This window comes from Eubalaena glacialis, chromosome 15 (genome assembly GCF_028564815.1).
Source record: "Eubalaena glacialis isolate mEubGla1 chromosome 15, mEubGla1.1.hap2.+ XY, whole genome shotgun sequence".
Classification (NCBI taxonomy): domain Eukaryota; kingdom Metazoa; phylum Chordata; class Mammalia; order Artiodactyla; family Balaenidae; genus Eubalaena; species Eubalaena glacialis.
Window position 1 is genome coordinate 80650695 of NC_083730.1, and position 487587 is coordinate 81138281.

General features: G+C 39.9%; 1 protein-coding gene, 1 non-coding gene and 1 pseudogene across 3 annotated transcripts; 2 read left to right on the top strand and 1 right to left on the bottom strand.

Moving 5' to 3' along the window:
* Positions 1-129652: 129652 nt before the first annotated feature.
* LOC133075800 (PRELI domain-containing protein 2-like) lies at positions 129653-130829 on the top strand (annotated as a pseudogene).
* Positions 130830-198617: 67788 nt separating this feature from the next.
* MED13L (mediator complex subunit 13L) lies at positions 198618-485678 on the bottom strand. Of its 2 annotated transcripts, none has more exons than XM_061170487.1 (31): positions 485507-485678; positions 451424-451661; positions 333320-333404; positions 321635-321718; positions 258715-258860; positions 255634-255828; positions 255079-255267; positions 250962-251127; positions 248941-249045; positions 244107-244838; positions 243074-243299; positions 241988-242090; positions 241558-241682; positions 238672-238771; positions 233679-233896; positions 233178-233383; positions 227873-228810; positions 223680-223859; positions 222843-223066; positions 220762-220954; positions 219645-220071; positions 218838-219057; positions 217359-217547; positions 213784-214007; positions 213451-213593; positions 210134-210292; positions 208659-208835; positions 206945-207102; positions 204137-204298; positions 202163-202275; positions 198618-201086 (listed from the first exon to the last, which is right to left on the bottom strand). In XM_061170487.1, exons 1-31 carry the CDS (start codon positions 485576-485578, stop codon positions 200954-200956), a joined length of 6630 nt encoding a protein of 2209 aa, XP_061026470.1. In that variant the 5' UTR covers positions 485579-485678; the 3' UTR covers positions 198618-200953. The 2 variants fall into 2 exon arrangements, with proteins under 2 accessions (XP_061026470.1, XP_061026469.1); XM_061170486.1 differs by having other exon boundaries at positions 233679-233899.
* LOC133076047 (U6 spliceosomal RNA) lies at positions 232441-232548 on the top strand. The gene has a single exon (XR_009697466.1). It is a non-coding gene; the product is annotated as a U6 spliceosomal RNA (small nuclear RNA).
* Positions 485679-487587: the final 1909 nt, after the last annotated feature.

The window sequence follows — 487587 nt, forward strand, 5'->3', positions numbered from 1 at the left end:
AAAGGGGGGAAGCCCAGGAATCTTCATTTCATCAAGCACTCTGTTCCCAGATGATTAAGCTGCAAGTGGAGAGCTGATGCTATTTTTTTTGGAAACACTGCTCTAAGGCAGCACTGCCCAGGAGGAAGTCAGCAGAGTCCTCATTCATGCGGAAGCCAGGTGGGGTTGGCAGTGACTTGCAACCTTCATTAACGCATAGGTGGTACTGGCCGGTCGGGTAAGAGGACGCGACCTCCACTTTTAATTCCAGGGGCTTCTATTTTTGTTTGATTTTTTTCACAATGAGCATGAATTTACTTTTTAAAACTTCTTTGATGTCCTTGGCCTCAGTAATAAACATAACTCACCTGTGTCAAGCTCTTGCTGTGGCTCAAACACTAAACTGAGCACTTTCCATGTATTATCTCACCTAATATTCACTCTCACCCTACAACGTAAGCACTGTTGTAATGACCATTATTTTTAATATTTATTTATTTATTTGGCTGAGTTGGGTCTTAGTTGCAGCGTGAAGGATCTTTCGTTGCGGCGCGCAGGCTCTTCGTTGGGGCGTGCGGGCTTCTCTCTAGCTGTAGCTCGCGGGCTCTAGAGTATGAGGGCTTAGTTGCCCCATGGCACGTGGGATCTCAGTTCCCCAACCAGGGATCGAACCCACGTCCCCTGCACTGGAAGGCGGATTCTTAACCACTGGACCACCGGGGAAGTCCCTGTAGTGACCATTGTACAGATGGGGAGGCTGAGGCTGGAAAAGGCTAAGCAATTGTTCAAGGTCACAGAGCTAATAAACAGAGGAGACTGGACCAACCGGGACTCATGTGTCCGTTTTGTCCTTTCTTTATTCATGTTTAGAGGTAAGAATATGTGACACAAAAAGTTTCTTAATAAAGATCTGTCTTACACATTAGAATATAAGCTCTTATAAGGAGCCTGGTTCATTACTGAAGACCCAGCACCTACCACGGTGCCTGGCACAGAGGAGCCCACCAAACTTTTGTTGAATGAGCAAATGAATGAATGAATGAATGAATGGAATGTGATATCTGAGACTTGAGAAGCCCAGGTATATAAAACACCCACTTCAGGCCAACGTCTAAAGCATTCCTTCCAGCTTCATCAGGGATGTATCTTAACAGCTCAGACATGCTTTCCAGTTGAAAACATTCATTTAATTAGCAGGCATTTTCCAAAACGGATGTGCCTTTCTCAATCACTGTGACTGCGGCAGACATTTGCTGAAAAGGTGCCCCCTTCCCCCAGACATCAAAGCTTATGCTCGCAGACCTTTCTCCCCCAATTACTTCCATTGGAGAAGGACAGCCGGGCGGACGAGAAATCGGTCACAACATGCAAGATGTTTTCCCTTTGTAGAAAAGATGCTGGTGGGATAAGGTCCTTTTGGCGGAGGGAAAAAAATCTATGCCTTTGTTTAATGTGTCTTTAAAAATATTTCTTTGGCCGGCATGGGCTGTTCACTGTGACTGGCCAAAAATCATTTCTCATTGAGATCTAGCTTCCCCTCCCCAAAATAGTATCAAGAACAGTCTGTAAGATATGGTTTCACTGGGTTTGTTTTATTTCTTCCTGATTTTTGCAGCTCCTTGGATGTGCATTCTGGCTCTTGTGTCTGCCTTGGTTTGACCATTAATTACAACTCAGCTTAAATAGAGACTCTGCACCTTCTTCTCTCTGGAGTCCCTGCATCCCAGAGCCTAGGGAAGCAGAAGCTATGGAGTGGAGATGGCATCGAAATTTTGGAAAGATGATGGTCCTTAAGAAAACATGATTCTCCAAATCCACTGAGTTATAGCTGGAGTTGGTTGAATCAAACCCTTGCCCTAAATTCTTCCATAGCTCCCCACTGCCATCTGGATAATGAACGGATGCCTTAGCATGGTTCACAAGCCTCAATTCTGCTTACTCTCTAACCTCAAGTCTGCCCCTCCTGGACTCCAGTCAGGTAAGTTATTTGCAGTATCCAGCATCCTGCTTCCCCACCTCCCCACCAGCCCTTTTGCATGTGCTCTTCCTGCTGCCTGAAACATCCTCTCTGTCCCACCTTATTTATTCTACTCAGCATCAGGGCTCAGCTTTGATGTCACCTCCTCCAGGAAGCCTTCCCTGCTTCTTCCCTCTACCCGCCACTGGAAGAATTGAATCAAGTGTGCTCCCCAGCACTATCATATCTCACCCCTTCCAGCACTGATGGCTATATTATAAATGCCCATTTATTTCTCCATCACTCTCAGTGGACCTGAACTCCTTAAATGCCGAGTCTCAGAATCTGGCATATATTAAGCCCTCAATGAACAGTTGAGTGAACAGGATAAATACATAAATGTGGCCAGGGAAAGGGAGGGTGCATAGCATCCAGGTAGAAAGACGTTGAATTTTCCTCATTAAAATGGTTGAGTTGCAGAGTGCTGCACGTTATCATGATGACAGTCATATTCCAACCCTTTCCCTCAACCCCAAGGGGCACAAAGACTAAATCTCCCCTACCATGGTCCCAACAAGGAAATCAACTTGGACCTACAACATAATTCCAGCCAAACAGGTCTGCTTATGGTTCTCCAAGCAAGCTAACTTTGCCCCACAGGCTGACCCAGAGGATGTGGCTTCCAACACAAGCCACTTGGAATGAGCCTTCAAGGTCATGGAGAAGGTTGGTTGAGAAGAAAAGGCAACGACGGGAAGACAGAGATACTTGGACGGAAAGCTCTCTCTGCTTGGCTTTGTGTTCTGCTTATATTCCTGTCCAGCAACTGCCAAAAAGCCAGGGCTCAGTAATAAAGCTACAGTGGGAAATGGGTGGCAAAGACTCTTAAAAACTGGAAGAGTCTTTTTGCCTCCAAATTTCGGAGTCCTGGGGAAAACTCCATTTTACCCTTCGCCTGCTCTGTCCCACACAGTGCTTTATCAGGTGATTGGGCTTTGCTATCCTGCTCTAGGAGAGTGGTGGTGCAAAGCTCACTGCTAAGCAAGAATTACTGGACTCTCTCAGCCTCCACCTACATGGCGTCTCTTTGGGAGAGTAAGTTTACACTTCTCTTCCTCAGCACCTCAAATGTCTCTTGTCCCTGGGTCATCACTCTAAGGAAAGTGCAAAAGGACTCCAGGCTCAGCGAGTTTTCCTCTTGAACAGAAGAACCCTTTCTTACCTCAAAATGTATGCTTGAGAACCATGCTTTGCTATCCTAATTTGATGCACACTCTCCCAGGCGCTTGAACCCTATCTTTACATCCTTCAGGTTGTGTGATCTTAGGCAAGTGAGCTAACCCCTCAGAGACTTGTCTGTAAAGTAGGATAATAATAGAGCTCTCTCACAAATTTTTGTGAAGATGAAATGAGATGTTAGAGGGAAAGCACCAAGCATGGCTCCTGGCTTCCACAAAGCACCTATCACCAGCAATTAGTATTGTTGCATTGGAGTACACTCTCTTCTTGAATGAGGACTTGCCTTAGACCACTGTTTTTTCCAACTCTGATTCTGTAATCCTAACAAAGTACATTGAATAAACAAAAATAGATTTTTCTTTTTTATACACATGTAGAGCCTCAGAAAATCCACACGAGACAAAGAGCCGGTTTGCATTGACTCCAGGATGTATCATGAAGAAGTTTTGTTATTTCTGTTGTTAATACATTCCTGATAGCCACTTGTTTCCTGGTTATTTGCCTCTTTGGCTCTGATTGGCCGAGTTCCAGTTTCTTGAGGTTTTTACTGCATTTGGAAGCTATGTTATGAAAACCTTGAAGCCTCCACGAAAATGAAAACTTCCTTTTCTTCCCATTTCTCCCCAGAGTGTGGTGGCCAATACCCCTCAGAGTTGGAGGACTGTCCAAGTTCAAATGCTCTGTAGCAATGATTCCATAACTATCAGTTGTCCCAGAAAGTATAGCATTTTGGCATCTAAATTGTAATTCCCTGCCTTGCCTCTCACACTGAGAAATGGTCAAGAAAAATTCTTTGTTAGTTCTGAGCATTCCCCATTTTAATTCAGATCATTTGACTCTATATTTATGATATATCTCATTTTTTCCTTCATCCAACTATCCTTCCCTATCATCCAATCATTATATTCATCTGTCAATCACCTTCCCCATTTCTAACAATGTCACACACACATACACAAATGCACATACACACGCACCCAAACACCACACATGGTCAACTCCCTTCTCTCCCTCCACCACGGGCATCCCCATCATTATGATCTATGGTCAACAAAAATTTGGGTTAAAAGGTTTGAGAAAAAAACAAAAATGCCTTTCATTACCACAGGGTATGTGAAGGTGTTGTAATTACACTACTAACAAAAGAATCCATTTTTTCCTGAATACCTAAAAGGATTTGGATAATCCTACAAAGTAATAGTCTTGTTTTCTGTTCAGTGGTGCCAGACCAAAATCCACCCACACCAAGACAAATGGTCCTTTTTTAGCTCTAGCAAGCTTCTCAAAAGCAAGACAGCCCCACAACCTGCAAATACAGCTCCTTGGCTTTATCACTTTTCTCCTTCTCTTTGTCTTTTGATGCTATTGTTGACTGCCCAGCATCAGCCTCAAACTGCCTGTCCACACCCTTGTCCAAAAGACCAAGAATAGCACCAAAATCATGTCCAGGAGTAGTAACCTGGGGTGGAGTGCCATCTGCTGGCCACTTTTATAAGACAGCTTCCAGCTTCTCAGCCCACACTAGAAAACGTTCCCTCATTTCAAAGCTGCTGAAAGAATCTGACGGTCAGGCCTAGGAACAAATGATTTTTACTGTATTAATATCCTATTATTGAGAATAGGCATTTAGAAATAAAGCCTTGGTTCTCTTTCACTAATTTTTTAGGTATTTAAAGGCAAAATCAAAAGTCTGGGAGAGATTGGCTCTGCTTATAATTGCTTTTTTTAATTGTTGTTGTTACAGTGTTATATTGGTGAATAATAATAATAAACTCTTAGGAAACTCAGTTTTACACACTCGTAATCAGGACCCCCTAAATCAGCATATCGTGGTCTGCAAAGGGATTTATGATCCTCGGCAAGTTTACGAGACCTTAACACAACAAAGTCAAGAAAATAAAGGAAAAGAAGAAAAATAAAACTGAAATGAATGATCCCCTTTCCAAAGGAGCAAGAATACAGCTAATGAACCTATATTTTTGTGATGAGGCTGATATGTTCCATGTGTTAATAAGCATTTCTATTCAAGGTCCTATGTGTTCATTTCTTTCTTCCAGGCTATTACATTTGTGTAGTCTCCTAAAATCCAGAGAAAACACTGGGGATTCTCCCTTTTAAATAATGAGCCTCTTCCAACAGGGAAAACAGAAAATCTCATGTGTAAATGTGCTTCTTTAGAGCTTACTTTGCTTCTATTCTTTCTGGTTTCAAATTAAACAGTGAATTGGCAAAACTGACAGAAGGGAAAGAGATGCCTTTCTTTGAAGGAGCTTACAGAACATTTTTATTTGTAATATTCGCCGGGAAGTGTGTCAATAACATACAAAAGTCAGACATTCTCTTTCCAATTGCTCCATATGGAAGTTCTCCTAAATGATCATCTACACAAGTGTAGACAAATATATGGAGAATAGTACAAATCGCATACACACACACAGATCCGCCACACTTGGAAATGTCCACTCTGGAGAAGGCTTGTCCTCTGGTTGAATGCTTGTAAGTTTTCTACACCGAACAAGTCTTTGGGATTCTAATCATTCCTTTTGTCTGTGCTCTGCTTAGGCTTCCAGAGGCATCTACAAGCTACAGTCCTTACTTCAAGGGGAGGATTTGGTTAATAGTTCTAGTATTTTCAGCCCCTTCATTGATTTCCTTCCTTTCTAGTATTTTTAGTTCCTGAGATAAAACCTCATTTATAATAAAGTCAAAATCCCTGGAAAACATTTCGTCAATGAAACATTCAGCTTTGCTGTTCATTATTTTATTGAATGAAGGGTTTTTTTGTTTTTGTTTTTTTCCCCCTTGAAACCTGGAAACCCAGCTCTGATTATTTAAAGGCAGACACAAAGGCAGAATTGGGTGGAGTTTTAAAATATCTTAAGATGTAAAAATCTTATTTTAAATGTTTGCTCTTTGCCGTAAAATTGCCTTTCCAAAAGCACAGGTTTGCTAAGACCTACTCATTCACTTTAGGAACTAGGGTATGTCAGCCCCAGATTCAATTCTGGCAGATCCTAATTAAATGTACGTCTCAGCCTGTTGTTTTTGTTTTGTTTTTTTTGCTTTTTGCTTGTTTTTTTTTTTATCATTATGTGTTATTCATGGTCCCTGGTCTAAAATATTGAAATTTTGAGACATGATCAAATAATATTTTTAATTGAAACTAGTCCAATAAGAAGTTCTATTTCTTTTTTTTTTTCTTTCTTTTTTTCTTTCTTTAAGAAGTTTTATTTCTTTACAGGGTCTTTTCATTATTTCCCCAGAAATTTGGGGAGGCTTTTGCAATCATCTTACATTTGAAATACCAGCAGCTAACTTCAACCCAATTTTCTGCCCTGTTTGAAAAGGATTTTTTATTTGGGTTTAGTGGGGTTAGGATTGAGAGTGTGTCTGCAGGCGCATGTGTGTGCACAGAAAGATCGAGAAAAAGAGAGAAAAGCACACAGATAGTTTTGCTTTGAAGTTGCTACATAATTACTGTTAAGATCTACCAAAATGTACTGAGAGGCAGCGCTCCTTACAAAAATCTGGTGAATGAACAGGCAAGCAGCGTCTAGGAAGGCTTTTTAAAAGGATGGATGAAATGAAGAATCAGGAGAAATGCAACCAAGGTAGATGAAAAGATGTTGTGCTTTCTGTTGTTGTTTTCTTGTAGAGATGCATTAGCAAAGAGAAGGAAAGGAGAGAGGAAAATGGGAGGAAGGGGATGGAAGGGAAAATGAAAAAGAGAAAAGAAAACATTTATAGAGAAGGGGCGAGAAATAGAGAAGGAGGGAGGGAGGGAGGAAGAAAGAAAGGAGGGAAGAAGAAAAGGAGGGAGGGAGAAGAGAGAGAGAAAGAGAGAAACATTTACCGAGCTGTTTTATCTTCCTGTGTTTCCCTATTCAAAGCCCTACATCCTTGGTGCAGAAATTAAACATTACATATGGGACACAGCAAAAAGAGGGGGTTAAAATAGTCAAGTTTCCCTTGTTCACTTCCTTTGTTGGAATACTGGTTTGGAACATCTGAAGAGAAAACGGTCGCAAAGTTGGAGAATTGTTCTTCTTTCAGCAGTGGTCAAACTAGCAGCCTCTTTCAGCAAAAGTTGTTGATGTCACAGTGCCCCCTGGAGTACGGCCTGGAAGGGACCCTAACTTCCCCCTTTAACTCCCCACTCCTCACTTGTTTTTCTTACCGTGGGGAGGGGAGGAGGGGAGAAGAGGATTGAAAAATTTTGAAACAATCTCAGAACCTTTTGAAGAGAGGATTTTGAGAAATAACTTCCGATTTATTTCGGATAGTTAGGGGAAAGGGGAAGGAGGGAATGAAACCCTTCCTTCTCTTCATTTTTTTTGCCTTCCCCCTTACCCCCTTAATCCTATTTTAGTTGAGGTCTGACCTTGGAAATTTCCAAAAGACTTTAATCTCCTGTACTCCAAATTGCTAAAAGGAGCTCAAAGAGAGCATGTGTGTGTGTGTGTGTGTGTGTGTGTGTGTGTGTGTGTGAGAGAGAGAGAGAGAGGGAGAGAGAAAGGTGGTTTAAAGTTGTTTATTTATGAATGCGTTAGACTTTCCTGATAGTAAGAATGTTAACTAGTTCATTAGGTACTCTCCTTACATTTAAGTCTTTTTTTTTTTTCTTTTCATTCCCTTCTCTTTTTTTTTTTTTTTTTTTTCAGACAAATACATTTAATCACCAAAACTCAGCTGAGAAAAAATGATCTTGAGTTCTGCCTTCTGCCTCTGGGCAGACCTGACCCACTCAAACGTTAATATTCTCAGATAGCTAGGAAATGCCATTTAGCATTTTCTATAACTACATTGCTCTCCTCCACCCCTCCAACTCCCCCAGAGAAAACAAATTACCTTCCTGTCGCAAGAGGGGTTTGGGGGGGGCGGGGAGGGAGGTGGAAAACCCAAGAGAAAGAATCATTTCCATACATATTTCCCAGATATAAAAGAAATCCAGGCTCTATTCTGATCTAGAATTTGGGGAGGTACGAACTCATTGAAATCATTAAACATTTCATTTTTCTGATGAAAGGCTCTCATTTTGCATTACCGGGTAGGGTTCTGATGTAATTTGAAGTGTCACGTTGGAGGAGTCTTGGTGATTAAGTCTTTTCCATTTCTTTCATTAAAGGTCCGATTTTCCTGATGTGGGTTATAACTTCGTTCTAATCTGAAATTTCACCCACCCTCACCCCGCCACCTCCCCCAAAAAGGTCTATATGTATGACTGATTTTGAAAGAATAACAAATCCAGTTGTATACTTATTTTTTTAACTGCTTCTGATTTTATTGAACTACGAAACGCAGAAACCACTTTGTTATCATTCTCAAAGGTCCATTTTAAATCATGAGCTACGTCAAGGTATAATTACTCACATTTAAAACACTCTGTAATTATAGGAAGAAAGAATAGAAAAACGGCTTTAAAGAAAGGGATTGTTGGAAGCAATTGACTCTCAAGAAATGTCTGTCTTTTATAAAGTTCATAATTTCCCAGTAAATTCTTTTAAGTTAATAAACATCTTAAACATGAAGAACCTTAAAAGCAGCCCCCCATCTGCCACCACACATACACAGAAAATGAAAACAACAACACCCTAATTCTTTTAAAATATGCATTTTTTTTAAAGACCTCAGAGACGGAAATATTTCTAAGGAAATGTCGAACACAAGCGTCTACATAATATCTACATGAAATAATAAATCAAACTCAGCTTTTTTTATCTGACAAAACACAATAAACGGGTTTGGAATATTATTTTGGTGCATGTTTTTAGCTCTCCAAAAAAACCCAATAATAGATAATGCCTTATTGGGAAAGATAACGTGTGTTTTCTTATAACTTGGTGGGAAAAAATTTTTTTTTCTCTTTGTAAAGGAAATTAGATATATATTTGGGGAAAAAGAATATAAGGTTTCACTGTGATACGAGCCAACAAAAACCCAGGAAATTCGAGGTTCAGCTGACGCTCAGCTAAAAATTCACACCATTGTGCCCCTTTACTGACAACAGATTTAAGAGCCCAGAATGTCTAGGGGAACCTCAAATTTCCTGACTTCCAGCGTCTCATGTCTAAACACTAAATTGTTATTTAAACGTCAATCGGTCATAGAAGGATTGCCTTTTTTTTTTTTCTTTTTTGCTTCTTGTATTTCCCCATGTATATTTTATATCTTTGCTGGTCTTTGTTTCACATCACCTGAAATGTATACATTATATTGCATTTTAACCCCAGTGACTGATACGCTTTCTGGGGAAACTGAACTCTTCTTTCAATTTAACAGGAGAGGAGAAGAATCATAGAATCGGGGTTTCCAAGCTGAGAGAAACCGAGGATATAGAGCAAATATAAAGGAAAAGATAAGTCAGATGAAAAGGTGGAGAACTGGGGGGATAGGGGAACCCCAGATTGTGTCCATGGCACTTTTGGGGGCTGTGCCTAGAAAATCATTAACCGTCAGGGACTCACGCCTTTTGTGTAGGCTTCAGTTACAAAATCAAATTATAGAACCCAACACGCTGTCAGGAGCCCTTGCTAAATATTTAAACCCTCAAGTTCCACACCATTTGTGGATTCCAGATCATTAATTTACTACTGGATTGTTAATTACAACGGAGTAATGGAAAACCGGGCTTGTCGATTTTATGGACACCGCTTCTGTACAAGCGCCTGTTAGTACTTTCAGAGGCTAAAAGCTTAAATTTTAACTACACTTTAAGTATTTGGGACTGGGGTGAAAGGGGGACCTGTGAGTAAATGCTTTGAGCAGGTAAGTAGTTAGTTATTAAAATGGGCTTTGAAGCTCTCTCTTGGTGTATGTCTGCATATTTTAACGGTCCCAGCAAAAAAACTTTTTTTTTTTTAATGCGCCTAATTTGGATTTCATTGAATTTTCTGCATGCACTGATGTTAGGATATTTTGGTGAATTTAATTCCCCCAACCCTTTCGTATGAAACAAAAGAAATTCTTTCTTGAAGAGATTTAGCAAGGGAAGAGAAATCCTTTTTAAAAAGCTTAGAGGATAGGGAGGGGTGGGGGAAATGAGTGGTAAGGAGGCTTTAATTTCTAAAGCTCTAATTCCAAAGAAGAAGGACTATCTACGGAAGAACTGAAACTAATTTACCTGAATTCCTTTGTCACCACTTGGCTCTTGACTATTAAATGATTCTTTTCACTAGCCAATAAAACCGAATCCAAAGCCTGTTTGGGATGGAGGGGTGGTACCAGGCCTTCCCCGGCCCCAACATGGAAAGCCAGTTTTCTATGCTATTTGTTTTGATTTCCGCAAAAGGATTTTCTGAGAGAGAGCTGGGATTTGGACCACCCTACTTGGGTCTCACTCCGATGGGGGAACATGGGGGGACGCGTTGGCTCTTGTCGTGGGCTAAATGCCTCCTCGGTGTTACCCAGAAAGGAAAGAGAAAGTACCTGCCTCTCAGCCAGGTCGACAAACCGGTAGCAGTTCTGTCTTTGTTTCCCTCTCACGGGCTGTTTTAGGATCTCTGCCAACACAGAGGGCTGTGGAAGTGACTGCTACTCTTCAGAAAACAGCCCAGATTTTCTGCACCTTAATATCTTTACCTTTGTAAAACAACAGCAAGATCCACTGCCTTCCATCTGGAAGATGTCAGAGAAGATGTTTACGAAAGATTTGGGGATCCTTAAAAGCAAGTAGCTGTGTAAAAATACTGAGTTGTTTTTTGTTTTTTGTTTTTTGTTTTTTACATTACGACAGTGACTTTCATTCTATTCCTGACATCCTGTTGGTCAGAATGACAAAGAATATATGAGAGAAAGCATTAAAAGTGCCTCATCATTATTACTAATAGGGAAAAGTACCCAGCACAGAGTAGGCATTCAATAGCTATTATTTAATTTTAATAGAAGTAATAGCCTTTCAAACTCTTTCGTCCCACCTTTAAACTAGAAAGGTTTCCCCCCACCCCTTTTATTACAGGAAATCAAGCTGAGGAAGAAATGAAGATAAAACTACTCAGTAATCACTGCCCCTGGATTTTCCAACCTCCAGTGAGGTTTTGAGGCCTTGTTTCAAAGTCTCTTTTCCAGACAATGACAAGCACCCAATTGAAAAATGGATGAACTAAAGCTTTTCGCTGTTCTATTGGATTGGTTACCCAATTTGACTGAGTGCTTACTTAGAAATTAGTCAATAAGGCAACTAATTAATAATTCGACTGGGCGGGGAGAAGTCAATTTCTCAGCTGCACACAGATGTAATAAGTCAGGGAAAATCTTGAGGCCCCTTGCTGCATAATTCTAGCAAAACCTTGTTGCTTTGATAATCTTGTAGGCTAAGTTAAAAAAGGAATTCTGGGTTTAGTTTACATTGTATTAAGCCTTTTTGTCTCAATGAAATAATATAGTGGAGAGAAATGATATGCAGAGGAAAAAAACAAAGCTGTGAGAGTTAATACAAGATATAGTAAAAATATATTCTATATGATATGATTTATAAACTATATTGCAAAATAACATAGTCATTATAATCAAAATGCAGAAGGTATTCACTATGTCCTAGGTATGTGCTAAGTAAGGACTTTGACTACATTGTCTTATTTAATCCTATGGTACCACAATTAGGGAGGTACTATGATCCCCATTTTACAGGTGAGGAAACTGAGGCCCAGAGAGTTCAGCCATTTACCAACTGAGATTGTATAATAGTAAAGAGAACAGCAAGATTTTGAACCCAGATCCATGGATTCCAAACCCAGCTTTCCTATTCCTCTCCTCTGTGAGCATGGGGAAAATTAACCAGTGATCTCGTTGCCAATTTTCTCCCTACCTAGGGGAAAACTGAATGACTTCCAAGACTGGCCCTAATTTGCTGCGTGTTCCTCAGGACCTCAGCTTTCCCTGGACAAAGTCAGAGAGGTCCTCTAACAGCAACTCCATCAAATAACTTTATCATTCACCACTCCTGTCTCTGTCAAGAAATACGTTTTCAAAAAATCATCAGACGTTCTGTCTGTACCCAGAGATGGCAAAACTTGAAAAGACTAGGGTTTTTTTGTTTGTTTGTTCGTTTTCTGCATTTTTAAAATTTTTATTTTATATTGGAGTAGAGTTGATTTAAAATGTTGTGTTAGTTTCAGGTGTACAGCAAAGTGATTCAGTTATACACACACCTGTATCTATTCTTTTGAAAGTAGGGTTTCTAAATCTGGAATGGACCTTAGATTATTTAGAGAGGCTTCATCAAGTTGTTAAGAACAAAAGCAGCCTGGGTTTAATTTGTGCTCCACCACTCACTAGCAAAGTGGGCCTCTGTGGCCTCACCTATAAAACTGGAATAATAGTATTACTAACACAGACATAAATACATATCCCAGAGGGTTGTGAGGGTTAGATAAGAAAATGCTTTATGCAGTGAAGGGCAGAGTGCCAGGAACATTGGGGATGTCCAGTAGGAGTTACCTAGAATAAGGATGATGGTGGTGGTGGAGTTGATGAGGACAGTGGGTGATGATGGTGACAATGGTGATGATGATGGTGGTAAGGTAAAAATGGTGATGGAGATGATGATATGGGTGACGATTGTGATGATGGTGGTGATGATTCTGATGGTGAAGGGAATGATGGTGATGATGTTAATTCACTCAATTAACAGCTGAGAAAATTGAGACCCCAACGTTTTACTCTAATAACCAGCCTAGCTGAAAGTAGAAATCCATCTCCCTGGAGCTGGCCCACTGCCTCTGCCACTGTCCCATGCTAAAAATAAGTGGAGTAGGATTTGGCTGAAGGAAGCTGGGAACTGCAGGTCAGGTCATGGCTGAGAATCAGTGTGGTTTTGGCCTCCCCTCCACTCCAGGCTCATTTTACAATGCCAGAGAAATCACTCTGTCCTCACCAGACCTCATTCACTGCCTTTTATGGATGATGCCACCTCCCGATGTTTAACTGAGAGGTAAGGGAAGGTAAGGTCCAGCAAGCTGCTTTTTAACCAGTACCTCCCAGTGATCCTATTGCAGCTGGTCCCACAACTGCATTCTGAGAAATTCTCCCGAAGGGAATTGATTCACTTTCTGGTTTCAGCCCAAGAGACAAAATAACCTATTGAATTTGTCCATTTAATTTTCCAGAAGGGGCTAAGTGGCCCCTCAAGGGGCTTGTGATCAAGCCTGTGAGAAACCAGATTTGAAGGGAAAGAGGAGCATGAGAAAGGAAAAGAACATATATTTCATGCCAAGTAACAGCAAAATTGATATTTTGAGGCAGCGCACATCCCCAAAGAGCACTGAGTTTTCCCAATTATGAGAGAAAAATTACTTTTAAGATTTAAAGGAGCCCTACCATCAGGGGACAGCTACCCCAAAAGCCCAAAGCTAACAAATAGGAAGAATGGGTGATGCTGTTTCCCTTAAGGTACCCATGGCAGACATTACTAACAGATAGTGGCATCCTCCACCAAGCCCAAAGCAGCCTCCCAAGGATTCTCACAGAGCTCTAGGTAGCCATGAGCAATCGATCAGAGTTGACCCGCAGATGAAAATGATTTTCCACTTAGCATGTGGGAGACCCATAAATGATTCATAAGGTCTTGTGCCTGCTGAAAAAGCCATTAAGTGACTAGGTCAGGGGAGAGGTTACAGCCAGATTTAGGCTTCCCTGTCTAGTCACATTCCAAACATTGTGGGTGATATTTCATTCATTCATTCACTAATCCATCCATCCATCCACACATTTGTTCATCCACTCATTCATTCACTCACTCATCTATTCATTCACCCTCTTATTCATTTTCTCGTTCATTCATTCCTTCAATCACTCACCCCTCAATCATTCATTCACTCCTTCCCTCTGTCATTCATTCTTTAATTTAACCAATATTTACTTATTCTGCATTCTGTGTGCCAAACACTGTCCCAGATTCTGGAGACATAAAAATGAACAAGACAGACTCAACCCTGTCTACAGGGAGCTTACAGTCTAACAGAAAAAATGAAATTTAACAACTACACAATTCATTATTTCTTTTTAATTGTGATCATTGCAACAAAGAAAAATACTGGATGCTCTGAGAGCAGAGATCAGGGACTCAGCTTAGCTTGGTAGGGAAAGGTGAGGGTAGGAATCAAAGAATGTGTCCCAGAGGAAGACATATTTGAGGTGAACACTTAAGAATGAGGAGTTAACTAGGCAAAGAGGGGGAAGGGTTTCCAGGTGGAAGGAATGGCTTCTGCAAAAGCCTGGAGGGGTAGGACACAGCACATTGCTGAAAATGAGAGCTCAGAGGGACCAGAGCCCAGAGCATGCAGGAAGGAGTGATGCTAGATGGTGCTACAGAGGTGGGCAGAGGGCAGTGCCCCCTCCCAAACATGAGTCCTAGTGTGACCCTCACCTGCTAAGAACGCTTCAGTGACTGCCCCCTGCCCTCACAATGAACTCCAAACCCCTCACCATGTTCTGGCCCCGCTCACCTCTCCACCTTACCCCATGCCAGCCTTTCTCACTGAAGACACTCAACCCAGACTAAACATCCAGTTTCCAGAATGGGAAACACTACACTGTAAGCCCCATAGGAGCAGAAACAACGTGTGTTTTGTTTCCTGCAGCATCCCCAGTACCCAGGGTCCTGGCACAATGCCAGGCATATAGATGAACTTGAGAAATATCGTAAATGTACAAATGAGTGATTCTTTGACCCCACCCTTGGCATAGTGCCTAGCACAATGCATTGAAGGTTTAAACTTTGGACAAAAGAAGGGAGGAAAGAGAAAGGGAGGGAGGGAGGGAAGGAGGGAAGAAGAAGAAGCAGAAGGAAGGCAGGAAGGGAGGGAGGGAGGGAGGAAGGAAGGGAGGAGAGGGAAGGAGGAAGAAAAAAACATCCTATGTGAGTACTGGAGAAAAGTCATGCCATAACCAAGTTTTTCAAAGGTCTAATTCCCATACGAAAAGACCCAGTGAATCTAAATAATTTCAGAACAAATTATTGGGGAAAAAAAAATACAGACTCACCAACCTGGCAACACAGGGTCCGGGAGTGAGAAGGAGGCCTGACTGTAAGCAAAATGGGTGGGACCCATTTGGATGCTTCCAGCCAAAAAGCATTTTTGTGGCCTCCTAATTTCTGAAAGCTTTTGGCAAGGCTAACTGACTCCAGGCTCAGTCTCCTACAAAGATCTCATCTTTGCCGTTCCTCAGTTCACCCTCATGTACCTAACACAGGTCAGGCTATCTGCTGGGCCTCAGTTTCCCCACCTGTAAAATGAAGTCTTTGGGTTAGATCATCTCTAATCCAACGCTAACACTGTTAGTCTCTCTTAGGTTCTTTTCTTGGGAACCCCTTCCTATGCATCCACCTCAACTCCAGAAATATTAATAATAATTATGACAATAATAGTAATTATTCTTATACTAGCTACCACTTATTGAAGCACTTTTATTTCATCTTTGCAACTGTCATATAAGGTAGATCTATGATCTTCATTTTTACACAGGAGGAAACCGAAGTTCAGAGAGGTTATGTACCTTACCCAAAGTAACACAGCCAGGAAAGGGAAAAGATGGAATTTGATCTCAGACGTGTCTAAACCCAAAGTCCACCCTCCCCTTCCTTTGTCCACAAATCTAACAGGTCCTGGCAGGGCCTGTGTTTACTGAACACAGACAAAGTTTCCCTAGTTAGCATGTGAGGCAGGGACAAAAGAGGAAAAGGACTGTTTGTGGTAGTAGCATCATTATTGTTTGCCCAGCCTCCCTTTTTCCCTTTTTTTGGGGGGGAGGGGTGCGTGTAAAGGTGTGTCTCACACATATACAGATATACAAAGTTTTAGGGGATATTCCTCTGCCATCCTTGTAGTTCTGATGGAACCACCAATCACACAACCCTCTCAAGGGCAGCAGTCGCGTGGGACCTAGGTCACGTGACCCATGCTTGCTCTATCATAGTGCGATAGTAGCCATGGCCTGGTCACAATGATTGGTGATTGGTTCTAGTACTGGACGTGTGACCCAAGACAGCCAATCACAGCCCTCCCCTGGTCTGAAGTTGGGAAAGAGAGGCTTTCTCTTTTCTCTAGAGCTGCTAAGCTGACATGATAGAAGCTTAGAGTTTCCGATGACCTTGCCCCACGGCCACCCTACCCATCGGTGCCATGAAAGGGAAGCCCCCTAGCAGAGAGAAGAATGTGGCCAACAGAGAAACTGAAATGGGAGAAAAGAAGAGAGGAACCCTCACCCCATGGATGGGCTGCTGAAACCAGCTCCACACCTGTCCTTCCCAGTTACTGAACCAGTAAGGGTCTGAGCTGTGATCTGGTCATTTGGTCATTAGGATCAACAGAATCCTAAGAGGAGTTTTTGACCAGTCTTGCATACTTGTGGCCATATCCCATCACACACACACATACACACACACACTACATCTACTACTTAGAATTGTGAAACAGATCTGGAAAAGGGCATCAGGGAGAAAAAGAGGCAAGGAAGAAATATGGAGAGAAAAAGAGGCCCCAAATCGCCATTTCCTCCGCATCCAGTCTTGGCTCAGTCTCTGACCCAGGCCATAGCTCATACATCGATGTCATCTGGGTTTGAGTTTCCCCAGAAAATCATGGCTACTCTTTACCAAACAGCTACCACTTTGTTCTACTTTAGCTCATTTAATCCTCACAAAAACCTGCAGAATAGAAAAGTTACATCCATTTTGCAGAGGAGAAAACTGAGCCATAGAGCAATTAAATTGCCACCTAATTAACGAGTGGCAGAGCCTGGAGTTTTGAAGCAAGATCGTGTAACTTTAAAATCTATCCCTTTTTTTTTTTTAAACTACATCCGACTGTCACCTCCATCAGTGACACATTGGTTTGGATGCCAGCATTTTCAATGGAGTTCTCCCTCTTCTCTTTCTGCTCTGATATGTCAAGGGGTTGCCTGAGCCTGAAGGTCTGAAATTAACCAGGCACATCCTGATACAAGAGATGTTTCTTTTCAGCAGCACAACTGCTTGCAGGTAGTTTGATCCTGAGAGGAAATATACCCAGGGCAGTGGCTGCCAACATCCAGCAGGCTCCCTCCGCTTCCAGGAATCAGTGCCTCTGTGTGTGGAAGGCAGTTAGGACAGCCCACTTGTTAATACAAAGGCAAAAATATGAAAATGAGGGTGTCTGATGGGTGTGGAATAAAGCAGGACAGAGGCCTTTGAAAGCAGACAAGATGAGGAAAATGACATAATATTCTTGTCACTTACACTGCTTTGAACCCCCAATCCAAAAGCACTTTTAAATCTATGCTCAGTGTTACTTTTCTTCCTGGGGGAGAAAAAGAGGTTCTGATGACCCACAGCAATCTGTACCTAGACTCTCTATTCAACCAATATTCATTGAGCACCTACTATGTGCCAGCCACTGTTCTAGGTACTGAGGACACAGCTGTGAACAAGACAGCTTTCCCAAAACCATCTTTTGAACCATAGATATGATCATGTCATAGTCCCTGTCTAAAACCTTCAATGGCTCCCCATTGCCCACAGGATCAAGTCCAAAGCCCTCAATATGGTGTACAAAGCATTTCATTGTCCAGCCTCTTGAGTTTCATCTCTTTCACATGCTCCCCATCCCCATTCCTTCCAATCCATGCTGTGGCTACACCAAAACTTTTTCAGTGCCCCCTGGCCCCCAGGTTTTTAAGCTTTCTGCCCACCTTCCTTGGAGCAGTCTTCCAACACCGCCAGTGTCCTCTTGCCCACTCACTGGCTGCCTCATTCTTACTTATCCCTCAACATAGATGTCGCCTCTTCAGGAAGTTTTCTTGACCCCTCTTCCCGAAGAGTGTTAAGCATCTTTGAATGATAGTATTGTTTTGTTAGTCTCACATCTCTCTCTTTCTTCTCTGGTAACAGAAAATCCTTCCTCCTTTGGAGAATGCATTTGAAGGCATTCAGGTGGGGCTATCCTGTGCTCCTATCCTAGCCACAGGTGACTTGAGCCTGGAATGTCGCTGAGCCATCACTGAGACCCCACTAACCTCTAAATGCCACCAGAGAAGGACAGACCTGTTTGCTTCACTGTCCTGACCTCAGCACCTAACACACGTGGATAATCCACAGGGGGATTATCAATAAATATATTTAAATAGATGAAGGGAGAGAACTTAAACTGCTTTCACATTTGGTCAAGCTAAAACCAGCTGAGTTTTCTCCCACCAAAAATTCTTATTTTAGTTCACAGAGAACCAAATTTCAGCTTAAAGGTACCTGTGTTCACATCCTAGCTTTGCCACCTAAGAACTCAGTGGCCTTGGGCAAGTGGTTTACCTGAGGTTCAGTTTTCTCATTCATAAAATAGGATTTTAAATGAACCTGCTTCCTTGGATTATGGTGAGGGATAAACAAGATTATATATGCAAAATGCTTAGGGCGGGCATTGGCACTCAGTGGAAATCAGTAAACATTAGTGGTCTCTGAGACTGTATTTAAACTAGGACATAGCATTAGAGCTTCCTATTCAGAAGAGTTGCAACTGGGCATCTATTGACCATCAGAAAAAAGATCCAGCCACAATGGCGCCTGACCAAGCAGACCTGCACTGGGAACTAAACAGTCAACAAAAGGCACACTTTTCAGCCTCAACTCAACTAGCCAGGAGTTTCCCTTGATGCCTTAAGGAGCATCATTTTGCCACATCCTCTACCCTTGTCTGTACCCAGGCATTGACCTGGATTGAAACTGCTACAATAAAGGACAGAGGGATGCCTGCTCATTATTTCCATTTTGTGGGCTTTGAAAGGCTTACCTTTGCCATACTCTTCTCATGGAATTTGATTTAGTGAAGCACCTTAATTACCTAGAAACTCTCTCTGAAACATTGGTGGTGTTTCCTTGGGTAAGCGTGGTTGTTCCTGAAAGGGATGACTGAAAATCAGGCTATTTTTAAGAGCGAAAACTGGCTCATTTCCTCTTTGTCAAATCCAATTAGCTTCTTTCACCTACCAAAATGTAGCACTGAATGTACCAGAACGCCGTTGCTTGGTGCCCAACTGTGGTCTGAAGTTCTATTGGTAGTACTGCCTTGTGGGTAAGAGCATGAACTCTAGAATCAGAAAGACCAGCTGTGTGACCTTGGGGAAGTTACCTGTATTCTTAGAGTTCGTTTTCGAATAGGCAAGACGGGGACCCATGGTTGTCCTGGCTGATGTCCTAATTGTTCTAGTTGGTGTTCTCCCGAAAGCAGACCCTACGTCATGAACTTGTGTGCAGGTAATTTATTTGCAACGTGATCTCAGAAAGTAGGAGTGAGCAAATGAGGAAGGAAAAAGACCATTTTTATAACTGTTATCAAGGTCTCTGCCACAGGCAACAGGGTCTTGATTTTGCATGGAGTATTTATTCAGTGGTCCATTGGTTAAGTCCCTGCACTTCTAGAAAGAGCTTGGGTGCCACCTAGCAGGCTCTCAGAGCACCAGAGAAGGTCCTGGGACAAATGCAGAAATCCAGGGAACAAGTCCTTGAGACTGTCAACATAAGGTGTGTCTGAGTTCCCAGGGAACTGTCCACCACTGCTGAGGCTGAAATCAGAATTGACTGGAGAAGATGTGGAACAGGGACAGCACCTGGGACATCTACCTAAAACTCTTCGACAAAAAATAAATGAGATGAGCATGGATCCTGGCAGATAATAAGCACTCAATGCACTCAATAAATAAGAGCTCCAAGTGGGAGTGTTGAGTAACTTGGTAATTCCACAAGTACTACATGGTCAACTCAAAATAACAAATGTGTTTCCTCTCACGTGCCATCTCTGATCATGTGGGAGTTGGCTGCCTAGAGCCCTGTCGAGGCAAGGACTCTTAGATACCATCTGAGCTCAGTGGGAAGGAGTGCAGTGATGGATTATTGATGTCTGCCACGAGAATGGGGTGGGGAGTAGGGGTACATACGCTACTAATCTTGTATGGCCAATATTTAAGATATATTGTTTCCGTCTTCAAGTCTCCCATTTCACACTTAGAGGTTAAGTGTCCTCATCTGTAAAACAAGGATAATACCTATGCTTGACCTTCTTGCCTCACAGAAAGACTTTGAAATCGTAAATTTAAAAGTGCTTTGGAAAGATATAGGATATACGTAAATGTGAGAGCTTCCCAGCCAACTCCCTCCTCCCCATGACGTGGGGAGGAGCCCTTGGGAGTAAGGAGGTTCTCTGAGAAGATAAACCTGGTTCTCTTCTTGCTACTTAAATACATTGCATGAGACTGATTGATGGCTAGGGGATCCTTGTTTGACAATAATCCTTGTAGTCAATAAGTTGCTTTTTTCTGCCCATCAAACCTTAACTTTTCTCATGGCAAACTAGTACACTGAATTTCCTTTCAGACCCTCCACACACTCAGTCCATCTACTTTGGGTCCATCTTTCTCCAGGGATGGGACTTTAACTGGTCTAAACCAGGAGTCAGCAAACTACAGCCCAAGGGCCAGTCACCTACTTTTGTAAATAACAAAACTTTTGTTTTATTTAAATACAGCCATGCCCATTCGTTTACATATGGTCTATGACTCTTTTCATGCTATAACAGCAGAGCTGAGTTGCAGTAAAGATCATATGGCTCACAGCCTAAAATATTTACTGTCTGGCTAAGAAAAAATTTGCCAATCCCGGGTCTGAACTAATCACCCTACCCGTTCACTGGGTACCATGATTGGTCCATAGATTAAATCTGACCCAAATCAGGCCAGTGAAAGTTCTCTTTTTCTCTGTACAAGAAGCTTAGAGGATGTGAGGTCTGGAGCCCCTGCAGCCATTTTGCAGCAATGAGGAAAGACTCATCTCTCTGACCTCCAAGATCATGTAGAGGAAGTAAGACACATACAATTGAAAGCTTAGAACTGAAATATAAGGCTTCGAAGAGGACATAGATGAATAGAACATTCAGAGTCTTCAGGGAGATGGTGTGTTTGAAGCTGGTCCTAAAGGTTAGTGGAATTTGGACAGAAGGAGAAGAAGGAAAGTGTATCTCAGGTGGAGGTGACACAGCAAAGCCATGGGTAGGAGTGTCTAGAGAACATTAGTGGGGCCACAAGGAGAGCTTTGCTGGGGGGAAACTCTATTCCACACCCATGGGATTTGAAGCCACATTCAACCACTACAGAGATTCTTCTTCCATGTTTCAGCTAAAAAGATATTCTCCAAAGCTTATATGATAGAAATGGATAAGATGCTTAGAGATAAAGTATTAACAACAACAATATGTGACACAGCAGCCAACCACAGCCTGGTGTTCATGGGTTTTTCTTGGAGGAGGAATTGCTTCCCCTGGTTGGGGGAGTAATTGGGTACATGCTAAGCACCAAGCATTGTGCTAAACACTTATTTTATCTCAGTTAATTTCCTAAAAGTTCTCCGGGATGCCCCCTGTTCTTATACCCATTTTACAGAGACAGAAACTGAGGCTTAGACAAGTTCGATAACTAGTCTGGTACATGGCAAGGATTTGAGCCAAGTTCACTGCCACTACTCCTCAACAATGTCCCTTCCTTTCCCACCCTGGCCCCCTGGTCGCTGGTGTGGCCTTTCCTTGGTGTGTGAAGGAAGTTGTGGAAATCCCCGCCACTCTCTACCGCTTCCCCCACCCCATGCCTCCGTGGCTGATGTGATTGGAGGGGGCTGCATGATGACATTCTGTTTACCTGGCCATATCCTGGGCCTTAGGAGGGAATTCCCAGGCTTGAGATGTTTCTCCAGTAAGTCCCAGGTGGAAGAGAGGCCAAGGGCATTCCAACATTCCCAGGGGTTCAGAAGGCCCCTGAGTGCCTGTTCAGCCTCCAGTGTCCTTTTCTGGACTGTCATCCCCAGAATAAAATCCAGATTCCTCACCATGGCCCACCACAGTCTTACTCCTGCCCGCCTCTCTGGCCCCATCCCACCACACGTGACCCCTCACCCTTGGGCTCCAAACGCGTGGGCCATCCTCCTCCTCTCCAATGTTCCATGCTCCCACCCACCCCAGGACATTTGCACAAGCCACTCCCTCCACCTTGAAAGTTCTTCCCCCAGTTAACTCCGGTGCATCTTCCATATCTCATCTAACATCCCTCCCTCAGGGAAACCTTCACTGACACCCTCTCCAGAGTTCATCAAGGGCCCCTTGTATACACTCTGGTAGTCCCTGTGCCTCTCCTTTCTGGAACTTACCACAAGTGTATTTAAATAATTTCTTGGGTCCTTGTTTTAATACCAGCCTTCCCCTCTAAAATAGAATCTCCATGTGGCCAGGGCTTGTGTCTTCCCAAATCCCTGGACCCTGGTCCTCAATACATATTTCACTAAATGAGTAAATGAAGTCCATGACATTCCCTCCAGGCAGGCTGCTGAAAGATTCTTTCTGGGTAGAGGAGATACTTTCTGGATTCTCTTCAATTAATATTTACCAGACACTTACTATGATGCAGAAGTGAATGAGGGACAGGACCTTTACTTGGAGGCTTACAGTGAGGGAGAGAGATATGCAAACTGTGCCACGATGGCAGTTCCTAATTCTTTGGTGGTTGCTTTATGGCCAGCACTGCACCCAATGCTTTACACATGGCATCTCTCTACAGAATTCATTTCATTTAACAGATAAGTAAAGTGAGGCTCAGAGGAGCCAGGTAATTTGCCCAAGGTCACACAGCAAATAAGTGATAGAGCTAGCATTGGATCCCAACATGCATCTAACTCCAAAGCCAAGCTCCTAACCACTACACCCTACTCCCTCGATTTTCATACACAGCAGAATGACTTAAGTGTTATAATGCAGGTACAAGGACGGGGGCTGGGGGGTATCAGAATAGTGGGTCAGTACCATCTTGGAAATCAGAGAAGGCTTCATTGAGGAGGTGGCATTTGAGCTGGACCTTAAAGGTCGGGACAGATTTGGATATAAAGCAGCATATGGTATTCCAGGTGGGGGTCACAGCTTGAGCAAAGGTGCAGGGTCTTTGTTGTCTCACTTCTTCATTGGCTCCCATGGAGAATTAGTGTCAAGCTTGAGCTTGACACTCAAGGGACTGCACAAATGAAGAGGAAAGTTTTCCCATCCATATTTTCTGCCCAAGCGAGTTATCCAACTCTCACTCTGAGATTTAGGGTGGAGGAGGTAAGAAAAGGTGTCTGGACAGAGGGAAGGGGGAGGAGAGAGAAGAGATGAGGGAAGAAGGAATCAGTGTGAAACAGGCAGAGCGCAGGAGGGATCACTGACCCCCGCCTGGAGCAAGTTCCCTTTACTCAAGTCTCCATGTCCCCAGCTGACACTTTCCTGTTAACCCCACCCTCAACTTCTCCAGCTAACACTTGTCATCCTCATCTCTCAGCTTAGAAATCACTGACTCCCCTATTAGGTTAGATGCCCTTCCTCCCGCCCCCCCTGCCCCTGTGCACAGCTTGCCCTGCACAATCATTGCCTCTTGGGGCGCTTGTCTCCCCGCTAGACCATGAGCTCCATGAGGCCTCCTTCTCTGCTGTGTGCTTGGCACCCAGCCTGGTACCAGACAGAAAGACTTGCCACAGGGCTTTTGAAGTGGATAAATGATCCCAGAAAAAAACAAAAGAGGCAGAGAAAAGGGCCAAAGCCACAATCTTCAGCAGCATTTACTCACTCATGAATGGATGAATATACATCCAGACCTATATAGAGAGGCTGCTTCTCTTTGTATCACTTTAATTCCTGGACATACGCTGGACGATTCTGTTGTATGTGGATACACACACACACACACACACACACACACACACACACACACTCCTTGCAAGGCCCTAACAATTTTGCAATCATAATTTTGTGTTCAAGTTATTTAAAAGGGCCTCTCAGATTATACACACTTGTTAGCCCCCAGAAAACCTGGGTCCTCCCCTGCCAATACCCATAAGGGATTTTTCTGGAAAGAAATTTAAGGAATTTTTACATTTTAAGAAGTCACTCTACTCCAACTTGGAAGTCAGACCTAGGGCACCCCACCTAGAGAGACCCAAAAACTGAAAAATTCCAACCACTTTATCAAATGATTACTGGCCATATTATTCCTTTATGCTCACCACCGTATTTGGTATCAGAGGTGCAACATTGGATCTCAACTCAGATAGAGCTCACAAGTGGCATGAACGTGAACATCCACATGCAAAACGGTTAAATAACCATCCAAGATAATACATACTTAAGGGCCAAAGTATTTGGTATAAACTATAAATAAGGAAGGGGTGGGTCCCAGTTGACTGGGACCATGAGAGAAGACAATGGGAAGATTCTCAATAACAAAATTTCTAATAACGGGGACCATTTGGGGAGCACTTTCTGTATGCCAGGCATCGTGCATTATTACATTTTGCATCATTACAGCCACACTCTGGGATAGTATCGCATCCATTTTGTGGATGGAGAAACTGAGGCTCAGAAAGAATACATGACTTGCCCCGCGATCCCACTCCTGGGCAGGTATCTAGAGAAAACTCTAATTCGAAAAGATACATGCACCCCAATGTTCATAGCAGCACTATTTACAATAGCCAAGATATGGAAGCAACCTAAATGTCCATGAACAGACGAATCGATAAAGAAGGTGTGGCTCATATATACAATGGAATATTACTCAGCCATAAAAAAGAATGAAATAATGCCATTTACAGCAACACAGATGAACCTAAAGATTATCATACTAAGTGAAATCAGACAGAGAAAGACAAATATCATATGATATTGCTTATACATGGAATCTAAAAAATGATACAAATGAACTTATTTACAAAATAGAAATAGACTCACAGACATAGAAAACAAACTTATGGTTACCAAAGGGGGAAGGGGGGAGGGGTAAATTTGGAATTTGGGATTAACAGATACAAACTACTATATATAAAATAGATAACCAACAAGGACCTACTGTATAGCACAGGGAACTATACTCAGTATCATTTAATAACCTACAATGGAGAAGAATCTGAAAAGAATTTATATATATATATATAACTGAATCACTTTGCTCTACAACTGAAACTAACACAACATTGTAAATCAACTACACTTCAATAAAAAAATTTTTTTATTTTTTTTTTTTTGTAATTTTTCTTGTGATTTTTTTTTTTTTTTTTTTTTTTATGGCTGTGTTGGGTCTTCGTTTCTGTGCGAGGGCTTTCTCTAGTTGTGGCAAGTGGGGGCCACTCTTCATCGTGGTGCGCGGGCCTCTCACTATCGTGGCCTCTCTTGTTGTGGAGCACAGGCTCCAGACGCGCAGGCTCAGTAATTGTGGCTCATGGGCTTAGTTGCTCCGCGGCATGTGGCATCTTCCCAGACCAGGGCTCGAACCCATGTCCTCTGCATTGGCAGGCAGATTCTCAACCACTGCGCCACCAGGGAAGCCCCCCAAATTTTTTTAATTACATGATTTGCCCCAAACATCACAGGAGGGCTAAGCTCCACAGCTATTTCTCAGTATTTTCTCTGTTGCTGTAGCTATAGGTAGGTGTTAACCCTTGCTACTGAATTTCCCCTCTGTCAATTCATCTTTCCCCCAAAGTTCCTATTCACCATCTCCCGGTGGAGAGTGAAAGTAAGGATGCTCCATGCCTGGAATTTAGATTCATGAATTCTCCTGTTTCCTCCCCTGCCCTCTAAAATTCCCTTCTTCCCCATTCTGGGTTTTGAGTTCCTGTGGAGGGCTCTGTCGGGGGCTCCCCAGGGAGCAGTGGTCTCCTACTTTCAGGAGTCCAACCCAAGTGGACCAGACCACTTCCTGCCAGGAGATTACCCAGACAGACCCATGCCTTGACCTTTGCTCTGAGTTCACAGTCAGCAGAAAGCACCTGCAATTCTGCAGCTTCTCTAACAGGCATATTCCCTCCCATCGGCTGGGCTTACAGCTCTAGCTGATGGGAGGCAAATCAGCGGCCTGATATTAGGAGTCATACATGGAAAACCCCACTGCCGGGGGAGCAAAGGGAAGGGCTGACTTCATTTAATTCTAGCAGTCCTTCATGCCTGTTTCTCAAAAAGAAGGGCATACGTTCATTTTTCCCCATAATATATCTGATGTATGTTAAAGTTCCAATACAGAGAAAATAAAAATACTTCCTTAATCTCACCTCCCATGGATATCTATAGTTACCAGTTTGATGCGTCCTTCCAGACTTTAAAGACTTTTTTTAAATAAATAAGATTATACTACACATATTATCTTGTAATTTACATTTTTTCACTTAAACATAAGACATTAAGATTGTTTCCAATTTTTAATTGGCAATCTGTCCTAAAATGTAATTAACCCTGAAAATTATGAGAGAAATGTTCATTTCAAATAATGGTAATACACACTGTAATCAAGGTTTTCTTTTTTTTCCCCTGCATTTTTTCTCTCAATAAAAAATTGTTTTATTGCCTCAAAAAATAAAAATAAAATTAAGATTAAAAAAAGATTGTTTCCAATTTTTCAACATTATAAACAACACAGCAATGAACATCTTCGTTCATACATCTTGCACACCATTCCTGTTTTGTTTTGGTTTTTTTTAAAGTCAATTCCTGGAAATGTGATTGTAGGTCAAAGGGACTCATATGTTTAGTAAGACTCTTGATACATATTTCTCAGTCCTCTAAATTTATTTCTCAACTTGTCAACCCACCAGCAGTATGTGAAAAATGCCAGTTTTTCCACATCCTTGGCTTTCAAATAAAGATGCAGCATCAGGGGGTTTTTTTTAACTTCTTATTTCTAAGTAACTTCAGCCTTACAGAAAAGTTGTAGAAGTATTTAGTACAGTGAGTTCCCATATACCCTCCACCCAGCTTCAAATGTTAACATCTTATATAACTGAAGTACAATTATCCAGACCAGGAAATTAACAGCGGTACAATGCTATCAACTAGTCTACAGGCTTTATTTGGATTTTACCAGTTTTTCACTAATGTTTTTTCTCTGTTCCAGGATCCAATCTGGGATCCCACATTACATTTAGTTGTCATTTCTCTTTAATCCTCTCCAATATGTAACAATTCCACTGTCTTTCTTTGCCTTTCGTGACACTTTTAAAGAGGACTGGCCACTTCTTGGGTAGAATGTCCCTTGATTTGGATTTGTTGATTTTTCCCATGATTGCACGGAGGTTTTGCATTTGGGGCAAGAACGCTACAGAAACAATGGTGCATCCTTCTCAGTGCATTGTGTCAAGAGGTTTAAGATGTTGTGATGTCTAATTTACTAGTGATATTAACCTTGATCACTTGGTTAATATGGGTGTCTGCCAGGTTTCTCCACTATAAAGTTATGATTTACCCCTTTGTAATTAATAAACATCTTGGAGGAGATACTATAGTTGAGATTAGGTAAATAGCCTACTTCTCAAACTTTGGCCCACTTGTCTCAGTATCCATCCCTGGATCTTGTCAGATGCAGCATCTTTTAAAGTAAAATGTTAAATGTGAACAAAGCATACCTGATTAAATAGGCAGTAGCTAGTGAGATCGGTAGATTAACTTGGAGTCTACACCAGCCGAGTAGGTATAAGCATGTGCACCCACCCAAGAAGATGTTGTTTCCTTTATGGTGAGCACTGCCACATGACCTACCGCAGTGGAACCTATTCCTGGGCCAGTAATCTGCCAGTCTCATGCACGTGGAAAAGGGCTTGCAAGGCAAAGCACTCCACCATCTCTCTCTCACTCTCTCTCTCTTGCTCTCTCTCTTCCCCTTTCTTTCTTTCTGCCATTTGTTAGCAAGGTCACCCTAGGCAAATTACTTTCCCCCCTCAGTGTCTCAGTCTCACCATCTGTAAAATGGGAATAACAACAGTACCTACCTCATAGGGTTGTTGGTAGGACTCAGTGAGCTGATGACTGTACCATCTGGCACAGAGTAAGTGCTCAATGCACAATAGCGACCACTAGTGTTGTCGTGTAGCTTATCTGGTTGTTCCTGGCTGTTCTTGAGGAAATTCTCCTCTGTCTTTAGAGTGTCTCTATCACATTAGCAACCATCCAGCAAAACCCTCTTCTACCACAGAAGCAGAAACTGCTACTCCAAGAAGGTGAGTGATTGTGGGGAGATGATCGAAGCTGGAGGTTTCCTGGTTCACATGCCATTACCTTTTCCAGTGATGAATACTGAGTAGCAACACAATTCAAACAAGACACTTCATACACCCCCACTTTCCATCTGCCTTAGTCAGGACTGTTTTTGTGGAAGCGACAGAGGCCCAACTCAAAATAGCTTAAGCAAAAATGGGAAGGCCCAGTTAACTGAAAAAAATCTACAGGCATGCAAGCTTCAGGCATAGTTGGATCCAGGGGCTAAAGCGAAATCATTAGAGCTTGAGGTCTTTCTTTTTTTATAGTATCTCTAAGCTTACTTCCTCCCAGATCCAACTCCACTAGACAGCAAGAAGTTCTTTGCCAACAGTCCAATAAGTCCTGGAATGGAAGCCTGGGATGATAGCTATATCCAGACCTGCCTGCTGAAAAGTCCCAAGTGAAAATCTCCTAGGCCTACAGCAAAGATGCAGATAAGAGGACATTGCCCCAGTGCTGAGTTCAAGGCCTAGAACCTCAGAGCGTGACCATGTGCTTTCTGAGTCAGAGAATTATTACCTTATATATAATAAATATTGTGCCTGGGTGATGACATGGTGGAATGTAAAAGACAACAAGTCCCTATTCTTCCCACCTTCGACATGGCAGACATCCCACTGTACTGAGACAATCAAAGGTCACAGATGCCTCAATGAGATAATGAACCACATTCACTACCTACAGGCTTGTGTCCTTTATATCCTTCATATTGCTTATCAACTACTTTAGTAGTAAAACAAAAAAAGTAAAAGGCACCAAGTCCAAAGGACGTACCCTTGTCCATCTTCAAACTTGGACTAAACCTTGTGATCTAGTCTAACACACCTGGCTTGGGTCACATGCTCTCCTCTGAACCAATCACTGAGGCCAGAGGGATGGAGTGCTCTGATTGGTCACATGCTAGTCCCTGGACTAGGGAGATAGTGTCTATCCTACCTGAACCACTAGAACTAAGAGTGGGGTTTCCCAAAGAAAATAAGGATGATGGATGCTGGAACGACAAAAATGACATATTCCTTCCATCTGTGCTAAAGGAACCAATTATTTGAGATCACTCCTGTCTCCAATTCCACTCTCAAAGAGGTTTTCTCTCTCCAAGGGATCCTAATTATTATCCTCATTACATCCATCACCATTACCAATACTTAGCTTGTAGGGGCATTCAGACGGGTTGTTCAGAAACAGACCTGCCAGACAGGTCCTCTGGCACTCAGGAGATCTGGACTGAGGCCAACTGTGCTGATGCAGACCAAACCAGTTCTCATCAATTGATGATGGTCTATAGTGCTGTATCCAGATCTGAGCTCAGAGTGGAAGAGTGCAATAATTGATTAGTGATGTCTGCCCTGGGCACAAGCAAGAAGGATAGGAGCATGTTTGCAATGTGCGTCTTATCATGGAATATCTCGATGACACCTTCCTGCTCTAACAGGCTAAAATCCAGGTCAAGGCAATAAATTTTGGAGCACACATTGTGCATCCCTCAGAGGGACCATACAAAATGAAGCTGTGAATGCAAGCTTTGTTCTATCAAGGAGTTTACTTTTAACTGGGAAGACCGGATATTTAGGAAAGCATCTGGATATCAGACGGACTCTCAGCCTCAGATGCTCCCAGTGACTCCTACCCACTTCCCCCAGGTTTAACTGTCTTCAGTTCCAAGGAACATCTTTAGCCCTGATTAAGCAGCTGTCTCCGCTCTTGACTATGGATTCAGGATCCCTTTATAATAATGCACCAAGCCTTATAAAGCCCCAAATAGAGGCTCCCTTCTTGATGTAATCAGAAGACTTGGAAGAGCACTGACAAAGAGAGAATATTGTGTATCCAGAACACGGTCCCCTGCGTGACTAAATCTTTAGGCCTGGCCCATTCAGTGCTTCCTTTGTTCATGCCAATGCCCAGAACAGAAGCTACTCATGGAGAAAGCCTCCTGAATGTTACCAACACATGCACACAAGTGGAGAAGAGCCTGTAGGGCAGGACTGATGACCTGACGATGCACAGGAGTCACCTGGGGAATCTTGTTCAACTGAAGAGCCTCATTCAATAGATCGGGGGTGGGGCCAGAGCTGCTGCATTTCCAACAAGCTTCCAGGTGATGCCCATGGTGCTGGCTCACCTTGAGGAGCAAGGGGCTGGCTAATGGACAGACTAGATGCTGTGGGAAGACAGAGAAGGGAACTAGGGAGAGGGGAAGCTGCACTGCATAGGACAAGGGTAGGAAGGGAAATGAGTGATGTTCTGAACATCTGCATGAAAGTACCAGTCTAAAGCCTGACACATGATTAAAAATTAAATAAAAATAAAAAGTTCCCATCTTCCTTCTCCCCTTAATCCTTCTACCTTAGAAGTAGGTGGAATTGCTGTTTCCCACCCAACCCAACATACACACAGACACACACACACACACACACACATGCACACCTTTCACATGGGGAAACTGAGGCTAACTAGTCACAGGTTACACTTTGGGTAGAGTCAAGCCCGAATCCCAGCAGCCAGCCCCTGCCTATTCCCACTCCTCTGTGTTGTGACATGGAACCTAAAATGGGGCCCTGAGAGGACCTGGGGGCGTGCGCAGAAACAGCTTAAGGGTCCTTGTCAAAAGGCCTCCGGTTTCTCAAATAACGAGGCCAGTTGGAAGCTGTTAACACACATGGGAACCAGCCAGCAACAGGTGAAAGGCCGCTCAACCTATCAGCACTGCTGTAAAGCTATAGCATGCTCCTGGCTTCCTCTCCCCAATTCCAGGGGCCCAGACCCCAGATGCACCTGCCAGCAAACGAGCAGCAGCCAGACGAGAGACGTGGGTCTCCCCCACTCTGCTCTGGCTTCCATGTCCTCCCATTTCCTGGGGCCCCTTGGGAGAACAGTTTCTCCAGATTAATATATAGTGCTAATGACGGGTAGCCGGTGGGAAAAGGCAAGGTCTACTCGATCCAGGGCTTGGAATGAAGCCAGGGTCCCTCTGGCCATAGATTCTCTGTCTCCTTCCAGGTTAGTGTGCTGTGTAAGGAGATTAAGATGTATAGTCTGCAAATGGACTAACCCTTTCCAGGCCTCTTTAATGAGGCTTCCCATAATAGGGCCATTTCTCTTTCTAACGTATGTGTACACATTCACACACACATACATGCACACACATTCCTTAACATAACCCATATGGAAATAAAAATCTCTCCCTTGCTCTATTTTTTAAGTGGATGCTATAATGGGCAACACTTTTTTTTCTTCAAATGAAAATCCACGGTTCAACAACATGCCTTTCCAGTGCCTCAAGAAGCTAGTTTCAGCCAACTGGCTAGGCCCCCCTCTTAAAGCTCAACTTTATGGGTAGCGAGTAATCAACTAGACCAACAGTTCTAGGGTATAGTGAGAACCCAGCACAAGGTATGGTAAAGTTCCTAAGAAACATACTCAGTCCTGGGACTCTCTCTAGATGAAGTAGCATAAGCAGCTTCGAACCCTAGGTCCCTGCAGTGAGGGAACACTATTATGTTCTGTATCATTCACACCGTCATCTACTGAAAAGGAGAAAATTCTAGCCTCCAATATTGCCAGGTACCTTTCAGCTTTAAAATATACAGCGGTGGGGTCGGGATAAAAAAGCAGATTCTGAGCTGCCCCTCTAACCCTTGACTTTTTAACAACCATCACTATTATCCACACCAGGCCTACAGATGAGAACTCTCTGGAGAGAGTTTCAACTCCATCCTGGATCAGAGGATCTTCTGACCTTCAGCTTCCCAAAGAGCAGGGGCATTCTCAGGCCTATCTCAGATACATGAGCTTCTGAACTCAAAATGTCAAGCAGTGGCTCAAAGTTGAATTATCTGACCACAGGGTAATAAAACTAGATATTACTTTATTTTTTAAAACCCTGCCCATTTAGAAATTTAAAGGCACGTCCCAAATAGCATGAGACAAAGAGGAAATCAAACCCAACAATTACAACAAGGAAAATAACAATAATGAGAATACTGTGTGTTTTAAAAATCACATGGGAGGTGCCCAAAGCTGTAATCAAAAGTGCAAGTCATAGTATTAAATGCTACCATTATTGTATTTTAAAGGATACAAATAAATGAGTTGGGCATCAACTCAGGAAGTTAGAAAAGAACAAAAAACAACTGGAGGAAAATACAAAGAACTATTAACCAAGAGAAAAGGAGAAATATGTGAGTTTAGATTTTAAAAATCCAAAGCAAAGATACAAAACTCTGAGGGGTTTAATCCAGAAAAAAATAAGCAAGATACACATAATTAGGAGGAAGGGAGTTGGTGGAGTAACCACAGAGATGGCAAAGATTAAAAATGGCAAAGCCTCTTAATCCATATGAAAACATTTGCTGAAATATTTGCAGCATCCACAAGGTTCATGTTTTAATTATAAAAATAGTTATTAATATTCCTATGTAAAGCATACTTGCAAAACCTTATGATAGAAAAATGAGCAAAGGACATGAATAGGCAATTCAGATCAGAATAAATACATATAGGCAATGAACATATCAGAAAATGCACAACAACACTGTAGGTCAAAGAAGGAAACATGAAAATGACTGTGACGTCATCTTTCCCACTATCGAATTAGCAAAGTTGTGTTTCTGTGGTTGTCCTTACTGTGAATGGCTACATCCAGTGAGAATGGAGATGAGGTGGACCAGGTGCTCTCCTACCTAGGTGAGAGGAATGTACATTACTGAAAGACCCCTTGGAAACATTTCAGGTGACTGTGCGGCAATTTCCCTCAGGTGGAAAGTTTTTGAAGGTAACTCTTCTTGGCAGATGCTTACAAAAACAACACCTGATTCCTACACATTTGGGGGTTCCAAGATAACAAAAGAGTCAAATTTGGGGTGCCCAAGAATGAGATCAAGCCAAGAAGGAGAATGCATGGCTCCGGATCATGCTCTGCCACCAACAACCTATATGACTTTGACAATTATTTAATTTCTCACAAACTCCATTTCACCACCTGAGTAATGCAGGAGCTAAATTTGATCTATAAAAGCTTTCTCCCCGGCCCTGCCCCGATGCTGACATGTTGTTTCATTCTCTTCTCAGTGCCAGGATCTTCCTGGTGTCTTAAAATGTGCATTTCTGCACAAGAGGGAAGAGAAAGAATAATGGGATGGGAGTCAAGAAAAATGGACTAACCATCAAATACAAGAGAGAGTTTCTAACCTTTCCTCTGCTTCACTTTCTGCATTTCTTAAATGGGCTATAATGCTTTGTATGTTTAAGCTCTCAATAAATATTTGCTGAATTAAAAGATGAAATGAATGAATGAGTGATATAGAAAGCCTATTTCCACAAGTTTTTTTTTTTTTCTTGCTGATCTCCAAATCACTAGTAGGATATAACTAAAAAATATATATTGACAAATTGATTAGGGTCCCTCAAAATGAAATTGTGAGCCAAGGAAGGATACACATGGACTCTATTTCCTTGCCCTAAATCAGGCCTTACTTAGCAGTGGCACAAGCAGAATAAATGTCAGTCACTGTGGCCAGATGATCCAAAGCACCTGGTCATTTCAGAGGGGAGAAAATCTAGTCAAGCTCATTGCAGGTGATTCTTCAGAGCTGAGAGTTATGTGGCCAGTGGTGTCAGCCATACGGACTCAACCATGTCCATCCACTCCTCAAGCATCATTATCACCCTGGTGGTCAGGATGGGAGGAACCGGTGTAGGCAAAGCCACATTCCAGGTGTGGCTACCACACAACATGACTCTCTGTAATGAGACAGACTAAAGCTAGGTCACAAAGCAGGCCAGCTCAAGTTGGATTCAGCCAACGCACAACCCACTAAATGCATATCACCACTCCCCAGGCCTTCACCTACAGCAGACATCATCTTAACCTTCCCCACTGTGCCCAGAGAGGACCTCAGAATCCTTCACAACACTGAACCTTCCAGGCTATACCAGCTGATATACCAGCTGATCAGAGTCATCACACAAGACAAAATGTGTCTATGATTTCTGGTTCAGAGAATATCTGATGTCCCAAAAACGGGTATTATGAACTGGGTTGTGTCCTCTAAAAATTCATACGTTGAAGTCCTAAGCCCCAGTACCCTGGAATGTGACAGTAATTTGAAGACAGGATCTTTGCAGAGGTGATTAAGGTAAAATGAGGTCATCAGGGTGGATCCTAACCTCATATGACCGATGTCATTTTAAGAAGAATAAATTAGGACGCAGACACACACAGAAGGAACACCATGTGAGAACACAGGAAGAAGACAGCCAACTACAAACCAAGGAGAGAGGCCTCAGAAGAAATCAACCCTGTCGACATCTTGATCTCAGACTTCTGGCCTCCAGAACTGTGAGAAAATAAATTTCTGCTGTTTAAGCCACCTAGCATATGGTATTTTGTTTTGGTAGCCCTGACAAACTAATACAGTGGGTATGTTGATAATTTGTTAGGTGAAAAAATTAAGTTATAAAAGAGTACATAAGATATAAGTTTTGTATAATTAAATCACACCTGTGAATGTGGAGGGGTGTGCATCTGTGTGCGTGCAAAAGAGAGAGTGCACACCCACAAAGGAAAATGTTTGCAGTGTTACAGACCAAAGTGTTCACAGTGGTTCTTTCTAGATGGGAGTACAGGTGATTTGAGGGAGCAAAGGTGTGGTTCCTTGTTGCTGCTAATCAATACTGCCTTTTCAGTGGTCATATATTAATTGTGTAATTCTAAAAGATTTATAATAGTGTACACATATCTAATCATTATAACAGCCAACCCATGTATGATACTATGTGTCAGGCGCTTACTGTTTTATTTATTTGAATTCATTTAATCCTCACAATCACCCCACCAGGTAGGGACTGTTATTATCTCCATTTTCCAGATGAAGAAACTGAGGCACAGAGAGATTAAGTGACCGCCCAAGATGACAAAGCTGGCACATGACAGAGTCAAGCCTCCAAACCAGGTGGTCTGGCTTCATATCCATGGCCTTAACCACAAAACTCCCCAGCCTCTCCATCAGTGGTCAACTCACTGCTTTCCTAAGAGTTTATCTGAACACATTTTTGTTCAGTGCATGATTTGATAAAAGCGTACCTGAACACACACACACACACACACACACACTCGCTTACTCACTCAAGTACATTTAGCTGTGCTTCATGGCTCAGCAAATTACTTAAGTCCTTTCCATTTGAGGTGCACAATTTAACTGGGTTCAAGACCCCATATCTGAGAGTGTGGCACGCCTCCTGTAAACCTAGGGAGGAAGACCAGAGAAGACCCCCATTCCTAAGTTCCGGGGGGATGACCCTTATGCTCTTGAACAGGGAGCAGGGTAAGCAACTAATTCATATTTTATAAGTTTGTTTAATGGAGCCTTATTTTTTGGGTTATGTATTTTTAAAGACCACATAGCTTAGATTGATGGAGACGCGATGCTGATTCTCCTCTGAAAGCCGGAGAGCTTAAGGAAGCTCAGCCCTTCTGGGGCCAAGGCGGGACAGGGAACAGTCACAAATGGACAAATTCCCGTCAGCAGGAAACTGGTTAAATAAATTATGTTCATCCCCATAATGGAATGTATGCAGCTGTGAAAAGGAATGAGCTAGGGCTATAGGTCCTGTCAAGGAAGGGTGTTCATGACATACAGCTAAGGAAAAAAGATAAGTTGCAAACCACTAGGGATAATATGATCCTATCTGGTGATAGAAAATTGTGGGGTGTTCGTGTGTCTGTGTGTGTGTGTAATAATCACTAAGGTTATGGACCCTAGTCGAACCAACTGGAGTTCACAACACAGTTCCATTACTTCCTAGCTGTGTGACCTTGGGTTTTCTTAACCTCTCTGAGTCCCAACTGCCTCCCCCGTAAAATAAGAGGAAACCCTAGTGCCCAGCCCATGCACGATGTGGTGTGAGGGTGAAATGAGAGATGGATGGAAGGGATTTTCATTGGCTTGGTACATTAAGTACTCAAAAGATGCTTGTAAGATGATGATGATGATGATGATGATATTGAAAAGGTCCTTAAGAAAACCCGGCAAATTTTTCACAGTGTCCACCCCCCGGAGAAGAGTGTCAATGAGAGCGAGGCTCTCACTGTTTACATCAGACATTTGTCGTATTTGAATTTCTATCATGTGTATATTTGACTTTCGTCATTAAAATACAATAAAGCGGAGTTTTGTTTTTTAATGAATGAAGCTGACAGCTCTCCTGAAAGAAATCGTATGACTTTCTGAAGTTTCCAGTAGCCTCATTTCTGGTGAGCTGGTTGTGATGTGGCCGCACTCCTGGGACAAGGCTTCTTCTCTGTGGGGTGGAGAATAGGAGAGGGAGTCTTCCCGAATCGCTCAGGTGGGAATCAGCAAGGTCATTTGCATGCTCCCAAGATAAATGTCTTGACAATGAAGTCTGCCCTAACTTGATCGCTACAATCCCTCTTTTTTCAACTCAAGTCAAGCATGCTAACCAGATAAAGCTGAGCCAAGTGAGCAAACCTACAAAACTTCAGGGGCTGTGAGAAGAAATATTATAGCAAACAGCAGCGATAATTCCCTGAGTCCTTAAAAGTGTCAGGCACGATGTTAGGTACTTCTGTACCATCTCATGTCATCTCTCATAGATATCGTTTAAGGTAAGTACTGATTGGTCCCCTATTTTATAGAGGTAGCAATGGAGGCTCAGAGAGGTGAAGACACTTGTTCAAGGACACACAGCTGATAGCAGCAAAGCCAGAGTTTGATTCTACGCCTACCTGGCCACAAAATCTAAGCCTTCCATGGTACACAATTTGTGTACTCCGTCAGACAGAAAAGGGATGGACTCTTACATGGTCAATTAAATACCTAGATGCCCTCTACTATATAAATAATATCAAAGATAAGTGCAAAATATTTCATATTTGTGACCTCCCTTGAAATTTTTAATGCCAGCTCAAATTCATTGTTTCTGGGATACCATTCAGTTGTATTTTGTGTGATGGTAATAAGGGTTTTGTAAGAAAAGAGTTTCAAGATCTAGTGATTTTAGGGAGCTCTAAGTTAAATTCGTTTTCTTGGGTACATTCCCTTATTGCAAGACTTTTCAGAGCCTTTGATACGCCACGTACATTTGACTCCTCAAAAAGGTGCAACTGAGTACGGTGCTGTTCAAACTTTTTAATGATGGAACCCTTTTTCTCATGAAGCATCTCCCAGGACAGAATTCACTTTGGAAAATGCTATCTCAAATCAAACATACCTTCTTTTTTCCTTGCTTGTTTTTCCAAGCACATTAAAAAAAAACAGGGCTTCCCTGGTGGCGCAGTGGTTGAGAGTCTGCCTGCCAATGCAGGGGACGCGGGTTCGAGCCCTGGTCTGGGAGGATCCCACATGCCGCGGAGCGACTAGGCCCGTGAGCCACAATTGCTGAGCCTGCGCGTCTGGAGCCTGTGCTCCGCAACAAGAGAGGCCACGATGGTGAGAGGCCCGCGCACCGCGATGAAGAGTGGCCCCCACTTGCCGCAATAAGAGAAAGCCCTCGCACAGAAACAAAGACCCAATGCAGCCATAAATTAATTAATTAATTAATTAATTAATTTAAAAAATTTAAAAAAAACAGTAGAAAAGTTTAAACACATTTAAATCTAAGACCGAAAGAAAAATTATCCAGGTCTCTCCCAAAATCATCCCTGTGCCTTCAGAAATACCCAAGATTCTTAGGTATATACCTGAATATAAGAGAATTCCAAGTATAAGGTGACCCCACCTATAAGACAAACCCATGCTTTTCCCAATGGGAAAATCTAAAAATAATTTTTAATTATATATACATATATATGTACACATATACATGTATATATAACTTGACTTTACAACTTTTAGGGACTAGAGTCCAGTGTTTACACTTATCATATGTAATTTATTGAGTTTGACATATATTTTTAAATTACATATAATGTAAAATAATGTTGATGTAGAAAATCTACTTTCTCCCACTCTCACATACCATGAAACAATTTCATTCAAACTCTTTGCCTGCATCGTTGTCTTAAGAAAGCCCCTTTCTGTACCATCTCACATGGCGTTCCAGCTCAAGTCATGTTCACTTCTGCCCAAGTGTTTTAGAAACGCAGCCGTTTTTAACCCACGCAATATGCCATCACTAGAAATCTTATTTCAGACCACAGGTACTGATAAACACAACATGGTGACAGCTGGGACAATTGTGTTTTTCCCTCATTCATCCTGTAGGTGTCTCGATGTGACCTCTACAACACCACTGCTTACAGGGTTGTTTGTAAAGTCATCTTTAGAAGGCTTGTTTACACTGACATCAAATACTGGCAGTTCTGAGTCATAGCTCCTGGAATTACTGTTACGTCTCTTTGGTTCTGACAGGTGAATGCTGGAATCTTCCAAAGAACTAGCTTTGATGTCCAAGTTATTCTTAAATAGGACCTTGCTGGTCTAAATAAAATAATTGCAGGAGTGCCCCATCGTGTGAGACACCTCACAGGGAGCTAAGTGTTTGCAACTTCTTCTCTCCTGCAGGGTAATTATGGAGAGGGGCCTCTCACGTTATAGTTGTGCATGTGCAGTGTATGTAAAGGAAGGACCTCCCCTCTAAAAGGATGGCTGTACTCTGTCGGCAATGAGTGGGTTAAGGACAAGCTTTGCACTCCAGCTTGGGAAAGAGTCAGACCTGATATGGCATGGGCCTCTTTCTGCCCAGGACCAGGAAGAGTGAGGGCAAGAAAGAAAAAATTATTGACCTAGGGAGAGCACTCGATTGCAACCTCATGAGTAAATGGGCCATTTATCCCCCAGTCCGGAGCTCCTGGAAAAGGTGACCGTCCATCAATCCCTCCTCCGAGCTGCCCCTTGATGAGCTGTACTATCAATGGGCTAATTTAGCTGATTACAGAGGAATTTGAGAGGAATGGGCCGCCAGAGCCTGGGTCTGGGCCAGCAATGCATTAAGTCCACCAGTGTCTCCATCACCCTCCACTTGGGACCGATAGGGGCGTCTTATTCCTGAAAACATGTCCCATCTGATGGGCTTTCTTTAAACTCAGCTCCAGCTTATCAGGTGCTAGGTGGAAACCCTCCTGCTACAGGGCATGGATTGTTCTGTCCTCCGAGTCCTTGATGGGGGAGGATGGCCTCTGGGACCAGTGCCAGGCTATTCTCGGCTGCTGGTCAGCAGCGTGTCAACGCCCAACCTCATGGGATGGGAGTGTGGGGAGTGATGCAGAGGCCCAGGCTGGACTGTCATTGCTCCTTTGCCCCTCTGACTTTTTACAGCATACGAGGTTTGGAAAATGCCCCCACCGTCCTCCAACACGGGGGAGGCTAAACTCACATACAGGTGGAATAGACGAAAAACCACTCTGGGAATCTCCCCACTCCTTCCGAAAGGAATCACGTTCAATAGCCTCTAACATTTCCTACCATTCCCATCTTTTGGATTAAAGTATTGCCCTATCCAAATACTCCACTTAAAATATTGAGTTGTTAGCCATTCACACTTTAGTATGAGTTAGTCTGTCCACTCTATTTAAGGCTCTGGGAACAGGACATACAAGGATACATTCAGAAGATAGAAATCTATCTGGAGGAAAGGAGGGCTGAGGGCTGCTACACTGAAGAGTACAAAGGCGTTTAATTCTCTGCACAGTTGGGTCACAGCAAGTTTCAATGGAAGGGAAAGGAAGGTATAAAAGAGGAGGAAAAAGGACCCAGGCTTTTTGACTGAGAGGGATCCCAAATGCAGAAAAACATGAACCTTCCAGCTCACACCCCTATTTAAAGGAATAAGAGCACAGGCTCATATAGGTAGCTATAAAGTGACTTGAGTATCATTCATTTCTATTAAGGAGGGTCTGAAACGATCCCCTCCCTTTTAGTGGACTTTCCTATTAGGACTGTGTTGGTACACAGTAATCCCACTTGTTTATTTCTCCAACTTAAAACCCAAACCCGTTTGTATTAAGCAGAAATCTTTTTTGATTGCAAGTGACAGAAATCAAATTGAAACCAGCCTGAGCAAAAGAAAAACTTTACTGGCTTGTGTAGCTTTGAAGTGTAAAGGACTGATTTCAGGCATGGCTGGATCCAGGGGCTCAAATTATATGCCAGTAACCTTTTTCCAGCTCTCAGTTCTTCTCCTCCCTCTTTGTTAACATCATTCCTAGACAGACTTTCCACATGTAGTCTCAAAAAAGGCCACAGGGAGCTCCAGACTCGCATTCTGCCAGCTTAGAAACCCACTCGAAGGAGAATAACTCTTTCCTGAGAGCTCCAGCAAAAGTCCCAGAGCTACTTCTCATTGAACCCATTTGAGCCTCACACCCGTCCCTCAACCAATCACTGGGGCCCAGGGATGGACTGCCCAGTTGGCCAGACTAAGTCTCACGCACAGCTCTGAATCTGATGGGTGTCAGCCCCGCCCCAAGCCACATGACCTGTAAGTGGAGAGGGGTGATCCTCCAAAGAGAAATGAGGAGGCTGCTTCCAGTGAAGAAGGAAGGGATTCTGGGCAGGGAAGCAGCAGGGTCCCTACAAGGCTCATAAATAGACCAGTGCAGTAAATTGTTCTGGGTTCTCACATAGAAAATTCTAGATCCCAGTGGTGGGTGAATACAGAGGCAGGACTAATTTCAATGATCCCCATAAGACCTCCTCAAGACAGGTTAGTCCCCCTCTGGAGTTTTACCCCATTTCCTGATATTCTAAAATTTGCTGATCCTCTTGACTTTTCAACTCAGTTGGCTTAACTGTGGCTTAAATGTTACATCAAAGACAAACTGCTAATGAGAAGAGGCTTGACCCCATAGGGAACATGTGGGGTTAGGTTCCAAAAAGATGGATTTCTTTCTTCATCTCAAGGAGTAACTTTCATCAAGCCCAATGATCCCTTTAAGCCCCTCACTCGATTCTACCCAACAAAGAGTGGTGGGTGAAAGCCTCTTTGGAATCAGAGCTGTGTTCAAATTGGCAGCTCTCCTGTGTAACCTGGGGCTAGTGAATTAACCTCTTTGAATCTCCATTTTCTCATCCATAAAATGAGGTTAAATAACCTCTACTGTATAGAATTGTTCTGAGGATTAATCATCCATTTAACATTATTTGAACATCTACACTTGCCTGGCACAGTGCTAGGTACTGGGAAATAAAAAAAGAAACAAAATCAACAAAATTCTCCACCATTATGGAGCTTATATTCTAGCAGGGGAAACAGACAATAGACATTGAGAAATAAGTAAGTTATTTTGAGTGTTAAAAGATACGTTTTATAGGGGGGAAATGTAGATCAAAGCAGCAGAAATTAAGAGTATACGAAAGAAAAGTTTCAGTATTGAATAAGATGGTCAGGGTGAGTCTCACTGAGAAGGCGATATTTGAGCAGAGGCTTGAAGAAGGTGAGTGAGGGGGTGAGGAGGTGGGGAAGAGTGGTCCAGTCAGAGACAGCAGCCAGTGCAAAGGTCCTGAGGTGGGAATGTGTCTGGTATAGTCAAACGCAGCGAGCAACCTATTGAGGCTAGAGAAGAGTAAGCAAGGAGATGGACAGAGAAGAAACAAGGGATCCGATCCTGCAGGACCTTGTGGCCACTATAAGGACACGAGCATATGAAATGATTACCACAACTTGGCCCATAGAAGATTCCAAGAAGTGGAAGAGCGGTGATGAAGATGCTGACGGTGATGATGGCAATGATGACAGCGATGTGATATGATGTGGCACCCAGCCCTCCAGCAATAGCATCCTGGCTTGACAAAGACACACTCTCACCTTTCTGAGCTGTTCTGAGGATTTCCAAATTAACACAGGCAATTTGCACTTTGAACCCATGCTGAGAAAATTGTTCTGTAAACATAGGGTGTTTCCTGTCACCACAAGTCTTTATCATGTGCCTGACACCATTATCACCGAAAGGTCACCAGGTGGCACCCATTAGCAGGACTAACACTTGTTCTGCTTACACATCCCTGTTCTACACTTCCTTCTGGTATCAGCAGAAATTCCCTGAATCCAACCAACTGCCCCCATGGATATCATGTGTTCGTGACTCATGACCTTTTGCCCAAACCAAGTGGATCATTGCCTGGGTAATATGTGGTGTATGGGTCCAAATTATCTGGATATTATTAACAGCAACTGACAAGGCTCCAGGCTATCAGTATTGACATCATCTAACCAGTGCCTGCCTCATCCTGGCTCTTGACTCCTGGAAGCTATTCCAAAGTGCAACTAATCCTTCTCAGGTGGCTAGCACCCCAGCTGAGTGGTACCATAGCACCATCTCTTCAGAAAGGAGATCCCCCAACATTTCCAGCTCATGGACACACACACGTGTGAGGTTGTTGAGATATCCTTTGACAATGTCTCCTCCCATTACCTCTGACCTGGCTAAGTGGGCTCCTTGCTTCACCTAAACTCATTTCCCAAATCCGCTGCAGCAGAAAGTCTCTTTTTGAAATTTAAGTGCGGAACTATCAAACTATTCAACGTGTTCCAAACACCCTCGGGAAGGTTCAGACTCCTTAGAACACCACCATGACTTGGCTTCTGCCTTCCTCTCCAGCTTCATCTCCCACCAGCCCCTCTGGCCAGGCTAAGAACCTGAGAACTACTATACATGCAGTTCCCCATCATCCAGGCCGTTCTGTTCTCACAGGTCCTCCTCCTCCACGAATCCTCTGCAGACCTCCTAACCATGGGTAGGAGCCCCTACCGTGTGTGCCTGAGTAACCAGTCCAGAACCCCACTGCAGCTCTTTCCACCTGTGTCATACTGTGCCTTGATGAGGCTCTCCCATCTGCCGGACGTGCTATCTCATTCACCCTTGGGTCTCCGCCTCTGGGGAAGGGGTCTTCTCAGAGCAGATGCTCTATAACTGCCTGTTGCTTGAACACCAGGACCAGTCACGTGTCTAGTCAAATACCATCCTCACCTTACACTCTGAAGCAGATGAAGACATACAGTCCACAGCACATTGTAGCAGGCCGGTTCGGCGGACCTTGGTCCAGATCTCCGCTCCATGACTTATCGGCAGTGACTTTGGGTAACTCAACTTTTCTAGTCCCAGTTTTCCCATCTCTGAATGGGGTGTAGCCTCACCACTTCTTATACCTACACTGAGGATTAAATAAGATATTCTAGTGAGTATTCAAGGAGCACTAATAATCACTATATATATTATATTTTCCACTATTGATGAAGTGGTCACCATATCCGCAAAGCTAGAGATTCTTTTCTATTTGTTGACTGATGTAGCCCAGGCTCCCACCATGGTGCCTGGCACATAGTAGGTGTTCAACAAATGTCTGAATGAATGAACAAGCTGGTCTTGTTAGACTGAGGGCGAAATTCCCTGTATCCCTAGAATCTTTGGCTTCACATGTAGGATTCTCAAGATGTCTTTTTCCCATTCCCAGAGGTTCCAATGTGACAGGGCATGGGTGGGACCCGGAAACCTGCATTTGAATGGGCTCCCCATGATCACCCCATTCTCCGTCAGTTCAGGAGCCTCAGCACCAGATGATTTAGGTCTCCATTACCTCCCCCTCTTTTCTCAGCTCATCCCCTGTTCCTTTCCAATTGCAGTCATCTGAAAGCCCAGCCTTAGTCACAGTTGTGATCATTGCATTGGGGTTGATATTATTTGCGTCGGACACAGAGACCCAGCAGAGGCTTTTAAGTGAATACTTGGTAACGGAACAATCAAGTTAAAAGAGCAGCGTGACACAGAGCATGAAATAGGAAAGTCTCATGGCCAATTGATTTGGACCACACTTATAGGTTTGTGAAATGAATTTCATTTTCTGGACCAAATGGAAACCCAGCTTATAAATCACTGCCACTCTTAGAGATTAGTAAAGGAAACAGGCTTGATTAAGAGTTCAGAGCATTGGTCCCATTGCAGATTTATAGACCCAGAGGTCTTGCCACAGGGATTTCAAGATGTCCCACCTGTTAATCGTCATTTAGGAAGGTTAACCCCAGGGCTTCTGACTAAGGCTTGAGGGCAGGGCCCAAGCCCTGCTTGGACAATAAAGTAGATTCTAGGAAACACACTTCTCCGTGTATTTCCAACCCTCCCCAGAAATGAACTAGTCATGTGGCCTTTGATATAACATCCTGTGGGGTTTTTCCTAGATTCTGGACAGGTGGGGAATTTGATTTAAAAATCTTTCTGCATCTCTACTCAAACTTGGCAGACAGTGTTGGGTCAAGATTTTAAGATAAAAATAAAGCAAAAGCAACAAGAGAAAAAGATGTTTAGTGAAATCAACCAAATGCAAAATAATCCCCATCAGCTCTGATGCTTGCATACCCTGTGCGTGGGAAGGTTTACAATGAGTGCTAAGGTATTTAGCATTCAAGAGTATCTTTGGAATTCCTTATCTGTCAAAGCCTGTCTACTCAAGACCAAAAACAGTAGAACTCATGAAGCTGATGTGAGGAGAGGGAACAGGACCACACTAACAAGCTTTCTGGGACAGAATCAACTCCTGTTATTTGGTGAAATGCCTTGGTTTGGGATCCAGTACTTGCAAAAGTGTGCTCTGCAAATAGGAAGTCACGTTAGTTTAACATTCTACTCTATAATATTTGGGGCCCTGATGGTTTAAAATTCAGCAAAAATTAGAAATCAGGATGGTGTTCATACCAATGAAAAGGGACAGACTTCCCTGGTGGCGCAGTCCTAGAGATCTATTGTAAAGCATAATGATTATAGTTAACAACACTGTATTGTATAATTGAAATTTTGCTAAGAGGATACATCTTATGTTAAGTGTTTGAAACTTTTGCAGGTGATGGATATGTTTATGTCATTGATTGTGGTGATGGTTTCACAGGTGCCTACTTAACTCCAAACTCATCAAGTTGTACAATCAATAGGTACAGCTTTGTGTTTGTCAAACAAACCTGAATAAAGTGGTTTAAAAAAAGAAGTGAGGGGCTTCCCTGGTGGCGCAGTGGTTGAGAATCTGCCTGCCGATGCAGGGGACACGGGTTCGAGCCCTGGTCTGGGAAGATCCCACATGCCGCGGAGCAACTAGGCCCGTGAGCCACAACTACTGAGCCTGCGCGTCTGGAGCCTGTGCTCCGCAACAAGAGAGGCTGCGATAGTGAGAGGCCTGCGCACCGCGATGAAGAGTGGCCCCCACTTGCCGCAACTGAGAAAGCCCTCGCACAGAAACGAAGACCCAACACAACCATAAATAAATAAATAAATAATTTAAAATATATATATATATATAAAACATCTCTTTAAAAAAAGAAAAGAAGAAGTGAGATGCAAAGAAGTGGATGCTCACTGCAGATGCTCAGTAAAAGAGCTAAGTCACCTTGATGGCAGAAGCTAGAATATAAATCACAGACTAGCTTCTGAGGACCCTAGGGCCCCTTCCGCCAAGAAACCCTCCTGAATTCCCCCTTATATTCCTGTAATAAGCCCTTTTACCTTGAGTTAGCCTAAGTCAGAATCTCTACAAACCAAGTGTTATCGACTGAATTGTGTCTCCCTGCCCACCCCAATTCCTATTCAAAGCCTTAACCCCCAATGTGACTATATTTGGAGAGAAGGCTTTTAAGGACATAATTAAGATTAAATGAGGTCATAAGGGTGGGGCCTTAAACCAATAGAGCTGGTGTCTTTCTAAGAAAAGGAAGAGACTCCAGAGTTCTCTCTGTGTGTACACACAGAGAAAAGGCCACGTGAGGACACAGCAAGAAAGTGCCATCTGCAAACCAAGGACAGAGGTCTCACTAGGAACCAATCCTGCTGGTACATTGAACTTGGACTTCTAGCCTCCAGAACTGTTAGAAAATAAATTTCGGTTGTTTAAGCCAGCATGTCCATGGGGCTTTGTTACAGCAGTCCAAGCAGACTAACACACCAAGTGTATTTGGTTTTGTGGCTTTCAGTTATATATATTACCTGAGACTCTGTTAATACTGACATACCACAAAGGTCTTAATGGGAGTAGCTTTATTGGCCCTTTAAGAGTAATTTACCATTACTCTATTAGTAGATGTCCTATAAATCCTGCTAGGTATGATCAGAAGGGGTTATTAGAAGCAGGATAAACATTGTCCCTGTTAACTTTCCTGTGGGTCATTCATCCATCCAACAAACATTTATTGCACACCAACCGTGTATCCAGTATTGTGCCAGGCCCCGGGAGAGAAACAGTAAACAAAGCATGGCAAATTTTGCTCTCGTGGGGCTGACGGTCTAGTGGTCAGAGACAGAAAATAAGCAAGTGAACAAGACAATGTCAAAGAGTGACAAGGGCTCTGAAGGAAACAAAATAGTGTGGAGCATGATGGGAGGCATACTTTGGACTGACTGGATGGTCAGGGAAGGTCTCTAAGAGGAGGTGACATTTTAGCTGTGACCTAAAAGAACTGCAGGGGCCAGCCAACAGGAAGACCTGGAGAAAGAACATTTCAAGAAGGGGGTACAAGTTCAAACACACTGAGACAGAAATGAGGACATATAAAAGCCCTTCCAGCCAAAACTTAGAATTATCACTGGGTTTGAAAAAAGGAGTAGGTGTTCAGTACCTATTTGTTGCTTGAACAGAAGAAACACTCACCTGTTTAGTCCTGTGCCGTCCTCACTTTACCCAGTCAAGCTGTTGTAGGTATACCAGAAGTCCCTAGAGCACTGTAGCAGGCTTGTCCAGCAGACCTGGGTTTGGATCTCTACCCCATTTCTTAGGGTGTAGTGTACTTGTAAGGGAAAGCCAACATTCATCCAATGGGATGCCTTTTATTCAAACCTTGTTATGTTACCCAACCTGTTAATGAAAGCCTTCACCCCAGCAACATCAGCATCACCTGGGAGCCTATGAGAAATGCAGCATCCCTGGTCCAACCCAGATCTACAGAGTCAGAATCTGCATTTTTAACAGGTTTGTATGACCATTATAGGTTGAGACTCATTGTTCTACAAAACACTCTGAACCCATCATTTAATTTCATCCTTGGAAGAAAGACATTAAAAGATATGGACCCATCAGCAAAATATGACTACATCATCCTCTCCCTCCTCTTTGACTTATTGTAACGTCTGTTAATAGTCCTGGAGAAATACAATGACCATGTGGGCTGCAGAGGCACGACTCAGGAGAAACACTTGGATCTGGAAAGGGCTCATCAGTCAGAAGGGCTCGGAAGGGAGGAAACTCAGAAATGTTTGGTCTTCGTTTTCTGTTCAGCTTACCCCAGAAATCAGAGTCAAATGGGGACAGATTCCCCTGAGAAAAACCAGGACCAAACAGCCGCACTGAGTCATGACTAGTGTGCTTTTCCAGGAGGTGGGAGAGCCCTTTGTAATAAGCTCTTGTAAGGTCCCAGAAAGGGAAGCAATTACCAGCATTGGTTACACACAACTTCAGCATCTCCAAGCCTTTGGGACCAGAGGTCTGTCTCCCCCGAAGAATCAGATTGAGATACTTGTGAATCAGTGTTATCATTGGTGGGGAGAAGGCCCTGGAATTTGATTAGACACAGCTGGTACAGCAAGGGGTTATTTGCCCAGAAAATTAGGTCTATCTTGCCTACACAGCCCTAAGCGGGGAAAGTGCAGGGTCAGTTGAAATGGTTTCAGCATCCACGGGACAAATTAAAAGGCAAAGAGAAGAATATAATCTATAATTCATGAACCCAACCAGAGCAGGAGAACTGCATCAGAGGGAAAAGCACATGCATGTGCAGGACGGGTTCCGTCGCCTGACCGCCTTAGGAAAATGATTATGATTATTTTGCACAGGAAGGAAAAATGTTTCCAATAATCAATGAAGATTCGTATTCAGAAATGTCCATAAACTGCCATAAGAGACAAGACAGGAAGGATCTGGGTATCTATTTTACAGAGCGTTTAAAGGTGCTGACGGCATGATCAATTACTCAGGCAATTTTCTAATTTGAGGAGCATCATGCAAAAGGCAGATTTTTCCATTCCCACCCCTCAAATCCTTCCTCCCAGATCCCTGCTCACCCTCCAACAGCAGATCAGGAGACGAAGGGGGTGAACCCTGCACTAGAGTGACTCACAGAAGTTCAAAGGCAACCCTTGCCCACCCTCCCTCCCTATCACTGGGCTGAGATGGGGAGCGATCAGGGAGGAAAATACAAACCCAAGGTCACAGGAGTGGAAAACCAAACCCTAAGCAATACAGATTCCTATATGGATTCAATTGAGAGTCCTCTAGACTAGGGGCCAGCAAACTTTTTCTGTAAAGGGCCAGATAGTAAATATTTAAGACTTTGCATATCATAAGGTCTCTGTAGCAACTACCCAACTCTGCTAGTGTATCATGAAAGCAGCCATAACCGTATGTAAAGAAATGAGTGTGAGTTGTTCCAATAACACTTTATTGACAAAAGCAAGTAGTGGGCCAGCTTTGACCCAAGGGCCAGAGTTCATCAACCCCTGATCCAGGACAATTTAGTCCTATCTTCTCATTTTACAGATGGAAAAACCAAGGCTCAAGGGGGGAAATGACTTGCCCAAGGCCACACACCTAGGTCAAGTCAGAGCTTAAGCTGAAAGCCTAAAATGTTGACTGCACTTTTTAAAACTCTCTCCACTGTACTAGATGGCCCCTTCCTCCCTTGCTTCCTGTCTTCCTCTTTTCAATATGTGCTAAACAACTAGGGATATGGTACACAAACACACAGTCCCTGCATTCATGCCTCCAGCCTAGTGCTATACTCAGAAACCATTTTTTAAATAAGCTCACTTACAGAATCAGCATTATGTTTGTGTTGGTTTGTAAATATTAATATTCTAAAACCACTGCAATTAAATTATTAGAATAGTGCTGGCCTGGAGCATGCAATACCTTTGGAAATATATTTTCTCTTTTCATAGTTCTGTAGTTTTTGGTTAATTGCATATTTTCTCTTTTCATAGTTCTGTAGTTGTTGGTTGATTAATTAGACAACTAATCATGCTCCTTGAAAGGAAAAAAATTTTAATGTAAATAAGAGGTGGAAAGAGAAATTGCCCAGTATCTTGTTATTCAAAGATATCTGCATTAGCAATCTGGTGTGTATCCTACATTTTTATATATCTTTATATAGATACGGATATATATGTGTGTGTGTGTGTGAGTGTGACGGGGTGTTTTTGAGGGCAGTTAACAAAAATGAGATCTTTCTAAGCATATCACTCTGCACATATGTAACATTGCTTCTATGGTAAAATACCTATTTATTCCCATCCACTGACTTACTGTAAATTTTTGGAACACATCCCCCTCATGAGGTGGCATTTGTCTGAATCCCTCAAAAGCTTGTGGGGCCTAAGATGGAGTGGTGGTGATGGTGATGGTTGGAAACAGACAGGAAGACTCGCAGAGTTGCTCCCGATCTTGGGAAAGGTGAAAGGTGAAGGTAGTAGCCTAATCCTTGAGTGTTAAATTTTTTTAACTAGTTTGCCTAATGATCTCACAGTTTAGGATGAATTTGATGGTCCAGAAATAAGGGCACCATCATTAGTAGAGGGCAACTTTTACAAAGATCCAGACCAAGGAGCATCTAAAGATAAATAATCCATGGCAGGGAAATATTTGGCATGGGTCTCCAGGAAGTGGACTGAGGGGTTTTTTTTTACCTTCTCCATCTCAGATTTATGAATATGACAAGCATGTAAAACATGAGACCCTCTTAGACTGGGGGACTGGGGGTTGTGACATCTAAAACCCCATGAGCTCAAACGTTCCCTCCTCTTTGAATGGTGCCTCAGGTCACATAAATCATCCATGTCCTGACCCAATTCAAACACAGCCATTTTCTGAAGCTGGCAAGGGGAGGGTTTTGTGATCCATGTTGATTAGTTCCATCCATCCATTTTTGAGCCCTGACTCTACACAAGAGTATTCATCTAGGGTGTTCTCCATTGTAAGCAACAGATGCCAACTCTGGATGCCATAAGCAAAGCAGGACTTTTTTGGAAGATTACTGGGTAGCTCACAAAGCCTAAAGAATAGACTCAGAAAACAAGAAGCAGAGCACTATGTCCAAAAGCAAGAACTAACGGTGACACTCTTCAAGGCATCACACTCTGGATGAATCAGCTCCAACCATTTTTAGTCCTTGCATCACTCCACTCAAGGCTTCAATTTTCTGGAGAGCCCAACTGATCCTCCTGGGTTTCACTCTCACCCCACGACTCGGGGAGGATGGAACTTTGATTGACATGCCCACCCTTGGGAGAGGGGTGGCTTCCCCAGAGCAAAAGCAGACAGATGTTACTGGAAAGAAGGGGGAATGGATGCCAAGCAGGTGGAAATCACAGATGTCTGCCGCTGCAGAGGATGTGCTAGGGCTCAGAGCTGAAGTAGGAGCACACGGTCAGAGCAGCTCACAGCGCACAGAATACATGGTTGGTTGTCCCTCCATATCCTAGTCTACCCTTCTTCCTCAGGCACATGAAGCCTGGGGGTGGGTGGGGAGGGAATGACTTGATGAATATGGCCTTTTAAGAAGAGAAATTAAGCCGAAACCGCTGGGCATGACACAGTACTTCCAAATGGTACTTCTACACCCATTCTTGCTCACCACCACCCAAGTTCAATCCCCCTCCAGCAGTCAGTGCATTGCTTCTAAAATTCACCTCTGGGGCTTCCCTGGTGGTCCAGTGGGCAAGACTCCATGCTCCCAATGCAGGGGGCCCAGGTTCAATCCCTGGTCAGGGAACTAGGTCCCGCATGCCGCAACTAAGAAGTCCACATGGCACAACTAAAGCCTCCACATGCTGCAACGAAGATCCCGCATACAGCAACTAAGATTCGGCACAGCCAAATAAATAAATAAATAAATAAAATTCACCTCCAATCACGTCCATCCCCCAGTTAAAGCCCTTCACTGGTTCCACACTCTCCCCTATACAGATGCCGCATGATGTATTTCAGATGCCAGGGTCTGGTTTCAATCTGCCTCATCTTCTACCTGTTATCTCCCTCGCTCCCTGGTTCCGAGTCCCCAAATGCTACAAGTTCCCTCCTCCCTCGGGGATTTGGCAAAGCCCATTCTTCTTCCTGGATTTCTCTTCCTCCCCCCTCCTTCCTACACCCCACGCCTCCTTCACCTGGCTAACACCTTCCCACTTGTATGAGTTTACTAGGGCTGCCATGGTAAAGCACCACAAACTGAGCAGCTGAAACATAGTTCTGGAGTTGGGTCACAATTCTAGATGCTAGACATCCAAGATCAAGGTGTGGACAGGGTCAGGCTCCTTCTGAAGGTGCTAGGGAACGATGGTTCCACACCTCTCTCCTGGCTTCTGGGGGTTTGCTGTCAATCTCCGGCGTTCCTTGGCCTGTAGATGCCTCACCCTGATCTCTGCCTTCATGTTCTCAAGGGCGTTCTTCCTGTGTGCGTGTCTGTCCCCAAATTTCCCCTTTTCATAAGGACACCAGTCATACTGCATTAGGCGCCTATCCTGCTCCAGGATGACTTTATCTTAACTAATTGCATCTATAATGACCCTACTTCCAAATAAGGTCACCTTCTGAGGTCCTGGGGGTTAAAACTTCAACATGTAAATTGGGGGAGTAAGGGGGGGGGACACAGTTCAACCCACAACACCATCCTTCAAGTCTGAAATTAAAATGTCACACAAGACAGTCTCCCCGGACTCCCCAGACTAAGTAGTGCCCCTCCCCCATCCCCATACGCATTATACCTGTGCTTTCCCTTTGTGGCACTTCTCAGAGCACAAATAAATTATTTGTTTTATGTTTCTCCCCCACCACCAGATTAAGTCCCATGACATAGGGACTGTACTGCCTCCTTTATGTATTATTTCTGGTGACCAGCACATAGTAGGACCTCCACCCATATTTGTTCAATGAATTAACCAGTCACAAACTAGCCACAAACAGGGTAGTGTGAGGTTTACAGCCTCAGGTTTCAGAGGCAGACCACCTGGGTTTGAATCCCACCTCCACTCCTTCCTGGAGGAATGATCTTGGTCCACGACTCAGTTTTCCCCTCTGTAAAATAGGAATAATAACGGTACCTCCTTCCTCAGGATGTTCAGTGAATTAATACACATGGAAAATATGGATACCGGTGCCTAAAGCAGGGCAAGAACACAATGATAGCCCTTCAGGCAGGGAACGCCCAAATAAGCATATGAGTGGGACTTCCCAGCTGGCGCAGTGGTTAAGAATCCGCCTGCCAATGCAGGGGACACAGGTTCGAGCCCTGGTCCGGGAAGATCCCACATGCTGCAGGGCAACTAAGCCCATGCACCGCAACTACTGAAGCCCACGTGCCACAACTACTGGGCCCGCACACCTAGCGCCCATGCTCCGCAACAAGAGAAGCCGCCGCAATGAGAAGCCTGCCCACCGCAACCAAGAGTAGCCCCCGCTCACCACAACTAGAGAAAGCCCGCGCACAGCAGTGAAGACCCAACACCGCCAAAAATAAATAAATAAATGAAATAATTTATTAAAAAAAAAGCATGAGTGACTTTGCTGTGACAAAAACCATGTGGCTTTTACTAACTTTCAAGGCAATGCTTTCTCATTTCACAAGGTCACTGGCCCCGGTCTCCTTCCATGCCTGCATTTTGTATTTCTGGTTGGTTTGGCCATGCTTCTCCCTGGAATGCAATTTCACGCGGTTTGGGAAGATATGATGTTCCTTGAAACTTCCGCCCCGTGGCTCTCCCAAGATTGCTCAGAGATAGAAAAGTAGGTTTGGCTCCATTCAGAACCTGTTTGAACATTCGTTGCACATACTTCAAAAACCCTATCCCTTGGATTTCTCACCCATTTACTCTTGGCAAAAAGCAGCTTCCTGCTTCTGCGACGTTAAAGCTTTCAAGCTTAGGGGAAAAGGCTTTTTGGACAACAAACAGCCCTTTAAAAACAATATTTTGATGAGTTAAGTGTAAATGAATCAGAAACACATGGATTAAGCTTCTCTTGATGTACACATGGGTTTAATAATTATAGGAGGTGGGGGAGAAGGGAAATGGGGCTGGAAAAGCCGTGTCTTGGGTTTTATCAAATCTAAAATGTTTGAGAAGTAATTCAAGACATTCCACACATCCCCAAATGTAGCCAGATTTTCCGATTCCACTTCCAAGGAGCCACACTGGATCTTTCTAGTAACGATTTGAGTGTTCTAAAGCGCCAGGTTTTCGTGGCTTCTGATTGGCTGGGCATGAAGCTATGATTTATGAGACCATTCAAAGATTTATATATTGCCATTATAACAAATTCCTTCCAAACTGAACGGTACCCAAATGCAGCTTTATAAATATCTTTCCTGTTAGAAGCCTCTTTCTATTCACAAAACTCTCCTTCTTTGCTTTTTTTTTTCCCTCAACCCCCCTTAAGCCACAGATTCCCCCATGAGGTCTCAGACCAATGAAGAGTGAGGGAATTAATTTTACCACGGCTGAAACGTGTTTCACTTTGGATTGAGTTTTAAATGACTTGGGTCCATATAAGCTGCAGGTCATAAGAAGGTTATAGCTAAAGGGCTCATAAGTTAGGTGAAGGGTGGAAGGGGTAGAATTTTATAAATGCTGATTGCTTTCATAAAAAGAAAACCTAAGTTGTGTTCGTGCTGAACACAGCCAAACACTCAATACATCAGGGCACGCTGTTTCCTAGAGGAAATGTCTCACCCTGGTTTGGTGGGTTTCTGCCTTCCTACATTTAAATGACGTCATCAGTGTTGGGTAAGTAACTTCTTCCACATGTCACCCTCCATGTGTCCTTCCCCCAAATAAATTTTGAGTCACTCAAAGCTCAGAGGTATCCTAAACTGCATGGCTTAAGGGGCAGCAGGAAGGTGGGTGAAAGGTGGTTGGGGAAAGGACTTTCTGATTTTCTAATTCATTATCCCATAGGTCTTGTTTCCAATGATATGCTCATAAGCCCCATCCACCATGGAGTACAGAGGTTATCAGGAAAAGAAATAACAGAGCTAATCTGCATGGGGTTCAGAGGCAGGCACATGATTGCAAAATTGGAATGGGAGGTTGGCTGATTTATCAAATACAATATACAAGGGTCATTGACCCAACATTGCTGCATAGGAGAACCATTGTCCAAGTGACCCAAGCCATCTGTATTAGTCAGCCATGCCACAACAATGCTGCATAACAAAATATCCCAAAATTCAGTGGATTGTAAGGACAATCAGGTATTCTTTTTTTTTTTTTAACATCTTTATTGGAGTATGATTGCTTTACAATGGTGTGTTAGTTTCTGCTTTATAACAAAGTGAATCAGCTATACATACACATATATCCCCATATCTCCTTCCTCTTGCATCTCCCTCCCACCCTTCTTATGTTTGCAGATCACTGAGTTGAGTGCGACCAGCAGAGGTAAGATAGGTTTCAGCCTCCAGATTCTGACTGTGGGCTCCAGGCTGTGAATTGAGTTCAAATCTGTTTCAAGTGTCTTTCATCCTCCTTGTACCAGTGGTCACCCAGATCATGTGACCTGCCCCACATGTCACATTCTGGAGCTCAGATCTGCAATTCCTTCTCAGATATAAAGACTTACTATACTATGCTGCTTCTTGTTGTCTACAATTCATGGCTTTCCTCTACTGCAAGATAGGGTAATCTGATTTCCCCTGCACATCTCAGATGGTCACCTGAAGTCCAAATGAGCAAAGAGGTGGGAAAGCATATACACTTCATGAAGGCAGATTTTGGTTCTCTGTGCTATATCTCCAAGCCCTAGAACAGAGCCTAACACATAGTAAATGCTAATACATATTTGTATAAGTAATAATGAAATTGAAACCCAAGCAATGTCTTCTACAATCCCACTGGAGCAGATTGACAGCCCCATCTGCCCAATAATGGGGTGGATTGTACAAACTGAAACCTCCTTGAGGTTACAGCCATTCGATCTGCCTTATAAACAGGCTGTGCATTCAGGGTTGGTCATTTCATAAACTGAGTCATGATAGTGGTGGTGAGTGCCAGTGATAGTGAGAATCATACCGTCAGCTAGAAAGAATAGAAGCCCAATTCTAATTAGCTTAACAAAAAAGGGGCGGGGGGGTGGGGCATGCATTGGTCCACCTAACCAAAAATTCCAAGTCAGGTCAGGCAACTTAAAACAAGGACCCAGGAGTTAAAACAAGCACCCAGCTGCTCTCCATCTTTCCATTCTGTCTTGGAAACTGATAGCTTTAGGTAGCGTTAGTTTGCTGCTGGAGTTCTATACAAGACCACCCTGTGATGTTCAAGGAGCGTGGTTGCCAATGGCTCATCCCCCATTCTGAGGAAGTTAGAGGGTCTCCACTGGCAGCCCCCTCAGAAGGGGAAGGCACCCTGTCTCTCAGAAACCCAATCAAATGTCTTTCTGCATTTCACAGGCTCTGATGGGTTAGATATTCATCCCTGAGCCAATGACTGCAGTCTGGATAGAGATCTGCTCATTGCTTGTGCCAGTTGGACCTGGGAGCTGGGTGTTGGGCCCATCCCACCCAAACCTTCTGGCTAAGAGGGACAAATCCCTGCAGAGAGAAACTCTAGGTAGTGCTAGTGGGGAAAGACTGGACTGAATGACGGTATGCCCACTACACGCCACCACCTCACATTTAGTTTACCTTTTTACAATGTCCAAAGCTCTTTCCCACAGATGATCCCTATGGAACCTTACAAAGGCTCTGTAAGGAACATAATAAAGTTTTTTGGCTCTGATGTTTCCCACCACGTTCACCAAGAGGGCACACATCTCTTCCCACTCTGCATTTGTCAACATAATGTTGGGAGCTGGAATCAGCCATGGTGGGATATTTACCTGGAAACTGGCAAAAGCTACAAATCATGACCTTTTTTATTCTTCATATCCACCAAGAGGATCAGAGAAGGATCTGTTTACCATCCCCAATCCATCCTCAGAAAACACAAATCTGACTCAGGCATTCCATATCAATCCTTCCATAGCTAATTTGCCTTCAAATTCTCTTTCCAAATTCATTCCCTTATTCATCCTTTGAGCTCTGGCCATAACAAGTCATTTGCTATTCCTTAAAATACCAGGTGCTTTCTCACCTCTATGACCTGGCACATGTTGTCCCCTCTGTCGGAACACCTTTGTCACCATTCTTCACCTGGTGAACTCCTACTCCTCTGTCAAGACCCAACTCAAATACTCCTATTTTGCAACTCCTCCACGTAGAGCTGACCAATTGTTCTCTGGGGTCCCAGCTCACCTCTACTCCAAGACTTGTCATCGTGCATTTAATTACTTATTTACACATGTGTCACCCCCCTAGAAGACTGCCTATTTTGTTTCACTGTTGTCTTCCAAAGTCTTGGACAGAGGCTCACATACAGTAGATAGTACAAAAATAATTCTCAAATTAACAATGGATAAAACAAAGATGTATTTATTACCCATTATGTGACAGACTCTGTGCTAAGCCCTAGACTTTGTGACAGTGATCAAACGTGGTCCCTGACCTCAAAAAGCTCAGATTAGGCAGATAAGTAAACAAGATAGAGACCTATCCTAATCATCTTTACATCCCTCCCACCTAGCATTTACTATGTGCTAAACATCTGTTTGTGGTAAGAATGATGATTCAAACCCTCCCTTGACCAATTCGAGCCAGTGGGAGAGCATTCTTGACTCAGCTGTCATCTGTAATACACCAGCGTCACCAAACACCGTTAAGCATTCTTTCAGTATAAATACAAAACAAGTTACAGAGACGCAGACCTTGATGTCTGGGAGCCTGCATTAAACTAATGACATCAACCCTCAGCAAATAGGAAAGAAAAAAACAAGCAGAGAAAAAGCTGCATGCTTCACAGTGAGATGGGAATGGATGGCACCGACTCAAGACGGGATCAGAGCACAGGAACACAGAGTACCAGGAACTCGGCCCAGCTACCCTATGTGGGTGGGAGATAGAGCATGAATCACCGCCTCACTCACACTCGAAGCCCTAAGGACTGTCCTGGATGAGAGGTGTGTAGGGCACAGAGATGATAAATAGTCATAGCCAACATTTTTTGAGTGCTGTTGTATGCACCAGGCACTGTTCTGACCATTCTCTCTCTACCAGGTCACTGAATACCCACAATAAGCCTGACGTTAATTCGCTTTATACAGGTTAAAAAACTGAGCCTCAGGAGCGTTAAGTCACGTGCCTAAGACTGCACAGCCAGGAAGCCAGAGGGCTGGGTTTCCAGCTCAGATCTGTTTGATGCCTGAGCCTGATTTTTACCATAGCACCATACTAACTCAGAGAAGTTAGCCAAGAATACAAGACAAGTTTTTTTTGTTTTGTTTTGGGTTTTTATTTATTTATTTATTTATTTATTTATGGCTGTGTTGGGTCTTCGTTTCTGTGCGAGGGCTTTCTCTAGTTGCGGCAAGTGGGGGCCACTCTTCATCGCGGTGCGCGGGCCTCTCACTATCGCGGCCTCTCTTGTTGCAGAGCACAGGCTCCAGACGCGCAGGCTCAGTAATTGTGGTTCACGGGCCTAGTTGCTCCGCGGCATGTGGGATCTTCCCAGACCAGGGCTCGAACCCGTGTCCCCTGCACTGGCAGGCGGATTCTCAACCACTGTGCCACCAGGGAAGCCCCACAAGACAAGTTTTGACCCTCTTTTTCCAAGAGGGAACAAGTCTGGGTCAAGTGTGTGTAAGAGTTTGCGAATCAGCCAACCTTTGATTTATTCTCGACTCTGGAGACCCTCTGGCCTTTCACATGCTCCTGTTCCTGTTCCTCACTGATGTTTTTTTCTGTCTTCTTTCTGGGCTATTAGGAGGGTAGATAGAAGAAAAGATTCTAAGATCCTAAAGGGAAAAAATCTACAATATAAATTCATCACCTAACCAGATTGCCAGGGTGAAGTATCGCATCTGCCTCTTTGTCCAGGATCCTTCGGGGAGTGACCCTAGTATACGTCAGAGTCCTGGAAAGAAAGAGATGACCCACTCCATCTGTGCTGCTGAGAGGATTATTTACAAAGGTTTAGCAGGATCAAGGAGATTCAGCAAGGGATGGTGTAGTACCCAGGGGCTGACAACAGCTGGGAGCCATTACTACCCTGGTTCTCAAGAGTCAAGGGGGAAAGTGATATTAAAACCTGAAAGAAGAAAGTCAAGTAGATGAGGCAGCCTTGACAAGAACAGAGCTTTGGTGGAGGGCCATGATCAACCTGGCAGGAGGAGCCTGGATCATAAACACTCAGCTCCACCTCTCCGAAACCAACCCCACACCTCATGCTGGTTCCTCCCAATAGCTGAATCCAACCAAAGCCAGAATGCAGGTAACCCCATTGATGCATTCCAGTTGGGACAGCTTCCCAGGATGAGAAAGTGGATCTGGAAGCACTAATGGAAAAAAACAAAACAAACAAAAAGGGCACACCCACTTTATGAAGTCAGTCTCCTAGACGTAGAGCCTGAAACTCACTCTCCCAGCTTCCCTTGCAGCTAGAACCCAATCATGTGACCCAGGATCAGCCAATCAGATGTGTTCAGGTGTAACTTCCATTGCACTGAAAGGGGATGGCCTGGAATGCACTCTGACATTGTGGTGGGGAGACATCCAGCCTGCAGAGGGACCAGTGACAGGTGTCTTAGTGGTGCTGTTTTCGGTAGTGTTAGTGGGTCACGTTGCAGTGCCCAGGCCTGGTGGAGCAACCCAGGGGTACAATTCAAACTATGCAGATTTTAAGCCTTATTTTCTGTCCTGGAAATTCAGTAAGCTTTCTGGTACCCTCAACGCAATCCTTTTCTGCCTAAACTAACTAAAGCAACGGTCCCCAACCTTTTTGGCACCAAGCACCGGTTTCGTGGAAGACAATTTTTCCAGGGACCGGGGTTGGGGGGGATGGTTCAGGCGGTAATGCGAGAGATGGGGAGCGATGGGGAGCAGTAGGTGAAGCTTTGTTCGCTCACCCACCGCTCACCTCCTGCTGTGTGCCTGGTTCCTAACAGGCCATGGACCAGTATTGGTCCACAGCCTGCGGGTTGGGGACCCCTGGGCTAAAGCAGATGCTGTTGCTGGCAACTATGAACTCTGACTGATGCACTCCTCTACTCAAGAACCTTCTATGGCTCCCTCTTGCCATTGAAATGCTAAACCCCTTCACAAGATTCTTCAGAACCTGGATCAAATCCAACTTATGTTCCAAGCCTGAATAAAATCCTCTCCTCACTCCCACCTTCCTCGCAACTGCCTTGCTCTCCAGTCACAAAGAAGTCACCATGCTCTTTATCACCTCCGTGCCTCTGTATAGGGTCACTCCCTGCCTGCCTGTATCACCATTTTCCCTCCCCTTTATCTAAAAAATTCAGTTTTTGAGAATGCAGTGCAGTCACCTCCTCCATGAAGCCTTCCTGTCCTGCCTCTAAGAAGATGTTGTGATCCTTTCCCTGTGCTCCCTTAGTTCTGGGCTAATGTGTCTACTGATGTTCTTATTATACTTTCCTGTGTTTATGTGTCAATCTGCTCCCGACCAGGATGGGAGCAGGGTCTGTGTCTTAGACTCTGTCACAATTTCCTAGGGTGCCATAACAAATTACCACAAACTGGGTGACTTAAAACAACAGAAATCTATTCTCTCACAGTTCTGGAAGCCAGAAGTCAGAAATCAAGGTGTCTGCAGAGTTGGTTCCTTCCGGAGGCTCAATAAATGCTTGGACCAGGTGAATGAGTGAATGGAGTATACAGAAATCTTTCTGGTAGATCAAAAGTCAGTGTTTCCTACCAACAGCCCCTTTCCTTCAGGGACCAGGGTCAAGTGTATAGAACATCTGTCAGGAGAAAATGCAGCTGCTCCTCCATTTCTCCTGACCCACCTCCAACCCCCCACCAACTCTTTAGTCAATTTTTTTATAACCCAGCCAGGCAAACAGGTTTGGCTCAAATCTCCCTTTCATTCTTAGACTATCTAATTTCATTTTTTATTTTTTCCCGGCTTTACTGAGGTATAATTTTTTTTCTTTTTTTTTTTTGGGCTGTGTTGGGTCTTCATTGCTGCGCACGGGCTTTCTCCAGTTGCGGGGAACAGGGGCTACTCTTTGTTGTGGTACACAGGCTTCTCCTTGTGGTGGCTTCTCTTGTTGCAGAGCACGGGCTCTAAGCACATGGGCTTCAGTAGTTGCGGCACACAGGCTCAGCAGTTGCAGCATGCGGGCTCTAGAGCGCAGGCTCAGTTGTTGTGGCGCACAGGCTTATTTGCTCCTCAGCACGTGGGATCTTCCTGGGCCAGGGCTCGAACCCGTGTCCCCTGCATTGGCAGGTGGATTCTTAACCACTGAGTCACCAAGGAAGTCCCTTCAGGTATAACTGACAAATAAAAGTTGTATATATGTATACAAATAAAAACTGTATATAGGTGTACAACATGATGTTTTGATACACATATATGCTGTGAAATAATCAACACGATCAAGTTAACTAAGATATCCATCACTTCACTCACCTAGTTACCATTTTCTTTTGTTTTCTTGTGTGATGAGAACACTTAAAATCTACTCTCTTAGCAAATTTCAAGTATACAATACAGTACTGTTTGACTATAATCATCAGGCTGTACATTAGATCTTCAGAACGTATTAATCTTACATAACTGAAAATTTGGAATGGGAGAAAATATTTGCAAACCATGTATCTGATAAGAGGTTAGTATCCAAAATATGTAAGGAATTCATACAACCCCAAAACATACACACACCAAAAAAAAAGCAAATAATCTGATTAAAAAACAGGCAAAGGACCTGAACAGACATTTCTCTAAAGATGTACAAATGGCCAACATCACTAATCATCAGGGAAATGCAAATCAAAACCACAATGAGGGGACTTCCCTGGTGGTCCAGCGGTAAAGAATCCGCCTTCCAATGCAGGGGACGCGGGTTCAATCCCTGGTTGGGGAACTAATATCCTACATGCCACGGGGCAACTAAGCCCGCGTGCCACAACTACTGAGCTCGTGCGCCTCAACCAGAGAGAAGCCCAAGCGCCACAATGAAGACCCGACACAGCCAAAAAAATTAAGAAAATAAATAAATATTAAAAAAAAAAAAAGCAATGAGACATCATCTCACAGCTGTTAGGATGGCTATTATCAAAAAAACAGGAGATAAGCGTTGGTGAGAGTGTGGAGAAAGGGAACTCTTGTGCACTGTTGGTCAGAATGTAACATGGTGCGGCCACTATGGAAAACAGTACGGCAGTTCCTCTGATTTCTTTTGCGCTTCCTGCAAGTGACTGGCCTATTGTCAATGGAACATTCTCACGAGAGGTAATCTCAGCACTTCCCTTTTCCTCCCCTCTGTTCCAGCCGAAAATGCCACCATAATGGCTTCCATCCGGGACAGGAGGTAAGAAATGAGGAGGCACCCGGGGATGTGAAGGAAGTTAGGGTGTGGAGGCAGGAAGAGCTCAGACACACATCTAGCGAGTGGCTGGACCAGGGGCTCATGGTGGGGACCAGGGAAAGAGTGAATCTAAATGCAAAGTCAAGTTTCTTCTCTTTCGTTTGAAAATTACAAATCTATGCTTGACACAGACAACTTCATGCAAAAAGAGAAGCCGGAAGCGAGCCACAGGTCCCAGGTCCCTAGTAAAGGAAGCTCACTACCATTGTGAGTTTTCTAAGGAACAATCCTAGTATCATGTGTCAGTTAAATGCATGGGCTTTGGAGTTAGTCCCATCTGGTGGTAATTCTCTGCTCTAGCACTTGGCAGAGATGTTGTAGTGGGTTAAATACCAGTTCCCGCAAAGCTGTGTCTACTTGGAACCTCAGAATGTGACCTTGTTTGCAGTAAGGGTCTTTGCAAAGGTAATTAAGGTAAGAATCTCAAGATAAAACCACCCTGAATTCGGGTGAACCCTATATCCAATGATGGGTGTCATTATAAAAGAAAGAAAAGAGAAAACACACAGAGAAACCCCAAGGAGAAGCCCAGTTGAAGACAGAGGCAGAGACTGGTGTGATGAGTCTGCAACCCAGGGAATGCCAGGCACCTCCAGAAACCGAAGAGGCAAGGAAGGATCATCCCCTAGAGCCTCCAGAGACAGCCATGACCCTGCTGACACCTTGATTTTAAACTTCTCGCCTCCAGAACTTAGAGAATAAATTTCTGTTGTGTTAAGCCACCAAGTTTAGCAGTCCTAGAAACCAATAACAGATGTGATACCAGGCAAGCCGTTTCATTTCTCCTCTCTAAACCTCTGTTTTCTTGTCTTTAAAATGGGTACAATAGTAACATCTACCCCTCAGGGGTGGCAGGAAGATTCAATTCAAGGCTGTCTTCAGGGCTGCTATCATTATAATTCTTACAAGCCTATCAATTACAGAGGGGAGAGCCATGAACAGACTATCCCCATGCCTTGAGACAACTGTCTAGCACACACAAAGGGAAGAAGAGGGAGCAATGTGTCATTCTTGTAGACCAGCCCCAGACATCAGAGGTGAGAGCTGGGAAGGGCAGGATAAAAGCAGAGAAGACCTCAGATGACGTACATGGGGAGGAAAGGGACCCCAGAGACAGGCTGGAGAAATGCAGAGAGAAAACCTTAAAAAAAAAAAGATCATGCTCCTTCCGATGCTTCTGAGAGGGCCTGAGACACAACTCTGCATCTCTCTGAGCCTCAGTTTGTTTTTCCACAAAATGGGGATCATAATAGAATCTCTCTTGTAAGATTTTCTGAGGGTAAAATGACACTTGGTGTAGAAAGTGTTTAAGATAATGCCTGGAATTCATTCATTCATTCCATTCATAATTGTTGGACCCACGTATGGGCCAGGCACCACGCTAGGCATGTAGGAAGCACTCAGTAAATGTTCTCCATCATTTTTATTTGTGTTATTGTTATTGGGTGAGCTGGAAACATCTGTGTGGCCATGAGCTTCCCTGACTGTGGAAGAAAGATGCAAAGGGACCATCCTTTTCCTCTCCCTCAATCTCAGCCTGCAGACGTTCTCCTTGGCATCCTTCTTAGAGGCATCCATCCATCAGCAAAGATTTTTCAGGACCACACAGGACTGGGGGTAAAATTGTCCCACTCCTGTACCGTGGGAATCTGCCCTGAGGACATGGCCCCGGCTTCCCAGAATTGCAACAGGAGTGATGGGACAGCCATAAATCTTACAAGTGACTTCAAGCTAATCAATCATGGCGCTCAACAGAGAGACAGGACACAGGGACTTCGCAAGCTCCCTTGTGCCCTCAGACCCAAGAAGAAAGATCACTTCATTTGTTCATTCATTCATTCTTTCTTTCTTTCGATAAGCAGTTGTTGAGCATCTCTATGTGTTAGGAACTGTTCCAGGCTCCAGGAAGATAAAGGGGAAAAACAAACAATGTCCCTCCCATCATGGAGCTAATAGCTCTGTTTATTGTACAGATGAGTATATTATTTCAGACCACAGACAAGTACACCAAGGAGAAGTTATCCAAGGTAATGAGAGTGTTTATAGAGGGATCTGACCGTGGGGTCAGGAGAGGGGACTGATTGGGGAAAGCTAAGAGCTGAAGAATGGTACATAGGAGTGAAGCAGGCAAGGAGGGGAGTGGAAAAGTGTTCCAGGCAATGGGAACAGCTGGTGCAAAGGCCCTGTGGTTACAGGGAGTATTGCTGGAGGGTAGAAAGGGAGGAGGGCTATGGAGAGCAAGGAATGAGACAGGGCTGGAAGGTAGCAGCAGGGTCATGAGATCGATGCTACATCTCTGCTCCATTTCACAGGTAAGAACCCAGGGTCAAGGAGGTTTAGTCACTTGCCCAAGCAGCAAAGGATGTCCTTGACGTGTCTTAACTTAGGGCTTTTGGGTTTTGCTTTGTTTGTTTGCTTGCATAAGCAAAAGGAAGATAAGGAGATATTTTGGAAAGGAGGTTGGAATAAGGTGGGGGTGAGGGATAGACATGCATGGCTTAAGCACAGTTCCCCGGACAAGCGGATAGGCCAGAGTATTATTATCACTTTGCCTTTACACAGCACTTTTGCTTTTCTTGTTTGTTTGTTTGTTTGTTTTGTTTTATTTTTTGGCTGCTCTGTCCGGGATGTGGGATCTTAGTTCCCTGACCAGGGAATGAACCTGTGCCCCCTGGAGTGGAAGCACGGAGCCTTAACCACTGGACCGCCAGGGAAGTCCCCCACTTTTGCTTTTCTATTTATGATTCCCTTCAACTTTCCAGGTAAGTATTATTATCCCCATTTTCCTAGAAGGGAAACTGAGGCCATGAAAAGTGAAATGTCTTGCTCTGAAGCAGAGAGCTCATAGTGCTAAAGGCGGGATTTGAACTCCACTTTTCTGGCTCCTAAACCAGTGCGCCTATGGTCCACCTCCAACTGCCACTCTGGGGCAACCATCTGTCTTTGCCCCAGTTGTCTCATCCCACATGCCATTCTGTGCTAAGACCGTTCTCACAAACACACAGGGTGACCCTGGAAGAGGACATTTTCAGTAGGAGCCTCAATTAACTCTAATCTGGTTTCCACACTCTCAACTGGAAAAGGTTAAAAAAATAAATGGTTGTCAGGAATTTCATTTTTTAAGTAACTTTTTATGGATCAGGACCCATATTTTCATCCTCATTCCCATACTTTTCCCATCTGTAATGTTAGCCAAGCTTACCTTTACCTCTCTGAGCCTGTTTTTGTAAAAAGACTGGCTAGCCTGAGAATTACATGAAAAACACAAGACCTTGAACGTAGCCCCTGGTGTGTAGACTGTGCTCTGCCGAGTTAGCCTTTACCGTTGCTCTAACTATGATTAGAGCCATGAATGAGCTTTCCTCAAGAATTTCCTTCATAAAAAGTCAAATGCAGTCACCAGACAAGGCATCAAGCCATTTTGGAAAGACCCTTAACAAACAAGCTTTGGAAAAACCACTACAGAAAATAAATTATCTGATCAACCATTGGTTAATCAGGGGAAAAAATGTATATGAACTTAAATCTGGGAGCAGTCTGCCCACACAGGTTCTAAGCTAGCAGACAGACTCCTGCTGGGATATTCTGTGTGGCCCCCTCTTCCCTGCAATAATACTGCAAGGATGCTCTATCCGCATTGGACACCTCATCTCTCCTGGCTATGAAAAGAAAAACTGGGTTAACAACTCCCTTTTATTGAGCATTTATCCTTTTCAGATACTACACTAGTGGTTACATACATTGGTATACATTACATCTCACATAAGCATCATATCAACCCTCTGTAGCATATATTCTTGTTACCCCCATTTTACAGATGAGAACACTGAGGTTGGTTAAGTCAAGTGGCAGAGGCAGGTTTTGAACCCTGGGCTGTTTGATGCTACACATTTAGAACATTTTGCTCAGCAGCCTCACTGGTTGATGTCCAAGCCCTTTCCAGATCTCAAAATTGCACAGTTCTCAGGTGTAGACTCACCCTTAGTCCTGCTTCCTGGAAATCCTCTTATGCACATTATTCTTCCATAGGTCAGTCTTGGCAGCCCCAGGCAGGATCAGGGGACAGCCAGGCCAGGGAAGTTAAGTTTCTCGGCCATAAATTCCCTGTCTCTCACACGCCCCTTAACAGCTTATCTTTGGAATACATGACCTGGGATAAAGCTGGGTGGGGGCAGGCCAAGTCATAAAGCAGATGGCCAGGGGACATGGAGTATCTGGGTGATGCTCCTGACATTCCCGCTGGACGATGGCAGCAGACCAGCCAACTCTCCCCTCCCCCTGTAAAATGGCCTGACCCAGAGAGACGCCACAGGGAAGTCACCAGAGGTCTTCTCTCATCCGTCCCCAATCTTGCCAGATCCATTACCCCCTGTCTGTCCTTCACCCTCTGATGTTTTTCAGATGTGTGAATACGATATGAAAGCTCCGATTTCAAAGCCCCTGTGGACTGAGACTCCAGCCTCTTGGTCCCCAGGCTCTTCATTAAGGTCCTTTCCCATAGACGGAGAGATGGATGGATGGATGGATGGATGGATGGATGGATGGATGGAGCCAGCACACATGACTGCAGTGGCGCCATCTTCCCAAAGGTCTTTGTCTTTCTGACAGAAAGGGCACCAGAACTCCCTCAACCCAGAGTGAGGCCGGAAGAAGAAAGCTGGGGGAAAGATTAAACTCCTGCTAACCCAGGGGTGAGCAATCAGAAAGCTCAAATGACCACACATTGGGGTGAGGGTGTGGGGGGAGAGTGCCCAGGGAACCTATAATCACTGGAGACTGTTTTCCAACAGCAGTATCTTGGGCAGGACTCCTCAGCCTCAGCTGTGCATCAACATCACGAGGGAAGAGTTTCTTAAATACCGTTGCTTGGACCAACCCTGGCGATTCTGGTTTATTTGGCCAGAAGTTGGACTCGGCTGTATTGTGTTTGCTCTCTGAGTTTCTTAGGTGATTGTGTTAGTTGTCTATTGCTGCATCACAAATTACCACAAACATAGGGGCTCAAAACAACACACGTGTTGTCTCATGGTTTCTGTGGGTCAGGAATCTGAGCATGACTCAGCTGGAGCCTCTGCTTCAGTATCTCTTATGAGGCAACAGTCAAGGAGTCGACCAGGGCTGGGGTCTCATCTGAAGGCTCTACTGGGGAAGGATCCACTCCCAAGCTCCTGTGTCATTAGCAGGATCCAGTATCTTGCAGGTTGTACAACTGATGGTCTCAGTTCCTTACTGGAGATTGGTACCAAACCAAACCTGTACTTCTCATGCTTTAAAAAGCATATAAATCTCCTAGGGACCTTGTTACAATGTAGATTCTAACTGGTGCCTGACACTCTGCATTTCTTACAAAGTCCCAGGTGATATGCAGGCTGCTGGTCCTCAAATATTTGGAGGGAGCAGCAAGGATCCAGGGAATGTCATAAGGCCAAGCAGATGTTTTTAAGGTCCAATTTCCACCTCATCTTTAGCAGCATTAGAGCTAAGGTGCCATACCCCAAAACTGCAAAGCATAAAGCTCAGTCCACCATGACACTGGATTAACCAGAATCCCATATTCAGTATCACATCACTGCACACGTCTCCTATTTCCAGTCAACTGGGGTCGTCCCAAAACCCTAATGTTTTGGTTTTTGAGATTTCTTTTTATAAATCAAAAGAGTTCATACATGTAAATACATACATATAATGTATTACATAAAGCAACTCCAGTGATGCTACAGAAACATAGTGTTTACTGTCGACCTACTAGAAGCTCCAAAGGTGACCAAACTTGGAAATAAAGAGAACAAACTTTGAGTTCCCAGTACATACTCTTTCAATTAAAAATGTTCAGCGTCCTATTGCCTTGATGCCCCCAAAAAATTCTGAAATCCAAATATGTATTAAAACTGATGTGTACAGTTGATAATAGTGATGCTTTTGTTTCCCTAAAACGTCGCCAATAATTTGATGTATATTATTATTGCGATAATCTCTTAAGTCTCCCCATCTCCACCTTTGCACCCTACTGTCCACTCAGCACAGCCACCAGAGTTAACCTCACAAAGGTTAAGTCAGATCAGGTCCCTGTCTCACTCAGAGTATAATCTAAAATCCTTACCACGGTCTACCTATGTGATCAGGCCCCCTGGACCTCTCTGATTTCATCTTCTACCCGCCTTCCCATCACTCACTCTGCTCCAGCCACATGGGTCTCCTGGCTGTTCTCTGAATATGCCAAGCACAGCCCACCCCAGGGCCTTTGCACTTGCATATCTTTCTGCCTGGAACACCTTAGTCCAATACTTGCATGTCTCACTCCCTCATTTCCTACATGTCTCCACCCAAACGTCACCTTATCAGAGAGGTCTTCCATGACTACCCTATTTATAAAAGCCCTATATCCTACTTTAACTGACTTTATAATACTTATCATTTGTTTCTTGTCTGGCTCCCCAAACCAGAAGGTATGTCCTACTGAGATGAGGGGTTTTGTTTGCATTATTTACTGTTGTGTCCTCTGCACCTAAACAGTGCCTGGGCCACAGTTGGCAATCAAATATTTTTTCAAGGAATTACATGATAAATATGACCTTTTTAAAAATGTTCTTCATAACATAGTTAAGCAAAAGTTACTATTAATGCAATTTACAGATGAGCGACCTCAGGGTCAGAGGGATCAGCTAATTTACGGGGGTACCAAGCTGGTAGGTGTCAGAGCTGGTATGTCACCCCAGTCTCTGTGGTTTGAAAGCCTGAGACCTTTCCATGTGAACTCAGAAGGGACAGATGAACCCAGAGGGTTTGGAGCCCCCTGGGGTCCAGGATTTCTCTTCAAGAACTTTAACCACACCTGAGCCCAAAGGTAGGATATCAAATACCCAAACTAGATCCCTAGATGGAGACCAGCATTGTTGCCATGTAAAATCCACAGCCCAGAAAAAAGAGTGAGAAAGCTGCTCACCCAACTTTCATAACCTTAGAGAACTTTCTTCTAGGTTTGTCACCCACCACCATCACAGATCCAGAGTGGGGATGAGTAGTTCCTAAATTCTTTTCATAAAGGTTCATCTAACTGATCTGGATTATACCACCTGCCACTTTAAAACCAGATAAAGACCAAAATAAGAAAAACTATACATTGCCTTTTAATACTTCTTAACTCAGTTCTTCCCAGGACATACGCTGGCATCAGCAAGGATTTATAGGAAGGCTGTACGGACCTGGGTTCAAATCCTGACTCCACCAGTTACCAGCTGTGTGACCTTAGGCAACTTACTTAACCTCTCTGTACCTCATCCATAAAATAGGGATAGTTCTAGTCTCCCGGGAATATTGGGAGACTTAAGTGAGATGGTCTGTGCCAAGTGCTTGGCACATACTAAGTACTCCATAAATATTAAGGTTTGATTCTTTTTAATTCATGGGCTGTACTGTCCTTTAATTTGAATCAACGACAAGTCTCTGAGTGCCTACCAGTTTTTGAGTGAGTCTTTTCCCAATATTATCTCATTCCAGGCTCGCTCCACGAATAGCTCTCTCCCAAAGCTATTTATGTCTACATAGAGGAGGAATGGTATCATTTTAACATGCAATCAAGTGAAAAATATTAGGAATTTTACCTGTTGCGTCATTTGTGAGTCTTTAAAAGCCGGCGCATGTGTGGCACTTACAGCCCATCTCAGTTTGGATCACCCACACTTCATGTGCTCGATGGCCACACGTGGCTGGTGGCTGCTGTACTGGACAGCACAAGTTGTCCTGGATGCAAATTCCCCTGCACGACTGTCCTCTGAGATCAAGATGCTTCTCACCCCTGCAATCCCTGCCCTCCACACGGAAAGTTCCTATCTGTCCATAATCAGCTTCTCACAACTTCGTAGAACCACAGAGGAGCAGTGCCCCTCCTGGAGCTCTACCTGGGATGGGTCCAGCTGAGAGGACAGCCCAAGCGTGCAGAGGGAGACAATGAGAGGATGGGTGCTGTGAGGTCAGCCCCCTCTGCCTGCTCTGCTCCCAGGAAGCCTGCCCTGCCCTGTCTTCTGTGCCCTTTTATTTATTTACTTATTTACTTATTTATTTATTTATGGCTGTGTTGGGTCTTCACTGCTGCGTGCGGGGTTTCTCTAGTTGCGGCAAGCGGGGGCTACTCTTCCTTGCGGTGCGTGGGCTTCTCACTGCGGTGGCCTCTCTTGTTGCGGAGCACGGGCTCCAGGTGCACGGGCTTCAGTAGTTGTGGCTCGCGGGCTCTAGAGCGCAGGCTCAGTAGTTGTGGCGCACAGGCTTAGTTGCTCCGCGGCATGTGGGATCTTCCCGGACCAGGGCTCGAATCCGTGTCCCCTGCATTGGCAGGCGGATTCTTAACCACTGTGCCACCAGGGAAGTCCCTGTGCCCTTTCTTAGGTCTGTCTTCTCCCTCTGGGTCAACACCAAGTGAGGAACACAAACTAACACCGCAGGCATCTGAGTAGAAATACACAAGCATACAGCGCGGAGCGGTGGGGACTCCCAGCAAACTCGGAGCCACGTGCCGCGCCTGAAAGGGCCGCCCCTGCTCACCTTCTACGGATTGCTGGCAATCAGGACATGAGCCCGGTGTGGCTAGATCTCCCACCTTTTCAAGCTGAGAGGTTGAGATTATTATATGAAATCTGATATTTAGTGTTGGCTCAATAGATTTTTTAACAGACTTTATTTTTTAGAGGAGTTTTAAGTTCACAGCAAAATTGAACAGGAGGTACAGAGATTTCCTATACACCCCTTACCTCCTGCACAAAGACGGCCTCACCCATTACCAGCAGCCCCCAGCAGAGTGGGACATTTGTTATAATCGATGAACCTACACTGATTCACCGTCATCACCAAAGACCATAGTTGACATTAGGGTGCACTCTTGGTATTATACACTCTATGAGTTTGGATAAATGTATAATGACATGTATCCACCATTATATGTCATACAGAATAGTTTCACTGCCCTAAAAATCCTCTGTGTTCCACCTATTCATCCCTGGTCAAAAGACTTAACACACCGAATGCAATTATGTTATCACTAAAAACTGTCAACTGCACTCTTGGCTGTTGCTGGCCTCTTTTGATTCATTCATGTAATAAAGATTTACTGAGTGTCTACTCTGAGCTTGGATCTGTAAATAGGAGATCTGGGCAACAACTCAACTCCTGCCCTCCAGCAACTTACAGTTTGCTGGATGAGCCAGGCTAGAAAAATCACCATGACAATTGCGAGACAACCTTATGATCGTGATAATGGGCTGAACAAAACTTGGGGGTTAGGAAGACTGCCTGGAGGAGGTGACTTCCAAGGCACAACCTGAGGACCCATGGAAGGAAGAGCATTGCAGTGGGTAGGAAACAGATGCGCAAAGTCCTGGAGCAGAAGGGGAGAGTGGTTAAGTAAAGTAGGGCTGAACAAGACGGAGAAACTGATGGCATTTAGCAAAAGGGACTTTCCTCTCCTTTTACATGTAGCCTGTTGGAAAGCCCTGACTTCCGGCTGCTGTGATGGGGAAAGCCGTAGACATTTTGCTGGTGTCAAAACTGTCCCTTACACTTCCAAATGCTGGGGGCTCTTTCTGCTTTAATCCACGGAATTAGCTTCTGGCCCTACCAGCGCCATTCCCTGAATTGCTGGAGGGCAATGGTCAATGCATTAAGCAGGGCCGATTAATACCCAGCTGTAAATCCCAGAAGCAGCATTTAAGCAGCAGTAATATTTCACACGGGATTCCTCCAGACATCGATCTGCCCATCTTTGGGAGGGTATGTGCTGTGCCCCGGGCCGGCCGTGTTTACGAGCCTCGCCAAGCCCTCCTGGGCAGCACTCTCCACACACCGCCCTTTGATCAGGGAAATCCAATACCTGAGGTCTGGGCTTTATGGGCAAGCAAGTCTAGATTAAGGGAATTAACGACAGTAGATCACAACTCATAAAACGGTGCCTGAGCCCCACCGCAGCGTGGCCCTGCGGGACAGGTCGGGGGTGGAAGAGCCATCCAGGGTCCCACCCAAAGGCCGCCACTCCCAGCCTCCTCCCAGCGCTGCCCGTGCGGGGAGGCTGAGAGTGTGTATTTGTGTGTGTATCTTCACCCGAATCCTCTCATACAATTTATTTTCCTAGTCTCCACTCTCCACGGAACCTTTCAAGTAGCAACTTAGATTTGACATTTCCTAGAGAAACAGGGACTCCCAGACGATGCATGTATTCATTTATTTCTCCATGCAATCATTCACTCATCAAATATTTAGGATGAATAGATATGGTAGGCACTGTTGCGAGTTGAATTGTGCCCCTCAGAGGATATGTTTCAAATCCTAACCCCTCATACCTGTGAATGTGACCTAATTTAGAAATAGGGGGACTTCCCTGGTGGTCCAGTGGTTAAGACTCCCCACTCCCAACGCAGGGGGCACGGGTTTGATCCCTGGCTGGAGAACTAAGATCTTGCAAGCCATGAGGAGGCCAAAAAAAAACAAAAAACAAAAACAGAAATAGAGTCTTTGCAGATGTAATCTGCTTAAGATGAAGTAGTACTGGATTCAGGTGAGCCCTAAAGCCAATGACTGCTGTCGTTAGAGGAAGACAGACACACAGGGTGAGGCCGTGTGACAATGAAGGCAGAGACTGGAGTGATGCAGCCACAAGCCAAGAAAGGCCAAGCCTCACTGGCAACACCAGAAGCTGGGCGAGAGGCACGGAACATATTCTCCCTCGGAGGTCGCCAGAAGGAATCAACCTTGCTGATGCCCTGGTTTTGGACTTCTGACCTCCTGAATCATGAGAGAATACATTTCTGTTGTTTCAGGTCACCCAGTTTGTGGTAACTTGTTACATCAGCCCCAGGACACTAGAACAGGCACCATGGTCTCAGCAGTGAGTAAAACAGAGCCAGCTGCTACCTACAGGAGCCTCCAGTGTCCCTGGGAGAAAGACAAGGATGAGACAGTTATAATGCAACGTGGTGAGTTCTGGGAAAGAGAGAGCCCAGGACTATCTGGAGGGCAGATGAGGGGCACCTAGCATGGAGGTATCATGGAAGGCTTCCAGGGAGAGGTGAGGTTTCTGCTGAAGTGTAAAGATGATTGGAGTTGGCTAGACATAGACTGGGAGGGAACGGTGCTAAAGGCAGAGGGACCAGCTGAAGAGAGGGTCCAGAGGTGAGACAAAAAGGGTGCATTTGAGGACAGACAGAGGACACAGGGTGGGATCCGGGTGGGGAAGGACTCTGTAAGTCAGGGTTAACGAGCGTGGGTTTGTCCTGTGGGCGGAGGGGAACCACCAAGGGGGTGAGTGACATAGCCCAGGTTGTGCTTAGAGGTTAATCCAGTAGCTGGGTATTGTGTTAATTGGAGTGAAGTTAAGTGCCTGGAGGTGCCTTAGGATAAAGTAAATACCTCTCTCTGTAGGTTCTCCCTATTACGTGTGGAGGGGTCCAAAGCCCCCTTCCTGTCATCCCTCTCTCCTAAAAGGTGGAAAATATGGGAAAGGGGCTTCTGGGGAGCAGGGCTCACAAGCCACACACTTTGGCCGTCATTTCCCTCCAGCAGTTTGCCAAACACCTACCCGGTACAAGTCCTAGACCTACATCAGCAGGCATGGTTCCTGCTCTCTGGGAACATGTCAGAGCCTGGCACACTCTTTTATGTGCACTAAGATGAATCAAGCATATCATCCAGTCTGCCATAATGGAGCACAGACCTTTCTGGAATAACACAGAGTACGGCTGTTCTCAGAATAGGGCAGGGACACCTGGAAAGAATTCCTGATTGAAGGGAGGTAAATTTTGAACTGGGACGTGAAGCAGGTAATTTCAATAACACAAGAACAATGATAACAAGAGTGAGCATTTATTGAGCACCTACTGTATGCAGCACTCGCCATGCAGAGGGATTTCCAAATGGCTACCTCTTTTAATCCACCCAACGGGCATAGGCTGTGGGTGGTCCTGCCACACCCAGGCTCCAGATGAGGAATCTGGGCTGCAGGTAGGTGACCTGCCAAGGTCACGCAGCTCTTGAGTGGCGCAGCTGGGCTAAAAGCTCAGATGTGTCTTAACATGGAGCCCGTGTACTTAATCACCCACTGCAAGCCCTGCATCCTCTTCTTCCTCCTTTCTTAGTTTTGAACCAGAGGGTGAGTGAGGGAGAATCAAGGAAAAGAGGTGCAAATCAGGCAGAGGCTGAGTCTCCATTTAATTAAGGAAGGTCGTGGGGAGAAGGGAGCCCTCACCCCACACACCACCGTGACATGACAGTATCGCAGTGTCTTCTATGGAAGAGGTACCAAGCTCATCCGTCAGCAGCCAATGGACCAGATGGGAAAATAAACCCCAGCTATCAGTTCATATATGTCCAGTCCTCTTTAGGGGAGATCCATTCCAGGATCTGAGAAGCAGGAGAGACATCAACACTTCAAGAAAAGTCTGATGTTTTAGGCAACAACCCTAACATTCTACAATAGTATGGTCTACAGAGGAAGGTCCTCCTTACCCACAATGGGCCCTTGCCCCTCCCTTCCTTCTCTCTTCCCACTGCACACACCATGACTGCAGGTTAATCTGAACCATAAGGAAATTAAAAGGGTGTCGTAGGCATCTCTAAAGATGGCCACATCCTAATCCTCAGGACCTGTGAATCTGCTATGTTCCATGATGGCAAGGGGGAATTCGGGTAGCAGGTGGAATTACGGTTGCTACTCAATAGACTGTAACATACCCTGGCTTATCTGGGCGGACCCAACGTAATTGGGGGGTGGGAAGGGAGGTGGGCAGAAGGAGGGAGGAGAGTCAGTGTCAGAGTGATATGATGTAAAAGGCTTGATTAGCCAGTGCTGCTTTGAAAATGGAAGGGGCCATGAGCCAAGGAGTGGGGGCAGCCTTGAGAAACTGGAAAAGGCAAGCAAACAATTCTTCCCTAGAGCCTCCGGAAGGAACGCAGCCCAACCTTGATTTTAGCCCAGTGAGACCACATCTGACCTCCAGAGCTGCACATCCCAAGAAGCCAGCACGGTGCCAGGGACAAAGCAGCTGCTCAATAATGACCTGTGAATTATCTAGAATCCTCTTTCTTCTCATCATGCTAAATATTACCACCATCTGCCCCAGCACTCATGCTAGAAACCGGGTCTACACGTGTATCTCCCACTCGGTGCTGCCAATTCTACTACCTCAACAACACTCACATCCATCCCCTCATCTACATTTTCCTTGCCTGTGTCTTGGATAAGACTCTCAGTGCGTCTTGTCTGGAGCACTGCAATGGTCTCTGTCATGGTTAGTTTTATGTGTCAATGTGGCTAGACCATGGTAGCCAGATATTTGGTCAAACGTCAGTCCACGTGTCACTGTAAAGGCATTTTTTTAAAAAATGAGATTAACATTTACATCAGTAGATTTTGAATAAAGCAGATTACTCTCCCCGATGTGGGTGGGCCTCGCCCAATCAGTTGACGGCCTTGTGACAAAAAGGCTGAGATTCCTCCAGGGACAGGAAATTCTGCTCCAGAGTGTCTTCAGACTCAAACTGCAATAGCAACTCTTTCCTGGGTCCCCAGGCAGCCTGCTGGCCTGCCCTGAAAATTTTGAACTTACCAGCATCCACAATCACATGAGTCAATTCTTTAAAATCTCTTTCTCTCTCTGTGTTTCATTCTCTCTATGTATACTTTTTATATTTTATAAACATATTTATATATTTACATAAACATGATATTTATATAATTATAAATTGTATATAAATGTATACACATTCATAAATTATAGTTTATGAATAGTAATTATAATTCGTAAGTTATAATAAAAGATTATGTACTATATAATAAATAATATATGGGTTATTTATATTTATAAATTATATATATGCATGCTATCTGTTCTGTTTCTCTGGAGAAGCCTGGACCAGCCTCAAAACTAGCCTCCCTGCCTCAAGCCTCGTTTCTCCCGTCCATTGTCACTTCTGTGTCTTTACTCACAAAACTTCCTTTGTCTGGGATTACCTCCTTCTAAATTAGTCTCCCGCACATTCCAAGCCCCAGCCCCCCAGCTGGTCCCAGCCCCACACAGAACTGTCCATCTGAGATCAGTCAGGGTCAGACTCTGACCCAGGTTGCTCTGACCCCAAAGTTCATGCGCTTTAAGGTGGCTCAATGGTACACTCATAACCTAATTCAAGTGAGCATTTTTTAATTCTGGAAATTTTCAACATATAATAAAGTAGGGAAGGTAGAGGAAATAATATAACAAATCCCTCCTACCCATCTCCTAGCTTCAACAATTAACAGCTCATGGCTATTTTATTTCATCTACACCTTCCATCTCCCTCCCTCATCTCTTGCATTATCTTGAAGCAAATCCCAAACATCATACTCATCATCAAGCCGTTCACAAATATTTCAGAATGTATCTCTAAAAGATAAGGGCTTTCTATTTTAACATAACCACAATACCACTGTCACACCCCCAAATTTAACAATTTAACAATAATCTTTAATACTATCAAATGTCCAGTCCAGTATTCAGATTTCTAGTAATCTCATATGTCATTAATTATTTTTTCAGTTTTTAAAATTTTTTTCATATTTATTTCTTTTTTCCTTCCAATTTTATTGAGATATAACTGACATACAGCACTGTAGAAGTTTAAGGTGCCCAGCATAACGATTTGACTTACAGACATCATGAAATGATGACCACAATAGGTTTAGTGAACCTCCATCATCTCATATAAATACAAAATTAAAGGAACAGAAAAACTGTATTTTTTCCTTGTGATGCGAACTCTTAGGATTTACTCTCTTAGCAACTTTTGTCTATAACATCCAGCAATGTTAATTATATTTATCATGTTGTACGTTATATCCCTAGTACTTATTTATCTTATAACTGGAAGTTTGTATCTTTTGACCACCTTCATCCAATTCCCCCACCTCCCACCCCCCGCCTCTGCTAGCCACAAATTTGATCTCTTCTTCTATGAGGCTGTTTGTTTGTTTTTGAAGTATAATTGATCTACAACACTATGTTAGTCCCTGTTACACAACACAGTAATTCAATATTTCTAGACATTTCAAAGTCATCTCCATGATAAGTCTAATCACCATTTTTTCAAGTTTTTCTTTTTTTTTGATTTGTTAAGAATCAGGATCCAGACAAGGTCCAGGTAATTCCAGACACAGATTGTGACAAGCTGATATCATTAAAAAAAAAGCACTTCCCAGGTTCCCGGTAAGACACCTAAAACCACACTCACAGGAAGAAAGGTCCCCAGACTGCATTCAAAACAAATATCATGCAAACCAAAACCACAACGAGATATCACTTCACACCCATCATGATGGCTACTATGAAAACATACAAACAAAAACAGAAAACAACAAATGTTGGCAAGGACGTGGAAAAATTGGAACCCTCCTGCATTACCACTGGTAAGAATGCAAAATGGTGCAGCCACTGTGGAAAACAGTATGGTGGTTCCTCAAGAAATTAAACATGGAATTACCATGTGATCCAGCAAGCCCACCTCTAGCTACATACCCAAAAGAACTGAAAGCAGGGACTTGAACAGATATTTGTACATCCATGTTTCTACCAGCATTATTCATAATAGCCACAAGGTGGAAACAACCCAAGTGTTCATCAAATGATGAAAAAAATGAACAAAATTGTGGTATCTACTTACCATGCAATACTATTCAGCCTTTAAGAGGACGGAAATCCCACCACATACTACCACATGGATGTACCTTGAAGACATTATGCTAAGTGAAACAAGCCAGACACAAAAGGACAAATATTGCACAGTCCCACTCATACGACCCAAAATACTCAAATTCATAGAGACAGAAAGTAGTGGTAGTTGCCAGGGGCTGGGGGGAGAGGGGAACGGAGAGTTAGTATTTTTGGAGTATGGAGCTTCAGCTTGAGATGATGAAAGAGTTCTGGGGGTGGACGGTGATGATGCTTGTACAACGTTGTGAATGCATATCACACTACTGAACTGTATATTTAAAATCGTTAAGATGTTCAGTTTTATGGTATGTATATTTTAGTAGACTAATAAAAAAAAAAGAAATATAGTTGTGTCTAATTTCCTTACCATTTCAGCCACTGGAAAAGCCCTAGTCTCCATGTCAAGGCAGAAGAATAACAGTGTGCCCGGGGACACGTAAAGGAGAGATCATTCCAGGCAGAGTGAGGCAAGGAAGAATAACCACTCTGTACAAGACATGGAGTAATTTTCATTTTCTTCTGTTGTTGCCACTCATGTTTTCAATTTTCTAAAATTGCTACAGCTCTGGGTTTTCAAATGTCAGGGGCAGAAGTTTTCTCTCCATACAGAATCTCCCAGAACACTGTCATCAAATTATACACTGGACAACAATGCCGTTAACATTCATCTATGTCACAGATGAACATCATATTTTATAGCAACTAGTCTTTTTCAAAAAATGCAACTTTAGACCAAAGGACATAGACTTGGCTAAGAGACTGGAAAAAGAAGCAAGCAGGAAGGGAAATGTTTTTCGAAGAGGTTTAAAGATGGGGAGGAAGAGTCATTGGTGATAAAATGTGGATCCTGTGGGACGAAAGCAACATAATTTAAAGGACAGTGTGGATTTACCCACTTTCATAGGCAAGGAGAGAATGGTTGAGGATACACTCTGAAGAATTTAACACAGTTATACAAGTAAAAGAACTGATTACCATTACACATACTTAAGTAATATATAATTTTTTGACTCTTCATCTTTATGGCTTCCAGATCGAGGAGCTAGTATGGTCCAGGTTCGGGTGAGAAAGAGTACTAATCTCATCAGTGAGTGCCCCACCCTCTTGACCTCATCACTTCCCAAAGGCCCCGCCCCCTCATACCATCGCCTGCTGGGTGGAGGGGATAAGTTTCAATATCCGGAATTTGGAGAGAGACACAAACATTCAGACCATCACAGAGAGGAAGACACCCAGTAAATGCACATTACATGGGGTGCAACAGCTTCATAGATATGAATTTCCTTTGGCGATAATGAGAATGTTTTGGAACTAGAAAAGGCGGTGGTTGGTCCACGTTGTGAATACAGTAAATGCCACTGAATCTTTCACGTTAAAATGGTTAACTTACGTTATACGAATTTTGTCTCATTCTTTAAGTGTTTTATCAATTTTACCACACTGTGGATGATTTAATCTCTTAATTTCTTAAACTCACCGTGGAGCTTAATCTTTCTGGGGAAACTCAGGGTGTGTCATCCACGCACAGCAGAGTTATCTCCCCCAAGTGGTGAGGGATCTGGGGTGTCAAATGTCAGTCCAGGGTTGAGAACTCTCCCTAAGGGATGCGATTTCGCAGGCACTTCCAGCCTGCAATGGAAATGGCAAAGTAAGTGGGCTGCAGCTGGTGGCGCTGAAGATACGAGCACAGAGTCATAGGTAGAGCAGGTGTCAACAGTGTCACCTGCACCAAAGTTCACACACTGTTGCCATCAGCATCCTTCATTGTTTTGCCTGCTGTGTTATGTTTCAGTGTTTGAAAACACCTCACTTTTTTCATCCACTTTATCACCAATGTGCACTCAGTTTGTCTCTAGCCATTATTGTAAACAGTAGCTGGGATCATTCTTATTTCTCTTGGATATACATGGAGGAGAAAAATTACTAGATCAGAGGATTATGAATTTTCAACATGAGACTATAACATGAAGCTGTTTTGCCAAAGCACTTGTGCCAATTTGCATTCCCGCTGCACCCCACATCCTTTTTCATCCTGGTTTGTCAGACTTTTTTTTTTTTAATTTTTGCCAAACAAATGAGTGTAAAATACTATCTCATTCTGGTCTTGATGTACCTGATGATTAATGATGTTCAACATCTCTTCATGTATTTATTAGCCATATATGTCCCTCATTTGAAATGTCTGTTCATGTATTTTGCCCATTTTTCTATTGGGTCGTTGAGCTATATTTATTGATTTCTAAAAATTCTTTATATATGACTGATAATACTCTCCTTTGTGAGTTTTGTGTATTGTATTTTCTCCCAGTTGGTAATGTGTCTTTCGCCTTTTAAGGTTTCTGTTGATGAGCAAAATTCTTGATTTTAACAGTCAAGTTTATCCATCTTTTTCTTTTAAAAAACAAAAAACAAAAAACACTAAATATCTGACAAGAGGGAACTGATCAAATAAACTATAGTATGCCCATGCAGTGTAATATTGTATAGCTATTAAAAATTATTTTGCTGAAAAATATTTTTTGAAACAGAAAGACGTTTGTAATTTAATATTAAGTCAAAAATAAGCATATCAAAAAAGTAGTATGTATAACAAGTTCTCACAGTATGTTTTTTTAAAGTTTGATAATATACTGTGTTAGCAAGCTTCTGGACTAATAAGCTCTCTCATTCATTACTGGTGGGTGGTGTACATTGATACAGTCTCTAGGAAATGGAATTTGGCAATGTCTATCCAAAATTTTAATGTACATATAATTTAACCCAGCACGTCCTCTTATGGATATTTACCCAACCAATATCCTCACCTGTGTGCCAAGAGACAGACATAGAATAATAGTCATTGCAGCTCTGGTTAATAGCAAAAGGTTAAATTATGAGACAGCCATAGGATAAGATACCAGGTAACTCTTTAAAAACACAAAGTAGTCTATTGTATTATAATGAAATCATCTCAAGGCCTATTGTTAAATGAAATGAATAAGAGGTTTTTGTATGACACCATTTGCATTACAAATATTTAGAGCTTTGTAACTTCTTTGCATGCATTCTTTGTGTAGACTATCTCTGGAAAAAAGCAAAAGAAACGGGTAACTCCTTGCTTCCTAGGAAGGGATCTGAGTGGCTGCAGGGCAGCCTCACAATCTTTTTAGGTAAAAAATATTATTATAATCATTGGAGATGAAGACACTACGAACAGAGCATTCTTGAAGACCCACTGGGGCAAAAAGAAAAGAATCCAAGGAAATCACCTCTATTAATTCACTCCAAGTGTCGTGATCATTTTCTCTACTCCAGGCTCTGTGGGATAATAATAGCACCTGTGCCTTGGGGTGGTTTGGTGATTAAATGACACCCAATAAGCAGGAATTAGCACCCCATGAGTGCTCAATAAATAGGAGCTAGTTATTAAAACAATACTTTTTAGTAGTATAATTTATTTTACAGGTTACCTCACTTGGTTTTGCCAATAGCTCTTTGCATTAAATAAGACAAGGATGGTTTCTATCATACCCATTTTAGAGAAAACTGAGGCTCAGAAAGGTTAAGTCCATAAGGGTTCCTCACCCAGCTTTGGAGAACACAGAGGGGGCTTCCTGGAGGTGGCGGTGCCCGACTACAGACTCTGCCACCAGATGCATGGGATCATATCCGGGCTCTGCTGTTCACTCACTGTGGGACCCTGAGCAAGTTCCTTAAGCTCTCTGTGCCTCCATTTTTGCATCCGTAAAATGGGAACAATAAAAGTACTGCTTCCTAGAATTGTGAAGATGAGATGAGTTCATTCGTGTTAATTGCTGCAGCCAGTGAGCCCTTTAAAAACATAAATCAGATCACATCACTCTTCCACTAAACCCTTTCATTGGCTCCTATCTCACTTGGAATAAAACCCTAGTTCCGTACAGGGAGGGGCCCACGAGGTCTGACAAGGGCTTGGTTGTCCAGCTACGTCCCTCTCTGGTCTCATCCTTTAACTCACTCCTCATCCATCAACCGGCTTCCTGGAAGTGCCTTAAACACACCCAACTCCGCCCTACCTGCAGGCCTTTGGACCTTTTGTTCCCTCTGCCAGGAAGGCCCTTCTCACAGGTACCCCCGTGGCTCCCTTGGCCACTTCAAATCTCTCACAAGTGTCCCTTATCAAGCCAATCTTCCCTGACCACCTACCTCCTTATCCCGCTGGGTTATTTCTCCCTGACACTTATCACCATATATCTGTTTATTTGTGGATTCATATATTGTCCTTAAACGTAAGCTTGATGGGGGCAGGTACATCCTCTGTTTTGTTCATCGCTGCATCCCCGACACTTAGAACAGGACCTCTCACCCTTCGGGCCCCTGGTAAATAATAGCTCCCCCAAGAGGCGGGAGGGAAGGGTGTTTCGGGCAAAGGGGGCACAGCCTGAGCAAAGGCATGGCAGTGGGGAACAGAGCATGACCCCAGCAGGAGCCGTAGATGGCTCCTTTAACCTGGCCCCACCTCCTCAATTATGGGAAAGGGCCTCTGCATACCACCAAAAACTCAGATGCGTTGATTCCTTAGAATCCCAGCTAAAACACTTTGGACTGACTCGTCATCCAAGCCCTTCTTTATCTCCCTCGTCCTTTCCCAGGGCCGCTGCTGCCTTAGTCTCCAGCCCCCAAGGCTAGACGTACAGCCAGACAGTCCCAACCAGCAGCCTGGGGGGCCTTGGGAGGGCCTGTATCTAGCAGAATGAGGGAGAGATTCTGGGGGAGAGGGATGCATCCCTAGAGCAAAGCCGCCTAGTGGAGCATTGTCAGTTCACAGCAAATAAACAGAAAAAAAAAAAAAAAAAAAAAACTAGAAAGGGCCTGCATCTCCTCTACCCCTTTAAGAAAGACACCTCCGGACTCTGGCTGGAGGTCCCAGCAGGAAACCAAACACACACAGAAGGGCTGCCCAGCCAAATAAATAGTCATTTATTAAGGTACTTGTCTCCACAGCAGGAAATCAGCATGGGGGTTGGGGAGCCTCCCTAAGAGGGCAGGCATCTTTAAGAGAGAGGGGGGAAGAAAACTTGATTTGAAACACTTGTCTCCAGATGGGACCAGTAAAAACGCAGGCCCTCAGCCTGGTTTCAAACCTTGCAGGAAAAGGAAGAGCAGTGAACAGCTTTCTAGAAACTTCCAGGCCCGAAAGAATGGCCCTCTCCAGGCCACCATGCAGGCTACATTGCCTGAGCTCCCACCAGACCTGTCCCCACACGGCTTCCTCTGGGTTTCTGGCTGGAGCTAAGATGGTAGCCCAGTGGCGTGTTTTGTTTCTGCAAAAGGAGGTTGTCTTTGAAACGGAACCAAGACAAGGTCTGAAGAGGGAATTCCTGGGCAGGGAAGCTCTGGAGCACTGTTGCTCTCCTTTCCTGAAAGCTGCATGCTCTCTTCTTCCATGGAGCCGTGCAGAGTTTTCTCACTTTGTCTGGAACACTCTCTCCACACCACCCCGACCATCCCCACCATCACCACCTTCTCATCCTTTAGACCTCGGTCCTCCAGGGAAGCCTCCTCTGATCACTCTGACAAGCTCAGATGCCATGTAATGGACTCTCCTGTACCTACCCTCTCTCCAAAATGTACCTTGCCGGTGCTTATCACAGCTAGCATTTCACATCTGATACAGGTGCAACTGTCTATTGCCATTCTTCTCCAGTCCTTCTGCCATGCTCACCATGAGGGCCACAGTGCATGACACACAGTAGGCCCTCAATTAATATGGGTTCAATGAATGAATAAATGGACCCTCAGAAAAAAATGCGCTCAGGCTCCGAGGCAAGCGTCCAAACTCTTGAATGTATGCACGAATGAGCGAATGAATGAATGAGTAAGCGAAAGAATGAATAAGCGAATGAATGAATCAGAGTGAGAGATGAATGAGTGAGAGAATGATGAATGGGTGATTAAATGAGTGAATAAGTAAGCAAAAGACTGAGAATGAATAGTGATGGCTCCCTCAGGGGTGGCCCTAGGGTTCACACCTTTTTTCTGTCTCTCCTTTTCTCTATATGCCATTGGCGAAGGAGGTAGGAGAGTTTGGCATGCATATGACTCTAACCAAAACACCTAGGAAGAGGAGGACATTTCCCAAAGGGGCACCTGGTGGGGAGGCTTCCAGGCAGAAGCTGACCCCCAAGGGGCAGCTCTGTCCCTGACCCCTTTCACCTTCCCTTGTTCTGATCTTTATGGGGCCGTCTGCCTTTTAGCATCAAAGGAGACAGCAGGGCCCTGATTTGTCCCACAACCGCTCTATAAAAATGTAATTACCCAATAACCCGCTGTCTGCAAAACAAACTATCTTCCTGTTTCTTCTCTCATAAAAAGCATTTGACAGCTCTGTTCTATCAGCTTATAAAACCTGGAGAGAGCCAACTTAGCCCTCTCTGGAATGAAAACCCTCAAGGGGGGAGCATCCAATGTGGGGAGAAACACACCTCTGATCTCCCAGGCAGTCGGCTGCAAAGTCTGGAGGTTTCTAGGGAAGGCAAGGGAAGCAAGTCATTTTGGTCCGATCTGGAACTGGACAATGCAAGTCTCACCTAGAAAGGGCAGGGGGAGCTTGGAGATGCAGAGAGCCCAGGCCTGCCGCAGCCATAGGCAGCCTCCTCACCGCTGCTGGAAAGGTCATTCCTTCATTTAGTCACTCAACAAACACAGATCAGGCGCCTACTATGCACTGGCCATTATACTAGGCCCTGAGGGTTCAAGTTCAGTACAACATGTCATTCAAGAAACTCACATCTATAAATATGCATTTAGTTTACATGATAATGGAGCACTTTGATTTGAATTGACTGACATGCAAAAGGTGTGTAGAGTCCAGCACTACATGGATGAGGCAGGTTATAAAACAGTAAGGACACTATGGTTCCATCTTGATTTTTTTTTAAATGAAAGAAAAAAATAATGGAATTTGAGGGAGGGGTGATAGAATTGTTCTCCATCTTGATTGTGGAAGCTATGTCATGGGTTGAATTGCATCCCCCAAAAAGATACGTCCAAGTCCTAACCCACGGTACCTGTGACTATGACCTTATTTGGAAACAGGGTCTTTGCAGATGTAACTAGGCAAGGATCAAGATGAGATCATCCTGGATTAGGGAAGGTCCTAAATCCAATGAGAGTGTCCTCGTAAGAGGACGGGAAGGGAGATTTGATACACATGGGGAAGAGGACATGGGAAGACAGAGGCAGAGATCGGAGTGATGCAGTCACAAACCAAGGAATGCCTGGAGCTGGAAGAGGCAAGGAAGGATCCTTCCCTAGGGCCTTCAGAGGGAACGTGACCCTGATGCCACCTTGGTTTCAGACTTCTGGCTTCCAGAACTGTGAGAGAATAAATTTCTGTCGTGTAAGCCACCAAGCTTGGGTTGTTACAGCAGTCACAGGAAACTGATACAGGGTGGCCACCAGACCAGATGCATTGAACTGTTCACTACAATTCTACTGTATTTAAATTATGCTTTGATTTTTAAAGTATTTTAAAAACAGGCATCTTCATCAGTCATGCGGAAATGCAAATCAAAATCACAATGAGATACCACTTCACACCTAGTAGGATGGCTATTATCAAAAACAAAACAAAATAACAAGTGTTGGTGAAAATGTAGAGAAAGTGGAGCCCTCATACATTAGTAGTGAGAGTGTTAAATGGTGCAACCATTGTGGAAAATAGTTTGGTGGCTCCTCAGAGTTAAACATAGAATTACTATATAATCAAGCAGCTCCACTCCTAGGAATATACACAACCGAACTGAAAGCAGGGACCCAAACAGATACTCGTACACCAATGTTCATAGCAGCATTATTCACGATAGCCAAAAGGTGGAAGCAACTCAAGTGTCCATCAACAGACGCGTGGATAAACAAGATGTGGTATGTACCTACAATGGAATATTATCCAGCCTTAAAAAGAAATGAAGTTCTGACACAGGCTACAACATGGATGAACCTTGAAAACATGATGCTTAGTGAAAGAAGTGAGGCACAAAAGGACAAATACTATATGATTCCTCTTACATGAGGTACCTAGAACAGAAAAATTCATAGAGAAAGAAAGTAGAATAGAGGTTACCAGGGGCTGGAGGAAATGGATGTTAGTGTTGAAGAGGGGTACAGAGTTTCTGTTTGGGATGATGAAAAAGTTCCGAAAACAGATAGCAGTGATGGTTGTACAATATTGTAAATGTACTTAATGTCACTGAATTGTACACTTAAAATGGTCAAAAAGGTTAAAATGGTAAATTTTATGTTGTCTATTTTACAAATATATAAAATATGTGTACTTATATATATTTTTTTTTTTTTTTTTAATAGGAGAGATGCCTAGATGCTGCCAAGGACTTGAAGTGGTTTTTGTTTTCCTCTTCATAATTTGTGGTGCTTTTAATACTTGTTTTACTATGAATATATATTGTATAAAGAATTCACAGTCTGGTGGGGGGATAGATAAGGAAATCAGCTACTACAGTATATGGTAATGTACACACAGAGCCGGGGCATCTAAATCAGACTGTGGGGATACCATGCAAGAGTCTCCAGAGAGAGGGCAATAAGCAGGAATGAGCCAAGCAAAGAGGTGGGGTGGAGGGGAGAGGACATTCCAGTGGAGAACTGACATTGGAAATGCAAAACACTGCCCAGTTTGATTCTTGGCTTGGCTACCTACTTGCTGTGTGTCATTGGGTGAGTTAGTTAACCTCTCTGTGCTTCAGTTTTCTCTTCTGTAAAATGAGGATCAATAATTGTACTTACCTCATAGGGTGCTGTGAGAATTAAGTGAGTTATTACATATAAAGCAATTATAACAGTGCCCAGCATATAGTAAAGACTATGTAAGAGTTAGCTTTTTTTAATGACTATAAAGGACAGGAAATTTCTGGAAATAGTAAAAAGAGAAATGGAATGGGTAAAGGAGCCTGGGGAAAGTGCAATGTATGAACCATCTTCAGTGAAATGTAAAGCAAATAAAGCCTTGGAAAAAAAACAAAGGGAAATCGCAAATCTGAAAATAAAGTGTCTTATGATGATGGGATTACGTTTTGGACCAAGATATTTATAGCTAACAAAATTGAGTTAAAATGGGTTTTGACTAAGTGAAAAGATGCTGAAAATGCATAAAGGAGTCAGGCTTGAAAGACTGAATATAAGTCAGCCTCTTTGTTAGAGAAAGCTCCACTGTATTCAACATTTGGAATTGATGACTTGGTGGTTTCCTTTGGGGAAGAAAATATCTTGACATTTCCTGGTAAGTCTTCCTTCCTACCCACTTGCTCTCAACGACATTCTCTGTCAGCATAATGTCCCTGCTTGAGCACTGATGGGTGTGCGTATGTTGATATGCAGGATGTTAGCAGTTTGTAGGCTCAGGTCAGTATCTGCCATCTTCATGAAGATGCAAGCAATTCTACTGCCTAAGCACCCCCTTACAGTCACAAATCACCGTTGAGTGGATTCCAGGATCTCAAAGCTGTGGCATAAATTTCCAAGCCAGAAGAAAAGCATGGAAGCCTTAAGTGCTGGGTTTCAACCCTCTAGACTCCCTGGAACCACTGTCTGGGGTTCTGGCAGCATCAATATGGCCCTTTCATCCTTCCAAGGGATATGGATAGTGTGTTAAGCCAATGAGAGATAGCATGTGGTCTCTTAATGGAAGCCACAGCATGTACTTCAAGGCTCTTGGACACACTTTGAAATTCTGAATGGCGAAACTCTGCCCCTCATTCCTCTGCATTATCATCTTTTAGATGGGTACAGCAGTGTTTTATTCTGGCACAGAATAAAAGGTCTTAAAGTCTTTGAGGGAAGGGAGGCGGGGTCAGTGTAAGCCTATAAATATTAGGACTTTATTTCACATTTGAGGGAAAGGTTTGGAAATATCCTTTTATCCATTAGGAATACCTTCAGCTTCAAGTAATAGAATATCTCATTACAGTGCCTTAAATTAATAGGCATTCATTTTTCTTACATAAGAATTCTGGAGGTGGTCAGCTACATATCTTGATTCAGCAGCTCAACAATGTCCTGACCAAAGTTTTGACAAAAGAGCTCCCACAGCTCCAGCCATCACATCTAAATTCAAGACAGGAAAAACACGAAAGGGGAAAGTGCCACATCTGTCCCCTTTTTCTAGGAGAATAAATTTTTTCCCAGAATCTCTTGCAACAGACCTTTTGGACAGAAATGGGTCACGTTCCCTCCAGGTGCAAAGAAAACTGGGAAATTAGGGATCAGAACTTCGACCAATTATGACCCATAGCCCGGGTCTGGACTTACTGGGAGTCACTGTACCACCTTCACAGGCTGGTAGAGAGAATTAAATGAAATGATCCATAAGGAACTATTGGCACTGTGCCTGGCACACAGTGTGTTCAACAACTGATAACTATTACACAAATTCTGAGTTTCTGTGGTTCATTTGGTCTCTTCTTTAAGTCATCTTGGCCTGGGTAGTCTTTGGCCCCAGCCATGCCAACCAATCAATCTTTATAGGCACTTTGAGATGTCCAAGATCAAAGTATGCCAGAGCATTTGTTCCTTCTTCTTTTTCCTTTCTACACAAACCAGGAAGTACCTAGATTAACATCTAACAACCTGTACATGAAGAAATACATCAAAGAGTGATGAGAGGTTTAATTCAAAATAGAGAAAGACAAAGCACCTCCCAGATCTCTTAAAACCCATAGCTGTCAGGGAAGGCCTCCAAATTAGACTCAAAGACTTTCTGCCTGGTTTGAACCATGAAGAAATTTCTCAAGTGATGGAATTGGGAACATATGTCTTGATTCATTTGGGGCTCTGCAGCCTTATTAAGCCAAGTCAATAAGAGGAATTATTTAAGTGACATTGTATTCCATACCTAGCAGAGAGAGAGAGAGAGAGATGGAGAAGGGGGGGAGGGGGAGAGGGAGGAGGAGGGGAAGAAGAGGAAGAAGAAGAAGAAGAGGAGGAAGAGGAAGAAGGGAAGGAGGAGGAGAAGAGGAAGAGGCGGAGGGGGGAGGAGGAGGGGGAAAAGAGGGACATTAAGCACACATGCGGGGAGGGATGAGCAGGAATGGACCTTTGCCTAGAACCCCATGGTAGGCGTGGGAGTGTCTGGTATCTAATTTCTGCTGGCATGTGTGGCCGGGAGAAGCACATGTGTGACCTGATCTGGGAGGAGGTCAAAATGACCCACAAACAGCTGAACATTCCTGATCATTCCATTTCCAATCCAGGGGTTGTTTCCAGGAGCTCCGCAATTTCTGCCCCCCTCCACAGTCTCCCCGCAGCCATGATCTCCCATGCACTCCCCTTCACCTCTCCCTGCCCATGGGAGAGCTCACCCAGATGCCAAAATGCGGAGGCTGGAGGGGGCAGTGGGGCGGGGGCGGGGGTGAGAACACTGCAGGACTCAGAAGATGACACAAGACAGCTTACTCAGAAGACAGAGACGTGATCTGTCCTCCCATAGGCAGGCACCACTCGCTTGGGGGGCCAGGAGCCCCAGGTGTAATTAGACTAAGCCCCAGCAGCAGGCGCCGTGCCCCATTCATGTCAGGACCCTGTTCCTGGCATCTGTTTCTAGTGCCTACGCAGCATTGCGTTATCCAACCACTGACCTAGGGGAGCCTCCCAGCAGAGAAGGGGCCTGCAGCTTGCTTCTTGGATGGCCATGGCCATGGCCATGATTCTAGGAAAACTAATAATAATAATAACAAATAGTTCGTAATAATGATTGGTGCTAATAATAGAAATAATAATATCACAATCATAATGACCACCTTTTGAGGAGAGACTTTGTGGCAGGTACTTGGCAAGGTACTTAATGCACCTTGCGTTAAGGATATTACCTTCCTCATGGGGTTGATGGGTGGGTACTCATCAAACGTACCAAACAACCCCACGAGGAAGGTAACATCCTCATTTTCCAGATGATGATAGTGAGAAAAGCAGGAACTGAACTCAGGTTTTCTGGACTTCCAGGCACAGATGCTTAACTGCTATGTTCTATTAACCAATGATGGCTTTCAAAATATGCTGCTATTCTTCCAGCTTGTGAGTGAGTTCCAAACTCCAACCTAGGATTCTGAGAACTGGATTCGCTGGATTCTAACCCAAAATTACTAGCCCTTTATCCTCTGGTTTGAGGAAGCCTTGCATACATGGTAAGTATATAGCAGGACAAAGCTGAAAAGGAAAATTGACCCCCGATCTTGGAAGGCATTAAATAAGGTGTGTGATGAAAACACTGAAACAAACTGAACTGGCCTCTCTTTTGATGTATGTATTTCTGAACACCCTTCTTTGAGCCCAACTTTTGTAACAGGCCCTATACATAAGTACTGGGACCCACAAAGCATTTATTAAGCCCCTGCTGGACAGGATAGGCTGCTATAGGCACTCTATAAAATGCAGGGAGGGTCCAAGTAATGACTCCCTAGGAGGGTCTAATCATTGATTGAGGCAGGAAACACCTAAAGCAAAGATGTTCATCACTGCCTGCACTGTTTTAGCTAATAGCTACAAATCGCTGTTTTGTAGCACCTGGAGCAGGCAGGTGAGTTGGAGAAAGCAAGTATTCTCCTCTCCCAGCCATCAGCATCCACAACTTCCCCACCTGCTCACAAAACAAACATTCTCTGCATCTTCTTCCCGCTCCCACTACATATCCTTGAGGTGAGAATGAACTGTGTCCCGCCCCCCCCCCCCGCCATAACTTCAGAACCATCAGTGTCATTGGGGGCAAAGGTGCACACGGAGGCTGAGAGTTTTCTCAGATGGGATCCAGCCCAATCCCTCTTATATCAGAATGCCTTGTTTACCCATTAGTGGAGCTTTGGACACTAGCAGCAGACAGGCTGGCTCCAGGGCATTTAAAAGGTCACAAACTGAGAGCCCAGGAAGGCAATCAGCTGGGATTCTGATCAACTGAGCTTCCAGGGATGAGCACAGTTTTCTAAATGCACCAACAATGTGCTTTGTCCTAGAGGACACTGGGACCCATCGGTCAGAGGTGAGCCTCTCTAGGAAATGATCTTTCTCTCCAGCCCACGATGGCCAATAAATAACCCTTGGGCACCTGCCCTCAATCGGAAGCATTGCCTGAATCACTTTGACCTTGGGGAAACTGAGATGACCTTGGGGGAACTTTCTTGGTAAAATCACTGCCTTGGAGAAACCGAGGCAGTAAAACTAAATGGGACCCATGATCCTCAAGAGTAAGCTCTAATCCCAAACTGTTGGGATAATGACTTAAACATAACAAGCAGAGCCTTTTTAAATCACTTGTATGTACCAGACATTCCTGCTGAGCACTCTAGATGCATTCTCTCATTTAATACAAAAGCCCTAAGAGGTACTTACTTTTATCCCTATTTTACAGGTGAGGCTCAGAGAAGTTAAGTCACCCCCCCAAAGTTATCCAGCTAGTTAAGTGGTGGAGCTGGGATTTGAACCCAGGTCTCTAAATCGAGGTTGGCCTCATCCAACCTAGAAGGGAGGAAATGGATGGAATCTAGCAGAGGGGAGTTACAAAGGTGTCAGGGCAGAGAGCTTGGTGAGGACCAAATTGGAAAGAAAGGGTATTTTTGTTCATTGTTTGTTTTTCCCAGCACAGTTCAGGGCAGAAGGTCCTCTGACAGGCTGAACTGGTCAGACTGGGGGTAATATTGTGATGGACTTAGAAGATAAATGCTGACTCACCATTTGAATGTTTTATAGCAGGTAGAAAACACAGGGAGGGAGACTTGCTGGCTAGTATCTTAGAAGAAGAAACTCTCCTTATTTTATAGATGTGGAAACTGAGACACAGATGGAAAGTGTCCTGCCTAAATACAGACTGGGATTATTGGTTTCCTGGTTCCCAGAACACCTCTTCTTTAAATAACAACAGTAACAACCATAGTAATAATAAAAGCGGCCCACATTTTACTGTGTGCTTTGTATGTGTCAGGCTCTGTGCTAAGCATTTTATATATCTATAAATACAACATTGTTCAATCTTCACCAAAACCTCACAGATAATTTCTAAGGCTCAGAGAGGTTGAGTCAATCGCCTAAGTCACACATCTAGTAAATGGCGGAAGATTTTAAAACTTAGGCAGCCCGACTCCAGAATACGAGCTTTTTTTTTTTTTTTTTTTTAAATTTTTCGGCCGCACCATGCAGCATGTAGAATCTTAGTTCCCCGACCAGGGACCGAACCCACGCCCCCTGCATTGGAAGCGCAGAGTCTTAACCACTGGACCACCAGGGAAGTCCCCAGAATGTGAGCTTTTAACTCTTCAGCTCTGCTTCCTTTATAGAATAGCATTCATCAACAAACACTGATTAAGACCCCACAGGGTTCTGGGTAAGTGAGAGGTTCTGCCTATCCTACATGAACTCACCAGTGCATCAAAGAAACAAACACATACATAGGGAATTTAACACAGTGTAAAAATGCTTGAGTGAAGGAGGAAGCAAATAACAACCTGAGTTGGACAAAGACTATCAAGAGATGTTGTCTGAGGGGCTTCCCTGGTGGCGCAGTGGTTAAGAATCTGCAGGGGACATGGGTTCGAGCCCCGGTCCGGGAAGATCCCACATGCCGTGGAGCAACGAAGCCCGTGCACCACAACTACTGAGCCTGCGCTCTAGAACCCGCGAGCCACAACTGCTGAAGACCACTCGCCTGGAGCCCGTGCTCCACAACAAGAGAAGCCACCGCAATGAGAAGCCGGCGCACCGCAACAAAGAATAGCCCCCGCTTGCGGCAACTAGAGGAAGCCTGCGCGTAGCAACAAAGACCCAGTGCAGCCAAAAATAAATAAATTAAATAAATTAATTTAAAAAAAAAAAAAAGAGATGTCGTCTGAGCTGAGTTTTTTTTGTTTTTTTGGTTTTTTAAAAAATTTATTATTTATTTATTATTTATTTTTGGCTGTGTTGGGTCTTCGTTTCTGTGCGAGGGCTTTCTCTAGTCGCGGCAAGTGGGGGCCACTCTTCATCGCCGTGCGCGGGCCTCTCACTATCGTGGCCTCTCTTGTTGCGGAGCACAGGCTCCAGACGCGCAGGCTCAGTAGTTGTGGCTCACGGGCCTAGTTGCTCCGCAGCATGTGGGATCTTCCCAGACCAGGGCTCGAACCCGTGTCCCCTGCATTGGCAGGCAGATTCTCAACCACTGCGCCACCAGGGAAGCCCTGAGCTGAGTTTTGAGGGATAAGCAGGAGTTTACGAAATGAAGATAGGGAAAGGCATTTCAACAGGGAGAATAGCAAAGTGTGAGGGGAGAGCTATGAAGCATGCTGTGTCTCTAAAGAACAGCAAGGATGTCTAGTTGGCTAGATTATGAAGTGGGGAAAAAGCCCAAATGCCTACTGACAGGTAAATCAATTTTTTAAAAATATGGCAGAACTCTACAATGGAATATTACTCTGCAATAAAAAGAAACAACTAGTATATGCAATAATATGGATGAATCTCAAAGCCATTACGTTGAGTGAAAGAAACCAGACCAGACACAAAAGAGTATATACTGTATGATCCCATTTAAATAAAATTCTCGCACAAAAAAACTAAATGAGAGAAATCAAAAACAATGGTTACTTCTGCGGGGGAAGTGTCACTAGAAAGACAATGAAGGAAGCTTCATGGTGGTGGAAATGTTCCATATCTTAATTGTTGTAGTGGTTAGATGGGTGTGCAAATTTGTCAAAACGTGCCAAATAAAACTTGTAAGATACATGCATTTTATTATGTGTAAATTATATTATGATTTGAAAAGAGAGAGAGAAGAAATAAGAGGAGACGGAAAGAGAGAGAGAGAGATCTTAATCTGAAGGATTGTGTATGCCTTGTGACGGAAATTGGACTCCAGAGGGTAGGAGGGAAGTTAGTGGGATGTTTACACAGAGGGGTAATGATGGCTTGATTTGAGAAGAATCATTCCGGAATCAAAAGGAGGACAGAGCACTCTAGATGCATTCTCTCATTTAATACAAAAGCCCTAACAGGTACTTACTTTTATCCCTATTTTACAGGTGAGGCTCAGAGAACTTAAGTCACTCACCCAAAGTTATCCAGCTAGTTAAGTGGTGGAGCTGGGATTTGAACCCAGGTCTCTAAATCGAGGTTGGACAGAAAGGAGAATGAACCCTTGTTCAGAGCAGAGCCTGAAGGCGATGCACATAACTGGGGGAGGCAAGGAAGAAAATTAGGAAGAAAATTAGGACGCTGGTACCTAAGAAATGGCTACAGATTCAATTAACGCAGTTAACGCAGTTAACGCAGTTGCCATAGAGATTAGGGAAGGGATGGGAACATTCAGGAGGCAGAAGTGGGAATGCCTGGATACCAACTGGATGTGGGAGGTAAGGGACAGGGAAGAGCTTTGGATAATTCTGAGGTTTCCAGGGGAGCAGGTAAATGTCAGCATCCTTAACAGAGATGGACATTTTTTTTAAAGGCAGGTTTGGGGACACAGGAGGGAGTTAGAGTAATGAGTTTAGGTTAGGTTTACACATGGTGAGCTTGAGGGGCTTGTGGGATACCTAGGGGGGTGGATATTCACGGAGCAGATGGTTAGGGGGGACAGGAGAGAGACTGGAGAAAGACAAAGAGCGATTCAAGAAACAGGAGGGGTGGATGGTTATAGAAGTTACCATTGAGAACATGCTTCCTGCACTCATGACGTCTCCTGATCCTCACAACACACACTGAGGAAGCTATCTCCACAGAAGGACATATGATTTGCTCAAAGTCCCCCAACTGGCAATGGGAGAAGCCAAGATTCAAACTTGGGCTAACTGACCCCAGTGCTGAGGAAGGTTCCTGACCACCATGCCACACGAGTGCATAGGACCCCTCCAGGAAAGCGTTCACCGAGCTGAAGCAGACCTTCCATTGGCCCATAGCTTTTTGCCCCAAAGTCATCGTCACCTGCCTCTTCCCATCATGCAATTAAAATCAACCAAACCTGACTGAGAACCCTAGGCTTCAGGGAACACTCAGTTTTAAAGGACAGGGTTCTTCCCCTCTAGGAGTTTACAAATTCAAGGCCATCTTCAGACTCACACATTTGAGGAAGCCTATATTCCATGCAGGGGTTCCTCAAGGCCAAATTTAGATCTGGCTCCCAAAATAGATTCACCTCTCCCTATAAACCAATTCTGGGCTCACTGTGCATACCCTAGTCTTGTATAGGTAGCAGGAACCTGCATCAGTCCTGAAGACAGTTCTTGCATACATTCACTCAACAAATGTTTATTAATTGCTGGCAATGTGCTAGGCATTGTGATAGGCACTGGTGAATACAAATGTTTTAAAAAGATAGAACTTAAAGTATCAGCAAAGCAAGGGCATCAAAAAATTAAGAAGGAAAGTCTTTTTTAAGAATTTCATATTTTATATCCCCTCTTAAAAACCATACAAGTAATCATAATAGCAAAAATTGAATTTAGGGACTTCCCTGGTGGTGCAGTGGTTAAGAATCCACCTGCCAATGCAGGGGACACAGGTTTGACCCCTGGTCCGGGAAGATCCCACATGCCGCAGAGCAACTAAGCCCATGCGCCACAACTACTGAGACTGAGCTCTAAAGCCCATGAGCCACAACTACTGAGCCCACATGCCACAACTACTGAAGCCCACGTGCCTAGAGCCTGTGCACTGCAACAAAGAGTAGCCCCCGCTCACCGCAACTAGAGAAAGCCCACACACAGCAGCAAAGACCCAATGCAGCCAAAAAATAAATAAATTTTAAAAAAAGAAAATTTCATATTTTATATCCCCCCTTAAAAACCATACAAGAAATCATAATAGCAAAAATTGAATTTAGGGACTTCCCTGGTGGCACAGTGGTTAAGAATCACCTGCCAATGCAGGGGACATGGCTTCAAGCCCTGGTCCAGGAAGATCCCACATGCCACGGAGCAACTGAGCCCATGCACCACAACTACTGAGTCTGCGCTCTAGAGCCCACAAACCACAACTACTGAGCCCACATGCCACAATTACTGAGCCCACGTGCCGCAACTACTGAAGCCTGTGCTCCGCATCAAGAGAAGCCACTGCAATGAGAAGCCTGCATGCCACAACAAAGAGTAGCCCCCGCTTGCCCAACTAGAGAAAGCCCACGCGCATCAACGAAGACCCAACACAGCCAAAAAAAAACGTAAAATAAAATTTAAAAATTGAATTTAGGCCTTCCCTGGTGGCGCAGTGGTTAAGAATCCACCTGCCAGCACAGGGGACACAGGTTCGAGCCCTGATCTGGGAAGATCCCACATGCCGCGGAGCAACTAGGCCCATGCGCCACAACTACTGAGCCTGCACTCTAGAGCCCACGAGCCACAACTACTGAAGACCACTCGCCTAGAGCCCGTGCTCCGCAACAAGAGAATCCACCGCAATAAGAAGCCCACACACGGCAACGAAGAGTAGCACCCGCTCGCCGCAACTAGAGAAAGCCCGCGTGCAGCAACAAAGACCCAACACAGCCAAAAATAAAAATAAAATAAATAAATTTATATTAAAAAAATTGAATTTAAAGGGTATATTTTCAGTACTCTGGGTCTCTAACTAGTCCAAGAAAAAGACATTAGTCCCCAGTCTTTATGGAACTGGATGAAATATATGTTAGAAAATGTTTGAGCATGGTAGTTTTTGAGTCAGACAGGACTTGGTTCAAATCCCATTTCTGCTACTTTGAAGCTGTATGATTGTGGGCTAGTCCCTTAAATTATGAGTCTTGGTTTTTTCATCTATATAAATGTGAATAGAAACAACACGCTCTTAGACTTGTTATATGGATTTCATAGAGTAAAGTCAATAAAGTGTATGGTCTAAGTCAATATATTTAGATTATATATTTATATCTCTTTTTATGAGATCTTCCTTCTCCATGGTTGTATTAGTTATCTATTTCTGCATAAAAAACCACCATGAATTTAGCATCTTAAAACAATGCACATTTATTATCTCACAGTTTCTGCACATCAGGAATTCAGGCATGATTTACCTAGGCTCCCTCTTTTGGAGTCTCTCACAAGCTTGAAATCTAAGTATTGGCCAGGGTTGGGGTCCCATTTGAAAGCTCAACTGGGGAAGGTTTTTCTTCCAAGCTCACTTATGTTGTTGTTGTCAGGATTCAGTTCCTTCTGGGCTATTGGGCTGAGAGCATCAGTTCCCAGCTGGCTGTTAACCAGAGGCCACCTCAGTTGCTTGTCACATGGGTCTCCCCAACACGGCAAGTTGCTTTATCAAAGCCAGCAAGGGAGAGAGTCTGAACAAGATAGAGTTTACAATTTTTTTTCCCCCAAGAGGGGCAGGAATTCAGATGAGATGGCTTTCTCCACCTCTGGCTAAGACCAGGTTGCATTCCAATATCAGACCAGAGCATTGGAACCACCAGCCTTAGGAATCATGGTACATGGAAAAGCAGGAGATGGAAGTAAGCTGAGAACACAGGGCCTGGAGCAGGGGGTGGCAAACTTCTTCTGTAAAGAACCAAACGGTACATATTTCAGCTCCACAGGCCAGACAGTCACTGTGGCACACAAGCGGCCATAGGCAACACAAAAACAAATGGGTATAGCTGTTTTCTAATAAAATTTTATTTACAAAAATAGGCAGTGGGCCAGATTTGGCCCCTGGGCCATAAGTTTACCAACCCAGGATCTAGATCCAAATGGAACAGCTGTGAAATCCCAGCTGCATTGTGCTGTGTGTCCTTGTATATCACCTGAGTCTCTTGAGCCTTAGTCTCCTCATGTGAAAATTCAGAAAAATAAAAGTACCAGCTTCACCGTGTTGCTGTGAGAATCCTCACATTTTAAATACAAAGTATTTCACATCATTCTGGGAACTCAGTACACCAGGATAAAAGTCAGCTGTTACCACTGTCTCGTCTAGACTGCCAAGGTTCTGAACATGGCTCCACTCCTTCCCAGCTGGGTGACCTTGGGCACGTGATGAAACCTCTCTGTGCCTGAGTTTCCCGTATGTAAAGTAGGAATGGTAACAGTCATGAGAATTAAAACAATTAATGCAAAATATTTAGAATAATACCTGTAAAAGCACTCAAAAGTTAGCTTGAGTTATTTTGTTATAATATGATAAATTATAAATTATTGTTTTATAATGTTTCTCACAGAGAAGAGATTGAATCAACAGAGTAAGGGGGAAAATTCCTTCATAAGCAAAGAAAACAGCACCAAGAACCTTGCCTTTCCCAAAAACTCTTTAAGACTTGAGCCTTTCACCGAAGACACTGAGTGTAAAAATGTCTTTCTCTGCACCCACAGGCCAGCCAGGAGACAGCCACACTGAAACCAGCAGGGTCAAAGCTGAATAGTATTTATCACACTTTGCTTTGCCTCTAAATTCCTACTAAAGATGAAACACAACATTTAGAACCTTCGTGGGAGCTTTGAGACAAAGTTATGGGATTGGGGGGGTGGAGGGGGTGTGACTATTTTACTAAATGGATTATTTTCATCTGGTTTTAATCTTAGTTTCACATTTGTTTCAGCTTTTATTTAGTCTCCAGAATTTGCCATCAGCCTGTCAAAGACAAGTGATTCCTCAGCAAATATGTTCTCTTTTGTTATTCATATAATATATATGAATGTCTCTTTGGATGGGGGTTTTCCTACCACACACAAAAGCCAACACAATTAACTTTCCTTAAGGAAATTCCATCACCTTTGAGGAAAATGGTTCTTGATCCTCTCCTGCGAGTTGCTGCTACAACACACACACACACACACACACACACACACACACACACACAGACACACACACAAGTCCAAACAGCACTAAAGTAATTAAAGCAGCTGGGATTGATTGGGGTTCTGAGTGACCTTTTGGTAACTTACCTACGCCTGCCATTTAGAGAAAGAATAATTTATGATGCAAGTTGAAGTGCAGAAAACCAAGGCAGACAGAAAGAGAATTCTGATTAGCCAAGAGGGGTGAACTGTCAGGAAGAGCCCCCGGAGCCCCTTGTCAAAACAGGGAACAAAAGCAGTAAATGTCCAGGTTCGCCCAGACACAGACGCCTGCGGTTCCCAGAGTGCGTCTGCTCCTCTGGTTTGTAGAATCCAAGAATTTCAAGGCTAAGAAGGTCTTAAAGGTCTGACCAAGCCCACTCATTTGACAAATGAGGAAACTGAGGCTCAGAGGAGGGGCTGACTTGCTCCAGATTTGACTGTAGGTCACCTGCTTGTCGGGTGCTAAGTTTCCCACTTTATCTGGTTGCACCCAAACCAGAGGGATCTTCAAACTCCAAAACACCCTTTAATTGTAAATTATAAATAAGTTTGTGATTAAAATTACGAACTAAAATTGCAGAATGAAAACTTGACAACACCATGGATTATTTTCTGCTTTCTTCAATACCGTAACCTCAGCACCTAGAATAGCAGCTGCTGTGTGGTAGATAATACATTTCTCTGGAATAAGCTTTCAGGAGCAATTGTCCCTGGATTCAAGAGATGCATGTAGTGCCGAGTAGGCTCTGTATCCAAAGTGGTACCCATTTGGGGTACCAAGTCAGGAAAACAAGAGATCCAGAGGCCCAATGTATTTCATTTGCATTGAGATTATTACACGACTTCCCAATTAACAGTCCCAGAGGCAGGGATGACCCCTGATGAATCTCTGCAGCTAGGAGAACAGACTAAATGGTTGGGACTTCCCTTAATGCAGTCCCACCAGTGCCCTACCTTTGTTTCCGCTGTTACTCTCACCTGGGAAATGCTTCACCCACCTCTGAATCTTCACATCCCACCCACATTTTAAAACCCAGCTCGCATGCAACCTCCTCCATGAAGCTGTCTTTTCTTTTTCCTACACAGAAGCAACCCCTCCCTCTTTTGAGCTAACTTCCACACAGCTTTTGGGAACTTAGTTTAAATGCTACTTTGTCAGGGGAGCCTTCTCTGACTTTCTGGATGAGGTTAGATTTTCCTACTTCTTATACTTTTACTCTCATATCACTAATTATGCTTTCTTTATCATCTGTCTTCCCCTTTTGGACAGTAAGTTTCATGAGAACAGAGACTATATCTGCTCTGTTTCACTGCTGTATCCCTAGAACCTAGCACAGTGCCTTGACCACAGGAGGCATGAATGGAAGGATGAATGGATGGATGGATGGATGGAAGGAAGGATGGATGGATGGATGGATGGATGGATGGATGGATGGATGGATGGATGGTTGGATGGATAAATGGATTAATCAATGAATGGTTGAGTGAACCAATTAATGAATTAACCAGTGAATGAAACAATGAATGAATGATGAATCAATGGATTAATCAAATGAATCAATGAATGAATAATTTATATGCTATTTATCCAATCTCTACCATGCTGTTGAATTTATGTTTCAAAGACAGAATAATGCAGTGGTTGAAAGTATGGTTTCTAACAGATTCACAGACATAGAGAACAGACTTCTGGTTGCCAAGGGGGAGGGGAGTGGAGGAGGCATGGATTGGGAGTTTGGGATTAGCAGATGCAGACTGGCATATATAGGATGGATAAACAACAAGGTCCTACTAGATAGCCCAGGGAACTATATGCAATATCCTGTGATAAACCATCATGGAAAAGAATATGAAAAAAATGTATATATGTACAACTGAATCACTTTGCTGTATAGTAGAAATTAACACAACATTGTAAATCAACTCTGCTCAATAACATAAACGGAAAAAAAAAAAGTGTGGTTTCTAGAGTCAGGCTGCCTGAGACGAAATTTTAACTCTTTTTACCACCTGCATGGTGCTGGGCAAGCTCGTTAACATTTCTGAGCCTCGCTTTCCCCATCTATAAAGGAGAACAATCATACTGCCCACACCTCATGGGACGATTGTAGGTTTAAATGAGATAATGCACATAAAGTGCTGGGCACATCACAAGTACTCAGTAAACATTAGCTTTATTGTTCTGATTATTATCTCACTTCAGCAAGAATTGTCAAATTCATCTTTGTGAGGCCCAACGCCTAGCAGAGTACACACATTTGGTTCTCAAAAATATTGAACACTTAGACAACCCAGAGGGATGGGATAGGGAGGGTGGGAGGGAGGCTGAAGAGGGAGGGGATACGGGGATATATGTATACATATAGCTGATTCACTTTGTTGTACAGCAGAAACTAACACAACATTGTAAAGCAATTATACTCCAATAAAGATTTTTAAAAAAGGAAAAGATTGACTTCCCTTTGCTGTTTTAAACTTCGAAAAAAAAATATTGAACACTTAAATGGATATTTTAAACCTCTCTGCCAGGACACTTCAAAATTCTGAGAATGTCAAACATGTCAGCATCATGGAAGGAAGCTAAAGAGACGTGACAGCTAAATGTAATAGCTGATGCTAAGAAGGACATTCTTGGGTCCACTGACAAAGCTGGGCTACAGACGAAGATGAGATGAAAGTATTGTATCAATGCTAAATTCTCTGAAGTTGACAACTAGTGTGGTTACATGAGGCTATCCATATTCTTTGGAAATATACACTGAAATGTTCAGGGGTAAAAGACCATGATATATGCAATTTACTCTCAAATGTTTCAGAAAAATTATACACATATGAGAGAAAAGTAAAAAGCAGAGTAAAATACTGACAAGTGACTCCAGGTAAAGGACTACAGGTATTCTTCATGCTATTCTTATTCTTGAAACTTTTCAATAAGTTTGAAATTATTTCCAGATAGCAAGATTTTTGCAAATTATGGAATGAATCTGGAACCACCAAATTACAGTTCTGGGTTTTCAGATAATAGTTACACCTGAAGAACTATCTAGTGAGCTAATCTCCAGTTGGGCATCAGCAGATAAGCCTGCAGAGGAGGCAAACACATGATTCCCGATCCCTCTTTCGGGGTAAACATTACCAATCAAGATGGCATCTTTAATAGTAAATCCAGACACAAACTCAGAATCCTTCTCAACACAGCTACTACCAAGCAAACGAGCTGACTCTCTGGATGAAATAGCCATGGACTTGACCCCTTTCTGAGAGTATTTGGTTCCAATGGGGACTCGTCAAAATTCAAAGCCTTTCTACACTTTTTTTTTTTTTTGTCACACTCGCGGGATCTTAGTTCCCCAACCAGGGATTGAACCCAGGCCCTCCGCATTGAAAGCGCAGAGTCCTAACCACTGGACCGCCAGGGAATTCCCCAAAGCCTTTCTAATGAAGGCGCATTAGCCCCTGGAACACCTAGGTAGAGGGTCTACAACCTACCATTCAAAACTTTATTTCCACCAAAACTTAGAATTGATTTTACTTTGGTGAAAGGAGGTTCTATGTGGTTGGAAGATTCTAGCAGTCAGATGTCTTTGTGTCTGATACCATCTCTTCCAACACACCTTCCAACTTGACAAGTTGCTTTAACCTTCCTGTGCCTCAGTTTCCCCATCTCCAATAAGGAACAGACAACCCCCAGGCTGTTAGGAGGACCAGCTAAGGTAATGATTGTGAGCATCTTGTACCCTTTACGGCTAAATTATATGATTATAGTGATCGTGATTATCGACATCATCATAATCATCATCTTTCCCCCTTTTTCTGCTCTCCAATTACCACAGCTAATGGAGTCCTGTTTCTCTTTAAAGTGTAGAAAGCAGCCTCTGCCCAGAACATTTCCAGCTTGGGTTCTTCAACAACCCACAGAGCTCTCCTGCCTTGAACCTGAATCATGCCTGAGTTTCGAGAGAGAGCAGTTACAGGTCCATTTTCTTCGATTATCAGTGAAAGGTTAAGTGCTCCAGCCCTCAGCCTCAGATGCCCATCTGGGTTTTCCATTATGAGCGGAGGTAGACCAACCGGGTCTGTGAGTTCATTCTCTGGCCCTGGCTCTCCAGCTAATAGAACCTCAGCCACTCTCTTGAATGTGAAGCTTTATCTCCAGGCAAAGCCAACCAATTTAAATGGCACTCACAGCTCATGCCCGCGGGTCAAGAAGCCGGAGCAATAAAATCTATTAGGTCTCCTTTGTCCCATCTTGTTGTGAACTTACAAGAAAAAGGCACTAAGAGGATCAGTACCCAGAAAAACCTTCATAATTGTGGCTCCTACACAGCGAACGAGGACAATTACCAAGGCAACCAGCCAATCATTCTGGTTAAGGGCAGAGGGGGTTTAGTCCAGAAGAGGCTGTTTCGAACCTCTATGGCGCTCTAATCAGAGAGGAACCAACATTTTAAAAGGCCCTTGTGTAAAAACAGGAGGGACAGCAGGGGAGGAAAAGAGGAGAGGAGGGGGGAAATTAATTTCCTCTCATTTCCTGCCTGCTCCATTGATTGCGGTCCAAAGGCAAGGTGATGCACTCTACCCCGCGCACCTGGGGCCACAGGGGCTGGCAGCCAAGGCGGCGATGTTGTCTGATTTTATGCGTGTGTTTATTTATTTATTTTCCCCTCTGGATCTGGCATCTGCAGTGTAGATCTCATGACAGGCGCAGCAAAGGTGTCAGTAAGAATCTTTAAGGACAGTATATAGGGTCTCTCCCAGTATCTTCTAGTCCCCTGAGAATAAAAATAATAGCGCATCCTTCCTTACTCAGCCTTCATCCCTTCAGTTGCTGGTTTGGGCAGATCATTTTGCGACAGAAGTTGTTTTGCTTGTCAGAGTGTCTCCTATGAAGTTATGTGGGAAATCAGGGGACATGGGGGCACTGGGGAAACTCTGGATGCTTTTCCATCTTGGGGACTCTGCAGAGTCTAGCTGATACTGAATTGGGGACTGACTTTTTCCTCCTGGGCCGTGCGAGGTGCCTGGGAGGGTTGAAGATTTGGGTGAGAATTTGTCTTTGGTCCACAGTGTCTGTGTTCTCAGCTCTGTGTCCCCATGATTCCTGTGTCCCCACCTCCAACCACCCAGCCAAGGGCAGCAAAACACTAGATAACCTGCCCCGTGTTTGCTCATCTTCCTGGTAAAATTAACAAAGGCATCCAATGAAATAAGAAGCTACCTTTTCCACTAGTGAGCTCCCCATGACAGGAGGTGTGAAAGGAGAGGTATCCCCAGTTGAAAAAATTCATTGATTCACTCAACAAACAGGCCAGGTACTATTCTCCTGGCACTGCATAGGAAATTATTTCTATGGTTCTTTCCAACTAGCAGAGTCTATAATTCTAATTACACCGAGATGACAGTAATGAAAATAACAGGAGTGTGATAATATGACAATAACAAGTGGATTGAGCATTTGCTAAGTGCCAGCCCATGTGTCATGATCGCTCTGGGATATTATGGCATCTGTCAGGGTCCCAGTGGGAAATAGGTGGTACACTCAAAGGGGTTAATTGAGGAGAGTTTAATAAAGGGTCTCTCTTTTTTTGTAGATGTATTGCCATGGTTTTCTTTTCTCCCAGCTTTATTGAGATGTAATTGACATGTAACATTGAATATGTTTAAGGCATACAAAGTGTTGATTTGAGACATTTATATGTTGCAATAAGATTACCACCACAATGGCCTTACCTAACACCTCCATCATGTCACATAATAACCATTTCTTTTTTGTGGTGAGAACATGTAAGATCTACTCTCTTAGAAAATTTCGAGTACATAATACAGTATTGATAAGTTCTGGGGATCTAATAAAGGGGTCTATTTTCACAGGTGCTAACAGGGTTAAAGGAACCAGCAAGGGATATTTAATTCCCTGGGGCCAGCAATGGGTGGGGAGCTGGTACCACCCTCAGCCAAATGAAGGGGTGTAGGGCTCCCTGGTGAGGGACCATGGGAGAGGGGCCACCCAACAGGAGCTGGGGAAATAGAATATGCCGGTTGTTCCCTCCTACTACCCTCCAGTCTCTCACCAGTGATTTCCACTGGCCAATTGACTGAGGTTGAATCAATCGCCAATAGCCAATGAGTTAATCAACCATGCCTATGTAATAAAGCCTCCATAAAAATCCAAAAAGGAGGGGGTTCAGAGAGCTTCCAGGTTGGGGAACGAGAACACCTCCACGTGCTACCATGCTGGGCTCCCATCCCAGGAAGCAGAAGGCAAGGGAACCTAGTCCATGCAGGTCAGCCCCCAGGAGGGAGCACAAAGCAGGGGGAGAAGGGTGGGGGGAAGATATGGGGGTAGGGGAGGGGCAGATGGATAACAACCACCATATCAGTGTCCCCATTTTACAGACAGGTATACTGAGTCCCCAAGAGAGGAAAAAACTAAGAGACAGAAATCCAGATTCTTATGTGGAATCTTGCCCTTTTTAAATGAAGGCAGCTAACACAATGAGCACCACCAAAATAAAGCAAAACAAAACCCCATTATGGGGGCCAGAAAACCTATGTGAGGGCCACGTGTTTGCAATCCCCACTGCAAGCAAAGCCATCCAGGATCCTCAGGTTCTGGGGCAAGTGCCCAGGACTTTAGTCTTCGCACTGAAGTGAACGCCTTGTGTGTCCTTGGGCAAGTTCTGTCCCCTCTCAGGAACCCCGCTTCCTCATTTGCTTCCCTGAGGAAGGTAGAAGATGACAATCCCAAAGACCCTTTTCTAGAACTTCAAGTCTCCTGATTTGACATGCTTTTTCCTCGGAAGTGAAGCTATTCGATCACCCAATCATTTCTGAGAAACTTCCATCGTTACCTTTAAGAGCTGCTCTTCCCAGTTGCCTCCTACCGATGTTCGCATCATCTCCAACTTTGATCACATTTCCCCCCTCTTTCCTTGAGAAGCAAGAAAGCTCACCAAAGGTTATGGAATAGTTATCAGGGAAAGCTTTTTAAGGGCAATCTAGAGCCTCTTCTAGTTCTATGAGAAGAGAAATAAGAGGGCACATTACGTTGCTGCTTTGGCCAGGATGTTTTGTTACTGAGGTTGTTTTGCTCGTCATTGAATTTATAGAAAGTATGTTGGAAATCGGGGTAATGTTGGTGCAATGTTGTGATCTATAAAAATATATTTCTCATATATATCAATATTGGGTCTTCATCCACAGTTCTGGCTCACAGCTTCCAAAATCTTTGGAATTTCCTGAGAGATAAAAGCAATGGGAGCATCTTTTGTTATAATATTTGGTCTCATGCTCAGTTCCTTTAAAAAATGCTTCAGAGCCTTAAAGGTGAAATGGGTGTTTTGTTTTTCATAACTAGCCCCTTTCCACCTCAACTGGGCTTATGATAATGAAGGTGATTTTTGGAAGCACCTAAGGGTGGGGACTAACTGCCAAGTAACCATGTAATTAGAGGGTTGGAATTTTCTTTCTTTTTTTTTTTTTTTGAAGTTTATTTTATTTTTTTATACAGCAGGTTCTTATTAGTTATCTATTTTATACATATTAGTGTATACATGTCAATCCCAATCTCCCAATTCATCCCACCACCACCCCCCCACTTTCCCCCCGTGGTGTCCATACATCTGTTCTCCACATCTGTGTCTATTTCTGCCTTGCAAACCAGTTCGTCTGTACCATTTTTCTAGATTCCACATATGTGTGTTAATATACGATATTTGTTTTTCTCTTTCTGACTTACTTCACTCTGTATGACAGTCTCTAGGTCCATCCACGTCTCTACAAATGACCCAGTTTCATTCCTTTATATGGCTGAGTAATATTCCATTGTATATATGTACCACATCTTCTTTATCCATTCATCTGTTGATGGACATTTAAGTTGCTTCTATGACCTGGCTATTGTAAATAGTGCTGCAATGAACATTGGGGTGCATGTGTCTTTTTGAATTATGGTTTTCTCCAGGTATGTACCCAGTAGTGGGATTGCTGGGTCATATGGTAATTCTATTTTTAGTTTTTTAAGGAACCTCCATACTGTTCTCCATAGTGACTGTATCAATTTACATTCCCACCAACAGTGCAAGAGGGCTTCCTTTTCTCCACACCAAGAGGGTTGGAATTTTCAATCCCACCTCCTGATTTCTGGGGAGGGGAGAGGGGCTGGAGGTTGAATCAATCACCAATGGCCAATGAGTTAATCAATCATGCCTATATAATGAAGCCTCCATAAAAACCCAAAAAGGAGGGGGTTCAGAGAGCTTCCAGGTTGGGGAACCAAAACACTTCCACGTGCCGTCATGCTGGGCTCCAAGTCCGAGGAGGACAGAAGCTTCTTTGTTCAGGACCTTGCCCTATGTATCTCTTCCATCTGGCTGTTCCTGAGTTCTATATTCTTTTATAATAAACTGGTAATCTAGTGAGTTAATGGGTTTCCTGAGCTCTGCGGGCTGTTCTAGCAAATTAATTGAACCCAAGAAGGGGGTCGTTGAAACCTCCAATTTGTAGTCGGTTGGTCAGAAGGGCTTCTGACCTGGGCTTACGATTGGATTGGCATTTGAAGTCTTGAGGGACTGAGCTCCTGTGGAATCTGATTCTATCTCAACGTAGATAGTGTCAGGACTGAGTTGAAACCCTGCTGGTGTCTGAGAATCGCTTGTTGGTGTGGGAAAGTTGGAATTGGGTCCAGGAACCTAATTTAGTTGGAATGCTACTAGATGATATGGCCAGAGGATTCAGGAATATTGGAACCCTGCCCCAGACCACAGGAGGTCCTGCGGGAATTCCATGCGTGGGACGGACACACGGAAGGTGAACCTGCAGACTGACCATAAACTCTCACGCCTAACTCAAATGATCACACCTGGCCCGTGGAAAGAAACTTCAGTTACAGTAGCCCTAGAACAAAAGCAGACCAGAGCCCTTTCCATTTATTTCATCCCCTACATTCAAGCTTACGTTTCAGCATCACTACTTTTGATGCAGGGATTCACTCACTGGTCCCCCCCAAGTCTGCCCTATTTCCCACCTGGATCATCACAACAGACTTCTAACTGGGCTTTCTGCGTGTTTTTCCTGAACCTTCTCTAATGTTTACTAATGCTTTCTTGACATCTTTATTGAGGTATTGACAAATAAAGATGGTATAAGGTATACAATTTGGTATATGAATACATTGTGAAAATAATCCCCACAATCAAGCTAATTGACACAGCCCCCATCTCACATAGTTACCTTTGTGTGTGGGTGTGTGGGTGTGTGGGTGTGTGTGTTGAGAACACTTAAAGATCTACCCACTTATCAAAATTCAAGTTTACAATATGGTATTATTAACTACAGTCACCATGCTGTACATCAGATCTCCAGAACTTAACTGCATAATTGAAACTTTGCACCACTAGACCATCAACTCCACATTTTCTCCTCCCCCACCCCTGGAAACCACCATTCTACTGTTTCTATGTTTCTATTTAATGGTGTTTAAATAGTTAAACACCATTCTACTGTTTAACTATTTTAGAGTCCACATGTAAGTGAGATCATGCAGTATTTGTATTTCTGTGTCTGGCTTATTTCCCTTAGCATAATGTCCTCGTGACTTGCTTTGACTAATAGAAAATGGTAGAAGTGACATTTGGGGATTCCAGAGCCTAGACCTTACGATACTTTCAGCTTCCACATTTATCCCCTGGGAACCCAGCACCATGCTGTGAAGAAGCTGGTCCAGAACACTGGAGGCAGAGAGACCACATGGAGAACCAAGGCCCCCAGCCAAGAGCCAGACCAATGGCCAGTTGTGAAAATGAAGCCCCCTCAGACATTCCAGCCCTAGCCATGCTCTCAACAGATTGCAGCCACATGAATGACCCCAGCCAACACACCGCAGAGCAGAAGTGAGTGGTCCCAGCAGAGCCCTGAACGGTTGCTTGTTTATAGCAAAAGATAACTGAAATAAACATCCATCCCCAAGAAAGAGTCTCCAATCAGTGTATTAGAATCTCAGTTATGCAAATCAGTGATTCCTATCTCTGGGGTGGAGTAAAAGGGATTGGGGGATGGGAGGACCCCTCTTCTCCTAGAAGGGGACAGAAGGGCCAAACCTTTTATCTTTCAAGCTCATACATGCCGGTAAAACAGCTCACATGAGTTGTTGAGTTTTTTAATTGTGGTAAAATACACATAACATAAAATTTACCATTTTAACCTTTTTAAAGTGTACATTTCAGCAACATTGGGTACATTCACCATATTATGCAACCGCCACCACTATCTAATGCCATAACTTTTTCATCACCCCAAACAGAAACCCCTTACCCATTAAGCAGTCATTCCTCATTCACTCCTTCCCTCAACCCCAGGAAACCACTTATCTACTTTCTGTCTCTATGGATTGGCCTATTTGGGACATTTTATATAAATGGAAACATACGATATATGATCTTTTGTGTCTGGCTTCTTTCACTTAGCATGATTTTTTCAAGGTTCATCCATGTTGTAGCATGTATCACTACATCATTCTGTATAATATTCCATTGTATGGATAGACAACATTTTGTTTATCCATTCATCCATTGATGGACATTTGGATTGTTTCCATCTTTTAGCTCTTGTTAAATAGTGATGTTATGAACGCTTATCATACAAGTTTTGATCTAATTCGGTGGTTGTCAACAGAGGGCCCTTGTGCCCACCCCACCCCCCAGGGGGACATCTGGCCGTGTCTGGAGACATTCTTGATTGTCACAAATGAGGCAAGGTGCTATTGGCATCTACTAAATAGAGGCCAGGGATGCTGTTCAACATCCTACAGCGCACAGGACAGCCCTCACCACAGGTATGATCCAGCCACAAATGTCACTAGTGCTGCGGCAGAGAGACCCTGCTCTAATCCAACCTCTCCCAGCCTCCGTGGGCATATAGGGACTATACCACACTTTCCCTTTAGTGGGGATTCTTTCAGAGCCCCCCAAGAAATGATAAACTTTATCTCCTTCCCATCTCAGAATTCACAGCCTTGTGGCCAGTTTAGAAACGTGTGATTCTTTTTTAACACCCACCATTTCCAAGAGGGAAATCAAAACAAAACCCTCCAAATCAATTTGCAGGAAAAAATAAAAGGATATTTCTGATGTTTTTCTAAGCTTTTCATCCTTTTTAAAACATGGGGGGTCAAGTGGCAACTGAAGAATAAAAGCAAGTGTTCAAAAGCATCAGCGACCAAAAGTCCACAGAAAATCAAAACAAACCTGGCTCTCAGTGTGCGTAATTACGGGTACAACCCAGTAATGAAAGCTTTATTAGTTTAATGTGATTCCATCAAGTACCAAAAAGCGGGAAGGAGTGGGAGAAAGAAAGAAAATGGATATGAAAGGGGAGAGGGAGGAGGGAGACATGAAAGAGGAATACGAGAGGGCAGAGCGGGTGAAACTAAGATGCATCTGTAATTAAACTGCACTTTCTGGGTGTTGGACCAGCATTTATCCAAAGGACCAGCGGCAACAGACCTGAACACCTTCTCCAAAATGTGCACCTCTGCATTCAGCCAACAGATCACTTGCTGATGCTCTGAGCTTGACCCTGTTTTCAGTAGTGGGGATGCACTGATGAACAAAATAGACAACAATCCCTCCCCTTTTCCCTGGAGCTGACACACTCAAGCGGGGAAAACAGACATTAAATGAAATAGTGAGTACAATGCATGGTACCTTATGCAGAGAAAAAAGAAAGCAGGGAAGGGGGATAGGAAGCATCAGGGATGGGGCAAGTGTTGGAATTTTAGAGCAGGTGGCCAAGAAGGGGGTGATAGATGGGCGAAGATCTGAAGGGAGTGAAGGCATGAGCCAAGGGTAAATCTAGGGAAAGAGCATTCCAGGCAGAGGGCAAAGGATGTGCAAATGTCCTGGGGTGGGACGTGCCTGTGGAGGAACAGTGAAGGGGCCAGTGTGGTTGGGGCAAAGTAGGGGGGCCAGTGGGAGAAGGGGCAGATCCCATAAGGCCTCATAGGGCACAGGAAGGCCTTTGTTTTTATCCTGAGTGAGAAGGGGGTCCTGGGTGGGTTTTGGACAGAGGAGGGACAACAGGACCACTCTGATAGGGACTAGGGTGAGGCGGGTGAGGCCCTGGAACGAAAGGTCACCTACACCTTGATGTGAGGAATCTGCGATGGACACCAACCACCCCCTCCGAGGAAGGCCTCGTAGCCCCACCCACTGGGGGTGCTGCTGGCAGATGGTCTCCAGTTGTTGAGCCCCATAGGGATGGCCCTAGGTGCAAGGACCTGCCTCCTCCAGGGACCCACCCCTTCCCAGGGTGTGCTTTTTCTTTTTTTTTTTCCTTTTTGGCCACACCGTGTAGCATGTGGGATCTTAGTTCCCCAAGCAGAGATCGAACCCATGCCCCCTGCAGTGGAAGCATGGAGCCCTAACCACTGGACCACCAGGGAAGTCCCACCCAGGGTGTGCTTTTAAATCAGGATGCTGTTATCTTTCAGGTATGGTAAGGCCAACAGATCAGGAGATGACTGCCATTGAAAAGATAGCTTGTTATACTCACAGATTCGAAGAGGAGGGGCTTACCACACCACACAGGGCCACCTGGGGAAGCACCAGGGTCAGGCAGAGCAGGAGGAAACACGGGCAAGAGCCTTTATTGTGGTTTCCACAGGAAGGAACATGGGCGAGGTGAGGCAGGGTAAGCAGGCTTAGGATTGGCTGGTCTGAATCGTTTTGGCAGACTCTGGGGTGTAAGGGGCTGGCCCCAGTTGTCTGGTAACTGGCCCTGGGGTGATCCGGGCAGGTGGATAGTAGCCCAGAATGGGAGAGCCCCATAAAGGAGGTCCTTGGGGTGTGAACTCTGGACTGGTTGGTCTGCATAAGAAAGGTGAGCTCACAAGTGGATCATTTACTCTCTCTAGGGACTGGCTAGCCCTGGAGGGACAGTCCCTGCAGGGTCAGCAAGGGCCCAGATGTCAAAACAGCAGGATACAAAGCCATGCTTAATACAGGGTGACCCACATCCAAAGACTGATCCACACCAAGGTATAAAGGCCTGGGCCTCCCGTTTTTATTACTGTATAATATTCCTCAGCACAAAGATACCCAATTTTCCATTCTACTGTAATGGACTTTTGAGTCAACAGGAAGGTAGTAAAAGAATTTCTCCAGATGGCTAATAAACACATGAAAGATGCTCAACATCATTAGTTACTAGGGAAATGCTAATTAAAACCAAAAGGGGATACTACTACATGCCCACCAGAATGGCTAATATTAAAAGTTGGAAAATACCAAGTGTTGGTAAGGATGCGGTACCACAGCCTTCCTCTTTCATCAAGCCAAGCTGTGTGGTAACCAGGTTCCTGGATGAGAAATTGACTGTGTTCACCAAAACCAAAGGAAACCAAGAACCACAGCAACTGATTACAGACTTCACATCAACCAAGTAGCTCTTCAATATAAACACAGACACCAGGCAAATTCTCCAGCCCTCCCTCTCCTCAAATTTACCATTCTCCCTCCTAAGCCCCTCATCCAGCTTGGTTTTCCCCATTAAGGCTATAAACCCAAGCACAGTTGAATAGGGGCATATATTTTGACCTCAGCACCAAACCAAAGGGGCAGAGATGGATGTGCCATCTCTGATACAGCTGCATGCTTGAACCTTGTGTCTGGAGAGCCAATGGGTACGTGGACAGTCATCTCTCTCTGACATATTGCCCGAATGCAGATCTGGTTGTTTTGATAGGCATCCAAATGCCTTTCAAAAATAAAAATATTCTAAGAGGTACAGTGATGGATATTGAAATCCAAATCCTAAAAGCCTTCTGACTACGGTGCTCCAGGTGGCTCAGAGATTTTTTTTTTCCTCTTTTTAATCTAAATCATGTTCCCAGACAGCACAGAGCCTGGTATAAATTCTCTTCTGCACTAATCTTTTATATACTTTTATGCTTGTCTGAGATGATTGAACATGACTCATTCATGGTTCCGTTTTCCACCACCACTGGTCGCTTCCAGTCGCAACATCTGGTTTTTTGCAGTAAAAGTTTCCCTCTGTCTGTCACATAACTCTGTGGTGTTCTTAGGAGAAGAGTCTACACCAGGGGCTGGTCAAATGCCAGGAACTGCCATGTACGATAGCAGAGCCTGGATCATCTGCACTATTTATTGATGGTGATATGAAATTGAAAGTCAGCTGAATGAAAACTGCCAGCTCCACAGTGTAGACTGGTGGGTTTCCACCTTTTTTATTGTCTTTGCTGCAAATCCTTTTTTTCAAACAAAATTTCAATAAAATTGTGAAAAACGTTCCTGTTCTGGGGGAGACATACCCTCCCCTTTACTCTCAAGACAATTCCTGGGGCACCTTCTCTGAAACACAAGTGCTCCCAAGAGCTGCTCGAAAACCACTACGTAGACCAAGTTCATGGCACAGTTCTGGCTAATGTAGGTTATCTCCAGACGATTTTGATTTTTATTCCGCTTTTTCTGTATTTTAAATTCTCTACGATGAACATTTATAACTCCATAATCATAAAATAAATTGGAACGTCTTAAAGAAAACTGGCATTGTTTGATATTCTTTAAACTACCCCATAAAGTATCAAGTCAGTTTCTGGCAATCGGTCTGTAAGTATAATAACCAAGTGCTAAATACATGCCAGGTACTGTTCTTGGCATTGAAGATACAGTGGTGAATAGACAGAGAGCAGCTGACTTCAAAGGTCTGACAGTTTAACAGCAGGAAGACGGGGGCAGGAGCAGCTCTGCCCACCACGTTCTCCAGCCACTTGCTTGAGGAATTCTCTGTGACTTGGAACTCTGTGGGTCTAGAAACACTAGTACCCAGAGGGAGGATGCTTCCCCCACAGGACTCAATAACAATCCCACTCAACGCAAAGCTATGGTTGCCTCCTGGTCAACTTGAGTAACACGTGCCAGTCATCCAGAAGGCGAAGCAGCCACCATGCTGGCATAGGGCATTGACCTCGATCATCATCAGGAGGAGGGGCTGCAGCCACACAGTGGAGACAGGGAGGTAACTGCTTGGTGCTCGGGCAGTTTGCTAGGACATCTCTTGGTGCCTGCGTGCCTAGGAGTAACTGTACGTGGGCGATACAGCTGGTGTCACCAGGGGCTCAGAACCCTCCAGGACGAGGGTCACCTCACCAGGCCAGCCACTCAGACAACCAGAGGGAGAGGGGAACCTGGAATGAGTGGTGGTGGAGGAAGATGATGAGTATTCGTGATGACATGGACACCATCTGCAATAGTGGGGGCTCTCGTTCAGCCCACTACCCCTCCTCTTAGAAATGTCTTCAGAAATTGTGGCCAACCAGAGTCCTGGAGAAACCACACGTGGATGAAATGAATGTATGTGAGAAGCAAATGGCTCCAGGCTGTGCTGGGGGTGGAGTGTGGGAAAAGATGTTGGTGCCCCATCCAGATCCTCTTAACTGGACTGTGCACCCATCCCCCAGCTGCACTGTTGTTGGCTCAATACAACTCATAGCTGACTCCTTCTCCAGATAATTGCCCTAAGCCAACATGGAACAACCTCTTCCAGGAAGCTAAGCTACCCCCCCACCATGGGGAGACTGACTAAATGACATGGGGGTACAAAATCCCAGCCCCCTTGCCATAAAGAGAGACCAACTCCATGGTGCAGTTTATGTTCCAGAGATCCCCCTGGGATCAGACTGAAGTTGTCTCCAGCTGTTATATTCTTCTGTTTCTTTTTTTGATGCTTTGTATTTTGTCAATTGAGATAAAATTTATACACAGTAAAAAGCACAGGTATTAAAAGTACAATTCAATGAGTTTGACAAATGTCTTCCAATGTAACCAACAACCCAATCAACAATTAAACATTCCCATCATCAGCTCCTGCCCCCTTCCAGTCAATCCCAACCATTGAACAACCACTTTTCTGATTTTTATCACCACAGATTAATTTTGTCTATTCTTGAGCTTTATATATATGGAATCACACAGTATGGATTCTTTTACATATATAGATTTCCATCAACATAATATTTCTGAGTTTAATCTGTGTTGTATATATCAGAGGTTCATTTTTTATTGCTGAGTACTATTCAACTGTATGAATAAACAATAATTTATTTTTCCATTCTTCTGTGGATGGAAATTTGGGTTTCCAATTTTTAGCTACTATAGGTTAAAGTGGTTATAAACATTCCTACACAAGATTTTCTGTGAGCACACACTTTTATTTCTCCTGGGCAACTACCTAGGAGTGGAATGACTGGGTAATAGGTGAATGTATAACTTAACATTATAAGAACACTCCAGTTTTCCAAAGTGATTGTACCATTTTACACCAACAATGTATGAGAGTTCTAATTGTTCCACATTCTTGTCAACATTTAGTGTTGTCAGATTTTTTATTTTAGCCACTCTAGTGGGTGTGAAATGATATCTCATTGTGGTTTCAATTTGCATTTCCTTGATGGATAATAATGTTGAGCATCTTTCCATGTGCTTACAAGCCATTCATGTATCTTTCCTTCCAAAATGTCTATTCAAGTATTTGCCCATTTTATTGAGTTGTCTTTTTATCATTGATTTGTCAGTATTTTAAATATATTCTGGATACAAGTCCACAACTGATATATGTGTTGTATTTTCTCATATCTGTGGCTTGCCTTTTCATTTTCTTAATGGGGTCTTTTGGTAAGCAGGAGTTTTTAATTTTGATGAAGTACAATTTATTAATTTTTTTATGGTTAGTGCATTTTGTGTTTTTTCTAGTAAGTCTTTCGCTACCCCAAAATTGCTAAGGTATTCCCCACTGTTTTCTTCTAGAAATTTTATAGTTTAGCTCTCACATTTAGGCCTATGATCTTTCCCAAATTAGTTTTTGTGTATAATGTGAAGCAGGGATTGTGGTTGAATTTTTCAAACATTTATCCAGTTGTTGAAAAGACTTTCCTAATGAAATTGGGGCATTTGCTGAAAATTATGTGTGTGTGAATCTATTTCTGGATTCTGTTGCATTGATCTATTTGTCTATCCCTGAGGTCATATTCTTGCTTAGATTTTTTCCCCTGCTTTACCATCTTTCCCTCACCCCTCATCTCCTAAGAGAACTCTCTTAATAAATCTCTTGGGTAACATTCCCATCACAGGCTCTGTTTTCAGAGAACTAGACCTAAGACCACAGACAACAGACATGCAAGTTAACTGTGAAATGAGATACTTTCAGGTGCTAATCAGTGCTGGGAATAAGGTAAATATGGAAAGGACTGGCTTGTGGGTGGAAGCTAGCTTAGAAAAGGCCTCTCTGAGAAAGTGACATTTAAGTCAAGTCCAGAGTAATGACAACATAAGTGGATGGTTGAAGGGCAAGGAAAATAATCACTGGAGCCAAGAAGGTCCAGGAACTGAGAGGGAAGAGTGTTGAGTGTTGATCTGCAATGTCATGGTTGAAGCCAGAAGCATGATGGTAAGAGAAGTGATGGAAAGTGGGACAGAGAACCAGCTGCCAAGACAGGCAGGAGTTTATTGCAAAGCCCTTCACATTAGCTGGGAGTTTTTATGGAGGAAGGACTAGAGATCATTTCAAAGCGTCAATGGGAAGCAAAGAGGACACCCACCCCATCTCCAGGTGCGGAGTTCCTTGGGAGCTAGGAGGAAACCACAGCCTCCCTGAAGAGTGCTGTAGAGGGAAAGTATCCTCAGGGAGCAGCCAAGATTCACATGGAGCAAGAATTTGATCAGTGGTTCTTGAAATTGAGCATGTAGCAGAATCAAGTGGAGGGCTTGTTAAACACAGATTGCTGGGTCCCACCCTAACATTTCTGACTCAGAAAGTCTGGGGTGGGGACCCAAGAATTTGTATTTCTAACAAGTTCCCAGGTGATGCTGATGATGGGGTACCAGGGACCACTCTTTGAGAACCACTGGCTTAGACAATACTATGTCAGGAGACAATCAGTGGTTCAACACTGGCAAGACCACTGATGGTTTCTGTTAATAAAGTTTTATTGGCACACAGCCACACCCACTTGCTCACATGTCATCTACAGCTGCTTTCCTGCTACCATGGCAGAGATGAGTAGTTGCAACAGAGACTGTGTGGCCTGCAGAGACTAAAACGTTTACAGTCTGGCCCTTTATAGAAAAAGTTTGCTGATCTCCATTCTATTTTATCACTAGACTTCTGAAATTTCTTGATGGTGTGTCTGGAGGAGGAGGTAAGCAACGAAGTACCCGAGATAAGAGTCATGATCTTTTGTAACCTAATCTCTTCTCTCCTACTCTCTTTGAACTTGTAGGTTAAAGGTTATTTAGGGCTTCCCTGGTGGCACAGTGGTTAAGAATCCGCCTGCCAATGCAGGGGACACCGGTTCGAGCCCTGGCCCAGGAAGATCCCACATGCCACAGAGCGAATAGGCCCATTCGCCACAACTACTGAGCCTGCGCTCTAGAGCCCGTGAGCACAACAACTGAGCCCGTCTGCCACAACTACTGAAGCCTGTGCACCTAGAGCCCGTGCTCCGCAACAAGAGAAGTCACCGCAATGAGAAGACCGCGCAACGCAACGAAGAGTAGCCCCCGCTCGCCGCAACTAGAGAAAGCCCGCGCTCAGCAATGAAGACCCAATGCAGCCAAAAATAAATAAATACATAAATAAATTAATTAAAAATATATAAAAGAGATTGCAAATTTACACTGAATAAGAAACAAAATGTACAGTCATAGTTTCATGTTTTGTTTAAATGCATAAATAGAAACTTATATTGCAATATACATTCCATGTGATTGTCTTCTTAATAGAAGGTTGTTCTTTGGGAGGAACTCTTAGGTGGTGTAATTTAAAGTAAAACTCATCTAATTTATTCCAGCCAATTATTTTCATATCATTGACTGAAAATCCGTTTTCCCCTATGAATGTGGGAAACACCCACAGCACCTTCACTGATTTTTCAGAGTCTTAACTATTCTGGGCAAAGCTAAAAAAATGCAGGAACCAGGCCTGTAGGTCTCTGGCTATTTCTCCTGCCTTCTCACTTCAGGACCTAGGAAAAAAACAGTGGCTACAGGTGTGAGTTCCAACCAGCAAGGGTTTCAAGGAATACATATTTTTTCAACTGATTTATTTTTTTTTTAAATCTAACCTACTACCAGGCACTTTAAGACTCAAAACCGCCATGTGAAGTACATACTACAGCACCCACCTCACAAAGGAGAAAATTAAAGCTCAGAGCAGTTAAGTGACTTGCCCAGGAACACACAGCATGAAAGGAGTGAAGACAGATTCAAACCCAGCTCAGCCAGATGGCCAGGCTTACTCACTCAGGATGCATGCACATGGTGCTCACTCAGGGCTGGCTCCCTTCTCGAATTTCTACTCCCGATGGGTCCTGCCAGGAGTATGCCAGCTGAGGGAGAAGGAAGACAGTGAAGAGACACAGGCCTGAAATCGTTTGGGCTGGAAGCAGGGTCAGACACTGGCCCATCCTTGGACTTGGTGCTGCTTCCAGCACACAACCCGAGTCCAGCTGGGCTTCTCCATAAATACAACACCCTGTCAGGCCCCCTGGTCCAGGTACCAGTGAAATCCAACCTAAAGAAATGACTCAGGGGACACCAGGCCCCACAGGCTTGATGAGCAGAAAGGGCCTCTAACGATACTTGCATTCAAAACCCACTAGGCCAGGTCCCGCGTACCGCTCCCTCCACCCGGCCCTGAGCCTGGAAACCTTTTCTTAAATATTAAAACGTGGCCTCTAAGCTGGGAGATTAACCGAGATGCAGCCTTCTTATCTCAGGTAGGAGTTTCAGAGGCCCTCCTGGTGGAACCGTAACAGGATCCCTCCATGAGGGGAACTAATCACTGTGAAAGCTTTTGAGGGTGGAGGGGAAGCCAGGAGCAGAGAGACAGCCCCACCCAGCCCAGCCTCATTCCCCACAGTGACCCAAAGAAGGGGAAGAAATCTACCTGCTGCAAACCTGGGCCTCAGCCTCCCCGCAGATGCAGAGCCCAGAGCTGTAGACACGGAAGGCAAGCTATGGCCAGACCCATTTCACAGATTGGGCTCATCAAGTAACGCTCAGTAAGCCATCCAGGGCCCAGGATGTGCAGGGTCCTCTTGCAGTTGTAATAACCAGCGTGGTTGGCCTACCGCCCAATCTGAAAGGTGATCCAGGAGCGTGCTGGACTCGGATACTTAAAGAGTCAGGGGTTTTGTGAGTCAGTAGTAGAACTGTTGGTAGCTTGAAATCAGCCACCACAATCCTTCTCCCAGCAATTTTTTTTATGGCCCAGATTGCGGGCGTTCTTTGAAAGCCCACGTGCCTGGGTTATCATGATATGAAGGCAGAAGGAGGTAACTGAAAGAATTTGAACTTTAGAACCCCAAAGACCCCTGCGGCGTCCCAGCGCCTCAGCAACTAACTCTCTGCAGGTGCTTGATTGAGTCACGTGACTGCTCTGACCCATGCTGTCCTCCTGAGTTAAAGCGAGAGAGGATATCTACCAGCAAGGCTGCTTTGAGGATTAAATGAAATAAATGTTTGTAAAGCATACACAGGGGCTTGCTGCAGGGCATGGCGGCTGATGAAATTGACACGGGGGTCATTTTCAGGCCCATCCTCCCCACCGAATTGTGAGTCTTGCAAAGGCAGGGTCTGTTTCTGGCGCAGGGTAGGTGCTCAGCGAATTCTAATTGAAGGAAATCAACACCGAGGCATTAACAACTGCCTTTCTCACCTCCACTCTCCCGGGGGGGGGGGAGGGGCGCCGTCAGCTCTGTTGCCAGCAGCAGGATAAACGTCCTCTTGAGAGGAGCCAGTAGAATGGGCGCTCATCTGGGTGGTGCCCTTCAGAAGCCAGAGGCGTCACGGGACCTAAGCCACCATTCTAATCAATACCTCTTATCATAAGAGGTACATAGGGGCCAGCTGGTCTGGTTTTTTTAATTATAATCCCCATTTCCCAACGAAACATACACTGTGCCATCTGCACGAGTTTGCCCAAGCCCTTCCCTCCACTCGGAATGCGTTCCCTCCCCTGCGCATCCTTCAAGGCTCAGCTCAGGTATCTCCTGCCCAGTGAAGCTTCCCTACAGAGGAGGGAACCTCCCTCTGGTTAAGGACACGCCGACCTTCTCGGCTCGAGGCTGAGACACAGGCTCCAGACACACAGACCTGGGTCCCCATCCACTTGGGTGACTTTGAGCAAATCATGTGATTTTCCAGAGGCTTGAGTTTTTGAAAAACTCCCCAGAACTACTGCAGGCCTTGAACAAAAGTATGTAAAGCACAGGACCTGGGACTTAGTGAGACCTTGATAAATGGGACTTGTTATTTTTACTGAGGACAAGGCCCATATTCTCCAACTCTACCACCCACTCCCCAACACACACTCAGACACACACACACACGCACACACACACGTGCACGCACACACACGAGCACACACACGTACACGTATGCTCACACACGCAGGCCTCTCTAAACACACGGGATGCTCAGCGTGCCCTGGTTGGTGAGTGGCTGGTGGTGCAGGACAGCAGAGGGCGAGCAGGACACCTTGTCTCTATCACGCACCTACTGTGCGCCAGAATCACACATTGAGAAAAATGGGGATAAAGGGATGAGCTGGGGCGTCTGGACGTGAGGGAGGCCGATTTGCAAGGGGAACAGGATCTGTCTGCTTCAGGAAACAGGACCAAGCTGTCAACCATCAAGCTACAGAACTGCCCTGAGTCCCAAACTTTCTCATCTGTAAAAATGTTCTAGGATTCACGTCATGGGATTATGTGAGCATTAAACAACCCACATAAAGTACTAACACAGAGGAAGTGTTAAAAAATGTTAGCCTTTATCAATGTGCTTGTTACTAGTGGTAATAAACCCTGGGAGGTATTAGCATTGGGCACCTTGAAGTCAAGGGAGAAAAAAGTGATGAAAGAAACCCTGGGCCTTGGGCTTTCCTTCTGTCTTCAAACGGGGAACGGACCCGCGCTGGGAAGAGTTGTATTAGTTAGGATGTGCTCAGTTGCAGGTAACAGACTAGCTCGCCTTAAACGACCGAGTTTAACTTCCCAACTAACGAGGCAGAGCCGGCTGCCGGGGCTGTTTGGGAGCCCAGGGAGGCCAAGGTTCTGGATCGATGTCAGTGAACTCTCTAAACCTCAGTTCCTGGACTCAGCTCCACGATGGCCCTCACCTGCCAGCCTCCAAAAGCAGTGGGGAGGGGAGGGGAGGGGTAGGACGGTTCCTGGAGCCCCACCCCCCAGAGCTGCCAGCGGGGGTCCCAAGGGCCAGAGCTGCGTCACGCGGCTTCCCAGAAGCCAAGGAAGCCCAGGCAAAGGGAACGGGTTTCCCATGACTACCTAGGGCCTCAAGGTGAAGGTGGTTCATCCCCTGGGGCTGCGCCCACCTCCCCTGCAGACTAGACACCACCCCTTGTTTCCCACAAGTGATGAGATTCTATTAGCAGGAGCACCAGGGGGAGGCTGGAGGTGCCCACCATGGTCTTCCCTGGATGCCCATGTGGGAAGAGCAAACGGCGAGGGCAGGGAGGATCCCATCCCCAATGCCCCCAGGAGCTGAAGGTCAATTAAGGTCTCAAGTGGGACTTATTAGATGCCCACTGTGTTCCCGGTCCTGGGCCTGATACAGTGGGGGGTACAGGAGACCCGGCTCCTGCCCCTAAAAGGACAATAAAGTCAAGTCTTAGGGACTTCCCTGGTGGTCCATTGGTTAAGACTCCAAGCTCCCAATGCACAGGTCCTGGGTTCAATCCCTCGTCAGGGAACTAGATCCTGCAAACTGCAACTAAGACCCAACGCAGCCAAATAAATAAAATTTTTTTTTAAAAAAAAAAAAGGCAAGTCCTAGAAACAAAACGCACACACAGCTCTCTAAAGGCGGACCCCTTGATTGCTCCAGGTTGGCCAGATTCTGTGGGTCTCAATGCCCAGGTATAATCTTATTTGGTCCACACGACCACCCTACCCATAGGTACCATTAAGGCCCGCATATTACAAATGAGGAAACTGAGGCACGAAGACATTAAGTATCTAGAAAAGCAGTAGGATGGGAGGGGTGTGTCAGTGGGAGGAAAGAATTCTACGTTCCAATGTTGGCTCAGCCAGAGACGCTCTGCGTGATCGAGCAAGACCCTCTCAGGGCCTCAGCTTTCCTGCCTATAAAAGGGATGCTCCATGGGCCAGAAGGTTCTGAGTGGGGGTTCTCAAACTTTGCTGCATATTAGAAACACCTGAGGACCTTTCAAAACTCCTGATACCCTCGTCAGATCACAGGCCAGTTAAATCAGAAAGTCTGGGCATGGGAGCCAGGCATCTGCGGTTTTTTGTTTTGTTTTTTAACTCTCCAGGTGATTCCTACCTGTAGACAAGTTCGGGGATAAGGATGGAAATTTCCTGGCCTCCTGTGATAGCATAAGGATGGCCTGGTATAGAATGAAGATGATTGAGCCAAATTTAAATTAAATATCCCGAATAGCCAAATCCATAGACACAGAACGCAGATTAGTTGTTGCTGGGGGCTGGGAGGAGGAAGTAATGGGAGAGACTGTTCAATAGGTCTGAGTTTCCAAAAGGACATGAAAATATCCAGGCTCTACATCGGGGTGATGGTTGCACAACATTGTGAAGGTACTAAATGCCACTGAATTGTACACTTTAAAATGGTAAATTTTGTTATGTATATTTTACCACACAAAAAAAGAAAATGAATACAAATTAAGTAATTCAATTAAAAATAGGCTGTGTCTCTAGGAAGGTCAAAACTTTGTGGGAGGGCTTCCCTGGTGGCGCAGTGGTTGAGAATCTGCCTGCCAATGCAGGGGACACGGGTTCGAGCCCTGGTCTGGGAAGATCCCACATGCCACAGAGCGACTAGGCCCGTGAGCCACAATTGCTGAGCCTGCGCGTCTGGAGCCTGTGCTCCGCAACAAGAGAGGCCGTGACAGTGAGAGGCCCGCGCACCGCTATGAAGAGTGGCCCCCACTTGCCGCAACTGGAGAAAGCCCTCGCACAGAAACGAAGACCCAACACAGCCATAAATAAATAAATTAATTAATTTTTTTAAAAAAATTTAAAAAAAAATTTTAAAAAGTCGATCCCTATTTCTAAAAAAAAAAAAAAAACTTTGTGGGCAAGCAAGGGGAGGAACCTGGTCAGAGCTTGGCCTCTGGAGGCAGACCTGGGTTCAGATCTCTAGTCTGCAACTTGCTGAGTGGGTGCTGTGTGACTCTGAGCAACTGACCTCACCTCTCTGGTCCTCTCTCCTGCCTCTGTGAAACGGAGGTAAGCAAACTACCGACTTCAGAGAACTATCCTGAGGCTCGAAGAGTAAATGCACGCAATACACTGCTTAATGAGTGAAAGTTATTTCTCAGAACCACAGGAAAGCACCTCAGGGGTTTGACGGAGACCAAGAACGCTGGGGCGGGACTTGAGCAGAGTCACCCAGCGGGGTAGACAGCCAAGAAGCACAAGCCTCCAGGTTCCGAGCCTGGCCACCTCCCTCCACCCGCGGGGCCAGGGAGCCTGACTCACCTGGTCCCCAGGCGCGGGGTGGGGCTCCCGGCTCTCACCTGGCGCTGCAGGAGGCCCACACCCGCCACCCGCCTTTCATCTCCCCTCCCCGTGGCTCCGGGCGCTGCTTTCCCAATTGCCCAGGTGACGCCGGGGCCCGGGCTCTCGGCTTCCGCGGGGTGCGGGGCGGGCAGGTGCGGCCGCCGCCAGGTGAGGCCGCCCCGCGGGAGGCCCGCCCACCGCGCCGCTTCGCCTCCTCCCGGTCTGTGGCGCCATCTGCTGGCCTTCCCCGGAAGGACACAACCTCTGCTCTGACTTCTGCCTCAGTTCAACAAATTAATGGGTATGGCGTTAGGTGTCCGGGATTCGCACCATCCCATTTTCTCCAGGAATCTGCAGACTACCAGAAAGTTCGGATGTAGAGAAGACAAGCAAAGAAAAAGATGCAAGTTGCAATCATTCCTTGTTCAGATACAGAATAACTTTAGTTGGGGAAGTACCAGCCCATCCTCTCTGAGGAGATGACAGGGGAAGACTTCAAAGAAACCAAGAAAATCTCCATGGAAAGGGGGTGAAAGTAATCCACGTAGTGGAAACAGAATGTGCAAAGGCCCTGAGGTAGGAAGATACCTGGCTTTTTAAAGAAAGTGAAAAGCCCAGAGGCTGGAACATAATGGCTGTGGTATAAATGAAATAGCTAGAGATCAGATAAGACCCAATATCTATACTCTCACTGTTCCCACGAGAGGACCAAGATCCAGGGAAAGGACTTGCCCTACTTGCAGAGTCAGGCAGTGACAGCCAAGCCTAGAGGACTCCTAGCCTAGAGCTCTTTCCACCACTCCACCACCCTCTCCAGCCTTGACTGCTGTTGGTGTCCGAGAATCCATTCATTCACTCATTCAACGAACATTTCTTGAGCAGCTATTATGTGCCAAAGACTGTGCTAAGCATTAAGGACAAAATGGTAAATGAGATATGTTCCTTGAGATCCTCCTAATATAGTGAGGGCATCAAACCAGTCTAGGAAGATTAGAGAACGTTCCCCATCACTCACAAGAGACAAACCCAAAAGAATGAAACTCTAATGGTGGAAATCTGGGACAGGTAGAGGCCAATAGAGGAGATATCTCAGCATTCTGCAAAGCATACCACAGGAACAAATTATTTTAATCAAACCCTATCCCCAACTTTTGGAAGAAGTGAAACATTAGGTCATAGAGGGATTGAGTCAGGGTACACAGATGGACCTCTACTGAGATGCCAGAATCCTGGTGGCAGATTCAACTCAGGGGATATGTTAGTAATAGGAGCTCGCCCCAGTTCCCAGAGGAGACGGCTTGTCCTCAGCCTTCTGCAAAAGGGTCCTCAACACATAGTGGGTCAGTCAGGCCGATGGGGCTAGTGTGACCCAACCCCATCCTCCTCCTCTTCATCATCATTTGGAATCATCATCATTGGCATTATTCAGAAATTACTCTCAGCCACCTCCAATTCTTGATTTATTCAACCAAAAAGACTTATTGATCACCGCCCCTGTCCCAGCATTGCATTTGGGGTTGGGACACACTTAGAAAGGTAAAAGCCACCCTTGAACAGCTCATGGAAGAGGCAGGTTGATATTTAAACAAACCATTTCAACCTGGTGTGAAAAAAGTGCTGCAATGTTGGTACTTTCCACTTGGGAAGAAGCACAGTAAGACCATGGATCCATCCTGCCTGGGGAGGTCTTGAGAGAGAAGTTCCATGTGAACCAGAAAAAGCTTCATCTGAATCTTCAGTCCCGTGTTTCCTCAAACTGTGGTCCTGAAGCAGCAGCATTTTCACCACTTGGGGACTTGTTAAAAATGCAAATTCTGAATCTGAAACTCTGGGGTGGGTCCCAGCAATCTGTGTTTTAACATCCCTCTAGGTAATTCTGATGCTCCCTGAAGACTGAGAACCTCTGGGTGAGGCAGGAAAATGCAGAGGAGCCTGTAAACCGGTGTTTTCAACAAGCATCCAGGAAATTTTCCATGATCCCAGTGTCTGGGAACAGTACTGAGGTTGAAACTACTGATTTTTCTTTTCACCCAACTTTTACATTCCCTTTTACTTCTCAGAATTATTGTCTCATCTTAACTCTGTGAGTGTTGTCATAGACTGTCAGGACCACACCAAAAAGAACAAATGTGGTCAAATAGGGGATAGAGTGACCAATCGTTCATTTGCCTGGGACATTCCTGTTTTAACACTGAAAGTCCCACGCCCTAGAAAACCTTTAAATCATGGACAAACCAGGACAGTTGGTCACCCTAAGTGGGCATTTATATATGTGCTTTACTGTGACTAAATAACCAACAACCCAAAATGCTGAGAGAGAGTTTTGAATTATAATGTCCTCAACCTTTTTACACCAGTCCTAATCCCAACCCCAATTTTGTAATCATCATGGTTTCTGATCCACTCTAATTAATTAATCCACTCTAATTAACAATGCTCACAGGCAAAATGTTACACATTTCATTTTTATGTGAATATCATTAAAACTTGACTGTAAGGTTGAAAAGTTTCACTTAGGAAAAACTTCTAGAGAAATTAGGTGGAAGAAAGTTAATTGCTATATTAGTTGTCAGTGTCTTGAGATATGGAAACAACATAAGTTATCAACAGGAGAATGGACCATCACATGGTACCAAAAAACAAATGAACCAAAGCTATACGTATTTTAACTCAGCAGGACCCTATTGGGGCCTTCCCAGGACAGACCCCTCCCCCATATCCTCTGCTTTAGCTCCTCTCTGAAGTACCCAGATAACAGTATCTGATGCATATTTCCTGAGTTCTTTTTCAGCTCCTAAAACCACCACCAAAGGGAAGAAATTAACTACTTGATGATCATGAGCAAGTAGCCCTCGACCTTCTGGTGTCTAAGGATTGATCACCAGCAACCAATCAGAGAACTGTGAACGAGCTGATCACATACTGTGGGGAGACCCTCCCTCATCTGGCCTTTTAAAATGCTTTGCTGAAATCCCTATCAAACTACCAATGGCATTTTTCACAGAACTACAACAAAAAATTTCACAATTTGTATGGAAACACAAAAGACCCCGAATAGCCAAAGCAATCTTGAGAAAGAAAAATGGAGCTGGAAGAATCAGGTTTCCTGACTTCAGACTATACTACAAAGCTACAGTAATCAAGAGAGTATGATACTGGCACAAAAACAGAACTATAGATCAGTGGAACAGGATAGAAAGCCCAGAGATAAACCCACACACATATGGTCACCTTATCTTTGATAAAGGAGGCAAGAATATACAGTGGAGAACAGACAGCCTCTTCAATAAGTGGTGCTGGGGAAACTGGACAGCTACATGTAAAAGAATGAAATTGGAACACTCCCTAACACCATACACAAAAATAAACTCAAAATGGATTAAAGACCTAAATGTAAGGGCAGACACTATAAAACTCTCAGAGGAAAAAATAGGCAGAACACTCTATGACATACATCACAGCAAGATCCTTTCTGACCCATCTCCTAGAGAAATGGAAATAAAAACAAAAATAAACAAATGGGACCTAATGAAACCTAAAAGCTTTTGCACAGCAAAGGAAACCATAAACAAGATGAAAAGACAACCCTCAGAATGGGAGAAAATATTTGCAAATGAAGCAACTGACAAAGGATTAATCTCCAAAACATACAGGCAGCTCATGCAGCTCAATATCAAAAAAACAAACAACCCAATCCAAAAATGGGCAGAAGATCTAAATAGACATTTCTCCAAAGAAGATATACAGATTGCCAACAAACACATGAAAGGATGCTCAACATGACTAATCATTAGAGAAATGCAAATCAAAACTACAATGAGGTATCACCTCACACCAGTCATAATGGCCATCATCAAAAAACCTACAAACAATAAATGCTGGAGAGGTTGTGGAGAAAAGGGAACCCTCTTGCACTGTTGGTGGGAATGTAAATGGATACAGCCACTATGGAGAACAGTATGGAGGTTCCTTAAAAAACTAAAACTAGAACTACCATACGACCCAGCAATCCCACTATTGGACATATACCCTGAGAAAACCATAATTCAAGAAGAGTCATGTAGCACAATGTTCATTGCAGCTCTATTTACAATAGCGAGGACATGCAAGCAGCCTAAGTGTCCATCGACAGATGAATGGATAAAGAAGATGTGGCACATATATACAGTGGCATATTACTCAGCCATAAAAAGTAACAAAATTGAGTTATTTGTAGTAAGGTGGATGGACCTAGAGACTGTCATACAGAGTGAAGTAAGTCAGAAAGAGAAAAACAAATACCGTATGCTAACACATATATATGGAATCTAAAAAAAAAAAAAAAAAAAATGGTTCTGAAGAACCTAGGGCCAGGACAGGAATAAAGACGCAGACGTAGAGAATGGACTTGAGGACATGGGGAGGGGGAAGGGTAAGCTGGGACGAAGTGAGACAGTAGCATTGACATATATATACTACTAACTCTAAAATAGATAGCTAGTGGGAAGCACCTGCAAAGCACAGGGAGATCAGCTGGGTGCTTTGTGACCACCTAGAGAGGTGGGATAGGGAGGGTGGGAGGGAGACGCAAGAGGGAGGGGATATGGGGATATACGTATACGTATAGCTGATTCAGTTTGTTATACAGCAGAAACTAACACACCATTGTAAAGCAATTATACTCCAGTAAAGATGTTAAAAAAAAATAAAATAAAATGCTTTGCCGTAAGCCTTCAGGGAGCTGGGCGGGGGCGGGTTTGAGGGGAAGCACCTGTCCTCCTTGTGTTTACCATTAGGCTGAACTTTCCTTCACCACAACCAGGTGTCAGTAGATTGGCTTTTACTGCGCATGAGCAAGCGGACCTGAGTTTGGTTTGTAACAATTTGGCAACCGACGTGGGGCTCAGTCGCGCGTGGACGCCTCACCCTGGCACATGGGCCCCGGCTGGCAGCTGCTCCTGGGGGCCTGTCCAGCAGCTGCCTGAGCACCTTTGTCTCAGAGACGCCCCCAGAACTGGCCAGCGGGCGTCCCTGGCCCTCGGCGCTTTGGATTTTGGTGGTGATGGAAACGAGGCATTCGCACTGGCCAGTGGAGCCATCTTTGGTGAGTAACGGGGCTTGCGGTGTGATAACACCCCGGTACCCTTCCCTATCGCATTGGCTTTGCCTGCGGCAGAGCATTGGTTGGGATTTTCCCTTTTGGACCAGCCTTGGTATTTCATTCAGCCTCATCTCTGAGGGGCCGTTAGTTGGGGTTCTCCCTTTCTGGGGCTCAGGAACTTTGACCCTGAGAGACAGTTTTGCATTGGATATATTTCATAACACCTGCCGTAAATAGTTAATTATGGGTAATCAGAGCTCTGTTCATCTTAAAATCCCCCCTAGGGTGAATTTTGCAAAACTGGGAGATCTTCAGCTATGCTCTCATAAATGAAAGAAAATGATGTTTTTATTGTAACATTGTGTGGCCTCAGTACTCCCTGAGATCTGGAGAACACTGGTCTCTAGGGAGCCTTTTCAATTGCTTTGGCTTTTACCTTGGGGGTGTGTGTGTGTCTCGGTACCTGAGTCCAAGTCCTGTTCTCTCTTCCTGGTTTTGCTGAAAGTGAGGCATGCGAATGTGAGCAAATGATAGATACATTATTTTCTATTCCTGTTATTTGTTTAAACTGAATTGGGTATTTGGAAATTGGCGGGGGGGCGGGGAGGGGGGCACGGAATCCTGAAAATGGCCAAGATGGCTGGGCAGTTTTCAAGGAGGAATCTACATTTCTCTTCCTGCGCCTTTGAGATGTAAATGATCTACTTGGGATCTCAGGATCTACCTGGGATCTCAGGAACTTATCTAATAATCTGTGTCCCTGAGGCTGAGGGGAAAAAAAAAAAAAAGGCTCTTTTTTTCTCAAGCAGAAAAACTAAGATCTCTGGTTCTGTCTTTCTGTAAAACTTAGCTTGTAAATAAGCTGTATTTAATTGACTTAAAAGTAAGCGCTTGCAAATTAAATACTTATAAGTATAAAAGATGCTAGCCAGAACAAATATCGGGTTCACATGATCTAGGAAATATTCACTATTAAATTAATATCTGGTATTAAACCTAGCTTAAGCTTGTTGGTATACTCAATACAGATGTCTCTTATTGTGCCTAGGTTTACTGAAGGTCAATAAATTTATGTTACTTGTGTTGCAGTTTGTCAGCAGAAAGAAAAAAATTAACTTGGTATGATGAAATTCTTATAAATAAATGCAAATGAGATAAGAGCTTTTGGGTGAACTCTTTAGAAATAATTATGTTTTAGGAATGTCTACTTTAAAATGATCTCTCCAGGTATTTGGTAAGTTGAAATTTTAGAGTTGTGCTACATTAAGTTAAATGATGGAAGTTTATTGAATAGCTAACTCATTCCCAAACATAATAAGCTACTGAAAATTAATTACTAAACATTGGCTTCCCTTTACAGAGAAACTGAAGGTGTTTAGGACTATTACTAAATGTTTGGTGCCACACTGAGATATTTTCTATAAAAAGCAAATGTTTTTAGAAATTATTATTGGTATTTATGTTTACCAATTTACAGAATGCTAATGTAAAAGACAGGTTATAATTGCTTCTTGGTTTTCACTAGAAATAAAGGTTTTTAAGAGTTGAGGATTCCAATTTACGTATGTAATTAAAGCTACTAAAAACAATAAAGGAAACATTTCAGTATACAGTAGGAAAGTAGGATATATGTTTTGAGTAAAAGAAGGTATGAGGAATGGAGTTGCATTTTATTAAGGAAGAGAAAGTGATTTGGTCCTAGAACTGGTTGTTTCTAGATGGGGAAAAAAATATGGGACAAAACTAATATGGATACAGAAGGCTGTGGAAGGTTTGTGTGGAAAGGGAGCCCTGAAAAAGTTTTGTGCATGGTCAGGCTGAGATTAGAGTAAACGTAATTAGGTAAATGGATTTTGTTATTAAAAGGCTGGTGGAGAGCTCCAGCAGTAGTGTGCTGGTGGAGGTGTGGTTGACACGCCGGAATGGGGGTCACCGTGGACGTGCACGAGGTGTTCAAGCACCCCTTCGAGCAGGTGGTCACCAGCTTCCTCCGAAAGTATCTGAACCCCATGGATAAAAATGTCATCTCTGGCAAAGAATATACAAATCAATTTTCACTGCAAAGTAAAGGAGCTCTTACAGTGGAGGATTACTGGACTGAATGTCAATATTATGACATAGTATGAGTGTGTTTCATGTTTGGTAATTGCAATCATTGTTGCTTTTGTTGTGGTCATCCATGTACAATGCTTGGTGTCAGTCTATTTATCTCTTGTAAAAATAAAATACAGTGTGTGTGTGTGGGAAAAAAAAAGACACTTAAGAGATTAAAAAAAAAAGTCATCTCTGTAAAAATTGTGTAGGAAAAGAAGGATGTGTCAACAGGGATCATCTATAGAAAGAGGATTGCAGTCCGTCAGAATGTGGTTCCAGAAATTTTAAGGAAGGTGAACATTTTAAAGGTACCTAATATCCAGTTAGAAGAGGAATCGTGGTTCAATCCTCAGGAAAGGAACATGGCTATAAGGAGTCACTGTCTTACGTGGACACAATATGCATCCATGAAGGAAGAGTCTGTCTTCTGGGAAAGTATGAAAAATCCAAATTGGACAGAGTTCATTCAAAAAGGCAGGATTTCAATCACAGGGGCTGCTTTTCTCAACTGCGTTTTTGTTTTTTGTTTTTTTTTTTCATAAATTTATTTATGTTTTATTTATTTTTTGGCTGCGTTGGGTCTTCGTTGCTGCGTGCGGGCTTTCTCTAGTTGCGGGGAGGGAGGGCTACTCTTTGTTGCTGTGCGCGGGCTTCTCATTGCGGTGGCTTCTCTTGTTGTGGAGCACAGGCTCTAGGCGCGCGGGCTTCAGTAGTTGTGGTGCACGGGCTCAGTAATTGTGGCTCGCGGGCTCCAGAGCGCAGGCTCAGTAGTTGCAGCGCACGGGCTTAGTTGCTCCGTGGCATGTGGGATCTTCCTGGAGCAGGGATGGAACCCGTGTCCCCTGCATTGGCAGGCGGATTCTTAACCACTGTGCCACCAGGAAAGCCCTCAACTGCGTTTTGGAAACTTTTGCCAGCACATTTTTAAGACAGGGCGCCCAGAAGGGAATTAGAATAACGGAGATGCTGCTAAAGGAACAGTGTGGTGCCCTCTTAGCTGAATAAAGAATCACCAGGAAGTTGTGTTGTGTCTACTTTTTCTCGAGAATCTTTTCTCAGACACAACACATCCAAAGACACAATTTTCGAAATACAGGTTTAAGGATGTGGTGTTGGCAGCTTACAGAAGAGGAGACCTTCCTGCCAGGACATGACAAGATACACTCCCCTGGGAGCTGGCCTCAAATAGCGGCTCTAGTGGAGCTGAGACCTTCTGGCTGATTCTTATGGCATAATCTCTATGATTTTACAAATAAAGGAAAAATCCCATAGAAGGTGATGCCTGCCCTTCTTCAGGATGTCCTGCTGATCGCCTGGTGGCGGTGTTGGAGCAGCCAAGGACAGGCCAGAGGCCTGGAAAGTGCTGCTTGTTCCTGTTTGTTCTCGGCATCATTGCTCATAGGATTCATGAGAGGATTCTGGGACAAATAGAGGAGTTAAACCTGATACCTGATTCTTAGGTGGCCTGGAACAGAAAGGAATATACCAGACCTGTGCTGAAGTTAAGCCATATTCATAGTAATGTTGAAGATTCTCAGAAATCAGGGGCATTTGATTTCTACCCATCAGTACTACGTAACTGCCATCAGCTGACTTTTATAACGTAACACGTGAACTGTGATTGTTCCTTAAAAGAACCTGGCGAGTGGGGAGGTGGGCTGTCATCTTGGCTCCTTGTAACTCACTCTGGGAGCTGGAGCAGATCATGTGACCACTCTGCTTTTCACTGGGCAAAGGGGGATAATCGGGCACAGATCTTTCTACTTGTGATGATTAAACAAGGTGGTTTGGTATGAAAAGCACAGGTTTGGGAGTCAGAGAGACTCGGGTTTGAATTTGAGCATGGCCACGCAATAACTCGGTGATCATGTACGCAATTTAAAACCTTTCTGGAATTCATTTTTTAGGTTTGTAAAATGAGATTATAGAGTTAACCTTATGATGTTGTTGGAACAGTTGGAGATCATGTGATAAAGTGCCTACCATGTCACCTGGTGCACAGAAGTAAATAGAAGCTATTATTAGTACACAAAACCAGTTTGGAAATGTACTTTTCTAACGTAATGTAACGTAGTATTACTGTTTGAAAATTAGATGACGGTAGTTTGCATTTCCCACGATCGGAAGCCAAGATGTAAATGCACACTACCTAAAAGAAAGCTTGAAGAGGGGCAATAATTTGGAATTCATCTTCTTTTTTTTTAAAAAGGAATGTAGTTTATTTATTTATTTATTTATGGCTGTGTTGGGTCTTCGTTTCTGTGCGAGGGCTTTCTCTAGTTGCAGCAAGTGGGGGCCACTCTTCATCGCGGTGCGCGGGCCTCTAACTATCGCGGCCTCTCTTGTTGCGGAGCACAGGCTCCAGACGCGCAGGCTCAGTAGTTGTGGCTCACGGGCCTAGTTGCTCCGCGGCATGTGGGATCTTCCCAGACAAGGGCTCGAACCCGTGTCCCCTGCATTGGCAGGCAGATTCTCAACCACTGCGCCACCAGGGAAGCCCTCATCTTCTTAAAATAAAAAAATTGGGCCATTACTGGAAAGTCTTGGGGAAATCATTTTTTTTAATATTTGAAAAATTTTCCATTTAGCGCATTAATGAATTTCAAAGCAATTGTTTTTCTTTGTTTTTTTTTTAATACAAGCCTGCCACTGTGAGCTCCTCTTATTGTATTTGAGCTGTTGTGCTGCCTGAGTTTTGTGTCTTAGGATAATTTCCCTTCATTTCCTTAGTGTTTCATTCCTCAATTGTGTTGGAGGGAAAATGAACGGTAGAAACCAGAACACCCTTTGACCTCCTTTTCCAGTTTGTAAATGGCAGTTGGTAGGCTTTTGGAATAATGGCGCATTTCCAAAAATAAAAGGTGATGTGAATTATCACAGAGGTGAGAGGCAAGAAATCTGTACTTGGAGGCTGATGTTAGAATGAATGTAACCCTGGGAGTTCCCTGGTGGCCTGGTGGTTGGGACTCCAAACTTTCACTGCCAGGGCCCGGGTTCAATCCTTGGTGGGGAAATTGAGATCCCTCAAACCTCGTGGTGCAGCCAAAAAAAAAAAAAGAATAAACGTAACCCTTCATACTCAACAACTTGCATTCTGTGAAGGCAGGAGTTCTCAACCTTGGCTGTCCATTGGAACCACCTGGGAGCTTTCTGCACTCCTGCTGCCTAGGTTACATCCCAGACCAATAAGTCAGAATCTCTGGGGGTGGAACCCAGACATCAGTATTTTTTAAAGCTCCCTAGGTGATTCCAATGGGCAGCGAACACTACAGTGAATTCTAGGTGATTTGCAGATACTATCTGATTCCTTTCTTAACACCTCCAGGGTAGGAAAGTATCTTTGTAGCAAGAATTATTGTTAGAAAGAGTGAAGCACAGAGAGGCTGACTTTTTGCCGTAATTCCTTGAAGCTGGGGTGGCCAGTGGAAATGCCTACAGGGGTCTGGCAGGTGACCTGATGCGTGAAGCAGGCTGGCGGCCACTGGGGAGACCCCAGGAGTATATGGCTGGCAAAAGGTGGGCAGCTGCTGCTGGGCTCCAGCACAGTGTTGCCAACTGGCTGGTTTTCCTAGTTCTTCCAATTTCCGATTTTCCAGGAAAAGACAGAATAAAAAAAAGAAAGAAATCGCCCAATTTTTATGTGTTGGCAACGAATTCAGGATTGTTTAAAGCATTGTGCTGGCCAAACAAAACATGTTTGCCAGTAGTTTCCAGCCTTTGCTTCAAGAATGTTAAGGACCAGCTTAAACATCTCAGCCAACTTTTAAGAGATTTTCATTTCCCTATTCTGGATGTAAGCTGCTTTCTGCCTCTCCTCCAAAACTGCTTTTACATGTATTTTCCTCCCCATTCCCAAGCAATCCTCTGAACTTGCATCAGACACTTTTCCTCATTCTTTTCCCCCCTGCAGGCATCCATTACTTCAAGCTTCACATATATGGCTTAGAAATCGTATGCTCCTTTTAAAATTAATTAGGGCTTGTTAAACTTTATTATGTGTCAGAATCTTCTTCCTGTGATAAAACATTTAGAAGTCCACATTTAATTTGATTATGTATAAAATGTCACCGGGAATATAGCCTTACTGGGTACATTAGGAACAAGGGTGAGAAGGGTTAATTCACAGACCTGGCCAGGCTCCTGCTGGCTGGGTTGCTGAACCTACACAGGAAGGTGTGGATGTATTACAGTGATTTCCAGGCTTCTACTTGTACCAGAAATCCTTGGGTAGGTGAGCTCAGCTGCTGGTTCCCAGGGCCTCCCCCAGAGATTCTGATTCATGGAACTTCATATGGGACTCAGGGACCTGCATTTTAAAACAAGTTCACCAGGAGACTTGGTTGTGCTGTTTCACAGACCAGATTTTGAGGTGTTTGTGGCTTCTGTGTCTCCTATCGTTTAAGAAGGGTTTATAGTCAGTTGGGCCCACTGATCAATACAGCTGATCACTCAGGACACAATATAAATTTCTCATGCACAGAGAAGCTGACTTAGGCTATCCCTACATGATTAGGGTGCTTTTACCATGAACGGGCTTTTATGGTTTCAGTCATGGGGATAAAAAAGGTGCTATATTCTTTTGATATAAATTGCTTTGTGTATTTTATAAACAGTACCTGTGTAGTAATATCCCATTTATCGACATCGTGGTGCATGGTATAGCTGACTCAAGTTTATTCTTTTCAGTCGCACATCTTTTTTTGCTCTATTTCAGCCATTTACACGCAACTCTTTTTTTTTCACATCTTTATTGGAGTGTGGCGGCTTTGCAGTGTTGTGTTGGTTTCTGCTGTGCAGCAGGGTGTATCGGCTCTACGTATATGTGTATCCCCATGTCCCCTCCATCTTGAGCCTTCTCTTAATTTAGTATACATTCCCTGCTTTTGCAAACAGAATGTACTGAAGATAATGAAATCATTTCAGGGTCATCATTTATGTTTTGAATTCTTTCAGGTCCTATTTAGGTTTGTTAAAGCCCCTCCACTGAATGGCTCTGCTCTTTGAGTTTTGCCATGTTTTTCATAGTTTCTTCTTTTCCGTCCCTGTTCCCTGTTGTTTCTCTCCTCCTTAACTCTGCCTGTTTCCAGGAACTTTGCTCTCCTTTACTGTATGGAGTTGGGAAATGCTGTAATTGCACACTGTATGTCAAGTAACAGTAAACAGGAGCTGAGAGTCTTTGGGAGGCTTTCTTTAGCAGTGAAATGGATGAACATTGCTGCACTGACTTGGTGACGTTATTTTAGTGGCTCTGCTACTTCCTCTAACTTACTTCCTGATCCTCGACTGCAGTTGTCAGATCTGTGACCTCAAGATAACTGAGATATTGCTACAAATGATTTACTTAAATCTGTAAGCTGTTGTCTCCCCAATTGTGTTAGTGTTTTTATATGTACAGTTGTATAATGTGAAACGTAAGTAGATTACAAATGAACATTTCTGTGCCAAGTTTCTTTGCAGGATGAAGTGTTTTTGATTCAGTGTTATTGTGACTTAGAGCTACAAATTAGTTGTATACCTGTGAAATTCAATCCTACCATCATTCTGAAATAAAGTTGTCACAACTAATTTAAAAAAAAGAAAAGTAGGCTGGTGCAGGACTAGATTTGCTCCTCTCAAGAGAACAAGTATACTTAGAATGCTGATTTTTTTTTATTAAATTGTATCTTTTTTAATTTATTTATTTTATTTATATTTTGGCTGCGTTGGGTCTTCATTGCTGCCTGCGGGCTTTCTCTAGTTGCAGTGAGCGGGGGCTATGCTTCTTGTGGTGCACGGGCTTCTCATTGTGGTGGCTTCTCTTGTTGCAGAGCATGGGCTCTAGGCGCATGGGCTTCAGTAGTTGCGGCATGCGGGCTCAGTAGTTGTGGCTCGCGGGCTCTAGAGCACAGGCTCAGTAGTTGTGGTGCACGGGCTTAGTTGCTCCGCGGCATGTGGGATCTTCCCGGACCAGGGATCGAACACTTGTCCCCTGCATTGGCAGGCTGATTCTTAACCACTGGGACACCAGAGGAGCCCTAGAATGCTGATTTTGATAACACATGGTATGAATTTCCTTGCCTTTAAGTGATCTGTATTTGCTTTTTTTCTTAATTGAAGTATAGTTGATTTACAATGTTGTGTTAGTTTCTGGTGTACAACAAAGTAATTCAGTTATATATAGACATACATGTATGCAGATATACATATATATCTTTTCATATTCTTTTCCAATGGTTTATTACAGCATATTGAATATAGTTCCCTGTGCTATACAGTAGGACCTTGTTATCTGTTTTATATATAGTAGTTTGTATCTGCTAATCCCAAACTCCTAATTTATCCCTCCCCTATCCCCTTCCCCCTTCAGTAACCATAAATTTGTTTTCTATGTCTGAGTCTGTTTTTGATTGTAAATAAGTTCATTTGTATCATATTTTAGATTCCACATATAAGTGATATTATATGCTATTTGTCTTTCTGACTTAACTATGATAATCTCTAGGTCCATTCATGTTGCTGCAAATGGCATTTTCATTCTTTTTTATGGCTGAGTAGCATTCCATTGTGTATATATACCACACCTTCTTTATCCATTCCTCTGTTGATGGACATTTAGGTTGCTTTCATATCTTGGCTATTGTAAATAGTGTTGCTATGAACATTGGGATGCATGTATCTTTTCAAATTAGAGTTTTCTGCAGATATATGCCCAGGCGTGGGATTGCAAGATCATATGATAACTCTATTAATTTTTTAAGGAACCTCCATACTGTTTTCCATAGTGGATGCACCAATTTACATTCCCACCAGCAGTGCAGGAGGGTTCCCTTTTCTCCACACCCTCTCCAGCATTTGTTATTTGTAGACTTTTTAATGATGGCCAATCTGGTGTAAGGTGGTACCTCATTGCAGTTTTAATTTGCATTTCTCTTAATTAGTGACGTTGAGCATCTTTTCATGTGCCTATTGTCCATCTGTATGTCTTCTTTGGAGAAATGTCTATAGGTCTTCTGCCCATTTTTTTATTGGGTTGTTTGCTTTTTATTGAGATATATAAGCTGTTTGTATATTTTGGAAATTAAGCCCTCGTTGGTTGCATCGTTTGCAAATATTTTCTCCCATTCCATAGGTTGTCTTTTCATTTTGTTTATGGTTTCCTTTGCTGTGCAAAAGCTTAAAGGTTTGATTAGGTCCCATTTAGTTTTGGTTTTGTTTGTTTGATGGTTTGCTTTTATTTCTTTTGCCTTGGAGACTGACCTAAGAAAACATTGTCACAATTTATGTCAGAAAATGTTTTGCCTATGTTCTCTTCTAGGAGTTCTACCGTGTCACATCTTGTATTTACGTCTTTAAGCCATTTTGAGTTTTATTTTTGTGTATGGTGTGTTCTAACTTCACTGATTTACATGCAGCTGTCCAGCTTTCCCAGCACCACTTGCTGAAGAGACTGTCTTTTCTCCATTGTATTTTCTTGCCCCCTTTGTTGAAGGTTAATTGGCCGTAGGTGTGTGGGTTTATTTCTGGGCTCTCTATTCTGTTCCATTGAGCCCCATGAATGTTTTTGTGCCAATCTCATATTGTTTTGATTACTGTCGTTTTGTAGTATTGTCTGAAGTCTGGGAGGGTTATGCCTCCACCTTTGTTCTTTTTCCTGAGGATTGCTTTGGCAATTCTGGGTCTTTTATGGTTCCATATAAATTTTAGGATTATTTGTTCTAGTTCTGTGAAAAATGTCATGGGTAATTTGATAGGGATCACATTAAGTCTATAGATTGCTTTGGGTTGTATGGCCATTTTAATAATATTCTTCCAATCCAAGAGCATGGGATATCTTTCCATTTCTTTGAATCATCTTCAGTTTCCTTTATCAATCTTTTTTTTTTTCCTCAGCATATGAGTCTTTCACCTCCTTGGTCAGGTTTATTCTTAAGTATTTTTTTATGCAATTTTAAAGGGGATTTTTTTTTAACTTTCCCTTTCTGATATTTTATTGTTAGTGTAAAGAAATGCAACAGATTTCTGTAGGTTAATCTTGTATCCTGCTACCTTGCTGAATTCGTTTATTAGTTCTAGTAGTTTTTGGGTGGAGTCTTTAGGGTTTTCTATATATATGGTATCATGTCATCTGCATAAAATCACAATTTTACCTCTTCCCTTTCAATTTGGATACCTTTTTATTTCTTCTTGTTGTCTGATTGCTGTGGCTAGGACGTCCAGTACTATGTTGAATAGAAGTTGTGAAAGTAGGCATCCTTGTCTTGTTCCAGATGTTAACAGGAAGGCTTTTGGCTTTTCACCACTGAGTATTATGTTGGCTGTGGGTTTGTCATAAACAGCTTTTATTATGTTGAGATATGTTCCCTCTATACCCACTTTTGGTAAGAGTTTTTTTTATCATGAATGGATGTTGAATTTTATCAAATGCTTTTTCTGCATCTATTGAGATGATCATGTGGTTTTTTAATTTCTTTTGTTGATGTGACGTATGTTGAACCATCTTTGTGACCCTAGAATGAATCCAACTTGATTGTGGTATATGATCTTTTTTATGTGTTGTTGGATTCGGTTCGCTAATATTTTGTTGAAAATTATTGCATCTGTATTCATCAAAGTTATTGACCTGTAATTTTCTATTTTCGTAGCGTCTTTGTCTGGTTTTGGAATCAGGGTGGTGGTGCCTTCATAGAATGACTTTGGGAGAGTTCCCTCCTCTTCAATCTTTTGGAAGAGTTTGAGAAGGATGGGTATAAGTTCTTCTTTGTATGTTTGGTAGAATTCGCCAGTAAAGGCATCTGGTCCTGAACTTTTGTTTGCAGGGAGTTTTTTGTTTTGTTGTTTACAGATTCTATTTCACATCTAGTAATTAGTCTGTTCAAACTATTTCTTCTTGATTCAATTTTGGTTTCTAAAAACGTGTCTATTTTTTCTAAGTTGTCCAGTTTGTTGGCATATAATTGTTCACAGTATTCTTATGGGTTTTTTTTCCTGAAGTATCAGTTATTATTTCTCCTCTTTCATTTCGTATTTTGGTTCTTTGAGTCCTCTCTCTTTTCTTCATGGTGAGCCTGGCCAGGGGTTGTCAATTTTGTCTACCCTTTCAAAGAAACAGCTCTTGGTTTTATCTTTTTTTTACTATTATTTTTTTTTAATATTTATCTCCTCTCTAATCTTTATTATTTCCTTCCTTCTGCTGACATTAGATTTTGTTTGTTCTTTATCCAATTCTTTTAAGTGGTAGTTTAGGCTCTTTGTGATTTTTCTTGTTTTTTGAGGAAGGCCTGTATCGCTGTGAATGTTCCCTAAGGACTGCTCTTGCTGCATCCCATAGACTTTGTATAGTAGTGTTTTGTCATTTATATCAAGGTATTTTTAAATTTCCTCTTTGATTTGCTCATTGACCCATAAAATTCTTCATCTTATAGATGAGAAAGCTGGGGCTCACAGTGAAATGCTTTAGCTCAAACCAGCTGCTGATATAGAGGGAGAACACAGGCCCAGCACCTGAGACCCTCAAATTCTCCAGATGGTTCCTGCACTAGCACTTCTCAAAATGTGTTCCCCCGCTCTGTTTAATTTGGGCAGGGCCAGCAGTAAACCTGCACAGCCTTGCCCCAATTCTCCTGTTCTCTGCCCTAATATAGCCCACAGAGACCTCCATTTCCCTGGTTCACTACCTTGAGAACATCATGCTGATTGGATCTGCTGAGCAGGAAGTAGCAAGGTCTTCGGAGGTTTTCAAAACACATGCAAACAAGAGAGAGAAGAGAACCGCCCCAAGCACTCAGGGCCCCGTCCTCAGTGAAGGGTCTGGGACACAGTGGGCTGGAGTAGGTGGAGATCTCTCCCGCAGGGTGAAAGACAAGTTACTGCACCTCCTGCCACCTGCAACCCAAAGCCAGATGCCACGCTTGGCGTGCCCTCTTAGATTCTGGAGGCAACAGAGAACATGTGTGAGTGAGCTCCTTATCCATCTACACAGTCACCCAGAAGGCTGCCAGCTTCGAGTGGGGACCAGAACAGGGGGAAGCGCTGCAGAAAGTCCAGGCTGCAGCACAAGTTGCCTGCAACCTGGGCCCGTGAACTGGTGGAGACACCAATGCAACAACGGCTGCACAAGGAAGAGACCACCCACTGGATATTGTGTGCTTGTTATGCCACTGAACCAGCAGGGGAAACAGGAAGGAATTAACTTACTGGCTGGAGTGGTTGATCCCTATTACCAAGTGGAAGCTGAGTTGCTTCGACTCAGTGCGGGTCCGGAGGATGCTGTCTGGAGCCAGGGGGTTCTCTGGGTGCCCCGGCACTTCCAAGCCAGATAGTAAAGGTGGATGGAAAACCACAGCAGCCAATAATGTAAGGATGGTTGAGGACTCAGACCCCTCACAGATGAAGGCTTGGGTCACACCACCAGGTAAAATATCCGCACCAGCTGGCATTCTGGCTGAGAGTGGGGAAAATACAGAACGAGGGGTGGAAGGAGGAATTTGTACATATCTATGAGGGCCTCACAACCAGGTTTACAGAAACGAGGATGTGATGACTTGGCATATCTTCTATTGCTGTGTTTTAGGGATGTATTTGTTTTTATGTGCTAACCATCGTCTTTTCTTCCCATCATTACTTTATACACGATTGTCGGACATTTAGTTTACGCTTTAGCCTTTAGGGACTAGAATATTCAGTGGTGCTGTGACTGAATTTCAGGAGTGATGTATATACAAATCAGTTATACATTCAGTGACCCTTGAAACCGTGCATCCCCTCATTTTGGGGAAAAGAGTGAGAATTTATTTGGAGGAAGCATGGCTGTATCTTGTCAGAGAGGAACATAAAGTTGTTTGCTGTGTATAAAATTACAATGTCTGTAGCAGGTACATATGGAAGCTGAGTCGTGGAAGGAGGAGACTGCTGTTTGCAGTTGATTGCCTCTAGTTCCAAATTCACCCATTGTCGCCTGCTCTGTGGAGAGGAATCTGGGCCTCTTAAGCATTTTCCCTTTCCCACATGGCACGATGTTAAGTGTTGCCAGGAGAGGGCGCTGGAGAGACACTGTGGGAGGAAAGGGCTCTTCCTAGCAGTGACGGGTTGCTCACCAGGCTTCTCCAGCACGCCCCCCAGTGGCCGGCTGCTGCAGTGCATGGCAGTCAGCCGCATCCAGAGGCTTCCCCTGACCCCTGTCCCACCCCACGGGGCAGTTTTGTAACAGTGCCTCCAGTGAGACCCCTGCCAGTGCCAGCTTTCCCTGGCACCTGGGAGGGGCAGGTGTCCAGTGAGTTCCTACAGCATGGTGCCGCAGCGCTTCTCTGCCATCTGCTGAACCATGGCCATGCCCTCCCAACAAAGTCTGGATCTCAGCCCTGTTGGGGTCCAGGGTGTGAGGGTCTCTTGGGTGCTCTACCTCAGCCCCAGGGGGAGGAGCTAGTCCTTACAGCTGCTTTTCCGGGATTCTTTAGACCTCTCTGTACTTCTTACTTATTTCTCACTAACAACTTAAGGCAAATACAAAGTGCCTTCAAGGAGGGGGGCCACCTGGAAGTCATCTCAGGACTGTCCTCCCTCCACACCCCCTCTTCTACCTTTCTGCCCCTCCTCCCATGCCCCCCATTTCCATCCTTTCCTCTCTGTCCCCCTGTTCTCCCTCCTCCTCTTCCTTGCCTTATCACCGTCCTCCCACCACCTTTGAAAAATAAACAGTCCAATTTTCTTGCACTTCAGACAAAGGTTGCATCAAATCCCTTAGTGCCTGGCAGAGGGCTCCTTTCTTTCCCTGCAATGTCACACTGGGAAGGGCTGGGCAGAGGGCTCCCTTCTTTCCCTGCGATGTCAAACTGGGAAGGGGTGGGCAGAGGGCTCCCTCCTTTCCCTGCGATGTCACACTGGGAAGGGGTGGGCAGAGGGCACCAGGCAGCCACCACGGGCCCTCATGGTCACCTCCCCAGCCCGGAGGCCCATACAGCACTGGCCTCCCTTCAGGCACTTCCTGCCACCTCCCTCTCCAAAACTCCTTCAGTGACTGTGGATTGAAAAATTTACACAGAAGAGTCTAAGGAAAAACTGAGACACACGAAGACGCCCCAAGGCATGGAGGGGCTGGAAACTTCCTTCTGGAACCCGACTTCATTGTTCCCCCCACCCCGCCCCTGTGGGAGTGAGGAAATTGGCAGAGCGCGGGATGGTCAGTGTGCCCCCTACTGGCCAGTTGTATGTATGGAAGTAGAGAAACGCGCACATTGTATGTTACGTGATAACATGAGTTATATGTTATTAGGTGGCTCTTGATAACAGATTGCAGGATACGCTGTGCCTGTCCATCAACCAAGGGCTGTTGGGTGGATTACAGGAGACCCACACGTTGAACTGCAAGGCAGCCATTTAAAGAAAGGGCTAGATCTGTGTATTAGCATGGAAGCGTGTCTGTGATGCATTGATGAGGAAACAGAAACGGTCTGTAAAAGTATATGTAAACATGACATTTTCTGTTAAACCTGGAAGGGTTAAGCCCCACCTCGTTAAAAATCATAATCTCAAGGACGAAGGTGTTGAGGAGCAGACACCATCACTTTCAACCTAGGCTCTGGTGATATTTGACTACAATATGCATACGAGCATTTTGTAATAGAACTGAGATATTTCCAATCTGGCAAATGAATATATGAAATACACAAACAGACTTAAGGCCGGTCGAGTCCCCTCTCCAGGCCTCAGTTTTCTCATCTGTAAAATGGGGATGACCTTCTCTTCCTCACGTAGTTTTATCTATGTAACAAAGATTTGTAGAAACAGCTTCTCTGTGCCAGGTACCATTCTAAGCACTTTCTACATATTAACTAAATCAATCTTTATAGCAAGCTAATGAGGGAGGGACTATTATTATCCCCATTTTATAGATGGAGGAACTGAGGCACAGAGAGGTTGAGTGAATTAGCTAAGCTCACCCAGCTAATGAATGGCAGAGCTGGGATTTGAACTCAAGAAGTCAGGCTCCTGGGCCTGGCTTCTTAGGTACCATACAATGTAGCAAAGAGTCAGTGAGAATGTATGTGAAGTGCATTCCGCGTAATATGTGTCAGTGATATTTGTGGAAGGTGACAATGCTTCTCAGATCTACCTAAAGTGTGTGCTCCCCACAAACTCCTAGAACGGCCCCTGGCCCAAAAGAGCACACAGGACCCAACTGCTGAATTAATGAATGTGTGAATGAATGAATCCACAGATATCTGGATTAAAACCTTGCTTTTCTAAGCAGTTTTTTTGCATGGCAGCATCTAGCTCACGAGTTGGCACATAGTAGGGCTAAGAGATGCAGAGATGAATAGTGAGATGAACAGCATTTGGCACACAGTAGGCCGGCAGGAAATGACGGATGAATTACAGCAGGATGGTTTTTCTTCTGTTTCCTACAGCCCCATTCTGACTCCCACTCACCTGGGAGCTTCAAGTGGGCCGGGACACCGGCACCCGCCCAGGGCCTGGCACACAGTAGGCGCTCAGGAAAGGCTGAAGAACATGTGGCTGACGCAAGTGGGGCCTGCAGGAACAGAGGGGGTCAGAGCTGGGCGAGCCTCAGTCCTGAGAGCTCAGGCAGGATGACCACAAGGGGCCAGCCCACAGCCTCCGTGGGCAGCTCAGGATGGCGCCTGGCCGCGCCCTGGGTGAGAGGCAGGGGGATCTGCCTCTGTGAGGGGAGGAAAGTGGAGAGGAAGGCAGCTGCGGGGGCGGCCGGAGCCCGAGGCAGGCGGGGCCCAGGAGGAAGCCCGCTGGCCTCAACTGCGGGTCTGAGGCCAGGAAGAGCTTCCCCGCACCATATCTTCCGGGGGGACCTCCTCCTGGTTCCCTCCAGCAAAAAGCATCCTGACCTCAAGGAAAAGGCTCCCGAAGGAAAATACATGCAGGCTCCCCGCAAAGTCCTCCTTCCACCCCGCAAAGCTCCCATGTCCACCCTATAAGTAATCCCATGCCAGGAAGAGTCTCCCTGCCTTGAAGCCCCCAGAGGCAGAATTAACAATCCAGCTTCCTTCTCCCTGTCTGCCCAGGCCCCACCCACCCCTCCTGAAACCTGGTCCCTTGCAGCCCCCTTCCAGCTCCTGCCCTCCTGGGGAGGAGACTCCCATCACTCGTCGTCGCAAATGTCCGCGTGCTTGCCGAGAACGTGGGTCTCTAACTGTGCGGTTCTAGGCATGTCCATTAGCGCTGGGCCGTTAATTGTGTGGTTCCAATCTCCTGCATTCTCACCTCCTTGTTACATAGCTGTCAACTGCTGAGAGAGGCCTGTGAAAATCTTCTGCTGTCACTGTGAATTGGGGATGTGATAAGTGCGCCCAAGTTTGAAATTATTATAGCTTCCAGTGAATTAAGTCTTTGGACATTATATCCTAAGCCTCTTCCTTTCTCACAGTGCTCTTTGCCATAAAGTCTTTTTGGTCAGATGTTAATACAGTCTTACATGCTTGCTCTGAGTATTTTATCTTTGCACTTGTAGTCTTTCTGTGCCCTTATAGTTTTAGCTGTATCTTTTACAGAAAGTGTATTGCTGATTATTATTTTTATTTCTGTTGTTAATCCAACATGACATGGCTTCTTCTTGCTATTACTGATATACTTAGATTTACTGTGATTGCTGATATATTTGAATCTAGGTCTACCATCTTTTTGCACTATTTTTCATGTTTTTTCTATGCATTTCTTTTTTTCTTCCCTTTTCGGCCTTCTGCTGGACTGACTGAGTTTTCTCTATTTCCCCTTTTATTTTTCATGTTGGAAGCTGTACATTCTGGCCCTATTATTTTAATGTCAACAGTGACATTTAAATTTTTCCCTTTGGCTTCAAGCTAATTGTGGCTAATTGAGTTAATCAATATCTATACCTTCCTCTCCAGCAATACAAGGACTTAGATCACTTTTATTCAGATTATCCTGTCAGAGGATGTATTTCCACATGGTTTTATAACCTCAAAAACACTCATTGTTACTGTTGTTTTCTATAAATTGTGCATTTTGTTTTACCCACATATTTACCAATTTCCCTTCACCACTTCTTCCCATGGTCCATGCTTCCTCCTGCATTTGGTTTCCTTCTTCCTAAAGCATGTGTCTCAGCAGTTATTTCAGCATGGCAGGTGACGATTAAAGCTCTTTTTTTAAAAAAAATATTTATTTATTTATTTGGCTGTGCCGGGACTTAACTGCAACACGGGATCTTTGATCTTCGTTGCAATGTGTGGGATCTTTTTCGTTGCAGCACGTGGGATCTAGTTCCCTGACCAGGGATTGAACCCAGGCCCCTTGCATTGGGAGTGCGGCGTCTTAGCCACTGGACCACCAGGGAAGTCCCAAAGCTGTTCTTTTGTCTAGTTGAAACTGTCTACTTCAGCTCTCATTGTTGACTGATAGTTTCACTGGGTATAGAATTCCAGGTTGTCAGTTGCTGTGTTCTCGGCACCTTTAGGATGGTGACTTTTATCTTCTGTTGTTGCTGTTGAGATGTGTGATGTCAGGCCTTCCTTGGCAATCTTTCCTTTCAATTGATTGTGATATCTTCTTTGGCTTTGTGTTCTGCAGTCATATTATGTCATGGATTTATTTTTACTTACCCTGCTTGGTTTTTATATATGATCCAAAATTTTTAGGTATTTTGTAAACGGAGGGGTTTTTGGTTTGGTAGTTCACAGTATAGCGGAGGGGGGGGGAGCCAAAATCACTCTTAGAGGTGCAAGTGTGTCCCCAGCACTGCCTGGCCTCTGGCCATGGGCAGGTCTGGCAGGAGAGGGATGGAGTCAGAAAATTCCAGGCCTCAGCTCTCAAATGAGCCTGGTCTTCAGTTAGCCCTCTGGGTGCAGGACATCGGGGTGGGAATAATTGGCACAAATAAGTAAGATAACTTCCTAGATACTCAGCAGTGTTCCTTTGGAAGGGGATCTCCATGACTGAGAGGAGAGAGAGGGATGAACTCCTGCCACGTGCCAGGGCTGGTCCAGGCGCTGAGAGAACAGGGACAGATGAGGGGAGAATCCCCTTTGCGGAGCTCACAGTGCAACAAGTCCAGGGCCGCTCTAATGTAACATCGGGGTCGGGGGAAGCTGAGACTCCCCAGTGCTCCGCCATTCGTTAGCAAACATGTACCCACGTGGCAGGCGCCTGGTGCAGAGGCTGCCTCTCAGGAGCAGTGATGCACCCATGCGACACTCTTCACAGCTTGCAAATTGCTTTCATCCTCACAGCAGTCTGTTGAGCCCCTCCACTTAAAGACGGGGAAGCTGAGGCTCAGAGGGCAAATAGTCTAACTTCTCTGTGCCTCAGTTTCTTCATCTGTCAGATGGGATAATACTGGTACCAATCTCTTCCAGCTGGTATGAGAATGCAGTGAGTTGATATCTATGAAGCACTTTCAGTACAGCAGGAGTTAATAGTAAAGGAAGGTACCACATAAGTGTTAGTGATGAATATTACCCACGTCAGCCCAGAATCCACCCCCCCCACTGCCCCTCAGCCCCTCAGCCCCTCGACCGCAGTGCCCTGTCATCGTTTTCTTCGTAGCACTTGCCCCTGTGTGAAATCACACGTTCATTTACCTGTGCGCCCGTTTACTGCATCTCCCACACGCATCACACATGCCATGAGGGCAGAACCTCACCTGTTTATTCACTGAGTGTCCCTCACCAGGTGGCACTCCATAGATGTCTCTGAGTCTGAGAGTAACTAAGCAACTGATGGAGGCTACATTTCAAGGAATCCCAATTGACCTTGATCCACGGGCCAACCACTCACTCTGAACCACAGAAAATAGCCTCTGAAATGCACATTCCCGGTCAGGCACAGCCACACTTAGAGTCAGTGTCACCCCATCCAGCCCCGCCTCCTCCAAGGGCATCCTCATCCCTGGGCTACATTTATTTTGTGCTCATAATACTCTCTCCTTGGACCTCTATTTGTTACACCCATTGGCAGTTACTGATCCCCTGTAGAGCCGGGGAAGGTTCTCACGGACCGGAACTAAACCAGTCATCTGAGTCTCCAGCAGCTGCCAGGTATCTGGAAGGTATTCCTTTACCTGGATTCGGCAATTATCAAAGTTTTGCCAACCTTATTGTATTTATGCCCTCCCCCCCCCACCCACAAGCACGCACTTATTTCCCCCATGAGTATTTTTAAAGCAAATCTCAGATGTTGTATCTTATCCAACTTTACAATTCTAAGGGGTTTACACACCCACCGGGTTCTCTCTGAGAGGTGGGTGCTGTAATCCCATTTTACACATGTGGAAACTGAGGCCCAGAGAGCTGAAGTTCTTGTCCAAAGTGACAGAGGTGAACGGTGGTGGGGCTGCCACCAAGCTGTCTGGAACCCCGGTCCTAAGACGCCCCTCCCTCCATGAGGGCCCTGGCCAGCCCTCCTCCTCTTCTCCGGGGCAGGGCTCCCAGGGCCAGACTTTGATCTCTTCCAGGGCCGAATTCCAGATGGAGGCCTCACCAGCCGGCTCGGGCAAGACGATTGATGGGGTGTTGATGACGTCAGGGTTTACAGACAAGCTCCGGGCTGGGCCGGGGTGCTGTGGGCTGATTGTCAGCCGTGATGGGAACCAGACACCTCGGCCCCTGGGCTCCCGGAGGAGAAGGCGAGGGGCCAGGAGAGGGGCCTGGGGCTTCTCACCCTGGAGCAGCCACAGAATCAGGAGTACCTGTCAGGTGACAGCAGGTTTCCTGGTTCCTCAAGGATCTCAGGGTGGCCCTCGAGGTGTCGGGGCTGCCCTGAATCCCCTCCGCGTAGGATCTAGCAGGAAGGGCTCTCAACTCAGATTGCAGTGTCGGCCGCTGAAAATGACCTCACTCCGTCTTTCCCTCTCTGGCCCTCAGTCTGTTCATCAACAACAAAAGAAGGTGAGGCTAGATTGGGGGTCAACACACTTTTTCTGTAAAGGGCCAAATACATCAGCTTTGGGAACCACACAGCCTCTATTGCCACTACCAGACTCTTCCAGTGTAGCCTGAAAGCCACCAGATACAAGATCTAATCAAGTGGGAGAGGCTGTGTTCCAATAAAACTTTATTTACAAAATCAGGTGGTGGGCCAGATTTGGCCCTCCACCTGTAGTTGGCTCACCCCTGGAGTAGCCAGTCACTAAAGGCCCTTTGAACTCTGGAAAATGTGCAAGTCAGAGATTAGGGGGGCTTGTGGGGGCCGGTAGATAATGTGAATGAACCAAGCAAAAGCCAGCAGAGGCATTAGGGAGTGGTGAGGACTGCAGCAAACTACAGAGCTGTGCCTTGACTCAAAGGGGATGGGGTGGGCTATTCCTTGCTCTTGCCAATCATGGCCAGGTGGAAACCAACTTACTCCCAGATATAAACGAGTATTCAAAAGAAGCTGGAAATCTGCTTGTTAAAAAAATGTGAGTTACCCTATGCTGAAATGTTACTTATAAACTCAAACTTGTAAAAACCATTGTGTGGCCCAAATCCCGTCACACAGGCTCATGGGCCATATTAGGCCCAAGGGCCACCCTTTGCAAACTGTGCTCTCCATTCAGATCTTTCCCCCCAACTGCAGATACCGGGTTAGTTTTTGCAGAAGCACAGAGATTATTTGGGGGCTCACCTCGGTGGGCTGGCTTTTTTCTTCCACCCTTGGACGTCCACAGGGCGAGGGAAGCTTACAAACACTGATGAGGGAAGAACCCGGCCTCAGCTCGTGGACCTTCATAGGCTTCGGGGGCCTGGACCAAAGAATCCCCTTGGGGAAGCGGCTTTGCTGCCAGCCTGGAAGGAGTGATCTGCCAGGGTTCCCTTCCTGGGACTGTGGGCAGCACGGGGGCTTCTCTACTTGGGAGGGAAGCAAGCAAGGTTGTCACTGCAGCCACCTGCCCTGATGTCCCCAGATGGCCAACCAGCTCAGGCCCCTGGAGGCTTGTCCCTCTGAGCTGGCTCCCCTGGGAGGCCCACGCTGCTCTTGTCAATCGCCATTCTCCTGCTGGCATAGAAGTGGCCCGGGTCTCCAGCCTGTTGGGGTTTCATTGTCAAGTGTCTCTAAGGCAACATCCAACCAAGATGTGCGGTTCTGGAAATGGCTGTGAGAGGCGGGAGACCGTGGGCGGAGGCGGAGGCGTGGGGCTGGCCCGGGACAGGGATGTTTATTCTTCCTTCGGGGCCTGTGGGCCTGGGAGCCATTAAAAATGCCGATTAATCTTCCTGCTGGTCTCAGAGGGTAAAATTAGAGCCAGAAATGAGTCTGGAGCTACAGGGACATGGGAAGGATATGCAGAAGCTCTGCCCGTGTGAACTGGTGAGGAAAACAAGACGCCTTCCATTGCCACTCCAGAGTGATCCAGTGGGTCTGTCTTTTCATCTGCCTTTGAAAATCAGGTTTATTGAGGTATAATTTACCTTCCAAAAAATACACCCATTTTGGTGCAGCTCCTGTGGAAAACAGGAGAGGGGAATTCCCTGGCGGTCCAGTGGTTAGGATTCTGTGCTTCCACTGCAGGGGCATATGTTGGTTCCCTGGTCAGGGGACTGAGATGATTCCACATGCCACGCTGCGTGCCCAAACAGACAAACAAAAACACTAAAAAAGAGAATGACTGTATGATCCAGCAATCCCACTTCTGGGGATCGACCCCCAGAGAACTGAAAGCAGGATCTCCAAGAGATGTCCATATGGCAGCAGCAGCCTTCACAGTAGCCAAAGGTGGAAGCAACCCACATGCCCGTGAATGGACAAACAGAACGCCGTCTATTCTAACAGCGGACTATTATCCAACCTTAAAAAGGGAGGAGATTCTGACACACGCCACAACTTGGACACACCTTGAGGACATGACGCTCAGTGAAGTAAGCCAGTCCCAGAAGACACATGCTGTGTGATTCCACGCGTATGAGGTTCCTGGAAGTGTCAGATTCATAGAGACAGAAAGTAGATGGTGGTTACCAGGGGCAGGAGGGGGAGGGAGGGTGGGGAGTTGTTGTTTAACGGGGACACAGTTTCAGTTTTGCAAGATGGAAAAGTTCTGGAGATCAGTTGTAGCAAACTGTGAATATACTGAACACTGCTTAAAAGTGGTTAAGATGGTAAATTTTATGTTGTATGTTTTTCCCCACAATTAAACATTAAAAATTTTTAGATGCGCCCATTTTACGTGTCCAATTCCTTGGACTTTGCCAAATAGAACATCACCCCAGTCAAAATAGAAAGCGTTCCCTCACCCGGAGAGTCCTTTGTGCCTCACTGCAGTCTATGCTGGTCTTAAACATCCTGCTGAATTCAAGTTTAATTAAAAGGGAATGATATCCCCGCTGCCCCGGGGTCTGGGTCAAGCCGAAACCGCTGTGACTGCTGGGAGCTGTGTCCCACTCAGGCTCCGTCCTACCTGGGCCTCGAACCTGTCTGTGGGAGGGGACGGCGGGGAGCAAGGGAGACACATTTGCTTTGGCTTCTGAATTTCTAATCAGCTGCCCAGGTGTTGAAAGGAGCAGCATGAAACACTGGCTCGACAGAGGCAGACAGACACACACGCGGACACGGACACACATGCACGGACACACACATGAACGCGGACACACACACACTCCCCCTGGAGGCTCCCCAGCCTTTGCTCGCTGCCCGCTGTGCTATAAATTGGCCACGTAAGAGCCAGGCTGCTCTTGAAAAGCACCCCTACCCCTGGCCCTGGTGTGCAGCCGGGAGTGTCCCCTGGGGCTGTTCACCCAGGCGAGGGCTCCCCTGGGACACTGAACTCAGACCAGGCTCTTTGAACGCCCCCTCCTCACTGCCCCCCCAGCCTTGACCTCTGGCTTTCAAACTCCCTGACTTCTGCCTGTAAAGATTGGTCAGTGAAGGTCGCCCCCTGGTGGAACATCTGGGACATAACAAAAATTGGTCTCTGCCTTCGTGGTGTTTCATTGAATTCATTCAATTCCAAATATTTGAGGGGGGAAATAACGACAGTGGAGAAAGCTGGAAGACACCTTAACCAAGTGATCAGGTTCATGTCACCTGGAAGGGGACAGAGGGACATCACGTACCCCTGACGTGATGCACTGAGAAGGGCACCTCCTTTCTCAGGTATTCTTACCCCCCAAGTCTGTACTACTTTTGCAACTTTTCCGTGAGCCTAAAATTCTTTCAAAGAATTTTCCAAAATTTCAAAATTATTTCAAAAGAAAAAGTTAGAGTATTTGTGGGCCTTCTTGTATATGTGGAAGGCACTGATCTTTAAACTGGGGATGATACATGCCTCCATGGAACTAATGTTCTCGTGGGAGAGAAGACACACAAACCAACCCAATGGTTGCATCTATGTCAAGTAATAAGGGCTGGGAAGCAAAAGAAGGAAGGACAAAGGGTCAGGGGTGAAGGGCCGGGGGTGGCTGGTGGCTGGCGGTCAGGGCAAGCTCTCTGTGGAGGTGACTAATGGCAGGGCCCTGAGTGGCTGAGGGGGGCACACAAACTCATTCATTAATCCAACAGAGATTATCCCAGAGCCTGCTATGTGCCAGGCGCTTGGGGACACAGCAGTGAGCAGATTCTGTGTCCCTCGCAGTGCTTACCTTCCAGGAGGGCAGAGGAAAAAATTCAGTAAGTAGCACTGTGTGTCGCATCGTGCTCAGTGCTGTGAGCGAGAAGCCCACCTCCGGACCTTTGCACGTCCTGTTCCCTCCACCAGAAATTCTCACTCCTTCTCCTCCTCTGGCCTCTGCTCGCCCATCACTTGCCCAGCAAGACCTGTGCCACACACATGGTCTGTTTGAAAAGCACACGCACCCCCTTTCCATGCTGCCAGCCCCCTCCCCTGCTTCCTGCCCACAGCACTGAGCACGATCCATCACACGATGTTACTTATTAATGAATGAGTTTGTGTGCTCCCCTCAGCCACTCAGGGCCCTGCCACTTAGTCACCTCCACAGAGAGCTTGCCCCTGACCGCCAGCCACCAGCTGCCCCCAGCCCTTCACCCCTGACCCTTTGTCCTCCCTTCTTTTGCTTCCCAGCCCTTATTACTTGACATAGATGCAACCATTGGGTTGGTTTGTTTGTCTTCTCTCCCATGAGAACATTAGTTCCATGGAGGCATGTATCATCCCCAGTTTAAAGATCAGTGCCTTCCACATATACAAGAAGGCCCACAAATACTCTAACTTTTTCTTTTGAAATAATTTTGAAATTTTGGAAAATTCTTTGAAAGAATTTTAGGCTCACGGAAAAGTTGCAAAAGTAGTACAGACCTGGGGGGTAAGAATACCTGAGAAAGGAGGTACCCTTCTCAGTGCATCACGTCAGGGGTACACGATGTCCCTCTGTCCCCTTCCAGGTGACATGAACCTGATCACTTGGTTAAGGTGTCTTCCAGCTTTCTCCACTGTCGTTATTTCCCCCCTCAAATATTTGGAATTGAATGAATTCAATGAAACACCACGAAGGCAGAGACCAATTTTTGTTATGTCCCAGATGTTCCACCAGGGGGCGACCTTCACTGACCAAACTTTACAGGCAGAAGTCAGGGAGTTTGAAAGCCAGAGGTCAAGGCTGGGGGGGGACAGTGAGGAGGGGGCGTTCAAGGAGGCTGGTCTGAGTTCAGTGTCCCAGGGGAGCCCTCGCCTGGGTGAACAGCCCCAGGGGACACACTCCCGGCTGCACACCACGGCCAGGGGTAGGGGTGCTTTTCAAGAGCAGCCTGGCTCCTACGTGGCCAATTTATAGCACAGCGGGCAGCGAGCAAAGGCTGGGGAGCCTCCAGGGGGAGTGTGTGTGTGTCCGCGTTCATGTGTGTGTCCGTGCATGTGTGTCCGTGTCCGCGTGTGTGTCTGTCTGCCTCTGTCGAGCCAGTGTTTCATGCTGCTCCTTTCAACACCTGGGCAGCTGATTAGAAATTCAGAAGCCAAAGCAAATGTGTCTCCCTTGCTCCCCGCCGTCCCCTCCCACAGACAGGTTCGAGGCCCAGGTAGGACGGAGCCTGAGTGGGACACAGCTCCCAGCAGTCACAGCGGTTTCGGCTTGACCCAGACCCCGGGGCAGCGGGGATATCATTCCCTTTTAATTAAACTTGAATTCAGCAGGATGTTTAAGACCAGCATAGACTGCAGTGAGGCACAAAGGACTCTCCGGGTGAGGGAACGCTTTCTATTTTGACTGGGGTGATGTTCTATTTGGCAAAGTCCAAGGAATTGGACACGTAAAATGGGCGCATCTAAAAATTTTTAATGTTTAATTGTGGGGAAAAACATACAACATAAAATTTACCATCTTAACCACTTTTAAGCAGTGTTCAGTATATTCACAGTTTGCTACAACTGATCTCCAGAACTTTTCCATCTTGCAAAACTGAAACTGTGTCCCCGTTAAACAACAACTCCCCACCCTCCCTCCCCCTCCTGCCCCTGGTAACCACCATCTACTTTCTGTCTCTATGAATCTGACACTTCCAGGAACCTCATACGCGTGGAATCACACAGCATGTGTCTTCTGGGACTGGCTTACTTCACTGAGCGTCATGTCCTCAAGGTGTGTCCAAGTTGTGGCGTGTGTCAGAATCTCCTCCCTTTTTAAGGTTGGATAATAGTCCGCTGTTAGAATAGACGGCGTTCTGTTTGTCCATTCACGGGCATGTGGGTTGCTTCCACCTTTGGCTACTGTGAAGGCTGCTGCTGCCATATGGACATCTCTTGGAGATCCTGCTTTCAGTTCTCTGGGGGTCGATCCCCAGAAGTGGGATTGCTGGATCATACAGTCATTCTCTTTTTTAGTGTTTTTGTTTGTCTGTTTGGGCACGCAGCGTGGCATGTGGAATCATCTCAGTCCCCTGACCAGGGAACCAACATATGCCCCTGCAGTGGAAGCACAGAATCCTAACCACTGGACCGCCAGGGAATTCCCCTCTCCTGTTTTCCACAGGAGCTGCACCAAAATGGGTGTATTTTTTGGAAGGTAAATTATACCTCAATAAACCTGATTTTCAAAGGCAGATGAAAAGACAGACCCACTGGATCACTCTGGAGTGGCAATGGAAGGCGTCTTGTTTTCCTCACCAGTTCACACGGGCAGAGCTTCTGCATATCCTTCCCATGTCCCTGTAGCTCCAGACTCATTTCTGGCTCTAATTTTACCCTCTGAGACCAGCAGGAAGATTAATCGGCATTTTTAATGGCTCCCAGGCCCACAGGCCCCGAAGGAAGAATAAACATCCCTGTCCCGGGCCAGCCCCACGCCTCCGCCTCCGCCCACGGTCTCCCGCCTCTCACAGCCATTTCCAGAACCGCACATCTTGGTTGGATGTTGCCTTAGAGACACTTGACAATGAAACCCCAACAGGCTGGAGACCCGGGCCACTTCTATGCCAGCAGGAGAATGGCGATTGACAAGAGCAGCGTGGGCCTCCCAGGGGAGCCAGCTCAGAGGGACAAGCCTCCAGGGGCCTGAGCTGGTTGGCCATCTGGGGACATCAGGGCAGGTGGCTGCAGTGACAACCTTGCTTGCTTCCCTCCCAAGTAGAGAAGCCCCCGTGCTGCCCACAGTCCCAGGAAGGGAACCCTGGCAGATCACTCCTTCCAGGCTGGCAGCAAAGCCGCTTCCCCAAGGGGATTCTTTGGTCCAGGCCCCCGAAGCCTATGAAGGTCCACGAGCTGAGGCCGGGTTCTTCCCTCATCAGTGTTTGTAAGCTTCCCTCGCCCTGTGGACGTCCAAGGGTGGAAGAAAAAAGCCAGCCCACCGAGGTGAGCCCCCAAATAATCTCTGTGCTTCTGCAAAAACTAACCCGGTATCTGCAGTTGGGGGGAAAGATCTGAATGGAGAGCACAGTTTGCAAAGGGTGGCCCTTGGGCCTAATATGGCCCATGAGCCTGTGTGACGGGATTTGGGCCACACAATGGTTTTTACAAGTTTGAGTTTATAAGTAACATTTCAGCATAGGGTAACTCACATTTTTTTAACAAGCAGATTTCCAGCTTCTTTTGAATACTCGTTTATATCTGGGAGTAAGTTGGTTTCCACCTGGCCATGATTGGCAAGAGCAAGGAATAGCCCACCCCATCCCCTTTGAGTCAAGGCACAGCTCTGTAGTTTGCTGCAGTCCTCACCACTCCCTAATGCCTCTGCTGGCTTTTGCTTGGTTCATTCACATTATCTACCAGCCCCCACAAGCCCCCCTAATCTCTGACTTGCACATTTTCCAGAGTTCAAAGGGCCTTTAGTGACTGGCTACTCCAGGGGTGAGCCAACTACAGCTGGAGGGCCAAATCTGGCCCACCACCTGATTTTGTAAATAAAGTTTTATTGGAACACAGCCTCTCCCAGTTGATTAGATCTTGTATCTGGTGGCTTTCAGGCTACACTGGAAGAGTCTGGTAGTGGCAATAGAGGCTGTGTGGTTCCCAAAGCTGACGTATTTGGCCCTTTACAGAAAAAGTGTGTTGACCCCCAATCTAGCCTCACCTTCTTTTGTTGTTGGCGAACAGACCGAGGGCCAGAGAGGGAAAGACGGAGTGAGGTCATTTTCAGCGGCCGACACTGGACTCTGAGTTGAGAGCCCTTCCTACTAGATCCTACGTGGAGGGGATTCAGGGCACCCCCGACACCTCGAGGGCCACCCTGAGATCCTTGAGGAACCAGGAAACCTGCTGTCACCTGACAGGTACTCCTGATTCTGTGGCTGCTCCAGGGTGAGAAGCCCCAGGCCCCTCTCCTGGCCCCTCGCCTTCTCCTCCGGGAGCCCAGGGGCCGAGGTGTCTGGTTCCCATCACGGCTGACAATCAGCCCACAGCACCCCGGCCCAGCCCGGAGCTTGTCTGTAAACCCTGACGTCATCAACACCCCATCAATCGCCTTGCCCGAGCCGGCTGGTGAGGCCTCCATCTGGAATTCGGCCCTGGAAGAGATCAAAGTCTGGCCCTGGGAGCCCTGCCCCGGAGAAAAGGAGGAGGGCTGGCCAGGGCCCTCGTGGAGGGAGGGGCGTCTTAGGACCGGGGTTCCAGACAGCTTGGTGCCAGCCCCACCACCGTTCACCTCTGTCACTTTGGACAAGAACTTCAGCTCTCTGGGCCTCAGTTTCCACATGTGTAAAATGGGATTACGGCACCCACCTCTCAGAGAGAACCCGGTGGGTATGTAAACCCCTTAGAATTGTAAAGTTGGATAAAATGATACAACGTCTGAGATTTGCTTTAAAAATACTCATGGGGGAAATAAGTGCGTGCTTGTGGGTGGGGGGGAGGGCATAAATACAATAAGGTTGGCAAAACTTTGATAATTGCCGAATCCAGGTAAAGGAATACCTTCCAGATACCTGGCAGCTGCTGGAGACTCAGATGACTGGTTTAGTTCCGGTCCGTGAGAACCTTCCCCGGCTCTACAGGGGATCAGTAACTGCCAATGGGTGTAACAAATAGAGGTCCAAGGAGAGAGTATTATGAGCACAAAATAAATGTAGCCCAGGGATGAGGATGCCCTTGGAGGAGGCGGGGCTGGATGGGGTGACACTGACTCTAAGTGTGGCTGTGCCTGACCGGGAATGTGCATTTCAGAGGCTATTTTCTGTGGTTCAGAGTGAGTGGTTGGCCCGTGGATCAAGGTCAATTGGGATTCCTTGAAATGTAGCCTCCATCAGTTGCTTAGTTACTCTCAGACTCAGAGACATCTATGGAGTGCCACCTGGTGAGGGACACTCAGTGAATAAACAGGTGAGGTTCTGCCCTCATGGCATGTGTGATGCGTGTGGGAGATGCAGTAAACGGGCGCACAGGTAAATGAACGTGTGATTTCACACAGGGGCAAGTGCTACGAAGAAAACGATGACAGGGCACTGCGGTCGAGGGGCTGAGGGGCTGAGGGGCAGTGGGGGGGGTGGATTCTGGGCTGACGTGGGTAATATTCATCACTAACACTTATGTGGTACCTTCCTTTACTATTAACTCCTGCTGTACTGAAAGTGCTTCATAGATATCAACTCACTGCATTCTCATACCAGCCGGAAGAGATTGGTACCAGTATCATCCCATCTGACAGATGAAGAAACTGAGGCACAGAGAAGTTAGACTATTTGCCCTCTGAGCCTCAGCTTCCCCGTCTTTAAGTGGAGGGGCTCAACAGACTGCTGTGAGGATGAAAGCAATTTGCAAGCTGTGAAGAGTGTCACATGGGTGCATCACTGCTGCCGAGAGGCAGCCTCTGCACCAGGCGCCTGCCACGTGGGTACGTGTTTGCTAACGAATGGCAGAGCACTGGGGAGTCTCAGCTTCCCCCGACCCCGATGTTACATTAGAGCGGCCCTGGCCTTGTTGCACTGTGCAGTCCGCAAAGGGGGTTCTCCCCTCATCTGTCCCTGTTCTCTCAGCGCCTGGACCAGCCCTGGCACGTGGCAGGAGTTCATCCCTCTCTCTCCTCTCAGTCATGGAGATCCCCTTCCAAAGGAACATTGCTGAGTATCTAGGAAGTTATCTTACTTATTTGTGCCAATTATTCCCACCCCGATGTCCTGCACCCAGAGGGCTAAGTGAAGGCCAGGCTCCTTTGAGAGCTGAGGCCTGGAATTTTCTGACTCCACCCCTCTCCTGCCAGACCTGCCCATGGCCAGGGGCCAGGCAGTGCTGGGGACGCACTTGCACCTCCAAGAGTGATTTTGGCTTTCCGCCCCCCGCCTGCTATACTGTGAGCTACCAAACCAAAAACCCCTGCGTTTACAAAATACCTAAAAATTTTGGATCATATATAAAAACCAAGCAGGATAAGTAAAAGTAAATCCATGACATAATATGACTGCAGAACACAGAGCCAAAGAAAATATCACAATCAATTGAAAGGAAAGATTGCCAAGGAAGGCCTGACATCACACATCTCAACAGCAACAACAGAAGATAAAAGTCAACGTCCTCAAGGTGCTGAGAACACAGTAACTGACAACCTGGAATTCTATACCCAGTGAAACTATCAGTCAACGTTGAGAGCTGAAGTAGGCAGTTTCAACTAGACAAAAGAACAGCTTTGGGACTTCCCTGGTGGTCCGGTGGCTAAGACGCCACACTCCCAATGCAAGGGGCCCGGGTTCGATCCCTGGTCACAGAACTAAATCCCACGTGCTGCAACGAAAAAGATCCCACATGTTGCAACAAAGATCGAAGATCCCATGTTGCAATTAAGACCCGGCACAGCCAAATAAATAAATAAATTAAAAAAAAAAAAAAAAAAAAAGAGCTTTAATCATCACCTGCCATGCTGAAATAACTGCTGAGACACATGCTTTAGGAAGAAGGAAACCAAATGCAGCAGGAAGCATGGACCACGGGAAGAAGTGGTGAAGGGAAATTGGTAAATATGTGGGTAAAAGAAAATGCACAATTTATAGAAAACAACAATAACAATGAGTGTTTTTTTTTAATAAATTTATTTATTTATCTATTTATTTATTTTTGGCTGTGTTGGGTCCTCGCTGCTGTGCGCGGGCTTCTCATTGCGGTGGCTTCTCTTGTTGCGGAGCACGGGCTCTAGGCACGCGGGCTTCAGTAGTTGTGGCATGTGGGCTCAGTAGTTGTGGCTCGCGGGCTCCGGAGCTCAGGCTCAGTAGCTGTGGCGCACGGGCTTAGCTGCTCCGGGGCATGTGGGATCTTCCCGGGCCAGGGCTCGAACCTGTGTCCTTTGCATTGACAGGCAGATTCTTAACCACTGCGCCACCAGGGAAGTCCAACAATGAGTGTTTTTGAGGTTATAAAACCATGTGGAAGTAAATCCTCTCACGGGATAATCTGAATAAAAGTGTTCTAAGTCCTTGTATTGCTGGAGAGGAAGGTATAGATATTGATTAACTCAATTAGCCACAATTAGCTTGAAGCCAAAGGGAAAAATTTAAATGTCACTGTCGACATTAAAATAATAGGGCCAGAATGTACAGCTTCCAACATGAAAAATAAAAGGGGAAATAGAGAAAACTCAGTCAGTCCAGCAGAAGGCCGAAAAGGGAAGAAAAAAAGAAATGCATAGAAAAAACATGAAAAATAGTGCAAAAAGATGGTAGACCTAGATTCAAATATATCAGCAATCACAGTAAATCTAAGTATATCAGTAATAGCAAGAAGAAGCCATGTCATGTTGGATTAACAACAGAAATAAAAATAATAATCAGCAATACACTTTCTGTAAAAGATACAGCTAAAACTATAAGGGCACAGAAAGACTACAAGTGCAAAGATAAAATACTCAGAGCAAGCATGTAAGACTGTATTAACATCTGACCAAAAAGACTTTATGGCAAAGAGCACTGTGAGAAAGGAAGAGGCTTAGGATATAATGTCCAAAGACTTAATTCACTGGAAGCTATAATAATTTCAAACTTGGGCGCACTTATCACATCCCCAATTCACAGTGACAGCAGAAGATTTTCACAGGCCTCTCTCAGCAGTTGACAGCTATGTAACAAGGAGGTGAGAATGCAGGAGATTGGAACCACACAATTAACGGCCCAGCGCTAATGGACATGCCTAGAACCGCACAGTTAGAGACCCACGTTCTCGGCAAGCACGCGGACATTTGCGACGACGAGTGATGGGAGTCTCCTCCCCAGGAGGGCAGGAGCTGGAAGGGGGCTGCAAGGGACCAGGTTTCAGGAGGGGTGGGTGGGGCCTGGGCAGACAGGGAGAAGGAAGCTGGATTGTTAATTCTGCCTCTGGGGGTTTCAAGGCAGGGAGACTCTTCCTGGCATGGGATTACTTATAGGGTGGACATGGGAGCTTTGCAGGGTGGAAGGAGGACTTTGCGGGGAGCCTGCATGTATTTTCCTTCGGGAGCCTTTTCCTTGAGGTCAGGATGCTTTTTGCTGGAGGGAACCAGGAGGAGGTCCCCCCGGAAGATATGGTGTGGGGAAGCTCTTCCTGGCCTCAGACCCGCAGTTGAGGCCAGCGGGCTTCCTCCTGGGCCCCGCCTGCCTCGGGCTCCGGCCGCCCCCGCAGCTGCCTTCCTCTCCACTTTCCTCCCCTCACAGAGGCAGATCCCCCTGCCTCTCACCCAGGGCGCGGCCAGGCGCCATCCTGAGCTGCCCACGGAGGCTGTGGGCTGGCCCCTTGTGGTCATCCTGCCTGAGCTCTCAGGACTGAGGCTCGCCCAGCTCTGACCCCCTCTGTTCCTGCAGGCCCCACTTGCGTCAGCCACATGTTCTTCAGCCTTTCCTGAGCGCCTACTGTGTGCCAGGCCCTGGGCTGGGTGCCAGGGTCCCTGCCCACTTGAAGCTCCCAGGTGAGTGGGAGTCAGGATGGGGCTGTAGGAAACAGAAGAAAAACCATCCTACTGTAATTCATCCGTCATTTTCTGCCAGCCTACTGTGTGCCAAATGCTGTTCATCTCACTATTCATCTCTGCATCTCTTAGCCCTACTACGTGCCAACTCGTGGGCTAGATGCTGCCATGCAAAAAAACTGCTTAGAAAAGCAAGGTTTTAATCCAGATATCTGTGGATTCATTCATTCACACATTCATTAATTCAGCAGTTGGGTCCTGTGTGCTCTTTTGGGCCAGGGGCCGTTCTAGGAGTTTGTGGGGAGCACACACTTTAGGTAGATCTGAGAAGCATTGTCACCTTCCACAAGTATCACTGACATATATTATGCGGAATGCACTTCACATACATTCTCACTGACTCTTTGCTACATTGTATGGTACCTAAGAAGCCAGGCCCAGGAGCCTGACTTCTTGAGTTCAAATCCCAGCTCTGCCATTCATTAGCTGGGTGAGCTTAGCTAATTCACTCAACCTCTCTGTGCCTCAGTTCCTCCATCTATAAAATGGGGATAATAATAGTCCCTCCCTCATTAGCTTGTTATAAAGATTGATTTAGTTAATATTAGAAAGTGCTTAGAACGGTACCTGGCACAGAGAAGCTGTTTCTACAAATCTTTGTTACATAGATAAAACTACGTGAGGAAGAGAAGGTCATCCCCATTTTACAGATGAGAAAACTGAGGCCTGGAGAGGGGACTCAACCGGCCTTAAGTCTGTTTGTGTATTTCATATATTCATTTGCCAGATTGGAAATATCTCAGTTCTATTACAAAATGCTCATATGCACATTGTAGTCAAATATCACCAGAGCCTAGGTTGAAAGTGATGGTGTCTGCTCCTCAACACCTTCGTCCTTGAGATTATGATTTTTAACGAGGTGGGGCTTAACCCTTCCAGGTTTAACAGAAAATGTCATGTTTACATATACTTTTACAGACCGTTTCTGTTTCCTCATCAATGCATCACAGACACGCTTCCATGCTAATACACAGATCTAGCCCTTTCTTTAAATGGCTGCCTTGCAGTTCAATTTGTGGGTCTCCTGTAATCCACCCAACAGCCCCTGGTTGATGGACAGGCACAGCGTATCCTGCAATCTGTTATCAAGAGCCACCTAATAAAATATAACTCATGTTATCACGTAACATACAATGTGCGTGTTTCTCTACTTCCATACATACAACTGGCCAGTAGGGGGCACACTGACCATCCCGCGCTCTGCCAATTTCCTCACTCCCACAGGGGCGGGGTGGGGGGAACAATGAACTCGGGTTCCAGAAAGAAGTTTCCAGCCCCTCCATGCCTTGGGGCGTCTTCGTGTGTCTCAGTTTTTCCTTAGACTCTTCTGTGTAAATTTTTCAATCACAGTCACTGAAGGAGTTTGGAGAGGGAGGTGGCAAGAAGTGCCTGAAGGGAGGCCAGTGCTGTATGGGCCTCCAGGCTGGGGAGGTGACCATGAGGGCCCTTGGTGGCTGCCTGGTTCCCTCTGCCCACCCCTTCCCAGTGTGACATCGCAGGGAAAGGAGGGAGCCCTCTGCCCACCCCTTCCCAGTGTGACATTGCAGGGAAAGGAGGGAGCCCTCTGCCCACCCCTTCCCAGTGTGACATCGCAGGGAAAGGAGGGAGCCCTCTGCCCACCCCTTCCCAGTGTGACATCGCAGGGAAAGGAGGGAGCCCTCTGCCAGGCACTAAGGGATGTGATGCATCCTTCATCTCAAGTGCAGGAAAATTGGACTGTTTAGTTTTCAAAGGTGGTGGGAGGACGGTGATAAGGCAAGGAAGAGGAGGAGGGAGAACAGGGGGACAGAGAGGAAAGGATGGAAATGGGGGGCATGGGAGGAGGGGCAGAAAGGTAGAAGAGGGGGTGTGGAGGGAGGATAGTCCTGAGATGACTTCCAGGTGGCCCCCCTCCTTGAAGGCACTTTGTATTTGCCTTAAGTTGTTAGTGAGAAATAAGAAGTACAGAGAGGTCTAAAGAATCCAGAAAGAGCAGCTGTAAGGACTAGCTCCTCCCCCTGGGGCTGAGGTAGAGCACCCAAGAGACCCTCACACCCTGGACCCCAACAGGGCTGAGATCCAGACTTTGTTGGGAGGGCATGGTCCTGGTTCAGCAGATGGCAGAGAAGAGCTGCAGTGCCATGCTGGAGGAACTCCCTGGACACCTGCCCCTCCCAGGGTGCCAGGGAAAGCTGGCACTGGGAGGGGTCCACTGGAGACACTCTGTTACAAAACTGCCCCATGGGGTGGGGCGGGGGTCAGGGGAGGCCTCTGGATGCGGCTGACTGCCATGCACTGCAGCAGCCGGCCACTGGGGGGCATGCTGGAGAAGCCTGGTGAGCAACCCATCACCACTAGGAAGAGCCCTTTCCTCCCGCAGTGTCTCTCCAGCGCCCTCTCCTGGCAACACTTAACATCGTGCCATGTGGGAAAGGGAAAATGCTTAAGAGGCCCAGATTCCTCTCCACAGAGCAGGCGACAATGGGTGAATTCGGAACTAGAGGCAAGAAATTGAAAACAGCACAGTCTCCTCCTTCCACAACTCAGCTTCCATATGTACCTGCTACATACATTGTAATTTTATACACAGCAAACAACTTTATGTTCCTCTCTGACAAGATACAGCCATGCTTCCTCCAAATAAATTCTCACTCTTTTCCCCAAAATGAGGGGATGCACAGTTTCAAGGGTCACTGAGTGTATAACTGATTTGTATATACATCACTCCTGAAATTCAGTCACAGCACCACTGAATATTCTAGTCCCTAAAGGCTAAATCGTAAACTAAATGTCCGACAATCTTGTGTAAAGTAATGATGGGAAGAAAAGACGATGGTTAGCACATAAAAACAAATACATCCCTAAAACACAGCAATAGAAGAAATGCCAAGTTATTACATCCTCGTTTCTGTAATCCTGTCTGTGAGGCCCTCATAGATACGTACAAATTCCTCCTTCTACCCCCTCATTCTGTATTCTCCCCACTCTCAGCCAGAATGCCAGCTGGTGGGGATATTTTACCTGGTGGTGTGACCCAAGCCTTCATCTGTGAGGGGTCTGAGTCCTCAACCATCCTGACTTTATTGGCTGCTGTGGTTTTCCATCCACCTTTACTATCTGGCTTGGAAGTGCCGGGGCACCCAGAGAACCCCCTGGCTCCAGACAGCATCCTCCTGACCCGCACTGAGTCGAAGCAACTCAGCTTCCACTTGGTAATAGGGATCAACCACTCCGGCCGGTAAGTTAACTCCTTCTTGTTTCCCCTGCTGGTTCAGTGGCATAACAAGTGCACAATATCCAGTGGGTGGTCTCTTTCTTGTGCAGCCGTTGTTGCATTGGTGTCTCCACCAGATCACGGGCCCAGGTTGCAGGCAACTTGTGCTGCAGCCTGGACTTTCTGCAGCGCTTCCCCCTGTTCTGGTCCCCACTCAAAGCTGGCAGCCTTCTGGGTGACTGTGTAGATGGGTAAGGAGCTCACTCACACATGTTCTCTGTTGCCTCCAGAATCTAGAGGGCATGCCAAGCGTGGCATCTGGCTTTGGGTTGCAGGTGGCAGGAGGTGCAGTAACTTGTCTTTCACCCTGGGGGAGAGATCTCCACCTACTCCAGCCCACTGTGTCCCAGACCCTTCACTGAGGACGGGGCCCTGAGTGCTTGGGGCGGTTCTCTTCTCTCTCTTGTTTGCATGTGTTTTGAAAACCTCCAAAGACCTTGCTACTTCTTGCTCAGCAGATCCAATCAGCATGATGTTCTCAGTGTAGTGAACCAGGGAAATGGAGGTCTCTGTGGGCTATATTAGGGCAGAGAACAGGAGAATTGGGGCAAGGCTGTGCAGTTTTACTGCTGGCCCTGCCCAAATTAAACAGAGATGGGGAACACATTTTGAGAAGTGCTAGTGCAGGAACCATCTGGAGAATTTGAGGGTCTCAGGTGCTGGGCCTGTGTTCTCCCTCTATATCAGCAGCTGGCTTGAGCTAAACCATTTCACTGTGAGCCCCAGCTTTCTCATCTATACAGTGAAGAGTTTCATTCAATACTTATTCATTTGCAAACGTTAATTGAGGATCTACAAGGTGTGAAGCTCTTTGGTAGGCAGGGGCAACTCAGTGATGAACACAGAATGCACAGATCTTTTCTTTAAGAAAACATACAGGGCCTTCCCTGGCGGTCCAGTGGTTAGGTTTCCACGCTTCCACTGAAGGGGGCCGGGGTTCGATCCCTGGACGGGGTACTTAGATCCCGCATGCGTGCCATGGCCAAAAAAAGAGAAAAGAAAACATACAAACTCCATACAGCACAGAAACTCCTGTTTGTCTTCATCAGCCTAGATGTTTTCAAATTTTATCCAAGTCCTGGAGACTTTGTGTTTAAAGCAGCACGGTGCAAACCATAGAGTATGCACACACTTATTATGAAAGATTTCAGACGTGCCAAAAAGTATGGAGAATAAAATGATTTTTTTCATGTGTCTCAGCTTTAAGAAATAAAACATGCAGTTAAAAAAAAAGTTAAAACCCTCCTGCAGCTCCCATTCTCTCCACCCTCTCCCCCCTGCCTCTGGAGAGAATCCTTGTCCTCTTCATCATTCTTGTGCCTACTTTGATGCTTTTGTTAGGTATTATTCATCCATGCATATCCAAATGTATCCAGTACTCTTTGTAGTCACTTGTGCTTTATATGAATGGGGTACTAGATGCAGCCTTCTGTAACATGCGTTATTCTTGCGACACTGAGTTTCTCAGATATTCGTGTTGATAGGAATAGCTTTGGTTCATTTATTTTTCGGTACCATGTGGTGGTCCATTCTCCTGTTGATAACTTTTGTTGTTTCCTTATCACCAATGTTGCAATGAACTTTCTTCCACCTAATTTCTCAAGAAGTTTCTCCTAAGAGCGAATTGCTGTATCATAGAATGTTCATTTTTAACATCACAGTCAAGTTTTCATGATATTTTTAAGTCCAGTGGACGTAAAAATGAAATGTGTAACATTTTGCCTATGTTTTGTTAATTAAAGTGGATCAGAAATAGGAACCATAAAGATGACAATGATGAAGATTACAAAATTGGGGTTAGGATTCGGACTGGTGTAAAAAGGTTGTAGATATTATAATTGGAAATTTTTTCTCAGCATTTTGCATTATTATTTAGTCATAGTAAAACACATATATAAATGCCCACATAGGATGACTCTCCTGGTTTGTCCAAAACTTAAGGGTTTTCTAGGACGTGGGACTTTCAGTGTTAAAACAGGAGTGTCCCAGGCAAATGAACGTTTGGACACTCTATCCCCTATTTGACCACATTTGTTCTTTTTGGTGTGGCCCTGACAGTGTATGAAAACAAATGCACTCACAGAATTAAGATGAGACAGTAATTCTGAGACAAAAGAAGTAAAAGGGAATGTAAAAGTTGGGTAAAAAGAAAAATCAGTAGTTTCAACCTCAGTACTGTTCCCAGACACTGGGATCATGGAAAATTTCCTGGATGCTTGGTGAAAACACAGATTTACAAGCTCCTCTGCATCTTTCTGCCTCACCCAGAGGTTCTCAATCTTAAGGCAGCATCAGAATTACCTGGAGGGATGTTAAAACACAGATTGCTGGGACCCACCCCAGAGTTTCAGATCCAGAATTTGCATTTTTAACAAGTCCCCAAGTGGTGAAAATGCTGCTGCTTCAAGACCACAGTTTGAGGAAACACGGGACTGAAGATTCAGATGAAGCTTTTTCTGGTTCACATGGAACTTCTCTCTCAAGACCTCCCCAGGCAGGATGGATCCATGGTCTTACTGTGCTTCTTCCCAAGTGGAAAGTACCACCATTGCAGCACTTTCTTCACACCAGGTTGAAATGGTTTGTTTAAATATCAACCTGCCTCTTCCATGAGCTGTTCAAGGGTGGCTTTTACCTTTCTAAGTGTGTCCCAACCCCAAATGCAATGCTGGGACAGGGGCGGTGATCAATAAGTCTTTTTGGTTGAATAAATCAAGAATTGGAGGTGGCTGAGAGTAATTTCTGAATAATGCCAATGATGATGATTCCAAATGATGATGAAGAGGAGGAGGATGGGGTTGGGTCACACTAGCCCCATCGGCCTGACTGACCCACTATGTGTTGAGGACCCTTTTGCAGAAGGCTGAGGACAAGCCGTCTCCTCTGGGAACTGGGGCGAGCTCCTATTACTAACATATCCCCTGAGTTGAATCTGCCACCAGGATTCTGGCATCTCAGTAGAGGTCCATCTGTGTACCCTGACTCAATCCCTCTATGACCTAATGTTTCACTTCTTCCAAAAGTTGGGGATAGGGTTTGATTAAAATAATTTGTTCCTGTGGTATGCTTTGCAGAATGCTGAGATATCTCCTCTATTGGCCTCTACCTGTCCCAGATTTCCACCATTAGAGTTTCATTCTTTTGGGTTTGTCTCTTGTGAGTGATGGGGAACATTCTCTAATCTTCCTAGACTGGTTTGATGCCCTCACTATATTAGGAGGATCTCAAGGAACATATCTCATTTACCATTTTGTCCTTAATGCTTAGCACAGTCTTTGGCACATAATAGCTGCTCAAGAAATGTTCGTTGAATGAGTGAATGAATGGATTCTCGGACACCAACAGCAGTCAAGGCTGGAGAGGGTGGTGGAGTGGTGGAAAGAGCTCTGGGCTAGGAGTCCTCTAGGCTTGGCTGTCACTGCCTGACTCTGCAAGTAGGGCAAGTCCTTTCCCTGGATCTTGGTTCTCTCGTGGGAACAGTGAGAGTATAGATATTGGGTCTTATCTGATCTCTAGCTATTTCATTTATACCACAGCCATTATGTTCCAGCCTCTGGGCTTTTCACTTTCTTTAAAAAGCCAGGTATCTTCCTACCTCAGGGCCTTTGCACATTCTGTTTCCACTGTGGGGATTACTTTCACCCTCTTTCCGTGGAGATTTTCTTGGTTTCTTTGAAGTCTTCCCCTGTCATCTCCTCAGAGAGGATGGGCTGGTACCTCCCCAACTAAAGTTATTCTGTATCTGAACAAGGAATGATTGCAACTTGCATCTTTTTCTTTGCTTGTCTTCTCTACATCCGAACTTTCTGGTAGTCTGCAGATTCCTGGAGAAAATGGGATGGTGCGAATCCCGGACACCTAACACCATACCCATTAATTTGCTGAACTGAGGCAGAAGTCAGAGCAGAGGTTGTGTCCTTCCGGGGAAGGCCAGCAGATGGCGCCACAGACCGGGAGGAGGCGAAGCGGCGCGGTGGGCGGGCCTCCCGCGGGGCGGCCTCACCTGGCGGCGGCCGCACCTGCCCGCCCCGCACCCCGCGGAAGCCGAGAGCCCGGGCCCTGGCGTCACCTGGGCAATTGGGAAAGCTGCACCCGGAGCCACGGGGAGGGGAGATGAAAGGCGGGTGGCGGGTGTGGGCCGCCTGCAGCGCCAGGTGAGAGCCGGGAGCCCCACCCCGCGCCTGGGGACCAGGTGAGTCAGGCTCCCTGGCCCCGCGGGTGGAGGGAGGTGGCCAGGCTCGGAACCTGGAGGCTTGTGCTCTTGGCTCTCTACCCCGCTGGGTGACTCAGCTCAAGTCCCGCCCCAGCGTTCTTGGTCTCGTCAAACCCCTGAGGTGCTTTCCTGTGGTTCTGAGAAATAACTTTCACTCATCAAGCAGTGTATTGCGTGCATTTACTCTTCGAGCCTCAGGATAGTTCTCTGAAGTCGGTAGTTTGCTTACCTCCGTTTCACAGAGGCAGGAGAGAGGACCAGAGAGGTGAGGTCAGTTGCTCAGGGTCACACAGCACCCACTCAGCAAGTTGCAGACTAGAGATCTGAACCCAGGTCTGCCTCCAGAAGCCGAGCTCTGACCAGGTTTGTCCCCTTGCTTGCCCACAAGGTTCTGACCTTCTGAGGGACAGAGCCTAGTTTTTTTTCCCCACTGTTCTAAACCAATGTATTGATATTTCAAAAATTTTTTTAAAAACATATATCCACTCTTTTTAAAAATTCTTTTCCCATATAGGTCATTACAGAGTATTGAGAAGAGCTCCCTGTGCTATACAGTAGGTCCTTATTAGTTATCTATTTTATATATAGTAGTGTGTATATGTCAATCCCAATCTCCCAGTTTATCCCTCCCCCCTTCCTCCCTGGTAACCATAAATTTGTTATCTACATCTGTGGCTCTATTTCGGTTCCATAAATACGTTCATTTGTACCATTTTTTTAGATCGCAAATAACACCCTATTTTTAATTGAATTACTTTTTATTTACTTTCATTGCCCTGGCCTCTTCCACACCCGCTGGCCCGGCTTGCTCTGCAGGCCCAGGGCATTGAGACCCACAGAATCTGGCCAGCCTGGAGCAATCGAGGGGTCCGCTCTTTAGACAGCTGTGTGTATGTCTTGTGTCTATGACTTGACTTTATTGTCCTTTTAGGGGCAGGAGCCGGGTCTCCTGTAGCCCCCACCGTGTCAGGCATGGGACCAGGAACACAGTAGGCATCTAATAAGTCCCACCTGAGACCTTGATTGACCTTCAGCTCCTGGGGGCATTGGGGATGGGATCCTCCCTGCCCTCGCCGTTTGCTCTTCCCACATGGGCATCCAGGGAAGACCATGGTGGGCACCTCCAGCCTCCCCCTGGTGATCCTGCTAATAGAATCTCATCACTTGTGGGAAACAAGGGGTGGTGTCTAGTCTGCAGGGGAGGTGGGCGCAGCCCCAGGGGATGAACCACCTTCACCTTGAGGCCCTAGGTAGTCATGGGAAACCCGTTCCCTTTGCCTGGGCTTCCTTGGCTTCTGGGAAGCCGCGTGACGCAGCTCTGGCCCTTGGGACCCCCGCTGGCAGCTCTGGGGGGTGGGGCTCCAGGAACCGTCCTACCCCTCCCCTCCCCTCCCCACTGCTTTTGGAGGCTGGCAGGTGAGGGCCATCGCGGAGCTGAGTCCAGGAACTGAGGTTTAGAGAGTTCAGTGACATCGATCCAGAACCTTGGCCTCCCTGGGCTCCCAAACAGCCCCGGCAGCCGGCTCTGCCTCGTTAGTTGGGAAGTTAAACTCGGTCGTTTAAGGCGAGCTAGTCTGTTACCTGCAACTGAGCACATCCTAACTAATACAACTCTTCCCAGCGCGGGTCCGTTCCCCGTTTGAAGACAGAAGGAAAGCCCGCGGCCCAGGGTTTCTTTCATCACTTTTTTCTCCCTTGACTTCAAGGTGCCCAATGCTAATACCTCCCAGGGTTTATTACCACTAGTAACAAGCACATTGATAAAGGCTAACATTTTTTAACACTTCCTCTGTGTTAGTACTTTATGTGGGTTGTTTAATGCTCACATAATCCCATGACGTGAATCCCAGAACATTTTTACAGATGAGAAAGTTTGGGACTCAGGGCAGTCCTGTAGCTTGATGGTTGACAGCTTGGTCCTGTTTCCTGAAGCAGACAGATCCTGTTCCCCTTGCAAATCGGCCTCCCTCACGTCCAGACGCCCCAGCTCATCCCTTTATCCCCATTTTTCTCAATGTGTGATTCTGGCGCACAGTAGGTGCGTGATAGAGACAAGGTGTCCTGCTCGCCCTCTGCTGTCCTGCACCACCAGCCACTCACCAACCAGGGCACGCTGAGCATCCCGTGTGTTTAGAGAGGCCTGCGTGTGTGAGCATACGTGTACGTGTGTGTGCTCGTGTGTGTGCGTGCACGTGTGTGTGTGCGTGTGTGTGTGTGTCTGAGTGTGTGTTGGGGAGTGGGTGGTAGAGTTGGAGAATATGGGCCTTGTCCTCAGTAAAAATAACAAGTCCCATTTATCAAGGGCTCACTAAGTCCCAGGTCCTGTGCTTTACATACTTTTGTTCAAGGCCTGCAGTAGTTCTGGGGAGTTTTTCAAAAACTCAAGCCTCTGGAAAATCACATGATTTGCTCAAAGTCACCCAAGTGGATGGGGACCCAGGTCTGTGTGTCTGGAGCCTGTGTCTCAGCCTCGAGCCGAGAAGGTCGGCGTGTCCTTAACCAGAGGGAGGTTCCCTCCTCTGTAGGGAAACTTCACTGGGCAGGAGATACCTGAGCTGAGCCTTGAAGGATGCGCAGGGGAGGGAACGCATTCCGAGTGGAGGGAAGGGCTTGGGCAAACTCGTGCAGATGGCATAGTGTATGTTTCGTTGGGAAATGGGGATTATAATTAAAAAAACCAGACCAGCTGGCCCCTATGTACCTCTTATGATAAGAGGTATTGATTAGAATGGTGGCTTAGGTCCCGTGATGCCTCTGGCTTCTGAAGGGCACCACCCAGATGAGTGCCCATTCTACTGGCTCCTCTCAAGAGGACGTTTATCCTGCTGCTGGCAACAGAGCTGACGGCGCCCCTCCCCCCCCCCCCCCCCCCCCGGGAGAGTGGAGGTGAGAAAGGCAGTTGTTAATGCCTCGGTGTTGATTTCCTTCAATTAGAATTCGCTGAGCACCTACCCTGCGCCAGGAACAGACCCTGCCTTTGCAAGACTCACAATTCGGTGGGGAGGATGGGCCTGAAAATGACCCCCGTGTCAATTTCATCAGCCGCCATGCCCTGCAGCAAGCCCCTGTGTATGCTTTACAAACATTTATTTCATTTAATCCTCAAAGCAGCCTTGCTGGTAGATATCCTCTCTCGCTTTAACTCAGGAGGACAGCATGGGTCAGAGCAGTCACGTGACTCAATCAAGCACCTGCAGAGAGTTAGTTGCTGAGGCGCTGGGACGCCGCACGGGTCTTTGGGGTTCTAAAGTTCAAATTCTTTCAGTTACCTCCTTCTGCCTTCATATCATGACAACCCAGGCACGTGGGCTTTCAAAGGACGCCCGCAATCTGGGCCATAAAAAAAATTGCTGGGAGAAGGATTGTGGTGGCTGATTTCAAGCTACCAACAGTTCTACTACTGACTCGCAAAACCCCTGACTCTTTAACTATCCGAGTCCAGCACGCTCCTGGATCACCTTTCAGATTGGGCGGTAGGCCAACCACGCTGGTTATTACAACTGCAAGAGGACCCTGCACATCCTGGGCCCTGGATGGCTTACTGAGCGTTACTTGACGAGCCCCATCTGTGAAATGGGTCTGGCCATAGCTTGCCTTCCGTGTCTACAGCTCTGGGCTCTGCATCTGCGGGGAGGCTGAGGCCCAGGTTTGCAGCAGGTAGATTTCTTCCCCTTCTTTGGGTCACTGTGGGGAATGAGGCTGTGGGCTGGGTGGGGCTGTCTCTCTGCTCCTGGCTTCCCCTCCACCCTCAAAAGCTTTCACGGTGATTAGTTCCCCTCATGGAGGGATCTTGTTACGGTTCCACCAGGAGGGCCTCTGAAACTCCTACCTGAGATAAGAAGGCTGCGTCTCGGTTAATCTCCCAGCTTAGAGGCCACGTTTTAATATTTAAGAAAAGGTTTCCAGGCTCAGGGCCGGGTGGAGGGAGCGGTACGCGGGACCTGGCCTAGTGGGTTTTGAATGCAAGTATCGTTAGAGGCCCTTTCTGCTCATCAAGCCTGTGGGGCCTGGTGTCCCCTGAGTCATTTCTTTAGGTTGGATTTCACTGGTACCTGGACCAGGGGGCCTGACAGGGTGTTGTATTTATGGAGAAGCCCAGCTGGACTCGGGTTGTGTGCTGGAAGCAGCACCAAGTCCAAGGATGGGCCAGTGTCTGACCCTGCTTCCAGCGCAAATGATTTCAGGCCTGTGTCTCTTCACTGTCTTCCTTCTCCCTCAGCTGGCATACTCCTGGCAGGACCCATCGGGAGTAGAAATTAGAAAGGGAGCCAGCCCTGAGTGAGCACCACGTGCATGCATCCTGAGTAAGCCTGGCCATCTGGCTGAACTGGGTTTGAATTTGTCTTTACTTCTTTCATGCTGTGTGATCCTGGGCAAGTCACTTAACTGTTCTGAGCTTTAATTGTTTCCTTTGTGAAGTGGGTGATGTACTATCTACTTCACATGGCCATTTTGAGACCTTAACAAGCTCTTAAAGTGCCTGGACCTGGAGGAGATTAGTTTTTTTTTTTGTCTTTTAAAAATAAATTAGTTGAAGAGATATGTATTCACTGTAACACTTGCTGGTTGGAACTCAGACCTGTAGTCATTACTTTTGTTTTGTTAAGGCCCTGAAGTGAGAAGGCAGGAGAAATAGCCAGAGACCTACAGGCCTGGTTCCTGAATTTTTCTAGCTTTGCCCAGAATAGTTAAAACTCTGAAAGGTCAATGAAGGTGCTGGGGGTGTTTCCCACATTCATAGAGGAAAACGGATTTTCAGTCAATGATATGAAAATAATTGGCCAGAATAAATTACACGAGTTTTACCAAACTCAGGTCTGCTCACCCATAAGCAGTAAAGCCCATCTCCTGACACCTGGCTGTGGTGAAGGAAAGTACAGCTTTATTGTAAAGGTGCCAATAGAAGGAGGACAGGTGGTCGTGCCCCAAAACCTGAGCTCCCTTAAGGCTTTCAGCAAAGCATTTTTTTTAAATGATTGCTTATTTATTTAATTTATTTTTGGCTGTGTTGGGTCTTCGATGCTGTGCACGGTCTTTCTCTAGTTGAGGCGAGCGGGGGCTACTCTTCGTTGCGGTGCGCGGGCTTCTCATTGCAGTGGCTTCTCTTGTTGCGGAGCATGGGCTCTAGGTGCGTGGGCTTCAGTAGTTGTGGCTCGTGGGCTCAGTAGTTGTGGCTCACGGGCTCTAGAGCGCAGGCTCAGTAGTTGTGCATGGGCTTAGTTGCTCCGCGGCATGTGGGATCTTCCTAGACCAGGGCTCGAACCTGTGTTCCCTGCATTGGCAGGCAGATTCTTATCCACTGCGCCACCAGGGAAGCCCCTCAGCAAAGCATTTTAAAAGCCAGGTGAGGGAGGTTCTTCCCAGGGTACGTGATCAGCTCGTGCACAGTTCTGAGTGGTTGAGAGTGATCAATCCTTAGGTGCCAGAAGGTTGGGGCTATGTGCTTGTGATCATCACGTAGTTAATTTCTTCCATTTGGTGGTGGTTTTAGGAGCTGAAAAACAACTCAGGGAATGTGATCAGATACTGTTATCCAGGGACTTCAGGGAGGAGCTAAAGCAGAGGAGATGGGGGAAGGGTCTGTCCCAGGAAGGCCCCATAGCGTCCTGTTCGGTTACACTCAAGTTATACCACCTAATAGTTACCCCCAAATAACAACCTTTGATTAAGAAGACTATTACATGCAATGTAATATTGCAAAATAAAAGTTTTATTTTTGCATTAGAAAAAAGCACACAAAAATATGACTGTACATTTTGTTTCTTATTCAGTGTAAAGTTGCCACCTCTTCTTTATGGGGAAAGATGGTCTTATACTCTGTGACGGTGTCCTCTTTATTTTTCCCATGGTGATTAGAAAATGCCCTTTCTCTTTGAAATGATAGCGGTGATGGTTTTAAGTTTTTGGAACTTATTGGTGAATAGGCAATATATGTACAGAGTTGAAAGGACTCCAAAGGTAAACAGTTCAAGTGAATCTCCCTTCCTCCCTCCCTGACTCTCAGTGATCAGTATCTCTCCCTGAAGGAGGCAGCTTCTTATAAATTACTCCCGACCTTGTCTAGACCATGCATTCTCATGGAAAAAGGGCAACATCATCCCTAAGGGGGCAAAAATTGGTTCTTTGGCAGAGCAGTGAGGGTGGGGGTTAAAAAGATCTTAGATGCTATTTACATTTTATAATTGTGTACATAGTGCCACTTTGTGTCCTATTTTGGTTTGCTTGGGGCCCAGTCATTGGCAGTGCACCAAGTGTAACATTGTTCCTCTGGGAAAGTGGGATCTACTTTATGATAACATGATGGCATCCGTCTTTGAGGCCATCTCTGTGGTCCTTACAATGAGCTGTGTTCTGCAGTGGGTGTGGCTGCACCTGATTTCCCTCTCTTGTTGCCTTCAGGCATGTTTGTGAGCAGGCTGTGGGCTCGGTGGTCAAGGAACCGCCTGGATCTCAAAATCAGACCTAGAAATGTGTATTTGCTGATAATAATGCTCATTAAAGATGGCAGGTGAAGGCAGCCCAGCCTCCACTGACGTCCTGCGCCTATGCAGACATCACTAATCAATCATTGCACACTTTCCTGTGAGCTCAGACAGGACTTCAGAATCCTACTCAGTGTAGTGTTCTCAGATTAGGGTAAGGGAGGTGAAATGCACTGACAGCACTACTGTAATACCACAGTACATTGGTTCCCAGGCTTTGTTTTTTGTGCGTGTTTTGTTGTTTTTATTTTATTGAAGTGTAGTTAATTTACAATGTTGTGTTAGTTTCAGGTGGACAACAAAGTGATTCAGATACACACATACACACACACACACACACACACACACATATATGTGTGTGTGTATATATGCCTTTTCAGATTTTTTCCATTATAGGTTATTACAAGATATTGAGTATAGTTCCCTGTGCTATACAGCAGGTCCTTGTTGTTTACCTGTTTTATATATGGTAGTGTGTATATGTTAATCCCAAACTCCTAATTTAGCTCCCCGCCCCCACTATTTCCTTTGGTAGCCATCAGTTTGTTTTCTATGTCTGTTTCTGTTTTGTAAATAAATTCATCTGTATCATTTTTTTAGATTCCACATATAAGTGATATCATATGATATTTGTCTTTCTCTTTGTGACTTACTTCATTTAATATGATAATCTCTAGGTCCATCCATGTTGCTGCAAATGGCATTATTTCATTCTTTTTTATGCCTGAGTAATATTCCATTGTGTATATATGCCACATCTTCTTGATGCATTCATCTATTGATGGACATTTAGGTTGCTTCCATGTCTTGGCTATTGTAAATAGTACTGCTATGAACATCAGGGTGCATTGCATGTATCTTTTCAAATTACAGTTTTCTCCAGATTTATACCCAGTAGTGGGATTGCTGGATCATATGGTAGTTCTATTTTTAGTTTTCTAAGGAATCTCCATACTGTTTTCCATTGTGGCTGCACCAATTTATATTACCACCAACAGTAAAGGAAGGTCTCCTTTTCTCCACACCCTCTCCAGCATTTATTATTTATAGACTTTTTAAGGATGGCCATTCTGACTGGTTTGAGGTGATACCTCATTGTAGTTTTGATTTGCATTTCTCTAGTAATTAGCAATGATGAGCATCTTTTCATGTGCCTGTTGTCCATCTGTATGTCTTCTTTGGAGAAATGTGTATTTAGGTCATCTGCCCATTTTTGATTAGATTTTTTTTTTTTTTTGATATTAGGCTGTATGAGCTGTTTGTATGTTTTGGAAATTAATCCCTTGTCAGTCACATCATTTGCAAATATTTTCTCCCAGTCTGTAGGATGTCATTTCATTTTGTTTATGGTTTTCCTTTGCTGTGCAAAAGCTTTTACGTTTAATTAGGTTCCATTTGTTTATTTTTGTCTTTATTTCCATTACTCTAGGAGATGAATCCAAAAAAAATATTGCTGTGATTTATGTCAAACAGTGTTCTGCTTATGTTTTCCTCTAGGAGTTTGATAGTATCCGGTCTTACATTTAGGTCTTTAATCCATTTTGAGTTTATTTTTATATATGGTGTTAGAGAATGTTCTAATTTCATTTTTTACATGTAGCTGTCCAGTTTTCCCAGCACCACTTATTGAAGAGACTGTCTTTCCTCCATTGTATATTCTTGCCTCCTTTGTTGTGGATTAATTTTCCCAGCACCACTCATTGAAGAGACTGTCTTTCCTTCATTGTATATTCTTGCCTCCTTTGTTGTGGATTAATTTTCCCAGCACCACTCATTGAAGAGACTGTCTTTCCTCCATTGTATATTCTTGCCTCCTTTGTTGTGGATTAACTGACCACAGTGTGTAGGTTTATTTCTGGGCTTTCTATCCTGTTCCATTGATCTATATGGCTGTTTTTGTGCCAATATCATACTGTTTTGATTACTGTAGCTTTGTAGTGTAGCCTGAAGTCAGGGAGCTTGATTCCTCCAGCTCAGTTCTTCTTTCTCAAGATTGTTTTGGCTATTCAGGGTCTTTTGTGTTTCCATACAAATTAAACATTTTTTGTTCTAATTCTGTGAAAAATGCTATTGGTAATTTGATAGGGATTGCATTGAATCTGTAGATTGCCTTGGGTAGTATAGTCATTTTCACAATATTGATTCTTCCAATCCAAGAACATGGTATATCTCTCCATCTGTTTGTGTCATCTTCAATTTCTTTCATCAGCATCTTACAGTTTTTGGAGTACAGGTCTTTTGCCTACTTAGGTAGGTTTATTCCTAGGTATTTTATTCTTTTTGATGCAATGGTAAATGGAATCATTCCCTTAATTTCTATTTCTGATATTTTCTTGATAGTGTATAGAAATGCAACAGATTTCTCTATATTAAGTTTGTATCCAGCAACTTTACTGAATTCATTGATGTGCTCTCGTAGTTTTCTGGTTGTTTCTTTAGGATTTTCTATGTATAGCATCATGTCACTTGCAAACAGTGACTGTTTTACTTCTTCTTTTCCAGTTTGGATTCCTTTTGTTTCTTTTTCTTCTCTGATTGCTGTGGCTAGGACTTCCAAAACTATGTTGAATAAAAGTGGCGAGAGTGGGCATCCTTGACTTGTTTGTGATCTTAGAGGAAATGCTTTCAGCTTTTCACCATTGAGAATGATGTTAGCTGTGGGTTTGTCATATATGGCTTTTATTATGTTGAGGTAGGTTCCCTCTATGACCACTTTCTGAAGAAAATTTTATCATAAATGGATGTTGAATTTTGCTTTTTCTGCATTTATTGAGATGATCATATGGTTTTTATTCTTCAGTTTGTTGATGTGGTGTATCACATTGATTGATTTGAGGATACTGAAAAATCCTTGTATCCCTAGGATAAATCCCACTTGATCAGGATGTATGATCTTTATAATGTATTGTTGGAGTCAGTTTGCTAGTATCTTTTTTTTTTTTTTATGGCTGCACTGGGTCTTCGTGGCTGCGCATGGGCTTTCTCTAGTTGCGGTGAGCAAGGGCTACTCTTCGTTGCAGTGCGCAGGCTTCTCACTGCAAGCACGGGCTCTAGGTGCGCAGGCTTCATTAGCTGTGGCATGCGGGCTCAGTAGTTGTGGCTCACAGGCTCTAGAGCGCAGGCTCAGGAGTTGTGGCACACTAGCTTAGTTGCTCTGCAGCATGTGGGATCTTCCCAGACCAGGGCTCAAACCCGTGTCCCCTGAGCTGGCAGGCAGATTCTTAACCACTGCACCACCAGGGAAGTCCTAGTTTGCTAATATCTTGTTGAGAATTTTTGCGTCTATGTTCATCACTGATACTGGCCTCTAATTTTCTTTTTTTGTGATATCTTGTCTAGTTTTGGTATCAGGGTGATGGTGGCCTCATAGAATGAGTCTGGAACTGTTCCTTTCTCTGTGGTTTTTTGGAATAGTTTCAGAAGGATAGGTGTTAACTCTAAATGTTTGGTAGAATTCAACTGTGAAGGCACCTTGTCCTGGACTATTGCTTGTTGGGAGTTTTTATTTATTTATTTTTTTATTTTTATTTTTTTTTAACATCTTTATTGGAGTATAATTGCTTTACAATGGTGTGTTAGTTTCTGCTGTATAACAAAGTGAATCAGTTATACATATACATATGTTCCCATATCTCTTCCCTCTTGCATCTCCCTCCTTCCCACCCTCCCTATCCCACCCCTCTAGGTGGTCACAAAGCACCGAGCTGATCTCCCTGTGCTATGCAGCTGCTTCCCACTAGCTATCTATTTTACATTTGGTAGTGTATATATGTCCATGCCATTCTCTCACTTTGTCCCAGCTTACCCTTCCCCCTCCCCCTATCCTCAAGTCCATTCTCTAGTAGGTCTGTGTCTTTATTCCCATCTTGCCACTAGGTTCTTCATGACTTCTTTTTTTTCCCTTAGAGTCCATATATATGTGTTAGCATACTGTATTTGTTTTTCTCTTTCTGACTTACTTCACTCTGTATGACAGACTCTAACTCCATCCACCTCACTACAAATAACTCAATTTCGTTTCTTTTCATGGCTGAGTAATATTCCATTGTATATATGTGCCACATCTTCTTTATCCATTCATCCGATGATGGACAATTAGGTTGCTTCCATGTCCTGGCTATTGTAAATAGAGCTGCAATGAACATTTTGGTACATGACTCTTTTTGAATTATGGTTTTCTCAGGGTATATGCCCAGTAGTGGGACTGCTGGGTCGTATGGTAGTTCTATTTTTAGTTTTTTAAGGAACCTCCATACTGTTCTCCATAGTGACTGTATCAATTTACATTCCCACCAACAGTGCAAGAGTGTTCCCTTTTCTCCACACCCTCTCCAGCATTTACTGTTTCTAGATTTTTTGATGATGGCCATTCTGACCGGTGTGAGATGATATCTCATTGTAGTTTTGATTTGCATTTCTCTAATGATTAATGATGTTGAGCATTCTTTCATGTGTTTGTTGGCAATCTGTATATCTTCTTTGGAGAAATGTCTATTTAGGTCTTCTGCCCATTTTTGGATTGAGTTGTTTGTTTTTTTGTTATTGAGCTGCATGAGCTGCTTGTAAATTTTGGAGATTAATCCTTTGTCAGTTGCTTTATTTGCAAATATTTTCTCCCATTCTGAGGGTTGTCTTTTGGTCTTGTTTATGGTTTCCTTTGCTGTGCAAAAGCTTTTAAGTTTCATTAGGTCCCATTTGTTTATTTTTGTTTTTATTTCCATTTCTCTAGGAGTTGGGTCAAAAAGGATCTTGCTGTGATTTATGTCATAGAGTGTTCTGCCTATGTTTTCCTCTAAGAGTTTGATAGTGTCTGGCCTTACATTTAGTTCTTTAATCCATTTTGAGTTTATTTTTGTGTATGGTGTTAGGGAGTGTTCTAATTTCATACTTTTACATGTACCTGTCCAGTTTTCCCAGCACCACTTATTGAAGAGGCTGTCTGTTCTCCACTGTATATTCTTGCCTCCTTTATCAAAGATAAGGTGACCATATGTGTGTGGGTTTATCTCTGGGCTTTCTATCCTGTTCCATTGATCTATATTTCTGTTTTTGTGCCAGTACCATACTGTCTTGATTACTGTAGCTTTGTAGTATAGTCTGAAGTCAGGGAGCCTGATTCCTCCAGCTCCATTTTTCGTTCTCAAGATTGCTTTGGCTATTCAGGGTCTTTTGTGTTTCCATACAAATTGTGAAATTTTTTGTTCTAGTTCTGTGAAAAATGCCAGTGGTAGTTTGATAGGGATTGCATTGAATCTGTAGATTGCTTTGGGTAGTAGAGTCATTTTCACAATGTTGATTCTTCCAATCCAAGAACATGGTGTATCTCTCCCATCTATTTGTATCATCTTTAATTTCTTTCATCAGTGTCTTATAATTTTCTGCATACAGGTCTTTTGTCTCCTTAGGTAGGTTTATTCCTAGATATTTTATTCTTTTTGTTGCAATGGTATATGGGAGTATTTTCTTAATTTCACTCTCAGAGTTTTCATCATTAGTGTATAGGAATGCAAGAGATTTCTGTGCATTAATTTTGTATCCTGCTGCTTTACCAAATTCATTGATTAGTTCTAGTAGTTTTCTGGTAGCATCTTTAGGATTCTCTATGTATAGTATCATGTCATCTGCAAACAGTGACAGCTTTACTTCTTCTTTTCTGATTTGGATTCCTTTTATTTCTTTTTCTTCTCTGATTGCTGTGGCTAAAACGTCCAAAACTATGTTGAATAATAGTGGTGAGAGTGGGCAACCTTGTCTTGTTCCTGATCTTAGTGGAAATGGTTTCAGTTTTTCACCATTGAGGACGATGTTGGCTGTGGGTTTGTCATATATGGCCTTTATTATGTTGAGGAAAGTTCCCTCTGTGCCTACTTTCTGCAGGGCTTTTATCATAAATGGGTGTTGAATTTTGTCAAAAGCTTTCTCTGCATCTATTGAGATGATCATATGGTTTTTCTCCTTCAATATGTTAATATGGTGTATCACGTTGATTGATTTGCGTATATTAAAGAATCCTTGCATTCCTGGAATAAGCCCCACTTGATCATGGTGTATGATCCTTTTAATGTGCTGTTGGATTCTGTTTGCTAGTATTTTGTTGAGGATTTTTGCATCTATGTTCATCAGTGATATTGGCCTGTAGTTTTCTTTCTTTGTGACATCTTTGTCTGGTTTTGGTATCAGGGTGATGGTGGGCTCATAGAATGAGTTGGGGAGTGTTCCTCCCTCTGCAATATTTTGTAAGAGTTTGAGAAGGATAGGTGTTAGCTCTTCTCTAAATGTTTGATAGAATTCGCCTGTGAAGCCATCTGGTCCTGGGCTTTTGTGTGTTGGAAGATTTTTAATCACAGTTTCAATTTCAGTGCTTGTGATTGGTCTGTTCATATTTTCTATTTCTTCCTGGTTCAGTCTCGGCAGGTTGTGCATTTCTAAGAATTTGTCCATTTCTTCCAGGTTGTCCATTTTATTGGCATAGAGTTGCTTGTAGTAATCTCTCATGATCGTTTGTATTTCTGCAGTGTCCGTTGTTACTTTTCCTTTTTCATTTCTAATTCTATTGGTTTGAGTTTTCTCCCTTTTTTTCTTGATGAGTCTGGCTAATGGTTTATCAATTTTGTCTATCTTCTCAAAGAACCAGGTTTTAGTTTTATTGATCTTTGCTATCATTTCCCTCATTTCTTTTTCATTTATTTCTGATCTGATCTTTATGATTTCTTTCCTTCTGCTAACTTTGGGGTTTTTTTGTTCTTCTTTCTCTAATTGCTTTAGGTGCAAGGTTAGGTTGTTTATTTGAGATGTTTCCTGTTTATTAAGGTAGGATTGTATTGCTATAAACTTCCCTCTTAGAACTGCTTTTGCTGCATCCCATAGGTTTTGGGTCGTCGTGTCTCCATTGTCATTTGTTTCTAGGTATTTTTTGATTTCCCCTTTGATTTCTTCAGTGATCACTTCGTTATTAAGTAGTGTATTGTTTAGCCTCCATGTGTTTGTATTTTTTACAGATCTTTTCCTGTAATTGATACCTAGTCTCATAGCGTTGTGGTCGGAAAAGATACTTGATACGATTTCAATTTTCTTAAATTTACTAAGGCTTGATTTGTGACCCAAGATATGACCTATCCTGGAGAATGTTCCATGAGCACTTGAGAAAAATGTGTATTCTGTTGTTTTTGGGTGGAATGTCCTATAAATATCAATTAAGTCCATCTTGTTTAATGTATCATTTAAAGCTTGTGTTTCCTTATTTATTTTCATTTTGGATGATCTGTCCATTGGTGAAAGTGGGGTGTTAAAGTCCCCTACTATGATTGTGTTACTGTTGATTTCCCCTTTTATGGCTGTTAGTATTTGCCTTTTGTATTGAGGTGCTCCTATGTTGAGTGCATAGATATTTACAATTGTTATATCTTTTCTTGGATTGATCCCTTGATCATTACGTAGTGTCCTTCTTTGTCTCTTGTAATAGTCTTTATTTTAAAGTCTATTTTGTCTGATATGAGAATTGCTATTCCAGCTTTCTTTCGATTTCCATTTGCATGGAATATCTTTTTCCATCCCCTCACTTTCAGTCTGTATGTGTCCCTAGGTCTGAAGTGGGTCTCTTGTAGACAGCATATATATGGGTCTTGTTTTTGTATCCATTCAGCCAGTCTATGTCTTTTGGTGGGAGCATTTAATCCATTTACATTTAAGGTAATTATCGATATGTATGTTCCTATTCCCATTTTCTTAAATGTTTTGGGTTTGTTATTGTAGGTGTTTTCCTTCTCTTGTGTTTCTTGCCTAGAGAAGTTCCTTTAGCATTTGTTGTAAAGCTGGTTTGGTGGTGCTGAACTCTCTCAGCTTTTGCTTGTCTGTAAAGGTTTTAATTTCTCCATCAAATCTGAATGAGATCCTTGCTGGGTAGAGTAGTCTTGGTTGTAGGTTTTTCTCCTTCATCACTTTAAATATGTCCTGCCACTCCCTTCTGGCTTGCAGAGTTTCTGCTGAAAGATCAGCTGTTAACCTTATGGGGATTCCCTTGTGCGTTATTTGTTGTTTTTCCCTTGCTGCTTTTAATATGTTTTCTTTATATTTAATTTTTGATAGTTTGATTAATATGTGTCTTGGCCTGTTTCTCCTTGGATTTATCCTGTATGGGACTCTCTGTGCTTCCAGGACTTGATTAACTATTTCCTTTCCCATATTAGGGAAGTTTTCAACTATAATCTCTTCAAATATTTTCTCAGTCCCTTTCTTTTCCTCTTCTTCTTCTGGGACCCCTATAATTCGAATGTTGGTGCGTTTAATGTTGTCCCAGAGGTCTCTGAGACTATCCTCAGTTCTTTTCATTCTTTTTTCTTTATTCTGCTCTGCAGTAGTTATTTCCACTATTTTATCTTCCAGGTCACTTATCCATTCTTCTGCCTCAGTTATTCTGCTATTGATTCCTTCTAGAGTATTTTTAATTTCATTTATTGTGTTGTTCATCGTTGCTTGGTTCCTCTTTAGTTCTTCTAGGTCCTTGTTAAATGTTTCTTGCATTTTGTCTGTTCTATTTCCAAGATTTTGGATCATCTTTACTGTCATTATTCTGAATTCTTTTTCAGGTAGACTGCCTATTTCCTCTTCATTTGTTTGGTCTGGTGTGTTTTTACGCTGCTCCTTCATCTGCTGTGTGTTTTTGTGTCTTCTCATTTTGCTTATCTTACTGTGTTTGGGGTCTCCTTTTCACAGGCTGCAGGTTCGTAGTTCCCGTTGTTTTTTGTGTCTGTCCCCAGTGGCTAAGGTTGGTTCAGTGGGTTGTGTAGGCTTCCTGGTGGAGGGGACTAGTGCCTGTGTTCTGGTGGATGAGGCTGGATCTTGTCTTTCTGGTGGGCAGGTCCACGTCTGGTGGTGTGTTTTGGGGTGTCTGTGGCCTTATGATTTTAGGCAGCCTCTCTGCTAATGGATGGGTCTGTGTTCCTGTCTTGCTAGTTGTTTGGCATAGGGTGTCCAGCACTGTAGCTTGCTGGTCGTTGAGTGAAGCTGGGTCTTGGTGTTGAGATGGAGATCTCTGGGAGATTTTTGCCATTTGGTATTACGTGGAGCTGGGAGGTCTCTTGTGGACCAGTGTCCTGAACTTGGCTCTCCCACCTCAGAGGCACAGCCCTGATGCCTGGCTGGAGCACCAAGAGCCTGTCATCCTCACGGCTCAGAATAAAAGGGAGAAAAAATAGAAAGAAAAAAAAGAAAGAGGATAAAATAAAATAAAATAAAGTAAGATAAAATAAAATAAAGTTATTAAAATAAAAAATATTAAGAAAAAAATTTTTTTAAGTTAAAAAAAAAAAAAAAGATGGACAGAACCCTAGGACAAATGGTGAAAGCAAAGCTATACAGACAAAATCTCACACAGAAGCATACGCATACACACTCAAAAAGTGAAAAAGGGAAAAAAATATATATATATATCGTTGCTCCCAAAGTCCACCTCCTGAATTTGGGATGATTCATTGTCTATTCAGGTATTCCATAGATGCAGGTACATCAGGTTGATGGTGGAGATTTAATCCGCTGCTTCTGAGGCTGCTGGGAGAGATTTCCCTTTCTCTTCTTTGTTCGCACAGCTCCTGGGGTTCAGCTTTGGATTTGGACCCGCCTCTGCGTGTAGGTCGCCTGAGGGCGTCTGTTCCCCGCCCAGACAGAATGGGGTTAAAGGAGTAGCTGCTTCGGGGGCTCCGGCTCACTCAGGCCGGGGGGAGGGAAGAGTACGGATGCGGGGCGAGCCTGCAGCGGCAGAGGCCGGCGTGACGTTGCACCAGCCTGAGGCGCGCCGTGCGTTCTCCTGGAGAAGTTGTCCCCGGATCAAGGGAGCCTGGCCGTGGCGGGCTGCACAGGCTCCCGGGAGGGGAGGTGTGGAGAGTGACCTGTGCTTGCACACAGGCTTCTTGGTGGCGGCAGCAGCAGCCTTAGCGTCCCATGCCCGTCTCTGGGGTCCGCGCTGATAGCCGTGGCTCGCGCCCGTCTCTGGAGCTCATTTAGGCGGCGGTCTGAATCCCCTCTCCTCACGCACCAGGAAACAAAGAGGCAAGAAAAAGTCTCTTGCCTCTTCGGCAGCTGCAGACTTTTTCCCGGACTCCCTCCCGGCTAGCTGTGGTGCGCTAACCCCTTCAGGCTGTGTTCGCGCCGCCAACCCCAGTCCTCTCCCTGCCATCCGATCAGACCGAAGCCCGAGCCTCAGCTCCCAGCCCCCGCCCGCCCCGGCGGGTGAGCAGGCAAGCCTTTCGGGCTGGTGAGTGCTGGTCGGCACCGAGCCTCTGTGCGGGAATCTCTCCGCTTTGCCCTCCGCACCCCTGTGGCTGCACTCTCCTCCGTGGCTCCGAAGCTTCCCCCCCTGCCACCCGCAGTCTCCGCCCGCAAAGGGGCTTCCTAGTGTGTGGAAACCTTTCCTCCTTCACAGCTCCCTCCCACTGGTGCAGGTCCCTTCCCTATTCTTTTGTCTCTGTTTTTTCTTTTTTCTTTTGCCCTACTCAGGTACGTGGGGAGATTCTTGCCTTTTGGGAGGTCTGAGGTCTTCTGCCAGCATTCGGTGGGTGTTCTATAGGAGCAGTTCCACGTGTAGATGTATTTCTGATGTATCTGTGGGGAGGAAGGTGATCTCTGCGTCTTACTCTTCCGCCATCTTCTCCTCTCCCCCGGGAGTTTTTAAATTACTGATTCAATTTCGGTACTGGTAATTGGTCTTTTCATATTTTCTATTTCTTCCTTGTTCAGTCTTGGTAGATTAAACTTTTCTATGATTTTGTCCATTTCTTCTAGGTTGTCCATTTTATTGGCATATAGTTGCTTATAGTAGTCTCTTATGATCCTTTGTATTTCTGTAGTGTTGGTTGTAAATTCTCCTTTGTCATTCCAATTTTATTGATTTGGGCCCTCTCCCTTTTTCTCCTGATGAGTCTGGCTAAAGATTTATCAATTTTGTTTATCTTTTCAAAGAACCAGCTTTTAGTTTCACTGATCTTTTCAAATTTTTTTTTTTTTGTCTCTATTTCATTTATTTCTGCTCTGATCTTTATGATGTTTTTTCCTTCTACTAACTTTGGGTTTTGTTTGTTCTTCTTTCTCTAGTTGCTTTAAGCATAAGGTTAGGTTGTTTATTTGAGATTTTTCTTGTTTCCTGAGATAAGCTTGTATCACTATTAACTCCCCTTTTAAAACTGCTTTTGGTGCATCCCAGAGGTTTTGGATCATCGTGTTTTCATTTTTTCTCTAGGTATTTTTTGATTTCCTCTTTGATTTCTTCAGTGATCCATTGGTTGATTAGTAGCATATTGTTTAACCTCCATGTGTTTGTGTTTTTTGCAGGTTTTTTCCTTGTAGTTGAATTCTAGCCTCATAGTGTTGTGGTTGGAAAAGATGCTTGATATGATTTCAGTTTTCTTAAATTTACTGAGGCTTGCTTTGTCGCTCAGAATGTCGCTCAGAATATCATGGAGAATGTTCCATGTGCACTTGAAAAGAATGTGTATTCTTCTACTGCAGATGGAATGCCCTATAAATATCAATTAAGTCCATCTGGTCTAATGTATCATTTAAGGCCTGTGTTTCCTTATTGGTTTTCTGTCTGGATGATCTGTCCATTGATAGAAGTGGGGTATTAAAGTCCCCACTATTATTGTGTTACTGTCAATTTCTCCTTTTATGTCTGTTAACATTTGCCTTATATATTGAGGTGACTCACGGGTGCACCTATGTTGGGTGCATATATATTTATAATTGTTATATTTTCTTTTTGGATTGATTCTTTGATCATTATGTAGAGTCCTTCTTTGTCTCTTGAAACAGTCTTTAAAGTCTGTTTTGTCTGATGTAAGTATTGCACCTCTAGCTTTCTTTTGATTTCCATTTGTGTGGAATACCTTTTTCCATCCTCTCACTTTCAGTCTGTATGTGTCTGTAGATCTGAAGTGAGTCTCTTGTAGGCAGCAAACATATGGGTCTTGTTTTTGTATCCATTCAGCCAGTCTGTGCCTTTTGGTTGGAGCATTTAGGCTGTTTACATTTAAGGTAATTATCATTATGTATGTTCCTATTGCCATTTTGTTAATTGTTTTGGATTTGCTTTTGTAGGTCTTTTTTCCCCCTTCTTTTGTTCTCTTCTCTTCTGATTTGATGATGATCTTTAGTGTTACGTTTGGATTCCTTTTGCTTTTTTGTGTGTATATCTATTATAGATTTTTGTTTTGTGGTTACCATGAGGTTTTTGTATGGGAGTCTATATTTATACATGCTTGTTTTAAGTTGCTGATCTCTTAATTTCAAACACATTTTAGATACACTGCATTTGTACTCTCCTCCTCAATTACTGTTTTTGTTTTATATTTTACATCTAATTGTTTTTTGTATCCCTTAACTGCTTATTGTGGATACAAATGATTTTACCCCGTTTGTCTTTTAACCTCCCCACTAGCTTTGTGTGTGGATGATTTCCTACCTTTATTTTATGTTTGCCTTTACCAGTGAGATTTTCCATTTCGTAATTTTCTTGTTTCCAGTTGTGGCCTTTTCTTTTCTGCCTAGAGAATTTCCTTTAGCATTTGCTGTAAAGCTGGTTTGGTGGTGCTGAATTCTTTTGGCTTTGCTCATCTGTAAAGTTTTGATTTCTCCATCAAATCTGAATGGGAGCTTTGCTGGGTATTCTTGGTTGTTTGTAGGTTTTTCTCTTTTATCATTTTAAATATATTTTGCCACTCCCTTCTGGCCTGCAGAGTTTTTGCTGAAAAAAAATCATCTGATAGCCTTATGGGTGTTCCCTTGTATGTTATTTGTTGCTTTTCCCTTGTTGCTTTTAATATTCTCTCTTTAATTTTTGTCAGTTTGATTATAATGTGTTGTGATGGATTCCTCTGTGGGTTAATCCTGTATGGGACTCTGCACTTCCTGGACTTGGGTGACTATTTCCTTCCCCCAGGTTAGGGAAGTTTTCAGCTATTATCTCTTTAAATATTTTCTCAGGCCCTTTCTCTCTCTCTCCTCCTTCTGGAACCCCTATAATGTGAATATTAGCATGCTTGATGTTGTCCCAGAGGTCTCTTAAACTGTCCTCATTTCTTTTCATTCTTTTCTCTGTTTGGTGGCAGTGATTTCCACTACTCTGTCTTCCAGCTCACTGATCCATTCTTCCACCTCATTTATTCTACTGCTGATTCCTTCTAGTGTATTTTTCATTCCACTTATTGTTTCCTTTAATTCTGTTCGGTTGTTCTTTATATTTTCTAATTATTTGTTTAAAACTTCTAGGAATTCCCTTGCAGTCCAGTGGTTAGAACTCGGTGCTTTCACTGCTGTGGCTCAGGTTCAATCCCTGGTTGCGGAGCTAAGATCCTGCAAGCTGCGTGGCATGGCCAAAAAACAAAACTTTAATTTCTCACTCTGTGCATCCATTCTCCTCCCGAGTTCTTTGATCATCTTTACGATTGTTACTCTGAACTCTTTCTCGGGTTGATTGCCTATCTTCACATCACTTAGTTATTCTTCTGGGGTTTTATCTTGTTACTTTGTCTGAAACATATTCCTCTGTCACCTCATTTTGTCTAAATTGATATTTGTATTTTTATGTATGTGGCAGGTTGGTTACATTTCTCAACCTTGGAGAAGTGGTTCTCCATAGGAGATGTCCTGTGTGTCCCAGCAGTGCACTCCCCTCCTGTCCTGCAAGGGCCAGGGGCCAGCTGGTCCCAGAAGAGTGTCTGGCCTGCATTTGTGGGCTTACTCTGCAGACTGCAGAACTGTAGTTTTCTTGCTTCTGGTGTCTGTCCCCAGCTGGGTGAGGCTGGTCTAGAGGCTTGTACAGGCTTGATGATGAGGAGGAGAAAGAACAGAGTTTGAAGGAAGGATGGACTCAATCTAGAGTGACTGTGGATTTCCTGGTGGAACTATCTGGTAGGTAGATGGAAGTATGGAATCCATAGCTACAGATTTGGGAGTTGTGGGGAAGGATGAGCTCATCTAACAAAAGTGTATAGGAGAAAAAAATATCCCAAGTTTTAACAGAGTAAAGGCAGTCTGATGTACTAAGGTATCCTTTGCTAACTCCTGCCTGCCCATGTTGCCCTAGTACAAAAAGGTTAAGTTGAATTGGACAAGTATTCCTCAAGCTGTGGTCTACTGACCCCTGCATCAGAGTTACCTGGGGTGTAGAGAGCATTTAATGCAGACTCCTGGGCCCTACCCCCCACTGACTGGACCAGAACCTGTGGGTGGCCTGGGAATCTGCATGTTAATCAGCTCCCAGCAGATCAAGGGCTGAGGCTATGCCAAGAGGCATGAAGAATCCTCAGTGGGAGAGGAGGTCAAGATGGTGGAATAGAAGGGCTTGAAACTCACCTCCTCCCACAAATACATTAAAAATACAGCGACACGTGGAACAATTCTCTCAGAATACCTACTGAATGCTGGCAGAAGATCTCATACAACCAAAGTTGCAAGAAAGATCATCAGGCAACTGGCTAGGACACAAGAAAAATAAAAAGTAATCAGGACAGGACCTGCACCCCTGGGAGGGAGCTGTGAAAGAGGAGAGGTTCCCTCACTCTGGAAACCTCCTTCACTGGCTGGGAGATCAGCCAGGACAGAAAGGGAGCTTCAGAGGCTCAGAGGAGAACGCAGCAGCTGGATTGCAGCACACAGAACAGAGAGAGACCAGCACAGACGGTCCTGCCACTTCCTTGCACTCCCAGCCCCAGACGCACGTCTGCTGGTGCACATGGGGCTGGGTGCTGCAACTTGGGCTTCAGCGGACAGACCTGGAAAGAGGACTGGGGTTGGCTGTGCGGAGACAGCCTGAAGGGGCTGGAGTGTGGGCTGGGCTGCAACTGGGTGTATGCACAGGCTGGAGCCTGGGTCCACCATAGGAGCACCGTTGTTAACACGTGCACGAAGGGAGGGGCGGGGCCCCGCCGTAGCAGCCTCATTCTCACAGGGGGCACAGCTCCGCCTCTACAAGTGCCGGGAGCGCACCACACCAGTGGGTTGCCCGCACGCGGACGTGGGGCTAAAACCTGAGCAGTGTCCCAGTGGTTGTGCCACCTGCAGATTTACGCTGCCATCTGTGGCTTTGTAAGCTCAGCGCCTGTGGGACATCCGAGTGGATTGCCGGTGCTCCGGGGGTTGGGCGCGTCTGGAATTAGCAGCTGTGGGCCTTGCCTGCACCCGCACAGGGAGGTGGGACTGAGGTCTGGGCCCATTCCATAGCCCCCGTGGAGGATCCAGGTGCGTGACTGCAGTTGTCCCAGTGCCTGACTTCAGTGGATCTGGGCCAACAGATCTCTGCTGGTGGCTTTGTGAGCACAGTGCCCAAGGGACACTCAGGCCAATTGCCTGCACTCCCATCGTTAAGGAGGGGCCGAGGGCAGTGCCCACGACAGGGCTCACCTGTAAGTCTGCACATCAGGTAACAGGTGACACTACAGAGCGCAGTCCCTGGTGGACAGCTCCTGTAGAGGAATCCTCAGTGGCTTCTCCCCCAGCAGAAGTGCTCCAGTGCACCTACCTCATAGTGCACAGCAGAAACGGATCTGGGGGCTCCAACAACTGAGGGACAGTCCCTGCCCCCGACAGGGCTGTGATAACCACAGAGCAAAGAGGAGGCCCTGCTCAACATCCAGTGCAGGCTCTGGTCACCACAACACCAATCACACCCCCTTTCGGGGGATAACGGCCAGCACACACTGAGGAAAGACACGGCAGGCATCCACACTAAAAACAGTCCTCGCACCGAAAATATTAGACTCACACAGGCTACACAGGGACGCTCCCACAAAAAAACAGCCCTGGGGCTTCCCTGGTGGTGCAGTGGTTAAGAATCTGCCTGCCAATGCAGGGGACACAGGCTCGATCCCTGGTCCGGGAAGATCCCACATGCCACAGGGCAACTAAGCCCGTGCGCCACAACTACTGAGCCTGTGCTATAGAGCCCGCGAGCCACAACTGCTGAGCCCACGTGCCGCAACTACTGAAGCCCACGTGCCTAGAGCTCATGCTCCTCAACAAGAGAAGCCACTGCAATAAGAAGCCTGCGCACCACAATGAAGAGTAGCCTCCACTTGCTGCAACTAGAGAAAGTCTGCACGCAGCAACAAAGACCCAACAGAGCCAAAAATAAACAAATAAATAAGTTCATAAAAAAAAACCCAAAACAAAACAGCCCTTCAAGACGACAGTAGATAACTGTTTCTCCTAAACTTAGAGTCAGAGAAATATAGGTAAAATGAAGAAATAAACCCACACATCTATGGTCAATAAATCTTTGACAAAGGAGGCAAGTATATTCAATGGAGAAAAGACAGTCTCTTCGGCAAGTGGTGTTGGGAAAGCTTAATCTATGTTGATTCCTCTAGTTTAACCATTTTACCTGCAGTGCAGCATCACTCCAAATGTAACAAATACTTTGAACAAGTACAACATTTGGGAGGTCACTTTAAAGCAGCTTTATTTTTGTTTTCCACTGACCCCTTAAATTTATTCTGCAGAGTTATTTCTCCCCTTGCTCCTAGATAAAACTTAGGGTAGGCCTCATAACTTTTCTGATCATTATTACTTTAAGTTACAAAACGCAGTCTCGGCAGGCATGTGAGTCTGACTCTGTGTCATGGGTGCTTTGGTGAGTTCTTTGGAGACTTGCCCATAATGGAGCCCATAATGGAGATCCCTCACTGGCACCTCTCTGATATGGGCAAAAACATCTTTCCCACAGCTGGACAGCTGCATGTAAATCAATGAAGTTAGAACACTCCCTCACACCATACACACAAATGAACTTAAAATAGCTTAAAGACTTAACTATAAGACATGACACCATAAAACTCCCAGAAGAGAACACAGGCAAAACATTCTCTGACATAAATCATACCAGTGTTTTCTTAGGTCAGTCTCCCAAGGCAATAGAAATAAAAGCAAAAACAAACAAATGGGACCTAATCAAACTGTTAAGCTTTTGCACAGCAAAGGAAGCCATAAACAAAAAGAAAAGACAACCTATAGAATGGAAGAAAATATTTTCAAACGATGCAACCGACAAGGGCTTAATTTACAAAATATATTGATACATACAGCTCATATAACTCAATAACAAAAAACCAAATAACTCAATCAAAAAAGAAGACAGCAGACCTAAATAGACAGTTCTCTAAAGAAGACATAGAGATGGCCAAAAGGCACATAAAAAGATGCTCAACACTGCTAACTATTAGAGAAATGTATATCAAAAGTACAATGAGGTATCACGTCACACTGGTGAGAATGGCCATCATTAAAAAGTCTACAAATAACAAGTGCTGGAGAGGGTGTGGAGAAAAGGGAACCCTGCTACACTGTTGGTGGAAATATAAATTGATGCAACCACTATGGAAAACAGTATGGAGGTTCCTTAAAAAACTAAAAATAGAACTACAATATGACCAGCAGTCCTACTCCTGGGCATATATCTGGAGAAAACTCTAATTTGAAAAGATACATGCATCCCAATGTTCATAGCAGCACTATTTACAATAACCAAGACATGGAAGCAACCTAAATGTCCATCAACAGATGCATGGATAAAGAAGATGTGACATACATACACACACACACACACACACACACAATATGGAATACTACTCAGCTGTAAAAAAAAATAAAATAATGCCATTTGTAGCAACATGGATGGACCTAGAGATTATCATACTAAGTGAAGTCAGACAAAGACAAATACCACAAGATATCACTTATATGTGGAATCTAAAATATATAAATGAACTTATTTACAAAACAGAAATAGACTCACATAGAAAACAAATTTACAGTTATCAAAGGGGTTAAGGGGGGGTGGGTGAGGGATATATTAGGAGTTTGGGATTAACATATATACACTACAATATATAAAATAGATAAACAACAAGGACTTACTGTGTGGAACACGGAACTATATTCAATTCCTGTAATAAACCATAATGGAAAGAATATATATATTAAAATATATATATATATATATATATATGTATACACAAACGGAATCACTTTGTTGTACACCAGAAACTAGCACAACATTGTAAATCAACTATAGTTCAATTAAAAAAAAATCACCAGGGTAGGGAATTGAGGGTGTCAGCAAGATAGGAGCTCAGAGTGCTGGACGGCTCAGTTGTGGTGACAGAACTGGATGAGGAATACTTCTGCCCTATGACAGAGGCACTCTGACAGAAACTGGTTGGGGACAGAGCCCAGAAGGCTCGAAATTGAAGACAGGCATGGGGGTTACTCATTGCCCAGGCTCGGCTGGGAAGCGCGCTCCTTTTCGGGGCTCCTTTAGAGGCGGGACCACTGTGTCACGGACACTGGCCTCCTTGACCCTCAGGATACGGGTGGGGTATCTCTTCATTCGCTAGCACAGGGCTGGCACCTTAGAGGCACAGGGTATCTGTTGACAGAACAGATTCATTCTGCAGATATGTTATGGTTCTGTGTATGGTTCTGTGTGACAGGGACTGAGGGGACCTGATGGTAAAATGTTGCGGTGTGAAGTGTCTTCTGCATTTCTTAGGGAGAGAAGCCTGAAACTAAGGGAGCTACTCAAGACTGAAGGGCAGTGTCCAAGGAAAAGGAGGACAGAGATGAACAAAAATTCTGCTCTGATTCACAGATTTCCCCGGGGCCTAGGAAATGAACACAGGCTAGTGAGTCTTGAGAGAATAGGATGGAGGTAGAGGTGGGACTGATGGATGAGAGGATTTTTTTTTTAAAATTAGAATGGGTACATGTAGAGTAAGAAGTGCATTGTGAATGTTTGTGGACTGCTGTAAGGTAATCACTAATTGAAAATGAAGGTTTCTTTCCAAAATGTTTGAAAGATAAAAGCAGACTTCATACACAAAAAGGCAAAATTGAAAAGTAAAAGGAAGCAAATAAATATATATGTGCATTTGTAAGAACTGGCTGACAAGTCAAAGGGTAACACAGAACAGGAAATGCAAATGGTAAAAATTACCCTATTGAAAGGAGATTATAATTCTATGGAACAATGAAATGCAATGATTTGTATGAAGAACAACTAACACAAAATGACAGAGTTTGGAAATAAATAGTTGGTCAAAGATATAACACCGGAATTCTAATTAAAGGAAATAGGGGGTGGACTTCCCTGGTGGCGCAGTGGTTAAGAATCTGCCTGCCAATGCAGGGGACACAGGTTTGATCCCTGGTTGGGGACTATCCCACATGCAGCAGAGCAACTAAGCCCGTGTGCCACAACTACTGAGCCCGCACGCTGCAACAACTGAAGCCCACACGCCTAGAGCCCGTGCTCTGCAACGAGAAGCCACTGCAATGAGAAGCCCTCGCGCTGCAATGAAGAGTAGCCCTGCTCACCGCAACTAGAGAGAGAAGCCTGTGCGCAGTAATGAAGACGCAACACAGCCAAAAAAATAAAAAAGAAATAGGGGTGGTAATAATCATATCAAAGGATAATTTAAAGCAAAAAATATATGCAGAATAGTCATTATACAGAGATACATCATAAACCTTTATGCAGCAATAATGTAGGGCAAAAGAAAAAAGGACAGCCCAAAATCACAGTGGGAAATTTTGACTCCTGTCTGCCTGAGACAGAGTTGAGATCCAGACAGAAGATATGGAAAATATACTTGAGGCAGAATTAATCCATCTCAAATCTTACAGGCTGGCACTGCCCTGTCCAGCAGGTTAGCGTGTGGCTGGCTGTTGAACACTTGGAAATGTGGTGAGCATGGCTGAGGGAACTAATTTTTAAATTTTATTTAATTTTCATTAAAATTTAAATTTAAGGGACTTCCCTGGTGGTGCAGTGGTTAAGAATCCGCCTGCCAATGCAGGGGACACGGGTTCGAGCCCTGGTCTGGGAAGATCCCACATGCTGCGAAGCAACTAAGCCCGTGAGCCACAACTACTGAGCCCACGCACTTAGAGCCCGTGCTCTGCAACAAGAGAAGCCACTGCAATGAGAAGCCCGTGCACCACAATGAAGAGTAGACCCCGCTCACTGCAACTAAAGAAAGCCCGTGCGCAGCAACAAAGACCCAACACAGCCAAAAATAAATAAATAAAAAATAAATAAATTTATAAAAAAAAATTATCAGGGACAAGTTAATTTAAAAAAATTTTAAATTTAAAACCAGAAGCAGTATACAATATTTTTTTCTGTTAAATCCAACTTGTTTTGGTACAACTACATTTTGCCTTAACCACTGAAAATTTAGCATCCAAATTTAGATACACTGTAAACATAAAGTAAATATTGGATGTTGAAGACATTGCAAAAATGCTAAATATCTCACCGATAACTTCTATATTTCATGTTGAAACATGAAAATTTAGATATATGGGGTTAAATAAAAATATTAAAGTAATTTCACCTGTTCTCCACTTTTTTAATGTGGCTACTAGAAAATATAAAATTACATTTATATGGCTCACATTATATTTCTGTTGGACAGCACTAGGAAATAGGATACACCTTGCTTTGAAGGCTTTGGAGACTGTTTGCAAAACCCAATCATTACTAGATTATGTGTAGTAAGAGAAAATTACAGTCCAAGAGACTTGAAATCCAAAGAGAACTTTCCTTTATTAAAAAAAGGGCAGATCAAAAAAGAAATAAAACACTGAGTCTAAAAATAAAAATGAAAACATTAAACATCAAAACTTGTAGGATGCAATCAGCTTTAACATAGTCCCAGAGCAGTAATTTTTATCTCTTTTAGGATCAGATACCTCTGAGAATCTGATACAATAGATCCCCTCCCTAGAAAAAATGCAAATACAAAGAATTTTGCATATAATTTGAGGAGGGCAGCACACATCCAAAAGCCCCCAGGCTATAAATGCCTGTATCATCAAAATGGAAAATAAATTAACTAAGCAGGCAATTAAGATTGAAGGAAACTAAAACAAAACCCTCAAGGAAACCAGGAAAAGGAACAAGATTAAAAGCCAGGATAAAAACAGCAGAATTGTTAAATGCATGGGCTGTTTCTTTGGAAAAATCAAACAAAACTAAAAAACAGCGACTGTTAGAATAATCCATGGAGAAGGGGAAAAAATGCATAAACAGTTAGAAATGAGGAGGAGCATACGTTACCAAAAACAATAGGTTCAGAATTAAGGGAATACTCTACACAATTGCATAGTAATATGTTGACAAACTCAATTTTTTTCCCCTGTAAAAATCCAAATTACCAAAATTGACATAAGAAATAGAAAACCTAAATCAGCAACAGAAAAATAAAAGAAATTCTTATATTTTCTAGTATATAAAATATATATTTTCTGCTCCTCCAAAAAGCAGCAGAATGGGATGAATTTGCTGGTAAATTTCAGATTATTGATGTGCATTCCACTCTTTCAACAAACATTTCCTGGGTGCCTACTCTCAGTGCAGTATATAGTCGGCCCAATCTAAAGTTGTTGTCAGGTAAGGTAAACTCTCCCATGTCACAGAAATGACTGGAAGGTCATTAGTTCATCCTGTGAAACAAAAATGACCTTGATCTCTAGACCTGATAAGGAGATAAATTCCTAAGCTTTGTGGTGATATAAGAGAGATCAACAGGGAAAAAAAATATTGGTGTGTGCATGTATAACTGTATAAACATTCTCTTCTACAATTAAAAATCATACTTAAAGGAAGCAGATAGGAAATTTACGTATTAAATAATGCATATACGTTAATAAGAGCTACATGAAGCCAAGCCTCTAAGTGAACAGAGTAAGATTTAAGTAAGAGGAGCTACTTGTAAATGCTTACTGAAAAAACGTTCAAGCTCAAATGAAATAAGACAATTACTATCTTACACGGTAAATTACTTACTCCCACAGCAAACATCTCCTTGTGTCAGCCCTCTCATCTTAGCTCTTGCGGGGCCAATTTTCCTGAATATCATGTGGTTTTATGAAACTGGTAGATTGAAACCTGCCTAATTTGCTAGTAAGGCAATGAAGGCATAAAATAGCAATAGCCAGAGAAATGCTGAAAGGGGCTGCTGATTTGAACGTGTTTGCCTGTTCTGAGATTTGGGTGATTTTAAGCACTCTGCAACAGACCTGCTTTGATTCCTATATCTGAACAGAGCATTGAGTCACAGCCCATACAAACACTGTTTTTAGATTATTAAGATAAAACAGGCTTTTCTCACTTCCCTGCTTTTCTTAAAGGAAAAAGTGAGGCTGACCCCAGTGTCTGTCTGCATCTTCCCTGGTAACTAATGCTCATTGAGGAAATAACCTTTGCAGAGAAAAATCAATACTTTTAGTCTTATCCAAGCCTTCTTCCTCATCAACTGCTATTTCTTACCTGCTTCATTACTTTGGAGTTCTAACCAGAAGCAGTTAAGTGCCAAAAAATCTTTAATAAAGTTGATCTGAGAATTTCAAGTGAAGTGGTGGGAGACTGGTAAGTCTGGTTCCCAGCAGAGTAAGATGCCCAGGGCAACTGCTGCAACCACGTATTACCTGGCGCCACAGAATTTTCTAATGGTGTCTCATTAGGTATTAATGACATGAAATAATTACTGTTAAAGTGACATTTTTGTCAAGGGGATATAAACAAGCGAATCATTTAACACCAAGATAAAAATTTTAATGGTAATACATTCAAATTGCCTCTTGATAGGATTTTAGCAAGTGGTGAATTCAGAAGAGAAAGAAATGACAAGCGGCAAAGGCTGTTTTCAGTATGTGGCTCTCACGCTTAGGCACTAAGTCTTATGAAAAGTCTGTCTTTAAAAACTCCTATGGACAAACTGCACTTTTTAAAAGATTTTTATTAGCTCTTTGACACCAGTTGGGGACAAATTCCTGGCCCTGTGACTTCTTGAATAGCAGGAACATAAAACTATTTGATGACATCCTTGGAGGGGATGAACTGGTGTTAAGCAGGATCTGAGCAGTGCAAAGGGCTGGAGGCTGATAGTTCTTGAGCGGCAGGTCAGATTCACCTACATCTCATTTGCAAAATGTTTCAATGCATTTGACAAATAATTTTTCCTACCTCAAGGAGATTTAGCTAGTATTGCTGAATTGGTACAGCAAATAGTGGTTATGAAAACAAAGTTCCTAGTATAAATAAAACCAACATTCATTGATTGTTGGATAAAGTGCCATCCGCTGTATGAGCACAGAACCCAAGCAAGTCAATTGGTTGGAAAAATACCACCTAATTCTGATTTTTACGGGACACAGGAATCTTCGGACTGACCTGATCACATAGGATCTAGAAAAATGTGTGGTTCTTTAATGCTTTGGGCAGGCAGCGTTACCAAGAGTGCTGTGAACTATGCATAAGGCAGTGGCAACTGGATGAGACAGAGACCGATATTATCTGTTAACAGAAAAGTGGCCTCACTTTTCTCAGGCTTCTTCAATAGTACAACTATAAAAATATAACATGGACACAGCTTTTTAGTTTGCAAAGCATTTCTCATGGAATTGCCCTCATCCCTCATTTGCAGACGAAATAACTGAGGCTGAGCAGTCTCAACACTTTATCGTTAGATTCAGAACAATGTATCCTGCCAAAGAGTCGGAGGAAGATTAAAGGCAAGGTCTTTCAATTTATTCAAATTTCGACAGTAGGCTCTGCCAGGTCCTGGCGTTTACTATTTTAGCGAGAGCTTCTGCCCCCACAGGGGTTTTTCCTACGGAATGGACCCAAGGAGAAGAGAACAACGTAGTGGGTGCCATGCAGTCAATGAGCGCCTTGCTTGTATGTGTGTTAGATGGCATACTACTGTCACCAGGCTGTGAACTGGGAAAACAGCAAAGAGATGGAACTGTTCTTTTTAAGGAACATCAAAAAGAAACTGGCTGACACCATGAAGAGAAAGCAAGTAGAAAACAGACTTGTAGTTTGTTCTAGTATTGACCGCAATCTTAAGAGCTAGGAGACGAGTAGCTCACTGTTAGACGTGTGATCACTGTTAGATGTGATCTACACAGAACAGTTAAGGAACTAAACACCAGAGCTCCAAATCCAATGCTCTGTGTGTGTGTGTGTGCACGCTAAAACTGATCCAGGAATGCCCTTGTATCCTGGAATATGTGAAAACCGTTTGAGAACATCTATGAGATGTGCTGATCAGGGGAGTAAAACTTTACTCTGGAAGGTAGAGCCAGGCTGCTGGTCAAGGACTGTTCAATCCATAATACTTAACACCTTTTGAATAGGCGTAGATCACTCCCATTACAAAAGCAGGATGGAAGGGGAAAAAAGCCACTCAACGTTTCAGTAATTCAATAATTTATTCCTCTAAAAAAGTGTGTAAAAGTATATAGCTCTCATTCACAAGGTATATATGAATGACATTTAAAATGGAGGCCTTTTAGTATTGTTTCTTTTTATCAAAGTCTTTTAGTGTACTGTACCAGCGCTATACTGTAGTTTTTTTTTAAATGAACTTCACATATTTTTGTATTCTTTCAAATTGTTTGCTATATATAAAAGAAGCTCACTGCAAAATGCCTGAAGGAAAAAAGGAAACAAAAGAAATTCAGAACTTCCCAGAAATGTACAGCTTTTACATTTAAAAAAGGTTCTGAAATATACATACAAGCATGCTGGACAATCCCACCCCTCTCCCCTCCCCCATTTCCCCTCTTTAGTTCAAACCATGGTAAGAGTTCTGATTTCTGCAGAATTTCCAAAATTAAAAATAAAAAAAAAATAAAATAAGTTCTCACTCTGTAGCAAATCCAGGGCTTGTACATTTCAGATTAATTCAGTAAAAAACTCACAAGTAAAATAATGCATATTTAAGGGAAATATTATACAGACTTTTTCACACAGAAGTACATAATAAGATTTTTTTAAAATCTATTGCCATTCATTTATTTTTGCACAAAAACGTATAAATATGTCACCAGCTTTTCTTAACTTAAAAAACTTAAATAAAAGACACCAGATGAAAACTACCCTTTGCTGCTTTTTTTTTTTTTTTAATTTTTGTAGGGGTTTTTTTGTTTTTTGTATTTTTTTTTTCTTTTTTTGCTGAGAATTGGGTTTCTAGGGAAGAAAAGCCCCTGCATTAAAAACAGCCCATTAAAAAAAAAAAATTCAAAGTTCTGATGAATTCTGGGAAAAAAAGCAACCCCAAAGTGGTAAAAGATTACAAATATCTACTTTACAATTTGTCTTCTCACCAAGATAATTTTATACAAGTTTACAATCTTCATCATCTTATGCTCTTCAAAAGGCCTTGAGAATTTTTCCTTTCTGATTAAGAAAAAATAGCACTGCAATATTTTTAAAGTCAATTTTACACTGTACACATTAGATACAAATGGTTTGATATATCAGATTTTTTTAACCTATACACTGCGAAAGTCGACCCCTCCCCCCCAATTGGTGGTACAGAGAACAAAATTATCCATTTACAAGTTACTTCTCTGCTTTCACATTCCCACCACACAACTTTTTTTTTTAATATGTTTTAAACGTTAGATTATTTCAAGAAAAATACTTTTACAAAATCATATCAGTTATTACATTTTTCCTTTTTTTGTTAATAACCAGAATATGGAAGTCTCTTGGAAGAACTTTTAAAATTTGCATGATTCTCTCCACAGATGACTAGAGCTCAACAGCCTGACCAGAGCGGCTCATGGGAGGCAAGCCCACGCCCACTGCCCTCAGACAGAAACGCACAGCAAGGTACGGGTAGAAATGGAGTCTTAAAGACAACCCTCTCGGGCCTGGATAAAATACTTCAATTAGCCTTAATGATTTAAAAAGGCATGTTTTTTTAAAAAAGTCCCACCACGAAGGCTCAACTTCAAGTACTAATTTAATGGTTAAGTTGAATATTTCTTTGAAATAATATTCCTATGGTCCAGAAAAAATTTACCGTATTTATAACTGATTTTATGAGCAAACACTTTCGATTGTGATATATACATGAGTCCCTTTTGATCTAATGAGAGGAGAGACCTGGCTTTCAGTAAGAATTCACTAGAAAATATATTTCCATTGTGACTATATAAAACTAATGAAGGTACTTGCCTCCATGGCTCTGGGTTGAGCTTGACTGCCTTCTGTATAAAAATGTTGTCCTTCATGAAACGCTGGCCACTTTTAATAAGGAATATGGCAGAATGTTTACCCAGTTTGTTCTCAACAAAACCTACTGCTGGGTGGTTTTGAATATATTACTTGTAAGCAGGATCTCCCCAATTTGTTTTCACTCCTTTTCTGGCTTCTAGGACAGAGGTATGTAGTCAAAGAATCCTATGGTGGATCTGAGTTGGGTTTCAGCTACTGTACCTGGTCCTTGCGAATTAAAAAAATTAAAAGAAAGTCACAAAAACCATATGACAAAACAACCTAAAATAAATAAACAAAATGAAGATGTCTCCAGACCTTTTGTATCTACACACAGGTATAAAGTCAACCAAAGCACTCATGCCAATCTAGATGGGAGCACTAGGGAGACAGAAACCCCATTATGAAGTCATGTACTGGAGCTGGTTCTTGTTCAAAAGTCCCAGATTATGGAGTTCAGGTAACCCACAGGCCATACACCAATAACTAGAGGATTTGATCCAGAGGGCTTAAACCGCCCTTATTAAACAGAGACTGAAGACACAGACTCTTGTGCAAAAGGATACTGTCTCTTCTGTTTCCCTCTTGAAAACCAACAACAAAAAACCTCCTGTGGCCCAGTGGTCTGGGGCCGCACACACCACAACACTGGCTGAAAGTCACTGCTTATGGAAGTTTCCAGGTCCGTGAGAGAAGTGTCTGTGAGTCACTGTGGTAATGAGCACTGCAGAAATGACATGTGCCTGCTGAGAAGTAATCAGTGCAGGACTGTGCAGAGTGGTCTCAAGAGGAGGGAGTGGGGTATTTGCAGAGTGTAGCGGGTTCCTTGGACTGAGGTTGCGGGGAGAAGGAACTGAGCCAGAGAGAACAAGTGCTTTTCCAATTAGAGTATATTCATGATGGCGTTGTACAACTGAGTGAGCACCACAAAGTGGACGGGAAGGCAGGAGGTACGGTCCTGGGTGGCCGGATTGCACGTGAGCCAGGACAGAGCGTTGTACTGCTCCAAAACAAACCTGCCGGAGAGAACACACGGGTCAGGGCACCAGGCACGACAGAAGTAAGGCTGGTCCGAAAGTTCTAACGTGCCAGTGCCAGATGTCAGCAGGAAGAAGGCCTAATGTCATTCCATAAGTTGCCCCAGGCTCTTTCCCAGAGTTCGTTTCCTCATGTCCCCCCCTTCCTTCTAGACCTGCACTGTCCAATATGGCAGCCACTGGCCCCCCACTCCGTGAACTCAGATATGCTGTACATAGAGAACAGGCACCAGGATTTCAAACACTTAGTATTTAAAAAAGCATGGAAAATAGCTCATGAGTATTTTTATATTTATTACTGTTCAAATGATACTATTTTTTATATTTTGACATCGTTATCATGTTTTTATATAACTGATAAAGTTATTACTAAAATTAACGTCACTGATTTCTTTTTAAAATTTTTCTAGTAGCCACATTAAAATAGTAATTGTATGTGACTCACGTTATACTTCTATTGGACAGTGTTGCTCTAGAGGCCCTGGAAGCCAAAATCATGTAGATAAGGTAGGTTCTTGCTTTAACTATAATTTCCAAATCATTTAAGAGTTAGAAAACATTAGGAAAAGCTTGCATATTTTCTCAAGGTACATGAAGAATGTTTACAGCCTGCTAAAGTACAAGACAATTCTGGGAGGTATTTCCCAGCTATGGAATTTATGTTTTACTTAACTTTATTTACATAGTCTATGTCAGGAAGGGCAGAAAATGTTTCCAAAGTCAAGTGCTTTAAGTTCCAGACTTTGTCTTCTAACTAACTATCCACCCCCTTATTCTGATCTATTTTCATCACCATGAAATGCCTCCTCTGAATGGGAAGCGAGGGCAGTTGTACTTGCACATAACTGCCGGATTTAACAAAGTATGCTACACTGTCTGTCCTATGCAGGTATTGGGGGGATGTGGCTCTCACTGGCTAATCAGACAGTGCTCCACTGCACAAAAGGTAGCACCTCTTCCACAAATACCACACTTTAATTAAAACACCTTGGAAAAACAAGAGTAAAGTATATAATTTCAAACTGTACTGCTATGTTGCCTAGGTCTGAATCTACCTTAAAACATCAGACGTGGTTTTGGAGTCAAGAGGATGTGGAACCCGCTGAGAATTCCTGGCAGGGAGAAGTTCGTCCGTCTGTGCTACAGAAATGTGGTGATGCAGCGAAGCCTGGTGAAAGAACAAAGACAGTTACCTTCCTGGTCTAGTCAACCATGGGGCAGAAATAAGGCCACGTCTACCAGAAGGACATGCTCGCTAAAGTCCTTTGTAGTCAGGGCTTCTATTCTAAGTACATGAATTTAAGCTGCTCAGTAACCCCAATGTGATCCCAAATAACTCCATATCCTAGAGTAGAGGAGAAAAAAAAGCTAGCTTTGCAAATGGACTGCAAATAAGTAAATAGTGTCCCTCTTCAGGTTTTCATTTGTAGAAGGCTCCACAGTCGGGATGTGGCTGACTGTGTCGTGGTAGTGGTCTTCTATCCTGATCCCCGTACTTCATAACCGGTGCTGTGCCCTTCTTACAGCATCACATCCAAAGGCACCTGATGTCTGCTGTCATCAGCAGTAATATGACAGATCCCTGGATCCAGCAGGTACCAGCACGGTCCATCTACTATAACGTTCCCCATCAATTTTTAACGTAATAGTTTTAGTATAGTTTTACTTTATTAATTGTAAAATATAAGAAGAGGCAATATAAATGCTTGATTCGCCTTACTTTTTGATTTTCTGATTAATGAGCTGCTGCTCTGGCAGCTTCAAAAGGTGACGTATAAATGTTTTGTTTCTCAGCACGACTATGAACCCATAGATTGATATCAATCTACTGCCACCATTGTTCATTTTAATGACTAAATGATCCCATCCCTGGGCAATGGGAACCCCTCCAAGTTGGCTATTGGGTCCTTTGATAAGACTCTAATAATCTTTGGTAGCTTCCTTGCTTTTAGGCGTGACAAGATGTCTCAGGTACACCTTGAATATTTCTTACTTTAGCCCTGGAATCAGTCATTTCCTCAAAGAACTCTGGTTCTTTTGCATGATAAACAGTATTGAGAAACCATAATTGTGTCAATAAAGGTGTTTATTGCTGCTAGGCGATCATGGCTCCTAAGCCCTTTCAGTAAACAGAGCTAAAGAATGTGTATACTTTTTAGAGAGAGAGGAAAAGATAAATAAATCTAGGTTCAGACTAGTAATTCTAATTGAGAGATTGCATGGATTTTTATATAAATTCTTTGATTTCATAATACTATGTTAAAGTCATCAGGAAAAGAAAATTACTTCAATTGTTTTTGGTTTTAACCTTCCAGATTTATGTGTGTGTGTATGTATGTGTACGTGTGTGTATCTTAGTGATTACTCTGTAGTGGGACTTCTGCATCCAAAGGGAAATGTGCAGGGTTGTAATATTTGGCCTTCCCACCATACCAGGGCCATCTCCCCACAGCTCTGCCAATACAGTGTGTTGTCCAACCGTTGGCTTTTTGCCAATCCATGGATTTCATTCTAGGTTCTCTCACCCAAACTGGAAGTGAGAGAGCTTTTGTTTTTAACTCTTAATTTGGATTAAAAATTTCCAAGAAATATACAGGAAGGCACAAGCAGAAACATGGAATTTTTTAGCTGACTCCTGCCCTACTCGAAAAAGGAACGCTGACTGCCTGTGGCAGTGGAGGAAGAGGACAACTAGTCATCATTATCCTCCCACCCACCCCCCGGCGTAACTTCCCTGACCACAGTGGCTTATACAGAACCGCATGGCCACCCTAGATGTGTCCGTTGGGCCACGTGAAGTCTCCTCCTTGGGTGAATGTCATTCATTTCTTTGTGACACGGTTTTGGGCTCCTCTCCTAAATTCTGCTCTCCATCTCTGCCTGTAATTAACATACCCTCAGACTCTTACGTAGATGTGAGAGAGTCGGGGAGCAGAATAAGACTACGGTGCCCAAGGCAAATTCTAACCAAGACTGATTTTGAGCATACGTCACTCACCCCCCAACTTCAAATACGACACCAAACCAACCTTGAGGAAGAGGGGACACTGGTTCTGAGCCTGGGGACACGATGACCAAAACCACTGGGGGAGATTCTCAGCCTTGGCGGTCGATACAAAATACCCAAGGGCCAGCGGCTGCTGTTTCAGCTCCTCAGGCGCCTCCCTGGAAAGAAGACGCTCACCCTGGCTCTGAAAAAAACAGTCCCAAAAGCATGATCAGCATTTATTACCAAATACAGCTTTTTTAAAAGCCAACAACTTTTTAAGTTTCAGGTGTACAACATAATGATTCTAACTGTGGGAAATAATCACCACAATAAGTCTAGTTAACATCCACCACCATACAGAGTTACAATTTTTTTTTCTTCTGATGAGAGCTTTTAAAAGATCTACTCTCAGCAACTTTCAAATATACAATATGGTATTATTAACTAAAGTCACCATACATTACATCCCCAGGACCCTTATTTTATAACTGGAAGTTTGTACTTTTTGACCACCTTCACCCAACTTTTTATCAATTCTCCCTGCACACTGTAGTGACTAATCCCCTTCCTGGCAGCATCTCACACCAAAATGTCAACTGACCAAGAAAGGTCAACAGGGGAGGCAGTGTCTTTGCTGCACACACAGATATCTGATGAAAACTATGGCTCAGGCAGAAGGTACCAGTAAAACTAACACCACCAGCCAAGTAAATACAGGTTTATTTTCTCTGGTTCCTTTTCTGCAGAATGTAAAATCTGCTCCATGGCATTATTAGGTAATAAACTAAAAATGGAAAGAGTGGAATCTGACAGCTGAAGGTACCACCACACCCACGTGCTCTTTCACCAGCAACCAACCAAAAATACACGCGCACACCTGACTGTCCACTGTCGATAACGTTCTAACACTTCACCGGTATCTGACCTGCCAGCAGCGTGAGATCTGCTCCTGAAGAAGCCTTGTTTCAATTTACAGCAGTCCCGGTAATAAGGGACTCCCGTGAGAGCCTTACTGGGCGTTTCTGCAGTTGACATTTTCCTTGTCTTTGACTCTTTTAGCTAGCTTCAAGAGTTGAAAATGTACCTTTTATGCAAAAGCAATAATAAGTAATCCATTTGTTCTCAAAAGCCTTCTGTTTCAAGGAAGAAAAAAATCCTCAACTACTACACCAAGTTGTATCATTGCTGAGTTGGTTAAAAAATAAAAACTTACTGCAACCTTGAACAAATTTTTTCTCCTGTGGTAATTTCTTAACTGGATATCAAAGAATGTTTAATGGTTCGGAAAGAGGAAATGCCGAAAGCCTCTCAGGGGTCACCTGGCTGCAGGTGCTCAGGATTAGAAAAGGCCGCCTGACCAGCTTCAGCATAGTGCTGTTTGAAGTGTGACATTCAACGGCTCGAGGTGCCAACAAAGGGAGAAAATAAAGCACGCCTCTGTTTCTCACAAAACTAACACTACACTTCAGTTACCAATTCTTTGTTATCGGAGGAGCTAACTTATAAAAACCAGTACTGGGAGGTAGCTGCTATTATTTCCATTTCACAGATAAGGTAACTAAGGCTGAGAAAGGTAAAGTAAGCTTGCCCAAAGTCACAAAGCTAGGAAGATGTTCGGCTATAATTCAGAGCGATGTTTATCAAGCTCCAGGGCATGCATTCTTAGCTGCAATGCTATTTGCCTCTAGAATTCACATTAATCCTAAATTAAAACTATCCAATGTAAAATTTGTGTTCTTGGTCCCCATCACAACAATCTCCAATGAACCAATAAACTGTCATTAACTGGCAAATGACCAGAGGAAATAAAGACATTTACAATCCCTTCCTTGCAGAAGGGAGAATTAGGGGGCAGGCATAACATGAGGGCAGTCCACTGAGGTGGCCTTCCCTGGTTTCATCTTCTCTGAAAGTAAAGTTTTCAATCTTCTTTTCTCTAGACTGTCCTTCAGTGAACTCAGGGCTGGCAATAAAAGTCCCACCTAACAGAAACCTAAGTCCTCGAAGAACGTCTTTGTGCCTAATGAGTGTAAGCAGGTTGCTTATACTTGTCCAGTTTAAGATACTAGACATAGCTAATTTTCTGTCTTAACCCCTCAGTCTCTTAACATTTTAAGTAAAAAGTGTAATACAGCGATAAGGCATGAATCACCTAGCTTTTAAAGAAACTTAACGTGAGCTGATGGCAGAACCTTTAACACTTCAATCTTCTGCTAATTCACCTCTAATATCCTGGGATATTTAAAGATGAAACTAGCTGTAAGCTCTGTTTTTTCCTTAATACTCTGGTATTAACCTGGACAATTCTCCAAAATCAGCCTCCTGTGGGCTCTTCCCCACTCCTGCAGGCTGGCTACAGAGAACATCTAACGTGCCTAAATAAAGGCACCATGACATAAACCAAGACCAGTTAAGCTCCTTTCCCAATAATTAACCATCAACAATGTGTTATTCAATTAGCACAGTTACTCTGCATGTTAAATAAGCAGGGTTATTGAACTAGCCTCTGAAAAGCCACTGTTCTGGCAAAAAATTAAAAAATAACTGGGAAGCAGCAAGCAACCAAAATTAATTTTTGCTCAAAAACAGTAATTGCATAAAACCCTTGCAGCTGTAATGGGACTATTCTGATTAAGCACATTCATCAGGAATAATAATAACATTTCTTTAGAATTCCGGCTTTGTTCAAAATGGAACTACAGAGTCACGGTCCCACACTTACTTCTCTCGTACCAGGGACCAAGACCATCAGGAAGAAAGGTGCACGTAGTAAAAGATGACGGCACTTCTAGAGGATTTTCCTGAAGGCTGAGGTGGTTTTAAACAACCTATTTCAAGTCGTCCTTACCCGACTATGCTGGAAGTGAGAGCCCACACCAATTCCAGAAGGAGAGCCTGGGGAGGGAACTGGGGAGGAGTTGGGAGAGGAATGGAGGTTCCCAGTCATTAATATGCCAATATCATTGTCCATATCATCTGGGAATGGAAGGTCAACAAACATGTCATCTAGAGGGAGAGAAAAAAAGGACAAAAATTAAAAAGCTAATCCATAGCCCCAATTTAAACCAATGCATGGTTTACTGGCCTATGACTATTACAGGCATGTGTTGTTAACAACTTAGTAAGACTTAACGCGTGCCCACTGGGTTCAAGGTGCTGCAAATTATTCTTGCATTTTGTACTCTCTCCAATGAGCTCCTAATGTGAAGTATTAACAGAATGGAGAAATAAAGAACGTAAAACTCCACACTCTGTACAGCCTCCAAAGGCACATAAAAAGAAGGCAAAACAGCTAAAGAAGCAATTTAATTATTAAACAAAGTTAAAATTGACACCATCCAAGAAAACAGCAGACACCATCTATGCATCCAATTAGCATCTAAAATACTTAAGGCTGAATTAATGCAGGTTAACAAGTGTGAACTTGCCCTCAAACTGGAGGCCTATTATACGAGCAGATCAAAGCATGATATTTTTGTTAAGAAATCCTCTCTCCTGTATCATAAAAGTAAGGTACACGCACAGCAGAAAATTTGGAAAGAAAAGTATAAAAGGGGAAACCCAATCACCATGAACATTTTTGCTGATTCTTTTTCTGTATTTATTATTACACTGTGATCATATTATGTGTGTTTTCTATATACACACACGCAGGACGGTATCCTTTTACCCTCCCCGTTTAACAGGAGTAAATGTTGGTAGCTGCTAAAAATTCTTCAAAAAACAATGCAAACAGCTGCATAATATTGAGCATTTTACAGTTTATAAATAATCATTGCTTAACAAATGCCTTAAGATATTCAAACCATAAAAATCTATTAAGAATAATCAAATAAGGGGACTTCCCTGGTGGCCCAGTGGTTAAAAATCCACCTGCCAATGCAGGGGACACGGGTTGGAGCCCTGGTCCAGGAAGATCCCACATGCCGCGGAGCAACTAAGCCCGGGCGCCACAACTACTAAGCCTGCACTCTAGAGCCCGCGAGGCACAACTACTGAGCCCGCATGCCACAACTACTGAAGCCCACGTGCCTAGAGCCCGTGCTCCGCAACAAGAGAAGCCACCGCAAGGAGAAGCCCGCGCGCAGCAACGAAGACCCAACACAGCCAAAAATAAATTACTTAAAAAAAAATTTCAAGACTAATCAAATAAGGAGTTGTTTCAGAGCAAGTTAGATTCCCAGTGATCAGCTAAAGACAGGTGCTATCTTCATACTGCCTAGCAGTCTTCATACATTTCAAATCAGATCAAGAAATCTTTATTGAAAGAGTGACACCCATGTACAGGACACTATCAAGCAGATACTATTTTTTTGCCTTTAATGAAAAACAGGAGAAAGTTAATTACCCAAGAGAGGAAAGTGTTTATTTGGTCTTGGCAACAGTGCAAATTAAATCTTCAAAACCAAAAAGATTCTCAAACCTTCAATTCCCTCTTCACATTTCATATGCTGTTCACTACGACACAGAAGAACCTGCAGCGGCCCAGCGACTCTTTACTCTAGCACTGTGTCTTGTTGAAGGAGCGGAGCCGCTCTATGCATACAGGGTCTTCCACTCACCATTGTTGGGGCTAAACCCATCTTCGTTGGGATAGTTGGCTGGAGCCACTTGGATGGTTGATGATGTTGGGAACACCAAGATGTGTGTACAAGAAGCATCTTGAGGGGTGTTAAGCTGAGATGACTGCATGTTCAGTGCAGTACTTCGGCCAAAAACAGAGCCCATTGTGACAGCATCTTAAAAAGGGGGGAAAAAATGTATCAATGCCTTTTGTGCAGCAGTGAACAACTCCAGAAATGACCTGAGCTGGATTGATGTGAGTCTGACACAACTGCCATGATGGATACACATTTACAGTTGAGCCCACTTGTCTAAATATTTTCAAGAAACTGACTCAGAGCAGATTAGCTATGATAACTCAAGCCACATTTCACACTGGCAAGGTTAAGAAAAAATTGGATTGAGTCGACCAAATATGTTTTAATTACTTAAATAAGAAGTATTTCTAAAAATAAAACTTTCTTTCCTCCTGTGACTGCTAATAATTTATAACGGACTGTTCTCCCAAACAATGCAATTCTGTAGAAATGGTACCATTCAACTAATAATTGTTACAACTAATATTTATTGAATGCGTACTACATGCCAGATTCTGTACTGAATTCTTTATTCATATCATATCATTCAATCATCAAAGCTACACCTCAGAGGTAGGAACTACTACCCCCATTTCATGAGGAGGACAGAACACAAAGAAATGATGTAACTTGCCCAACTGGTGCAGGTGACAATTAACCCAAGGTCTGACCAGCAGGCCAGTACAGACATCTGTCTCTCTCTAGACTGACCACAAGCAACCACATTCTCATACCACAACACTTCTGTTGATTTTTACAGGGAGGGGACAAGGGTCTCCTGTTTGATCAAAGAAATACCTGGATGGTAAAAACAGGTTTAAAAAATATAAAACTGCTTAGCTATTAAATTATAAAATAGCTTAGTTGCTGTTTTTAAAAAAATTCTGTGGCCATGATGTTTCGGCTGCCCACATCTTGGCACTTCCTGAGTTACTGTGGCTAGCACGCACTGTGCTAAATGCTCTACCCCGTCTACTTCACATTCATCCTCAACCACAGAGAGACTCTAAACGTCCTCTTGAGGCTGCTTGAAGAGTCTATCAAATACCTTTCTTCAAAAGGGTATTAAAATACATACCATGTTGGTGCCCACTTAAGTCATTTTTGGAGGGTGAACTTCATACACTAACAACAGGTTGGGGTCAAATAATTCGCCATGACTCTAAGAGCTCTCAATCACACCCAGGACTTGGGCTCTCTCCCAAGTGATGGTCAACAAAGATAATAAAATCACAAACCACTCCCCTTGGAAGAGACCAAATGGTTTCCATTTTGAGCCCTAAGTACAATTTTTTCTCATAAAGATAATAAAGATACATTCTATACTTGTGTGTGGACTTAAGATTGAATGGACTGAACTGTTCTGATACCTAATTAACAAAACTGGCGAGATTTACCTGGCATCACTACAAAGGACCCCTGGGGCTCCATGGCAACCAGGCAGGCACTAAGGATAGAAGGAGAGTCTGCGGCAGAGATTCCACACATCCGGCACACGTCCTTGAGCCGTTTACTGATTGTCTGTAGTGAACATTCTCCAAGGAGGATACTCCAATCTGGAATCAAATATCACAATCACACAGTCTTCAGGAATTCATATTGATGTGAGGATTGAGCATTTTACCAGTTTTGCCTGATAATTGAATTTCTAGGATTGGGCCCTGAAGGGAATATGGCTTTATACAGGTTCCCCTCCTTGCTACAAAGAAAATGTTACTTGACCTCGATTACACTTCATTAACAAAGAAACAAAGGCCAACGACTACAAAGACTGAAATCATGTCTGAAATGACCTGTGAGTCCGGCACAGACCCGGGCAGACTTAGGCACTTAAAATACTTTTCAATGGTGATGCCAGTATGTTCTGTCCTTTCTCCTTCTCCAGGTCCGGTTCTTTCACTACCCCTATGAACACTTTTCTTCAGAAGAGAGCACAGTTTGGGGTGAACCTCAGTTTTGTTTACTGCTAACGTAGATTGGTTGTTTCATGAAAGGCAAGCAGCAGAAGAAACGAAGGGGACCCTTTCCTGGCATGTCCGAAGATCGGATAAGCAATGGGTGCAAGTAAAGTGCTCCAAATGATGCCACATTAATTGTTCAGATTAAAAAGGTGCCACAAATTTTCTTTCTATCGTCTGTTTATTGCCTCCAAACAAAGGCACTATGTCTCCTCACAGAACTGTTGAGGGTAATGTTACTCCGGGAATTGAGAAGCACTTGGTCCTCCCTTTATTTTGACCCCCGACACACATGAAGCAGCCGTACACTGCTGTCATGTCACATCCCACTGATGTAACACCACTCCACCTCTCTACCTCCACATACTTTTTTCAAACAACCTGCTCTCCCCTTAAAAAGCACATGGAAAAAAAAAAAAAACTTTCACATTTCATATTCCTAATGAACGCTGAACTGAAGTGGCTGAAATAAAAGGGTCAAGGAACATGGAGGAGGGAGTATTTTTAAAAACCACAGAAATACCAAAGAGAAGTGAGTTCGGTATATAAAAACCAAGTAAGAAGGAGAAGACAGTATGATTATTTTTATCACAAACACTCTGGTGATAAAGAACAGAGATTCACAAAACTGACTCTGAAATCTGTGGACTCATATCTGATACTGCCCCACAGAAATGCAACGTGGTGCAGACCTCAGTTCCCCAAAGGAAGAAACTGTAGATTGGGAAGCTGATGTCCTGGACACTAGGCTTTTCTCCGTGTTTTTACTCCTTGAAAGTACATTTTCTCTCAGTCTTTTGATGGAGCCCTCAGTCACACTTACATTCTTCTCCCCCAAGAGATAAGAAAGAAGAGTGTGTCCCTTCTAAAAAATCATAAAAGGGAAGGCGATGGCTTTAATAATTTTCCAAAATACCAAGTAACTAGACTACTAGGCTACATTTTTATCCCCTCTACTTCTTTTCTATTATATTCTAACTTTTCCCAAGGGTTAAGAGTAGCTCAAAGCCTTTAAGAAATAAGATTGACTAAAAGGCATACTAAGAGAGAAGATAGGAATTCTGACAGAAATGAAATGATGAATCCCCTGATGTATTAGACCTCCAGGCTACTGATACAGATTCATTATAAGTATAATATTCTTTTAAAAATGAAAAGGATTAATATTTTCTATTGGTCTACAGTATAATTTAATACAAAAAAATTCTGTGTATAATAGATTCCTAAGAAAACACTTACTTAATACATATTATATAATATTTGTATAAACTGCTGTTAAACCCTAATAATTAACTCACTTAGGCACTTACTACAAGGCAAGTTATATCTGTATCAGGGGTTTTATTTCAGGGTTTCCACAAATACCGGATATAAATTTCATGTAAAGAAATAAGATGCACACTCTAACGCAAGGGTCAGCAAACTACGGTCCGCAGCTCACATCCTGCCCACCACTTGTTTGTAAACAAGGTTTTATTGGAACACAGCCACACCAATTCACTGGGGTATTGTCTATGGCTGCTTTGGCATTACAGTAGCAGAGTTGAGTAGTTCAACAGTGACCAGCTAGCCTGCAAAGTCAAAAATATTTACTACCTTGCCCTTTATAAAGAAAGTTTACCAACTCTGTTCTAATATATACTTGGCATGTGCAAAACCACCAAGCTAATTTGTGACATATGTTTGCTTTTGTGCAGACGTTAGAAAAAAACCTCTCCCGGGACTTCCCTGGTGGCGCAGTGGTTAAGACTCCTCGCTCCCAGTGCAGGGGGCCCAGGTTCGATCCCTGGTCAGGGAACTAGATCCCACATGCATGCTGCAACTAAGAGTTTGCATGCCATGACTAAGGAGCCCGTGAGCTGCAACTGAGGAGCCCATCTGCCGCAACTAAGACCTGGCAAAACCAAATAAATAAATATTAAAAACAAAAACAGAAACTTCTCCCATCTATATGCATATACTGAACTTTTTATAAATGTGTCATTAATCGATAGGGTTTTAAAAAAATAATCTAGGCCTGTTCATATTGCTCATATAAAACTGTACAAGTAGCTACACTAGGATAATAAATGAGCTGGGCTCAACGCCAGGCAAGGCAGCTGCCAGTGGTCAGTTGTGTTATGTTGCAGTTACTTTTAGTGCTTTCTTATATTTATGATAAGAAATATAAGCAGTTGGTAGATATATTGGGGGATTCAACTTAAAAAAATCTGCTCTCTTAAATTTCCAGACTGAAGAATATCAGACAGTGGCAATGTGAATAAAGACTCTTCCAATTTGCAACTACTCGTCCTTGTCAATCAGGATTATCTTGCAATCATGCCACCGAAACAAAAATAAATACAAAGCTCATCACCGTCAACCACCAAAAACAAACCAGCAAATGAAAGTAAAGACTGTATATGACTTCTACTCTCATCCATAATCTGATATAAAATTTTCCAGTTAAAACTGACTTGTTCTTCTCACAATACATAAATGTTAGAAATTCTAATTTACCAAGTATCATTTTTATATTAAAAAAATTCTTTTTCTGTTTTATATACTGGGGTTCAATATTATATTTAAGATTTTCTTTGTGTAAATGATTTTGCTAATGAAAAGTCTAAAAGCCACTGGTTTATCCTGTACATTTAAAAGAATCAGAAAATATAATCTGCTTTATTCTTACTACCAACTTTATAATTTTCTCCCTCAGCTTAGTTAATGACATTAGCTCAGCCCTTTTCCTTTCCTTTGTTTCAGGAATTTCTCACCTTTAAGTTCCCCATGGCCAAGACGCCCAAGTCGCCCAATTACAACTCTCCAGGGCAGAGATGTCATTTGGACAATACCTATGCACCATTCCCATAACTTCTGTAGTCCAATTTTACGTGCAGATACTTTACTCCTCCGTGATCTAAAAAAGACATGGAAAAGGGTCCCCAAATGAATCAAAGCTATCATTTAGTACAACAAAACCAAGAAAATTCCAAAGAACCCACCCACATGTTACCCACTGCATTTAGATAGGAAAGTTAGAAAGATCCATTATCTGAGAAAAGGCACAGCATCAATTTACACACACCATAAACACCAAGGCTCCTCACCTGTTTGGTAAAGCAATATTTACAATACATGTTTCTAATAATTCTCCATGGAGGTCAGTGCAGGAAGCCAAAAGCCAGCGCTGGTCGTGAGACAGACAATAGCCCACAAAGAGCACATTGTATTTCTGGCTCGCTTCACCGAATGTCTCTCCCAGCTCTGTTTGCTTGTCTTTGATTGGGGCCAGTATAAAAGGAGGGGAGTAAAGCTGGATTGGGCTGGGCCGCTGAAATCAAAATCAAAATCAGTATCAACACAAAGCCACTCCATGGTTACAACAAAACCCATACAGCACTGAGGGAAACCAACAGGGAGAAATGACAATAGATTGCCTCCCAACTAGTCCTATATATACAAATAATAATGATACAAAAAAAATTGTTTAAGTTATATAAGGTAGGGAACCCAATCAAGCCAATTATTTCCTTATTAAAAGAAATTATTATTGGCCCAACTTCATTAGTCATTAGGAAAGTGGATTAAAACCACTACACACCCACCAGAATGTCTGAAATATAAAGGACAGAAAACATCACGTATTGGTGAGAATACAGGGCAGTTAGAACTTTCATACATTGCTGGAGTATGATGTGCTTCGGAAAAGCATTTGACAACACCTGTAAAAGCTGAACAAACACATACCCTCTGACCCCCCAAAATGCACATATATGTTTACAAAGGACAGGTATAAGCATGTTTACAACACTATCAATCTTAATAGCTCCAAAGAGAAAATAACCTAAATAACCATCAACAGTAAAATGGATGATAAATTATGATAAAGTTACACAAGCAGAATATTAAACAGCAAAGAGAATGAAAAAAACTACTGCTAAAAGCAACAAAATGGATGATTCTCAACACTGAGTAAACGAAGCCAGACACAAAACACTGTAAATTATGATTCCATTTATATAAAGCCAAAAACAGGCAAAATTATGCTGTTGTAAGTCAGAATAGTGATTACCATTGGAGTGACTGGAAGGGACATTAGAGAGGTTTCTGGATGCTTGTTATGTTTTGTTTCTAGTGCTAGTTATGTAATATTTTTACTTAGTGGAAATTCATCAAGCAGTATGCTTAAGACTGGGTACTTTTCAGTATGTATATTATACTTTATGATGTGTGTAAGTAATTTAAGAGATCAAAGTGTTAGCTGTTACCTAAGACAAATATTTTAGATAAACTGTGATGAAATTTAATTGTCATCTTTGTTTCCAGCTTTATATACATTTCAATATCTAGTAAACTACGGCAGGGGTCAGCAAACTTCTGTAAAGGATCAGACGGTAAATACTTTAGGCTTTATGAGTCTCTGTCACATAATCTTCTCTTTGTAAAAATGTAATAATCATTCTTACCTAGCTGGTCATACAAATGCAGGCTGCAGGCTGGATTTAGCCCACAGAGTTGCCAACCCCTGAACTATATAGCATAAGAAACAGTAATAATGGAATTACAGAATTTTAAACTTAATAGAGACCTTGGAGATAAGTTAATCCAATTCCTTCATTTTAGGGATACATATTCAACAACTTGCTCAAGTTTCAAACCTCATCACTGATCCATTCACTCTCCACAGACCCGGAAATTCCACTCCTAGGTACTTACCAAGAAAACTGAAAACATATAGCCACACAAAAACTCATACACAAATGTTTAGAGCAGGGTTAGTCACAATAGCCAAAAAGTGGAAAAATCCATACGCCCATCCACTAATAAATGGAAAAACAAAATGTGGTCTATCCATATAATGGAATAGTACTTAGCCATAAAAAGAAATGAAGTACTGACACATGCTATGACATGGATGAACCTCGAACACATTATGTTAAGTGAAAGAAGGCAGACATAAAACATTCTATATTGGAAGATTCCATTTACAAAAAACGTCCAGAAGAGGCAACCCCACAGAGACACCAAGTAGAACAGTGGCTGCCAGGAGCTTGCACGAGACTGTGCCACTGCAGAAAATGAGAATTCCTGGAAGCAGGGGACTGGTGTCTTGTTCACCACTGCACAGTCGACACCTAATACAGTGTCTGGCACACGGCAGACACTCAGCTATAGTTGCTGAATGAAAGTACAAAATTCTAGCTGCAGAGTGAGGGAGAGGCAGCATTTAGCAATTAGCCATTGCACCTTAATGCAAGTAAAAATTTATAAACCTCAGTAAATGTTCACAACATTTGGTTCTTACATTTTTCATTAAGTCAAATGATTGATTTCTCTCTTCCTGTTCCAAAGCAAAAGGAAAGAAAGAATATTTTTTGTGATTTATTTTAATCTAAGCCTCACTATATATCTCATGAACTCTCATGGTGTTCTGCCAGTACGTTATATAATCTTTTAAAACATTACATAATGCCTCAGATCTTAATATAGGTAGTCAGCCTTTACTCTCTTCTCTGAAAATGCAGACTACTATTAGTTGTCATTTGAAATTGTGATAACTTCTTACCAAAGCATAAGGAATGATTGCACCTGAATTGCAGAATAACCACAAGAGGTAAAAAACTAAAAGATTCAAAGTTTATAAAGAAAGGCACAAACTCAATTTCTGGACACAAATTTGAAACAAGTAGAAACATATTTATTTTTATTCTAGAAAAAGCTAGTAGTAGAGAAAACATATGACATGCTCACAAAAGTAAAAAATACAAACTCAAAAGAATAAACTAACCTAAAACTGCCAAAGATAGAAATTTTCTATAACCCCAGAGTGAATGTAAGTTGTCAGCTAAGCAGTTTCCTCTCTTGGGACCAAGCTGACCTGAACCAAGTTACAACAAATGCAGTATTAAGTAGTGCGTCATTTTTTTAGTTTTCCAGAAAAACTTACATTACCAACTAAAATTAGCAATTTTTGGTGTTTTTAAGTTCTCTAATGGTGAAGAGGTGTTTGCTGGCCTTTATTAATGGGTAATTTTTCATGCAAAAGTTGTGGGAACTGATTTTTGAAGGCTTTGAGTTCTATACACTGCCCTGTATATCTACCTTCAGGATAAGGTGATTAGTAAAACAAAAGAAGTGTACAACTTCTGTTTAAAACATGTTTTGCTTTGGTGTTTTAGAATTCCCCCTGAGGTACTTATCTGTGGGAAATAGGTTTACAAAGATAGAGAGAAAAAGCGTTCATTTACATACAGAAGCACTGAGACAAGGGGAGGAGGAAGCATCAGAAAATGAGGGGCCCGTGCAGAGTAAACACATACACAGCGGCTGTTCCAGGAGAAAAAAATGAGCTGGGGAAGGTGGAGAGTGATTTAAGACACAGATTAGCTTCAAACAATGATGAACAAAATAAATATAGGAAAATTGAACTTTCATAAGTAAAAGGGATAAGTGTATTGTTGCCTTAGGTCTTACATCAAAAAATGGCAAGAGTTTGCTTGCCTCTTTTCTCAAAAAATTATACAAGTTCAGAGAAGTATCTCCTCTATTTCAACTTAAAGATTAAAGAAACCTACCACTCTTAAAATAAAGGTAGAAGACCAACCAAGCAAGCAACTCTCCTGGCTTGCATCTTTAGCATAAAAGTAGTCTTTTTGCAAATTTCTGCCCTGCTGCTACCTACCTCTGGGTTCTTGAGAGTCATCTCAATGCTGGCGGCAGGCCCAAATCCTGTGAGGGATTTAATGTGGATCTGTGTAGGCAGAGGTCGCCTGCACTGGCAGTACACTGAAAATGCCATGGACTTCAAGTATTGAATGTAGAAAACTTGTTCATCCTTCATTGTCTGCAGCATGTACTGGCAAGGCACAATCTACAGACACAAATACAAATAAAACTAGAAACAGAGATCTAATATGCTAACAAGGCAGTTCGAAAATGAAATGGTATGAATTCTTTACTTGAATGGGGGAGGCAACTTTAGTTTTAAAATACAGAAATGCCAAACATTGTATAATTCAATCTTAATTCCTTTCAGTGACATAAAGTCCTATATTCCAAATATACCAGCAATTTAAGAAGAGGTGTCACTCTGCTGGTCAAGTTACACTGTCACTTAGAAACTACCCTGTTCCCATTTTAGAGATAAATTCTCAATTTATTGTTGCCATGCCCCAAAATTTAAAAACTTGCTTTTAAATATATTTCTCACTTTTGTAAGGTATACGCATAGTATGCACGGCATCTTTGGAATTACTGTCTAGTCATCTGAGACACAAACTTCAAATCAATGAAAAACCATCAACAAACTATACTGGTAGCTTTAATTTCAATCTTTTAATTCTATAATACGGCTTGAGTTAAAGTGACAGAAAAACAAGAATCCAAACACCCAAGACATCATTTTTCACCTATTAAATTATAAATTTTTAAAAATTATTACACTATAAAGCTGGCAAGGGTGCAGTGAAAATGGGCATGCTCCTTCACTCCTGAAAGAAATGTAAATAACTATAACCTTTTGGGAGAGGAATTTGGCATTATTTATCAGTATCTTTATCTAAGAATCCACTTTAAGAAATGACTTGAAATGTGAAAGAGAGATTATACCTAAAGATGTTTATTATGGCTTTATTTATTTATTTATTCATTCATTCATTCATTTACTTATTTATTTATTGGTCACGCTGTGCAGCTTGCGGGACCTTAGTTTTCCGACCAGGGATTGAACCCAAGCCCCGGAACTGGAAGCACGGAGTCCCAACCACTGGACCGCCTTATAGTTGTATTTATAACAGTGAAAAGGTTAAAAAAAAAAAGTAATTATATCTAACTGTAGAGAAACAGTTACACATGGAAAATATGCAGTCTATAAAAAATATGTTGCTTGGTGAGAATTTTAAATAAGGTGGAAAAGTATTCATGAATAACTTTAAGTACAAAAAGACTAAAAATTACGTGAAAAGTATAATCTCAATTGTGTAAACAAACACAGAAAAAAGGCTAGAAAAACACCAAAATGCTAATAATGGCTGAATCTAAAAGGTAGAGTTAAGAATACTTTTTTCTATTTTCATATACACACAATTTTTAAAAAAATCATGAACCTGTTTACTTTCATAAAAACAACAACAAAGTAAAAAATAAACTTGCAAATAGTTACCTGGAGAATGAAAGAATTTCTCATATGCTCAGGTAAATTATCCAGCATTTCTGTGTAGCAGCGCATCAAACTCAACAGCCAAAAATTTCCAGAAGTGGAGTCTTCCTCTGCGGTATAAGTGAAGGGGTCCACCATGTAAATGACAACAGCTGGAGGGTAGGCTTGGCTGTCTGCAGAGTCAGGCTCTGTGGGAATTCCTATCCTCTCCCTTTCTGTAACACTGCAGAGAGTCGCTTATGAGATGCACAACATAAATATAAATTATACAAAATAAATCAATTCCAGAGCACACTGACTCCCTGGACAATGATTACAGATTAAATGCAACATTAATATGTACCAAAATTAAGGCAAACCAAATCAGTTAGCATCCAGATGGATGGAAAACAACAATATGCTCCTCTAAAATGGGAGATCTCTTTTTCAACTCCCCCCCACCACACCATGGCTTCATTCTACAAAGATGTTTTATAATGCTGTTACATTAATAGTAAGAGCTTACTATTACTATTATCCATATATTATGTTCATATAATAAGAGTATTAATAGTAATATTAATTACATTAAGTATATTAATTAGTAAGTATATATTACCATTATACTAGTAATATAATAAGTTTATAAGAAGTTCTTAAGTTTCTTAACACTGAACTATAGACTGACAGTTGTTACTCTCTTGAGGGAAGAAGAGAAATACACACTTTACAAGGTTTAGAGACTCATGAAGTTGAGGGGGCTGGGGGTGCAGAGGAAGAGCAGACAAGGGGTCCGAGCTGAAGCCACTCGTCTTGGTCAGAGTACCGTACCTTTCCTGTCCATCCTGTGAGGGCTGAGAGGAGCTCTGCCCAGGCTCAGTGTCTCCACCACAGCCTATGCTCCCTTGCGTTCTCTCTGCAGAGCTGGCCCCAGCGCTGGGGTTCTGCCCTCCGACACTACCACTGAATCCTGAAGAAGAGGTAGTGCTTATCTGGTTAATAATGGGAGCAGAGGCAGATGTCGAGGCCGGTGGCACAGAGGAACCAGATGCGGAGCTACTTGCTGCCGGGTTCACAGAACTGCCATTGGAGGTGGGATTAAATGCACTGCCAGCTGAGGGAGCTGCCGATCCTGGATTTGAAGCTAAAGGCCCCGCGTTCCCAGGTGTAGCTTGTCCCTGTGCTGCTGCTGGTGGGGTCTGGTACTTAGGTGGTATCAACAGGCTGCTGTCGAGCTGCAGAGTGGCTAGATAAGGTGCTGAAAGTGTACACGCAGAGAGGTGACTTTAGGAATGTTCTGCAGTGTCTGGCTGAAGCAGATATTTAGAATAGTCACTTTTAAAAAAATTATGCTTCCAGGTTGCATTACTCTATGACACCCAAAATGCTATCTCTACCACTGAACATAAGCTTGTATGTTCTGTAAACATGGAAATAAACATGGAGCTACTTATTATAAATTCTGGGGAAGAGCCTTATTTGGGGGGGGGGGGGTGGGGGAGAGGAGAAAATCAATCATTTGTAACATTTTCCTTTCAGACTGATTCCATACGCCTTCACTGAAAACTGAGAGGCCGTATATTCTACAGCCATCATGGTATATTATGCACCTATATGCATAAGGCTTTGTAAGCATCTAAGATTCTCTTGGGAATCTGGGTTAAAATTAAGCAGTTAATACCAAGTCATGCTGCTACATTTTTGAAATGTGGAGTAAATTAGATATGACTTCCTTAGGCTACTTTAAATAGCTTTTAAAGAATATACGTGCACATAAAAATTAGCATTTAACTACTTAGAATGCAAAAATTAGACCTAAATAAACACAGTAATGGAACACTAACATTTCCTGAGACAGAAGAAGTATAATGGTGCATGTCTAATAGGGAGCGGGGGGAGCAATTTGCTATTTCTCAAATTCTACTTTGCCAAATACATCCCCATGTACCTAGGTGATGGCGGCAAACTTGCGCATAAAGTTTGAGTCTGGAATGATTGTCACTCTCCTCGCTGCCCCACGGCTGGTTAAACCACTCGCTCACAAGCTCTTCCGCCAGCTTCTGCGCCACGGTCTTCCCCACGCGCATGATCCCGTCGCGCAGCACTTTGCAGATAGGCTTGTGCTGCCCAAGCCTACACATCTGACGGCACAAACCAGATCGCCGTTTACAACAGGAACCACTCCTTCGTTCAGTACACATCGTTACCACGGAGATTCTTGACTATACACATGGAGGCATTTTCCTTTGTCTTTTAGCGTTACCACACGCAACCAAACCAACATTATATGCTGGTCCCTTCTGGTAATTATAATGTACCTGAAACTGTCCTCTGTCTCTCCAAAACCTGGACTAGGCTCTCTAAGGAAAAATGTTTCTTTTAAAGAAAAATGAAGGTTTCTTCACCCCAACCGCTTCCTCCAGCACAAGGGAAGATTGCTGAGCACTACCTGATTGCTGATGGTCAAATAAAGAATTAACCAGATTCCTGCCTACTTAGGCTGACTGAGACATACGTCCACTAAAACCTCTTAAGTAATCCCGACTTATGATGTTCTCCCATAAGATAACATTAAAATTTTACGGGCCATCTGTTACATTGTTACAGACATTTGGAGATCACCAATAGCAGAGGCCACGGAAACAGTGGATATGCTGATCACTTTTTAAAAGTAAATAGTTGTTTTAGCACAACGAGATTCTGTTACTGATGTGCAGGACATTAAACGGGTGCTTATGGCAGAGAATTAATATACCTGCAAAAAGTAAGCTACCTAGCTACCTGTTCACCAGCAGAAGAGCCCATATTATTAGCCCTTACTAGAGTTGATGAACAGGAGGCTTACCAAGCCCCTAAAAATTCTCTAGTGTACACTCTTCTGAAGCAGGTACGTATTACTGCCAAAAGAGTAATCCTAAAATGATCTGGCAGTCCTTTTATGTTTTGTAACTTATGTTGAAAGCTTCATTCAAAAGAATGGCTGGGCTTTAAGAGTGCTTAGACAAGTTTTCTGTGTTAGGGTAATTATGATTTAATATTATTAGGCATCATGAACCAGGCACTGTTTAGAAATTACTGTATCCAAGGATTTCCTTCAGTGGCTTAATTGATGCCATTACCTCATACTTTAGCATCTTCTCACTTCTTTGTAGCAACACGTAAGTTTACTATTTCGTGTGTACTCATACATTTATAGATAGTGAATGTTCCGTTATGGAGTATTTTTGAAATTCAACTTGGCATCTTATTTAGCAAACACTTTTGTAATGCTTATAATATGCCTGTCGCAGCTCTAAATACTTTATAAATATTAGTTTCATTTATTCTTGTCAAATATAAAGATATTAGAAGTATAAGGTACGAAAACCTTAGTGTATATGTACTTTAGCAGAAGAAATGTGGCACTAACTCTTCAAAGACAGACATGATTCTAATTTTTCAAAAGTAACAGGAATTTATGTGCTAAATATATAAAATTATCTAAGTGGCTTTTACATTACTATGGTTATCACATTATTAATCTGCACCAAAATTTTAGTATTAAGATGAATGGAGTGTTAAATAAAACATAACAGGGACATGAGTCATTAAACTTATTATGATTCAGAAATTTTCAAGCTAAACATTTTTATACTGTTTTCAGGAACTCCCCTCCCCCACCCCCCCAAGAGTAGACGTGCCTTCTTTTCGTAAAGCTCATCTTCTGAACAACCACTCTCCCCTGGTGAGTAATACTTTTAAACTTGAGCACATAAATGGGGAAAAAACAGCTGACGGGACTTTAAGATGGGTGGTAAGGCTGGTAGAGGAAAATCTTTAAATCTAATAAAATATAAAAGCTAAGATGGGAAAGCAATGTACTCCTTGAAAAACTTGCCAATGTAATCCTTTTCTTCATCCTCCAACTATGTGAAAATTTTCTTTGAGTCCTACTTTGAAAATATTTGTTCTTTAAAATTTAGTCATAACTAGAAACAACCTGAGGACTCGTATCATACAAACAATTTTCATCTTTCATGTCTTTCTCACCTCATATACAGCGCTCAAGTCCCTGAAAAAAGTTTTGGCTCCTTCGAGCAAGGCCTCATTTTCTGGACACACCACAATATAGGCAACATCACGGTGGCCCCCGTATGGGTCCAACAACAGCCTCTCCCAAAATGGCAAGGAGAATGGCGAGATGGTGAGGAAGTCCTTGTCATAGCCTACCAGCAGAGTGGGGATGGGCAACGGCTCAGGAGATTCTTCAGAACCTAAAACAAGACTGCAGTTTAGGAGAGTGCTCGAGGGTCTGTTTCCCACAACCTCGACAATTGAGAATTCTCTGGTGCATTAGTCTTAATTCTGGCATCAGAAATTTTATTGTAGGTTGACATGATACTCTTAAAAGTACTCTTCAAATCCTCTAATTAAATGGCCCCTGATGAAGAACCTTAATTAAATGAGTCAGAACATGCTTATAAAGTTTCCGTAAGATCAGAGAGCAGACTAGAGCAGGTTAAAGTTAGTTTTCCAAACAGCACTATGTCATTTCCTTTACGAAAAGCACTATAATCCTGACTGTGAAGAAGCTGACAGAACTAGTTCAGAAGTTCATCCAGATGAAAATGCAGTGAGGATCAGGAAGATGATCCTGATCCTAACAAACAGTCTATTTAGGGATTATTTGCCCCACTGACCTTGATTATGCCAAAGACATTTAGAAAAATTATCTCCAAAACTGACTACTGGAAAACAGGGAGATTATAAAACTTAATAGGAGGAAAAAGATTCTATTTTGTCAGTGAAGGAAGGACTTGACAGTAACTAAAGCTGCTTTTCACAGAACAAAAATCTGAAGGAATTTAAACAGGGGAAAGATTCTACCGTAGGTTCCCCGTCCTGCCATTTTGTGGAACTGCTGCCAGGTGAGTGGTCCCTGCACGTGCTGGATGTTCTCCCAGGTCCTGCCCGTGCGCTTCTTCTGGATGGCGTCTTGGAGAAAGGGCTGCAGGGACAACAGCATACGGACCACATCTTGGGAGGAGAGCATGCTGATGTCCAGCACTGGAAAAGAAATGAAATGAAAAGGAACGGGAATCATAAAGGGGGACTGGCCCACTCCTCTTCTTGCCATCATTGTGGACCTCAGTTATACTCCACGACAGAGACACCACTGGCAGCAGGGTCTACTTATAGTAGATTCTAAAATACCCGACTTAGGAGTCAAGAGGAAAGACAATCTTCTAAAGTAGAAGATAGTTTATTATTTATTATTGGAAATAATAAAAGGGGAAATAGTTTACTCTATATAAAAGAGATTAACTATAGGATTGCCTAAAAGTGGAAAGGTAGATAGGCCTGACTTTTTAAAATCATACAGACTTGTTTCCAAGGTTGTTCTTAAGAAAAGAGAGCAGCAAAAATTTCTTAATTATTGTCTCTTACTTTTAGTTTCTTAATTACTTTTATTTACAAATATCCATATTTTGATGATGAGTGGGAAAAAGGAACTTGAAGCTTTTAAAAACTTTAAAAACTGCTCTTAATGAAAATATTTTCACAAAATACAAAATGCATAAAGAGAAAGATGACCTTCTATACAGGCAGAGGCACATGAAAACAGGGCAGAGGCAATGACAGGCCTGAAATTCATCTGTACAGAGAGGAAGGTAGGAGATTCATGGTTTCAGAACATATGTTCTTCCTGCTAGCAAGAGGGTTTCTTAACCTAGAATTTGAAAAACCTCTGAAACTCTACCCCAAACTGCACATGCATGCATGAGCATAGGTGTATTTTACCCCAAGGGAGAAGGTCCATAATGCTCGTCAAATTCTCAAAAAGATCTGAAGAAAGACTACTTAAGCTGGAGATGGTCAGCTATGAATCTGCACAGCTGGGTTCCTAAAGACCTTTCCTTCCTCTTGCTTTTCTAGCTGATGAGGAAAGTGGCATGGATGGAAATCTGTGATTTATTTACCAACTAAATCTGAAACACAGGGTGCTTAAGGGGTCTTAAGACATTTTTAGATGTGTCCTCACATCAAACACAGGCTGCAAATTGATGGCACAGAGTTTTTGTTTTTTTAATCTGGAACGAATTTCTCAGGAAATTTCATATACAAGTCTGGATTTCCAGCTTCTCTTGAAAAACTGGAAAACTGCCTGACAGCCCTGGGGCTGAGACCATCATATTCCGGGATGACCACCACTTGTTGGAGCCAAGGAGTAGCTGTCCCCTTCAGACAGTTCTCGACGCTCCCCCCGCGCCTCCCCCCACCCGAGCTGGCCTGAGACTGAAGCAGCATTTATCACCTTGATCTTCAAGCCTGTGCTTCTTTTCTTCTTATAGGAGAGAAAAAAGTAAAGTACCTCTTGTACCCATGGCTCTCTCAGAAGTAGGAAAATGACAGACCAAGAGAACCACAGGTTAGAGAAAAATAAAAGTAGAAGTAATTCTTTGTGAACTCTATTCCTGTGCATACAAAATAGAAAGTATGTTGCAAAAGGACACAATTTAGGTCATTGCCTTCTGCAAACCTGGCTCTCCACATCATTCATTTACATCATCTGTCTGGTACCTTTAAGCATCTGAATTTGGAACCCACATCTCGCCTCCAATAAAATGTGCTATTCTTCATATCCAAAGATGCCACTACTGATCCACCCACACAGACTGCTTTTCTACCTGAAGGCCACTGTCTAGTAAAAGATACCACCTAAGATAATCACCCAGAATTCTTTAGGGGAAAGACTTTAATTCATAAATTCATGCAGCAGACATTAATTAAAGGCCTGCTAAGTATAAGGCACTCCACTTAAACCTAAGCAGTTATAAAAATGAGTATAGCCCTTGAAATACTTCCTCAGGAGTCTCCACCTCCAAGAAGTCTCCTTGCTTATATAACCTTCTCCCCTGCAAGACTGATGACTATTCTGAAGCAGGGTCCATGTTTCTTTCACACATAGACTCCTCCAGCCTGGCCTCTGCTCCCACCTGTCTACAGAAACAGCTCTCACCATGGTCAAAAGACTGGTTTAATCTTTATCTTAAAAGTTTGGCTGAATCTGAATGCCTGTTGACCACGCTCTCATTCGTGAAACTTGGTTACATGGCAGAACTCAGTGAAGCTCTGTCCCAGGCCCTCCTCTCTTTCCATATAGTCCTCCTCCCCAGTGAGCTCTCCTCCTCTTCTGCGCCCCTGACTTGGGTTATCATCTATGTGCCATATACTTCCTTTCCCCTAAGCTCCAGGTCATGAAGTCCCAAGTGTCTACTTGACACCTCTACCTGGATATCTCAAGAGAAATCTTTAAAACTTCCAAAACCTTTCTCCCCAGATCTGATATTCCTCCAGTATACTCATCTTTTTTTTTTTTTTTAATAATTTTATTTATTTATTTATTTATTTATTTATTTCTGGCCGTGTTGGGTCTTTGTTGCTGTGCACGGGCTTTCTCTAGTTGTGGCGAGCGGGGGCTACCCTTCGTTGCGGTGCGCGGGCTTCTCATTGTGGTGGCTTCTCCTGTTGCGGAGCACAGGCTCTAGGCACGCGGGCTTCAGTAGCTGTGGCCCGCAGGCTCAATAGTTGTGGCTCGTGGGCTCTAGAGTGCAGGCTCAGCAGTTGTGGCGCATGGGCCTAGTTGCTCCGCGGCATGTGGGATCTTCCCGGACCAGGGATCGAACCCGTGTCCCCTGCATTGGCAGGCGGATTCTTAACAAATGCGCCACCAGGGAAGCTCCCAGTACACTTGTCTTTGAACGACACCACTGTCTGTCCAGGTATACATGTCACAAACCTGGGTGTCTTCCTTAATATCTCACTCTCCCTGATGCCCCAAATCCAACCCATTTCCAAGTCCTGCAATAATACTTCCCAAACATCTCCTGAATGTTTCCACTTCTTTTCCATCTCCTTTGCTAGGACACTAAGCCAAGCTACTGTTTCTTATTTCATCTACTACAGGAACTTCTCAGTCTCCTCAAATCCATTCTCGCCATTTTCTAATCCACAGCCCACCTTACAGTCAGAGTACATTTTTTTCTAACTACACAAATCTGACGTCAATGTCTCTTCATAAAACCCATCATTGACTTAAGACTCTTCGGATGAAGACCCAGTGCCCAGCATGTCTCAAAAGGCTCTTGACAAGCTAGCCCTGCTGGTCTCTAGGCTTCTCTGAGTTCTCTGAAGGCCCCACACTCTACATAACTCTGGGCCGTTGCACTCGCCCCTCCTCTGCCTGGGACACGATTCCCCGCCCCCTCCCTCGTCACCCAGTTAACCTGTACTCATCGTTGGGACCTCAAATGTTACTGCTTCTTCAAGGAAGTGTCCCCTGACATCCTGTGCTTTCATCACTTATAATGGTTTGTAATAATATGCTTATTTATTTATTTGATTCAAATAATTAAATAAATAAGCATACTATTTAATTGGAGGATGGAGGAGAAGGCTTATCCATTTTCCAAAATAGATTAGAAAGTCCCTGAGGACAGGTGCCTTGTCTCCTTCATTCACCATTTTATCCCCCCAGGACACATCATAGCCTAGATAGTGAATCAACACGGAAAGGGAACATCAAGGCGCTCAGCACTCTTGGAGCCCAACTCCAAAGATGTTTATCAACTGGAGTTTGTAAGACAGTGACGTGCCCCAGTCCACAATGCAAAGTAAAATGTGATCATTGTTACCAGAGACACAAAATACTGGGAAACCAGAGGAAAGAGAAAATACTCTGGTAAATGGATAGAAGGCTTCGTGGAAGAAGTATCATGGAAACTTGACCCAGAAAAATGCGTAGACTTAAACATGAAAGGGTATGCAAATTATCAGTTTGTATAATCTAGACAACTTTTTTTCCACAAAATAATTACTCTTCTCCAAATGTGTTTCAATATAAAACATCTCCCCGTTCTTAACTTTAGGGTGATATCAAGATAGCTCTCACTTTAGTTATGTCTATTTTTTAATAAATGAAATTTAAAATTTTGTCATATAACAAAGTAAAGAAAGTTTGCAAGTTATCATCACACCAAGACAATTTTCAAATCAAATTTGTATTCTGGGAAACCTACCATTGCTATGAGGCCAAGAGTGCACAGTGGCACTTCTCACCAGAGCTTCATCCACTTTGCCACCTGTGGGATTATCCACATACTGTCGACCCTGCTCCAAGGCATTAAAGCATTCCGTCCAGTAATCATTATTATCTGCTTGCACCCGGTCGTAACTCCAGCTCACACAGGGAAGAGTTTGGCGATTGTTACAGGAAATGTAGTCCAGGAAACTCAGTGAAGCAAAAGGTTGTGTATGTTGATTCTGCAGGAGGAGGAGAAGGCTTATCGGTGGCTCCTGGGATTTTCTGGCTCCTTCCATCTGCGGAAGGAAGGTGGTCTGACACATCATTAAGCGCCTTTCGGCAGCCTGACCAATATCAGAATTCTTCCCAAAAATATCCAACTCATCTTCCAGGAAGAGTCCCGAATTGTAACCAAGTTTGCGATTCATGATCGCACTAAACCCACAGGTACAGCGGTACTGGTCCTCATTGGAAGAATCGGGGATGTAAAGCCCAACATCCGCCCCTTTGATGTTCATGTTGCAGGCACAGATGCAACAGCTGTCAAAGTTTCTGTCTTTAAAGATATTCATCACGGAATCAGAAAGAATCAGAGTGACATAGAGACTGTGAGCTTCAGGAATTGGCTGCATGGTGGCGGGCTCCACAGAATTAAGAGGCCGTGTGGTAGAGGGGGTAGAGGCTGGTGACCCCTGATCGGTGCTGTCATATTTAACAGACCCTTGACCACTGGCAGTGCCCCCTCCTCTGGGAGTTCTTGGGGTCCTGGGGGTTCGTGGTGTGGGGACAGAGAAGCGAGGGGTTGCTGGAGATGGCAAAACTCCTGCTCCACTGTTGCTGGCGGGGGCAGCGCTGTTCAGCGTCACCGGGGTGTTCATCTGTGGTGTGTTCAGATAATCTGGATCTGCTAGGCTCCCAACACTAGGCACATTACTGCAACAAAGAGACAGCACCAAGTGAGGCAGGTCACAGGTGCTGGAATACACACACAATCACCCCAACCTGGTCTGTGCATTTCTTATTTATGCACGCTATCACTTGGTTTATTCAGTTTTCTATTAAGCCTCATCTTAATCTTTTGAGGGAACTGTAACTATTTTTACAAAAAAACATGATGCTGGATTTGGGCAATGTAGTTTTGAAAAACTATAACTACTAAATAGAACTTTAACACTTGAGTTCAGATGCCAAAGTAGCTAGAAGACCATAGGATGAAATTTCCATCTAATTTGCAATTACATTTTTGTCATTTTTTGAAATTGAAATTCTGCCAGTGTACTTGTTCTCTGAGGCTATAATCTACATATGATTCTAAAGTAGTTATAATCAAATGCACATGAAAATTTAACATTTTTCTAATTTCCAAAATGTAGTCCTATCTAGGCTAGCATTTTTATAGTAATGAGTGACCATGAGGGAATTCTATTTTAGGAAACCCACTGGCCAGTACTATATTACAATTAATACAAATACTACACATGCTGCTAAAAGGACTTAGTATTAGTTAGGTAGCTGCCCAGTATATATATTGCATCATAGTTTCCAAACTTCTAACAGATTTCTGTAGGGTGGTAGGCAATTCGTTCATTTTTTTATTTTTCAATATGTCATGCATTATATAGCACAATTATTTTTAGCTCCCAGAGAATGATCACACTGTGCTACCTATTTTCTCATAAGCAGCGACTTCTTTTTGGAATAGCCACATGGAAAACAAAACAGTGTCTGCAATGTTCTGCTATTTTATTATTGTAATAAAATTTTCTTGATATATATTCTTACATGTACATGTAAAACAGCGCAGGATTATTCTTTCCAGTTAGAAGGTATCAAAAGAAATAGATTTTTTAAATACTTAAAATGCCTCTGAAATCTATTAATACTGTGCTTAAACTAATGTTCCTCCAATAAAGTACGTATTCATTCACTTATAATTTGAAAGAAGAATGTCATAAAGTAATGGCTCTTCAAATCACTTTCTTATGATTTTTAATCAGCTATGCCTAACTTATCAACCTGAAAATCCAAATCAGTCACTGCAACGAAATGTTAAATCTGAGGCACAGCGGTATCTTTGAGTACAGATAACAAACGACCCAGAAACCTTGATCAGCAATCACTGCTATCTCAGAGACCAAAATAATAAGAGTGTAATAATGATCTTTACTCTAATTGGACTCCTTTCAAATTTTTCTGTTCAACAAAACCCCCAAATTATTATGCAGTTCATATCATAAAAGGAACTATGACGATTAACTGAAAACCTAAATAATTTAATTCCTCCCGAGGCAGTAAAAATGGTTTATTATCTTGTACGGTAACCTGACTTTTCCCATTCAATAAAAGTGAATTGAGTACCAACCCCATGCTAGATGCTGCATACGCAACAGTGAAAAAGAGGAAGAAAAGTTAGCTCATAGCAAGTATGACAGGCATCAAGTGAGTGCTGGTGTGCTCTGTGATAAAGCGGGGGTCCAGGGCGACGGAGACCACAGCAGGAGGACTTCCCATAACCTAGAACTGTCCTGTCCAGTAAGTAAGGTAGTCACTACTCCATGTGATGAATTTAAATCAACTTAAATAAAAATAAAAATTCAGTCTTGATCTCAACTAGCCACATTTCAAACGGTGCAGAGCTACAACTTAAGGGTAGTGGATGCCGCACTGGAAGGTGCAGATACAAACACTTACTTCATCAGAGACAGTTCTATCAACAGCACCAGTTTAGAATACCAAGAATCTCTGGGGTGGCAAATGATAGATTTGATAGATCTAAACAATGACCTAAATTATTTGTTATTGAAACCAGCAAACAAATAATCTAAATTATTTGTTATTGAAACCAGCAAAGGGTTGCATATCATACAGCAAAGGGTTGCATGTCACTTTTTGAGATGCTTGTGTGTGTAAGAGATTAAGCTGTGGAATGGGTTCGGAAGCTGTTGCACTACTTGCGAATGGCCTGCTAACCCCTGGTGTGCTAGTCGCTCTAGCTGTGCTGGACCAGTCTCAAATTAAATAAGCTAGGGTAAAACAGGAGAACAGCAGCAGAGAACTAGCCAGGCCCCCCCATCCAGGGTGCTTTTGAACACATGCTTTCACACTGCTGGTGGTTGTGGAAGTACTCAGAGTTCTCAGAAAAAATATTATGTGGGAAGTAGGGCAAGATAACCCCATTTTAAAGAAGGGAAGACCCAGTAAAATGGTCATTTAAGGCCATACAAAGACTAAACAAAAAAGGCAGGAATCTGAGCCCTATGACTCTATAGCTGTACTTCCCCAAGTCTAAGGTTCTTTTAAACCACTTCTCTGCCACACTTTTTCATTCCCATACAGACTTTATATACACAAGCATAAAGCCTGTTTATAAAATTAAATTTGATTTCATCAAGATGATTTTTATATGAGGTCACAAAGAAGTAGCCCACAGACTGGACCTGGATCATAAATTTTTGTTAGCTCCTAGAATGTAACTCTGGATTAACTGTCAACACATTTCTTTTTTTTTTTGCCGGGGGGTGGTGGGGGTGGTGGTGGTGGTGGTGGTGGTGGTGGTGGGGGTGTGTGCCTTGCCGCACGGCTTGCAGGATCTTAGTTTCCCGACCAGGGATTGAACCTGGGCCCTAGGCAGTGAAAGCACGGAGTCCTAACCACTGGACCACCAGGGAATTCGCAACTGTCAACATTTTTAAAAAGGAAATACATTGATACATTTAATTCCAGGTCTCCAGGCTCCCACACTCCTGCCTGAACAATTCCCTGTATTTGAATAGCAAAAAAAAAAAAAAAGTCCCTTTAAAAGGGGTGTACTCTCAACAGTTCATCATTGACCCTGCTCGCTCCCATTGCCTCTCACAATGACGCCGAGCATCAGTAGTGCCAAGTCTTTTGCTTTGCCCAGTCCATTTCATCCACATATTGCTTACCTGGTCCTGATAGAAATTTGAGTTTGTGGCCTTTTATTTTATGGAATTTAAATTATTTTATTAAGAAATTATCACTCAAAGGGGAAACTGATTCTACACTGTTGCAGTAAGAACTTTTTTGGTGACAGTATGAAACATGTCCAAGCTACAATAAACACTTCCTTTTCCTTCCCCCGTATCATAGCACCATTCTGTTGCTGCTTTCTTATGTGACATGGGGTCAGCAACAGAGAAATTATCATGTGAATACTTAATTTTAAAGTGCCTTAAGTAAACACATTTGAAATCATCAAATTATATAAAACAAAGTACTTACCACCATCACCCTAAAAATATTACCCACTCCAACTAATGCTTGATTCTGTGATAGACACCGATTTGACATTGAATGACCATGAACATCATGGTTCTCTATACAAATAACCTTAATTTTTCCATGTATATGAAATTTAGTTTAGAAAATTTTCAATGTATATTTTCAACAGAAAATAATATGCACAAAAACATGAATGGCCAATAAACGAAAGTTTCAAATGAAATGCTGTCATCATTTAAAGTAAATATTTAGTTAAGAGAAAAATCAGGAAGCAAGCTAAGTGTCCATCGACAGATGAATGGATAAAGAAGATATGGCACAGTGCTCGCTTCGGCAGCACATATAGTAAAATTGGAACGATACAGAGAAGATTAGCATGGCCCCTGCGCAAGGATAAGATGTTAAAAATAAATAAATAAATAAAAATGTAAAAAGAAGAAGATCACTATGGAACTATTAAAACAAAACAAAAAAACCAACAAAAAAGAAGATGTGGCACATATATACAATGGAATATTACTCAGGCATAAAAAGAAACGAAATTGAGTTATTTGCAGTGAGGTGGATGGAGCTAGAGACGGTCATACAGAGTGAAGTAAGTCAGAAAGAGGAAAACAAATACCATATGCTAACACATATATATGGAATCTAAAAAAAAAAAGGTTCTGAAGAACCTAGGGGCAGGACAGGAATAAAGACACAGACATAGAGAATGTTCTTGAGGACACGGGGAGGGGGAAGGGTAAGCTGGGACGAAGTGAGAGAGAGGCATGGACATATATACACTAGCAAATGTAAAACAGATAGCTAGTGGGAAGCAGCCGCATAGCACAGGGAGATCAGCTCGGTGCTTTGTGACCACCTAGAGGGGTGAGATAGGGAGGGTGGGAGGGAGACGCAAGAGGGAGGGATATGGGGATATATGTATATGTACAGCTGATTCACTTTGTTATAAAGCAGAAACTAACAACATTGTAAAGCAATTATACTCCAATAAAGATGTTTAAAAAAAATCATATTAAATACAGCAGATAACTCGACACAATCCCAGCACATACTTGTAGCCATCTCTAATGAAAGTGGCTGCAGGTGGCATGGGCAGTTGTTCAATTTTAGGAGGGATTGCCCACGAAGGCCGAAACAGACAGGCATCAGGAATCTTCAGAGGTAGCAGGCATTGGCTCGGCAACATCTTCAGTGGAGCAAACATGGAGGATCCCACAAAAGGTTGAAAAGTTGGAACTTTGTGCACATATGAAAAGTCCTGTGACAACAAAGTGGGGCTGGTGATAATGCTGGTAAACAACTTTAGGACACACCATAATAGCAACAAAAATCACTATAATTTAATACTTCTCTTTTATCTGATCAACAGAAAAATGCTAAAGCCAAAATTTTAAATTAATCAAAAGACACTATAATTACCTCATGACCTAATTCAGAGAACTCTTAGGAACTTATGTATACGTGGCATACAGACAATACTATTTTAAAGAAGTTGTATAAAAATCTGCTTTAAAACCACCTTGTCTTTGTATAACTAATATATTGGCAATTACCTTTATTTCCTCTGGCTTGGGACTTCCTAACCCGTCTTCCACTTCCATTTTGAATTCAGTAAGCTGTGTTGAAACCATACTGACCATAGGGCTCTCCATCATGCCTAACGCTGTCACTGTCTCTGAACTGATTCCATCTTTATAATTCATCACAGGAGAAAATGCAGGGTGCTGTTCCAAAGAAGGAGGGGTGGGGAACATCCTTTGCAGGTCTGCAACTGCTAAAAAAAATAAAGATAAAAAATAAGAAAAAAAAAATTTGTAACAGGCCTGACTTCTAAAAAAAAAAAAACCTAGTTCATAGCCAGGCCCTCTAGTTGGCATCAGAAATAATGCTGATTGAATGGTCATATCAGTTACATAATAGACTATTAATAATAGAAGTATCTAAGAAGAAGGCCATCAGCAGAAAATTATCCTTTGCTGCAACTTTATTACTATCCTCTTGATGCTTTATGATTTGGCTTCACATTAATTATGTGAACAAAGTCTACATAACATACATTTTTTCTTCCAACAATTGATTCCCTGAAAAATCTAAGGAGATGAAACTTCATAGTCAGGATTAATAATCCTATCTAGAACCAAAAGACAATTTATTGAAAATCAGCTGGGAAAAAAAGTATCTTTTAAGAAATACTTAGATCAGTGATTCTCAACCTTTAAAAAAAAATCGTTGTTATATACATGAGGTTAACCGACATCACTAATAGTGTCTCATTAAGGGACTGATTCTTAAGTAGGAGTGTATGCAATGAAATGCAAGTTGCGGTTGTGAAATTTGGCCACTAGGGGGTGTCCTGTACAGCAAATATATTTACACATTTGGAGCCACAAGTTCAAATCAGTGATTTGGAACCATATCTGGTGTCCCAATTTCCAATCACATTGCTCTTTCTAGCAACTTCAATATTTAAACAGGTAAATAGTAACCACTGAACAGATCTTAATATGACTTATAGCTCTGAATCAGAAATTAATAAAGAATAGCTGTACCATGCTCTGACCTGAGCTAGAGTCTAAGGTAGAGCTGTATAGAGAAGCAGCAGTGGGCTTGGTACCCCAACCCACGTGCTCCCAGCACAGCGCTGTTGTGGTCTGGTCACTTCCTCCCTCAGGGCCACAGTTCCATCATCTAAAAGGGAAGGCTTGACTAGATGTGTGATTCTCATTAGGCTTGCTTTCTTTCCTTTGTTTACGGGGGGAGGGGACAGCCTCCATGATATGGAGCAGAAAAAAGGTGAGAACCTCTGCATTAGACGATTTTTACCACGTTTCCTAGTTAAACAATTATATAATCCTGAATAATTTACCCTCTCTTGGCCTCAGGGGCAACAAGGGGAGAACAAGGCCAACAGGCAGGGTTTCAGATCTAAACTTTCACTTCCATTAAGAGAAGCTGCACTTCTATTTATTTTCTACAATACAATTCTGTATGAGATTTCATTAGACAAAATGGTACCTGCTGCTGCTAAGGAAAAAAAGTTTTAAAAGACAGAAAAGAAGAAGAAAACCTAAAACCCCCAAGTTGATCTTCAAGTCACCTTGCTGTGACAGTATTTTATCCTTAAGAACATATAACAATTCACAGAATTGGGGATACAAGCCAAGCCAGAAACTATCATAGAACCACTGGACAGACTATATAATTGGTAAGTTCTGTGGCTGAAAAACACCTCTTCAGATGTAGCACCAACCAGATCAACACATTTTTTTTTAAAACAAGGCTAAAGACTTTAATATAAAGTTGAAATACATTCATCATCTTTAACTTTTAGTCCCTATACCTTTTCCCAAGCCAAAGAGCAGCTGCTGGTCAATTTTAATATAAAATTAATTTGTAAGTGGAGTATTTTAAACCACAAGTCTGCTTCATAAAATCTTCAAACTCATATTACATGACAAATCTTAATTAACAAAGTATTTGGAAAATATGAAACTATATAAATTCACTTTGAGTTAAAATGACAATGAACTTAAACATAGCTTTTCTTTAATTTATTAAGTATTTGGGCTGTGGTACAAAATTTTATCCTCAAATTATTTTATTAAATTTGTTTTTAAATCTTCCCTAAGAAATATAATAAAGGCATTTTCCATTCAGGGCTACTCAACTTCTTTGATGTTACCTAACACAGTTATGTATCTCAGTTTTCAAAGCCTCAGCCACCTTGATAATTTTTGTCAAAGGTAAAAGAGAACATACACAAAAAGCATGGATGAAATGAGATTCCACCTGCCAGAGATTCACATTAAAAAGTGGTCTTCACCATTCTTATTATCAGATATTCTTCAGGAAGACTCTTAACCTCTCTAGCTTCAATTTCCTCATCTACAAAATGAGAATAATATTTCCCTCATTTTTTTTTTTTGCACAATAAATGAGACAAAGTATGCACTGAAGTGAACACTTTGCCACGTACATCTAAACACTCATAAAGTGATGAGAGTCAGCAATAATTAGTCCTTCCTCCCAATTTTGGTTTGATTAGAAAAAGATGGAAATGCTGTTCAGTCACAGGGAATGAATTTCTGAAAAGAAATCACCCTAAAGAAGTTTTGAAATGAAAAGCAGGGAACTGGACTCAAAGTGGGTAAGGCAGAAAGAAAATAGAAACCCAGAGAAACATTCTGGTCCTCCAAAGTAGAAATACATGGCTTGCCTGTTCAACCTTCTTCCCATAAAATGACTAAAGTGAGTGTGGGGAACAGCTACCAGGATGGACTGGAGTTGACATGTCTTTCCCACAACGCTCCACTTACTTATACCCACCTATCCTCAAGATCCACTGCACTTCAGCAGGAGCTCACCATTAAGGACACCAACCATCTCCCGTTCTGAACATCAAGTAGTTACGCACAAGACTGAAGCCCTCCAACAAAAGCATCATCACTAATTTCTCAGTATTCTTCCCAGCCCAGAGCACCTAGCAGAGTCCCTTACAAATAGTAAGTGTTCTTGTAGAATAAAATGTCCAACTCTTTCATTTTGCCTCCTCAAAGACCCATACTTCAAAATTGACATGCTTTCAAAGACAAAAATTCATAAGCGACTGGTTAACAATAAAACCTAAGAAAAACACTTCTGTTTTAATTAATATAACACAATACTGTCTTAACACAGACTTGATACTAAACTAAACCTCACTGATACTGTGTGTCACTTTCTGTCATTATTATATACACAAATGAATAATTATGGACCTATGCTGTCCAACACAGTATCCACTAGTCACATGGCTACGGAGCATTCAAAATGGGCCCCATCGAACCTGAGATGAGCTGCATGTATAAAATATACCCCAGATTCCAAACAGTTAGTACAAAAATGGAATGTAAAACATCTCAATATTTTTATGCTGACTACATATAAAAATGACAGTGTTTTGGATACACTGAGTTAAAATATATTATTAAAATTAATTTCACATGATTCTTTTTACTTTTTTAATGTAACTGTTAGAAAATTAAAAATTACTTATGTGGCCCCCCTTTGTGGCTTACCTTGCACTTCTGTTGGATGGTGTTATTCTAGACATTACATATTATATGTCTCTCCACTTCCATGTACAGTAAGCTACTGCAGAGATGATAGTTTCTTGCCATGTTATTTTCATTGCCATGTCTTGGGAGGAAATACTATGTATATGTCCCCCCCACAACTTATACACACATACTTTGACACATTAATAAGATCCTCTTGACCTTGGTTTATCTGTATTTTCCTCATGCCAATATTTTTGCTATATTTCAAATTCATTAATTTTTATAACCTGTACTTTATCATAAAATTCTGAGTAGCTTCTTTTTGAAACAATTCCTTTTGGAATAAAAATGAGAGAAAGAGAGAGTACACGATATACTTTACTGGGTAATGACACTTACTAGCAGGATGGTTTGTGAGTGAATAATCTTGGACAAATTATCAGACATTTTAACATTTAACATCGCTACCTAACACTTAATGTCAAAAAAAGCGGGAGTAACTGGTTAAATACAAGGGAAAAATTCATTCATCTGCCCTATTCCAGATGAATCTGCTTTAATAATGTTTCTTTTAATCTGTGAGTTTCATGTTTGTAAAATTCTGCAGTACAGAGTAATAAAAAAAGAAAAATGTTTAATTAAAAAAAACTACAGCAACTGGCTGGCTATCATTATTCATTTTCATATATGTCATGCTTGAGAAAGCTTTGCATATTTTAAAAAGCTATGGATCCACTAAAGCTGTCAAAATCCAATCTCTGTATACTTGACACTTCTACATTTGAGTAAATCAGCACTACATTTATAGGTTCATAAAACTTTTTGACTCATCCCTATGACATGGTGGTTTTTCCCCTCAATTTGTTCTCATTACCAGCTGAATTAATGAGAAGATATTAAAGAATGATTTGCAATGGAATTGTGTTTCAGCTTCAGAGTATCCATATAAACTATCCTGACTTTCTTTTCTCTTGCAGAATGTTTCTTAGGGTAAAGAATAGGCAGAGAAAAGGAAGTTTCTCTTTTTGTCCACATACATAATAAAACTAGTTGATCTCTTAAGGAAACACAAAAACTTCAGTATCTGTTGGAAAAAGGACCACAGAAAACAAACATTAATTATCCTTGTGTGAATTAAATTTATGAAAACTGAAACATTTTACTACACAAGCTCTTGCAGTGGAATATCGCTCTGAAAACCACTATGCAGCATTTCTTCTACTAGGAAAGGGCTATGACAAAAACAAACCTAAAACATGTTTTTCCACATTTTAAACCACAGAAGTTAATCTGAAAACAAAAGGAAAAGGAATTCAAATTTAAATGGGTCTCTTAGCTGCCTGCCACCTTAGGAACACCAATTTATACAAGTTTTAATTCACTGCCAGTATTCTGTTAAAATGGGGGGGAAAAAAAGGAGGGGAATCTCAGACAAGGCACCACTGAGTATGAAAACATTATATGTAAGTTATAAGCAGTGAGCTGAAGCTCAGTTTCCTTTTCTTACTTGGTGGGTAAGGAACAGCAGCTCTTCCATCCTTCCCAAGAGGTCGGTCTTCTGTCCCAACTGTAGGCATTTTTGATGACCGTAGTGCAGGTGACACAGCCTAAGAACAGATTATTATTATTAAAGCGGAGCAACACACTTGTATGTAAGTAGGTGATAGTCCACTACTCCTTAGAGTGTATGCCTGCTGATATTTTAAAATACAGGAAAGATGCTTCCTTACATAGCATTCATCAGGTGAACTTCTAGAAATACCAGCAGACAGTGACACAGAAGAGATGGTTACAAGCTTATCAAGTATGAGAAACAGACTGACTGAGTCTTCTTGTCATGGATCTGGTGAGGGCAGACTGTGCCATCAAAGCAGAGCTTGCAGACCTTCAGCAAATCTCCCCTCCCGGGTCATTAGAGACGCAGTTTCAGGGACACAATAATCACATTAGGGTGGTGCCTCCGAGTAGCGACTGGTTATCAGTCTGGTTTTCCTTCTGTTTGGAAGCAGGCAGCGAAAAGAGAGGACCTCAAGCCCTCCCAAACTATTATTCTTTTATTTTTCACCACAAAAAAATACATATCTCCTATTCCTATTTCTACAGTTACTGTTCATCTTCATGAAAAATAACCTTATCTCACAAAATTACTGAAATACACAGAGAAGGTTTTTCTCTGATTTGTTATTCAAAACAAATTAAGTCCCTTAGTAGGCAAGATTATCTTTAAGAACTCAAATTAATTGATGGCAAGATAAAATAAAGCAAAAAGATTCTCACAAATACAAGGCCTTTTATTTATGTACACTTATTCAATATCATAGAGTTGAAACATAAAACTAACTTTAAAACCTATGAGATGAAAACTTGGACAACAGTCTCCCAATTCCAGTTACTAATAAGATGAATTAGTAAAATGATTCTAAGGTAAACTGTTCCCTTGATTAAATGTCAGGCTAGAACTCAAAGTAGAAACAATCATTTCAGAGAAATGAAAATTAGATAAACAATGTCCAATCTCCTTTGCATATTAACATTACTGACAATATATTCAAACAGCAGAGTAAACATTTATTCATTTAGTCCAATAGTAATTCATAACTTACACAGAGAGGAAGGACAATGGCTCAGAGCACAGCCATCACTAGGGGTGGTGGCTGTGAACAGAAACCAGGCTACTCTACGGTTTGTTTATTTTCTTTTCTTACATCTCCCTTTCTACTTCTTTTTGATTCCTTTACTTTTCATACTTTCTTCCCACCGTCACCACACCAAAGCATCTGAACTAACCCTCGTTAAAACCAATCCTAGATAATGCATGGATTAATGGAGACAGTCAAGTTCAAAAAGGATCTCCAATGCCTGGGTCACAGAATAAGGAAACGTGTCATTTCTTCTACCAAAGTTTTTCACATTGCCATGTCCTTTCCCTTCATGCAGCCACTGCCCGATTTTCGGTCCTCATGTTTCAATCCAACAAGTTACCAAATAGTACTCCTGCTTTCTGTGTATCGGACTGATGGAAAACGACACTCACTTCTACCAGGTCAGTTCCACACTCAGCAGCCTCCAGAAGAGCACATTACCAGAAGAGTTTGAAGTCTAAAGCCTTAAGAGTGGCCAAAAACCTTCCCAGCCCCACCAATCTTTATCCTCCATTCAGAAAACAGATCCATGTGCACACTGTCCCCCAAAGCCCAGCTAGTTCATTCCTGTAGCTTAACCAAGGCTCCTTCCAGGCTCAAAGTAACATTCCTCCCCTGCCTCCCCCTAATCTAGTCTTTCCACATTTCAAGTCAATTTCGTTCTTTGAGGTCATTATTATCTCCTCATCTTCTAAGTACTTAGAATAGAAATGGTGTACAATATCTGTTAATCAGATACATTTTATTTTAAAGTGAGAAGGGGCTGTAGAAATCTGATTCCTACTTAACTTAACCTTCAAGCCTTTACTTAGACACTGCTTGCCTGTCATGTTGTACTTGAACATGCAGCATCTTTAGATTCAGGTCAATTACTGCCCTCTCAGGACTCAGTATATTTTTAACTTTATTTATATGCTATTTCTCCTGAAGTCTGTATCTCAAGTATAAGAGTGGTAATTTAATTGTATCTGTAAACCTAGAGTACCTGCCACAAAGGAACTGATCATTAAATGATTAACGAATACATGTAAACTGGACAGATGGGAAAGTAAATATATAAATAAAAGAAAAATAAACTAATAAATTGACTTCCTTGAAGAGGGGCCGATCTTACTCATCTCTAGGTCCCCCAGAGATAACAGGCACTTTTATTTGCACAAAGGTACAGGGTTGGTTAGGAGGACGAGGACACAAATTTCCTGACTTAGCTCAGTTACTCTCCAGAGAATTATAAATTCTTATCTGTCACTTTAATCATATGACGCCTTGTATTATTTAATGTCTATGTGTATAAATTCTATTTCCCAACTTACGATGCTATAATCCTAAAAAGTATAGATCATACTTGTAATCTCTCTCAAAATGTTGACTAACCTATGACTTATTAGATGAATAAAAAGTTATATGGGCATTATTTTTAAAATCTGAGCTAAAGGGACTACATAATACATTCCTGTTAGTCTCATGATATTGAGAAGGATTTTTTTTTAAATGTGTAGGATTTTAATATTTACAACAGGAATAACACTAATGGAAAAAAAGCCATCAACAAACAAAACCCAAGGGGTATTACAGACTACACTAATAACTTTTAGAATCCTTTCAAGGTATACAAACATTTTTGAAGAACATTCAGAACCTGAAATAAGAGCCCCCAATCCAGTAGACCAAACTATAAAGAAATATTGAAACGCTGATATAAGTCCATGCACTTAAGTGAATTTTTGTTTGTGTAGCCACAGCAGACTCACCCCAAGTTCGTCGTCATCAGAATTATCAAAGATGTTGTCTAAGTCGTGAAGGGAAGGTGCCAAATCTGTCACTTGTGTAAGGCTACTGGAGCCAGCCCTGCCAGCAGCACTATCCTGCCGAACATCTGTGGGAAAGGAGGAGAAAGGCACAGAATGAGCAACTTCATCGAGGGAGAAGGAGTGCGGAGAGGACAATGCGCAAGCCCTGCCTGTGAACTGTTTCCCTATGTTTGCGGTTAAATTTAGAGACAATTATTGCCAAATACGTTTATCAGTTTTGAAAGGAACTGAAAAACAAACTGAAAGATATATTAAAGATGAGATCAAATTATTGCTATTACAATAAGGATATAATTTTAAATAGAGAAGCATCTCCCTCGCATTTTATTTTAGCAACAATCCAAGTGAGGCAAATAATCATTGTACACACCTGTTTTAGTAGAACTGAAAAGGGACATGGCATTTTTCCCTTCAGGCACCGGCGTGGAATGACCTGGTGTAGTGACATCCTTGGTACCAAATCCATCCTCTGACTGTATAATAAATTCAGCCAAACAAAACACATGAACACCAACCCAAAGTGTGGAATATGAGGGAGAACACAAAGAATTAGAGGGTAGAATGGAACTTGTTATGAGCACAAGTATGATAAACCATGGTCTATGCAACCAAAGGAAATAAAAGATATGTCCTTTTCCCTGAATTTAAACCGAACCAAAAACTCCCACGCTTTCCCCTCAATCTGAGTCAGTCAGGGTTTTATGCCTCAATGGTACCGGTGGCATTTGATTACAGACCTGCCATGGTGTTAAAAGCTGCCTTTAATATAATATTTTGGATGCTGAATTATGGTTCAAGCTTTTTGGATCTGGACAGATCTCTGTAAAGGACTCTAAGAAGTATTCTCCTGAACTATACTGGTCTCTTTTGTCTTACTTCCTCTATTCTTAAGAATACCTCTTTAAATGGCCCAGTATTTTAGAATGTTTTAAAACTTAAGGCTAAAGACAGCAGACACCCACAGTACTCATTTTTATGACAATGGAACCAGTAAAATTATACTGACACAGTCTTGGAGCGGTGTTGGTATTAATTCAGAGAGACATAGAGGTAAAGCGCTTAGCACAGTAAACACAGTGAGCGCTCAATAAACAGTATTGTTACCAAGATTTTTTCTTACATTTTGGGTATTTTGGAATAATAATTAAAAAGAAATAAGCAGGGAGCATAGGCCAACAAGAATTAGCATATGAGAGGAAACATGCACTGTACAAGCTATAGCCCGGAAAATATGAGGCTTCATTTATGTTCGGCTGACTTTTGAACAAAGGTGAGCCATGACATAAAAAGGAACAATACGCTGTTCGATACGATAGTACCAAGAGCATGAATATGGGGACAGAGCAATCAGGCAAGACTATCTCAAACATTCTGCCTCCAAAGTCTTCCCACATGTGTTGTACTGACATAGACTGAAACCCACACCAGGCTGGACTCTCTCTCTGTTAAATGGTACCTTATTCTTTTTCAGGGAATCTTTCTCTGTCCCTTGTTTGCATTTTTTGTTCGCTGTGAAGATGTATTTTATGTCGCCGTCCTCAAAGGTGTACGGGTCATTGACTTCTCCCAAACTGTCCCCAGGTTGTTGTGATAGAGGCAGTGGGTCAAGGAAGTGGAGTGGCTGCATCTGGGGCTGCTTGTCTTGCCAGATTTTAAACCGTTTGTTAGGTTGTGCTAAGAGTCTGAAAGAGAAAACAAATGACAATTTAAGCAAGAAACATAAAAAGATTAGATTTTTTTTTTAAGCAACATTCAATGATTTAAAGCATTTGTAAAGCTTAAACTAAACTTAAAAAAAAACACCTAAAAATTCACCTACAAGTGTATTTTAGAGATTGTATTCACAATTAAATAAATCTCAGTAGCTTTTATCAAGAACATATACTTTTGTCTCTGACTCCATGGATTCCACTTAAGAGCATAGGTGGGCTCTGACAACAGACTGTCCAGGTTCAAATTCCACCTGTGTCATTTACTAACTGCATGACCCTAGTTTCTTTCTCAGCTATGAAATTAAGGTAGCAATACAGTTGTGGTGAAAATTAAATGAGATAATCTGTGTAAACTGTTTAGAATAATGGGTAGCTCAAAAGCACTCTGAAGTATTATTACTAGACGCGTGATACATACCTGAATGCATGCAAAGCCTTCCTTAAAAGTGTCAACATACAAAGAGGGCACTGACCGCAGTATGGAAGGTCCCATAAAGCTATATTCTTTGATTAACAAACAGCAGGCCAAAAATAAAGCGATACTAGTATAGCTAATCCTATGATGAAACCTTTTTACGCCAGCATTTAAATAATGACATGTGTGTTAAACCTCACAATGGATAAAGCATTTGACTTTTAAACATTTTCCAAATGCAGAGTCTAGAATGGTGAAGAAAGGCCTCTTCAATTTTGGATCGGAACGCCCCAATTCTTGGGAACCTACGGCCTTGGCCTTCTGATGGGTGATCAGGTGGATGGGGTGGAGAGTCACCTTACCTTTGCAATGCAGTGCTCTCTGAGTTTACCTCCATTTTGGCATCACATCTCTCACCCTGGAGCTCTGGAGGCCGGAACTCAGCATCATCAACGGATGGGAGATGATAACTATGCCACCACTTATCTGATGACTCTGGGTTCGAGGGCCTAATCCCACAATATAAGGCGGTCTCACTGACCTCTGCCATCAGAGGCAGTCTTTGGCCTACGAGGACAGTTCTGTCATCCAGAGTAGACAACTGCTGGAGTTCTAGCCCATTTCCATAGAGAGCTGGATTCACAGGAACAGATGGTGGGTCCAAATTCTCCGTTTCCTGACCTCGTGGCTGAGGGCTGAGTGTTGGCGGCAGAGGGGAAATAGGGGAATGAGGTGAATCCATAGGATTCAGATTCATTTGCTTGCTTGTATTTCTGGAAGGCACGGCCATTTGCTTATCATACTTCCTACTGCTAGCCACCTCCAAGGAGGAGTCTATCCCTGCCAAGCCTAGCTTCTGTCCTGGTGGATCTTGCTCCATGCATAACTCTTCGGCCACAGAGGGCCGATGGTGAAATGGTATCAAGGGTCTCTTTTGCAACTTGTCTCCCTTTTCCTGTCTTTCTGTTGTTTTGTGCTTAGAAGAAGCAGGAGGTGGTAAAGATGAAGATGATGATGGTCCTGCACTGAACCCTGGTTGTGATATTGTGGGAGGTCGACTGGGTCCTACTGCACAACGTTTTAAAAGTTTATGCCTGAAATGAGAATTAAAATGAAGTCCGTAAATACACAGATGAAAATAACTGCATCATTCTAATTACAAAAGAGATGCCTCTAACAAGGTTATGTCTTTTTAAGCACACATTATATGCAATAATACATCTAAATGGACTCTGGGTGTTAAATATATTGATGACTAAAAACTGCAACACACCCTGACAGAAAATGATGAACCAATTACATACACGTTAAGTAGATAAGAGATGAACTTAAGAAACATTAATTAATATGCTGCTAACCTCTACAAAAATACTAATTTGAAAATCCCCAAATCTTTCAAATTTGGTGAGGGCCTCAGACAATCTATTCATATTGCATTTTAAAACCAACAGTAATGAGATCATCTGTCAAAAAAAGAACCAAAAAAAAAGCTTCTAATTTCTATTTTACAACACTCTACTAACTCCAATATAGAATGGCTTATCAAAAAAAAAAAAAAAAGATGGTTTATAAAAGCTTATAGTGTTGTAAATCAGGAATAAGATAACTATGCAACTCTCCCCCAAAGTGTGAAACTAAGGGTCAGTTTTAAGAATATTTAATAGGGGGACTTCCTTGGTGGCGCAGTGGTTGAGAATCCGCCTGCCAGTGCAGGAGACATGGGTTCGATCTCTGGTCCGGGAAGATCCCACATGCCGAGGAGCAACTAAGCCCGTGCGCCACAACTACTGAAGCCCGCGCGCCCTAGAGCCTGTGCTCCGCAACAAGAGAAGCCACCGCAATGGGAAGCCCGCGCACCACAACGAAGAGTAGCCCCCATTCGCTGCAACTAGAGAAAGCTCGCGTGCAGCAACAAAGACCCAAAGCAGGCAAAAAATAAATAAATAAATAAGAATATTTAATAGGATAAATATACTAGGAACCTTATATGCTACTATTATCCAAGAAAGAAGGGCTAAAAGACAACTTTGGATCTTACAGAAACATGTTAAAATGAGACAGAAGAAGGTTGTTGAGTGAATATTAAAACAACACACATATACAAATGCATCTGTACTACCTAAGCAGGAATAGCAGGTCTGCTCACATCCTAACACACTTCTTGGCAAGCATGGGTGTGAGAAATTGCTCAGTAAGGGCCCACTAGATGATCCTAAGGTTTAATCTGTGCAAAAAAGTTATATAGCAGGTCAGCCAGTTCCTCCCAATATATAAATCACTCCCAGGAAAAATGTAAGCTCTCCTGCTGGTGTATCAGTAACTCTCTGAGGCCACTAGGGTGGCATTAAATTACTGTTGCATTGCACTAAACAATGCCCTAGTGGGAAGTAAAATGGATTTGTGTGGCATAATGGGTTGGTTTAGTGGGACAGCAGGAATGGCCACCCTGCCCCATAAGGCCGTTAAATAGTGTGAGGAGGGGACCATTCCATAATGGGTTCGGTAATCCTGCAGTAGATAATCTGAAAACACTCTTGCCAAAGTCTTTGCTATACTTTAAAAAAAAAAAAAAAAATCCTGACTTTGAAGAAGGTTGTCTATGCATAAGGCTATTGTCAATAAGGCAAAAATTGGACTTTAAATCTCCAGGGCAAAGTACCACAGTAAGAGACGAATGTCTCATCTGAAAATATCTCAATTATCTCAATATCTTCTAAGGGTGCTTACTTTAAGACCTAGGCTCTAAAAGTCTTTCACATAAAACTTTTTGATTTGGATTTTCTCAGAGAGCATTTAACCACCCCAGTCCTTTGATAGATATTTTATAGTAGCCTCTTCAAAGTAAGGACTTTTTGCAAAGTGGATAATCTTATAAAGTCATTTTTTTCAATTGCATTTAACAACTCAACTACATTGTGGAATGGTTAGAATAAGGGATACACCAGTAAGTAACAGACCATCACTGCAAATCTGTGAACAGGTAAGGGACCTCATTGAAGCAGGCAGCAGGAAGATTGGGCTCAGAAGGCTAACTATATGAGTGGTTTGGCCTTAATGGGAAGGAAATCAGAGGCAGGGCCAAATAGTGTAGAAACACATGGTGACTAAAAGAATAAGGAAAGTAGAATGACTATAACAGACATTTCAAAGGAAATCATCGTGAAATGCAATGATAAAATTGATCTAGAAAATTAAGAAAAATAAATAAATGATAAAGTTTCTAGGCTGAGAAGGGGAAAACTGTGACAAAAATGACTGCAATCGGGTACCTGGTTTGTGAGGAAACAGGTATTTCGATATTAAGGGTTTATCTTAAAAGCACTCCCCAAAATACAAGACTAGAGTACATGTAAGAAGTCAGGTCTAACGATAAACATGTAGAAGTCAATGGAATAGAATGCATATCTACAAATAAGACCTGAAGGGTATAAGAATTTGGTGAGGAAATAGAGCAATAACTCTGGAGGACAAAAGAAAAAGTGTTATTTGTTTATTTACACTTCAGGTAAAAATAATGCAAGGTAGTAAATAAAAATGTGATAGAAATCAGTAAAAAAGTTATTTTTAAAAAGTGAAAAAAATCTAGATTAAGGAAAAGAGCAGGAAAAATAAGATGAAGGCACAAGTGAAGTTAAATACACTAAAATTTTTATCCTATGTACTTTCTAAAGGTGGACCATAACTTGGCTGTAAGCTGTTTAGAAGTCACTGTTAACAGGAAAATACTTTTTGTCACACAATTTACAATGGCCTAGAGATGAAAGTAAACCAGGTATTCAGCTGGTATACCACACCTATCCTGAGACTAGAGAGATTCTCACGTGCTCAGAAAGAGGACCCTTAATGAGCAAATAATATCATTGAAAACATCCTCCTTGAAAAATCAATCAAAGAGTTTCATTAGGTACTTACAGCATCTCAACAAAAAGCTGACTACCAAGGCAGAGCTTGATAAAAGAGAATCAATTTATAAGGAAGGGGGAACAGGAAGAAGCTGTCAAAACTGCTGCCTAAGTGTACAAACACACATGTGCACACGTGTGTGTGTGTGTTTGCAGAGATTCTCGGGCATCATGACCGCCTCCCTAACCCAAAGCCTATTCATATGTGCCACATTAAGAACCCCGTGATCTAAACTAGAGAAATGAATGGCCATCTTCCAAGTACACTTATCTCAACTGACCTAAGTACTGAGCAGTATCAAATGGAAGCAAAGATACTCTGTTGCTCACTAAGTGAATAATCATCACCACATGCTCCTACAGTCAGCTGAGCTGGCGGGGGAGGGGGGTAAGGCTGATATACACTTAAGAAATTTAAGAACCCCCATGAAAATCTGTGACAATAAGATTCTCTATTACCACAAGGAGTGATAAGTCAAGGGAATATAAATGAGGAGTGCAAAAATTTTCTACAGAAAATAATTCGGGTTTCTATTCAAATATCTAAATGAATGAGCAACAATTTTAGCTTTCAGCAGGTGTTATTACCACATACCTACTTCAGTCACCAAAAAACACGAGCACCAACAACAAAAATTTTCTATGAAAGGTCTATTTAATCCAAATTCTATTAATTCAAGCCAACCTGCTTGATATTTATCTCAACTTTATAATTAAGAGTAATTAAATAAACTCAGTTAAATGGCAAGAGATTGTCTTGTCAAACTGATGCTTTCAGTTCTGAAGAAGTTATCCTGAAGAAATCTGGGGGAGCAATTTGGTAACAGGGCCAGTTGTCTAAAAAGGCTCATTCTGAGTCCCGACAATAAAACTGTAGCATCTGCATAGAAGAAAAACACCAAGCTTTTTTCCATCACTGGAAGCAGAAGATTTAAAACAAAACAAAGCAGGGACTTCCCTGGTGGTCCAATGGTTAGGATTCCGCGCTCCCAATGCAGGGGGCCCGGGTTTGATCCCTGGCCAGGGAACTAATCCCACATGCCGCAACTAAGAGTTCACATGCCTCAACTAAAGACCCCACAAGGCACAACGAAGATCCCGCATGCTGCAACTAAGACCTGGCGTAGCCAAATAAATAAATAAATATTTTAAAAATAATAAAAAATTTAAAATAAATAAATACATAAATAATAAAACAAAATAAAGCAAAATGAAGTAGAAGAAGTGATCTGAGAGGCCAGGAGACAACCAACAAAATGTTCTATCATACTGTTCTGCCTTGGCCCCTACCTACCTAGAGCAAGAACAGCTGACTCTTTGGGTTGGATCCACAAAATCCCAAGTAGCAGGATTGTTAGCAGGCTCTTCTTCAAGAGTTGGAGTTGACATCTGGCTCCTCCTAAAAAAGGTTAAATAATGTGGCTTGTGTAAACATTAGATAATATCCATACCTCTGCGGGGAAAATGTTAGAAAGACATGAATACATTTTACACAGTAATGGTATCTTGCTGATAGACGATTGAGAGCAACTCAAGGTGGGAGGTTGCGGGGGTGGGAAAGGCAACTACTACCGCCATGCCCTAGAAGAGTCAGGATTCCAAATATTTTTATTTAAGTTTAATATACATTTTAACATGGGTGGTACACATAGCAATTAAAACACTACCCGGCACTATTATCTGTTGTTTTTTAAAAAGTCACCTAAATTCTGCAGAAATAACCTAATTTTAAAAAATTATCTTTTCACAGCATCTATGAATTATATACCCCCAGACAGACTGTTTAAATAACTCTTAAAACACCTATATTTACTAGCATTTAAGGGCAGCACTCCACACGAGTGATGTGAACTAAAACACAAGAATCAAAAATATCTCCTGCATGTCACTAATAATTGGTAGCAAAAAGTAGATGTCTACTACTGCATAAATAAGAACACTGGGCAGTATTTCTGTACTGTTGATTTTGCTACAGCTGATACTGCAAAGTGTTTCACTGATGGCTCTGCAAGGACTTCGCTTGCTCTCCACCTTCCCCTGCCTTTCTGGGTGTCTCACTTCCCTGTTCGGTGTTGCTGACAGAAGGGCTCTGATTTGTTAGACTTGGTGGAAAGGTTAGTGGTGATAAAAATCAAAGATGGTAAATAAAAGGAAAAGAAAAAGAAAATGTTAACATGGAAATTGTCTAGGCATTGCAGACATAAGTGAAAATATCTGTACCAATAATTCTAAAGGAAAGGATCATTTTAAAGTGAATAGAGATACCTTTTAAATTCTAGAACTTGACCTATGATTTCCCATTGCAATTATTTTAGATTTTTTTCTACTAAATCTTCTTTAGTAGCCTATTCTAGAGCCAACTATTTGGGAAATAAATATATAGTAGGAATTTGCTAAAAGCTAGGTCCAAAGGACAGGTTTTAACTGTGTATATAAAGCTTTGAATAGCAGTCACTGAAGAAACACTTAATTGGCTTCTAAATGAGTTCTTAGGAATTACTGACAAGAATGTCCATATTTATTCTGCTCCAGAGAATGAAGACTCTTTTGTTTACCTGTATCAGTCAAAAAGTTGGACATCTCAGTCATATCAAAACAGATGTGAAAATATGCTGAATATGTTTATGTAAATCTTGATAAGTGAAATAGTATTTACTGACTACTGTTTGACATTATCATTCATGCAATTAAAATAATCACCAGCCATCTCTTCTTAGAATCAATTCCTCTTCTTTTCCAAAAATATGTTAAGGAAGGAGGGAGGTCAGAGGGGATGGACGGGAGGGAGGTGGGGCAAGGAAGGGAAGTTGGGTAGGGGAAGAAAAGAATTTCCCCAAGTCAACAAACAGAAGCACAGCAGCTACTACACACCCCTCTAATTGTCATCAGTTCAGTTCAGAAATGCATTGTCAATTAAAGCATGAGGCTAATATATAATAGAAAACATGGCAAAGAAGGTCATTTCCCTTTGTAAACAGGAAACATTCATTAGTAGGTATACAGGGAAAAACCAAACCCGCAATTACTGTCCTGACACTCAGAGTGAATCTCTGAGCCAGCTGTGCTAAAAAATGTCAGATGAACACCATGACAATCTTGAGATGATCAGGAACTTCAAATTTTTCCTGGATAGTCAAATTATTTTAACATCTTTGTTTTGAATTTTACCCTATTATGTTCAAAAAGATGAACTAACAATCCAGTGACCCCCTCAGGGTTTGGTCACACAACAGCACAATGTGATTGATCCTCTTCATGTAGTAATAAAAGACATGGTTACTAAACCACCATCCAGACAGAATGCAAAAAACATACTTGGACTGCGTTCTGTTGAGGATGCACTCCTTCCAGACTCGATGGACCATGTGATTGTGGAGTTTTGGAGGAATCTTCCCCGATCTCTTTGGGCTGTGCATAGTTATCATCCCGCCGTCTTGGGAACCGAGGTGACTGACAGCACTCTGTGTCCCTCCACTCTCACCTAGGAAAGAAAGACAATTTGGAATGTCAGAATTTTCTGAAAAGGTCTCCTAGTGCACAGACTGCTGGCTTATTTAACATAAATATTTAATTGTTGAAACTGATCATGTAGCTTTGCTGCTACCCCTGACAATAACACTATCTGTAGCTATGAGTAAATTTGCGTCAGTATAGCTTTCAATCGCATCAATACTCACACTCACATACCCTCAATGGCATATCCATCCAGAGGCATTCCTACTCCACAGGTATCGGAGACAACTAACATGGGAGGATTCAAACATGACAATATTAAAGCTATAAACATGCATGGGTTGTTTGAATTTTTAAAGCCCAATGCAGTAACAAAACAGTAGATGGAGCTTTATGCTCATGTAGCTAAATGGCTGTGTAACATCTGCACGCAGTGACCTGGGTAGGAGAAAGAAATTCTTAAGAAGGTCAAATCTCAAATCTGTGTATGGAACTGTTCATCCTTATGCCTGACACTACTTATGAAAGCTTAATACTAAAACACTGAAAGAAGTTGACTCATCATTTTATATCAGAGGATTAAAAATTCACTGGTTTCTCTCTAATAACTCCACTTAGTTTTTCCAACTGTACTTGGTATTGTAATCCATTTTCTACTATGTCTACTATAATTGCTGATAATACTAGTTATTCGTTATAAGTATTTTACTACTTCCATCTCATACAAGACAAATACTGAAGTCAATTTCCAGTATTAAATTCTGATTCAACTACTTTTATCTATTTGAGTTCATAAACATATTGTGGGTTTTACTCTTGATAGAACTACGATGCAAAACATCTTGATTGAAATAATCAATTTTAAGCACTCTGAAAGGCCTCCACTCTCGTGTGAAAAAGAAAGAAACAACCTTATATCACAAACTAATATTCTTGGTATCACTGCAAAACAACCATTATATGAGTTGAATGGTTAGTCTCAGCTCTATTTTTTAAAAAAAGAAAGAAAAAAACAAACCCCAATGCTTACATTCTTAGGAACAGAAACTTGTTCCCCAGAAAAGTACTGTTATAATAATACAAATGAGATAAATTAACGGAGACAAGAAATTTGATCTTTCATTGCTACCTTTTATCTGAAAAGTTCTCTGACTTGGTTCATGGTACAAAATAAATCATTTTGATTTTACAGTGGATTTTCAAATGCCTATTATAAAACTAGGCAAAGTGAAGAAACAAACAGAAGTAGATAACATAGCCCTTTGCCCCCAAACACCCTACAATACAGCCAAACAGATCATAAATCCATGGTATCATAAGGGAATTATTTATGACGAAAACAGGAGAGGGCATGGGGAAAGCAAGCCACAGAATCTTTTCTGATTAAAGTTGGGTTAATGCTTTTCAGTAGCTTTTAATGATTTAACTAAAATGTGAGTTAGACCTTATATGGAATTAAATGAGAACTGTACTCCATGCTGTTAAATGCATATTGAATGTTTCTTCTCACAATTATCTCCATAAACAGAAAACGCAAGCTGATGTACCTATCCACACGAGGCAGAACTGTTTGGCCCTCCGAGAATCCATGCTAATCTAGGAGACACCTGGCCATGTTAAGGGGCAAAGCGGCCCACTTTGTCCTGTGTCTAGGAAGACACGGCAGTGCTCAACATCAGTCAAGTGCAGTGACAAGGCTGAGCAGGGCTCTTGCTGATGGAGCATTAGGGGTCCTAAGCTGTAAGTCAACGTTATTATGATGTATAAACTTGGACAAATTAATTTTATGACAAATATATCAGTCACTTTTATTTAGTTTTTTTTGTTTGTTTTTGGGAATGAGGAGGCATCAAGAGATTTATTTACCCAGGGCCTAGCACAATGACATACACAGAGTTAGAAGGGAAGAAATCTGAATATCTATAGTTACAAAGTACACACTTGAAACCCACCATAACAAAACAACTTCTTTTTTTTTTAGGTTTTCTCTCTCTCTCTTTTTTTTTGCCCCACATGGCATGTGGGATCTTAGTTCCCAGACCAGGGATCGAACCCGTGCCCCCTGAAGTGGAAGCACAGAGTCCTAACCACTGGACCGCCAAGGAAGTCCCCAAACTTCTTTTTTCTGGATTATGGATTTAGAGTTCTAAACTGATCAAAGGTCAAGGCATCATGCACACAGCAAGCCTTCAGTTTTAAGATGAACACAAATTTCACTAAGTACCAGGCAGAACAAAAACAAATACTACATAAGTTGGCATAAGTTTAACTGTTAAAAATCCAAATCCAAACTTTGATATGAAATATGATTAACATTTTTCAAAATACTGATAATTCTAGACTTTTTATTAATATATCTTCTCTATGATATTATTATAAAAAACTGTACAAGTATTTTTATGCTTTTTCAGTTTAAAGTAGTTTCAATAAAAACTGATTGATGGCAAATCCTTTCATAAGAGATCATCCAAATTCTCTGCTCTACCGTATTAGAGCCAGACGTAGTACATTTTTTCACCATCTTAGCAACTACAAGGCTCTTAAAAACAAAGGCTAGGGACTTCCCTGGTGGTCCAGTGGCTAGGACTCCACGCTTCCACTCCAAGGGGCAGGGGTTCGATCCCTGTTAGAGGAACTAAGATTCCGCAAGCCATGTGGCACGGCCAAACCCTCCCCTCTCCCCACCCCACCCCCCAAAAAACCCAAAGGCTACGTGTTGTCCATTTCTATGTCTCCCACACAGTATCTGAGTAATTCCTTCCAGATAACTTAATACTGTGTGCTGAAACTGGAGTTTTGAGCACTGCTTTAAATTTCTTACACTACTGTTTGTATACTGCTTTATTGTTTACCAAGCACTGTCAAGTACATGATCTAATATGCATAATAACCCTGCAAACTATATAGTATTTAACAGAGGAAACTGGTGTTCAGAGCAAGTATGAGAATTAAATAAGGTCACTCACCTAGTAGAAACTACAGCTAGGTTTTAAAATTAGATTCAATCACAAAGTCTATACTTTTCCCCAATATATTATTTAACCATGAACACTTACTGAATGCCACTACATGCCAAGCGCTATGCTAGAAACTCTGAAAACCTGTCTTACCTAACCCTCACGAAAATTACCACATGATGAGCATGTATCATGCCTGACAGTCTGTTTTCAAAGTTTAGCGGCCAAGGCTTTATCTACTCTGATGCTCCTGCCAACATGGCCCACATTAAATACCTATAATTAATCTCATTTCAGCTCAAGTATGATGAGTATCCTTTTCTTAGTGACTAGATTTTCAATTAAAATGAAGTCAACTACAACAACAAAAAAGTTAATATAGGATATATACTACTCAACAAAGAAGGCAACATTCTCCCAAATTAAACAATTTCTGTATTTTTCCAAGAAGGAAGAATGCTGAAATTGACAAATTTTTCAAATGTAATTAATATTTGTCATTACTGTAGACAGATTATTGAAAGGACAAGGCATTTATTCAGAGATCCTGGATGTTAGACTAACTTTATAATATAATAAGGAAAGAGAATTCATCCAAGACTTGTCCCTGGCTGGCAACAGCCAACTGGGCAAAGGCATCAACTATTCTCTGATTTAGTATTTTCCATTTGTTTTTTATTTTTAAAAAAAAAAAAAAAGAAAAGCAACTCACATCTTGTCTCCTAAATGCACCCACATCAGTATAAACGAGCAGATGCACGTGGAGAACTTACGAGAAACAATTAAACTGTGTAATTGGAGGAAAGACTAATACAGGCACAATTAAAATTCTGAAGCTCATAAATTCTGTTTGTTTACAATTTTCCTTCTCCATTTTGTAAAATCCCCACATTACTCTATCTCCATCTCTTCCACCCGGAATTTCTCAATGTGTTTTCTCATCTGTTCCATGGCAAGGGAACTACATGATTTTCTGGGATCTCTTCCACCCAGGAAGAGATCCACACCCGGACTGTACTCACCTATGACAGCCTGTTCTGGAGAGGTGGGCGGGGTGAGCGGCATCCCACAGTTACTTGGGTCCTTCACACTACCAAGTCCCTGCTGCCCAACTGTAATATGGCCTCCGGTACCAGCAACACTCTGAGGAACTGGGAGGTCATTCTGAGAGATCAAAACAAAAGCTGAAGGATAAACCATCCGAACACCACCTGTGAGGAAAGAGAGAGAGAGCACCAGGCCTGAGAAAAAGTTCACATTCAACCGCCAAATTCATTATTCCAGTGGTCAGAGTCAAAACTCACTAGGTACTGCCAAAAGTGATAGGTTTCGTCCTTTCATAAGTTAATAGCTATTTAAACATGTGTTCCAACATTATCATAATAGCATTTGGAATACGGGGACCATTGGTGCTTCAGGCAAGATAACTACTCAGCAAATACCACCGTGTCAAGAGAATTCAAAAAGATGGGAAAATTATGGAGATTATTTTTGATGAATCTGAATGATTATCTTTTTAAATTAAGGAAGATGAAGAAGATAGAATTAAGTTCTTCAGGCAAAATATTTTCTCTTACCAACAATTACTTCTACTGCCACGGGGAAATCATCATCATACCCCAACTCCTCCTCTTCTTTCAATTCTTCTTTCTTTTTCAGCACCATTGGGTAGAAATACTGCCATTCCTCAATCAACTTACGGGTGGCTGGGTCTGACATCTTGTATGCTTGGCCTGTTAGCGTGCCATTTAAGCCATAAGGACTTACCAGTACTAAAGCAGAGAGGAGAAACATATGTTACAGATCACAGTAATAATTCCTGCTTAAGTGTAATGCTACATGTATGGTAATTTTTAGGGTGAAGCATAGTATCACTTAATGTATATTGCTCTTTATTTCCTAACTCCTTTTAAAGTGTAATTTTTAAAACTTTCTCATTTTAGTACTTCTTATTTATATGCCTCTCAACTCAAATCAATTTTTGAAGGAAATCAGATGGGGGAGGTATAACACTGTCTGACAGCTGTATCAACACACAATGTATAAACTATCTATACATTAAAGCATATAAACATCTGTTTGGTAATAGCTTATACAATGTGAATACTGAATCCTCCATGACAGAAGAAGACCATTCAATACATATACCCCAAAACCAGTCGAGGACTTGAACATTCTTCCTACGTTTCCTGAGACTTCCTAAATATTTGAGGTAATTTTAAAATAATATATACATAAAACATCTAATAGCAGGAAAGTCTTAATGGACCAAGTCTGAAACATAATGTTATGTATAATTTCAATTACGACTGTTTTGGAGGTCTGCTGATTAAACAACTCTAAATAAAATTTATTTTACGCGAAGTAAAGGACTCAAAGTCCCTCTCTCTTATTCTTTCACTGTTTGACCTTGATGTCATTTTCACTGAGCTAGACACAAAAATGTAGTTAATGTAATACTGTATAACTCAGCCAGTTCTTAGTCTCATGGTGACCTTCCGAATAACACATTTCTGGGGATAAAGGTCACTTTTCCTTAATCCTGATTTATAAAAAAATCTCAGCATAGGCATTAACTGGGAGGTCCTTTTTTGGGGATGGCTTTATTTTTTTAACAGCTGGATGATGTATCACATCAAGCAAGACAGAGATGGCTGTAGACATCACATATTTCGTGTTGCCTTTCTGCTGTTCCGTACTGATCCAAATGGGATAAAAATACTGATCTAACCAACACACATAATCAAGGGCAATTTTCCTGTTTTAACACTTCTAGGAAATCTCCACATCAATATGGTTAATTATGTTCACTATAATTATCTATATGCCAACACCTGCCCTAAGAATGTACCTTGTCCTCACCAATCGTGGGAAATAGGCAGGATAACGCCCCACAAAGTCTTCCATGATTCAAGGTATTAGTAAGAAACCAGTAAGATTTAAAATAAGTAGTCTATAGGGACCTGGTATTGCCAATACTATCTTTCCTCATGACTAGTAATGCCCTCTGTTATTATCGTAAGTAAATGCTTTTATTTTGCTTGACAAAATCTAAAGTCAGGGACTTCCCTGGTGGCACAGTGGTTAAGAATCCTCCTGCCAATGCAGGGGACACGGGTTCGAGCCCTGGTCCAGGAAGATCCCACATGCCGCGGAGCAACTAAGCTCGTGCGCCACAACTACCGCAGCTCGCGTGCCTAGAGCCTGTGCTCTGCAACAAACAGAAGCCACGGCAATGAGAAGTCCACGCACCGCAACAAAGAGTAGCCCCTGCTCGCCACAACTAGAGAAAGCCCGCGCACAGCAACGAAGACCCAACGCCAAAAAATAAATAAATAAATAAATAAATTAATTAATTAATTAAAAAATCTAAAGTCAGATGAGCCTCACTTTCAGAGTCAAGGAAACATAGTATTTAAATAATCTCATGTATTACTATCTGAACTGCCTTTTAAATGACTCTAGAAGATGGAAACACGGTATTTAAATAATCCTGACACAGTATTTAAATAACACAGTTTTAAAATATGCACATACTGTACAACTCTTAAGTGTACAGTTTGAGAATTGGGTCATTTCGAATTACATAGCAGTTCATACATAAAACATCCAAAAACTACAGAATAATAAAGTAGATAGCTTAAAATGTGTTGCAAGATGGAGGAAAATGTAGGCAATAATCAGGACACAATTACATGAGGTTCAATGTTCTTTTTTACCTTAAAAAAAAACTTAATAATCTTTAAGGTAAGAAAAAGATGCTTTCATCAAATTAAATCAGAATAATTTGTAGGAAACCAAAAAGCCATCATAAATAATATGGAGGCTAAATACTCATTTGACAAACTATTATATCAATAAAAATACTTTAGTCAATTTTATTAAAAAAAATTTTTTAATTACATTTTGTGATATACTAAGACTTTCAACCAGACATCGCTAGAACTGATAGATTGAACTAAAAAAGATATTTCTATATGGTTCAATTTAATATTATAACATTTAAAAAGAGTTATCCATAGAAAATTATGAATTCCAAACACAAAACCAAAGCTTTAGAATGCATATCTAGAGAAAAAGGGACAAAGCATTATTTTGGTGATATCCAGGTGATTAGTTGAGAACTAATGAAAATATGAATGTAAGTTAAATTACAACCAAATACCTACAAACAATGTAGTCTATAATTAAAAGAAAATAAAATATTAATATCAATGAAGAAACTACGTACTATACAACTCTAGAAATTTGATTTTGGTTGAAATTTCAAATAGTACAAAGTTTAACAGTAATTTTCTGTAAGTCATTACATTCCTAAAACCATGGGACAATGAAAACCTTTAATTTATAATATTTGTCAATTATTCATTGGATTATATTTTTCAAATACTTATTAATCCTCTTTTGATATAAAGGAAATTCTCCACATTTTATTCCTCAATACACATAAGACCATGTTGTATGTGAGAAGCTTTCAGTAAAAAACTAGCAAGCTATTATCACTTACTTGTGGTCTTCTCTTTCTTCTTCAGAAATCGATCCTTATTGCTTAGCTTAACTATTCAAGACAGTATCTCATTCTGTAAAACCTTACTGCGAAAGGTGGCTATCCACTTGGTGGGGAGGGGTGGAGAGCAGGGACATCATCTTTTACTTACCTTGAAATGGTGCAGGTGAAGACTGAGCCATGTGTATATGCTCCTCATTGATCAAATAAATTGGCTGGTGTTGGGCAATCTCCACACTTGTGCATACATTACTTTCCCCATGAAGAAAGAATGTGAAAGCACAGGACAAATGCTCACTAAAATAGAAAAAAAGAGAAACTCAGCTCTACGTTTTGGTAGGAAACAGGTGCTAGAGACAGGAACTACAGATGTGACACAGCTTTACTTTATTACCATCCAGCAAAGCCTGCCCCTGATGATATTAATAAGCACAAACTTTTAGTTGACTGTGGACAAATAACAATAACTTGACAAACTAAATTAAAGATGCCAGATAAATAGACAAATTAGTTATGTTCCACTCTGAAATTGAAAGCTATTGTGCAGAATGCTTTCTGTTTCCTTTGCATAAAGTCTCCTATGCCACTATAAACTCCTAAGGACAGAAGAAGAATCATAACATTTTTCTACCTTCTCATGTATTACTATCTGAACTGCCTTTTAAATGACTCTAGAACAATGACAAAAGAGTTTTGCATATGTTTGGTATGACATAACAATAAGATCAAATTTACAAGCTTACAATGTTACAATAATGTTAAAATTATTGATCTAAAAACAGCAATCAACAACCCTGCTGTATGTAAATTCCCCATATACAACTGCTAAGGTAATATGAGCCTCTAAATGGGCTGGTAATCTATTATATTTAATTTTTACAATTTACCTCTGATCACAAAATTTTATTAAAGCATTCCACTTCTCCATTTTCCACACAGTTAGCTAAAAAGTGATAAAAAATGATGTGTCTTGGAGAAAAATAATTTCAAAATTAATATAGTGGCACATTCTTTCAGTTGTTAACTTTGGCCCTAAGCCAAAGTTAACATAACCTCTCCATTTCTCAAGACAGCTTATAAGAACATTTGCCTGATGAACCAAAATCACTGTATTCCAGGCAACCACCATTTAAAAACTCATCTCCAACATTTCCTTCTTTTCAAAAGTTCTCTAAAATATTATAAAGTGTACTTTGAGTACTACTCAAAAAATTAAAATTTAAGTATAAAATTATAATGCTTTACAGAAAAATTGAAATAAAAATGATAAAATTTTCACTCTATCCCACAGTGAAGCATATATATTCTTCCTTGACAAGTATGTTGAGATGATCTGAGAAAATTTTGTATTTTACTAGAATGTGAAGCTTCGTCAATAGGAAACACCTAGTCTTGATATTTGGGTATTTAGCACAACAGAGTGTCTTTTTTTTTTTTTTTAATTTATTTGTTTATTTATTTATTTTTGGCTGTGTTGGTCTTTGCCTCTGTGCGTGGGCTTTCTCTAGTTGCGGCGAGTGGGGGCCACTCTTCATTGCGGTGCGCGGGCCTCTCACTGTCATGGCCTCTCTTGTTGCGGAGCACAGGCTCCAGACGCGCAGGCTCAGTATTTGTGGCTCACGGGCCCAGTTGCTCCGCGGCATGTGGGATCTTCCCAGACCAGGGCTCGAACCCGTGTCCCCTGCATTGGCAGGCAGATTCTCAACCACTGCGCCACCAGGGAAGCCCCACAACAGAGTATCTTAATCTTAAGATAGCAACTAAAATTTTGTTAAGAATTTTGAAAAATTTAAACATCTCCTTAATACCATACATCTAAGTTTCAAGTTCACAAAGAGGAACAATGCATGTAATTTAAATGTATATAGGTATAAAGCAGTATCAATAGTAAAAATGTGCTGTCCTTTATTTATGGAAATGACACTGAAAACATATCATCCTCCATGCACAACATTATGCCAGGCACATAAGAACACCAAAATATAGATCAACTGATTGTGGATTTGTAATTTTCCATTTGGAAAATTCAGTGGAGGAGTTGGAGCTGACTTATCCCTATTGTGCCTACTATCCTATGCAGTTATCAGAATATTTATAAGACAACTGGTTAGAGTTACAGATACTGAGTGAGTACAGCCCAGAGTATGTTCTCATTCCACTGAACACAAATGCAACCAACATTTGTCTATCAACCAGTAAGTGAGGAGAATGGTGCAAGAAGCCTGAAGTGACAACAAATAAAATACGATCCTTGTCCTCAAGGAGCATATAAACTAACAAAAGATTGATATAAATGCATATTAACAAAATAAAGCCAAGCACAAATACAGAAATAGAAAAACCAAAATGCCACGGGAAGGCTAAAGGATACTAATATTTTCAATTTGGAAGATCCAAATGCTTCAAGAAGATGAAATCAAATGAAAGTCTGATTTCAGTGTAGAGAGAAAAGAAAGAGAGGAAATATGAGGCAAGGAGTAGATGCAGTTGAGAACAGGATATAGCTTAGAAATTCTAAAAGGAGGAGAGACATGACATGACGGGAAAGGAGTCTGGAAAAGAAGTCAGAGGTCACCCCTGAGACAACCAAAAGTCTTGCATGTAAAAAATAGCAGGGAGCCAATTTAAGGTTTGGTTTTAAAAGTCAGCTAAGTCTAAAGAATCATGATAAAAACCTCAAAATAGCATTCATCTGAATTTGCTACGTCCCAAAAGACACAGAGAAGCACAAATGAAAAAGGTAGGAAGTGAATCAATGACCTATTTTTTATATTGATAACTTTAAAAACAAAACATGTTTTTAAAAAGAGACAAAACTACACAAGAAAAAGAGCAAGTTATGGGTGAACTATAACAGAAGCCACCAGTAACTATATAATGTTTGGTATGTTACTTCACTGTTCTGATCATAGTTTCCTCATATGTAAAATCAGCTGCTGGCACAAATTGCTGGGCCCCGCAGAAGTAATAATTCAGAAGGTCCAGGATGGGCCCCAAGAAGCTACATTTCTACCAAGTTCTCAGTGATGCTGCTGCTGCTACTCCTAGCCCAAGGACCACACTTTGAGAATCATTGAACTTCATGGTACATAAATCTTTTTCCAGCTATAAAATTTATTTTTCTCTAATATTACATGAAACAAGAGGGCAAGGAGGACAACTCTGACACGAGAGAGTAGAATTCTCCTCTGACCTAGCAATACCACTTCTAAGACTTTACTCCACAGACAAAACTATTGTTCCGTTATTAACTACAGCATTGCTTGTAATAAAGACTAAAAACAGCCAAAATGCCCATTAGTGAAGGACTGGTTAACTAAACCATGATACATCCCTACAAAATAATACTGTGCAACCACTTAAAAGAAAATAATCAGGATACATAAAAACCTCCAACATAAACTCATAAAGATAAGGAAAAAACAAGGTACAATACAGCTGTGAATAATATACTCCCATGTGTATAAAAATGGGAAAGTGGGGAGGAAAATGGATGCACACACAATTTGCTTACACTGGCATACAATTTCTCGGGAAGTATACACTTAAAAACCTAATAATTTTGGTTGCCTTTGGGGAAGGAAGTGGCATGACTCCAGGATAAAGAAAGAATTCACAATATTCTTTTATACTTTTTGCATGTGGGGCCACGTGTCACACAGAAGTAATGGAGGCAAGATCTGAAGGAAGCCCCTGCCTCTCATCTTGTGCAGTGTGCTTGCTGGCCCAACTAGAGGAATCCACAGCGTTTCATCTCGCCACATTTGGCTCTTAGTTGAAGCCTGCTGAGATCATCTTTGATTTTGATTCTGTTATCCAGCATATAGGATATTTAATCAGCAAGCCATCAATATCTTTATCCATGTCATTGCTAAAAACGGTGAAAAAGACTATACTGAGGAAAGAATCCTGTGTCATTTTATGAGGTAATTCCCAAGTTGCAAATTCTCCCAAGTGCTGCCACACATTTACTATTTCTTGTCTACAAAGGACAATCTAAAAGATTAATATGTCAAATGTCTTTATAAAATGCAGATACATAACAGCTACCATATTACCCTGACCTAGAAACCTGCCTAAAAGTAAAATTCAGGCAGTATGATACAGAAGTCAACCCCCCTAATTTACAGATGAGAAAATGAGGATAAAAACTGTGGCTTGCAAATGCCATTCTTAGAGACACAGCTGGAATTAGACTTGAAATTTAGTGATCTTTCCTCTAGCTAGATTGTCTATAAATGAGAATACTAATTTCTATATCTACCAACTTATATTTTTATTTAGGTAAATGAGATCAGAATTGTGAATGAACGGCTTCCCTGGTGGCGCAGTGGTTGGGAATCTGCCTGCCAATGCAGGGGACACGGGTTCGAGCCCTGGTCTGGGAAGATCCCACATGCCGCGGAGCGACTGGGCCCATGAGCCAGAACTACTGAGCCTGCGCATCTGGAGCCTGTGCTCCGCAACGGGAGAGGCCACGACAGCGAGAGGCCCGCACACCGCGATGAAGAGTGGCCCCCGCTCGCCGCAAGTGGAAAAAGCCCTCGCACAGAAACGAAGACCCAACACAGCCAAAAATAAATAAATAAATAAACAAACAAATAAAATTAAAAAAAAAAAAGAATTGTGAATGAACACTGAAAACAAGTTCATTGATTACAATGAACTTTGTAACATTTATTACAAAGTTAGGAGGTAAAACTTATTACAAGCTTCATACATGTTCTTGCTTCTTCTCACCCATTACCCACTTTTACCTGAACCTTTTAATCACTCAACTCCATCTATTTCATACACTCTCATCACCTGAAAATTGAAAAGGGCTTTAGAGATGATCAGGCTCAACCCCTTTCTAATTCGGGGGAAGGCAAATCTGTGCCCAAAGTTACACAATAGTTTAGAGCACAGCTGGAATAAGAATTCAGGTCCCCCTCTTAACATGGTGTTCACAGTGCATTCATGATGTTTCTACCTTAGGTCAATGCTACCTTCGCCCTGTATAATACATTCCATCATCAGCATGACCACATACTTCGTAACTTAAGTCACTCCCTGCATCATTACTATTAACCCCCTACTGCCATGGACCAGAAGGTACTATTCAAATGAATACACATTGTAATTTCACCCTAACTAAAGTTGGAGCCTAACCCCTGTTCTTTTAGGGTGCTCCACTTAACAAATATTCCAACGTTCTCAGCTCCGTTTATTCTCCCCTCTTTACTCAGTAAATAAGGTCTGATGTAGGCAATTCTTCATTTAACCTCCTTTTTGCCTTAAACATGTGTGTAGTTACGCTTACCTCACTCTTACCCAGAGTCCTAGAGGATTACAGATTTCCTATTCTCTCTAAAAGTACTCCCATTCTCATTCTCTGCCACTCCTGAGTAGTCTTTATTTCTACCTCTTTACTTGCTCTTCACTTGAGCATGTTACTCCTTTAGGGCTCCTTTATCTTTCTCCCTCTATTGACTAAGATCAAATAATCAACATGTAAATAAAATGATTAGTATAATAGTAGTATTAATACTAATATCACTAAATAACCTGTCTATAAATAACTTTTGTGTTATAAAAGAAAGAAAAAAGAAAAAAGAAAAAAATAATAAATATACTAAGATATAAAATAATGGGAATGCTATTTTAAAAAGGAATAGGTCAGAGAAAAACTTCTCTGAAAGAAGGGGGAGCATTTAAACTGAGGTTTGAATCTTAAGAAAATTATATGTGCAAAGATATTGAATTAGAGATATTTCCTTTTTAAAAGGAAAGGAAATTTTAAAAAGGAAATTTTTAAAGCATTTATTCTTTAAAAAATTTTTTATTAGAGTATAGTTGATCAAAAAAGGAAATTTAAAAAAATTTAAAAACATTTTAATGGCTGCATCATTGTGAAAATGAAGACAACTGTAAGATGAATTTGGAAATACGGATATAATTTGTTCCCTGTCTGCCTATCAAAAAGATAAAGATCATCAGAATGGCTGAAAAATAATAAATCCATCTATATAATGCTTACACAAGACATACAAAATCAAACCACACCAAAAAAAAAAAAAAAAGAGTAGAAAATGATATTCCAAGTAAATCCAAATAAAAATAAAGCTGGTATAGAAACAGCAATAAACAAAATATTTTTAAAACTTAGGTTCATCATTACAGAATAATAAACAGAGGAATCCAATAAGAAATTTAAACAATCCTGAGTGTGTAAGTACACAGCCATATGGTATGCAACATAACTTAGAAATATATAAAGAAAAAAATGGTAGAATTACAAGGAGAAACTTATAAATCTTTGATAAATATTTTAACACACTTTTCTCAGTATTTAATAAGCAAATTATTCAGAATACCAAAAAAAAAAAAAGACAAAAATATACAAACTTAAATATATATGTTGGCTTTCAAGAAATAATCTATTCTCTTTCCAAAGACACATGGAAGATGTACAAGAAAGGACTGGGAACTAGGATACAAGACAAGTCCTAAATTTCAAAGAATTGATATCACACAGACTATACATTCTTTAATCACAGTGCAATTTAGTTAGAAATCAACAGTTTAAAAAATAAAGGTTAAAGTAAAATCCCTTTGTTTGGAAACTTGAATATGTACTCCCTAAATAAATCATGGGTTACAGAGGAAATCACAATGGAAATCAAAAAATTTTTTAAACTGAATGACAACAAAAGTAATACATGTCAAAATCTGAGAGATGCAGTGCTTTGAGAGTAATTTATATCCTTATATGCCTAAAAGCAAGTCTTAAAATAAGTGAGATAAGCTTTTAAATCAAGAAGTTGGACGGGGAGACAACAAAAAACAGTCAACTCAATGGAAATAGAAGGATGAAAATAATGACAAAAACACAAAAACTTAGCGGGGGGAAGAAGAGAGGCAATAGAAATGATTAACAAAATCAAAACTTGGACTTCCCTGGTGGTGCAGTGGTTAAGAATCCGCCTGCCAGTGCAGGGGACACGGGTTTGAGCCCTGGTCCAGGAAGATCCCACATGCTGTGGAGCAACTAAGCCCATGCGCCACAACTACTGAGCCTGCGCTCTAGAGCCCGCGAGCCACAACTACTGGGCCCGCGTGCCACAACTACTGAAGCCCACGCGCCTAGAGCCCGTGCTCCGCAACAAGAGAAGCCACCGCAATGAGAAGCCCATGCACCGCAACGAAGAGTAGCCCCCACTCGCTGCAACTAGAGAAAGCCCGCGCGCAGCAACGAAGACCCAACGCAGCCAGTGATAAAATAAATTAATTAAAAAAAAGAAATGTATCTTTTATTAAAAAAAAAAAATCAAAACTTGTTCTTTGAGCACACTAAAAGAAAACAAACCACTAAGCCAACTGATTCGAGGAAGGGAAGTAGGGAAGATGCCTATGCAAGGAGGGAGGGTCACCATCAAACAATCCTGAAAACCAAAAAGATGAAGGAACCTGAGGCACTGACCACTGGGCACCAAGACTGGACACTTACTGCAAATGCCTTTTTTTGTTGTTGTTCATGCTGTTCTTTTGTCTAGAATAAACTTCCCCTCTCCTTCATCTAATTCCTACTCATCTCTTTCAAGAAATCATCTTTAAAGCCCCAGAATAGGCAAAATGCTCCCAAACTACTCTGTATGTATCTCAGTCAAAGCACCTCAGTGTTCTTAAGTTTTATGTCTAGTCCATCTGACTAAGTTTTGTGAGGACAAAAATCATGTTTTATCTATCATTTTGGACCCCCATACTTAGCATGGTGCTTGGACTGGGTAGATGCTGCATTAATCACTTACTTGAGTTTGTGATACTTTGTACCTTTCTTCTAAAATTTTCTGGCATTTTATTTGGAGAGTGTGAAATAACCATGGAATTCTGAGTCATGAGACAGGGAAGAATATGAGGGGGAAAAAAAGCTGTGATATTCCAGCCAAGAATTTATTAGGGGAAACCTACCCCTAGTCTTGAGAATTTCTGACGATCCCTGTATCTGTTCTTCTAGAGGGAACCTGCTTGGGGGATATCACTGACAGCTATGGAGTATAATATGGTATGACTCTCTTTGGGACCCAAGATAGTTTATATTCTCTGAACTAGAAAGGAGACTAACACAGAATTAATAAGGACTAACCATACAGATCAACAGGGTATTCTCTTCTGTAAATGCCATTGAGGAATTCTGTTCCTTTACTCTATTACCTACTCTAAGTAGTATGGCCAAATCAGTCCTCCTAAAACATCTATTATCAAAATCTATACTACTAAATCAATCCCATGTCATAGTCCCCACTGCCCAGAGAGAAAAAACTACACCCCTCTTCATATCAGGCAAGGCCTTCTAGACTCTGGTACAACCCACTTTTTTTTTTAACGTAGTATTTAAAACCTTACTTCCATGTATAAACTCTCAATGACAGCCAGTTTGGAATGGTTAATACTTTGTGCATATCCCACCTACATTCCTATAACTCCACACAATTTCCTACTCCTTCCTTCTCCTTAAATCCCATCTTTCAAACTCCAATATCACTTCTACTTTCTCCATAGAGCCTTCTCATATAAGCTCTTTTCACACAGACCTCTTCATTCTGTGCTACCAAGAGTATTTACCCTTGTTTGGCACCCATACTATCAAAAGAACTCATTTAATTAACAAGTATTTACCAAGCACACCTACCTATCTTGTACCAAACACTCTGCTGGACTTAGACATGTGGAAATAAACAAGACCAGAATCAGCCCTTGGGTATTTTATAGTTTCTTAAGCAAAGTACCTGAAAACTTTAAAAGGTAGCAAGACCCCAGAGACTTTCAAAGGGGTAGAAATACGAAGATTAAGACATTCTGGTTACCCTCAGTTAAAATTATGTACTTTAATAATAAATCTCAAAAAAAGGGCCCTCATCATATAATTATAATATCTTATATTGGTTTGTACCCTATGCAATCTTAAAGAATTAACAGTTTATAGAAGGAATGAAATGAACCCATGGGAATGAGGAGAGGTCTAGCAAAAAAACCAAAACAAAACAAACTTTCCTGTTATTTATAAAATATCATATATTCCATCTTAGTGTTATAATTGACTCAAATTCTATCTTCTCAGGGGTCCAGTAAGTAAAATTAAACTATATTCCAAGAAAGCCGGTTTCAATCTATCTTCCAGTGTCATCTCTTGCTACATTAATTCATACATCCAGTGGTTCCATCACCCAATTTGTTTCCTTCATAAGCCTTTGTCATAATTTGCAAGTATTTATTTTGATGGTCTCCCCCACCATAATGTAAGCCCCCTGAAAGGAGGAACCATGTCTGTCCCACTGCCCTCTGTATCCTCAGCACCTAGACATATAACACTTAATAGTCACTGAATGGATGAATGCAGTTTTAGTCATAACCAAAGACTAAATAACTTTTCTTTAGCGAGTTCCATCATGAGGAGAACAAGAACAGTTGATGTGCACAATGAATATTTTTAAAGTGGGAAGATTAATTATTACTAATAGAAGGAGGTGAATGTAATTTCCAGTGATAGAAAAAAGGGAACTTTAAAAAATGTTTACTTAGGAAACACAAGGGGGGTTGGTGTGGGTTGCATCTGTGTAGTTGGGAAAGGATTTGCAAAAAATGCAAAAAAGGAAGTACTGTCTTCTAAATCATTTTATTCTCTTACAATATTCTAAATCTTAAGAACAATTTTTTTTTTTACTTCTTACATTGAGTTTTCAGAATGCAAGTATTACATGTGCTTTCAAAATGCATTATGAATATTAATAAACTCCTGTTCTTTTCACAGTGTAAAAGTGTTTTGGTAACAGATTCACAATGCAGAATGCATTTAGATAATTTCATCTAAATGCTTTCTGTGTTATGAAATTATTATCTTAGAATTTTCCAAGTTGTCATTAACCCAATCTCTTGCAAGAAGTAATTTGCCTCACTCTATACATCCTCATTTGGGAATATTTTGCTAATGTTACTTTATCATTTCCTTTCCTTAAAAATATACCATTTACTTTGTCAGCCTTCACAAAGACTACGTTGAGATCCTTTGCTCACTGGCATACTGACCTTTCTCTTACTGGACAGGCCTTAACTTTCATCTCCTTTTTAAAAGATGGTGACATTATATAATATTCAAATAAGAGTTGATTAAATTATTTTATAAAATCCTGAGATGCTCTCACTATTTCAGGTATCTTCCCTTTAAATGAGAAGTTAAACCTGATTACAAAGGCAATGAAAATGTCCAGGAAAGTTAATGGCACATAATTTTTTTTTTTAAATGAGAGTACTTGCATTATAACTGTTAAATTATCATTACAACTCTATAAATAATCACCCTTCTAAGAAAGTTACCAGTTACATTGTTTCAATAAAAAATTGCCTCAGTGAACAATTTTTCTTCATGTATATAGGTATACACATATGTGATACAACACATATGTATATATTTATAAATATACACACACATGCAATATAATATATATAAGAGAAATTAAATCAGCAAGCTCTATGACTGTTCCTTTCTACCCTTCCAAACTCAAAGCTAAGTCGGTCCTCCTCAGCAGTAAATTCGGCACTGTGGTGGTGCATTAATTCTTCCCCATCACAAGGGTACTGTTCCTGGCACTGTGGTAACAGAGCAGCAACACCTCTTGCATTAATGCAAAAACAATGCTCTACTGGCCTAAAGGACTTAATGTTTCTCCCTGGGTATCTCACTTACTAGAAGCAAATGACAGTGTGGAGGCTCTGACTCAGTATATCTTTGATCCAAAGGCAGGAAGAGTGTGAGGGTTCCCATCCTGATGGTACAAACTATATAATTTTCAAGATGCCAAAATAGACATAGGAGCTGCTCTAGTCAGTGATGTGTGCTTGGAAATCAGAAGCTGATATACACAGTATTTGAGGAGACTTATGAAAGTCATCTTATTAAAATCTCTCTTGAGGTTTACTAAACTAGGCCAGGTTATCTAGTCTCAGTCTCTGGATAACCCTTTGAAAATTCAATGGGAGACTGCCTGGCAGAGAATACAGATTAAAGTGACATTTATATTAGGTAACTCATAACCATTAAAGTACTTTTACTGCTCACTTTAAGACGTGCCTGGATTCTTTTTTTTTTTTTTTTAAGTATAAAACAAAACCTTTAATCTATTTTTTGGTTACTTTAAAAGACAGTAACAGCACTGGGGGGTAGGGGTGGGGGGTAGAGTAGTGGAAGGGTATAGGGAACCACATACATTTTTCTACCATTTTCTCATGAAGTACTAATTAGGCATTATATATCACTAAGAACAAAAAAGGATCAACTGACACTAAAATAGCTAAGATTTTATATATATGCCTGAGAGCATAAACTAGCCTTTCTCTGTCACTCCTTACTGCTAAACTGAAATGCTATATCTTCCCAAACTACAAAATACATTTGTACAGTACATCTTAAAATCAGTGACTGTTTACTTGGTATTTTACACAAATGTCCAACCACCATGACAGATTCTGCTGCTGGAGGAGGAGCCTGAGTGACAGACATGGTGGAGTTCTTGCCAGCTTGAAAGAAACATAGGGACAGACCTCTGACATCTGTCTAGATTCCCACAAGCAGCTCACAGTGGGAGAAATAACCTGCCAAAAAGCATAAAGCAGATGGGAATTCCACTATGCTGCCATTCATCAGGTGAACAGCAGCAAGTAGAACTTTACCTATGTGGTCAAACAAAAAAACAGAGACAAAAATAGAAAGGAAATCTGTTAACAAATAAGTGCTAGGTATATAGCCTTTCTGCTTTCATAGACTGTTATTTTTCCATACTCCATTACTACAGTTTCCATCACGTATGAGTATCAACCCTTATTATTTTTTCCTGCCTCATTATATTTACTATATGTAAACTACCTTAAATACTTCTAGAACAAGATGAGGCAGGTAAAAGAGGGAAGGATCCATGTTGAGATTTTCTTTCTGTCTCATACCCTAATTCTACTCCATAACATGTTACCAAAAAGCCTGAACGAACTTTTTGGCCAACCAATATTTAAGGAACTGATAGTGTTACAGAGTTATGTTATAGTATGTATTTAATGAGAGCTAATACATAAAGCAACAGTACAACAAAATTATTTTATGTCTCTATTTACAGTGACGGTTCTAGCTATATTTTTAAGACACTGTCTACAATAAAGCAGGAAGAACATCTAACTTTTTATATTGCTCTATTGCAGATCTAGCAGCTGACACTCAATGTAGCTTGGCAAGTTCTTTAAAGGCTTTCCAAAATTTGGCATTAACCTACCAGAGAGCAGGGCCTTTTATATTCAGCTTTGCTGCAAAATGTCTCACTCACCAGTACTCAAAGGAGGTCACAGTTTTCCCAGCAAAGGAAAATAAAATTGGAGCTGACACTTATTTGGTAGAATGCTGTTATCAGCAAGTATTTATCTTCTATACTCTTCCCATGCCACAGGCCTACACCAGAAGCTCGTTTTTTCTCTTCTTTATTCAAAACACAGTGCAGCCTTTAATCATCAGCACTGCTTGCAATCCCAACTCCCCTAACCCTAATATAAGAAAAATAAATCTGTTGGCTAAAATGAACAAATATAAACATAAGATGCTTCTATACTTTTCTTATAGTGTACTTAAAACTATGAAGTCAAAGATAGCTACAGGTTTAGCAATATGTTAAACAAATTCTGAACAGAATTAACTTTGATTCTGAACAGTTAAAAGCAATTTCTCCTAATGAGGTAAAATTCAGCTGAGAGGATATAAAAGAAAAAGTAGATACTGGAACTAACAAAGTCATTAGTTGCTATAAATAAGGATGGCATTAGCATCTCATTTAAGAGATCAACAGAATACACAAGATCCTTCAGGTGATGGATGCAGCACCTAAGAGTTGGTGTATACCCCAGAGACACCCAATAAAAACTCACTCTTCAAACTATTCTAATATATACAGTTGTTGCATCAACATTTATTTAATGATAATGACATACAATCAGCATCTGGTCCTTACCAAAAATATGAATGCTTTAAATTATGGATGTTCGATTTTTTTTTTTTTTGAGAGCACCAATTTGCAAAAGGTTTCGAGGAAAAAAAATTCTGACAGAGAATCTCCTTTCATCATCAAGAATCAGTAGCTTAGCCACCTTTCAGACAGTTTAGAAGTTTTTTAAAAGATAATTTCAGGGGGAAAAAAAAGCTCTGAAGAAAACAAAACAAGATGCTGTGTTTAAGAGTGGCAGTGGAGGGAAGCAGGGGAGAAGAGATGACACATAAGATGGGAGGCAGCGGTGGGTACAGAAGGCGTCTTCTTTGAGTAAGGGCAAACGAGAAGTCAGCCCTGGTGAGACCTCAGAGAGAGGAGTTTGGGTAGAGGGCACGTACGAAAGCCAGAAGTACAGGAACAAGCTTAATATGTTTGGGGAACAGAATGGTCACTGTGTTTGAAAGCTCATAAATAGGAAGGAGACAGGTGCAAAATGAGATCAAAGAGGTGAGCAGGGGTTGGATCATGTAAACCTTTCAACAATGAGATGGGGCTTGAATTTTATTCTAAATACACTGATAAACCCTGCAGGATTTTAAAGCAAAGGAATTACCATGGTATCATTTATATTCTGAAAGGATCACCTTTAGTTACTCTTCCGATAATTCGTTATGAAGGAGTTAAGAGTAGAAGCAGGAAGCCCAGCTAGAAGGCTAGTTTGGAAGCCCAAGTGAGAGAAAAACACGGCTTAGGGTAGGTTGGTAGCGGTGAAGACTAAGGGACATGGATTCAAAATGTATTTCAAAAAGAGAGCTGACAAGACATGCAGGCAGACACACTATGAAGGAAGTCAGACACATTAGTAAGGAAAGAGGTAAGGGTGACATATCATACTTGGAAGATGTTAACTTAGAGATGGTAGTTAAAGCCAAGGGGATAAGTCAGAGCACACAGGTCTGAGTCTGAAAGACACCAGATACAGAAAAATGATACAACTCAACCTCTGTTGGTTCTTTAAAGAGGTGGAGGGGGGGAAATGCAACCGTGTTTTCAGTAAGCCAGTATGTGAAGCATATCTTTTTTTTTTTTAATTTATTTATTTTAATTTATTTATTTTTGGCTGTGTTGGGTCTTCACTGCTGGGCGTGGGCCCTCTCTAGTTGCGGCGAGCGGGGGCCACTCTCCGCTGCGGTGCACGGGCCTCTCGTTGCGGTGGCTTCTCCTGTTGCGGAGCACAGGCTCCAGGCGCGCGGGCCTCAGCAGTTGTGGCACGTGGGCTCAGCAGCTGCGGCACGCGGGCTCTAGAGCGCAGGCTCAGCAGTTGTGGCGCACGGGCTTAGTTGCTCTGCGGCACGTGGGATCTTCCCAGAGCAGGGCTCGAACCCGTGTCCCCTGCATTGGCAGGAGGATTCTTAACCACTGCGCCACCAAGGAAGCCCTGAAGCATATCTTTTAATGATCTTTCTCCAAACAATAGGTAAAGAGAGAAAAGAAAGTTATGGTATATTTTTCTTAATTTTTATTCGTTTCTGTGACAGAAGCTCCCCCACCCTCCACCCCCACGTGCTGACTTCCATCTGACATTTAACGAATTTAACTGAATCAAACCAACCCATTCAGATTTTCTCCTTTCAAAATCATCTTTTTAAAAAGTAGAATTCGCTAAGTTTAGTAATAAAATTAACTGAAAACAAATAATGAAGTTATAAAATACTATTTGATTCAAATTATCATCTGAATACCAGTTTTTCTAATTAGTAATCACACCTATAACTCTGATTAATATCACAATCTTAACAATAAATGAAGCAATCATACAATTTATTTTACATTAAATTCAGAGATTTCCACTTAAAATAATTTTCCCCTTTCATAATGCTAATAAAGGTGATGGAGAAATGTGTTAGTCATTGCTTTTCTATGGATCAGGCTGGGTCATCCACTCAAAACACCAGACTCCAACAGATCTACCACTTTCTCACTGAATGACTCTGACAAAGTCATTTACTAACTTTAAACATATATCAGGACTGGAAACTACCCAAACTCCCATCAATAGTAGAAGAGAGAAATAAACGGGGGTATATTCACACAATGGAAAACTCTACAGCAGCCAGAATAAGTGAACTACAACCACACACAACAACCTGAGTAACTAGCACAGCCAATGTTGAATGAGAAGACAGAAATAAAAGAATACATACGTAGGATTCTATTTATATGAAATATAAAAACAAATTAAACTAAACTAAACTGTTAGAATAGTGCTCATGCTTGGGAGGGGAGAGGCAGTGACTTGTAAGTATAATGAGGGAGGTTTTCGGGGTGCTGGTAATATTCTATTTCTTGATATGAGTGCAGATTATATAAATGTGCTCCATTTGGAAAAAATTCATTGAGCTTTATACATTGTACTGTATATTATACTTCAATAAAAAGTTATACACATGAAATATGAAAGAAATAAAGCAAAATGTAAACATTCTGGACCTCATTAGGTTAAATGAGTTGTAAAAGCATGAGTATTTATCTTACTCACTATGATAAACAGAATAATGGTTTCCCAAATATGCCTGTGTCCTAATCTCCAGAACCTGTGAATATGCTATGCTACACAGCAATGGGGAATTAAGGTGCTAATCAAATAACCTTAAAATAGGGAAATGATCTTGGATTATGAAGTGAGCCCAATGTAATTACGAGAGTCATTAATTTAATTTAATTTATTGTTTAATAATAATTTTATTTATTTTTTTCATTTATTTCATTTATTTAAAAATAAATAATTTTAAATAATTTGCTTATTTAAATAAATTTATTTAATTGTGCAAGAAGGAGGCAGAAGAGTCAACGTCAGAGCTGCAGAATGTCAGAAAGACCCAACTAGCCACTGTTGGCTTTGACAACAGAAGGGAGCCAAAGCCAAGGAATGTGGGTGGCCTTTAGAAGCTGGAAAATGCAAAGAAATAGATTTGCCCCTAGAGTGTCCAAGAAGGAATGCAACCCTGCCAACATCTTGATTTTAGCCTGGTGAGGCCCATTTCAGACTTCTGATTTCCAGAACTGAAAAGATAATAAACTTGTAAAGGGAGCTAATGATCTACTCTGCTCCAGCTCTATGCTAGTCAGAGAATGCTTAGAGTGTTTGATTTAATTCTGGATGCCACACTTTAAAAGGATATTATGCAAACTGGAACACACTCAAAAGAAAATGACCAAAAGAACTTAAGGCCACCCAACATGACAACAATTGAAGGAAGTGGAGATATTTGACCAAGAGACAAGACAACTTAGGGAAGAGACATAAACAATCATACACAAGCCACACTCAAGTATACCATGTCATGAAACCTATTTTGCTCAGCATGGTATTTTACAATCATTGTTGCAACAGTATGTGCTGTCCTCAATTGTGGCAAATATCAATTTTACACACTGATCAAAATGTGGCAACACACTGGTCAATACTTCATGGTATACTAGAGAACACAGGTACACTGGCCAAGCACCACTGATGTAGACACTACAGAAAAATAGATTTCAATTCAGTATAAAGACTTTCTAACTGGGTTGTTTAAATAAAAAAATGGGCTTACAAGAAGGGTAATATATTTGCTGTACCTGAAGGTGTGACGAAGGAAACTCAAGAGTACTGAAAAGGGAAAGGGACAGGATGACCTTTAATGGTGCCTTTGATCCTGAGATTCTAATGATCCCACATTTCGATTCTCAGATAAGTTGTGCCTATTTTAAAATATCCCATATGGACTGATTACTTAGAAGCAGATAGAATACTGAAAGGCAAAGCACATCAAATTATAAAGGGAAGATGTACTGAGACAGGGTAAAGAGAAGTATCTTGAAGACACTATTCTTGAAACTTGAAATGTATATTGCTAGTAAAGCCACAAATACATGAATTTTTTTTTTTTATTAAAAAAAAAATTTTTTTTAATTTATTTTTGGCTGTGTTGGGTCTTCGTTGCTGCACGTGGGCTTTCTCTAGTGGCAGCGAGCGGGGGCTACTCTTCAGTGCGGTGCGCGGGCTTCTCATTGCGATGGCTTCTTTTGTTGCACACAGCACGGGCTCTAGGCCCGTGGACTTCAGTAGTTGCGGCACGTGGGCTCAGTAGCTGTGGCTCACGGGCTCTAGACCACAGACTCAGTAGTTGTGGCGCATGGGCTTAGTTGGGCCACAGCATGTGGGATCTTCCTGGACCAGAGATCGAACCTGTGTCCCCTGCATTGGCAGGTGGATTCTTAACCACTGTGCCACCAGGGAAGTCCTTTCATTAATTTTTTAATTGAAGTACAGTTGATTTACAATGTTGTGTTAGTTTCAGGTATACAGCAAAGTGGTTCAGTTATATACATTTCTTTTTCAGATTCTTCTCCATTATAAGTTATTATAAGATATTGAATATAGTATAGTCACCTGTGCTGTACATTAGGTCCTTGTTGTTTATCTATTTCATATATAGTAGTATGTATACGTTAGCCCCAAACTCCTAATTTATCCCTATCCCTATAAATTCTTAAATCTAGTCTGCCAAACCAAACTTTTCTGCTCTCCTTTTGTTACCAGGATTACTTTTTGAAAGCAGAGCTTACATGAATACCTATTTATAAAAGCAGCAATATAACAGAGGTTAATAAACACAAATTTACTCTCCCTGGAAAGGAGACATGAGACTGATCTGATAGCCTTCAAGAGCAGCATCCTGTCAGACTGAAGTATCAGCCTGTGAGTTAGAATGAGAAAAATCAGTATCGTTTGAATAGAGAAAGTTATAAAAAGAAGAAAACATTCACTGGGTATGGTGCCGTTACACTGTTTACCCTCAAAAGCTGAAGTCTCAATTCAATTCTCTCATGGATAAAGGGCTGTATTTACCCACTGTTAGCCCATGTTCATCTTGAACAATGTACTCACAGAAAAAACTTTTAAATTTCTTATTCAGTAACATTTAACTTCTGTGCCCGGGGTCATCATTGGTAAGAGTTCTTAGAAATATTCTTTCTCTGGAGATATTTTCAGCTACCCTGGAAGAACTACCATCTTAAAACCAATGGATGGGGCTTCCCTGGTGGCGCAGTGGTTAAGAATCTGCCTGCCAATGCAGGGGACACGGGTTTGAGCCCTGGTCCGGGAAGATCCCACATACTGCGGAGCAACTAAGCCCGTGAGCCACAACTACTGAGCCTGCACTCTAGAGCCCGCGAGCCACAACTACTGAAGCCCACGTGCCTAGAGCCCGTGCTCTGCAATGAGTAGCCCCCGCTCACCACAACTAGAGAAAGCCCATGCACAGCAGCGAGGACCCAAGGCAGCCAAAAATAAATTAATTAAAAAAAACAAAGACTCAATGAATGGTTCCATCCCTCTATCCCATTTAATCATTACACACTGAATCCCCTCTGCATCAGTTAAGCATACAATAGAGTGCAGTACGTAAAACCACAATAAGCAATACAGAAAAAAGGATTAAAGCCATGAAAAATGTATTAATTTATTCTACGCAATGCACTTGTAATTCTTCCACTTTCAGTCAAGATCACAGTACAGTTTAATAGGCTGGTTCAGGGACCAATTAATCCTTTTATATTTAAATCAATCACTGACTGCTCTCCGAATAATTTAGCTTCTACATGCTGCCTCCCATTTGATGTCTTTGGGGAAAAAGCACAGTTAACACTTATGTGGCACGTTAATCATGTTTAGTAACAGAAAAAGAAATGCATTATTAGGGAAACCTCTTACAGAAAGTAAAACATGCTCTAAAACATGTTATCATCATCAGTATGTGTTGTCATTTTCTTAAGTAAAACAGGGAAGTTAAACCTGGAGCTAAGAGTGTACCCTTCATCTGCCTTTTTGCAGTATGCGAAATGCATGTATCTATTTATTTTTATTTTTTTGTATCTATGTATTTTGATTATGTATAAAATATATATCCAGGAATAAAGCCACTCTATACAACCCCTCCCCCCCCCACTGCTGTCAGATTCCTCTCCCCCATCCCAACCAAAAGCAGAATGACTTGATGATGCTCAAACAATGGGAAACGGGAAAAGTAACAGAAAAGCATGTATTTTATTCAAACTGGCCTGTGTTTGGCACCTTGCCACAAAGCTGTGTCCTTTTCCTTGAATAACTCTGAAGCCTAATTAATAGCATTAATTCAATGCAATAGATAGTCATGTGTTGTCTAAAGATCCTTACCACTGCATGTAAAGCAGTTGTTCATGTTTAAGAATATTTTCTCTAAATAAATGTGTCAAGAAAGCATTAAGAGTTCATGTGATTTAGAATGCTACTTCTTACTCTGACCAACAGCAAGAGAAGGAGGTGCTCCTTTTTGTTCCTGGATCTTATTCACCACAAGAATAAGTCAATTTTGTATTCTAGTGGCCACACCATGGATTACAAATGCAGGGTTTAGTTTCAGAAATTTCAAAGCAAATATAAGCACTTTTCAAACAGTCCATAAGTGAGTATTTTCAAAAATTTTTAACTGATTAACTTTGGATGTAAATCCAGCACTGAAAAAAGTGGTGTCTGTATCCTGGCATAACCCAAATGCACTGCTGACTCAGGAGCTCTGCCAGTTCAAACAGTTCCAAAGGGAGGGAAGCACACAGTGAATGTTAGCTCTGTGTTCACTTCACACCAACACAGAGAAATCAAATGGCAACAGTTTAAGATCAGGTCTATAATACCAGTAGGAAGAATAATTTAAAAAGAGGCCATGATATAGGCGGTAATCTGAACTCATAAGAGCACACAGCATCTAAAGAAAGAAATTCAAAAGCCTGACTACATTGTCACACTGAAGAAATATTTCTCTGGTGTGTGAACTATGACAGCCTCTGAGAATTTGTTTGACAATTATGACCTACAAATAATCATCAGGTGGAAAAATAGTGTCATTTCTCTCTAATCCCTAGAATAGTCATATCAAAGAAACATTTAGAAAGAACACAAGCCTTTTGTCTTTTTTTCTTCTAAGAATAGAACACTACTAATCGAGATTAAACAAGTGAACCAAAGCTTATCATCAAAAATCATCTTGTCCCTAGAATATGAAGTCACACCAGCTAACAAGCTACCATCAGCAGGATGTGTCTGTTTTGAGTTCATAGTGGTTGGGATTCATTCACACTCCTCAGTCTAGTTTCCCCTTGCTAAGCGAGAATTAAAAGTGCCACAAATAGACAAGGAGATGGTAAGAGACCATACAGATCACTAAAAAAAACAAATCCCAGGAGTTAAATGCAAGGGGGAAAAAAGTCTCCTGTATGTGTTTGGGTAAAATGCACTCTTACTATATTTCAGCGACTGTACCTCTCAGATGGTGAATCCCAAGGGGTAAAATGCTACATGCTTTCTGGATTCAGTTTAGGATAGTGTTCAAACGAAGATCATAAAATGCTAGACAGTCTTTTTGAACACTGGTGTATCTTTCCTTTCTCTTCTCCATTTCTAATCTAGCTATCCTAATTCTGGGCCCAGATGGCACTGACATCTCCTGGCTGAGACAGCAGATGAAAACCTTACCACGTCCCCAGAGTGCTCCTCTCTCAGGGTCAGCCCCCAGCTGAGCTGCTCTGCACAATTCCCTCCCATCATCCTGGCAGCAGAGGCTGCACAGCTTCTAGATGGGGATCTCAGGTACCTCTTCTTTTCTTTAAAAAAATTTTTATACTAACTATTATTATTATTTAATATTTATTTATTTTTGGCTGCATTGGGTCTTCGTTGCTGCGTGCGGGCTTTCTCTAGTTGCAGCGAGTGGGGGCTGCTCTTCGTTGCGGTGCGCGGGCTTCTCATTGCGGCAGCTTCTCTTGTTGTGAAGCACAGGCTCTAGGTGCACAGGCTTCAGTAGTTGTGGCACGCGGGCTCAGCAGTTGTGGCTCATGGGCTCTAGAGTGCAGGCTCAGTAGTTGTGGCGCACGGCTTTAGCTGCTCCGCGGCATGTGGGATCTTCCCGGACCAGGGGCTCGAACCCGTGTCCCCGGCACTGACAGGCGGATTCTTAACCACTGCGCCACCAGGGAAGTCCCTCAGGTACTTCTTAAGAGCCCCCGACGTGGTAGGTTCTATCTTCTTTTACTAGGCTGTGTGTATTTGCGACTAACATATCTATGGACAGTCAGTACTGAAAACTATAGTGTGACACAAAGTATGAGGCACAGCATATTTGGTGCTCTTCTATAAATCTTACATTGAACATAATTTGATCAACATCAAGACACCAGACTGTCAAATAAATAACCCAGTAAGCATCGTGATTACCAGAGAGGATCCAATTTAGAGTTACTATTATATTAGCAGTCATCTTTAGACAAGTTACAAGTAAAAAGGGAAAAGAAGCATATTAATGCAACAAAAATTATTAATTCACAAAAAGTTTTTAACCAGCCTTTCAAAATCATCAATAACAAGACGTAGTAGGTAATAAATAAAAATTAGGTGAATAAATGGTGATATTTCTAAGTCAACATATAAAAGTTACTGTGGAAGAGACTAATGCTTAAAAAAGGAAAAACAGGTTTATAAAAACATCTTAGTTGTAAAGCTAAAATTAAAATTCAATCATTATTCTCTACATATTCTTTAATATACCATGTCTAAATCAAAATATGATAGGATGGCTTATAGTTACTCACACAAGGGAAAGAATTCTTGATTCTTCTCTTATTTTAAAAAGTTGAATAAGTTAATTTTAAATAGTCATTGTTTTTTAAAAAAATAAAAACCCAACACAAACACATTGAGTATCTATTTGAAAGGCACTGGAATGCCCCTCCACTGACTCATTAAAAAAAAAAAAAAAAAAAAAACCACAAAAGAAATAGTTAATACTGTGATGTAAAATCCAGAGCCAAATGGAGGTAAATAATTCTACCACCCAAAATAATAGCTGGAATGGCCATTTAAAAGAAATTTTGCATATGTAATGCATTTATCTTATATTCCGTTATCTTCTTTGTTAAATGGAATTAATTCAACACTCAAAGATAACTCCAACAGTACTTTATATATATTAGAATATTTTAATAATTAATATATATGTAGTAACACGTGAAAATATAATTAAATATACCTGTTCAATTCATAAGGAAATTTTTTGTTTTTTAGGAATCTATACTACTTTTTTTTTATTTTTACAACTTTATTGAAGTATAATTGATCTACAATGTTGTGTTAATTTCTGCTCTACAGCAAAGTGACTCAGTTATACATATATATATTCTTTTTCATATTATTTTCCATTATGGTTTATCATAGATATTGACTATAGTTCCCTGTGCTATACAGTAGGACCTTGTTATTTATCCATCCTATATATACTAGTTTGCATCTGCTAATCCCAAGCTCCCAAACCTTCCCTCCCCACCCTCCCCTCCCCTCGTCCCATGGCAATCACAAGTCTGTTCTCTATGTCTGTGAGTCTGTTTCTGTTTCATAGATATGTTCCTTTGTGTTACATTTTAGATTCCACATATAAGTGATATCTCATATGGTATTTGTCTTTCTCTTTCATAAGGAAATTTTTAATAGCAGGGAAAATCAGCATAGTATTTCTTTTTCATTTCCACCTGTGTACAGTGAATTAAATTTTCTTTTTAAAAAGAAAAAAGAAAATGCCTTCCTTTCCTCAGCACACAAGTAGGACATTCACCCTTACTGACAAGGACATAAAAAAATAAAGACAAAAATATTGAGCTAGCTGTTTTACAGGTTTATAGAAAAATGTTGTTGATAGTGGGAAAAAACAACTGCTTTCGTTTTATTTGATAAATGGGTTCCCTTTATCCAACAAATCTGCCTAGGTTAGCTACATGGTACAAGTGACATGTTCTTGATAGTCAATATAATTTAAGGTAAAATAATGTCAGTGATTAAAAATGCAGAATTAAAGAAACTAGATTAAGATAATGGGGAAGCAGAAGCTGACAGTACCACTATCCAGAGACAGCGCAAGGATATTCTCCAGGGTCTCCTAGCGAGACCCAGGGATCTTTGCTAGTAGTTCCTGTCCCACTCCACCCTCTAGCAAAGTCCCTGTGAGCAAACCCCAGTCCTCAATACCGGAACTCTTCCCCTTGCCCTTCTATCTGAATAACCTGTACCTTGTATCTGAGACACTAACAGGTTAAAGGTAGGGTTCCAGTCTTCCCTCTTGCTTTCTCTTTCAATAGTATGGAAAGGCTAGATGGTGTTAAGAAAAAGGGAAGTTTAACTACAACATTTATGGAATGTGTTTTTATTCAGGTTAGTTTTTATTTGGTTTTATGAAAAACCTACAGTAACAGCTGTGCTTACAAAGATATGTTACCTTTAATTGTTCCACTTAAAAACCCATTTACTACTATCTGAAAAATCTGGGGACAAAAATTTGGAAGAGAATAAATAAATCCCTGACTATCACTAGTCACAAAGGGGAACAGGCACTGATACCTACTCAGGGAACCAAGAGTAGAAATAGTTGTGGGGGCGGCTCCTCAGAAACCACTGGGCTGAATGAGGGGTGGGAACCCAACCTACCCTGCCAATTCCTTCCCAGCACTTGAAACTGGGATAGAAAGAGTGAGTTCTCGTCTCTCCAGTAGATCACACCTATGAGAACCTGTAACCCTGATATTTGTATGTGATCATTTCAGGAAAGGGGCATGGGGTGGGGTGTGTGATGAGATATAGGGAAAGGAGTAGGGAGTCAAAGCATTAAAAGGCTAGTGCAGTACCCCAGAGTGCAGTGACGAAAATTTAAGATTAGAACATGACAGTGAAAATGAAAAGGAAATACATTTTATAGGTAGATAAACCAAGAAGTATAACCTTGTGATACCATAATGGGTACATTCATCAACTGGTAATGTTTAAGACATAAACTAATTTATAAATAGGAATGAAGCTTCGTCTTTTTAAATATCCAGAAAAATTATTTTTCTGAAGAAAAATGAGCTAAGTTATCCACATCTTACTTGCAGTCTTTTCTTACGCCTTTTAACTGGGAGGTGGGGCAGTGCATCAAGTTACAGACAGCCATTACTATTATTGATTTCTATTTTTTAAATCGCTGTTTTTAAATATTTTTTTAAAGGAGCAGACAATGATACTTACATTGTCTCTACTTAACCTTGGTCCCAAGGAAACAGCTTAAGTCTCAAAATCAGACCCTGCATAATTGTTGACTACGAAGGAAGTATGCTACAATGAGACACTGCACTTTAGCAGAATGAAAATGACCAGCTTGGTTTTTGCCTTAATATCACACAAAAGTCTCTGATTTTCATATAAAGACCAATACTTTCTACTAAGCATATGCTGACAGGAATAGGTTACATTACTTAACATGTTCTCAAGTGCGGAATGTTACTATTTTCAGTGGCATTCTACTCTAGATTAAAACAAAGACGTAACTGAAACCATCTTTATTTTTAGATACTAGCGACTGCCTCTTGGAAGAAACTCAGCTTTGAAGTCATTCTGTTAAAAGTGGAGATAACTGCTCATAAACCATCATAAATGAACATATTTCCCATGACCAAATAGCTTGAAATTAAAATGATTTAAATTTTTAAAACTTTACACATTTTATATTAGTAAAAGAACCCAACAACAATTAAGCATAAATCTTCTTGAATACACTACATAATTTCTAATAATATAACTGTGGATCTCCTACCTTTTATAACCAGCCCTTTTCTAGAGAAAGCATTTAACATTTTGGCATAGCCAAAGGAAGAGTGATACATGAATCATTTGCAGACTTAGGAAAAAGTAAATGAAATACAGAGAATTCTTTTCCATAATTACAGTCAAAACCTCTATACTTCTAAATAAATGTTTTCTTGTTAAAGATTTAGAAATATTTAAACCAGGCAGTTCTAATGTAACTGGTATTGAGTCTAAAAATGTAACATTGCATGGACATTTTATTTTGCCCAAAATATACAAATGGTAAAGGAAGCCTGGTTAACTCAAAACTTAGCCTCATTTACCACTATACTTCAACAAACTAAAATAAACATTAAGAAAACACCTGGGAGACAGAACCTTACAGAAAGTGCACCCATCCAGGGCCCTTCCACATGGGGAGAAATGGTTCTGGGAGAATAATGATATGATTTCAGATGTGACAACCGAGATTCATGATGATGGTCCCACATCCTCCGGGAACTATTAAATACATTCTGAATATTCTGATTACAAAGACAGAGAATTAGGGAACATATTTGAGAGATTTACATTAAAAAGAGGAAAATGAAAAAGGAATTTTGAGAGAGAGAGAGAAAAAAGAGAGGGAGAGAGAGATAAAGAGAAAGAGAGGAAAAGAAAGAGAAAGAAAAAGGGAAAAGGAAGAAAGGAGAGAACAGAAAAAAGAAAGAAAAAAGGAAATCCCTGGAGAATAAAATTCTAGGACAGGATTTTTCAAACAGTTGGGGTCATGAAACCAATTTAGTGAATTTCAACCAATATCTTTTAACTAAATAGAACAGAATAAAATAGAATAGAAAACATAACAGAATTTCAGACTTGTTTTCAAGAAAGCGAGAGAGACACAAACACATATACGCTGGTTGCAATGTAAGATTCATTTCTTTCAATGCAGTTAAGAATAATTTTAAAAGTTCTTTGAAAGATCAAATATTGTGGTAAACCTCAATTTAATATCCCAATAACATGAATATTTTTCATTATATTGGCCTTTGAAAACGCTGTTAAAGCCCCAAACCATAATTCACAACTAGATTCTTCTAGGTATAACTCCATGAAAGTTAAAATTTTGACTCTGAGAGTTCAATGAACTCCTTCATGATACAAGACATAGCACTGCTTTTCTAATACTGGTATCCTAGCAGGCCAGGACAGTATATGCACTCAGAAAATAATTGAGAAGATGCACGAAGTCTAAAAATAGAAATAACAATTTCACTAAAATTTATTAGACCAGTCTGTGCGTGCTATAAAATTTCTCTGTGCGGGACTTCCCTGGTGGCATGGTGGTTAAGAATCCACCTGCCAATGCAGGGGACACGAGTTCGAGCCCTGGCCCAGGAAGATCCCACATGCCATGGAGCAACTAACCCCGTGCACCACAACTACTGAGCCTGTGCTCCAGAGCCCGCGAGCCCCAACTACTGAGCCCACGTGCCGCAACCACTGAAGCCCATGCGCCTAGAGCCCATGCTCAGCAACAAAAGAAGCCACCACAATGAGAAGCCCACGCGCAGCAACAAAGACCCAATGCAGCCAAAAATAAATAAATAAATTTAAAAAAATAATTAAAAAAAATTTCTCTGTGTACACATGGAATAGGGACCATCAATACTAAAACTCTCTATAAACTAAATGTATCTACTGAATAGGAAATTACGAACCAACACCACTGAGACATTCTAATAACCAGTGGCAGGAAGCCAAGCCTGGTTCATACAAAAGCAGTAAATTTAACTAAAGACTTCTCCCTCTGAATTAAAAGCACATCTTACATAGAAGATGGTAATTCTTTTTTTCATTAAATCGTTATGCAAGTTCCATTTATAGATATCCAAATTCACTTGTTTTAAGTTTATAGTTCAAGAAATGTACATTCTTCAAACTTAATAAAAATGCTCATTTTTCAAATATTTAACAATATACTTTAAAAACATATACTGTACAAAACTGTATTCATAAAACAAACACATAAAAATACCTAAATTAGGAAGCCAATGTTTTATAAAGCCTAATCCTAAAAAAATGGGTTATTTGTAGATTCTTCTATATCATAAGCAATTCCCACAGAATGAAAATATGAAAGAATATTATACAACGTCAAGAAACAGAAGATATATTTTGCCAAGACAAAACAGTAGAATCCAATTAGTCAGTATTTCATTTAAATAATTTTTTTAAACTAGAAATACAGTTTTACTCTCCCTATAAGGGGAGTAAATCGTCTGTATAATCTCTATGATTTTAAAATCATAAATGAAAAATTAATTCTAATTAACCTAGATATTAACTCTGTCATTAGGAGTAAAAGTTGGCTAATAGGGTCATATGCAAAGAGTAATGATAAATGGCAACAAATTTTATCAAGAGATAGTCCTTAAGGAGGCACGCTAATTGATAAGAAGACAAGAAACAAGGTGAACCACAGCCATACTTCTAGCATTTAAAGAGATGTGTACGCTAAGAAACCACATGCCAAAAAGCCACAATCAAATGATAGCTTGCCACTCAATTTAACAGCAGCAGCCAACCAGTTTTCTGTTATTGAAGTCTAAAGTATATTACGTGCTTAACTAACTTTCAAAAGCACATTTCATTTGGCTGAGAAGCAGAAAGACAGTTTCTTGGGGTAAATGTCTTTCACAGCGCAAAGGAGTCATTAGGGGGCAAGGATTAGAATTCAAAGCCATGAGTGACTTGTCTTTTGTGAGGTCAAAGAGATGACCTGATACATAGGACAGAGACACAAAAAGGTCAGACTGAAAGGATGATGAAAGTCTTTAGGAAATACAAAGGTTGAGAGAGAGGGAGTGTTGTTAGGTCCAATATTACTGGAAGTGGGTCTTACTGGGCCAAAACTCAATTTTGGATGCCTAACGGCATCTGTTTCATTCTGCAAGAGAGAGAACCTAAAGGCATTTAACTAATGGGAAAACTGCTCCAAGATTTTACTGAGTTTTGCTGTAGATATTAATTCTTTATCATCCATTGAGAAAAACGTTTTGGTGTCATTCGAAAATGGTGTTAAATCAATTGTGATCTTTGTCGGGGGAAAAGCTGGAAAGCATCATTCACTCTTAAAGACAGCCAGTTAAGAACAAAAATCACTAGTCATGTGTTGGGACTCTGGTTTGCATTACACGGTTTTGACAAATTAACCATTCCAATCTTGTTTTGCTTTATCTAATATTACAACCCGGTTATATGTCTTAAAGACATACTCAAGAGACTGGGAAGAGGGAGTAGTGGAACATGGTTTGCGGTGCATAGGAGAAGCTAAACAAGTATGAAAAATTAGTAAGAAAGAATTTACAAGAATAATCGATATGGGAATAATTGAGAGTTTAATGTCTCTTGATTAAATGAGGAAGTCAAATACAGTTCAACAAAGCGATGGGCAATGTAATGAGTAATATAAGGTAAACCTCATCATTAATGTCTTACAAAAGCACTGAAAAAGCCTATGACATTTTGCAAGAAATAAAATATATAATCCATTATTCCACTTATTATGCAAATATCTATCTTTCTGAGAGATTTACAGCAAACAGTTTCTCCATGTGTCATGCACTATGTAAGAAAAAAAAGAAAAACTACAGTACTAACTTCAGAGTTTCTTATTTAAAGAGTAAAAAATTTTTTTTACTGGGTGACTTCTAAATACTTGGAAAGATGTCACACAATTAGGGAGGTAAAAATATGAATAAAACATAATCTCTATCCTCAAGGAACTTATGCTCTAGGAGAAAATTAAAAATATGACCACAGATAAGTATAATAGAGGGTACAGATAAATACCAGAGGACAAGTATAGGTTTCTCTAAAACGTCAGAAAAGATTATTCTACCTGTGAGAATCAAGTGGCTTTGTGGAGGAGTTAGGACTAAGGTTGAGCCTTGAAGGATTTAGTGAGATAATGTGAGACTGAAAGCTTAGGAAGGAAGTCATTGCAGGAAAGGAAATACTAATCAGTAGCTAATGTTTACTGGGTGCTCACTTTGGCAAGCACTATTCTAAGTGCTTTACATATATCACCTCCTTAAGATCTCACAGTAACTCTGAGATAGGCATTATGTTATTCTCCCTACTTTGAAGTGATAAGAAAACAGAGATACAGAGAGTTCAGGTAACTTGCCCATGGTGACATCATTTGTCAAGAGTAGGGCCATCTTTCAAATTCAAATCTGACTGACAAAAGCACTATACTCTCAAAACACTGAACTTTACAACCTTAACTGAACTGGCATGAAAAAAAGTAGCCTTCATATATATTTTAATAACTAGACACTTAAATCCATAAAGATTCTGTCAAGTTGAAATGCTTTTAAAATAACACCATCATTAGTAAACAGTTCATGGGCACCAAAATGGCTAAAACAATTAAAATAGACAATTCCAAGTGCTGACAAGATGCAGAAAAACAGAAAATTTCATATCCTCTGGTGGGAGTCTAAACTGGCACAGCCACTTCTGGGAAACTTCTTGACAGCATCTATTAAAGGTGAACATCTGTAGGTCCTTAGTTAAGACACTGTTTGGTATAAGAATCAGTTCCAACTATTGCTGGTAATGATAAACTCACAATCTAATAACTACATTTGTTTTCTACGAATTCTCCAAGTAGCAATGACATGAAGAAGGGAATCATCATCAGATGAGATTCTCTAAGGTTCTTTAAGAAATTACATTCTATCTAATCTTAAATGATTGCATAATTAACAGATAAAATTAATATCTTGGGTACTAATTCAAATTGCACTTAATGATCCTAGAGAAATGAATTACTAGAGATAAAAGATAAATTTTGCTTGGGTTTCTGATCTTTATTTCTTTCCTTAAAACCTAACAGACCGGGACTTCCCTGGTGGCACAGTGGTTAGGAATCCGCCTGCCAATGCAGGGGACACGGGTTCAATCCCTGGTCCGGGAAGATCCCACATGCCGCGGAGCAACTAAGCCTGTGCACCACAACTTCTGAGCCTGCACTCTAGAGCCCACAAGCCACAACTACTGAGCCTGCGTGCCACAACTACTGAAGCCCACGCGCCTAGAGCTCGTGCTCCACAACAAGAGAGGCCACGCAATGAGAAGCCCGCGCACCGCAACGAAGAGTAGCTCTCGCTCGCCACAACTAGAGAAAGCCGGTGCAGCAACGAAGACCCAATGCAGCCAAAAAAATTAAAAATTAATTAATTAAAAAAAAAAAAACCAAACCTAACAGACCTCTTTAATTTGTCTTTCTAATTTGGCAGATTTACTAAAATCAGGAATATGCTGCAGTTCCTTACGTGAGTTTGGTTACTGTATTTCCTCTACAACTGACATAAATAGTAAAGGAGCAAACAGTTCTGGTAAAGGAATAAAAACTGTCTTTTTTACCACTCCCCATAATTAAATACATAACCGTGTGAAACAAAGTTAACCCAGAAGCAAAAGTGACCAGCAGGAGAATCCCTGGAGAAAAGTAATAGAGAGATTTAACAGAAAATGAAGTTGGCTAACACCTGAAGGATTAATGGTAGTAGATTATTCCAAGTTGCTCAGATACACAGCCTATAAAATAAAGCCCTATGAGGCAGACAAGAGCTCAAAGAGACTACATTTCATAATCCCCCGAAACGGCCGAGGCCCACTCCACACGAAAGATACAATATACTCTTAAAGGATGACAAAGACAGTAGCAGTAAACCTCAGAAGAGAAGCCGAATCTTCAGCATCCAAACTCCGAAGCTCTATCTACCCGTATTTTGTGCAGCAGAGCTAATTAGTTGCATTAAATGAGTAGTTCAGTATTCACATGCTATCCAGAGGTGCATGCCATCTCTGCCATCAGCCCTGTCATCAGCACTTAAGTTCCAGGGAGAGCTTTCTAGGTAATGATCTAATAAATGAAGATGTAGCATTCTGTTTATGAAATACTGGTGACTGCTCTTTTGCTGCTGGATAAGCCTAGTCTATCCCATACTCAGACTAATGGTCTTTATTGCAATCTCTGAAACAGTTTACACATGGAGACAGTCCAAAAGTCAATTTCAGTACCTTTACATTCACCTGGCAATCTAGCACATTTATAAACAGGATTCAGTTCATTAAAATGTATTATTGCATACGTTTTTTGATCCAATGTCTTATGCATTCTGAAATAACTTTATCATTTAGTCAAGGACTCAACCAAAACTTCACATATTTTTCTTACTTATTTCTGGCAAGATGTATAACAGAAAAGTTTTTAAGCCCTTTAAATTACTAAAAGAATTCAACTGTAGCCAATCAAAAGACATAAATTATATTTTCTTCCTGACCAAGAAAAGGAATCAGCTAGCACTCTTAAATTGAAAAGTGGCGATTATTTCCCACTTAAGTTCTAAAGGAACGGCATCAGCTTCTGATTTGAGGCACCCATCCTTCTCAGTTGATCTGATTTCTCATTTTAAGAAGTGAACAAGGACACAAAGAAAATACACCTTCATTTGTTTATTTTCAACCTAAGCAATGTTAAACTTCTAAAATTCAAAAGTACTATTTCTCTCATATATATTCTGGAGATAAGTATATGTAATTATTCTACTCATACGTCTGTATAAGTAGTAAAATTAAAACAAATGTTGAGATTATTAAAAGTCCAAAGAAGTTTATACTATAGCATAAATCGGCAATAAGACCTTTCACTTTTTCATCTCTATAATGGAAAAGAAACAGACCACAGGCTAATCTGGTATCTTGTTAACCATTTATACAGCTATTTTTAACTCCCCAAATATTTTTTAAGGTCATCAAAAGATGAAATGGGAAGCCTTTCTTTCAGAGATAAGTTGCTAATAACCGTTTTTAATCAGTGTTGCTGGAAAGAGAATACTGTCCAATTGGGAAAGTTGAATTAAAAACAATTCAGCCAACTGTAAAACAAGGACAGCATAACAGAGTACACAGTGGTTTATGGACTTCCAAATTTAGCATTTATGTATTCTCAAATATTATCATATTCCTCCATTCCCCCTCAGTTAACATTCTAAAACATCAGTAGTTTTTCATCCCTTTTAGTTTGAGTGTCTTATAACCACAAACATAAAATACAAGTACGTTAATTAAAGATCTTAATATGGTACAAGTATATGTAGATGGTACTTAATAAAGTAATAAGTTGTTATGCTTATAAAGACACATGAAATAATCATTTCCATTTATAGGTTTATTTTAAATAGATGTAATAGAACAAAAATTTTAAATTTGTATGTCAATTCTCCTTAAATAAGCTTGATTTCACAAGCAATGCCCCCCAAAAATCAACTCTGCAGAAAAATGTTTTATAGTATAAAATATATAAAATGTAATTGTTTAAATATTGAGGGAAAATATTAGAGTAATGAAACAGAAGAAAAAACACTGAGGAACAAAAAACATAAATGAGGCACCAAGAAAAGGGCTTGAAATTATATTTTAATTCTGATGTATGAGCTATTATTTTTAACATAATAAAAAAGTTACAGAAGTAACAAAAATAAATCAATGTCATAAAATCCAACATTATCCCCTCAAACGAAATACTTGGAAAAAGTCTTTTTCTCAACTGTGAGGCAAAAAAACCCTTCAAATACTATACAATTCCACATATGAAATTCATACATTGTGAGAGAAAAGTAAAATAAGTTCAAGACTATTCCTGCACACTCCACAGGAAACAGTCCAGGATCACCTTCTCTGAACTTGGAGAACATCTCTGTGTATCCCTAAAGGTATCCGGAGTTGTGCCAACTAGGCAAATTTCTAATAAGCCAGGAGGTGTCACTTTGTATTAATATACTCAGTATTAAAAATCTGAGAAATATTTTAAGGCCTAAGGTGTTAAAAAGCAACCATATGTACACCGATAATTTGATAATTTAACTATAGATTACAATTATTAGATTGCATTGGGAGGAAAGATTCTAGATTCAACCATATCTTAAGTATACACACACAAACACAAATGACGCTTGTTTTGTAGAGCTTTGACTTTCACAGAATTATTAATTCACTGAAGATAAATGGAAGTGAAAGGACAGAGATGAGAAGAAAGTTAAAGACATAAAAGCATGGTGTCATCTTTAAGAGGAGGAAGTGGAAACTGAAGACAGTGGTGTAAGAGTATCTGTGTCTCCTGTTATTCTCTACAGTCTGCTTTCCTTCCCCTTCCATCTCTGAGGCTCAGCTCACATCTATAAACATGCTAACCACTAACCCAAAGCCTTCTTATCACTAACTTGATAAGAATATAGATTACTTTTTTTCATCTTTAACTTAAAAAATTCTAAGTAATTTTAAAGCAATTTGGGGGGAGGGGGAAGGTTTCTTTCAAGTCATGAGACTCACTTATTTCCAAAACTAAACCGTCACTGTTTGTCCTACCTAACTTTTAAATTCCACCTTCTAAAGTTGTCCACATAAACATTTTTTACCCAGATGCATTTTTTGTTTATTTGAAAATAAATTGTAGTTAGGGACTTCCCTGGTGGTCCAGTGGTTAAGAGTCCATGCTCCCAATGCAGGACGCCCGGGTTCGATCCCTGGGCAAGGAACTAGATCCTGCAAGCCGCAACTAAGAGTTCACATGCTGCAATTAAAAGAGCCCGCATGCTGCAACTAAAGATCCCACGTGCCGCAACTAAGACCCAGCGCAGCCAAAACCAAACCAAACCAAAACAAACAAACAAAAACCCAGGTATTCAAATAAAAACTTACTTAAAAAAATTGTAGTTAGACATAACATGCCTATTTTAATGCAAGGCTATAAAATCAATTCTCAATTGTTCAGCACTAAGAAAGGCAATGTCAGAGGTTCTTACAATTAGGCAGACCTGAGTTCAAATGTGATCCATTATTAACTGCCTTAAGTTAATTAACCTTTCTGTATTTCAGTTTTCAAGGCTCTAAAATAGAGATAATAATGCCTAACTCACAGAGATATAAACATTAAACAAGATAAGATGTGATCATGCTCTGGATATAATAGTTACTGAAATTAATTAAAGTTCTCACCACAAATCAGAATGAAATCATCTACTCATCAGTACTCATCTCAAATTACCTAATGTGAGTTTGGGAATGTAAGTTCAAATTTTACAATTCAAATAAACATATTAGAAAACATACTAGGGCTTCCCTGGTGGCGCAGTGGTTAAGAATCTGCCTGCCAATGCAGGGGACATGGTTTCCAGCCCTGGTCCGGGAAGATCCCATGTGCCGCAGAGCAACTAAGCCCGTGCGCCACAACTACTGAGCCTGCGCTCTAGAGCCCGTGAGCCACAACTACTGAGCCCACATGCCACAACTACTGAAGCCCACGCGCCTAGAGCCCGTGCTCTGCAAAAAGAGAAGCCACCGAACGAGAAGCCCGCGCACCGCAACGAAGAGTAGCCCCCGCTCGCCACAACTAGAAAAAAGCCCACGCGTAGCAACAAAGACCCAATGCAGCCAAAAAAGTAAATAAATAACTTTTAAAAAAAGAGAAAAAACATACTAGAAAGGAAAATCCACTCCAAAATCCAAATAACAAAGTATTACAAAAGTCACATCCAAACCTTAAATCAATTGTGCCACTGGTTTTTAAACTCTTCTAAGCAATACTGTCTTCCTTTCATACAAAATTTTACACAGCATCCGAATCTATTTTAAAAAGGAAAGACCAGAGTGGCCCAGACTGGAGTGAAGGCTATTTTCTCTCAGATGGCCTCACAGTCCTGCACACCACACAAAGTCCCAGAGCTCTTCATACCCCCTACCTGAGAACTGCTTACTCTATGCCAATCTAATCTGTCTACATGATGTCCCATACAGAAAGTGGACACACTTTGTGCCTTTCCTGACTTCTTGCAAGGTACCAGCTCCTCCACCTTTCTGTCTACTTTATTCCTCAAAAGAAGATCAAGATTGTTCCCACAGGCTCTACAGGATAGCCCAGAACAATACCCTTCTTTGAACTTGGAGTATTCTTTCTGTATCACTCATCTGGACCCTCTGGACAGCACCTTGCTTAATATTATTCAAGTTGGGGCATTTCTGTCTTCTCTGCATACCTAGTCCCACCCGTGAGAACAAGGTATGTGTTAGCCTCTGGACAGTCCTGAAGAGGACCCAGCAGATCACTTTTTTGTATTAATAGTAGGCACTGAGTGTGCTTTGAGAAATGGGGGTGGGGGGGGAGTCATTTTATTATAATTAACGCACTGTTTTGGATTATCTAAGCTACTGCTGGTTTCACATACCTCCAAAACACTCTCATTGACCTAGATAAATTAACATCAGTAGAGCCTAAGACTAATCAGGCAAAAGCCTTTTTTAACCGCCAACATAAAAAAAATTTTTTAATTGTAATATACAGATTTAAAATTGTGCTACAAACACTTAGTTCCATTAAGTAGTACTGCTATGTTATTACTAACACAAAAATACAAACAATAGTTAGTATTTACTACTTATGGAAAGAGGTTAATTTGATTAAACTTCTCTGCTCTTAAAATCTTTGGAATTTGGTGCCCCTGATGTCTGGAGCATGACTGCCTGGGGAAGAAAGCATGATTGAGAAAGCAAGAGGCTTTGACAACAGCTTAGTTAAGTCTTAGACTAAGAAGGGCGTTCCCAGGGTCTCATTAATACTCAGCTAGTCTAACAGAGGGCTGCTTTGGCGAAGGCAGACAAGGAAGACTGCTTAAACACACAACAAAGCAACTGAGCCTTCTCCAGTACTAAGCTGCCGAAAGGGCAGATTCCTCTCCTTATAGCTCTTCCATCTGACACTCCTTCAGCATTAAGACTCATCACAGCAGCACACAGTCAATCTCTGCTTTATAGTGAACTATTCAATTATAAACAGCGTGAGGACAGGGGCCACATCACTTCTGTCCATTGTTAAACCCCTTGCATCTAGCACAGTGTATGGCATACAGCAGGCTCTTTTAAAAGGGGGGTGGGGGTGGGGAATCTATGTATATGTATACATATATGCTGAGTACAATAAATGGATAGCAAGAACAAAGAAAAGCGTTTTCACGCTCACCATCACAATGTCATATTGATTTTTTACAATATGACCTGAAGATAGTTTTTAAATTATGTTAAATATAAGCTATCACATTAATAAATTTCCCTGCATGGCAGGATTACACGTAGAATATTTAATATTATTTCTGACCAGATCTGAGCTTAACTTATAAACAGTTTTTAAGAATCTGAAGAAAATACGACTGCAATACAGTAGAATCTCCTTCTGCATTCTGGCAGCACATCAAAAAACCTGTCCCAACAGGCCTAATATTGCATGGTCAGCGAAGAGGAAAAGTGAAAGGAGTCTTCTACTTTGCTGCTTCTCTGAAAAGGGAATCACATTAGGCCATTAAGTAGTCAGATACATTATTTTATTGCTTGCAAAACCCTTGGGTAATAAAGAATGAGTACAAATTGCCACAGGCAGTTTTGGAGGAAAAACAGAACTGTGCAAAACAATGACAGCTGCTCTATGCAGCACTGGACAACTGCAGTAAAGAAAACAGTGCATCAGTTGTAGTTTTTCTGCTCAAGTAGAGCACTCGGCCATGTGTGAGAAGGAGCTATATAAGCACGTAATTCTGCAGAATCTGGGTGTAAATGCATAAGGAAGAGAAAGGTGAGAGAAGAGGGAAATTTATTTTATAAAAGCGATCACAAGTCAGATTCAGTCACACACATACATTTCCATTCTCTTCTAAATAAGACTACCATGGGCAGCCACCATGAAAAAAAGCACATGCCCCTGGGAAACACATAGGTAAAAAGGTCAATACTCTTTATTGGAGGGAACATTAATATTTTCCCATGAAAATAATAAGACATAAAAATAAAGAAGGATATTTCTTTAACGTGGCCTATGATCTAAGAAACCAACTTAATTTCTAGACAAAGAAAACCAATTTGTGTCACATCTTGTACAGGAAAACAGCAAGAATGAGTGACTTATTTTCATGGGATTCAGAGAATAAAACTGGACTCTTACCTTTAACCTTGCTTAAAAGATATTATAAAATATCAGATTTACTTCTAAAGACCACTGCTTTACTTTAACCTCTTTATTGTGCAATTTTAAAGTACTGTGTGAGATCTTTATTTTATACACTACTATACTGTTAAATTTTTAGAAAAAATTATAAGAACCCTTCAATACTATGGTTATAAAAATGTAAGAGCTTTACTTTTAAGTTCATATAGAATCTCATTACAAAATCATGTAAGAGTTTTATCTGTAACAAAAACCAGAAAACCCTTATTTATGAATTTTCAACTTTCAAATTTTCATTTTAAATAAGAAAAGTCTCTTTAGCAAAAGAATCAACTCTACCAGCTACCAACAGATGGCACAGGTGGTCACAAGCAGCCACTCCAGTATCTGCTATCTCATCCTCTATAATCGGCAGGTTCATGGTTAGTTTTACGGAGTTTTAATAAGACGACTGACCCTATCGTGTTTAACAAACAAAAAAGCAGGACAAAGAAAAAATGTGTAGTCTACGTAAATAAAATCCGAGATCATTTTTAAAACTAAAAGTGATGAGAAAATGATGAACATCAGTGGAAATAACTGTGGAGGATACAAAGTGAGCCCTGCACTACTGGAAACAACAATAATCAACATGAGTTAAGGTCAGGAATTCCCTGGCGGTCGAGCGGCTAGGACTCAGTGCTTTCACTGCCAGGGGGAGGAGGCTGGGGTTTGATCCCTGGTTGTGGAACTAAGATCTTGCAAGCCACGTGGCGTGGCCAAAACAAAACAAACAAACAAACAAAACAAAACAAGAGCTAAGGAAAAGGTGTAAGATGGGAAAACACAGTATGAAGAATAGCATCAGTGTTTGAAAGCTTTCTGGCCCAATAATACTAATTCAGGAGAATTTAGAGGATAAACAGAATTAAAATATTCAGAGGAAGAATTCAGTGAATGGGCTCAAGGCCAGATGAAATCTACACAACACTGAAATGGGTGCCACAACAACGCAGCTCTCTATGACACCTATGCTGATCATCCGACGGGAGTTTACCTGCCTCAACAATTCTAAAATGGTCCACATTAGTATGCCTTGGGAAAAGACACCTGGGTAGCACTTATATTGGCAAGAGCATTCCTGTAACACAGATGATGGGAAATCAGAAAATTCTAAGCAGGCGAGATAAAAGTCAAAAAAAACATTTTGACTACATACTCCTATCAGCTAAATAATAAATGAGCACACATCCCCCAATATGTGTCCATTTGTTTACATTCTAATTTTCTACACATAACTCTGTATTTCATTGACTCTAAGAAATGATAAATTGCAGATACTGTCATTTTATTAACCACTAAGGAATAAAAAACACTAATTAATTCTTACGTAAGAAATACCACAATTTGAGATGTTAAAATGCGGGGGGGGGGGGGGGCCGGGGGATACATCTTAGAGCCAATGAAATGTAGTATGTGGTTAACACTAATCTATTTGTAAGCTCTAAAACATCCACAAAGTTGGAATTTTAAATAGAAAGGGAAAAAAGAAACAAAGTAACATTTTTATTTGTGCACTTTAACAGATTGTCTTTTGCACACAAGTTTGGAGATCCTTATCAGAATATAGAATGAAAGAAAGAAACTGGTAGAAGATGATGTTAGATCTCAATAAATAAATGCTTACTGAACGAAGAAGTAGATGCTTTATCTCCTCTATTACGTTTATTACACATCACATGAACATGATCTGTGATGAACTCAACAAGAAAAAAGTAGGAAAAGCAGACAATAAATATTTCTCATAAATTACCACCCCTCTTAACTTCTTCATTAGAGTAAATGTAGGGGTAAAGAGCACAGATTTTAGAGCAGAACTCAATTTGTAGCATGACTATGCCACTCACTACGAAAAACACCATGGATACTTCAGTGTTCTCACCTATAAAATGAAGGTAACAGTTCTTACATCACAGGATTAAAATGGGGGATCAAATGAGTAAATGCACATAAAGCTTTTAGCAGATTCTCAGAACATAACAAGACTCAATAAATGGCAACACAGGGATCATATATGGGAATTAATTTCACCTTTTAAATTACTTTAGATTACCTGAGGTGACAGGTGCAAAAATGATATTTGAAAGCATTTGACTTAAAACCAGTCTTATTCACCAAGACCATGTTTAGATGTCACTCTAACACAAAATATTCATGGGATGAATCCTTAAATCAAAATCCATTTTTATCTATAACCTTGAGGGAAGATCAAATAAGGGAACAGCACCAAAAATTACATACTGCCTTCTTTATTTGACATCAGGATCTGGGTGGTGGGGTGCTTTGTTAATCTAGCCCTGGGGAGGCCTCAGATGTGTCTGACAGCTGACAATACTAATGGGACAGCAAAGTACACCGTCAACAACACAAAGCCAGAAGAATCTCCAAAAACAGCAGGGTTCATTTTAACAAGACACGGTCTTCTTAACAAGTGTCTTTAAAAGAAACACCAGTTTAAGTAAGAATTTATTGATAATCTGTTCTGTAAGAATGTATTCTATTGATTACCACTTTTCAAACACTAACATTTTTCAAATATGAACACTCCTGACATATGGTTTAGAATTTCCAAAATGGTCAACTAAAGAATTCTACCTGGGCATAAACCCAAATGTGGATGATGAAATATTGACAATGTTTGTGGTAAACAGGAATCACTGGCCTATAAATTTGTTTCCTGACCCCTGCTGCCTGTTTATTTTATTGCCTTAGGATTGGCAATAGCTTTTCTCAGAATAAGAAATCTGAATTCTATGTACTACCGTGAACTGACTTGCCACATATGCTTTTCAGAATGTCAGTGTTTTGGATTTGAACTCTTAAATTACATTTTAAGGACACTCAGTCTGTGCTCTCTCTAGAACTGTTAGGATTCTAACCTGAAATAATACCGGTCTGTTACTGTTGTGCACAACCATATGCTAGCACTGGCATCACCTTTTATGTACTCATGGTGGCCCACATTAAAAAAGCATATGTTTCCAAGATACAAAAATCGAATGGGGGAAAAAAGGCAGGGCCCCAATTTGAGGTCCACCACCAGAGAGCTCTGGTTGTAACATGGGAAATAACCTGGGCACAAGGTCAAGGTACTCAAAAGAATGCAGCACTGATGTCATGACCTAGTCCATGAGAATGATAAAGGTGCTGCTTCCAAAAGTGACTGAGAAAAACTCAAGGGCCAAGGAATACGGAGGTTCTAGCTCATTTGAAGATTTAACATCTTCTCCCTGCAACAGCTCATAAGGTAGATGCTTCTTATCAGCCAGAAACTTAGTGGTACAAATGGATAATAATAACAAAGGAATCCTAAACAGCCCTGTTAAAGCCAATACTTGGAACCAAGACTTGTTAGCCAAACTCATCCCTCATTTAAAACAATCCTAGCTTTAGTCTTTTTCCCTAAAAGATGATGCCTAGCTTCCTTCACTCTTCAAGTCCTGATGAGTTTTTTCAATTGGCCTGGGCTCCCCATCTCCAACCAGCAGGTGCACTGCCTGGTCTAGTGGTAAAACCCTGCCTGACCCACATTCTTGCCCAGGCTACCCAGTCTCAACACACGCCTATCAGAACCCGCCAAAGTCAAGGGCACTGAGGTATGAGCAGAGTTACGGGAGAGCAGAAGGTATGAAGACAGGCTCAAAGCCCAGCCCCCTTTAACTTGCTGGCTGTCCAACTTTGAGTAGGTTACTTAACCTTACTGCACCTTAGGTTTTACATCCATAAACTGAGGATAATTATTACCTAATAGAATTATTATCAGGATTAAAGAATCTGTGAAAAAATGCTTAGAAGAGTAGTACACAGTATTACTTTAATCAATAAACGTTAAGATATTATTTCATTTATATTATATATGAACAAAAGGCTTACTGCAAAAAAATACTGCAAGAGTATTATTTGTTCCTTATTTAACCAGCTTTACAAAAGAAATAAAAACTAGTTAATGTCAATTATATCTCAATAAAACTGGAAAAAATTTAAATAAATAAAAACTATAACAGGATTAGTCATTAATTCATCTATTCACGTATCATCCACTGACTTACTGAAATCCTACACAAAAGACTGGGCCCTGTGCTTAACACATTAGTCATCAGTCAAGTATCAGTCAACTATCAGTCAAGCAGGGGTTGGGGGAGAGAAGGGGGGACTTCATGGCCACAAAAAATAATTATAAGAATCCATCCCCTCCTGCTATTCTTGGTTCACAGCCTTCACAGAATCAGTGTCAGGTATCATTTTGTCCCACACCTTCATTTTACAGATAAAGAAACTGGTATTTAGAAAGAAGATTTGTACAGAACCTTTATCATTATTAATAAGTTATTTTATATGTATGTAAATAAGCATCATGTACATTTGGTATTCTTGATTACTTAGAAGCACATGTTAGATATTATTAAGAAACCTCAATAGTGAAAATATAAATCCATATTTGAACAAATATTTTTGCGTAGCTATTGAAAATTAAGGGAGGTCCCAGTTTTTGGCTAAATATAAATAATATAACTAGAAACATCAATGAAAAAAAGAGTTTTTTCCGTAATGCCATTTGTCAGAAATGGTATTACTAGGTGAAAGAATAACATGAATTTTACAGTTCTCATTTTGTGGTACCATATCACTATTTAGAAAGACTGGATTTATTGACATTTTTTTTGAAGAGTAGCAATAAATGAGTAGGCTACCCTTAAATATCACCAGCCTTGGTTTTGTCCATTTTATTTATTTTTGCTTCTTTAATATATGTGAATGGGTACCTCCCATTTGTTTCCATCTGCATTTGTTTTAAGAAATAGGATGGATGAACAAAATACTTTTCTTGTAAAGTTTGTTATAAAGATTATTGTTAAGACTGACTGAGGGACTCCCTGGTGGCGCAGTGGTTATGAATCCGCCTGCCAGTGCAGGAGACACGGGTTCAAGCCCTGGTCTGTGAAGATCCCACATGCCGCAGAGCAACTAAGCCCGTGCGCCACAACTACTGAAGCCTGTGCTCTAGAGCCCGTGAGCCACAACTACTGAAGCCTGCGTGCCATAACTACTGAAGCCCGCGTGCCTAGAGCCCGTGCTCCACAAGACAAGCCCCCACAATAAGCCCATGCACCGCAACGAAGAGTAGCCCCCGCTCGCCACAACTAGAGAAAGCCCACACGCAGCAACAAAGACCCAACACAGCCAAAAAAAAAAAGGCTGACTAAAACTGTCTTTGCTTCATAAATAATGGCTGTTTTTATTTATCAACCATTTGCACAGAGGAGAATGGTCTAATTAATGTTTTCAGTTTTAGTATTTTCTGGGTATTATACTTTATATATTTATCATGATCAGACTGTTGCTTTTCTTTTTTTAGTATTGCTGGTTTTGAAGTACTTTTTGAAAAAATTTTAATGAAACCACCAAAATACAGATAAATTATTATTACTTCAATAGGGTTTTCTTAAATCTTTATTTTAAAGTACAGCCAAGATAAATAAATTTTTCTGATGTATTTTTAATGAGGATGTTTCATTCCACATTTGACTTCAACATATATATCTTGAATTATCAGTGTCAGGTTTTTTCCATATTAACACACTTTTCTCAGTTTATTATAATGTTCTTTTTCCCAATAATTTTATTTCACCCAAACAGGTATTTGTTATATTCATATACAGTTGATTCTATTCTAAACTATGTATCCTGCGTAACTTTTTTTTTTGGGGGGGGGGAGTTGCTGGGTTTTAAGATCATAAAATTTAACCAACTTGTACTTTTTTAATGTCTTAGAAACGGGTGATACAATTCCACATATGTCCTTTTTACCCATTAGAATCATGCCTGATTATTTTTGCATGCATACTTGACTATAATTATGTCAAGTTTTATATAGCATAAGCATCAATCACTTTTGACATGATGCATTAAGGGATAGACTAGATAAAATAACTGCCAGGGGACATGTCCAAATGCAAAGGCTATTATAAGACAGGCACTTATAATCCCAACACACATTTTTGGACAGCCCAGAATTAAATCTCAGATCCACATCACTAGCTGTGTGACCTTAAACAAATCACATAATCTCTCGTCTGTAAAATAATCATCTCTCTCTAAAGGTTATTATGAGGATTACATGAATGTTCATTTGACTAATAAACAAACATTAAATATGTCAGGCACTCTTCTAAGTACTCTGTAAATATTAACTCATTTAATTCTCATAACAATCCTATGACGTAGGGACAACAATTACCGTTCTTTCACAGATAAACTGAAAAAAGAGGTTAGGTAACTTTTACTTGCCTAAGGTCACACCATTAGTAACTGGGAAAGCTAGGGTTTTAATCCAGGCAGTCTGACCTCAAAGTCCACGCTCTTAAGCACCACACTTAAGTGTCCCTCAAAATACTGAAAAGCACTTGCTTGGCACCCAGCATAATGATAACAATGATGATAAAGCACACAGTGCCCAGCCTAGCATAGAAACATACAGTCCCCTAGAGGCCCAAAGATGGCTGGGGGCCCCAATGTTGATCAAGATGACATATAAAATACACAAGTACTTCTAGATTAAAATTACACAGTATAGAAATCTCTAAAAATACAAATTAATAATACTGCTTTAAGAATTGAAAAAGAAATCACTAATGAACTACACTATAAATCATTCTCCCACTGAGAGCCTGGTTTTTCTCTTAACATTGTTAAATGAATCTTAAAAATAACTAGCAGTTGATATTTTGGTACTATCAACATTTAGCACTCAATTTCAATTATAAACTAGAGGTATTAATTTTTAAAAGGAAGTGCTCAAGTGTACTTTATTACTATAAAGATTCAGAAGAAAATTAAATGTATTATTTTATGTTTACTTTTTAAAAATACCAGTATTATTTGTTCTGATTAATAATGTAATATACGTTCATGATAGAAAGCTAAGAAATACAGGGGGTTTGGGAGAAGAAAACAAGAATCACCAGTAATTCAGTATCATCGTGTACAGTTTGAGATATTTAATTTTCAGATGATGACAGCTGCTTTCTTTCAATTCTGAAAACAGATGAAATTTCATGAACTAAAGTAATTATTGTCAAGGTGCTTCAAAAAGAAATGTTCTTCAATTAAGTGAGAAACATTAACTCCACTTACTATTGTTTTAAATAATGAATGTTTTCTCCACTCTTTATGCTTAATATAAACTAAGTTCAGTCAACAGACATGATTGACTGAATCCGACTAAAATGTTTTTTAAAACAATTTAAACAAATTTTGATAAAATCAGTCACATGTTTAAAAACTGATTACTAATTAATGACAAACACTGGAATTAAAATTAATTCTCTTCCACAGTACAGAGAAGGCCAAATCACTCAATTGGTATCGCTTAAGCATAACATGTTTTAGCTTGGTTCCAGATATGCTAACAAATTGGAAGAGAAAAGTAACTTTTGTTCTTCCAAATGGAGTACCCTATGAAAAAGAACTTTCAGGCAAAACCAATACTATTTAGATGAACACCTATTCAAAAGGCATGTACACTTTCAGTATATTAACATCAATAGTCCTCAGAGGCCAACCTTCAAATTCCAACAAAGGGCAAGGAAAATAGTGTTAAAAAGTATTCAAGTAAATTGCCCTTCTCCTCCTGCACCTGTAGCCTGATAGTCTTACGGAATCTTTCTGGGTTTTCTACCATAATAAAGGCTTATTTGATATGATTTTATCTTACTCTAATTTACAGGACAGATAAGACTCTTTATGTACCTTCCAATTTTCCAAACTAGTAACAATTAAGACTTAATGCTTAAAATAATTCTTTTAAATATCTTTTTTTGTCATTTTAAATCCGTTAATTTAATTTTAACTTAGTTAAGTTAAATAAATTAATTTAATTTAATTTTAAATCCATTAATTTGAGTCACCTCAAATAAATCCGGTTAGTAAAGGCACTCCAATACTGTGGTAATTCAGTATTCACATCAGTTTTGGGAAGCGACTCCTTACACTTCAGGAAATTAAACTTGTAAAAGCTTTCAGCTTCTATACCTTATTTGATTTAATGTTAATCAAGCTAGCACTGGTTTTTAATATATGTTCAAACAGGTTTCTAAGCAAGTTGTTGATCTGCTATGTGAAGAATAAGCAGGCTTGCCATTCTGCCAGATACTCTTGTTAATGACCCTTTATGCCCTGTCTTTAACCACACTGTTTAAACACAAGGAATATTTTTTTTATATTTCATACACAGTGACAAAACAAAGCAAGAATTCTTTCGATGAATGAATTTTATAAAACCGGAGAGTTCCCTTAAACTTCACAGATGTTTATGTACCCATGGCTGACTGCACACTATATTACACTGTATGTCAAGGTAACTGGTAGATACATTCCTGCCAAATCTTGGCCAGTAAACATTATTTTACACAGGCCCTTAAAACTACTATCCCGCTTATTAACACTACACCACCACCAGGACCACCACTTAAATTCCAACCAGCTTCCTGCCCCAAACTTCATACTCCAACTTCCAGCCACACCCCACCCCCGGTATGAGGGGGACTGTTGGCTTATAAATCAGCTCACTAAAGTATGCAGGACAGAGTTGTAATCTGATCTGAAATGTATGAGAACCTGGTTCCATTTTGCAACTTTACATAATTTTTAAATTTCCCTTTAACTGAAGGAAAAGGATTAACAGGAAACCTGGCACTTGATTGCACCAAACACTGCACAGGGCACAAGTAGATTCTTGTCTTGCTGGGAAAGGTAGTCAGGACTAGCCACCCAACACAATAGCTTTTGAGTCTGAAGAAAAACCGCTTGATACTCTGAGGACAGAATGAAACTAAAATTAAAATCATAGACATTTATTGTGGAAAAGTCCTTAAAATGATCTGGTCCAACCCCCTCATCTTCTTAACGAACTGTAGTGAAAAATTAGTGTAAATTATTTCAATCCAAATATTCAAGTATCTGCTGTGTGCTGGGTATTAGTTTATGGATTAGATTTTTAAAAGAGACTTCTTGAGTACACACATGAAACACGCCTGTTTATGATACACAGTTCACTTTTAAGCCTATAAGATGAGTTGAGAGGCAGTATGGATTAGTGGGAAGAACAGAAATCTGGAACCACTTACCGGAATTAAATACTGTGGAGCTCTACGCAAATCACTTAACCTCTTATTTAAAAAGCTAAGGGGACTTTCTTACCTCACAGGTCCTTCCAGCTCCAGTAACATAACAAATCGGATTCTTTTATTAAAAAGTAGCATTGAGTAGTTTGAAAGTCCACACTTGGAAGCTAGGAAATTGGATTAAGATGGAAAATGTTTAATTTTCCTTAATTTTATGGTAGATTACAGAAAAATTACTATTACAGAGATACAATATTAGAGTCTTCTGAATAAAATTCTGAAAGAATACATAAAAGACCATTCATAGGGACTATCTCGTGCGAGTCTGGGAGCAAAAGAGGTGAAGAGGGAGGTTTTTGTTGCCTTCGAAACTACCTACCTTTTTCAAGGGCATGTATTACTTTTATCATTTTTTTAAACCTCCAATTTTTAAAAAACTTATGAGCACTTAAATCATAGAAGGCAATGTAATGTAGCAGAAAGTACAATGTACTACAGAAGGGGAGAAAAGATTACTAGTCTGCCTCTCTAGCTCTGTGACCTTGGGAAGTATATTTGAGTTACAACATTCTAGCTGTCTTATGGAAACAAGAATGAGACTGCTCAGTGTGTTAACTATCCCGCTGGACTCAATTTTATATTAACTGGTCTTAGGTTACTTTTCTCTCATTTAGTCATTACGTGCGTCCATCAAACACTGAAAGAACAGCAGGAACTAAACAAAAGTAAGATAGAGCGCAAATTAATTTCCCTATAATAAAAATAATTAACAGCCAAAAACAATCTAACAGAGTTCTGGAAATGTTTAATTTGCTGAAGAAAAAGAAGGGATAAAAGATAAACTTGGTGAAAACCCAAAATCTATTACTGAGAAAGGTAAATAAATATATACTCAGACCTTGACCTGAATGTTTTATGAGAATGCTTTCCAAACATATGTCAGTAAAGTAATTAAATTAAAAAATTATTATCAATCACATAAATTACAACTCTGCTGGGGTTAGGATACTGTCTTCTGTTTCTTAATTGACTGATGGTCAAACTTTCTGTCTCTAAATACTAACCCCATTATTGGTCTTCCTAATGATGGATGCGAATGCATGAAATTATTCTTTGTAGCTTAACATTCATCCTATTATCAGAGAAAAATAAGGTTTGTCATTGTATTGTCCTTCCCAGCTTTATGTGACCAATAAAAGGGTCATGTGGTTATCAAAGCAGCTTTCTCAAAACTTATTATTAACATGCATCTCTCTATTGTATTTTTCTCCCATTTCACATCCCATGAAAAAAAAATACTGTTAAATATTAAAACTTGAAGTTTTCTTAAGGATTTAAGCTATGTTCAATTTTTGAGGTTTGAAAGGATGCTGCTCTTTTTCTTACACCTCACCTAATAGATAAGTGAATAAAAGAGGGGAAAGTAATATTTTTCTCCTCCGTAATTCTAAATTTGGCTAAATGCCACAAATAAATTGTATTCTTAAATTTACTATTAAGTACCAGTCACTGAATATTTAGGCAAAGCTTCAAAAGACAGACAGAAATTCACCTCTCCATACCCCTGATCTCTATTCCTTTGACCCAAGGATTCAAACTGATACCTAGAAAGACTTCCAGTTTGACAGCCCTAGGGGAATATGCAAACCATGTAACTACCACAAGGGAGCCGTCAACTGAGCAGCTTCCAGCTTAGCCCCTTAGGGCAAGTGCCCTGACCAATGCCCAAGGCCCGGAACCTCTTTCTTCCTTCTAAATATGCATTGAAATTTTCTATTAGGGGCTTTATTGTGCAAGCAAGGTCCAGAAGAAGCATGATTAGGAATCTCCTTCAGAACCTTGAGCACAGCCATCTCTGCAGTCTTCTCTTTGTGTCCCTTCTCCACAAATAGTTTTTCCATTGTTTGCAGTTAGCCCAGGAACTAAAAAGTGAATCATTTGTTTTTTATTTGTTTTGGAAGAAGACAGTACTTATCATTTGTTTGCTAAGATTAAGGGCAAGAGCCTTGGCAGCACAGAGACCTAGCTCTGCCCCAGTAGCAGTCTCATCTCCCCGTCTCTCACCACCACTCCTCCTATCACTGACCTCACAGGGCTGCTGTGAGGAGTAACAAGACACAAGTACCTAGCAAGCAGTATGCAGAAAGGTCCTGTCCCTCTCCCGGAAAATGTGCTCTTAGCTCTGGCACTTTCTTAGTCTTTTACTGAAATTCTCTAGGTCTCCACGTTCTCATCTGTAAAACCAAAGTAAATAACACAAAGCTCCAGGTATATAGTGAAGACTGGAAATAATTTATGTTGAGCATTTAGCACAGTATCTCAATAAATAATAGTCTTAACTTAAACAAATATTAGCTCCCTTTCCTTCCAACTTTAAGTTGTTTTACTGAGTATCTCTATCTTGGTTGCTTTTTATTCTACCATTTCAATTTGTCTTTCAGAGCACATCCAAACCTGTACTGTGGACTCTGGGAAGCATGATTACCTTTCTACTGGTACCTTCTCTTCAAGTTTGAAGTAGAGGCCAACTGATTAAACCCATACAGAGAGGCTATAGTGGCACCAGGGAGCGCTATAAGGAAATTCACTTTAATGCTATAATAAGGCTTAGGTGCTTCTCAACTGCAATAATGTGAGGCATACCCTAGCTTCAAAAAAAATTTATCATGAGCAATTAGAGCTTGCAGGTTGTAAATGCTAAAATCCTTGGCAAGAGACAAAATATGACAATACAAAAGGCACTAACTAAAAACAGTCCCAGGATACGTTAATAAAATCTGCAGAAGCAAGGAGGCAAGAGCAACAGGGAAAAGTTATACATGAATTGCCATAATTTAGTGGCAAGTTTGGACTGGGCCATCAAAAGAAGGCTTGGTATTCCTGTTTGTTTGTTTGTTTGAGATCTTTAACTCTCAGGACAACGCTTATTGGTGGCTCTTTTGCAATTCTTAAATTCTAACAAGCAACTACTCTATTTAGTCATTAATAAAACAACGTTTAAGTCTCTATTCTCATGAACCATCACAATTAATCTAAGCTTCATTAATTTGGAACTTTGTCACAGAACTTACATCTAACTGTCTAGATCACTCGAGGAGTTCTCTTATTAGAAGTTATCTCTTCCTATCTTTCATTGCTGTTAAGCTGAACTTTCCTCTCTAGAAGCCAAGTCTTTCCTTGAGACACCATTGTGTACATGTCTTTGTTACTGCTATTTTCCTCTCCACGATTCTACCCCAAGTCATCCAAACCTCAGATTTGACAAAACACATTTAACTTCATGAATCTTTTCTCTTCACTAGAACCCACATCAGTATCTTCCAATTTTCACCTTTAGCACTTAATATTTCACAAACCAAGACACTAATTATATATAGTGTCTTATCTCTAATTGCTTTAAGTGTTTATATCTTACCTTCCTGATAATACTAAGTTCTTTAGCAGGACTTTGTCAAGTTATCTTACTTATGTCAACCAAATACCAAAACAAAACCATTTTGTAAAAAAACCCAAAAAGAACAACAACAAAAAAACTGTTAGAAAAGCTACTCACAGAACATAGATAACAAAGCAAACAAATTCTGAAATTAGAAAATTTCCTATATAGTCCTATATGCATGTCTTGGATTGATCTTCAACACATCATCACTATCTATTAAGTAAAATAAAGCAATGGAACAATGGGTAGGGTATGTGTACCATTTGCTATACTATGTGTATAGAAAAGGGAAATATACACAACACACTGTATATCTGCATAAACCAATCTCTGGAAAGACAAAAAGAAACAGGTAAATATGATTTAACACTAGGAGAGAAATTGGCTGGCTGGGCAGTGAGTGGGGAACAGACTTTTTTGCCTATATAATTTTGTGCTGTTTAAATTTTATACTACATACATGTATTGCCCATTCCACATAATAATTTAAATAAGATAAAATAATTACTCAGAGAGCTCATCAGTTGAAAAGAAAACACTTTCAGGTATGTATATTTTAGTGAATTATCACAAGAATTAAAATGCTGTGCTGTGCATAAGATTTATTATGACAAAGACACACACTCATCCAATCATTTCTTGGGCATCTATGAAGATTCTAAATTCTAGCCCTTATATAACTTTGTAATCAGATAAATTTTTACCTTAAAAATTTATTTATAATCAATAATCACTCCTCCTACATTAAAGGTATAATCATTAACCTTATTAGTGAAGATAGCATGAAGAACTGAGAAAAATAGCAGTTGTGAAACTAGAAATGCCTAGATCTGAATCCTCAGCTTTCTAGCTGTGTGGCTTCTCAGCTAACCACTTCAGCGCATCTGGACAGCAAATTTCCTCTTAAGGGCAGAGGTCAGCAAAGTTAGGTACCAGGGCCAATTCCATCCCGTTGTAACCGAAAGTGGGGGTCTGGCTGCTCGCCACTCTAAAGCCAATAAAGAGGCAAGTTGGTGGAAAGGAAAGTTTGCTTTATTTCGGATGCTGGCAACCAGGGGCAGGGCAGACTCCTGTCCAAAGGCCTACTCCCTGCCACTGACAATCAGTGGGCAAGAGGTTTTATAGACAGGGGGAAGGGGCTACAGGTAGAAACAGCACAGTCAGCTCTGACAGTCATCTTGAAATTGGTCATGCGGTGGTCTGCCCAGCGTCAACTTGATTTTTTTTTTTTTTTTTTGAGGCAGCAGGTGACATTTTTGGCAAAATTTTTTTTTAATTAATTAATTTATTTATTTATTTTTGGCTGTGTTGGGTCTTCATTTCTGTGCGAGGGCTTTCTCTAGTTGCTGTGAGTGGGGGCCACTCTTCATCACAGTGCGCGGGCCTTTCACTGTCGCGGCCTCTCTTGTTGCGGGGCACAGGCTCCAGACACGCAGGCTCAGTAGTTGTGGCTCACGGGCCTAGTTGCTCCGCGGCATGTGGGATCTTCCCAGACCAGGGCTCGAACCCACGTCCCCTGCATCGGCAGGCCGACTCTCAACCACTGCACCACCAGGGAAGCCCTTGATTGTTTTAAGTACAGTTAATCTTCAGTTCCAGGATCGGTTTGTTCCCATTTCTTTGAGGTCATTTCTCGGAACTGTAGCTTATGTCATGGCTACAGTCTGGTCATCATGTAGTTAACGGCTTTCACCTGGTGGGGTTTTAGTATCTATAAGACAGCTCACAGGGTATGGCTCAGAATATTATCTATAGCCCTCGAGGAGGAGCTAAAGGTCCTTGACTTTGCTTAATGAGTAAACTATTATTATTTGGTCTCCTTTGACTGTTTTCCTTTGTTTCTGCATTTTCTCACTTCTCTGATTAAACTTATTCTTTGGCTAAAGTTTTTCCACAGACAAAAGGCAGGCTGAGGACATGGGTGGGGGCAGGGGGAGGACCACAGGGTCCTGCTCCATTTCACGGTCACCTATTTTTTGTAAAATAAAGTTTTATTGGAACAATCTATTGCCCATTTGCTTACATATTGTCTATGGCTGCTTTCACAGCGCAATGTCGGACTTGACTAGTTTTGACAGAAACCATATGCCCTGCAAAGCTGAAAATATTTACTATCTGTAGGAAAAGTTTACCTGCTCCAGCCTAAGAATAAAATGCAGACAAACAACATCTTTGTTGAAATTTTTTAAAGTATAGGAATGCCGAGCAGGCAGCAGGTCAAAACTATTTTCAAAATAACACGAAGACATTATTTATCCTTTTCACTCTTAATTTTCTCCAAGTGCACAATGGAGTTTTCCAGAGGCTACATCGTGTGTGATGTCACAACAGACTACAAGCAGAAGCAGACACAAGAATACAGCTGTTTCCCTTAAGCCAGAGTTTAAAGAGATTTGCAAAAACAGTGCCACTCTTCTGACTAAATATTTTTTTCTTTTAGAAAAGTGTTATTTTAGTTAAAAAGGTTGTGTTAACATATAATGGGTTTGTTACTGTTATTTTAAAAAGTCATAAATATTTTAACTTTTCTCAGTTTTAATTCTTTGGAGTAAATATTGATAAGTATAACCCAATAAACAAAAGCTCTTTTGGGTGCTCAGTTAACATTTATAGGTGTTTTGACAACAAAAAGTTCAAGAATCTGCTATACTATAGCTCTAGTGCATCACAGCAGCATGATTAACTGGCCTACTAGAACAGTCAATACACTGGGCAGGGACTGTGGATAACACAGAGTAGTTTATTAATCATGGACATTACCAGGACAATCAATGACAACACCACCATCCCTCAAGCTGTTTTCGAAGGAAAATTTGACAGTTCTCATTAGGAGCTCCTCAGGGGACTTTTTAAGACATTTACTCAAGGGACTTCCCTGGTGGTCCAGTGGTAAAGGATCCACCTTCCAATGTAGGGGACGCAAGTTCCATCCCTGGTCAGGGAACTAAGATCCCACATGCTGCAGGGCAACTAAGCCAGCGTGCTGCAAACTACAGAGCCCATGCGCTCTGGAACCCGCGTGCCACAACTAGAGAGAGAAAATCCGCACGCCACAACTAGAGAGAAGCCCACGCGCCACAACGAAAGATCCCGCATGCCTCAAAGAAGATCCCGTGTGCTGCAATGAAGACCTGACACAGCTAGCTAGCTAGCTAGCTAGCTAAATAAACAAACAAACAAATAAATAAAAGAAATTTATTCAAAACTTTGAAGTAAGGTCAATGGAAGACAGCTTGTCCTTTCAATGCCATATAGGGGAAATGCCCATCCAAGGATTATCTAGTGCCTCGGTTCCTCAACTGTGCACCAAACCCCCCAAAACACTGCAGGAAATTCACATGGATGTGGTGGGATATTTTAAATTTGGTGGTGGGGGGGTGTCTCAGCTGTGCTATGACATAAAGTAAAATCAGTATGGACAGGAAATAAGAGTAGTAGCATCCAATCTGATTCCAAGGTTTGAGAAGTTGTACAGTGCTCAACAGGCGTACATGTCCTATTTATCAGCAGTTCTGGGTAAGAAGAAAATACATTTTATTCTTTCAATTTATGTTCATTGTTTGTTCAAACAGCTACTAAGTTGTAGGTACATATATACCTATTAATTTTCTAGAAAAACCTAGCTACTCAAATACTCTTTGAACTGGTTTTCACATCTTACCTGTTCTTTCACTAATTAATGAGTTGATTAAAATGTATGCCATTTGTTCATTTTATATTTGCATTAGAGTCCAAATTTTACCTTTCTGTAAATTATACTTTAGTGTGCTGAAGTGACCCTTTTCCAGTGTATCTAGAAATAACTCTATTTTTAAAAGCTAAATTTTCAAGAATTCACTAAGTAATCATCAAGCACTATGGAAGGATGTATGTATAGGAATATATAAAGTATCAAGAAAGACTCCATATACATTACTATGTTCAAATAAAGGACATATCTATGTGTTAGAATTCAATTAAACTCTCATAATTCTATGTGGTTTTCTGAATTTTACAATTTTTTTTATAAATTTATTTATTTATTTATTTATTTATTTATTTTTGGCTGTGTTGGGTCTTCGTTTCTGTGCGAGGGCTTTCTCTACTTGTGGCGAGCGGAGGCCACCCTTCATTGAGGTGTGCGGGCCTCTCTCACTGTCATGGCCTCTCTTGTTGCGGAGCACGGGCTCCAGACGCGCAGGCTCAGTAGTTGTGGCTCACGGGCCCAGCTGCTCCGTGGCATGTGGGATCTTCCCAGACCAGGGCTCGAACCCGTGTCCCCTGCATTGGCAGGCAGATTCTCAACCACTGCACCACCAGGGAAGCCCCTGAATTTTACAATTTTTAATAAATACATTCAATCCTTTTGTTATAGGAAAATACACGACAGATTTTTTTAAGACGTTTGGAATGACTTATGAACACATTCTTCAAACAAAGCAGTATAAAGGAAAGCTTTAAAAAGTGAGTGGGTAATATGGAATTAAATTCCCTCCAAGGAAACATTTTAATATTATTCATTAAACACAGGGCTAAGAACAAAAGAACAAATGGCCACATTTGTATAATTAGTACTTTTAATGCCAGACTATGCCAGTAAACTAAAAATATAGATAACAATTTATTTTATCCTCAACCTCCCACTTATTTTTTCTATTATTCTTCACTCCATAGCAAATATTCTTATATAGACCATTCTTCTCATTTCAAGCTACATAAGTGATAAATGTGTTTAAGAAGGAAAAAGAATAGGAAAAACTTTCCCCTTTTTGGTACCCTTATGAGGAATGGTAGGGAAAAAAGCAAAGTAAAAAGCAAGTGCATAAATGTGTTTCTAGAAGGTCTGAATGATACCTATCCAAGTGAGAAGAAAATCCTGGAAGTGGTGGTGGTTTGTAAGGAGCTTCCTTCTTTCCTCATCTGGTAATTGTGACTGCTGGATCCATTTCTGTCTGGGTCACTTTTCACCTATGCTGCCTCCTTTTATTATCCAGGGTAGCTATCTCACCTTACTACTAAAGACACTTGGCTTAACATTACCTAGAAGTGTATTTTATATGTGAAATATAGAAAATAGACTATCACGCTTTACAGTGAACCTTAATAGTCAACAGGCTTCTTTATAACTACATATGTATATGAGACCAAAATCAAACCTATGAAAATACTTGGTGTAAAGGAGGTGAATTTTATGGAAGTTCTATCATCTGCTTTTAATGCATGGTTTATATAAATTATACAACTTTCATATATATAAATAATATTAAATGATCTGAAAATGGAAAAATAAAATGATACATAATGCTATTCCTGAATTATGATCATTTAATTTTGAAAAGTTGAATGGTTTCATTCATAATATAGTGAATAGTATATAAAGTGCTATAAGGATCTAGGAAGAAATTTATGGAACAGGCTTTAAATAATTTGTCTAATTATTTAGACATTCACATTATCTCATTTAATCCTCAAAACATCCTATATAAGGTAGACATCATTATACCTTTATTATTATTCCTACTCAGAGTTTAGAAAACACAGGAACAGAAACACAGGATATAGTAAGTGGATCAGTTTGACTATGCTCACTGAGAGCATAAGTAGGAGTTATAACAAAGTCCTAAACGTCTGTCATTTACTCCCATCAATAATACTTGTAATAATGTATATGTGTGTGCATCAGATTCCTAAAAAAGTCGCATGCACAAAAAGTTCTAATTCCTGAAGTCAATATTTATGATTCTGAATACTTACACTGCGGGTCAGGATGACTGGCCCCTACTCATCTGCCTCACCCCAGGTTCAGCTCCAATTCGGCTGCTCAGTAACTTCAGCTGTTTCTGAAAATAACTGACTTGTTCAAAGGAGTTGCAGGAGTACTGCATGCATCCTTAAAAGAGATCAGATACACAAGGTGCCAATGGCCCAACTGAAGGCTTCTCCATGATATACTCAGAAGAATTAAAAGAGCTCTGAAACTTGGGAAGCTTAGTTTACAGAAAATCAAAGCACAAATACAGAATGCTTTGTTCTATAGCAGCTACAGAACATACCCTGTATTGTACTTCAAACACACAGTCACGTTCGAATGTATCCAAAATATACTTCAACCAAAGCATCCTCTGGTTTGAAATGTACTTAGCAAGTATTTTATTGAGTCTTCACAGGGTATTTTTAACAGCATGTGTTTCTAAGGGTTGGGGGAAAGGGAGGCCTTGCCATTATTAAAGTAGTGTCCTTTAGTATTGTAATTTACCTTTTTGAACCTACAAAACACGCTTAAAATGATCAAGGTTAATACAAGACAGTACATGTTTAATTTAATACTTGAACATAATCATGTGTCCCAAACCAGTACTATAAGTTTTTAGAGACTGGGAAAAGGAGGAGCTACTGGGATAAAGTTGAAAAGTAAAAGCATATAATCCCAATTTTTCTATTTTCACAAACTGGGTGTTTATGGGCTATCACAATGTCTTCTTCTTTCCCTAAGAAACTCTAGTTGAAATCAAGGCCTAGAAATACGTAAGGACACAGCAAATCATTAGCAGAAGAAAGCTGTTATTTATTTCAGGAATGTGAACCATGCTCTGATAGAAAGCTTCAGTTCTAGATCTTGAAATTATAAGTAAGAAACAAAGGAGAGGAGGTGGCATGCTACACTGAAATTGATATAATACTTTAAAGACCATTGAGACAAACTCAAAATTCTCCAGCTAATAGTCCAATTTTCTCCTTCAGTGAAACTTACCTTCTACAGTCTTTTATTTTTTAAAAATTCATCTAACATAGAAATACTTTAGTCAACTGTCTTCAATTATACATACTAAGATGTTCCTTTGTTTTCTTAGATTCTCAGTACCAGATAAACTCTGTAAACAACACTGGTCAATTTCAGTGATACATAATAATCCTTCAAATGTTCCCCAACAATGTTCCCTCTAGGCTCTTCTGTGTGCAACCAATTAGAGAGGCCTCCTTCTTTCTATGAGGCCTGTTAAGATCTCAGAATGTGTTGAGTCTGCTTCCACTAGCAGAATTGCAATTCATGGGCTAGCAATGGGGGACAAAGTCCAACAGGGTATAATGTATGCTTTCTACTAGGGAATACTTGAACTAAAGTAACCATCATAAAGAGCCCAACTGCTCAAACTTGAAACTTGAACAAACCACTCAATAAGAAATAATACTGAGGAAAAACTCATGCAAAACTGACAATTATAAGAAACAAGGATTTTAACCCATTTATAAAAGATAATATTTTAAAGGATCATCTTTTAAAATAAGAATGATAAAGAAAATGTTGTTGTCTTAATGACATAACTCAATATTTTGTTTTACATTAAATGAGTTTTAAGACCTCATTTTTTATTTTGATCCTAGAAAACTAGATTTACAACAGAAAGAAGTTCCATTCAGTTCCTCCAAACCTGTAATATCCTTTGTACTAGGGACTGTAATAGATGTTGAGTAGAATAAAAGGAGAAATAATGATGTACAGTAAACACCAAAATAAGTATGATTCTGTTTTAAAGATTCAATTTAGGAATAATGAAGGAATGGGAAAAGGAGGAAGGAGAGTGAATTCTCATCTTCCTTAGTACAAATTCAAGAGAAAAATAAAATTTTTAAAATAATAAAATAAAAAAAAAGAACAGTAAAAACATACTATTGATAGAGGTAAAATGTCAGAAACAAACAGCTAGAAAAGATGCCTCAGGGGAGCAGCTCAAAGAAGAGAGAGCAAAGTTAACTTGCCAGGGAAGACAGAAAGAGTGGGGGAAAAAAAAAAGAACAGGAACAAAAGAGAAAAGGAGTTTAGACTATGCTAGGAATTGTGAAGGGCAACTATGGCTGGACAAAAGGCTTCTACTGGGGAACAGGAGTGCCAGATAAAGTTCAGGTAACATCCTAAACACTGACGCCACATCATGCTCTTCTGTGGGAGAGTGCGTCAGCAGAAGCGGACTAACGGAAGGATACGCAGAGCAGAGGGATTAGAAACGTGAGCGGCTGGAAGTCAGGAGACCCAGACAGGCGGAAGACTGCAACAACAGACCAGATATGAGCATTATAACAAAGAGGAAGCTTCGCGGTTACATAATGTAGTATTTCATCTTAGCACTCACAGCGTTCTATATTCTTTAGCCATAAATATTAAGCTATAATAATACTTCGAACTTACACAACTATTAATAAAACCCTACATGAAGTACACTGTCACTCTCTCCTGTCAGGTTGTCAGATAGGAATTTAATACTTTCTAAGAACCACTCTTAACAAATCTTTATTTTTATAATATCCTCTAACACTCCAAAAACATCAAAGAAGTAAACCAAATACTTATAAAGTACATTATGTACTTTCTGGGGACATGCCTAGATTCTACAATTTCCCTAGAATCAGAGAATCGAAAAACTGAAAAATATTTTAGAAATAATAAATGCTAAAACGGAAGTCCAGAGGGATTCAGTAAGTCCCACAAAGTCAGATAGTTAATGGAAGATCATCTATATTTCTAGATGGACCGGTGATCAAGGAGAGCTCTGTTTCCAGCTTAGTTTCAGTCCTCTAGCAGGAATTACAACAATGATATTCACAAAACCTCTCTAGTATATATATACATTTTTAAAATAAATTTATGTATTTTATTTATTTATTTTTGGCTGCGTTGAGTCTTCGTTGCTGCGCGCGGGCCTTCTCTAGCTGCGGCAAGCGGGGGCCACTCTTCGTTGTGGTGCACAGGCTTCTCACTGCGGTGGCCTCTCCTGCTGTGGAGCATCGGCTCTAGGCATGCGGGCTCAGTAGTTGTGGCTTGCGGGCTCCAGAGCGCAGGCTCAGCAGTTTCGGCGCATGGGCTTAGTTGCTTCGTGGCATGTGGGATCTTCTAGGACCACGGCTCGAACCCGTGTCCCCTGCATTGGCAGGCAGATTCTTAACCACTGCGCCACCAGGGAAGCCCAATATATACATTTTTTAAAGGTGTATCTCTTACTGTAAGGTGTTTAAAATCCTTTTTGAAACTGACAGTATATATTTAAACTGTGAAAATAAATTATTGATATTCAGGATATAAGTTTTTATTGTGTACTTTTTAGACTGCTAATAGGACAAAAAACAAAAACTAACAGTGATAATTGCCTTTCAGTTATTAAGGAAAAAAAGTAATTTTTAAAAAGTAAACAAGCTACTACCTCTGGTTGAGCTGGTCTTTCAATTTGACACTCTATGCATAATGTCTGTGAAAGTACAAAGCAGAGTGCCTGGTACATGAAAGACACTTTTAAAAACAACAGACAGTACCACTTAGTTTTATCATAGGCTCTTATTAAAAGTTTGTCTCCTCCCTTCCTAGATCCAACAGTTTTCTACTTTGCAGCTACTTATAACAAAATATAACAAGAAGTCTACATTCCTATCTTCATTTCAACTGCCATTTGTAACTCAGGCTACTGCAACCTGAAATTGACTACTGCACTGAAACTGCTCATGTTATGTCCAAAGTGGCTGCATAACTGCCTTTTAGAATGTATTTTATATGGCCTCTCTGGTAGACACAGCTGATTAATCTTGAAATTTTAAAAATTCATGGTTTTGGTGACACTGATCCTCCTGGTTCTCATTTCTCACTGACCTTTCCTCGTCTCCTTTATGTACTCCTTTTTCTCTACCCATCCTGTAAATGTAGATGCTCCTCAGGACTCTAACCTCACTGTCTTCTCACTTTTCACACAATTCTCAAATTCAAGTGATGAAATACACAGAACCTTTTGATATATCTTCCATCAAATAAACCAGCAGAGAATGACTACATTTTTTATAGATCCACCAAAAACAGACAAAAAACATGGTAAAACTATTACGTATGATTAATAAATCCAAGTTGTCCCATTACTTTTATTTATGAATTTCCCATTGGCTAGTCCTTGTTAAAGGTACCACATCACTAATGACCTTAATTTTTCTGGACACTAGTAAGAGATTCCCTTTATCTTTCACACTGTAAGTAATTGTTTACATGTCTGTCTACCCTCTAATGAGAGATCCCTTTCCCTGACTTTTCATCTTTGCATCTCACGAAGGAAGCACAGATGACTGGGCTATAATATAAGGAAAGTACAGGAAAGAGGAGGATGGGATAGAAAACAAGAAGAGGTGAAGCGATAGGGGAGGGTGAGGAAAAAGAGGGAATGAAAGTTTTAAAGTGCTAAAAAATATTCTCCTACATCAAAATATTTCATCTTGTTACACAAAAACTGGTTTTTTGCTACTAAAACCAAAAGACAAGGGCATCTCTTGCACATTAGGTAGTGTGAGAACATAAAAAAAGAAATTAAAGAAATAATCCCAGGCTTAAGAGTCAAGAAAATATCCAGATGAAATGACACAAAAGCACCCAAAGTGACGTATTTCCCATCGTGTATGTGCGTGTGCATCTGCTAACAGCACACACAAAAGTAATTAGAATAGTTGAAAACATGTGAGGCTATTTGGAGTATCACCCCAGAGCAGGGCAGGTTTGCTCACGAGGAAGAAATGGTGAATTAATTCAGAAAATGCACTGGCAAGTTGGTATTTGTGTTAACTCAGCTACTGTACACCTGAAACCAGGAAAGATCAAAGGTCCAAACTGTTACTGGGGGCAATCAATTACTTTGCTAAAATTGGCATTCAAAGACTAAGGAATATAAACTTCAAATTCTGTGGTAGTCAAATGTGGGTTGAAACTAGACTAAATTAGAAAATCAACACCTTTCCAATAGAAAGAAACTCCATTGGAACAACTTCTAAATTATTTTAAAAGAACATTTTTTTTTACTGGTTTGTTTTTAAGAATATTCTGAAAGCAAAGGCTTTTTCAAGTTCAACATACCTTACAAATCAGAAATTTTTTATGCTTGATGTTAGTTGTCACAACTCTTTAGGACAAAGCCAAGTTCTCTTTCCTACTTATTATATTCCCAAGGATGAGTAACAAAAGATATGTTACTATAGCAAAAAAATGATATAAATTTCTTTTATCTTCTTGAACCTGCCTGGTCAAACTTCTATAATTATTCCGAACTTCATCTCATATCCAACACTGAGAACTCTTTTAGAGTCCACCAGCAAATGATTTAGTTTTGCTATCAATACGGAGAGAAATGATAGCTCAAAAAATAATATGCTATTAATCGAGCAGGTGAAACCTAATCATCAATATATTCATTTGTCGCCACTATTAGAATTATTTTAGCTTACATAAAATAGTGTGTTAAATCGTCTTTTTAATCTATCGAAAAAAAGTATCTATAGGCCAACATCCCTACTTTAAAAGTGTATTCCTTTTATCTGGGTCTAATGATACCAAATAAGAGAATTACTAAAAATATCAATGTGTATATACAATGTGTTTAACACTGGGCAGCAAATTTTCCTCTCCCCTGGTTACTAAATCGGTATGTACTGAAAAAAAAAAAATTAAGCTTCAAGAAGATTAATTTGTTCTTGCTTTTTCTCAACTAAATTATAAACTAGCCACATAAATTAACTCATTTAATCTTCACAATAACCCTCTAAGATACTAATTATTATCAATTCAATAACAGCAAAAATAAAAGTTCACCCCAGAAAAATTAAACAACTTTTCTAAAAGCAAATAACTTGTAAAGAGAGGTACGGGATGTGATCCCAACTCTTCTTATTCTAAATGCCCTCCTCTACAGGGCCACTCTGTCCATCCAAAATGACTTAAGCACTGAGATCCTGTTTCAACATCCAACAAGATGCTCTATTTTCCACTCAGAATGAGTGGAAAAGTCATTACACCTAATAAAGTTTTATTATAGCAAATGCCAAATTTTTAAATTGAATCTTTGCTTTAAAATGTTTTCTAATTGTTAACGTCTTCTAAAATAGTTTTTTAAATCATCAATATTTCTACACTACAAGAAAACAAAGTTCCACGAGGTTCAACCACAAGTATAAAGTCTTAAAAATAATAAAATAACTTAATTACATTGCTCAGAAATCAACAGCCTCCCAGTTTTACACAAAATCAAATATCCAAATATATTACATGTATTATCGACATCTGGCTTGCTTAAGTTAGGAAGACTCTGAGTATCTAAATAAAGTGTAAAGATATACAAGCTATACAAAAGATCATTAAGCACATCTGACTTTTAAACATTATTTTTTACATTAAAATACTAATTGCTACTCCTTCAATCCCTTTTTTATTTCTACATTTCTTCTTCATCCCCAAATTCCTCTCAAATCATCACACAAACATCTATACCTACTGATCAAAAGTTTTAGGACTGGCTCAGTCAATTCATCAGTGACCAGCTGTGAGAATGCACACTAAGCATGGAGAGGCACACTAGGAATGGCAAAGAAGAACAATGCACTAAAACAAATCCATATATAACCATTCAGACTCCTCGACAATAAAAGCCCAAACTTTAACCTGTAGGAAAATCTAAGTCCTCTGTAAATTTTAGGAAAATGCTAAGATGAATTATGTCCATGAAACATTCATTAGTTAGACCAAATCGATAAAAATAAAAGGAAAAAAAAAGTTCCTCTCCATCAATCAAAGCATCTGTAAACAGAATCACACCCATGCACACTAGTACCTTTTTCTAAAATCAGTTTTATCCTTTTCAGGCAAACTTTGATACACATAATACCTGTCTACTTAATATAATTTTTAATAAATCCTAAATGTACTAAAAAGGGGGAAATATTTCAAGGAAGTTCATGGTGATTTGGGGAAAAAAAAAAAAAGCCAGGCCCTAATTTATCTGATTTGAAAAAAGAAATCCCAATTTTCATAAATTAGATTTAGTTAATGAGGAAGTGGTTACATTGCTCAGAAATCACTTCATCAAAGCTTTAAGACAACCACTTCATCAAAGCTTTGAGACATACAGGCTGGAGAGAAGGCTGCTATTAAATCTCTTACAGGAAGAAGTGGCAGGAGTAGCCAGCTGAAATTCTGGCCAGCTATCCAAAAGATCTAATCTACCACATAAGGTTTCAAGAGCACCTGTCTGCAGCCAGAAGCTGGGACCCTTAGCTTAAGGCAAGTCCACGGATAGTAAAATAGAATCAAGATTGTGTACCCAGCTCTACAAAAATGAAATAGTCACCAACTTCCAATTAAATCTACACTGTGTTCAAAGGAAAGTGAGATAAATATTAGATTTTGACGGTTTCCATTTTTGATTCTGGCTTGATTGATCTAAAACTCCATATTTGTTTAGTATCAAAGGCTGCCTTTAAAGCCATGCATATAATAAATGATGGTTAAAGGTTTAGGATTATTTAGAGAAGTAACTCCCAGTCCTGGTTTGACAACTGTCAAGGATGTGTTGACTGACTTTTAAGGGGCATCAAACAATTCTATAAAAACTGTCACCATTTGAATTCACTCGACTGTTGATTTAAAGTTATGCCACATAACACTATAAGGAAGAAAGATAAATTAGAATAATGAAAATAACAAAATAGAGTAATTCAATTCCAAATAGTGTGGTTATAAGGGACTTAGACATGGGTTACTGATAATCATTTTTCTAGTCAAAATTTAATATTCCACAAAAATTTAATGATAGAGTACTTAATAAAATGTGATCCAGGAATCTGTTTCAAACATCTAAACTACTAACATTATTGGAAAATAAATAAAAGCTACTTCCTCCATTCACCTCTTCCCCAAAGATAGCTGTGGTCAAGCAAAAGAAACCAAAAACCCAAAAGCATTCTAAAGACTCACCTTTTGTTGACCGGCTTTTCATCTTTTTCATAGGGTCGGACAAACCATTTCCCAATCCTAACGAAGTTCTTATCCATTAGGCACCTACAATAATTACATCAAGAATACAGTTTCAATAACAAATTAGCAAGTCGCTGAATCAATAATCACAGATAAGATCCACCATTGAAAATAAAAACATCACCAATTAAACTGTCAAAATGTTTTCCTAGTACTTAAAATTCTTACACCATACTTACTGAAAGAATTTTCTGACTTTGGGTATAGATTTTTATTATGTATTATTCTTATACATGTAAAAAAATCAGAATTAATTGGTTGATACGTTCCTGAAACATCTTACACTTCTGAATTGCTTCAAATCCAATCACACTTCTATATTACTTTAACTTTTGTGTGATCAAGGATGTCGGGAATATAGGCAGCATTTCTTAAGAGTACCTCAGAGATACTCTTCCAAGCCACTGACGCCCTTTTTGCAAGTTTTAATGCTGGATCTTTCTTGCTTGGTGTGTGGTAGTCAATTCTTTAGCAGGGATTTCGGTAATAAAAGCATAGCACAGCCTCTTCTACTTAGGTATTTTCTTTTTGTAGACATGGTAAAGCACTTGATTATGGCTTTGCAAAAAAATGAGGAACTGCAGTCATTTCTTCAGTAATGAATATTTTGCTTTCTTCATATCTAAATTGTGCCCCGCTTCTGTTTTCATGCCATTTTGTGTACATTGTTTTTCCGTGTCAAATCACAGGGTACTCTTTCTGAAGACATGTTAATGGCAACTGAACTCAACTCATATAATACCCAAAGTGCACACAATTCAGTTGAAGTGACAACAATATAAGTAGCTATGCTCAAGTTCACTACAGTACAGGCAGATGACAACAATATCATAACTCCAGTCAATTGTGAGATGCCATCATTTGTAAAGAGCATCCCTAATTTTAACAACATAAAAATGTGGGAGAAAATGTGCATTTTGAAACTGATAAAATACAGTAATCTCTAATACTATTCAATGAAATGATACATATTTTGTAAGAAAACCTGTCAGAAAGGTGGATATAATTCTTCAATACAAGGTTCTACCTACCAGCAAAAAAGCAGCACAGTAATTCTTTGCTGAATATTCAGGCAATTCTGCACGTGGCTTTTGGCTCTGTAATTTCCACTCCATCAAGGAGGATGGAAACAATTCAAGCCTTCGCCCAACTCATTACAGATTTGCCTTAGTAAATGGCAATAGTTTCTCTGGCCACAATGTAACTCCCTATGGGCAGAGCCAATTTGAAGCAGTGTCTCATCAAAAAAGTCACTTGCTTCAACTAGTTTTATTTTGAAAATGAACTTCTACAACAATCTTCCTTGTTCACAATGAAAAAAAAATCATTTTCAAAGTAACCAGTCTGTTTTCCTAAGATTATAAGTGAACTTGCTTTTTAGGGTTAAAGACTATATGACTCCATTAAAGTTAGAATAGAAAATATGGAATACACAATAAGGGTGAAAGTGCTCAAGAAGCAAAACTGAAAAAATCGCCACAGTTTATTCCCTAGTTAAGGGACTTAACTGTGTTTTTTAGGTAGACTACATATATGCTGTCACATTTCCTCAGTTCTTCACTCATTTTTAAAGCCCAGATCTATCTTGTAATTGATTAATGTTTCTTTATTCTCCAAAAGCTGTTATTAAATTGAAGGTGTATCTTAAAGTCAATAATGCTTAGAATGAAAGCAATAGGACATGTACAGAATCACATCAAACATTAAACAATGTCTTCTACTGACACACATCTTCACTTAAATAAATACCACTTCATTATCTCATAAGTCTTGAAGGTCAGAATTCAAAAGAATCATTTATTCAACAACAGAGAAAACATGAATTTACAGTTTATGGATAGAAAAAACTTCAAGGCTTTAGACAGTATAATATGAAAGAAAAACATAAAATATCTCTGATTAAAGAGGACAATGTATAAAGTTTGTTTCAAAACCCTTGCCCTTCTATGAAGTAAAACCCACAAATTCTATTTACTGTTTTCATTCCAGAATAAATGAGGGATTGGAGTGGAAGAGCAGCAGTGCACAGCCAAGACCACTCAACGACAAAGGCAAAAGGCAAAAAGCTAATGAAAATGCTGGGAGCCTAACTCTCTGTGCTAATGTATCTCCTGGAGTTTCCACTACAGATCATATTTCTTTGTCAGGCAATGTCAACACAAGGTTATTGTCACTAATACACAAAACAGCCATGGAAACTACTGATTCTTCAATCCAAAATCATCTGGTTCCAAATGAGAGTCATGAATGACTTATGTGATTTTCAACCACTAATCAGCTTCTATGTGATCAGTGTTTCCCTCACACTGAAAGGAAAACATGAAAACACACAATTGCACTGAATGAAGCAGTGTTTTTAACACAGTTTGGATTTGCAACTGACTTATTTCTGCATAAGGGAGTCGTCAAAAGTCATACTGTCACCAGTGATGTGGCAGAAAGTTAGCAAAGTCACCAAGTACCTCAGAGAAGGTTGGGACCAAATTAATGAAGATGCTGAATGTGCTCCCTTTCTCTGCCCTGATATGCAACTCAATAGAGAATTACAGAATTGCTGAGTTAGATGTAGATATGGTTAAGTATGAAGGCAAAGTTTCTTTTTACTCAAGAAACAGGTAAAAAGAACTTAGCAACTATCACTATCAATTTTTACACTCCTCAGTCTCTTAAATCTCAACTATCGCTGGTCCAAAAGAGAAACTCTCTCTGCCTCTGCCTCTGCCTCTCTCCCTCTCTCCCTCTCTCCCTCTCTCTCTCTCTCTCACACACACACACACAGATACACACACACGTATACAGGTACACATGGAGCCTCCAAGACTAAGCAGTACAGAAAGTAATTCCATCTGGTGTTTTGTACTTTAAGTTACGGGAAGAAATGTGATGAGACATGTGGCTTTGCTAAGAAAGACAGTTCTACCACCTGATTGATACCTGGGACTATGCTGGCTCAGGAGCAGATAACATATTGTGGTACTAATAAGCTCTTGGTTCTCAATCATTTTGGGGTCATGATTCTATGTTAAAAAAAATCTAATGAAAGTTATTATAGACTCTTTCTCCTAAAAAACGCAAGGAAAAGCAAAATACTGCATACAATTCCATAGCGTTGATGAACTCTGAAGCAGATCCTGGAGTGAGAACTTCTGTACTAAACACTACCATTAATCACTACTAACCCTGCTTTGGCCTAGAATCCCTCCCTATCCCACTCTATCCCTTCCTCCTCTATTTAATTCTATTCATCCTTCCTGTCCCAGATCAGCACAGCATTCTAACATCTACAAATCTGTACTTTCACCACTGAGTTGTAATGAATCATTTCTGTGGCTCTTTTCTCCCAAGAAGCTATGAGCAATTTGGGGGCAGACACAGTTATCTACCTTATTTACTGGCAATATTCAACAAATATTTAAGTGCCTATTATGTAATATGCTTTATGTTCTGCTCTAAAGGAATAGGTCTTCAATAAATATCTGAGAAATGAATGCTATACACCAATGAGTATTTTCCTATTCTCAGTATAATACTGTTACCCTTCCTGTTTGTAACCACTAATCATGGCCAGACTCACACTGTTATTTGAATTTTGTGTGCATGTGTTTGAGGTAGAAAAAAATTATGTATTTCATTTCTTTATAGTCCATCACCACTCACTCCCGACTAAAATCATAGTAGATACTCAACGTGTGGGAAATCACATAGGTGTTAAAAAATTTTAGGAAGGGACTTCCCTGGTGGCGCAGTGGTTAAGAATCTGCCTACCAATGCAGGGGACACCGGTTGGAGCCCTGGTCCAGGAAGATCCCACATGCCGCAGAGCAACAAAGCCCGTGTGCCACAACTACTGAGCCTGCGCTCTACAGCCCGTGAGCCACAACTACTAAGTGCGCGTGACACAACTACTGAAGCCCGGGCGCCTAGAGCCCGTGCTCCGCAACAAGAGAACCCACCGCAAGGAGACGCCCACGCGCCGCCAAGGAAGAGTAGTCCCCGCTCACCGCAACTAGAGAAAGCCGTGTGCAGCAACGAAGACCCAATGCAGCCAAAAATAAACAGAATAGAATAGAATAGAACAGAACAGAACAGAATAGAATAGAATAAATGTTTAGGAAGACTGGCACTACTGCCCATATGTTTTAATTATACTTGAAGAACAAAGTTAAGCAAATCTTTTTAAGAGAGAGAATGCTAAGGTATAAAAACTACAGAATATCAGAAATATAATTTCCCTCTTTTATAACTCTATCAACCTTTATTTTATTGTTTTTGAGGGACAAAATTTATATTTAAGTTGATAAATATATAAACCTAGCAGACAAACTTCATCTGCCAAAAAGTGCTTTAAATCAACATCACAAATAGTGCTAAGACTATGTATCAGTTAACCGGGGCTGTCCACTCAGTAACGCCAATCATTGTTATTGAGATTTTCAAAATTACCTTACTATTAAAATATGACAAAATTCTGTAAAGTAGTTCAATATTATCTTTAAAGATCACAATGTGACTTCAGATTTATAAAATGTTTCGTAAGCAACAGTTCTAGGTAAGTATTCATCTTTAGAAATAATTTCAAGCCCCTTACTACCTCCCTAAAAAATCACTGTTTCAAGAAGAAAAGAAACAAACAGGTGCTGAAAAATAAAAGAGAAATCAGGTTGTGTGTGTGTGTACATGTTTCTGTGCCATGCCCAACAGCTCTAAATAATTAACTACAAGAACAACTTGACTCTGAAGCTGGCAAGCCCCAATCTCTAACCCCAAAGCCATGGGCAAACTTGACCTAAGTTTACAAGAGCCACAGCAGCAGCCACAGCATAAATCAGCAAGCCATTTCCCAGACGGGATAGTTGGGAGGTTTAGAAGGGAGCCACCACTGGCTTGGCTCTTCTGCGCCCCTCATATTACGCAGGTGTGACAGTTTTCATAGATTTAAAAAGTCCAAGGATAGTGTTCCTCTACCGCATCCTCAACTAAACTGCCCCTCAGTGTTATCATCTACTTACAGAGCTGCTCAGATAGACTAAATTTTATACAACTTCGTACCAGAGCATCCTCACCAGCATCAAAATCTTTACCTCACCAATCCAATTTACATCAAACATGTATGAAGTCTCCTCCCAAGAGACTGCAGTGCTCCCCATTCCCAACTAAAAAACAAACAAACAAAAAACAACCCATATAATTTAAGGCTGAAGACACCTTTTGCAACTAATCCCTTCTATCTTCATTACTTTGGATTCTTACTGTGCCCTAGTGGATGCTGTCCTACTGGATGCTGTCTCCTCTGGCCAAGTAAGTCCTATTATTTCCACCCTCTCCAAAATCTCTATAAGGCTAAGGTCTTTTGTAGGACTAGCCTCACCTGAAACATCCATTTGACTTTCAAACATTTAGTGTCTAATCCCACTCTCTAACCACACTAATAATAATAATAAATTTAAATTTAAAAGTTAAAGTCTTAATCCCTTCCCAGTCCTAAAAATATTAATAGATGAAATAATTAGTCTTAGGGTGAATATGTTTTTCTCTAGACATTTTCAATTAGATATATGCTTTCATTCACTTGTGTCTACAATGTCTGTAGTGTCTCTTCCTTTAATGCACATGCCCCTTAGGTCTAAAGGCTCATTTTTCTATTTCTTTTAAAGAATTGCACACTGTAGCAATTTAACAAAATGGGAATTTATTAATTACTCATTTCCAGCTCCTCTTATCACCTTATTTACCAAAGGACCCTCAATGTTGCAGGATCACATAACCATTTCTTCAACTAGGGCTATACTCTATCACCATTCTCTACTGAATATACTCATCATCTTGAAATCCTTGAACCACCACATCCAAGGACCTTGCTCCTTTGCCCTCTGATAATCACCTCTATTGGATCACAATACCGTAAGGCATTGAAAGCTACTAATTTACAAATATAATGTTACTGTTATCATATAATTCCAATTTTCTCCATGTTATTTTTACTGTACTTTTCCAAACTGAGTATCTTCACTCTAAACACCAACTCTTGGCAAATAAGAAGCTCTGAGCCAAGGCAATTTTACAGCTGTGTTATAAACTACCACGGGTGAACAGGATGACAATCCATTAGGAAAGCAGCACCAATGGACTACTCCAAAGAGCCATTATGTTTTACAAATATCAAATACCCACAGATTAAAGTCTCCCTAAGTAAGCATGGACCGGACAGAGCATAACAGCTTCAAGAGACCCATGTAATCTTCCATTGTGTGCAAAGCAATGATTTGCATTTTAGAGGGGGGAAAAAAAACCACAACAAAACCTTTCCATCAAAATCAGCTGTGTTTAATTTTTAAAACTTAAGAAAATTATAATTAAAGTATACTACCACACATAATGCCAATTTGACAGCATTATGGCAGACATTTTAAGTATTTCTTCAAAGCTACAAAAGCAAGATTTTCATAAGTCCCATATGTGGTGCAAATCACTGAAGCATTAATAAAAACTCTGGGTGATATGAACTGCACACATTTCCTGGATTTGTTTTAAAGCTTTTCAACCAAATGTTTTACTTTATTTAAATAGAGTTACATGAGAAGGATATGGTATATTATGAAAACTATACAAATTATAAAAACATAAGAGTTAATAGCCATTAAATCTGCAATATTAAAAATGCCAAATGAAGAAATTTCTGAAAAAACCTGCAGGTTTTTGTTTTCCAAAATCTATTCACAGCAAAGTGCTTTTCTATTAGTGAGGAGTGTGAGACAACCTAAACTTAAAATACAAAGTGTAACCTTTGACAAGTTCATTAGAAATACATACAAAATCCCATGAAATTGCAAAGACTGATGAAGAACAGTCTGAAATAGAGCATTATTTTTAAAAAGAGAAAGAGAGAGAAAGCAGGCACAAAGGGGTGGAGGGGGGGAGTCAAGTCAAATTAGCAGATTCTATAGAAGTAAAAAAACAAAATGGTATTTTATTATTCTGGTCATTTTGCCAAAAAGGGATAATTGATCATTAAGAAAACAGGAAGCACACTACCTTCTCAGAAAAGAGGAAAAATAACCATGATTGTATGATCTAAAACCATAAGACTTAGAAGGCCTACACACTTTCAGATACTGAAATTCTGACTCAGAAATCACAGGTGAAGAAAATACCGTAAGAAGCCAATATGGCTCAAAGGTTTCAAAAACATGTATAAATACACCGATAATTGTGTTTTAGAAACATATCTGTGTTTTTAGTAATATAAACAGCACCTGTTTGGAGTATAGGTTATTAGAAGAGAGAAGACCTCAATTAAGAGGTATGGTAGATTGTATCCTTTTCCCAAATATGTGCTATCCCTCCCTGTCCCATTGACATCAAGCTTGACCATGTGACTTTGGTACCTCCCACTGATGGATAGCACCTTCTCATCCACTTGACTTTAAGCTTGGTGGTAAATGTCTTGGTCAATGAAATATGAGCAGAGATGGCATGTACCACTTCTGAACAGAAGCTTCAATGAATGCACTATTATGTATTTTGCCATTGCTCTTTGCTCTTTATCAGGAATCTTTGACAGAGGGTGCCCCAACAGCATAATTCCTGCCTGGAGGTAAGAGGACATAGAGCAGTGCTGCAGTAAATGACTCACAATGGTCAAGCAGCATGAGCAAGAAATGAACCTCAACTGTCAAAAGACAGTAAGAGCTTTCAAGGTCTTTTGTTACTGCAGCATAACTGAGTCTAACCTGATTGATTAAAGAGGCCACTGCAATACTTTGTGAAACATTTATGAAGTTTTAAAGTAGGTCAGTGGCAATCAAAATGAAGAGAACTGAGCTGACTAGAGGAATATCTGGAAGGCTGGAGGAAAGGGGTGCGGATATATAGTAATAATATATAAGGATATATAGTAAGAACCACAAACAAGGAAAAATAAATAACTTAGGGGACGAAGATGGTAAACAGGCCACCCCATGGAAGTAGGATTAGATGAATTATATATGACCCCCAAAGAACAAAATCAAGGTAAAGAAAAGAAAACTACAGGGAGACAGACTTCTCAGCATAAGAAAGACTTTCTAACAGTGAGTATTCTCAGAAGATGAAAAGAACTTTGGAAAGTTCGGCTCACATAATCAGAAGTATTCAAGGAAAGGATGGAGGACCACATAAAAAGGATATTATATTTAGAATGGTATTCCAGAATTAGCTGGGTAAACAGACTAACTGACTTTTAATGTTGTGTCCAGCCTTGGAAATAGTAATATCAATACTTCTGTTAGCTAATAATAATAGGAGTTAACCATTTATTGAGCTCTCATAATGAGAAAGTTACTGTGCTGAGAAAAACAATCCTTCACCATTTTATAAGAAACTAAGTCAATCTTATCTAAATAGAAATGCAAAGACATAACAGAAAATTGCTGAGAATAAGATAGTAAACTGTATTTCAATAAATTTAGGTTGTAAACAGATAAGTAAGTTACAGCAAGTGCTCTAAGCTATGAGAAGAACAAAAGGGCAAGCATGTATTAGCCAACCCAGTTTCTGTTGACAATGAATAAAGAGAGCTAAAAACAATCATGTAAAATGCTTCCCTGTCTCATGAGTAGGGTAATTTTCATTCATAGAACATAGTTACTTAAAGTTTGATGAAAAGACATTATTTTAAAGGACAAAAGAACTATTAAAAATTTTCAAAAGAATCTCAACTCATCCATTCTAATAGTAGAAAGGGGGCCGAACAGCTTAATTATTCATTATTTTCTAAAAGAAACACTGTTTTGTTCCAAAATAAACTCTTATAGGAGGATTCAAATTAAAATATGCAAAATAATAATTTATGGGGAAAAGGAATTAATAATTATTGAAAATAGGTCAAGTATTATGTGGCAGGCATCATATACAACATCTAACAAAAACTCAAGATGCATAGTATCCTACATGCAATTTAAAGGGCATTAACTAAGACTTTGTGAGGTTAGGGCAACTGTCCAAATAACAGACCCTGAAATCAAACCAAGGCCCAACCCAAAGTTCTTCTGAACTATCTCAAGCTTTATTGCATGACATACTGCATATGACACAATTAACTTTCTTATAAAATAATAATTCAATCTGACCTAGACTGCAGTTTCTATCATAAATTCTGAATACATGAGCACAGAATAAACAAATCTTCTGCATTTCTCTTTTCTCCCAGTTTTTCTGCTCTTCTAATTTTCTTCCAACAAAGAAACATGCTACCATTTAAAACACAAAATACTAAAAAGAATACAATTCAATCACAAATTCATTAATATTTTTCTGAAAAGAATAAATTATGATATAAAAAACAACACAGTGAGCTACAATTTTTAAAAATATGTACTTTGTTCCATATACATTAAAAAATTATTGGGACTTCCCTCGTGGTGCAGTGGTTGAGAATCCGCCTGCCAATGCAGGGGACACGGGTTTGAGTCCAGGGAGATCCCACATGCTGCAGAGCAACTAAGCCCGTGTGCCACAACTACTGAGCCTGTGCTCTAGAGCCCACGAGCCACAACTACTGAAGCCCATGCACCTAGAGCCCGTGCTCCGCAACAAGAGAAGCCACCGCAACGAGAAGCCCCTGCTCGCCGCAACTAGAGAAAGCCTGCGCGCAGCAATGAAGACCCAACGCAGCCAAAAATAAAATTACTTAATTAATTAATTCTTAAAAATTATGTTAAAAGGACTGTGTTTAAAGGTACATTAATTACTATACAGATATAAGAGCTTTATTCTGGCACAGGATTATGGAAATAGTAAATTTTCCACATTTTCCTGAAGGGACTTTGTGTATACTTGTGTTTTGTTTTGTTTTGCAATGGGAGAAAGAACTGCCAAATATTTGGAATATTTAAGAGTACTCAACTCTTAAAATCAATGCTTCTAAAATATACTGCCTTAGTAACAGATAGCCTCTAGGTCTACTCCAAATCACAGAAGTAGGAACAAAAGTTCAGAATGAAAAATAGATAAATTTGGTGGGAAAGGTCTTTCTGAGTGACTTAAATTATGACAACTTATTAACTGTAACTTAAGAATCCTAAGCAGTGATATTGCAGTGATATTAACCTAGATAATAGCTTGGATAAGAAACCTAAAGGTACTAGAATGTCCTTCCAGTTTTGATCACCTAAAAGAACTATATATAAACTCAGGGAAGGAAGTACAAAGTTTTTCCCATAGAAATTCTTAAATAATCCATCCTTTCTCATCTATGCCTCCCCTTAAAACACCATCCAGAGCCTGGGACATATTGTTATGCCAGCAAGTAAGGAGGTGCTCAAACAATGATGAGGACAGGTCAAAAAACCACAGGAGCCCTCATGAAGGGGCTTCCCCCCGGCTGAATCTGCAAGAACTTAGGCATCAAATTAAATGATAGTGATAAATTATAATTCACTGAGTAGAACAGGAATCCCTCTTTTACAAATTTATATAGATAGAAAGATTAAGGGAGAGAGAGAAATACATAAATCCATGGCAGAAACTGAAAACCTTTTCCTTACAAAAGAATGCCAACTAATAAAAATAGAGGGAATGGTGACATTACAGTCATACAAGTAATAACTGATATAGACAAGGACCACCAATAAAAGCTTAACCAAGTGACTCAGAATTTCATAACAAATGGGATAATTACACAATCTCACTGGATCTGGCCACAAATTACTTATTAATTTCAAAGACAGAAATAACAAAGGTCATAGTTACTTATTAATCTACAGTGGAGAACCTTGGCAGAACACGACTCACGAGAGGGATCAATGTTAATAATCATCAATAATGAGAGGCTCAACCAATGGGCCTCCTCTTTCGATACACTGAGAAGGACACAACATAATTTCTATGGTACTCCTATTGAAAAAACATAAACTAAATCTAATCATGAGGAAACTATCTCAAATTGAGGTACATTATATAAAACACATGGCCTGAACTCATCCAAAATGTCAATGTTGAGAAAGAAAAAGAAAGGTTAAAGAACTCTTCTAGATTTAAAATGACATGAGAACTAAATATAATGCATCATTACAGACTAACCTTGGGGGAGGGAGGTTAAGCTAAAAGAACGTAACTGGGACAAATGGTAACATCTGAGTTGAACTACAGATTAGATAATGGCATTTTAGCAAGGTTTTATTTCCTAATTTTCATAATTGTACTGGGCTTATATGAGAGGATGTCCTTGCCCTTAGGAAATGTACACCTAAATACTTCGGAGTTACAGAAAAAGAATCTCAAGTGTGTAAATGACTCTCAGGCGTTTGAGGGAATAAATCTGAATGCACACACATGCACACACATGATTCACACTGGGTGCAAAAGCGGGGTGGGTGAGAGGGTGAGGAATCACACAAATTATAAAGCAAACTGGGCAAAAGAAAAACTGTTAGTGAAGCTGTGTGAAAGGATATATGGAGTACTTTGTGCCACTCTTAGAAATTCTCTAAGTTTGAAATTGTATCAATATAAAAAGAAAGAAAAGGTTTATATACATTTTTATAAAGTTGTATGTGAAAGTGTTTTCAGAATTACAGGAAACCCTCTGAGCATCTAGCATTATACTTGGGTGTGTCAAAACCACCGTGATGATATTCCTTCTCTTACCTTTCTAACAGATTGTGGATCGCTTTGAAGAGCAGCGTCCGACATTCGTAGGAAAGGCCATTTTCCCAGAGTCCTTCTTCCACAACTGAAAATAAAACAAAACAAAGCAAAACAAAAAAATGAACCAGTAAGCAGGGCATCCAAATAAAAATAAAAGAAACTTTAAAAATATTTTTCTAAAGCCAAGTTAATGAGCTAATTTAAGTAGATTAAATCGCACTGAAACACAGAAAAGAAGTTAAATACTTGCCCAAAGTCATAAAATACTTATGTACAGAAGGGAATAATGTGTTTTGATTTTAAAGTTATTGAAATATAGGCATGGTACAATCCCCCCCACATAAAGGTCTTACCAACCTGTCTCTTCAAAGTTTGAAATCATCCAAAATTCTCAAATTAATCTTTCTTCCTAATAAGTGCCACAAAGACTAATTTTGTTATTAAAGTTCTATTTAAAGTAACAAAATGTCACAAATTAATACAAAGGTTATCATGTATTTTAAGAGAGAAAACCAGGAAAAAATATCCAAAAATGACATTACACAAATTTCTTTAAATGTTTTGAAAGCAGTATATGAATAGGATTTTAAGGACATGATTTTAGGGAGAATGTCAGAAAATTAAATCTTAATATAACATCAAATTTATTTCCTGAACTCATGATTTCATTAATGTTTAACATTTTGGGAAGTACCATATTTGCCTTTGAAATATGTGGTAGCATTACTTAGAGCCACAAGTAACTCTAACACAAGAGAATCCAACAGACTAACAATGCCTCATGTATTCCTAACGTTCTTTTCATATGTAAAAATTATAAAATGCTCTAGAGAAGATAGCTAATTTTCTTCTAAACTATATTAGTTCATTTCAACATAGCAAAAAATTGAAAGGATGCAAACGACATTTGCAGAAGAAAATTTCCTCTGCCTTTTACTTGGTGTCTTGACAAAAGTACTCACCAGAGAAAATTTTGACAGAGAATTGAAACACATGTTAAATCCACAACGCATTTTTAATGCATTTACCACACCAACTGACATCTCAAAATGCATCTTTCCTTATTTTCCAATCAGAAAGAATTCAAAAAAGTGTACTTACATTTAAGGGTTTTCTCTACAGGACTTTTTTTAAATGATAAAACTGGATAAATATTTTTTTTCTTGGGATGTCAGATAACTCTTTATCTTCCTGACTATGTGGCTAATCATGACCTACCAAATTTTTCCAAATTAACCTCTGTCAGAGACATTTTATATTATTTATAACTAGAGAAATGGAAATAAAGTACAGCAAATAAGCAAACATTCCTGCTATCAATACATTATCTCTGTTCAGACAAAACATCCAAAATTTTTCTACAGTCCTCTAAAGGCATCATGAATCTCTATTTTCGCACATTTATCTTTGGGGGTAGAGCTTTCCTGAGTGAGAAAGCAAGCTAACATTTCAATAAAAGGAACATCCCATATTAATTTGCTTTTATTTCCTAATGTAAGCTAAAAATTCCTAAAACTTTATCAACATTCAAAGTCCAACTCTTCTGAATTACTCTTCAAATCAGTCACCAGTAAGTTTTTTCTACATATTAGTCTTTTGTGCCATAAAGAGTACTGGTGATGCAGTATTTAATGAAAAAAGTGTCCCATTCATCTTTCCAAGATTTTCTTCCAAGTTGGTGACACCTATTCTGCATATTAAAAAAAAAAACTTTTATAATTAAAACCTTCAAACATACTTTAATATAGAATAACAGGCCTCAAATAAATTCCTAAACCAAATTATCGACATCGTGTCATCTGCTTAACCACCCTGCTTTCTTTTTTCTTTTTGTTTTTCTTGATACATTCTGAGGCAAATCCTACTCCCAAGTACTTCATTATATATCAAATCAGAATCTAAACAAGGTCTATCAATTACCTCTCAAGTTATATCTCTTAAGTCTCCTTAATCTGCAACAACTCATCTCCTCTTTTCAAACAAGGCATTTATTTACTGAAGAAACCAGGTTAGTTGTTTTATAGAATACCTCACATTCTCATCTGATTGTTTCCTCATGATATTATTTTTTAATGTTGGCGCTACTTTGACCTTAACAGAAGATGTCAAAGGAAAGTTCTCAAACAACAGAGCTCTATTTCTTCCTCAAATGATCCTCAAATAATTTGTTAACTGAAATGTTGAAGGGTTATATAGCTGTCTAGACATGCAATGTGGAATACTAAACAAATGTGAGCATGCACAGGCAATGCCAATTACATCGCTGTCTTAAGATACCATTATGATTTTATCCTGACTTTAACAATTTTTAAAATAGGTCTTAGAAGTTTTTTCTTGAAAAAAAATCTTAAAAGAGCAATTACAAAACACCTACACCAAACATCGTACTTATGGTTAAAACCCTGAATATTTTCCCCTAATATCAAAAGCAAAGCAAGGATGTCTGCTCTTACCACTCTTATTCCACATTACAGTGGACGTCTCAGCCAGTACAAGAAAAAGAAGTACCAGGCATACTACCTGGAATGGAAGAAGTGAAATGATCTTTTTTTTGCAGATGACATGACTATTAGAAAGTCCTAAAGAATTAACAAAAAAAAAGCTACTAGAACTAAAACTGAGTTTAAGTCAGTTAAGGTCAACAGACACAAAACAATCATATTTCTATAAACTGTAATGAATAATTAGAAAATTTTAAAAATTTGAGTACCATTTATAATAGCACCAAAACCCATGAAATCCTTGGATCTAAATCTTACAGTTGGGAGACTTACACCAACTGATTTCCAGATTTACTATAAAGCTAGAATAAACAAAACAATATGGTACACTACAGAAAGGATAGATATACAGATCAACAGAACAGAATAGAGAGTCCAGATATAGACCCACAAATATATGGTCAACTGATTTTCAACACAGCTTGCAAAGGCAATACAGTGGAGAAAGAACAGTCTTTTCAACAAATGGTGCTGGATTTAATGAACATCTCAATGTAAAAAAATCAGCCTCAAACCCTACCTCACACCATATAGAAAACCTCAAAATGGATCAGAAAACAAAATGCAAAACCTGAAACTATAAAACTGTGAAAATATAGGAGAAACCTTTTATAAGCTTAGGTTAATCGAAGACTTCAAAGATACGACACCAAAAGCATGATCCATAAATAAAAACTGTTAAAAAGAGCTTCATCAGTATGAAGAACTCAGTTCCTTAAAAAGCACGCAAAAGTTACATTAAGCTATGGAGAAGATAAGCCACAGATGGGGGAAAAGCAGTTACAAATCACATATCTGACAAGGACTTGTATTCAGAAGATGCTATTCTTGAAAAAAAGCCCTAAACACCACAAATAAAAAAAAAATTTTTTAGAGAATGGACAAAAGATTTGAACAGATACTTCACCAAAGAAGATACATGAATGGCAAATAAAAACATGAAAATATGCTCAAAACATCACTAGTCATTAAGGAAATGCAAATTAAAATCACAGTAAGATAACACCCATTAGAATGGCTTAAAAGAAAAACTGAAAATACTAAGTGCTAGTGAGCATACAGAGTAACTAGAATTGTCCTAAACTGCTAACGGAAATGCAAAATTAGTACAGTCACTGTGGAAAAGTTGAGTTTGGCAATTTTTCTAAAGTTAAACATACACTTTACATACAGCCCAGCGATATCCTTCCTAAGTATATATTCAAGTAGAATAAGAACTTAGGTTCACATGAAAAACTGCAGCAAATGTTTTTACTTGGTTTTTTTTTCCCCCCATAATTGACAAAAACTGGAAACAGTTGTCTCTCAACTGGGGAAAGGACAAACAGTGGAAAATCCATATAACGGGATACTATTCAGAAATAAAAGGAACTACTGATACTCAAAACATGAATGAATGTCATTATGCTAAGTGAAAAAAGCCATACTCTAAAGACCACATGCTATATGATTTCATGCACATAACATTCCTGCAAAGGTAAACGAGGTAATGTAAACTGCTCAATGGTTTCCAGGGATGGGGGTGGTTGGAGGAGGGCTGATAACAAAGGGACATGAGAAATTGGGGCAAGGGGTGGATGGGGGTTGGGGGGGGCAGCTTCTGGATTATGCTTACACTGATTTTTTGAAATACATTTTTAGTGCTAAAAATGAGAACAGGGTGTGAATTAAAAGGACTCCTATTCTAAATATGTATTCTAAACATAATTGTTTTTACCCAAAGGTTTGGTGTCTATTTGGTTAGCCTCCACTCATAAATTATTAAAAGCAAAAAGCAAAAAAACAGTTTAAGCAAAAAGAGACCGCAGACCCGACCACAGTGTTCCTCCCCAACAACACAATATACTGTTATTTATATTATGTACTTTATGTTAATTACTATAAATAATACAAATAGAACAAAGTAATTCAGGAAAATATTTTTGTTTTTTAAATATTAAAAATTAATTTGAAAAAGGACTTTTATTAATATTATTAAATAATTAATTAAATTCTTATATCTCCCTCATATAGTATTACAAAGTTTAGGAACCAATGTAATAGAAAACAGGGAAGAAAGTAATTACATGAAGTAAAACAGATCCCACTACATTAAGCTCTTGTTTAAGAAAAGTATACTAAAGGTGAAAAAAATAGAAAATTATGAATTATCCTGTAAGTTAACCAGTAAAATTTTAAATAAGTCAGTAGAGGTAATTAAAAAGGATACAGTGTTTGGACTTCATATAAACATTTAAATTTCATAAGTTACATATTTTATTAAAGATTTGAAAGCAGTCAGTAATTTACTAGAAGTCAGCAACTGTGATCCAAGATTAACCACTCTAATAAATACTATTATTTAAGCGATGGATTTAAGGATAATGCATTAACATGCTAACCCTTTTAATTTACTATCTATATATAGCAAATAAACTTGTGGAAAGGAACATAAGTCAGACCATACTTTATTTCTTATCTATTTCACATAAAAAATTTCCAGAAATACAAGAGTGATGTATATTTCAATGAATCTCTAAAATTCCAAAATAAGTTAAATCTAGAATGACATTTTTGGAGTCTAATAATAGATATTTGGCCGATAATCACTGTCCAACAGTTCTTGGCTGTGTTATACTTCAAGCACCAGGACAGAAATTAGGAATGCTCTCAAAAATCAAATAGAGACTTTGAAAACCACTGTGAGGCAAAATTACTTTAAATACTTTGCAGAACTGCTACCGAATGTTGAAAGTCTTTTATTTTAAAATAATAAGAAGAAAGTAAAATAACTTAAACAGTCAAGGTTAGTTTTCTACCCAGAAAACAATCTTTCTCATTTTATGAGGCTTTATGTACCAAGTGTGAACCAAGCACTACAAATAAATGGAGGGGAGGGGGAGTGCTACTTTCCACCACAACGCTATGAGACAGAGTAAAGGACACAAAACATTCACTTTTGCCACTTTTGCCACTCAGTACCTGACTTCTTCCCATCACTGCAAATTGCCTATTTCATGAGTTCTGGTTGGGGACGAAGATGGTCAGTCACCCTTAACAGGAGTTGAAAATGCTGATTCTCCTACAATATGGACAAGGATATATATCTTAACTACTAGATGCTCCGGCACCATACTTTGACCATGGATCTAGGGACTCAAAAGGGAGTGGATGGAGATCTTTCTGTCAGCACTAAAAACAGAGGCTACAAGATCAAGTTTCCTGAGGTTAAAGTAGCAGAGGTACTGTAGCATCCAGTGCTTGGTGGTGATAGCACCAGTTTCTCATCAGACCAACCTGGAGCACTGATCCTAAAAGTGAATACTCAGTATTCTTTTAACCAACTCCTTTTCTTAGTTTACGACTAAGAACAATGACCAATAGTTTATTCTTATCTCTATTTTATAAATGAAAAAACTAAGGCTTAAAAATCTTAAACTTGCCCAAGGTCACATAATATATTCAAAAATCTAGTTTAAATGTATCTATACTCAGCAGCTAACGGGATCAAATGCATTTTATATCTACTTTTATAAATAGTAAATATACAAATTATTCCATTAATTAAACTCCTCAGGGGAAGCAATTTCTTTTCATAACTGCACTGACTAGGACATTTCATATATTCATAAACCCGTTTTGAACTGACTTGTTATATGTGCACACACTTTTCAAATTTCATTGGAATTAGCTTCAATCTAAAATCTCCTTATATTCAGTAAAGAGGATTAGTAGCAAAGATGGAATTCAAATCCAACTTTTCTGACTAATGCCCATGCTCTTTCCATTACACCACTTCTCCATAAGGCTTGTGTTGTTAAACTACCCCACCCCCCTTTTATTCTTAGGACTGACTAGAAAGGCAACCTTCAACACTTAAATTTCCCCTTGGATTCACAATTTGCACCTTAAATTATTGTTTTCTAAATAGCTGCAAAGTAACCTTTTCAAAGGTTAAACAAAACTGAAATCACAGAAACAGGTTTTTAAACTAATTTATCTGATACATCCTCCTTCCAAAGTAAAATTTAAACCAACACTTCATTTGCTTCATATTGAGATTTTTCAGAAAGTATCCTATTTGGGGTGGGGGGGGTGGGGGGGGGAGTCAGGGCGTAGCTGGTCTAGGTTGTTTCTATAAATGACATGAGGCGCATTTACTACTTAATTCTCTATCTCCCTTCCAATGTGGACAGAGAAGAAAAGCAACTGCCAAGAAGTTTTACAAGAAGGCCAGCAGGTGCAGGGCCCTATCCTTATGAAACCTACAATCTCCCCAGGGCATAACTGTCTTCATCTTTAAAAGAAAAGAAAAGAAAAGAAAAGAAAAGAAAAAAAAAAAACTCTTTCTAATTCTTTTGATCTTTCAAGTTTCAACTTAAATGTTTATCAACTCCTTAAGATTATAAATTAGCAAGAAGACTATCTCTATAGTGTATACTTAGGTATAATGGAAAATTTTTTCTAAAACTTTGTTAATAGTCTCAGGAAATAAAAGCACCAAGAGAAGTAAAATGAATGTACAATAAATGACTGGCAAAACTCAACCAAAATAAATTCCTAAATTAAAACTTTCTCTTGATGTTATGTGGTCAATTATAGCCAGAGTGAAACTGAAAAATAAAACTAAGTACTACCACAGCTGCCTACTTAAAAAGAAAAACTATTTTGGCACTAAAGTTACCTCACTTAAATTGCAAAAGCTATAATCAGAATTTGTTTAAATGGCTCTTATTTAACCTTTTTTAATACAGTAATCCTCATAATCAAATATTTAAACTGCAAAAGTATTATATAAATGTTTTCTTTTAGCAGAGAGACAGTGTTTTAGAAAGGAAAATTTAAATAGCAGTCTAATTACTGCTTAGTTCCCAAATAATTTTTCAAAATCATCACAAACTGTAATACAACTTCTTTCAACTTTGCGAAACATGGCTCCTTGCAGAACTAATAAGCTTCTCTGAAAGAAAAATCATATAAAAGGTTCAGGAAAAAAAAGTCAATATGGCAAAATATCAAAGCAGCATATACTTCAATGATTTTGTGTTTCCCAGCAGAGATCATGGAAAGATATCTTTTCCAATTCGACAAATGAAACTGACATACTTTACTTGAAGGGGAAAAAAATGGGAAGAGGGAGAGTGGAATAGGGTAGGGAGGAGCATAAAGATTGTGAAACCTTCAAGAAATTCAAGCTCATGGTTTTAGAATTCAGGTCACCATGCCTTACACAGTTTAAAAGTAGAATTACTTTCAAAGAATACATATTTCCTCTGAGCTATGATACATATTTCCTTTTAATGTATCATATTGCAGCAACAGCTGAAATGAACGTCTAGACATCAAAAACACTTCTTGCTCCCACCTACTGCTTTTTTACCTCAGGCATCAAAACTAATGAAACCTATTATCCAGAACATTGAGTTCAGTAACCACATCGGCCATTGCAAATACTGGAGGGGGGAGGGACACTTTCAGGGATGGCACTCCTTATTCAGCCATTAAAATTACTGAAAATCAAATTGTACTCCAAACTCCAGAAACACAAATAGATTAAAGCAAGGCACATGAAACGAGGAGATTATTTGCCAGTTAGATTTCAGTGACAAAATGCTAAAGATACTGCAGCTCTGAATCCAGGATTTATAATTTTCCCACTGCCTTTGTGTCCAACCTTTATCTGCAATATATAAAGCCCACTAGTTTTGTTTTTTTTTAAGTATTAAATCTACTACCTAGGAATTGTACTAAGCAAATATTATAATAACATTTATCAATTTATCATTTATCCATTTAATTTTAAGGGTTGCAACAAATGAAATATTTTAAAGATAAATATATAGAGATTTTTGAAGTGTCTGCTTTCTTTTCTTTTAATTGGGGTATAGTTGATATACAGTGTCTTCTTAAAACTGACTTACAAAAAAATTGAGTAACAAAGTAGCATAATGCTATCTTAATTCTGAAATACAGCATTATACCCATAAAAAATCCAATTACATAACAACACTATTGATTGATCACAGTTACGTTGCCATCGACTGCCTTGTAAAATCTATATTTGAAGTCATTAATAACTAAATGGACTGACTTATTACTTAATTCAAATTCAACCCACTTAGAGTTCTGATTTCCTTGATTTGCTTGTGGATGTAGAATATTTGGTATCAGTTAACAAATCTATGTTGAAATGGATTTTAACTATCCCAATGTCAATTCATCAATCAAATAAGAATTAGAGATAGAAGATATATATATCAAAATGCTCCATTTGTTTTGACCTATTTGCCACTTTAAATGATTATGAACGTTGACAATATTCATCAGACAGAAGCACCGTTGTAATTCAAAATTTTAACAGTATAATGTCTAACTAAGAAATCTCTAACAGCATGAGTTCTCTGCCAGTTGCAGGATAACCAGAATTTTAATGACGGTTTCTACACAGCACTGTAGCAGTTGAGACATGACCCAAGTTAGCATTTCAATGGATCACAGGACTCCATGTAAAGCCACTAAACTTTAAATTGAAGGAGACCATAAAACTAAATTTCTAGATAAATTGAACAAGACCTTCAAAAGACAACTGCTACAGAAAACAGTCAGGCTGCAGTGTTACTTTAATAGTCACACAGTGAAAAAGAAATCTTGCACAATGGCTGTTACTGACTTCTAAGAACTAAACTTGCCCCTATTTGCTACTCTTTCCAAAGATTTTTAAGTAGTTATTACTTTTTACCCTTTCAAGCTATTAATATGCTCTTAATTTTGTTAATAATACACGTAAACGAATAAAGGCCTAGAGGGACAGCCATCAAAATTAACAGTTATCTTTGGTTGCTGGAATAATTATTATTTTCTTCTTTACCTCTTTGTGTACGTTACGAGATTTTCTTCAATGAACATGTTCCTTTAAAAAGATACATCATATTTGAAATAGATTTTTTAAAATAAGGCTACTATTATTTATTAAACAGCCACATGCTTTTAAAAAAATAATGCTCTGTGTTCATAAATTACAAGAAAGATCAACATTCTTAGGACAGGAATCACCACAGGAGAAAATTAAATTTTGAAAGAGGAGGAAAACCAGATATGTGATTCAGGTAGAACGTTTATATTTAAATCCGTCAACACTGCAAAACAAACATTTTATAAACTTCCTCTAAGACAATGACTTCAATCAAGATGACTCAACTACTGATTTCAAGATTGGCACAATTGAGCAGTAAAAATTAAAAATACTTCCTTCCACTCTTCAGACACAACCTGATTTGAAACACAACACACACACACTCACACACCAGACTGCTACTAAAATTCTGACAGAGCAAGTCCCCAGATTGCCTTTTCCACTAAAGCTCAAACAGTTGTCTGTCACTGCTCTTACAGTGAGTAATCCTTGCAGCTGTAACTGTTTGAAATGCAGCTGTCTCGTTGGCATTCTCTCCCCACCCCCACTCATCCAGCATTTCTGTTCTTGCTACAATAATCTTACAGAGCATTTTACAGGAGGCTTAGCCCTGGCTGAGGGCACTCTACGGCATGACCGAGAGAACATGGAAACACGATTCATTAGACACGCCTGGAGTGATAACAATGGTGCTGCTTCTTGCTGCCTTTCATTTCGTACATCAGGCTGAGACTAATGCATTCTCGTTACACAACAAGCACATTTATAGACAGGAAAAAACTGTAATCACCTTTGATTAAGAGACAGCATATTTTTCCTATATGAGCCGCCAGCCATACTGACAGAGTAATTATTTTTTAACTGACAGGTTAAAATAGCAAATGTAGCAAAAATAACATCTGCCTGAGGGGGAGGGGAAGGGGAGGGGCTGGGAGGGGGAGGGGCTGGGGAGGGGAGGGGAAGGGAAGGGAGGGGAGGGGCTGGGGAGGGGAGATGACTACTATGAAGACTTCGTACACAGAGGTTTCTTAGACCAGGCTCAGTGTCATATCCTTGAGACCTGGTGGGTACCTTGGCTTATATTTAAGCTACACAGTCTATGACAAATAGAACAGGCCCTTATCAAGCAATCTCATTCTATACACCTAATTCTTTACAGGTAAAAATTACAGAGTTTCTTTGGTCACTTCATGTGTAATTAGTACTGACCTCCCTCTTTCCACTTCTTTCACCATAGGACTACAGAATTCAACAGTAGTATTAATCCTCTTCTCTTTTTCCATTATTCTACTTTTACTACAAAATAATTTATCCTCTTTTACATAAAATGCTAGGTCAAAACAGAAAACCTGCTTCCTATTTAAAGTAAAATAGCAAAAAATGTAATTTTGATTAAAAACAGGAATATAGAATAATTATTTTATATCACCCAGCTTCCTCAATCACTGTACCCAACAAAGGTTTGAATTATAAATTTAAAAGACCTAATTTAAACTGAAAAAAGTCATAAGCCACATTATACTGACAACATGTAAAGTCAATTTTCTTACAGGATTTTTCTTACTTCTCCATATACCCATACAATTGCAGTCTTTTGTGGGTTCATGTATGTATGTTGCTGGATTATTATTTATGGGGAGTTTGATAGTTGACATAAAAAATATATTTATTAGCCAGGAATTGAAAGTTTATACGTTAAACCAAAATATTGGAAAGTATTTTTTTCAAGGTTAGCAGACTATATAATTAAACATTTTTTAAAAGATGGTTAGTCTCTCTTTTAAGTTTTCTATAACACTACTCTATTTTACACCAAGAATGTGCTACAAAACTACCAAAACAATTTGTACATGTGAACATTTGTTAAAACAGTAAAGAACCAAAAGTGAGCAAATAAAGTCTGGTTCACAAAACTTTGAGTCCTAAAAATAGCCTTTTTAAAAAATGGTTATGTAGAGCAAATGAGTTTTTGTAAAACAGCAAAATGCTTAAGCAATTTTTAGCTGTTGGATTTTAGAGTTTGCTGACCTGAGCTACCACACCAGGCTAGAAACTAGGAAATCTGCTGCCTATCTTTAATGTTTCTGTAAGAGGACCACTGACCCCTAATACGCATTTAAACACAGTGTGTTTTGAAGAGAAGTCTGATGTGCACCACACTATGTTAGAATTACACGTTTAGGGGCTTCCCTGGTGGCGTAGTGGTTCAGAGTCTGCCTGCTGGTGCAGGGGACACGGGTTCGAGCCCTGGTCTGGGAAGATCCCACATGCCGCGGAGCAACTGGGCCCATGAGCCACAACTACTGAGCCTGCGCGTGTGGAGCCTGTGTTCCGCAACGGGAGACGCCGCGATAGTGAGAGGCCCGCACACCGCGATGAAGAGTGGCCCCAGCTTGCCACAACTGGAGAAAGCCCTCGCACAGAAACGAAGACCCAACACAGTCAAAAATAAATTTAAAAATAAATAAATAAATACATAAGCTAGGGGGAAAAAAAAAAAAAGAATTACACGTTTAAAAATTTTATCATCTGGCATAAAGTAACATCTACTATAGAAGATAACATCTATACAATTTCTACTCTAAAAGTGCCCAAGTCTTGCCTCCCTTATTTTGGTCTTTTTTACTGTAAAAAAGCATGACTCCCCCCAAACTAATCAAATTACTTCCACAAGCTTTCCCGGCCTGTTTTATGCTTGGAAAATATAAAAGTAACCACCAATATCAAATATGTCACCACAAACATTATTTTTAAAAATCCAGTATAAATGAATTCTTACTTTAATAAATAACCTGTTGGTTTACATATGAATTTCCATTATATTAACCCAGCTCTTAGAAGAATCTCAAATCATTATTTTTCACTTTTATAAGGTGGAATGTATAATTTTCCCCTGAAGTCTTCAAAGTTAATTTATGCTTAAAAAAATTTTTTTAAACAACCTATTAGAAAGCAATAGAAGCTTCTCAAAACTTTAAATTGAAACATATCCAGAAAGACGTTGTCTTTATTCCAAAACTTCTGACAAACTTTTAAACAGTTTCCAACTTATAAGTGAAAAAATTTATAAATGACCTAAATATTCCAACACTGCCAACATTTTTACTTCATGTAGGTGTTTCAACACTAAAAGATTCCTTTGCAATAACACGCTTCAATTACAAAATTTACAAGTGCTTTGGGCAATGAAGATCAGTTATTTACACAGTGGTGTGAGTGAGTTCAATCCTATTTTCTTTCTAAACTTGGCCAGAATGGCATTTTGATTGGAGGGTGGGGCGACCCAGTAATTTTGGATAGGGCACAATCTGGAGCTGGGAAGGGCTGAGTAGGTTCAATAACACAGGAGGCAGTGGTTTAGTCCCTGTGATCCTGGGAGCACGATATCCTGTGGAAGAGCCCCAGCAAGTTTCTGGTCTTTTCCACCTCCACATTTAAAGTAGTATGGCTACAGTTTTATCCAGTTATAAATAATGGAGTTCTGCTGAGGGTTTGTTTGAAAACATAAATAAGTGCAAAGAGTTTGTAAAGAGGACAGAACTTGCAAACCACTGGAAAAGGAAAAGGAGTAAATAGGACCAGAAACCCACAAAGCCTGGGTCACTCCCTAGCACTAACACTCCCCGGCGCCGCTGCTTCCTTCACAGTTATCTCCACTTTCCTTGAGATTCTTTCCAGCTCAGCAATTGCATGATTCTAACTATGTGCTCTAGAAGGTGGGAAAGCCTTCCAAGACAGATGGTGAGGACTTCAAATACAGAGTCAATTCCTACCCAATCCACTGGTTCTCATCACAAAACCCAGTACACAACTCAACACTAAAGTTAAGCATTACTGGTTAAATCAGTTTATATAGGCTAGCCTTAGAATCTATCTACCGGTTACAACAGGTTTTTCATGGGGGAAAAAAATATGTATCTTCCAAATAATTAACTTATACATGACCTTTTGGAAAACACGGTATTAATACTTTGTCAACTGGTGTTTGCCCATGTTGAGTCTCCTTTCCAGTTTTTAAAACCAGCTATTAAAAATACAACAATTAAGTTACCTTAATGAGCATTTATTACTGAAAGGAAAAGGAGAGAGTTTTGATAGTGAAGAAGAAACTCAGGAAGCTTCTGGGGTGCCTGTAAAATTTCTCAGGAGCTATATATTAGATGTTTGTTGTACAATAATTCATTTATTTTGAATGTAATTCTCTATCATAGCTCATAATTTTAAAGCTTGCTTTCAACTATGCTCCAGAAACAAAAAATATACATGGAATGATACAAGGTTAAAATTCAATTGTATATATACTATAATCACAACTTTTAAGATGCATGTTCAAATATCTTGTAATGGAATAAACAAAAATTATAATAATTGCTATAAATTTTAAGTACATGCATATAGTCCTTAAAATAACAGTGAATACCCTCACTAAAATATGCGTATATTCAAGGCAATATTATTCCTAGGAAGGGCTTATCGAATGTTTATCAGATAATAAAGAAAACAGCCTGAAGACAAAATGCAGTAAACATGAAATAGATGTTGTTTGGACAAAACATATATTAACACTATGTAAAGATACTGTTTTACAATCCAGCTTCATCAAGAAGCAAAAGCTTCTAAACTGCTCTCACTGCTTTCACTCTTAGAATCCTAAAGTCCATTCTCCATGATAGAGCCAAGGTGATCTTTTCAAAACTTAAACCACACCATAGCATTCCTCTGCTTAAAACCCTACTCCAATGGCTTCACATGGCATTAATAATCTATTTAAGCTCCTTACCGTGGCCTACAAGGTTCCATCTGATCTCATCTCTAGCTACCTCTTCCATCTCCCACAAGTTTACCAGTTTCAACAGCACTGACCTTCTATCTGTTTCTCCAACAAAGTGAGCTTGGAGGCTTTTGTCCTTACTTTTCCCTGTGCCTGCATGCCTGGATGGCTTCAAGTCTCAACCCAAATGTCATTTCCTCCCAGAAGCTTTTGCTAACTAACGCCCTTATCTAAAGTACCCCTGCCCTTTCCTAGTCACTCACTTTCTCATCATTTGCATTGTAGCCCATGACCATATGAAATTGTTTATTTGTTTATCATCTGTCTTTTATCCACAGAAAAATGCCACTTCCATATGCACAAGGGGAATGTCAATACTTGTGTGCTTAGTATACCACACAGAACCTTCCACAAGGAAAAACACTGTGGTCTCAAAAAAAATAAAAAACATTCAAAGTGGAACAAAAGGCAACCTACCACCCAAAGACACAAAGACAATTTAAAGTTACTCAACTTTTCAGACAAGGGAATTATATATGATATGGTAGCATGGTATAGTATGAGTCTAAGGGTTTGGAAACTATGCAAAACAGACACTTCCACAGAATGCTTAGCTTTTTTCCTACTGATGATTTAAGGAAAGTTGCATTCTCAGAGTTGTGATTTTATACGGTTTCCATGGAAACCAAACAGGGTCATAATTAAAGCATAAAAACATTTCTAGAGAAACAGTATAAATGAAAGATGTGATGAAAATAAGATCTTATTTGAACCTATGATCATTAGCAAGATTAGACTAATGTGAAGGATTCTTGACAGGAAAAAAAATCAATTGAATTAGATTAAATTAAAGTGCTTTAAAATAATGACAATAAACTATCACAATTTAAAGCAGTTAATGTAAGGATGTGAGCCTATGAGTTTTGTGTGTTAAAATCAGACAACTCTAAATTATAAAACTTCTATCCCAATAAGCAACATTTAGAAATAGAATTATTAACTTTTCGTCTTTCCTAGGCATAATTCATTCTAGTAATCAACTCTACAGATAGTTGTTATTAGTATTATTATTAATAAGGCCTCTTCACCACTATAAATTCACACTGTCCTCAAATTTCTAATGACTATCAGTCACATTCATCAAATTTAGAACAACAAAATAAAGTTACAGAATTATGGAGCAATATTAAATTGCTAAATTCATATTATATATTGATATAGCTGTATATAAATGTGTTACTTTTCTATTCTATAAGGTACAGTGAGCCAAAAGGCTCACTATAGTTATCTGAAGCCACATCTACAAAGGCCACAGGAACTTTTTATTTTCCTGGGGCGGAGGGCAAAAAAAAATTTTGTAAAAAAATATTGCAGAATCATTTCTGTGTAAGTTTTAGCAATTTCATATGATTTTCTTCCTGGAACATCAGCTTCAATACCATTATTCTTAACTTATCTCTGGCTTATTCATGGACACCAAATTTTGTGATTCTCAAAAAAAAATTTAACTGAATTTATTGTTTTTAATCAAAGTATAACTTGATCAGTTTACCAATAGTAAATTCTCAATTTGAGAGACAATATTTAAAAGACATATTTTATCTATCTGAGGATAACCCAAATATTATACTTTGAGCTAGTTATTAAAAATCCCATTTTCAGCAGAGATGTTTAAAAATGAAGGTGAATAGAGAAGAAACTGTAACACAATGGCTCTTTTAAATTGACTAGACAACTATTCACTGTTCACATTCATTTTGTATCCTTCAGTCTGGAAAAAGTAAGGCCCCTTCTAACTTTCAATTAGTCAGTCATATGCTGTCCCATTTAATTTTTTCTCTAACCATTCTGCCCTTTTGAAGGTGAACTCAAATTAAGTCAAAAACATATAATACACAGACAGTAATTTGGAAGTGGATTTTTGCCTCCCCAAACCAGACATTATGCCTTGCCAAGGGAAAAACTGTATAAATAAGGCTATTCACAAGATAGGAAGCATCAGCACATGCCCATTTACCTTCAGGGTAGTCACTGAAACTTCAAAGTGCCATTAAACACAGTATCAATGCTTTTGTCTAAAAGATCTCAGAAACTGTAAGTGATCTTGGTTTCATAAATATCTAAGACTTTCCAGGAAACAAACAGGTTTCTTAAGTTCACAAGAAACTGCCTAAACATTTCTTACTAGCAATGAAAATCACAACCTCTTTCTTTGAAGGTGATTGATCATACTTGTATAAATTCAAGAAAAAAAATTTCTTGGCCACAGTGAAATAACATAAAGATGTTTTATACTTGCTTTGCTTTAGTTCAGGTTAAAAACAACTATTTTTAAAATAAAACTCCAGATTGTGCGGTTTCAATTTTCCACTGCTCATTTTCTATGACAATCTGACCAAGAATTTCTCTGGTGAGGAGGGGAGATGATATTCTGAAACCTTGTTCTCAGAAAAAGAAATATATTTGATAACATATCCAGTTTTTCTGTAAATACTAATGAAAAGGTAATGATAGCATAAACTGAAAGTTGGTTTTTAGAAATGAGCGAGTCAAGCTCATCTAAAGACCAGAAAGGACTTTCTGGAAAGACTGATAAGCATCTTGGAATCTCACTACTTCTCTCACACACTGAGCCGATCTGCAGCCATTCCCCTCTGAGCCAATGCACTTGATGGGTGTGATAACAGATGGATCATTGTATCTGCCAACTTCCTGTGATGTACTGTATGGAGACTGATAATTTAGTGACTACAGAAGTCCTACAACAGACAATGCAAGCAATCCTGGCATTCAGTAAGTAACTGCATGCAGTCCTTTGACAGTCTGTAGGTGTTGAATATATGTGGATCATCATACAATGTAAGCTCTCTGCAAGTATCTATGCCACCTTGAAAAAAGAAAGAAATTAAACACTGGGCAAGCTAAGAACTAAACAGAAAAACAGGAAAGAACTTAAAGTAACATTTTTCACTTAAAAACATATGAAAAATACATATTGCTCAAAAAGTTATTAGAGTCTCATAACCAGGTTAACTAGAAATACAGGTGTACATAGAAAAAACATCCATTGTAAGCCTGATTTTCAGGTTTCACAACCTGGGTGATACTGACATTTTGTGTGAAATAATTCTTTGTTGCAGGGGGCTGTCTTGTGCATTGATAGGATGGTTAGCATCATCCCTGGCCTCTACCCATTAGATGGCAATGGCACCCTACCCCCAGTGGTAACAACCAAAAAATGTATCTAAACACTGCTAAATGTCCCCTGGGGGACAACACTACCACCCTCGTTAAGAACCACTGGAGAAGACAGTCTAGGATTGCACTCTTCCAATTCTAACGTGCATTTTGGAGGGGAGGGAGAGAGTATAAGGGAAGTGTTTATTCATGGAAATTACACGCAAAATACTCAAACATAATCTATACAGAGTGGATCAGCTAAGCACATATTACTATGAAGAGGAAAGGCCATCTAAAGATTCAGTGGCAAAATTGTTCAACAGGTTGCAGAGGGAACTGGAAAAGCAACTTCCATCAACAAACATGAGAAGTGTGCTTGATTCTCTCTGCAAAACAGGAAAAAATTTATAGCTTTGCTACAACACTGTATACAAATGATATTGATGATACTTCCGTCACAAATCCTCATCAAATAAATTCTCCATTATGCTGGGCACTGATTTACAGAATTGTCAACTTTAACAGATGCTTAGAGATGAAACTCTCTAGGTTTTATGTTCTGTTTTTTTTTTTTTTTAAAGTCATATTTATGCATATATGTACAAATGTGTGTGCATGTATATACTCAAAATCCCAATGTAGTCACATTTGAGAAATATGGGTACCAAATTAAGTATGACCATGTTATTTTACTTGCACATCTCTGGAACCTGCCAAATGTTCTCAAGTTATTCGGGAGAGGATTAGTTTGTCATTTTTGCAGCACCTCTAATGTAATGCTCTTCTTAAGTCTAAAGCACAAAATCTCTTTTAAAATATTGTTTTAGGATACTACAAAATATTAGCACTTGGAGTAAATGTCCCATAATCAAATTAAGTATGCTATTTGCACCTGGAAATGTAGTTCTCTTTCTCCTCATTCTCTTTCTGCCTGTTCTTTTTGCAATTTTACTACTGGGCAAAAAAGGTGGATAAAGAGCGGAAGTGGGAAGAACAGACTAACTGGGGGAAATGAACTCAACATTACTTACTGCACAGTTGCAATTCTTTGATTGGGAAAAATTAAAACTAGAGATTTTTGAAAACCATGAGTAAATTGGATTTACTAATGATAATATAGGCATAAAGAGAAGAATCCTTGGTAATCTGAGAGAAGGACATGAGTGAAGGGGAAAATTTTCCCCCAACTAGTAGAGGCCATTAGCAATACTGAACAAAACCAGAACCAATTTCTGGCAGGCCCCACAGATTTTCTTCTTCTTCCGACACTTCTCTGTGTTCTTTACTACACGAGCAGTCTTTATTTTCAAATTCTCAAAGTGCATCCATAAAACATAGCACTTTACCCTGCAACACTCACCCTGCCAGTCAGCACTGCCTAGAAGTCCAATACTGGGCTTCCCTCTCCAAATGCAAAGGCTCAATCTAAGAGTAGAAACAGGAACTCCTAACAATCTGGGAACTCTGTAAGCATGGAGGAGAGCTAGATCCAGGATGACTATAGAGCTGGTACTACAACTCACGCTCTGCTCAAAAACTGGCCTCAACAGGCTTCAAGACCATGGTGACTAACTTGTGGCCTCTGGATATAGACAGGCCCTCAAGGCCATAGCTCACCCAGTTTGACACAGTCTATTTTCCAAAGATGGCTGGCACAACATCCTACATGTTCTTTTTACATTGTGACATTGTCACTCTTCCCATCAAGTAATAGGGAATATGTCGCCTCCCCTGAACCTAGATGACTCTTTGTGAGTGCCTCAACACACAAAATTTGGCCAAAGTGACAGTATGCCGGTCTCCAGGTTCAAAGCTTCAGAAACTGGCAGTCTCTACGTCCTGCCTCTTGGAATGCTCATTTTTAGAATCCAACCACCTTGCTGTGAGGAAACCCAGTTCACATGGTGAGGCCACATGTGGTTGTTCTGGCTGTCTGAGCTCAGGTTCTAGCCAACAGCCAGCATCACTATGTGAGTAAAGACATCTCCAGAGAATATCAGGCCCCAGCCATAGAGTCACTCCAAGTCTTGGAGTCTTGCTAGGGGTCCTCAGACATCCTGGAGCACAAACTAGTAGTCCCTGTTGTATCTGAAGTTCTGACCCACAGAGTCCATGGGCATAATAAAATAGCTGTTTTTTGTCACTAAGTAACTCATCCAGTGCAACCATCATCCTAGGCAGAGTAGATTCAAGATTCAGTACCTCATTCACAAAAACAAAGTCATTACGGTATTTCACACTAATTTTGCGATAACATAATCTGGATGATTTATTGCTGGGTCACATCATTAAGGTCTAGGTGGTATACTGACAGTGAAAATGTTACATTTTAAAGGCACATGATTTCATTACCAAGCACAATATAAACAAAGATATAGAGATTCAGTGAAATGAAATAGTAAATTTGTAATTTACAGCATTATAGCATTATATTAATATAGGAAATTTCTATGAGAAATATTATGATGTAAACAGAATACTACGATGGTATTCAGACAGATGAGTAAAGAAGCCGCCAGATAATTCTAGCACCCAGCCATTCAGGTGTCCTAGTTTTCCCAGCTGAGGCCTCAGACACCATGATGCAAAGACAAAACAGATCTACTATGCCCTGTCCAAATTATTAACCTAAAGAATCTGTGAGCATAAAAAAAAAGGTTGTCATTTACCAAGTTTAGGGTGGTTTGTTACACAGCAATAGATACTTGGAGAAAATGATAAGGGGAAGATCACTACAAGGAGGTAGCAACTGTTCCAAGAACTAATGCTATCAAGCCATGAGGATGTGAAGAAAAAGCTGTCCAAAAAGGGAGAACAGCAAGTACAAGTCCTAAAGCAGGAAGGAACTTGGAGGTATGAGATAAGTCAATCAGATGGCAAAGGCTAGATGATACAGAGTTTTGTACACCTTGATGAGTTATTCAGAAATTATCTTCAGTGTACAAGGAAGCCACCGTAATGCTTTAAAAGTAGGACAGTCTTTCAAAGATCCTTTTGGCAGCTGTGTTTCTTGATGTTAAATGAGGAAACTGAACTAAATGCCATGATTCCTTTAGGTCTACCATCCATACACTCAGTGTTTTTCAAATCTAGAAAATCCTTAAGCTCTCCACATTCACCTTGTATTTTCACTTATTTGGGTCATCAAAATGACCTCCTCATAACTGAATGCCACCACACAATTTCTGTGTGCATGCATTTACGTGTGTGTTTCCCCCATGGAGGTGTAATGAGCAAAGAACACAGAAAGAGAGAGAGAGAGAGAGAGTGAGTGAGTGTGTGTGTGTGTGTGTGTTGCATTCACACCACATGAGGGCAGAATGAAGCTCCAGTAAGCTGCATAAAGGAAAGTTTTACAGCAGTTCCAACAGGAGGAAATGGCAGAAGAACTGAGTCATCACACCATCCACAGAATAGGCAAGTCAAAATAACAGATCTCTTTCAAAGCAGACAGTACCAAACTCTTGCAGAAAGTTACATTCAAGTAAACATCAGGTAGCATAAAATACTATGTTGTTACTCTATTTTTATTGGTTAGTTACATTTAACCTGTAAAATTGTTTTATAGTTTTAAGTTTTATAATTATACATGCTATAATATAAGCATAAGGCATTTATTTCAAATTAGTGTTTAAGTCTTTAAAATCACAATATAATAAAATGCTGTCATATATATGAATATATTATAAATCGGTGACTTTCACATCATATAGTATGACACATGTTATATGCACATTTTCATCAACATTTTATTTTCCTGAGTAAACTTAAGATCCCTATGTAATTATATTAAGTTAGCATAAACACAAGGTAACTGAGGTGAATCAACAGTAAATAACCAATAGTTAGTTATTTTGAAATAATTCTGTGTTTTAAAGAATAGTCTTCTCCTTCCAACTTGTCTTTACTTGACTAAATCTTTTTCATTCTTCAAAGTCTAATTTAAGTACCATCTCTCTACATGAACATCCCAGGCCACTCCAGCACAAGTTCTTTTCAGTACCTCTGAGCTCCCAGATAATGTCTACGCCATTCCTAGGCATGCTTCCTGACACTGTGCATTCTTGTCGCTAAGATGGCTGATGATGAGATGACAATGGTGATGTAGGTGCTGTGATAATAATGACAACAATGGCAGCAGCTATCCTTTACTAAGTGATAATTTACGTTTCAAGCAGAAAATTCACTCTCCACGATAATCTCGATCTTTTTTTTTTAAGTCTTTATTGAATTTGTTATAACATTGCTTCTGTTCTATGTTTTTGGTTTTTTTGTTTTTTGGGGGGGTTTTTTTTGGCTGCAAGGCATGTGGGATCTCAGCTGCCCGACCAGGGATCAAACCCGCACCCCCTGCATTGGAAGGCGAAGTCTTAACCACTGGACCGCCAGGGAAGTTCCTCCATCTTACAGATAATTATGAAATTTTCTCAAGGCCACAAAAACTACTGGATGAGCTAGAATTCAAAAACTCTGATCTGCTTTGTAACACCAGTGTTAATCAAAGAATGGGCCTTTGAAATATCAGAATCACAGGGGTTTGTAAGTCAGACAGAAATTCTTAGGTACCCCAAATTACACTAAAATCTAGGGGAAATGATCTTGAGAATCTATTAACAAGCTTCCCAGGTACATTCTTATATACAATGAAGATTAAGAAACACATTGCACCTGAATAGCACTGGGTGCCTCCATCTAGATTATATTTTTTCAGAATATAAACAATCTTATATAGCTCTCCCTTGTCTAAAGAATATAGACAAAAATAATCCATTATTTAAATTTTATAGTTTAAAATTATATAATATAAATTATATAAAATATAATCTATTATTAGATCTAATTACTCTACAAGATAAATTTTATAAAACGCAGTCCCCATTCTATAGGTACACACAGTCTACACTTAGAAAACAATGATAATTTCCACGTTTTCAAGGATTTTTTTTTTAAACATATAGGAGTTTGTTGTTAAGTATAAAGACTGGAGGGGTTGAGTACAGGATAGAGAATGGATGGTAATGACATAGAAGGCTGACAGGGGAAAGACTATAAAGAAAGGGAAAGAACCAAAAACCTCTTGGGTGATCCCTGTTGTCTGTCAACCCTCTATTCTGCAGGAGTAGCAAAGGCCAAGCTGGAATGCTCCTACAGCTACAGTGTCTTTTTACTTTTTCTATCTAGCTCTAGAGTTTTATGATTCAGTGAGGTGGGTGGTGAGTTAAACTGCTGTTTCCTATACCAAACATTTGTCTGTGGCCATCAGGTTAAATCTGGGGAAGCTCAAATTAACACATGTCTGACCCTGGTCAAGTCATAATTCCTCAAAATACATCTGTAATATTGTGACCTACCAGAAAGGTGTGAAAGGTGTAAAATTTTTATTCTGTAGTATTTTCTTTGTTCTGTTTTGTTTAACCAATGAATCTAAGGCACTATGTCCAAGGTGTTTTAAGACAACTAAAATCTCTGCCTTAGGACATTTTATTATATAAGAAAAAAGGAAAGAACCAGTATTTTCAAATCAAACCACCCTTAAATGCCTATTTTATTAGTAACTGCTGAAAATCAGAGCAATTAACACATTTAGTTAATGGAAGATGTCACAAAACCATAATATAGTTGAGAAACATTTCTGGATTCTCTGAATCTACAATGATTACCACCTTAGAGGTAACCAAGGGGTCAAGAAATAAGTGTGCTACATGCAATCCCTATCAAACTACCAATGGCATTCTTCACAGAATTAGAACAAAAAAAAATTTTTACAATTTGTATGGAAACACAAAAGACCCCAAATAGCCAAAGCAATTTTGAGAAAGAAAAATGGAGCTGGAGGAATCAGGCTCCCCGACTTCAAACTATACTACAAAGCTACAGTAATCAAGACAGCATGGTACTGGCACAAAAACAGAAATATAGATCAATGGTACAGGATAGAAAGCCCAGAGATAAACCCACGCACATATGATCACCTAATTTATGACAAAGGAGGCAAGAACATAAAATGGAGATAAGACAGCCTCTTCAATAAGTGGTGCTGGGAAAACTGGACAGCTACATGTAAAAGAATGAAATTAGAACACTACCTAACACCATACACAAAAATAAACTCCAAATGGATTAAAGACCTAAATGTAAGACCAGACACTATAAAAGTCTTAGAAGAAAACATAGGAAAAACACTCTTTGACATAAACCACAGCAAGATCTTTTTTGACCCACCTCCTGCAGTAATGAAAATAAAAACAAAAATAAACAAATGGGACCTAATTAAACTTAAAAGCTTTTGCACAGCAAAGGAAACCGTAAACAAGAGGAAAAGACAACCTTCAGAATAGGACAAAATATTTGCAAATGAAGCAACAGACAAAGGATTAATCTCAAAAATATACAAACAGCTCAGGGAGTTCAATACCAAAAAAAAAAACAACCCAATTAAAAAATGGGCAGAAGACCTAAATAGACATTTCTCCAAAGAAGACATACAGATGACCAAGAGGCACATGAAAAGATGCTCAACAACACTAATTATTAGAGAAATGCAAATCAAACTACAATGAGGTATCACCTCACACCAGTCAGAATGGCCATCATCAAAAAATCTACAAACAATAAATGCTGGAGAGGGTGTGGAGAAAAGGGAACAATTTTGCACTGTTGGTGGGAATTGATATACAGCCACTATGGAGAAAGTATGGAGGTTCCTTAAAAAACTAAAAATAGAACTACCATATGACCCAGCAATCCCACTACTGGGCATACACCCTAAGAAAACCATAATTCAAAAGGACACATGTACCCCCATGTTCACTGCAGCACTATTTACAATAGCCAGGACATGGAAACAACCTAAATGTCCAACGATAGCTGAATGGATAAAGAAGAAGTGGTACATATAGACAATGGAATATTACTCAGCCATAAAAAGGAACGAAATTGGGTCATTTGTAGAGATGTGGAAGGACCTAGGGTCTGTCATACAGAGTGAAGTAAGCCAGAGAGAGAAAAACAAATATCGTCTATTAACACATATATGTGAAATCTAGAAAAATGGTACAGATGAACCTATTTGTAGGACAGGAATAGAGATGGAGACGTAGAGAACTGACATGTGGACACGGGGCGGGGGAAGGAGAGAGTGGGACAAATTGGGAGGTTATGTTTGACATAAATACACTACCATGTGTAAAACAGATAGCTAGTGGGAACCTGCTGTATAGCACAGGGAGCTCAGCCTGGTGCTCTGTGACAACCTAGATGGGTGGGATGGGGGGGGGGTGGGTGAGAGGGGGGTCCAAGAAGGAGGGGATATAGGTATACATATAGCTGATTCACTTCATTGTACAGCAGAAACTAACACAACATTGTAAAGCAATTTTACTCCAATAAAAAAAAAAAGAAGGAAGGAAGGAAGTGTGCTACAGATGACACACTGAGCTTTCATGAGAAAAACAGAAATGCAATGATATGCCAACCCTTAACACTGCTTAACCAAAGGCCCTCTGAACCAAGAACATCATAGAGCATGTTTCTCAAATTTTAACTATGCCAACATTTCAAAGTTTGAAAAAAGGGAACTTTATATAGTGTCCTGATCACATAAACTAAAAGATAAATCACAAGGTGATTCAATGATGGATTGATGAAAACTTGGTAGGTTTTCCAAATACACTCAGCAGGAAATAATGAATCATAATGCAGATTCTCCTTTTTTCAGAAAGAGATATCACAGTCTCTAGAGAAAATACTGATTTTCAGCAGTCGGTATTATAATCCCACCACGGGGTCCCAGCTCATAAGAGAAATAGTTTGTCATATAAAGTCAAAGCTAAAATGTTTTGTTATACGTACCCTTTTTTTTTTTTTAAAGAAAAAAGATAAATGATTCTCCTACAAGTTACCATAATGTGTTATTTTTAAAAATATCTTTCCAATCTGATTTTGAACTCCTTAAGGGTAGAGAATGTGCCTTTTATCTCCTTTGTTTCATGGAGTACACAGGACAAGGTAATATGCTGGCTGAGTATTCACTAGATGAATAGATGGATGTGAACTGTTCCAGTTTCCAAGGCAGATAGGACATTTAAAACAATTTTAAGTATACTTTATAACTCACCTAGGAACAAAATTATCTGGAAAGGAAAATTTGCATAAAGTGAGCAAAAACCATATCCCCCTCCCTTTTTCCAGCATGCGCTATCCTCCTTATCCTGCTATATACTTGTATGTTTATTGTCTGTCTCCTCACCCCATCCCCTACTAGAATGTAAGCTTAATGAAGGCAAAGATTTGCATGCTTTGTTTCAAGGCTATATTCCCAGTGCTCAGAAGATTCCCTGGGACACAGTAAACATTCAGTAAGTATCTGTCAAGTCCATCTTCAAGGTTCATTAATGGTGTTTTTATTTCTTCTAGCAACATCTTTAGTGCTATGGCTTTATACCAACAAATGAGTAAGTCTTACAGACGTATATGCGCGTAATCAAAAATTATTTCATCCCATATGGAATACTGCTATCTTTGAGGTGTAATATAGCAGGTACCTGGAGAAAGGCATGTTTGAGATAGCAAGCCATCACATCCTCATCTAATCAATAAAAAAGGACCCAGAAAAGCAGACAACTACTAAAACTAGTGTAAAACTATAACCTTTAATAACAATTGGTCATCCCTCACGTTAAATATCTCTCATGCAACAGCAAAAACCCGATTCAGCACTGACTTGGAAAGTATCACATTACTAACACCATTCCTGTAACTTCTTAAGTTATTTCAGGGAGGTGTCTAACTAGCATTATTCCTATGCAGCAAGAAAAATGGCTAAAATGACAGTCATTACATTTTAATCTAATTACATTTTAAATGTCTACCTGCCTTGTTCAACTATAAGTTCCTGGTCTACAGGGTCTGTACCTGTTGCCCTGTTTGTCTCCATCAATTGCTAATTACTTCATTATTTGTTTACTCAAAAAACAAAACAAAACAAAACCAAAAACCTGTCTCCTGTCAATTAGAACATAATAATCATGAGGGCAGAGAGATGACAGGGCTGAGCACAACAAATAAATATTTGTTGAACTGAATTCAATACAGAGATCAAGATGCCAATAAAATTAATCTTCAATCTGCAACCTTATTTCTAGACAATTCAATTATCATATTAAAGATCCATACCAGGATCTAATAGGAAGGCAATTAAGTAAGCCTCAATCTGTTAACGTTCTGTTTCAAACCAATATTAAAGCTATGCATAACCAGTTATTGTAATTATATAAATGAAGGGCCATAAACATTAGGTGGCAGCAGCGGTACACTGTACTATAAACCTGAAATTGATTTTTTATATCCTCATATATAGAAATCTGATCCATAAATGGGGCTACATTTAAATAATCTCACATATAAAATGTGCAAAAGGAACTGAAAATATAATAAAACATAAAAATAACATTATCTCTTTGTATACAGATTTTTCAAATTATTTCTTTAATAACTGAGCAATATCAAAAAGCACTGGCAATTTCCTATAAATGTATTAAAACTTTTGCTTTATACTGGCTCTCTCACAATCTACATCGAAGCAGCCAATTCCTACCTTCAAAATTATATCTACAATATGACCACTTCTCACCATATCAACCGTAGTCCAAGCCACCATCAGCATTCACCTGAATCATTACAACAGCTTCCCTGCTTCTGTGCTTGGCCCTCCCCATCCCAGCCCCACCCAGCCCCACCCAGTCTACTCTCCACAGGGTAGCTAGAGGGATCCTTTAAACAAGTTAAGTTAGGTCACCTCATTTACTCTGCTCAGAACCCTTCAATGACTTCCCAACTCAGAGGAAGGTCCTACTTTGTCTTCAATACCCTTTGTGAACTGCCCCCCACCACATGCACACCCTACCCCAACTTCACCCCCACTACTCTTCTCCAAGCTCACTCCACTCCAACCATATTCATCCTTCATCAAGTCAACAAGCACTCTCCACCTCAAGGGCCTTTGCATTTGCTGTTCTCTCTTCCTGGTATGCTCTTCTGACAGCCATCCAGTTTTTCCCACACATCTCATTCAGGTCTCTGCTCAAATGCCACCTTAATCAGTGAGACTTTGTATGACCACTCTATTTAAAACAGCAACTGTATCCTAACTGCGTCTGTTTTTCTCCATGATACTAATCGGGATCTGACACACTTTATATTTTGTGTTTACTTCTTTACCACCTCCTCTAGGACTTAAAAGCCACAATAACCAACATTTTAGTATGTTTTGTTCACTATTTGGTCCAGTGCCTTAAACAGTACCAGGAGGTAAGTAGTGGCAGTCAAATATTTGTCAGTAAATGACTCCTATTATCAAACAAGCATATAGCAATAATTTTACACCTGTTTCTTACTTAAGACATAAGACTGCATTAAAAGTTCAAGACTACTACTGGTTTATTCACTACTTTTAGGTTCAAGTATGCACAATTTGAGTGTATGTATAAAAATGAAGTGACTTTTTAAAATACATTTTAAAGCAATATGAACTTATGTCAAATGTGTTACAGTGACTTAATGTTAGAATATTTTTAAAATATGATATATTGATAAGTTAGAATTATATTTTTTAAAAATAAGAACTATTGTTAGTGTCTTTAAATATTAGAATTGCATGTAGCCAAGTTCTTCCACTCAAATCAAACAGGTGAATTCAAAATTGCCTGCTATATTTTCTCGTGTCTACTGACAAGCTTTGCGGGTTCAGGCTCTGCTGGCTTCAGAGAAAGCATTACAGGTTTGCTCTCCACCAAATGACTCTATAATCGGTGCTGACTGCTTAATTCTGAACTACATCAGTAGCCAACCACTGATTATAAAATGCCTAAATTTAGTCTATTTTCTTTACTGTTTACATTCTGTAGAAAAACATTTGAGCAAGAGATAGAAAAGAACCTTAAGGAATTTTCAAAATACAGTATACCTTTAAAACTCTCACATGTCCTTTGTCAGGATGATCAATATTATAGCTAACCTCCTAAAAAAGAGACTTTGAAAGCATCTAAACTAAACACATATGTGAAAGAGCCATCACTGTCACTTCTTAACTGTAATATGTGGCAATTGCTTTTTTTTCACATAAGCATACTTGTACATGTTCCAAAGAAAAGGTTATAAAATTGCTTGGGAAAGGTTCTTGTTTTTGTTTTGCTTTGTATTGTTTGGTTGTTGTTCAGAGTAGGGAGCGGGGAGAGGAAGGGTAACAGAGTATGAAGAGAAATTTTAGAATTTAATGAATGTGGAATATTTTTCTTGTTCCTTCGGTGTCAAACTAAACAAGGCCATGTGCTACTTTGCCACAGCAATGTACACAGGAAATTATCATGCCACATCTTATGCACATAACAAATAAATACAACTAAAATTATTTCTTGGGCACAAATCAACTACAAAGAAACTGTGATGACCAGAGCCATGTAAACTTACATATAGCCTTGTTTCCTGAAAGTTGGCTTAGAAAGATCTCCATTACAAATGGGTTGTGTTCCGAACTTTCATTTGTAAATCACTAACTTGGAATTCAAAACTTTGTTCTCTCATGGGAACAATGTTAAAAATATGGCAGTTAGGCTTCCAGCTTATCCATAACAGCTGATACTACCTTAATTTACACTTCCTCTTAAGAGTTAACTCACCTCCATTACTCTTCTCTGGGATCCCTTTCTTCTAAAAGGTTTTAATTAAATTGTGTATTAATTGACTTTTGTGGTCTAAGCTAGGTATCACCACCATGCTTCCTATATATTGCTATGAAAACAAGCAAACTGAAGGGCAAGGCAAAAAAAGAAGAGTAACTGAGAATACTTTCTGTTCTTCATGTCTCTGGAGAGGCCTAGACCCGGATGAGTTGTGCATGTCCGTCAATGGGATAGATCAAAGTTACAAATCCTCAACCATGTAAACTTAGTATACAAAACCTATTTTCAAGCAAAAAGAAAATCACAGTAATTGGTACCTTTATAAAATTAGGTTATAGATTGGCTAAAAGAGACCACACACATACCCCTCCTTAAAATTCCCAATTATTTAGCCAATGCTACAGAACTTAATAAAAGCCAGGTGGCTAGACAGAGCCACAGAATAGGTACATTACGCAGCTTATCTTTGTTTGGCTTTTCCTTTGCCCCTGGGTTCCACATGCCACACACTAGCAAGGGTCCTGACTGAACTGAGAAATTCTTGCTATTCCACTGTCCCAAAGGCTTAACTCACCATTTGGAAGTACTCACACCATGATTCCATTTAAAGTTATGTTTGAAAATAAGCTTTCCTGATTCCTAAATCAAACTTAGCAGCAACAAGGCCACATCCTCATCTAGGGTGAGAAAGTAAAGTTGGTGCCCAAGTATTCCCGAAAATTCCCCTATCTCCTGCCCTCCACTGTTCCAAAGAGCTTGGCTCCCCTACTGTCCAATGCTAAGTAAGACTGATTTCAGATAGCTTTTCTAAAATTCTGGGTGATTTTGACACTGACATATCTGAGGATCTTTGTCCCAAATCTATTTTCCCACCAAAAAAAATTTTTTTTCCTTTAATGAGAGAGCCTACCCCAAAACATGGAACTTTTGCTCAAAGCATTCTCAATATAAATTCTGCATGCTAATGGTTAATCAATTTGGCTAATATAACTAATGGCTCACGTACTGTACTTTTCACTATGAATTCATAGCCACTATGAACGTACATTCTCTAAAACTCCAACAACTTCATGGAGAGACTTTTAAAGGATTAACTGAGATAATATCTAAAGGTACCTAAAACAGCGTCTCCAGCAGAGAGCAAATGTTCCTTAAAAGATTATGGTAGTCTGTGCACATAAGCAGTCTGACTGCTGTATGCTAATACATCTAACGGATTTAATTATTTGCTATCTAATAATCAACATCTATGCTACACTGCTTTCAAGTTGCACTTCACAGCATCGCTACAGTGTTTCTGCCGTATGGTTGCTCCACTTAATTCACCCCATACCACTTACAAAGGTAATTACATGTGTCTGTGTGTCCAACAAAATCACATTGCAGGGCAAATGACTCTGTTGTCAGGACACTAACTTCATATTATGATCCCACTACCTTCACATAGCCATTTAAATAAAACTGGCTTATCAAAATCATCTCCTTCAGATCAACAAATTATTATCCATCTGATACCAAATAGGGCAGCCAAACTTCTACAAGACAAAGTGCTCTTTGGAGGAGATGGAGGGAAGTTTACCTCTTCTATAGCTCCTGGTATATTGTTTGACAAGGCAATGCTAATGTCAACCAAATCAATGACAGGTCTAAATGGCAGATAAAAATTTTCAAAAAGGAATTCTGACACTTAACCTCTATGCACATCAGTATGTTTCCTTTAAGAGTTACTTATCATAGGCCGAAAAACAATTTGGGATGGATTTCCTAGAGCTGAGTCCCAGGGTAGTTGGATGCTTGGCCTAGCTCATCTTTAAAGGCCCCTTCCAGTCCTGAGATTCTATGTTCTCTCCTACTCCTATACGGTTTTCAAAGTAAATAGCATATAGTAGTTCCTGAGGAACTGTTTCAGGTACTTTATCAATTAGTCTCAGCCTAATGAGGGGAAATTTTAAAAATCCCCCGCACAATAATAACATGTTTGAATAGCATGTTCCAGGTTCTCTGCAATATCTAAACAAATCAACAAATAAGAAAAATTGAATCCTTTCCTATTTGTGACAAGAAATGTTCAAAAATTGTGCTAGCAATACAATTACAACTGACCCTTGAATAACGCAGGTTAGCAGCAACGACCCTTGGTGCGGTGGAAAATCTGCTATCTGCATCCAGGGTTCCACATTCCTGAATTTCACCAACAGTGCATGGTGTAGTACTGTAGTATATACTATTGGACCTGTGGAGTTCAAACCCATGTTGTTCAAGGATCAACTGTACTTTAAATTTTGATAAAATCCTCTAAGTGGCCCCAACTCAAGAAGAGTGGCAATGGTACAGACCAAAATATCAAATATATGTCTATTACAACAAAGACAAATACCTCTCAAATATTTGTGGTGTGCCTTTTATGTGCAAGAAGGTATTACTGGAGCTACAACAATAATTATACCCCTGGGCCCATGCCCTCAGAGACGACGAGACATATATCCATTTAACTAATATTCAACAAACGTATACATATATATATATATATATATATATATATATATATATATATATATATATGAGTGTGGTTTTTTTTTTGGCTGCGCAGCATGAGGGACCTTAGTTCCCTGACCAGGGATTGAACCCATGTCCCCTGCAGTGGAAGCACGGAGTCCTAACCATTGGACCACCAGGGAATTCCTGCAACAAATATTTACTATGCAAAATTTGTGCTTATTTAGACAGCTTGCACTGGCGGGGGGCGGGGGGGAAGGAGAGTGCTAATCCATGTATCCAGTGTCAGGTTTTGGCAAAAATGAAAAAAAGGGAGCTTCCCTGGTGGCGCAGTGGTTAAGAACCTGCCTGCCAATGCAGGGGACATGGGTTCGAGCCCTGGTCCGGGAAGATCCCACATGCCATGGAGCAACTAAGCCTATGCGTCACAACTACTGAGCCTGCGCTCTAGAGCCTGCGAGCCACAACTACTGAGCCCACGTGCTGCAACTACTGAAGCCCGCACGGCCTAGAGCCCGTGCTCCACAACAAGAGAAGTCACTGCAATGAGAAGCCTGCGCACCGCAACAAAGAGTAGCCCCCACTCACCACAACTAGAGAAAGCCCGCGTGCAGCAACGAAGACCCAATGCAACCAAATATAACTAATAAATTAATTAATTAATTTAAAAAAAATAAAAATCTTTAAAAAAAAATGAAAAAAAGGTAGTCAATCAAAAACGTACGAGAAACAGCTTTTTTGCTTTTCCTATTACAAATGTAAGGAACAGTCATGTTTCTGAAGCCCTGATATCACTTATTCCACATACTAAAAAACAGCACCTTACTTCCATATACTTGTCTAATTTAACAATATTATATTGGATCTATGCATCTAGTTTTCTTCATGGCCTGGGTATACTGCTGACCTTGAAACTTAAGAGAAATACCAGATAGTTACATCTTATCGGACTCTTTCACATCATGAATAATTTTTATCAGTAGCAATAAAATATAAAACAGACTTGTTTTACTGTTAACTGCTATCCTTGCTGGATACAACCACTGTAAAAGGTATGGGAAAATATGTCCACACCTATAAACATTCCTCTAGACAACAGAGCAATTTCTGGCTTAACAGCAACCTGAAGAAGGCAATCTGGCACTGACAAATCTGCCACAGAAATCTTGATGGCAAGTTATTATTAATACCCTAATGATGGTAACAAAATTTCTCCCTCACTGTATATGAGGATCACCCTTGTTACTCTGGCACTGAAATAATAGCAACAAAATCAAAATCAGAGAATGCCCGTGGGGGTGGGGGATGGGGGTGGGATTTGAGGCTAAGATGAGCATAGAAACGCATAAAGATTTAGTCTTGCCCTACAAATTGGGAGAACAGGTTATAGGACAGCCTTTATAGGATGAAAAAGAATAATGAAATTGTCTTTTTCAATTTTTTTTTAGGCTAATCAGATAAAGACTCAGGTGACAGATGCAAAATCCAAACCTTATTATAAGAATAAAATTCTAAACATAAACGCTAAAGATTTCTTTCTAGGCTTTAAAATAACTCATCCTTAGTATACCAAACTATAATTTTGTTACCTTACAGGTAGAATGATGTGGACTTACACTTTATACAAAGTTTTCAAATGCTTTTATACAGGGAGCATTTTTTTTTTTTTGGTTTGGTTTTTGGGTTTTTTTTGGCTGCGTTGGGTCTTCGTTGCTGCACGCGAGCTTTCTCTAGTTGTGGCGAGCGGGGGCTACTCTTCGTTGTGGCACGCGGGCTTCTCATGGCGGTGGCTTCTGTTGTTGTGGAGCACGGGCTCTAGGCACGTGGGCTCAGTGGTTGTGGCTCGCGGGCTTAGTTGCTCCACGGCATGTGGGATCTTCCCCAACCAGGGATCGAACCCATGTCCCCTGCACTGGCAGGCGGATTCTTAACCACTGCGCCACCAGGGAAGTCCGAGAGCATGTGTTAAAAATTTTGTGATCATGAAAAGTAAATTATAAATGAAAATGACTCCTTAATCTAAGAAACTACCCTATTAATATTATTGGTGTGGGATAACAGGAAATTGTTAAATATACTGCTAAAAGATGAATTTTTTTCAAGCTGCTAGGAGTGATTTAGTGTTAAAGTCACTTGTTTACAATCATTCATGCATACATATACACACACGTTCATTTATTTAATTACATGAAAGTTTAGGTGGGGAAGAAAAAAGTATTAAAGAAATTCAACTATTTCCTGAATTTCTCACTGTACCAGTACTCAACTGTCCTCTTTACAATTACATTTTGTTTTTTAAAAAGAACAAATATTAAATGTACTTTTATGGAGCTATGAAATATCTTACATTAAAATTATTTGTGTAATTGTTGTTGGTGAAACTTTATAAATGTGGATTATATTTCTCTCGTGCCTTCAAAATGAAGAGAGCTAGTGCAGGTAGCTCAAAAAATGAAAAAGAGGGAATAAAGTCTAAAAGAAATTTTATGTCAATAGCAAAGAAGTGCTTTATATAGTAACCACCTAGAGATAAAATCAGTAAAGTGATGTGTTCAGTTTTCAATCTATACCAGAAATTTGTTTGCTTGTTTTATGCATGCCCACTAACCCGCTTTGCATTTTTAAGCTAAAACCACCCTGCTTTCAAAAATAAATAAATAGAAGTAGCTTATTTTGATTCTGTTATCTTGGGGAAAGGAGAGTAAAAGGAAGGGGAAGTACTGGAATTTAGGGTACTTTCTGGAGAAAGCCAGCCTTGCATTGGGGCGGGGCGGGGGGGGGGAATTGGATACAGCGTCCATCTATTCAATCAATATTGACCCTTTCAAATTTTTCACTTGTCTTCAGTTTCCCATCTAAATTTGTTCCTCATTACTGCCTTTGATACACTCTTCTCACCACTTCTCAGGCTGTCTTACACACAGCTCTGATCATGCGACTTCCTTGTTCAAAAAATTTCACTGCCTAAATAAAGTCCAATGATCTCAGAATTGCACTTTTCTTGCCCCACCTATTCGTTCTTTTCTTCCTTCTGTCTATACATTCCCAACCACTAACCGTTCTCCATTTTAGATACTTTGATCATACCCTGTATTCATGCCTTTGCTCATACACTATAGTATAGTGACTATACCATGTACCTGCAATAGGTTACCCAGCTCCTGTCTCTGCCTACTACTATGCCATGTTTTTCATACAATTTTCCTCATATAACTCCAAATGGAATTAATTTCTCTTTCATGACTTCTCAAGGCATTCTTATATTACAGACCTGCTCACATCTTGTCATACACTATAATTAGCTATGTAAAATAAGTCTTACACCCCAATAGATTATAAGCTTATCAAAAGGAACTGCCTAGAGTTCAGCAATCACTTCCTATTTTTAAATATACCCCCCCAACAACCCTAAAAAAGAATTCCACGTCTTAGATAGTCAATAAATATGTTAGATTCACCTGTGATTCTGTGAAACATGCTTCCATGTTTTCGCTTTTTATTCTCATCTGACAAAGAGAGCTAGCTTCATAAAGAAGACGACAGGCTCTGTCCAAAAACTCAAATGGCTTGTGACTGAACAAGAAAGCAACTTAAAGACTGATATCTGGTATTTTTGACAGAAGTTTCTCACAGTTTATCTAAATGCCAATCCTCCACCAATATTTAATCAGACCTTGAAGAACAGGTAATAATTGGAATAAGGCAACAGGGAGATTAAGGAGAGATGGGAGAACAGAGATGACCCAAGCAGAGGAAACAACATGAATAAAGGCACAGAGAGAATTGGCATTGAGAATGGTTTGGCTAGAGAAGAAATGAGTGGAAAATGTTAGGTTCCTTTCAGATGCCCCCATAGAGCCTGGAACTAGTTGGCAATGAAATATATTTGGTGAATGAATAATAAAATGACGTTCAAGGAAAAGGGGCTGGGGGTGGGGGGGAGGGAGAAGAAAGGGAAAGACAGACAGAAGGAGAGGGAGAGAGAGGTATGACATTTCTTTCATTTTGGCCTCTGATAATTCCATAGTGACAAAATGGATACACTCATTTCCCTTATACTGAATCATGTACAAAAAAAAAAAATCCTTAAGTATATACATTTAATAAATGCACACATGGAGAGATTTAGCTGTCAAAAGAATGGCTCTAACTGTAAAAATCTTTCAAAGACCTAATTGAAATCAGAGCTGACGTAGAGATCGCTGCTATACCAGTATGGCCCTAAGCCAAACCTCCTGTTCTGGCTGACCATCCAGACTGTGTCATTGGACATTAACTTCACACAACATGCAACAAGCCACCAAGTGTCTAGTCCTCTTGTGTCTGCCTAAGGCCAGATTCTACCTTCACTTACAGCAGAGTAGATTACCAACATACTCAAGATATTACAACAAAGTCTGGAAAGAAATCCAAGAAGACAAAAAAAAGTCAATTCTGCTCTTCTTATTAACATCTAGATATTGTCATCATTTAGTAAACCAAATTTCTATAATGAATAAGATGAGAAAGCCTTAATTCACCAGGCTGGCATTCCAAATCTCCCAAGTATCCATCCTGGTCTCATCTTCTACTGCTCCCTTGAATGCACCTCTATTCTCCAGCTAAATTCCACTGGCTGCTCCCTGAAGGAGCTCCACTGACACTCAGAATCATCTGTTATTTCTCTGACCCTCCCACAGAACTCAAGCACACTGCTCTTACATCTGGCATTTCCTAACTTTTACAGTTATCGGTATAGGATTCTAAAGCTGGGAAGATAGTGAAAACTTACCTTATTAATGGGTACTCTAGAATAATGGAAAAAATATAAGCTTTGGAATTAGATAGATCTTGATTTGAAACCCAGATCTGCTGTTTCTTGGTTGTACAGTCTCAGGCAGGCCATTTATTTCTCTCAATCTAAGTTTCTTTTTCTGTAAGTGCACTCTATACTATATCAGTACCAGTTATTCAAAGAATTAGAGCTAGTGTATGTAAAGCATCTGGCACTATACTAGGCACATAGTAAGACCTAATACATGGTAGTTATTATTGTCATTCAGCTTTGTATACCCCTCCACTCAACTCCTCACAGGTCCATCACATCACCTTACTATTAAAAAAAAAAAAGAAAAAAAGAGAGAGAGAGAAAACTAAAATGACACAGAATAAACTGGGCCCACAATTTAAATTTCATCTTAACCAGGCTTGCTACCACCAGAATCACTTGGGCGGGGGGGTGGGGCGGATGCTGTTTAGTTATAACATTGTTATTCAAAAGAAATATATATAAGAGGTCTTCATGAAGAAGCCAGTTTTTACATATAATTGGTTAAGAGATCAGAGATGTCTTAAGTTACTACAGAAATGTCAGAACTGTTAAATGCTTTAAGCGAAAATGTTTCTTCACATTCTATCTTTAAATTGCTTCTTCGATGAAAAAGAAAATTATTTTAAAAGGTATCATGAAGAGACTCCATTAGCAAGGGGTTAGGACAGAGATTTAACAATAAATATATACAATGGAATTCCTTTGTTGCACTGATTTTGGAATAAAACAGTGAAACTATATTATACACTGCCTGTAGGAAAATGTGGGTGTGATGCATCCCATGGAGTAGCTGAACCTGAGCAACAGGAAGCCAATTACAACAGACCTAACTGCAGGAACAAATCTACAGCAAGTTTTGGAAAATCAGAATTAACCATAATGTCAGAAAGTAAAATGATGCCTTCTGCCTACAATGGCTATGGAAACGGTGCAAACCAATGTATGTTGATTGTTAACATTCCCAAAGTTGATGGTAAGTACAAAAACACAGGGAAGCAAAAGGTAATGTAGTTCTTTTAGAAAGACATTTCCTAAATCTAAAAATTAGGTATTTCCTAAATTCGAAAGACAGTAAAATACATTAACACTCAACTTCTATTCCCTATGCTTTCTCACCTCTATACTTCTGTTTATCTTCTTCAGTTTGTCCAAGATGCCTGAATGACAAATTCTGCTTATTTGGACCACTCAAATACCATCTCTTCCTGCTCCCCTCCCTCCCTTCACAATCTCTTCAGCATTTTCACTTACCCTGACTTGTAGTACTTTCATGCTCCATATTATATGGAAACGTCTTTTGTTTCATTCCCCCAATGGATTACAAACTCACTGTCGACAGAATGGTCTTATAAAGCCCCAAAACAGTTGTGAAAGAGTAAATATTCAGTAAATGTTTGCTGAATGAAAGGGAAGTAAAAAGTAATTTCTGCAAAGTCTGAAATTATTTTTAGCATAATTATGTTCTAGCATAATTGTATTACTGTTCCACGTCTAAACAAACTTTAATAGCAACAATGGTCCATGTCCTGCTAACTTACAGGAGGTAATAAAAAGATATTATTTTGTGGATTTTTTTGGGGGGGGAGGGGTGGAAATAGGTGATTAAAGTATCAAATTTTGTCTGCAGTTAAAGTTGCTTCAACTTCCAGCACATATCTACTACTCAAAGAATGCAAGCCACAATTTAGTAACATTTTATACAACACCTTGGGGGCTTCCTACACACTTGCCCTCCGCTCCCTACTTCCTTCGCACCCGGGCCTCAGAAAGCAAAAGGGGATCGTGGGTAAGAATTTGGAGCCACAGGACCCAGTCTTTGCAAAAACCCAATGGTATGGGGAAACAGGAGCAGGGGATGGGGGGAGAGCTGTTCAACAATCAAAAACAAATCTAAGAGAAATAACTAAATGAAATGTGTGAACGGTGCAGTGTGGTTATAAGAAAACAACCTTTTTTAAAAAGAATTATAATGAAATAATTTATGGAACTTGTTTTAAAACTTTCAAGAAAAAAATGATGAAGCAAATATGGCAAAACAGTATTAACTTTTAAATAGAGGTGAAATGTATGTGAGGTATTCAGTATAATATTCTATCTAGCTTTTCATATATTTCAAATTTTTCATAATAAAATTTAAAAAGAATAAAAAACTTGAAAAAAATATTGAGCTGTGAGACGTGAATTCCAGTCCCAGCTAGGGCATGTACTGATGGACACAGATAAGTAAACTAAACCTCTGTGAGTCTTAGTTCTTCATTTGTTAAAAAATGACAATCATTCAAAGCTCAGAATAAACACAAATTAATACAAAGCTTCCAGGATTAAATCAGTATGTAACATGAGGGCGGTGACATCACACAGTAATTACACCATATGTGTTAGCTATTATTACTACTATTCCTGCTGGAAGGTGGAATAACCTGGTTAAACAGTTGTATTTTCCCACTGTATACAGAACTTACTGCTGATGGCAGAGGGGGTACCTAGAGGAAAAGATCAACCCCCTTTCTCTGGTCCAGTATTTGTAAAGAAACTACGGTGGCAGCTAAAAGCCACAAAATAAAACAAAGAAAGGAAGAAGCTAAAGTGCCACCTCCATCAGCAAGAGAAGACATAGCGCTTACTTTTGTGACTGACAGCTGCCACAAATCCCCACTGCCACAACCTCCACCTCCACAAACAAGTAACAGAGAACTGGAAGCAATCAAGTTTTTTGTAACAGCAAGAATCTGATATGTCAACCACAAAAATCAGTTGTTACTCGTACAATAAAGAATTAAAGGTAAGAGTTGTGTACACTTAAAGGCCGAGAGCAAGTTAAATTCACTCTCCTACAAGAAATGATCATCAGTATTCCAATGGCACCTGCACACGGGAAGCAAATGATTTGTCTTCTCTCAAAAGAAACAGACCAGACACATCTGCTTCTACTTCAACCCATTCCCCTTACTGCGAAAATTTTTGTAACCAAACAGAAAAACCTTCTAACTTAAATATGCAAAGACTATACTTAGCTTAATTCTTCCTTTTGTGCTTAGAATATATTTGCCCACGAGCAGGCTGAAGACTTACACCATAGCCTCACAGGTTCTTCCCTTCCCCAAACTGACAACATTCAGATAATAAGGAAACAACCCCTTCATTAAAAATAGAAAATAGAAAACACCCTAATACATATCAATGTCAGTGAAAGGAAAACTAATGAATAGTAGACATAACAGCAACAAGAAGAAAAGTCATTACTGCCTGGAGCATTGTTCTTGTGGCAGTAGCAGAAATAGTGATGATATTCACATTAACAGCTTATGCTTAGTTTTCTATGAACTAAGTGCTGTGCTAAGTGATTTCCATGTGTTAACTCATGTAATCCTTGAATTCAATGAACTATTATGACTCTAATTCCCCACTTTGCAAATGAAGAAAATGAAATTTAGTGGTTTGCCAAAGGTCATACAGCTAGCATCCAGGAGAGATGGGATTTGAACCTGAGTCTAATGCCAAAGCCCATGCTGTTAATTACTGAACTTCACAGCCTCTCACGAATGGATCCCTACAGCTTCCGTAAGCCTGGAGCTATGACTCTGTTATTGCCAAGGCCAATTAGGGGCACTGACAATGATAAACCACAATCATCTTGCCACCTCCCAATTAAAAAAAAAAAAATGTTAAAAGCTAATTCTAGTAAGTATATGTTTTAAAAGTTCTACTTTTTTTTAGAATTAGTTCCATGCAAGACACTTATTTTTCCCAAGCTGTGAGTTCAAACTCATCTTATTCAGAAACTTCTGTTTACAATGATTCGTTCTCACGGTTTCAGACAATTAAAGCGTTAATGTACTTAAGAAAGGAAATTTTGTGCCAATAATGATTAAGAGAGGCACTAGTAATTCAATAAAATAACATGTAAAGTACATGTTAGCATAACATAACACACTCAACTTTTACTTTTTAAAACCTATTAAAAGAGACAGATATTTAATCCCATCCACATAAAATACTCAAATTTTAAAATATTTTAAAAAAATACTTTATAATAAAAAAATTTAAAAATACTCTTTTTCAGGCTCTGAATACTTCCAAATCCCATAGTTATTTTAAATTAATAAAATTTAATGAAGGAAGGCCAATGAGGTAGATAAAGCAAATATACCACAGTTCAGTCACAATATGTGCATTTCATATTTGCTCATGAAAAATGTTCACAGCCTGAAGTAGGACAGGCCTTCTGATCTGAGCCTATTAGTACTATGGGCAGTGCTGGGGTTCACTTAACTGTTGGGAGCAGCATTTTGCCAAACACTGTCTTAAACAAGTGTCTGGTTCACACTTATCTATAACCAAGATTTAAAAAACAAACTTGAAACTGTTGACATATTAGGTATTCTTTACTGATTCTATTCATAGAATTTTTTTGTCCTCCAAAACACAAAAACATAAATATATTGATTCTTGTTTCCAAGTATTCATTCTTTCATTTTAATAAAATAATCAAAGATATGTAAGTATACCCATCAATTTTTATGACTATATACTATATATTTTAATGATTAAAATAGCAAGGTAGTAAGTAGAATTTAAAATACTATTTCCATTATTGTATATATAAATTTATACTCCAATTAATTTTTTACTCAACTCAATAGAGGAAAAACGTCTGCACATCAATTATTTCCATGCTTCTACAGACAATTCACTCTAGAATGTTTTTTTCTTAAACCTTTTATTGAGCCTAAGAATTTTTCTTCATTCTTTTATTGTAAACAATTGTCATGATTTTATTTCTCAAAAAAAAAAAAAAGTGAAATCTCTTAAGTCTGTATTACTATTAGCAACATGTTAAGGTTCAAGTTCATTGACTTCAGTTTTAGTTTTGCAATGGTCCTAAATATCTCTCCAACTGTATGATGAACATTCTCCAGCAAAAATAAGTTATAACTCATAACTTTTCACTGAAGTATATACTATACATAACACATGAGTACATCCATTAAGATGCCATTTTTTACTCCAAATTAACTAATGAAAGAATACTGAATTAAAGGCGGCAAACTATAAATGTGAAGCATATCCAATGCCTAAGAAAAAGCTTTAATAGTCCAAAATTAAGTTCAATACCTCTGAGGGGAGAAAAGTGATGTTCATTCCAAATCAAACATCAGTGGTAAGTTAAGGAACAAATGCTGCACCCTGCAAGTCAGGTTTCCAAGTACCAACCTCCCCCTTATCCCACCAATATCAAAGCGTCAAAAGTATAAACAACAATTATAGGTGTATGTATGCAGAAGCAATAGGTAAAGTTAAGGCAGATTTGGTGTTATTTAAACCAATGCATGATATTAACTCTGAGAATCTGAAAGAAAGAGAAATAGAGAATATATGACTCACTCTAAGAGAGTACGCTCATAAAAGATTCAGCATTTGCAAATACAAGGAAACACAACACCAACAAAACAGCAGGCATAAATTAGAGATGAAATGGAGTAAGGAGAAGAAGAAGAGATAAGGAACCAAAATTACTGCTCATGTGACTGGCATTTTGATAATGTTGATAATGATTAAAAGATATTGGATATTATCTCATTTATTAATTTTTATAACCCTATGAGGTAAATACCATTAATATCCCCATATTACAGATGAGAACACATAAAGCTAAAGTACCATTTCCAAAATCACATGGCTAGTGAGTGGTTCATTTGGATTTAAATGTTTTTCTATTCTGTAACAAACCCAGAAATTTAGAAGAAATGGTTTGTGTCAACCATCAAACAACAGTTCTTAACATCTTATTTCTCTCTGGAAACCAAAGAACACATTCAATTTCACCTTCCTTCAACAACAACAACAACAACAACAAAACCCACTACCACAACTTTCTAGGAAAGGATTTTCTTTATTGAGTTTTCTTTAAGTTTTAAAGAAGGTCAACATTAAGAGTTGAAGATCTACAGTATTAAGTTTCTTAAAATAAAATAAATAAATGAATTCTCTTTCCTGCATCATTGAATACAATAGGGTCATAGTAGGGGCTCTGAGATTTTTATGTCCAACAAATGAAGGTCCCAATCTAAAGCTTATGTAGACATTACAAAAACTGTTTCAATGGTAAGCGTTTATTTTAGTACTGGCTGCCTGCCCAGAGAATACCAGAATACATTTTAACCAAGTGGACAGAAAACAAAGTGGGACAGATTTGAACTCCACTTTAAATCTACTAAGGTCTACATAACACCACAATTTCCTCTCATTACTTTTACATATAATTAGACTTGGGAAGTGAATACTTTTTTACATCCAGTAATTCGTATCTGATCACTTTAACTTACAGTTCACATTCTTATATATTTTAAAATTATATTTGAATTGAATTTTGGAGATTTAAGGAAAAAAGCACTAAACGACCAAAACTGATATCTTGTTTTGTAAGGTAACATCTGTGAAAAGGATATAATATTAAAAGAACATACATGGGTTTATTTAACTGAAAGAAAGAAAGAATTAGAAAGGTTGCACTGTTTGTGAATACATATAAATATATAAAGTTATCTATAGATCATATGTGCAGCATCTATACATTCAATTCCATAATAACAGCTTCTCTTGCTTTTCAAATTAAATCTTGAACTTTATGCTAACCAATTCTCAAGAGGAAAGAATTATACATGTGCCACATCCTGTTCTTTATTTCAAAGTGTCAGTGTGAAATAATAAAGAGCTAATGTGGTCCTAACGATTACTGTACATTTCATTAAAATTTCATCTCTTTGTCCCATTTAAAGACTCACTACATGCTTCTAGCCATATGGAGTCAGTTATGCAGACTCTGTGATTTCTTCTCCATAAACAATACTTCACTACTTGCACAGCAACAAAAATAACATAAACTAAGAAATAATTTATACCATTTTTATAGCTGAGTTTTCCAATGATTCCGTTACAATTCAAATCATCAACATATTATCAGGTCAAATTTCATTACAATGAAATCAAGAGAAATTTCAAATTTTTCACAAAGGAATATAGAAGTCCCAAATAAGTATTCATTAACTTATAGTTTTAAAAAAATTGATTTTTAAGCAATAGGGTTTAACTGTTATGATGTATATGAACATACATTTCAATGCTACTGAATGAAACAAACCTAGTCAACATGAAACAGTTACTATGAACGATGAAAGCATCACAGTAGTGACCAACTCTTATTCTTCCAAAGGTCCGTAAGCACTGCAATAGCCACCCCAGAAGCACTATGGTATAGCAGGAAACAGCAAGAGCAAAGCGATGGGAACCAAGATCCTCCTCTCCTACTACTTTCTATGGAACTGGACAAGTCACTTAGCCCCTTGGGCGCTGGCTCTCATCTGTAGGAGGAAACTGAACTAGAAATTTAGTTTGCAGACTTTTAAAGGAGAATCCTGGCTACACTTATGCCCCCAGAATAAAACAGATAAAAGTAGACCTGCACTGAACTCTCTCCAGCAGCAACTCCTGAAGCGGTACCGAGCAAGCACCTAGGGCCTCAGTAGAGTGCAATCAGAAATCTGGGGGTTTGAAAATACTTATTACTGCCCAAACACCTTCCAGCACTTAACTCCCAGATGCTTTGTACTGAGATTAAATTAACACAATCACAATGCATTGCCACTCCCAAAAATATCAATCAGAAACTGGATAAAGCAATAATATGCAATAAATATTTACTGAATTATCTACCAGGCGCTAGATCTTGAGGATTAATGGCAAATAAGACATAGTCCCTCCCTTAAAATGAGCCAACAAGCTATAGGAGACACAGGTACAACCAATTACAATACAAACAAGCAAAAGCTATTGTGGGAGTAGCAGAAACTGCTACTAAGACACATAGGAGGGGCAGCTTACTCAAATTGGAGGTGTCAGGAAAGGCTTGCCAGAAAAAATCACATCTAAGCTAACAAATGAAATATATACTGAAGCTATATATGCCATATATGTCATAAATGAGTGTTCTAACTTGAGTGAATTCACTCACTTTTCTAACCACTCCTCGCAAGTCTCCCCCTTACTCCCCACACATTCTAACCTACTCACTTTTTTTTTTTTAATAAAGTTATTTTATTTATTTATTTTTGGCTGCGTTGGGTCTTCGTTGCTGTGCACAGGCTTTCTCTAGTTGCAGCAAGCGGAGGCTACTCTTCGTTGCGGTGCACGGGCTTCTCATTGCAGTGGCTTCTCGTTGCAGAGCACGGGCTCCAGGCACGTGGGCTTCAGTAGTTGTGGCACGTGGGCTCAGCAGTTGTGGCTCGTGGCTCTAGAGCGCAGCCTCAGTAGTTGTGGCACACAGGCTTAGTTGCTGTGCGGCATGTGGGATCTTACTGGACCAGGGCTCAAACCCAGGTCCCCTGCATTGGCAGGCAGATTCTTAACCACCGTGCCACCAGGGAAGCCCCTAACCTACTCACTTTTATTCTACTGTTCTCAGTAAAACTGACAATGGGTATGTCCATGTGAGTATCTCACTTAAGAAAAATAATATGCTTTCAAGAGTGAGTGCTATATGGAAATACCCACATGGGTGTGAGTTAATACGAGAGGGCTGCAGAGGAGTAAGGCCGCATGGTTGCTGATGTAAACTTTATCCATGCATTTCTACTGAGGGTATGGGCTACTTTGTGCTCAGTATATTCTTAAGGTCCAAAGATATTTTAAATGTTTCAATGTTGTCACATGTCTCAACCCAACAGAGAAATTAATTAATGTTTTGAGAAGATCTGAGGACTATATATATATTAACTGTGAGATTTTTTCAGAACCAATAAAATCTTATGCCTCCAAATAACCCTATGATGGAAGTAATATAATTTGATTAATTTGCTATCTTGACCTTCAATTTTTATATTTAATTCCTTATAAATTATAGTTTGGGGGCAAGTGATTTTTACCCATTTTTCTCTTTTACTACACCTTAACATTTTAGTTGATGAAAAAATTCAAGTTGAACCGGCCATTAAAGTCCTACTAAATCAAGACCTTTTCAATGCAAAACACAACATTTTACAACTCTCAAATAGTAACAAATATGAACAAAACTGCTTAATATACTTGGGGAAAAAAAAAACCCACAAAGGTTTAGGTATAATAGAAGACACCCAAAGCAGGTATTTACTTAAAATCAATAAGCTTATTACCATACCACCCTTAATAATGAAAAATATATATCAAGTCCAAGATACTCATTAACTACACCTCTCTTTATATAATAAAAATTTGTGAATAACTGCATTGTTTATAAGGTGAGTAATTTTTAAATGTACATGGAAAGGGTTTTTAAAAGATTCATAGTAAAGGTCTTCTAAATAGAAAAGTACACACATATCACACATAATATCTGCTTAGAGGTGAATTAACCTGAAATTGAGTTTTTAAAATTTGTATAAAACAGACTAATATAAACTGACTTTCCAGTAATAATTTCAAATTGCTAAGCCTTTTATAGTAATCAAACTCACAATAATGTATTTTCAAAGCTATAATATCAAAAGAACAAAATAATGATTTTTTTTAATCACTGAATGCATCACATGATAAAAGAAGTAAAATTGAAAATCTTGGGGAAAGGGGGAAAACACTTCAAGTCGGAATGGCAAGATGGCCTATGTAATATTTATCATAAAATTTTACATCTTTAAAAAAATATAGGTCCACTCACAGATTCATAAGTTATACTGGGTTCAAATGCTGCAGGTTTGCTTACCCCACAGGTACTTACTTGCTGCTCCTCAAGCATAATCTCTGATCCTATCCATGTCATTCTTTTCCCATCAGTACTATGTGCCAAGGCACTGTGAACATGCGCATCAAGAAAAAAAAAATTAAATCGTTCCTCCCACATAGTTTTACCTTTATTACTTCAGATTGCCATAAAAAAGTATTCAACACTCTCAGATCATTCACTCATGAACTGAACCCACCTGTCTATAAACAATTCAATTTCCTCAACCAAAATCCTATGTATACAAAAGAAAAAAATCCAACAACAAAAAGGAGACTTAGGGGACTTCCCGAGTCCCCTAAGTGGCACAGTGGTTAAGAATCCGCCTGCCAACGCAGGGGACAAGGGTTCGATCCCTGGTCCGGGAAGAGCCCACATGCCGCGGAGCAACTAAGCCCGAGCGCCACAACTACTGAGCCAGTGCTCTAGAGCCCGCAAGCCACAACTACTGAGCCTGCACGCCACAGCTACTGAAGCCCACACGCTTAGAGCCCATGCTCTGCAACAAGAGAAGCCACCGCAATGAAAAGCATGCGCACCGCAACTAAGAGTAGCCCCCGCTCGCTGCAACCAGAGAAAGCCCATGCACAGCAACAAAGACACAAGCAGCCAAAAATAAAATAAATAAATTTATTAAAAAAACAAAAAGGAGACTTAGGAACAGAGCAATAAAATATGAAGGAGAAACACTTTTTGTTTATTTAACTAAAACAGAAGCTGCTGCAGCTGCAAGGAACCTCTTCTCTAACATGAGTCCCTACATTTTAAAACACACACTTTGAACAGACGGCTATTTGGCTAAAGGCTTCAGGCATTATCTCCCACTCTCAGTCACATTTGCCAAAGAAGAGGACACTAGTTTTCTGCTACAGCTTCAGTATAGATAACACTGACAATATTACACACAAGACCACAGATGAATGATAAATAACTGCTACCTACCATAATTTACATCTGTAAGAGTGTTGCTAGTTTCAAAGACAAAGCAAGAAGCAAAATTTAAAGCCTAGGTAAAGAATTAATGCCTTAAATGTAGGCTACAGCTAACACACAATTCAAAGACTACTCTGTACTAATAAATATTTCAAGTTATGGTCACTTTTAGTCATTTGTTTATATCAGAAGTTTACACTGCCAAAGTAATAACTAGAAGAAAGTATAGCTGGGGGCTTCCCTGGTGGCACAGTGGTTAAGAATCCGCCTGCCAATGCAGGGGACATGGATTCGAGCCCTGGTCCGGGAAGATCCCACATACTGCGGAGCAACTAAGCCCGTGCGCCACAACTACTGAGCCTGCGCTCTAGAGCCCGCGTGCCACAACTACTGAAGACCGCGTGCCACAACTACTGAAGACCGCGTGCCACAACTACTGAAGCCCGCGCGCCTAAAGCCCGTGCTCCGCAACAAGAGAAGCCACCGCAATAAGAAGCCTGTGCACCACAAGGAAGAGTAGCCCCTGCTCACCAAAACTAGAGAAAGCCTGCGCGCAGCAACGAAGACCCAATGCAGCCAAAATTAAGTAAATAAATTTACTTAAAAAAAAAAAAGTGTAGCTGGAGTATAGACCAATTAAGGATCACCTTATACTCATATAATTACATTTTTAAGTCAGTCTTCCAAAAGCACATTACAAGGCATGCTTATGAATACTAGCCTTCGTATACCTGCTTTTGGATTATGATTCTGTGCTAATAATCTAAAGAAACAAGCAGTCTTCTGCCCTGGTGCTGCAGTAAAACGCTGGGATAAATAACATCCAGACTCCTAACACAAAAACATACTAGAATCTGACTCTGAAAAAGGGCTTAAAACAATTTAAAAAAAAAAGGCACCATCATTTCTTTGGACGACTGCAAGAGCTTCCTGACCAGAATGCCCATGCCCCCTTTTGGCCACATCCACTTCTGCCCACCTTGCACACTAGAGCCTGCCGAAGTCACACCATTCCTGTCTCAAACCTCATCTGTACACATTCCCCCAGCTCCCCCACCCCCAATTCCTGCTTAAAATATGTGACATGGATTCTCCTTGTTCTTAGGGTAAGTCCTTATCATGTCTGGAAATCTATTTGTAGCCTGGCTCTGCCTGGTCTAACCCCCACTGACACTCAGATCTGCCTCATCTGATAACACACTCCCAGTCACTCTCTCTGCTAGAGCCACGCTGGTCTTCTTTCATTCCTGCAATACACCAAGCTTCCTGCCACCAAGGGCTGCTGTCTTACCTGCCATAGAAATATTGTCACTCCTTTCTTCATCTACTTCAAGTCTATTCTACTTTCACATCTCAGTTCAAACACCACTTCCTCAGATAATTAACTTTGTTTTACTAAGTCCCATACTATCTACATAGCACCATACAGTTCACAATTCCTGTACTTAACTTAGTTGCAATTGTTTTCATTTATTTATGACTTTATTAATGCCTCCCCTTCCCCCACAGTCTAAATTCAAAGATTGCCAAGTCCAAGTTTGCACCCACCACTATACGCCCTAGTGCTTACAGCACAGTGACTGGTACAAACTGAGCAATTAATAAATATCTGTTGAACGAATGAGTTAAGAGGGGGGATTAAAAAATCAATATACATCTTTCAGTAGGAAAATTTATTACCACATTTTCAGCTGCAATCTCACAACAATTTATTTTTACTGAATTGGAAATCTGTGAAAAGTACCCTTTAGAGAACAAATTTTTCATGCTTTGACTTCAAGCATGAAGATAAAATTCTTCATACATAACCCCATGAATTTACATCACAAAAATAATAGGCTATTCTAGAATTAAATCTTTAAAAACCAGACTGTGCTTTAGAGAGACAAAGGATTAAAGATGAGTTTATAAAAATAAAGAAATGGATAGGAGAAGGGATTGAAAAAAAAAACTCAGAAAAGTAAAGCAACTTCCTGAAGGGAATAAAATGGTTTACAGAAAAGAATATATTTTAATTCACTGTTAAAATAAAAAGATACTAAAAATTGTTGGCAAGAAAAGATGAATATGATTTTTTTACACATAAAAGGATCCCCTGGGACTTTCCCTGGTGGTGCAGTGGTTAAGAATCCGCCTGCCAATTCAGGGGACACGGGTTCGAGCCTTGGTCCGGGAAGATTGCACATGCCGCGGAGCAACTAGGCCCGTGCACCACAACTACTGAGCCTGCGCTCTAGAGCCCGTGAGCCACAACTACTGAAGCCCGCGCGCCTAGAGCCTGTGCTCTGCAACAAGAGAAGCCACCGCACTGAGAAGCCCGTGCACCGCAACGAAGAGTAGCGCCCGCTCGCCGCATCTAGAGAAAGCCTGCACACAGCAAGAAGACCCAAAGCAGCCAAAAATAAATAAATAAATTTATTTTTTTTAAAAAAGGATCCCCTAAATGAAGGCAGATTAAACAACTGATTTTTTTTTAATTGGGAAGATGCAGATTGGATGCAAGCCTGTTAAGGATGTAATACTTTATTATAAAAGTGTCATAATCAACAGCCCAGCATATATTGCATAACATTCATTTTTCCTTGTTAGAGTTATATTGACTTAACATGTGGAGGTTTAATTTTTCCGCATAACATTTACACTTCTAAAAATCTCATTCTCTAAGTAAGGGCCATCACAAGTACTTCTTTTATGTAGAGATCACTATGAAGTGTCAAGAGATCAATTCATCATATTACGTGTATTCCCTTATGACACAATTTACCAGAGATCCCGAATACACAATGTCAAATAGTAACCATTTAAACTTAGCTACCTTAAAAAAGACTGCGCTACTGTCATGTAGATATCCCAGTGTGTTCTTTCCTCACCTAGATTTTTATTTTCTTGACTTCCTTATTCATTATTGCTTCATTGCTAACATTTCCTTTTGATGTGTACTGATCATGCTAATAGCTATAATACTGCTTTTTGTGCCTGAAACGGACTGTATTTTATAAAAATCCATATGAACTGACAAACAAGTTTGTTTAATGATGTTTATTCAAAGGAATAACATTTTCTAAGACATTTTCACATTTAAAACATTCAAGATAAAATATATGTTACCTTTTTTTAAAAAAAGCGTAACTTAGAGAATCTTTTAACAAATTTACCACATGTAATTTTCATAGACCACCTAAGGCGTACCAAGTCTATCACCAACACCTGTTAAGCCAACCTAATCTTGTGCTACTCACCTGTCAGGAGTACAAAATAAAGAGCCTTATGTGACTGTAGTTCTCGAAGTTCAAAATGAAGAAATTGTTATTCCTACATATAAAATCCTAAATGTGACAAAGATTTAACTAAATTAGTCATGAGAACAAATAAGAGTACTAAACAGAAGGAACACACTTCTTTAACTGCTAGAATAGTACCTGGTGCTTAATAAACATTTTCTAAGTGCATGAACAAATGGCACAAATCTTTGTGATGAGAAGCTATTAGGCTCCTTCCCCACTTATTCCCTGGACTCTCACCAGAAGGAAGGTGAGAAAACTACACCTGTCTCATACAGCCTACAGAATCCAACTAATTCTACATGTACAACTATTTAATCCTGCCAGATACTTCTTGGAAGTCTCCCTGTTTTATAAACTCCCATGATCCAAGATGCAAACTAAAATTAGAATCTTCTTCTTCAACATCCCTGAAAAGACAGTCTTCTGTTTAAACAATTCCAACAATGATTGTATGAGGGAGAAAAAAACAAGTGCCAGGCATATAATATAGACACTGAAATACTTCTTGAAAGAACATGATCCAAAATGGAAACCCTCCAGATGCTACAGACAAGGTCAGGGTGGGGAAAAAAACACCCTATGAAATGAAAGCCAATAAGAAGCATAAGCTGCCTAAAGGAGTCTTCAAAATGTGACAGAACTAAGTTGTCTGGTGAGTCGAATCAAAATGATCAGACTCTGGCCTTAGAAAAACATTACTAAAGTGTTAATATTATATACAATTGTTACAGCATTGAATCAATTATGAGACAATGGGGCTTTGGGGAATATATGTTTTTTAAAGAATTTAAAAGGAGTTTGTCCAAAGCAGAAACAATGGTAAACATACAGACACTAGACAGCAGAGAGGAGCTCACTACTGTGGAGCAGGAACACAGTATCAGGTTTCTCATAATCCAAGTAAAATGTCCTAGAAACATATCCAATTCCTTTGATCCCACGTTCGCCAAGCAACCCTTTAACACTCCTAGTTTAGTTTCCCAGGTACCAAGACACCATGAAAAAGAGATGTTGGAGAGCAACGAGGTTTCCTAATCATTCCACTGTCAATTAACTAACAAGTATTGTGGATTATAAACCAACTTCTTTCCGAAAGTGTCTCAGGTACGCTTTTATGTATGCCTTAATAGAAGACAACTAGATTGTCAATCTGCTTCTAAATGCAATACGTTTTAATATGCTGTCTTGGTTAAAGTTTACAAAGAAAATCTACCTCTACACAAATAGGTACCTGGAGAAGACAGGAGCATTTTTATAACCCTTTCAGTTAACTGTGGTTACCATACCAAAAGCTAGTAAATGGTAGTTTCCAAAACATTAGTAGAATCTAAACACCTGTATCAATGAACTTTCCATAGTCTGTCACATTAAAATCCAACAGTTTGTCTTGCCCTCTGAATGGACCCTTTTACCCATGCAAGATTTTGTAATATTATGCATTGATTGTTTGGAAAATACTCGTTCTGAGTTATGCAGATCTTCTATATGCTGACACATTTTACCATACAATATAAAAAAAAATCACATTTATTGTTATCACCAATGATCTCATCAGAAAAATCTTTAAGTATTGGGAACCTAACAACGCACAGTAGCTGATACAAGTTTTTATTTTGGCTGCATTGGGTCTTCGTTGCTGCGCTTGGGTTTTCTCCAGTTGTGTCAAGCGGGCGCTACTCTTCGTTGTGGTGTGTGGGCTTCTCACTGCGGTGGCCTCCCTCGTTGCGGAGCACAGGCTCTAGGTGCATGGGCCTCAGGAGCTGCAGCACGCGGGCTCAGTAGTTGTGGCTCGCGGGCTCAGTAGTTGTGGCTCGCGGGCTCTAGAGCGCAGGCCCAGTAGTTGTGGCACACGGACCTAGTTGCTCCGTGGCATGTGGGATCTTCCCAGACCAGGGATCGAACCTGTGCCCCCTGCATTGACAGGCGGACTCTCAACCACTGCGCCACCAGGGAAGTCCCTGATACAAGTTTTTAAAACCATAATTTTCACATTAAATCATGAATTTTATCATAAGCAACAAATACTGTCAGTCTTCCTTGACAAGCTCACTTCAAGTTCATTTTGGAGAAAATATCTGCACCTAAATCTGAGAAACTATAGTTTGCCAGTTGTTCTTTGAAAACCAAAAAAGTGGCTGGTTTAACACAACACTCAGATAATTGCACAAATGCTTTCCCTTGAGATAACCACCATATGCAGCAGAAGTGCTTTATGTATGTATATACTTGCTAGTTTCTCTCACAGAATATTAAAAAGACATGTACTCAAGGGCAAGATTTAATGAAATTAATAATTTTTACATCTTGATCAATGACACTCTTAAATATAAGGTACTGTCTTCTGTGAATGTGTGACAGTGAAGAATAATACAATCACTACTAGTACAGTTTGATGCCTCTGCCTTGATTCATGCTGAGGCACCAGCAGTTTTACCCACCATTGCTTTTGCACCATCAGTGCAAATGTCAACACAGTGAAAAAGGCAAATACTACAAAAACTGTTTTCAGTCCCTGAAAAGAGTCTAAAGGACTCCCTCTCACCCCTGTGACTGCAGACCATACTTGAAACTGATGGATTACAAATCAACTTCTAAGGTTTCTTGAGCGAGCATCTAAAAAACATCCACTGGAAAGCCTTGTTAGAAATAGCCAAATGGCTTCTCTCCCAGAAATTTCTTTTAGCTGCAAAGATGGAGGCTCCCTACCTAGTGAGACAATGGATTTATATAGACCTCTAATAATTCTTATACCGAGTTAAATCTGTAGTCCTGTAATTTACATCCACTTTTTTTTTTAAATTTCTGAGATATACATTTTAAAGTAATAACTAGAATTATGACTTATAACATTATACCAGAACATATAAGATTTTTAGAAATTTCATGTAATGTCTGAAACATTTATATTAACATATTTCCATACAAATAACCCAATGAAAGTTTAGTATTAGTTGTTTTGTTTGTTTGTTTTATACTGCAGGTTCTTGTTAGTACATCCACTTCTTGTAGAATAACACAAAATAAGTTTCTGCCTACAGTGGAGACTATTTTATAGGTCTCCAAAAGACCAATATTTTTATTTTCCTCTCTAGGCTAAATATATCATTGTTACAACCATTCCCCATATGTCATGGTCCCCAGATTTAGCCCCATCCCAACCACCCTTTCTGTCCTGTCATGGCTCCAGTTTTCAAAGTCCTTCTGTAAAATGAAGCTTTCTAAAATGAGCATCTAATTCCAGACATCTCTGATGAAGATAGAGAGCAGTGAAACTATTAAAGTACCCTGATCTGGACACAATGCTTATACCAAGACAGCCTATTAACTTCAGTAGTCACATACCAAAACAGCAACAAGCTTTTTTTCACTCACAATACTGTCAAGCCCCATCTCCTCCATCTATACCTGCCAATCTGTTTTTTTAAAACGTCAATGCAGGGCTTCGCCTTTATCCCTATTACATTTTACCCTGTCGATCAGATACACAGACCAAAGGTAAGCTTTTGAAAACTCTCAACTTCATTATTATTTTTTAAATCGGCTTTAAGCAGATTTTACAAATATGACTTCTTTCTCATTATCCAAGACTTCTGTTGTTTTTGTTTCTAAATCAACAAGTGTTGAATAAGACAAAACCACAGGCAAAGCCCAGTGACATCAAACTGTGGAGTCTCCTTCTGGGCCACAAAAAAACTCAATCAAGACCCACTTGGGTATAAGTCCCCCTAACACATACCCCTAAATTTCACAGAAGTTAAAAGTCTGTACAACTGCTTACCTCTAAGTCAATGACTTTAGAAAAGGACCGAAGAGCTCCTTTCTAAAATGAAAGATTCACGTTTTCAGATGTAAAAAATTCAGTCAGATACCAGCATGTGATTTCCTCCCTTCAGCTTCAAAGAGAAAAGGTTATAGCAAAGTGCTATTGTATTATTTCAGGTAGCCAGTTATGTCACTACCAAAGAGATCCTTTTTGCCATATATCCTAGACTAGTAAACATATCTGAAAGAACATCTCCCAGTTTCTATGCTCTAGAAATGAGAAACCTCCTGTTTTCTGTAAATGGCCACAGAAAATGAAAATACATTTTATAGAATTTAGGCCGTTTTCTACTCCCTACTAGCTACTTTATCTGGAATGCTAAGCATCTACCCCCAAAGCTACAAAGCATACTAAAAAGGTTTGAAGTCAAAAAGTCCTAGAGCCCTAGCTTCACCACCTTAAAACTGGGTGACCGTGAGCCTTCACTTTGCATCTGTGTAACCCTGAATCTGTCCATTTATTGGAACCTCAGCAGACTCAGAAAATTTCATACATCATAGCATAACTGTAAAGAATAATAACTGAGATAACAAACATGAAGATGCCTCATAAACTGTCTAGCATAAAGGAAAGTTCTCAATATACATGAGTTTCCATCCTTCTTGCCACAGTATCTTCCAAGGAGTAAGCATTCCTGCATTACAGCATTGTGCTTCCTTCCAACCCACTTAAGGTAAAAACCAAGTACTATTCTGAGTTCCCACAGAAGACAAAAGCTATCACTCCCAGTCCAAGAGATAACAGCTTTCATACAGAGCATTACAGATTATGATAAAATTGATCAGAAAATAGGCCTTGCTCATCTTTGGATATAGGTGCATGGCACACTAGAAGAGGAAGGAAGGAAGGAAGGAAGGAAGGAAGGGAGGGAGGGAGGGACAAGAAAAGAAAAGAAAAGAGAAAGTTTGCCAAACTAGTGATCCTCAACCTAAAAAACTATCACCCATGGAAAAAAGTACAGATTTAAGAGTGAATTTTTTTCAATCAAAAGCACCCATCGCATGTTTTTCAAAACACAACTGTAAGACCTCAAAATAAAAATTTCAGTGGCTAAATATAACTTGGCTAGGTATGGCACTGTAGGTGTTCTTCGAATATAATTATCACATACAACAATAAAACCACTACAAGCAAAGAGAACAACAAGATCAAGAAACTATGTCACCATGATCCAGATACAAAGACATAGGACTGACTGTCTTATTTTAACATGGCAGGATATAGGGTAGTAAAAGAGATATTTTAAATATAGTATAATAAAACACATATATGCTATAATAAAAAGCATACATTCCTGTTTCATAGTTTGTTTCTTTCTTCCCTTGCAAGCATGGCAAGACAATTCAATCAGGGATGTTTAACATACTACATTTCCTTTCCTCAACTGCCTTATAGTGTGTACATTTGTTAGGTATCAAGATAGAGAAATATGAGATGCAGTGAAATCGGTAACTATTTCTAAATATTGGCCCAATGACTGACAAACAAAATATCACATATTATTTCCACCTCAACAAATTAATAAAACTAAACATTTCAGTATCACACAATTTGCATTACAGGAATCAAAAGGAAAAAGGACTATCCATATAAAGGGTCAATTGAGAAAATAATCCCACACTATACTATATATGAGAAAGAGGAAAAATAGCAAAGCCAGGATAACCCAGTGCAAACACTGGTATTAAATTTGAGAACATAACTCCATATTTGCAGGCAAAGGTTAACCAAAGTACTACACAATATAAATAGACAAGACAATAACCTAAAGAGATGAAGGTTTCTCACTGGCTAAGCAGAAAAAATTCCAGCTACAAGTATACAAACTAGAAAAAGTCACCACATAATAAAAGATGTAAGGCTTCTTACATAATTTATACCCATTTTTATAGTTATTCATCTGTCTCCCCAATGTAATTCTTGTTCTCCCTGTGCCTAAGTACTTAGAAACATCACTCTGCCTTAAATCTCAGACACTTCACATGAAAATTTTTCAAGTATAATTAGTATAATCTTAAAATTTCATTTTATACTGATATTATTAATTTGGTACCCAACCACACTATTCTTAGTATATTTAATACGCCTCTTTCATTATTGATTATCTCCCTGCATAGTTAATTTTGTTATTAAAAACACACCAAAAGATAAATCTGTCATGTGAAAAAAATTATTACATTAAAAGAGTACATTATAACATTTAGAAGAAAGCCAGTGTCAGAAAAAATATTTACTAACAGCAACTTAAATTTTATAAGATCAATTCTTTCACTGGAATTCCCAAGACAGGATTCTTAATATAGATCACAGAATTTTCAGAATTAATTCCACAGATCTGTGTTATATTTACGATGGCCAGATATTATAGTACTCGGCCAAAAACTCTGATAACAGAATATTTTGTATTGAAATATTTGCAGAAATTTAACTTTATACAATTTGACAAAAGATCCTAATTTCTGCATAGTTAGGAAGACCTAGAGTCCTAAGGACTTGCAGAGCAAACTGTTCTTTGAGCCTAACCTGCAAAGCTATATGTAATAAATAATCCTGAAAATTAAAGTCAAATTTAGAGCTAAACTCAACTACGTAACTATGGAAAGCTATGCAGTCATTTGAAAGAAAAAATATTAATTTCCCTACTCACGTTACACAAACAGAAGAACATGAATATATTTTTATTGACAGCAAAATAACGCTGTAATCCTGTGATACATTTATACCATTCTTAATAACCCACTTACCTTGTCTTCACCTCTTAGTAAAGAATAACATCCTTCCTGACTGACCACCTATTAGCCTCTTGACAAAGGAGTGTCTTAATCAACCTTGTAGCACCCAGCACATATTAGGAATTCCAAACTTTTTCCTGATGACTTTTCACTCCTAAAATATTCTGATTACTTAGCATTTGAAAGGCAGTTTGAAAGGAGAAAAAGATCTAACTCATCTTTTTGTTAAGTGGGTTCTGAATTAATATAAAGAACTTACTAGAGACTATATAGTTTTGCTGTTAGCAAAGCAATCTGTATTAGAATGAATTTTTGTGAAGTGAATTAATATTCTGCACTGCCCATTTTAAAGTATACTTATTTTCTCCACAGAATTTGCACTTCAAAAATACGTACATATATTGTTTGTATAAAACAAAAGTAAAAGGGGAATACTGAAAGCAGAACACAGTTGTTCAAACTGGAAAGGTAATGAGTAATTATAGTTATGCTTCTTAAGACTAGACAGAGTTGTTTAAGAAGTTCTTCCAATAAAGACTTAAAATCTCCAATTTACTTATGTGTGTATATGTACACAATTTTTTAAAAAGAGAATATTTGGGGGGGACTTCCCTGGTGGTCCAGTGGTTAAGAGTCCGCCTTCTGGTGCAGGCGGCGTGGGTTCAATCCCTGGTCAGGGAACTAAGATCCCACATGCTGCGGGCCAACTAAGCCTGCGCGCCACAACTACAGAGCCCACGCACTCTGGAGCTCGCGTGCCGCAACTAAGACCCAACACAAGCCAAAAATAAATAAATAAATATTTAAAAAAAGAGAGAGAGAATATTTTCATGTCAAGAAGTAGTAGAGGGGCTTCCCTGGTGGCGCAGTGGTTGAGAATCTGCCTGCTAATGCAGGGGACACGGGTTCGAGCCCTGGTCTGGGAAGATCCCACATGCCGCGGAGCAACTAGGCCCGTGAGCCACAACTACTGAGCCTGCGCGTCTGGAGCCTGTGCTCCGCAACAAGGGAGGCCGCGATTGTGAGAGGCCCGCGCACCGTGATGAAGAGTGGCCCCCGCTTGCCGCAACTAGAGAAAGCCCTCACACAGAGACGAAGACCCAACACAGCCATAAATAAATAAATAAATAAATAAAATTAAAATCTCAAGCTAAAAAAAAATTAAAAAAAAAAGAAGTAGTAGCGATTATCTCCTTTTTTAAAACTCATATTGCAATACAGAATTTTAACATAAAACTCATTTTGCCTGTATTTAAACTCAGAGAAACTGTGGACACAGATAAAAAATAACGTTGTGTATATGGGTTAAGGATAACTGGGAAGGCTTCTCAAGGTCAAACACTGGTGTCAAGTAATGGGGACATTCATGTACCTGAGCAGGAAACAAACTGTTTCTAAAATGCTACAGGAAGGACTTCCCTGGTGGTGCAGTGGTTAAGAATCCGCCTGCCAATGCAGGGGACACGGGTTTGAGCCCTGGTCCAGGAAGATCCCACATGCTGCGGAGCAACTAAGCCCATGCACCACAACTACTGAGCCTGCACTCTAGAGCCTGCAAGCCACAACTACTGAGCCCACGTGCCACAACTACTGAAACCCATGCGCCTAGAGCCCATGTTCTGCAACAAGAGAAGCTGCCACAATGAGAAGCCCACGCACCACAACGAAGAGTAACCCCTGCTCGCCACAACTAGAGAAAGCCCACACGCAGCAACGAAGACCCAACGCAGCCAAAAATAAAATAAATAAATAAATAAATTGATTTTTAAAAAAATGCTACAGGAGAGTAGACTGGAAGAAAGAAAAGGGAGAAGGGAAGAGAAACCAAAGAGATTCAGGGCAAAATCTTGAAGTACAACTATAGATGATATGGCCATTCTCCATGGAACAGTCCCTCATTACACAATTAGTAGCTGTTTACCCAGCTACCACCAGCTATATTCTGAATCTATAAGCATATCTATTAAAAGGAATTTAAGTAATTACCTGAAAGGGTTATTGTAAAAGATTCCAATGACATACTAGTAAGCACCAGTTAAGATGCTGGTCACATCTCATAACTGTCAACATTCTTTATTTGAGTGTCTCTATAATCTAAGTGACTTACTTCATGGCTTTTTCCATTCCAAACTGCTAACAGGAGCAACTGTAAGGATTTCACCTCAGCCTCTGTGGCTTGGCCACACTGCCTTGGTCATAAATCCCCAACCTAGTGCTGTTTACAACAGAAGACTCTTTATTACTATTATTGCCTATCTGTGCAATGGAGCTCAAGAAAGTGGAGAAGAAAGAAAGCCAAGAAAGTGAGGCTCAATAGAAGGCAAGAATGGAAATATTTTCTGGATAGAACAAATGGTTAGATGTGCCCGAAGTCAAGTCAAAAAGAATGAGAACTTTATTTTTTAATAAGTCCACCGGATATACATAGAAAAATATGACTTGTTGAATAAGTCTATAAAGATTACAGCTGACCATGGCAAGCTGAAGTGCTACTGGGACCGTATCTTGACCAACCAACATAAATTTCTAAAATGACAGTGTTTCAGTGTCAACTATCATAGAACAAAGACAAAGCTAAAGAAATATTCACCTGCAGGCCACTTCCTCTCATGACCTCACTTCCAACTTCAATAAGGAAAGTGATTGGCAAATAATTTCCTCAGTCTCAGAACTCCACATCTAGCCAAATACCAGAACCTTGGTCTCTCTTCTATCACCATAAATCACTGGTACTCAACATGGGGCAATTTGGACCTCTAAGGTCAAAGTTTTTGATTGTCAAGACAGTGCACAGGACAGCCCCCCAAAGAAAGAATTATCTAGCCCAAAATGTCAACAGTGTCAAGACTGAGAAACCCTGGTACAAATGAATTATCCATGCTGCTAGCTAAAGCAAGTCCCTAAGAGGATACACTAGATCCCATCCCCCTCAACTACTACAAGACACTGGTCCAACAATTCTAACCATCACTATTATATCAATTTGTGCGCAATAAAAGGCAGAATCTTAATTCAGGGGATCCAATCGAATTTTATTTAAAGTAATATATATTTTAAGCTATCTACAGTACTAATCAAACCTAAAGGGCTAATCAAAACTGTAGCAGTTCCTCCTTACTATATAATTACATTGTTTGTATGTGGAAGAAACTTCTAAAGAACTTGGAAAGAAGCTCTTTGTTAAATAGAAACAAGTCTTGTAATTTTTATCTAAATACATCATTTATGAACATTTTCTTTTTTAAAAAAAAAGTACAATCTAACTTTTTAAAAATTTCTCATGCAAGCATTCGGTCTTCTGTTTGAGGTTATACATTACATCAGCTAAACCTAAATTTCCTTTGCACATCATCCAACTGGAATCTGGCACCAGCAATTTAGACAACAAGAATACAAAACACTCTCTCATGTCATCACAAATTACACTGTAAAACCATCATTTCTTTAAAGTAAATCAAAGTTTTAACTAAAATAATGTTTGTGAGATGGAACAAAAGGGGGAAAAGATTGTATTTCTACAGATTACGCCTTTAAAAAAATTGGAACACTAGAAGAATCTCAAAACAAACTTTTTTTTGGGGGGGTGGGGAGATTAACACACTCTTACTACCAATGCTAAGACCTAAAGTCATATTTCAAATTGGTATTACCACAGTGAACTTCAGGCAACTGGAAAACTCTGTGGAGTTCATAACCCACAGGTCCCACCACCTTTCACATCCCTCACTCTCATGCTTTCTCCTAGTTTAAATTCCATAGTCGCTCATTACGGTCACTCCTGTGCATAAACCTTCATCTACCTTGGCCCTCTCTCATTTCCTTGTATACTCTGACAAAAACTCTAGTTAAATCCAACTCCCCACCTAATCAGTGCCTCAACCTGTACAGTTGAATATGACTACAAAACCACAAAGTGGTCATACTGTAAATTCAAAACCACAACTAAGTGGGCTCTTACCATCATGCAGAGAATTAAATCACCTTTCCCTAGGCCCTTCACTTTACTGCTCTCCTAGAAGACTAACCCTTTTCTTCTTTACCCTCCACAAACCTCTGACACCTCTTCCTCTATCTTTGCTCTCAAGTGATGACCTTGCTTCCTTTTTCAATGACAGTTAAAAACCACTGAAAGAGAAATTCCACATTCCACATCTACCACCTACCTGCATCCGTACTCATCAACTCCATCTTCTCTCTTATTACTACACATATGTCCTTGCTCTTATCTAAAGCCAACCTCTCACTTCTGCACTTTTCCCCATTTCCTGAGGCTTACTGAGGAACACTGCTCCAGCAAATTCTGGGCTTCCCCGGTGGCGCAGTGGTTGAGAATCTGCCTGCCAATGCAGGGAACACGGGTTCGAGCCCTGGTCTGGGAAGATCCCACATGCCGCGGAGCAACTAGGCCCGTGAGCCACAATTACTGAGCCTGCGCGTCTGGAGCCTGTGCTCCACAACAAGAGAGGCCACGATAATGAGAGGCCCGCACACCGCAATGAAGAGTGGCCCCCACTTGCCGCAACTAGAGAAAGCTCTCGCACAGAAACGAAGACCCAACACAGCCATAAATAAATAAATAAATAAATAAATAAATAAATAAAAAAGAATCCTATATCTCTTGCCAGAATGTGGTCAGCTCTGGGGTGTTTTGCTAGCTGAAAGACACTTTCATTGTTAAGAGGATAGAGGCTGTTTAAGAGAGATGAGAGCCAAAAAATTAAAAAAAAAAAACAAAAACCTATCCCCTCTGGCACTGTCAATTTCTCATTCTCCACTGTATCATTCCCAACATATAAAACAAGTAAAGAAAAGAAGGGAGAAGCAGAGAGACATAGATACCTTCTCATAAACGTAGAGATCCACAAAACACAACGTGGGAAGCAATGGACTCCAAACAACAAACATCACATGATTACTCTCCCCACTGGGAAATCTTGGTCACTATTCAAGGACCACCCCCTTTATAAAGTGCCCTCCCCCTTAAAGTTCCTGCAGGGCACTATCAGAGCACTTTGATCACCCTGCTAACACGCTGCTCTTCAAGTACTGCACAAAGATACATATGTTTATCCCCCTCTTGAGATTTTAAGTTCCCTGATGTGTGTGAATGTTCATCAAAGGAAGAAATGAATGAATTTTTGCATATATTTCCTGTAGTTTACAAATTTGAAAAAACATGACCAAAAATCTCTTGAGAGAAAAGCTGATTTAAATAAATGTATTGTAAGCACCTTTAAAAAGGATCAGAGAACGATTTGAACTTAATGCGAATCCACAAGTGACAACAGTTTATAACAGATACTTGCTTGGGTGTAAATATTGGCAAATAAATTCATAGTGGTTAAAGCAGCTGTGCAGATTTTGACAGTGCTAAAACTTCTGAGATTTTCACAAACCCTGCTGTGGGCAATTAAATATTTTAACACACTTCTTAAATGAAACATAACCTATGAGCAACTTTTCACTGATACTTAAAGATCAGTGGGCTGAATTTTCAAATGCACATTTTAAAATCTCAATCTCTAAAACTGAGTTAATGCATAAAATAGTATTATAAAGCATACCAAATACAATGACTAAGTACCACCAAGAATGACATTTGATTTTAAAATACCGAATTTCAAATTTCTGAACACCACCTTATAAATTCCTTAACTGCCAATTCCTAGCATTTATTAACAAATAGGTACTTTGGTACTAAGACCTTTAAGTCAATTCTGTAATACAAGCAAAACAACCATTAAGGTGAAATGTCAACTTGCAACTATAAGATAAATATGTTCACAATCTCTGAAAGTTTATTTCTGTTTTAAAATTCATAGGAGTCATTAAACAAGATGGACTTAATTGATATTTATAGGACATTCCATCCAAAAACAACAGAATACACTTTCTTCCCAAGTGCTCATGGAACATTCTCCAGGATAGATCATATCTTGGGTCACAAATCAAGCCTTGGTAAATTTAAGAAAATTGAAATCGTATCAAGTATCTTTTCCGACCACAATGCTATGAGACTACATATCAATTGCAGGAAAAAAATCTGTAAAAAATACAAACACATAGAGGCTAAACAATACACTACTTAATAACCAAGAGATCACTGAAGAAATCAAAGAGGAAATCAAAAAATACCTAGAAACAAATGACAATGAAAACACGACGACCTAAAACCTATGGGATGCAGCAAAAGCAGTTATAAGAGAGAAGTTTATAGCAATACAATCAATCCTACCTTAAGAAACAAGAAACATCTCAAACAACCTAACCTTACACCTAAAGCAATTAGAGAAAGAAGAACAAAAAAACCCCAAAGTTAGCAGAAGGAAAGAAATCATAAAGATCAGATCAGAAAAAAATGAAAAAGAAATGAACGAAACTATAGCAAAGATCAATAAATCTAAAAGCTGGTTCTTTGAGAAGATAAAAAAAATTGATAAACCATTAGCCAGACTCATCAAGAAAAAAAGGGAGAAGACTCAAATCAACAGAATTAGAAATGAAAAAGGAGAAGTAATAACTGGCACTGAAGAAATACAAAGGATGAGAGATTACTACAAGCAACTATATGCCAATAAAATGGACAACCTGGAAAAAATGCACAAATTCTTTGAAATGCACAACCTTCCGAGACTGAACCAGGAAGAAACAGAAAATATGAACAGACCAATCACAAGCACTGAAATTGGAACTGTGATTAAAAATCTTCCAACAAACAAAAGCCCAGGACCAGATGGCTTCACAGGAGAATTCTATCAAACATTTAGAGAAGAGCTAACACCTATCCCTCTCAAACTCTTCCAAAATACAGCAGAGGTAGGAACACTCCCAAACTCATTCCATGAGGCCACCATCACCCTGATACCAAAACCAAAGATGTCACAAAGAAAGAAAACTACAGGCCAATATCACTGATGAACATAAATGCAAAAATCCTCAACAAAATATTGGCAAACAGAATCCAACAGCACATTAAAAGGATCATACACCATGATCAAGTGGGGTTTATCCCAGGAATGCAAGGATTCTTCAATATACGCCAATCAATCAATGTGATACACCATATTAACAAATTGAAGGAGAAAAACCATATGATCATCGCAACAGATGCAGAGAAAGCTTTTGACAAAATTCAACACCCATTTATGATAAAAACCCTCCAGAAAGTAGGCATAGAGCGGCTTCCCTGGTGGCGCAGTGGTTAAGAATCCGCCTGCCAATGCAGGGGACATGGGTTCGAGCCCTGGTCCCGGAAGATCCCACATGCTGCGGAGCAGCTGGGCCCGTGAGCCACAATTACTGAGCCTGCGCGTCTGGAGCCTGTGCTCCGCAACAAGAGAGACCGCAATAGTGAGAGGCCCGCGCACTGCGATGAAGAGTGGCCCCTACTTGCCACAACTGGAGAAAGCCCTCGCACAGAAACGAAGACCCAACACAGCCATAAATAAATAAATAAATAAAATTTAAAAGAAATAAGCAAAACATTCTCTCTATAAATTTGATATTTAAAAAAAAAAAAAAAGATTTAAGACCAGTTTAAGGCCACATGGTCAGTGTAAAAAAAAAAAAAAGAAAGAAAGAAAGTAGGCATAGAGGGAACTTACCTCAACATAATAAAGGCCATATATGACAAACCCACAGCCAACACTGTCCTCAATGGTGAAAAACTGAAACCATTTCCACTAAGATCAGGAACAAGACAAGGTTGCCCACTCTCACCACTATTATTCAACATAGTTTTGGAAGTTTTAGCCACAGCAATCAGAGAAGAAAAAGAAATAAAAGGAATCCAAATTGGAAAAGAAGAAGGAAAGCTGTCACTGTATGCAGATGACATGATACTACACACAGAGAATCCTAAAGATGCTACCAGAAAACTACTAGACCTAATCAATGAATTTGGTAAAGCAGCAGGATACAAAATTAATGCACAGAAATCTCTTGCATTCCTATACACTAATGATGAAAAATCTGAAAGTGAAATTAAGAAAACACTCCCATTTACCAACAAAAAGAATAAAATATCTAGGAATAAACCTACCTAAGGAGACAAAAGACCTGTATGCAGAAAATTATAAGACACTGATGAAAGAAATTAAAGATGATACAAATAGATGGAGAGATATACCATGTTCTTGGATTGGAAGAATCAACATTGTGAAAATGACTCTACTACCCAAAGCAATCTACAGATTCAATGCAATCCCTATCAAACTACCACTGGCATTTTTCACAGAACTAGAACAAAAAATTTCACAATTTGTATGGAAACACAAAAGACCCCGAATAGCCAAAGCAATCTTGAGAACGAAAAATGGAGCTGGAGGAATCAGGCTCCCTGACTTCAGACTATACTACAAAGTTACAGTCATCAAGACAGTATGGTACTGGCACAAAACAGAAATCCAGATCAATGGAACAGGACAGAAAGCCCAGAGATAAACCCACGCACATATGGTCACCTTATCTTTGATAAAGGAGGCAAGAATATACAGTGGAGAAAAGACAGCCTCTTCAATAAGTGGTGCTAGGAAAACTGGACAGCTACATGTAAAGAATGAAATTAGAACACTCCCTAACACCATACACAAAAATAAACTCAAAATGGATTAAAAACCTAAATGTAAGGCCAGACACTATTAAACTCTTAGAGGAAAACATAGGCAGAACACTCCATGACATAAATCACAGCAAGATCCTTTCTGACCCACCTCCTAGAGAAATGGAAATAAAAACAAAAATAAACAAATGGGACCTAATGAAACTTAAAAGCTTTTGCACAGCAAAGAAAACCATACACGAGACGAAAAGACAACCCTCAGAATGGGAGAAAATATTTGCAAATGAAGCAACTGACAAAGGATTAATCTCCAAAATTTACAAGCAGCTCATGCAGCTCAATATCATAAAAACAAACAACCCAATCCAAAAATGGGCAGAAGACCTAAATAGACATTTCTCCAAAGAAGATACACAGATTGCCAACAAACACATGAAAGAATGCTCAACATCATTAATCATTAGAGAAATGCAAATCAAAACTACAATGAGATATCATCTCACACCGGTCAGAATGGCCATCATCAAAAAGTCTACAAACAATAAACGCTGGAGAGGGTGTGAAGAAAAGGGAACCCTCTTGCACTGTTGGTGAGAATGTAAACTGATACAGCCACTATGGAGAACAGTATGGAGGTTCCTTAAAAAACTAAAATTAGATCTACCATACGACCCAGCAATCCCACTGCTGGGCATACACCCTAAGAAAACCGTAATTCAAAAAGAGTCATGTACCACAATGTTCATTGCAGCTCTATTTACAATAGCCAGGACATGGAAGCAACCTAAGTGTCCATCAACAGATGAATGGATAAAGAAGATGCGGCACATATATACAATGGAATATTACTCAGCCTAAAAAGAAACGAAATTGAGTTATTTGTAGTGAGGTGGAGGGACCTACAGTCTGTCATACAGAGTGAAGTCAGAAAGAGAAAAACAAATACCGTATGCTAACACATATATATGAAATCTAAGAAGAAGAAAAAAAAAAAAAGGTCATGAAGAACCTAGGGGCAAGACGGGAATAAAGACGCAGACCTACTAGAGAATGGACTTGAGGATATGGGGAGGGGGAATGGTAAACTGGGACAAAGTGAGAGAGTGGCATGGACATATATACACTACCAAATGTAAAACAGATAGCTAGTGGGAAGCAGCCGCATAGCACAGGGAGATCAGGCATAGCACAGGGAGATCAGCTCGGTGCTTTGTGACCACCTAGAGGGGTGGGATAGGGAGGGTGGGAGGGAGGGAGATGCAAGAGGGAAGAGATATGGGGATATATGTATATGTATAACTGATTCACTTTGTTATAAAGCAGAAACTAACACACCATTGTAAAGTAATTATACTCCAATAAAGATGTTAAAAAAATATAAAATAAAACAAAATAAAATAAAATTCATAGGAGTCAATGAAATTAAACAGCACTACTTTTTTAGTGTGATGGGAGGGGGAAATCAACATCAGATTCTTTCCTAAGTGGGTTATACATTCTCCCTGTGTAGAAAAAAGGAAGGGTGTGTGTGTGTGTGTGTGTGTGTGTGTGTGTGTAAGTGTAAAGAAGATGAACAACAAACAAAACAATAGATTCTTTGGCAAATAAATGAGAGAACTCTCAGAGATTTGAACATTACACTGGGGGGAAACCAGAAAAGCTCCAAATAGTTTACAAACCACCATTCCAATTCCCCTTAAGTCTCATTTCAGGATTACTGCCTACAGTCTAACCTCACTGTTGCCACTGCTTCAGTCTAAGTCCAAAGAACTGACTAAACAAACATGAGGTTTCAGCAAATGTACTCTTCATAAGTTACAGAGAACACACTGGAGAAGGCTATTCAACGTTCAGAAAGTCAGACCCCCTCTGGTAAGGCTGCCACAAACTTTAGCTAATCCTTAAACTTTTATAGTAATTACAATCAATCTGAAGTAAATGTGGTGAACAATATTCTACTGCAATATTAAATAACAAAAACTAACAGAAGTAAATTAGCAATTAAAGAACATGGATGGTATGCAAAACAGAGTTTTTAAAAGTGCACAAATGGAAACTGAATACTTTCAGGAAATGTGGAGTTTGTATAACAAAGAGAGGGATGTTTTCAGCTAAGTGGCAACTAGCCAACGTCTCACGTTGAATCAAATCTGTGACTGAAATGAGGTTTTCCAGGAAGCAATAAGAATAATAAAACTGTAGGCTTCAAAGAAACTCAGCTTAAGAAAAAATTCTGTGGCAAATACTCAAAATATCAGTAAAGTAACAAAATCATTTTATCCAACCTCAAATATGAACAATTTCCGGAGACGTCAATTAAACCAGACCTCTATTTAAGCTGCAGGTTGGAACTATCAATACTTTTCTGATGTCAAATATTTTCTCTCTCCGTCTCTCTCTCTCTCTCTCACACACAAAATCAATACAAGTCGCTATTTTGATTTAAATCACATATGTAAAAACCATAACTATTTTTCACTTGAACTGGCGTTCTCGGTTTTACAAGAGAACTAAAAGTCATTCCTATTAAAGTTTCAGTACTACATAAGGCTTACTTGACAATCACTACCAAACATCTATGACCCATGCCTGTCAGAAATAGTATTTCATAAACATCATTTTGTATATAACGTTGTATTGAATATGTTTCTCTCCCCTAATTGACTGAGTGTCCTGTGACCGAATCATACCTACTGAATAAAAAACATCAGTGAGCCATAAACCGCAAAGCCAGAAGAGATTAGATATCAGGTATATAGAAAGAAGCAACGTCTTCCCACTCACCTGTATTTTAACTCCTGTTTAGCAGCTTTATTGCTTAGCAAATTGTTTTTTGAGGAATAATTTATATGGATCCAATAAGTTAAAAGCCTTAGAATATCTCACTTAATTGTCACAGAAATCCTAAATTAGGTGTATGAAATTAGCCCATTATACAGCTGAGGAAATTAAATCTTGTGATTAAGTAACCCATTTCAAGGTCATTACAGCAAGAAAGTGGAAAAGCTGGTACTAGAGTCCAAGCTTTGTGATGCTTGGTTTATTGCTTTTGTTTCACCACACTACCCGCCTATGGATAACCAATACAAAACTTAGCCTAGGGGCAGAGAGACTAAAGAGCAACCTTTATAGTCAGCTCCAGCTCTAAGAGTCTGCATACAATGTATCTATGATAGATTTTGTTGCTGTTATTCCTCTAAACAGCAACCTAGAAAATGTGTTCCCAAGTCCACACTTTGCAATTCAAAATTCTTACCCTAACTAACCTAACTCATGTTTTCTACTGCTCTCCCAAACAAACTTTCAGCTCCCAACAGCTGCTTACTGCTATGCCACATGCAGCATGTTTAGTAATACTCAATGCTTTGTGCTCAGGCTGCTAACACATTCCTCTGTACACGTGTCCTAATTTTTTGTTTCCTCCAGGCAAACTGCCTTAAGGCCTATTACCTATGAAATCACATTTTACATTTTATTATATGTGCTCTTAGTTCTCTGCAGAAGTCAGTATACAGTAGTGGTTAAAACCAAAGACCCAGAGCCAGATGCCCCTTCTCTTCCACTTATGTGTCCTCTAGGAGTTCTTAACTTCTGCATGCCTCAACTTCCCCATTTATAAACAGGAAATCATAGTATAGTCCCTACCTCACAGTAATGATATCATGACAAAATGAGTTAATACAAAAAAAAAAATGCTTTGGACTTCCCTGGTGGCGCAGTGGTTAAGAATCCGCCTGCCAATGCAGGGGACACGGGTTCAATCCCTGGTCCGGGAAGATCCCACATGCTGCCAAGCAACTTAGCCCGTGTGCCACAACTACTGAGCCCACATGCCACAACTACTGAAGCCCACGTGCCTAGAGGCCGTGCTCCGCAACAAGAGAAGCCACTGCAATAAGAAACCCGCGCACCACAACGAAGAGGAGCCCCCGCTAGCCGCAACTAGAGAAATCCCGTACACAGCAACGAAGACCCAACACAGCCAAAAATAAATAAATTAATTTTTTAAAAATGCTTTGAACAATGCCCAACATGTAAATAATGCTCCAAAGTTAGCAGCTATCATTGTCATTTCTTCCAGTACCATGGTTAGTTTTATCTCCTCAGAACTATTAACTATCCCACAACGCTACACACATATTGTTTCATTTATAAGTTATATTTTAATAATATGCTTTTGGGCTTCCCTGGTGGCGCAGTGGTTGAGAATCTGCCTGCCAATGCAGGGGACACGGGTTCGAGCCCTGGTCTGGGAAGATCCCACATGCTGCGGAGCAACTAGGCCCGTGAGCCACAACTACTGAGCCTGCGCGTCTGGAAGCCTGTGCTCCGCAACAAGAGAGGCTGCGACAGTGAGAGGCCCGCGCACCGCGATGAAGAGTGGCCCCGGCTCGCCGCAACTAGAGAAAGCCCTCGCACAGAAACGAAGACCCAACGCAGCCAAAAATAAATAAATAAATAATTTTTTAAAAAAAATAAGTAATATGCTTTTAAATCTTTCCAAAAAAGTTCAATTTATCATGTTTTCTATGAGATCTCTTTTGTTTAATAAGGCAAATCAGTACATGCTAAATGTTTATTTTTAATAATATAGAAGATATAACTATGCTAATCATAGGGGATGAACAGAGATGAATATCTGCTCCATTAAATCTGGAATCTGTACTCATCCAACTGTTCCCTTCATTTAATCAAACACCATGCAGACTATTAAGAGTTCCTTCTGACTTTAACAGCCAATTTCTCAGAGAAAGAGCAAGTGCCTGCTAAAAGATCTTAATAATTCACAGGGCCTGGAGAGTACTGCCTTTTTTCTTTTTCTTTTTTAAGTTAAAAAAGGCTTTTCCTCTCAACAGAAATTAATGAAAAGCCTCTTGAACACAGCAAGAAGATAAGGTTGATTTTAGATACAATGTAAGTCCCTACAGAATTTCAGAGTGCCAACAATAGTGTCACTTTTCTCATTCATTGGATTTATTCCTGTTTTTTCAGGACTACAATAATCTGTGCAACGTTATTAACTCCTCACCAGTATTACATTTTACATAACATAATTAACAAATCATAAAAATCACTGTCATATCACAGCTGCTATTATTTGTCCTGAAAGGAAATTCTAAACATGAAGGAAAAAACTGTATTATGACCAATGAGACCAATTTTACATTTCTAAAACCGTATTTTTTTTGAGTAGTTTGAGGATAGCTAAGTATTCATGTTTTTAAAAAAGGGGGGAAATCTGTGCCCAGATTAAAGGATATATTATTCAAAGATCCTCAATTTTCAACAACTCTAAAAGGATAAGAATAGTCATGGAAATAGATAATGATTTGAGTTTAAATTTTATACAGCCAGCAAATGATACAGATGCCAAGAAGCTAAGTAAAACAAAATAAGTCCCTATCTAGTAAAAGGGGAAATAATTCACTTATATTAACTTTTAATTAAGCATTTTATTTTGAGATAACTGTGTATTTACATGCAGTTGTAAGAAAAAAAAATACTGAAAGATCTCATGTACCTTTTATCCACTGTCCTCAATGCTAAGTACTTACAAAACCATAGTACAATATCACAACCAGGATACTGACATTGATACATCAAAATAGAGAACATTTCCATCACCACCAGGATCCTTCATGTTCCCTTTTGATAGCCATGCTAGCTTTACACCTCTCCCACCCTGACCTAAACTCCTGGCAACTACTTATCTGTTCTCTACGTGTATAATTAAGTCATTTCAAGAATGCTATATAAATGGAATCATAGAGTATGTAACCTGGGGTTTGCTTTTTCACTGAGCATAATTTTCTGGAGATTCATCCAGGTTGTTGTGTGTATCAGTTTACTCCTCTTTATTAACCAGTAGTATTCCACTGCATGGCTGTATCAGAGTTTAACCTTTCACGTGTTGAGAGACATCTGCATTGTTTCCAATGTGGAACTTTCATGAATAAAGCAGCTATTTTGTTTATAGCTATACACATTAAAACTTGTTTCATATATCTGGGATAAATGCCCAGGAGTATAGTTACTGGGTTGTATGGTAGTTGTATGTTTAGTTTTTTAAGAAATCGCCCAACTGTTCTTCATGGTGGCTGTACCATTTTACAATCCCACCAGAAACATATGTGATCATTTCTCCACATCCTCCCCAGCATTTGGTGTTGTCACTATTTTTCATTTTAGCCATTGTGATAGGTATGTAGTGATAACTGATTATAGTTTTAATTTGGATTTCCTGAATGGCTAATGATACTGAAAAGCTTTTAATATATATATTTGCCTGTGTATTTGTCTCTTCATGTCCTTTGGCCATTTTCTAAGTGAACTATTTGGCTTTTTACAACTGAGCTTTGAAGAAATCTTTACATATTTTATTAGACACTAGATCTTTGTCAGATACAGGGTCCGCAAATACTTTCCCCCACTCTAGCTTTTAATCCTCTCAAAGGGGTTTTTTGCAGAGCACCAGTTTTTAAAATTAATAATCAATTTGTTAATTTTTCCTTTTATAAATTGTGCTTTTGCTATCAGGTCTAAAATCTTCTAGATCATAAAGATTTTCATATACATTATTTTTTCCAAAAGTTCTATAGTTTTACATTTTACATTCAATGCCTGTGATTCACTTTTTTTTTTTTTTTTGCTGTGTTGGGTCTTCGTTGCTACACGCAGGCTTTCTCTAGTTGCGGCAAGGGCGGGGTTACTCTTCGTTGCTGTGCGCGGGCTTCTTATTGTGGTGACTTCTCTCGTTGTGGAGCATGGGCTCTAGGCGCACGGGCTTCGGTAGTTGTGGCACGTGGGCTCTAGAGCACAGGCTCAGTAGTTGTGGCGCACGGGCTTAGTTTCTCCGTGGCATGTGGGATCTTCCCGGACCAGGGATCGAAGCCATGTCCCCTTCACTGGCAGGCAGATTCTTAACCACTGCGCCACCAGGGAAGCCCAAGCCTGTGGTTCACTTTGAGTTAATTTTTGGATAAGGTATGAGACCTGGGTCAAGGTACATTTTTTTTTGGTTTTTGGATGTTCAATTACTCCACTACCAATGGTCGGAAAGGTGTATGAACTGTCAGCATATGAGACCTATACACTTTTTTTTTAAAATTTATTTATTTATTTTTATTTTTGGCTGTGTTGGGTCTTCATTTCTGTGCGAGGGCTTTCTCTAGTTGCGGCAAGCGGGGGCCACTCTTCATCGCGGTGCGCGGGCCTCTCACTATCACGGCCTCTCTTGTTGCGGGGCACAGGCTCCAGACGCGCAGGCTCAGTAGTTGTGGCTCACGGGCCTAGTTGCTCCGCGGCATGTGGGATCTTCCCAGACCAGGGCTCGAACCCGTGTCCCCTGCATTGGCAGGCAGATTCTCAACCACTGCGCCACCAGGGAAGCCCGAGACCTATACAATTTTTGTTAGATTTGGGGGACAATTATAAATGGTAATGTATTTTCAATTTTGTTATCCACATGTTCATCGCTAATATATAGAAATACAAATGATTTTTGTATGTTTATCTTGTATCCTGTGACCTTGAACTCACTTATTAGTTCTGGACTTGTCTTTTTTTTTTTGGTAGCTTCCTTGGAATTTTCTACGAAAAACATTTTATCTGCAAATAGGGACAGTTTTATTTCCTTCTTTCTGATCTGCCTCTTACTTCTTTTTCTTGCCTTACTGCACTGGCTAGAACTTCAACATTAAATTGACTAAAAGAATGGTTAAAGCAGACATCCTTGCCTTGTTCCCGATCTTAGGGGGGAAAGTATTCAGTCTTTCATTATTAAATATAATGTTAGCTGTTGATTTTTGTAGATGTTCTTTACCAATTGAGGAAATTCCCCCATTACTGTTTTTCTGAGAGTTTTTACAATGAATGGATATTAATTTTTGGACTTGAGTTTGTCACTATTTGCAAAGGGAATTAATGAAGTATTGCTCTGAAGTAGTTTTCAACTGTTTGTTCTTTAAGTATGAAGCTTGTGAATAGAGAAAGGTCCTCACTATATCAAGTCTGAATTAAAGTGCATTCTTCTTTATTATACAACTATGCCTTATATCAATAGCTTCCAGGGGTTTTTTTTTTGTTTTTTTCCAGGAAGCAGTCCAAAACACGATCATTTGGGCAACATGTCAACAACCTGATACTCATCAAAACTAAGTACTGCTTTGCATTCTAGGCTCTTAAAAGTTAACTTGTTTTAATTTCAGCATAAAATGTGATGTACTATACCATTTTAAACATATAAAAACAACACAATTTGACCTTGTCAATGGAAAGATGAGTGATTTTCTTATCCTGGGATGTTTCTGCTGCTACCTTGAAAATCACAGCTTAGTTCAGTCAAGAAACAGTCATTTCCTGTCAAATACCTCAAACAAAATTCTATCCTCCAGACACTATTTATCTAGTATTAAACTGCAGTGGTACTCTCAAGGAGTACCACTCAAGGATTAGTGGTAAAACACTAATCAAACTCTGAATTTAAACATGCATCTGTTTTTAACTCAATTTTAAAACTGAGAATTTTAAGGGCATAGAAATTTAATTTAAATTTAAACTATAGCATCAAAATTTAAAGGTCCAATTATTTCAAATCACCAAGGGACTATCAAAGGGAAGACAAAGGAGAGGCAAATACACCCGAAGTATCAATAATCTGTATCCTACCTAAAATGGTAGTAATTTCCTTAGTTAATAAGGGCAATAAATAGAAAAAAAGTAGTTAAAACAGGTATGCTAAACTAGTTAACATTCAAATGCTAGAAAAGCAGATTAAAATTATTAAGGTAAGATTTCTTTAAAGTTTAACATCCACTAAAACAATTAATGAAAGAGAACCAAAACCAACAGTAATAAGCTTACAGGGCTATGAAAGGGTTGTGGCTGCTGCCCTTGGAGAACCAGCCCCCTCCGCATATTCCTCTCAGTGAAGATACCCCACCCCTGATCTACTGCAGCTAGGTGCTTCTACACCCCAAATGACAAAGCATAATAAAATACTTTTTAAATCAACTGTAGCAAAATTTGAAAATTGCTAGCTAGCATAGTTGGAGAAAATTTAGCTCTCTAATATCTGTTAGTTATGTTTGCCTTAAAGATAAAGGAAATAAATAGGATTTCTACCTGCTTAATCTAAAAGAGTAAACAAAGGAAGAGTAAGAAAACAAATACAAATGCAAAAACAAAACTGAGAAAAACAGAAATGAAAATTAGAAGTTAATCTCAATTAACAGAATATATCACTAATAAAAGGTTTTATTGTCTATGATTTCATAGGACTTATTGTGCAAATGCAGAACTGTACTTCCTTAAGTTACATAAGATATACTGGGGACCGGAATACACCAGTGTTAAACTTGTGTTGCAAACGTACTCAGGAACTGGACAGTTCTATACTCCTCAATTTCCAGGACAGTGACAAGAACAAGGGAAGGAAACAAGAAAAACAGACTCTTGTTTTTATACTTCACCACTAAATTAAATCATTTAAAAACTAATTTCTTTTTAAAATAATTAGAAGTATTTTTCAATGTAATAGAAGTATGATATTGCCAGTGTTTTGTCTTAGCACCTAAAACCCTGAACTTTAAATTTAAATAAGCACAAATATCAATCGAAAATATGTCTACATATTAATTTATTATTTTAGAAATAACTTGAAATGTGAGCCATCTACTTCTACAAAAAAAAGAAAATCTCAAGTAGCATATTTAAATACATTATCAAATCTGGTCAAGATGAAGATTTAGCATTAAACAGAAATCTCAGGAAAACCCAGCTCCTGACAATCGCCAATACCCCCCCCAAAAAAGGTAAGTAAGAATTCCTAATTCCTCGTAATCAGAGTCCCAAAATTAAAGGAAAAGGCACAAAGAAATGAAAACCACATGTGTATGCCTCAGAAGGAAATCATCCTGGGGATAGTGAGTGATAATCAGAAACTGCCTCTAGTCCAAAGAAGAAATTCAATTCACCAGGAAACTGATTACTTGACAAGTATCTCAAAAATAAGAATATTAAAGCAGAGTCTCTTCTATATTCCATTTTTTAACAGAGAGAGACAAAAATGACAAAGAAGGAAGAGAGAAGGAAAAAAGGAAGGGGAAGAAAAGGAAGAAAATCCTGTCTGTAGCCACACCCCTATTTTTTTTAAGTACAGGGCAATTTCTAATCATTAGAGGGATAGTAAAAATCATATATTTTAAGACTACTTCATCTGTAAATTTTTAATCCATCTGATCAAATTCACTTTCACCGCACTGATAAGTACTTCAAAAATATAAAGCCCACAAAGCAAAATAAATTTTGGCTTAACTACATAAGGACAAAAATTTATATGTCTTACAGAATATAAAGAGATTCAGAAGATTGTTTTTTAAAAAAAAATCAAAGGAGTTAAATATAAACTATGACTGGGAATATAATAAACTAGAATCCATTCTAATTTTTTAATTAATTCAGTCATTCTTAAAGTAATAAACCTCAGGACTTCCAGTCAAGATGACATCATAAATTGCTTTGGAAACCCATCCTGCTCCAAATATATAGCAATGACAGATAAAAAATATAGAAAGACAAATTTACAAGGCATGACTACACTTAAAATAAAAAAAAAAAAGACAAACATCATGACAAAGAAACACACAAGAGTAAGCTGTGAGCCTCCTGGGGCTCTGGTTTTAGAAGGATACTGCAGAGGCATAGATTTCAGATCCCGTGAGAGAAGAAATAAAAATGGCCCACCCAAGATGAGAGACTAGAGCCGAAATTGGGCCGAAAAAGAATTGCTGTTAACAGCTGCCCACGGGTAAGTAAGCTGTGTGCATGGAAATGTGGCTTCTAAACTGTCTAAGAAAGTGAGAATATCCAACTTAACAATTAGGACTTGAGCCACACCATCTAGTTGCCTGGCCAATGGAACAAAGATATATCTAGCATCACAGGAGGGCCAGTCAATCTAAGACCTGGTTTTGGATTGGGGGTTGGGGGGAAGAGGAAGTAGGGAGGGCCAGTTAAGAACACCTGCAAAACCACTAGCTAAGAAGGGACTGGGGGGGTGGGGGACGTGCCTTGTTAGTAAAGTTGTACCGTGACATATGAGGAAAACTAGTAAGAAAGCCTACAAATACAGCAAATGCAATATGAAATCCCTCCAAACAAAAGAGAATCAGAAAATTACCTGAGATTACAAGATTAGGTGGAAATGAGAAAATCAATCAGAAAGGTTGAAAATTAAGTTTTTAAAATTTTAAATAAGTAATGAAATTTAAAATTCAATAGAAGAGATAAAGTTTAAACTGGAAAAGCTGAAAAGGAATTAATGAACTAGAAGATAATAATGAAGAATTTAACTAAGGGTGTAACAGAGACAGAGTTTTTAAAAATACATACTATGAAGGACAGATACCGAGGTTTCAAAATGTATTTAACAGCAGTTTCAGAACAAGCAAAGAGGCACTGGTAAGAGATTTAACCTTATATTAGAAAAGAGAAAAATTACAATGAATCACATATTATCCAGATGGATGAATAATATAAAAATATGTTACACAAAGGGAACATTCTAAACTAATGTAAAATCTTTCAAGCAGCAAGGAAAAAAATACTAACAAGTCATCTAACCTAATTCTAAAACTATATTTTGAAAGGTTTTGTGTGTCTGTAAATTATCTATCTATCTATCTATCTATCTATCTATCTATCTATCTGGCTGCGCCGGGTCTTAGTGCAGCATGCAGGATCTTTGTTGCCGCCAGCAGGATCTTTTACTTGCCGCATGCGGGCTGTTAGTTGCAGCACACAGGATCTTTAGTTGCGGCATGTGGGATCTAGTTCCCAGACCAGGGATCGAACCCGGGCCCCCTGCATTGGGAGCATGGAGTCTTAGCCACTGGACCACCAGGGAAGTCCGTGAAAGTTTTTTTAAAGGTGACCTTGCCTTGGAGAGCCAAAATCCGTATCGCCTACATGCTACCCAAGAACACCACAGGGGTTTCTGGGTGTTTTTATAGAGTAAAACTGAAATGGAGGGCCAATAAATAAGATGTAATTAACAAAAAAGTTCAGCTGGCCCAGTCTTCAGCTGCATCCCAATAGTCCTTGAAATTCAGTTTTAACACTCAGAGAAATGAGGCACCAGATGAGAGTGCTTTTCTTGTCAAAAGTGTAGTAATAAAATTTGTGAATGGGGTAGAAAAATAATAGAATAGTAGATTATAGAACTGAATAACAGGAATTCCAACAAAGAATAAAATTTCTTGTTTACTAAAATCACATAAATAAACAAAAAGTAAAACTAGAGCTGTCAACAATAAATTATTCAAGCAAAAGTATCTGTTAACTTTCCCCTCTAGGGACTTCCCTGGTGGTGCAGTGGTTAAGAATCCGCCTGCCAATGCAGGGGACACAGGTTCGATCCCTGGTCCGGGAAGATCCCACATGCCGTGGAGCAATTAAGCCCGCGTGCCACAACTACTGAAGCCTGTGCGCCTAGAGCCTGTGCTCCACAACAAGAGAAGCCACCGCAATGAGAAGCCCATGCACCGCAACCAAGGGTAGCAGCCCCCGCTCGCCACAACTAGAGAAAGCCCACACACAGCAACGAAAACCCAACGCAGCCAAAAACAAACAAATAAATAAATAAATTTATATTAAGAAAAAAAAAACTTTCCCTTCTATATTTAAAACAAGTAGTCAGAAAAACTGTAAAGCTGACAATGGATCCTGCATTTACAGTAAAGTTTTTGGTAGTTCAGCTATCTATAAGGCTGAAGAATCTGCTGATTTTACCTGAACTGGTAAAGATACACAACTGGGTAAAGTTTTGTGTATTTTAGCAGGACTACTAGATTAATGCAGGACTACTGCATTTATCATTATGCAGACATGGCTTCAAACAATCATCTGCACTAATCATTTATTTTGACGGGAATACATATTTAGGCATTTTTCAGAGATACAGTTTGAAAATTATGCAAGAATGAAACGCCAACTATAGATAGAACATCAGTTCGGCGTTAGTCTAAAACTCCACCCAGGTGATCCATAAAATTACACTGAGTTCCAATTGATGAAAATACAGCAGAAGACATGCAGCCTAACTGCAAAAACGAAACTGTGTATGCAGCGGAGGGGTTGGCCTTGCTAACGAGCCAAGTTCAGGCATCATCTATCTGACAGTACAGAAACACTCCAAGTGCTTTTTTCAGTTATCTGTAAATGTCAGTAGCCCTCTGGCTCGCTGCCATAAGGAGCTCCTATCTCTGTTCTCTGCTTTATCTCTCTGTCCATTCTTCAGTCATTTAGCACAACCACTACTCTATTTTCATCAGTAAGATGTTCTTCTGGGACAAAAATGAGAGCTCCAACTGCTTCAAAAGCAGTTACTCACCAGCTGGCAGCTAAAATCATGAAAATTAGAAAGCAACACTTTGTGATTTTTTTAATCAAAGGAGCATAACATTTCAAATTGGCATTTACCACCCAGCAATCCATCCTCTTTTATAGAAAGCCAAATATATATATATATACATATATATATACACACACACACATATATGTATCAATATATACATATTAACATGTTCACATAAAAGCAACCACTAATAAAAATTTTATATAAGTGAACACTTACTTAGAAAATGTCTATGAAATCAGAAACTCATTAACAATAAGAAATAACTTCAACAGTGTTTATTTAAGTATAACAGATAACCAAAACATCAACTGTTGTTACTTTCCTTCCACACATCAAGAATCCAATAATTGGGACTTCCCTGGAGGTCCAGTGGTTATGACTTCGCCTTCCAATGCAGGGGGTGCAGGTTCGATCCCTGGTTGGGGAGCTAAGATCCCACATGCCTTGGGGCCAAAAAACCAAAACATAAAACAGAAGCAATATTGTAACAAATTCAATAAAGACTTTAAAATTGGTCCACATCAAAAAAAAATCTTAAAAAAAAAACAAACCCAATAATTCTTCACTGAATGTAAAAAAAAAAAAAAAAAAAGTATTTCATCCTTTTTCCTGCTTAGGTCTGAACTGTACCATCAATCTAACATCACGTCCTAGCCTCAATCTGCCCTTTCCTCCCCCACTGACATAATATTCTATGTTTAAGTGACCTAAGAGTATTCAATGTATCCTGTGTGTGTCGTATACTCAAATAAATAAACAAATAACAAAAAACATGCCTTTCTTATATTGTACTGTCTGCTTTGCGTGACTTTTCCTTCCTTTCCTGGTGAAATCCTACTCTTTTTAAAGATGGTAGCTCCACCCACTTTTGCTAAGCTTTCATCAATAACCAAATAGAATAAATTGCTTTCTTCCTATGACCCCATGCAGAATTTTAGGCCTGCCTCCTTACACTGAGACTTGTCTGACAACTTCACTCATGGGGTTGAGGGCAAGCAGAGTGTTTCAACTGGAAAACATCCTGAATAGTAGTTACTGTTGCCACAACGTACAGCATGATGGTTACCTTTCTCAGTGTCAGTCATCCTGCCTCTAACACCTCCTCTAGACTAAAAGCTCCTTAAAAGCAGGGCCTCAAGAAATGCCTCTGACCACGTAGAGCTCACAGCTCTCCACATGATGACCATGCAAAAACTGTTTGATGAATAATGAAAACTGAAAGCATGAACACACTTCGAGAAAATTAGTACAATGAATTACAGCTATATCTTTGGATAAAGACATAGATGCTAAGGAACGTAAGGCTTTAAGAGTACAATTACACAAAGTTAATGTCTCCTACTATGTCTCTCTAAGCCCTAATACCCACCCTCTCCACCCCTAGGAACCACTAAAATGTATATATCTACAGCTTGACACACTGACCTGGGACTGTAAAGTATGTATGGGTTACTGTCTGATCCATTCAGAGAAAAAGTTACAATCTTCTTATCTGCTGTTTTTTCTGTCTGCTGTAAGCATCTGATACTGGCCACCTCCGTGATTCCCTTCCCTCTCCAGTCCCATTCGTCTCTACCATCTCTTCTATCTTCTTTCATATATCAGCTTTTACATGAGAGGGCTGGCCCATTTTATACAATGCTAGTCAACCAGGGAAACATTTTATTCTATGCAGTAAAGCAAGCTTTGATTTTAATAGACTTTGTAAACATAATCTCAGCCATTTCTGCCTAAGAAAATCGAGAAAAGAGTTTACACAAAAGTGATACAGGCTTCATGCACACTTTATTTTTATGTCAAGTAGCTTCCTATAGCAATATCCTCATCTGTAGTAAACACTAAGTCCTTATTTAGTAGTGCTAAATTGTGTCACCCTTGAGGCATACAGAAGCTTATCATCTGACTTCTAAACATTCTCTATTAGAAAATACTTTCATCAAATGCCTAAATTTCTACTTTCAGTAAGTGTAAGAACATTACCACTGATTGTCCTAAAGCACTTTCAGGAAAACAGTTCCTATTTGGTTAAACAGTCATCAAATTTTAAGACTGGGACTCCATACTTACACACTTTGGTGGGGGGGAGAGGATGTCAAACCTGTACCAAGAGAAATAATATTTTGATCCAGTATCAAATTCTACTCTTCCCCACATTCCCCCAAATAAAGAAATGTATCAATATCTTCCTTAACACCATACTTCCCACATTTAAGAAGCTAATCAACTAAAACTATTAACTTTATACAGTAAAGGACATCAATTAAAAGGGCAAATTATTTTCTCAGGAAAATAATTTCATGTTCAAGGTTATATGAGCATTCTCTTTCTCTCTGTCTCTTTTCTTTTTCTTTTTTTTTTTGTGGCCACGCAACATGGCTTGTGGGATCTTACATCCCCAACCAGGGATTGAACCTGGGCCCCGGCAGTGAGAAAGCCAGGTCCAAACCACTGGACTGCCAGGGAATTCCCTATATGAGCATCTTCTATCCTAGATTGTGTCGTCTAGGTAATATAATTTAAATCAGCAAAGAGCCAAAATGCTTTGTTATGGCTGAAATAAAGGAGGAAAAACAAACATATTTTAAGCAGCCTATTAAAAACATCATATGTAATTAAATTCACTTACCAACATAAAGTTTTGTTTGATAAAGTGACACCAATCCTCTGCCTTTTTTAAGTGTCTCATTTCCTTCTTAGACCAGGAAAAAAAGCAATAATGGCCACGTGGCAGTCATTCAACATTTCCAAAGCACTTTTTATAACTTTAAAAATATATATATTTATTTATTAATTTATTTGGTTGCACTGGATCTTAGTTGTGGCAGGCAGGCTCCTTAGTTGCGGCTCGCCGGCTCCTTACCTTGTGGCATGCAAACTCTCAGTTGCAGCATGCATGTGGGATCTAGTTCCCAGACCAGGGATCAAACCCCGGCCCCCTGCATTGGGAGTGTGGAGTCTTAACCACTGCCCCACCAGGGAAGTCCCAAAAGCACTCTTATGCTTTTTATAATGTTAACAGTTCAATATAATTTAGCCACCGTTCTCATCACAGGCTGCATAAATGATGCTAAACCAAGACATCAATTATATTCACAATAAATTATCACAGTTATTAGAACACCACCATTTGTAGTTCAAAATAATTTGAACCATCAAGAGAAACAAGTAAAGAAAGTAATCTTTCTTACCAGGTCTAAATGGTAAAACTCTTGGGAATTCATTCAACTAGCAACTGTTCAACTACTGTTGAATTATTTAGTAAACACTATGTTAACAGTGAGTATGTATGGAGACCATCCTCAATGAGCCTACAGCCCACTGGGAGGGTGAGTAAGCTAACAGTTCTGGTGCATGAAACCTATGATTAACACAACTGATACATACATATGAAGCACGCTTCAAAGACAGTACCCTCACAGAACCTCAATTTTCTATCAATAAATTCTAATTGTTTTAATGTGTAAAGATAAATGATAAAATTAGAGAACATTAGTCAGCAAGTTAAAATTTTAAAATAAAGGGCTGGAGATAGAGAATGTCATAAAAGTTCCTGTCATACAGTAGATATGATAGCTATTGTTGTTGTTACAACTTAAAAGGGGGAGAGGGGAGTAGCATACAAATGGGCCCATCCTCTGAGTTTAAAATAGACAGAGATCCAATTTGGAGAGGAGGTTACAAAAGAAGAACAGTCATCCTCAAGATAAATTAATAAATATACATGCCAGCCTTGAAGCCACTGGCAAGATTCCAAACTGTAAAAGAAAACTGACTACACAAAGACTACTGAATCAATGAAATATAATAATACACATCCACTGGTTTGATAAACGAGCCCCCATGGCTTGTCATATGAGAGTATCTATCTCCACCTAAGTCTTAATTTTCTCTAAAGTATTCTATCCCAATTTGAAAATACCATTTGGAAATATTATACACAGAAAGCATAAAGGAAAGACCCTCTACAAGATGAAATCAGATAAGCCTATTCTTATTTTAATACCATATAATCTATCTTATAAACTTTGGTGATCAAATGTATCCAAATAAGGGCTGTAGAAACCAAGAAACCCTGAGATGGATATGTTTCCTTCACTGAAAAAACTGTAAGAACGAGGAAAAAGAATAAAAATAGACAGTAAGACAGGGAAATAAAAATGATACATATGTAGATCAACATAATACATTTTATTTAAAATAGTGACTCAAATATTCAATGAATCTAAAATCCACATATCAAGAAGGTAACTTTGGTCCATAGTCAACAACATTATTAATGTACTTAATAATAACACATGTGAAACAAAGGACATCAACCAGGAAGCAATGTACTTCACAGGATCTGCCCTAGGGAGCTCGACCTCCCTGCAACTGTACACAGTTTTAGAAGCATGTGCATAGGTGCTTTTTCTAGACCACCCAAAGCTTTCTGCAGATCTCAAATGGATAAGTGACCTAAAAAAGTTAAGAGTCACTCACCTAAGATTGTAAGTTTCCAACATTCCTGATATTAATTTTCCCTGACAATGAACAATAAGAAAACAAATTATAAGAAGAATTAGCTTAAGAATAAGGTTAAAACAAGCTATCATAAAACTCAGTGGAAATTTTTTTACAGCATAAAAGAAAAATACTTTATTCACTTTATAAGCTGTAAATTTTAAAATTTAAAGTTTTATGAAACTAAACTAGCTTTACAAAACAGATGTTTTTGCCTATGCTACTTAATCAATTCAAGTCACATTCCTAGAAGACAATATAGCCATCTGATGATTTCAGCGTCAATGGAATGAGCCGAATCCACACAACAGCATTTTACAAAAATAATCAGTGGTTTAAAGCAGGGCATGTGCAAAATTCCTGAAATAACACATACATAATTCACTGCCAAACTCAGATCAATTCAAAATCTGCAGAGGCAAGAAGCATTATTACGGCTCTGAAATCCATATTCAGTAAGGCTGTGTTCAGAAAAGTTTCATTTCAATTTCAAGAAAGTAAATGACTAGAGAAGTTCAATAATGATTCTGGCAGATATCAGTACCCCTCATTCAAAGCAGAATCATTTTACACAGCTTACGATTCTTTAAAAGAGAAAGAAAAACACCAATTTATAGGACCTAAGTCTTGAATTTAAGGATGAAATGTCATCTACTTGAGAAATATAACACTGCCTCCTCTCAAATATTATAGCCAACAGTTAGAGGCAAAAGAGCACAGTGGAAAAGGAAAAAGCACAGCCTTATTATAGATCAGGCTGTAATTCTGGCTCTGCCACTAGCAAACTATATGGCTTTGAGCAAGTTATTTCACCTCTTTATGCCTTGGTTTACTCAACAAAATATTAGCAAACTGAATCCAACAACACATAAAAAAGATCATACACCACGACCAAGTAGGATTCTTCCCAAGTTCACAAGGATGGTTCAACACACACAAATCAGTCAATGTGATACACCACATCAACAAAAGAAAAGACAAAAAACCACATGATCATCTCAACAGATACAGAAAAAGCATTTGACAAAATTCAACATCCATGCATGATAAAAACTCTTACCAAAGTGGGTACAGAAGGACCATATCTCGAAATAGTAAAAGCTATTTATGACAAACCAACAGCCAATATAATTAATACTCAATGGTGAAAAGTTGAAAGCCTTCCTGCTAAAATGTGGAACGAGACAAGGATGCTGACTCTCACCACTTCTCTTCAACATAGTACTGGAAGTCCTAGCCACAGCAATCGGACAAGAAAAAGAAATAAAAGGTATCCAAATTGGAAGGTAAGAGGTAAAATTGTCATTATATGCAGATGATATGATACTATATATAGAAAACCCTAAAGACTCCACACAAAAACTACTAGAACTAATAAACAAATTCAGCAAGGTAGCAGGATACAAGATTAACATACAGAAATCAGTTGCATTTCTTTACACCAACAATGAAAATATCAGAATGGGAATGTACAAAAACAGTAACTTTTAAAATCACAACCTCCCAAAATAAAATACTTAGGAATAAATCTCACCAAGGAAGTGAAAGACTTATACACTGAGAACTATAAAACATTAATAAAGGAAGTTGAAGATGATTCAAAGAAATGGAAAGATATCCCATGCTCTTGGACTGGAAGAATTAATATTGTTAAAATGGCCATACTACCCAAAGCAATCTACAGATTTAATGCAATCCCTATCAAATTACCCACGACCTTTCTCACAGAACTAGAACAAATAATCCTAAAATGCACATGGAACCATAAAGACCCAGAATTGCCAAGGCAATCCTGAAGAAAAAGAACAAAGCAGGAGGCATAACCATCCCAGACTTCAGACAATACTATAAAGCTACAGTAATCGAAACAGCATGGTATTGGCACAAAAACAGGCATATGGATCAATGGAACCGAATAGACAGCCCAGAAATAAACCCACACACCTACAGTCAATTAATCTTTAAAAAGGGAGAATATATAATGGGAAAGAGACAGTCTCTTTGGCAAGCGGCATTGGGACAGTTGGACAGCCATCTGTAAATCAATGAGGTTATTAGAACACACCCTCTCGCTGTACACAAAAATAAACTCAAAATGGCTTAAAGACCCAAACATAAGACATGACATCATAAAACTCCTAGAAGAGAACATAGGCAAAACACTCTCTGACATAAATCATATTAATGTTTTCTTAGGTCAGTCTCCCAAGGCAATAGAAATAAAAACAAAAATAAACAAATGGGAAAATAAACAATGGCATATATCCAGACAAAACTAATCAAACTTACAAGCTTTTGCACAGCAAAGGAAACCATAAACAAAACTAAAAGACAACCTACCGAATGGGAGAAAATATTTGCAAACAATGCGATGGACAAGCGCTTAATTTCCAAAATATACAAACAGCTCATACAACTCAACAACAAAAAAACAAACAACCTAATCAAAAGATGGGCAGAAGACCTAAATAGACACTTCTCCAAAGAATACAGGTGGCCAATAGGCACATGAAAAAATGCTCAACATCACTAATTATCAGAGAAATGCAAATCAAAACTACAATGAGGTACCACTTCACATCGGTCAGAATGACCATCATTAAAAGTCTACAAATAACAAATGCTGGAGAGGGTGTAAGAAAAGGGAACCCTCCTACACTGTTGGTGGGAATGTAAGTTGGTGTACCCACTGTGGAAAACAGTATGGAGCTTCCTCAGAAAACTAAAAATAGAATTACCATATGATCCAGCAATCCCACTCCTGGGCATATATCCAGAAAAAACTATAATTCAAAAAGATACATGCACCCCTACGTTCATAGCAGCACTATTCACAATAGCCAAGACATGGAGACAACCTAAATGTCCATCGACAGATGAATGGATAAAGAAAATGTGGTATATATACACAAGGGAATACTACTCAGCCATAAAAAAGAAAGAAATAATGCCATTTGCAGCAACATGAATGCAACTAGAGATTATCATACAAACTGAAGTAAGGCAGAAAGAGAGCGACAAATACCATATGATATCACTTACATGTGGAATCTAAAACATGACACAAATGAACCTATCTATGAGACAGAAACAGAATCGGGGACATAGAAAATAGAATAGTGGTTGCCAAGGGGGAGAGGGGTGGGAGAGGGATGGATTGGGAGTTTGGGATTAGCAGGTGCAAACTGGCATATATAGAATGGATACATAACAAGGTTCTACTGTATAGCACAGGGAACTATATTCAATATCCTGTGATAAACCATAATGGAAAAGAATATGAACAAGAATGTGTGTGTGTGTGTGTGTATACATATATATATATATATATATATATATGTATGTATAACTGAGGCACTTTGCTGTACAGCAGTAAGTACCACAACACTGTAATTCAACTACACTTCAATAAAAAATAAATTTTAAATAAATAAATAAATAAGCTGCCTGGAGCCGTGATGCACAAGGAACTCCTAATCTCCCCTATTAACCACCAACCCCTATCCACCCCATAGCTCAAGTCTTCCTTAATAAGACAATTTTAATGCTTTAGGAAAATTTAAATTCCTTCTCACAAAAGGCTTGGGAGTAAATGCAAAGCTAGAAGATTCTCAAAAATGTAAAAACATCTTGCAAAAGAAGGACAAAAGAAAGAAATTACGAAGTTTTACAAAAGCACTGCTGTTTTTGCCAGGACCCAAGCTAAATACCTGGAAGCCAGAGGAATGAGCTTTGCTAAAACTTTTCAGATTTGATTCATGATTGCTTTCCACGGAAATCTATGTGGGACCTTTAGTATGAGTTTCCTCACCGGCCAAGGTATGTGTGTGTGGTAGGGGGAGGTGAGGGGTGGAGTATGCACTAAAATCAGTGGCTTTCAAACCACATTCCTCTGAACTCTCAGGTCCTGTGAAAGTACCTCATAGGTCTCAGGACCAATGTCTTCACACCATCTTCAAGCAGGAAAAGTAACAGTTGTATTGTTTTACGTATGAGTTGGTTTTACATTAAGGTTAAAATCATGTAAGTATTCCATGTAAGATTTTGTCTTACAAGTAGGTTCTGGTTATAAATGCTGGCAAATGATGCACAAAATAAATAGTTCTTAAAGTTGTGACATTCTCTAAGTTCATGACTATCATTTTGAAATGGAATTTAACAGTAAAATGAGATTTGCTTTAGAGAAATTTGCTTTTGCAGTAGATACAATAGGCTACATCTATTTAATAATACTGCAAGAGATACCTAGCATTACTTTTCAAGTAATATCATGGTGTGGTGCCACCTATAAAAGTTAATTGAAAGCCTCAACATAATTCCAAAGAATGGGTAAAATAAAGATGAATTTCTTTATTGAATGTTAAAACTCTTACTGAAACTCATTAATTCTTTCAGTCAGAACTAAGAAAAGTTTGAAATGCTATAAACTTGAAAGCCTGGCATTACAACTAAAGGGACCCCCCCACCTGTAAATTATTATAGCATAGGGATCCCCCAAAAGCAACACAGTGAGGGATAAATGATTAAATAAGAAGTCCCAATAACTACAGCATCAAGATATATTTAACATTATGGTACATAACATTTAAAACCAAACTTTGAAAGAAACTGTAACTTGAAAATTATAGACAAAGTATTTGATAGCAAAAATTTAAAGGAGGGGAGGAGAGAGATAAAGTCCTTGTACTCAATTAAATATTTTATGGACACAATTTTATTCCACCAAAAGAATTTTGAAATGAAATTCATTGAACAAAATATGCAATAAACATTTTATAAACTCCAAAATTTCAAAATTCTTCTATATCAAGAAGAATTCTCAATCACACAGCTGAAGTATTAAATATATTTAACCATGGTTTTCAAATGTAGTACCAAAATTGATCTATATATCTTCAAAGACAATGCAAGAGATTCACTTTTAAAGACGTGTAAGAAAAATCAATAAACATTTAGCCTTTCCTTAATGATAGGTCCAAACAATCATGCTTACTTTCTTACTTCTATGGGCAGGAAATGTTACTTGTGGTACTCCAAGGACAATGGTGATTCAAGGACAAAGGACGACCCTGCCTAAAAAAGTTTCAGCGTTACAGCCCCTACCGGACTCTTAATTGCCCTCCAACCATGTTGCGATGGTTACGAAATTCCTGAGCCCCCCTGGGCAACGCCCACCTGGGCAACGGGGACCTGTCCCAAATAGGGAAAGGCATAAGCCCTGTCCCACTCCCACCCTATAGAAGGAAGGTATATGTGCCTCGACCAATTAGTAAACGGAATTTTCACCTCGGACCATTCCTTTGTTTTCTGGCTATAAAAACTGATCAATAGCACACATTCGGGCTCGACTCTCCCAGACTACTAGGAAGTCGGCCCGCTGTTCTGGCAGCGACCCTTCCCTCTAATAAATTCTCTCTTCTTTACATTCTGCCTTGTGTCTGGAAATTCTTTTCCAACCCGCGTTCAGACCATGACATTACTAATCGATAGAGTTTATGAAAAATGGTGGTGGTAGGATGAGAGTAGAAAACATGGATAACAGAAGGTAATGCACCAAAATATGACAATAGCTACAGTAACTTATAAACTGATGAGATTTCCAAATCAAAAAAAAAAAAAAAAAAAAAAAGCAAGCGATAACCCAAAGAAATCACAAACATATGTTTCCAGATAAGCAGGATGTCAGAAAATTATACCATTACATTTATCCCCACCTTGGGACAAAGGTAACACCTAAAATGCTATCTTCATGAAGTTTTAGAGGGAAATACCAGAAAACTAACAAAGTCAGGTACAGAAATACACACTGTTTAATTCTTCTATGTCTCTTGTAAGAACTTTATTTAATATGGTTAGAATAAAATCCCTGCAACCCAATTATTGCTAAAGTTAGTGTTCATTTACAAATGAATTGCTTTGAATTTTTTCCAAAGAAACCCCACATATGAAAGTAAGAATATACAGAAATTCCTTGGCACTGACAGATTTAAAGTTTTTACTTTCAACTACTCAAGACGCAAAAGAAGGGCCACTGAAATGTAGTTACCTGCAATTTTGCAAAGGCTAGAATGTGAACTGCTGGCACAGTGAGGTTGGTGAAAGGGAGCAGTCATTTCACTTGCAAATAAGCCCCACAAGTGGATTGTTTAGTTTTTTGCTGTTTATTTCTCTCTACTTGTTGCCAGAAATACAGTAACTTTCCTGAAGTTATTGTTTTAAAAGTTTTTTTTTTTAATCAGAAATGGACATAAAAATAAAAAACCAGCCAACTGCTAGAGCTGGTGGTAGATGTGAAGAGGTCTAAGGAATGACTAGTGTTAGCCAAAAATACAAGGGAGGAAAGTCATTGGGGACCACTCAGACTTATGAACTGAACCAGTGAACTATATGCTTAGTCAGAAACAAGAAAAAGTCATCTGCAAAAGTATTTTTGGTAAGTGGACCAGCCAGGGCAAAATTTATATTTTATGGAGGAAAATTCTATGTCATAATGGTATCTGCAAAAAAATGGGACTTTCAGAAGGCTTCAAGATGCATCTCTTCCAAATGTCAATGATGTACTATATCACAATAAACTAGTGATCTGCTTCCAAAAGTCAACATAACTTGAAGTGTCTGCATACAGATGAAGATTTTATGGACCACAATCTTGAAATCTGTCTACTTTGAGAGAGAAGTGAACTTAACAGAATCTAACTTAGCATAAAACCCTAGTGTATTCCAGTAATGCATGAAAAATAAGATGGCACTTCAAAAAGATGTACTGCAAAAAAATTGTTTTCCAAGTCATTTTTTTTTACCTCTTTTCCCCTAGCTTCTTTTCACCTAGTTGACACTCAATTAGGACCAGACCTCTTCTCATCAGTTACTTGGGACCAAAGACAGGGGTTATTAATTACTAGACTGTATCAATGACTGCTAGAGTTATATCAAAAAGGACCCAGAAGCCATCTTGCATAGGCTTCTACTGACCAAAGACAAGACAATTTAAACATCAAGAAGGATGACAACTGCAACTGATTGAAACAATGTGTTTAAATCCACGAGTTCAAAACATTCAAAAATAAAAACTCACAGGTCAGTTTTTGAAGAACAGCTGACTCTCACTCCATAAATTAAAGAGTTTTCTGCAAATACTAGTCACATCACACCTGCCATTTCAATAATAACTCTAATAAGATTCAAATGTTCTATTCATAGAGGAATGGAAGCAAAACTAATTCATATATTCCGTATGAAGAGTAAAGCATCAGGGAAAAAAAAGAAAAGAAAAAAGAAGAAATGGTGTTACCTGGTCAAAAGTGTGATGTAAAAGACGGAAACATTAACGCACCCCTCCCCAAAAAGGGTCGTCGTGTATATTTTATACATTCCAATCAACGTGTCTACATATACATATCCTGGTTTTTAAAAAAAATCTATGCAAGAATTATCAATGATTAAGGGGAGTGCTGAGAGTCTAATGGTTTTTTAAATTGCCAACATTTTAGGTACCCGTTACCAGTGGAATTTAAATATTGCAAGTATATTACAGAGGGGAAGCCCTTGAAGTTTCTGATTCCTGAGTAAAAATTACAAACCAAGGACAAACATCTCAACGTTCAACATCCTTTAATAACTTCTATTTTGGACTAAATGAGAACCCTAAGGCCACACTGAGGAAATATTTTTAAATCGTCCCGAGAAAAATCACACAAGCTAGAGGTTTATTCCTCTTAAATTTTATGGCTTTGTTAAAAAAAAAAAGATTACTACTACAACTGTGCCGCATGATCGATCTCAGGACTTTTCTGATGCCTTGTCCAGCTAACCAAGAGCATCCCACACTTTTTTCGAACTCTGACTCAAAAAAAATCACTGCTCTTTTCCCAGTTTACATACTAGAGTATATAAATCCAACTATCCTCTACCATGCTTTCCTTCCTAAGTAATTTTCTTACTATTCCTCATTGCTTCCTATCAACTGCTAAGGGAGTGGTCAGATAACTATTAGGGCCAACCTCCTACCACAGTGAGATCTGTTCCAGACCTACTTACATGGTCCCAAAGCCAAAATAAAACCAAGATGACACTTCCTCAAATGATACAGAGTCCTCAAACTGTGGTAAGCCCTGAAGATTTTCAAGTGGTTCTACTCTAATCTAGGCTCTTAATGCTAGTAACACTTAACCATGGCATAACCAAAATTAGCCTTCCTCCTGAAATACTCTTCTAAAAACTCTAAGAAAGTTAACTATTTTTCCCCTAAATTTCTCTAATGTTATGGGCAGTCAATTGCCACAAACTACACTAAGCCAATTTAAGTGAAGACAAATTCAACTGCTTTCCCTTCCCATTTCAACTTACACACTACATGAGATATAGCAACACAGGAGGGAGGGCAGGCAGATTTTACTCTAAAGAATAAGCCTCATAAGTCTCGTTAGTTAGCAGAGGCACCTCAAAATGAATTCCAATCACCACAATAGCACACAGACATTCTCTATACTACATTCAAAGGATCAGAATCTTCAGTGAAATCATTTCAGGATAGAGTGAAAGTTAAATTGCACATCTGGAACTTCAGCTACACTGAAGGAAAGTAGACTGCTTTGAAATGCTGCCACATTTACATTCTAAAGGAAATCAGAAAAACCACTAAACAAATGGTATGAATAACATTCTCACTTTTCTCAAACCTGAGGGCATTTAGTAAATGTTTATTGAATGAATTGCCTTATTTCATGCAATACATATCATAGCTCCTAATTATCTTTCTACCATTTCCCCAAAATAGAACTGCCCAAAATCAATCTTAGAAGGTAACCAACATATATGACGTTTCCATAATGGTATCCCAGACCCCTAAAATCCAACCACATGTCCTTCAGGGAAAATGTGTATGTTCTGTATAGCACCTAACATTCATTGCACAAACAGACTACAAAAAAGCCACCAAGGATTCTAAAATCCAAAACTGGCACAATTAATCTATCATATTTATATTTGCACACAAGCAGAATTGTACCAAAATAAGCCTTCACAAATCCTGCCTGGGTTTCGGAAAAATGTAAATAGTAAACTGGCAAGATCATGAATAAAGAAACCTCCACCTAAAGCTAATGGAAGTGGAGAGGTATTTATAAATGAAAGCTCATCAGGAGATCAAGATAAATCATGTGAAAAGTAGATGTTGAAAACCACTCTTAGGTTTACCACTTGAAGCTGTAAACTGGAAAAGCCTAGGAAAATCATCAAGAAAACTAATTCCCTGCATAATAAGTTCACCACCATCTCAAAAAGGAAGAAAAGGAGGAAACACACAGATAGAAGAAAAGAGGGAGGGGCCAAGGGAGGACTTAGGGAAAACTTCAGGATACCCTTATTAAGCCCCCAGCCAGATGAAGAAAACTTCCTACCACATTCCCCTGATCAATGGCCTTCTGTTAGAACCCTTTAGTGCCTCTGCCTTAAAAAGATGGTGTCAAAAATGGCCTTTCTGCCATTTCCAACCATTGTTGGTTTTGCCCCCTTGACCAGCCAGCCCTGTCAATCAAACTTTCTGTGGTGATGGAAAGGTCTGCACTATCCAACAGGGTGGCCACGTATGGCAACTGAGCACCTGAAATATGTTGTGTGATAAAGGTTCTAAGTTTTTCATTTTATTTAATTTTAATTAATTTAAATTTAAATAGCCACACCACACACAGTAAGTAGCTACCACGCCGAATAATGTAACCCTAGAGTCAAAATGAGTAATCTGATATTTTATTGTTGAAGGAAGTTTTACTGATAAAAGGTACCTTTAATGTGCCTGACTGAGGCATAAACTCAGAAAAAAAAAATTTTTTTTTAATTAATTTATTTATTTATTTATTTTTGGCGGTGTTGGGTCTTCGTTTCTGTGCGAGGGCTTTCTCTAGTTGCGGCAAGCGGGGGCCACTCTTCATCGCGGTGCGCAGGCCTTTCACTGTCGTGGCCTCTCTTATTGCGGGGCACAGGCTCCAGACGCACAGGCTCAGTAGTTGTGGCTCACGGGCCTAGTTGCTCCGCGGCATGTGGGATCTTCCCAGACCAGGGCTCGAACCCGTGTCCCCTGCATTGGCAGGCAGATTCTCAACCACTGTGCCACCAGGGAAGCCCCAGAAAAAAATTTTTTTCTTGAATACATCTCTCTATACATCAGCCATGCAGGGTCCTTTGTACTGAAAGGCATACCCCGAAATTGCTTTATTTATACTTTAAGACAGCTGAATTTTGGAGTCAGAAATAATTTTTATGATATGCAAGAAAGATAAATGACAAAAGAATAGAATAAAAAATAAATCAGAAAAAAATAAAATAATAAAAAAAAAATAAATCAGAAAGTTCCAAGATTTTTCTTAGTTTAACCTGTTTAAAAATAAAAGCAGGAATTCCCTGGCGGTCCAGTGGTTAGGACTTGGCAGTTTTACTGCCGGGGCTTGGGTTCAATCCCTAGTTGGGGAACTAAGATCCTATAAGCCCCGTGGCACAGCCAAAAAAATAAAATAAAAGTAGCTACTCATCGCAGGTCCCAAAGTGCCAATCACTACATCTCTATTAAAAAGTTTCCTTCTCAATTATACTACTGTCTGTATCATATTTTAATCTTTCATTACATTCAGTTTTAAAACTTAGTTATACATGGCTCTGTTAGGTAACATTTTCTAAGAATACTGTAACATATTCTTAAGAACACTGTAAGGCAACATGTGAACAGGACTACAGTAGTTCAATAAATAACCACTGAAATAAGTTGAAATAATGAAAAACAGCTTTTTTTAAATGCTTATTAAATTAAGTGTATATATAACATTTTCCCTGAGGAAGCCAAATCTACCAGATAATCATATTATATTTCTGTAATTAAATTTTAAAGTTTGCAAATAACATCCTCTTAGAAACCCACGAGATTAAGTTGCTAATTGTTTAATAATGATATTAAGGGCTTCCCTGGTGGTGCAGTGGTTAAGAATCCGCCTGCCAATGCAGGGGACACAGGTTCAGGCCCTAGTCCGGGAAGATCCCACATGCCGCGGAGCAACTAAGCCCGTGCACCACAGCTACTGAGCCTGCACTCTAGAGCCCACGAGCCACAACTACTGAAGCCCGTGTGCCACAACTACTGAAGCCTGCGTGCCTAGAGCCTGTGCTCTACAACAAGAGAAGCCACTGCAATGAGAAGCCCACGCACCGCAACGAAGAGTAGCCCCCACTCACCGCAACTAGAGAAAGCTCGCGTGCAGCAACGAAGACCCAATGCAGCCAAAAATAAATAAATAAATTTATAAAAAATGAAAATAATGATATTAAGTTAATTTTTATAAATGATTAAAATTGATATTATTATTACGTCCCTATTTGAAAAATATAACTCAAGAATAATACCTTCTCTCATCTGAAATCATCAAAACTTCTGAGAATCACAGAATTTGACCCCACAATTTTCTCTGGTCTTTTCAACTATGATGATATTTCTTACAACTTGGCCTTTCTACTAGAGAGATTTTTTTTTTAAGCCAAACAATTACAGATAGTTAAAACTATTCCATAAATATAGTACATATGGAGCATGTTAAATAAAATCTACTTCTCCAACCTAATACAGTATTCACACTTCATCTCCTGCAACTCATATAGCCAAAACAAAAAACAAAAACAACACACACACACAAAATTTTAACCTACAGCCTGAGCAAAACACATGTACAGGAAACAAAATCGAATATGTTCTGCCCTAATAATCAAATTATACAAAAAATAAAAACAAACAGGCTTTATGTAATATCAGGAAACTCAAGTGATTCCTAAAAATATATAGTTCTCACAGACAACAGAACTACAGCAGAAAGGACACTGAGAGAACTATAACATACATTATCGCCTTCCTTCTGAAACTAAAAATCCCAATACAATCTCAGAAGTCGAGAGTAATGCTCAAGGCAACTCCTTGACATGCTGCCATTAGATCAAGTAGACTGTCTTCTGGGATGTTGCTATGGCAATCAGAGATGGCTATCCTAAAAAGAAAAAAGCAGCTACCATTATCAATTATAGTCTCAATACTAACATCTCAAAACAACTCCAATACTGGAAGAAAAGCCATTTTATAAATGAAGTATAAAACCTACTGCTCCCGTAATTTGCATGGCGTGATGAACTTTTACAGTTTAAACTTCAGTTTTCATTCTCCTTCAATAAACCAAGCAGGTTTTCTTCCCACCAATTCCCCTTCACAAGGATACAGGGACCAACGGACTGAGAGACAGATGGGAAAGGAAGGGGAACAGAGAGGGAGGTGAGACCTCCCAGCTGTATAAAAACAAACCATGAGTTTTTACCTTTGCTTCCAAATCAAAGGCAAAAGCAAGTATGGAAGGCAAAATATCTTAGAACTAAAAAATAAATAAATGCTAAAATTATTTGCAAGTTTCTCCTGCAGTACAGGTTACTTTTTTCCCTAACATTTTTTTTTTTTTTGGCTGTTTTGGGTCTTCGTTGCTGCACGCAGACCTTCTCTAGCTGTGGTGAGTGGGAGCTACTCTTCGTTGTGGTGCGCGAGCTTCTCATTGCAGTGGCTTCTCTTGTTGCACAGCACGGGCTCTAGGCACACGGGCTTCAGTAGTTGTGGCTCGCGGGCTCAGTAGTTGTGGCTCGCGGGCTCTAGAGCACAGGCTCAGTAGTTGTGGCCCACGGGCTGAGCTGCTCCGCGGCATGTAGGATTTTCCTGGACCAGGGATCGAACCCATGTCCCTTGCATTGGCAGGCAGATTCTTATCCACTGTGCCACCAGGTAAGCCCCTTGCCTAACATTTTGCAACCTATTCTTCCAAATTCCTAAATTTGATGCTTCTGATTTACTTGCACATAATGATCACTACCAAATAAGAGATCCTTTTATTTCAAAGGGCATATTTCTGGTGAAGACTAAATTTAGTTACAAGGTAGAAAAGCCAAGAAATGCTCATAAGCCCAAAATTTAAAGTTTATATCTAGGCAAAAAAGCATTACATCCATCTTGTATAGATTCCCTCTGTCACCCCCTCGCCCCCTACACATACCCCCTTAAGGAAAAAACAAAAAACCTGAGGTATCTCTAAAAGTACAATTAAGTCACAAAGTGTAGGATTCCTTAGTGATGTAAACAACTCTACTGGATACAAAGTTCTGAAACTTTTTTTTTCTAATCAACAGGTCAAGTTAAATAACAGCTACAAAATATAATATTCTCCTGCCAATATGTTGTAGTCATGGTAACAACAACAACAAAATACTAAACTATTTCTTTCCCATCTGACTCATCTTGTTATGTAATAACTCAGTTCTGAGAGTCAAGAGCCACTTAATGAAACTGGAATTACTTACAAAGAAACCATCTATCTTCCCTTAGACTGTAAAAAGATTTTTTAAAAAACAAAAAGGAAAGGAAAAGGAAAAAAAGCTTTGCAACACCTATTTCAAAGGTGTGAAGCTGGATCAAATATTTTCAAAATATTAACTAAAAACCCAATTAACCCCAAATCAAAACTTCAATACTATATTTATATTCATCCCCAATTTGGATGAAGTAGAAGTAACACTAAAATTTCCCCCCACTCATGCACCAGCAATATCTAAGGAAAACATGGTTTTCAGAAACAGCTTCTTTCTCTTGGTTTCCTATCAAACATCTTAGATAGGAATGAGTAAAAATGTTAGCTCAAAATCACTTTATTCAACATATGCAAAAGTAAATAAAATAGCCCAGTCCATATTACAACTAAAAACTTTTTATCTAACTCATTGTAATTGCTATAAAGTGGCCCCAAAGTGTATTTGGTAAGCTCTGCGCTACTTTATCACTAAAAAATATCCTCATACATAATAATCTTTGCTGCCCCACGGATATATGCATTTATTGGACTGACAAACTAAATTCAGGCTGCCTTATTTGAAAAGGTATGCCCACCAATCTGGCCTCATACAACTACTATCAAATAGTGTATCCTAATGTTTTGGGGGCACTCTTAATCTTACAAATTATCAAAATCTACATAAAAATTTCAAAGGATGTCATTATATATGTACAAACTGAACTAATAATAGGTTAATTCTTTAAATGTTCCAATAAAAACATTTTGGGGGAAGGGGGTGGTTTAAAAGATTTTATTTTTGCTTTAGTTATGCTCAATAATCTAGCATATTATAATACGATCTTTGTTCTTTCTCACCCGCAAATGAAGTTGTCTAAATGATAATCAATACTTCCTTTAAGTGAACATTCCCTAATATCTTTCTTTCAGAAATGACAAAAGCATATTTACAGGCTATCTTTCTCAGCAGTCTTAGAGAAATCGGTTACCATGCATTCCATATAACTTTCAGTGGCTCTGTCCACCGTCTCAGGGGTAAACCCAAGGAAGCTTTGCACAACCTGATTCCTATCTATCTCTTTCCAGCCTCAACCACTCTCCCCTATCCAGTCACCTCTTCTACCACATATCCTATAAGCCCTGAACAAATGGAGTTAATCAGCCTCAATTCAATTCAACTTCTCCTATCCTGTTAAAATATAAAAACCTAAAGCGCTGGGATCATATCTTTCTTACTTTTAGATCCACAATGCCTAACACAGTATTTAGGAGAGAGTAATTGTTCAAAGTATGTTTAATAGACAAAATGTGGATCCAGCCTCTTTCCCTACACTTCAGGTTGATTAATTTTAATATCAATAAATTAAAACACACATAAATTCAACACTAAAGAATCAAAAAAATAGATGTGATTAAAAATATACAAAACAGCTATTTAATGGCTCTTGTATTTCACCAAGAATGATAGAACAGACTCCTAATATTCTCCTTGCCACCAACTTCCTTGTTCCAATTTATTTAACATACTGCAGCCCAGATTAATCCTTCTAACTGCTCAAGACTCTGAAGAGATCCTACTAATGGTCTTCCGAATGGTGCTAATGCTTTGACCCACTACTCAAGGTCCCCCGTTATCTGATTTGAACTACCTTTCCAATATTATTTCTTCCTCTTCTCTTTATCACACCCTTCTCAACAGCCAAGCTGAAATTCTAGCTATGACCAATACTTCTCTACTTTGCCTTTGCCCTTGGTTAGTCACTTTTACTAGATTATCTTTTCTTCCTCCTGCCCCTTAAAGTCACATGTCCCAAACCAACTCTCAAAAGCATCATTTTTTTCTTTACTGGTCAATGTAAGAAGCACGAGCCACGCTGAGTATTGAATCCATCCTCCTGCATTCCATACTCAACAAACATCGTCTTCAACATAAGAGAACTACAGCTGGTCAAGAGAAATTCGGTGGCTTGAGAGACAGTAACTGTAGCAAAGACCAACATGCTACTACTATGTCTGATTTGACACTGAAAATCCCCAACAAAGATGTATCTAACTACAAGGAGATCTGGTATGTGTAATACATAAAAACATGTCATAATAATATATGATAGCAAGGTTGATATTAAGGACAGGAAACTTAGGGCAAAATCCATTTGTCTTGCACTCGAAGAAAGCTTTAATATTCTGACATTTTTGACAAACCTGATAACTTGGGAAGTCTTAACCTTTAGCTTTATAGAATATTAACTGAAGACCCTCACTCAATTGGGTTGAAATGTTGCTGTCACCTTCTGAAGGTTATCACTACCCAACAAAGACAGTGCAACACATGAGCATGACTAAGAAGTTGCTTGGGCACCTATCTATCTAGATGAAAGTAACAACCTATGTGGGAAAGAAGCAGGAGTCCAGAGAGAGAAGTTGAGTTTTTATAACCATCTGTCTTTTGCTACTAAGTACGCAACATGGAAAGACAATTTTGGGATGCAGGAAAAGATAAATAAGCAATTTTTTTTTTACTTTATATTTTGGACCTGCAAATTTAGCTGTCTTGAACCATAACTACATACCCCTTGAGTTTCAAACACACATTAGTACTAAAGTTCTATCATCTTCTTCCCACAGGAAAAAAAAAAGTTCATGTTTAGCTCATCTTTCTATCATCTCAAGATGGCATCTTACAAAAGACAAAAACTCGAAAAACTTAGCTGGCTAAGCATTTTAAACTAAAGAAACAAATCCCTGATGTCACAGAAGGAACTTGGAGGAGAAACAAAACATGAACAGAAGTACTACCCATATCAGAGCATTTATCACACTGTATTGTGTACTTATCTAATTGTCCCACTAAAGAATAAATCTGAGAGATCAAGAACTGAGTTGTCCAATTTACCAGTGAATGCCAAATACCTAGCATGTTATCTGGACCATGTTCAAAGTACCATAATACCTGAAGATTGAATAAACAAAAAGCAAGAGTAAAGAAAACTCACTAAAACCTCACAAGCTCCTGAGAATTACATCAAAATAAGATGATCTAAATTCAAATTTTCATTAATTAAATTTCTGGGAAAATGAACAAGTAATTACATATGTCAAGATCCTAGAAGGCAATAATCATGTCATTCCCAGCACACAGGACTGCCTAGCACTGGACAAATGCATGTTGAACTGAATTCTACACTTCCCTCCTCCTCCAAGTATGAGAGATATAATACAAAGAGATTCAGTAAAATAACTATCTAATTAGTCTTTTTCTAATTAAACCTTTGCCAGGTCATTTTAGGAGGTACAGAATTTTATTTTAACCCAGAGGCATTCGGTGATCAAATTTACCTCAAATAATACTTTTTTTTTTAAGCTAAAACACAGAATAAAAGACGGGATTTTAATTCTTCTAACTTTCCTTAATAGCGCCCTTAATCTTAACCTTAATCTAGCTCTATAAGCAAAAAACTCTTCTAAGTCTATTATTCAATACATTAGGCAATTATTACCCACTGCCTCTAAATATAACCAAGTCAAAACAATTATTACCCACTGCCCCTAAATACAACTCTGTTCAAAACAACAGGCACGGGCTTCCCTGGTGGTACAGTGGTTAAGGATCCGCCTGCCAATGCAGGGGACATGGGTTCGAGCCCTGGTCCGGGAAGATCCCACATGCTGCGGAGCAACTAAGCCCGTGCATCACAACTACTGAGCCTGCGCTCTAGACCCCGTGAGCCACAACTACTGAGTGTGCATGCACAACTACTGAAGCCCGCACGCCTAGAGCCCATGCTCTGCAACAAGAGAAGCCACCAAGATGAGAAGCCCACGCACTGCAACGAAGAGCAGCCCCCGCTCGCCACAACTAGAGAAAGCCCGCACAGCAACGAAGACCCAATGCAATCAAAAATAAATTAATTAAAACAACAACAACAACAACAGGCACTTGAAGACAACTCCTGCAATGCCAACAATTATAATTATGTCAACTAGCCAACATTAACAATAAAAACATGCTTTTTATATCCAACATGCCTTTATCCTAACTCTACAATTCACAGTTTGGTACTCTGTACTTTTTGGCATTTTCCAGAAATTCAGTCTCCAGAAAACAGTTTCATACTTGACACACCAGGATTTTTTTATGACATTGAGACCACACTTCTGAGAAAAGAATAATGAAGTTGTTGAAGACTCTCTAGGGCTTCCCTGGTGGCGCAGTGGTTAAGAATCCGCCTGCCAATGAAGGGGACATGGGTTTGAGCCCTGGTCTGGGAAGATCCCACATGCTGTGGAGCAACTAAGCCCGCGCTCTAGAGCCCGTGAGCCACAACTACTGAGCCCGTGTGCCACAACTACTGAAGCCTGCGCGCCTGGAGCCCGTGCTCTGCAACAAGAGAAGCCACCGAGATGAGAAGCCCACACACTGCAACGAAGAGTAGCCCCCGCTCGCCGCAGCTAGGAAGACCCAATGCAGCCAAAGATAAATAAATTAAATAAATTAAATTTTTTAAAAAGACTCTCTAATATCAAATTTCTTCTTCAAATAACCCAAGACAAATTCTGTAATTTAATACAATGCTTATCAGCATTTTGCAAAGCACTTAAGACTAGCAGTAAAATATTCTAATGCTGGTTTTACCAAAGAACTGACTACATTTAGAATTCCATGGTAATTTATATTTTCCTCACTATTTTCAGAAATCCAAAAGCCCACAAAGGATAACTTTAAAGACTCTGCCAATTATAAAAGGAACACAAATGAATTGGATACATATATAATTTTTTTTAATTATTTAATTAATTAATTTATTTTTATGGCTGTGTTGGGTCTTCGTTTCTGTGAGAGGGCTTTCTCTAGTTGTGGCAAGCAGGGGCCACTCTTCATCGCGGTGCGCGGGCCTCTCACTATCGCGACCCCTCTTGTTGCGGAGCACAGGCTCCAGACGCGCAGGCTCAGTAATTGTGGCTCACGGGCCCAGCTGCTCCGCGGCATGTGGGATCTTCCCAGACCAGGGCTCGAACCCGTGTTCCCTGCATTGGCAGGCAGATTCTCAACCACTGCGCCACCAGGGAAGCCCCCATATATAATTTTTAAATGATCTAAACAAATGTATACCTTAAGAATTTATATCATAGTTCTCATAAGTTAGAATGAAAGTATCAATGGATATTTAAGGTATAATAGTCAATTCCATACACCATTTTAGTCAGCTCAAAATATTCTGGAAGCAGACAGAATATTAATAATAAAGAGATGGGATTTAAAATTTTCTCTTCCTATATATAACTAGACTTATTTTTAATTTACACTTAATTTTTAAAATATATAATCAAGGAAAATGAAATTAAAACAAACATGAATAATTAAATTTATGTTATTAGTGTAGTACATACATATTTCTGCCACATTAAAAAAAATCTAGCAAACTGTTAAGAGTAAAGGCAGATGTCTATTTTTACCAGTGTTCCAGTATTATAACAAACTATTTAGGGGATAAACTTTAGATCAGCATTACAAATATAAAAATGATGAAATAAATTTATTTCAGAAGAAAATAAAGATTTCTACACCCAACTCATTCATTTTATGAATCTTTAGGACTTCTTAAAGAGAAATATATAAATATGGAGATTGATTCTTTTTTTATGTTCATAATGTGACCCCAAATAAAATCCCTGGATAGCTGACAAACCAAACCAACAAATCAAAAGCATTCATCTATTGTACGTCAATTGTAATTTGAATTTTGTAATTTCAAATTTACATCACTTCCAAGGCAAAATAATTTTGAGAGTAAAATGTTAATAGCAAAATTGAACCACAGTTCTTCTTCAAGAAGTATTCAACCTTTTAATGCCTAAAGACTGAATTCCAGAAAGCTCTTCTCAAATTAAGTTCAACTGCCAAACATCTTTTCATGTGAAATAGCAAAAATATCTGTAAAGCCACCTATAGAGACTAAAACTATAATGTATGGATTACCTTAGCTCTGTTAGTGCTATTATAAACTGATGAATCTTTTCACAAAATACATATTCAATAATCACAGAATCATTTTAAATCTCCATAAGATGATAATCTGAACTATTGTTCCAATGAATATTTTTCCAAACTCTTATTTTCTTCTACTCAGAGATTTCCAACAGAAAACTATTTATTTATATAATTTCCCACTTCTTTCAGCAGGACAAATATATAGACTGAGTTTTAAAGAAGGCTACAACCAATCAAAGGTTTTTTGCTTTGATAGACCTAGACTGGCAGAGCTTAAATTTTATAGTCCATACACTTGAGAATGAATCAACCAAATAAGATGCCAGGTAAACTTTTGGACACAATATTTAACCTTAGGAAAACTAACAGCTGGAAAAAGCTGTGTGGCTCTGCTATTTAAATAAAGCATCTCAATTAACATACTACTGAACTAAAAAGTCAGTGGTTAGTCTGCAGTCCCTCTAGTGTTCAACTAGTTACATTAACAGTCTCGAAATGGTAAAGACTACTGTTTATTTCTTAACTACTAAATCTATTCCACATATTAAATAAAAATGAATTTAATAAACACAAAACAAGGTACAAAAAGTATCAGCAGAATCTTACATTTTTCCCTGTAAATCATTCAAATTAAGATTTAAAAGAAAGAAAACTATTTTCCAATGCAAGATTGATCATCAAGCACCCAGCATGATGCCTAGCACATAACAAGTGAACTATAAATATTTGATTTTTGTCTGGTTCCCAGTTTCAACATATAATTATTTCAAGCTATCATTTACTCTTAGTTTATTACTACCATAAAATTAGAAACAATAAGCGTAAATAAAAACTATTCTGCAAATAAAAAACCAAATGTGGAAAGAGAAATAGGCTGATTATGGCATGTAACACAAATCTGTAGTAATCCTTGTTAATCAAATATTCTTGCTAATTCTCTATATGCAACAGTCAATAAAAGTCCCAAACACTCTGGTCAATTAATAATTCACATACACCATACACTTAACATAATTATCAAGGATCAGATCACAATCCCTATTTAGAACAATATGGGACACAATTTTAATTTTTTATTCTAAAATCCCTTCAGCACAGGCATAGATATTATCAATCATCCTTGTACTGCCAAAGCCAGAAAACAGTCAGTTATAAGAGACAACTTTTTCAAAAATCAAATGGCTACATATAATTTAACTAAGATGACACTGACAATGCCATGTGAAAAAGAATTCAAATTTTATCTACAGGCAGAAATTATGACCAAAACTATGAATTATAAAATAAGTTCATAAAGATTTAAATATTCTGACAGCGGAGTTCATTAAAGGAAAAGTATGACTATGAAAAGCATTTATACAGCATTTAAAATCTATGAACTTTTTGTATTCACTTCATGTTGTATCATAAAGTAAAGCTGTAATTCCCATATTACAGCCAAGAATAAAAGACGAAGCAAATTTAAATGACTTGTCTGTCATGACAAGTATCACAGGAAGAGACATGCTGTGAACACTCAATCTTTTTTTTAGTTTACTTATCATACTTATGGTCTCTACCTCTACAAAGGTAAAAGATAACAAGAGAATGGTAAATTTCGTCCTGGCCTCTGTTTCATTTTGGATATGTGAGATTGAATAGGAGGGAGTAATCCACAATCTGTGACCTATACTTCTTCTGAATGCCAGCTGAGCTAAGGTCACAAATAGAAAAAGAGAATGAGAAATGGTTCCTAGCCAAGAAGGTGTGATTTGCTGAAGGTGGAAGGACTCTTCAAGCATCCTCTGTGAGACAGGGCTGCATTCCATGTGCTGCCAAATGGAAATTTCAACTAGCACAGGAAGTTCGAGTAATTGCGGGTATATATGTGACTATGTTTCAAGCATCTTTGGAGCGGACAGATCAACTTTGTCTTTGAAAAATGCCATTTTAAAATTATATAACTAACAAAGCAATAACTTGCTATCTTAAATATTTACAAAGTAGATGGAACCAAAAGGCTATCTTTATAACAAAAGAGAAAAAGATGTATACTGACACTAAAAAACGTCTATCAAAGATTTCCTTGAAAATGTTTGCCTAAATTGTATACTAACTCATTTTATCATGTAGTCTATAGACATGATATTTAAAGAGGTTAGTAATTAATTAAGGATTTTAGGGTGAGAAAGCTCAATGAAAGCTTTTGGTCAATTTAATTCTATAGTAAAACATGCAGTTACCAGTGAGAGCCTCGGCCAAGCAATCTCAGCTAATCATTTCTATGTAGCAAATAATGAACTTTAGTATTGGGCTGGCAATTTATAACACATGTAGGACAGCCAAGGTCATTCAATCCATGACATATTTGTAAGTTAACAAGGTTTCTGACATACAAATATCATTAAGCACTTTAATCCAGTAAATAGTACTCTTCCAAAGCCCCTGTTCTATCAATACATGACACAAGCTTTTTTCCAACTGCCCAAACTACTTGTTATCTACAAACTAATAAAAATAATTGACAGAAAATTTACGGAAAATAATTGAATAAACTTATTCAATTAAGTTTAATAAAACCTTTAAAATTAAACTATAAAAAATAAGCAACTACCCCCAAAAAAGTGAAGAAAATTATATCACTGTCTTTTTAATACGCAGTTAAAAAGAAATCAATGCACCAAGAAAATCTTTCAAATGTGGTCATATACATTCTTTAAAACAGTATTCTATAACAGCATGTTTTCCTATGTGATCCAGAATACTAGAAGGACTTCATAGTACGCAATGGTGCTAGACTGATAATCTTTATACAAACTTCTCTTGCACTCACATTCATTTACTAATTAATTTATCCCATAAATGTGTCAGGAATTATGCTGGTCCTGCAATCACAATAATGGGCAAAGCCAGATGCAGGTCTTGCCCCCAGTGCAGTTTACAGCCTATAGGGAGCTTCCCATCTAATCCTATCCAAAAACTCTCAAAACCACCAAACTACCTGTAAGTCCAAACTCCTCAGCCTAGTATTTAAGCTCCATCACCAGCAGGCACAAATATGCAGTTTCAATCAACTTTAACTCTTCCCCAACAGATATTCCAAACTTTCCTACTCTGTGTCTTTGCACATGCAATTTCATATAAATGAAATGTTCTTGCCCTGACATAGCCATATATCCAAATACCCAAATTCTACCCATTCTTTAAGGCTCAGCTTAAGAATTTACTGTTCCTCAAAGCTCTGTCTCCTTCCAAATAACTCCAATACTGTGTGCCCCTCTTAGGACATTTGTAATAATGCTCTAGGTACGTATGCTATCTCCCCTATTAGACTGTCAGCTTCTGAAAAACAGAGCATGTTTCTGATTCATTTCTGTATTCTGTACAGCACCTAAAACAATGTAGGCTCAATAAATATCTTTTGAATAAATACACGGTGGTAATTCTAAATATTAAAGATCATTAAAGAGTGATAACAATTTATAAGGCTCAAAGAATGTTTTTAAAACATCCTTTCACACATTATTTTATTGCTGTTACAAAATATTATAAATTTAAATGTGTGGGCAACTGAGCTGAATCAGTACTCCAGGACATCCCAGGAAAATGTTTTTGCCCCCTGAGTATAGTCTACCTCACTGTCCCAATCATACTGTGAATCAAACTGATAGTGAGGGCTCGGGCAAACTGAGTTGTGGTTAACAAAACCTTTACGGTAACAGTGGGGATAACTGTCCCAGCCCCAGATTTGCTACTGGAATCAAGCGCCCCTCCTTGTTACACTCTTCATGAAACCAATAAATGGCATGATAAATTTTTCCATAACAGTCATTGCCAACAAATGTTATTTCCTCCTTAAACAGAGTTGTAAGCAATCTGTCCAAGGATGCCAAGGCAGGCGTCCTTTCCATTATTAATATCTACTAGGCTACTTTTAAAATAAGTTAAAAATATACTGCCTGAAACTGAAATGAATCTAAATTTTTCCTTTAGACTAAATATATTTCAATGTGAATAACATGCCCTCTTATAAACAGCAAACATCAAAACTGCTTAACATTTAAACAAGCCCAAGATTACCAGTGAAAAAATAATCTTAATGAAGAGACCTCATCTTGATGATGCTCATACTTTCCTTCTTCAGGCAGTCACTCCACAAATATTTACTTATTTCCTACTGATGGCAGAGAATAAACCTTCAAGAAGATTAGCAAAAAGTCTTACCTCCCCCCGAAGGCTAGTAAAGCCATAAATAAAAGCAGTTTTTTTTAATGAAATATATTTTGCATATGACATTGTATTAAATATGAGAAAGAGGTTTTTGATGCCAAAAAGATTTGTGAATGCTCTACTTCGCTTTATCACTGTATCCACACAATCCTTTTCAACACAAAGACACTTCATCTTTATCCAATTTTTAATTTTATTCTTAAATATATTTTTAAGTCAAGCCAGTTTTGCTGCACGATTAACTGCAAACTACAAGGTATTATTCTACCACAACACCCTGGCAACCAGCTCATGTTCAGTTACACTGTCAGCACCCATAAAAAAAAAAAAAAAAACCTAATTGTATGATCATGTGGATACTGCAGAAGTCCTTTAGCTCAATCCTAAATGGGCCTCAAGAGGATAATGCTTATTCTGTTGAACTCACAAATCACAATATGAAAGAGCCAGGATCAAAACAAGACCCAGGAACTTCCCTGGTGGCACAGTGGTTAAGAATCTGCCTGCCAATGCAGGGGAAGTGGGTTCGAGCCCTCATCTAGGAAGATCCCACATGCCACGGAGTAACTAAGGCTGTGCGCCACAGCTACTGAGCCTGCGCTCTAGAGCCCGCGAGCCACAAGTACTGAAGCCCGCACACCTAGAGCCTGTGCTCCGTAACAAGAGAAGCCACCGCAATGAGAAGCCGGCGCACAGCAACAAAGAGCAGCCCCCGCTCTCCGCAACTAGAGAAAGCCCGTGCGCAGAAATGAAGACCCAACGCAGTCAAAAATAGATAAATAATAAATAAATTTATTTTTTTTAAAAAAGACCCAATTATACAAAGAGTGCATTTTATCAATGTTGGGTTTATAAGAAATAGGTATGTGGCCCAGTACTTGCAGAAAATTGTACAAAAATATTTATATAGATGGAGCAGTAAAGAAAATTATCAAACACTTGCCATAATGATACTCAATGAGAAACTCTTCAGGTAGCATCAGGCCAGCTTAGGTATGAAATATTTAAAACAACAGAATCCAATTTCATAATTCTCTAGTGCCTGAAACACTTCTAAACCTTTGGGATCTTTTGGGAGGAGGGAGGAAAGAAGCATATTTATGTGTTATTTCTGCCATTAAAACATTTTTTATACAGAACAAAAAATTTTAGCTCCTAATGATGCTCATGGCTGAGTATATTGATATCAAGTTCTAGTTAGCATTTGCTCAAACATCATAAAACAAAACAAAATGGAAACCATCTGTAAATAGATATTTTTTCAAACAATTATCTACGAAAGTTAAGACATCTATAAATTGGTTTACTCTAGTATAATTTAAACAGGTCCAGAAACCACATAAGTTAACTAAATGGTAGTCTCTACAACTATCTCCTGCTTCACTCAACAGTTATCCTGTTCTTTTACTATATATTTCTGATTTTTCAAGAACTGGGCCTATGAGAATAGATCTATAAAAAGAAAAGAGGAGAAAAAAAGACCTCTAATGACAACAGATACATAATTCTAGCTTTTCAGTTACTTCAGTAAGATTATAAAAGCAAATCCTAATCTCATATCAAGTCTAAATATTCAAATGTGTCGTATGCATGTCAAGTTTTTATGACTCCCAAACTATTTTTATTTATTTTATTGTTACTTCGCTGTTATCAATTAGGTGTGTGCTCAGTTCAGAGGACCCAGACGAAATGAAGGAGCTGACATTACTGAAATCAGTATTTGCCAAGTGTCACAGAAAACATTTAAAATCAAAAAAGATATAAAGTAGACATAATCAACAAGAACCTAGTATACAGCATAGCACAGGTAACTCTACTCAATATTCTGTAACAACCTATATGGGAAAAGAATCTGAAAAAGAATGGATATATGTAAATGTATAACTGACTCACTTTGCTGTACACCTGAAGCTAACACAACACTGTAAATCAACTATACTCCAACATAAAGTAAAAATTAAATTTTTAAAAATAATAATAAATAAAATTTAAAAAGATAAGCCCTCTGTCCAGAATTATGCAAGCCAGTGTTCTTTCTGTAAGTTCAGGAAATGGATTTGATTGGATATAAATAGAACTCTAATAGTTAAATGGGTTTTATTCTAAATGATACGGTAAAAGTGAATTACTCTTCAAAATGAGTAAATCACGTAGTTTTGCATTACATATAGCTTTGCAGGCAACAATGGTTTTAATTTTAAAAGATACAAAGTACAACTTTGAGCTCCCCTACAATTAGTGACATGACTAAGTCATGGGCTTTTTATAAGCTTCAGTTTCCCTTTGGGTATGCTAATTTAAATATATGAATGGGAGAAGACACTCATTGAATCCTCTCAATGATGAACCACTAAGATCCAGTCCCACTTTCCTTCCTTTAAAAAAGCCCAGTTTTATTTTAGAGACTTTTAATTCCATCTTCTATATAAAATACTCCAAACAGTAAGACTGACCTGATGCCATCTGAATGTTAGCAAAGAATCTGCTTGTAAATTTTGTATCAAAAAGTGTTGTTTGTTCTCTATATGTGTAATTTTATATCTCCACGTCATTCAATTTTAATGTCCAAATACAGATATTTTCTGGAATTAATAAGGCCTTTAATTCAACTAATACGTTAACTTTTTCTCCAATTTAACACATTTAGATTCTTAGATCAACCTCTCTGAACAAGAGATAAAACAAAGAAATTGCTTTACTGGGCAAAGAAATTTTTATACTACTTTAATGTATAGGAACCTCTTTTAAATCTTAAAGTTTTCTATTAAAGAACAAGATTTTGAATTGTATTCATCACTAAAACTACTTACATGTCAAGCAAAAAGAAAAAAAGAAAAAAAAAGCTGGAATACACCAAATGACAGTTTACCTACTTTTAGGTTAATTTTCAACCCTACTTGTGGTGGTGATTTTAATACCTCATTACTGGGGAGTTTTACTCAGGTTTACTTTACGGAGTAGGTAACTTTATATATAATGCCTATACTTACCAAAACATAAATCTCCACAAACATACACCCCGCAAATCAAATGATTAGATTTAACTTTAATCTTTAAAGTGTAATTTTTTTAACTGTTTAACTTTCAGATCATTAGAACATAAGCCCTTTACATGCTATTTCACTACAATCTCTGTATAAATGGTTCATTTTTCATAGAAGAAAACTAATTACATGGTTCAGCAAGTTGCCTGTGGTAACACATCGATTTTATTTACATTCAAAAGTTACTTTAGCTTATTCTCTCAATTTCAAGCACATTTAGATTAATAATTCTCTCTAACCCATTAGATCTTCTCCTATTCTTCATATGAAAGAATTCTGAAATGATTATGATCTTAACCATAATTTTATAATATAAATTTATTGCTTACCAAAGTCTTAATAAGTATTTTACTTTCTCTTTTAAGGATAAAATGTATAATTTTCTATTAAATCTAATATTTCAGTAATTATACAGTAGAATCATTTGGATAATCATACAATGAAAGTTATTACTATTTTATAGTTTTTTAGCAAACTAATTCTTTCAAAACTGAACAGTGAAAACAAGGAATACTTACTTTATAACTACTTAGAACTAGCTACCATTTACCACTGGGTCCATATTTTCCCTCAAAGTGTTTGTTTCTCTTGAAACACAAATGTATTTTTCTACTGAATATTATTCTCCACAAAGTAACAGCAAATATGAAAATTAAAAAAAAAATTTACTTTTCAGGTACATGGTGTTAACAATATCAAGAATTATTAATGCCATGTGATGAAATCTTCATATAAATGTTGATACATAAAATACTACAAATATAGAATGTTGTAGAATGATATAATTTACCTGTTTTCAAAATCATCAGATTTGTATACGTGAAGAATAAATAAATGCAAACAGTGTAAAAAAGTCTTTTTCAAGCTAGTCAGAGATTAATTTTCATGAATCATAAATGGACCATCAATGATGAAAAAAACATAAAAACAGAGTAGAAAGTCAGGAATCAGATTTTCTCTTTAGAAGAAATTTTCAAGCTGGATGACATTTTACCTAAAGATAATTTCATTCCTGTTAATTTTATATGTAAAGGGGCCATTATTTTCACAGAAAGCAATTGTTTTTCAATTCAATTGAGAATAAACCCATTCACAATGTTGACTAAAATTCATTTCATTTAGTCAAAGATAACCAGAAATCACCAAAAATCAACTGAAAATTCACAGACTATAACATACACATACACGGTAATACATTCGTGCATACTTTATTGTCTATGATTTTAGAAAATTCAACGTCAATACTTCTCTTTTTAGTATGCTAAGCAATAAGTGGCTATTAATTTTCAGAGCTTGGCTTTACCATCATAGTTTGCCTTTGCTATATCCTGAATGTTTTTCTTCATTTCTCCCCTCCTCTGCCCGCCCCACTTCTTTCTTATGACTTAAGAATAGTGTTCATCTGAACTTTTAACTGCTTTTGTAAAAGCATATGATTCAAGAAGTTTTCTGGGGGCTTCCCTGGTGGTGCAGTGGTTAAGAATCCGCCTGCCAATGCAGGAGACATGGGTTTGAGTCCTGGTCCGGGAAGATCCCACATGCCGCGGAACAACTAAGCCTGTGCGCCACAACTACTGAGCCTGCACTCTACAGCCCGCGAGCCACTACTACTGAGCCCGTGTGCCACAATTACTGAAGCCTGCACGCCTAGAGCCTGTGCTCCCAACAAGAGAAGCCACCGCAATGAGAAGCCCGCGCACCGCAACGAAGAGTAGGCCCCCGGCTCCCGGCAACCAGAGAAAAAGCCCGCGTGCAGCAACGAAGACCCAACACAGCCAAAAATAAAATAAATAAAATAAAATTAATTAATTAAAAAAAAAGTTTTCTGTTATTTTTAAACAGGCTCAAAGTTAGGTTTTTCCTCAAGCCAGAGTGAAAAGTTATTGGGGAAATAATAATCAGAGTCTCAAAGTTCTGCCCCAAATTTATTTAACAGTTACAAAAGTAAAAAGGTATGTTTACACTGGAGAAATCTGACAGACACTACCATAACCAAGCAATCGAACTTAGCAGGATCAATACTGGGACAAACTGACATGATGTGCCTACAGTGTGATGCCACAAGAAGTACGCATCACCTACTCAATATTCTTACCAAAAATGTTTAACCTGAATCTCACCATGAAGAAACAATTAGACAAATTTAGAATATGGAACATTTGACAGGACTTCTCCCTTCAAATAACATCCGTATCATTGAAGGATCATCCCCCGCAGAAAACGACAACTTAGGGAATGTTCTAAATTAGGGGACACTAAAGAGAGGAGACATCTAAATGCAACATGTGATTTATGATTGGATCCCAGATTGGGGGGAGGAGGCTATAAAAGGCATTACTGGGAGAAGACTGAGGATGTAGACTGGATGTAGACTGAAAACTTGATAATTTAATTATATCAATGTTAAATTTCTTGAGTATGATTATATTATGGTTATGTTTTAAAAAAAAAAAGTCCCATATTCTTAAAGGAGTTACAAGCAAAAGTATTCAGGGGTAAAGATTCATGAACTCCGTAAATTAACCTCAGATGGTTTAGCCAGAATAAAAGGTATATATACGTATGTGTGTAAATATTTTTCAAAATAAAAAGTTGAGGGGAGGGAGTTAGATCCTTCCTTGGAGATATCTAAACAAAGGTTACATCAATCTCATCATTTGAGATTACAGACTATAATCTATATATGCAGATTATAATAATAGCAAACTGGCTCTCCACTCTCTTCTTTCAGCCCTTCTCCATCCCTACAAAATGTCCACTTCTTCCAGAGGCTTGCAATCAGTTCAGTGGTATAAAAAATAGTATGAGAGTGTGTTAAATTATCTTACAGTGGTAAATGTCAGAAAACCAGATCCATTTTTCCTAGCTCTCTAATGTCTAATGCTGTTTTTGCAATGGCCCACAGCTCCTGGCATAGGTGACAGTACACTGAAAAATGGAAAAAAGGTAATACTTATGACTAATACAACAACAAAGTGTTAACAACTGCCAATCTGCCTCTACAATGATAATAAAGCCAATTCCTAAGATTTCTAATACTCATAGTGGGACAATCATAGAGGTGGACAGATGTATTCCCATTACAATTTACATGTCTATCTGTAATCATCAAAAGGAAAGGGCACAGCACAGATAAGTTAAATTTTAAAAGTACAGACAGTAGGTATTTACAGCTAAATTTCTTAATAGAACATATACCAAAAAATGGATGTTTATACCTCACTGGGAATTAAAAACAGAAGTAATAATGCCTTATTTTAACTAGGTTTCAATCTCCTCACATTACCAAATCATTAAAAATTTTAAGTGTATTCATTATAAGTCAACCTTCTGAGAGTACAAACTGTGCTATGTTAGAATCATTTAAGATAGGTTTCATTCATTTATTCAACAAATGTTATTAACCACACATACTACTAATCTGTATACGATACTTTTTCTGGGCCAGGGACTCTTAATGCTTTGGGTCAAGCCATCTCCAACCCCTAGAAGTCTGTGCTTGCTGTTTGTACCATTCTGGGGTTTCAAGATTGCACGTCTTTCACATTACTAACAGGCAATGAAATGGCCAAAAGATTGTGTTTGTAAAATGATTTTGTTTGGTAGATTAGGAGAAGTCAATTTAGCATACTATATTACTCTCTAAAATTCAAACTGAAAATGTGGGAAAGAATTTAATCAAGCAAAAAGAGCAAAGTTATAATAAAATAAAATTGGCAAAGACTATCAATATAAAGTTCAGTATATAGTCACTGGTATTTTTTAACTAAATCTATATCCTATACAGAATGTTTAAGTTCATAGATCAATTTAGAATAAAATAATTTATTAAAATATTATGGTCTTCCTGTCCATATTCATCTTATGTATAATCTAATCGTATCTCTTTCCTGATCAGAAACCTATAACAATTCCTCAAAATCTATCAGATTAAGTCCTTGCTTCAGTGTACTCCACACTATGGCCCACCTCCCCAGTCTTTCAGTTTTCCCCAACTATCTCACTCACACACTATGTTCTGGGCAAACCTGCCCTTCCCACAATTCATTCACTGCCCTCAGGCCCTTTTATAGAAGCTACTTCCTCTGACTAGGACAAGTTCCATCCCAACCTAGGTAACATATGTATCCTATAAGACTCACCTCAAGCCTCACCAACTCTGAGCTTCACCACTATCTCCCTATTCTTTTCCCTTGAGGTTGAATCTGATACTTCTGCAAGATCCTTAACTTAATCAGTTGCTGCTTACTCCACTGTATCATAATTATGGAGTCATTTAGCTACCTCCCCAGTAAGACTGTGAGCTCCTTAAGGATGAGGACTCATTTTACATATCCAGGGCTGCATCACAGCTCTTGCCTAATAGAGGCTGAGTAAACAGACCAGAAACCAAGAAGGCTTCTCACTAGGGCTCACAGTGTTCTTGCTATAAGTTTATAGAACACTTATTTATGCATTAGTCCTGGAATTGAATGTCCGTTCATGTGGAAAGTAGTCAGTCTACTATACTTCTCTTATATACTTACAGTGTTCTCTGCATTATACATATTTGTGTGCTTGTCTTATACCCTTTCTAGACTATAACTTATCAAAGGTAGAGATTCCATCAAACCCCTATAATTGGACCTGCTGATACAGGTACTTATGGATGGACACAAGGAAGGAAATATGCGTATATTCAGTGTTCAGGCAGTGCCCTTCAATACCACTATGCAGAGAGGGCAGTTAAGTTACAAATCTACTTTACAGGGATCCAACAGAGTCAAATCTTAAAGTTCTGACCTCTTTATAACGTAATTTAAGGTTTGTTATGAAACTCCTTTTACAGCCTAAATCTAGACAAATTTCCTATGAGCAGGGGTATCTTCCCTCCTCTCTAATATTTTATTATTCCCAGTTAGTCCACCAAACATTAACAAACTCAAAAATGATTACTTCAACCTAAAAGTATACTTTGAAAACTAATATTTGACAAACATTAGCAAATACTGAATGTTATACAGAATGGACCAATTGCCAAAATGTTTTAATTTTGATGTCTGAGTTAATTGCTGGCATTGTAGTAGCAGCAGCAAGAGTTACAATTATAGATTAACGTTCTCTGTGCTGTTCTAAGTACTTTAACTTTTTTTTTATCCTTATAACCCAATTTAGAGTGAGGAAACTGAAGCACGGGTAAGTTAAATAACTTGACCAAGGATACAGAGCTAGCAAGTCAACGAGCAGGGATTCAAACCCAAGCCTCTGAACCACTATGCCATACAATATAAATAGCAATTCCCCAAACAAGAGCCCAAAAGTGTTTATCCAAGTGACAGGAACAGGTTATAAACGTGTCTTGGTCGTCTCACAGGCTATTTCACAGGTGTTCAAAGCATTTAAACAAAAAGTCTAGTATAAAACTGCGTGTATCCCATAGGCTTATTCTCTTTCTGTAGGGATTACTTTATACATTTAAATCGAAGATGGTGCTTTGTGAGGTTTCTTAATAGTATGCTATTTGGGCTACACTGTAAAAACAAAGGGAAATGCCTAATAACATAACTAAAAAGCATTTTAAAGAACAGTGAAATGTCCCTAAAAAAGAGAATGCTACAAATAATAGTACCATCATCTTAATATTAAAGGATTCTGATAAAATTTATTTTAGCCAAAATGAAATGACTCATATATACTAGAGAATGAAACAGAGTGCAAAATATCCTCAATGTGTAAGACTACCGATTAAAATATTCCCCTGGTATCCTTTTTTCATGATTGCTCTGTCATATTCTCCCTCACTTTAAACAAAGTTGTCTTTATGCCACTCATTTTTCTAATTAAGTTTCAAATATTTTCTAATATTAGGTTGAAACACAAAACTATCCTTTACAACCACTTTTACCTACAGAAAAGATCATTTGCTTCAATCTAATAACTTTCACAAATTCAACATATAAAAAGGGTAGATGTACTTAACAAAGTTATGATTGTCTATCACTGTAATACTTCCCTGGTGGCACGCAAAAAAATAAACAGTTTACACCGTTTTCAGACTCAACAGGAAAGAAAATTAAAAAGTAATCATTATGAGGCAAAAACATTCACAAGATACTGTTAAGTGAAAAGGCCTGAGTTACAAAACAGTACGATACCACTTTCATTTATACACAGAAACACCAAATATTAAAACTCTGCTTTGGACTTCAGGATTTTTGTTTCTTTGTTCTCTTCCTTTGGTGGTTCTACTTTCCTAATTTTCTAATTAAAATGCAGTATTTCTGTAATTTATAAAAACAATTTAAAAGAAGTTAATCTTTGCTTAATTCTTTACCAGGAAAACAATACACTAACGAATAAAGCAGCTATAAAATATTTAAACAGCCTACATCTTTTTGTTAACTCAGTAACAAAGTCCATGAGAAATAATACAATAACTTAATAAGTTATTTCTAAAAACACTGATCCTGTGCTTTGTTGGTATGGATAAATAACTTTATACATCAACTAAATAAGCGTAAATAACCGTTGGGTTTGGTTTCATCATCACTGTAAAATGATGATTTGTGTTGCTAACAAATAAAGACCAGACCAAAAAGTTAAAACATAAGGGATCAATAGGGAGTAGAAAAATGGAAGGAGATTAAGAGCCAGAAATAATCACGCAAAATGAAGGAAAATGAAACTATTAATAAAACAAACAAAAATGCTATATTCCTCTGCCACGTGTGCAAAAATTTTTTTAAAGAACAAAAAGATATGTTTTGATACTTAAATGGACAAATATAAATGTTATAAGTATCTTTCAGGAGGTATTTTATTTTAAAAATTCTGATAACCAGAAACCAGATGTTTAAAACTAATTTTACCTGAGTTCACTGCTAACTACATGAAATAAGCTTTGAGATGCATATAATTCTGAGATATTGTTGACTAACCAGCTAAGTAAGCAATCTTACCCAGAATAGATTCTTATATTTATAAACCAAATACGCTAAAAACTATAGGAGAAAGGTTTGAGTTGAACAAATGGGCCATAAAGTAAACAGCTCAGTTAGTCCACTGTGGTTTACTGCCCTCTGGCTGTTGTGGCAGGAGACATCACAGATCAAAAATGGCTGTAAAGAAAAGCTAGGAAGGTGTCAGGCAGATGTCGGCAGGAAATCCTTTAGGCAAATTTCAACGCTTTAGAATAGATCCTCAAATACATTAAAGTTAGTTTCACTCCTTCCTTTAAAAACAATATGAAGTATATGAAGCAACAAAACATTTCAAACACTATCTGAAATTTTTCAACCACAAATTAATAAAATATAGAGTAACTTAGACATAATAAAAGCTGGCTCTAGGAGACTAAGTCAGAAAGAGTTAATGCCCTACCCTAACTAAAGATCAGAATTAGTCCTGATTTAGAAAAATTCTTTAGCATACTAGATGGAAAGATTTAGGTGAAGAGGTGAAAAGTTTTACTAGAAATTCAAAGAATATCGATAAAATTTCCTCTGGTTATAAATCTGTGGTAAATACAAAAAGTAGCTCAGAATAATGAAACTCTTACATTAGTTCAAAATTTCCAGATATCAGATATAATCTGAAGTTAAAAATTAGGCAGCATTGGAGCAAATATTTCCTGGAAGCACCTAATTACATAAAAAGCAGAAACAAAACACAGGAAAACTTGCTATGCCAAAATCGGAGTAGGTTCTTTACATAAATCTTTCTCCAAAATATTATCCAATGTCATCTCACAATTTTGTCCAACAAGGCCTGCACTAAATTTCTATTATCACTTTACAATTTTCCACCAGAGTTCAGCTGGCAATAAACCATAACAGCAACAGTCCAAAAAAAAACAATTCTGTTCATTTCACTGACTTGCTAATTACTCACATTTCACTATCATTTTGAAACAGTGGATCTTAGCCTCAATCCCAACCCAAACACCCAGGGGACACTATACTTTCCTTTAATAAGAGTGGCTCACAAGGTTCTGATTCCCAGCATGACTGAGAAAGGACAAGAAAATTTGAAAAAAACGGGTGTGGAAAGAAGAGGGGTGAGAGTAAGGATGTTCCTTTGACACACAGCCCATTAAACACTTGGATTTTTCTTCTCAGCAAGTCTTAATATCCTTTTCAGAATTCACCATTGTTCAAAAAATATACAATGCAAATTAATTTTTAAGAAAAAACAAAAATCTTACCCTGTAGTTCATGATGTATTACACCCACTAAGTTGGGTTCGTCTCCCCACCAGAATATCCATAACTCTTTGCAATCTGGTTTGACATCACGACGCCATACACACAGCAAGTTGGCTTGCAGACAGCGGATGAAACTTAACAGGATTGGATCATCTTGGGCTGGGGCTGAAATTATGGGTCCGCAGTCCCCATGCCCTCCAAAATTGTACCTACGCCATTTGATTCCTGTGAGTTCAGCCTGGAAAAAGGAAAGAAAATTACAACAGTTTTGACTGTTCTTTTTACTTAACACTAAAAACAGGCTGCCATACAGATAAATAAATTTGCTAAAATAAATATTTACAGTATACCTCATATAGTAAGATTTCTTCCACTGAAAAATTTATGTCAACCCTTGATTTTTTTAAGGGGAAAACAACTCATTTCCTCCTATCAAGATTTCTACGTGGCTCTTTATATTAAATACCAAAATACAGCAAACAGATAATCATTATTTCCTGTTGAACCATTTTTTACCTAACATTTACTTTAAAGTCCCTATAAATAAAATTTTCTATATTATTATGCCTTATTTAATTCATAAATTATATTTAGAAATCAAGTAAGAGTTTAAAAAATAAGTTTGTAGAATTGAAATAATTCTTTCTTTCGAAGAATTTCCTCAATTTCGTCCCATCCAGAAGCTGCAGTTTAAATCTTTTTTAATCAGGGAAACAGTATGCAGTACCACAGTGCTTCATTATGAAAGCCAAAATAGCCTGCTAATAAAACTGATGGAAAGTTATCAGCAATTTATTCATGTTATTTAACATGCAGCACACAGAAAAGCTTTGCTTCTGTAACAATTCCCTAACACAGCTTCGTCTTTTGTTTTTTAAACACATTTTAAAACATGGTAACTTTAAACCAGCTGACAGCTAATCCTCTGTCTTTATTCTGTTACGTGGATTTGTATTCTAAAATTTTTAAATCTTAGGTTTAAAAGAACTAAATTTCAAGGATGTTTCAACACAAACAAAAGTTAAATTCCTTACTTAAATAACTGTAAACTACAACTATGTATTCAAAATTGATAGTAAAACTGATTCCATAATATAATTCTGTACCAAACAGTCCATGTGTCCCTTGCATTTAATCCTTACTCACTCATCGTCCCCCCTCCTCACCCTCCCACCACAACCAAGTTAGTAATTTTTGTCAAGAAGTTGTTTTTCAAAAAACACGTACCACAGGGGAGAAAAATAACTGCATCTTCTACTACCATAACTGAAACAAATTTAAAGTGCTAAAACAATCACTATAATGAACATCTCTAAGAAAAAAATATCAGTTTTCTTCAATCCCCAAAAAAAGCTTCACTTAAATGACTCCAAAAATAATAATATCCAAACTAAAACTGTCTGAAAGTCACTAACTTTTCCTTTCACACTATGAGATATGGAAATCTAATCTTTAATGAATATTCTTCATAAAAACTGGTATTGGCATCATTTAGGCTTTCCCTTTGCACCACTTGGTTTCCTCCAGCTATAAAAGAACTACCTGGCCAATGAAAAAGTTCAAACAAAGAGTAAACTAATCACACAAGAAATAATTATTCTCCATAATCACATCAGAAATAATTATTAGCATCGTACTTTATGTTCTTCCTGTTTTTCTGTACTTAAACATTTTGAAGTTAGAATCATACTGCATGGTTTTATATCCTTTTTCACATACTATAAATATTTCTATATATTACTAATTATTCTTCAAAAACAATTCTTAATGTTTTCATACTATGCACTGTTTGGAGAAAACAATTTATTCCATAACAACTGGACAATCTTCCTTTTTCACTATTATTATAATTGGTGAACATCCTTGAACATTATTTTCCTGATTATTTTCCTTAGGAGAGATTGCTTGCTGTAGAATTACCAAAGAATACAAATATTTTAGGACTCATGAAAGAATGCTTCCATACTGCTTTTTAGTAGTCTCACCCATACAAGTAACCTCCTGCCAAACTGCATATCTTTAAAAATACCTGTCGATTTAATAAAATGGTATGCCCTTGTACCAACTGGTAGTCTTCATTCTACTAAGAGGAAATTATTATCATATATTTGATCAGAAGTATAACCTGGGGCCAGTCTTCTTGGGTTTGATTCCCAGCTGTGTACTTACTAGCTGAAAGTAGAAGTACCTAGCAAATTATTTAATCTTTGTCTCTCAGTTGCCTCACCGGTAAAATGAGAATAATGGTATTCAGAGTTGATTAAATGAGTTAGTCTATACAGAAAGCGCTTAGGACAGTGCCTGGCACATGGCAAAAAATATAAATGATACTGGTTCATTACTAGTAGTACTAGTGTAGTAGTACTACTTCCCTTTAGTTGTCGGTTCACATCGTTTGTGTTTTTCTATCATAGAAGTTCGTTTCCTCAAATAAAAGCAGTGTGTGTGTATGTCTATTTATGTTTTAATCAGAAAGCCTAAGATCAATTTTTAAATAAAATCAAAGAAGGAAACTAAATAAAAAGACTAAGTGGGGGCAGTTGAAATCAGAAAAGTCAAGTAGAAGACTAACTTTTCTTATATCACCTAAGCTAGTGTTCTGTGCCTAAGGATCCTGAGGAAGTGGGAGGGAGGAAGAGAAGAGGGGGAAAATATACCAACAAATATGAATCACTAATGCTTACATTAACCATATTTAAAAGGTTAGAAAATTAAAATACATCAGAGATTTAAATATCAGGTGAGTCAGTCCCCAAAAAAATCTACGAACAGCAACTTACAAGAATACTTTCTACCTGTAACACCCAGCATGCATGGTTCAGCAAACAAAATACTTGGCTTTGATTCAGGAGAATGGTTTCCTAATCCTAGCACTTCCACTAACTTCCTATCAGTGCTTCTATGGTCTCAGTGGTAAAAGAAAGCCGCTGCCACCTGCTCTGTATCTTTATGGAGTTGTTCTAACAAGTGATGTAATACAAATGCAAGTGACGTAACATCAAGGCTACAAACTTAATCTCTTCATAACTAATTCAGCTAGAAGTACTAAAAATGTCCAATCATTTAAAAACAATTTATCCCTTTACCTTAAAACTAAAATTAAATATCACTATACCAGTCTTCACTGGAAAATGTAACAATGAAACACCATTCAAGCCTAACAGATAGCTAGGTATAAAATGAATGTTCAAAGACTTAGCTTTAAATTTTGAGTTAATATTTGATTAAGAGGAAAAATGACTGAAACACTTTGTCCAAGAAAAAAAAATCCTATCATGGATGTATATTCAATTACACTATTAAAATATATCTTCATATACCATGACCATGTTTATAGTTAAAAATCAATTCCCCACAAAGTTCTGTCAACCCAATTTCTGACAAATGTGTATTTCCAAGACTCAAAATTCTTGAAGCAACCCTTTAAAATATTTCTAGGTGCAAATTATCCCCAAAATGCAATTATTTCTCACTGTCAAAGATGAACAATCCATATTTATATTTAAGTTTAAGATTACATGGTTTTTAAAATATAGAATCGGGGAAAAAACATGCAAGGAAAAAAATCAGTATTGCACATAGACAGAACAATAACCACAACCATCATCATTTATTCGTCACCTGCTTAATACCGGGCAGCAAATTCTTCACATAGAATTTCTAACATGAGGCACCATACTAGTGTCTTCATATATAATTCCTAATCTTCTCAAACAGACAGTTAAAATAATTCTCAGAAACACAAAGTTTAAATAATTCTCCAATAACCACACAGGTAGCGACTGGCAGATCCCAAACATAACTGGATTTAAAGCATAACTGAATTTAAAGCATAAACTCTTTCCGCTCTGCCATGCTGTTTCACAGGGCTAATGGTAAAAATTAGCCCTAGAGGATATAAAATAGTACAAAGAAACAGTCATCAACTCAATTTAGCAATGACAAGAGCTCACGGCCAAACTTTCTAATTTAAGAAAGTTCATGAATCTTTCTTTACTCTTCCTGAGTTATTAAGAAAACTAGTATAAGACTGCCCACTACACCATCCCATGAATAGGAGAGACCTGTTTTATTTCACTCAGATAATTATATGCCTTCTTTACATGTTACCACTCTAAGACCATACCCACACAAGCTAATTTTTAGAGGATATGTATAACAAACCAAGAAAATAACTATTCTAATAGCAAGAGAGACTGGAGGAAAATTTTCTCAGCAGTGGCTAGTATCAGCTGTACAGGTAGTCAGCATCCTCTGGGAACTGAACTTAACTGGCAGAGACTCCCCTGGTCTAAACAAAAGTTCAATACAGAATGGTTCTAATTAAAAAGATTACAACAGAATCAGGATAAATGCACTTTCTTATGACATGAATGTATTTAAAGAAAATTTATATTGATTCTTAATATCCTATTCTTTAGGTACTATACATAGGAAATGAGCTGATAAATTTTCCCAATGGAGGTCATTTATTTGCACTAACCCATCGCAATCAGATCCCTCATGACCAACATATACTTTGCAATGTGGCTCTCCAAAGTTAAACCTGTATTCAGAGGTCATGGAATAGAATAAAACTAATGTAACTTGGTAAGAATGAACCCAGGGTGTAGTATCATGGAAAGAACACTGGTTGCAGGTCAGGAGATCTAGGTTCAAGTCCTAGTTTTTCAACTATTTACCTAAACAATTATCAGGAAATCTCCATCTCTGGGCACCTTGGCTTCCTGGCCTGTAAGGTGATATGGTTGACCTAGATACTATAAATGAGTTCAAGTCTCCTGACCCAGGCTAATTACATCCCACTCACAAAGGCAACCTGTAAATGAGAGTAACCCTTATTAGATGCCTTACAACGATCAGCGGGAACAGGAGAGCGACCAGAAGATATTATGAATTTTCAAGAATAGTCGAAAGAAAGATTTCTCCAACTACAGAACAATTAGCTTAATATCAATCCTTGGCAGGATTCTAGGATGGTATGTCGAAAAGGCAGCTGTGATCACTTGAGACTAACATGAGTACACTAGGAAATTCCAAGTCTGCCTCACCTCACTTCCTCCTGTGATAGAGTTACTACGCTAGTAGACCAAGGAAATACAGCTAACAAACATATTAAGTCACCTCTCAACTGGAGTCATAGGAAGGAAAAAAGTCAGGATCATAGAGAACGTCTGTTAAAACATAACTAATCAGCTCCAGGTAAAGACGGCAGAGTAAACACACACATCTGCTTTTGCTCTCTCTTAAATCCCTCAAAAAAACCCAGTAAAGAAGTTTGTTTCTTTGTTTTGTTTTTTTTTCCCTTAAATCATAAAATCACAGTAGTAGAGGTAGTAGAGATGAGCGCATCCAGGTTTTGAAAGGTAAGAAGCAGATGCTCAAGAGGTCAAGAGACTTATAATACCAAAGAAAACTGTGGAGAAAGCGGAGCTACAACCCAATTTACACAGAATTATAAATAGAGGTACAGTCGTCCCTCAGTCTCCATGGAGGATTGGTTCCAGAATGCCCCACAAATACCAAAATCTGTGGATGCTCAAGTCCCTTATATAAATGGTACAGTATTTGCATATAACCTATGCATATTCTTTAAGTAATCTCTGGGTTACTTATGATACCTAAAACAATGTAAATGCTATGTAAATAGTTGCAGGTGCAAAGCAAATTCAAGTTTTGCTTTTTGGAACTTTCTGGAATTTTTTTTCTGAATATTTTTGGTCCGCAGTTGATTGAATCCACAAATGCAGAACCCACAGATATGGGTATCTTGTGGAAGTAGAAAGGCAGAGAAAAGAGGAAATAAGGAAAACTAGTTGCAAGCCTGCTTAGAAGACACTCAGAACCCAGGTACCCTCCCCACTGCCTGTCTTTATAGTAGCAAATCACTGGAAGGGTATTCTCTGGGGCCAGTAAAACACAGGGTATCTGAACTCATGGACACAGGCACAAATGAAGGCAGGAAACCAGAGTGAAAACAGTACATCAGGTGACCATGTACAGAATGAAGGTCAAAAATCACCCTCTCCAACCCTCTCCCTCTAAGCACCTAGAAAGCTGGCAGCCAGTCTTTCATCCCCCAGAAAGGAGTCTGGAAAAGTCTTCTCTGGGAAAACTGACAGCTCAACAGAAAAGACCTCAAGATAATGACATCAAAGGTTCCCCAACTAAAGAGTCCACCCCAATCAGTGAACTGCACAGTAAACAAATGTCACTCACATACTACTTCGAAGCAGTTTTTTAGTCCATCTTTCCTAAACATGAACAGATGACCAGGAATTACTAAAAAGTTGAGGAAAACCACTGAGGAATTATAGAGACAAAAACACAGAAAAGTGACTTGGAGGAAACAGACTACGTCGGGAGAAGAAAACTTAAAAAAAATCTATCATTAATATTCTCAAAGAGATAAAATAGTGCAACCATTAAAAAAGAACAGCATGCTATTTCAGAAAAGAAGCACAGAGACCTAAAAGATGGCTCTTGGAAATTTTAAAACAATGATGCCAGAAATGATAAAACTCCACAGAAGGGCTGGAAGATAAAGTTTCCCCCAGAAAGTAAAGCAAATAAACAAACATAAAAAATAGGAGGGTGGGGGGAGATAAAACTAGAGGAGCAGCCCAGGAAGTTCAAAACTAAATACAAGAGCTTTCAGAAAGAGAAAACACAGAAAATGAAAAAGAGGAAATGACCAATAAAATAATTCAGAAAAATTTCGGGGGGGGGTGATGAGAAAAGAATACAAATTTCTAGATTGAAAGGGCTCACTGAATATCTAGAACAAAAGATTAAAAGAGACTCACAGAAAGCATATTACTGTAAACTTTCAACACACTGCAGACAAAGACAAGGGCCTCAAAGCTGCCATATAGTAAAAAGAGGACACATACAGAGAATCAGGAATCAGAAGGATTTCTGACTTCTCAACAGTAATACTAGGAAGCAAGAAGGCAATGATGCAATAACTCCAAAATTCTAAAGAAAAAGTACTCCAAACTAGATATCTATGCCAATCTAAATTATCTATCAAGTGTAAAAGCAGAATAAATACATTTCAAAATATGCAAGGTGTTTAAAAAAAAAAAGGCACCCTTTCTCAGGAAGCTACTGTAGGTATACCCCACCAAAAGGAGGGAATAAACCAAGTAAGAAGCCATGAAGTTTAGGAAATAGATCCAACGCGGAAGGGAGCAAAACAAATCCCTAAGATTACAGTCAATAATCAGATGATTCCAGGTTGTGAACTGTGCACCAGTGTAGTGGGCAACCAATCCAGATTATGACAGGTCAGATGGCTCCACGAAAGACTTTTGTTAAAGAATTTGAAACTGAAAGAAACCCGATATTTGAAAGACTTAAAAGAAGATTCAAATAATAGGCAAAAAGTTTGGGGATGAATTAATTTAAAATACGTAGTAAACAGTCCAAAAACAAACAAACAAACAAAATCCAGATAATTACCATCTTCGAGTTACACAGAAGGAAAATTAATCAGAGTTTACTGCATGGCTTTGCCACACACTAACATAATCAAGTGAATGTTAACACTGAATATTAAGCTAACCAAAATTACTATACAACTATTTTGGTAAAATGGAAGGATGGAAAAAGGCATGTTTGCTTAGTAAGAGGGAGAGAGAATAAGCTAAATCCTCACCTTCAATAGTGGAAGATCCACATTTTTAAAAGCTAAAATAACTATAAACTTAGTATTTAGTAACATTTAAGAATCAAGATAATCAACAAAAGTAGGTGAACGTGTGTGTCTCTGGAGAAGGTAAAACAGGGGCCAGGAGTAGGGGAACACTATTCACTAAACCTAGAAATTCCCTGTGCTCCAGTGGTTAGGACTTGGTGCTGTCACTGCCGTGGCCTGGGTTCAATCCCTGGTGGGGGAACTAAGATCCCACAAACTGCATGGCACAGCCAAAAACAAAAAAAACAAAAAAAACCTTGTAGAACTATTTGATTCTTTAACTATGTCAGAGTACCACTATGCTTTAAAATTTTTTTAAACTAATCAAAATGTGGTAACAAAATATATTTAACATATACGAAAAGTTACTATTAATATTGAGAACTCACACATTTTTATAGACTGATTCTAGACAAATTCCTAACCTTAAGAACTTAGCATCCCATAAATTGTGTTGCAAAAGCCAAAGAGTTATTTACCAGGTGTTAAAATGAGTTGTTGTCTCTTTCTTCTCTCCATTTTTAGACTATTAAAACTCTAGCTGGGCAGAGACACACTTCCAGCTGCATGCTCCCCCCCCTCCCCCCCACCTAGCTCTGCTCAAGCTCTTCCTACTCCGAGCTAAGTGGCTTACCAGGGATCCCGTCCGCAGAGGGGATGAGGACAGCAGGGCATTGGGCCTCTCATCTGACTCTCATCTAACATGGTATTTTCATGTTGTGAGAAATGCAATATGATAACTCTCCATACAATAAAGTTGTAGATTAAAGATGCTTTCTAACACATATATACTTTTGCTGATTCATAATAACTTTTTTCCTCAACTATAATTTTCTTTCCAGCCCTCAGTTTACCAATATTAATTCAAAAATATAAAGATAGAAAATGGAATTTAGCATAAGCATGAGTTATAGAAAAGGCCCATGAAAAGGGCCAAGGTTTTATTGACAATGACTTTAACACAGTTAAACAATGTCAAGTAACTATTTTAAAAGTTACTGCCATCTTAATAAGCTACTTTGATAGAAGTATAGTATCTAGATCCTACATAACAGATCATAAGAGTCACTAGTCAATATTGCTTTTAACTCCTAGCTCCAGAGTTTGAGAGGAATCTACATACGGTGGAACAAATTAACAGATGAAGGACTGGGTTAGTGAGGAAATCTAAACATGTCAAATGGCTAGAGGCTATATGGCCTCATGTTCAATCCTTTCAAGTGAATAAACATAACAGCAAAAATAAAATAAAATAATAAAGCCACAGTTGAATGAATTTAATATGAAGTTAAGATTCTGAAGAAATTTGAAAAGTCTTCAGTTACACAGAAGACAGATAAATGAAAGATGGATTCAATTTGCTCAGAACTAACCCAAGTGGCAGCAGAGAATCAAATGGAAAAAACTAAAACAACAACAGTGAGAGCTCACTCAAGAAAAAACCCCTGACTGACATCCCTGAGAATCATAGATATGGGGGGTTAGGGAGAAGTTGGTCAATAGTAGATATGGCTTCAAACGCCAAAGAGGTGGTTAAACAATATGATTTATAAGGTTCCTTTCAAACCTGAAATATGAATCTCAAAGATTCCTTCCTTTCAAGCATAAGATTTCATAACTCTAATATCATTTGTATCTCAGTCAACTAGCTCAGGGGTTAGCAAACTAGGGCCCACAGGCAGGCAACTTGTTTTTGTAAATTAAGTTTTATTAGTACACAACTACACCACATATTGTCTGTGGCAGCTTCCCCACTACAACCACAGTGTTGAGCCTTAAGTAATTAACTCTCTGGTTCTCTAAGAAAAAGTCTGCTCATCCCTAAGCTAGGATAATATACATAGGCAAATATGACATTTAAAATATAAATAAGCACCAGAACTATCCTCCCACCATAAACAATTAGAAAACCAAACAAAAAAATATGGAACTCCTGTTTTCAGACATTGGACAGCAAACAACACAGAGGTAGAATATCTGAGAGAAAGAAAACAAATGAAGTGTGTTCTATAAAGCCTAAGGCAGCTAGAATGTGTGAAAGCAGATCACCAGAAAGGAAAAAGTTATGCAAAAAAAGAGCTCCAGGGACCTCACAGGGGTTCTTTTGAGACTGTTCCTAAATACCAAGTTGCACATTCAAACAACAAAATTCAGTGGGGCCAGGCAAAGAACTACTAGAGAGCTATCATCATTCCAACAGCTCACACAAAGCTGGGGCGGGGAGGTGGCGGGGGAGAGACAGGGAGGGGAGCGGAAGCTGGGAAATAATCTAGTTCTGAACAGCCAGTTTAAAACCAAAAACAAACAAAAAAATCCCCACAACATTGTTAAACACCTTGGGCATAAGATAGAGACCACAGAAAAGTCAAGCCTCATAAGTGAGAAACCTAGGCCTAACATAAAGACTGCTTTAACCCATCCTAATAATCAGGCCTCAACCACCACCACCACTACCACCACCACCACCACCACCACCACCATCATCTTATCTAGTAGTATGATCACCATCTTATCTATTAGTAACTTAACTGCCAGCCAGAACAAAATTCAACTCTTTAAAAGAAAAAATAAAATCCAGACTTTCAATGACATAATACTCACAATGTCTAGTATCCAATAAAAGAATAGTAGACATTCAAAGAAACAGCAAAAGGAGACCCATGACCAGGAGAAAAATCACTGAAGAGAAACAAACCCAGAAATGTGTGTGATGATGGAATTAAAAATCAGTTTAAAAACAGCTATTATAAGTACGGTCAAGGATTTAAAGAAAAACAAGCTTAAAGAGAGAAATTAAAGATATAAAAAAGAGACCAAAAAATTTCTAGTCCTCAAATATTCAAAATATGAAATGACAAATTCACTGAATGGATTTAACAGATTAGGCACTGCCAAAAAAAAAGATCAGGGGACTTGAAAACATACAATATAATTATCCAAGCTTAAGAATAGAGAATTTTTTAAAACTCAAAGAATAATGAGTAAAGCCGAAGCAGTCAGAATAATATCAAGTAGTCTACCATACATGTAATTAGGGTCCTGGCACACAAAGGGGGAAAGGGAGGACCAGAAAAAAAACAAAGACAAAACCAAAAACAATATTATTTAATAATGGCCAAACTGTCTCAAAGTTTCATGAGAACAATAAATCTCAGAACCAAGGAGTTCAGTGAACCCAAAGCAATATAAACCAAAAGAAAAAAGAAAAAAAAATCAAAATATATACAATTAAATTTCTGAAAACCAGTGATAAAAAGGAAAATCTTAAAAGCTGTTGAGAGAAAAAAAAGACTCATTACATAAGCAGAAGCAAACACAGTATTTACAACAGACTGCTCATCAGAAAATATGCAAGCAGAAAACAATGGAACAAGCTGAAAGAAAAAAAAAACTCCAAATCTAGAACTCTAAATCAAGCAAATATCTTTCAGAAATGAAGGTAAAATACAGATTTTCTTAGCTCAACAGAAGCCAATGGAACTGCACTTTAATAAATGTAACTAGAATAAATGCTTTTTTAAAAAGTTCTTCTGGTACAAGGAAAATAGATGGAAACCTGGATCTACACAAAAGAATAACAAGCACCAGAAACTTAATATATAAATAAATACAAAACATGTTTTCTAATTTAAAAATTTCCTTAAAAACTAATTAACTGTTTACAGCAAAAATAATGGATCATGGACTGTATACTATAGAAGAAAAATTTATGACAACAACAGAACAAAGACCAGAAAAAGAAAATGGATTGTATACTGTTCTAAGGTTTTAACATTATAAATGAAAAAATTTATTATTTAAAGGCACACTGAAATAAGTTAAAGATGTGTATTATAAACCCTTGACCAGTCCTTAAAAAGTAAAACAAAGAGGTATATCTAATAAACCAATACTGAAGATAAAATGGACTTGTTAAAAAAAAAAAAAAAAAAAAAAAAACCTCAAAATAATCCAAAGCAAGTAGAAAAAGACAAAAATAAAAGGGGCGGGGGGGAGCAAAAAATGGATGGGACAGACAGGAAAAAAAAAAGCCAAGGTAGTAGACTTAAACCCAATCATATCAATATAATTATATTAAATATAGTCTACTATAATTAAAAGATATCAATTCTCAGAATGGATAAAATTTTTAAAGGCCCAACTACATACTGCTCACAAGAAACGCACTTAAAGACAAGTTAGATTAAGAGTGAAATAGTAGAAAAAGATACATCATGCAAACATAACTTATAAGAGAGCTGCAGTGACTGGATTAATACCAATACCTCTTGACTCCAAGAGGACTATGACTAGGGATAGAGAGAGAGATTTTATAATGATAAAAATGTCAAATCTTCAAGAAGACATAAATCCCAAATGTGTAGGTACCTAATAACAAAGCTTCAAAATATATGAAGCACAAACAGATATATCTAAAAGGAGAAACTGACAAATCCAGAATTATAATTGGAGATTTCAACAGGTCTCCTCTCAGCAACTGATAAAACAAGTAGACAGAAAATCAATAAGAATATAGAAAAACGTGAACACTATCAACCAACAAAGCCAAACTGACATTTATAAAACATTATAACTCAACAAAAAAATACACTTTTTTTTTTCAAATGCACATGGAACATTCACCAAGAGAAACCATATGCTGGGCCATAAAATAAATATCAAAATATTTTTAATTTTTTTCTTCATTTTTTATTTATTTTTGGCTGTGTTGGGTCTTTGTTGCTGTGCATGGGCTTTCTCTAGTTGCGGTGAGTGGGGGCTACTATTCATTGCGGTGTGCGGGCTTCTCATTGTGGTGGCTTCTCTTGTTGCAGAGCACGGGCTCTAGGTGCGCGGGCTTCAGCAGTTGCAGCACTCGGGCCCTAGAGCATGCGGGCTTCAGCAGTTGTGGCACACAGGCTCAGTAGTTGTGGCGCACAGGCTTAGTTGCTCCTCGGCATGTGGAATCTTCCCGGACCAGGGATTGAACCCAAGTCCCCTGCATTGGCAGGTGGATTCCAGGGAAGTCCCCTATCAATATATTTTTACAAGTTGAAACTTCTGAATAGAATTAAGTTAGAAATTAACAAAATACCTCTAATGCTCCCCTCTCCCACAAAATCTGTAAATAAATAATACTTATAAATAGTGCATAGAACCACCCCCCCCAAAAATCACAAGGGAAACTAGAAAATATTTTGAACGGAATATGAAAAAAATATATACCAAAATACGAGGGATACAAGTCAAACAGTGCTCAAAGAGAAATCTGTAGCTTTAAATATTTACATTAGAAAGGAAGAAAGATATAAAATTGCTCTAAGCTTCTTCCTTTGGAAGCTAGAAAAGGTGTCAATTAAGCCAAATGTAAATTGATAGAAATGATGAAGAAAAGAAATAAATGAAATATAAAACAGACTAACAATAGAGAAAACCAATAAAATGAAAAGCTGGTTATTTTAAAAGATCTATAAAATTGATAAACTTCTCACTAGGTTAATCAAGAGAGGGAAAAAAAGACATATTACCAACATCAGGAATGAGAGATGAGAAATTACTTCACATCATAATGACACTGTAAAGATAATGAAATTACTATAAACAACAGTATGTCAATAATTAAAACTATTTAGATTAAATGGACTAGTCCTTTGCAACAATTACCAAAGTAACACACACACAAAGATCTGAACAGCCCTGTATCTATTAAAGAAATGGAATTCATAAACTAAAATCTTCCCTCAAAGAATTCTCCAAGGCAAGATGGCTTCACTAGTAAATTGTATCAAACATCTACGGAAGAAATACCACCAGTTCTACACAAACTTTCAAAAAACAGAGGGACTACTTCCCAAATCATTTTTAAGAGACCAACATTACTAAGACCAAAAACATTAGAAGAAAAGAAATCTACATGCCAATATCCTTCATGAACACAGATTTAAAAATCAGTAAAAAAAATTAGCAAATCAAATCCAGCAATATATAAAAATGATAACATACCCTCCACATGGAGTTTATCTTGGGAATTTAAGCTCAGTTGCATTAGTTTGAAAGCCCATCAATGTAATTTGAATCAAGCTTAGTTCAAAAACCCATCAATAAAATTCCCCATATTAACAAAACAAAACCTGTGATCGTATCAACAGAGAAAACATTTAACAAAATTCAACACCTAGGGCTTCCCTGGTGGCGCAGTGGTTAAGAATCCGCCTGCCAATGCAGGGGACATGGGTTCGAGCCCTGGACCAGGAAGATCCCACATGCCGCGAGCAACTAAACCCGTGCACCACAACTACTGAGCCTGCGCTCTAGAGCCTGTGAGCCACAGCTACCGAAACCCGCACGCCTAGAGCCCGTGCTCCACAACGAGAAGCCACCGCAATGAGAAGCCCGTGCACCGCAACGAAGAGTAGCCCCCGCTCACCACAACTAGAGAAAGCCCGCGTGCAGCAACGAAGACCCAACACAGCCAAAAATAAATAAATTAAATAAATAAATAAATAAAATTCAACACCTATTCATGGTAAAAAGACTTAGCAAACTAGGAATTAAAGGGAACTTACTCAACCTGATTAAGGGGATATTCAAAAACCTACAGCTAATATCACAATTAATGATGAAAAATTGACCACTTTCCACCTAAGATCAGGAACAAAGCAAGGATGCACACTGTTAACACACTTCTATTCAACTTTGTACTGTAGGTCCTAATCAATGCAATAAAGCAAGAAATAAAAGGCATACAGATTGGGAAGGAAGATAATATCATCTTTATTCACAGACAACATCATCATGTACATTTACAAAAATTAAAGGGCTTCAGAAGATCTACTAAAACTAATACAGTTGACCTTCCACAACACAGGTTTGAACTGTGCAGGTCTACTTATATGCAGATTTTAAAAAATACTACAGTACTATATGATCCGTGGTTAGTTCAATCTGTGGAGGCAGAACTGTGGGTATGTAGGGCTGACTATAAGTTATACTCGGATTTTCAACTGTGGGGAGGGTTGGTTCCCATAACCTCCATATTGTTCAAGGGTCAACTGTAATTGAGTTTAGGGAATTTACATAGTATGTAAAATAAATATACAAAAGTTAATTATATTCTACATACTAACAGTGAACAATTTTAAAATAATATTTAAAAGCAATGCCACTTATAAGAGCATTGAAAAACATGAACTACTCAGGGATAAATCTGATAACACATGTTGCAGACCTGTACACCAAAAACTATAAACAATGTTCAGAGAAATTAAAGACTTAAAGAAACGGAGAGCCAGAACATGTTTACGGCTTAGAATACCTAAAATTGTTAACCTATCAATTCTCCGCAAATTGATCTATGGATTCAACAAGACCACAATCAAATCCCTGCAGGTTGTTTTCTTTTGTTTGTTTTTTGTTTTTTTTTAACAAATTGACAGGTTGACTCTAAAACTTATATATTGAAATGCAAAGTACCCAGGAGAGCAAAAACAATTTTGAAAAAGAACAAAGTTGGGAATTTACCCTGACTTTAAGATATACTGTAAGGTTTCAGTAATCATGACAGTGTGGTAGTGGCAGAAGAGGCATGTAGATCAAAGGAACAGAATACAGGGAATTTCCTGGCAGAACTCCCTGGCGGAGTGGTTAGGACTCTGAACTTTCATCACGGAGGGCCCAGGTTCGATCCCTGGTAGAGGAACTAAGATCCCGCAAGCCGCACTACACACATACATTCAATACATTCAATTGATTTTTGACAGTGATAGGAAAAACATAGTCTTTTCAACAAATGATGCAGGAATAACTAGATATCCCACATGCAAAAAGAACTTCAATCCTTACCTCACACCACACAAAAAAAACTCAAAATGGATCACTTAATCACAGACCTAAACCTAATAATGAACACTGTGATACTTCTGGAAGAAATCATAAAAGGAAATCTTTGCTACCCTGGAATAGCAATTAGAACTCATATATAGCTGGCTGGAATGTAAAACGGTACAATCATCTTTTTAAAGTTGAGCAGTACTTTACAAAGTGAAATCTGTATTTCCCACATGATTCAGCAAGGGCACTCCTGGTTGTTTACAGAAATAAAAACATATGCCCCACATAAAAACCAGTACATGAAAGTTCATAATCATTAATAAATGAATGGATAAGCAAACTGTGGTTTATCAATACAAGGGACTACAACTTAGCACTAAAAAGGAATTACCTACTTAAGAAACAATATGAAGCCAGACAAAGAAGACTATATACTATATGATTCCATTTATAAAATATTCTAGAAAAGGCAAAATGAGTCTACAGTAACAGCAGATCAGTGGTTGCCTGGAGGTGGGAGGTGGTTTCACAGACTACACATTAGTCAAAACTCATAAAACTGTACTTGCTTAAACTGGGTAACATTTTATTGTATGTAAACTATACCTCAATAAAGATCATCAAAAATTTATGTATTAATGGAAGAATCCATGTAAAAAAAAAAATCTCTCAAAGAAAAAAATCTATTTTTAATATAGCCAAAGTAACCATCCTCTGTATCTCCAAGGTAACTGTGAATCTCTCTTAGAAAGATATTTTCGAAAAAATTATTTTCATGCCTAACTATATCATAACACTGGTTAATGATTTATATTTATTAACCTTAACTAAAAGAGAACTCGTGAAATTTCTGGGAACTGAACTATTTAATGAAGTTCATTAGTGAAGTTGGGATGATTTCTTACCCAACTGCAATAACAGACTATAAACACAAATTTATGTTACTTTCTCAGTATAGCAGACATTGTTGGCTGCCGACCCAAACATGAACGGCTCCTTCCTCCACAGTAACATACACTCTATACCGCTGGGGATAACAATGTGCTCACTTGAAGAACCACATTTCCCAGCCTCCCTGAGGTTAAGCATGGCCAGATGTGTTGTAAGGAACTTTCTAGAAGTTTCCTTTAAAAGGAGGGGTGTGGCCTTCCTACATTTCCTCCGCCTTCTATCTAGAATGCCACCATGATGATTATAGAGTTTGAGCAGCCATCTTGGACAATATGCTACTTGTGATAAACCAGAGATAATGGAATAATAAGAAAGAATGAACCTGGGTCCCTTGATTACTGAGAAGTAACCAAACCAGTTCTGAAATGCTGCCTCCAGCTTGCGTGTATGCAAAAAAGAAATTTCTATCTTTTTTAAGCTATTTGTCTACTTTGTAATAAGCACATGATTATGTTACCATAATAAATCATTTCTGATGAGCATTTCAGCAACTGGCTTTTTATTTTTAAAAAACTAAAAGACTTTTAGTGAGGTGATGAATTTTTTTGAGACTATTACCGAGGTTTTTATCTTGCCCAGTCATTGATCAAAATAAACTATCTTAATTTTTCATTTTCCATCTGGTTTCTCTATTTGGAATAAAGTAGTCTAGGAGAGAAAAATCTGCCTATCTGTGGGAAGAAATTTTAAGCTGCCTTATTACTCCATTAATCTGATGAAACTTTTTAAAAATGTAAACTGTATTATCACTCCATTAATCTCAGGCAAATCTATATGCTCCAGTGATTTCTACCTTCATGCTTATGCTAAATTATATGGTCTACACTGTTAATTTTTAAAAGGCTCAGAAAAGAAAGAGACCAATAATGTTTGGAATAGTTAGGAGGAGCTTCACAGAAGCTCTAAAGGATTTAGACAAGAAAAGAAAGAAGAGTACACAATACAATGCACTGGTTAAGCGTTCGGGCTCTGAAGTCAGTGACTGGGCTCCATCACTTGCTGGCTGTGTGACCTAGGGCAAGTTACTTTAAACTCTTGCTTCAGTTTTCTTATCTGAAAAATGGGAACAGTAGTATCTATCTCATCAGGATCTTGATGAGAAAATTTATGTAGCTGGCAAGCAGTTAAGCAATTACAGGCATTCAGTAAGTACTCTTAGAAAGAGCAAAATCTCTGAGATGAGAATGTGTATAACATGTAAAGATCTGACTTGAAATAAAGACTCTTGCTAGTGAATGGTTGGAAATTTTAAAAAGAAAAAGAAAACAAAAGGCTTTTTAGAGATTAAATGCTTCTGAAAAAGAAAACTCACAAAATATGTATGTCCGTTTGTATGAAAAGATGCTCATAACCTCATTAGGAATAAAGAAACTGAAAATTTTAATACTGAGATTTTCTTTGCTCAGAGTGTAAAAAATTAAAATGAGTAAGTTTCACAATAGGCAAGGATAGAAGAATTGGGCATTTATATATTGCCCAAAGAAATGTAAACTGATACATCTTTTTAAGGAATTTATGGTTATAACTATCAAAATGCATAACTGTACTGTTACAGGAAAAAAATGAATCTTAATGTTTCTCACAGTTGATGGTTAAATAAACAATAGTACATCCCGTCCTGTGAAACAGGATACAACTGTTTAAAAATAATAATAATAAAAAAGAGTGAAGTATATCTAAACTTACTGACTTAAAAATATTTTGAGACTGATTTTATGACTAATATTTTAAAATGCTAAGCAGAAAAAGCATGTTGCAGGAAACGTTGGAGAATTAGCCCCTACGTGTAATTTTTTTAACTACAAATATGTCCATCATCAATATGCATATGCAATATGCATAAATTGTGGTGTAAGAGTGAATTATAATTGCACATTGTTGGAACATAATAATTAAAAAAGCTGCAGAGGAATATAGTTCATTTATAAAAAGTTCCAAAAACCAAAATTATATATATATGTATATATATACGTACACACACTAAATACATGTGATTAAAACCTTTTTTAAAAAATAGAAGATGATATACATAAAATCCAGAATAGTTACCTCTGAAAGGAGAGGAAAGAGAATGGAAAGGAAAGATATCATAAGGACTTCACAAATGCTAAAATGTTCTTTTTCTTACTCTGAGTATTAGGTACATGGGTGTTCACTGTATCATGATTGTTTCTACCTTATGTATGATTTATACACACTATTATCTAATGAAAACAATTTTGAAACTGCATTGTATAGGCACACAAACATATTAAAAAAAAACAAATCTGGAATGATAAAAATTAAACTACCGGTAGTTACCTCTATATGGGGGAGGGGAACCTTCATGTTTTATGTCAGATCCTCCAATATTAACAATATTGGATTATTAAATTATAAATTATAAAATTAATTAAATTTATAAAGTACTTTTCTCTTAAAAATTATAATTATGAAAATGGTAACCACATGGAAAATATGTTAGGCATACAGCTGAATAAAGAACTATATTTACCCTGTGATTACATCTACTTACCAAAAAATGTGCACATTAACAGGAAGAGCTGGAATTTATATGATCTAATGGAGTGCCTGGATTATGTGTAATTTTTTTATATGTAGTTTTATTTTCTTGGAAGTTTTATTTCTTGGAAATATTTTGTTTTTCATTAGTATGACCTCACTTGGAGAGAAATTAAAGAAAAATGACAACTGCAAGAAAGCCAACTCTCCACCTTCAGGGTAGCCAAGTGAAAAATCTACCCACATGGGAAGGCTGAATGAATTACAGCCAACTGACAATGGATAGCACATGCTGTGCCAGTAAGTGCACTCAAAACAACTGGAGAGGATCCCCACCACAGCAAGAAGATTACATCAAAAGGTTCTGAAGTGCATATGTACATTTTAGCTCTTAACTGAGAACTGGTGCTGCCAAGTAAAAGTGCAGCAGGGTAGGGAAAGCTCCAGAGCACAGGGAGTCCAGGAATGTGCTGAAAAAGGAAAGGGGTATGGAAGGATGGGCAGAGAGGGAGAGAGGAAGGGAAAAGTTTTCCCAATATGCGAGGCAGAAATCTGATACGGCATAACAATTACACTCTCAGTATCTATAAAAATATTGTCCAATCAGAAAGCTAAGTGCTGAGGGAACAGAGAATAGAATGATAGGAATGAAAATTTAAAGGAACCCAGAATGAGAATGAAGAATAGCACCAAAGATACACACTGTTTTGTGGTCTTTACAAATGTCCTCTCTATTCTATCCACTATGCCAATTCCTAAAAACCGGCAATTTCCACAAAGGCAAGAAGAAAAATAGGGGTAAAAGTCTATTTCATCCTCCTACCAAAAATATCACTAATATGAAATTGATAGAAAAAAAACCTTTAAATAAAAAACTAAGTGAAAATAACTCAAAGCAGATTTACAGAGGGAGAATGTAATCTGCTTCCTGAGCTTACGACTTTTTTTTTTTTTTTTGGTTTAATTCAACGTCTTTATTATTACAAGGGAATATACAGTGGAGAGTTGTTCTGACCTCTACTGCATTCCTTATGAGCCGGTAGTCAGCTGTTGGTCTCTACATTGTGTTTCTGAGGCTCATCCATGATGTTGTGAGCTTACCACTATTAAAAGCAGAGGCTCTATGGAACAAATGCTGATAGAGCCAATTGCTGTTAGGGCACTCCCCCCTCTATTTTCTTTCTTTCTATCAGAGTTTCTCCATGCCATTTCTGATAATCAAAAATTCAAGAGCTCTTCCCCTACCAAAATATTCTTGATTCCCACCTACAACCACCACCACTCACAACCCACACCTCTGCACCTACCCCACCAGTCTTGCCTTCTCCTTTCTTCCCCAACTTTTTAATCCACCCCTCCTTTCTCATAAATCTTATTCTCAACTTAGGAATAAAATCTTGTTCCCACTGCCTCAAACCTTTTCTGAAAATAGGCAGATTACATAGGCTAATGTTTGTTTTTACTTTCTTTTCACTATCTCTTGTCTTTCTGCCCCCAGCTCTTGTCCGTAGTTAATTTTAAAACTTTTGAGTTCCACAAGGCTTAATTTAATAGCAAGAACCCAGGCTCAGTGAATACTTTCATATATGCCTGTGATCAAAGCGTAGGTCTTCTGCTAACAACTATAGCTCATGGATGTTGCCAACAGTTCTTCTTTGTTTTGTATAAACGAGAATGCAAATGTTATAAAACCAAGAATATCTGTTTGCCATTTGATTCCTCTCCTATGACATACAATATTGGTCACCAAGTCCTGTCAAATTCTACCTCCAAAATACTACTTGAACCCATTTCTTTCTCTGTATTCCTACTGGCCGTGCATAATTTCTCAGATCTAGACTATTCTAAGAGCCTTCTCTCTGCCTTTGGTTTCTCCACTATTACAATCAACACTACACAGAGCCCACGTCGGTTTTCTCTCTGAAACATAAATCTTATCAGGTCATTATCCTCCTCAAAAGCCTTCAGGCATTCCCCTGTGCATACAGAATAAACTTCCAGCTCCTTCATGTCATCCAGTCTGGCGTCAAACATCACCTTTCAGGCTTGTCTCCTGTCTATTAAAGACTAAGCATTAAATAAAAATAAGTAAATTTAATAAAAGAATAATTTCCAAGGATATATAGAAATATTGTACGACTTATTAATGTATCATTTATGTAATTATTTAGGTAACTGATAAATTTATTCATCTCAACCATATACTATTACCTCCAAACTCAAACTTCTACAAAACAGCTAAATAAAGTTCTATCCACCTAATGTATTAAAACTGGATTGAGCTGTTTCTATTTTCAATTCTAATATTAAAATGTAAGGTAGATCACAAGGATTTTAAATCAATAGTTATTTTCTAAAATGAATGTTACCATATATTGCCAAATTTCTCACAGTTTTCTGGAAATTGTTAAAGTCAGCTCTTGGAGTTCTTAACAGTGTATCACATCTACCATATGAGAAAGTTTGACAACAAAATCAGAGTTACTGTAGGAGATAAGCACCTACCTTAGTGAATCCCATTTGTTTTCCATCTAGACTATTCTTTGAGTTTACCATATAAACTACCAAACCAGACTACTCATCCTAACACAGTCATTAGAAAAGTTTCCTAAGAACACGTAAATACTTCTTTTTCAAATCAAATTTATAAAATTTACTAAAGAAGACAGTTTATTAGCTTACACATATCTAAGTATGGGTTCTCATGAGAATCATTCTGTTTAATTAAATGTTATAGGATCTTGCAGACAGACTCAAGAATAGCACCACCTGTCTGGGTTACAAAGCTCAGTTTCACCATGATAGCACCAAACAGCAACAAAATATTATTTTCATACATATCTCAAGTAATTTACAGACAACTAAAGAATTTAGTCATTTGGGATCACGACACTTGATTCAATCCATGCAGATGATTACACTCTGTACACTCTGTATGTAAACGAATATACTTTGAAAAATGTTTTTAGTAACTTAGACTTTAGGATTTATATTTCAGAAGGTAAATATTTATGGTCTTTAGTAGCTATGATGTAGATTTATGCTCTGGTATAAATTCTAAATGTTAGACTGTTCAGGTGTTAAATAAATCTGTACAATTTAAAAGTGCTTATTATTTATTTAGCATAATTATCATTTAAGTAAATTTTCCTAAAATATCTATAGCTCTAGGATTATACTGCCACACTTTCTGACAGGATTTCAATTCCCATTTTTTAATGTGAAAAAGTATTTTAAGAAGAAAAGGAATTATAAATAAAATCATCTATGTAACATGAAAACCATTACTGAGAAAAATCTCATTGAATTCAAAAGCAGAAAATCATACTTGCCATTGCAACTCAATCTAAATAATATAGGCATGCCTGCTATAGGTAAAACATCCTCTGCACCTCCCCTAACACTGAATATTAAGGCAGACCATGAGAAATTAAAATCCTGAATACGTATGAGTGCTAATCTTCGCCTGTGGAAGAAGCTGCTGAAGGAACATGTATGGGACACTGGATGACTTCCTAGGCAGTCTCAAATGAGTAAAGCAACGCTAAGTGGGAAAAGGTAAGTACTTTGGTCTCACAGGCCAAACTTTCTGTTAAAACCTTAAGAAATTATCTCAATTTATTTATCCCAAGGCTCTTCTTTTTAATTACTTCAGTCTAGCCAAAAATGAACCTCAGGAGGATATCTAACGTTTGCTAGACAGACACAGACAGGGCACAACTTACAATTCTATTCCTCCTCTTATGATAATTTGCTTTGATCCCCAGAAAGCAAAAATGCCACCCCCACTTAATCTGTCCCAATATCTAGTCTTACCAATCAACGGGCCACTAAATCTACCTCCACTGAAACTGTTCTGAAACAAAGCACACTGAAGCACTAGACAAAGAACCTGGGAGGCAACCGTACAAGCAAGGCTGGAACTCTTGGCACACATGCATAATGTATACATGCCAACAGAGTTGGCGCTTGAACTGCCCACCCCGCAGAGTTGAAAATCCACATGTAACTTTACAGTCAGCCCTCCTTATCCACGAACTCAATCAACTGCAGATCGCATAGTACTGTAGTATTTATTTATTGAAATAAACCCGAGTATAAATGGACCCATGCAGTTCAAACCCATGTTGTTCAAGGGTCAACTGTATATCCAAAAGTAGAGTTCTTCCCAGGATTTTTGCTCGTCACCCGTAAGACCCCTATCAGAAGGCACTAAATTGCTGACTTAAGCAACAATTTGGAGCAGAAAGCAGAACTAAGGGAAGAGAGAAGAAAAGACACTGACCAAAGAAGTATACTTTAAAATTTGTAAGATTTTCTGGGGTGGCTGACTAAACTGTCTCTAAAAGAAATTCCATAGGAAAAGGACCAAAAAAATATTACAGACAATGGCATCAATATCTGATTCATTTCAAGGGGGCTTATTTTGAAAAAGGCTTCTCATTTGGGCAGATGTGTACCTGTTCTGGTGTGACTAGCTCAAAATCAGTTTCGTAACTGTGAAGTGTACAACCAAAGGAGGTGACATTTGACCTACTTAAAACAACCATTAAAGGAAAATAAAAACAAAAATGGTTAATAGTAACAAGCACATCAAGTAAAATGCACATTTTTTAGCTAAAAAAATTTTTTAAGTGTTTATTCAGGCTCAAGCTCAATATCTTTAATCTGTGAATTTAAAAAGCACTCAAGCTACAACTGAGATTGTCCACACTTACTCATTTCTTATATGCTCACATCTTATTTCTCACAGGTGTCTTGCTCTTTTCCAGTGCTAACCCCATCACCTGGGTTCCTAATACCATTTCCAGCCAGACTGTTTCATCAATTATAAACTTTTCTTATATCTTTCATCTTTCTTTCCATCTCTCCACTACTGTTGCTACTAATGTATAAACACAAATGAGGCTCTTGCCTTCTGAAAAATTTCCTTCATCTACCTTTCAATCTCTTACCTTCCCCACTCCCACATCACTGCTTGCCTCATATCAACCTCCTTCAACTGAAAAGTGTACCATTCATTCATTCTGCAAGCCATTGTAATCCAGATTCTACCCTCAACAGTCATATGTAATGATTTCAACTAAGTACCAAGCTGCCCAAACAGCAAACCTCCTCATCTTTCACTCCTAACCTCTCCCCTTCAAGGTCCACCACAGTTGTCTTTGAAAATTATGATTATTATTTTTTTTAAATTTTTAAGTCAGATAAAGCAAATTATATTGCCTACTGAAAGCACATTAACATATATATTCATGACTTAAATGTCTAGGCTTCATGAGAAGTAATTCTGGATCAAAATCTAATTTGTTTTAAATGAACGAAATTTTTAAAATGATAGGTTACACAGTTCAACAATTCCAATTTGTCTATGTAAGAGAGCAATCCTAGAAGAGCTTTTAAACATATTAGTAAATGTAATACCATTTAACACACTTGTTTTTCCTCAATTCATTTCTCATAATAGTTTCTATATTGTCTTGGATTATCTCCTGCTTTTAGTTTCATATCCCATCTGCTCATTTAAGATTCACGTCTGTCCAGTTTCTGAAATATTTGTCACTTTAGTCATTAGCATTTTGTGTAATATAGCACTGTTTTTTTTAAAGTTCAGAACCGAATTATTTTAGAAAACTGATTATTTTAACATCACCATTTCTTAACCTAAATCAGCCTGCCCACACTTGAAATTTTCCACCTAACAAAAACCAGATTTCAATAAGTTTCTGTACTGTTTTTTAAAAGGAAACCAAGAAGCAAGACCATAAATTAGAAGTGCTCTCCTATATACCACTTCAGGAAATATTCTCAAGGACAGACCCAGAGCTGTCAACTGAGCTTCCAAAGAATATCCTTTGCATTCCCCTCTAGCAAGCCATATCCATCCATTCCTTCAAGATCCAGTTTAAAACTCCTCTTCTGAGTTTTTCTGGCTGAGTTACTATGCTATCTGTCCATGCTGCTTTCCCTCTGCACTTACCATCTACAATCTTAGAAACTAAATAGTATATGTAGGTCTTTATCCTACATATCAGACCCTTAGCCCTTTTGTAAGCCCAAGCCCGATTTCAATCATTTCTCATGTATGTACATGACTGGAAAATGAATATATATTGTCCTAAATTTCTCAAGCATAACATACAAAAAATTAATATCTAAATACTAATTTATTGGTTACACCATCCAGTCTCACCCCCAATTCCCTTTTCACTTCACTGAGGCTCCTTAAGTCCTCATTTACCACACAAAATAGCAAGTAGAAAGTTTTTCTCTAGGGGTGAGTGAAAGAGGAAAGAGAAGAGCTAAAGGGCAAAGAAATACAAAATCTTTTCCTGATGACATCACAGAACCTATCACTATTCCCTACATTTTAATAAAAGTATATCAGTAAAGAGGAAGCAGCAGAGCAGCGGATACCTTCAGGTAGGGATGGGAAAATCGGCTTCAATCCTTGCTCCAAAACTGCTGTTCTTCCCATTGGGAAGGAACCGCCCTCACCTCTCAACACCCTCTTCAAGCCTCTCTTTCAGATAGCAATCCTCTCCTAGGCCTTGAAGTGGGCCTAGAGTCTGGGTCATCCTCACTCCCACTGCCTGCAGCATCTAAGATGGGTTTTAGGGAGTGCCTACTCTGATTGCCAGCAAACTACTCAGAGGAAAGGTACTCCTAATATCCTAAGCTTTCCCATAAAAATGCTCCCATAAATAGCATTCGAGTTCTATAACACACGTAATTAAGTACAATACAACAGGCAAACCATCATTTGTAGGAACAGAATTAAGGGTAGGTTTTTATGTGAAAGCAAACTTACATACAAATTAACTTTTTCTGATATTTAGAATGCTGAAAACCACCTACATGTAAAATTCTACACTTTGGATAAAAACTTAGGACACTATTCATATTCGACATGACTAAGACAAAAACTACAGATGGGGGAGGGACCTTCCTTCCTTCAACAAAGTCTAAACAATATTTTCAGATGTTGCCACATTATTAAATGGAAAATAGAAACTGGCTGGTAGCTGAGGATATATACTTTGTTCAAAACAAAGTAAGGGTTGTGACATGTGTGTCAAACTAAAACATGATTTAGTCTTTAAAAAGAAAAAGATATTTATTAAGTACTATTTCTGACATTCCCTGAGACAACTCTCAAAATGTTAATAGAACTGCTATTTAAAGTTCAAAGAGCACTCCAGAGCTGCCAAGGAATTAATAGCTTAAACTACTAAATAAGAGCCACGGTTCAATCTCCAGTCTCAGCCAGTCAGAGCTCAGGGCTGGTACAGCAGAATCACCTAGCTTATTAAAGACACCACACAACTGAGAATCATATAAACAAGTGAAAAGTTGTTAACATCTAAAGATGGCTTATTTACGAAGAAAAACAGAAGAACAATTTAATCTTCTGCTCCCGCCAAAAAAGCACAAATACAATATAGCTGCCATACTTAAAATAAGTAATTTTGCCATTCCAACTTCCTGGTTAACTGCCTAGGGCTACTCTATAACTTCAGTTGTAATTTGCCAGAAGTCTCTTCCTATTAACAAACATTATCTAGTCATCCAAAATACTTTTCTTAAAAGATACTCAAAATGATTTTTCACACCTCCTGACCTCCATATTTCCTTCAAGTTTATAGGAGGAACTGAGGCACAAAACCATTATGCAAGCAAGGAGATCTAGTCACTAGTAGGAAAAAAAAAAGTTTGAACACCACTCAACTTTCCCTATTACCGACCGGTTTACTACCCATTTTACTGAGCTCATGCAAAGTAATCTTATAACTGAAGGTTGAGCAAAAGCCCTCTTACGTGGCTTAGAGAACGGAAATGAAGGAATTCTGGATCAAGCCCCAAACAAAATCTCCAACAGGTTCCAAAATCTATAGGTTGCCTACCACATTAGACAAACCTAAATACTAACTGAATTCCTATTCCTTTGAGGTATAAGCATGTCTCCCTTGATCAGCTGGAATTCTCTTTAATAAAGATTTTCTAGAACTCATCTAAAATATTACCAAGCCACAGTACATACAGCCTAGATAATGTATATTCAGAACACAGAGCTAAACAGCTAAATAAATGTTTAAAATAATAATAAATAACATATTGTGATCGGGACCTAAATGGGCAATGAGAAATCCCTTAGGGAACAAGGTGGTGAAGAGAATAGCTGTCCAGTCATTCGTTCATTTAACAAAGAGTTAATTAGCACTTAACTGTGAAGAGAATGGAAAGATGACTTAGGGTCATAGCCCTACAGAAGCTCATGTGATTATCAGACGTAGACAGAAAGAGGTACACGGAAGGAGCAAGAGTGACAAGTTCTATCTGTGGGAGTCTAGGAAATCTTCACAGAGGAGGTGACATTTGACCTCCTTAAAAGATGAGTAGGATTATGCCAGACATATACACGTGCAAAAAAACTAGGAGCTGGTTCCTGAGTTGTATATATGTATGTTCTTCCTTATTTCTCTTTAGGACATTAACATTCAATCATGAGAATTACCAACACAAAATGTTTTTTCACACCAATTATACTTTTGAATACCTTATTACCTCTCAAATTAAGCGCTGATGGACTGTGGAACTATATGAGGAAGCTTTATGTGTCTTATGCAAAAATACTTCCTCAGAAATGTATCAATGATCTTGGGGGGGAGGGGGACCACAGTTTTCATGCAATTTAATACCTTTTACATGATCAATCTTTAAAATTTCCACTCAATATTGTAAAGAATTCTATGCACAATTACATATTTTATTTGAAACAAATCACTTCCTCAAATTTAATTTTAATATCAAATGTCTTAAATATATCCAATTAATGTAGTGACTTAATACAAATTAAGAATTAATTATTACAGTAAAGAAATCTGGTCAAGACTGAGAAAAAATATTTACCTGCAAATCTACCTAATTCTCTTTATCTTCCCCTTTTCATTTTTTTAAGTTACAAATCTAAACAATGTAAAATAAAGGCACAAATGAAATTTAAAAATAATCAACTCAGGAGGTTCCCTTAACAGTAATGGAATTTCACTGTACTGGAAAAAGTACAAAATGCAGAAAGCTGTCAACCAGGGCTCTGCGCTGTTTCACAGTAGTAGAAATATGGTTTTAATAAGTTTCTACCACAATTCATCTGGAATGAGAAAATAAACACTCAGAAATATACATAATAAACTATAGAGTATGAAAATGCCAGTGACATAAACATTCTCCCTTGGACACCATTGATTCTTCTAATTCTCACCTAGAAATTAACGAAAAAAACTTCATCTTTCTTGACTAGAATCCAAATGCACTCTAAAAGACATTTTATCAGCTTAAAAAAGGAAAGCAACTCTACTCCAACAAACATAACTAAAACATGCTAATATAAATGCAAGTAAAACAGAAGTTCCTAAAAGAAGACTATGATAGCCAATTTATGAGGACAGAATCCAACGATTTCAAAAATTAAGTAACAAAACACTGTAGTAGGATGGGGAGCTACCTCTGAAATAAACACCAACCATAACATTTTAAAAGCATTTAAAACTATTTTTGTATCAGCTAAAGCAAAGATAGAAAACTATACTGATGTACATAAGTGACTTCATACTAAACAAAAATTGGGCAAGCATATATATTTCATTCATGCAAATGAACGTGAATTTACAATTCCTCATTTATGTTAATATTTACCAAGATTAATGGAAAATCATCTCCCCTATGTAATGAAGTGAATTCCCCCAACAGAACAAAGCTAACACCTTCAAATCTTTCGAATAAACAATGAAAGCTTATACTATAAAAGGAAATTATCTGAACAGGATCAGAAAGTTGTTAAATGATTCAAGTGGGAAGAAAAGTCTGAAATTCCAACACACACTACAAATATTGATTCATTGACTCCAAATCTCTAAGCAAGTCCTATGAAATAAATGTGGGTGCAAATTTTTTTTTTTAACTATTCCCACAGCACATTTTTAGGCTATCTACCTAATTACCTCACTTTGCAATGCATTAAATGTAATTTCTCGAAATAGCAATGTTTATACAATGACAAAATAGGAATTCTGGTGGCTACAACACACACGGTTTGTAAAGCAGATTAGCACACAATACATTTTAAATAAGTGACACTAAAAGAAATGTCACAGAAATCCTTTTTCTCCATTTCTAATAAATGGCTGCAATGCACAGCTCAGTAACAATACCTAATATTCAACCATATTACTAATTCTTATAAACTTTGTCTAATCTCTCTCACTAGCTAACTTCTGTGAAATTAATACATCACCCTCTTTCAGAAAAAACAGCAACAAATCAGTACCTTCTACTACTATTTCAGAGGAGGAGATTATTATTTTCTTCTACTGAAAATAAGTGAAACCATTCAGAAAAATATCTAGTCTGCGAATTCCCTGGCGGTCCAGTGGTGAGGACTCTCTGCCAGGGCACGGGTTCGACCCCTGTTCAGGGAACTAAGATCCCGCAAGCCAGGCGGCATGGCCAAAAAAAAGAAAAATATCTAGTCTACCTTTGAATCAAACTTTGAGGAAGAGCTGAATTAACTGTTCATTAAAAAAAAATCCACATAAACAACCTTATTACTATTTACACTGAATTTCACCTCAATTTTAAATAATTTAACAACTATAACTATAGAATATACCTATCTTTTGCAAATATATGATAAAGAGAATATAATATAAACTGGTGACAGTATCTTTCTTATTAATCTCAAGAGCAGAGGAGACCTTTGAAAGTGTTTGATGAATACAATTAACTCACAATTAACTAGGTTAAATTAGCCAGTGAACAAAAAAGATGAATCAATCTTTCCAAACCTAATTAATATAATCCACTACTATAACTTAATGTTAATTAAAAGAATGCCTTGAGATTTTTTTCTCCAAATACCTAACACAATCATGAAAAAAAAAATGCCAAAATATTCCAAAGAAAGTGCTAAACTACATAAGCACCTGGCATAAACTCAACACTCATTGTCCTAAGGCACCCCCCCCCCGCCTTTATTCTCACAAAGAAACAGCCCCAACCTAACTTCCTCTCAATGAGCACTTCAAGCAATAACACAGACATATTTTGCAGCATACAAGTCTTAGGTACATTATTTTCTCTTTAAAATTATGAACTCATCACGCGTACAAATGGCTCTTTAAAACGGTCCAGTAAACTGCTACACTATGCCTTAAATTGCCGTCTATTATGTACTTAAAAATATTTACTAGCAATTGGAGGTTAATATGGCAATTATTACTGGGTAGCTATTACTGCTACTAAAAATATATAAATACTGCAACACCATGTGCTACTAACAACAAAACACTGAACAGAAAACATACATTAGCAAATTATAAACATTTTCATTAAACAAAATGAACCATCATGAAAAAAAGATGCTTTACGTGTAAATACTAAAATTGGAAATTGGGATGAAAAAATACCCTGTATATTTACTGGCACTTGAGAAGATTAATCATTCCTTCTTCCTCATTTTCAATTGATAGTCCTCCCCATCTGGTTCTAACTCAAAAGAATAGATCTCAAAGTTTCTATATTTACAACTATCTTCCTTCTCTGCAAAAAATATAATAAATCTCTTCAGAAAAAAGAAAGCAGGTCAACAACAGATTACCTTAAAATCTTCAAATATAGAATGAATGGTCCTTAATAGGAATTATGTACTAATGTGTGTTTCAATTGAGGAAGGAAGAATGATACCATCCCCCAACTACCCCATAGTCAGGAAGATGCTAAGCAAATAAAACAACATGAATGTGGAGCACACATAACTAAGAATTAGACTGCTGTGTGTCAAAGAATATACACTTAAATCTAGTTAAAGGACACAAAATCACTTTTCTCCATATCACCTCAATTGAGAAACAAAAATAAAGAAACAAAACTAAAGATATACTTACATCTGGAAATTATAATATGTCTTTCCACAAGGGTGAGTTGACATACCATAGGGTGCACTGGTACACTTTCCAAAAGGGCAGATTTAACACGCTTAACTGAATTATAACTAAGTGAATATATAACAAGAGTCTCCCGGAAATGTGATGGACAGCATGAGAAAACAGTTTTGAGTCACAAAGGCACAGCCAGGCATGCATTTAATGCAGTAGCTACAAATTTCACAACTGTAAGAATAAGAAACACATACAATGACCCATATCATATATACACAATGGCATCTTTCACATGTTAGGAAAAGGGGGCAGGGGGTGACAAAGAATTTAGGAAATGTGATGCCATGCAGCAGAAATATCAGAAAGCAAAATAAGTAAAGGACTGACAAAAACCTTAAGGCATCTGACTGCACAAATCAACCTTTGCTAAGCCATATGAACACCTCAAGGTAACAGAAAGTGGGTGGGTCATTACTGTGTTACAGAACTTTATAATCTCTAGCTTACATTTCAATCTACATTAATATGAGTATCTAGGTAAATTCTCTATAAGCAATACTTTGCTCAAAAAAACTGCAGGCCAAAAAGAAAAATACATGCCATTATAAAGCACCAAGGGTTCTTATAATACATGCTTTATTTTGAACGGGTAATGATTTTATCTCCTTTGGAATTATTCTATACAATGTACTTCAGGCAACATATTTTTGATATTCCAGGTTGCTACTATATCTAATTTACAAGAAAATGCTCAATTTGGAATGAGAAAAATTTACAATATCAGCAGTTCTTTAACCGATTCATAGTTTTTTTAATTAGCACCAATCCACCCTCCACCTAAAAGAGAGTGTAGACATTCTATAGTCCTTTAAAAAAAAAAAAATCAACCCATGCATTTCTGCATTTCAAAGTTGCTACCTAAAGAGCAATTCTGTTTAAAAAAAAAAAAAAGTATATTCAAAAATCAATTCCTGGTTTAAAGAGGTTTAGGAGAGAAATACCCAAAGCACAAACCTTTAGTCAGTCATAAAGCACAGAATCAGCTCCCACAAATTGTTTCTACAAAAGAATCTTAAACATCTTTATCTCTATCAACATTATCATCCTTACTTAAGCTTTAAAAAAAAAAAAAAGAAAAAGAAAAAAGGTAGAAGAAATGATATATACTAAAGACTGGCTACACATGGATTTTCATTTGTCTACAAAACATACTGTATATAAATTAGCCACATATATACAAGCCATTACCAGTCAGCATGATATATGGTAATTTGGGGGATCTCTCCTCACTAATATTGGTCTACTTGGTTATTTTAATTCCCTGATAAAGTGTCAACGTGGTCACCAGCCGCCAAACAAAAACCTTTTAAATACCCCTTAATCAATATGTTTGCTAATCTATGGAAGTCCCTGAATCTGACTAATACTAAATGATAGACTGAGAGAAGAAAACAGGAGACAAAATGAGTTTTATTCCCATATATCAAAAGATCAAGGGAAAATTATCACAGTACGGAGAGTAAGAATCGCAACTTATAATTGAATTTTAAGATTAAATATCCGAATAAAAATGTTGGAAAAAAAAAATGACCTGATCCTAGTACACAAAGCACAGATACTATGTCACTCGGTCTTTGCAGGTAAAAATCACGTTTTGACTTTTTTTATCTGCATAATGAAATATATTTAATAAAATAAAGCTTCCATTTGAAAAGTTGGCAAGAATTTGTATTTCTCCACTAGTCGCAAAGAAAAAAAAAATCTATGCTACCCATAATTAAATGTAACTAACTACAATTTGAACACTAAATTATTTATCCAGTGTAAACAAGGATTAAGAGGAAATAAAGCTCTATCTACAGCAGAGGTTACAGAAAACATTTCCAAAATGCATGTTCCCCAAAGGCAGTCCCCCCAAAAGGGTACACAACTTAAACTAAGTTGGGTTTTTTCAAGCCTAAATTAAACCGTTCAGCCAATTTTCCAATTATATTCTACGCTTGAAACATAATTGCCCTACATCTGTTTACAAATCTTTGCTCAATATTTAAACAAATTCGTAGTCTCCCGGGCACATAGCTCTACATACAGTAACTCATGCACAAAGCACACATTTAAAGACCACGCACTGCAATTATTAGCCTAAACGCCAGGTTTAACAACGTGAATGTTTTCAGAGCTAGGTAATACGACCCAATAAAAAGCAAAGATGGCATTTACCACCAAATGTCACTGCCACCGCCAGGAAAGAGTTGCTGGAGCCCTATGCATTTTTAATTTCGATGAACCTAGACGGCGTCGTCGGGTGCCAGGCTTCCAGGAGAACAATTGACACCCTAACTGCTTCAAGATTAAGGCAGGCGATTCAAATCCGAAGGAAAAGTTGTCAATTATCAGAGAGACAGCGCGAGAGAGGCGAAGGCAGATAAAAGCGATGTTATCAAACCGCCCAGCTTGTTGCTTTTGTGTGTGTGTGTGGATTCGTTGTCAGGAGAGAGAAAACAGTTTTTAAAAGACACAGGAGGAGAGAAAGAAGAAAAAGCTTTCTCCACCTTCCGTCGGCTCGGTGCAATGGCTTTACGGCTCTCCAGCGTAGTAAGCCCCGAGAGGCAGACGGCTGTCGATGTTTACAATTCCGGGAGCTTCGGGTGCAAGACTCCTTTACTGACACAATCGCATTCAATCAACTGTTTTTGGGCGAAATTGCAGGTGTCATTATGGAATTTTTTTAAAATTCAAAAGGCGGGCGGGCGGGCAGCCGATCCGACACAAGGGGGGAAAAGCTGCTTATCGCAGGCGCGGGCATCACAAGGCAAAGCCTTCCACATTTAGGGAAAAAAAAGGGGGGAAATGGGAGGGGAAGGGGAGTGCGATTGCAACAGAGGGTGGGCGTTCGAAGTGCGACCCAGAATCCGCAGCTTTGAGACTTCCACATGCAAATTCCACGCCGAGCGCCGCGCTCACAAATGATTTTTAAAGAGCCAAATAAACACTGGATGGGATCCAAGGCGAGGGAGAGACGATCCAAAAGGGGGAGAATCGGCGAGAGGCGAACGGCGGGGAGAGGCGAGGGAGGGGCGAAGTCCCGGCGGCGGGAGGAGAAAGTTGGTCGGCGGCGGAGGTCGGCGGCAGAGGTCGGGGACCCCCCCCCCGACACAACCCCCTCCCCGCAGCCCGACTACTCACCAGCGAGAAGAGGTTGGAGTGACAATCCTCCAGGCTCGCCCCGTTCGCCACCCAGTTCGCTGCCGCAGTCATGATCCTCCGCGAGCCCGGCCGCCAGAGCGGGGCATGTCGGAGCGAGGCGTCCGAGGCGAGGCCGGGCCGGGCGGCGGCGCCTCGCCGGGGAGCGCGGGGCGGCCGGGCCGCCGCCGCCGCCGGTGGAGGGCGCGAGGGCCGGCGGGCGGGCGGGAGGCGCCGCGGCGACGCCGCGCTGGGGGCGGCGGGCCCGGGCCGGCGGGGGGGTCCGCGGCGACCGCGCGGCTCCTTCCTGCTCGGGCGGCGGCGGCGGCTCCCGCGGCTCCGGCGGCGGCGGGGGGCGCTGTCCGCACGGCCCGGCGCCCTCCCCGCCTCTCAGGGCCGCCGCTGCCTCCCGGGCCGGCGCTGCGGGCCGGCCGCCGCCTCCGCCTTCCCTGTTCCTCAGCCGCCGCCGCCGCCGCCGCCGCCGCCGCCGCCGCCTTGTTTATCTCCAGCCACCGACTCCCCCTCGGCCCCCGCCGGCGCGTGAGGGGAGGCGAGCCCCGGAGTCGCCGCCGCCGCCTCGGAGCCGCCGCCGCCGCGGAGCGCGAACTCGCGAAGGGGGGGGTGCGGACGAAGCCAGCGGGCGACCCCGGCAGCCGAGCGACGTCCCCTCCTTCCTCTTCCTCCCCCACCCCCCCCTCCTCCCCAGTCAGCCTCGCTTCTCCTCCCTCCCGGGGCTCTCTCGCTCTGACAGCAATGGCGGCCGCCGACCGCGGCTCGGCCCGCCATTGGCTGGCGCTGCGTCACGTGACGGGCGCCGGCCGCGCGGGGGGGGCGGGGGGCGGGGGAGGGGCCGGAGCGGCGGCCGCGGCGGCTCGCGGGCGGCGCTGCTGAGCCGAGTGGGGCCGGATTCTCCGGCCGAGAGAGGGAGGGAGACGGAGACCGAGACGGAGAGGGAGAGAAAGAAGTGCAGGCGGCGCGGCTCTGGGGCGGGCGCGCGGGCAGCGGCCGGGCCGGCGGCCCCGCGCCCCGCCCCCTCGGGTGTACAGACCTCCGCTGGGCGCGACTGCGAGCCCCGGGAATGCCCGTGGAGGTGGCCGCGGAGGGCTCGGGGCCCCTTGCCTGTGCCCCGGACCGCCCCGGCCGGCTGGGTGGCAAGGGCTCGCCGTGGGCCAAGCAGAAGATCCAAGTGCTTCGGGGGTGTCTCCTCGAGGTCTCACTCCGTCCTCCGCGTTTTGCAGATGAGAAAACTGAAGCACAAAGAGATTAAGTCACTTGCCCGAGGTTGCACAGCTGGGAAGAGGAGGGGGTGGGATTCGAACCCCTGCACCCAGGCACAGCGCAGCTAAGGTCTTGCGTTAAGGTTTATAAGCCTCACCCAGGGAGCGCTTACTGTGAATACAGAAATGCCTTTCGAGCCCTTACTCCTAGACACTGTGTGTATGCATTCATTCTTTGCATAAATGCTTCCTGATCTCTTGCTTTGTGCCAAAATATATATATATATATATTTTTTTTTTTTTTTTTTTAAACTACCAGACACTGTACTAGGGCTGGTTGGGAGCAGACCTTCCGTCCTGGCTCCATTCAGTCAATAACCAACATTTCTTGAGCATACGGCATGGGAGTCCGAAGGAATGCCAGTATAAGGAGGCTCTTTCCCAGCCCTCAAGGCGTGTGCTCCCTGCAAAGGTGGGGAGGAGATAACTTCATTAATAAGCCCCCAAACGTGGAAGAGCCATGTAGATTGGATTAAAAAAAAGGAAGAGTGGGAAAACAGCAGAAAGATGGAGTGTAATAAAAGGAAAGAAGTCTTAGACACGCGAATTGAGCTTTGGAACTACCACAAATAACTGCTAAAGCAAAACCCAGGAGCAGCATGTTATAAAGTGTAGTATTATCATGGCTGACACTATGTTATAACCCACTGACACTGTTATAACGAATGTACCTACATTATTTCACATAGTCCTCAGAACAGTCACATAAAGAAGATACTGTTATTATCCTTAGACTATAAGTCAAGGCTCAGAAGTGCAGTGACACCTCCAAGCTCTCCAGTTAGTGAGTGGCTCAAACCCAGGTGT

Excerpts from the sequence above, each read along its gene's own strand:
- MED13L (XM_061170486.1), bottom strand. The coding sequence starts at position 485,578 with ATGACTGCGGCAGCGAACTGGGTGGCGAACGGGGCGAGCCTGGAGGAT. Across the intron at positions 333,405-451,423 it reads AATACATCATGAACTACAGG|TTGTGGAAGAAGGACTCTGG; the intron begins GTAAGATTTTTG and ends TTTTATTTTCAG. Across the intron at positions 241,683-241,987 it reads TTTCAGTTCTACTAAAACAG|ATGTTCGGCAGGATAGTGCT; the intron begins GTGTGTACAATG and ends CCTTTCCCACAG.